General features: G+C 39.7%; 19 protein-coding genes, 1 long non-coding RNA gene and 2 other non-coding genes across 47 annotated transcripts in view; 19 read left to right on the top strand and 3 right to left on the bottom strand.

Annotated features, from left to right (window-relative positions):
- nrbp2a (nuclear receptor binding protein 2a) overlaps nucleotides 1-29,705 on the top strand; it is a 39,989-nt gene extending 10,284 nt beyond the window's left edge. The window contains exons 2-18 of the mRNA XM_036595959.1: nucleotides 16,150-16,272; nucleotides 16,784-16,885; nucleotides 17,010-17,099; nucleotides 17,336-17,376; nucleotides 18,037-18,131; nucleotides 18,278-18,301; nucleotides 19,484-19,567; nucleotides 20,550-20,605; nucleotides 21,671-21,731; nucleotides 22,702-22,872; nucleotides 23,421-23,523; nucleotides 23,609-23,659; nucleotides 23,785-23,920; nucleotides 25,284-25,337; nucleotides 25,495-25,558; nucleotides 26,245-26,300; nucleotides 27,264-29,705. Of these exons, the coding sequence (XP_036451852.1) occupies nucleotides 16,150-16,272; nucleotides 16,784-16,885; nucleotides 17,010-17,099; nucleotides 17,336-17,376; nucleotides 18,037-18,131; nucleotides 18,278-18,301; nucleotides 19,484-19,567; nucleotides 20,550-20,605; nucleotides 21,671-21,731; nucleotides 22,702-22,872; nucleotides 23,421-23,523; nucleotides 23,609-23,659; nucleotides 23,785-23,920; nucleotides 25,284-25,337; nucleotides 25,495-25,558; nucleotides 26,245-26,300; nucleotides 27,264-27,362 (1,410 nt within the window). The 3' untranslated portion in view covers nucleotides 27,363-29,705. The remainder of the gene's footprint in view (nucleotides 1-16,149; nucleotides 16,273-16,783; nucleotides 16,886-17,009; nucleotides 17,100-17,335; nucleotides 17,377-18,036; nucleotides 18,132-18,277; nucleotides 18,302-19,483; nucleotides 19,568-20,549; nucleotides 20,606-21,670; nucleotides 21,732-22,701; nucleotides 22,873-23,420; nucleotides 23,524-23,608; nucleotides 23,660-23,784; nucleotides 23,921-25,283; nucleotides 25,338-25,494; nucleotides 25,559-26,244; nucleotides 26,301-27,263) is intronic.
- A 1,378-nt stretch (nucleotides 29,706-31,083) lies between these two features.
- Nucleotides 31,084-43,680, top strand: puf60a (poly-U binding splicing factor a). 6 transcript variants are annotated; one of them, XM_036596702.1, is made up of 14 exons: nucleotides 31,084-31,176; nucleotides 32,661-32,748; nucleotides 33,444-33,552; nucleotides 34,168-34,263; nucleotides 34,855-34,947; nucleotides 35,175-35,246; nucleotides 35,535-35,696; nucleotides 35,789-35,881; nucleotides 36,026-36,239; nucleotides 36,558-36,748; nucleotides 37,051-37,107; nucleotides 40,406-40,526; nucleotides 42,233-42,477; nucleotides 42,992-43,680. In XM_036596702.1, the coding sequence occupies exons 4-14, from the start codon at nucleotides 34,186-34,188 to the stop codon at nucleotides 43,289-43,291; spliced, it is 1,626 nt and encodes a 541-aa protein (XP_036452595.1). In that variant the 5' UTR covers nucleotides 31,084-31,176; nucleotides 32,661-32,748; nucleotides 33,444-33,552; nucleotides 34,168-34,185; the 3' UTR covers nucleotides 43,292-43,680. The 6 variants fall into 6 exon arrangements, with proteins under 6 accessions (XP_036452595.1, XP_036452597.1, XP_036452594.1 ...); XM_036596704.1 differs by lacking the exon at nucleotides 33,444-33,552 and having other exon boundaries at nucleotides 35,193-35,246; XM_036596701.1 differs by lacking the exon at nucleotides 33,444-33,552.
- Nucleotides 34,384-34,519, top strand: LOC118826796. The gene has a single exon (XR_005008798.1). It is a non-coding gene; the product is annotated as a small nucleolar RNA SNORA57 (small nucleolar RNA).
- On the top strand, nucleotides 35,316-35,449 carry LOC118826795. Its single transcript, XR_005008797.1, has one exon. It is a non-coding gene; the product is annotated as a small nucleolar RNA SNORA57 (small nucleolar RNA).
- A 6,879-nt stretch (nucleotides 43,681-50,559) lies between the features above and the next one.
- Nucleotides 50,560-52,693, top strand: LOC118826667 (cystatin-like protein). Its single transcript, XM_036597696.1, has 4 exons — nucleotides 50,560-51,360; nucleotides 51,906-52,019; nucleotides 52,210-52,290; nucleotides 52,474-52,693. The coding sequence occupies exons 1-4, from the start codon at nucleotides 51,172-51,174 to the stop codon at nucleotides 52,645-52,647; spliced, it is 558 nt and encodes a 185-aa protein (XP_036453589.1). The 5' UTR covers nucleotides 50,560-51,171; the 3' UTR covers nucleotides 52,648-52,693.
- Nucleotides 52,694-65,149: 12,456 nt separating this feature from the next.
- Nucleotides 65,150-67,425, top strand: LOC118826668 (cystatin-like protein). The gene is made up of 4 exons (XM_036597698.1): nucleotides 65,150-65,400; nucleotides 65,894-66,007; nucleotides 66,199-66,279; nucleotides 66,667-67,425. Exons 1-4 carry the CDS (start codon nucleotides 65,212-65,214, stop codon nucleotides 66,784-66,786), a joined length of 504 nt encoding a protein of 167 aa, XP_036453591.1. The 5' UTR covers nucleotides 65,150-65,211; the 3' UTR covers nucleotides 66,787-67,425.
- A 5,290-nt stretch (nucleotides 67,426-72,715) lies between these two features.
- On the top strand, nucleotides 72,716-74,978 carry LOC118826670 (cystatin-like protein). Its single transcript, XM_036597700.1, has 4 exons — nucleotides 72,716-72,922; nucleotides 73,441-73,551; nucleotides 73,748-73,828; nucleotides 74,787-74,978. Exons 1-4 carry the CDS (start codon nucleotides 72,734-72,736, stop codon nucleotides 74,865-74,867), a joined length of 462 nt encoding a protein of 153 aa, XP_036453593.1. The 5' UTR covers nucleotides 72,716-72,733; the 3' UTR covers nucleotides 74,868-74,978.
- Nucleotides 74,979-90,780: 15,802 nt separating this feature from the next.
- Nucleotides 90,781-92,389, top strand: LOC118826669 (cystatin-like protein). The gene is made up of 4 exons (XM_036597699.1): nucleotides 90,781-91,029; nucleotides 91,549-91,659; nucleotides 91,854-91,934; nucleotides 92,092-92,389. Exons 1-4 carry the CDS (start codon nucleotides 90,841-90,843, stop codon nucleotides 92,200-92,202), a joined length of 492 nt encoding a protein of 163 aa, XP_036453592.1. The 5' UTR covers nucleotides 90,781-90,840; the 3' UTR covers nucleotides 92,203-92,389.
- A 2,372-nt stretch (nucleotides 92,390-94,761) lies between these two features.
- Nucleotides 94,762-96,990, top strand: si:dkeyp-73d8.6 (uncharacterized protein LOC100170809 homolog). The gene is made up of 4 exons (XM_036597818.1): nucleotides 94,762-95,037; nucleotides 95,714-95,827; nucleotides 96,380-96,460; nucleotides 96,559-96,990. Exons 1-4 carry the CDS (start codon nucleotides 94,840-94,842, stop codon nucleotides 96,667-96,669), a joined length of 504 nt encoding a protein of 167 aa, XP_036453711.1. The 5' UTR covers nucleotides 94,762-94,839; the 3' UTR covers nucleotides 96,670-96,990.
- A 6,633-nt stretch (nucleotides 96,991-103,623) lies between these two features.
- On the top strand, nucleotides 103,624-117,934 carry fastk (Fas-activated serine/threonine kinase). 2 transcript variants are annotated; one of them, XM_036597817.1, is made up of 10 exons: nucleotides 103,624-103,817; nucleotides 106,009-106,846; nucleotides 108,156-108,629; nucleotides 109,428-109,576; nucleotides 109,747-109,963; nucleotides 112,044-112,203; nucleotides 112,457-112,548; nucleotides 112,986-113,649; nucleotides 116,261-116,375; nucleotides 116,484-117,934. In XM_036597817.1, exons 2-10 carry the CDS (start codon nucleotides 106,051-106,053, stop codon nucleotides 116,568-116,570), a joined length of 2,754 nt encoding a protein of 917 aa, XP_036453710.1. In that variant the 5' UTR covers nucleotides 103,624-103,817; nucleotides 106,009-106,050; the 3' UTR covers nucleotides 116,571-117,934. The 2 variants fall into 2 exon arrangements, with proteins under 2 accessions (XP_036453710.1, XP_036453709.1); XM_036597816.1 differs by lacking the exon at nucleotides 103,624-103,817 and adding an exon at nucleotides 104,382-105,139.
- A 4,206-nt stretch (nucleotides 117,935-122,140) lies between these two features.
- On the top strand, nucleotides 122,141-127,378 carry tmub1 (transmembrane and ubiquitin-like domain containing 1). The gene is made up of 3 exons (XM_036597517.1): nucleotides 122,141-122,259; nucleotides 125,654-126,205; nucleotides 126,784-127,378. Exons 2-3 carry the CDS (start codon nucleotides 125,700-125,702, stop codon nucleotides 127,133-127,135), a joined length of 858 nt encoding a protein of 285 aa, XP_036453410.1. The 5' UTR covers nucleotides 122,141-122,259; nucleotides 125,654-125,699; the 3' UTR covers nucleotides 127,136-127,378.
- Nucleotides 127,379-132,613: 5,235 nt separating this feature from the next.
- On the top strand, nucleotides 132,614-162,914 carry smarcd3a (SWI/SNF related, matrix associated, actin dependent regulator of chromatin, subfamily d, member 3a). Of its 3 annotated transcripts, none has more exons than XM_036596713.1 (14): nucleotides 132,614-132,871; nucleotides 140,628-140,815; nucleotides 141,862-141,951; nucleotides 146,231-146,273; nucleotides 147,155-147,277; nucleotides 147,630-147,752; nucleotides 150,689-150,784; nucleotides 154,346-154,447; nucleotides 155,002-155,163; nucleotides 156,016-156,113; nucleotides 156,252-156,387; nucleotides 156,566-156,688; nucleotides 159,569-159,670; nucleotides 159,992-162,914. In XM_036596713.1, exons 1-14 carry the CDS (start codon nucleotides 132,860-132,862, stop codon nucleotides 160,043-160,045), a joined length of 1,452 nt encoding a protein of 483 aa, XP_036452606.1. In that variant the 5' UTR covers nucleotides 132,614-132,859; the 3' UTR covers nucleotides 160,046-162,914. The 3 variants fall into 3 exon arrangements, with proteins under 3 accessions (XP_036452606.1, XP_036452605.1, XP_036452607.1); XM_036596712.1 differs by lacking the exon at nucleotides 132,614-132,871 and adding an exon at nucleotides 136,709-137,054; XM_036596714.1 differs by lacking the exons at nucleotides 132,614-132,871; nucleotides 141,862-141,951 and adding an exon at nucleotides 136,709-137,054.
- Nucleotides 162,915-166,109: 3,195 nt separating this feature from the next.
- Nucleotides 166,110-171,656, top strand: abcf2a (ATP-binding cassette, sub-family F (GCN20), member 2a). The gene is made up of 15 exons (XM_036597577.1): nucleotides 166,110-166,186; nucleotides 167,067-167,243; nucleotides 167,378-167,590; nucleotides 167,719-167,901; nucleotides 168,216-168,387; nucleotides 168,671-168,766; nucleotides 169,065-169,167; nucleotides 169,281-169,376; nucleotides 169,494-169,613; nucleotides 169,742-169,831; nucleotides 170,143-170,253; nucleotides 170,385-170,447; nucleotides 170,652-170,780; nucleotides 170,949-171,152; nucleotides 171,258-171,656. The coding sequence occupies exons 2-15, from the start codon at nucleotides 167,102-167,104 to the stop codon at nucleotides 171,363-171,365; spliced, it is 1,830 nt and encodes a 609-aa protein (XP_036453470.1). The 5' UTR covers nucleotides 166,110-166,186; nucleotides 167,067-167,101; the 3' UTR covers nucleotides 171,366-171,656.
- Nucleotides 171,657-172,005: 349 nt separating this feature from the next.
- On the top strand, nucleotides 172,006-180,758 carry faim2a (Fas apoptotic inhibitory molecule 2a). Of its 2 annotated transcripts, XM_036596737.1 has the most exons (13): nucleotides 172,094-172,113; nucleotides 173,105-173,252; nucleotides 175,030-175,163; nucleotides 175,258-175,282; nucleotides 175,475-175,539; nucleotides 175,645-175,698; nucleotides 176,118-176,168; nucleotides 176,276-176,315; nucleotides 176,449-176,486; nucleotides 176,577-176,664; nucleotides 176,748-176,843; nucleotides 177,558-177,611; nucleotides 177,739-180,758. In XM_036596737.1, the coding sequence occupies exons 2-13, from the start codon at nucleotides 173,235-173,237 to the stop codon at nucleotides 177,883-177,885; spliced, it is 810 nt and encodes a 269-aa protein (XP_036452630.1). In that variant the 5' UTR covers nucleotides 172,094-172,113; nucleotides 173,105-173,234; the 3' UTR covers nucleotides 177,886-180,758. The 2 variants fall into 2 exon arrangements, with proteins under 2 accessions (XP_036452629.1, XP_036452630.1); XM_036596736.1 differs by lacking the exon at nucleotides 175,258-175,282 and having other exon boundaries at nucleotides 172,006-172,113.
- Nucleotides 180,759-182,655: 1,897 nt separating this feature from the next.
- Nucleotides 182,656-193,782, top strand: ttc19 (tetratricopeptide repeat domain 19). The gene is made up of 10 exons (XM_036597388.1): nucleotides 182,656-182,998; nucleotides 184,366-184,451; nucleotides 184,745-184,855; nucleotides 185,266-185,304; nucleotides 186,402-186,458; nucleotides 187,437-187,498; nucleotides 187,785-187,879; nucleotides 189,776-189,930; nucleotides 191,815-191,977; nucleotides 193,100-193,782. Exons 1-10 carry the CDS (start codon nucleotides 182,704-182,706, stop codon nucleotides 193,264-193,266), a joined length of 1,230 nt encoding a protein of 409 aa, XP_036453281.1. The 5' UTR covers nucleotides 182,656-182,703; the 3' UTR covers nucleotides 193,267-193,782.
- A 6,040-nt stretch (nucleotides 193,783-199,822) lies between these two features.
- Nucleotides 199,823-245,138, top strand: slc4a2a (solute carrier family 4 member 2a). 7 transcript variants are annotated; one of them, XM_036596411.1, is made up of 23 exons: nucleotides 199,823-199,882; nucleotides 216,863-217,016; nucleotides 225,233-225,398; nucleotides 226,118-226,401; nucleotides 227,325-227,464; nucleotides 228,714-228,943; nucleotides 229,978-230,114; nucleotides 231,413-231,593; nucleotides 233,520-233,655; nucleotides 233,765-233,963; nucleotides 234,046-234,148; nucleotides 234,996-235,180; nucleotides 236,151-236,367; nucleotides 236,482-236,685; nucleotides 236,951-237,099; nucleotides 237,198-237,392; nucleotides 237,512-237,727; nucleotides 237,862-237,951; nucleotides 238,376-238,542; nucleotides 241,608-241,861; nucleotides 241,949-242,118; nucleotides 242,387-242,560; nucleotides 244,619-245,138. In XM_036596411.1, the coding sequence occupies exons 2-23, from the start codon at nucleotides 216,957-216,959 to the stop codon at nucleotides 244,697-244,699; spliced, it is 3,738 nt and encodes a 1,245-aa protein (XP_036452304.1). In that variant the 5' UTR covers nucleotides 199,823-199,882; nucleotides 216,863-216,956; the 3' UTR covers nucleotides 244,700-245,138. The 7 variants fall into 7 exon arrangements, with proteins under 7 accessions (XP_036452304.1, XP_036452306.1, XP_036452307.1 ...); XM_036596413.1 differs by lacking the exon at nucleotides 199,823-199,882 and adding an exon at nucleotides 203,538-203,682 and having other exon boundaries at nucleotides 244,619-244,699; XM_036596414.1 differs by lacking the exon at nucleotides 199,823-199,882 and adding an exon at nucleotides 204,586-205,008 and having other exon boundaries at nucleotides 244,619-244,699.
- Nucleotides 245,139-251,893: 6,755 nt separating this feature from the next.
- On the top strand, nucleotides 251,894-272,141 carry ubtfl (upstream binding transcription factor, like). Of its 3 annotated transcripts, none has more exons than XM_036596484.1 (20): nucleotides 251,894-252,050; nucleotides 255,853-255,973; nucleotides 256,118-256,299; nucleotides 258,834-258,917; nucleotides 259,058-259,213; nucleotides 259,351-259,415; nucleotides 259,503-259,623; nucleotides 260,503-260,613; nucleotides 261,530-261,657; nucleotides 261,890-262,031; nucleotides 262,224-262,265; nucleotides 262,727-262,840; nucleotides 266,646-266,801; nucleotides 267,229-267,339; nucleotides 267,817-267,902; nucleotides 268,224-268,413; nucleotides 268,787-268,834; nucleotides 269,301-269,432; nucleotides 269,709-269,831; nucleotides 271,486-272,141. In XM_036596484.1, exons 2-20 carry the CDS (start codon nucleotides 255,916-255,918, stop codon nucleotides 271,576-271,578), a joined length of 2,142 nt encoding a protein of 713 aa, XP_036452377.1. In that variant the 5' UTR covers nucleotides 251,894-252,050; nucleotides 255,853-255,915; the 3' UTR covers nucleotides 271,579-272,141. The 3 variants fall into 3 exon arrangements, with proteins under 3 accessions (XP_036452377.1, XP_036452376.1, XP_036452375.1); XM_036596483.1 differs by having other exon boundaries at nucleotides 267,229-267,357; nucleotides 269,712-269,831; XM_036596482.1 differs by having other exon boundaries at nucleotides 267,229-267,357.
- A 1,341-nt stretch (nucleotides 272,142-273,482) lies between these two features.
- On the top strand, nucleotides 273,483-334,693 carry asap1a (ArfGAP with SH3 domain, ankyrin repeat and PH domain 1a). Of its 4 annotated transcripts, none has more exons than XM_036596424.1 (31): nucleotides 273,483-273,667; nucleotides 273,930-274,017; nucleotides 276,477-276,603; nucleotides 302,419-302,491; nucleotides 307,296-307,441; nucleotides 308,271-308,345; nucleotides 309,350-309,399; nucleotides 309,651-309,780; nucleotides 310,296-310,381; nucleotides 310,502-310,577; nucleotides 310,903-310,989; nucleotides 311,657-311,665; nucleotides 311,908-312,008; nucleotides 314,153-314,222; nucleotides 316,195-316,279; nucleotides 317,545-317,593; nucleotides 319,101-319,264; nucleotides 321,323-321,456; nucleotides 322,521-322,612; nucleotides 322,994-323,180; nucleotides 324,579-324,664; nucleotides 324,778-324,893; nucleotides 325,013-325,080; nucleotides 326,239-326,346; nucleotides 327,038-327,263; nucleotides 330,181-330,345; nucleotides 330,767-330,842; nucleotides 330,944-331,008; nucleotides 331,223-331,797; nucleotides 332,452-332,574; nucleotides 332,667-334,693. In XM_036596424.1, the coding sequence occupies exons 2-31, from the start codon at nucleotides 273,959-273,961 to the stop codon at nucleotides 332,739-332,741; spliced, it is 3,483 nt and encodes a 1,160-aa protein (XP_036452317.1). In that variant the 5' UTR covers nucleotides 273,483-273,667; nucleotides 273,930-273,958; the 3' UTR covers nucleotides 332,742-334,693. The 4 variants fall into 4 exon arrangements, with proteins under 4 accessions (XP_036452317.1, XP_036452316.1, XP_036452319.1 ...); XM_036596423.1 differs by having other exon boundaries at nucleotides 327,035-327,263; XM_036596426.1 differs by lacking the exon at nucleotides 311,657-311,665.
- Nucleotides 334,694-335,705: 1,012 nt separating this feature from the next.
- fam49ba (family with sequence similarity 49 member Ba) lies at nucleotides 335,706-367,099 on the top strand. The gene is made up of 11 exons (XM_036596427.1): nucleotides 335,706-335,925; nucleotides 353,831-353,920; nucleotides 354,025-354,146; nucleotides 356,384-356,489; nucleotides 361,227-361,363; nucleotides 363,990-364,067; nucleotides 364,979-365,095; nucleotides 365,191-365,270; nucleotides 365,360-365,486; nucleotides 365,645-365,715; nucleotides 366,629-367,099. Exons 2-11 carry the CDS (start codon nucleotides 353,848-353,850, stop codon nucleotides 366,693-366,695), a joined length of 978 nt encoding a protein of 325 aa, XP_036452320.1. The 5' UTR covers nucleotides 335,706-335,925; nucleotides 353,831-353,847; the 3' UTR covers nucleotides 366,696-367,099.
- Nucleotides 361,341-473,694, bottom strand: LOC118825682. Of its 6 annotated transcripts, none has more exons than XR_005008685.1 (9): nucleotides 449,571-449,625; nucleotides 442,594-442,685; nucleotides 433,957-434,323; nucleotides 432,727-432,822; nucleotides 430,978-431,131; nucleotides 397,915-397,995; nucleotides 391,863-391,946; nucleotides 368,699-368,801; nucleotides 361,341-361,455 (listed from the first exon to the last, which is right to left on the bottom strand). It is a non-coding gene; the product is annotated as an uncharacterized LOC118825682 (long non-coding RNA). The 6 variants fall into 6 exon arrangements; XR_005008683.1 differs by lacking the exon at nucleotides 361,341-361,455 and adding an exon at nucleotides 397,433-397,591 and having other exon boundaries at nucleotides 367,239-368,801; XR_005008682.1 differs by lacking the exons at nucleotides 361,341-361,455; nucleotides 449,571-449,625 and adding an exon at nucleotides 473,433-473,694 and having other exon boundaries at nucleotides 367,239-368,801.
- A 4,802-nt stretch (nucleotides 473,695-478,496) lies between these two features.
- On the bottom strand, nucleotides 478,497-481,548 carry mycb (MYC proto-oncogene, bHLH transcription factor b). The gene is made up of 3 exons (XM_036597424.1): nucleotides 481,215-481,548; nucleotides 480,008-480,683; nucleotides 478,497-479,347 (listed from the first exon to the last, which is right to left on the bottom strand). Exons 2-3 carry the CDS (start codon nucleotides 480,672-480,674, stop codon nucleotides 478,854-478,856), a joined length of 1,161 nt encoding a protein of 386 aa, XP_036453317.1. The 5' UTR covers nucleotides 480,675-480,683; nucleotides 481,215-481,548; the 3' UTR covers nucleotides 478,497-478,853.
- A 7,129-nt stretch (nucleotides 481,549-488,677) lies between these two features.
- ankhb (ANKH inorganic pyrophosphate transport regulator b) lies at nucleotides 488,678-522,423 on the bottom strand. The gene is made up of 12 exons (XM_036596787.1): nucleotides 521,896-522,423; nucleotides 511,322-511,538; nucleotides 508,867-508,985; nucleotides 508,327-508,410; nucleotides 507,442-507,612; nucleotides 506,601-506,729; nucleotides 504,071-504,163; nucleotides 501,079-501,174; nucleotides 496,352-496,481; nucleotides 494,752-494,875; nucleotides 492,347-492,446; nucleotides 488,678-490,199 (listed from the first exon to the last, which is right to left on the bottom strand). Exons 1-12 carry the CDS (start codon nucleotides 521,989-521,991, stop codon nucleotides 490,065-490,067), a joined length of 1,494 nt encoding a protein of 497 aa, XP_036452680.1. The 5' UTR covers nucleotides 521,992-522,423; the 3' UTR covers nucleotides 488,678-490,064.
- Between the last annotated feature and the right edge of the window lie 6,299 nt (nucleotides 522,424-528,722).

Below are 528,722 nucleotides of genomic sequence, written 5' to 3'. Positions count from 1 at the left end.
GGAATTGTATCGGTATACTTAATATACCTAATATATAAAATATATTAACTATATTTACTTAAACTGCAGATATGCTAATCCAGGTGATACATTTTGTAAATGTTTAGGTGCCAGCATCGGCAGATGTGCACACAAAAATTATCAATTATCAGCGTCGGCCCACAATTATTATATTAGCGCATGTTAGCGCATCCCTGTGAATGAATGATCTGAAAAGCTACCTGAGTAATTTGATGAAAAACATCCACACTGGTCTAAAACCAGAAACATTTGCTCTTAAATCTTTCTTATTGAGCATTCATAATATTACAGAACAGCGTTCTTTTTGCAGGTGATTGTTCAGAACGCCCTGACTGTACTGCAAGATACTATCTTATCGCCCTTAATGTGGTCAGAGTGTTAAAGTTTGACCATGCATGAGCCAGTGCAGTGGCTTATCTTAAACATGGTTTTCTCTCTGGTCAGCAACTCCTCTTTACTCAGCTGTGAGGGTGAGTGCACATTGGCCCTCAGCCAGGGTAAAGAAAAACCAGTCCATCTGTCTTCCTTCATGAAGCCATCCGTCTGGTATTCCTCTGTGTCTTGTTGCTTGTTCCCTTGCCAAGCTTCTAGGAAAAGTATGGTGTTATTTTGGAAGATTTTTTGATACTTTCATTTAAAGTGGCTAACACTGTGTAGAATTTGATTCGATTGGCAGAGACAGGTCATTCACATATCTAGCTGGCTTTGCACAACTTTAGTTGCTTGAAACCTGCTTGAAACTAAATTGTGCTTGAGTTGTATAATGTAAAGCGTCCTGCAACTCATTTGAAACCCGGCCACAACAGTTGCAAGCTTCTCAACAAAATAAGTTTCACAAAACAGCCAGTCAGAATGCCGAAAATGGACCAGATTAATGGACAAGAAATAAGAAATAAGGAGACAGAGTCTCCTGAGATGACAACAAACATGAGTTATACCAGCTGCTTTAACTAGCCAGCTAACAGAAGCTGCTGTTTAAACGACAGCCTCTTCCAAAGCCTCTCGCAGGAAGATGTGGAAAACTGGCAGAGTTGATTCCTTGCAGCATGCAGAGGATCAGTTGTTGGGTGGGACTGTTTTCCTTCTGAGAAACACCAAGGCATGTTCATGCAGTGCAGACAGAAATGAAAAAGCTAAACATTACTTTAAATTTAATTATTACCCTGAATAGTTATTGAGACAGAAAATTCAAACCATGTGAGAGTACTATTTATTTATTATTTAAGATCCTGTTTTATTAGTGGGAATAGAAGCCTGAATGTTGCTAAATTTATCCATGTATTGCACCATCTGGCTTTAATTTGGCCTGGCTGTGCTATTAACTCTTGAGAATGTTTATCAGTGTGAAATCTGCTTATGAAACCTGTTAGACAGCATCAGTTATATTTCTTGTTTTAGTATGGCAGAAATCTATGCTGATATCGTTTTTCTGGTGGTAGAGGTTAAATGATGACTGTCACAGAGCTTCTGAGGACTGCAGCTCCGACTGTGTTAGCTGGCCGGTCAATCACCGCTCTGCTCTGGCCATCTGAGTCTGAAATCAATACCATGTTCAGTCCGTGTCAGGATAGTGATGACTCTAGTATGGCGGTGGGGTGCAAGAGTTTATTCAAGTTTAAATCGTTTGCAGTACAGGCCAGGGTGAACAGTTACTACTCTGGAGCTCTGGGCTTGGGGAGAGAAATTAGACATTGCGAAAAGGAGCCTAAGCTGAATTTCTAATCCTTCCAGTTCTGTCCGTCTATCTGCTCTCACTTTCGCACTTTCTGAATGCTCTCAGCTTGGCTCAGCGTCTGCATTAGCACATTTCTACTTGGAGATAAGTAATTTGCATTTAGGCTCTGAAGACTTTTTGCCTGTCAGCACTAGTGCTTTATTCAGTCTCTGACTACAGTTGCTTTCTGCCCACTTCCTTCTATACAAGCTTTTCCACCAGCCTTTTCTTGATTTTTCCATGTGCATAGCTTTTGCTGTTGATACTGTGTGAATCTCTTTGTTAGATACAAAACTGGAGATAAGACATTGAACTTTGGAGCATATTTAACCCTCCAGGTCGTAATTAGGGCAAGACTCCATGCTTTCGCTCGAGGTGGGCTGATTAACGCCATCAGGGTAATCTGATTTGTCGCTCGAGTAGCTTAATACAATACTTTCATTCACCAGCTCTGGAAAACAAGGAAGTTGGATGTCATCATAAGTAGGCTGAAATTATTAGTGCTGTCTCTGCCTGCACTGAATTGCATTTTGACGACAGCTTGAGTGTTTCTGACCTACCAGCATCCGCATGCTTTCCGGACTCTTATGTAATCTGACCATTCTGGTAGAGTAAATTCTAATCATTCTGGCTAATGTATCTAGATGGCTCTTTTGTATCAGTGTAGCAAAGCTCTTTAGAACAATAATATCAGCCTCAGAGTCAGGATGCCACACTGACAGAGTATTGTTGCTGTTAAAAAAAAATGTATTTAAATTTTTGTCAGTTTGTACTTTTCTAAATCTTTGGAACACAGCAGCTGTGCTTTATATTGTGTGAGAATTTCATGATGAATCTACTGATAGAAATGCCTCAAAATCGCTTGGAATAAAATCTCTTTACCTCAACTTACATTAAAAATTATTTTTTTTGTCTTCTCTTGTACAATTACTATTTTGTACATGCTTTTTTTTTCTTTGGATAGCGCTGATTTACAAGGGCCACACAATATATTGTTTGCTAATCGTTATCACAGTATAGGCCTGTGCAGAATTTGCAATGTGCAGATAAGTCCTCTAACCAATCAAAATGTTTATTTGGCTTATATTTATTTTCTGACAAGTGTTTCAATTGACATTGTGATGAATCAGGGTATTTAGTAATCTCAGAATACTAAATTATTTTTGTCAAAATAATCCAGTCTAAACATATGTAACAATGTCACATACAGTGGTGTGGCATGTTTTTTCCAACCTGGAGGGCCGTGCTGAGGCCTGTTGTCATCCACATCCTAGCCGATTAAACAAATTTTCCCTCATATCGTTACCTTAATTATTTCCACAGCTATTATTTATGCAAGTTCCTCCATTCTAATGATGCACACAAAAGCCAGTTTAATGCTAAAATCTTTCCCTTGTGAAAAACCTTCAGCCTGATAAACTTGAGTGAAAGTAAGTTACAAGCCAGGTACATGAGGTGCATGCGACAAAAAGACATGACAAAACAGCTGGACAGTACATGTTATCGGCATCCAGTACATCACCTTAGAGATAAACAGCACAAGACCAGCCGGACCCTGTCACATTCAGCCAGAAACACAATCAGTGCAGCATTCAACAAATACTACTACATGTATCAGATATCCAAAATAGGGAAGTCTAGCCATGCCAGACATTTAGCCACAGAGCTGAAAGAATATGAAGCCAGAATAATCAAAAAATATATAGCGGTAATAGACTTAATAGACTGGAAATGTGAGAATGCTGTAGCACACAATTATAAAACACCTTTAGACATACTGAGTAAATATTAGTTACTCCTGCTTATCTGTACATTTTTCAACCGAAGTTGTGTTAAGTGGATTTAACATTTTCTCCATCGCCCCGAGCCAGTATTTTTTTTACATTGCTGATTGGCTTAAGGCTGTGCGCTGAATCTGATGTAGAGAGCGCAGCAACAGCTTCTGGTTGTTGTAAATGATTACATGGTTATAAACTGGCATTCAATTTTTCTGCGCTCCAGATAGTTTCACAGACGTATATCAAACAAAAAACGTAAAAGTATTTAGTAGAAAAACAGTTAATATGTTTCTATGTGGTTATTTCTGCTAGTGATAGCTGGTAGGACTTCCAACATATTATTCAGTACAGTATGATCTGTAGTGCATCAGAACATGTTATGTAATGTTCAGTTAGTTTATACTTAAATGTTACGCTAGATTTCTACTGGTGACTTTGAATGTTGAACAGTTGTTATAAATCTAGAGTCTCTTTAGAAGGCATCCCTATCAGATTACAGCCTGGCAAAGTCCTTATACCATGAGGTCAGTCAGTTCTGAAGAGCAGATGGTTGCTTCAGGTTCACACAGGTCAACTGGATTGTAAAGGGCGTGTGTGAGAGAGGATACATGTATGCATGCTGTTTTTGTGCATTTGATCTTTTTTTCAAGTCTATGGGTGACAAGAGATGACCGCAGTTACATAACCATTTGAACCAGACGGAGCTCTCAGCCAGCCCTGAATTTCCACCACACACACACCACTGCTCTCACACACTCGCAGATTATATAAAATCCCAGTCTTTTTCCGCCTTAATCTCTAATCTCTGTATAATCTGGACCTCATTTATTTGCATTACAATGGTCTAAACAAAGGGGTATGGTTTACAACTGGAGTGATGTAATAACATGTTTGTGCAAAAAGCAAACGCTTTTAAATTAACCTCAATTATTGTTAACACTGTGGCTGCTGTAAGTGCTGGTTTTTGATACTATTTTTCAGGCTAGTTTCTGCTTTTAATAGTTTCGTTCTGTAGGGCTTTTATTGTCAACTATGTTAGTAGTCGAGTAATCAAATAATCATATTGGCAATTAATCAAATTAATCTTAAATGTTGCTTTCATCCAGTCATTTTATGAACTTGTCATGACTTTATATCACTACACAGCAGCGTTTACTGCTAAAATCCTCACTTTATAAGTAGCTACTTTACTATATAAGTGCCACATTACACATATGCTTGAGTGCTAATAGCTCCCTCTTGTGGAGAATGTTCAGACTGCTGCCCTTGGCTTTATAATGACCTTGATTATCTATTGATTATCTATTAAATTGCAAACTAATCATCACATTGATTCTTCACCAAGTCAAACACAAATTTTAATCTCTGAATTATTTAATCAAGTAATTGGTTTTAATCTAGTAATTGTGACAGCCCTGGTGTTCTCTGCGACTAACCTTTGTTAATCCCTAAAATCCCTTATTATTCAGTTAAAAGTCTTAATCTTTATTATTCTGTAATTACCAGAAATTATTCAGTAACAACTCTGAAACTGCTATACATGTTATGTAGTTATGAGAGTGAGGCCTTTACTGAGGGGTTAATAATTCTCCTAAATCCAAGAAATGCAGTTTCACTAAAACATAGGCTAGATGTTCACCATGTGCTCGTCTAATTTTAGGTCTAAGTCTTAACCTGCGGCCTTTCCTGACCGCATCCGTCATGGGAAGCGGATTCCATCTTATGCAACAGTCTTGGAAGACCCATAAGCATGAGGACTCCCACCTCTAAATCCATAACATACTTATCCCACTGAAAGCAGTGTGTTTACCATTAAGAGATCACCCTCTCTTTGCAGAGTGTCTCCAGTTTAAAAGCAGCAGCAGAGGCCTTTTAGTGATCTAGCCAGTGCACAGTTTCTGCAGGTTTTGACGCCATAGAACTTTGTCCTGAAAAGGCTCCAGAATATGGCAGACTGGAGCAGAGCTGTGTCATTGAGGAGGAGGAAGGAGAGGAGCGATAGTGGCCTCCTACGGCTGTTCTGCCACAATACGAGGCATTCATGAGGCGCGAAAGCGGTGACTAACACCACGTCGAATAACCAACATCACATCACTCTTCCTCCAGCCTCTGTGCTTCTTCCTTTACCATTAACTCTCTCACTCTATCTCTCTCTAGACCCCCAGCCTACAGAAGCTTCAAGATTTTGTATAGTAAGCAGTCATCTCTTTCTGTTTGTTCCATCTGTTTCTTGTTCTCCTCTTCTCGCCTCTCCTCTCGTCTATCACACATCCTGCTGAGTGCCTCCTGCAGATCCACTACTCCACATCCATTTGTTCATTTGCATTGGAAGTGCAGCAGGCTTTTGCAGTACTCTGTATTATCAGACAATATTTTAGAAATAATTTTGTTCACTTGTCTCTTACATATTTTGCATATTCATGCTAATGCTAACAGTAGTCATTGGTGTTCATGGATTGAACTCTCATTTTCACTGTTGTATGCTTATATCTCTAGATTTCTCGTTGTTACTGTGATAGGCCTCCATCAGCAGTCACCAGTTACCATTGGTTAATCTAAATACTTCTGTCCAAAGACAGGCTTGTCTCTAATGACTGTAGCATATTAATTGCCGAATCTTTTATTTTTTGTATTCATATTGCTCTTGTTTTGTTATTGTTTTGCTATCCGGTGTCAACCAGAGATAGATGGGTTTTCGAAGTAGAGATAGTTGGGTTTCAATCTTGGCTCCTCCTGCTCTGAGGGAATTTTTCCATAAAGCTGTTTTTTGTAAAGCTGCTTTGTGACAACACCCCTTGTAAAAAGAGCTTATTTATAATACATTTCGAATTGAATTGGGTTTTTTTGGGGGGTTTTTTGCCATTGCGGTGAAATTATGGTGCTATGTCATCATGTTAGTGTTGACTAAAACAGTCACTCAACGTGGGGTTTTACCACGATTTTACCATGAACATGGCTCAGCCAATCAGATTTTAGAGTTAGAGTCTATCTATATCACAAAACTTAATATCCTCCAAGCTTGAAGGACAAAACCAGTGGATGGTTAAGAAGTCCAGTGTGGGTCCTGCTTACTGTTAGCTGTGCACCTTAAAGACTTCAGCGTTACATAAGAGTTGTATTAGACCAGACTGTCTTTCCCTCCTTTCTCTCTCTCTCGTTCGCTCAACTCACTCCCTCACTCACACACTCTCTCTCTCTCTCTCTCTCTCGCTCACTCCCTCCCTCCCTCCCTCCCTCCCTCCCTCACTCACTCACTCACTCACTCACTCACTCACTCACTCTCAGACAAAAGCATGCGCCCGTATTGAGTAATAAAGCTCAGAGTGCAAAGGAAGTCTAGGAAAATTGAGGAAATCTGAATTTGTACAGTGTTTCACATTCTCTACTTTTCTATACACACACACACACACACACACACACACACACACACAAACTTCAGCTTTATTTGTGTACATTGTTCAAGAATGAGAACTGCACTTGTTCTAGCTCCAACAAGCCAGTTACTAAACAAAACCAGAAGGTGTATTTATTTGTTTAATTTATGGAAGCGCTCATTCTCTCTGATATTTTATATATATAGATATGTAGATATATAGATAGATAGATAGATAGATAGATATTATATATGTTATGCCACAGTTAACGCTTTGCTATGAGTTCCAGTATCTCTGGATAATGGTGCTCCTACCGAATCTCTTTAAGTATCGCTTTGCCTTATTCACCTGTAACCTAGCAACGAGCTGTTAAAGAAAGTAACAGCCACAACAAAGATTATTTCAAGCAACATGTGAGTAACAAGCCTCCCAAAAAGAACTATAAAAAAAACTTGTCTTAATAGCAAGTGATGCCAGCCAGCAACAATGACAAAACCAAAATGCATAATCATTAAAGCTGTTTACACCAGACGTGTGGGAGATCACTAGGTTTGATGGATGTCAGTTTCTATTTTTGTCGCATCACTGATGATTTACCTCACCATGAGATGGAGAAAAAAGAACTGCCTTTATTTTATGAAGATAAAAGAAATGACAGTTAACAGGTAAATTAATAGATTCTGGGAGTTTCAGGTAGTAATAACAATTTTTTGTTGTTGTTTTTAAATTCACTGTAGCAAAGTTACCGCGATAGTAGTAGCCAGTGAGGGTAAAATCTCCTCTACCAGAAAAAAATGTTGACTTATTGATTTACTTTATATACACTTTATTTACACAGCAAGACACTAGTATTCCCACATGTAAATATAACCTAGAAATGTTGGGTAATGTGATATCCTACTTTAATACCACATTTATTGCACATGGCATAGATGAGATTCTTTTAGAAACACAACTGCTTCAGTGTGCTCGGTACGACAGACAGATACTGCGTCAGTATAGAAAGCCGCCTATGTTAAGGTATACATTTTAGGACATCCTCAGTGTAAGGTTTCACACATCAGAAAATACAACTTAATGTCTTGTGAAAAACATGAGTATAATCATGTCTCAGCACTCGTACGTCAGGCAAAATAATAATTTTAAAAGGCCTCAGTTGAAATGGTTTGGAGAAGAATGCATCAAGGTAAGTGACCACAAACTCTCAGACAGTAAAGTTTGTGTTCTGTCTCCTGTGTCCACCTCAGTGTAAGAGGCCATTACAAAATTACTGGACGGAAAGGTAAAAGAGGAAAACAAAATGGTGTAATCACAGTTTCGGCCTTGTGCCTACCACTGTCCACACCAGTGCCAATATATCATGGTGCAGCACACTACTATTATTGCATAAGCAAACCTTTACTAATCTGTCAGAATTATCAACCTTCATTTGACTCTCACAAGTGCAGTGCATCAGCACACACACACACAAACCCATGTGCAGTTCCCAGGCTTGTTAACTTTGTGCTAACCCAGAACTGCTTCTGTCCTCTTCTCTGCTAGCTGTAGGTGCCGGCAGCTTTTCATTTCAGGCATAAAGAAAAGATGAAAGGATAGTAGCTCTGAGAGTGGGATGCCCGTAGGGAAAAAAAGATAAAACAGCAATGCTTCTCCTCTGTCAGCACTTTTGGCATGAAGGGAACTTGGTGGTGAAATACAGTCAGTGTGCTGTAAAGATAAGAGCGCTCTAAAAGCTTGATTAGTCTGAGAGTGAAGAGATCAGTGACACTGCGCTCAGAGTGCCCTCTGAGAATGGCTGCCAAGTGTGTGAATCGCAGTAAGCGTCATTATAATAACTCAAAAATTGAGCAGTAGTCCTGATCTGCAGTTTTAGTGCTGATTATTTGTTTGTGATATAAATATGTATACATTGCCAGTCTAAAGTTCGGTTTTCGTAATCATCAGACAGTTTGATCTAAAGGTTTATGCTTAAAGATTGAACTCTTTCTAAAACAAATCTGCAATTAGCAAAGCTGATTTCTATGTTATTTCCAAAACATTTTAAATTGAAAAATGTACTTTTCATGTACAACGTTGGTGAAATGTAGAGGTGGAAAATGTTGACTGATGATCATTACATCATCCTATGACTATGCATGCCTTGTTAAGAGTAAATTTGTGGAATGTATGTCAATGTGTTTCGGCCAATCAGCTGTGATGAGGTAGGGTGGATCTCAATAAGGCTGCTATTCCTGAAACATGAAATAAACATTCTCATATGTGGAAAACATACATAACACCCCTTTTATGACTAAGTATGTTCAAACTTTTACTGGTATTGTACCAGCAAGAGTCATTTCAGTATGAACTGGACAAAACTCAAAAACAACCTCTGAATGAGAGAAAGCTCATGTTCTTGGCCGCCAGCGTTCTGCCACACAAATGTCCGCTGAGTGGCCCAAAAGTGCGGAACGCCCTGAGAAAATAAGGCTGTTTATAAAAGCCCTCCTCCCTCAGCTCAGAAATAGATAGCCTGACACAACCCCGAATACTGCTACTGTGCATCGGGGTGCCTGGTTTCCTGTTTAAAGCGCCCGACGGGGGGGCATGGCGAGAGGGAGCAGCGGCAGGGTCTGCCAACTCCTCTTTCGCAACTGTGCTCAAGGTCCAGGAAGTGCTGAGCCTACTTACAAGCAGTACTTTTTACATTTTATGCAATTTTCTACTTGCTTATTAATGTAGTGCATCAAACACGACGTGTCTGGTGTCAAAAGTTTGCATTTTTAGTTTTGCACTGGAGCTGAAAAGCTAATGTAGGTAACAAGTAATTGACGTTCATACCCCACCAATTAGCATGCAAACTGAGTGTCTGGACAAAAGTATGGACAAATTCAAGCTTTAAGATTGCTCCTGGTACTGTTATAACCATGCAGTGTACTTTTGTTCATTTGTATGGATAACAGTATATCATACAGTGTCAGGGGCCACATACAGTCATATGCCCCTGGTCAAACGATGTGGTTTGTTTCTTTCTAAGTGGAAATAAGTCTACAGAGAACACACTTCTGCACATAAATTACTGTTTAGATTCAGTTCAACAAATTGGGGGGGGGAAAATAAACATGGGTGATATGGCACAGAAAGTGTTTATATTTAGTTTTTTTTAATATGTTAAACAAACAGAAATTGCACATTAACATTTGCAAAACAATGCCATATTTTAAGTTTATTCTCTGTAAAATATGTGCATGTATTTTCACATAGAAAATCAACAAAACATGTAATTCATTCAGGGGTGTTCAAACTTTAGCGTATGACAGTATTTGAGATTACTTAACAGCTTGTCATGTTTTGAAGCCAGTGTGCGATGATTTCAGCATGTAGTTTGCACAGTGCTAATTATAAGCTATAAGGTTTTGTTGCTTGTAGCTTTGTAGCTCCCGTGAAAACTGAAGAAGCAAAGTTCAGACACTAAGCTTGTTTTGGCAGGTCAGCTGCATTTGAGCTAATGGAAAAATTGTGTAAATTGAATTTTTCAACAAAATATTGCCTTCAAGGAAGTCCTGCACAATCCAAGCCCTGGGAAATGGGGCAAAATCAGGCTTCTGTTGGGCTTGAGTGACACCGCCATTCTCGCTAACAAGGACTGTTTGTTTTCACATCTGGAGCCGGGCTTCCGAGCGCACCGTCTTGCCTGAGTGGTTACACAACCTGCATTGTTCTGATGTTACTGCCAAGCAGAAGGCTTATATGGAAAAGTTTGTGGCTAAGAGCGAGATAGAAAGATCATCTTGTTCATAAGTTGGAATCAGGGCTCTGTCGGTTGGGCAGCACCAGGTGGTTACTTTTCCTTCATCATGAAGACAGGCTCCCCATGCAGAGAGGCTTTTTGTCCTATATGATCTGAGAGGTCCAAAGTACTTCCAGGTATACAGCGTCTGGTGTTAATTTTGTATAAGACAGTACTCTATATGTGTTCATAGCACTAGTCTAGGTCTGGACACACCTATAGATGGATAGTCTTTATTTATTTTCTTCTCCACATTTTAGAATAATGTATAAAATGTCAAAACTATGAAGATGTATGGAATTGTGCTGTAACCAAAAAAGTGTTAAATAAAAATTATGTTCTGTTTTAGGCTCCTCAGAGTAGTCCCACTTTTGTCTTGATGTGGCTTTAGAGAGTATCTCTGCATTCTCTCAAGCAGCTTTATGAGGATCCAGCTAAGATGCTTTTCATCATGCTTATTCATTGTGCATCATGCGTGCCACTCATCATGCATGTCACAAGAACCTTAACTAACCTGCCAAATAAATAATAGCTGCTCAGTCTCAGGGTTTAGTTAAGAACTGCTGGTTTACTGTAAGGCGTGTGTTTTTGCCTTTGCTGCGGTCTCATAGCAGTGCACTTAAATCTCAAGGACTAAAAGGTTTGTTTCGCCGTCTGCTGCGCTGTGGCTGGAAAATCTTTCAAATGGATCATTTAATTCGATTGCTTTGAAAGTCAAAACTAGGGGAAATTTGAACTACAGCTCTTTTCAGTGAGACAGATCAATTGGTTCAGCTCACAGTTGTTAGTAGCATTGGCAGCTTTCGCCAAGTGTCTGTCTAGATTCTAATTAACAAAAAATTGCATCATATTATAAAATGCTATTTCAATAAAAGCATAAGTCTCAAGACTTTAATATAAGAAATGTCTGTTTATCAAACAGGGCAGGTCAAACTTATAAGAACTGCTGAGACAAATACATACTTTGTGTTGATTACATAAAAAAAGGCAACACAGTTGAAACTGCAAGAAAAGAACATAATGAATACTGAATGACTGAAAATGATAGTTCCTAATGTCGTTCAGGTGATCTTTAAGGGCTTGGACAATGCAGGAAACATCTGATTAATGATTTGAACATCTCTGACTGATGGGAGGAATAAAGAAAAAAGAGGGAATAAAACGTTCATTTCAAATGAGGAGCACCATTCCTCCTTGGCAGCAAGCTTACCATAGAAACCTGGTCTTAGGCACGTAAGAAAATGGTTTAAAAACATGTATCTGCAAAATAACTCAAGTTTTTTTTTGCTTTTAAAAACATTGTCATATTAGAATAAATGCAAACCAAAAAGAATCTATGAATGTGGTACACAGCAACAAGAATTTCTTGGTTTCAAATGAGTTACTGTGCTAGTGAAAACAGAGCTTTGGTTCCAGATTTCTCCTCAGGCATAGATTTGTTAAATTCCATCACCAGCTCACCTGATTTTGATTAAATGAAGCATTGATTAACCAATCTAGGTACTTGATGATGGCTACAAACAATACTGGACTTCCTCAAGGAGAGGTTTGGAAATGGTTAAATGAACACACTGATAATAGTAGTGCTTTTCTGAGCAACTAAACTTTATTTATTCAAATAAACATATGTACAACACATTTATTTCCCTGATAAACAGCTTTTGTAATTATAATATTCTCAGGTGTTTGAAAACATTTTGCACAGTACTGTATGTGTACATATAAGTTTTAATACTGTAGTGCTGAGAATTCTACATGAAGACGCTGCGACGTCGCATCAGAAAGAAGGAAGCCGTGCATTCTGACACATAGGTGCCAGCAGACAGTGTGAGATCGCTTGCTCTTCAAAATAGCAAGTGATTTCAAGCAACATGACAAAGCTCTGATTAATGAAAGCCTGAAGGCATACGCTAACTCACACTCCCTTAACACTTGCACCCACATACTAATGGTGGATGAATAGTCTTTTCCAATGATGAAGCTGCAGGAGCACACAGCTGCTTAATACATAATGCATGAACTGTAATAGAGGGTTCTGATAGTGGAAGCCAATCCATGATACTATGGGAAAAGAGCATGTCAGGGCAGGAAATGAAGGTAGTGCTGTTTGTTTTCACTGGGCAAGCAATAGCATTGGTTCATAGGAGGAGGATTTACAAGGCCCTGAGCTAAAGGCTTAGGTACCCACTGGATTTATGAGCATACTGTTCCCAGTTATTGGAGCTTGAGTCCATTTTAACGGGTTTCTAGAGTTTGCTTTGGTGCAAATCAGGGCTTTCTGTGCACTGTTTCTTTACAGACACAAACAGGCTATAATCCGATAATTCCTAATGGTATACAGTTCTTGCGTCACAGATTCCATTAAGTTACAGTTCTTACTGAGAGCTAACAACCTTTATTACCACTCATTCTATATTGCGTCAGTTGGGAAGAAGGAGGCCCTCTGGCTAGGCCGGTGTTGTCAGTTCTACATTTTCCAAGCATTTCTTGTCCATCTAAACAGTGTAAAGAGAATTAATTCTAACCCCTAACGTAGAAGATGGGGACTTTGCATGTCCTTGCTCTGCAGCTTTTATAGCTGACCTTTCAACGGCCAGGACTGTTTTATTATGGCTCTAGTATTCTTATGAAGTGTGAACTGTGATTGTCTTGAGCAGTATCACGTTCACAGTCAGTAATGTTAAAGATATAGTTTTGCTTGTGTCATTTCTGATAATGTATGGGAGGCGCAGATGGACCTCGGGCAGGGCTTGTGCCCCTGCTCTATTGCCCTGAGACTGTACAAGTGCCCTCTTGGTCAGTGTACAGAATAATTGTTTTTTTTATATGGCCATCCATCAAGATCCAGTAAAGCAAGGTTCAGCTCAGCCTCGCCCAAGCAATAGAGCTAGTGGATCAACTTGAGCACTCTTGGGTGCCTGCTCTGGTAGTACCAGCCATCCATTGGGATTTCACCTCAGTGAGCTCCAACCCATCATGGGTGCACAAATCACCACATCAGAAATCCTACTGATCAAATAATGTATTTCAGGAATACATCACATCCCGTAATACCTTAAATTTGTTTTTTTCCCCAGATGAAAAGTACGTATTTGTACCTTTTCATAACCTGATGTTTTAAAACAACAACAACAAAAAGCCTGGAGACGCGACGAGGTGTGTGGAGTCAGTACGACTTAGAAAATATAATTTCAATGGATTATGGTACAAATATGTTCCCTGACTATAGGTACTGAGATGTACCCTTAAGGGGACCACCCCAGTGACAGTTTTGTACCTTTTTCCTGAGAGTGTAGTGAACAGTGTGTCCTACAGTCAGAAACTATATAAGCAAGTCTAGTTGAGATTACTTAACAAACATGGTTTAAGGCAAGCTCGAATAGGAACGTGCAAATTGGTGGAGTATAAGCTTACATTTTACTAGTAGTTCCAGGGCAAAAACTAGATGAGCAACTTTGCCCATCCAACAAGGTTTAGGCTAATCAGTACATTTGGGGGATAACAGGAAAATCATGATTTTATTTAATTTTCCTAAAAGCAGCTAGTACATATAAAAAGTGTGATCTGTGGAAATGCCTATGATTTGTCAGGCTGACTGGAAAAGCCTGTGTTTTGTTGTAATGTTCCCTTCCACTACACTCAGTGAGAACAGCTGTGTTTGGCGAGAGCACATTTAATTGTCACAAGGATACTACTAAAACAGAATATAGGAATTAGGGCTGTTTGTGATTAACTAAATTGCATAGGCCAAAATCACAGTTTTACTCAACATACAGCTTAACAGTTTAGCCTCTGGATGAGAACTTTAATGTATGCTGAAATCCCTTCTTGTTCTGTGTTTTTCTGCTCTGTGAAGGAGGTAGTTTTCTCTTCGGGTGGTCCTGATAAGTAGGCAGCATTTGAGCCATCTCTGCAATAGCCACCCTCAGGCCAGGCCTTGGCTCAGGACTGCTAATAGCGGGTGATCTCAGCAGCTTGCTGTAAACAGTTGGTGTGTTTATTTGAAAGATTGAGTCAGTTTAAGACTAATAATACATCCTACGCTTTCCTGAAGCTCTACTTCTGGAAATACTACGAAAACGCACATTTCCAAGAAAAACGGGGGCTCAAACTCAACATCCTAAGCCTAAAGCACTCTTTGTACACAGTGGCCTCATTCTGCATTCCCAAGGTTGGATTTAATGGACTGCTTGACCTCTTCAAATGTTTGCTGTATTGTATAATTAATGCGCGCAATCACTCCACAAACATTTCACGCCAGCCTGTGCCCTCTAATACCCTCTATTGAAAAAGACCAGTCAGTATAGAGAAGGCAAAAGTTCAGAATGTGGGTTATAGACAGAAAACTTCAGTCCCAGAGCAGATGTTCCTCAGCAGGTGAAGACCACAGCGTGACCAACTGCAGACCGCACAGCTAGAGCTGCCCGTCTACAAAAAGAGCAGACCATGCTTTGTTTACAAATGGGCTGACTTAAAATGGAAAAATCAGCGGGGGGTGTATATCTCTGTAGTTTTTGATGATTCAGGGTGTGTTGTTTTTGTTCAGACTGGACGGAGGGAGGAGCTGAAGTATTTTGAAAACAAACAGTTTGTAGTCCGACTGTTTCACATGAGCGTTATTCACAAGATATTCACAGAGCCTTGTTTAGTCATGCTAGGCCTGCCCGATCTGAGCCATCCCATTCACCGAGAGAGGGACAGGATGCACAGAGAGAGAGAGACAGAGACAGACAGACAGAGAGAGAGAGAGAGAGAGAGAAAGAGAGAGAGACAGACAGACGGACAGAGAGAGAGAGGGGGAGAGAGAGAGAGAGATTTTTACATGCATCTGTAATATATGTAAAAAGCTTACATTTATAAATCTGAGAGATCACAGTGAGTGAGGAAGTGAAATTGTGAAATATTACTGTGTCTTGCTAAATATGGATTCATATTGTGCAAAAGGGCATATTTTGTGCTTAGTTTTAATTTTTTTTTATTTTTTTTTATCAGTAATTTGGCTTAAAGGCTGTCAGTGACAGTATTTACACATATAAGCCCATAGTCATTTTGCTACTACACTGTTTAAATGTACCGAGAAATACATAATTAATTACATAGTAATAGAATCAACTACATTTACATCTGAAGTACGTTCTGTATTGACTGGTTCAGTATGTCAAACCATAACACAAACCTAGTTAAAATGAAAAGGATTGTTTTCCTTTCTGTTAAATTCCTGACAATAACTTAATAAAATGTCTCCTCTACTAAGGAACACACAGTATGTGATTCAAAGGTTAAAATCCACACTTTTGACTGAATTTCTCTGCTTATTTCAATGAAATACGGGTCAGAAATAATATAGAAGTTATGACTTGTAGGGGTTAAGGGTTGCTTGTGAGACCATCAGCAACAAAATTGTGAACTCAAAACATTCTTTTTTTTTTTCTTTCTCTTTCTTCTTTCTGTTTTCTCCCCACCACCTTTTCTTTTCCTGCTTCTGCTGGGCAGGTGAGTCAGGGAAATGTGCCTGGCATCGAGAGTGCTTCGCTGGCTATGGACACAGAGGAGGGGGTGGAGGTGGTGTGGAATGAGGTTCAGTTCTCTGACAAGAAGGTGTTCAAGGCCCATGAGGTAACAACGGTCACTCTCTCACTCATCACTCTGAAACACTGAATAGAGAGCTATGTGGGGAACAACAAAAACATGAATTTTTATTTATACTCTGTTTCTTTTTAGTATTTTTTATTATATTTTATTATTATATTTTACTAATTTAGTTGTGCTCAGTTCCACCCACTAGCAGGGGCTCACCAAATCACACGATGGAGGGCTATTCTTCCCACCCAGAGAGAGCAAGACCAATTATGCTCTCCTGAAATCCAAAAATCAAACTCATGATGTCCTGACAAAAGGGCTAACACTTAGACTTGTGTGCCACTTCCAGCATTTTTTCATTTTTACCCTGTTGTCAAAGCCCTCACTGCACTCATTGGTGCATGTATTGTTTGTCTTCTGCGGTCACGTAGGATGATATTAGTCAGTGAGAATGTGTCAGAAAACTGTAGGCAATGACAATAAAAAAAGAGATGACTGATGTTTTTTGTGTGTGTGTGTGTGTGTGTGTGTGTGTTTATGTGTGTAGGACAGAATCAGGGAAATGTTTGAGAACCTGATGCAGGTGGAGCACCCGAACATTGTCAAGTTTCACAAATACTGGCTGGACACAAAGGAGAGCCGAGCCAGGGTATAAAAACAGAAATGTGCAAAAAAAGCACAATTTTATAACAATGCCCTAAAATGAATCAAAGAAATGGGAAAAAAAACTAATTTAAACAAAAGCATTTAACATCACTGTCTTCCTGTCACAGGTTATTTTTATCACTGAGTACATGTCGTCTGGAAGTCTTAAGCAGTTTTTGAAGAAAACCAAGAAAAACCACAAGACAATGAATGTGAAGGTAGGACGTTTTTAGGAATCGTCCTAGTTTCTCTGATTCGAAATGACTTTACATGCAGTACACCACCACCCTGTGGTAAAAGAACAACAGCACTGCTGCATCTACACATCCTGTCTGCACAATCATCCATCCATTTCTCACAATGTCTGTGTGTTTTGGTGTCTGTGTGTGTTTGTGTGTGTCCCTTTCTTTTTGTGTGTGTGTGTGTGTGTGTGTGTGTGTGTGTGTGTGTCTAGGCATGGAAGCGCTGGTGCACACAGATCTTGTCTGCCCTCAGGTAAGACCCCATCTCAGTCATACAGTTTCAGGGTTGTAAGAAAACCTTAATTGAATTTTTTAATTTAAGGTTTTCTCATGACAATAGCAAAATAGTGACATTTTATATTTTCAATGTGTTAAGCTCATTTAAATAAATATAATTGAGCACTAAAATTTGCTGAAAATGCCATATTTGTGTTTTCTGTAGAGGATGTCTTAACTTATTTACACACAGAAAATCAGCAAAACATAATTTGAGGGAGGTATTCAAACTTTTGCATAATACTGCATATGATGTCACACAGTCTGCCCTAGAATTATCTCACAGTTTGCAGCAGCCGTTATTCTTGGAGTAACCATGGTTTCATTTCACCCAATCATGGCTTGGCCTTTTAGCATATACATTAATGCTGCGTTTACATGTTGCCACTGAGAAACAAAATCCTGTGCCTCATAGCAGAGACTGACTTCAACAATGAAATGTCCAGCGTTCATGGCTCATGAAGCAAAAAAGGCAACATGTGATTTATTCCACCACAATGGAATATCCAGTTTTCGTCACCCGTCTACCGTCACAATGTAAACGTAGCATAATTGCTTTGTTTCTGCTGTTCAGCTGAAGACAGTACTGTGACTCTGTCAGTTCTACACATCATATTTTGCTCTTTCTGAACCCCAGTTACCTGCATTCTTGTGATCCGCCCATAATCCATGGAAACCTGACCTGCGACACCATCTTCATCCAGCACAACGGCCTCATCAAGATCGGCTCAGGTGCAGCACAGCTTTCTTCATTGTGTCTTTATTACAGAGTTCAGTATAAGATGTGTGCCGATTCTTGCTTCAAGTGTGTAAAGTTAATTGGTTTTTCCAGCCCTTATGCTATTACAATTTATCTTTCTTTCTGTCTTCCTCCACAGTGTGGCACAGGCTTTTCGTCAATGGTAAGTCTCAGTAGTCAACAGTAGCGATCATCTGCTTTTCTCCTATATGACAATGCAGTCATGATGTATAATACTGCGTTTTCCAACTTGGATTAAAAAAATAGTTCGGGAAAGTCAAATTTACAGTTTTTCCTTTAGCCTTAGTGCAGTTTATCAGCCAAGACATATTTGGTGTCTAAAGCTGGTGCTTTTCTAGAGCTGCAGGGTTCATGTAGCTAATACAGAATGGCTTATATCCAATTGCCATTGTACAAACTGCGTACCTAAATCATCACACCCTTACTTCAGACAAGTTATTTAGAGTTGTTTTAATGTCAAATGGTTCATTATAGAGAAACTTGCTTACTTTGATTTCTTTACAGTGGTGGTCATAGGAACCAGTGGTCTGCAATGGAAAAATAGCATTATTTATTATCCAAAACCTCCAGTGAACCTACACATCTTTGAGCTACATATGCGATGTTGATGATGGTTAAATAGTGGAAAATGTTAAAAATGCATGAACGCTTACTTTGGGGTCTGTTTTGCTTGTTAACACCGTGCCTGTACCTCTCTCTCCTCCATGAATGGATTTTAAAAATAACTTTTAGGTCAAAACCTAATCACGGAACAGTGTATTCATAATCAAAACACTGTATTCATTTGTTTCATGTAATATCTTTTTGTGATGTAGGCATGAAAGTCTTCTGATGCCTGGTTCTGATCACCACCACTGTGAATGATTCTGGCTCGTTCACAGTTTCTCTAGAATGTAGCATTTCACATCAAAACGTTCTAAATGACTTTGTGCAGAAATTTTAGAAAAATCAGTGGAATTCCCCTTTAAGATATTTTGTGTCTGTATCTGAGCGTCTGTCCTTCCACCCGTCCATGAAGCTTATTTTGTCTATATTTATCTAGAACTACAGCTGTTAGGTTTATTGTGAGTGCACTGCTGCTATTTCCTTCTTGGGTTTCATAGTTAAGCAGAAGGAAGAGAAACAATCAGTGTTACTACATCTGTCCCCCAGAGTGCTGCTTTTGAATGTGGCCTAGTGTTCCCAGAGTTTTTTCAGATGTATTTATTGCTGTGGTTCGGACAGACCCCCTACTTACAAATACATACAAATAAACTAAGCAGTACAAACAAGTAGTCCTACGCTCTGTGTTTGTTGTTAAGCTGTTGGTCTATGCTGTTTTCAGTGTTCCCAGAGGCCATTCATGGGAATGTGCACCAGCATCGCGACGAGCTGCGGAATCAGCACTTTTTTGCTCCAGAGTATGGCCGTAAGTGCCTGCCCAATTCTGATTGTCTGTCCATGGGTCAGTGGCAAGTAAGGTTTTCAAAAATGACAATTTTTAAAAATCTTATTAACAAGGACATTATGTGCATTTTTATATCTGCTTATATATTTACATTTCATCTATGAGCATTTTATATCTCAAATATAGTAAGCATTATCAGAGCTTTTAATTGCCTATTTCAGGTATTAAACCTGTTCTGGTCTGGTTGCATCATTTTACATTTACTGGTTATGCCACCTGACTTTTCAGACTAACTTCAAATTATACAGGCATCTACTTAGACACCTGTGGCAACATTTGTTCTTGAACTTGAGTTTAGACTTACATTTTTCAAATTAATAAACGTTGTTATAATAATTACTCTTTTTCATGGTTTTCCTGATACAATATCCTGATAACAGTTTTTTTTTCAGTAAGTTGAATACTTTTTGCAACATGGTTTGCCTTAAGTTGCCTTATTTTGCAACATGGTTTTTATTTTAAAGTGTTCAAACATTATGCTGATCTATTTTATTTAGAATTTTAGTTTACTTAATTAACATATATGGTCGAATGGTTGCACCACCTGACATTTTTAGACTTTTGGAGGCAAAAAGAAACCAAAATTAATTATATATGGATGCACTGAAAATTGTTCCACATAAGAGGTTTTGTTAATTAATTTGGTGTATGTCATGTATTTATTAAATTATTTTTTGGGAAAATAATGAACTTGGAAACAAAAAATGCACGTCATGTCACTGACCCCCATCTGTTTGTTTGTTTTTGTCTCCTGATGCTCATGCTCTCTTTCACAGTTTCTTTAGCTCTGACAAAAAGTGTTTTGTGTTCTATAACTACTGAAAATGCACACAAAATGTACAGCATATAGTAATATAATGTGTCATAAAGACAATAAAATAACGTCATATTGCCCAGCCTTAGTTCCAGCCTTTCACCTCTCCTGTTTTGCCTCTCTCCCCAGTTGCCGAGGATGACTACTCTATCGATATATATTCCTTTGGCATCTGTGCCTTGGAGGTACAACACTGAACACTGACCATCAACTACATGCATAACAAGCACAGTCTCTTTCTGAGACACCTCAAAAAAAAAAAACCCCCCCCCCAAAAAAAAACAAAGGACCAAAAACCCCCACAAAAAAAAAAAAAAAAAAGAAAAAAAAAAAAAAAAAAAAACAAAACCCACAAAAAACCCCACCCAAAAAAAAAAAAAAAAAAAAAAAAAAAAAAAAAAAAAAAAAAAAAAAAAAAAAAAAAAAAACCCCCCAAACCCCACCAAAAAAAAAAAAAAAAAAAAAAAAAAAAAAAACCAAAAACCACCACACCACCCACACCCACACCCCACACACACACCAAAAAAAAAAAAAAAAAAAAAAAAAAAAAAAAAAAAAAAAAAACCACACACCAAAAAAAAAAAAAAAAAAAAAAAAAAAGAAAAAAAAAAAAAAAAAAAACCACCAAAAAAACACAAAAAAAAAAAAAAAAAAAAAAAAAAAAAAAAAAAAAATAAAAAAAAAAAAAAAAAAAAAAAAAAAAAAAAAAAAAAAAAAAACAAAAAAAAAATAGTAAAGATGTATTTTTTTTTTTTTTTATTATAAATAGTGGAGTATGGTTAGGAATGGGAATGAAGTTTAAGGGAATAAATGATGGAGTAGATGGGGAAATATATGGGGTATTTAGTATATTTTTTAAATATTATAGTTGTGTATTTAAGGTTTGTATAGAAGAGTAGGAGTAGTTTATGGGTATGGTGATTAAGAATTATAATATATTGATATTATATTTATATTTGTGGATAAGTGATGAGAAAAAGGTATGAAATAATTAAGTTATTTTATTTAAGTTTAGATTATATTTTGTATTTATGTTTTTATGGGAGATTAGGTATAAGAGGTATAGTATAAGATTGCACAAGGAGGGGAAAATATTCAAGTGAAAAAATTATTCAAGCGGTCACGTAAACAGCATTTCTCATATTAAGGTTGTTATCATAGTTCTAGAAAGCCGATTAAGAGGTGGATTTTAGCTCTATAATCAGCGCATGAGAACTCTTACTCTGATTTCTTTTGTTGTTCTCTGTCAGCGTATGTGTGAAAACAGAGCGCTGCCCTGGAAACAGAGCTTGACACAGCATCCGCAAGATGGCAACAAAACACTTCTGGAGCGATGCTGATATTTGATGCTAGATGATATTTTCCTCTATAGTGACTCATTATTTAAAAGAAAAAAGTGACTATTGCCTGAAGATCTGGAGTTTTCCCATTATCTGATTACCCCAAGTGCCTGTAAACTCATTCTGGTTTTCTGCAGTTATCAGATTATTAAGTGCATGCAAACACACTCACTCTGAGAAGACAACTCAACACTGTGGATTTGAAAGGATGTGTAGCTGTTGAGAAGCCATTACTGAGAAAAGGAAATAGACGATAGACAGAACAATGGACTGACGACCCCAGAGTCCAGACCTCAACATCACTGAATGTGTTTGGGATTATTTAGATTGTGAGAGGCAGAAAATGCAACCAAATTCTAAGACTAAACTTTGACGGTGTGAAACATATTCACACTATCTCTGATTTTTTTCGAAAAACTCAAAGCAAGTCTCCTGAAAAGAATGGAAGTTGTAATAAAGGCAAATGATGGACACACTAAATACTGAAAATTAGATATTATGTTTAGTTGTTGAGGCTTCTGTGTAATTTTCAGGTAATTACAAGTTTACTGCATTTATTTGCTAAAAAATGAAAACCTTGTATTAATGGCTGGTCTCTGACTTTTGCACAGTACTGCACGTCAATAACTGCAAGCAATGTAGATTAGAGTGTAGATCAAGACCTTGAAACCAGTTTCCAGTCCTGGATTTTGCGGTCACTGGTAGGTATGTCACTAGGTGGCCAGTCAGTTGCATCATTAGGTCAGTTGACTACCAGTGATGATAAAGTACAGGACTGGAAACTGGATTCAGGGTCTGGATTTGTGGGCCTCTTGTTTAGGCCTGCAGTTGTTAACCTAACTGTTCATATATATATCTGCTTTGATGCATATATGTTTGATATATACATCTTACAAAGCTTCAGATGAAATGTTACCAAGTGCTCAATAGTAGACAATGAGCTAAACCTTTACTCTTTTGTCCCTGTGGATGTACCCAGGAGTTTACTCAGTTATGTGTGCGCACAGACGCTAAGCTGAGGCCTACAGCTCATGACCTGCTATTTCACAGAGTGCTGTTTGAGGTCCACTCCTTAAAACTGCTTGCTGCCCACTGCTTCATCAGTAACCAGTGTAAGTAGATGCCCATAGTTGGAACTGTTAATACATGGACATGGTTATTTTTCTTTGAGCTTCCAGTTTCAAGCTACTGTCAAGACCTTCTTATCTAGGTTTTACACTTCATATTCTATAGTTGCTGATGCAAGATCAAGCCCACGTTATCAGTAACGTAGCTAACTAGTCAGCAATTTAGTTGTCATTGACCTACAATAGACATCCCGTCTTGTCTACACAGGAGATCATCTGTACTGTTGTTTTTGAATAAAAATAATTAATATTTTGACCTGGCCCGCCCAAGCAACAATCGCTGAAGAAAGATGGGACACCAGAATGCAGGATGGACCTGCAAACTGACACTATTCATCAGTTAAGCACTGTTTAACTCAGGGGTGCTCTTTTCTGGTTCTGGAGTTCTACCAACCTGGAGAGTACAGATACAACACACCTGGCTCTAATTGTCAGATGCTCCTGAAGGCCTTCCAGCTCCTAATCAGAGTAGCCTTCAGCAACATGAGTTTAATGCAAAAGAACTAACTGGTTATAATTCCCCAATGAAACAGATCTCCTTCCAGAGAACTGTGTGGAGGAGAAGACCAAGTCTATTGATCCAAACGGTGTCATGGCAGAGATCAATCACAGTGATCGACCAGGAATCCAGCTAAAGTAAGTTCTTAATGTGTTTATGACATCTTTCTCTCCATCATATGTGACATCTCTCTCCTCACTGCCTTCTCTCTTTGGTCTTAAGGTACTCGCATGTCTCTCCACTGGAGTTGGACAAGTTCCTGGAGGATGTTAAGTAAGTGTGACGGTGACAGGAGCTGACCAAGAACTCAATATTTCGTATTTGTTTTTACACCATATTTATATTTCTGTGAGTATATTAAAAGAAGTAGGAACCCATTAGCCATTCTGTTTGTCCAGGAATGGAATCTATCCCCTGATGAACTTCGCCTCGCAGAGGCCGCATCCTATTCCACGTGCACTATCCCTGTCCCAGGAGCACATGGAGACGGTGAAGACTCCAACCCCAGAGCCACAGGAGACTGAGACCAGGAAAGTAAGTAGAATAGAGAAACGGATGAGACTATAAGCAGCTTTGGTTGAGTGTACACTGTCTGTCGGGAATCATATTGGTATAGCACTGATGTTTAGATTTAACCAGTATTCCAACCTAGTCTAACTTATTTATTGTTTGCAATTTATTTATTGTATTTTATAACACCAGAATGTTTAGGCGAGGCGTCGCAACTATAGTAACACACAATTCATTTTACAGTATTTAGTAATCTTCATTAAATAAACATGATATTTCTCTGTAGTGCTAATCCAGGTATATGTAATCACAATACCTGCATTTTACAAATGCATATGTGTGAGTGTCTACATCTGCAGATATGTTCATTGACGTCAGCCCAAAGTTCCTATATCAGTACATCCGTACTTGTTGGATGAAATAATTAATTTTTTGACCTGGTCAATGCAAGCAATGGTCATTGCAGCAAGATAGGGACACCTAAATTTATAGTTGCTTAAGCAAAGTTGTATTCTTAAAAAGAAGTGTGCTGGGAAGGATGCTTTGGACTAATTAACCACTTTTGGCTCCCTAAAGAATAGTTCAATGGATGGTTCTTTAAAAACATATTTGTAAATGAGATGTATGAGTGTGAAGAAGTTAAAAGAAGCTCCAAATAACGTAAAAGGTCTGTCCCCTTTAAATTGTTTCCTATAGCTGAACATCAGAACCAAAAAAATCTTTCTTAAAAATAATTTATCAAAAATATTATATAAAAATATTAAAGCCTTTAAACTTTGGTGTTGGTGAAGAGTACCTTGGACGGCAAAGCAAGGTAAAGCAAACGAATGGATCCTCAAACAAATCAAGCCTCACCTCTCACTTGAAGCCCAGTGAACGAAACTGAAGCTCTCCTTTTCTGGACAAGTTCTAAGAATAACTAATTGGAAAGGACCATTATACTCGGACAGGTTAAAGTTAAAAGAAGAAGAGGATGAACAGCAACAAAATGGGTGGATGCAGTCCAAGGAATCATGAATCAGCCATGCAGAGGCTTGAAGACGACAGGATATTCTGGATCATTTGTTGCCAACCGTGGTCCTGGAAAGTTACCGTCCTGCAGAGCTCCAGCTAATCAACCTCTGAAAAAACAACATCCCTATGGTCAGAAACTACTTGACGGCACTTAATAGTAATAATGATAATAACACTTTGACAATGAAAGACGAAAAAGTACCTGCGAAGTTTTTGTTAACACAAAACAACTGTTTCTAATGCATATTTTGTCACAATCAGCTTCATGTTTAGCAAAGGGTCTTAGTGTGACAAGAAGATTTTGTCAGTTATTTCTTGAGTTTGCGACATGAACAATATGCTGTACACACTGTGTTCTTACTTGTTCACACAGGTTGTCCAGATGCACTGCAATCTGGAGGCTAATGAGGAGGGAACCAGGAGTCATGTGAGTTTAAATCACTTTCATCATTGCTTTAATCCAAATCCCTTAAAACACTACTGGAATGGATCGACTCAGTATACTATACCAAATAAATACTAACATATGTTTTTGTTTACAAGCCAAAAATGGTTTGTTTTTAATTACTTTTCCGTCTCTTTAGCTGTCTCTTTTTTTGAAGATGGATGACAAACTTCATCGCCAGCTTAGCTGTGATGTTCTGCCAAGTAAGTCAACCTATGGGGAATTATATTGAACTTACTCAGGATGTGTCAAAAACATTCTTGCACAATACTGATAAAATTAAAGCTGTTTTTAAGGATTAGTGTAGATGAGATGTTGGCAGTAAAATTGTATTCAGTGTACATTTTCTGCTTTTATGCTCCACAAGTAGCTGACACAACAGAAGTGGTTTTATTTTGCAATATTTACAGATAAGCTTCAGCATATCATGCAAACTGAGCAAAGCACTGGTGAGATGCAGTGTGTAAAAAACATAGTGTCAATTAATATTTTAGCCCAAAAAGAAGACATTTTGGGGCAGAACCAAAACATATGATCCAGAGTTCTGTCAAATGCCTTACATCGGTCGAATAGTTTGGAATAATAGATCTTATCTAATTCATCTTTGGAGTAATGTATAATCTATTAATGATTTTGAATTAATTGTAGTCTGGCATTAATAGCATCTTCCTTAAGCCTTCCTCCCACACCTCATCACTCCACCCATTTTCTGAGCAGTCCTCCCACGTTTCTGGCTGACCTCTCTCAAATGCATTTGTATGAGCCATAGAAACTGTCACAAAAGGCTTGGTACGTTCTGTGAAATCAAACCTGTTTGAAGTTGTTGTGTCATGCTTCTATTTGAAAATGGGGAAAAAAAATTGTGGGTTTTTTTTTTTTTCTTTTTCAGCCGACCGTCCCAGAGACCTGGCCAGTGAGCTGGTGCACCATGCGTTTATTAGCGAGGTGGGTGAGAAGTTCTTCCACAAAAGTAAATTCGGCTGAGATGTGCATGTTGCAGATGCATCATCTATTGAGACAACAGACAAATGCAATTAAGTTGTGTAGCACACTTTTATCAGTTTTCTCAAGGTGCTTTTGATTACTAAGCAGTGAATGATCACCAGGAAAAAAAAATTAATGAAATACATAGGTATAAGAAGATAGGTGTTAATAAGACGGCAATAAAATGCATTAAACAGGTTAAACACAGGGCATTTCCAATATCAAGGAAAATAGGTGGTGATTTCATTCATAATTAAAGAGGAGGAATTAAGGAAGTAAGAGGAATTCTGAAATGTTCTGCATAATTCAGTTGTTCTTCAGAGTGGTTTAATGTGAAATGGTTCATTGTGGAGATGCATAACAACTCAGAATACACAGTGGTGGTCACAGGAACTGGGCAGTCGCATGTCTACAACCCTGATATATTTATAACCCGAAATGACCTGAGAACCTTCTTTTGGGACTGTTGCCTTACAACACTCTGCATGTATTTCTCTTCTATGAATGTAGTAAATAATAATGTTTTGTCCAAAAGCTGCTCTCTAAACTATCGTAAAACAATGTCTCAGTCATCAAGCAATGTATTCTTTACAATCTCATGTAAAAAAAAAACTTTCTGTGATGTAGCTTTAAAGGCATTAAACTCATCAGATGTCTGGTTAACATCACCACCACTTTGAACAATTCTGACTCTATGTTTCTCAAAAGAGTGAGAGGAGTATTTCACATCAAACCACTATGAATAACTGTTTACATTTTAACTATTTACTTATGCAGACATTTTAAAGAATTGGTGGAATTTGCTGTAAAGTCTACAGAAGTATGATATATTTGTAAAAGCAAAACACCTTTTCTTGTCCTTTATTCTGTCACATTGTATATGTGATTGCACTGAGAAGTTAATGATGGATTGATGGTCTACAGGAAGACTGTGAGAAGCTGACATGCTTTTTGGAAGATGCCCTGGGGAAGCACTGGGGTGGAGCTTCTGCTTCTTCTGCTGCCATGGTGATGATGCATTGAGCCCCATCGGAATGCTATTGTGGAGCAGATGAATTGGCCTGAGCTGGTCTAACTGAGGAAGAGTGCGAAACACGGAGAGAAAAGAAGGAGCTGAAGAGGGACAGAAAGAGCAACTTATTGGCAGAGGGGTGAAAATGTCTTGGCAAATGTGGCAAAGTTGGAAATATCCATCCAAACACCATGGTACCAAGGCTCCAAAGAGCTTATGTTGTATGTCGTTTTTGTGGGAGATCTGGCCAGTACCATCATCCCACAAAACAGCAGACACGTGATTCAGTTAGAGGTGGAGATCCCTCCATTTATTCTTCATGTTTGATGGATTTTTGTGGACATTCTCAGTGCCGTCCTACCTTTTGGCAATATCCATCCTCCATCCAAGAAGCTTCTGTGCCACATAAAGAGTCTTATAGGAGCAAAAACCTTGGAAAAACTGAAAAAGGAGGGTAGTGGTCCAAAATAGTTGCTTCTCATGGGACTGCCAGCCCATGTGTTGTCTTAAATTGTCTATGTATTTTAAGCAGACCTGCAGTAAATGTATATTTATTGTTTTTAACTATTAAACATTACTAAAGTGTAACTCTTTAATGGCTCCCAATGAGAGAAATCTTTCCAAATGTTTAACATTTCTACGTAAAATGAATGAAAATTATAGAATTAGCAATCTCATTATGTTCAAAATTGACAATGAGCTGAAGAATGTACAGTACTGTAGCAGAGTACCCTTGGCGCTTGTTATACCTACATTACTACTCCCCATGTGAAACCTTAAACCGAAAACACTTGCCATCTGTTCTGACTGGTTCTTACAAAGCACCAAGTGCCTACGTGAGAAATGAATGTGTCAAACGTACTCAGTATGGTATCCTCCTGTATATCGCCATTATTCAAGATGCTTGAGTCATACAAACTTGTGGTTCATTTTGCATACATTTGTAAACAGTGGCAATAATGGTAATACCTTAGATTTGTCGGGTCTAAGGAGTGTGATTATTATATGTGTGAATGTACCTCTGTGAGAGAGAGAGTGGTGTTTTGCAGTAAAGTGTAATAGCATTAGGAGCACCAGCCTCTTTTAGGTAACCAATGAAGCTGTACAGCAAATGAACGCTTCAAATGCAGTCAAAGCATTTTGAGCAAGTAGCGGCTACCGCACACTACCAAACATGATCAAAATTGCACCTTTTGAAGACACACTTTGTCTTCCAGCCCATGGTGCACCAAACTTATCTGCACTTTATAATCGCAAATGCACCCTCTCAACTGATTGACAGAAATGACACAAGATGTGAATCAACTAAACACTGATACTAAAACAGTGTGTTTACATTTGTGGTATGTATCAGCAGAACATGGTAGTGTTGCATTTTAATTTGGGTTTGATTAGCATTCACACTAATTTATGCAACACTTGGTTTTGCTCCCATTTTGCAGCATTTTGATTAAAAAAATCCAGGATCTTTTTCCTAGAAATGTGTCGCACTGCTACAGACAAGTGTTGGTCACATCAAATACAAAAGCGGGGATTCTGTTTCTTGACCCACACTGTTTTGAAGGATTTCAATAAAATCTTTTGTGATATGAAAACAGCACTCTTTCTTGATATAAAAACCATTAACCTTCAGCTCTAATGCTAAGCAAACCCAAACTAAAATGCAGCAATGTATTATTTTCTGCTTTGGCCTGGCCAATGGAAACCAAATTACGAATGTAAATGCACCCTGAGACATTGGATGATTAGGTCCTTTATGTAAGGGTCTAATTGGAACCCCTCCATCTAGTTAAAAAGGGCTGTTCTTTGAGCTTTTACATCATTCAGCAGTATTTGAAGTCTTTTATGTTCCATCCAGGGGTGTTTACATGCACATAACATATAGAAACTGAACTGTGTCAATGCCAAAAGAGCTTCTCTCTTTATCCTCAAAGACACTCGATGCAATGATGGCAGCTGGGGTTGGGGTAGCTACATGGAAGAGAAGATGCTACATTGCCTCTAGAAAAAACCCTGCCCTGACCCTTGGTTTGGTACTTTTATCTTGTGTTTGTAAATCAGTATTCATTCTGTAATTAATCTGTCATGCCGTTCATGCCGACACTACCCCAGTTTAAAGGCCCAATTGGGAATTCAACTGGCAGACCAGTTTTAGTACTCCAACAGTTCAAAAGTACATATGCTCTTGGTTTGAAACAAGGGTGTTAAACTGTGGCTGGTCATAGCTATGCTTCAGCAAATCCGGATTGGGGCTTTTAAGATGTTTCAATACTAATGCTGTAATTATCAGTGGCTTTGGCTCTTGAACACTTCCAGTATCTCAATAAAACTGTGCTTGCATGTGAGAACCTGAATGTTATTGCTCTGTTTTTTGATGAGGAGGCATGTTGGAAATGCTATATGTGATCAAATCTCCAATCATTTTCCTGAAGAAGAAATTATGACCAGTGGGCGTTCTTGCCAGTGATGTAACGGCTTGTTCTGTGGCGTCTTCATGTCTTAGACATTGTGCACAGCATAGTTATAGATGCAGGAAAAAATTTTGTTCTTCCAAATGCTTGCACACTTATGGTTGGCATCCTTCCTTGACTCAGTTAGTTAAACTGCACGTCTTGTTTGACTTTGCATTGAAATGTTGTACATGAAGTAACATAAATTAACATATTTGACAATTTCAGAATCATGAAAAAACCTGTGAAGCTTTCACTGTATCATTGTATGTAAGTGATTGTAGGGTAAGACATGCCATTGTGGGAACGTTTAGCATTAATGAAACACTGGACAGAAGAAGGATTTCCTTTTTTGCTTTTTAATCAAGAACCCCTTAACAGTTAGCTCCAGAATCTACAGAAACATATTTGCCTCTGCCTTAGGTTTGTCTCCTGGTGCAAACAAGTATACCAAGTCTACAATTTCCTCGCTTTTTTGGGACCAAGGAGTTTCATGTAGTATATATTAACACTGCTAAAAGTGTCAAATTATGGAAAATATCATTTACGAATTCGTTGTTTTTCGTGATGTCACGAAAGCCAGCACAATTACATATACCCGCCTATTTAGATAACGGCAGTTTAGCTCCGCCCATTTACACAGTGCTTTTTGAACCAGGCACAACAGAGGCAGCCAATCAAAACAGGTGTCATTTCTTTACATCATTCCTAAAGGCACAATAATATAGACAGCCTACTTCATTTTAAGGGATTGAATTATGACAGTTTTCAGTACATGGAACCACACAAATGTAAGTGGACCCTATGAGAGAAACACAACATGCATGAAAAATGTATAATAACACATTAATTCCCAAATAGCACATAAAATACATCTCAGCTAATTCAAACATGGAGGAGGAACTGCGTCCAGAAATGTCCCCTTATTAATCTAGCGCTCAGATTCGCTGATTTTAAGAGACTCAAACCTACAACGTTCTCATTCATGTTGAAGAGCTTTCGCTTCCACCACCCCCCACCCCCCACCCCCCACGTCACAGCATATCGAGTGGAGCTTTTGTGTTCTTTCGTTTTTCTGTATGAACACAAGTGAAATACACGTTTAGGCATTGTGAATTAACCATGAAGATACAGATTTCTGAAATCAAACGTTAATAATAACTTAGAATGACTGCACGCTCGCTCATTTTCAAATGGAAAAGTCTGGAAACATGATGCAGCAGCAGGTCGTTTCATGGAGTGAAATCTCGCGAGTACAACGCAGCGCCTCGTCAGTTACAGTGCATGAGGTCACAGTGTCGCGATATTTCATAGTCTTCATCGCCGTGGACCTCGCTGCGGGAAGGTGTGCTTCATGGCGGTGGCGGTATTTGTGGTAAATTAAACACGTCCAGCTCTCGTTTTCATGCTTAGTTATCTTTTTTCTGATGCAGAAATATACCGTAGTGGACGCGAGTTTTCAGCGAGTTGTTTTATAGTAGGTTTTGTTTGTACAGCTAAGCTAAGCTAAGCTCCCCGGTTCGTCCCGCTCAGTGGAGAGAACAGGGTTCGGCTCTGGCCTGCTGGAGTCGAGCTTAATCACTGCGTCCGGCTGACGCTGTTGTATTTACGAGTCTCCTCTTCGTTTACATTGATTTGTTCAATTAATTAAAGTGTCTCTTGCTTCCTTGCTAGAACACGTTCATACCCGCACCTAAAAAAAAACCTCCGCGCTGCAGGCAGACGTGGTAGCTGGTCTTGCTAAGTAGCTAACGTTACCTTGCTGGCGTTAGCTGTTAAGTAATTTGCTTCGTGTTGGTCTAATCCCAACCGGTCCGCTGATGGAAGCTGAGTGCACTATTTTAAGGGTATAACATGTTATTTTGTGACCTGTATGGTGCACTATGTAAGTAGTGAGGGAGTCATTTGAGATGCGGCCATTGTCTCTCAGACTTGTCGTGCTACCGGCTAACCGTGCTAGCTTTTCATGCGATGGCGGGCAGCTCCGCCGTCGTGCTGCTTTCATTCAGTGTCTAAACGAGAAGTTGGCGAACCAAACACTGTGTTAACTTGTAGCACGCTAAGTTAACTGATTTCTGACTTTAGCAAGAAGTTAAATTATCGTTTGTGATAATTGCCTTTCTGCCGTCGTCGTGTTGAGTGTATGAAGAATGTAGCCGTTAACTGGCGGGCCACCATCTGATAATCACCGCAAAGGCCAAGTAGCTAACCTAACTAACTAACTAGCTAACTAACTAACATGCCTGTGGAAAGTGATGTAAAGTTTGCAAATTTTATGTACTATCTATTGATTTTCGTCATAATTTGAAGAAGAGGCTCATCCTTTGGGTTTTCAGAGTCGTGAGATGAATATAAAGTATTTATCCGCTCTTTTTGAAATAAATTGTTAGATCAGTCCCGTTAGTGTAATTACTCACTCGGGTAAGCAGAGATTCTGTCCCATTTACAACCGAGTCATGTTCTGCCCGGGCCTTGCCAGTTAAGGTAAAGTAGCAGTTACAGTTATGGACATAAAATAACGAATATCAATTGCAATATCGAATAGGCCGTCAGTGTGTTTATCTCGGATTGAGCAACATTGCTAAAAGACAGTTGGACCGCATTGTTTGATTGGGTGTGTTCTGCATGAGGGTTTTCCAAATTCAGTGCATTTGTCTTTGACTATGTTTTTGCAGTGCTTTGGGTGTACCTTTCAGCCTTGAGTGGGATAATAAGCGGGCCATAACCCACCACATTAGCTTCAACTGTCCTTTCATTTGATCATGTAAGAAAGTAAATGTTGAACAAACTTGAAAGGGTGTGAGTGTGTGTGTATGCGCGAATGCTTTCTTAACTGCAGCCTCTTTTTCTGACTTCCAGACCCTGTCCTGACCTGTAAAAGCTCTGTGAATTTTAGTTCTGGAAGAGAAGGCTGCATCAGGACACCTCAGTGGAGACCAGGCACTAGGTAAGGAGTCCACCCTTCTGTACCATATTAAATTGTACATCAGTAATGAATGCGTTATGAATTCACCTCTATTTTGGACTTGGATCTTTTAGTGTTTAGCAGACTGAGAGCCATACACCCAGTGCTGTTTTATGGAATGGTTCAGCAGGTTACAGGGGTAAATTTAATAGCCTAAACACAGTAGTACTACAATAGCTACACATTTGTCTATCATGTGTAGTTTTAAAAAACAAAAAATAAGAACAGGATGTTCACTTTTGTGATCGTCCAAACATATCTTGCCATCAGACTAGTTGAAATATTTATAATGAATGCTAGTTATAAGCTTGTGCAATGTTAAAGGTCTTTTTGTTTTGTTTTGTTTTGTTTTTTTTGTTTGTTTCTTCTTTTTGCCATACCATTTCCATAATTTCTTGTCTAAACTGAAGGCTGTCTTTTTTAAGACCTTGTAAGGAGCACTCCTAAGAGCTAACTTGAGTTCAGGTTCTATATAGGGAGTAGGAGTGATGACTGTATTGGCATGTCATGTTGGACTTCATGATGTCCTAAATGTTAGAGAGGCTTTCCCTGAATTTGGATGTCAGTGTTCTCAAATTGTTGTCTCCCTCTCCAGTATCTCTTGTTCTAAGTAGGTTTGTGTTTTCTTTTCCTTTTTTTTCTTTTTGTCGTTTCTCTCTGTGTCGTCTGTGCTGTAGAGCGTATCTCTTGACTGTACTATATTTCCAAAGCCAATGGCAGAACCATTTGGGTTCAAACCTCCTTAAGGGGGGGCACTGCACCACTCTGGAGTTCATTTGAGCAAAGGTACTTAAGTTTTCTTCTGTGTAGTACTGAGTAAGGGGCTCACCTCACCAAGCTTACTGTAGTATTCCTACTCTAAGGAACAGTGGTTAGCATCCCTCTCTCATCGCCGATTTGCAGTATTTTTTCCTCTGCTGATATGGGGAAATTGTACCATGTTATACTATGACTGCGGGGTTTGCCTTTTCTTAATGTTGACTGTTTGTGAAGTGTAGGCTGAATCCTAAAAAACTGCTGTGTGTTGCAGTTTTCGGTTACCAAACAGTCAATGCACATGTAAACAACTGTAGCTTTTCAGTTTAATGTCTATATGTGGTTAGACTGCAGTCATGTAAACCACATCTTGGAATTTAGTGTGGTGAGCAGTTTCAGAGCATGCGCAACAATGCATCAATGTCTGAAATAAATATATAAAATTATGATTAGTATATATCAGAGTATGAAAAATCTTATCCTTACCAGCACTTCAGCTATCATGCAGTTGTAATTTTTTCAGACATAAAACTGTTTGCTCTGAAACTAGGGAATGTTAAAATTCAGTGTTCTGTAGCTTGTTTTGTAGTTGAAACATTTTATGTTCAAGCTCTGCTTGGCCCCTCACACATGTGCTCTCCGCAGGGAGGCGAGGCTCTGACGATGGAGAATGGACAGAGCACAGCCTCGAAGCTTGGCCTACCGCCCCTCACTCCAGAACAGCAGGAGGCGCTGCAGAAGGTAACCTAAATGCTGATTCTTACGTATCTATAATCATTTATGTGTGCCGTGGCTGTGGATATGCTTCTGTTGTTTCAGAACATTCGGGTGGATTTGATGAATTGGTTTGACCATATTTGTCCTCCATTCATTTGCGTATGTATGCTTGTGCGGTGCATATGTATGTGAATAGTGGAGAAGAGAAAAGCCAGTGCTATGCCTTCGGTGCTAGTGGGTGATCTGTCTCCTAGTACTATTCTCAATCACTGGCACATGCCCAGTGCTTACCAATCCCTGTCCTGGAGATTTGTCTTCCTTTAAACCTTAGTCCCAACCCTCATCAGCCACATCTGCTCCACAGTGTATATTCAGGTGCTAGATAAGATGAGTGTTGAGTTTTGGGTTAGAGCTGAATTTGGGTAGAAAACTGGATTCCCAGGACGGAAGGTTTGTGATCACTGATTTAGCCTTTAAAAATAAATAAAATTCAGTATACAGTGTCCTTGCTTAGATGTTGCATATTGTGAGTTTTTCAAATGAGATGGCTCATGCTTAGAGGGAGATGATTTTAGTTCTTACTTTTTTGGACTGGATTTCTTGTTTGCATTACAGGCAAAGAAGTATGCCATGGAGCAAAGTATCAAGAGCGTGCTGGTCAAACAGACGCTCGCTCATCAGCAGCAACAGCAACTTAATAACCTCCAGGTAAATTTCACATTCGAGCAGTATTTGTCTAGTTCATGATGGGTATGTGTGCGCATGTTAGAGATGTTGCTCTACATTTGCAGCTTGAAAACACTGAGGATCACTCCTCAGATTTATATATTAAAGTATAACAAATGCTGGAACAGCTGAGAAATGCATCCTTAAAATCAAATGGTTCCAGAATAAGCTATTTCAATGATTGCCATTCTGTTGTTCTGTTCAACCAGCTCCCTAATTCCCTACAGATGGCCTCTCTGACCATGGCAGGTTTTGGAGATCCTCTTTCACCTTTACAGTCGGTAAGCACTGTCAAAAATGATTTGTGTCTATAAACAGATGTTTTGGTAATAATGCAGGAACATGGTCTCCCTCCATTTCTTGGCATACATGTAGTTCTTCAGTTCTCATGTGTGTAATGTTCAGAGGTAAAGTAGAGCCGGTGCAATGTCTTCGGTGCCAGTAGATTCGTATGCTGGTTCTATCCTCAGTCACTGGAACACTTTTAGATAGAGGGCATACTTCATTCTCTGTTAGCACATATTATTTTTACAGTGGGAATAGCTTGAGCCCCGAGTTGTTTGTTTCAGGTTGCAGCACAGCGGCAGCGGGCACTGGCCATAATGTGCCGTGTTTACGTAGGCTCAATCTACTATGAGCTTGGAGAAGACACTATTAGACAGGCCTTTGCTCCGTTCGGGCCCATCAAGAGCATCGACATGTCCTGGGATTCAGTTACACTGAAGCACAAGGTCTGAATCTGTTTTATTCAGTCTGTGTATTCATCTCTGTGACTGTTATTAAAAGTCTAACCAGAAGACTCCCTCTCTGTGTCTCTCTGCAGGGTTTTGCATTTGTAGAATATGAGGTGCCAGAGGCAGCGCAGCTGGCTTTAGAACAGATGAACTCAGTCATGCTGGGGGGAAGGAACATTAAAGTAAGTTTGTAATGCGAGTCAGAATGTCTGTGTTGTACTTGCATTGTATATGTGTGGTTATTAAGCATAATTAACTCACTGTAGTTGTTGGCTTATTATAAAGTCTCCGGAGACGTATTTTAACATTTTGTTATTCCGCTTAAGGTGGGACGGCCAAGCAACATTGGTCAGGCTCAACCAATCATAGACCAGCTAGCAGAAGAAGCACGAGCTTTCAACCGAATCTATGTAGCGTCTGTGCACCCAGACCTGTCAGACGAGGACATCAAGAGCGTCTTTGAGGCCTTCGGGAGAATCAAGTCCTGTACGCTGGCACGGGACCCCACGACAGGGAAACACAAGGGCTATGGCTTCATAGGTGAGTGCCAGGCGTCTTTTCTCATTCGGATGAAAATACATGTATGTGACTGAGAGCAGTCAGTCATAGCAGAATGCTGTTCTCTACATATGTCTCACAGGGGATAGAGAAGGGTGGGGGCAGGTTCCTCACATGCTTTCATAGTAAGTTTTTGTTTTTGTTGTTGTCGTTATTTTCTTAGGCTCAGTTGCGGACAATTTGTGCCATAAGTGCCCTCTGGTAATTACACAGTAAATGACACAGTGCTCTGCTAGAAGAATTAAGCTGAACCTTCGCAATGGCCAATTAAGCCTTATGCCACTGTTCCCTCCTTTGTAGAATATGACAAGGCCCAGTCGGCGCAGGACGCAGTTTCATCCATGAACCTCTTTGACCTCGGCGGTCAGTACCTGCGAGTGGGCAAAGCGGTCACGCCTCCCATCCCCCTCCTGACGCCAACCACACCCGGCGGCCTGCCCCCTGCTGCCGCTGTAGCGGCTGCTGCAGCAACAGCCAAAATCACTGCCCAGGTGAGCCCTTTTATACTTTTAACATCTATTGTTAGTCAGGGAGTGTGTGCGTGCGTGTGATCAGCTGCTTCCTTTTGGCACTAGAATCGTTCCATGAGTAAAATAAGGCAGCGTGATGATTTTTTGTCCTCTTTTTTAATGCGCTTAGGCTAGAGCAGAGACATGGTGCTGTATGTGAGGGCTTGCTTTGAGTCAGTTTAGGTATTGACTGGCATGAAGACTCAGTATGACACAGCATTACTTATATGAGACAGAGCTTTTACATGCAGAAAGATAACATAGCGTGTAAACTCCAAAAACAGATGGCATGGAATCTTTCCACTCCGGAGAATCGGACAGAAGAATTCCTCAACTGTCTGGTAAATCCTTCAGGCAATTCTGTTCCAAGCACGCTGGTGCCTTTTTGTTTTGTGTAGATTTATAAGTGTGGGGAGAGGCTTGTCTTCAGGACCTCCCAGTAAAGATGATAATCATTGTGCCATAGTTTGCTAGATAGAGAATGTTAATTGGTCAGTCATATAATTCCTGGATGCTTATTGGGCAGCTGTAGTTCCAGGTGACTCAAGGCTCCAAGTAGCCCTTGCTTTTAAATTGCAAAGGCGACAATTATGCCATTTATGTAACAGGGCAACTTGGCCCTTGAACTGTTGCCTGCACATTTTGTTTGAGTTTGATAAATACAGATTATGCATGTGTTCAGGCCAAATAGATCATTTTAAGTGGATGTATCAGGATCTCCACTTAATCTGTAACTTTCCATTTTAGTCTTTTCATACTGAGTGTGATTTTACATACTTTAACAAGTTAATTGCTTTTGAATTGCTCTGCATTTTCAATCTATTTTATTATGCACTTTTCCTAGGTCTGTGCTACTGCATAGACTGACATGTAGATGTACCTTAATTTCATAATATATGTGAATTAATAGTCAGTAATGATCTGTAATCTGTCCTGTGTTGTCTCATACTTGTCATTCGTATACAAATTATGTAACAGTAACAAAGTGAATGGAAAAGTAACTGTAATGTCATGATGTAATGTTTGAAAAAAACTGAGTAGCTTTTAATCTGAATGATTAGACTGGTTGGTTTTGTCTTGTCATTGATGTTCTCTGTCTCTTGGCTTGGGCCTGGTTGCATTGGAAAATACTTTCAGAAAATGACAGCATTTAAGGCTGTGAATACATTTAGGTAATGTGACCCTGATAGCCATACATTTTAAAAGGTACCAATTTGTGTTGAACACGTGAAATGAAAGTGTGTCTGGAAACATGTTACAGTGCACTGCCAAAGTGTTAGTTTAATTAGGTGTGCAGATTTTGGAGAATTCTGTTGAGCCATAACAGACCAATTTAATTGTTAACTGGCAAGACTGAAATCAGAGATGCAGTCCATCAAAATATAATTTCAGCTAAGCCACGTTCAAAGCCACCGTAAAATAATTGACTTGCGCACACTTATGAGCATTCCTAAATTCACTGTTTTAAACATGTCGTCCTACATAAGAACAACTGTGTTGACCAAAATTTAAGAAGTTGATGATTGGAATATACAATGATGGGCTTTTAAAAGTTGATCAATTCAGCATGTTTTCTTTCAGTTAGATTTTTTGTAATAGTAGCGTTGGTTAAACTGTTCTTTTTCGTTGAATGAGTAATCGGTCAGTACATCCCTGTTTTTAATATCTTAATCCTCAGGTTTTTTTTTCCTCTGCTTAAATTTCATTTTGTCCAAACCTTTGTTTTCTGTACTCAGTTTTACTGGTATAATGTTTAGCTATTGCATAATGTGTTTAAAAACGGAAAGCCCACCGTTTCCAGTGTGTATGTACTAGTCCAGGTCTTAGAACCATTTAACTATGCAGCTATTATTGTGACTAATAGCTGCATTATCCCGGCTACGCAGTTTAGTACAATACTTAGCTAAGCAACATGCTGTCCCACTGATACCTAATGGAAGTTTATAGTTCTGCTAGTGTGAATTATCACTGAAAAATAATTGTTGCAAATCAGTGTTATTTTGCAAGTCTGACATTTTGGCAAATTAAATGGTTAAATGTACTGCTTCACTTGTGACATGCAATAAAGCTGGTAAGACTCAGAGTAAATGAGTGGCCATTTCTGTGTGAAAGTTGGCGAGGCAGAAATCTCCCCAGCCGTTTGTGTGCGTAGCCAAGGAAACGGAACGTTCGTTCCAAAATGGCACAGAGAGAGAGAGAGAGGCATAAATCTGCCTTGCGAGAACTGTGAAAGTGCCAGCATGCACCAAAGGCAATTTCTGTCTAGGGATAGGAGTTATCATTTGAATATACAAATATCTGAATTAATCTTAATAACGGGGTTGGGCAGAATGACTGTTTTGTCATTGCGACCAGTTGTCACCTTAAGCTATTCTGAGAGTATTGAGCATACTGTACACTGACCAACAGAATATTCCCTTACAGAGAGATCATGATTAGTAGGGTTATAACGATGCCCAAAATTTGATTTGATCATTTGTCCTGATTTGTATTTTTGATACTGCTAAAGACGTAGTGCCTGATTATGTACTGTTAATATTTTGCTTACATATGTACTAGGAGTGTAATGATGCACATATTTTCATGTTTGATGAGATTCTGCGGTCAAAATTCAATTTGAATTGGGGTATTTTGTTTTAGGTTTCTTGACTCTGTAGACCTCTAATCATAAGCTCCACAGATTGATTTGGCTCCATTTAAAAGTTCTCAAAGTCCCAGCAGTTTAAGAATGGGGGCATGTATGATATAAGCCCCTCCCATCCCTGCCCATTTTTCTCTAATAGGCTGCACCCAGATGATTAGTATGAGTCTTGGCACTGGATTAGACAAAATGCGAACAAATGTTCGAAATGCACTGTGGGGGGGATGGGAGAGTTTTAAGTTTCACTACAGTTTTGATTTTCTAAATTAATTTCTAAATCATATTTAAATCATTAAACCTTTTTTTAAACCTTTTTAATCAACTTTAGTGTAGTATGTGGCACACCTAGGGTTTTTTTTTTTTGTGAAAAAAGTGATGCATATTGTGTGTCTGTCTTGAAATATCGAAGTGTTTTATTTTTGCCATATTGCAGTATGATTTTTACATTTATTGAGCATGCAGCATAAAGCTGTCAACACGAGTAGCTGCTGATATTGCATCTCAATTTAAGAAAATACTGACCTTAGTGGACAAATACATGCAGGTATTTCATGTAAAAAGATGTCATTTGTACAGATGTATTACTCAGTTTGATACATGGGTAAACTGCTAGTAGTGTTAAGTAACGTAATAAAGTGGAAAATCCATAAAATGCAAAAATAAATCACAAAATTGCACTTACGTACCTGACTGTTTGGTTACGTATGTTTTATTCATAATTTCTCGTTGGGATATTTGAAAACAACAGAGCATTTTAACCACATCAGATTTGCCAAAATGTCAGTGCTATCTGTTTCTCAGTACTGGTGAAATAAATATTTTGCGTGATACTTTATATGCAGCCGGCCCAGGTCTTGTCCTCGTGTGTGTGTCTGTCTGTCTGTCTGTCTGTCTTGTCCTGTCCTTTGTCTTGTTCTGTCTTGTCCGTGTCCCTGTGTGTGCTGGTTAACGGGCGCTGTGCGGGCGGTGTTCCTATATGTCCCACTCTGTTCTTCCAGGAAGCGGTGGCGGGAGCATCCATCCTGGGGGCGATGACAGCAGGTTCCGTGACTTTGCCCCAGCAGCTGGGCGCCCTGCCTCAGGCTGTCATGGCAGCGCAGGCCCCAGGGGTCATCACAGGTAGGCTGGGGTGGGCTGGAGGCATAGATCATACTGCTTTACCTCATGTTTACACAGTAGAACTGGAAATGCACTACTAGCATAGTCACCTAGTTTGCCTCACATCTGGTGTGCTTCGGGTGTGGGTGTGTTTTAAATAGCATGAAGCTAATGCATGTTAAATGTGGTGGGATGTATGTGGAGCCTATCTGTCAGGTGAATGCATAGTAGGAATTAGGGCTGAACGATTTATCATTATTATAACAATCAATTTTAGAGTGTAATTTTCAAATCAGAAGAGCTGAAATTTTAATTATCTTGCTTTATTCAAGGTTGTTTTGAGTTTAAAATGCAGACATTTAACCTCAAAATGCATGGCATTCTGGCACACTACATCCAGTGCCCAAGCCACAAGTCTGAAAAAAGGGATGTACTGGTCTTGTTGTGGGAGGTGGGTTTCTAGAAGATAGTTGCATTTAAATTGCAGTATTGTTCTGAAAAATCTGTTGAGTGTTTTTCTCAAATCATTTAGCCCTAATGGGAATAGAAATTTATTTGAGATGTTGGCTGAATAAATGAATGTCTTCATGCATTCCATTAGTGGTCGAATTTTTTAAACACATTTTAAAAATACTGGTTGTGTTCCCTTAAATGTATTAACCTTTAAACTAGTATTGTAACCCAGGTTTTGAGTATGCACCAACCAGTAATCTCATGAGATGGAGAGAATTGTACTTTCATTTCTCAAATCCCATCAAAATCCTGTTACAGTGTGCCAGGATAGCTTGTGTTTAAACCCTCTCTCTCCTCCAGGTTTCTGTTGTCTCCTACACATTACATAGTTTAACATGGCCTGTCGTGGGACCTGTCCACTAATAGATTCTCTTTTATTTTCTCTTCTCTCCTTGTCTCTCTCTCTTTCTCTTTCTCTTTTTCTCCTTTTCTCTCTCCTCTCTTCCCCTCCCTGTCTTTACTCTCCACAATCGCCCTGACCGTGGCCTCTTAACCCCTCCCCTTTGCTGCACACTGACCAACCAAGTGTGAAGAGGACTGTTTCTAGCCCCTCCCCTCATAAACAAATCTCTCATTCCCATTGGCCAGTGAGTCTCAGATCCTGTGTGTTTTTGTGGAGTTGATCTTGGTAACCTTTCGTCTAAACAGACAGGCATGAGAGGGGGGGCAAAGGACTCTTAAGGGTAGAGGGATGGGTGGAGTTCATCAGTCCATCAAGAGGAAGACTGATCCCCACCTTCTCCACCTCACTTATGTAATTTAACATTTGAACAGGTCCCTCTTGCAATATTTTAAGCACACTCTAACTCACTATCGATGAGCATATTCAGAAGCGAGTAACCAGCACTTATTAAATTTTATGTTCCACATTAGAAGTCACCAGCTACATCTGGTGGCCTGAAAGACTTTAAGAATATGATTTGAAAAAAAAAATATGTGAAGAATCTGATCTGCTTGCGTACAAACTACTTAGAACTTCTTGTACATACCTGGTCAATGTTGTCTAAAAATGACAGTAATAATTTCATTGCTATCACCAGATGTTTTTATGGGAGAAGGGTGTTGTAACTTGGCAGTTCTGTTGGAGCCCCTGTCGCCTGATGAAAAGTATCCCACACATGCACATACTCAGGGTTTTTCCAGGTGTAATGGGGCTTCATGTTGTCCTCTCTGTGGCTAAAATGAGCGTGCTGACCTTTTGTGTCTCTGTGCAGGAGTGACTCCCGCTCGGCCCATGTTGCCCCAGGTGGGCCTGGTAAACCCCGTGCTGGCCTCTCCGCCTGTCATCTCCGCCGCCGTGGCTGCAGCCCAGGAGGCTAAGAAGGAGAAAGAGAAGGAGGAAGAGGAAGCGGCTCAAGACGGTACAGGTCAAGAGATGCTCAGTGAACAGGAGCACATGAGCATCTCAGGCAGCAGCGCCAGACACATGGTCATGCAGAAACTGCTAAGGAAGCAAGAGGTGAGCATGTTAATGGATGCAGGAAACCTTTATAAATGTTTGGTGTTCATACCTACATTACCTTCAACTAGACTATCCATGTCGATAATGACTTGCCTCTGTTTTGAGACGTTTAAGACTACGTTTTGTAAGACAGGTTTGAAAGGACTGGGAAGATGTGAAAATGGCATGTTTTTCATGGATTTGCCTTTTAGACAATAAACAGAACGTTTTTTCTTGGGACATGAGAGAATGTATTGGAGTTTCTTTGACTTGTTGGCTATTAAACCTTATTGTATCATTTAATTTATTTAACTGTGCTTACTGTATCTGTACCTGTCTGTTTTTTTTGGCAGTATTGCGTAGTGGGTCTGACAGGATCTGAAATTGTCAGTCAGATACTGTAGTTCAGCATAATCAAGATGATGAAAATAATATTAAAGCAGAATAAGTGCTTATAGTATTATAGTGTTAATATAGGTTGAGATGCTAGTATTGTGTATATTTTTTTAATGTGCTTTTGCTCTGTCCACAGTCGACGGTTATGGTGCTCAGAAATATGGTTGGTCCTGAGGATATAGATGACGACCTGGAGGGCGAGGTAACGGAAGAATGTGGCAAGTTTGGAGCGGTCAACAGAGTGATTATTTACCAAGAGAAGCAGGGTGAAGAGGAGGATGCTGAGGTCATTGTTAAAATCTTTGTGGAGTTTTCAGCGGCATCTGAGATGAACAAGGCCATTCAGGCTCTTAACAATCGCTGGTTTGGAGGTCGAAAAGTCATTGCCGAGGTGTATGATCAGGAGCGGTTTGACAACAGCGACCTCTCTGCATAGACTGATACATCCCCTCCCTCCGTGACCTTTTCTCTTGCTTCTGTCTCTCTGTCTCACATTTACAGATACAGCTGCTGACCACTATTCCCAGTGGTGCTGGCCTCTTTTTAACTTGTAATTATTTTTTATCAATGTTGATATTAATATTATTAATGATCCCTTTTGGGGACAAAGGCAAGCAAACTCTCATGGATTTTTTTTTTTCACTGTTGCCTACTGTGAAGGACTTGATATCTGGTTATTTGTTTTTGTATTGGTTTTGTTCCTTCCCCTCTCAAGTAGTTTTGATTTGCAACACTTTTTCTTCTGTAATTTAGTCTCCAAAAGATTCATCTTGTTATAAAGCCCTCAGTTTCAAATGCCTGGAACAATAAATTCTTCAAATATGACACTTGATCTGTCTGTACTCCAGCAACTCAGATTAACACTTTTTAAATGGAAATATAAAGAAAGCTCCATCAAAAATTATTCCTTTAAGTTTTAGATCTCCTGTTCCACTTGAAACTTGGAAATTTTCTGTCTGCTGTATCCATACATAATACCCCCAAACACCCCCAACCCAATGAACAAGGGGCGTGAAGACAAGTGGGTGAGACATATTAAATATAATAATTAGTCATGTTGTAAAATTGACACCCCTACAGTGGCAGTACAGCTTCTTATTCATGGTAGAGGAACAGTAACTATACATGGAAATCTTCTGTTTGTGAATAAGCTAGGTAGCCTTATTTTGTACTTTAGAACTGTGTTAAAGCTCTTTTGTAAAATATAGTTTAGATGCAAACACAGTCTTTGAGTGGGTTAATGTGAAAAGAAATGCTCCATAAGAAACATCTCTTACAGTAGTGTGATAGGAACAAGGGATGTGATGGTGGACCTTTTGTGTGTGAGTTTTTTAGGGTATTTTGCTCCAACGACAGTACAAAAATGCGGATTCACAGCTGTTGACAAGATTTCTGTTTTCATTTAATTAAAAAAATTACCTATCTTAGACAGGTACTGTATGTTCATATTGTGCCAGGAATAATAGGTAAGAAGGATATTTAGTTTTGAAGTAAATTAATTACATGTATGATAGTGTTGCTCAACGTTTAGGTATGTCACTTCACCTTAAAATAATGGCTTCCCCACAGAAGTCTGTGACAGCGTTCTAGACAGTTTGGGCTGTTACTTGCAACCTTTTAAACAGGTTATGTGTACTACAGGCTTCATTCTCTGACAAGCTTTTTAAGGGGCATGGGCAACAGTCTTCACATAGTTAAGCTATATGGTTCAAGTCATCTGTGAGTGATTAGTGAGGCTTGCCAAAAGGTAAGGCCAGCCATGGTGCTGAAAATGATTGTAGTTTTACACCGATCGGCCACTTCATTAAGTACTCCTCCTTGTATCTACACTTGTCAATTTTCTCAGGTCCACTTACCGTATAGCGCATTGCACTTTGTAGCTGTACAATCACTGTAGTCTGAACAAGTGGCTTAGATACTTAGACTACAGTCTGCTGGAATTTGACAGTGTCCACTTACTGTGCACACTGTTGGACACTTCTACCTTGCTTGTCCACCTTGTAGATGTAAAGTCAGAGACAGTAGATCATCTGTTGCTGCAGTTTGTGTTGGTCATCATCTAGTCCTTCATCAGTGGTCACAGGATGCTGTGGTGGTGGACTATTCTCAGTCCAGCAGTGACACTGAGGTGTTTAAAATCAAGCTGCGTCTGATCCACTCGCACTAGTGCAACGTCAGTGTTACTGCAGTGCTGAGAATGATCCACCACCCAAATAATACCTGCTCTTTTGTGGTCCTGTGTGGGTCCTGACCACTGAAGAACAGGGTGAAGGAACTAACAAAGTATGCAGAGAAACAGATGTACTACAGTCTGTAATTGTAGACATACAAAGTGCATCTATATGCTAAATGGGCCTGACCATTAGGGGTGCAACGATTATTCGACTTAGTTGACTAAAATCGACGACCAAATTAGTTGCCAACTAATTCAGTGGTCGATTAGTTGGTGGCGTCGTTACACATCTTTCTCGCGCTCACTGAAAAGTTAACAACAGCGCGATGGCTGCCTCAAACAAAATCCTCAAAAGTGCGGGAGCTAAACTGGTTAGTTGTGCTATTTGTATAGCCGACCTTAGCTGGCATGAGAGCACATCCTCCATGTTGGAGCATCTGAAGAGGAAACTCGTCGGTCCCCTGAATGAAAAAGACGCTCGGTAAGATACGCCCCGTCCCAGACCGCATATTAGCACACTATATAGTGTGTAAAAATAGCGCATATACCATCAGAAGTGTACTCATTAGTGTAGTATGTGAAGTGCAGAAGTGTGGTTTGGGACGCGGCGATAGTTGTGCTAGTGAGCTAGTTAGCTAGTGTTTATGTTAGATTCCGTCCTACTTCATGTTGTGAGCTGAGCTGTAAGGGTTTCTATTTCGAAATGCACGTTCTCTGTAATCGGTAATGGAGTTAGAACAGAGAAGCAAGTATTATTAGGCTACATTTATACAGCAGGTAGAAGTGACCCTAATCTGATTTTCTCACCAAATTTTTTTTGTTTGGCTGTTCACATTATCTTTTAAATGTGATCCGTATGCGACATCAGTCTGAACAGATCAGCTCCTAAACCGACCCGCATGCGCCAAAGAACAGTGCCTCACGTGGCGGCTCATCCAGAGGTAAACAGTCATGACGGCCAGCGAACGCCAGTCGCTCCCGGAGCTTTCAGTTTCGTCTTCGTCAGCATCACAGGAGCGAGTATAAAGTTCCGGTGGTTGACAGCTGGACTCATCACCCACAGTGTGTTCGAGTTCTCCGTAAAAGGGCGCGATATTTGGCCGCTTCTTTGGTTCGCGTCCTCGGATTCTTTAAACTGTTCTCTGACGCTGCAGCCTCGGGCTCCTCCGGCCGCGCTCGGCCGGTTCGTTCGAAACCTCTTCGAACACGGAGCGGTTTGGTGAGTCTCTTCTAATGTTTTGGTACAGAAACATCAGACTAAATGTTTATGAGTCTCAGCAGCGCGAAATTATGACGAATGTCGAGTTGGACTGACGTAAAAGTCGCATGAATTCCGATCTGGCTGTTCAGACAGAGTCGCATTGCCGCAGATCGGATACGTATCGGATTTCAGTACCACATATGAAAGCGTCTCAAATCGGAATTGAAAATGTCAGATTCAATGCGTTTTTTGCAGTTCACACTGCCACACAGATACATATCTGTGTCACATTTGAGGAAAAAGATCGGATTTGTGCCACTTTTACCTGCTGTGTAAACGTAGCCTGATTCACAGCGACTCGTTCCAGATGACGTTTACAGTTTTAAACACCGCATTGTTGTCTTCACGTCGAGGCCGCCGGTGCGTTCAGATTCAGCGAAATCAGGAGAGCGTTTACAAACAGGTCTCTGTTCTCCGCGAACGCTGGTCACCACTTGCTAACAGTTAAATGAGGTAGTTCTACACGAACATATAGGGCAGCTGGACGAAGGGTTACCGTTGAAATGCAATGTTTCAAAATCGTTCATTTGACTGTTCATAGAGAACAAGTTCTCCACAAACCTTCTCCACTTTGCCATAGCGCATCGAGGGTATCTGCTCTCAGAGGACAGCGACTCTCACAGAAGCACGGAGAGATGCTGACTTTCCTCCGTTTCACTAAAGATCTGTTATTGTAGAGTTTAGTTTCAGCAGAGTGTAGACAGCAGAATGCACAGAGCACAGACTGCACTGTCTAAATTTAGATTGATCTGTTTTTTTTTGTTGTTTTTTTACTGGATTAAGGGAAAACTGATTTTGTTTTGTTATATTTTATTGCTGCTACTTTGCACAACCTTGGTTTTAAATTTTGACAGGAAAAAGATATTGGAGTTTTATTTATCTTTTGTATTAGCGGGAAAGTTCATAATAACAGTGGATTTTTGAATAAGTTATTAATTTTTATTGTCTTCATTGTTAGTTAGCAAATGCATAAAACAATCTCGAGCGAAATTTAAAAGCCAATAGCTACATAAGAACCATTTGGTAATGTAATGATCTATAATCTGAATAATCGATTATTCGTTTCAGTAATTGATTATTCGACTATCAAATTAGTCATTTAAATTGTTGCAGCCCTACTGACAATGAGGTGTAGAAACAAAGTGTATTTCATGAAGTGGTCAGTTGGCGTATATAATAGTCTTTTGTGTTTTCATGCATGTTTTGAAAACACGGGAAAAACAGAGTGAAAAGTTTAATTTACTTCAGAAAATTTGACAAATTTGTTACTTTAATAGAGCAATGTTTCTTGGAACTCATAAAACATACAATATAACATGATATAAGCTAAAAAAAAGATTATTATTTCTCCTAATATTCTACTACTTAATACTTAAACATACTCTCAACAGAGACTGTGAAGCAGATACCCAAAACACAGGTGCTGTTTGTGTGAAAGAGGCTCATATTTGGGGGGCATCACTTACTTGGCAGTATTTCAATAAAGGTAGTTTAGACCCAAATTACCTTTTGTACTTTGAAATGAACAAAAACAAAACTTGAAAGGCCTGTCAGTCCTTCACCTTTGCTTGCTTAAATAAATACAAATGATTTGGCAGCTGTTGACAGTCTCATAGTAGTGCAGTTACTTTAGAAAGTTTATAATTTTCACATGAATAAAAAAGACTCATTTTAAAATCCTCTCAGAAAGGCTAATTCCCGGACTGGGTTTTTATGTTAAAAATAAGGATAACACAAATATATATACACTTACAGGCCACTTTGTTAGGAACACCGTGCTGGGTAGGACCCCCTTTGCTCTCAGAACAGCCTGAATTCTTTGTGGCATGAATTCAACAAGTTTCTGGAAATATTGCTTAGGAATTCTAGTCCATATTGACATGATTGCGTCACACAATTGCTGCAGATTTGTCCGTTGCACAGTCATGCAGCAACTATCCTGTTCTATCACATCCCAAAGCTGCTCTATTGGATTCAGATCTTGTGCCTGAGGGCACTAAAGTGAAGAATGGGCAAATTATGGACTTAAAGACATGCACATGTTCAGAAATAATACTCAGATAGCTCAGCTGTGGCATCCAGTTGATATTGGGGGCCCAATGTTTGCCAAAAAACATTCCCCACAGCATCACACCACCACCAGCTGCTTAAGCTGTTGACACAAGGCAGGTTCGGTCAACGAATTCATGCTGTTTATGTAAAATTCTGCACCTATGTTTTGCATGTCGCAGCAGAAAATTAGGTTTATCAGTCCGGGTGGCATTTTTCCAACCGTCATCTGTCCAATTTTGGTGACCTGTGCTCACTGTATCCTCACATTTCTGGTCATGGCTGACAGGAGTGGCACCCGATATGGTCTTCAGCTGTTGCAGCCCATTCACCTCAAGGTCTTCTGATTACCACTGACGTAAAGAGCGGTTATTCAAGTTATCGTAGCCAGCTTGAACAAATCTGGCCATTCTCCTCCAACCTGTCTCATCAACAAGGCATTTCCTCCCCCAGAGCTCACTGGATGTTTTTTTGTTTTTCGCATCATTCTATGTAAACTCATTTTCCCCCTTTCTAATTTGATATGAACATGGACTGTTCTTGACCCATGTCTGCATGATTTTATGCATTGCAGTCCTGCCACATGACTGATAATCGCTTGACTGAGCAGATGCACCATTGTTCCTAATAAAGTGGCTGGTACATGTATGTATATATGTATTGTTTTTATCTTTAATTTTTTAGTTGCGAAAATGCACACAAAAATACCACAATAACCTGTGCCTTTGATATTGTCGGTGGTATTTGTTTTGCTCTAAAATCTCCTTTGTTCCCAAGAAATTCTGCGAGACCTCAGGTTGGCCTGGTTTGTGAGCATAATCTGAAAGTGTGTGGTGTATTTTCTGGGCAAATCTGGGCAAAATCATTTTTTTTTGCATTCTGAAGATCATTCTGAACTAAACAATATCTCTGCTTTTTTCCATATGCTTTATAGCATAGTTAGCTAATTAACACCTAATGTTAATACACATGCAAGGTTGCAAAGCACTACACACTGCCACCATTTTGGATGCAATCCTGCAGAAGTCCGCAAAGAAACTGTTCAAACAATAAAGATCGGAAACTCACCAGCCATCTTTTGAAAGAATACTTTCCCAAAAGAAAATTACGCTTTTGGAATAGTCTGTTTTAAAATAAATGTCACTTGGTTTGACATTTTGGCCAATTTTTAAGCATGACACAAATGTACAAATACTTTTTGGAACAACTGTATATGAACAAAAGTGTGTAGACACCCCTTCTAATTAATGAGTTTCAGAAACACCCATTTCTAACAGGTACATAATACATATAAAGCATACATCCATGCAATGCCACAGACAAACACTGGCAGTAGAAGGGTTGCAATGAAGAGCTTAGCGACCAACAAATCAGTTTGTCCAATTTCTGCCCTGCTAGAGCTATCCCAGTCGACTGTAAGTGACAACTAAAAGTAACAATGCCTTAGCCATGAAGGCCACATAAACTCACAGAATGGGACCCCTGAGTGCTGTAGTGCGTAGAGCTAAAAATTGTCTGTCTCTAGTTGTAACACTGAGGCCCAGTCCCATTTCTTATTTTTACCCCTTCCCCTTGTTTTTGAGTGTTACTTTGCCCCTTGGAACTGAGTTACAAGGGGTAGTAGTTGAAATCTTCCCCTACGAAATGTGACCTTCAAATAAATAGTACATTTTTTCATTGGCAGGCCACTAGCATTGCTCTGTCGGCAGCCCTGCCCGTCTGCAGTGATAGCAGAGAAGGGTAAAGTTCAGCAACCTTGCTGCTGGTCTTTAGTTAAATTTAGGGAATTACACGCCTTCAAAGAGGGGGAATGCGACTATTATTTATTATCGCTCACCCCTAATTCTTCTGTGAAATGTAGCTAAAGTCAGCTTTTTGCCAGATTCTCTCTCAGATTTTCCCATTCCACCCTAAACGGTGCAGCAGTACTGACATCTGAGGGGGCCAGAATGGTGGCTGCCACTATTTAAGGTGGAATGGGAAATTTAGCTAGCTACTACAGAGACATCAGTATAATACTAGCGATTTTTATGCTAGTTATGAAGAAAAGGACCATAATACATTGAAATAACATTAAGATAATAGAATGGTTTAATTTTCTAATGGAGAAAATACTCACATTTGTGGGTTTCTTGCGGAGCCATTTTGCCGTTTTTTCTTTTTTTCTCATAACACTGTTTGGACTGTGCCTCTGAAAAAACTGCATTTGAAGGGCCACGTAGCCCTAACACTTCGCTCTACCCCTCTGTCTCAACAAAAATCAGGACGCCCTACCCCTAGAAGTAAACACTCAAAACAGAAGGCAGAGTGGTAGGGGCGAGGGGTGAGATGGGATTGGGCCTTACTGTCGAGTTCCAAAATGCCTCTGGAATAAATGTCTGCACATGATCTGTTTGGAGATTTATGGTTTGGGTTTCCACTGCCTAGCAGCCACACGCAAACCAAAGATCACCATGCGCAATGCCAAGCATTAGCTGGAGTGGAGTAAAACACTCCGCTGTTGGATTCTGGGGAAGTTCTCTGGACTGATGAAACACACTTCACCAAATGGGAGAGAACACTACCTGCAGAATACATAGCAGGTTTAGTGGAGAAGAAGTAATTGTCTGTAGCAGTTTATGATTTGGCCTGGACAGTTGAGAACATCAGGTGAAGGCAATAAAATTCAGGGCCCTCCAAGGAGAATCAGGAAGGTTGGCAAGTGGTGCTTTTTACTTGCAGCTGCCAACTAAAACCAAAAGCGAAGAGAAAAGGAGAGCCCGCCCTCTACTGTGGTTTCATGAGGTTTGCTTTTGTTGTCTGAGTTCAGACATGCGAACACATAACGAGCAAGATGAGTGCTGTGTTGAAGCTGCTGCCGCTGGTGGCAGTGACTCTGCTGGTTTCTGCTCAGGAATGGAAGAACTATGGGGACTTGCCTGATTCATACAGAGTACACGTTGACAAGGCACTGCATGACGCCAATAGAAATTTTGGGGATGCTTATCATGTCGCCTATGACATGCTCTTGTCTACCCCAAGAGTAAGTGTTTCTTCTGTCTGTTATTTTATATAGCTGTTATGATTGTGTAACCTACCGCGACCATAGCTGGACTAAGTGGTTAACGACGATGATGATGATTGTGTAACCTGTAAAGTGGAGCAAAACTTGCAGAATATTTATGGTTAATTTTAAATACCTGCATATTTCAGGTTTAAGATCAGTTAGCAGTACTTAATAATCAGCCACAATCCCAATATGAACATTGTGCAAAAAATCATAATTTCAGTGACTGATTACTTAAAACTAGCTCAGAATTGGAATCTTTATTCAACAAGTACAAGATATGTACACCAATAAAAGTCTAAAAACAACAAACTTTGTATTTATTTGTTGATTTGAACATACTGGGACAAATAAAACAAATAAAATGTTCAGCAAATAAGCAGTATTGTGCATTAAAATGTGCAGAAGTGAAGAAATCAAAAAAACGTACAATTTGGTTTGTTGGTTTATCATTTGACATTTCATGTTTACTGTTATGTCTTTATTGTACTGTTTTATTTGGACACTTTGCTTTTTTACAGATTACAGGTAGTGTCTTCTATGTAAATGTGCGTCTGATGGTCACAACATGCAGGAAGGATGAACAGAAAGGTTTTGGACATCGAGATGAATGTGTTACACGAAAATCTAAAACGGTGTGTATGATATCTTTACTGGCTGAATGCAAAGTCAAATGATCATGTACTAAACATTGACTAGCCAAGGTCCATTTTCTTCTACTTATTAATCAGTGTGTAAACAGACTGTGTTTCTGAATATGTGAGGGAAAAATTACAAGCAATAAATCTCATACTAACACACACTTTCTCATTTTTTTTTATAAAGCCCTGGATTGACTGTGTTGTGTGTAAGCCAAAAAATGGTGAAGAACTGATTGACTGTGCAAGACAAAAGGATGTCAAGGACGTAAGTTCTGAATTTATCCATGCACAGAAATATTCTCACCTCTACGTCCTGCTTCTCATGAAGAAGCTGCAGTAGAGGCAGGGACACATCAATTACCAAACTAAACATAAAACCCATTGTTGTGTCAGATATGCTCCTGAAGATTAAACATTTTTAAAATGTGTCTGCCTGTTATTATTTCAGAGAAAGAAAATTCGAAACAGGGTGCTCAGATTACCGCCCTGGTACTGGAAGTCTTTTAGGACAATACTGAGCAGCAGACTGGACGTCTCGGAAGTGACTGACTTTGAGGCCCTGATACTGCACATGTTAACCTGGAAGCACAAATTCTTAAAATCTTGTTTTCAAGATATTTAATGCAATAAAAATAATCACCATTAAAGCGATAGTTTCTCATAAAAAAGTGTTTGTCACATTTATGTTTTTTTCTGAAATTCATTATTAGTTGCATTACCTCAGTTTATAAATAATATTGTGTGATTAATATTTGAGGTGTGAAAAAAAGGGCCAAAGACAAGCATTGCAATATTACAACAGCTCATATCATAGTGATGCAATGTGAATAGATCTCACTACATCTTACAGCTACAGCTGGCTGTAATTATCATATATGAATGGTCAAGATTTAAAGCTGACAGGCTCCAGACCCATCCATTCAACAGCTTAGGTACTTCGCTCTGACCATACACTGACAAGCCTTTTCACTCATGTAAGGTTAATGTGGATTAGAATGAAAAAACCTAAAAACATGACATCATCTGTAAACACTACACTGCCTAGTTTAGAGGTTTCTTTTAGGTGTACAGCCCACATGTGAGTGTGAATATTACTATAGAATTTGGGACTTTGCTTTGGAGGTTACTTTGAGAATATAACCTTTTTTTAAATAAAATAGTTTGTCATAGTATGTAAACGTACCAGTCACTCCCCAGTCCATACAGTCCATATATGAAACTGCAAAATGGCCAGTTTTGAATTCATTGTTTTCAGTGACATCACATAAAGCTAATGCATTTACACACACCCCTATTCAGCCTATAGCAGTGTAGACCCACCCATTCACATTGAAGTTATAAAGTTTCTTTCAGGCTGAGCTGCTTTTGGATAAGACACATATACATAGCAGCCAGTCAGAACAGATATCGTTTTACATTTATCAGTCTTAAAGAAACAGGGACAAAAACAGCCTGTTAAATCTAAGGAACACAGAGAGGTTAAAAAATGTAAAAAATTGTAGTACTGGGGAGTGCCAGTCAAGACAGCAACAAGACAAAACCTTGCTACAATCTTGGTTACTATAACCCAGTTCCTGAGAGGTCTACATATCAGAGCAAAGAGCTCAATGTGACTCGCAAACAAAAGAGAGCCCCCTCATTGCCCCACACATACTTCACAGATGTTTATGATGGCAGACACAGTATCATCTCAGGAAACACCCAGAGAAGCCACTCAGGTATCTGCAAGAAGCATTCTCTCTGACCTACAGCAACCTGGTTCTACCATGGTCACTAGCATTCTAGTCACTACACCTGGTTTTAAACATGAGAAGAGTGACTCATGGGTACCTCTGGATTCATTTGCATAGTCCACCAGCCCTTTTTTGCTAACAACAGAGGAAAGGTCACTCAGAGCCAGTAGTAGTGTTATGAACAAGGCTGTGGTACACTCTTTAAGCAGCTCTACAGTGCAAGTTGGGATGCAGATCTTGAGAGGAGGTAGCAGTATCTCCATTATTTGAAAGAAAAGTGGAGAAAAGGACAACCCATATCCAGGCCTCTGAAATGTCAGTTCCTTGCCTCCACACTGCAAGTGTATTTTAAATGTATGTTTATTAATTCCAAGTTCTTATGAATGGGAATACTTTTATGCTAATAATCTGCCTCTCTCTGGATAAATATTTTGTTTGTGACTCTCTTGACTTGTCCACTCTGCTACCTTGTAGCCCACCCAGTTACATGAACATTTTTTTCATCATAATTTAATGATATTATCAAACATTACGCATATCCTCACTGTCGGAACAAAACCTCATATCTCCACAAAGGTGGCTTTACAGAAGAACGCCAATACTTTCTTAATTTGTAATGGAAGTTAATGGAACAAGATTTTTTTCCAAGTAATTGTTGACCATTTCATTTGGTCCGTTCATCATGACATCCTGTCAAGGCAAATTGTAACTGAAGTTTTCAAGTTATGCAAAGAAAGAAGAATGACAAGAATAAAGATACAAGGTTTTTTTTTGTTTTGTTGTTTTTTGTTTTTTTCGCAGCAGTGACAACCTGTTTGTGGTACTTTGCCAAGATAGGAACATTTTAAAGACTGAGAACAAATACTGTTGATATGAAAATTCATAGTATCCGCCTGACTGAGGGGAATATCCTACAGCAGTAGCTAGCTATATGATAGAGTGGTCATGTGAGTAAAGGTGGCTTAAGGTTTTTTTTTTTTTTCTGACTGAACTGCTGAATGTATCATCAATGGCTTTCCTTGTTCTCTCCATCTCAGTCAAGTTATGTCACCTTCTGTATTATTCTGTATTATTATTCCCAAAAAGGTGGCACATTTAACAGTGTCGTCCACAATAAAATCAATGAAAAATAATGACCAATGACTAATCAAAAACTGCACAATAAATTCAACAAGGAGCATGCAGATAAAAACAAATCAAATGAAACAAACAGTAAAACAAAGTAAAAGAACTACTGATGGCACGACAGAACAAACAGGATAGAACACATGACTGAATAAGTAATCTTTAAAAGAACTCAAATGCCTGAAAAAATGGGTAGGTTTAAAATCTGACTTAAAGATATCTATTGTGGGGGGATTCCTTTATGAAAAGCAGAAGAGGCTACCGAGTTTAGATGCAGCTACAGAAAAGGCCCAATCACCTTTGAACCTCATCCAAGAGCATGGAATGGCTGAGAGCAGCTGGTTGGAAAAAACGTAGGGCTTATGAAGTGGACTGGAAGCAGAGGAGGTCAGAGACACTGCTTGGAGTCATGCCATGCAGAGCTTTAAAAATAAATAATAAAACCTTAAATTCAACTCTGTATTTTACTGGTAGCTAGTGCAATGACTCCACGAAAAGGGAGAACATTAACTTTTGCTTTTTAGACCAGCTGTAGGCATGACAAGCTCAACTAGCAGATTCCCAAGCACAGCTCTTGGTAATAATTTATACAAGAGGAAATAGAAACATGAACATCTGTTTCCAGGTCCTTAAAAGCATGTTTCTAAGTTTTGCTGTACTCCTGAGTTAAAAGAAGTTACCTCTCACAACAGTGTTTATTTACTTCTGAAACTTAAGCACGGAATCAAAAAGTAACACCAAGATTTTTTACTTGGTACATTAGACAATAGTGGCCCCAAATCATTAGCTATAGCTCTGGCCAAATCAGGATTTCCAAAAATAATAATGTCTGCTTTGTCTTAGTTTAGTTTAAGGTAGTTCTTGATGTCTCTGAATGTCTCTCAGACAATGAGGCTCACCTGGTTTGATCGGGAGGTAGAGCTGTGTGTCATCTGTGTAACAGTGATAGGGGATTTTGTACTTCTGAAAGATGGACCCAAGGGGGAGCATACATAAAGTGTACAAAATAGGGCCCAAAACAGAGACCTGAGGTATCCCACAAAAAATAGGTGCTGAGAAGAAGGAAAAATTACCCACCTTGAAGAGTACCCTGAATTCCCTCCCCACACTTCAGGTGATCGAACAAACTCAAATCCTGACACTATAGGCAGTTTTATTGTTTTCTGTTAATTAGTTCATTTTTTCTATTTTTAACAGTTCTCTTCACATGAGGTCTTTTGTGTTAAAGCTTAACATTAAATTAATTTGAAACATTTTTATTAACCAAACAGTTTCATTTTACCACTTCGGTCCATATTAGCACAAAGTGTGATATGGGCAGATCAAAGAGTGTGTATCCTTTAAAGGTAGTAGCAAATAATCATATAGACCCTAAAACATTAGTCTTTGTCCATTAAAGGGGAATTCCAACAATTTGTAAACAACATTTCTATATAATTGGATTGTCAAGATACAAAGTGATTCAGAGTCATTTGATGTGAAATGTGCCATTCAGTCAGAATTGCCCCTTAATGTTCCCTCACAAAAAGCTATTGCTTGTGCAGACACATGTGGATTCACTGCTCATTTTGGAGACTAAATAAAACAGCTGTATTTGTGTTGTAGACATCATGAGCCCTGGTTTCTATCACCACCACTGTGAATCAGAGAGAATTCAGAGTCAGTCAGTCTCTACAATGAGAAATTTCACATTAAACCACTCTAAATAATGTTTTGTCTCCAGAGAAACATTATCACATAAACCCACCCTTATGAAAAAGATTTATAGTAATACTACATGAATCTGTATAGTATTTATATAAGAATCTTACAGTAAACTTGACAATTATTGTAGTTTATTACAGGATATTGCACAAGTAAATATTATAGATTGTTATTGTAATCCAGCTGTTTAGAAATGTTATAGTTTCTTATTGTATTACTGCAGTTCTTTTTTGTAAGTGTATTAACATAAGGTGCATTTATCATAAAGCTGAAAGTGTGGGGGGCTTTGATTAGAGTAGCAAAATTGCTTGGGTTGTTTACATTTCCCCTCTGAAAGAGCTTCACAACATTGAAGCTACATGTGAAGAAAACCAATGTTGATGGGAATATATTTCTGACATTCAGGGCATTGCAGAGGGGTTTTCTATTCTTATTTGTTAGCATTTGTAGCAAGTTAAGCAACAAGTTCATTTTTTTAAGAAGCATGTCCCAAGACAGGGCCTCATTCACCAACCGCTCTTAAGAAGAAATTTATTCTTAAAACCACTTATACAGTTTTCACAAAGATTCTGACATTCACCAATGTCATTTGGAATTTGTACTAAAGTAAGTACAGAATCTGCACACACTCAGGAGCACAAAGGTGCAAACAATTCTGCGGTTTAAGAATATGTCATGAATCTGACATTGACTTTTTCTTAGGACCTTTGCCATGTGGTTCCTGTCACTTGCGACTACAAACTAACTGTGGTGGGAGAGCAGGAGAGCCCCACCTCCCTTCACTGCTGATTCTCAAGTGGTCTGTGTGAACATTAGAGGGGATCAGAAAACATTCAGAGCTCAGTGATCCACACACAACAAGCAAGATTAGTGCTGTGCTGAAGCTGCTGCTGCTGGCGACAGTTACTCTGCTGGTTTCTGCTCAGGAATGGAATAATTATTGGAGTCTGCATGATTCATTAAGAACACACATTGACAAGGCACTGCGGGACGCCAATGGAAAATTTGGGGGTCCTTATCATGTTGCCTATCACAGGCTCTTATCCAGCTCGATAGTAAGTGCTTTTACTGTCTGTTATTTTCTGTAGCGAGACCCCTGAAGCTGCACATAGGAAACTGACAAAACACAAATTCCAACTGTGAATGAAGTGAAAAATATTGTTGTGTGCATAAATAAGTACTTTAGACATATGATTGAAACTTGTGTGACAAATAAAGCATAAACTTGGAGCATTTGGCATTTAATAAAAGGACTGTAAAAACATTTCAATCTTTTCTTACTGTCTCTTCTTTAATGATAAGCTATACTTTCTTGCTATAAGGAGTGATATATTTAGAAAAACATTCATAAGTATTAATAAGGTTACATTTATTTATGAATGGGCAAATGTTAGTGACTTGCATGTTACATTTACTGTGTCACAGTAGTTTCTCAAAAAAAGTGTCTTGTATAAAACAGGATTCTGTCATGTTTTCATATTTATTTTATGAAATAAAATTACATTATTTCAATCTGTACATAATATTGTGCAATAAGTGTTGAAAATGTGAAAAAGGACAAAAATAAGCATTACAAAATCACAGCATCTCATATCACAATGATCTGCAGATTGTGCACATTTCATTCAGTGTGAAGAGATCTCACTACATCTTATAACTACATTTAGCTGTAACAATCAACAGTTTTTTCTTTTAATTTAAAGCTACAGCAGGTATGCTCCAGACCCATCCATATGACAGCATGGGTACTTCATTCTGACCACAGAAGTCCCAGGAAAAATGTCAATTATTAAAAATGATTCATATTAACATTAAGTACTATGCTAAACATTCAACAGAGCTGAATAAAAAAAGACTAATAATAATAAAACATGGCTAAAAAGGTGCTTATCCGATAATTGTCTAGGCATGGCCTAACGGGTAAAACACACTCTAAATTTACAGGTGGCGTAAATCATAATAAAAAAACACAATCAGAACAATCAGGGCAGCCAATCAAAACAAAGGTCATTTACATATCGCTGCTGTCAGAAGAAAACCTTGTATCTCTATTGTTGACGTTTTTCAGTTTTTGATATAATTTGAAAATGCCTATTGTCCTTTACATTTTACGTAAATTTTAAGATGAATGGATTAAAGGAAATTACCCATAATGACTTTCCATTGACTTACATTAAAAGTAAAGTATGTTTTTTCCTTCTCCTGTAAAGTTGTCATTTTGGAGATATAAGGTTTTCTTCCTTCAACAGTGACATATCAGTCTTAAAGGCACAGTAACAAAAGCAGCCTATTTAATTCTAAGGGATAAAAAGAGGTTGGATAATGATCATGTAAAAGATGAATTAGGACCATTTTTGGTATATAAAACCAGACAAATGCTGTAAATTTAAAAATACAAATCGAGAAATGGGCAGGATATGGGCTCTTAGAAGAAGGTAAGGGTTTTATTCACTTCATTGTTGATGTATATCCAGGGAATGCTAGCATGATGCAAACAAACGGTTTGACAGATGAATGAAGACACGTCCATACAAATGGACGACAGGCAGAAAGATGAGCTAGCTTCATACTTCAGTGCTACTTTTACTTTTGCTCATCATTAGCTTTATGACTCAGACAGAGAGATTGAAAAAGAATACAGTGTTGTTAAAGATGTGGGGGCATTATAAACCACATCAGCTTTATGACTGGTTGAGGATACTGCTGACATAAGCATTACCCAAAAAAAGAATTTTGGTAAAATACTTTAGCCATTTATTTGCACTGAAACGTTTTTAACAGTGCAAACCTTGAAGATATATATCTTCAATAGCTGTAGATGTCAGGTTCTCAGATCAACTACTAATCAGTAATCAGCCAGAATACAAAAATTGAACTTTTTGCAAAAAACATTCATAACTTCAGTGAAGCAGTCATTAAAACTAGTTCAGAATTAGAATCTTTATGCACCAAGTACATGATATGTACACCAATAAAAATCTAAAGATGTAGAACAAACTTAATCAATTTTTTTTACTGCAGATTTTAGTGCACAATTTATATTTTATTTGCTGAGTTTAGCATAATGGGGAAAAACATGAAATAAAAAATGTGGCATGACATTTGCACAGGCCAAATTTAATTTTCTTTATTTTTCTCAACCTTTAAATTCAGCAAATAAACAGTAAGTGTACATTAAAGTATGAAGAATGGTGTTCTCTGTAGAGGACATTTACAGAGAGTACATAATTTAAGTGATGTCCAAACTTTTGCATATGACTGTATAAATGCACAATAACCAAGACAAAACACAAAATACTTCACAAATAAAATAAAAGATGCATTATGGGTATTACATTATTACAGTCACATTATTAGTAATGAGGTTATTTCTTTCATGAAGAAATTCATTTCATGAATTAAAGTACACACATTTATACACAACACAGCTAAAGATATAAACAGTGGATAAATATATTATATAGATTTGCAATGATAATGTGATTTATTTTTGCATCTTTACTAGCCAAATGCAAAGTCAAATTATCACATACTAAAACATTGGCCAGCCAAGGTCCATTTTTGATGTCATGTGGACATCAATTTGACATCAATTTGACACATGCCACATACCTAAAAGACAAGCTGGTGTGAGTCTGTATTCATGGACATCAATTTGATACATGCTACCTACGTAAAAATCATTGTGGACCAGGTAAACCAATTCATGGCAATTGTAGGTCTCTTTCAGCAGGATAATGCAGCCTGCCACACTGCACACATTGTTTGGGATTCAAACAAATGACCTACAGTATGTTGGAAGTGGAACTAAACTGAAAATAATGAGCAGCAAACTGGATGTCTTGGATGTATCTGACTTTGAGACACCTAATGCTGCTGTCATGACTCCCTTTAGCTCTGAGGTCTCTTTGGACTCCATCTCCCAGAACCCACTTGGGGATCACGTGACTCCTGCCTCACTCTCGCTCCAATCAGCGCTCTTGATTAGTTTAGTATAAAGCCTGGAGTTGTAGGATAGGTTCTTTGTGAGGTATTGCTTCTGTCTCTAGAGCCACTGTGTGGTCATATCTGTTTGTGTTATTCTGGTTCTGACATTTATGCCCTGTTTTCGACTTGCCTTTTGCCTGACCCTTTTTCAGATTGTTTGCCTGTATGTTTGTGCTTCTGTGTTTATTGCCCGTTTTGGATCTGACCTATGCCTGTTTATTGACTTCGATTTTGGATTTTGTTTTCATCAGTAAAGCTTCTCATTCTGCTTTTACCCGTGAGCGTCTGCGTCATTCTGTTGTGTTACAGCTGCACATGTGAATCTGAAAACACACAAATTACAACTGCAGAAAATTCTCAAGGTCTTGTTTTTAAGATATTTAATATAATAAAGAAAACTATATTAAAAAGCAACTATGTTTTCTTGTTTAAGAGCATGATATGAAATGTTTGAAATCACTTAAAGAAAAAGCGTGTTGTATAAAACAGCATTCTTTGTCACATTTTCATGTTTATTTTCTGAAATTCATTATTAATTGTATTATCCCAAGTTATATGTAACACTGTGTAATTTATATTTTATGTGTAAAAAAGGACAAAACCAGTATCACAAAATACAGTAACCTAAAAAGCAGTTTCAAGCCCTTGACATCATCTGTAAACACGGCATGTAAAGGTAGGTCAACTGACTCTAGCACTGGTGTTTTGAAACATTTTCTTCTAATAGTGCCAAGCATGTGATGGTGGTCTACCCTGCACGTCCCTGATTCAGAAATTCTTTTAGGTGTACAGCCCACATGTGAGTGTAAATGTTATGTTAGAATTTGGGACTTTGCCTTGGAGATTACTTTTGAGAAGATAACCCTTTTTAAGAAAAAACTTGACATAGTATGTATGTATAAGTCATGGCCTACTGTGTCTGATCCACTCAGACCAGCGCAACACACACTAACACACCACCACCACATCAGTGTTACTGCAGTGCTGAGAATGATCCACCACCCAAATAGTATATATATATATATATATATATATATATATATATATATATATATATATATATATATATGAATGAGCATCATACACGGATGGATGGGCATCAAAACAACATGTGAACAGTAAAGGAACTAGCGCAGCATTGTCAGACAAAAGGCAAAGTCAAAAATACAGAAGCAAAGTCTGATACACAGTAAGGTAATGACAACAAGCAAGAAGCAATACCTCACATAGATCTAGTCTAAAGCCTGGGCTTATATCCTAACTAAGTATGATCACATGATACAGAGAACAGGTGAAACAGATCCATAGTCAGGTGAGGATGAGCGTTGATTGGTTGATGGTGGTGGAGCCACAGCCACATGATTGCCCAGGGAGTTCTGGGAAATAGAGTTTGTAAAAGAGCCGGAGGGATGCGTGAAAAAAAGGCTGTCACAACCAAACAACAACAAGTCTGAGCAGCTCATCTTATCTAATATAAGCAGGCAGCTTAGGAGAACATGGCTGAGGAGGAAACACTGAGATGGTGAATAAAATATGGGTAAAGACTAGGGGTGCGGGAAAAACTCGATTCTTAGATGCATCGCGATGCGGACGTGAACAATTCTGAATCGATTCACAAACGTCAAAAATTGATTTTCTAAATATTTAATTTATAACGTAACGTTGACGGAACGCAAAAGGCGGAACTGGAAGTGCGGAAGTGCAGCGACCGGACAGTCTGTGACGGCACATAACAAAAACACTACTGGATGAGTGAGAAATCAACCGGCTCCCTCTGCATTAAAGCCAGGTTAGGTCAGGAGTCACAACACAAATGATAAGAAGAGCCATTTTGCCTTTCAACAAAAATCAAACCAGCTTGGGAGCCACAACATTTAATGTCCAGTATGTATTAATGTCGTAGTATGGGCTAAAAATATAAACGAGAGTGCAGATTTACTTCGCTCTGCTTTAAGTTTCAGCTTTAGCCGCTTTCTTTCCATCTCCGCCAGAAAACTTTTCTTCAAAACTAGAAGAGTTTCTTGTAAAATGTCTCAGCATCCGGCTGTTTTACGAGGCTGAAGTCGGTTCTAATTCTCCAGCTTGTAATTTTCCCGTTTCACCTTAAATTCTGCCTTAGGCGCCGAATGTAACTGCTGCACCATTTAAGGTGGAACGGGAAAATTCGAAAGAGAAGCGAGTTCATTTTCGCAATTTTTTAGAGAAAGACAGTCTCTCAGCAGATTTAACCAATCGTGCTGCTTATAAATGCGAATAAGTCCTCCAAATGTTCGTCTTAATCTCTGTTTTTTTTGTTCGCTACTGGCGAGGCCAGACCTCGGTGCTATGTGACCTGCTGTCTGCTGTCTGTTCTCGGTCATTGAGAACCAGGGCTTTCGCGCTATGCTGCACACTTTGGAGCCGAGATTCAGCGTCCAGTCTCAAAATACTCCCCCTTACATCTTACATTATGGATCATTACAAATACTTTGCTTTAAAACTACCAAGCCCTCAGACAGTAGGAAGATAGAAATTCTGTATAGAGAAAAAAATAATCGTTAATTATCGTAAATCGATAATCGTTTTATAATCGCATCGCAGCCCTCTGAGCCAGTAAATCCTTGTTTCTTGTGCCTCGATCTCTCTAGCTGCTAGTGGCAACAGGCTAACTTTCAACACAATATTTTTTAACTTAACGATGCCCGTTAAACATGTGAAATCATCCAAAAAAGTTCTCCTAACTGAAAACAATTGAGTAATGTGGGATTCTAACCTATTTTAAGTCCTATTTTGTTTGGTTGTACATCTCGTAATAGCAGGTGGAAATCAAATGAGAATTGGAAAACACAATTTATTCTCTTTGCTTTGACTTCTTTGACTGGCTGATTTGAAGTTGAGATTAATTACGTCCTTTCAATGCTAACACGTAAAGTACATTTTAAAAATGATTCAGTTCAATTAATCAATGTGATTAGTTTTTTTAACATGTACGAACATCAGTTTTACATTTTTGAGTGTATGATGAGAGAAGTGAGCCAGGAGAACTGAAATCTGAGAAATCTGAAAAGATCTAAAAACAAATCTGAGTCAGTCAGTTTCTCTACAATGAACTACTTCACATTAATCCACTCTGAACAACTTTTTACATCTCAACAGTTTAACTGTTCAGGAGAAGCATCTGTCTGTAGAGAAACCTTATCACATGGCTACTATTGTCACGTTTCCGGGTCCTCCTCCCTTGCCTAACATGCTTCAGGACTCCATTTCCCAGAATCTCAATCCTCATGACATCACCCCTTCCACCAATCACAGACCTCTGCCTCGTTCTCTGAATACGAATTCAATAGACCTGTACCCGTTTGTGGTAGTACGGTGGTGCAGTGGGTAGCGCTGTCGCCTCACAGCAAGAATGGCCTGGGTTCGATTCCTGGCCGGGTGACCAGGGTCATGTCTGTGTGGAGTTTGCATGTTCTCCCTGTGTCTGTGTGGGTTTCCTGCCACAGTCCAAAAACATGCAGTCAGGCTGATTGGACATGCTAAAATTGCCCCTAGGTGTGAATGTGTGTGTCTGTCTGTCTGCCCTGCGATGGACTGGTGACCTGTCCAGGGTGTATCCTGCCTTCCGCCCAATGACAGCTGGGATAGGCTCCAGCACCCCACCGTGACCCAGAAGGATAAGTGGTTTAGATGATGATGTATGTATGTATGTACCTGTTTGCCTTAGACTTTAAAAGGATCCTGGTTTATTCTCCTCTTTGTGAGGTATTGCCACTCCACTGGTTTACTGAGTGGTTTGCTTCTGATTTCATGACCTGTGTACTGAACCTATTGCCTGTTTTTTGACTGTTACTATTTTGGATTTGCCCTTTTGCTCTGGTTGCCTGTGTTTTTGTATTTTCTGGTTTTTTGACCTCTTGCCTGTTTTTGGATACTGTTTTTGGATTTGCCGTCTCTGTTCTCTCATTAAACCAACTTTCATTTTTAAGATCCACGAGCATCTTTCTGTGTTTGTTCAGCATTACAACTATATTTACTACCAGATGCTACACAAGTAAATATTACAGATTATTATTGTAATACAATATTACAGAATCTTAAAGTTTCTTGTCATATTATTATGGTTCTTTTTTGTAAGGAATTAAACATCAGGTTCATTTATCATAAAACTGAAAGTCTAGCTGAAATATGCCACTGAAGGTGAACATGTACCAAGCTGAAACTGTTGGTCTGAAATTTTGGGTCTGTAGTTGAGGCACTATAGCTCTGCAGTTAGATAATAATGGAGTGTGGGGGCATTGACTGAATTGTTTGGGTTGCTCACATGTCCCCTCTAAAAGAGCTTCACAACACTGAAGCTAACTGTGAAGAAAACTAATGGGCATATTTTTCTGATTTATTCAGGTCATTGTAAAGGGGGTTTTCACTTCTCATTTGTGATTTTGTAGCAAGTAAAGCAGTGAGATCATTTGTAAAGAAGTCCACCACTGTTCCTGGAAGACTAAAGAGAGCTGCCAAGTGGATGCAACTGCCAACTAACTGTGGTGGGAGAGCAGGAGAGCCCCCCCCCCTTCACTGTTGATTCTCAAGTGGTCTGTGTGAACATTTTAGAGGGGATCAGAAAACACTCAGAGCTCAGTGATCCACTCACAACGAGCAAGATGAGTGCTGTGCTGAAGCTTCTGCTGCTGTCGGCAGTCACTTTGCTGGTTTCTGCTCAGGGATGGAAGAACTATTGGAGTCTGCCTGATTCAGTAAGACCACACATTGACAAGGCACTGCGCAATGCCAATGGAGAATTTGGGCATTCTCATCATGTTGCCTATTACAGCCTTTTATCCCCCCTGGCAGTAAGTGTTTCTTCTCTCTGTTACTTTCTGTAGCTGAAATGATATGATGTGACCTGGAAAGTTAAGCAAACCAACTTATTTACAGAAGAATGTTTATGGTTAATCTGCTGCAGAAGTCAGATCAGTTACCAGCAAAAAGTAATCAATGTGAACATGTTACAAAAAATGTATAACTTCAATGACTGAGTCAATAAAACTAGCTAATTTATTTGCGAAGTACAACATGCACTCAATAAAATCTAGAAATAAAGAACAAACCTAAATATAGAATGTTCTGCAAATTCTTGTTTGCATTTTTTTTGGGGGAAAAAATGTATATAATACAACATAACAGAAAAATTACTATTTTTGTATTAATCAATATTTTCTTAACCGTTTCCAAACCTCTCCTCATGGCTGCCCTAAAGTGTATACAAATACATAAAAGTGGTGTGTGTGTGTGTGTATTTTTTATTTGGAGACTAACGTGGGCCACTTTTATGCCTTTTTACAGATTACAGCTGATAACTTCTATGTAAATGTGCTTCTGATGGTCACCACATGCGAGAAGGATGCACAGAAAGGATTTGGACATCGAGATGAATGTGTTACACAAAAATCTAAAACGGTGTGTATGATATCTTTACTGGCTGAATGCAAAGTCAAATGAGCACGTACTAAACATTGACTAGCCAAGGTCCATTTTCTTCTACTTACTTATTAATCAGTGTGTAAACAGACTGTGTTTCTGAATATGTTGAGATAAACAGGCACTACAAATCACATACTAACACACACTTTCTCATTTCTTTTTTAAAGCCCTGGTTTAACTGTCTTGTGTGTAAGCCAAAAAATGGTGAAGAACTAATTGACTGTGTGAAACAAAAAGATGTCAAAAGCGTAAGTTCTGAATTTATCCATAAATAATGCACATTCCACTGTTCATGAACAGTAGCTGCAGTATATCGCTGCTGTCGGAAACACAACCTTGTATTTCTGTTTTTCAGTTTTTTACATAATTTGAAAATGGCTTTTGCCCTTTACACTGTGTGTAAATTTTGTTATGAATAAACCAAAAGAAATTGCCCAAAACTACTTGGAGAAAAGTCCAAGTTTCTTACATTAAAAGTAAAGTCAATTTTTCCCCTCTCCTTTAAAGTTATCATTTTGGAGATGAAAGATTTTTTCCAACAACAGTGATATATAGGTACACATATTATTATCAGACTAAATATATAACCCATTGTTGCTGACGAATAGAAATATGTCTATTTGTTCTTGTTTCAGAGAGAGCACATTCGAAGTAGTTGTCCCACTCCATCCGTTTACCGCCTTGGAGGTACATCTGTAATGTTTCAGACAGGAGGGAATGAGGAGCTACAGATTGGATGTCCTGGATGTGTCTGACTTTAAGACCCCTGAAACATGCAAATTCTAGCTGTGGATGAAGTAGAAAATGTAGTGATGACTGTATAAAATCAGCTACTTATAGATGTGTGGTTAAAATCTACATAAGAAATTATGCATACACTTGGGGCATATCGCTTTGAATAAAAGGACACATAAAGGTTAAGTTTATCCAGCTGTCTGGTTCTATGTACTCTTATTTTAAAATAGCTAACACAATAAGAAGAATAATCATTAATCATTCTTGTTATACAGCATATGTTTGAACACAAAGTATTAATGAACTAGTAACGGATACAGATATACAATATGAGCAAACATTTGTGACTTATTTTAAAACTTTTATCTTGCACATGAACACATTCTTTTTCAAATAGGTAGTTAACCGTGGTGTTGAACAGCTTGTCAGGTAGCAGAAGTAAAACTCTTAGTGTGCTTCAACAGACGCACAGGGAGTGGAGCTGAGCCTGTTTAGTGAAAGCCTTGAGTCAAAAAACAGAAAAATGTACGACAGTCTTTGGCAAGTGTGACTTATAAATAAATTTAAGCATTCAAATTTTTAATTTATGACCCAAACTTTTCTTGCAGTTATTGAAAATGATATTTCAGCAGTTTCAATAAAAATAACATTTTAAAGTGCCTTTTCTCTTTTGTTTGTGTTATTGTATTTTTTGTCACACATGACTTCTTATTGTAAAATAAGCAAAATAAAATCCAAAACAGAAACAAAATGTAAAAAAGCTGAAAATGAGTCAGGTCCCTCAAATGTCTGTTCTATGCTTCCAAGCTTCAAGTATGTTTAAATGAATGTTTGTTTGATCCAGTTTGACATACATGGTAAAGATGTTATGTTAATGATATGCCTCTAGTTTGTGACCATCATGGTTGTGACCATCATGGCTTGTGGTTCACCCAGTTATTTGAGCAATTTTCATTCTGATTCAATGATATTATTAAATATCATGCATACGTTTGTGGTAATTGGCAGAGACAGGACTGGGGGAACAAAGACTAGAAACAAATTCTGTCAATCTTTATTTTTATTGTGAAATAAAAGAAGGTCCAACTCAATTTTGAGGTCTCAAATGGAAATCAACATTATACACATGATGATATGATGACAATGGTAGATAATTCACTTACATTCTCAAAAGACACATCATTCACCAAGCTCTCAATCATCACATTTATCCTCTCTGGGAAGGGCTGCGAAGCACAAAGTACAAGTTCTTTGGCGCAAATCTCCTGGGGACATTCCGCCTCCGTCCCCTCATTATCCCCAAACGTACTGCTTGTTGTGTTTGTTTGTCAGATTTCTTTCTTGGTGATTTTCATTTGAATCTTAGATGTGTTCTCAAAAGTGCCTCTTTAGTTCTTTAGATTTTTTATTTTACTTAATTCATCTTTGTTGATAACTGGTTGATGGATTTGCCTACATTTTTCCTGTCTGCTTATCTTGTGATCACTGCCTCTCAAAATTCATCCAGTGAAACTCCTTAACATGTGGCTTAATTCAGTTTTTGTAAACAGCACATGTAATGCAGTTTAATTAAACAATTAGAAGGATTAAAAATGGTTCTTTAAGGGTTCTAGTAAGGGGAATTGTTCTACTTAGAACTTGTTCTATATAGAACAATTTCATGCTTAAATGTTTTTTTCGCATAGTGAAATGTTTCTTGAGAGAATGTGTTGTATATGGTTCTATGTAGCGCCAAAAAGGGTTCTGCTATTGTTTTGATGTCAAGCTTGTAACTAAAGAATAACCCTTTTTGGTGCTATTTCACCATGCAAAGCACCATGAAGCATAAAATGGTTCTATATGCAACTCATGGTTCTAAAAATAACCGCTCCTTTTGCTTAACCCTTGAAGAAATGTCTTTTTTAAAAGTGCAGATAAAGATTTTATTGAAAATTATATGACAATATGGCTAATATAGCTAATTTTGGAGACAAAAAACTAGAACTGTTCTACAGAACGAAGAGCTGCTTGGGAGCCGAAAGATTCGACTCTAATTTGTGAGCTGAGACAATTCATCTGACTCACTGAAAAGAGAGCGGGGGTGGTGACGAGTACGCAGAGACTGAGGTGAATATACATATATATATATATATATATATATATATATATATATATATATATATGTATATATATATATGTATATTCACCTCAGTCTGCTCACTAACAGTAGCTGTAGTAGATACAGGAATACATACAAATCAAACATATAACATATTGTGTCTGACGGCTGAAAAGGAAAATCTTTTTCACATTTTCATGTTTACTTTCTAAAATTCATTATTAATTGAATTATTTCAATTTATAATAATATTGTGTAATTATTTTTTTATGTGTGAAAAAGGACAAAAAAACAAGCATCACAAAATCACAACAGCTCGTATCGTAGTGATCAATGTGAATAGATCTCACAACATCTTACACCTTACAGCTACATCTGGCTGTAATTATTATATAAGAATGTTCAGGATTTGAAGTTCAGGATTTAATTTGATGCCAGGACCACGTTTCACAAAAGTTGGGACTGGGGCATGTTTACCACTGTATTTCATCACCTTGTCTTTTAACAACCCTCTGTAAGCATTCAGGAACGGAGGAGAGCGACTGCTGTAGTTTTGAAAGTGAAATGTTTTCCCATTCCTATTTGATAGAAGATTTCAGCTGCTCAACAGTTCGGGGTCTCCTTGTCGTATTTTTCATTTCATAATGCACCAAATGTTTTCAGTGGGTGACAGGTCTGGACTGCAGGCAGGCCGGTTTAGCACCCAGACTCTTTTACTACAGAGCCAGGCTATTGTAATACATACAGAATGTGCTTTTACATTGTCTTGCTGAAATAAGCAAGGCCTTCCCTGAACAAGACGTCGTCTGGATGGCAGCATATGTTGACAAAACCTGTATATATTGTTCACCATTAATGGTGCTTTCACAGATGTGCATGTCATCCACGCCATGTGCACTAATGCACCCCTACACCATCATGAATACTGGCTTTTGAAGTGTGCACTGATAACAAGCTGAGTGGTCTTTTGCCTCAGTACATTTTAAATAAGCCCATACTCAGAGAAGGTGGCAGCATTCCTGGATCCTGTTTATGTACAGTAGTTTCCTCTTTGTATTTTCTTTGTATTGCAGAGATTTCTCCAGATTCTCTGAATCTTTAATGTTATTATGTACCATGGATGATGAAAAGCAAAAGTTCCTTGCTATTTCATGTTGAGAAACGTTATTTTTGATTTGTTGCATAGAGTGGTGAAGCCCTCCTCATCTTTATTTCTGAAAGACTCAGCCTCTCTGGGATGCTTTTTTATACCTAATCATGTTATTGACCTGTTGTCAATCAACCACCAGGTGTTTTTCTTTTTACATTACACAACTTTACCAGCCTTTTGTTGCCCCTGCAATGGAATGTGTTGTTGGCATCAAATTCAAAATGGGCATATATTTTTCAAAAAACAATGAAATTTCTCAGTTTTAACATTTAATTTGTTGGCTTTGTACTATTTACAATCAAATATAGGGTTTAAATGATTTGCACATCATTGCATTTTGTTTTTATTCACATTTTGCACTGCGTCCCAACTTTTTTGAAAATGGAGTTGTAAGAGAGCTTAATGTAGTATGTACATATGTATGTAAATCATGGCCTCCATAAGGTCAAGTCCAGTGGTCTTTATTGTCATTCCTCTGGTTGCACCACACAAACTAGTAAGATTGAGCTTAGTAGTTATTAAATATTTACACTTCCTCCTAAAGCAGGCAGAAAAAGAATCTACATAGAGAGAACAAAAAAGACTAAAAACATAACTTGTTTACTAAAAACATTGGTTAAGATAAAAACACTAATTGCTATATGCGATATCTCATAGCAAAACAAGAGAGTGGTCATGTAAGTAAAGGTGGCTAAAAGTTTTTCTGACCTTGTGGAAAAAATATATATTTTAGCACTTTTCAGCTTCGTCTTTCTCAGCTCCACTTTTTATCCCCATTTTACAAAGTTATAAACACAAATCCTGAATCTGTAGACTACCGACTAGCTTAAATAGACCACTGAGATGTTGTTTTATGATATTTTTGTGACAAGATTTTTGCCTATAATGTATTGAAAATACAACTCATGGTAGAGAGGTCATGCATGGTGTTGTAAGTTCTCAAACACATTTGAATTTTTGGATTTAGCACTGTTTTGACATTGTCAACGTTACATATAAAATCTCAGAACACACATGTAGGTTCACTGGTCATTCTGAATAGCAAATAAAACAACTATATATGTTGTAAACATCATTACCCCTGGTCATGCTATCATTATTACTGTAAATAAATCAGTAAGTCAGTTTGTCCACAATGAACTATTTCACATAAAAAAAAGACATAGTTCCGGTCCTAAAATCTGATTGGCTGAGCCACGTTCGAAGCCGTTGTAAAATCCACGATATATGTACACCTATGACCGCCTCACAACTATTGAACTCTGTCTTACTGTGCCACAGCATGAAAAAAAACCTTGCACTGTTAATGGAATCTTCTCTCATGCTGCTCGCATGGACCACTGAGTATATTGATGAAGTAAGAACCTGTTTTTGTTCAAACTGAGGGGCTGGCAACTTAAGTTCTTAACTAGAACTAGGCTGGTCAGCTAGTTAACAGGCTAAACAACTCCTATAATTAATATCACAGGCTTGAATTAAAGTACTGATTAACTGTAAATCAGCAGTATAAAAGTCTAAAAATGTCACTTAAATGGATTACATGCTTCAAATGTCTGTGTTTCAGTCAGAAGTAGCATCGAACCCAGGCTGAATCCCAAATGGCTCTGTATTCCCTAAATGAAAGTTTATAACTTCTAGCTTCTACAGCCAAATAGTGCATCATTTGTCAAGTATGGATGTGGCTGGGTCCAAAATGACTATTTCTTGGCTATATTTTGCACGGTTGGGGTGCAGGATCCAGTATTTATATTTCTGAGTAGCGCACTATGTAGGGAGCAGGGAGCCATTTGAGATTCAGCCCCAGCATGAGAAGAGGGCACCGCTGGATTAATGCTAAATAAGACTCACATCGAAGGTTCTTGCATTAAACAGTGCTGTGTTATCATATGTTCATATGTTATATGACAAAAAATCTTGAAATGACTGCAATATGCTGCGATGGGCAACCAAACGTTCTCCTCATTCAGCAGTACATTATTGCTTGGCAATGATACCATACTCTAAAGGAACTACATTTCTCGGCAGAATACTTGTTTATGTCGATTATTAGTCATAATAACTTAAATTATTTTCTGAAAAACGTGTATTTATCATATTTCATGTTGGCCACTGTTTAATCAAAGCAAGAAGACACTTGAGACCGCGCGCTACTGTGATTTTATCACAGGGAATGGAGTTTTAGGCACTTCACTTCGCGTCTTGCCTAAGAACACCCTTCCCGTGATAAGGGGAAGTCTCAACAGTTCAACTGTTTAGGAGAAGCATCTGTCTGCAGAGAACCTTCATCACATGGCTACTATATTTACTACCTGATGCTACACAAGTAAATATTATAGATTATTATTGTAATACTGCATTACAGAATCTTATAGTTTCCTTTTGTATTACTACAGTAAGATGTTTATTTTTCATAAAGCTGAAAGTGTGGCTGAAATATGCCACTGAAGGTGAACATGTACGGAGCTGAAAGTACAGGTCTGAAATTTTGGATCTGAAAGTGTGTCACTACAGCTCTACAGATAATAATGGAGTGGTTGGGGTTTTGAATGGGGGAGTCCTTTTGCTTGGGTTGCTTCCATTTCCCCTCTAAAAGAGCTTCACAACACTGAAGCTACCTGTGTAAAAACTAAAGGGGATATTTTTCCCAACATTCAGCCCATTATAAAGATTCAGATTCTGAGAAAAACCTCAGAACTCCGATCCACACACAACAAGCAAGATGAGTGCTGTGCTGAAGCTGCTGCCGCTGGCGGCAGTGACTCTGCTGGTTTCTGCTCAGGGATGGAATAACTACCAGAGCTTGCCTGATTTATACAGAACACACATCGACAAGGCACTATACAATGCCAATAGAAAATTTGGGGGTCCTTATCATGTTGCCTATGAAAGCCTCTTGCCAAACCTGAAAGTAAGTGTTTTTTTTCTCTGTTATTTTCTGCAGCTGAAATAATTTGATGTAACTGTAAAGTTGAGCAAACTTCTACTTATTTATGTCAGAATGTTTATGGTTAATCAGCTGCAGATTTCAGAATTCAGATCAGTTACCAACAGTCGGTAATCAGAATGTGAACATCACAAAAAATTCATAACCTTAATGATCAGGCATTTGTTTGCCAAACAGAACATGCGCTCTAATAAAATCTAGAAATAGAGAAGAACCTAAATATAGAATGTTCTGCAAATTCTTATGTGCACTTTATATTCTTTTGGCTGAGTTTAACATATTGGGGGAAAATATGTATATAATACAACATTAATACAAAAAATAGTGATTTTTCTATCTATCAATGTGTTTCTTTAACCATTTCCAAACCTCTCCTCATGGTACAAGATTTGTAATGAATATGTGATTTGTTGTTTACTGTTATGTCTTTATTTTACTGTTTTATTTGGAGACTAATGTGGACACTTTTACGCTTTTCCCAGATTAAAGATGACGTCTATGTAAATGTGCGTCTGATGGTCACAACATGCAGGAAGGATGAACAGAAAGGATTTGGACATAGAAAAGAGTGTGTTACAAAAAAATCTAAAACGGTGTGTATGATATCTTTACTGGCTGAATGCAAAGTCAAATGATAAAGTACTAAACACTGACTAGCCAAGGTCCATTTTCTTCTACTTACTTATTAATCAGTGTGTAAACAGATTGTGTTTCTAAACATGTGAGGTAAAAAAGGGACAGGCAGTATAAATCACTTACTAACACAAACTTTCTCATTTCTTTTTAAAGCCCTGGATTGACTGTGTTGTGTGTAAGCCAGTAAATGGTGAAGAACTAATTGACTGTGCGAGACAAATGGATGTCAAAGATGTAAGTTCTGAATTTATCCATGAATAATACAAATACTACTAGTCATAAACAGAAGCTGCAGTAGTTACAGAAACACATCCAAATAACCTATAACCCATTGTTGCTTTCAACTAAAAAGTAAAAATATGTCTAATTGATCTTATTTCAGAGAGAGCACATTCGAAAAATGTGTTCAGGTTCCCGCCATGCGGGTGGATCTTTAATGCATTAGAAAAGCAAGGTTAATGAGCCGCAGACTGGATGTCCTGGATGTGTCTGACTTTGAGAGCCCTGAAGCTGCACATATGGACCTGGAAACACACAAAATTTCAACTGTGAATGAAGTAGTAGAAATGTAGTGATGACTATATAAAATAAGTTACTTTAGATGTGTGGTTGAAACATACATAAGAAATCACACATACACTTTGGGCATATGGTTTCCAATAAAAAGACACTTAAATGTGAAGTTTATTCCTGCTGTCTGGCTCCATGTACTCTTATTTTAAAATAGCTAAAACATTAAAAAGAACATTCATTAAAAAAACGAAACTACATTTTTTGTTATGAATCATGAGATGTTTGAACACAAAGTTTAAATAGCCCAATAAATTACACACTTATATTAGCAAACATCTGCTACTTTTTGAAACTTTTGTTTTAACTGGGTCTCTCAGTACAAACAGATGCTAATTTAGACATGAACACATTCTTTTCCAAATAAAAAAAATTGGTGTTCAATAGCTTGTCAGGTTGCTTCATGCTGCAGAATGCTGTGCAAACCTCACCCTCATGAACTGACCCTCCTGCTGCCACATAAACTAAAACTATCTTATTAACCATTGCTCCGCCTGTTTTTCCCTGTTTTGTGTCCTAATATTTTATACTAACGCTGTTTGCTGTCCGGTGTCGACCAGAGGAGGATGGGTTCCCCTTTTGAGTCTTGGTTCCTCTCAAGGTTTCTTTCTCTTGCTCTTAGGGAGTTTTTCCTTGCCACTGTCACCGTTGGCGACGCTCATGGATGCTTGGACCCAGATTTTTCTGTAAAGCTGCTTTGTGACAACACCTGTTGTAAAAAGCGCTATATAAATAAACTTTGACTTGACTTGACTACCAGAAGCAAAACTCTCAGTGTGCTTCTACATATCTACATACATAACTCACCTCAGGCATATGTGAGTTAGAAATGAGCTTTTCTTGCAGTTATTGAAAATGTTATTACAGCAGTTTCAATAAACAATAATTGAAATTGCTGTTTCTCTGTTGTTTGTGTTACTGTACTTTTGTTACATGTGCCTTCTTACTGTAAAAGTGGGTAAAGATCTAAATCTGACACAGAAAGATATAAAAGAGAAATGAGATTTTGTCGCATTTTATCTAAAACTCTGAATAAGTGGACCGCTCTGAAAACAATGAGCAAAAAGCATGGTAGTGTGAGATGACCAACAGTATATTGTGCCGGTGGTCATAATGTTTTGCCTCATCAGTGTATAGTGAATATATCCATGCGTACAGCATCTTTCACCTCCATCTGCTCACAAACAGTAGCTGTAGTAGTTACAGAAATACATACAAATCAAACATATAACCGATTGTGTCTGACAGCTGAGACATAAAAATATGTCTAATTGTTATTATTTCAGAGAAAAGACATTTGAAATAGGTGTTCAGTTTACCACCATGCAAGTGGAACTATGTTGGAAGTAGAACTAAACTGAAAATAATGTGTCTGACTTTCAGACTCCTAATGCTGCACATGTGAAACTGGAAACACACAACTTACAATTGCAGAAAATTTTGAAATAGAAAAATCTCACAGTCTTGTTTTTAAGATATTTAATATAATAAAAATAATTAATACTAAAAAGCCACTGTATTTTCTTGTTATAGAGCATGATATGAAATGTTTGAAAGAACACTGATAAACAAAGTGCAAGGTTTCACTTAAAGAAAAAGTGTGTTGTATGAAAAAGGAATCTTTGTCACATTTTCATGTTTACAGTTACAAAATCACAACAGCTTGTATTGTAGTGATACAGTTTGCATAGATCTCACTACATCTTACAGCTACAGCTGGCTGTAATTATCATGTAGGAATGTTCAGGATTTAAAGCTGACAGGCTCCAGACCCATCCATACAACAGCTTAGTGACCTCACTCTCACCATACGCTGACAAGCCTGTTCACTCATGTGAGGTTAATGTGGATTAGAATAAAACAACCTGAAAAGCTGTTTTAAACCCTTGACATCATCTGTAAACACTGCACCTACAGGTAATTCAACTGACTCTAGCACTGGAATTTTGAAACATTTTCTGCTAACAATGATGAGCATGTAAATGTTATGTTAGAATTTGGGACTTTGCATTGCAGGTCACTTTGAGAAGGTAACCCTTTTTAAAAATAAAAAAGCTTGACGTAGTATGTACGTATGTATGTAAGTCATGGCCTCTCTAAGGTCAAGTCAAGTGGTCTTTCTCGTTTCTTATTTTAATTTGTATCCATTGAATGAAATGTTGTTTTTCATGCCTCGTGATGAAACACACAACAGAAGCACTTTACACAGGGCTACATAGAGTGCAAAAACACGACAACAGGACATGAGTGCAGAAAATACAATAAATACATAGACACATTTTCTAAGCCGCTTATCCTTCAGGGTCACGGGGGGCTCTGGAGCCAGTCCCAGCGGTTATTGGGTGGAAGGCAGAATACACCCTGGGCAGGTCGCCAGAAATACTAGACAGGACAACAAAATTATACATACATACATACATACATACACACATATACATATATATATATATATATATGTCATCATCATCATCATCATCGTCAACCAGCCAAAAGAACAACATCGTCTGCAAATAGCAGAGACGCCACCCCCCGGCCTCCGCACATAATGCCCTCCTGACCATGACTACGCCTTGACACCCTGTCCATGAATATCATGAACAGGAGTGGAGACAGGGCACAACCCTGGCGGAGTCCAACGCTAACACTGAAAGAGTCCGACTTAATGCCGAGTCTACAAACACAGCTCTCACTCCGGGAGTACAGAGATTGAATGGCCCGGAGTAGCAGCCCTGGCACCCCATACTCCCAGATGACCGCCCACAAGATATCTCAGGGAACGCGGTCGTAAACCTTCTCCAAATCCGCAAAACACATGTAGACTGGGTTGGCAAATTCCCATGCCCCCTCAACAATCCGTGAGAGGGTGAAAAGCTGTTCCATTGTTCCACGGCCGGGACGGAATCTGCATTGTTCCTCCTCAATCCGAGGTTCAACTATCGATCGAATTCTCCTTTCTAGCACCTTGGCATAGACTTTCCCAGGAAGGCTGAGCAGTGTGATACCCCGATAGTTGGCACACACCCTCCGGTCCCCTTTCTTAAAAAATAGGGACCACCTCCCCGGTCTGCCAGTCCAAGGGTACTGTTCCCGAGGTCCATGCAATATTGCTGAGGCGTGCCACCCACGACAGCCCCACAATATCCAGAGCCTTAAGCATCTCCGGACAAATCTCATCCACCCCCGGTGCCTTGCCACTGAAGAGCTTGCAAACTACCTCAGTGACCTCCACCAGGAAAATGGAGCTTGACACGCCAGAAGCCTTTAGCCCTGACTCCCGTGAGGGAGGCATGTCTCCCGGATTAAGGAGTTCCTCAAAGTGCTCCTCCCCCGACCGACAATATACTCATTTGAAGTCAGAGTTTCTCCACCCCTGCCGAATACAGCTTGGGCGCAGCCACCCCGACTGCTCCTCAGTCACCAGACAGTCGTCCAGAACCTTCTTGAGGCCGACCGAAAGTCTTCTTCCATGGCTTCTCCAAACTCCTCCCACGCCCTGGATTTTGCTTCTGCCACCGTTGCGGCTGCCACCTTTTTTGCCTGTTGGTACCTATCTGCTGAGTCAGGAGTCCTTCGGGCCATCCAGTCCCTAAAGGCCTCTTTCTTCAGCTTGACAGCCTCCCTCACCCCTGGTGTCCACCAGGGGGTTCTTGGGTTACCGCCCTGACAAGCACCAACAAGCTTTTGGCCACAGCTACGCTTGGCAGCTTCCACAATGGAGGTTTTGAACAGGGTCCATTCAGACTCTGTGTCCCCTACCTGCTCCAGGACATCAGAAAAGCTCTCCTGGAGGTGGGAGTTTAAATCTTTCCGAACAGGGGCCTCCGACAGTCGTTCCCAACCCCCCCCTTACTATTCGCTTGGGCCTACCGGGTCTGACCATCGGTCTTCCCTGCCATCTGATCCAACTCACCACCAGATGGTGATCAGTTGACAGCTGAGCACCTCTCTTCACCCGAGTGTCCGGAACATATGGTCCCAAGTCAGATGAAACGACAACAAAGTCGATCATTGACCTATGACCCAAGGAGCTCTGGTACCATGTACACTTCATGAACATCCTTGTGTTCGAACTTGGTGTTCATTATGGACAATCCATGCCTGGCACAGAAGTCCAATAACAATTCACCATTCGGGTTTAGATCGGGCAGGCCGTTCTTCCCAATCACGCCTCTCCAGGTCTCCCAGTCATTGCCAACATGAGCATAGAAGTCTCCCAGTAAGCCTATGGAGTCTGTAGGTGGGACCCTTTTGCCCCCCACTTGCTCCAAGAAGGCCGAATACTCCGACCTGCTGTTTGGTGCATAGGCACACACAACAATCAGAGTTTTCCTCTCTGCGATTTTAATTCGCACTGAGGCGACCATCTCGTCTACCAGGACAAACTCCAACTGCACGGTTGCCAGCCGGGGACTCGTGAGTATCCCCACACCCGCCCAGCGCCTCTCACCCTGTGCAACCCCGGAGTAGGAGAGGGACCAACCCCTATCAAGGAGTTTGGTTCCAGTGCCGACACTGTGGGTGGAGGTGACCCCAACTATATCTAGTTGGTAACTCTCAACCTCCCGCACAAGCTCCAGCTCCTTCCCCCCAGTGAGGTTAGATTCCACGTACCAAGAGCCAGTTTCTGCTGCAGGGGCCTAGGCCACCAGGGCCCCCCCTGCAATCTCCCACTGCCTATATGACACTGCACTGCTCCCCCATGCTGGACCTTGCGGGTGGTGGGCCCACATGGTCTCCCCACGTTGCCTCTTCAGGCTGAGCCCGGCCGGGTTACGTGGGCTGCCCGGCCACCAGGCGCTCACCGGAGGATGCTACCCCCAGGCCTGGCTCCAGGGGTAGGTCCCGGTGACCCTCTCCCGGGCAGGGTACACGATTGTCCGTGTCCATTTTTTATAGAGGATTTTTGGATCAAGTTAGTCTGGGTCTTCACTCCAGACCTGGGAGACCCTACCAGGAGCATACCGCTCCCAACGACTTAGCTCTGAAGATCCCTAGACCACACAAGCCCTTCCGCCTCGACAAGGCCCCGATCCAGGAAGGGATATATATATATACGCAATCTGAAATCGTGGTCACAGGCAGAGGTCAAAGCCAGGAAGATCCAAATAAGAAAAAGGAAAACATAACAGGGACAGGAACCAGCAAACAGGGTACAAAAGGGGCAAAGTCGAAAATACAGAAGCAAAGTCTGATACACAGTAAGGCAATGACAACAAGCAAGAAGCAATACCTCACATAGATCTAGTCTAAAGCCTGGGCTTATATCCTAACTAGGTATGATCACATGATACAGAGAACAGGTGAAACAGATCCATATTCAGGTGAGGATGAGCGTTGATTGGTTGATGGTGGTGGAGCCACAGCCACATGATTGCCCAGGGAGTTCTGGGAAATAGAGTTTGTAAAAGAGCCGGAGGGATGCGTGAAAAAAGGCTGTCACAACCAAACAACAAGCCTGAGCAGCTCATCTTATCTAATATAAGCAGGCAGCTTAGGAGAACATGGCTGAGGAGGAAAGACAACACTGAGATGGTGAATAAAATATGGGTAAAGACACACCCAAAACGCAAACAGATGGAGCCAGTAAATCCTTGTTTCTTGTGCCTCGATCTCTCTAGCTGCTAGCGGCAACAGGCTAACTTTCAACACAATAATTTTTAACTTAACGATGCCCGTTAAACATGTGAAATCATCCAAAAAAGTTCTCCTAACTGAAAACAATTGAGTAATGTGGGATATAACCTATTTTAAGTCCTATTTTGTTTGGTTGTACATCTCGTAATAGCAGGTGGAAATCAAATGAGAATTGGAAAACACAATTCATTCTCTTTGCTTTGACTTCTTTGACTGGCTGATTTGAAGTTGAGATTAATTACGTCCTTTCAATGCTAACACGTAAAGTACATTTTAAAAATGATTCAGTTCAATTAATCAATGTGATTAGTTTTTTTAACATGTACGAACATCAGTTTTACATTTTTGAGTGTATGATGAGAGAAGTGAGCCAGGAGAACTGAAATCTGAGAAATCTGAAAAGATCTAAAAACAAATCTGAGTCAGTCAGTTTCTCTACAATGAACTACTTCACATTAATCCACTCTGAACAACTTTTTACATCTCAACAGTTTAACTGTTCAGGAGAAGCATCTGTCTGTAGAGAAACCTTATCACATGGCTACTATATTTACTACCAGATGCTACACAAGTGAATATTATAGATTATTATTGTAATACTGCATTACAGAATCTTAAAGTTTCTTGTCAAATTACTACAGTTCTTTTTTGTAAGGGATTAAATGTAAGGCTCATTTATCATAAAACTGAAAGTGCGGCTGAAATATGCCACTGAAGGTGAACATGTACAGAGCTGAAACTACAGGTCTGAAATTTCTTTTCTGGGTCTGAAGTTGAGGCTACAGCTCTGTAGTTAAATAATAATGGAGTGGTGGGGGCTTTGACTGGAGGACGTCAAATTGTTTGGGTTGCTTACATTTCCCCTCTGAAAGAGCTTCACAACACTGAAGCTAACTGTGAAGAAAACTAATGTGGATATTTTACCAACATTCAGGTCATTGTAAATTATTTTATCTTATTTAGTATAGCAGTGAGTTCATTTTTAAAGAAGTCCACCACTGTTCCCAGAAGACTAAAGAGAACTGCCAAGTGGAGCCTTTTGCATGCATGCGACTGCCAAGTCACTGTGGTGGGAGAGCAGGAGAGCCCCCTGCCCTTCACTGTTGATTCTCAAGTGGTTTGCATGGACATTGGAGGAACTATGGGGACTTGCCTGATTCATACAGAACACACATTAACAAGGCACAGCAAGAGGCCAATGGAAAATTTGGGGGTCCTGATCATGTTGCCTGTCAAAGCCTCTTGCCAAACCTGAAAGTAAGTGTTTTTTCTGTCTGTTATTTTCTGCAGGTGAAATTAAATGATGGAACTGTAAAGTTCAGCAATCCAAGTTTTTAATGGCAGAATGTTTATGGTTAGTCAGCTGCAGATTTCAGGTTTCAGATCAGCAATCAGTAATCAGACAAAATGTGAACAAAACATTCATAACTTCAATGGTTGAGTCATTAAAACAAACTAGTTAATTTATTTGCCAAGTACAACATGCTCTCTAATAAAATCTAGAAATAGGAAACAAACTTAAATGCGCAATATATATATATATATATATATATATATATATATATATATATATATATATATATATAATGTATATATATATATATTGTCTGAACAGTAGATTATGAACAAGATTTGTTGTTTTCTATTATGTCCTTGTTTTGCTGTTATATTAGTGGGAGATTTATGTGGCCCACTTCTATGCTTTTTCACAGATTGCAGATGATGACTTATATGTAAATGTTTGTCTGATGGTCACCACATGCAGGAAGGATGAACAGAAATTTTTTGGACATCAAGATGGATGTGTTACACAAAAACCTAAAATGGTGTGTATGATATCTTTACTGGCTGAATGCAAAGTCAAATGATCACGTACTAAACATTGACTAGCCAAGGTCCATTTTCTCCTACTTACTGTGTAAACAGACTGTGTTTCTGAATATGTTGTTATGAAAAAAGAGACAGGCACTACAAATCACTTACTAACACAGACTTCATCTCATTTCTTTTTTAAAGCCCTGGATTAACTGTGTTGTGTGTAAGCAAAAACTAATTGACTGTGCGAGACAAATGGATGTCAAAGATGTAAGTTCTGAATTTATTGGTATCTAATGCACGTCCTCTTGCTAATGAACAGTAGCTACAGTATATATAGGAACACATACACTTACCAGACAAAATGTATAACCCATTGTTGCTGACAACCAAAAAGTAAAAATATGTCTAATTGATCTTATTACAGAGAGAGCACATTCGGAGTAGTTGTCCCACTCCCTCAGATTACCACCTTGGAGGTGGATCTTTGATTTCTCGAGGATGATGGGCCACAGATTGGATGTCCTGGATGTGTCTGACTTTGAGACCCCTGAAGCTGTACACACAAACCGGGAAACACACAAATTCCAACTGTGAATGAAATTTTAAAAAATGTAGTGATGATTGTATAAAATCAGCTACTTATAGACAAATGGTTAAAACCTACATAAGAAATCATTCATACATTTGGAGCATGTGGTTTCCAATAAAAGGACACTTACTTTCTAAGTTTATTCTAGCTGTCTGACTTTATATATGCATTAAAATAGCTAACACAATAGCTAGTTAACAGACAAAACTGCATCACAGAGAATGATATGTTTGAACACAAAGTATTTATAAAATAATTATTGTGTGTATTTATACATTATTAGCAAACATTTATGACTAATTTTAGAATTTTTATCTTAGACATGAACACATTCTTAACCAAATAGGTAGCTAACCATGCTGTTGAACAGCTTGTCAGGTAACAGAAGTAACAGTGTGCTTTAACAAGCTCTTAGGGAGTGGAGCTGAGCCTGTTTAGTGAAAGCCTTGAGTCAAAGAACAGAAAAATCCACTATAGTCTTGGATTAGTGTGAGTTACAAATTAATTTATTCATTCAAAATTTTAATTCATCACCCAAACATTTATTGCATTTTCTGAAAATGGTATTTCAGTAGTTTCAATAAAAAATAACATTTTAAAGTGCCTTTTCTCTTTTGTTTGTGTTATTGTATTTTTCGTCACACATGACTTAAATAAGTAAAAAAAAAATCCAAAACAGAAACAAAATGTAAAAAAGCTGAAAAAGAGTCAGGTCCCTTAAATGTCAATTCTTTGCCTCCAAGCTTCAAGCATGTTTGTTTGATCCAGGTTCACAGACATGGGAAAGATTATGTTAATGACATGCCTCTAGTTTCTGACCATCATGGTTTGTCCACCCTGTTAATTTGTGGTTCATCCAGTTACATGAATAGTTTTCATCCTGATTCAATGATAATATTAAAGATGATGCATACGTTTGATATAATTTGCAGAGACAGGAGTGGGGGAACATTTAAAAGACTGGAAACAAATTCTGTCAATCTTTACTTTTATTATGAAAATTAATGGTATTTCATAGAGCCATAACAAGACAATGTACTATGCGGATTCACTGCATTCATGTAGTTTACTTTAAGGCACACTAAGTCTCTTAGGAGATGTAGATGTTATAAATAATGTGTCCTAAACATGTTGAGATAGTTATAAAAATGTCCTATAAGAGAGTGGACATTTGGTGAAAATGATTCTGAGCTGGACTATGTAAGTTTTTTTGTTTAAATTGTAAGAAGGAGCGCTTGGACAAAAAAAAATATATATGGTGAGTCTGCACTGCTACAAGTTGCTCTGTAAAGCCTGAAATGATTATTTAAAAAAGTCAGAGGGGTCAAGTTGGATTCCACAGGGTTTTTTTTTTTCAGGTCACTTCATATGTACTTACATACTAACGTGACTCGCAGAGGCTCTAAAAGAAGGTCCAACTCAATTTTGAGGTCTCAAATGGAAATCAACATTATACACATGATGATATGATGACAATAGAAGATAATTCACTTACATTTTCAAAAGACACATCATTCACCAAGCTCTCAATCATCACATTTATCCTCTCTGGGAAGGGCTGCGAAGCACAACCAACAAGTTCTTTGGCACAAATCTTCTTGGGACATCCCGCCTCCGTCCCCTCATTATCCCCAAATGTACTGCTTGATGGATTTGCCTACATTTTTCCTGTCTGCTTATCTTGTGATCACGTTCATCTGACTCACTGAAAAGAGAGCGGGGGTGGTGACGAGTACGTGGAGCAAAGAGTTCTCATTGCCTTTCGGCTCAGGAGCTCACGCTGATCGGAAGATTGAACAGCCGCATGTTTTCACCCAATCCAGAATACATGTTGACCCAAGATAACACAGCATAATTGAGATTTCGTGATAAATAATATTTTCAATATGAATAAACAGTAAGCAATCGTCATGATAAATACTTTTTGTACCGTTGTCGCAGATTGGGTGTAAACAGCTGCCATACAAACCTTTTTTGAACCTTTTCGTAGTTCCAGTGTTGCTTGGCATTGTTATCTGTTCAGTGAATGCACGCGCCCAGAGACCTGACTGTCAAAGGGAACATGAATTTGAGGGGGAACTGAATCGGATACAACACCGACGTTAGCCGTGTTGAACTGCATGTAGCTATAGGCAAGTAACTACAAAAGCATGTTAGCTTGCACACATTGGTCAACACGGAAGTAACCCTGGAGTAATTTTATATAAATAAATATATATATATATATATATATATATATACACACATTTTCACCTCCAAACATAACATATTGTGTCTGATGGCTGAAAAGGAAAATCTTTTTCACATTTTCATGTTTACTTTCTAAAATTCATTATTAATTGAATTATTTCAGTTTATAATAATATTGTGTAATTATTTTTTTATGTGTGAAAAAGGACAAAAACAAGCATCACAAAATCACAACAGCTTGTATGGTAGTGATCAATGTGAATAGATCTCACTACATCTTACAGCTACATCTGGCTGTAATTATTTTATAAGAATGTTCAGGATTTAAAGCTCCAGCTCACAGGCTAAAGGCCCATCTATAAGACAGCTTAGGTTGTGTTATTTCACTCCGACAATAGACACTGACAAGCCTGTTGTAACGGTTGAGGTGAGGAGGCGGGATGCAAATGCGAGTTGCTTTTATTCAAATTAAACTTAGAGTCCCGAAACTGAGTAGAAGTTTGAAAAACAGACAAGTTCATGACAAAAACAAAATCAAACTACAAAATGTACAAAACCAAGAGACAAGGAACCATCAACAGAGAAACATCCACAATGCAAGACAAAGACTGAACAAACACAGGGATATAAATACATTGAGGGAAAATAAGAAACACCTGGGACTAATGAGGGGCAGAGCACAGACAGGTGGAGCAGATAACAAGGGGGCAGGACCAGGGAGGAGACACAGAACAACAACAACAACAAAAGCACATGGTATAAGAAAACAAAAAGGCACATGGCTACAACAGAGGGGAAGAAACAGACACTCAGAGGGACAAAGGAAGAATCCGTGACACCTGTTTACTATGTGGATTAGAATTAAATAACCTAAATAGCTGTTTCAGATCCTTGACATCATCTGTAAACGCTGCATAAATGATGTAACTGTAAAGTTCAGCAGTCCAACTTATTTATGGCCGAATGTTTATGGTTAATCAGCTTCAGATTTCAGATCAGTTGCCAGCAATCGGTAATCAGAATGTGAACATTTTACAAAACATTCATAACTTCAATGGTTGAGTCATTAAAACTAGTTAATTTACAACCCCATTCCCGAAAAAGTTGGAACACCGTGCAAAATGTAAATAAAAACAAAATGCAATGATGTGCAAATCATTTAAACCCTATATTTAATTAAAAACAGTTCAAAGACAACAACTCAGAAACTGAGAAATTTTATCGATTTTGAAAAATATATGCCCATTTTGAATTTGATGCCAACAACACGTTCCAAAAAAGTTGGGACAGGGGCATATTTACCACTTTCCTCTTCTTTTAACAACACTCTCTAAGCGTTTGGGAACTGAGGAGAACAATTGCTGTAGTTGTGAAAGTGAAATGTTTTCCCGTTCTTCTTTGATATAGGATTTCAGCTGCTCAACAGTTCGGGGTCTCCTTTGTGGTATTTTTCATTTTATAATGTGCCAAATATTTTCAGTGGGTGACAGGGCTGGACTGCAGGCAGGCCAGTTTAGCACCTAGACTCTTTTAATAAGGAGAAATACTACCGTAATACACGCAGAATGTGGTTTGGCATTGTGTGTGTGTGTATATATATATATATATATATATATATATAGAGAGAGAGAGAGAGAGAGAGAGAGAGAGAGAGAGAGAGAGAGAGAGCAGTAGATTATGTGATATGTGTACTGTTATGTCTTTATTTTGGACACTTTTATGCTTTTTCACAGATTGCAGATGATGACTTATATGTAAATGTGCGTCTGATGGTCACCACATGCAGGAAGGATGAACAGAAAGGTTTTGGACATCAATGGTGTGTATGATATCTTTACTGGCTGAATGCAAAGTCAAATGATCACGTACTAAACATTGACTAGCCAAGGTCCATTTTCTGAGTAAACAGACTGTGTTTCTGAACATGTTGAGATGAGAAAAAGGACAGACACTACAAATCACTTACTAACACACATTTTCTCATTTATTTTATAAAGCCCTGGACTGACTGTCTTGTGTGTAAACCCCAAAATGGTGAAAAACTAATTGACTGTGCAAAACAAACGGATGTCAAGAAAGTAAGTTCTGAATTTATCTGTACACAATGCACGTCCTACTGGTAATGAACAGTAGCTACAGTATATATTGGAATACATATAACTACCGGAATAAACGTATAACCCATTGTTGTTGACTACTGAAAAGTAAAAATATGTCTGATTGATCTGGTTACATCCGTGGACATGGATCTGGAATGCCTTAGAAAACTGAGAATAATGAGCTGCAAACTGGATGTCCTGGATGTCTCTGACTTTGAGACCTCTGAAGCTGCACACTTGAACATGGAATGACACTAATTTCAACTGTGAATGAAGCAGAAAATGTAGAGATGACTGTATAAAATAAGTTACTTTAGACGTGTGGTTGAAACCTACTTGTGTGGTTTTCAATAAAAGGACACTTAAATTTTAAGTTGTCTGATTCAATTTACTCTATTTTTAAAATAGCTAACACAATAGAAAGAATAATGATTAAAACAAATCTACATTTCTTGTTATGAAGAATGATAACTTTTGATTTAACTGGGTCTCTCAGCACAAACAGATGCTTGGACATGAACACATTCTTTTCCAAATATATTGCTAACTGTGGTGTTGAACAGCTCGTCAGGCACCAGAAGTAAAAGTGTGCTTCTACAGGCCCTCAAAGAGGGGCAGCTGAGCATTTTTAGTGACAATGAGTAAAAGATGAGGTAAAACTCCTACAGTGTTGGGCGTATGTGATTTATAAATGAACTTTCTTGCAGTCACTGAAAATGTTATTGCAGCAGTTTCAAGAAACAATAATTCAAAGCGCCATTTCTCTGTTGTTTGTTTTACTGTACTTTTGTTACACATGCCTTCTTACTGTAAAAGTGGGTGAAATCTAAATCTGACACAGAAAAACTCTGTTTAAGTGGACCACTCTGAAAACAATGAGCAAAAAGCTAGGGCAGCCTGGTGGCAATCGCTAGCTTTGCCCTCAGTGGGCCAGCAGTGGCCCGCTATCCTCTTGCTATCAGGGATCTGTCGTTTGTAAAATTTGTTAAATAAATTACTTAAATGTGATTTCATAACAAACATAATGCAAATGTTTTGCTAATTAGCCAGAAAGCCCAACAGTATTAATTGTGCCAACTTACTGTGGTGGAAAGAGAATGAGAGCCTGCTTTTTGCTTTTTTCTTACACTGCTTTTTGTTGTCTCATTCTCTACATAAAGGGCCGGCGTGGTGCCACCAGATGTCTCTGTGGAGCAGTGCACGACATGATCAATAATTCAGTATAACATCTAATATATACATTTTTTCTTTGTAACTGACATTGTTGCATGTTTATTACATATGAAAGTGGCAGGCCTGTCTGATACATTCCAATTCTCTTCCTGTACCTGTTGTGTAAATGCCAGTAGGCTACCTACTTTTCCTAGCAGTCTTTGTTTGGTGAGCTTGGGGCTGGCCCGTCAGTGCTCATCTAACCAAATGAGCAGTTAAAAAACACTCTGCGCATGTTCAACGCGCTTTCAATAACCATCTGTGTCAATAACTAGCTATAATAAGTTCATAACTACATTGATTGATAAGGTTAGAACTGCTGATATAATGATAATAATATAGTTTGTTGATTTGTCAACACTTTGCTATTTTTGTATTTGTGGCATAATGTGGCTCACTTATACATTTATACGCTTATACTTTTTTCCACAGATTACAGTGAATGAAATGGAAAATATACTGATGACCATATAAAAAAACACTTTAGACAGATGACTTTCATAACAAATAACAGATTTTCACTGTTAAAACCTCCAATCTTCAATTTTATCTTTTTTGTATTACAAATTTTGAAAAGCTCCAGGCCTTTACATTGTCTTAAGATTTCATGATGGATGAACCAATACAAATGGTCCAAGATTACTTGGGAAAAATCTTGTTCTGTTAACTTCCATTCAAAGTTAGGGAGGTTTTTCCCTCTCCTGTAAAGTTATCTTTTTGAAGATACAATGTTTTGTCCTGTCTTGTTCCATGTACATTTGGATAGAAATGTTAAAACAATCAAGAAAGTTAAAGCAATAAACAATATTTATTAAAAACAAGCTCAGCTTTCTTGTTATAGAGCTGTGTTACAGTGCATGCCAGCTGTGAAGAAATGAAAAGTAAGGCACTTTTTAGAGGTACAGTACGCAACTTCTGCAACTGGCATTTACAAAATAAGACTCCAAGAGCTATACACAGATACAAGATGGCATTTTTTTTCCTTTGTTTAACCAGGATATTCACATTGAGATTAAAAATCTCCAAGTGAGCCCTGGCCAAGAAGGCAGCACACAACAACCAAAAAGACAATCCACAAAGAAAGGACACGCTACCACAGACAACAAAATCAAATCAGAGTCAAAATCTGTTGTTATTTGTTGATAAGAATGCAGACACATAGGAAAAAAGGAAGCTTACTAATAATTGCTTTATAGATAAAAATGATCCAATAAATTTGTCTTTGCACTGAAAGTGGAGGCTGACCAATCACTTCATAAAAGTTGCAATGATGAGTTGAATATATAGTGTGTTATAAACCTTATAATAAAACGGATAGTTCTGATCCTAAAATCTGATTGGCTGAGTCGCTTTCAAAGCCATTCGAAAATCCACAATATACGCACACCTATGACTGCCTAACAGCAACTGAATTGTATATTACTATGCCATAACACGAAAAATCCTTGTGCTGTTATTGGAATGATCTTTGACTCTCATGCTGCTCACATGGACCACCGAGTATATTGATAAAGTAAGAAACCATTTTTTATTTAAACTGAGGGACCGGCAACTTGTGTTCATAACTAGAACTAGGCTGGTCAGCGAACAGGCTAAAAGATAGCCAACAGCCTAAACCACTCTATTCTTAATATCACAAGCTTGAATTAAAGTACTTACTACATGTTTCACTGTAAAATGTCAGCATAAATCTACACGTCACTTGAATGGATTACACATGTTCATGTTTTAGTCAGACGTCACGTCAAACTGATTCCCAAATGGCTCTGTACTCCCTAAATAGTGTGCTCCTAATAGTGTGCTGGCTATGAAAGTTTAGAAATTCTAGCCTCTACAGCCTTTATCAAGTACGGATGTGGCTCGGTCCCAAATGACTATTTCTTATTTTTGCACCATTGGGGTGCAGGATCCGTATTTAAATTCCTACGTAGTGCACTATATAGAGAGCAGTCAAGTTCTTCCACACCAAACTCACCCAACCATGTATTTATGGACCTTGTTTTGTGCACTGGGGCACAGTCATGCTGGAACAGAAAAGGGCCTTTCCCAAACTGTTCACACAAATTTGGAAGCATATAATTGCCCAAAATGTCTTGGTATCCTGTAGCATTAAGATTTCTCTTCACTGGAACTAAGGGGCCTAGATCAACCCCTAAAAAAAACAACACCATAGCATTATCCCTCCTCCACCAAACTTTAGAGTTGGCAATGCAGTCAGGCAGGTAATGTTCTCCTGGCATTTGCCAAACCCAGACTCGTCCATCAGACTGCCAGATAGAGAGGCGTCATTTGTCACTCCACAGAATACTTTTCCACTGCTCCAGAGTCCAGTGGCGGCTGCTTTACACTACTCCATCTGACGCTTGGCATTGTGTTTGGTGATGAAGCTCCCAGTGTATAACCCATTCTTTCACCAATGTTTGTACAGGCAGACTGCATGGCTAGGTGCTTGATTTTAAACACCTGTGGCAATAGGACTGAATGAAATACCTGAATTTAATGATTAAGAGGTTTGTCCCAATACTTTTGTCCATATTGTGTATATGAGAGATTGATGTGAGTAAAGGTGGCTAAAGTTTTTTCTGACTGAACTGTTGAATATATCAGTATTTTCAGTAATTCTCAGCTTCCTTATCAATGAATTTTCCTTATTCTCTCAATCTCAGCTCGACTTTTCATCCTTGTTATGTGGTATGTTATCTTTTTTGTAAGGATATTAACATAAGGGTCTCAAATAGCAGCACTACAGCTCTGAGTAATAATGGAGTGCTGGAGGCTTTGAGTGGGGAAGTCAAATTGTTTGGTCTGCTTGCATTTCCCCCCTAAAAACTTTACAACACTGAAGCTAACTGTGAAGAAAATCAATGTCAATGGGGATATTTTTCCGACATTCAGGCCAAAGGGTTTTCATTTTTTTATTTGTTTGCTCTTGTAGCAAGTACAGCAACAAGATAATTGTTAAAGTAGCATTTTCCATTTTTCCAACACTGTTCCAGGAAGGCTAAAGAGAGCTGCCAACTAACTGATGGGACAGCAGGGCCCCCTCTTCACTGCTGATTCCCAAGTAGTTTGTGTAAACATTAGAGGGGATCAGAAAACACTCAGAGCTCAGTGATCCACACACAACAAGCAAGATGAGTGCTGTGCTGAAGCTGCTGCTGCTGGCGGCAGTGACTCTGCTGGTTTCTGCTCAGGGATGGAATAACTACCAGAGCTTGCCTGATTTATACAGAACACACATCGACAAGGCACTATACAATGCCAATAGAAAATTTGGGGGTCCTTATCATGTTGCCTATGAAAGCCTCTTGCCAAACCTGAAAGTAAGTGTTTTTTTTCTCTGTTATTTTCTGCAGCTGAAATAATTTGATGTAACTGTAAAGTTGAGCAAACGTCTACTTATTTATGTCAGAATGTTTATGGTTAATCAGCTGCAGATTTCAGAATTCAGATCAGTTACCAACAGTCGGTAATCAGAATGTGAACATCACAAAAAATTCATAACCTCAATGATCAGGCATTTGTTTGCCAAACAGAACATGCGCTCTAATAAAATCTAGAAATAGAGAAGAACCTAAATATAGAATGTTCTGCAAATTCTTATGTGCACTTTATATTCTTTTGGCTGAGTTTAACATATTGGGGGAAAATATGTATATAATACAACATTAATACAAAAAATAGTGATTTTTCTATCTATCAATGTGTTTCTTTAACCATTTCCAAACCTCTCCTCATGGTACAAGATTTGTAATGAATATGTGATTTGTTGTTTACTGTTATGTCTTTATTTTACTGTTTTATTTGGAGACTAATGTGGACACTTTTACACTTTTTCACAGATTAAAGATGACGTCTATGTAAATGTGCGTCTGATGGTCACAACATGCAGGAAGGATGAACAGAAAGGATTTGGACATAGAAAAGAGTGTGTTACAAAAAAACCTAAAACGGTGTGTATGATATCTTTACTGGCTGAATGCAAAGTTAAATGATTTTGTACTAAACATTGGCCAGCCAAGGTCCATTTTCTGCTACTTACTTATTAATCAGTGTGTAAACAGATTGTGTTTCTGAATATGTGAGGGAAAAAGCTAAGCACTACAAATCACTTACTAACACAAACTTTCTCATTTCTTTTTTAAAGCCCTGGATTGACTGTGTCGTGTGTAAGCCAAAAAATGGTGAAGAACTAATTGACTGTGTGAGACAAATGGATGCTGAGAATGTAAGTTCTGAATTTACCCATAAATAATACAAATACTACTAGTCATAAACAGTAGCTGCAGTATATATTGGAATATATATAACTACCAGACTAAACGTGTAACCCATTGTTGTTGACTACTGAAAAGTAAAAATATGTCTAATTGATCTTATTTCAGAGCGCAGCCATTCGAAAAAAGTGTTCAGGTTACTTCACTGGAGGTGAATCAATAATGTTTCAGAAAGGTGAGAATGATGAGCCGCGGATTGGATGTCCTGGATGCGTTTGACTTTGAGACCCCTGAAGCTGCATGTATGGTCCTGGAAACACACAAATTACAGCTGTAATTGAAGTAGAAAATGTAGTGATGATTGTATAAAATCAGCTACTTATAGACATATGGTTCAAATCTACATATGAAAATCATTCATACATTTGGGGCGAATTGCTTTCAATAAAAGAAAATTTTAAGTTTATTCTGGCTGTCTGGCTTCATGTATGCTTTAAAATAGCTAACACAATGATGAGAATAATCATTAAAATCAAAATTACATTTTCATGTTATAGCAAATAATGTGTTTAAACACGTAGCAAATAATTATTGGATTCAGTTATCCATTTTGAGCAAATGTTTGTGACTTATTTTAAAACTTTTATTTTAGACATAAACACATTATTTTCCAAATAATTAGTTAACCATGGTGTTCAATAGCTTGTGAGGTAGCAGAAGTAAAACCCTCATTGTGCTTCAACAGACCCACAGGGAGGACAGCTGAGCCTGTTTAGTGAAAGCCTTGAGTCAAAGAACAGAAAAAAAATTTCTATAAATAAATTTATTCATTCAAAATTTTAATTTATGACCCAAACTTTTCTTGCAGTTACTAAAAATGGTATTTCAACAATTTCAATAAAAAGTGCCTTTTCTTTTTTGTTTGTGTTATTGTAATTTTGGCACACATGACTTCTTAGAGTAAAAATAAGTAAAAAAAATCTAAAACAGGAACAAAATGTAAAAAAGCTGAAAATGACTCTGGTCCCTCAAATGTCAATTCTTTGCCTCCAAGCTTCAAGCATGTTTGTTTGATCCAGGTTCACAGACATGGGAAATATTTTATATTAATTACATGCCTCTAGTTTGTGACCATCATGGATTGTCCATCCTGTTAACTTGTGGTTCACCAGTTACATGAACAGTTTTCATCCTGATTCAATGATATTACCAAACATTATGCATAGGTTTGTTGTAATTTGCAGAGACAGGAGTGGAGGAACATTTAAAAGACTGGAAACAAATTCTGTCAATATGTATTTTTATTATGAAAATAAATGATATTTCACAGAACGATAACAAGACAACATATTATGTGAATTCACTGCATTCATGTAGATTACTGTAAGGCACAATCTTAGGACTCTCTTGGTCCTATAGGAAAGTCTCCTTGGAAATGTAGATATCATAAATAACGTGTCATTAAAATGTTGAGATAGTTATAAAAATGTCCTCTAAGAAGGTGGACATTTGGTGAAAATGTTTCTGCTAGTTAAATCTGCACTACATAAGATTTTTTGTTTAAATTGTAAGAAGGAGAGTCTGGACAAAAAATAGGCTAAAATATGGTGTGTCTGCGCTACTACAAGTCGCTCTGTAAAGCCTGAAATGATCATTTAAAAAGTCAGAGGGGTCAAGTTGGATTTCACAGGGGTTTTTTCAGACCACATCATATGACCCTACATATTAACCTCACAAGCTCAGCCTCAAAAAGAAAGTATGGCTCGATATTCAAGTCTCAAATGCGAAATCAATGTTACACTAATGACGATATGATGACAGTAGCAGATAATTCACTTACATCCTCGGAAGACACATCCTTCACAAAGTTTTGACGGAGTTCTCTTTGAATACTCTTTCACCAAGCTCTCGATTATCGGATTCATCCCCTCACACAATGTTCTTTGACACAAATCTTCTTGGGACATTCCACCTCCATCCCCTCATTATCTCATTATCCCCAAACTTGGTGCTTGTTGTGTTAGTTTGTCTGATTTAGTAATTCTGATTTTCATGTGATTCTTAGGCGTGTGCCCAAGAGTGCCTCTTTAGTTCTTCAGATTTTTTTATTTTACCTGTCTTTGTTGATGCCTGTCTGATGGATTTGCCTGCATTTTGCCTGTCTTGTGATCACTGCCTCTCATGTGGCTTAATTCAGTTTTTGTAAATAGCACATGTAATGCAGTTTAATTAAACAAAAACTTTTTTAAAAAGATGGTTCTCAAGAGTTCTAGTGAAGAAAATGTTTCTGTAGAACCTTGAGTTCAATATAGAACAATTTCATGCTCAAATGGTTCTTTGCAACGTGAAATGGTTCTTCAGAGAATGTGTTGAATATGGTTCCATATAGCACAAAATGGGTTCTGTTATTGTTACAATGTCAAGCTTGTAACTATAGAAGTTTTTTTTTTCAAAAAGGCTCTGTATAGCACCATATACAACACATCCTCCATCTGTCTGAAGAACCACTTCACCATGCAGAGAAACATTTAAGGATGAAATGGTTCCATATAGATCTCATGATTCTTAATAGAACCATTCTTTTTACTAAAGAACCCTTGAAGAAACATTTTTTGAAAATTATTTTTATTTAATGTTCAATGACAATATGGCTGACGCAGCGTATTATGGGAGCAAAAAACTAGAACAGTGCTACAGAGTGAAGAGTCACTTGGGAGCCGAAAGAGTCGACTCTGATTTGTGAGCTGAGTCGATTCATACGACTCACTAAAAAGAGCCAAAATCGTCATCACTACAGCTTACTGTGGTGTTATGAGCAGGAGAGCCTGCCGTTGGCTGCGTGTGTTCGCATGGTTTGCGTTTTGTTGACTGAGTGATTCTCTGAGTTCAGACATCAGTAAACACTCAGAGCACATAATGAACAAGATGAGCGCTGTACTGAAGTTGCTGCTGCTGACGGCAATGACTCTGCTGGTTTCTGCTCAGGAATGGGATAACTACGAGAGCTTGCCTGAATCATACAGAACACACATTGACAAGGCACTGCGTGAGGCCAATGAAAGATTTGGGGGTCCTCATCATGTTGCCTATGAAAAGCTCTTGCTCCCCCTGAAAGTAAGTGTTGTTATTTGTGTGTTTGTCTTTTTCTGTTGCTGTTATGATTGTGTAGCCTAAAAAGTGGAACAACTAACTTGCTGAAATGTATAGTTAATAGTTTTTACACCTGTACACTTGCTTTAGGTCTGTTTTTAGGGAGTAAACTAAGCAAGCATGAAACATTGTGATACATTGTTAAAGTAAATGTAATAGAATGAGCTTAAATTAATTTCTCAGCTCGAGTTCTAACAGCTTATGCCCTATGAATGAATATAGGGCATAGGATATAATATTAAATATAATATTTTTCTTATTTTTTGCTGATGTGTGATTTTGAATATTATTGCAAGGTTAACATGCAGAAAACTGTTATTATAACATTTACTATTAACATACTCGAGTCAGTCAGAATGATAACAGCACCTTGTAATAAGTTCATCACTACAGTAATTGATAAGGTTGATGTAATGATAATAATGTGGTTTGTTGGTTTACCAGCCCTTTGCTGTTTTATGTATTTGTGGTGTAATGTGGCTCACTTAACCTGTCCAGGGTGTTTCCTGCCTTTTGCCCAGTGACTGCTGGGATGGGCTCCAGCACCCCCACAACCCAGGAGGATAAGCAGCTTAGATAATGTGTGTGTGTCTGTGAGGCTCACTTATACACTTATACGCCTGTACTCCTTTTTCCACAGATTACAGACAATAACTTGTATGTAAATGTGCGACTGATAGTCACTACATGCAAGAAGGAACCACATAAAGGATTTGGACATCGAGATGACTGTATTACACAAAAACCTAAAACGGTGTGTATGCAAAATTTAATCATTTCTGTCCCCCTTAAAGGGGCACTTTGGCCAAAATGACAAATTTAAGTTTGTCTGTTGTAAACATGCTTAGTCACATACTACAGTCGTGCCACAATAGCCTTGAGAATGAATTCTTTTAGTTTAAAGACTAGAAAAAGTCCCTTCTGATGATGTATCATGAAGGTGAGAGGAACTTTTGAAAAACTACAACTGCTTTGGGGCAGATTTTTTGGGTGTGGGCTGCTGATGGACGCAAAATCTTGAATTATGTCAAACTGATTAGGACTGTTGCACAACAGAATATCAGATAAAATGACAAATAACATATTTTAATATGCTACTTTTAGACGAGAATGTCCTTTAAACCCTGAACACTGGTTAGTCAAAGTTCACGTTATTCACATGCTTAATTAATCAGTGTGTAAACAGACTGTGTTTTTGGATATTTTGGTACAAAATCATTAACTGCAAATACTATAATACTTGCACTTTGAATATACAACTACTATGAATATTATAATACTGTACTGTGTCATTCCTTTTATAAAGCCCTGGATTGACTGTCTTGTATGTAAGCAAGAAAACGGTGAAGAACTGATTGACTGTGCAAGACAAGTTGATGTCAGAAATGTAAGTCCTGAATACATCTGTTCAAAATGCATTTTCCCCTCCACATCTCCCTGCTCACACTGAAAAGTTAAAAGTATGTCTGGTGGTTCTCATTTCAGGGAAGAGACATTCGAAAGGAGTGTGCTTACTGGACACATGGAGGAGCAACTGTGTTGTCTCAGAAAAGTGGGAATAATAAGCAGGAGTTAGGATGTCTTGGGTGTGTCTGACTTTAAGTCCCCTAAGCAGCACATAGCAAACTGACAAAATACAGATTCCACCTGTGAATGAAGAGGAATATATACTGATCACCATACAAAAAAGCACTTTAGACAGATGACTTTTATGAGAATTGGAGCATAAACGCCTTTACATTGTGTTAAAATGTCATGAATGGACCAATAGGAATGGTCCAAAATTTATCTTACTCCATTAACTTCCATTAAGGTTAAGAAGGTTTTTTCCTTCTCCTCTAAAGTTACCTTTTTAGAGATAGAAGGTTTTGTTTCAACAGCAGTGATACACTTTTCAATAAAGACCATTATTCTCACTGCCTTGTTCTATGTACATTTTTAAAGAAGGTTAAAGCAATAAAACAACAGTTAATCAAAAACAAGCTCAATTTAATATATTTTATTATTAATATTAAGTCATTGTTAATAGTCATTTTATCTAGTGAAAGTCATTCTGTTGGCTGATCATTTTCCTTGTTTCACATCATAATGCAGATAGTTTTGCTTGTTTCAATAAATAATGCTTGAAACAGACAAAATCATCTACCAGCAGAATAACACAAGTTCTTTAGATACTAGAAACATTTAAATAATCTTATTGCAACCGTACAAAATGAAACATATACATTTTTAGCAGTGTGCTAATTTACCGTCTATCCCTAAAAATGCTAGGCCTCTGTAAAGATCCCCTCATAATGCGAGAGCTGAACTCTACGTGTTATTCAAACAAAGCTGATGCCATCTTTTCGCAGGACATTGACTGGACAGGAGGTTGATTGGATACTTTAGCTTAATCTGCATTGAAGCAAGTTAACTATGTAGAGAAAGTGGCTGTGGTGAACTACATGACTAAAAAGAGAGCTATCATCGTACAGTAACTCTAAGTTAAAGTCAGCCTGAAATCTAAAGTGAACTCGTCACTGGTGAAATTAAGCATGATTCATCGTTTAGCAGACAAGATATTAAATGCTGGATTTACTTAAAATGTACAACTTTAAAATGATCATCTGAGTAAACTTAATGAATCCAAGTAAATCATACACAAGTAAGTTCTAATTAATTGAAATAACCATTTTTATGTATTACTCCAATATTTAACTTAATATGGTTATGTTCTATCACTTAATGTAGCAGAACATTATGATAGATCACGCAATTTTATCATTACTGTGTTACTGAGCTGTTGTAACATTACGCTCAGCAATAGGTTATAGCCAGCTACGTTGTAGGCTAACTTGTTAACCTTGGAGCATTAGAAAAAAAGCAGTTACAATGGGTGGTAGGCCAGAATGGAAGGACAACAGGAAGAGGGTGAGTAAAACATACATACATACATCATCATCTAAACCACTTATCCTTCTGGGTCACAATGGGGTGCTGGAGCCTATCCCAGCTGTCATTGGGCGGAAGGCAGGATACACCCTGGACAGGTCGCCAGTCCATCGCAGGGCAGACAGACAGACATACATATACATACAATCACACACACATTCACACATAGGGGCAATTTAGCATGCCTAATTGGCCTGACTGCATGTCTTTGGACTGTGGGAGGAAACCTACGTAGACACGGGGAGAACATGCAAACTCCACACAGAAATGACCCTGGTTGCCCAGCCGGGAATCGAACCCAGGCCCTTCTTTTTGTGAGGCAACAGCACTACCCACTGCGCCAGCGCGCCGCCGTTAGTAAGACAAGTAAACCAATTTGCAAATAGATGATGCCAGGAGCCAATGGGAAATAGGTTGTTTTACTCAACAAGATTACATTAATCAAACACTTTTGAAGTAAATCTGACAACTCACTTCATTTCATTTAAACAACTAACTAAATTTCACTGACTTATGCATTTGTCAAGTAATATCAACTAGAGAAAACATCAGTTTTTTTACAATATCTAACAAGTATTTTCAGAGCTCTCTTTCTTAAAACTCTTCACACAGTTAGTACATTAACACTCTGTTTAGAACAAACCACAAACCGTTTTTTGCACTCTTGAGTGCACAATACATTCAATGAACACAATAATCATAATTCTTTAATTCACTTCTCATCCGGTGCCAGCCTTTAACAAAACTGAATATTTCTGAGGCCAAATTTGCGAATGCTTGTAAATACTATTACAAAACATTACAAAAATTGTTACACTGAGCTCCAGAACCAAACATGAAAATAAACTGCATATTAATTAGCTTAATCACAAATATTATATCAGCTAATTTAATATAAGCAAATAATATTAATACTCATTGAATATGTGTAAAAAAAATAAATAATCCGGCCAAGGTGTTGACCCTCTATAAAAGGAATTCTTTTGCTTATAATGGACAGTCAATTAAGGACCCAGCACATAATAAGCAAGTGTAAACACTTTCATGAGAGTAAGAGAGCACACACTATAAAAACATGCCTCTCAGTTAAACCTAAAAATTATTATTATCACATGGTAACTTACCTAGTAAGTAAATTACCTAGTTTTATTCAACGTAAATAACAGTGTCATGAGGCTAGTTTTAAGGGGACATTAGCCTCCCAACTGTTATATAACCCCCTCAAATAAATTTACGTTATTAGTTGGATATTATTGATATAGTTTTTTCATTCATTTCTCATTGCTCGATTAACATAATGTGATAGCAGGTCGATAAGAACTGGGGAAGGTGCTACTGCTCTAATGCAGCGTTGCTTTGGCTGTGCTACCAGAGCTTTACTAACATAACATAAACGCACACGGGAGTCCTGTTGTTTAGCTTTGTTGAAAAGTCTAACATTAGGCTCAACCAATCATATCAGACCTCATAAGTTGTGGGTTAATATTATAACAGACTTTGTAAGTTGTAAGTCAAACATATCAGAACTAAGAAGGGAAAAAACAAAGTAAATAACTCTTTACTGATTCATAGGTTTCTATAAAAGAGTAAATCTAGCTTAATTTCAACAGATGTTGTAAATCTGTTGTAAATATTTATGCATCTCACTGTATTTTTGCCATATTGCCCACTCCTTATCAACAGAGTTCCTCCCACTCTATTCACTATTTCTCAACCCTTCTGAGGAATTCTCAGATGAAGGAGGAGGGTGTTTGATTGTCCTAACTCCAAACCCATAAGCAGATGTCTTTACTCAATGTTATGGATGCTGGCTGTGAGGACATCATGGCTGAGGGTTGCAAAAGGTGGCTCAGATGTGTAAGAAGGTTTGACCCTCTGTACCTTGAAAGATTGCACATTACTGAGGTTTTGTGGCCAAACAGAGGAGAGACCGAAAGTATAATGTTTAACGTGTGCATTTACCCACCTGTTTTTTTCTTCACCATAATTATGGTGACATTATGACATCAGACTATGTTTTTTCCACATTTGTACCTACATTTGGCTATGTTGCTGTTAGCAATCACTATTGACTTTGTGTGTCATGCTGTATGTAACATTTTGAGTATATGTACATAATGTTTTGAGTGTTTTAGGTTTTTTTTTGCACAGGTGATACAGTGTTTGTTTGCTTTTGCTGTTTTGGGAAGTGCAGAGTGCTTAGAATGAGCTTAGTATTTCAAGAACTGTATCTCAGAGATACTGTAATGGACACGTGGAATATTCTTAATGATTTCTACTGTCTAAACACTTATTTCAAAACCTTGAGCATCATGAATGCATCATAAAACTATTAAAATTGTCTCACAGGGTTGACAGTATTGATTACATTAGTAATACAGTAACCTACTGATTATTTAATGATTAATCAAATAATCAGAGGTTTTTTTTAAGCCAAACAAAAAGTGGTCCTAACTGAACCATAACAAACATTGCATAACTTCACTGGAAAAAGACTTCAAAGAAAATGAAAAAAAAACACTGTGTGGCAAAATGCCCATAAATGGAAAGAATTAAAAGAAAGAGATATCAATCAGAGAATTTAATCCATTTTCACAGTCGTTACATAATGCAATGTCTGCCTATATTGGAGGTCCTGCATTTAAACTATGCATTTTGTTCTTCAATAAAGTTAATGGAATATATCTCAATGGAAATGTGTAGAATTTACAAAACAGGAAGTGAACTGGATTTTCATCTTTGCTGGAGAGAAAGCAAGTCAACAGTTAACTACTAGATAATCTGATAACAGAGTTTTGAGGGAAATGTTTTATTTGGTTATGTTAATTTATAATATCCAAGTTAATTTCTCTTCCGTCAGGGCACTATGGGGCCTACACATGATCCTCAGGCACACTGCCAATTCATTAGGACAGTTAAATTGTAACATTACCAGTAATTGTGACATCAAGTTTAAATCAGGCAGCCCTAAAAAGCTGTTTCAAACCCTTCACACCATCTTTAAACACTGCACTTTGAGGTACTTGCTAAGTCAGCAGACCCCAGTTCTGACATTTTAACATTTTCTGTCAGCAATGAAGGCCATATGATGGTGTCTGTTGTCTCTGTGCATTCTTTTGAGTTTTCAGTTTACATGTAAGGGGTTAATTTTTTGGATTTGTGTTTTAAGGCAACAGCTGCAACCACCCCCTGAAGACAAGCCTTTGGTCTCGGTCAGTGCTCTCCTCTGTGCAAATATTTTTCAATTAAAATCAATAAATCAGACCACTAACAGTGAATTCTTGCACTTGTGGAAAAACAATCCAAAGTCCTAGAAAACACTCCTAAAGCACACCTGGGCTTTATAAATCTCATTGCAGTAAACTGTGTTTAAACAATACTTTTAATGAAAATCCCATCTAACATAATGCAAAACTGTAGCCCACAGCTCAGTTTTTCAAACTAAATTTAGAGTGTGTTATTACAAAGTCACACTATTAGATGTAATGGAATAATACGTAATCATATTACATGGTTTGTACTGTAGTCACAAGCTTGTATACTATGCTTGTTTTATGTACTGCTTGCATTTGTCTGTTAGTTTTATGCGTGTTGTAACTTTTTACTACTGTTTTAGCTGAACCTGGCACAGCTACATCATGAAATAATAATGCTGATTAATATGTACAGTCCCTGTTAAATAAACAAATAAAGTAAAGTTATTTGTTGTTGTTTCCAGCCTGCCTAGTTAGATTGTCCAGGTGGGTAGTGTAATGTTTTAAACTTGAAACTCAAAGTAATGTAGCACATCTAATCCTCAATTCATTACAGTGCATGGGGTCTTTGCCAACATTTAGTAAAACTTGTCCAACCTCACAACATTTGCTACAAAAGAATGCATTTGTGTGCGGAGCGTGGGTAGGCCCACTGGTTGCATCACATCCTCATTCAACAGAGATGACCTGTAAGTCTGAATAAGTCAATATTTAGCCCATGCTAAAGGATGCTGAGACACCAAAACTCTGATCAGTTCTGATGAGCAAGATGACTGGTATACTGAATGTGGTACAGTTCCGTGCAGTGACTGTACTCAATTCTGCTCCAAACACACACTGATAAGCTCATGATTGTCACAAACGAAAAGAGAAGTACTAGACTGTGGTCTGTAATGGTTCTGGTTTAAACTCATTCTGGTTCCACTGCTGAGCTAGTGACTTCTAGTGGACCATGCATAAATTACAACTTCAGTACAATACAATACAATTTATGTATTATCTACGCACCAGCACATGTCTGTGTCAGTTTTATTCTGTATTTATTGTCAGGTGTGTACAAGGGCGTAGACGTGTTCATTCCAATTATATAAGAAGTTTGGAGTTAGGTTTAAGCGCAGTGTACATACATAGTTCACGTAGCGTTTGCATTCACGATCTGGCAGGTGTGGCCAGTTTAACAGCCTGAGGGTAGAAACTGTTCTTGAGCCTGGTGGTTCTGGTTTAAATGTTTTGACATCTCTTCCCAACTAATGTTAGCACTGTGTAGTTCATTGATGTTTACAACTCGCCTTGTTTCAATTAACTTTAACAACACAGTCCAACTCAGTAGTGTCGCATGCAAACTGGAAACTTAACATTATATACGCAGCCCAAATTTTATTAGGCTCAGTGTGATTTCTGTCAACATTCTGTAGTTTGACCTACAAACAGCAACTATGGAAGAATGTATTTGTGGACAGAACTTTGATAGATCAATTGAGTCAGAAGTAAACCAATTACACAATTATACTTAATGCTTAGCAGTCAGTGCTGGCTATAGCCTTCCTGGGGCCCTAAGCAAAACCTGAACTCTGACATCCTCATCCCTACAGCTAAACTGCATCTGTATCCTCTACCAAAGTAACGTTAAACTCTTGCATACACCCCTTAATTAGTCCTACAGTCTTCTGCTATACTTAATAATGTTAACCCAATAGTTCTTCTGTTATATTTATTTAATTTAGCTATTGATGAAAAAAAAACTTTTAAAAATTAGTTTTTCTAATTTTAATTGAATAGAAAATCATGCAGATGAACAGGAAGTGGAAGAATGAATGAAAATTGTTTTGATAAATACTTCACTGGCTGACTTTTATTTTGAAACCCACTGGGCTAAGCTCCTAGAGAAGGCAAGTCTGACGGACCGCACATTGCCACAGTGAGTGTGGTGACGAGCGAGTGTCCTGTTCTCCATCCTAGTGAAAAAGATTTAAATCAGGGGAACTGGTCCTGTAGGACAGCACTGTTTGGTGATTGCTTTGTTCAAACACAAGTGATTCAACTCGTCGGTTAAATTCTAAGTTTAGTCGGTGTGTTAGAGCAGAGAAATCAGAAAACTGTGCTGAACTCTGGTCCTCAGTTTCCCATCCCAGATTTAAATATTCATCTAATTTGTATGCTACAATTCTACATTTACTAAGCATGTTTTTTTAACTGAGACATAACACCAAAATATTTCTTACAGATTTTTATTCGGTTTGGTCTGACAAGCTAGCCTCCTGATGTTGGAGGGGACCAATTATTAATAGAAATAATACATATTCAGCATAGTGATATAATTTTATAGGGTCCAGGACAGGTCATACACTTTTTTCGACAACCATCCTGCAACCCTCAAAGTTATCTTGCATAAAAAGTGGGTGGGACATGTCCCCTCTGTAAACCCCACACCCCTAATTAGCATAAGGGTTTATATTTATACTCTTCCCTTTACTCCTTCCTTCAGACAAATTTCCATCAGTTGAAATGCTGAAAGAACCCACATCATTAACATATGGACCATGCATATATGTCTGATAGGTGGGTGAACACTCATATGCATGATATATAAACCACATATATATACTATCTGTCTAATACATATGTCTGATACATGGAGCACACATATATGTCTGACACTGGCACTGCAGATACTACAGACTTTTTAAATCAAAAAATCTAAATGAAATACACCATACAGCATACATGCAATAAACAAAACCTTAAATTATGTAACATGAAGCCAGCATATGTAATATGTCATAGCTACATGATTAATATTTTTTTATCATATATTGTTAAATATGTGTTACAAAAACGTGTTTATTTATGTTGATATATGACTGAAATATATGATAATGGCCCATTTCAAATAAGTTGGCATGTATGTCACATAAACGTCCATATGTGACTAATATCGGTTCTGAGGATATGAAAGAAATTCACGTATGCTAATGTATATCATACGTTTGAAATCCATATGCAACAGTGCAGGAACACTGTCGGAAACGCGAGCTACAGTGAACGAGCCACGACGAGCGAGCTCCTCTCTGTGTAGCCTGTACACTCTTACTACTACATTAGTGGAAAAACACGTGTTTCCCCTTCGCCACTGTTGACTACCGGGAACATGGCGGAGACCGGGGCGGCGGACGACTCCTGCCAGACTGCAAGGAGAGAGTAGCAAACGGCCGACAGCCTGACATTACGAGACACACATGCTCGCCTGTTCGTCCGCGGCGAGTTGACACTTCGCTCTGAGGCTGCAGCCAGACTCGTCAGTGCGCTGAGGCAGCTGTAGACCCTCGCTGAGAGCCCCTGAGCGGCTCTGTGCCGAAATGAAGTAGCAGTTAGCGGAGCGCTTTGGAGAGGCCATGTTAGTGGAGTTTTATATGCGGACAGCACCTCAGGCTCACAGTCTGTCAGCTCTTCTACCAACTTAGCTACCCTGAGGCCACATTTCTCTGTTTTGTGAGGAACGCGTCGGGTCCTTGTTGATTTTGCACACTGCAGTGAGTGTTTATGGGTGCTGTTCGATTAGCCAGCCACGCAGCTCGCTAGCCGAGTTAGCTAATGATACTTGGGTTAGCTCGTCTTCTCCTCTTCCTGGGCCTCTGGAAATGTTCTTCGCTTGGCATAAACTGTACAGTTTCAGATGACAACATGAGGGTTTTCTGGCTATAACTGTCCTGAACAAGGCTTTTATTTCCGGTTCGTTGGAACAGTGGGTTAGTTGTCAAGTCAGCGACACTACTGAGCTCGGCTGCTAACGTTACATTTCCAATATTTCGCCAATGTCTTCGTTTCTCACTGATGATTTCAAGCTCCCTTGTCATCCGAACTCGTTCCTTTAAGCTAAACATGTAAGTAAAGATGTGAGATTTCTTTAATGCTTGGTGAATTTAGTGTCTCTTCAATACGTCAACATAGACTGCTGTTGACTTTGTGCAGCTGTTGAGTCATTCTCACACAGACCGTCAGGCTGAACTTTCTGTTTCTGTGTATCCACGACTGCTGTTCTCTGTCTTCCACTGTTTGAGCTCTTTAGTGTTTGAAGGCAACAGCTGGTGCAAAATAAGCACTGATGATCGGAGAACATTGGTAGATTTACTCATATGACCTCTTGTCATGTTGTTGTTGCTGGAATCTGCTTTATGCTTTTCCACAACTCATGTTAATTTGCTACCTTCTTTATCTACCATAACACTTTTGAATTCATGCTAATCTGTTATTATTTTTGTTTAAAGTGGGAATTTAACAGGCTGAACTGAAATGAAGTTAGGAATTCCCTTTCTTCAGGTTTGGGAAGTGTGCACCAGCTTAGCGTGTGTTGAGTTACAGTTGCAGCTATTTTTGGATGAACCCAGTTGCCTATATATTAGTATGGATATGATCTGTTTAACTTGTAAGATTACACACTGTTTACCACAGTCGTCTTCCATGCTTGTTGAAGGTTGCACACAAACTTTAGAAAGGAATTAAGTGACTTGTGGATGTGTAATGCATGTATTATCTAGTGCAGGGGTCCTGAAGGTCAGTTTCCAGCACAGTTTCAAAACATCTAGTTCAACTGATCCTATAATTACCAAGTTTGGTAGTTGTCTTTGAGCAGTGAAATCAGCAAACTGTGGTGGACTCTGGAACTCCAGGGCTAAAATCGAATACCCTTGCTCCAGTATGCAGCGTATTGACTTGATGGATCTTGCTGTAACACCAGATTTTTGTGTTTTAGGTGTAAAGTCTTGAACCTCACTGTTGGATCACCCCATATACCATGCTGGGGCTGCCCACCCGCCTTGGCCTCTTAACCTGCGGGAGATTTGCCTTGCCTCCCCAGCCTTCCTGCCTACTGGCCCCAGGTGCTCTCGCTAGTATGTACGCCACACGTCTGTACAGTGGAGGAGGAGGCAAGCCGGGCCGTCGCGTAGGCCTGATGGGCGGAGGACAACCCATGCTGGAGAACCACCACCACCCCCTACCTCCTCATCACCATCCCCATGTTCCCCCACCCCCAAGCTACCCGCCGCTCTACCAGGGTCGTCTAGACTCCCACCGCCCCCACTACCAAACCCACCAGCACTACCACACTCACCCCCAGCCCCCTCATCTACCCCCTCCTCACTACCAGCCACACGCCCACATACATCACAGCAAGAAGAAAACTTGGAACTTCATCCATGAGAAGATGAGCTACGATACCTTCTTCACCATGAAGCGGCTGATCGATCGCTCACGCAGTGTGGACGAGGTGCTCCGCTGGGTTACCCAAAACCCGGGTAAAATTTCGCACAATCACTACCCGATCGCTCTGCAGAAGATTGGCCAGCTCCTGGTGCTTCAGCAGGCCGGAGGGATGGGTGCTGGCGGAGGGGGGAGTGGGGGCAATAATAGTGGGGGAACCGGAGAGGCAGCCTTGCCCTCGCCCCCTGCTGGAAGTTCAGGTGAAGGTGCTACTCGACAGATTCTGGATCACCCAGACTTCCAGACACTCTGTGACGCCATTGTTAACGACTGCTCCAAGTTTGACAACTTCAGCATCGTCAACTGCCTTTATGCTGTGGCTGCTCTTGGTAAGCTGGTGAATTTAAGAGTATTATGGATCATTTGTGTAGATCAGGAGTATTGAGGTGTTGGTAATTTTCACCCAGTCTTATACTTAACTTTCATAATCACGTTTTCCTTTTTACTACAGCTGTGTGAGGGTGATGGAAAAAAAGTAATGTTATTACACAATTTTTTTTGTTTTGTTTTTTTAGTCATGATATGTTTTAATGAAATCTGTTTTCTAAGATGAGTGGGAATATTTGCACTTACTCACAAAACAAGTTTCTTTATGGCAATAATTGATAAAAGAATTCTGGGCTGAAGTTGGTGACCGAAATTTTCCACATACACATCTTCTGATGCAGATATATACACCTTAAGTATGCCTACCTTGTATCTACACTCATTGTCCATTTTATCATCTCCACTTACCCTTTAGCTGCACTTTGTAGTTCTACAGTTACAGACTGTAGTCCATCCGTTTATCTGTTTAATTTGTTAGCCCTTTATTACTCTGTTCTTCAGTGGTTCGGGACTACCACTGAGCATGTATTATTTGGGTGGTGGGTCATTCTCAGCACTGCAGTGACACAGCAGCCCTGCTGTGTCTGATCTACTCATATCAGCGCAACACACACTAACACGCCACCACCATGTCAGTGTTACTGCATTGCTGAAAGTGATCCACCATCCAAATAATACCTGCTCTGTGGTGGTCCTCTATATATTATACAATTTACACACACTGCCTTACTTATTGATGAGACTCATAGTTCTGAATTAGCATAGAGCAATTAATCTAGAATTCCTGGATTGCGACAGTGAGAATACTACTAAAATCAAATGTGTTATGACATTTCGCAATTAATTTGCTGCACATGTAAAAAAGGCAATTTTAAAACAGTTTCCGAAAAGGCTCACAAGCTAAGAAGTCCAATTGACAGAACTTGTGTTAAACACTGATAATGTTTAGGAAGATTGGCTTATTATTCTGCATATTCACCAATTCCATCTGTGTGGCCCTGATCTGTTGTTAATCTACAGCAGTACTGACTGATTGTGCTGGATATGATTGGCCAGCATTGGCTTAATGTGTCTTGAAGGAAGCACATGCTTTCCTTTATACTCACAGATTGATTGGTGACAAAGAGTGGGAAATTTCTGTAAATGTGAGGGTTTAGCTGCCTTGGGTAATTTTCAATCGTAAAATGTTCCTGGGCAGGCACAGAAGAGGCAATAGCGCTTAAAATATATGATTAATTGTGCAGCTTTGTTCATAGTCGTGCCGCTATCTACAGCTGCATCACGTATGACTGTGTCCTCTTGTTTTTTCAGGGTTGCCCTGTGACTCTCAAATAGTGCAGGTGCTGGAAGAGGAATCACAGGGCCGCCTGTCACAATTCAACCAGAAGGACATCTCCATGGTGTTCAGCAGTAGCATGAAACTGCACCCTTCCAGCCAGCACCCGCTCATCGAGTCCTGTCTAGCAGGCCTGGAAAAGAACATTGAGCGTGAGCGACACCCACAAACGCTCTTCCTCCTCCTTTCCTACTACCGCACTAAGTGGCGAGCACTGCAGGCAGGCGACAGCGGCTCGGCTGAGCAACTGGTGGTCAACCGCAAGATTTTACGGCTGGTGAAGCACACGCTGGCCAGTGTCAGCTGTGTCAGGGATCATGAGATGGCCCTGCTGGACGAGATGCTGGCGGCGTGCGCCTGCGAGGCCAGCAACAAGAGCCTTGAGCTCATCTTCAGCTCCCATCTCTTCTACCAGAACAGGCAGGAGAAGTTCATCTGCAGTCTGGCCGGTGAGTGGCTAACTGTGTTCGCTGTTGCCTTACATTATGTTTCTGTTAGATACTTGTAGTTATCAGTAAGGACTAAATTGAGTTGAATATAAGGAAGGACTTCAGGTATTTAAATATAGAGAATATCTGACTACAGAGTATCTGACTGTTTGTAATTATTTTGGCTGGTATTTTAATAAAAATGTGTAGGTTGGAATGAAAAAAAATTTAAGTTTTTCACTGAGTGTGTGATGTAGAACAGTTCGGACACAAACATCTGATATGCTAAGTAAAATGGCAACATCTAAGTTAGAGTTATGTCTGTGAATATTTTGAATATAAAGACCAGAAATTTGTAGGTAAACATCCAAGTTATTGTTCTGTAGACCATCTGGTTGTGTTACATTACATACCCTTGAAACACAAAAATTAATTACTAAGTTATTCAGCAACGAGATATGTAGAGAGATGCAAAAAATGAATGCTCAACATGCTTTGTTTTTTTTATTTATAACCGTATAAAATATAAGATACTCAAGTATATTCACTGTTTGTTAAAAAAATAAACATGGTTAAAATGCCAATCCTATAACAAGTGTAGTAGTAATCACAAGGGATGCATGGTGATTTAGGAATCATAGAGGGAAAAATATCAGATATCAACATTGGCCCAGGATTCTCATGTCAGTGCATCCCTTGTAAGCGCCCACTGACATACCAATTTACCTTCAAGGTGGTCATTTTTAAGAAGAATTTTATAATTGCAAATTTGCTGCCAAAAACATGTTGACAACTTGCATTTTTGTCCTGTTTTCCCAGAGGAGCTGCCTAAAAAGGTCGACAGCATAACCCCTTACACCATGGCCCTTATTGCTAAATATATCGCCCGACATCGCCTCAGAGAAACACGCCTTCTAGACACTATCGCTGAGTTCCTGGTCAAAAAGGGCGAATACCTAGATAGCAAGGTGAGACGAAGGACAGCTTCACTTCTGCTGAATAAGAGGAACATTAACTATTAGGAAGTATCAGTAATCTGATCATACATTTATTGCTTTTTTTGAGGTTGTGAAAAATCTACAAAAGTTCGTTTAACTGATAAAACAACCTCTCTTGTGTTGTGCTGCTGTTTGTTCAGGTTATCCAGAAGTTAGTGTTCCCCTTCAGCCGTATGAGTTACCGGCCGCCTAACGAGGCTCAGTTTTTCTCTAAGCTGGAGATGGTGCTGGAGCTGAAGGCTCTGAGTTCACCGCTGGCCACCGTCAACATCCTTATGTCCCTCTTCCAGTTAGGGCACTTCCCCAGCCTGGTGCTCCACCGTGTCTTCTCCCCGTCCTTCATCAGCAACGTCACCAGTGAGTCCATCACCTCCCTATTCTACACTGCATGCAAAATGCTTATATTTGCTAAAATATGACCAGAATTCTGATTGAGAGCATACCTGCATAGGTGTGAAGTCTCATGGTTTAGTTAAGAACTGCTGGTTTATGGTAATAATCACCTCTTTGGCCTTTGCTGCAGTCTCATGCAAGTGAATGTGAATCTCATGGGCTAAAAAGGTTGTTTCACAAAAAAGTCAGTGTCTGGCTTTTCGGTATCACAGAAAAGCCAGTATCAGGCTTGGCTAAATATTTGCAGCACATTGCCCAGTGTTATCAGCCAATATGGCACCATCGAGTTAAACCCAAGAGTGTTGATTTTGTGTGTTCTTAAACAGACCCCCAAAACGAATGCTAAAACTAGTGGGGAATGTGTTTTGTAGAGATTGTAGGTGCAGGGCTGAACAATTTAGAAAATATCTAATTGTTTTTTCTGACCAATATTGTCAGACAACCAGGATTTGTGATGGTTGTGATGCCACATATACAGAACATGATTTGGTCTAATTCTTCTACAGGCAGTTCACAAGCTCTTTGTTAATAGTTTTTTTTTCCCCATTTAAAACTTGTTAAGACAACATCGTTGATAATGTATTATATAATAGACATTGCTATTTCAATATAAACTAGTGGTTAACATTTCCAGCTTTTTTCATTGAGTCAGATCCAAAAATGTTCTTTATTGACAGTTTTGTTTTTTTTAATTTCACAATTAGCTGAGCTAGTGGTATTATTAATCATTTAATTTTCAACAAGCCTTAGTTTAGGTTCTAACTAACAAAAAATACATTACATATGAAACACAGTCATACATTGTGTTAAGTAGAGAAGACAGGACCACAGATGAAATGAAAGAAACTGCAAGAAAAGAACATAATGGATACTGAATGACTGAAAATGTTCCTAATGTTGTTCAGGTAATTTTTAAGGGCTTGGACAATATAGGGAAAAAATGTTTTTTGAATTAAACATCCTCTTTGACTGATAGGCAATAGGAGATACGATTTGTAGACGATTTCTCTGTGGGTTCGTGCTTATTCTTAAATCAGGAGCAACAATGCTCCTTTGCAAAAAGGCTTACTGTGGAACCCTGTTTAGGACACAGTAATGAACGAGCCTGCCCAGGCTGATAAGTGACTACATCAATGTTATTGCTCTCTCTTTTAGCAGTTGTGCTCAGTTTCCAAGTTTGATATAACTGTTTTTGGTTTTACCTGTGGCTTTTACTTGACTGGGTGTTAAATAACTGGTACACTTTGTGTAACACTAGTATACTAAGTGGTGCAGTAATATAAGACAGTAATATCTATATTTAAACTATACTCTTTCACATACATGTTAAACAGCATTTCTAGAATGCTTAGCTTTGAGTTGTGTTTTGCCTCCTTAAATACATGAATTATCCATATTCAGTAACTTGTCAACAGAAATTATGCTAAATTGAAATAACTGAAGTGGCACAGTCTGATTTTTTTTTTTTTGTGTGTGTGTTCATGTGACACACCTCTGATTTTTTCAGAGCTGTGTACACATAGGTCTGATCTTTTCAAATCAGACCTCAGCTCGGTCCTATATCTGATACGTGTGCACCATCAATCAGTATTATCATGGCAGCAGCTACAAACCTTAAGTTACAGCCAAGAAACAAAAGAATCTGACCCTTTTTCACCTTCATCTTACTCTAATAATGAACAGCTGAGATCTGTTCAGAGCAAATTATCTTCATTACAAAGGTTTATTCTGCTGATTGGGTTGTAGTTCATGATGCACATAGTTCATTCATGTACTGATAATGATGTGCACATGCAGGTCGTTTCACGGTGCAGGTTCGTTCACATTAATGACAGATTTGAGTCACTTGCCTACACCGGTCTGAACCATCAAGTTAAAAAGATCTGAGCAAAAAATCAGAATTGAGCACTGAGGCTTGTAATGTGACAGTAGCCTAAAAGCCAGAATCAGCAGAGGTTACATCTGCTGGCCACTTCATTGTAGTGTACTCCTAGTCCATCCTAGGCCACTAAGTTAGTTTATTTTGCCATGTGCTTCCACACAGACAGTCCATATGCTCTGATTGTGCGGCGGTACCTGTCCCTGCTGGACGCTGCGGTGGAGCTGGAGCACAGAGAGTACACGGGCCCACGCCTGCAAGACTCCCACAAAGTGCTCATGTTCGAACATGCGCTCACTGCAGATGAGGTCAATCGCAAGTACAGGTCAGTGACTGGACGTTTTACGTACACAGTTTTAGCCATGTGACGGCCCATGGTGAGCGGATATTCTTAACTGAAAATATTTTTGGTCTAATATTTCACTTGACCTGTCTTTATTTTGTCTTCGTATTCTAGTGCCTTAATTCTTTCATTCTAGGTTTAAAGTGGTAACTCAGGACAGAATAGAACTACAGGAAGAGTGAATTATTCTGAAGTTGTTGTTTTTTTTTTTTTTGTTTTTTTTTCTCTTGTGTAGTTACAAAGGTCTGGTTGCAGAGGCGCTCCGGCAGTTGGTTGGAGAGCATGGTTACAAACAGGATGAAGTTCTGGCTCCAGGATATTACACAGGTACAAGGAACATTTACAGGGATTATGTTAGTATTATTTCAGTATTCTTACTTTCGTTTGAAGGGCCCATGTCATGGAAAACCAAATTTCCCTTGCTTTTTAAGAGTTTGAAGTACTTTATAAAGTACATAAAGTACATATGACATAAGGATAATTAAAACAACATACCAAAACATTTTTTTTATGTTTGAAGCCCAAAAAATTTAGTTTGGCCAAAAAAAATAAGTGCATACTTTATTAAACATTGTTATAATCAATTATAATTGAGTCCAGCATTCAGGCAGTCAGTTCACAATGTGTAGATGCATTTTTACAACCCTAAACATTACACCTCTGTGTAGCGCAAGGTTATAGTCAACTAATGGTGGTCTTGTCTCTTACAGAATTCTTCTTGATGTGCTTTAGATTATTTTCATGTTCTCTACATCCCTACACAGATTTCCTGCTGTGGATAGACCATGCAGGTCGTGTTCTTCCAATCAGAGCAGGGTCAGCCGCGGTCTCGTTGAGGGTGGACTCTTCATGTACCGTAGTAAACCCCAAATCGCCGGACGGCTCTAACACTGTCACTGCCCTCACCTCCGACTTCCAGAAGTTCTCTCCCTTCTCACCACCTCTGGAGGAGGGGGCCGACAAACCGCCTGGCCAAGACTCTGCCTTCCTGCCCTCCCACATGCGGCCTTCGGGGCCCACCGGGCAGAGAGTGGGCACTAATGGAGCAGTCCCACTGGACTACAACCCTTACTACACCACCTCAGATTACTACTCCACATTGGCCAAGGAGCACTCTCTAGAGAGCCAGGACAGCTCCACCCTCAGCAGCCCATCAGACTGCCTGGCCCAGGCCAGCTCTGCCATGCCTGGGACCACCGCCCCACAGGACTCCCTCTTCCAGTTCTCCATCGGGAAGATCCTGGAGGATGAAGGAGGCACGCCCATCCCAGCAGGGGCCAATCCAGGAGCGGACTGTGAGATCACACCATTTTACGAGGGCGTGACATACGAAGGAGGAGAGAGTGATGTAGTGACAGCCACTCCACTCCAGCTTCACCCTACAGACCCATCTGAGACAGAAAGGACCTCCGGGGAGCATGTTAAAAGGTCAGTAAGAGGTCATTTAAGAGGTTAGTCCGACCAGCTTCAGAAATTAATACAGGCGGGGGCAGTTTGGAGTCTCAGAGGCCTTTGCAATAGGGGCGAAGTCCCAACAAAACAGCCCCGCAGAATAAGTTCAATTTCGGCTTTCTGTCACTCACTCGACTTTGTCAGACGTTATTTTTTATCATGTAAAGTTGTGTCGGTAGAGCAGCAGGTCATTAGAATCAGGCTTGTACTATGGCAATTACATTGGGTCAGGCGTCTGAACACCACAGAACAGGTTCAATTTCACCTTAACTGTGATTTATTTATTTATTTTTATTTTTTTGGGTGGCAGGGGGCAGTGCGCAGGGGGACATTGCTTTTTCACCACGGTACTGAAAATCCATACTCTCAGTGCCCTAGAATAAAATGCTCCTTGATTAAAAAAAACAAGCAAAAAAAATACTAGAATTACTGCTGTGTAGTATCAGAAACCTGTAATAATTGCTTATAAATCAAAACACATGACTATTTGAAAACCAAATAAATTTTCCCTCAGCAAAAACTTCATAATAAAAGCACAGTAGATCTAACTGAATATTTTGTAATTGCCACTTTATTGAGCAATTATCAATAAGATTTACTTTGGCCTTCTATTTGGACTGTAGGACAACAGGACTGAATTTGGAAAAAAAAAAAGCATTTAGTTGACAGAACCAGATTTCCTTATTTCTGAAATACGCCCCCCCCCACAGTCAACAATTGGCAGAGCCCCCCTTGACAGCAACTACAGCCACTAGTTTTTTTTGGTAGCTCTCTGCAAGGTTGGCACACCTGGATCTGGAGATCTTCCCCCACTCCTCTTTGCAGAACTGTTCGAGCTTGGAGATGTTAGCTGGTTTCAGCAATGGACTTTACTTTACAAGTAATCCTATAGGTTTTTATTTGGATTTATTTCAAGGCTCTGACAAGACCACTCCACAACATCCACCTGCTTTGGCCCTATGCTTGTGGTCATTGTCCTGTTAGAAAATGAATTTTTGACCCATTTGAAGGCGTTCTCCGTGTCCTTGCCTCCATCCATCCTTTTTCCTCAATCTTGACCCGTTCCAAGATGAGAAATATCCCCAAAACATTATGTTTCCACCACCATGTTTTACCGTTGGGATGGTGTGAAATTCTGACAGTTTGTTTAGCTCCAGATGGACCATTTACTAAATTCCAGCAGCGTCTGACGGTCATGAATTAAAGCTTGAGAGACAAACATGAGAAATGACTTTCAGACATCAAATAACATTTGAGCACCATTTTTATGAGGTTGAAGCTGGTGAATACAAAGCCAACTTCTTGTTCGAATTTTCCCCTTCCACCATAAATAGTGCAGCAGTTACATTTTGCCTTGTACCGTTTTTTCCCAAGCTCAGAGAAGCTGCTGTGGGCTTTACCTACGCCTTTGTCTTTTAATGTTGGGGGGTTAGAAAGCAATATATGTGTGCGTGTGTGTGCGTGTGTGTGCGTGTGTGTGCGCGTGTGTGCGCGTGTGTGTGCGCGTGTGTGTGCGCGTGTGTGTGTGCATGTGTGTGTGCATGTGTGTGTGCATGTGTGTGTGCATGTGTGTGTGCATGTGTATGTATGTATAGTTAATTTCTGTTTTCACCCAATAAAAACATTTTAAATTCACTGCAGTTGTTAAATTTGCTTCTTATTAAAACCATTGTTAATCTACAAAAACGTTTACTTGAGCATCCAAAATGGTTTTATTTGAAAAAAAAAAATAGACATAAATACACTGTATACCGTTATATACCGTGATATATACCGAAACAGTCAGTAATCTTAATTATACCATGATATATATTTTTGCCCATACTGCCCACTAGTAGAAGCACACATTCTTTTCTTGGCTGTAAAAAGCTGTAGGTGTTTCATAGTTGCCGTTGGGTTCCTGGTGGTCTCTCTGACCAAGTTTTCCCTCCCAGTCATGTATTTTTGAAGACAGACTGTGGGTGTTGCCCACTTTCTTGGGTTTAAACATGCTCTGGGATATCATCTAAACCTTGGAAATATATTTTTTTTTTTTACATACCTCATTTTTTTTTACATACCTCAGGGAGGCCTTTGAAGCTCATGCTGTTGCATTTCTGTGGAGCTCCACTTGCAACTAAAGGGTCATAGTAAACAGCTTTTTATTCAAGCTATCAAGTTAGTTGCTGTGTCCAGCAAGTGTTGGTTAAGTGACTATGACCTTGAAGAAAACTGTTTAATCTTGAGCTTCTCTGCAGGTTGTTGTACTAAAGGGGATGTATACTTTATTCAACCGAGATATTGTAGATAATTTTTAAATGGTTGTTTATTTTTTTTTTTATTATTGTTAGCTTTTCCCCTTTACATTAAGTGCTGTATGTAGATTAGAAAGAAAAATTGCAGCTTTAGGTCAACTACATTTGACAATAATTAAGGGGTGTTTTCATTTTCTATCCACTGTGTATTGATGTCAAGACATAACATGGGTCCATACTTAAATTTCATGGTAGTTACCTAATAATGTTAGCTGTAATATGGCTTTAAGATTAGCAGGGCTCCAGTTTAAGCAGTTAAACTATGTTGTGTATGTGTTTTTCTCTGTGTGCAGGGTGATCATGTCTGTAAATGATAAGTGGCACTACTGCCACAACTCTGACGTACTAGTGGGCTCCAGGGCCATGAGAGACCGCCACCTGCAGCTGCTAGGTTACGTTATTCTACAGGTAAGTTGTAAATGGCACATCCTGGAGATATCCGAGTCACGCTTTGTTGTTTTCAGAGAGCATTAGATCTTTCATAGTCTTACTACAGTGTATGTCTTTCTTCACCAGTTGCCCTACCTGGAGTTGGAGAAGCTGAATGGAATTGAGGAAGTGAAGCAGTACCTCCACAAAAAACTCCTGGAGGTTCCGTTATGACAGTGGAAAAGCAGAGCGGGGTGTGTGTGTGTGTGAGCATGTGCAACCTTCAGTTTAGAGAGGCTTTGTTGTTTTGAGGAAAGACTATTTTGTGTGTGTGTGTGTGTTTGTTTGTCTGTTTGTCTGTCTGTCTGTCTGTGTGTTTGTGCACACAAGATATGAACAGTCCTAGTTTTTAGGACGGGTTGTGGTGACACTAAGACAGTGGGTGGGATTGTCTTAGTCATCTACTTAGGGAAAGGGATTGATGACACCTCTGGGCAAAATCTAAAACAAAGTTTCTAAAAGCAAATTATAATACGTATACCTTCACTTTGAGGAATTCCTACTACTGCACTGTCACATAGCCAGAGCCTGGTGTCTTTGCCGGTGCTTAGTAGGACACAATGCTGCTTCTTAAACTGACGACTCAACACCATGCTGTTCTCAGTAGGCTTGGGTTATAAGCTGGCACTTCAAAACACGCTACTTTGTCACGATACAGGGATCACAATACCATAAGTGTGAGGTTTTTGTTTTTTCTTTATTTCTTTCTTAATGAAACAGTTGTTTTTAGTGCACAACACAATAAAGGTCGATAAAAGAAGCTGCATTATGCCAACCAATGATAGTGAAAGACAGAGAGCTGAGTACATAAATAAATCTCACTGCAGCTGCTGCTATGTTGATAGTTGTATCATTGAGAGTTTAATTTCAGTATGTTGCTGTATCTATATATTGAGTGCAGCTTTAGTTCTCAGTGGAGAACTGGTAACGATGCCTGGTTGTATTTTAAACATCAAAGTAGCGTCGACTCTAGCTGTCCTGAATTCCGCGGTCACACCTGAACCAAATGCCTTTTCTCCCTAGAATCAATCAGAGTGCTCCTGATTTCCTTCTGATCTCTAGACACAGTTTGAGGGTGCTAGTTGATATATTTTATGTTAGATCTTCAAAGAAGGTGCTTTGAGAAGTGGCTGTACAGGTTTTGGAGGCTAGACTCAGTTGTCTCTCCAAAGACTGGTTTTATATTTTGTCCAGATTGAGTGTTCCTTGGTCCATTCTAGTTTTTGGTTTGCTTAAAGGTGAGGTTCAGGCACGCTGTTACTCGTTTAAGATATTTGTCCCACCCGCTAGATCTCCGCTAGTGGTTTTATCTCCCATGTTGATAATCTGTCTCTCGTTAGTGTTTTAAACCATCCAGGGGACAGGTTGGGGGCGGACACTAAGATTGCCTTGTTTGAGGCAGACAGGATAAATGGTGAGTTTTATGAAAGAGTAAAACTTATAGGAGTAAATTTGGGCCAGGGTGAAATTACAGATGGGAATCTGTTCCTGAATTTCAGCTGCAGCCATGAAAAAAAAAAAAAGCCTGCTCTTTTCACCAGATCTTACTGGGTGTCTGATGCTGAACTGAGCAGGACTGTTTGACGTTTTATAAAGCTAGGGATATGGGCAAAAAGAACAGAGCTACAGGAATTAAAAGGAATCGGAGAGGATCATGATGAATGTATAGAGGAGATGTCTAAAGAAAAGGATTATATCTATATATTTTATTTTCTCAGAATGATTTATCTACTTTTTCATTTAAAGGAATGCAAAGCAACGCACTCAGTGGACTGCTGGAATAATCATTTCTTCAACGGACTAATAATCTGTCCCCTGTTGAGAGCATTGTGTTGTCAAGTTGCTGTTGAACACTTTACCATCGTTGTACCCCATATTTCAGATCTGTGTTTGAAAGAACAGCATGTCCGGTCAAAGACTTTTTTTGTGTGTGTGGATGACAGACAGTTCCAAATTCGTTTGCCTTAGTGGGGAGAAATTTGCCATTCAAAGTGGATTAAAAGGTCAACGCAGTTGCCACTAGTATCAAAATAAATCTGTTTGAGATTTTAACATTATATAAAGAGGGGAAAGAGTGGTTTCCATTTGGGTATTGTTATGGTTTAGTGCACATATTGGTAAAATGTATGGATGGCAGTAATATGAAAGCCTTGTTTTGTGTGATCTAGTTCTCATCGTGGCACTGTCGCTGTGTGCGTTTGCTTTGCTCTTTTTTTGGGAGAAAAATTATTTATTATGGCAAGTGTTCCTCTGAATGTAAGAAGACTTGGTGAGTGGATGTGTGTGGGCAGTAGGTGGGGAAATTGATGGAAATCTCTGTTTATATATACATATTAAAATGTCTATATAAAATGATTATTAAAAAAGTGAAAAAGCAAAATGACTAAAATAACTTTCCTTTTCTTTTTATATCAATTTTGTATGCTTAATCTCACAGTTCTGCTGTTTGTTTATGAGACCAAATGTTATAATTGCCACACAACATGGTTGTTTTGACTTATTTTCTGTCCCTATGTGTTAGCTGCTGAATTTATATTGAAGAAAAAGTATTTTGTATGGCTTGCAACGTATTAAATCCAACCCACCCGGATTGTATAATGAGATATACACACTCGTGTCGTGGTACTCGAATCTGGTCATGATCTGCCAAAACCGCAAATGAATGGTCTCAGTCTTGTCTCGGTTCTGCGGTGGTCTCAGTCTGTAGTGGGCTAATCTGGCCACAACTATTCAGATTTCCATTCTGACTCATTTCCATATCTACACCGCTCTGCTCACCATGACAGCCTTTAGGAGAAATGTTGTTACTTAAAAAGTTCACGGCATTACTTCTTTAAAAATTCTTAGCAGTTTTATTTTAAGCGTTTAGTAACTTTTAAGCGACATATTCTCGAGCATTTGTTTGATGCAGGTTCTGCTTCTAACCCTACCACAACAATGATCTGTTAACGCTCATTTTACATGTCATTCAAGGTGCCTTTCCTGTTAAACTAGGCGCCACTTAAAGCTGCTCTATATAAGCTTTGAATATTTGGAGACCTCTCTGGTGGAATTGTGGAATTGCACACAAGGTGTGGAAGAACATTTTTGTAATGTCGTTTGTGCTTCGGACTCCAAAAAGCGAATGAATTTGATATTTGTCAAAGTGTTGAAAGAGTAGTCAAAGAGAACTCGGTCAGAACTTGTTGAGGGACGTGTCTTCTGAGGATGTCAGTGAATAATTTATTGTCATTCATCGGTCTAATGTTTATTTTGCATCTGAGACCTAAACATTGAGCCAGACCTTCAGTTTGAGTCAGAGCATGTGACGTTAATACGTAAAGATGTGTGATGTGGTCCGAAAAACTCCCATGAAATCCTGACATCTCTGACTTTTAAATGATTTTTTCAGGCTTTACAGGGTGACTCATAGCAGCACACAGACACATTTTAGCATGTTTTTTCCCCCTCCTACCTTAGTAATGTTACTTCTTTCAGTTTTAACAACACCAAAAAAAAATCTTACATAGTGCAGCTTTAAGCAACAACATGCACCAGAATCTCTGACAGTAGGCAGAAGTCTGGCTTGTGAGACCAGCCCCAGAGTAAAAAAGACCTATCTTTTAACCTTACCATCATTAGCTCGCAAAGGCTGGAATGCACTATAGGTTTGGGTGAAATTCTGTGCCATAGTGTGTAGGCCTTAATATCCTCCTTTAAAAATCAGCATCATAGAATTTGGCACGATGGTGTTGAACAGGAAAAGAAATTGTTCATTCCTTCCATCTCAAACTCTTAGTGTATTTGGTTCTTTTCATAAATGCTCTGATAAAGACTGGTTGTATCTGAAGCCGCATTTACATTGTGGTAAAGCAAAGCACTTGCTTCACCAACTGCTGGTTGCTTTGTGGACGTTGCACAAAAAAAAAAAAAGTTTAGCTGTTCTAGGATAATTCTGAACTCTGATCAACCATAAATGAAAATGGTTTTAAAATATGTGAAACCAATGTAGGACATCAGTTATCTGATTCTCATTTGCATTAAGTTGAGAAAATCTTTCCACCTGCTTTGCTCGGCTGGTGCTCCCACAGTCCTACGTGCTCAACTGCTACCTGTCTCCATATAAGCAGATGTGAGGTGAAATGTAATGTAAATGACTCGCTGCTTTTAAGCTCTTAAACGTCCACATGCAGTTATGCACCAAAGTTGCCAATCAGTCTCGGCAAAAAATATTGTTGAGCGAGATTGTTGATGTTGCAGTGATAATACTGATAAGTTGCCCAAGCCTATCTGACACAGACAAAAGGTCGTCACTGGTGATTATACATTAAAGTACTTCTGTCCAAGACTGCGTCATCCATGGTTGGGGAAACCTGTCAGAAGGCTTTAGGATTGAAATCCACTACCAAAGTTTGTTCTTGTCTCATGAAAATCAAGAGAGAGAGTCAAGAAACAGGGACACTGATTTGCCTCCCAACGCATCAACTGCCGGATGCACGTTAGTTTCCATCAAGAGGACGTCCCGTGGATCCAGTATTTGTCTTTCAGCCTTCGGAGGATCTTAAGAGCCTACTTGAGATTACCCTTCAGCCATTATAATGGATAGGTCAGATGGCTGTGACGGTTCTAAATTAGCCATTTTGTGTCCAAGACATCTGTGTAAAACAGAGGTGCAAAGGTTGCGCATAAGCTTGTGGTAAAATATGACTTGACTCTTTAGAGAGTGAGACAGGGATTACATATTTTTCTAGTGTAATTACTTAATATAGTTGGTAGTTTGTATATCACAGGTATGTCACGAGCAACATTCATAATTTTATTACCGAAACAAAGATTTAAATAAAAAAAATGTCTACAATTTCTTTTGCATAATCCAACTTCTGAGATGAGTCATTCCGAGTGTTTCAGTGTGAAACAGTTCATTGTAGAGAAACCGACTGACTCTTGAGACTGAGATTTATTTACAGTGGTGGGGATCGGAACCAGGGGTCACAATCTCTACAATACAAATAAAAATGTTTTATTTACTGTCCAAAATAATGGCATGCACGGTTTAAAAAAAATATACTGAAAGCTTATCTCAAACCTATCATAAATCAATCTATCTTACATCAGGCAGCATATTTAGAAGCATTTCATGGAAAGACTTTTTGTGAGAGACCTTTTAGAAGCATTAAATGCATCAGACGTCTGGTTCCTATCGCCACCACTGTGAACAATTCAGTCTCAGTAAGTTTCTATAGAATTAAACATTTCACATCAAACCACTCTGAAAGACTTTGTTTACATCTTAATAACTGAGTTATGCAGAAAATGTAAAACAAATGGAATTTCCCTTTAACCTGAAATGTATTTTTACAAAAAAATAAAAAACTGAGCATGCATTTCCTCTATTGTCAATTTTAATGAAAAGGTTCACCACCTGGCCTTAGCCAAACTAGAATATTCTTGAACTTTTATGGCTGGTAGCCTTCAGACTGTTAACCTAATGTATGTACATAAAGTACATGACTCCAAATCTTAAGACAACATAGGTTTAATGTCAAAAGTGTTAACACACCCTCTGGGGTAAATAACGAGCCGATTTTATATGATAAATCACAGCCACATTGTTGAATAATGCAGCTCCGAGTAACATTATTATTCATTAGAGAAGACTTTTATTAGACCATGAAATTCAATGGGCTGAAAAATGAAAGTCTGAATTATATCGTGTGGATGCGGGTGAGCAGGTTAGGACTTTTATTTTGTCGTACGGAGTGGCTTCTCTTCACCGGAAAAGATCAGTTAGTGTTGATGCGGCCAATCTGCCCGCAAGCTAAGAGCAAATATAAAAGTAACGCGGAGCGGATCATGTACCGTCATGCGGTGTAATGTGTCAACAGTAAGTCGTTTTCCAGCAGCTCGGAACGATTTCACTGATGTTAGTTTCGCTGTTAATGTTTTCTGATAACCACATTTATCGACTGAAGCTAAACAGCCACAGCTGCTGTGGTGGGAGTTGAGCGCTTGCTAAGCTCGCTAGCTCGTTACGGAGCTCGGCTTTTCACATCGACCACCAGTCACTAGCCAGCCAGCTAGCCCACCTGTCTGTAGCTCATGGTTTTACCTAGCTGGAATGGACAAACCGAAGACTAGCTGGTTGTTTAAAACTTTACGCTGGACTACACGAGGCAGCTATTCAGTCAGTCATCTAACGCTTCGATATCCAGCTAACTAGCCGGTTTGTTTTAGAAGTTTGTCATTTCCCGTTCGTTTCGTTTACCTGTTTAGTTAACGGTTCTGACTCACGGGAATTCAGTTATTTAGACGTGAGTTCCTCTGATGGTTAATAACACTAGCTTTCCTGTAAATGTAAGCTAGTTCAGTGACCTTACAGGTTGTGTCTGAAACCATAAGGTGTGTAGGAGAAATCTCTCTGCCAGATGTCCTTCAGAAACAGCTGTGTGTGGTCCTCGTTGTTGTAATGTTTGTACAGGCCACTTTCTGAACAAGCTGATAAAGTCAGGTTTCAAAGGTGTTCCAGGAGAGTAACAGCTGTATTACAGTGTACATGGCAGTGTGGCGGAGTGGAGAGCATTGGGTGTCGTCGGTACATCTTATCACATTAGACCATTTATAGAGAGACTGTAGACCAAGTAGCCGATTGGATTAGACTGTGGTACACTTTTATGTATTTATTTATTTTACTAATTGTTAAATTCTTAAATAGTTTATTTTTAACAACTGTTTTAACCACATTGAAACTAAATACCGTGATACAATACCGTTGTGTATTGTGCCTTACAGTATCATAAGTAGGGTTGGGCTATATGGCAAAAATATACACCGATCAGCCATAACATTAAAGCCATTTCCTTGTTTCTGCATCCATTGTTCGTTTTATCAGCTCCACTTACCACATACGTGTACTCTGTAGTTCTACAGTTACAGACTGCAGTCCGTCCATCTTTTTCTCTGCAAGCTTTGTTAGCCCCCTTTCTGTTTTTCAATGGTCAGGACCCCCGCAGAGTAGGTATTATTTGAGTGGTGGATCATTCTCATCACTGCAGTGACACAGACGTGGTGGTGGTGGTGTGTTAGTGTGTGTTGTGCTGGTACAAGTGGATCAGACACAGCAGTGCTGCTGGAGTTTTTAAACACCTCAGTGTCACTGCTTGACTGAGAATAGTCCACCAACCAAAAATATCCAGCCAACAGGGTCCTATGACCACTGATGAAGGGCTAGAATATGTCTAACACAAACTGTGCAGCAAAAGATGAGCTACTCTCTCTGGCTTTACATCTACAAGGTGGACCAAGAAGTTATAAGCGTCTAATAGAGTGGACAGTGAGTGGATACAGTGTTTAAAAACACCAGCCACACTGCTGTGTCTGATCCACTCACACCAGAACCACCACCAGAGCAGTATGACTGCAGTGCTGAGAATGATCCACCACACAAATAACAACTGCTCTGTTGTGGTCCTGGGGGACCCTGACCATTGAAGAACAGAGTAAAAGGGGGCTAACAAAAGTATGCAGAGAAACAGATGGACTACAGTCTGTAACTGTAGAACTACAAAGTGCTCCTGTATGGTAAGTGGAGCTGATAAAATGAACGATGAGTGCAGATACAAGCATGCATGGTTTTAATGTTATGGCTGATTGATATAATATCGTGATACTTTGTATCTGATGTTTTCAGGCTAGACAATTCATTACAGTATTTTATTGGTGGTTTGATGAGTGAAAACAGGCAAAACAGAACCAGTAGTGCCACATTTGAAAATAATATTGCTCAGTATGAATACAATGTTTTTCTTCAGCATCTCAAATACTATACTGCACTAAATCACATTCAACAGGACTCATTATGCTCTGTTTATGATGAAACATGAAGTTGGTCACCATTCTTTAAGTACTGGTCGACATCCACAACATAATAAGAAAAGCTTATTGTTACATAAAGTGGTGTAGTTCATCTACAAGTGTTAACCCATGAGATTTACCCATATCAAATACAGTGTTGTCACACTTTTGGAAATGTAAGGCGGGTAGATGGGAAATCTACTCTAATACAGGTTCCCTGTAAAGTCTGGCCAGTAATTCGCTTAGATGTTTGTTTCATTTTTTAGACTTAGTAGTTTAAAAAGCAATCTGATCAGACTGGGTGGTGAGGTAGGGGTGTAGGCATATTGATTTATGTGGATTCTTTTGTTGCATGAACAGACAAAACAGATACATGACACATGAGAAAGTTGCTGCATCTGAAAAAATGTGTTAGCAAAGATACATTTGCGCTCAACCTCAAATTGCAGGTGATGATTCCTCGTAAGAGGCTTTTTCTGTCAGCTCACTGCAGAGCACAACCTCTCTCTGCTCTGTCTTGGTCTGTCTCTGACTGCTTTTGATTGTATTTGTATGTGTATTTAACTGTGAGAGGGAGACTGTTTGACTGTTTAGCTGTTTAACTGTCAAATAAGTTAAAATGTTCTGATTCTGTATTAAGTAATATGATTAACAGAGAAATTTGCCACAGTAAAAAAAAATCAAAACTGGCTGAATTGCTGTTACTAATGATTTTAATGGTAGAAATGTACTGTCAGTCAGTTTATACTGTGGAGGCTGTGAATATAAAGGGTGTTACCTCTAGAAGATGACGCCTGTGTTTATCAGCATAATGAGAAATATTGTCAAATTGCCTATATTGCCCCAAATTTTTGTATTTTTGCCATATTGCCCACCTTTAGTCTAGATTATTCTTGATGTATTTCAACATCCCTGAAAACATTTACAGAAAAGTAAGTTAATCATGACCAGAAACGCTCAGCTTTCAGCTCAAAATGCCTTTGTGTGTGCAAAGGTTGCCTCGCATATGGTTATTTGTTTCACTTCAGAGGCTTAACCACAAATTTTTGCTGACCCAGATTTAGACTTGGGTAGAGCTTTCAGTCTGTGCAAAAGAGCACAAAAACCTACAGCACCAACCTGTTTTTTTTTTTTTTGTTGTTTTGAGAATGGAGTGAACCCTTCTTTATAGATACAGTTTTGAGGTTTTAAGGGGCAGTTCCCATCAACTGTGTATTTAGCCAAAGACAAGACTTTACTTATGTCTGGAAAACCTGTAATATATCCCCAGGTATATTACAGGATTAGGTTTGGGAACCATTTTGAAGGTGCTATAGCCCTTTAAATAAGATTTAGCTGAGTGAAGGCAATGCAAAGCAACACTTCTATACAAATTTCAGTTAGACAGTAAAGGTCTGCTTGACCATGTTCTGTTCTTTGTCCTGTAGGTGCCTAGTTTGACGTTGCCTTAGTCCCGGGACGCAGCAGTCCAGGATGACTCTGATAGAGGGCGTGGGTGATGAGGTCACTGTGCTCTTTGGAGTGGTGTTCCTGGTGCTGGTCGTGGTTCTAGCCTGGGCCTCCACACATACTGCAGAGCCTCCAGAGCACCTCCTCCCATCCACCCCGGCATCCGCTGCCTCCTCTTCAGAGGTTGAGAGTCAGGAGCCCCTCCCCTCCAGTGACATCACCTCACCGTCCCATAGCCTGAGGGAGGACGGTAAGGCTGAGGCTGAGAGTGGAGCTGAGGGCCAGGCTTCAGATGATGGAGGAGGAGATAGAGGCTTGCTGGGAGCAGACGGTCTGAGGCACCGAGAGGCAGCAGGACCTTCGCTTGCCACCCAGCCACCAGCTAGTGCCTCAAGCCCCATGCAGCCCACCTCTTCTGAAGATGTGTCCAACGACACAGTGAGAAACATGGTGTTGAGGCTGAAGTTCCTGAATGACACAGAGCGAATAGCACAGGTCAACCCCGAAGACACCATCGGTTACATTAAAAGGTGGTAATTATAATAATGTTTATTTTTAACTTAAACTTTAATTTCTAGTTTTACTCCTCACTTTTGTTATCTATCATCTATTATTTATTTATATTTTTTGCATGAAATATTTATTCTGTTTCTTATTCAGTGTTTTTTTTTGTCTGTTGTTCCCCTACAGTTGTTAGTGTGCATTTAATGTATGAAAAGTGCTATAAATATGATCTGCATTATAATGACAATAATAATAATGTATTGATGTGTAAATATATTATTACATCATTATAAACAGTGAAATAATTATTGTCATGTTATTATATGTTACATTTCACAAACTTAGGTCTCTTTACAAAAAGAAATGTTTATGTAGTGCTACTTGAATTTGGCATTTCTATTAGACATGTTACTTTAATTAAAACTTTTCAGTGCGCAAGAGGCCCAGGCGTATATCCGCAAAGCAATAAGGAGTTAAGCATAAATAACAAAGTATTACAATCATATGGAAAAATTTGAACACCCCATGATCAGAGGACACGTTTTGTTGATTTTCTAAATGAAAATAAGCTGACCCACATGTATGTGTGTTGTCACATATGCAGGACCTACTTCGCTGGCCAGGAACACCAGGTGCGTCTGATCTACCAGGGTCAGCTCCTCCAGGATGACGCCCAGACCCTGTCCTCTCTGAACCTGGCCGATAACTGCGTTCTGCACTGCCACATCTCTCAGCACGCCACCCGGGCCGTTCCCGCAGGTGCCCGTGCTGCCGACCAGGTGCACGTGGCGCTGAACGTGGGCAGCCTGATGGTGCCGCTGTTCGTGCTCATGCTGTCCGTGCTGTGGTACTTCCAGTTTCAGTACCGTCAGTTCTTCACCGCACCTGCCACTGCCTCTCTTGTCGGCATCACCATTTTCTTTAGTTTTGTTGCATTCGGGGTATACCGCCGCTGATGGGTAGCTTCACTCAACACACAAACACACACTCATGTACACTCATTTTTGCACTTGCATACCAGCGCCAGTGTCTGTCGCTTCTGGGATCTCTGGACTCTCTAAGGTTGTTTTTGAAGGCTGTGATTTCAGAAAATAATCTCTGAGATCTATTTTTTTTTTTGTCCTTTTTTTTCTTCACTGTTGTCATTTTCATCTGCACCAAGTTTATGCTTGTGTCACAGATAGAAATGTGCTATATATTTAATTTTTTTAGTTGTTTAGAAATGCTCATTGTGCCTATCCTAATATTTCTCTTATTTTTGGGTTGGCAGGCTGCTGGCATGTAGCCGGCGCTTGCTTGTAGTAGGGGTCGGTTTGATAGTCACATGACTGTCTAAGCCTTAGACAGGTTTATCTGTCTGTCTGTCTCGCACTGTTACAGAGCAGAGAAGACAGCGCTGCTGATGTACGTTGGGACTATTGAAGTACTTTGTGGAAAAAAAGGCTTTTGAAACAAAGAAATAATCTATTAAATCATTCTTTTATTTATCAGCGACTGATGTCATTTCTGAAATTTCTGAAATGATTTATTTGGGCTGTAGAATTTCTCCAATTTTGTCTCAGTTAGATTTAAAGTAATACAGTGTGACTGAAACATTCAGTTTTTGTACCATCCAGTCATTGTACAGTTGCATGCAAAAGTTTGAACACACCCAGTCAAGTTATTTGTTTCATTGGTTTTCTAAGTGGAAATAACACATCCTCTACAGAGAATTGGCTGAAATATGGAATTTTTCTGCAAATTTTATTACATAATGTCTATTTATTTAACATAATAGAAAAAAATTATGAAATATAAAATGTCAGAATTTTTGCACAGGTCATATTTTATGTTCTGTTTTTTTCCAATACATTAAATTCAGCAAATAAACAGGAAAGAAGGTGTAGAGGATGTATCAAAAAGAAAACCTAAACTTTTGCAAACGGTTGTACAAAAAGCCCAAGTGAAGGACTGTTTAGATTCAACTTGTTTCCTTTCTGTGAGACACCGCTAGATTATGCTTTTTAGAAGGTACTGTTTTACTAATTTTTACTTGTATTTCACAAATAAGAATTTCTTAGTCAGCCAGATGACTGAAGCCAAGCATGTCAAGTCCGTCACATACGAGAAGAGGTGAGACACATTCCTTCTGCACAGTACTCTTGGCTTATGTTATTCAGCTAATAGAGTCATCTTGAGAGCCATTTCAAAGCAGCTGAGCTGAGAGTCATGCCTGTTTGAGGTGTCGAACATTACTACTGGACAATTTTGACATAAGCTTTCCAGTTTACCTGACCAAAGCTGAAGGAAGTAAAAATGATTTCAAACATTTGATCTTTAATCCGTCTCCATCTCTGCGGGTAAGACAGATCACTCGCTGCAAATAACGAGAAAAGTCCCTTAGCTTATACACTCACTGGCCACCTTATGTTCAGCTACCTTGTACATTCATTGTCAATTTTCTCCGTTCTGCTTACCATATAGGTGCATTTTATAGTGCTGCAATGACAGATTGTAGTCCATCATTTTCTCCGCATAATTTGGCCACTTCTGTTCTTCAGTGGTCAGGACCCCCACAGGGCCAGGCGGTGGATCATTCTCAGTATAGCAGTAACACTGACATGATAATGACATGTTAGTGTGTGCTGTGCTGGTACCTTGTTGGTCTGTTGTCAGACTGAGTTGTTAAAAAACTCCAGCAGCACTGCTGTGTGATCCACTGCAGCATACATGTCACTGTACAGTGAGGGAGGAAAAAGCATTCAGACATTTTTAATTTTGATATTTTACTTCCCGTGCTAGTAGCCACTTCACATACAAAACATCTCTTTACTTTATACGTACAAATGTGGACAAAAAGTATGTATTCATAAGCATCAACAAAGATATGTTAAAAAGACTAAATGGGGGAAAAAGTGTTTAGACACCACAAATGAATAACACGAGTACTTTGTTGCATAGCTCTTATTATTACAGCTTCAAGACATCTAAAGTAAGAAATAATTAGCTTTTTTCAGCATTGTGGTTAAATTTTGACCCATCTCTCTGTTGTCAAACTGTCTTCCATTTCCCAAGGTTACGTCAGTCCTTCTGATAAACTTCATCCTCCAGTGGAATTCAAGGAGATGACTAGGCCATGTAAGCACTTTCACCTTCTGTTTTAGGAATGGGTCTTATTTTGGCTGTTTGGGGTCCTTGTCTTGTTTGCTCCCACCATCATACTTCACTGTGGGTATGGTGTTGTTTAGATCCTATGTGCAATTCTTCTTTCTTCAAATGTGGCAAGCTGAATTGTTCTTGAGTACATTGTCCTAAAATAGTTCTTTATTTTCTAAATACTTGTATGCAAAACTTGTATGTTTTTAGACATGCTTTTCTGTGCGCCATTTTTAGGAGTTTTGCGTTTTTCTTTGTGTAACTTCTGCTTTCAGGTCATCCTGCTTTTCCAGTATCTGCTGGCTTCTCTTTTATTTGGAGAAGAGTGTTGTAAGTTCTTTCATGGTGCACAGGCTCTAAAAAAGAACTGCTTAATTAATACAAAATCAACATTATACTAATGAAGATATGATGACAACAGTAGATTGTACAGTAGACACGTCCTTCGTTAAGTTTTGACTTTAAATACTCTTTCAACTCAGTTGCAAACATCACATTCATCTACTTGTTGGGGTCTGAAGCACAGCTGAGGTTAAATGTTCTGCACATTGCATGCAATTACCACCAGAGAGGTCTCCAAATCCTCAGATCTTACATATTTAAGTTTTGGTAATGTTTCCCTGATAACTTGATGACTTTCCACCAGCAGAAGAACTCCTCTACTAGCAGCTCCGCTATCATGGCCACACTCTGGTCTAGGACTGCAAATGCCTCAGGCCATTTAGTGAAATAATCCATGGCCACAAGCAAGGACGTCGACAGCTACTCTTTCTATTGGGGTACCGGAGTGGAGGGATTGCAACAGAGCATGCAGTTGCTGCGGCAGCCCTTTCTTGGCTGTACACAGGTCACAGCAGTGCTCATAGAGCTCCACGTCCAGGCTGCAGTCCAGCCAGTAGAATCTGTGCCACAGTTGTTTCAGGGTCTTACCTACCCCAAAGTGCCCCATGCAGGTAGCTCCATGCATCACATCCAGCACTGTTCAAGAAAGCTACGCAGCTCACTGACACCGCATCCACCTTCCTTGGTTCCGGTTCTACTCCTGCTCTACTCACTACGTGGCTGAGGAATATTATGTGCCATTGATGGAGTTTACATTTCTTAAGGTGCACCTGGAGGTTTGTGGATTTTATAGCCCGGAATACTTGCTCCAAATTTGTGAGTGCCCCATCAAATCTGGTGCGTGGAGCACTTGCTCCATCAGCCACTCAAACATAGCTGGTGCATTCCGGAGGCCATAGGCCTTTACTGTAAATTAACAGCCCAATGCCCAGCAATGCTGTCTTTTTTCAGGCATCCAGAGCAAGCACCACCTGCCAATACCCACTTCGCAGGTCCAGCGAACAGAACTATGAGGAGCTAACTAGCCACTCCAAGGCTTCATCAGTGTATGGAGGGGATACTAGTCAGGTTTAACTACAGCACTGAGCCACCAGTAGTCCCGCCAACTTTCATCCTTTTTCTTTGCTAGGACCACCAGCGCCACCCAACGGTTATTTGACAATTTGATAATCCCAGCCGCTGCCGTTTCCTTTGTTTTATGTTTTGCGGCCTCTTTCTTTTACTAATGGGAGCTGGTGAGGGCGGAGCCGAATTGGAGCATATTTGCCCGTGTTAATGCTAAGCTGCACCAAATCGGTCCACATGCAGTCTCCCTCTGTAATCTCGAAGATGTCACTACAATAGCTCAAACTCTCTCACAATTGCTGTTTCTGCTCTTCAGCTAACCCTGACCAGGTCTGCTGCCATAACTCATGCACTTCTACTCTAGTGCAAACCTCCACTGTACTCACCTCAGCTACCATCTGCACCATCTGTCACCTCCATTGTCAACTGTGCGGACCCCATTGGAAGTGCTGCTCATTTGTGCTCCCCACAATCCTTGAAGATCCAACCAAAGGCTGTAGTGCTGCTTATTCAGCCCCACTAGCGCCAGAGGCATCACCCACGAAAAGTCATGGTTCCCTCTACCTGACAGCGCTTCCTTCCCTCATGGCTAGCGAAGGCCTCACTGACAGGGAGCCACGACCCTACCTCCTCGGCTCCGCTGCTGGATTCCATGCGGCAAAATTTTGCCTCTGCTACAGACTAAGTGTAGTCCTCGCAATGTTAATCATGGTTCCCACTGCTGCTAATAAAGTCTAAACTGAGAATGCAGGCTTCCCGTATGGGTGCGGGCCAGAATTCGTGCACTTGGTTCAGACCTCCCAGCACAAGCGAGTCGCTTTCTCCCTCATGTCAACTAGGCTGCCGGTAACAAAGCTGAGCTTGGACAGTGATGGCCTGCAGTCGTCTGGCATAGGCCAGCCTGTTGCAGTGTGAGGAAGCACACCTGGTTGCAGCAGGGAGATTGTCAAGCCTGTGAGCTGTTCCCTGTAGATGCAGCACTCTATCCAAATCCTGTGGCACCAGTTGCTCTTTCTGGTGGCTGCAGCGAAAATGAGGGTTATTCTCTCAGGGGCCATAACACTCTAGCCCCCTTTTAGCCTCTTCTGCTGCATGGCACTGCATTGTTTGCTTGGGAGCCTTCTTGTCAATCATGAACTCCACTGGTTTGGCTTCAGTGGTGGCAGCTTGGAGGCTAGTTGATTTGGCGAAACTGTAGTGACTATCAGAGAACCAATTTCTTAGTCACTTGTTCGAGTGGATGGTAGTAGATGGGCGGTGTTCCTGTTTATCAAGACATTTTTCTATAGAAACAATCTCTTTTACTGGAGATAATAAACTATGGTCACCAATAATGAAGATAACAAAACTTGAATTGCAATACACAACAACAATCTCGGTAAGAACCGTATGTTTCCGCCGCCCGAGCTCCTGCCCATTCTGTAAGTGTCTTGTGACTATAAGCACCTGACCTGTCACCTAGTGCAGCTCGCCCCCTAGTGTTCCCAAGATGGTACTCAAATATTTAGGAAGACAAATTGCACATAAGCTTAATTTGGCTCCTACAGAACCGTTTGTCACCTCAGCTGCTCTGGCAGCAGTGCATTCAGGAAAGACGTGCGCTAAAAGTATGTCATGTAACAAAAACAAAAGTGTCTGAATAATTGTTTCTTCTCACTGTATATTTGCTCTTTTATTTTTGCCTTTATTATTTTGTATTTAAACCTTTACACTTGAGCATCCGAGGACAAGTTAATTAGAGTACCGTAGGGATGGCAGAAGAGGTCAGTTGTACAGTTTTACAATAAAGCGTGCGGCTGTATTAGAGCGCTGCACCTTCAGTCGGGGAGGAGCTGTAGTTTGTAGACGCTCCCTTAAACTCTTCTCAATCACTGCGCGCCTGCGCCCCTCAGTCTGCCGCACCAAAGGAGCTCCAGACTCTCTCTATATATCTGTCTCTCAGTGTCTCTCTCCCTCTCTCTCGCTCCCCTACACCAGCATCCCGGTAGGGAGAAGGAGGAGGAGGGGGGAGTCACTGAAAAGGGAATCTTGTGTGGAGCAGCGACGAAGTTAACACTAAACGGACACACACTGTGTGTGTGTTTTTTTTTCTTCTTCTCTTCAGCTATCTGTGTGTCGTATGCTGCGAACTTGGCGCGATGGAGAGAAAGGTAGGACCGCATCGCTAACAGCGCCATCAGCTTTCCCTCCTTCTCCAGCTCCGTTATTAAAGCTCTGTAACATTTCTCCCTTTCTTCAACCATTTCAGAGACCCCACCAGCATCGTCTCCTTTCTCAAGCCCTCTGCACTCATTTATTTCTCATTCTCTATAGCTGGGTGAACATTTTCTCCTCACAGCACCTTACGCTGCCACAACAAGCCTTTGCACCTGAGAGACGCAAAACAGGTGCTATTTCGTTGTTTCATAGCGAAGCTACGAGCTGAAAGCCGTAGAGAGTTTATTATTTAGCCTGTTGAGGAGCACGTTGTTCCTCTCAGGCTTCTACGCGTTCATATACAGCAAGCAAGGTTTGAAAAATGGCAGAGAAATGTGGACAAGTTTGCAGAGCTTGTCAAACTTGGCCCCGGCAGCTGAGGCTTCAGGTCCGGCTGGTCTACCTGTAGCTACATGTAGACTACATATGTGGGTCGTTATATATGCTTCACCATTTGTTTTATATGCTGTGTCAGTGATTGTGATCATGTGAGCTCTGTCTGTTCAAATCTGGCCCACTTCTCCTCCAACCATGTTACAGGCAGACATTGTTTAGGGTCTAAGTTGCTGGATATAATGTCGCAGGCCTCTACACAAGGGGGCGCTATTGTACTTGTCACTGAAATGCTCTCAGTGTTGGTGATCGTTACTTTTCTATTATGTCTTGCTGCTCTGTCAGTAGGTTCTGTGTGGCACCAGTACCATTTATTTCTTTCCAGCGTTTATTTCTTGAGCCATGTTGTGCACCATCACACATAAGGAAGCTCAGCGTCACACGAACTGCATTTTAAGTCATTTTTATGGTTTGTAATACTGTACATAGTAATTTGTAAGAAGAAAAAAGCAAGAGTCTCAATATGCCTCTTATTAAACCTTGGAAAATGTAGTCTATCTGAAGCCTTGGTTCCCCCTCCAGCACCCCTCTCCACTCTGATTGAATGGGACATTGCTACTCCATAGTATCGCCTTTATGGGGGTCCTAACAGGGGGGTTTTCTACTGGCAGCTCAGGTCTAAACTCAGAGATAAGGCTGCTCTTACTAGTAGGGTGCATATATATTTTATGCCAGCAACACCATAATCCTCAGATTATATGATGTTAATTTTTGTAGATTAATTATAAAATATTTCAGATATTCCATAATGCTTTTAGATGCTAGAAAAGTACATAGTCTCTCTCTCTCACTATCTCTCTCTCAGGCCTGCCAGCTGGCTGGCCTGCTTTTCCTGTATTTTAGGGCCCAATAATCTGTCTCTTAATCTCCAACTAGGCATGTGGCCCTGAAACACATCACATCGTCTGTCTGCCTGTTTACACTCACACTTTTGTGTACTTCTTTGTATTATTTGTATTTTACAGTAGCTTGCATTTTTTGGCAGCCATATAATCTGAACCTGGCCTAGCTTGTGACATCCTTTGTTTTAAGCTGTTTTAGCCTTCACTCAGCCTATTTCAAAACTTATTCTTTCAAAGTATTATAAAGTTAGTTTGTTGCGTCTCAGTAACTCAGTTATCCATATATTAGAAAACTAACATCATTTATCAACATGAACATAAATGCAGTAAAAAGTAGTAACACAACTAGAAATATACAAAAATATGCAATAAGATCTATCCTGAGATAAAAAAAAAAAAGGGCAGTGCTGTTGCTTCACAGCAAGAAGAGCCTGGGTTCGATTCCCCGGCCGGGCAACCAGGGTCTTTTCTGTGTGGAGTGTGCATGTTCTCACCATGTTTGCGTGGGTTTCCTTCCACAGTCCCTGAATTGCCCCTAGGTGTGAGAGTGTTTGTCTGTGTGTGATTGTATATGTCTGTGTATCTGCCCTGTGATGGATTGATGACCTGCCTTTTGCCTAATGAGTGCTGGTATAGGTTTCAGCACACCCAAGAGGATAAGCGCTTAGATGATGAGATAACAGATATTTTACATGTAACTTTTCTTGGGTGTAGAACAGTTTTGTGTTCATAATTAGAATACTTCCTTTAATAGGGATTGCACAGTTTTACATCTTTTACTTGAAAAGATGTAGGGCTTAAATAATATGATCATTGTTTATCATGATGTCAGTAACCAAACCGATCAGTTTTCAATATTATGCCATAATAATAAACCATATTATTACTGTGTTGTTAACTTTCTCATGTAATCAATCTGAAAAAGTGTCAGCTGTCCTACCACTTAATCTACACTTTATTGTTAATAGGCAGTATCTTAGTGCTGTCATTGTATTTATTTCATATGTGAAGAACATGAACTAACAAAGCTGACAATTTTTAATTATAGGTTTATATAGGTTTTTAATTTTGGTTTGTGTCAAAACTAAATTTTTGAGCATGAAAACATATTACACTCCATCTGCCTTTTACTGTTACTCTGATGAAACTAGTCAGTATCAACTGCACTCAGAAGCTATCCCAGTGCATCCAACAATAAAGTCAACTTTGTGCTTCTTTTATATAGTAATAGAGAACAGCACACTAAAAGCTCCAATTCCACATGCAGATACAGATCGCTATGCCCAGCGTGGACATGCGCACAGCCCATCTACTCTGAGGGGAGATTTTAATGAGTTAAATGGAGCATACCCAAAGTCTCTGAAAGTATCGCTGGCAAGAAGTCAGGTTTAATAGAGTTCAGATATAATCAGGATGTTTAAAAAGCACTAACGTGCATTGAAATCATTTCTCCACAGGTATTTTATTGACAGCCTATTATTTGAACCACTTGTATGTCTTTGTAACCACTGAAAACAGCTCAGTACCTTCAAAATGACAGCTTTTTTAAATGAACACAACCACTACTGTGTTTACTGTTCAGATTGTAAATGTAAAAACGTGTTGTCCTGTTGTTCTCTTTTCATAAAGACACAGTTATCATAAATGCAACAATTTTGAAATGGCTTGATCGTTTGGGTTTCATACCATGTTTTATAAAACGGATAGTTCTGGTCCTAAAATCTGATTGGCTGAGCTGCGTTCAAAGCCGTTGTAAAATCCACAACATACCCACACCTATGACAGCTTCACAACAACTAAATTGTGTATTACTATGCCACAGAGTAGCGTCAAACCCTGGAAGAATCCCAAACATCTCCGTATTCCCTAAATAGTGTGCTAGCTAAATAGTTAGCTATATTTTGCACCATAGGGGTGCAAGATTCGGTATTTAAATTCCTACGTAGTGCACTATGTAGGAAGCAGGGAGCCATTTGAGATTGAGCCCCAGTGTGGGAAGAGGGTGCTACTGGATTGGTGCTAAATAAGACTCGCGGTGGTAATTTGGTGACTAAAAAGTACTTATAAAGCGAAAGTTTTTGTATTAAACAGTGCCGTGTTCTCATATGTTCATTGTTAAACAACATGAACTGACCAAAATATACAGCGATGGGCGACCGAATGTTCTCCTCTCTAAAGGAACTACATTTCTTCAAGAACACCTTTCCCGTGATAAAATCACAGTAACCCATGGACTCTTGTAGCTTATTGCTTTAATGTCATTGTTACCAGTAAACATCCTATCCTTAAAGTGGATGCCCTGGTAGATATGGTCACTAAGCTATGTTAAGGACAGTCTCGGGCAGCTTCAAACAAAAACTCCCAGTTGTATAACTTTGTGAGGCAGTGTTGCCTTTGGTACCAGAACAGTACTGAACCAGTCCCTCCTCATGTAGCAGAATGAAGCTTTAGTAGTGGGCCTGCAGCAGCCCCCTTGTTAGCCCCCCAAGTCTGTCCCTACCCGAGTCTGAGGGAGCTACATTAAAAAAACAGGGAGGGCGGGCACGAGAGAGAGAGAGAGAGAGAGAGTGAGTGAGTGTGGAGCGGAGCAAGAGGCTTGACTTTAGCCACACGCTGACATGCTTTAAAAAAGAGAGAGAGAGGAGGAGAGCATTTGGGAGAGGAGAGGAAAGACTGAGAGAGCGAGAGGGAGGAGTGCTCTCTTTTGGACGAGAGAGGGAATGTGGACAGAATAGAGGGAGAGACGGACAGGGAGAGGGAGCTACTTATAGAGACAACAAAAGAGAAATTGGTGGGGGGTGAGAAAAAAAAGGAATTACTCGCAATGGCCACGGAGGATTCTGCTGGCGGAGCTCGCAAAGCCACCAAGAGTAAACTGTTTGAGTTTCTCGTCCATGGAGTGGTGAGTGAGTGAGTGTATGTGTGTGGCTGTGTGAGCATGTGAATGCATTCTAGAGACAGAGGCACAGCGCTGTTGTGAAGGAAGGACTGGGATGCTGCTGAGGCGTGCGTGTAGCTGATCAAAAATTCTACATTTTTTAAAAGAACGAGGGCGCAGGAGATGGAGGAGAGCTGAGGAAGGGCTTATTGTTTTTATAATGAGATGGAGGAGAGGGAGCAGTGAGGGAAGGCTGTCAGTGCAGGTCACTCTGAAGAAGTGTAAGGGGAAGTGGAGATCAGCACCAGTGGCATTTGAAAGTACATATACTGACCCAAGCGCAGGGTACTGTTCCTTTACAGCGCCAGTTGAACCTGTTTTAGAGCTTGTGCTTGTGATTGGCCTGTCAGTTTGCTGCAGATCTGAGTTGTATTATTAGATTTGCAGTGAAGACTTGGATAATGTTCATGTAGTTCATCTGTATGTGGGTGTATCCATGTTAATTATAAACTGATTACTTAGTGTTCAGTTAAATGTTGCCATAGACTCCCTGTTGTATCGTGTCTTATATATCACATGTAACATAACTCATGTCTTGTGCTTAAGGTGAAGGAGAAACAAGTGTAAAATGATGACATTTTAACATTTAGGTGTGTTTTTTGCTTGACAGGTACTCAAGTGATTTACTGATGCTGCTAGAATTATTCTTAGACTCCCCAGAGTTTTGTAACATATGTAAAATGTAACGTAAAGTAATACGTCTTGTTCTTAGAAGAAAATTTTAATTTGTCTTTCATTTTAGACCCTCATTGCCTGACAAATACTCAAACGAATACCTATGTTGTTTATAGCTACATATTTCTCACTATTATTGTATTTTGTATTGTTTCAGTTTAGTGCTCTTGGTTTCCAGCGCTTTAGCGGCAGCACAGCAGTCATTTGAGAAACTCGAAGATCATTTGAGAAAATCTGATCAGAGCTGCGAATGATTGCGTCTCAAAGTTCAGCCAGGACCAGGCCAGTAGCCCTTGGCTGGAAGTGAGCGAGGGCTTCTTGAGGAGAGTTTAGGTTTCACCCTCCAGACTGCACCTCCACTGTTTAGTCTGCTCCCAACACAAACTTTTCCACGGAGAGTGTTCTCCCAGCTTGAGATTGAGCTGATTATGCCAGTGCTGAATGAATCATCTTGTTATCTGAACTCTTCCATGTCCACTTTCTTTCTTCTTTCCAGTTGTCGCGTTCTAGATGGCTCGCGCAACTTTGCCTTTCGCCAAGGAGAAGAGTGTCACGCTTTTTGTATTGTGTTGGGGCTGCATAGCATGGCAGATTGGCCCTCTGCCACAGTTTGGAGGTGACTCTTTCAAAGGTTAGGGGTATCTCTCCCTTAACTGTCCTTTAGCTAACACAGAAATTACATGCATTGGACATGCATAGAACCAACAGATTCTTTGGTATGCTCCAACTAAATATCTTTTTATGGACACCGGACCATGCAGAACTCCCCAAAATCAGTTGAAGACCAAGTTCAAAAAGCCACTAATTGATTTCGAAGGTGAACTTAGTCTGGGGAATTCTACAGTCCCATACTACATAAAAAGACCATTATTTAGAGAATACCAAGTCTGAATTTGGTTCTATACATGTGCATGCTTTTTTGGGCCATACCGATGTGTTCTCCTCTTTCGTTCTCCTCTATTCACGTTGTTCTAGATTGTTCTTCTCAATTTAAGCTGTTCGTGAACGTTCTTTCCCGTTCAGAAAGTTCTTATTCTGGAACATTAAAAAGCCAACTGCTGACATTAGATTGTTGCTGTTTGTTAAGGTCAGTGTGCACTATAAGGGACACTAAAGGAGAAATAATAGAGCCCTTTGAACAGTAATAACCCTCTGCAGTCCCCAAAGTGCAAGCCATAAGTTTGTTCAGTGCTCTCTGTGGAGGACGTTCTTTCCCCAATTCCTGGTCAGGCTTTTAAATTTCAACCTTAGCTAATGAAAGAAGAGCATCCGTAAGCGGCGTTTCATCATTAGCGCTATTTCCGTAGCAAGTCCTCAGTGACAGCCTGATGCTGCTGCCTGATTGCCCAGTTCAGCCTCCCTCTGTGCCCTGAACCTCCTCTGCGACCTTGAGAGCCGGGATTGGCAGAGAGTCGCGTCGCTGCCTCTTCCCGCGCCCTGCTGTGTCCACATGTTCACGTCCCAGCACCTCTCCGCCCACAGGCAGTGGGATTGGACCAGCCCAGGGTACCCTGGGGTTCAGCCTACTTTAGGGAAGGGTCGAACAGGTCAGGAGGGTCACCGCACCATACGGGAGCATCCTGCCTCTCTGGCAGAGGTGTGCCGTGGAGAGCACTGGAGCCGCGAGATCTGGCTGCAGTTCTGGACGTTTTTGCAGCTTCTCTGGTCGTCCAGAGAGTTGCTGTGACTTTGTGTCTGAGCTGCTGCATGACTCATAGCTGACCCATTCAATACAAAGGCCTGTTTAGCATGTAGATAAGTTGTCAGCTTGTCAGAAGAATGTGGCCATCAACCTTCTGAAAGGTCAGCTTTAAATTGTGTTTGTTTTTGTTACAGATATGTTTTACCTTGCCTCTTAACAGAAGAAATAAGGGTTATTCATTCAGTTTGATGCAGCTGAAATAAACTGTAGTCTACTTGAAGGCACTGTTGGTGGGGAATGAATTTCAGAAATGAGTTAAATTGTGGAATTTAGCCTAATTTAAATCATTTCTAGGCACTGTTTCATGACCTATGGACCAACCCAACACTACCCTACTGTAAATAAGGCTTCTGTCTCAGTTAAGATAGCTAAATACATTTATTAGCTAAATACAATACAACAGAAAATGCTCCATATATTACAGACTTGATGATACTTCATACGTTTTATGTCCTGTGTTGTTTAAATCAAATTTGGCTCTAATACACTGATTTATGCTACCAGTGTTTGAAACTTTAACCAAGCTGATCTGAGAGTGAAACAGTGGTGTGCTAGTGTCAGGCTGAAGGGAGTAGCTGCTCTATGTCACAGCGAGTCAGACTCTCCTTTAGCTGCAGTCTCATCCCGCGTCTTGTTGCAGCTGTCGCCTCCAAACTGACAGGCACAGGTGTGCTTGGCTCTGGCCTAGATCAGCTTCCAGTAGTGGAGGGCAACACATTACTGGACTTTATAGCTCTCTCAGAGCTTCATGCCTGTAAAGATTATATCTATGGCCGTGACTGGGCTTATGTTCTTACAGTATTATCTATGATATCAGTTTCAAATCACTGTCAAATACCTGTACAGTACTGGAAAGTGTATAGGTATGTGCCTGAGAGAGAGATGGTTTTTTGGATGTCTAGTCTTCATGTTCATACATTTGCACTTATGTTGTACAGTGCATATTTTCAAAATAAATACATTTTAATAGACAGTCACTTGTAACAAGATTTTATACGAATAACTTTTGGTCCATGTCTGTTGGTCCGTTCAGTGTGAAATGTTCACGCAATGTAAAGTTGGAGTGACACTCAATGGAATTGTGAGGTTTTCACAAGACAGCACATATGTTGTCTCAAATACTCACTTGTCTCAAATACTCACTTTTATTGTCCTCACAGCGTCCAGGCATGACCTCAGGGCCCCGAATGCCCCATCAAGGCGCCCCTATGGGCCCCCCTGGTCCCCCGTTTGGAGGTACATCCCCGATCCGGCCAGGGATGCCTAACCCTGCGATGGACCCTAACCGGAAACGTCCCACTCCCACCCCTCCCGTGCAGGCTCCCCCTGTTCAGAGCCGGCCTCGAAAGTGAGTACCATCCTCCGTCCACTAGCAGAACTGAACATTGACCTGTCACTTAACCAACTGTCTTTCGATCCATGCTTACAATGAAGAAAACAATGCCTTGCCCTTTTCTAGACCAGGCCCTCCTCTCTCTCAGGAGGGAAGAGTGGGTATAGCACATACTGTAACACGCCAATCACAAGGTAGCAGCAGAGTTGATATTGTTTATGCCAAGCAGTGCTTGCTTCTACATGTCATCACACATCTGAGAAAAGGGCAATTGGTCTGCTTGGGCTATGGCAGCTCCCACAGTTTTGCAATGATTGTAGCCTTTTTTGACATTGACCTCTCCTGCTATATGTTCTCACCTGCTCTTGCAAGGTGTAGCTCCCTCTAGTGACTAGAATGAGCATTACTGCATTGGTGGTTACAGCATTTAGTTTAAGAACCTGTCATTGCCGTAATGCTTGAACTTGCTGCATGTGCCTTTTAATATTAAGACTGTATTTGTTTTATTGTTACATCATTATTGATTGTGTCTAATTCCTGTTCTTAACTGCTTGGACTTCTGTTCAACCCAAGTTACACAAGTTAGAATTCGTATGTCTCTCACTTTAGATTTCTTATATTACTGCTGATATGTTCATGATTTAATGTTTCCTTCCTCTGTTTGTACTTGCTCATAGGAAGTATTTTAAATGTAGCTTTCATAATCCCTAGTCGCAAGATCATGAACCACACCAATGACATCAAGACCTATATTAAGTTGTAGGCTAGTGAGATGAGCCCAGGGTTTAGTCCAAGACAGACTGTCTAGATGTGTTGGCATCACAGCATTATGCTACACTGGTGACAAATTATTACTTATTTTTGAGGCCAAGGTTTTGTGTAAGTCAAAGAACTTTAGACCAAGCTAAGCCAAAACCCCACTTTAGACTCTTTTTTTAAATGAATTAATTTGAACAATAAGTACAAGAAATGCTGATCCTTATACATTCTTGGGCAGGGTTTCGTTAACCAACAACACATGGTGTAGTAACTAATTAGAATCACACAATTTCAACCTATAGGAAACCACTGGGATTCCCAGGAGCCAGTGAGATTTCGGCAAGGCAAATGGACTTGCGAGAGGCCCAGTCAGAGCCGGCAATTGGAACCAAGTAGGCGGTTTCCTGTGCTGCATGTTAGACTGAGTTTGTGATGGGTTTGACATTGCTTGTTAGGTATGCCCTTCCTTACAGCATCAAAACCTCACTGGTTTCTATTATCCTCATGCATGTATGCACTCAAGACAATACCATGAAGAGAAATTCCAACACTGTACTGTCCCATGTTCTGAAGATGCTCGTAGTGAGAGAATGATTGACCTGGTATTGTGCATGTCAGGTAGAACATGAAGTTGCATTTGATTTGAACACATATGCTAATTGCATGGTAGAGAGCATTTTTAGAAAACGTCAGATTTGTGAAGATCCACCGTAGCTGCACGTGATGGACGTTTCTCTATTCCCCTTCAGCTCCCATACGCTCCTCTCAGATTCTCTCACAGGATCAGATACCTGAATGTATTTCTCTGAGCTGTGTCTCTGGGTGTCAGTTGAAAGTCCAGAGCACACCGTTTTCTAAGTCACCAGCAGTTGGTGCATCATGTTTGTGTGTGATTGTTGAAAGTTTCTATATTGTTCAACCCCCATTCACTTTGCTCTACAATGGTCTCATTTACGGTGCAGCCCTGTAAGACATACAATAAAATACAAAATAGACAGTAAAATGTAAAATAGCAGAAAATGATAATTAACTTAAGAAACAGTTTAAATCATTTTGTTTTAATTTATGCAGAATCAGGATCAGGAAAACATTTTGTCTTGTGTTAATTCAACACTGTTTCAGACTGTAAAGATTTCTATTAATAAGTTAATATATATATATATATATATATATATATATATATATATATATAATGTAAAGGGTAGTGGTGGTAGGATAGAACCATGCAGAGCCCCATTAATAATTCCCAGGATTTACAACACAGAGTTCATTTAGTAAGATAATTATTGGACTAATTGGGTGCCTGCTGGTCAAAACCAAGAGAAAACAACCTTTGCATGACCCAGTCATGGTCAACTGTATCAAAAGCTTTTTACAAGCCTGTAAAGAATGACACATCACTGCTTTTTTTTTACAATATTGTTTACAAAAAAGAGTTTTTATGGAACTTCTTCTACAGCAAAGCGTTTTCTTTTAATAAAAAAGCTGCACAGCTGCATAGGTATAATTCTTTTTATTTATAAAAACATTTTGCTACACATGAATGCTTAGAAACTGGTATATATTTATTTAAATCTTTAATGTCTCTCCTTTTATGAAGAGGTGTCAAGTGGGCAGCTTTCCAAGCTGTTAGGTCCCTGTGTAGTAAGATTGTGTATTTAAGCAATGCTTTGAAATATTAGGTGTGCTAAGAGCTGTAATAAAAATGGATCTAGTTTATCTGCAAAACATGATTATCTTGCATTCATATTAATCAAAGCATGTAAAACATCAACAGCATCCAGTGGTAGTAGCTTAAAAGTACCCACTCTGTCCACTGTTTGACCTTCAGTAGTGTCTTGTAAATTGACTGCATGGTCTATAGCAAAGTCGTTTTTATCATTACACCTACAGATGAGATGCTGAGTTAAACCTCACACATTATTTCCCTGTTTATACTGATTCACTTGACTTATCCGTTCTTATTCTGGAACATTCTAAAGCCAGCTGTCAACATTCGAATGTTGGTGTTTGTTGAAGAATGTTGGGTCAGTGTACCATGGCCTTACAGCAATGTTTCTCAACTCAGGCCTTGGGGCCCACTAGATGACCCACATTTTTGCTCTGTCTCAGCTGCCAGCACACCTGAACTAAGCCTTTACGTGCACCGAATACCTAGCACAAGTGTACTGGGAACTGTGTCAGAGTAATATTGTGGACCGTCCTATGGGCCTCAAAGTTGATAAACACTGGTTTAACCCCTTAAACTCCTTTATAGCCGGTATGTATGCCTTCAGTTCCCCACCCTTTTAATTATATATTAGTTTCATAGTAGTTATCAAATAATTTATTAGTAGTTACTGAAGAATAAGTCTCAAGATTAATATCTGAATACTAAGCTTAAGGTTCAAGGGGTTAAAGGATTCTTCTACACGTCTAACTCCCAGCCCCCACCACGCTCCAGTACGGTTCCCAACCTCTCCAGCCTCTCAGCCCGTCCCGAAGGAGCCGTGTGGTTTGTGGAGGGAGTGGAGGACCATGAGAAAGTTTATCCATTCTCGTGAGAGGGGGGTGTGAGAGACGGATGTGGACGGACACTTCCGCCACCAGCGAGGCCATGTGTTCCTCGGTCATGCAGGAGTCTGTAAAAGTGGGGCTTGTTCAGTAGAAATAAATTGGTCCATCCATGCATTTCTTTCAAAGCAACTGTTGCAAGGACCAGCTTTAAAGACCGTGAGCAAAAGTCATATTCAACCTAACGAGAAACTGTAGTGCCCAACTCAGTTGTTGTCAAAATGCCTACATTTAAAGTGTAGTATTAATTTGAATCTTTTGCTGCATGTGAAAGGTCAGGTGCAGTTTGTTTAGGGATGTTACAATCATTCATGCTGTCAGGAGCAGCAGTTGAGCTGCGGATTTCTCACCTTGATAGAAGCAAAAGGCCGTCGCACCACGCTGCTGTGAAATGCAGCTGACCAACGGAGGCTTAATGCAGGTAGAGCTGTTGGGCACACAGGCCCGGCTAGTCGGCTGCTATGCTAAAGGCTAATCCAAGTCTAAAGGGTTTACCTTAAGAAACAGGCCGTTCCTTCCTTACATCTCTCGGAATGTTCGCTCACTAACAATCTGGACTAACGTTAACTCAGACTACAGCTGATACAGCTGTAGCAGATTTTTACTGAGGCGTGTGAGCTCACACCAACTTGTCTGGCATGCACATGTCGTCAAGCATCAGCGCACGTGGTATTAGTCAGAAGTATTAATGTCGCCTTTGACAGTACTGACACTGCATTTATGTGCCAGTATTGGTGGTGATACCGGTATCAGTGTAACTCTAGTTTTTTGTTTGTAGTTGAGCTAACATTAGCATAGTGGCAAATTCTGTGTCATCATTTCTCGCAATGTCTAGGTAGTACCGATTTTATTGTTCTGAAAATCCAATCAATTTGATACGATTAGTAACAGCACTGGTAATACAGTATATCAGAATGGTGCATTATCAGTCATATCCAACCTGGCTAATTTTAATTAGTTACAACAGTACAGTCCTGCTTGATAACCATATTTTAACCACATACATGCAACGAGCATGCTGCCAGAGGAATTTTGCTGTGTGAATGCCTCAGTTGTGAACAGTACAACAGTGAATTTTATCAGTTTTAGCATGTAGAACTGGAACTTTCTGTGTGCTAACATGTTTCTGTCGCTGCACAATGCTTCCTTTCTTGCTGGATGCACCATGTGCACTTCATGTTTCATACAAAGAGAACATTGAGGTATTTTTATTTAGATTTTATGTGGCACAATATGTGACATGTTGAATAAATATAATTAAAAAGGAAGTGTTTTTAGATGTATTAATTTTTAATGTAGCACCGCTGGTGCACACATTTAAAAATTCCAACTTGTCGTCTTATCTTTATCAACTTATCCAACTTAACCTCCTTCATGAAAACAAAATATTGTGATGCGTATCGTGTATTAGGAAAATGGCTGGGCTATGATGCATGCATTCATATACAGAGCAAAGATTTTGCATTAACTTCCCACCACAGCTGAGAGATCAGTAGAACAGACAGAGAGCCCCCACCTCCCACTCAGACTCACCAGTGTGAAAACTCATCTCAATTGAAAAAAGCTCCATGCAGGAGACAGAATAAATTGGCTTTGCTTCAGTCCCTCCTAGTGATTCAGCTCCATATTGTGACTGCATGGAAATCACAGGATGCGCGCACACACGCACACACGCACACACACACACGCACACACACACACACACACACACACACACACACACACACACACACACACACACACACACAAAGACACAAGAGTATGAATGAGACTCATTTTCCCAAATTGCACTCAATATTACACTTTCTTGCATATTTCCACTTCTTGTCCATTCAAGCTCTCCCTCTAACTCTCTCTCCTGCTTTCTTTCTTCCTTTCTCACTCCCTCTTTCTCTGTTGCTCTCTCTCTCACACACACACACACACACACACACACACACACACATCCACATACACACACTCTCACACAGCTGGAACAACGTCTGGACGGGTCCCAGTTATTCAGCAGATGGCCTGTGGACTCTGCTATCAGTCACCATAGTAACATGCTTTTTCTCTCTCTCTCTCCCTCTCTCTCTCCCTCTCTCTTTCTTTCTGTCCCTTTTCTCCTATCCGTAGTGCCAAGAGAAGGAAAATGGCAGACAAGATTCTCCCTCAGAGGGTGAGGTGCATCACTGTGGTTATTCTTCCTCTCTGTTTGTGTTTATTTCTTTTTTTATTTCTGTACCACGCCATCGCACAGTGCAGGTAAATCTTCTGGCCTTTTTCTTTTTTCCTTCTGCGGGGCAAGAAAGAGGTAGGGAGGAGTCATGGGGACCAAGAGCGGGGCTTTATTGCCTTTTGAGAGGATTTCTGGGGCACTCTAAGGGATGTTTGATTCCCGGGTTTTGTGTGATGGCACGGCGGCTCCTGCAAGAGTTTTGGGACGGTACAGGCAGAGGGGGGCTCCGGTGGACCGCCTCCGTCGAGAGGTGGCACAGTAACGCTCCACAAAGAAAGGCAGGGTTACAGCCAGGGAAGGGGCACCCGAAACAGGACTGTGAATGGCAGATAAAAGACAAGACCATTTTATTTTTCTGTCCCATCGTTATGTAGCACGCGCGTTCGGCATCCTCTCAGTGGCTTTCCACTTTATTTTTATCTTTTTACAAGCACTCCATGCGCTCTGGGGGATATTGTGATGGTGTTGGTAAATTTTTGCAAGGCACTGGGGGTAAGAGGGAATGATGCAACGCAATGAAAACCTGGAGAGTGTCGAACAGCGCAGGCTTATTATTCCTCATAGCTTGGCAAGGGCATTTTTGCTTTGTCTCAGTACCAGTAGCTAACAGCACAGAGTAATTAGTTGGTAATCAGAGTTAATTAGTTAATCACTGGAAGAGTAATGGAAGTGCTGCCTCCAGAGAACATGGCCTGCTCTGTTTTAGCAGTGGTTCACTCGAAGAAATAATAGTGTATGAAAGATACTAATTAGGGCCGTAGCTCATTAACAAATGCCGTCATCATCACCCTGTTTTTCACGTGTTAACCTCCTGTTATCAGATCAGGGAGCTGGTGCCCGAGTCACAGGCGTACATGGACCTTTTGGCTTTTGAGCGCAAGCTGGACCAAACCATTATGAGGAAGCGGGTGGACATCCAAGAGGCCCTCAAAAGACCCATGAAGGTGTGTGTCATCAGTGATTATTCTGGTTTGGGTTGGAGATTTTAAAATGTCTCATGCAGTGATGTCTGCACAGACATTGATATAAACATTTAAAGTCTTCTGTGTAGTTAGATATATTAGTATGTGACAAAAGAGGAGTCAATGGTAATTAAACAGACTGCAAAGATGTTGTTAAGATATGAAGAGATGACCTTGCTGTGATAAATTATGATACATTTACTAAATGCGAGTCCAGTATATTACATGTATAATATAGTTTTGCAACAGCTATATAGAACATGACTGTAAAATAACTGCAACACAGGAATATGAAAGCTCGGAATCTTAAAGAGAACTGTTCATCTTTAAACAGCAAAAACGGAAGCTCCGACTGTACATCTCCAACACGTTCAACCCTGCAAAGGCTGATTCTGAGGACTCTGAGGGCAGCATTGCATCCTGGGAGCTGCGGGTAGAAGGCAAGCTACTTGAAGATGTGAGTAAATTTGGTGTTTATCATAAAATACCTTACCTTTTTTTCGTTTAGCACCATATTCTCATACTATACACCGTGCTCATACAAACTCAGTCCCAAAAAAGTTGGTACACTAGGTAAAATGCAAATAAACACAGAAAGCAGTAATTTAATACTTTCATCTGGGAGATATTTAATGTTTAATCTTTGTCACTTTATTGTTTTTGTAAATATATGTTCATTCTGAAATTGATGCCTGAAACATGTTCCAAAAAAAGGTGTGATAGGGACCAGAAACATTGTGAAATATTCAGAAAACATCTCAAACACATGAGGCAACCATGCTTGGATATAAAAGGAGCAACCAGGAAAGACCTAGTCCTTTATGAGCAAGGATGGATCGAGGCTCACCACTCTGCCAAATATGCATCAGCAAAAACTCCAGCTGCTTAAAAATGATGTTCCTTTTCCAGGGATTGCAAAGATTTTAAGTGTTTCACACTCCATGGTGCATACTATCATCAAAAGGTTCAGGGAATTAATAGAAATCTCCATGAATAAAGGACAAGGCTGAAAACCACAAATTAATGCCCATGACATTCAACCACTCAGACAGCACTGCATCAAAAAAATCACCATACTTCTGTGATGGATATCACCACATGGGCTCAGGAATCCTTTGAAAAATCATCATCAAGTTGAGACTGTACTATGCAAAGTCATGTGTCAACAAAGTTCAGATATGCTGCCAACTTCTCTGAGCTCGAGCTCATCTAAAATAACTGATGCACAGGGGAAACGTGTATTGTGGTCTCACAACTCAAACTTTCAGATTATTTTTAGAAATAATGGACATCTGTTCAGCGCCTGTCAAGGTACTGGGGAGTATTAGTGGGTAACTTGCACATTTGTGAAGACACCATTAATGCTGAACACATTTTGAAGCAATATAAGCCGCCTTTTAGGCACTTTCTTTTTCAGGGATGCTGGTGCTTATTTTTAACATGACAACACCAAGCCGCATTCTGTATGTTACAACAGCAAGACTGCATAATCAAAGAGTGCAAGTGCCTGCAGTCCAGAACTGTCTTAAATTGAAATTCTGTGTCTTATTAAGATCAAAATACGACATCGAAGGCCCTGTATGGTTGTACAGATGAGACCTGTAGAACAGAAGAATGGCCAAAAATTCTGCTTTTTAAACTGGATCAGTTTGTGCGGTTTAAAAGAAACTCAAATTATCATCAAAGTGGTTTAAAGATACAACATTCCAGTTGTATATATAAACTTTTTTTTTTTATACTAGCAATTATTTAGTTAGTTTAAATGGAACATTGTCATAGCTAAACCTTATACACATGCTAATTCTATTTCGGGAAAAAACATTAATCATTAGTTAATTTCTAATTATTATTTTATTTTCTTAATTCTTCAATGCAGTTGTATATCTTTTTGTTTTTAATATAGGCGACCAATAAGATTTCTGATTCCATTGGTTGATATTTAGTGTTTAGTGTAGAATTACAGAAAAAGCTGAAAGTCCTCCTTCACACTGTGGGTGCTGATGAGCCCACTCAGCCATTTCACTGGCATTTATCTATAGATTTTGAATGGAAGCCTGATGTCTGTAAACACACAGGAATGCAGCATGGGAGCTGAGTGAAAAGGAATTACAGGGATTGTCAACTCTCTGGTTGACTGTTAAAACATGAAAAAGTAAATCCGGTTCATTAGATCTGTTGTTAAATGTTTTTACTACACTTGGCCGGCTACAGTTTAGCATGGCACCACCTTGTATTGACATTGTCTAAGTTGACTAAAAATGCTATGATTAGTTAGCTAGTTGTGGGAACAGTCCTAACAAAAAATGTGAACCACTTTTATTAATAATGGTTCCCAATTTAAATGCTTGTCGTCAGCCCTTCTTAAAAGAGTGTCTCTGTTGTTCACAAGCTTATCAGTTATTAAAATGAGTCATATTTGTAAAATAAAACACTGACTGGGCTAATTAGGAAGACAGATTTACTTTATATTTGGTATAAGTGGCCTATTTATGCCCAGTCAAGACTTTTAATTTTTCTGTCCTTTTTTTCATTAGTTTTGGTAAATTATAAACAGCTTACTTGATTAAGATAAACTGTTTTATTATATATATATTATACTTATTTTATTATATATAAAGTTTGAAAATCCATGGTAAAATTACATGTTTTGTTGATTTCTATTGCGTCCAATACAGGACACAAAGGCGATCCTAGTGCACAATTTCTGTTTATTTAACACACTGGCAAAAAAAAAAATACAAAATTTAAAACATGCCATCACTTTTGCACAGGCCACATTGTTTTAATACATGTGTTTAATTTTTTTTCCATGTTACATTCAGCAAATAAACAGTAGAATGTGCAGAACTGTGTTCCCTGTATATGATGTGCTCTCCTCAACAATAAAACACAATTCTATTTTCTTAGAAAATCAACAAAACATCTTTTGACTAGGAGGGCCCAAACTTCTGCATATGACTGTATCACTAAAGAGTGAAAAATCCATATGAAATATGAAAAATATGTTTGTCATATTTATATAATAGTCACATTTGATTTGCTGTATTAACAAGTACATTTAAGTGATTTCTGTTTTAACAAGTTTAAATGACAGAAGCATAGCAGAAATGTAAAGCATTGGAGTTCTTACTGTGAAACAAAAATGTTAGACAGTACCTTTTCATCAGATTCAAATTGTGATGAAGTGTTTTTTTCTTTTATTTAAAAGCATAAATGTGGGATAAACATAATAGAATATCTTCATCGGTTTCATTAAGCTGTGAGTGAGAAATAAAAGGGAGGAAAAGGCGGTTTTAGGGTCAAAATGTGTCTATTACTTAAATACGTCATTTAAATTTGTCATTTTGTTGATGTTCTTGAGATGAATTTCATGAATGTCTCCTTGTGCCATAGCCTGGAAAGCAAAAGAGGAAATTCTCTTCTTTCTTCAAGAGCTTGGTAATTGAGCTGGATAAGGACCTGTATGGCCCTGATAACCACATAGTGGAGGTAAGGATCCATCCATCCCTCATATATCCTGGCACTTAAAAAAATGCAGCCATGCATTTAATAGTGCTCAAGTCTCTATTCTAGGAAGAATTATAAATGCTCAAGAATCAATTAAATGGTAGTTAAGGCTTGGTGCATGAAGCCCTTCCTAAATCAATAGGGCTCTAAGTGCAGTCAGGTCCTTGATTGTGTCTGTAATGAAGAGGCAGCTAATTTGCAAGAAACCTATCGTTCCAGATGTTATAGTAGTGTGTGTGTGTATGTGTGTGTGTGTGTGTGTGTGTGTGTGTGTGTGTGTGTATGTGTGTGTAGTGTTCCTAAAAAAAATAATGTGAATTCTTTGTTGAGTTGCTCAGCAGTATAAAAGTTGTTGCTTAATAATGTAAGAAAAGTTCAGTAATCCAGACTTCATAGAAGAAATGTCTTCCTGGTTTCCATAGCAATATCTTACATAAAACATTGCCCATGACACTTTGGAGCGATGGCACTACAGCGAGGATCAAGCTCAGTGTAGCATTCTTGGAAGAAAACAAATTCATGGCTAAAGGCAAAAACTTATGAAACCGCCTTAAAATGGATGGAACTTGAGAGACTTCTGGCCAGTTTACTCTGTTTCAGCGGAGGAGCCATTGTGCACAGGTGCTATTAAGGCAGACTCAGGCATTTACATTACACAAGGGAACGTTTCCAGCTGCTTCACCCGCTTAATATTTATGGATTTTGGTTGAAGCTTTCGGCTCTTGTGAGCGCGCTTCTACGTAGGCAGTCCTCATCTCTGGAGAGGTGACCCCTCCTTTTAGCATTGTCGTGCTTTCAGGCCGTTCCCTTTGCATCTCGGTATCTGTCCTGCCGTGCTGTGGATGGGAGGTTTTTGGCGTATTCAATCTGTGGCACTTTAAACTGTCCTTGGTGCTTGAGCGTTTTCATCAAGCCACATACCAGATAGCGACGCATAATAAAAGAGTGATTTACCTGTGTAGAGAGGCCTTGAAAGTCCATGCAGTATCTAGCGACGCTAATTGAGTTGAGCTGTGAGTCACTGCCATTATGATTTTCCTTTCAAATGACAGGGGGGACCACTGGATGACATGCCATAGTCTTAGAATAACAAACGATACGGAGTGCATTAAGGCGCCCTAAAGAGTATTATTTCAGCCCCAGACAGCCTCATTGCACTGTATATCAAAAAAGCTCTGTCATTTTAATGATGGTATTTTCTGATTAGGCCCACAAAAATACTTTATTTTAAAATACTTTATTTCTATTTGTCATTGCAGAGATGTTTGAATCTAGCGTTTAACACAGCACACAGGCTGACTGTTTATCTGCTCCTGATATTCTCTTCCAAGATGCCTTATTATTAACCATTGCCTAACATATCAGCCATTCGTTCACAGAAAATCTGCCTCTAGACCCCATGTGTCAAACACAAGGCACAATCCTATTTGGCCCGCAGAAGTATTTTAATTTTCTATTAATATTAGCCCGTTTCACAGTGCACTGCAATACAGTCCCCAACATGCACTGGAGCATAATGTGCGCTCCAGTTCTCCTACTCCAACAACAATCTATGGAACAGCGATTACACCTCAGTTCTACACAATTCTACACAATTCTACACAATTCCACACCAGTCATATCACAAAAACACACAAGCTGCTTTTCAGCTGCAGTTCAACCAATATTGTATTATATACATTACATACATACATCATAAGCAAATAGGTACATTTAAAAGATGTAGCTCCTGGAGACATTTAAATTTTGAATATTTCAAGTATTCATGTAATATTTCAAGCTCTACCACAAGTGTCTGAATTTTACTGTTGACGTTTTTGCATCTTTTGAATAAACAATGGCCAATTTGGGTTATAGTAAAAAAAAAACACATCCTGGCCCACGGATTTGTTGAGACTCTTAATATGGCCCTTTTAGCGGTTGAGTTTGACACCCCTGCTTTAGACTATTTTGGCTGTGTGCGTGTCCTCACTGGGCATAGTAAAATATATCAGCATATGGAATTGAAACTTTCTGTGTGCTATCATGTTTTTTTACCTCTATATAAAGGAAGCACAATGTTCCCTTTATTATCAGAAGCTCTACAATGCACACATTCAGAACAGAATTCAGATCACTGAGGGTTTATTATTGATTTTTTTCATCAAGAGTAACAATAAAAATGGAATGAATTGTAAAGTAAATGCCTATTCATTTGTCTGCTTGTTCAAAGAGGTAGTTTGACTCAAGCAAAATATAAACCAATGCATTTTCAGCTTTGTTAGATCTTGTTCTATGCATATCAAAATGAATACAAAAAACAACATTAAGAAAACACACTGTTAACAGAAAATGCAATCAAGCAGCTGTTTCTGCTTTTTAATCTACTCTTCTTTTTAATACACTGTCCTTAAGAATGTGATTTTAATGCTGTTATTGCATTTATTTCATACATAATCTACCCTTTTAAACTAGAAAACACATTAATAAGAATGTACTTCACACATTATTGGCTTTTTATTGTTACTCTGATTCCGGGTTTGAATTATGGCAGATATCTTGGGGGGTGGGTGATTGCCCTGGTGGGAAGTCTGACTAAGAGAGGAACTATGTATTAATAAATACTATTTTCAGTATTTTTGTGAAGTTTACCCCTGTAGTTTTTCCACAAGTATTACTAGGAAGAAGTCTTGTAACTTTTCTACACTTTTTTTACACCTAAAGCCACCACACATTAGACGCACTGCATCATGCAGCATCACAGAAAAAAAGAATGTGTGCATTTGACTCCCACCAATGTTCTCTGCTCACCTTAGTACACTACTTATTATTTTGTCATCACTGCTTTATATTAAAACCAGAATGGGACATCAGAAAGCCATAGTAGATGACTTGAATTTTACACTGAGAAAGACAGTGAAGTCCTTAGATAAACAGACAAAAGCTAATGGTATGTTACCTCGGCCAGCGTTACCGCCTCGTGTCTATTCGCTTGAAATCAGCGAGTTTGTGAAGTTAGTTAACTGATTCCAAATGTGATACATTCAGAAATAGTGTTTAAAATTTCCACTAAATTTATATGAAAAGAATGTAAAGGTTAACTTGGCATTTATCAGTGCTTTAACTGCGATGCATTATTAAGTTTTGAACTGGAGTGATGTGGCTTGGTGCACTAGATTACATGATTACTTTATGGGTGAGTTTACATTTTATCCATGGGGAGTAATCTGTTGTTGAACATTAGAGAAAAAAGAAGACCGTCACCTTGTGTGAGGGCAGACATTTTGTCAGGCGCATTGTTCGTCTTTTCTGTGGTGATAGGAAACACGGTATTACAAAGAAAGCTCTAATTTCACATGCTAATACATTTTACTGCCAACATGGACATGCATGTGTCGTAACTACTCTGAACACAGATTTTCTTGAGATAATGGGAACATTGACAAAGTCTCTGAATGTATCACTGGTGAGACTTGTATGACTGTAATAAGGCACTTTTGCGCTATTAAATGGTTAATAAATGTAACAATGTTTTTGGTATGTTGTGTTTTGTTGTGCTAATAGTGGCATCGCACTCCCACGACCCAAGAGACGGATGGCTTTCAGGTAAAGAGGCCAGGAGATGTGAATGTGCGGTGCACTCTGCTCCTCATGTTGGATTACCAGGTGTGAACAGGGCTGCTGGATTATTATTAAAGATTACTCATACTGCTGCTCTCTATAGGAACTGGGCCTCCTTCCAAGTTTGACTCTATATTTGTAGCTAGGATAAACAGGGTGATTCACAGCTTACAATGTAAAAGATTTTGACAGACATCTTTTGATTGTTATGCTTAATAGCACATTTTGCTCTTAAAAGCCCTTAAAGGCCATCTTCATGCTAATTGGCTTTGTCACTTCCTATCTTAACATATGAATAGTAGTTAACTTCATTTGGTGAGCCATTAGTTTCAATGGATGGTCAGTGTCAAGTGATCAGCTCTATTCAGAATGCAAGTCTTGCTGTGTCTCTGAAAGTTTACACTTAGTGCTGGCTACTCATGAGGCCACTTTATTGTCTTATTCAGCAATGACTCTGCAGTTGTTACGAGCAAAGACTAAGGAGACAGCATAACTACAAAGTCACTAGCATTTCAAATACATCATTAGTGGTTTTATGCTGAACCACCATACAACATTGCATGGATCAGACTTTGATGTATTTTTTTAACCCTTCACAGCCCCCCCAGTTTAAGCTGGACCCCAGACTTGCTCGTCTGCTGGGCATCCACACACAGACCCGCTCCTGCATCATCCAGGCGCTGTGGCAATACGTAAAGACCAACAAGCTGCAAGACTCCCATGAAAAGGAATACATCAACTGTGACAAATATTTCCAGCAGGTACTGACATTTTGGTCCATGCTGTTGAGCATTATAGCTTACATTAATATTAATAGCTTTCAGCATTCATTAATAATTACTTTATTTTTATATTCCACCAACTATACATTAAAATGCAGCTTAAGGTTCTTTGAGCAACTAACACAACTGAGGTAATAATAAAAATGAACCATCCCTGTCTGAATAGTACTTTAGACAGTTATGGACCTCTGAAGTAAAGTTATGTGAAGATTTAGGTCTTCTAAATATAGATGTCAGAGTATCTGAGAATGTGTTATTTAAGAAGGTGCTAGGACATCAAATTAGACAATCTGTATGAAATCGGTAGACATTGAAGTGCTGGAGTAAGGAGGGGTTCACATTGAATGCATTTTGTCGGTCAGATGAGAGAGGTGTGTGTGAAGTAGCCTACATCATGAGCACTTTTACTGCATCAGCCAGTCACATCAAATTTAAGGCGGACCTTCAGTGACTGCTGTAAGGGAGATAGACAAAAGGTATCCTTTTTTTTTAGTATGTCACTTTCTAAAAGGGCCAGAACTTTTTGCTTGTGCATATCCAAACAATAGCTGACTAGCAGAGATTGACTGTTATGACACTGTTATTGCTTAGCAATATGGAGATGCACTGTGAACTCCCAAGAAAAAAAAAACACAAGGTGAAACCCACCTAATATGTTCCTTTTTCTGTGTTTGAGTGATAACAGCTGCATTTTTGGGAAACCAGTGAACAGTACATTACAGTATACCAAATGAGATCATGGTATTGTCATTGATTTCATCACTACCACCATTCCTAGTGAATATATTAAGAAGGTGTCATTTAGCTGACACGGACTTGGTCTCCTTTCAGATCTTTGACTGTCCACGTCTGAAGTTTTGTGAGATTCCTCAGCGGCTCACCAACTTGCTGCTGCCGCCTGATCCCATTGTGATCAATCATGTTATCAGGTACTGAATACTTGCCTCAAATGTGAATATGTTTGTGAAGTTTTTCTGCTTTTTTGTAAGCCAACATATTGTGACATCTTGGAAGCTTGGGGATTGTTTCTAAAGTTTATAAAGACATTCTGTACCCTCGTCTAACAGTGTGGATCCCAACGATCACAAAAAGACGGCCTGTTATGACATTGACGTTGAAGTGGATGATCCTCTAAAAACTCAAATGAGTGGCTTTCTGCTCTCGACCGCTAATCAGCAGGAGATAGCATCACTGGACAATAAGGCAAGACATTCACTGCAGCCGCATCATCTGGTCAATTGCTTATTGCAATAAAGTTTATTGGTGTACAAACTAGAACATTTTCTACAAGACGTCTTGCTGTTATACACTAATTTTACAAAAGTGAGAAGTTCTATGCATTTATTCCATATTTATCACTTGCATCTCTGTGCTTCCTCAGATTCATGAGACCATTGAGTCCATCAACCAGCTGAAGATCCAGAGAGATTTCATGCTCAGTTTCTCCAGAGATCCAAAGGGCTACATCCAGGACTGGATCTGTTCACAGAACCGGGACCTTAAGGTGACAAACTGTGCTAATCTTCTGTTTTCTAACCGGCATTAGGGCCACATCCAGATTGTCTCACCAATTGCAGCAAAATACGGTATTTTTCATGACTTCGAGTTTAAATTGATAGGCAAAATTTAACAGTAAAGGAAATATAATTAGAGTCAGGTAATAATGAATTTGTTGTATATTTTAATATAATATACAGATTTTTATCCTGTCCTTCAATGTCAGGACCCCCACAGGACCACCACAGAGCAGGTAACACAGCAGTGCTGGTGGAGTTTTTAAACACTGTTTCCAGTCTATTAAACACACCTATCGTCAGAGACGATAGCTCACCGGTTCTGCACAGTTTGTGTTGGTCATCCTCTAATACTTCATCAACGGTCTCAGGACGCTGCCCACAGGATATTTTTGGTTGGTGGACTATTCTCAGTGGAGGAGTGACACTGAGGTGTTTACAAACTCCAGGAGCTCTGCTGTGTCTGATCCACTCATCACAGCACAACACAAGCAGAGTACCTAAAACCCCCTTCATCTCAAACGACTCGCTGCTCCCTACATAGTGCACTACATAGTAATTTAAATGCTGGCTCCTGCACCTCAGCAGTGCATAATATAGCTAAAAAATAGTCCACACTTGACAAATGATGCACTATTTGGAATTTCTAAACTGACATAGCACACTATTTAGGTAGTACGGAGCCGTTTGAGATACAGCCCAAGTTTGATGCGGCTTCTGACTGCAAGACAGACATTTGAAGCATAAAAGCCATTCAAGTAATAGTTTTACAGTGAATCATATACCTTAATTCAGGCCTGTGGTATTAATGATAGAGTTGTTTAGCCTGTTAGCTAACTTACCATCCTAGTTCTAGTTAAGAAAATAAATTGTAAGCCCCTCTGTTTGAAGTTCTTACTTCATCAGTATAGTCCATGTGAGCAGCATTAAAGTCAAAGATTATTTCATTAATAACACACGGATTTTTCGTGACGTGCGCAGTAATACAAAGTTCAGTTGTTTTGATGGGGTCTGTAGCACGCCATGTGCTACCCCAGGCTCAAGGAGGACGCTGGAGGCAGCGTTCAGGGTTGCAGCAGCCATTACTTTAATTCACCCAAATTTAAACAAACAATACAAAACACAAAACCTAGGCTGGCCACTTTTCAGTGGCTTCAGTCAGCTAGACTTTTCAGTCCTTTATCCTCACAGCTTTTCAGCTCTTCAGTCTTTGTTGCTCTTGTGGCTGCTGCTCGTCCCTCTCTCTCTCTCTGTTCTGTTCCCTCTCAGCTCTTTTAAAAGGCGCTCACGCTGCCAGCCAGATCTGAATCAGCTGGCTCTCATTAAGGGCAGCGCACCTGAGCCGAGAGGGAACGAGAGCTCGCCGCTCTGCCTCCCTGTCACCGCCCCCAGCTTGCAGCTCAGCCGCCCGGGTCGAACGTGAGGTGTAGTGGAGCGGCCTTGCTGCGCAACAGGGGGCGGGGCCCAGGCGGTGGAGCTCGGGACTCACTGCTTGCCCTCGTGCCGCTTGTTGCTGGCACCGTCGTCTTCCTCCTGCCGTCACTCGCGTGACTGGCGTCCCTCGGCGGAGCTTGGGCTTTGCGCTCCGCCCCCTCCACCCTCGCGGCTCTCTCCCTGCCGTCCTCAATGAGGTTCGTCGCTGCTGGGTGTTCGGGCCCCGCCTTCCTGCCAGCTCTTGCGGCCGTCGTTGTCGGGGCCCGGGGGGCGGGCGCATGCCACATACCCCCACCACCCAACTCACTGGCCTGAGCCATTGCCCCCCCACACCCCCCCAGCGCAGGGCGGGAGGGTGGGAGAAGCCAGGGTCACACTGATTTTGGCGGCAGGCGGGGCCTCCGCGGCTTCTCCGGCGGCGGGGACGGGATGGGTGCGAAGCTCGGAGCAGGAACGGGAGGGGAGAGACGGTAAGCTCTGAGCGCTCTCAGAGCAGGAAGGGGAGGGGGAGAAGAGCTCCAGTCCTTCTGGGAGCTGGGACTGGAGGTTTGAGGGGCGGTGAGAAGGGGGCTCCTGCCCCCACGCAGACCGAGGTTTGCCGCTCCGCCAGCAGGCTCCTGACCATCTGATGGGTTGCCACCTGCTGCTCCTCAAGCTGCTTCCAGTGCTTTTCAGCATCCTGGAAGACAGCCTGCAGCTCCCGCCAGCCGGCCAGGTGCAGGTGTGCCAGGGTCTTGACGGCCTCCTCTTCCGCCGTGGAGACTCCCTCAGTGTGGTGGCGTCCTCCTCCCGGGTTTTGGCACCACTGTTTACCAGGGGGCGGGGCTCAAGTGGCGGAGCTCGGGACTCACTGCTTGCCCTCGTGCCACTTGTTGCCGGCACCGTCGTCATCCTCCTCCTGCCGTCACTCGTGTGACTGGCGTCCCTCGGCGGAGCTCGGGCTTTGCGCTCCGCCCCCTCCACGCTCGCGGCTCTCTCTCTGCCGTCCTCAACGAGGTTCGTCGCCGCTGGGTGTTCAGGCCCTGCCCCCCTGTGTTCGGGGGGCGGGCGCATGCCACAGGGTCATAGGTGTGTGCATATTATGTATTTTACAGTGGCTTTGAATGCGGCTCAGCTAATCAGATTTTAGGACCGGAACTATCCATTTTATACAGAGGCTTTCAAATTACTTACAAAACATTACTGCTGAATTTATGTGCATTTTATGAATTAAAATTCAAAAGTAATGTGTTTCTTGACTTCCAATTCAATTTCAGATTGTTTGATTTGTTTCAACAAATTCACAAATGCAATTCTGATTTGAGCCCAGTCCTATTTATAATCTAATCCTGAAGAAAGGCATTAAGTGGATTTTGAAAGAAAAGCTAAGAAAAAGTAGGTGAAACTTTTTGTCATGTTTTTTGCTTGAACAGCTTTGTCTTTGGTTACTTGTGTAGCTCATGACAGATGTGGTGGGGAACCCAGAGGAAGAAAGGAGAGCTGAGTTTTATAACCAGCCCTGGTCTCAGGAAGCTGTCAGTCGCTACTTTTACTGCAAGGTGAGTGAGAAGGGTACATGCTGATTTGTGACCTCCACAAGTATGAGGTTTATAAACCACCATATAATACATCTACATTATATGGCCATATGTCCTTGATTTTCATTCATCATAATAATAAAAAGTGATTCTTTTTCTCTTTTTGATGTTTCATTGTTTCATTTTTTAAGCAAATTTAATATCAAGCATTCACTTTTCTGAGTCTTAGAAGTGATAAGTGTGTACGGCCACCCTTAATACACCCTTAATATTTGTATACCTAAGGCAGCAGACTTTTTCATATTAATACACTTTTATTGTGTTTTATTTTTTATAATGCAGATTCAACAACGAAGACAAGAGCTCGAACAGGCCTTGGCCATGCGCACAACTTAAAATCATTTCCACTTTGGAAAAGAATTACCAGCCCTTTTGATTGCCAGTTAAGGAGAATTTCAATTTACTGATGTATCTCCAGCATACTGGACACCTTTCTCAGTATCCTTGAACATTATGAAAACCTGTTGAGCAAATGCCGAAATGCTATCTTGTTATTTATTGTACAGTTTGTATAGATTGTTACAATTCAGTTTTGAGTTTATAAATGCTACCGGAAACAAGACTCTTTGAATATGAGGTCATCTGAAAATTTCTTATGCCACAGTTCAGAGAGAGAGGGAGTAAAACAGATGCTACTCTTTTAACATCTATGTGTGACCAAACATTTTAACGGCTGCACAAAAACAGTGTCCTTTTTGAGTGAAAGGTTTATACCGTGGGTACGAATGATTTCCAGCATATTTTGAACCTTTGGACAGTGTGAAAAAGACTGGGCGAGGGGGCGTTTGTTTCGTCAGCGGACTGTTTTTGCTACTGATATCAATGTGAATATGTATTAACAGGTATTGTATGTTGCTTTTTAGGTGGGCATCCCTTGTCTCTACTTCTTATCTGTCCTGTGTCTGTGAACTGAAGCACTGTGTAAACTTTCATCTGTCTTCTTAACTAAATGACTACCATAACTCCACCAGGCTGGAATAAAGCAGACTTTTTTTAATCAAATACGGAACGTATCCGTGCTCACATTTTAGTGCTGCTTTACTCGAATTTACTCGATTCAAATGTGTACATCATTTCTACATGAACAAACAACACTGGTGTTCAAAAGTTTGGAATCATAGTTTCAATAATACAAAACCTGGCTGCAGATAAATGGATTAAATGATTCTAATATGGTAGCGCTGTACAAATTTACAGGTTTCAAATAATAAGTAGGACACTAGGAAGCTGTAAATAAGAATGATGAACATAGGTGTACACATAGGTGCCACTTAAGTTAGATTGGTGGGGAGCATTGAGTCATTGGCATCCCCGGAACTAAAGCACAAAACCGGAGAAAAACCATGGTAATGAAACTGCACAGAACAGTGCTAAAACATCCATGATAGCAAAATTGCATTCAACAACTTGAAAACAGTTGTCAGGATTTGAAGCATGCAGGGATGACTATGACAAACAGAAAACAGTGTGGTTTTTCGCTCATATTTCACTTGGTTCTTTTCCCCATCCTGTCGTGGCCTGCCATGTTGGTTATCTGTGGCAGGCAAAAACTGTCGTACAGCATGAGGTTTATCTGACCTTATTTCACTTTTTATTGTGTTTTAAATTAGAATTTTATTTTCACTTGATGCTTTCATCTTTTGAATGGAAAATGTTTCAAGGACACCTGTCTAATTTGATTAATTTCCTGCTATATGATCTGCTGATAAGTATCAGCTATAGTAAAGGTTAGAAAAAACAGGCTATCTGAACGGACACTCCAAATTCAATCAATATTTAACTTTTAGTAAATCCAATGTAAATTAAATGTATGGCTGTAGAAGATTGTAAATTAGATTAGAAAGCTGTATAAGATTGAGAATGAAGGTATAAAATAACCATACAGATTTTATTCTATTTCCAAAAGTGGAAATCAAAACTCAAGGCAGATTGATAAAAAACTGAACGTAAATAGATAATTGCAATATATAATTTATCATTTTTCCTGTTCACAAAATAGCAAATATTAAATACAACATCTAAAAATACCTTTGGAGAACAGTTTATTTTTAAATTTACGCTGTATATAATAAGTAATTAATGTATATAAAACAATAAGAATTAATGATGTGGCTGGCCATTTAAAATTTTTTTAACTTTTTCTGAATGAACAGAAAAACGAGTGTCGACGTAATGCATTTTATTCATGTGGAAATGACGTAGACATTTGAATCAAGTAAATGCAGTATATTTTTCTGTGTATTTGTTAATGACTAAGCTTCAGGTTTAGATTCACTGAAAATGTTTCTGTTCTGGTTTGTGTTGAGCTCATGCAGAAAGCAAAGACAGAAGAACAGGAGCTTTAAAGATGAATACTTTGCTCTTATGTCCCAAAACATTTGTTCTTGTTTCTTCCTGACCAGTGAGTTTAAATGTTTTAAAGTTAAAGCCATTTTGTTGGTGGCTTTAATTGCCAGTGAAACTAAATATAGTCAGATACGTCTGTTTTAGAAACACGACACTGCATGTTGCATGAGAACATACAGGCCTGTTTTAGGAAACATGTTTAGCATGAATCCATCGAAAATGTTGCCTTAAAAAGCTCACTGGAGACGCACATGAGGGGAAAAAGCATTTACCAAAGTTTTAAGTGTGGGTCAGTCTCTTTTTTGCATCATTGTTATGTATTTTATTTGTGGGAGGAGGGGGAGGTCAGAGCAGTTGACCAGCATTACATAAATATGCATAGATTCAGTCATGATGGCCTTGAAGGTAGATGCTTCTATTGACCCATTCAGTGAGTCCTCCATGCATACATAATGTTTGTCAGTGTGGTCTAAAAGGCTGTTTAAGACACCTGAATAGTTAGAAATGTAATGAGTTATAATGGGGCTTGGCATTGAATCTGAATCTGGTAAGAAAATGCTATGCATGAATGCCAGAAATGATCATTCTCACTCTGAAATGCATAATCCTCTAATTTTTTTCTAATTCTTCTGCTCTTTATTTATGGTAAATGAAGGTGTCCTGTGGTCTCATGTTGCAAACATTTGGTATCTGTAAATGAATAAATACATTCAGCTCATCAGCAAACCAAGGAGTAATTTAATTTACCTTTAATCTTACAATATGCACTTTGTGGAAACAGATTCAAGTATGTGGTTGCTGCACTTGTTTTCCTGACATTTGTACTTTTCTGAATAATTAAAATAATGGTTTTACTTGATCACGTTTTCAAACAAATGTTCTACTTATTAATGCACTGGTGTGTTTTTCTCTCTGTAAAATGTAGAGAGTTTTAAAAACATATTTGCGTGTCTTTGCTGTCAGGACAAAACCTTGTATCTCCACTCTTGTCATTTTTTTATTTTTTAACAGAATTTGAAAATGCCAGGTTTCCTTTACATTGTGTTACATTTTCAAGATGAATGGACCAATAGACATGGTCCAAAGCTACTTGGGAAACAAAATGTTTAATTAACTTCCATTAAAAGATTTTTTTTCTTCTGTAAAGTTAAGTTTTGGAGCTACTGTAATGATATGTTGGTCAAGTTTATACTTATCCTGCTAACAGCTCATTTTACCAACAGGTTACCAGCAGATGACATCATCCTTTATCTTTTCTCATTTCTCAGAAAACAGGTTTCTGTGCCATAAAACATTTTAAAGTGTTTCAACTAGTACCCTTATCCTTCAGTGTGCTAACTAGAGAAGGCATGTCAGTATTGATTGGTATTGGTATGTGGCCGATCTCAGCTAAAAATGCTGGATTGGATATTGAAGGAGAAAAAGAATTAATTCAGTCCAGTCCTGTAACAAATGAATCCTGAAATAGCTCACTGTGTGATGTGATGATGTTAGCTGTGTAGATTTTCCTGGGGGCTAGCAGAGTGTTTGAGGATGGTGGCCTACTTTTAGATGCTCATGTTAAGTGAAGTGTTTTGATTAAAAGTAACTCATTTTAAAGCTTAGTAGTTTGTAAAGAAGAAAAACTACCACTCTCAAATGATTTTCAAGAATAGAAATCAGATCAGAATAGAAAAAGTGCCATCATGCTATCACTAATGCTAACAGTTGTGAATGAAATTGTGTCTGTATTTATTCCATGTTACATTTTGTAAGGGCAGTATTCAGAATACAGTTACTTTTACATTTTTTGGAGAATACTTTTAGAATACTTACAAAATAAAAAATCCAATAAAAATACCATTATTAACATATTTATTAACTATTTTAGAATCTGTGAATGAATTAATTCTAAATAGGATCTCAATTAACAGCCTCTTTACAAACACTGTCTACAGGAGTAGAAGTAGAAGTTCCTACTAAAGCCTGAGTAGGCTGATAAACCAATGTAATGACCCAGTCATTAATCTGTGTTACTGAGCTCTGCTAAAGTCTGCATAGACTGATAAACCAATGTGATGATCAGTTATTAATCTTAGTGTTACTGATCTCTGCTAAAGTCTGTGTAGACTGATAAATCAATGTGATAATCAGTCATTAATCTGTTACTGAGCTCTACTAAAGCCTGAGTAGACTGATAAACCAATGTAATGACCCAGTCATTAATCTGTGTTACTGAGCTCTGCTAAAGTCTGCATAGACTGATAAACCAATGTGATGATCAGTTATTAATCTTAGTGTTACTGATCTCTGCTAAAGCCTGAGTAGACTGATAAATCAATGTGATGATCAGTTATTAATCTCAGTGTTACTGAGCTTTTTCTGAGGAATGATCAGACTAATAACCATCTCAGTAGTGAACATGTTTGCAAGTGATAACCTTAGCATCAGTGTTGTACTGGACTCCTGCTAGGGGGATTATGGGAGCAGCAGTGGACTGAAGCAGGTAATGGGAAAAAAGAGAATTTTCAAAACAATTAAAAAAAAACATTTACAGAATAAATACATGAAGAAAACTGCCAACCAGTAACAGTGAGGAACAATATGAATAAAGTTTAAAAAATCCCATGTGCTTTACATAGATGTATTGTAAATGTACTCCAAAGGTATTCTGTGTATTCCATATTCAGCCATCACTACTTTTTCAAAATATCTTGCCCAACACTGAATGATAATTTTAGCATTTCACATTTAGCTGTGGTTTAAGAAACACTACACTCAAGAATTTGAGCCCACATGCTGGTTTCCCAATGCCAGATCAAGCCTAAACCAAATTTAAACTATCTAAAACAATGGCCTTTTTAATGGAGAAATGTCACACTCTTAAAAAGCACTTACAGAACCTTTTGCAAGATTACATGGTTTTTTGCATAATAAAAGGGTTCTTCAGATTGATTGAAAACGTGCTGTAGATGGTTCTATAATGAACCTTTCTGAAGGATTCCATCAATCTTAGGAACATTTTCATGATGCTGAGAACCCTGTAATATCGCAAAAGGTTCCTTGAGTGCTCCTAGTTCCATATAGAACCATTTTCGCTAAAAAAAACTTTGAAGAACCATCTTTTTTAAGAGTGTAGGTGTGTAAACTAGTGTAGCTGTTCCTCTTCTCTCTCTCTCTCTCTCTGTCTCTCTCTCTCTCTCTCTCTCTCTCTCTCGTTTGTTCCTTAATAGTGCTAAAAGCAGAGTAAGCAGTTGCTTAGGACCCCTGAGCCACCAGGGGGCGTTACGTTCATATTTTAAAATGTATTTAATATTATTTGTCAAAAAGCGATGGGAGTGCCGTTCTTTTTCTTAAACTATTTGTTTATTAAGTATAATTACGTATTAATTATTGTTTTATTCTTGCATTCAAAAGAACCACCAAGTAGAATGTCTGTTAGGGGCCCCACGTGTTCAGAAGCAGCCCTAAATGATATCCACACATGCTTCACATTTAAAGGGGAACTCCACCGAAATTTAAACGTTTCTACATAATTAAACGGTGAAGTTGTAAACAGATTGGTTTAATGTGATAAACATAGAGAGTCAAAATTGTCCACAATGGTGGTGATTGGAACCAGACGTCCACCTCTAAACATAAAATGGTTATGAATGCCTTGCCTGATATCTGACACATTGTTTTACGACAGATTTTGGTTCTAAAACAAATTTCTAAAAAAAATCATGCAGGGCGCTGTGAGGCAACATAATCCCCAAAGAAAACATATTTTCCACGATTTGAATACATTTCTTTTTTGTTTCATATATATATATATATATATATGTGTGTGTGTGTGTGTGTGTGTGTGTGTGTGTGTGTGTGTGTGTGTGTGTGAAATTGTGGAATTCAACCAAAAACAAACGTGAACTCACAGTAAACTTCTATTAGTCACAATCGAAACGCTGACCAGGACATGACGCACTGATTCTGGCGCCTCGACGCAACAGCCCAATCCAGTCAGGCTCCACCAATCCGGAGGCGGAGCGTCATTTTCTTAAAAATCTGATTGGCTGACGAGCCGGTATTGAGGGCACGCGCCGCTCTCTGCCGCGCTGTGCGTTCCGTGAGACGGTCTGTGTTCCGTTAGCGCAGCGAGGAGAAGAGAAAAAGGTAACGAAAACGAGGCTGCTTTTATCAATATTTTAAGAAAAATGGAAATGTTTCTCTCCCTTTCTTAAGGCTTTTGACTCGCAGGCCACATTCTGTGGAGAAATTACTGTCTTGGTCGCCGGGGCGGCGGTGTGAGGCCGAGTTTTGCCGGCAGTGCGAGGACACAATGCGGCGACACGCAGTTCGGAGTCGGAAACCTCCGACATGAGGTCGATGTCAAGGCCTTTTGTCCTCTGTTCACTTCGGCCGTATCATCAGCACGTGCTTAAGTGTCATATTTGATTAGACGCGGTAATTTTGTCGTCGTTTTTATTCTTATTTTTCGAGCTAGCCGGCTAGCTAGCCTCGTTACGGGCCGGTTAGCTTTAGCATCGTGGTTGGAGCTAACGTTACTCCAGGAAGGAGCCACAGTGCTGTCTGTCCGTCTAGGTTCTGTAACTACAGCGTTGTAAATCCTTTTATAAAAGCGTCTGTCAGATGTGGATATGGTTGTCCTGGAGAATGCTCGCTGAAATGACTAGGAAAGGCGAGTCAGGCTAGCTAAGCACGATTTTTTTTTCCAGCGTCGATAATTGGTAGCTAAGACGACGAGTCGCTACGTCAAGAGTGAGATATTGTCCACCGGAGGTAAATATTCCCATGTGAAATCTTTGACACATTTCAAGACACAAGTCAGAAAAAAGGCAGCGTCGGCTAGTCTCTGCTCCCTGTAGGCGGTTGGTGTCTGTTCGGTTCAAGTTTTAAGTGACAAAGTCAGAGTTTCTTTGTGGTTTAGAAAAAAAAAAAGCTTTAAGTAGCCTTAGGTACCTGTCTCCGTGATGACCGCAGTGTGGTGGGTAGTCTCTCACTCTTGCTTACCCGTTGCTTGGTGTGTCCTCAGGGCTTTTTTTCCCGTTCCTGGGCTCCACAGTTGCCATGCCGTCCGATTTAGCAAAGAAGAAAGCGGCGAAGAAGAAAGAAGCAGCCAAGGCCCGTCAACGGCCCAAGAAGGCTGAAGAAGTTAATGGCGAGGCAGAGAAACCCGAGAGCCAGGAGAATGGTGCGGCTGAGGTCAACGGTGAGTCAGAAACCTGTGTTGTAAAGAGTGCTTCAAGGCTTGTGTACTTGGAGGCTGTAGCATAACTTGCTTGACTTGACCACTAAAACATTAAGGTCTCAGTCTTTTTAAAGATAATGTTCTGTCATCTACAGGAGTTGCCAGTTTGACTAAGGAGCTGGATGAGTTTGAGTTGAAGAAAACAGAGGCACGTGCTGTGACAGGGGTGCTCGCCTCTCACCCCAACAGCACAGATGTGCACATCAGCAGTTTATCACTGACCTTCCATGGGCAGGAGCTGCTCAGTGATACCTGTCTGGAACTCAACTCAGGCCGCCGTTATGGCCTTATTGGACTCAATGGAACAGGTAAGTTTCAAGATGCCTTGGGGAAGCACAAACGCTACTATCTGTAGATGTGTGAAAGTTGCCATTTGGCAGTTTGGCCTTTTGGTGTTTTTATGGCCAGGTGTCATTTACCCCCTTTGTTTGTTCAGGTAAATCCATGTTGCTGTCAGCCATTGGTCATAGGGAGGTGCCCATTCCAGAACACATTGACATTTACCACCTGACGCGTGAGATGCCCCCCAGTGAGAAGACAGCACTGCAGTGTGTCATGGAGGTTGATGAGGAGAGAATCCAGCTAGAGAGAGAGGCTGAGAGGCTCGCCCATGAAGACTGTGAGTTTTACCGAGTATATCTATATGTTATTGAGTATAAACCATTCTAGCTCAGCTGTCTTAAAGGGGCTCTCCACATTGTCATAGATGCTCTTCTCTTTGTGATTGTATTTATTCCTAGGCATGGTATGGCATAGACCACTATCAGAACACTCTGTGGTGTTTTTGTTTTTTTTCCCCCTTTTTTTCTTTTCTTTTTCCTATAAGGAGGCAGTACAGTTGAGGAACAAATGCTTGTTGTAGTGCATGTCTTTGGTATCATTGTTTCTAAAGGCAAGTACGCTTGTTTCAACTTTCACTTACCTGCCTTTTAGCTGAATGTGAGAAGCTAATGGAGCTGTATGAACGGTTAGAGGAACTGGATGCAGACAAAGCAGAGATGCGTGCATCCCGTATCCTCCATGGTCTGGGCTTTTCCACCACCATGCAGCAGAAGAAGCTTAAAGACTTCAGCGGAGGCTGGAGGATGCGTGTTGCTCTTGCCAGGTAAACCTTTAATGCCCATTTAATTATTCTTGAAGTGTTTGTCATTTCTGCTGTAGCTCACCTAGATTGGTCACGCTCACTTCCATGCTGCTGAAAAATGATGTAACAAAAGGCCGAATGATAGCACAGTTGCCAAGCGGAAACTCGCTGTCACAACTGTGTAGTGACAAAAAATTTCAGAAGCGTATTATCTGATTTCTGCAGCTCCATGCCCGACTGCTCTTTACCTAACACCTGGTTTGTTGGACACAATCACATAATTTATCAATGTTCTCATCTCCAGAGCCCTGTTCCTCAAACCCTTCATGCTCCTCCTTGATGAGCCCACAAACCACCTGGACCTTGATGCCTGTGTGTGGCTGGAGGAAGAGCTGAAAGAGTAAGTTTCTGATCCTTTCATTACATTGGGTCTAGAGACACACATTGAAGCTGGCCTGTGATTTCAGAAGAGGTTGTTGTCACTGACATGATGTAAACAAAAGGCCGAATTGTAGCTTCGCCATCATGCAGTTTTTTTCTCAGTATGGCTGGGGCTTTGACAAAAACTAGACCGAAGCGTTTAACTGATCAACTGACGCAACCCAGTGAATATTCTAGGACTATTCTCAGGAAGCTTAGTTAGTACTGTGTATGTTCTGTTTTACTTCTAAATTGTGAACCTTTCGTTTCTGCTGCAGGTTCAAACGAATTCTGGTCTTGATATCTCATTCTCAAGATTTCCTCAATGGTGTTTGTACTAACATCATCCATCTGCACCAGCGCAAGCTGAAATACTACACAGTAAGTATATTTCCTCTCTAGCTGTGCAGGTTCTTGGTTTAGGCTAATGAATTCAACAAATTTCAGTGTGTAAAAAAATAATAGTAATTGTGACATTGTCTGTGTCTTTGAAGGGTAACTATGACCAGTATGTGAAAACTAGAGAAGAACTGGAAGAAAACCAGATGAAACGCTTTAACTGGGAGCAGGACCAGATCGCTCATATGAAGGTGAACTTCTATTCCCAGTATTCAACTGCTATGGAGCTTGTGTGTGGCTTTTAGTGTTAATTTTTAAAGAAAAGAACTCTTGGCCCATTAACTTTTAAGCACTTTGTCCTCATTTAGAACTACATAGCACGGTTTGGGCACGGCTCAGCCAAACTGGCCCGTCAAGCACAGAGCAAAGAGAAAACGCTGCAGAAGATGGTTGCATCAGGCCTGACTGAACGTGTAGTGAATGACAAGGTGAGCAACACAGCAGGTTCTTTTAACTTATGACCTGGCCAACTCTCTGTGTATTGAAAAGCTACAGAAATTATCAGTACTCTTGCAGTGCAAGTCTAAAAACTGTCTTCTGCCTTTTCCCCCCCCAGACACTGTCATTTTATTTTCCTCCCTGTGGGAAGATCCCCCCTCCTGTCATCATGGTTCAAAATGTCAGCTTCAGATATTCAGATGAAACGGTAGGGATGCTTATCCAGTTTCTCTTGCCCTGTGTCTGCATGAGAAGTTATTTTTTTCCCCTTCAATGTACTAGAAATGTATTGACTTGGTTACATGCCAAGGCTCTGCACTTCAAGTTCAGGTTTTTAATCATAACTGATGGATATCTTTGTGCCCAACACATTATGTTTGGGTCAGTTCCATTAATTTCCAGTGAACATACCAAAAAGCATTTTATGGATGCAGCACCTTTCTCACATTTGTGTGGTGGTGCCCTCTTCAGGAAAGAAGTGTACTCACATTGTTTCTTTTTTTTTTTCCCTTCTTTCAGCCAGTAATTTATAAAAACCTGGAGTTTGGAATTGACTTGGATACCAGGGTGGCCCTTGTGGGGCCCAATGGAGCTGGCAAATCAACACTACTGAAGCTGCTTACTGGGGAGGTATGCGGTTTTTTATAAAGCACTTTCACATAGAAAAACCTTTTGTGTGGTCTTGGCATTCATTTTATTTTTAGATGTTTTGAACTGTGCTGTGCTGTCTGCTCTGTTCATGACATTTTGTTTTTTTTCAGCTCCTCCCCACTGACGGTATGATTAGGAAGCACTCCCATGTCAAGATTGGCAGATATCATCAGGTACTGACAAGCCATTCGTTTTTCAGGCTCAGTTTCAATGTATTTTTGTTTTTTTATTTATTATTATTATAATTGTCCAACTTAAACACCAGACCGAAAGTAAATAAATAAAAGGCCCTTAAACAGCACCATTTCTCTTGACTACTGATGTTGGACAGCTGCTTTGAGTGAATGGCCTCTACCTGCTCTTTATTTGTCCTGCAGCATCTGACAGAGCAGCTGGAGTTGGATCTGTCTCCTTTGGAGTACATGATGAAGTGCTACCCAGAGATAAAAGAAAAAGAGGAGATGAGAAAGATCATTGGACGCTATGGGCTCACTGGCAAACAGCAGGTCAGTTTTATGTTTGGGCATGGAGGCTTTTGCAGGTTTGAGTCAAATGTAATTATGCTAGCTACATATTGAGATCCTAGTCAGTTGATCTACTTGTATTCTACTGTGTAAGAACCTGGCAAAAATGTTTTACTAGTTTAGTTAATTTACGTCTGTCTCTGATCTCAGGTGAGTCCCATCAGGAACCTCTCAGATGGTCAGAAGTGCCGTGTTTGCTTTGCCTGGCTGGCCTGGCAGAACCCTCACATGCTCTTCCTGGACGAGCCCACCAATCACTTGGATATTGAAACGATTGATGCCCTTGCTGAGGCCATCAACGACTTTGAGGGCGGGATGATGCTGGTTAGCCACGACTTCAGGCTCATTCAGCAGGTACGGTTTAAAAAAAAAAAATTATACTGTACGATGTGAAATGTGTTCATCACTTGGCATTTTGAAAATGACATGACTAATTTTCACTTTGCCTCCTTCTAACAGGTAGCTCAGGAGATCTGGGTTTGTGAAAAGCAAACCATCACCAAGTGGAAAAAGGACATCTTGGCTTACAAAGAACATCTGAAATCAAAAATTGACAAAAATGCATGAAGCACAGGCACTGCATTATCCATCCAAGGCAATTTCCAACAATCTGCATCTCTACAGTCAACCCCCCTTTTTGACATGTCAAGGCATGCATGCTGATGATGCTGCAGTTGAAGCACAGTCTACCCACAAGTCATATACTGTTTTGTTTTGGATTTTCTGTTCTTGTCTGAATAAAATAAAATCAAAGCAGTTGTGCTCTTAAGCATTTTAACATTAATCTTAAGGCAGTTCAACAGGCCAGAGACGGAAATGTTACAGATGAAGTCACTTACATGGGCTCTTGAAGAGTTTTATTTAATGCTGTATCTGCAATAATGGAATTGTCTGAAATAAAAGTACTTTTGCTTATAACCACAGATTTACTTAATTGCTGTTTGTGGTATTGTCCAGTATGTAGCTACATGCACACAATTATATGTATGCAAGTTAATGAATTATTAATCCGGTATTTAGGCTAATAGTCATTTGAGATATTATGACCCTTCTACAAAGGAAAGAACCCTTTTACAATCTTATCACGACAGTGGAGGCAATGAGATTTATATAAGATTTTTTAAATGTATGTCAGCTATCTTATTCAGTCCATTCTTATTTCTGAGCGATTTAGACTGTTTCATTGGAATAAATAATTTAATATTTCTTTTTTCTTAATCCTGGTGTCTTCCCGCAGTACAGGATGTGCGTCACTGAGGTTTTGTGTCCGTTGTTTTGTTAAATTGTCCAACTTGATTTCACTGTTACGGCAAAGGTGAGTTAAACCGGTTAAAAGAAACAACAAAACGCATATGTAATTCGTTTCGCTGAGGATTTTCCGTTTCTTCTTGCGTCCCCTAAAGCGTTATTCACGGTGAGAGCCGGAACATTTATGAATCGTGTCGTTAGCCCGCTGCGTTAGCAGCCATCAGTTCAGCCGATAACGGCTATGCTAAGCTAAGCCAATCCCTGCTAGCTGCTTACCTGGGCGAGCAGCTGGAGTAACGGAGCGGTCAGCTCATAAAATTGCCTTTTAGACCGGGTGCGTGGACGGTGTTTTCCCATTTTAGTTAGCTAATTAGCTAACGAGACATTCATTACCTCTACAGTTTTAAGTGGTCCAGAAATCTTTCACAGTATTTTTAGCTAGTTAACTAAAGCTAGCCAGCTCATGAAGCCATTTAATCAGTGAATGAATATGGAGCACAAAGTAGGAAAAACAGACTGCCTTTAACTGCAGGAGCAGAATAGGCAGCGGTTTAAAATGTGTTTTAGGCTGAGTGACTCGCTTATCATCACAGCCTACGCGGTGTCATCGGTTAAGACTAATTAGTAACGTAGTGTTGTACGGTATTGCTGAAATTCACGATGCTTTCTAAATACATTACGGTTTCACAGCGATGATGATATTTAAGTGTTCATGTTAATAGTAAATGAATCGATGCTTCCCGAGGACTGCTACTGCCAAAAGGACTGCTGTTACTGCCAAAAGAAGTTTTACAAGCCTGACTGAACTAAACCGAATGAAACCTTACATAATGTACCTTTACACTGCTGTTACATGGAATAGGATGTAATCATATATATATAATGCTCATTATCTGTTAACACCGCTAAAGCTAAAACTCTTAGTTGTGTAATGCCGGTACTGGTATGAACAATATATCGCCCAGCTTTACAAGCCACATTAAGTCACTCAGCCAGTACCTATGTTAAAATGTTTGACGAATAATGTGGATTTAATCATGGTCTTTTCCCTCCTTTAGAGAGTGAACTGAGGCACAATGAGCCTGCCGGCTTCCCCTCCGACCTACGCGGAGGCCACAGCAGGAGATAAAGAGAGAGGTGTTGGTAACCTGCCACCTCCAACCATGCCCATGCATCCCAGCTGGGCCTATGTGCATCCAACTCCGAGTGAGTGTCGTTACACAGCACTGATTCTTATGGATACATGTGTAGCTGACTAAAAATAAATATTCATTTTACAACAGTGGTATCCAGGTGTTCTTCAGTTCAGTAGTTCTAAAACCAGTCCTCAGAGTCCCTCAGACGGTCCCCATTTTTGCTTGATCCCTGTGTGTTGCAAGCAAAAATCTGGACTGTTTGGGGGTCCCTGAGGACTGGTTTGAGAGCCACTGCTTTAGTTACACCACCCCATTGCAACATGTCCTCTTTCCGGGCTATGAGACCTAAATGTTATGCATGTTTATACATGATGAGATGAGGTTTCTCTGACATGGATTAAAGTCTTGAACTAAATTGCAATGTCAGTGGACATTACAAATCCCATTTAGCCCAGGCTTAGACTTGGTCACTGGTGATTCAGAATTAAAGGAGTGCATCTGCCATTTCAACCTAATCCATATCTGCTGAATCTGTAGTTCTTGGTTGATCACCATGGATGGTAATTTCTACACTTTTATTACTGTGCTTAGAAATGAATAGAAAACATGTTGACTCATAACACACTTACAAAAGAAGGCTTTGGGCAGTTGCTGAATTTGGTCAGTAAACGTGTATTTTTATAGAAGGCGTTCAGTCAAAGGTATTTGTAAATCAAACTGTAAATGTGTCTAAGTTGTTCTTTGCACATGGAACAATTTCTGATAATATGTCATCTGCTTAGTTGGTTGTGGGTGAGATTTGCAGGCTCTTGTCCAATCACCGGGGAGCCTTAGAGAAAGTGAAAATAACCAGAGCTGCTTTTTTACTGTGTTGCAACAGTGTTGGGAACTAGGATAAAACATTGTGAGAACAGCCTTGGTAAGACATTCTCTTGTGTCTGTCTCATCCCAATCCACATCTTTTCGAACTTCGGCTAACGCAGCGTCATTGGCCTGTTCTGTTACGTCAGCTTACAGACTGCTGCGCTGGCAGGTATCATGCTGAGTGATGGGGGAAGGGAGGATCATCCTAAACACCCAGAGAGACTCAATGCTATACAGTTTTTTCAGTTTTTCATTTGGGACACATCTAGACACATAATTTTATTTGACAGCTTTCTGTTGTTCCACTATTTAAAACCTGTTAAGTTGCACAGCACTAGCATATTAGAATCATTTTCTACTTTTATCTGCAACCAGATTGGTTTTATAGGATTGAAAATTGATTCCAAACTTTTGAACAGTAGTGTGAGTGAGTTACATGTATCTTCAATGTGTTTTCTGTACTTTTAAAATGCAGAGAAACGTCAAAATTATTGCTTGTGGTAATCAACTGTACTCTGCAGATGTGACAGGAAGAGAGTAGGTTTAAAAAGTATTCCTTTAAAGCTGCACTATGTAAGAGTTTTGTTAAAATGAAAGAAAATATGATGTTCGTGTGCTGCTGCAAGTCACCTCGTAAGGCTTGAAATAATAATTTAAAAGTCAGAGGCATCAGGACCGGATTTCCCCAGAGTTTTTCGATCATATCATGCATCTCCACGAATTAATGTCATATGCAGAGGCTCAAAAGGGTTTGGCTTGATGTTTAGGTCTCAAGTGCAAAATCAACATTATACTGGTGAAGATATGATGACAATATTTGATAATTCACTTACGTTCGCTGAAGATACATTTTTCACCACGTTTTGACTGACTTCTCCTTGAATACTCTTTCAAAATTTAGTGCAGCTTTGAGTACCGATGTCTCAGACTTGACTGATGGTGAATTAAAGTGAGAATCTCTACGGCTTTGTCATCCATTTCAGGTCCAGGGTACACAAACCCGTACGCTTCAGACATGTCCTCACCCTTCTCTGATCCCAGCTCTAGCGGCAGCTTCGACGGCCTCAGCGGAAGCAGCTGGGAGGACAAGAATGTCCGTCGCATGTTTATCAGAAAGGTACGATTCTGTTTGTACTTGTTTCTGCTCAGATGTTCTGTATTTTCTTTGAGGCCCATCTTCTGGTTTTACTCAGTGCATTGTCTGTTTTAAGATGCTGGCAGGGGCACAAAGAGACAGTGAGTGACTTTTGATGTGTATACTTCATGTATAGAGGTAATAGAGATATAGAGAGGAGATACGCTGTAGTTGATTTGATCTTGGGCTGAACTAGTGCCCTCTAGAATGTAGGGCTTGCGACCACCTGTTTTTCTGAAGACCACCTGTTTTTCTGCGTATTGTTTCCAAGCGCCAGTTCCTTTCTCTTGCAGGTGTTCTGCATCCTTATGGTTCAGCTTATGGTGACTTTTGGTGTTGTAGCACTCTTCACTTTCTGGTGAGACACATTTTTATGATTATTCCCATGTATAAGTATTCTTAAGTCTCACCAATTTTTCTAAGACTTAACACATCTTCTGTGGTCTGTCTTCTGTTTTTGCAGTGAGCCGGTGCGACAGTTCATTCAATACAATCGTATCCTCTACCTTGCCTCATAGTAAGTGTTTTCTCCTGTGCTGCTTCTACTCCGTAGTGTTTTGAAGATCCTGCACAGACATTGTTACCTCTGTCTACCACTTTTTTTATGATAGTTTCATCATTCAGTCTTGCTTTCTCATTAAGAGAATTGCTCTGTCTACATAAGTAGAGGAGATAACTGTCAAAATAATTGTCTGTTAGACTGCATCACATTTTCCTGCCTTAGTTTGCAAAGACAAAGATTCTTATTCACTTACATGTAACAAACTGTATTAAAACGTCTGACATTAAATACTTCTGTAACTGCAAAAAGGTGAATGGGGTGGTGGACTCTATCGGGTATTAATGAGGTTGGAACAGGCCTCCGCAGCCATTTGTGCAGGATCTTTAAGGTGTATCTTCATTGTCTCAAAAGTGACAAAGCTGTGTCTTCTCTAGTATGACCTTCATGGGAACATACCTGGTGCTGGTATGCAGTACAAGTGCACGGTAATAAAATAACATTATGACCAAAATTATGATTACAAACCCTTTGCAAATTGTTTCTGTGGCTATTTTTGAGGCTTTACAGATTGTTTTCTGCTTTTACTCCACAGGCGAAGATACCCAACCAACATGATCCTCCTTGGCATCTTTGTAAGTAACTAAGTCCATAGGACCGAAGATAGTGGTTGTCAGTAAATGGTACTTTATTTACAGGTCGTTCACTGTGTATTACTTTGTAGTAGGTAACAGGCAGTTCACAGCTCTTTATTTACTCTTTTTTTAGACTTTGGCAATGTCTTACATGGCAGGCATGCTTGCAAGGTAAGACAAATGTCTTTTCCACTTTTTATTTCATTATCTGTCTATGCATTATCTCTTGTAATAAGTGGTTCTTTCTACACTTTGTCTTAGCTACCATAATACCAAAGTAGTGATGCTGTGTGTGGGTATAACCGCTTTAGTGTGCCTCGCTGTCACCCTTTTCTGCTTTCAATCCAAGGTGAGCTCGTTCAGTTTTATCTTCAGGTTGTGAGAGAATGCGCGTTTTGTTTGTGTGGCCTAACACCTCCGGTTGTGGTTTAGGTTGATTTCACTTCTCGTCACGGTCTGCTTTTTTCACTCATGATGGTGCTGATGATCACCGGGCTACTGCTCATCTTCACTGTGCCGTTTGGATATGTAAGTTCAAAATTCCACATACATAACACACATAATAAATATGCTTAGTATATAATAGGGCTCAAATGATTAAACTACATAGTTACAACATTTATTATGAAAAAATATTGATTCGAATTTTTATTGTTGACATGTTGTTTACTCACAGAAGCATTCTCTAATGCTTTATAATGTTTGTATAATGGACATAGCCATTCTGACAGATTGAAGTATGCGGAAAGTGCTTTGTTACACCATAAAAGAAGAAACTTCTTGTGGCACAGGCGGGAGAGAAACCGGAGAAAGCATAATAGTTAGTTAGATTAGTTATTTCAATAGTAGTCTAAAAATTAGCCAATTATCAAAATGTTGTTAGTTGCAGTTTGAAATCACCTGTTTTATTAATAAATGTTGTTATTTTATATACAATAATCTGTATAATATAGGTTTAAATGTTATAAACTAGACACAGAAAAGTGTTTTTTTAGATTTGTTTATTTAGTAGTTTGGAATCTTGTTTATTCAGTAGTTTGGGATTTTGGGATCTTAAATAGAAGTTGAAAAATGATAAACCATATACTGTAATTTTTTTCAGCAACAAAATTAGTTTTCTTGTATTGAAAACACTGATTCCAAACATTTGAACAGAAATGTATATTGTGCGTGAATGATTTGTAATTCATCAATGTTTAAAGTAGTTATTGTCTCATGTAGTTCATTATTTCTCAATCACAGATACCCTGGTTGCAGACTGCTTATGCTGGATTGTGTGCCCTAGTTTTCACTTTGGTCAGTACACTTGCTCTCCCTGCACAGCACAGATCAGATATGACATATTGTACCATATGTCATGAATGACATTATGTCTGTGTGGCCTAGAAGAAATCAAAGAATGTGCTTTCTGTTTGTCATCTAGTTCTTGGCGTTTGACGTGCAGCTGTTGATGGGAAACCGCCGTTACTCCTTGAGCCCTGAGGAGCACGTGTTTGGAGCGCTCTGCCTCTACATGGATATCGTCTACATCTTCTTCTTCCTCCTTCAGCTCTTCGGGAGCCGTGAGTGAGGCCTCTTTTAAGGCTGGGCTCAAACCTCTGCCCCGTTCTCTCTTACAGACACGCATACACCCTCCTTACTAACCCCACAGCTCCACTGAGGCGTCTTCCTTAACCTGTAGAATAATATCTCCGGCAGCGCTGCCTTTAGTGTCTCTGGCTGTTGAAATCTCGCTTTGCGGAGACTCAGTCAGTGTCGGCAGCCTACATGTTCCTGACATATACTGTATATGCAACATAAGTACACTCCCATACACTCAAGCTTATGTTGAAACAAACACACTTCAGCAGCTGTTATCCATGTAGAAGACAATCATGCTACATACGGTGGGTTAGGAGGGTGATCTTAAGGAGATAGTGTTGCTTGGTCCTCAGTTCCAGATATTGCCCTGGAGAAGAAGGTCGTTTTATTGACTAATTTATGAATTACATTTACAGTCATTTACAGTACAGTGTTTGTGTTTTTTTGAATCATTGGTAAGTGTAGTGACAGGATATGCGAGGAAAAACAATCATTGCATTGTACAGTTTTATTGTTTTACTGACTTTTAAAATGAGCATTAAACTATATAGTCATTTCAGTATCAGTCAGAAGTAACTCAAACGGCTTCAGATTCTGAAACACATAGCCGTCCAGAGCTTTGCGGTTATCTTTTTCGGTCATATTTAAAGTTAATTACCTGAGCTGAGCCAGAGAAATCCTTCAGTGAAACTGCGTTTCCATTGCGCAATAACCTGTTGACTGGGGTGGATGTACCTACCAGTATTCTTTTGGGTCAGTGCATTTTATGTGCCTCTTCTGAATGCTGGCTAATATACAGGCATCTGTGTAAATTGTATGCACTTTTTCCCCTCCTGGTTGGTTAATATATGCAATGCAGCCATTGTCTGTGTAGAAAACACACCGTGCCAAATGTACCTCTGTCGTGTGATGATGGCAGGAAGTTTTCATCTTGGTCATTTTATCCAGCAGGACAATATTGGTCTGTGTCCACTGCCTGATTCACACCAGTGAATGGTGCTGAGGTCATTCTGAGTGGTTTTTGTTGTTGTATAGCTCTCAAGACATACATGTGTATTTAAATACCAGACGTATTTAAATAATTACTTGGATTTTTTTAAGCTTTCAGATAGTGATGTCTTTGAGGAGAGATTACATTTTAAAAACTGACAATGAACTAATGGAAGATACTAATCTCACTGGGCCAGATGTAACGAGAATACACATCTAGTGAAACAGATTAAACTTTTGGTTTAAAAGGCACTAACAATGGTATGCCCCCTCTAAAACCCACCCCCAAATTCCATTAGTTGGTGCTCTTTTCACATCCAGAGTACAGTCAATACCTCAAAACAAGTAAGCTAGCGAAACTCTGTTATTAACAGGAACATTTTCTGCCTTGCTAAACTGAAGCTGTCATATTTTGAACCAAAATATTCTGAGAAACACCAATTGATTGGTTCAGACAATTATGGTTGGAACAGTTGAAGGTAAAAGAAGAACAGTATAGCATCCAACAAGATGGATGGAGACAGAAGAATTAGAAATAAGTCTATAAGATGTCTGAAGATCTAAACAGAAAACAGGACATTCTGGAGAAACACTACCCATAATAATAATTAACAATAACGTACGTCACATCCATGGGTTAACCGCAGGCTTGTTGGACAATGCTGACAAGCACACTGTTGCCTCCTTCAACTTCATGAGGTGTTGAATTGGTTTAAAAATTTCACTCTCAGTTTGTACCCACACTAATAAGTCTATGTTCCCACCCGCATTTAGGTCAGAATTTCACATGGATGTATCCAGATGTTCTCATTACGAGTCTGGCCCTGCGAGAGAACAATATTGGACTTTATGTGCATTTGAGTTGATTGTCGTGCATTTGATTCCCGTAAGGCTTTTTGTGTTCCTGATCTTTTTCATTTTTTAAAGAATGTCTTAGGTTTAAAATGGCATTGGATTTTTTTCAGAGCAATTTATGAAATGCTCTTATCAGCATTCCTCCTGGCTGTTTCTTAGTTAAAGAAATAGCAGAATGCCTTTTGATTAATTTAAAAGTACCATTCAAGCATTGCTTACTTCTGTAAATTTGATGTTTACAAATGTGAATAGTTCTTCATTCTTGCACCCATAAGTTATGTTCATGTGTCAGTTCACACATTAACTTAAAGCACTGCCCAGTGGAATTTTATTGCATTTTACTTTTATTTAAACAAGGGAGTTTGTTGAGAACATGTTATGTATTGAAAAAGCAGCCTAGTCCAAACGCACCACAGCCACACTAGAGCACATACAGTGAATGTTTGTGAATTCACTGGTAGCTGAGTCTGTCTGCTTTTTCCTTTCTTCAGTGGGTTTATACTCTGGAGAGAACTTTGTCACTGAGCATTTCACTTACGTCACAGAGAAAACTGAACAAGACTTTCAACACTTGACATTAATTTATTTGATATATTGTTTTAAAAACCTGACTTTTTAGCAAGGGCATGATTTAAACTTTTGATTATCAGTGGTGTACTTTATGTGTATTCATTACTATCCGTTCATGGTTATGTACATATGAGAGTGAGGTTTGTTGTATTTAGACCACCTTCTGCCTTTCCTCTTTCCTTGTGCACTATTGTACGTCAACAGAAAAAAAACCTCAGTGTTCTATCAGTACTTACTGCATGATCGGTGTTGCAGTGGCCAGTCCACTCAGTGCTGCCCACTGTATATTAATCTAGGATAAAAAAGTGACAGTCTCGCCACATTCCTTTATCTCACAGCAGTGTAACGGCAAGGTGGCCAGTGGGTTATGACAGAGTATTGTGAAGTTTTGTAACGTTATCTGTTCATTAGTAAAATGAATAAAGATTAAGATAACGAACCAGGAAAGTGTTGTCTAGTTCTTGAATGAGAACCTGAACCTCTAAAACGGGGATGACACAACGATCATTATGCTCTTTTTTTGGGTTTTCAGTGACACACATATAAAGTGAATATCAGTGTTTGAGCATCCAGTGATATAGATACAGTTATAAGCTCTTAGTTAAGTAACAAAAAAGCTGAAGTTAGACCACCACCAGCCCTTTTTGCCGCCTAAACAACTTTGTTTGTGCAGGACAAGAAGACAGCAGAGTGTATACAACTTTTAGCATTTGCACAATGAAGAAAGAAATGCTTCTCTTTATAAAAGCAACATACACATCTCTGCTTTAAATAAAAACTTTGTTTCCAGGTCCTACCATTTGTGAACGTTTCAGCCAAATTGTGGCATGAGTGCAAATGTTACATCCATTGGTGTGGTTAATTGTATTGGCACAATGGTTTGCTTCCAAGCACTGCACATTCATATGTTCTCTGAAATCGATATGCATATGTATGTATATAATTTATTCATATAATATGGACATCAAGTATTCACAAGGGGTGATTATTCCATAAAAAGTATTCATACATAAAAAAAATCCATCTTTGTATTCATGAATGTAAAACACTGTAATACCACATAAACTCCTTTTGCATTAAATAAGTAATTCATTTAGAGCCAATAATTTAATTACAAGTAAAATAAGCTTTTGAGATGTGCAGTAATGCTACAGAACTGGAAGGGCTGTCAACTGGATAAAATAGTATCCATTTTGAAGGCTTTTCCTGATGTAGAGGTTCAGGTGTTCGTTTTTTCACCTGAACAGGAGGCCAGATTTGAACAGCAGTCCCTCTACGTGTTTGACCTTCCCTTAAAGGGGAATTCCACCAGTTTAACATAACTAAATATATATAATTAGTCATTCAGAGTGGTTTGATGTGAAATGGTGACGTTTTATTGTAGAGAATCTTTTCAAAACTATGAACCCACACATCTTTTGAGTTTTATATGCAGTGCTGATAATAGTAAAATAGTGGTTAAAATAGTCTGAAAAAAACAGCTTGTCTTTGAGAAATATCTTGCCTTATAGCGCCCTGCGTTTACCTCTCTGGCATGTAGGCATTTAAAAACATATCTTTAAGGCAATGCCCCAGAAACATATTTGTAACCGTTTCGTGTAGTAACTTTCTGTGAGGGAGTTTTTAGAGGCATTATACATCCAGACGCCTGGTTCCTATGACCACCACTGTGAACCACTCTGACTCTGTACGTTTCTCTAGAAGGGAGCATTTCACACCAAACTACTCCGAATAACTTTGTGTACATCTTAACGAGTTAAGTATGAAGAAACACTGAAAAATCGGTGGAATTAGCCTATAATGTTTATTAGTGTTGGTCTTCACTGTAAAGACCGGCCATTTATTCTGTACTGTTTCATTTGCAGCTGATCTTCATCTCCGACACAAGGCTAAACAGCGAACTTTTAAACATAATTCTAAAATATTCTAAATAAAAATACGAACTTGTTGGAGGAAGAAAATTAACTTTCAGTTTATTTACTTAGTAATTTACTTTTTGATTCTTTTAAATGAATGTTTACTGTATTGCTCTACTTCAGGACACGAATGTGCTCCACTCTTGGCGAACCTAATATTGTCAAAATAAAAGTCCCTTGTCAAATTCCATATACTCTCTTTCTGATGCTCAAAACAGAAACAAAATAAAAAAAATAACAGAAATATTACGAAAGACGAGAAAATATAACATTACAAATACACACCGAGCCAAAACCAATCAAACCACAGATTTAAAGGAAATTATACTAATGGGAGATATGACAGCGCATGAAAACTTGAGAATATGGCACTTTGAAAAATAAAGGTCTTTGAACCACTGCGCTTCTATATATAGACGCCACTGCCTTATCACGTGACCACACCGCCTGCATCATTGCATGATCAAAGAGGAAACATGGCGCTCCCCTCCAGCTGTCGTCTGTTTGTGACACAGAGGGTTTGCGTTAAAAAGCTGCTAAGTGAGGGAGCGAGAAGGTTTTCTGTTTCCAGCTGGTCTCCATGCAGAACACACACGTCGCATCGACCGCTGTCTGTCGTTTCGCAGCTGTCGCAGCAGCTGAGTGAGTCTCAGGGACGAAGGTCGTCCAGGTTCTGTGGAAATGCGGGAAATGCGGTGTGCAGGACCGAGCAGAGCCGGACTGGACGCAGCGGCTATCAGCGGCGCGGCGTGGCACTGTGGAGCGCTCTGGGTGAGTGACGTTACAGCTCCACTCTGAATCACAGTGTGAGATTTGGAGAGATGTAGCTGTGAACAGCTGAGCTACTGTCGTACTGATTCACACAACATAAAGGGGTGAGAGCAGTATGGAGCTTTGGACTGTCATGTACAGTTTGATGTACTACAGTATTATAGTTTATCATGTTTATGTGATCTCAAATCTCCAAGGTTTGGAAGGGTGTAAAGATATAGACTGACTGTCAGGAGAACCTGCTGCCCCCTTGCTTTCAGCTGATGGATGGATCAGTCCAGGCGTACCAACTATGGATATTTTAATTTAAACCATTTTAAGGTGTTTTAAAATAATGCTGTTGTTTTTTGTTTGTTTGTTTTTGTTTTTTCTGTTATATTTATTTATTAATTAACTTATTTATTTGCTTGCTTACTTAAAAGTAAGATACAGTGCAAAAAAAGGTCTACCATACATTTATATGCAGAAGTTTAAACACAACTGGGCAAATGACATACTTTGTTGAATAAATAAATGAGTATTAAAGTGTGCTGAAGTGTGTTCTCTGTAGAGGATGTGTAACTTACTTTCACATCAATCAACAAAACCTGTCATTCGACTAGGGCCCAAACTTTTGCGTATGACTGTAGGTTTACACAGGGCATAGAACTGCTGCCACTTTTGACTTGATCATTTGTATTATAAATGATTATTTTTGCGTTTTTGTCAAAATATTACAGCATAACAATGTTATTAATCTATTAGCATGATGTAGCTAATATTCTGTCTGTGCTGTCTTTGTTTTCCTTTGCCTTCCTGAGAGGAAGGAAGGTGGAAAGTGAAGAAATAAGATTAGATGTATTTAGTTCTATATCAAGCTTTGCCATAAGGTGGCAATAACTGCACACCAGATCAGAAAAATGTTGAACATTCCCTTTAAGAAGCTATTCACAATACTACACATGAAGTCACCACAAATGGACAGAATTGAGGCCTCAAGACAGCGGCTACTACTGTTTATAGCTATGTTATGTACTTTTGTCTGTTAGAAACCATATAAACAAGTCTGTTTGAGGGTACGGTGTTATAAATAAAGCATTCAATTTGCACCACGCTAACCTTGTGGCTTTAAGCTTCTATTACACATGAGCCTCATGCAGAATGAAAGAAGCAAACTTTGGATAATAAACTTATCATGGCTGTTTGATTACAGTTGAGATAAGGGGAACACTGTGTAAATTTGCCCAAACCATCACTTTAATTACATCTCTTGTGTACTCATTCATTTCTTTATTTCAACAGTTGCTGACAGTTTATGACTCTACATATTAAAACATATTCCCTGGCTCTGTGAGTATAATGTCAAAATGGATTATGTTTGTCCCCAGCGTTCTCAATATTCGGAAGCACAGATGAGAGAACTGAGGCACAGAAGACTGAGGATGAGATTATTCTTCTCCTAAAAAAAGCAAAGGTAGTTCATGAACGATACAGCAGTTTTATTATTGATCTCATTATATTGATGGATTTACTATTTACATTTTTTAGATCATTTAAAAATTTTATTCAAATAATTTAAATGTACTGTGAGCAGCATTAGTGTCTTTAGTTGCACCTTCTACTTGCAGGGACTTAGTAGTAGGTAGCGATAACATTGTCATCACAACTACTACATGATATTTGAATAATTTGTAGGTTTGTGGTAGACTGTGTATGTGCTAGATCCATACAAGTTATACAGTTTATGTTTATTTCTGTTTTTCACAGTACAGCATGATGCTGGGGGAGTTCGATGCAGCAAACGTGTTTTTACACAAAGCAGTCCGACTCGCCCATCAGAGCCACAACAACGATGCCATCATCTACACATACAGCCTGGTATGAACTTCATATGTCATCCCCATATTGCTATAATAGACATCAACACAGTGTCCACAGTTACATATATATTGCTATAACAGACATTAACGTAGTGTCCATAGTTACATCCCCATTTTTTGTGATTTTTGGTTTTCTGTATTTCTTTTAGTTTTAAATTGTGTGAAAATTTCATGACAATTGGACGAATAGAAATGTTCCATATTCGTATCCAATAAAATCTCTTTACATTAACTTGCATTAAAAGTTAAAAATGTTTTTGCCCTCTGCTGTAAAGCTGTCTTTCTTTGGATCACAATGATATATATTGCTATAATAGAATGTCTGTATGGACATTATGTTCATATAATAAACATCAACATAGTGTCCACAGTTACATACGTATTAATCAGTGTTCTTTTTTCCTACAGATGGCCAACCTGGCCTTTGTTCAAGGCCAGCTGGACAATGTGAGTAAGAATAAGGAAGGGCCTTTTGTCTCCCTTTGTCTGTTCACTGGCTTCAGGGGCTGATTTGAGAGGGATGCCGTCCCCCGGTCCCATTCCATTTGCATTAATGTGATCACTTAAAGAGGAATTCCACCGTATTTCTGTACAATTCAGATGTAAACAGCATTATTCAGAGTGTTTTAGTGTGAAATGCTCCATTCTAGAATTACCAAGTCAGAGTTGTTCACAGTGGTGGTGAAAACTAAACATTGTGACCCCTGGACCCCATCACCACCACTGTAAAGAGTCGGTAAGTTTCTCTAGAAAGGAGCATCAGACCACTTTGAATGACTTTGTGCATTTCAGACTGAATTATGCTTTTTTTTTAAATTCCCCTTTATTGATATTTTCATTCCATCAATATGTGAAATGTACACACTACAGCAGGTATTGATGTCAAACAAATGAGTTATAATCAGGCAGAGCACACACACCTACAGAAGAGGTGCTAATGTATAAGCATGCGCTTTCACTTTTGATTGGTTATGCTGTGGATTGTTTGGTACAGCGTGCACACCCATTTGCAGGGTTGCCAGGTCCACGGGTTTCCTGGCAAACTGAAATCGTTTGAAAATGCAGTCGGGGGAGAACATTATTATGTCCTTTTCTGGTGGGTGGCTTCTAAGCAAACCTTGGTCTGGATTTTTTTCCTGGACCTGGCAACCCTGCCCTCTGTATAGATTGCCAAAAATACGATCTGTGGACTCTCTTTAAAAAGAAAAACAGGTATCAGAACCAGCTTTAACCAGTGAGAGATGTTTGAAGGGAATACAACTGAAAATTGGAGCCTATAATCTTTGGGGATTATTTTAAGATTTAATTGAATTAAAAGTTAAAGTAGTACAAAGAGGTGGCACTTGCTGCTGCATCCCCAGAATGAGAATTGCTAAGTTAACTCTGTGAGCAGCATGTCAGTTTTCTTGAGGAAGGAAGATAGCTATCTGAGGCTGGAACATTTTGTTTGTATCCTCAAACGCATAAAAGACAATTAAAATAAAATTAACCCACCCTTGTTTTTTGTTTGAACCCACTCTTGTTGCCCTTGTTGCCCCCTGCAGGCTGAGAAACTGTTCAAAGCAGCTATGAGCTTCGTGCTCTCTGGGGGAACGCCACAGGTAGGAATATGTTACAAACTACATTATGACATTATGACATAACATTATGACATTATCCTTGTTTCTATGCTCATTGTCCATTTTATCAGCTCCACTTACTATATAGGTGCACTTTGTAGTTCTACAATTACAGACTGTAGTCCATCTGTTTCTCTGCATACTTTGTTAGCCCCCTTTTACCCTGTTCTTCAGTGGTCAGGACCCCCATGGACCCTCACAGAGCACGTACTATTTGGGTGGTGGATCATTCTCAGCACTGCGGTAACACTGATGTGGTGGTGGTGTGTTAGTGTGTGTTGTGCTGGTCTAAGTGGATCAGACACAGCAGTGCTGCTGGAGTTTTTAAACACTGTGTCCACTCTGTTAGACACTCCTACCTTGTCAGTCCACCTTGTAGATGTAAAGTCAGAGACGATAGCTCATCTGCTGCTGCACAGTTTGTGTTGGTCATCCTCTAGTCCTTCATCAATGGTCACAGGACGCTGCCCACAGGATACTGTTGGCTGGATATTTTTGGTTTTTGGTTGGTGACACTGAGGTCCTGACCACTGAAGAACAGGGTAAAAGGGGGCTAACAAAGTTTGCAGAGAAACAGATGGACTACAGGCTGTAATTGTAGAACTACAAAGTGCATCTATATAGTAAGTGGAGCTGATAAAATGGACAATGATCGTAGAAACAAGGAGGTGTACTTAGTGAAGTTGCCGTATAGTGTATATACATCATATATCTACACAATGTATTTTAATGTTTTCCTTCTTTCAATACTAGTTTCTAGTTGAGTGCTCTGTTAATGGAAAGCAGATTGTTGTTTCTCTAATAAAGGTGTGTCAAGCCTACTCCCAACAACGTTTATCAACAGAAACAAGACAATTCATGTTTTGTTTTTTTTTGTTTTTTTGGTTTGTTTTTTAGTTGTTTAAAACAAAACCCTTCATACATTTTTTTTATTCTGTGTATGTGGTTCATCTTCGCCAGGATGACAATGCAGTCATTGAAATGTCCCTGAAGTTGGCCAGCATATATGCAACTCAAAACAAGTAAGTTTTGCCCTTCTCTGTAGAAAGTCAATGTGCAATTCTACAACTACTGTTATCTAATGCAAGTTTGCCATTCATATAATTGAACAAGGATTCTCATACTGATTACTCAGCATTCATCTGTGAATTACGTGAATTGTTGAACTATCCAGCACTGGCGTTTTGAGAACCCAGTTTGGCAGTTTAATTTGAGACAAGAAAATTAGTTTTGGAAACTGGTGTGGGTGCAATAAAGTGGTTTTCCATGGTTTACCTGTCAGCAGCAGCTCTGTGTTGTTTTGTGTAGGAATGAGTTGGCAGAGCATGGCTTCCAGTTCTGCACAGAGTCTCTGGAGGCCAAGATTGAGAAACATAAGGAACTTCCCCCTGACACTGTATCAGGTAACGCAATTCCGCCCCCTGCTTATTTAGAGTTTTAAAAGTTGAGTCACTCTTTTCAGTGATATAAATTCAGTTTTCTTGCAGAAACATGCATGAAGAGATTTCAATATGATGCTAGCACTCCACGACTGTATTGGCTTTGAGAAAGAAATGTTAGATGTATTCAGAATGATGTGTAGATGATTCCATAATAACTAACATAAGAATAAGCTGAAAATGAATATTCAGAATGGATTTCAAATGTTGTGATCAGCTCTTAAGACAGATAACTTTGACAAACTAAATGGATAATTCAGTGTTTCCCCTACAATAATATAGCTTGTGTACATTAGATTACTGGCAGGCTAATGTTTGCTTCCTAACCTTTGGTTTTCATGTATTATTAGCTCAGATTTGCTCAAAGTAATCTACATTCAATTTGTTTTACATATGTTCATATTTAAATATGCATTAAACACATACAGTGCAGATCTGGTCAGTGCGGTTTGTGCAAAAAGAGCACTAGGCTTTAATCACAGAATTTCATTTAAAATGATTTTTATACAAGCTGATATATGAGTTTGGGGTGATTGTCTCTGATTGAAATCTGTGCTGAACTCCTGAAAAGGGAATAATAAAAGACATGAGACTAAAGTGTAATGTGTTACATTTGCCACCTTATCAACCAGTAAAACAAGAACAAAAACGAGAGCTCCACCTGCTGGATGGTTTCAGACATAATTAGTCAACATCCTGTAACCAAAGAATTCATAGAGGAGAATCGCCACTCAGTAATGTCTTCTGAGTTTGTCAAACACTAGAGGGCGCTCTCGAGCAAATCCACAATACATCGTTAAAATAGGGCAGCAGAGCAAAATCATTGTTTGTAAATGCTTAAACATGTTTAAATAGAAGAACAGCATAAAACATTTTAACATCGTTGTTATATTTTTGAGCGCTTTTGAAGTTATTGGAGTTTATAACGGCCCCTCATGAACGTTCATGACGTCAGTGAGCGGGAAAACCCCTTCCCTCAGCCATTGAGCTGATTAGTAGCAGTGACGTAGCGTCCTGCTGCCCCAAACCCGTTTGCTGTAGAAAATGAAAACAAGAAATATACAGGTAAGTTTTCATTCATTTTTAGTGAAATACATCCTTCTGCTTTATAAAATGAAGGATGGTCCAGGAAGGTCCTTTCACCCCTATTCATTGAGGACTTGCTCGAGGGCGCCCTTTGACCCTTTTGTCGTATTTTAGGTTTAAAGGGAGAAAGAGGAAGTGGCCAGACTCACCTTAAACCGCTCTGCTGTAGCATTCTAACAAGGCCTTATAATCAAATGTAGATCCATTGGCCTTTTTATAGACACAAAAGTCCAGACAGTATTTAATGTTGGTACAAAAGGGGAACCTAAAAAACTATTTACTCCTGTATTTATTCCTGTACATTTCTACAAAAACATATGCAAATTATTCCTTGACCCATTATGAACTGTAAAGCCTTTAGTCGTACCTGAACTCTATGTGTATAAATGTGTAGAGAATGTATAATGAAGTTTATCCATATAGTGTATTTTAAAAAATAATAATTCTGGGTGGTTATACAACACCGGACCCCACATGTTTGATTATACCACGGATGACCGACAAATTAAGGGGAAACGCTGTAAACACAGTATAGTCTCATTTAATAATTTTTAAAGAAATCATTTAAGTATTTAAATCTAAACTGTATAAGTTATTATTGGACAATAATAACAAATGATGACTGTGATGAGTGATTCTAAACTTTTGAACGATGGTGTATTTCTGTAGTTAGGTGTTTATACTAGTATACTAGTTTAGTTTATTATGTGCCAAGATTATGTGAAAGATGTGCGGAGGTAGTTCCTCACACAGTTTGCTGTCTGGTCGCAGCAGAAGAGGAACGGAAGGACACTCGGCTGCTGCTGGGACTCAGTCTGGACTCCCGGGCGCGATACCTGGCAGCCACACATCGTCTGTCTGGAGCCTGCAGGGACTACCGCCGCGCTCTGCAGATCTGCCAGGAGGAGCAGGGAGAGAGCCATCCTCAGGTACAGAGCTGCAGGCCTTCGGCCTCTTGCCTTATGCTCAAGTATTCGAGCACCCGCTGTTCAGACATTACTCTTCAGATAATCGTTTCGTTTCATCCCAGGGCGACGGAGAATGGAGACTCACAATTCAATGAAACACCTCTTTTATTCTAATAATAAATTATTCGAATTTGTCCATTTATAAGTATGTAAGTTCTATAATACTGTGCCATTCCAAAACACGAGTACCTGAACGTGAGAGCATTGCCAGAAACGCATCGTTAAGGACGAGAGCGAGAAGGCCAGAGCCAGTTCTTCATCCCGTTATAGTCAAGAGGCTTTTATTGTCATTCCATCCATGTACAAGTACACAGTGGAGTGAAATTCCGTTCCTCCAGGAACACGGTGCAACATGGAACAAAATAGACAGCACAAAGTGCAGACCTAAGTGTGCAAACAAAAAAATAATAAAAAAAACTTAAAAAGAAGCAAAAACATGACTGCAAAACGCCAGAGGGCGTCAGCGAACGAATGAATTGGGGTGAAAGGAGCTAAAATAATTTCGAACCACTTGTCCAGGAGCTTCTTTTAAGTTTAGAAAATAAAAGGATGTATTTCACTAAAAAAGGAATGAAAACCTACCTGTGTGTTTCCTTCTACAGCAACTGCGTTTTGGGCAGTAGGACGATAGCGTCACTGCTACTGATAAGCTCACTGCTGATTGGGTGGTACTACAGCTACTGAGTGCTGATTGGTTGGTATTTCTGTTACTGAGTGCTGATTGGTTAGCGTGCTGACTAGCTCATTGGCTGAATGAAGTGATTCGCGCTCACTGACGTCATGAACGTACAAGGCGCCATTATATTCTCATATAAATGGAGTTCAAAAGTGCTTAAAATGTAACAGCAGTGTTATTATTTTTCTGCTGTTCTATGTTCAGGAGATGGATGCGTTTTTCTATATAAATAGTGTTTACAAACTATGATTTTGCTCTAGTGCTTTGTATTAACCCATTCTTTTTGGACTCGCTGGTGAGCGCCTTCTACCGTTTGACAAACCAGTAAGAACCAGTAAGACACAAGAGATTTATTTATATATTTACTCATATATATTCTTTTTTTATTTTTTAGATTGACTTTTTATAAACATGTATAACATAGGGAGGAAAAAAGGGTTGGGGGGCACAGAGTATTTTCGTTTAAAACAATTTGACAGTTAGGTAGTAAAAAAAAGAAAAAAAAAACACAAAGAGTAATGCTTAATTGATATCCAGACCCACATGTTGTGCTCCTGTGTCCAGATAAGACAAATATTTTCTCCATTCTAGAGTGAAACAAATTTTTCTGAACCCTGAACGATAGACTTTCCAATGCAGCCAAGCTGCCCATCTCTGCATACCAGTAAGATGCAGATGGTGCTGAAGAGGCCCTCCACTCTCTAACAATCAATTTACGTCCAGTCAGCCTCGGGCTCCAAATCCGACAAAGCAGAGGGCTCCCCCAAGATGCACAATGTGTTTGCCCAAAATTTCCTCAATATAGTATTGGATGTCAGAGCAGAAACCTGTATATTAGGGCATTCCTACATCATGTGCATCAATGTGCCTGGCTCGGCTTCACAGCACCAACAAGTAGGCTGATTCCATATAGTCTAGATGGAGTCCAATATGCTCTGTTTATGATTTTAAACTGAATGAGTCATGTCTTCGGCCCTTTGGACATTTTCTTTGGGAGCTCTGTTTGAGTACTGATGCAGATTTATTGCTAACTAGGCTGACTATTCTAGCTAATGTGTAATGACAAATATGAACTGTATAGCTCTCAACTATCAATTATGTGGCCTGTTTTGCCATAATGGAGCTGCCAATAACTGTCTTCTGATGAAACGTGCATGTTTGTATTCCAGACGCTGGTCCTGATGAGTGATTTGGCCACAGTGTTGGATCTTCAGGGGAAGCATGATGAGGCATTGGCTCAGGTGAAGAAGGCTGTGGAACTGGGCCAGGCAGCAGGACACCCTGACCAGCACGTACTGCTGGGGAACATGGCAGGCATTCTAATGCACAAAGGTAACAGTCCATGTCTTTTCTTTTAATAAAAAGTTTTTGATAACAAATTTGTTAATTAGGGATTGCCTGACAATTAATTTTTTTACTCAACTAGTCATTCTAAAAAGTAGTTGATTTATCATCTTTTACCACAACAACAATGTTCTGGGCCTCAATTAAAAGTACACTTTATATCCAAAAGTTTGTTTAATTGAAATTAAGGATATTAGTAGGAAGTTTGTCCCATCTTTGCTGCAATAACAGCCTCTACTCTTCTGGGAAGTCTTTAGATGTGGAACATTGCTGTGAGGACCTAATTTTATTCAGCCACTAGAGCATTAGTGAGATCATGTACTGATGTTGGATGATTAGTTCTGGATCACAAACACCACTCCAGCTCATCCCAGAGGTACTGGATGGAGCTTGATCACTCCAAATAATGCAGTTCCACTGCTCCACAGTCCAATGCTCAGGGGTTTTATAACCCTCTGATGCTTGGCATTGGTCATGGTGATCTTAGACTTGTGTGGCTTCTCCAGAATGTCCCTTTCTATTGCTAAAGTTTTTCTATGAAGACTATGCAAGATGTGTGCGCAACTGAACACATGTATCAGTAATGTGTGCAGCTTAAAGTAGCTGTGTTCATTATTAGGAGAGGTGTCTGGACAGGTGTGTCAGACATATAGCATATTTCTTTATATTTCCAGGAAAACAAAGTATGCATGGATTCATATTTAGCAGAACTTCTTTCTGTATGCTGACTACTGGCTCTAACGCCGCTTTTTTAATTACTAAAATTAGGGAAGGATGGATCTTTACTGGTTTGATTCATATTTAAAATCATGGTGTTTCCTTTTGAGAATTGATCCTTGCATAAAGGAGACTACGAACTGTTATAACTAGCAATTTTAATGTATTTGTACTTAATGCTGAAGGACTGTAGCAAATAAATGTGTAGAAAGGCACAGGTTATAGCATTTTTACACAACTGAATCTCTTTGCAATTCTGATGAATAGTTATGTTTGCCACTATATTTTACAAAGAAAAAGATTTCTGCTGTAGCGATAGGTCTAGATTACATTGTGTTTATAACAGATAAACCTTAATATGCCTTTAATAGAGATATTGTGTCCTGTGGTCAGGTGAGTTTGAAGAGTCCATTAAGCTGTATGAAGAGGCTCTGACACTGGCGCGGGCGGCCGGTGATATGGAGGCAGTGGAGCAGCTCGAGGAGGGGCTGAAGGAGCTGAACGCGAGGAAAGAGGAACAGAACAGGAGCACTACAGATGATCCACCGGCTGAGGAGTGACCCACACTGGAAAATAAACACTGGAAACACACAATGTAAAGCTTTCCAATTAACTCTGTCCAACTTCTCCTTAGAGGAAATATATGACTGCGCACATGATCCTTGATCATCTTCTGGTTGCCATGGCTGTTGCCGTAGTTGGCCATAATCTGCACTGCCATTTTTGTCCTGTGGGACTTTTAAGCACATCCAACACACTGCGCTGGATTTTCCATTGGAGACTCGTTAGTAATGTTAAGACTGATTTTGTGGTGTTAATTTTAAAACCGGAATGTCTAAGAGTTCTCGCAAACGGCTCTCCTGGAAAATCCTATTCAGGAAGGACAGTCAGAGGTGACGGGAAGTGCTAATGGAGATTTTCCAGTGTGATCTGCTTGTCGTGTCTGGATGTTTCCAGAGGGAAAAACATACAAGAAACAGGACTTGCGTGACTCTTGTCATTCATCATCACTCCTCTCTTGGTTTTCCCCTGTGTTTGATGTGATGAGTGATGTGATAAACCTGCACAAACCCAAATTTGTGTGCTGTGTTATTTTAAACATCCATATTTCGGATTCTGCATGTTTTAAGTGTGGAATAAAAGGTTCTCTTTTGCCAACTTTTTACAAAACATGAAAATGGCCTGCAGAGGTCACTGCTTGGTGCTTTGTTTTTGAAACATAAGATTTCTCCCAAGTTGTGCTGTTTGACCTCCTTTGGGATGAACTGCAAACATTAACACAGAGCATGTTTACTTGAGCATGAGAAAGATTTAAAAAATGCAGAACTGCAGCTTGTAAAAAAACAAGGTGGATAGAGTGGCATAAAACCAGTTGTTACCTTGGTGAAATCATGAATTACACAGAAGTAACTTGGGTGCCAAAAACAAACATGAGCAGAAAAGTATCAGGTCTCTCTAGAGGAACTGCAGTTGAACTTTACTCCAGAGAACCCAGTTCCATTGCTCCACAGCCTATTGCTGGGGGCTTTATAGCCCTCAAGCTGACTTTTGACATTGATTATGGTGATCGTAGGCTCATGTGTGGCTTCTCTAGAGTATCCCATTCTGTTGGCAGTGCCTTTCTATGAAGATTATACAAGCTGTGTGTGCTCAATTGAACATGAGCAATTAATACAGTAGCCAACATCTTAAAGTAACTAATTAGAAGGGCTATCCCGATATGGTTGAACATATAGTGTATTTCCAAGCAAACAGGGTATGTTTGGATTCATATTTAGCAGAAAAAAAGCTCTCTGCATGCTGACTATTACTTCTGAAACCACCAATTTTTATTTACTAAAATAGGGGGAAGGAGTTCAAGGCAACACATTTGGCCTCTCTGGGTGGGTATAGTGGCCCTGCCTTTCCCCCACCCAACACTCAGCGCAATGCGAACCAGCACAGGTGTCTGTTAGCTAACATAGCAGAACTGGCAGTTAACGTTCTAGTGGAAGCGTGTTAAGCTGTCCAATGTTGCATAAGCAGCAGTTTGACAAGATGTGGCTGGCTTCAGAGGACTTGGAGGAAACACATGCTAGCATTCACTCTCCTAGCACTGGTAGTATCTCGTGACTGGGAGAGACCTATCTAGTGGGTGGAATTGGACAAAACTAAATTGGGGAGAAAATTGGGAAAAATGGCAAGAAAAATAGGGGAAAGATGGTTCTATTTTCTTTAGAACTTCTGTGGAACCTCTTAGAACATCCGGCATCTATCAGCATAGGAACTGAACTTTGTTAAGCGCTATTTTTTGTGGGATCTTTTTGGCCTAAAATTGAAGAGATAAAATGAAAAATGTAACCATCCCTATATCTATTGTTAACATGCCTACTTGGTTCTTAAAGCGGTGCCGCAGTAGTTTGTAAAGTGTAGTTTGGAAGCTAAGTGTGAATGCCTAAAATGTAACTCCAGTACAAATTAGATTCCTTTCCACATAAATATACACCCAACGTACTCAGAAAATGATAAATGCAACACAATTCATTTAAATACATGCAACCAAGTCAACAAGCTTTTACTCCCCTTTAGTAATAAAGTTGAGTTGTCAGCACATATTTGCCCATTGTAGTGACCAGCTTACCTTCACGTGTTTTTGGAGACAAGATGGTGCTTACACACATCCATTTATTATTATTGCAAGTTGGTGAAAATGTGAAGGTGCTTTAATATCTCACTAACCAGCTCTTATGATCAGATATGTGTCTTAAGAACACATAACCAAGAGACTGGAGAAGTTCTGTAATCACTTTTCTCAATAATTGTTCTGGATCTTTTTGCATTTGCAAAACTATCAATTACGCATTTGAGTTAAACATCACTGGGGTCACATTAAACGTTAGCTTAGTTCTCTGTCAGCACCATTTGAAGATGAACTCATGACTGGCTTTGACTGACTTGCTGTGTCATCACATTCTTTCCATACAAGAAGATTTGGAATCTAATAGCATGTGTTAACTAAATTAATGCTTTGAGGTGAACTAGAGGGTCTTCGAGGTTCTGGATTGCTGTAAAAGCATATTTATGCATTTACTTCAGCAACACACTTAATCTAAGACATCTTAAAAGAGTAGTTCAACAAAGAAGGAAAAGTAAAGTTTTGACTTTATCCCAAATGTATTTAATCAGCCAAGATGTGTTTGGTATCTGAAGTTTGCTTTCTTTGTTTTGTAGTTAACAAAATCCAATTAGCATCAGAAAATAAAGTTACATGCAAAGGTTAAAACACATCTGGTCAAATGACATGTCTTGTTGATTTTCTAACTGAGAGTTTACACATTCTCTACAGTAAACAAACTTAAATATGGAATTTTTATCAAGTTCTATTTATTTGCTGATTTTAACATTTTGGAAAAAAGATAAATATATAAAATATAAAATGTGGCATTTTTTTTTAACACAGGCCATGTTATGTGTTTTTTTGTTTGTTTTTTTTTCAAATATGTTAAATTCAGTGTGTTCTCTGTAAAGGATGGGTGACTTATTTTCACTTAGAAAATTAGAAAAATGTAATTTGACCAGGGGTGTCCAAACGTTTGCATACGACTGTATGTAGTATGTGCCTGCATTTAAAAAATGAAAGAAAGTGAAAGTTTTTGGCTTCTCCTGTAAAGTTTTTGGAGATACAAGGTTTTGTTCCAACAGCAACAATAAGCAAATTTATTTGAGATCACTCAGCGTGATTCAGATGTGCAGTTTTCAGAACGCTGATTGGTAGAGCAAAAGTTTCTAGAATTTCTTAGCCTCAGAGCCTCCAGTGTAAAACTAAAGAAGTAAACTTGAGACAACAAACATGTCTTGCCTGATTGACGAGAACATTGTGTAAATTTCATTTTGTGGTTGACAGTATTTTAAAAAATGGTGCTAAAGTGAAAGTGGCCTGTAAAGCTGTTCTTGCTGGTTCTCTTGGCAGATCTTCGCAGGTAGACTCTGCATGTTTGCATGATGGTCATCTCCTCCACACTCCATACCAGCGCAGGAGAGCTGGAGCACAGAGACGTTGCACAATATCAGAGATCATGCCAGTTAATTCTGCATTGATGCAGGCACTTTATCCTTTCTTATTCCCCAGAGAGATTTGCAGGGATGCGGAGTTAGTCTCTAAACGCAGACTGAGAGACTCTGAGCCAGTGTCTATGAGATCCTTAATCACTGGTAGAGCGTTAGACATCTGCAGCAAGGGTTTCCCATCACCTACATTACCAAGCTGGGACATAACAAGACCACACTGAGAGCGCTAAATACCCAAAACAGTCTCACAGCTCACCTTTCTCGGCGTTATCATTCATTTCTTCTGCAGTACAGTGATCATGGGCTTAAATGTAAAATCCACATTTTGTCCGCTTCAATGACACATTCTGAGTTTCTTACTTGAGTTCTCTGTAGGTGAATCGGTTTATGTTGGGTTGAGCCCGCTTTAACACCAAAATAGCTTCGATCAGGCCTGTTACTTCTCGGAGTGGTCAATTTTAGCTGAGCATAATTGCTAGCTAAACTGCTCTGCGGAAGAAGCAAATGAAGATTTATGAGACCTTTTGCATCTTGCCAAGACTTTGTTAATTTTCTCCTACAGTGTGGTTTCTTGGCCTGCGATACGCTCACGCTCTCTCTCTAGGAGTGCACCCCAAGAAGTCCCACTTGTGTAAGACGCTCCTCTTCTCACTGTAGGGTTGCCAGCTCCTCGAGGTTTTTTCATGAGTTGGGGTGGTCTTTACTGCAACCATGTACATAGCTATTAAACTGGCACTTTTCCTCAAATATCTCTTTCTAGGGGGCTCTTTGCTCTTCCATCACAGTCTCCTTTGCAGCTCAGCAAGTTAGCAAGCTAGTTTAGCAGATGTGAATGGCAGTGGTGGCACAAGCAATAGGCTATGACATGGGATTTTCTTGGTTATTTTTCTGCTTACAGCAGTAACCTTGTCAGCAGTGACCTTGTCATCAGACCCAATGACAAATAAGACTATTCAAAATGATAACTTAAAATAACCGTATTAAAAAGTGACCTTGGAATGGCACCACGAAGCAGTAGCCTGCCCACTCCTTTTTAAAAGCATGTCTAAATAAAAGCCCTTTGTTGCTGGTTGTGCTGTGTGACATTTGAGGAAATCAGAGTTTACAGACAAACATATTTTTAAGAGTTGAATAATTTTAAAGCTTCCCTACTTTGCGATGTTATGATTTTAAAGGATTTCAAACACAAAATCAGGAAACTATTTTAATTAGAAATTTGCGTAACCAAAATTACAATTTGAATAGTTTCCTTAGTCTGTATATATTGTTGGACAGTCACACCACCTGACTTTGAAAGGCATAAATGCCTGAAGTATTTTCTTTTGATGCACTGAGACACATTTACATGAAGATATTGTACAATAATGTGATATATATAATGGATGTTATATTGTCATTGACCCTAATATATTTTATTCTCATTCCCATCAAGTTCACTAAAAGAACTGAACTTTTATCATTTCAAGAGTCTGAAGGCGAATCCTTCAGAGTAGGCAACCCTGGCACTGAGCTCACTGCAAACGCTCTGCAAGGCATTAATCTCTTACGAGAACACCAGGATTGCTGGTTGTACCTCGTGTGACCTTAGTTTAATTTTCAACGTGTAACAGGAGGGGGAGGTGAGGTAATGGTGGAGTTTGCCCCCTGACTTCTTGGGAAATTTTGCTCATCTTTTGGTTTGAGAAAACTTTTTCAGGGAATCCTGAGAACCCACCAGAGGCCACTTCTGATAAACAAGCCGATGAAAGTGTTAACACCCTTAGTTCAAGCAATCCAACTAGAACAAACTATTATGTGCTGCACTTGTTGTAAGTATGTTGTGTGTGTGTGTGTGTGTGTGTGTGTGTGTGTGTGCGTGTGTGTGTGTGTGTGTGCGTGTGTGTGTGTGCGGTTGTAATATGATGATTTTATCATTCTTGTGATAAATCATGTTACAGTATACATTTTGGAGCATATTATGGATATCATCTTAGAGAACAATGACTATATGTTTCATTACAAAGTGAACTTTATAAAGCCTGTTTAATTAGATTCAGTGCAGCACAGTTTGTAAAACATTGAATAAGAATCATTGCAGTTGTAGATTTATTATTATTATTATTACACTACATTATTTGGTGCTACAGGTTCCATTTGGTCTGTTCAAACTTATTAAATCTTAGAAAAGCTAAATATCATGATGCATATTGCGTATCATGAAATTATCTTGAAGTATCACAATACAGCATTTTTTACTGTGTCTTTAAAAATCTCCAAAGCCAGCTCAAACAACACAGGAGAATCATAACCTATCACATTCATTGTTCCAGCTCACCTTGATTTGAGTGTATCAAGAAAACACAAGGTTTTTACGTCCTGTCTTTTCCCATGCACTGATCACTGCATACTAGCATTGGCCCCTAAATTCACTTAAGCCGTGCAGACAAACTTTTAAGACCGGAGGGCTTTCCATTTATTGAATTTCTGCACCAGGGAAAAGATACCAATTGTACGTGTGTGCCCTCGGCCCAGGGACCCTGCTGGGGTTGGCCCCCCTCTTTGGCCTACAGTACCTGTAGCCCCTTGGGTTTGGTCACACTGGGCTGTTACTGGGGTTACATCTCTTTGTTTCTTTGTGTTTGTGATCTAATATGAAGAAGGTAAAACCAAACCTGATCTCCTGAAAGCCGAGCTGAAGTCATGAGATTTTCCCCTGAAAGCTCGGATGAATTCCAGATGTTGAAAGATTTGTCCGTGGCATCTGTTTTAACTGTAACTGTACGCTCCGTCCACACACGCACACCGTGCACACATATTTCCTAACCTTGCCTCCCCAACATGGGTTAAGCATTAATGTGCTCATGTAAATCATGCTATAAATTAAAAGTGAACAACCTTGTTGTCCATCACAAGTGAGTGGCAGCAGTAGCAGCACGCTGTTAGGAGGCTGTTCTTTATTTCTTTTGGTTTAGAAAATGAATGGATGAAAATGGACTCAATTTGGATTTGAATTTAGGAATTGGGCAAAGTTTTCCTTTTCATACACCTGGATTTCTGAACTTTCACTGTGGGATTCTTTAATACTGGGAATACTTATTACTGTTTTCAACGTCTGTCCTGTTATCAAGGAAACCGTCTCAGGATTTTCAGGTACAACTCTACAGCATTTTTAGCACTTCAGCTCTTTACGTAAGCTGATACGACAATGCGGTTTGAAACAGTCTCATAAAAAACACGCTGAAATCCAAAGAATGCACCCATTTTCGTATTGCAGTTTGTGTGTAACTGCCTTTGTTTGAAGGTCTACAACTGATAAACAAAACATTCTTCTTGAAAAGCACGTTCAGCCTCGTATTTTGAAAAGAGATGTGAAGTAACACCACCGACACCTTCACTGAGTCAACGATTCAGGTGTTCTATTCAAATGGAAATTATACAAATGTAGAAATAATGATATCAGAAGAGCCTTGAAATAGTTCTGTTGCTGCTTCAAGAGACTTGCTGCTTTTATAAAACAGTAAACAAATAAAACATGCAAACAAATGCTCAATGAATAATTGAATATTAATAAGATTTGCAAACAATAATTCCTCTGCCAAGCAACATAGTTCGTAAACAGAATGGCAAGTAACATCCAATGAACAGCACAATGGCTTTTCATAAATTGGTCCATTAATACACAATTCAGTTGATATATGCGGTCATTCAAGTCAGAGACCTTCATTTATTTCACTCACAGTCAAAGTGGCCATTAAGTTTCAGTTATATATTAACATATATTTCACAGAATTTAACTAAATATTTTTTTTACAGTATTTAGTATGTCCATTCCTTGACTTAATTAGAGCTTCTTCTAGGAGTCTTGCTTTCAGTTTTTCGGAGAAATCTGCAGGGATATTTTTCCACACCTCCAAAGTCCAGTCTTATAAGTTGGTTGCATTTTCTGCTTCTCACAATTCAAGTAATGCCAAACACATTCAGCAATGTTGATTCCTGGACTGCGGTGGCCAGTCTATTGTTCTGAGAACACCACCAGCTTTAATTTGCAAATTTCCTTCATTTTTGTCTATTTCCATTTCTCAGTAACAGCTGCTTTGACAGCTACACATCCTTTCACACTCGTGTTGTCTTCTCTCAGTGGAAGGAGAGACAGAAACACTCGTGAATTTTTTCAGCTCTGAAGCAAGAGGGGAGCTTGTAGCCTTTGTTTGTCTGATGGTGACAGTTTTGGTGGTCTACCAAGTCTCACATGGTGGTTAGGAGTTACATGTTACCATGTTTTAATCATTTTTGAACTCCAGTTTTGGAAAAGCCTCTTTATTCACTTATGTTCATTTGACTTGCCCCTTCTTATATCTAATCTCCTCAGAAACATCTCCTGAACTATGAAATGCATGTACAGTATGGCTGTTTTGACTGGAGATTAAATAAATTAAAGTTTTGCACAGTACTGTATATCCAAGAGGTAAACTCTCAAAGTGCTTGAACAAATCCCCAAAGTTCACCCAACTGCAGTTTCAAAGTAGGGCTACTGAGAGCTGTATTAAGTCAAGAGAACTTAATATTGAAATTAATATTGAAAACACAGGGGGTCGTGTGAAGTAGTGAGTTGCTTTGCCTTTTAAAGCTGAAACAACTAACCGCATTTGTTCTGTGCTTATATAAGTAATTCCACATATAATTAAACGCATGGATGAAAATGCTTAGTGCTTAGTGCGTAAATGCTCATGTCTCTTAAATTGCAGACACATCACTATAAAAGCAAAGCTTTTCTGCTTTCTGAATCTCTACAAATGTTAATCAGATTAACTTCTCTCACATGCAGTGTTGTTTTTTCCCACCCTACAGTATAATCGCTGCCCTGTTTACTGCAACACAGCCACCTTTCACTCAACATGCTCTTCCACTATGCGACAATTACCTCTAATTATTATCAACACTGTTTGATGACAATAGAAGACGCTAGTGTTCCCATAGTTCATCTGTTTGTAGCCACTTCTTTCTCTTTCTTAGTGTAGGTAAGGGCTGGTTTGACGTTCATGGGAAAGAAAGGCATAATTACACACTAATTTCACATTATCTTCAGAGGACTATAAAGAGTATCAACTGAAGTCCTGTACTCTTGTCACGCAGAACAGTTAAGCTCAGTCCCATTTCTCCTGTATATTGTTTTTGGTCAACTGATGCAAACTTGTTACAGTAGCACTTTTAGCAGTTATCAGATTGTTAGTGCACTGTACTGCAGGATTCAGTAATATCTTATTACTGAAGCTAATTCCACCCAGTTTGTCCATGGCCCATGTCTATAAATAATCTGAAAGTTGAAGCGCTGATCTAAGATCAGGTGTCCTAATGCGCACGTTGATATGTCATGATATGCTGAGTTGCCCTTACTGACCTTAAAGCAGCACTCATCCTCCGAGATGCTCGATGAACATGCCCCCCCATTCATTGCATAACTGGGACTTGTTACCTAGATCTTTTTTTAAGCCACATCATAAATTAAATCTCTTAGGCCTCTAAAAAATCTCCAGGTTGCTTGCTTAATTTCTATGAGGATGCAAACCGCCATCACAACTGATCAATTTAACTCGATTATGATTTGAAAAATATAAACATTTACATTCTCAATGATTCACTGGCAATTTGCATGATGATATTACAAATTTTAAATTCTCCTACTGGACTTAAAGTAAGAAACAGAACCATTGTTTAAAAGGGGTTTTGAGATAAGATTTTGGCCTAAAATGTATTTTTTTTTATTTATTCATGTTGGAGCAGTCACGAGACACATGTAGGTTCACTGATGGTTTTGAATAGTAAAAAAATGGCATTTAAAAATCTGCATTATAAGCAATGATTCTATCACCTCCACTGTAAAAAAAAATCCATTTGTAAATTTCTCTATAATGGACCATTTCACCTTAAAATGCTCTGAAATTTCATTTAAATCTCAGCAAATACATTATTCTGAACAATTGGTGGAATTCACCAACAAATTCATTTCTATTGTTGGGCCTTTTAAAAAAAACTCTGCATACTTGAAAAAGATTACTGAATCACTAGCATAATTCACAGTGACAGTCCTAATGTGGATTGGGAGAAAGAGATAAAAGATTTCCTATTTCTGGTCACTTCAGAGCCTGCTCAGCACTCATCTATAGGACAAACACAGACCTCGATATAGCAGGAGAATGCTTCACATCATAGAGATGCATCAAAGCGTAACACGAGGACCACAATCGCAGGAAAAGGCCTGGGGTTAAAATAACGTAAGGGTTATGCTACATAAGCAGGACATCGACTTCTCCAACATTAGTCTGCAGATTTTTGCTGCTCTTTTTTGCTGTTCTGCTGGCAGTGATTTACTGTAAGGATCAACAAGGACAAAAACAGACACAGCTTTACAAGGACATCATGTGACACACACACAAGGTATTATTTGAAACGTACAGGCAAAACAGTCAGAAAACAAAATGTCTTTGGGAAAAAAAAGTCACCACCACGCACAACATGTATACACACGGACACAATGGAGTGTGAAATTGGGGGCTAATCTGTGTGCTGTACGTCTGGAATGTGACTATGTTGTTGTTGCCACTCTCTCGGCCACTCTCCTTATTCCCTGGGGATTTAAAGGCTGACCAATTAACACACGAACATGCACACACATTAGGCCATCCGTCTCCTTATAAAGTGTGCCCTGTTCAAGAACTCACTAGCTTTTCTGGGGGAGCTCTTGGGAGAGCTAGTTTATGACAGTGACCCTTAACTGTCTGACCTTTGCATGCTTCTCTCAGAGGAAAAGGCCTCTTTTTTGGTTACCTTAAGTGTGCTTTCTCCAGAAGCTTGACTTTACACCATCAAGTGTACCATTTTCCATCCGGACGTGACAGCCCATTCCCTTGTTCATTTAAAGCACAGGATACACCTGGGATGACCAAAGGAAGGTAAGTTTGTGTGAGCCAGGCACATAGGGCCTTTATACTTAAAGGGGGAACTTTTGAGTTGTTTGATGTGAATTGGAGCATTGAAAAGAAACTAACTGACTCAGATTTCTCTACAAGGGTGGCGGAAGGAATCAGAGATCACAATGTGTACAACAGAAATTTATTTACTATCCAAAATGACCAGTGTACCTACATGTGTCTTCTGAGCTTTTACACCTAATGTTGATAATGGTAAATAGTGGTATATCGAGAAAAACAAATGTTAAGTAGTATTTTGCCCTACAACTCCTTGCATGTACTTACCTGCTATAAATGGATGCTTAAAAACCTCAGCTCAGAACTATTGCAAAACTATGTCTCAGGTATTGGGCAGTATTTCCATAATGATTTAATGTAATAACTTTATGTGATGTATCTTTTAGAGGCATTATATGCTTTGGACGTCTGGTTCCTATCACCACAGCTGTGAACAAGTCTGACTCCACATTTCTCAAGAATGGAGCGGTTCACAGCAAACTTTCTACACATTTTGAAAAAGAGGTGAAATTACCCTTTGAGTCAACGAAATGTGACCATTTTTAATCCACCCCACCCTAATTACACATTGTGTTGAAACAGTTGTCACTTTATCCTGTCTTTGGGCAAATTTAGGCCAGGCTTGCATCTGTGGATGTTTATCTTCCCTCAGCCACGCTGAGCCACAGACTTAGCTTGAGTTCTGACTAGCAGGCTAGCTAACTAAAGAAAAAAAAAACTAACTTTTATTCTTTCTTTATTTAACTTAAATTCTCTTCATTTCTGAATGTAATTTTTATTTGGTTTTGTCTCTAGTATCTCTTGCCTGTGTAAGTCAGTCTGTATGGTCGACAGATTCCTTCAGTTAACGTTAGCTCACGCTTTCCTCCACAGCCAGTTCAGCTCCAGAGGGGAAAACCGGCGGTATAGGTTCGTTTCATGACGCCTGGTGGGAGATTTGGAAGATTTGTGAGGATTTTGGGTTGGTAAATCATCTTTAAGATGAGACACATGGCGAATCCAGATCGGTAACCTCACATGAATTGAACAAAGCGAAAAACAGTCCACGTGTTTGGTTCCCCAGAGCTGCAGATTTATTCCCCCTCCAGTAAACCGAGACAGGCGACGGTTTAAGCCCGACCTCCATTGGCCACGTTTACTTTTTCTCCTCTTGTTGGTTTTTAGAGATGGGCGAACGCTTTCACAGAGCTCCCGAGTGTGCAGGCAAACCGGACGGCAGGGCTGGTCATAACTAAAAAAAAAAACACAAGGGTGCTGCTGTGTTTGTGCCAGACAGCTGCTTTATGGTCGGTATGTGTGGGTTGGTCTATTTTTTGCTTCGTCCTTCTTCTGCGACCAGCATTGTTTCTTTAACCTTGCGTTCGAGGGTGGCTGTGTGTACATGTGCGCTGCCCTTATAGCTAAATTAACCTACTCTAACTCTCATCTCTGTAGGTGTGATGCGTAGTGATGAAGAGTGTGGCTGCTGGGTTTATCCTAGTTGATTGTGTTTACCACTGAGACCACTGAATTAGTACAGATTGTTCAGTGTAGGCTACAGCAGTGCACTGAGAAGAAGAAGAAAAAACAGTACATGTTCCATTTCCCTCCAAAAAAATTCCTCTGGGCCGGAGGAAGTTTGTCATTAGCTCGCCTGAATCATATGTGAGACACGAATAGAGGACTGTGCAGGATTTATTTCCAGATTGAGGATTGGATGTCAGCCTGAGCTCCAAGTCTGCAAATATGAAGGACATTTACCATCAGAAGAGCTGAGATGATGGTCTGTCATTAAGCTAGAGTTTCAAAGGTTGAGAGGCTAAAATAGAAGTGTGACTGGTGAAGGAGTAATTAGTAGAAGTCTTTTACGAAAGCTGTAAAATAATGGTGGAAAACTCCAAACTACACAGCGCCCTATACACTTAAAAAAGATGGTTCTATAGTAAAGAGAATGGTTCTATTTAGAGTTCTTTATAGAATCATCTCATACTTAAATGGTTCTTTGCATGGTGAAATAGTTCTGATTAATGGAGGATGTGTTGTGTGGTTCTATATAGAATGCTTTTCTAAAAAAAGGGTCTGATAATCTGAAGATCCATTTCACCATGCAAGGAACCATTTAAGCATTAAATGGCCCTGTAGTTACTATTCCAGTCTCATGTGAATGGCCAGTAGTGAGCTGGTGGTGCCCAAATAGCACAAAATGGTGAGTAGTTAAAGGGGAACTCCAGCAGTATTTCAGAATTTCTGTATAATTAAATCATTAAGATGTAAACGAAGCCATTCACAGTAGTTTGATGTGAAATCTGATGTTCTAGAGAAATTTACTAATTCACACTTGTTCACAACAGTGCCTATAGGAACCAGGCATCTGAAGCCTTTTAAAGTCAGCTACCTCACATAAAGCTGTTAATAATGAAATCTAATGCCTGAAGGGCGGAGAAGTACATTCAGGGTGTTATAAGGCAAAATAGTACCCAATGAAAACTGCTTTATCAGATATTTACAATTATCAACATTACATATAAAAACCGTGTAGATTCACTGGTCATTTTGGATACTAAATAAAATGCCACTAAGTCCATACGTTTACTCCATAATGCACCATTTTGCATCAAGCCACCCTGAATGACTTTGTCTCTTAGTGATAGAATTATGCAGAAATTTGGAAACATTGGTGGAATTGTCCTGTAATGTCATGTAGGCGCTGTCTATTGTGAATTACAATCAGTGTATTTTCAGTAGAGTGTAGACTTCAGCTGTAGTGGTTGAATCAGTGTGATACAGTATCAGATAAAAAAGGCTCATTGTGTGCATGTCTCTTCAGCTGGGTACACACATGGTTTGTTGAATGGACTCCTTGTATCATCTAACCTCTTAGTCATGTTTATTTGCATTACTTCTTAGTGATTATGGGCACGTCATGTAGTCACAGAGCTTTTGGTTGGCTTTTTGTAGATGCAGCCTACAGTTCTTGACTGTATAATGGATAATCTCTATTGACTCATTTAGTCTAGGATTAGGTGAAACCTATGGGGTTAAACAACCCTGACCCTGTCTGCTCCAACCCTGACCAAAGACACCTGACCCATGTAATCAAAGTCCTCATGAGCGTCCGATCCTGGATGCAGGGGTATATTTGTCTCTAGTGATATTTTTCTCTAATATTATGAATTATGAATTATGAATAATAAGATTTCATGTGATAAGCCTGAGAATAATGGGAATTTTTAACATGTGTGAATAAACATCACTGTATGTATGACATGGCAATTTTGGTCTCAGATATAATAAGGCAAATGTGGATTTGAAAGGACAAGTAATGTGGGTTTATTTGAAAAGAGTTTAATGATTTCAATACAGTATCAAAAATGAATGTTTGAATTTTCAAGTGTATCAAAATCGCATATCCACAGTGTCTTCTGTGGGTCTTTTCTTTGACATCCTCCATAGAAGTCTATGTTCTAAAGTTGTACGTCATTCTGTAGTTGTCTATATTAGGAACTCTGGTTCTAAACACTTTTTCTCTATGTGAAACATGAATGTTGTTTTTTGAAGAGCTGTGCTGTTGTGTCCTCTTTTAAACTAAAATGTTCCAAAGCTGATACGTTTTGTCCTGCGTGCATTTTCCTCCGATTGTCGCTGGATCCTCTGAACCGCACCCAAGTAATTTAAGCGGGAAAAAAATGAAAATAACATCCATGCTCTCAAACCTGTGCATTGACATAACATCATGAAAGTAAGTCTACTGTTAACCTTCAGCACTATTATATACTAACACCAGTTGCTTAAACTGTAGGTTGACTACTGCCAAAGCCACTTAATCCGCTTTTCCATGGTGGCATCTAAACTTGACTAGACTCTGTTCACCTTTTACTATATTTGGTGTCACCTTTGTTGAGGTTCCAAGTGAGCTGAGCCTATACCAAAAGGTGACGTGGAAAACCTGCCGACTGCTGATTGGCCAGAGAGAATCGTCACCATCACCCTAAACACATGCTAATGTTAGCTAATAGGTTAGCGTACCCTCTTGTGTCACATATGAGAAACCAGAATCGTCTCGTCATCTGAGCTCTGATGAAATATTTCCAAGTTGTTCCTGTAAGCACAAAATTTGTCTCCTTCATGTCTCCTTGTGGCATCACTATGATGATCAGCTACATTAAGAGGGCATATCTGCAGTCAAAGACTTAGTAGGTGGTACCAAAAGCGAGTAGAGTTGAGTCGAGTTGAGCCGTACCATGCAGTGGAAAAGCACCATTAACTACCATGTGTAATATCAGTTCAGTGTGCAACATTATTAGGTTACATGCAGCAATTGTTGTATTTTGACTCTTTTTCCAACCTCATAATGCACAAGAACCTGTGATATTTGGGAGGGGGGGATATATTTGTACAGAAAAAAGTTTACTTATGCTTTTGGGATATGCTTATGTTGATTTCAGTTCTGAGGGGTTGAAGATGTAGATGTTCCTGGCAGTTCAGGTTTTTGTAGTGTTTATCATTATTATTATTCAGTTGTACTCTTAAGATCTCCCAGAAGGAGATGCTACTTTAAAAAATGTTTGCAAATAATGTTTTGTATTTTTCTTAACTGAAATCAATCGGTGTAGTGCGTAATGAGAGATTTGTTGAATCAAGACATTTTTTAACACGTATCGAAATTCGAAATGAAAATTGACTACAGAACTGAAAATGACTTTAGTAATGTTTGATAAGTCTGGGTAAAGGGGGTTTAAACTGTGGGGCAGATTTGACATGTTTAACCTGGCAAAAGATTCATGCTGCCAGTGTTCATAAGAAACTACCACCATTTTCCACATTCTACAAAGGGTTAACATAAAGGGGAATTCCACAAATTCTTCCAAATGTCTGAACAATTCAGTGTTTGAAATGTTAACAGAGTCATTCAGAGGGGTTTGATGTGAACTGGTTAGTAGACACTGATTCAGTAGACACTGATTTTACAATGGTGGTGATAGAAACCAGGGGGTCACAGTGTGTTCAAGACAAATATAGCCTTTGTCTATATACCTTCTGAGTTTTATACGTATTGTTAATGGTGGTAAAGTAGTCATACATCTTAAAAAATAGGTGTGGGGAATATTTTGCCTTACAACACCCTGCGTGTACCCCTCCTCCTTGAATACATACATACATACATACGTACATAATCTAAACCGCTTATCCTTCTGGGTCGCGGTGTCCTCCTTGAATAGATTTAAATAAATAAATGGACTAAAATACATTTTAAGCCGATCATTAAACAATGTGTCAAACACCAGGCAGCATATATCTAACCATTTCATTTAATAGGTTTCTGTGAGGGAGCATTTAGAGGTGGACTGGTTCCCATCACCACCACTATGAATAATTCTGACACGACAAGTTTCTCTAGAACGGAGCAAATCTCACCAAACCGCTCTGAATAACTTTGTTTACACGGTAACCATTGAATGATGTAGAATTTGTAAAACTTTGGTGGAGTTCCCCTTTAAGAATTTCTTTTACGCTCTCTCTGTGCACCACATTTGGCTTAGTGACGTCTTTTGTAGAAATGCGATTGGCTCATTGATGCGTTCGGTTGCGATGTGATTGGCTGAGGCTGCGTAGCGGGCTCGAAGTTGAAGAACTGTAGAGTCTGTGTTTGAGAAACGGCCATTCAGTCCGAGCGGAGCGGAGCAGCAGGTAGTTCAACACTAACACGTCCGTACTGATTAAGTAAGTTACTGAAATCACACTGTCAGTAACGCTCACGAAGAGTTCGCTCACAGGAACCTGGCCGCTGTCCGAAAAGGCGAAGCTTAGTCACAACAGTAACTTCACCTATTTGGCTGAGTTCCCGTCCGCGTCTTAGCGAGCTAACATGAGCTAACAGTGCCATGCTGGATGGAGCGGAGAGCGGAGTCAGATAGAGAGCGACCTCAGAGAGCCGCTGTGAGTCAGAGCAAATGACTCAACGGGCTTGGTAATAGGAAAAAACTGTGTTAAACTCGCCCGTTACAGACAGATGTTTCCGCTGAAAATACAATGCGACAGTAATTTTCCCTAGGTATATTTCAGGGAGATAAACAGGAGGACGGCGGATACAGGTGAGCGTTATCTGCTGTAGCGTTATGACTGATGTTTCAGCGGTTCACTTGTTAGGCTTAAAGGAATGGTCCAAAAGTCTACTTTTCATTTTTCTTTAACCTTGAGAGTATAATACATTTCAGAGATGATCTCCCATAGGCTTAGAATGAGGCAGAAAAAAGGCCTTCAGAAATCGCTGCTGCAGCAACACAGTGTAATTAACAACAGAATACGTAACGTCATAACTCATCTGAGACTATTTTACAGCTTTCTCTAAAACACGGATTTTTAATTTTATGAGAAAATACGTTGGACTGCTTCTTTAGCCATGATCCTAAGAGATGGCAGGACTTGATCCTTCCCTTTGATGCTTCTTAAGGGGAAGTCCACCACATGTTTAAAATTTTTGCGTAGTCAAATGGTTGAGATGTAAACAGAGTAATTGAGCGGATTGATGTGAAATGCTCTGTTTTAGAGAAACATACAGACTTATTCACAGTAGTGGTGATGGGAACCAGACATCTGAAAGCTCCTTTCCTAAAGTTATTATTAGATGTTTAAATGTATTATTGTATAGTGGTTATGAATTGTGCTGCCTGATGCCTGATACACTGTTGTGTAGTAATTTGTCTGAAATGTGTATAGAAATATATTTGCACTGTAGGAATGACCCCTGGTTTACAGTTGTATGCCAAAGTGTTGGTGCCCCTGGTCAAATAACATGTTTGTTGTTTTTCTAAGTGAAAATAAGTTACACATATGTACAGAGAACACACTTCTGCACATTTTGTTGAATTTAACACATTAGGGGGAAAAAATCATAAAACGTAGCCTATGCAAAAGCTACAGTATATTTTATATTTTTTTCCAATATGTTAAACACTAGCTTTAAATGTCATATATTAATTTGTTCCCTATAAAGCATGTGTTAACTTATTTTCACTTAGAAAATTAACAAAACATGTAATTTAACTAGAGGTGTTCAGACATTTGCATACGATTGAATATCAACTTCAAAATCGATGAAATTGCTCTTTAAAGTTGTTTCAAACTATGTAATAAGTATTGTATGTATAACCTCTCCACCATTATGAAGTGAGTGGAGATGTCAGTCCAGTTCTGCATTTAAAATGTTTAAAATGTCTCCTTCGTTGTCCGTATGGTTTCAGTCGAGTTGGCTGTCAAGTGTTTAAATGGAGAGATTCGTTTTCAAGAATATGAAATGTAGGATAGTGTGATAAACATTATCAGCCCTCGCTGTGTTACAGTACTTCCTGAGATTGTGTTTCACTTCGTTTGTGAAATAAGGGTGGATTTCTGTCCTTCCTCCACGTTCTTGCTCTCTGATGTGTTCAGTGCGTAAGATAATCTTAATGATTTTTAAGAAGAAAGCCCCTTTAGCACAGTGAGATATTATATAATTGTGGTGAGAATATAGCAGTCTGCTGCTAATTAGACTGCTGGGCTGCTGTGTGCTTGTCTCAGGACACTTGACTAGCAGAAGCCATCAGCATAATCATCAGAATTTGCTTGCAGCTATACAGAGCAAGTGGACCCGCCAGGCGGTCAGACTTGTTCTAGTTTTAGTGACGTATTTGCGTGAATACAGCATTGTCAGTTGTTCTTTGAAGCTTAGGCTTAGGGATCGTTGATTGTTCATCTTCATTCACCTGTACTCTTTTGTTGTTCAGTCCATTCTGGTGGTTGAAATGGACTTAACACATGACTAGTCCAATTCAGTGCGCTTTCTTTGAGTAAGTGCAGTTTGTGCCAACCTGCTCTTTGTGCACAGTTCTGTGAAGGTGTGTGTGTGCACATGCATTATGTCTTAATGTGACAGTTCAGTGAAAATCTAATTTACCCCCTCACCCCACCCCTCTTACTTCAGGTGTAGTACAGTAAGGCAGCCAAGACATGTTCGGTGTCCGAAGTTTGCTTCTTTAGTTTTGTGCTGGTGCTACAATGTAGCTAACAAGTAATGGAAGCTCATAGCTCATCACTCGGATGCCTCATACAGAGTCAAGTGAAATAGAGATTAAAAAAAAATGGACAAAATTTAGGCTTCAATGTGTTTGCTATTACCGTTCATAGCTGTGCGGTATACCTCTGTTCATGTTTACAGATAACAGTTTGTCATTCGGTACCAGAAACTACATGAAAAGTCTTATTGATATTAAATAACAACTTGACACAGTTTGAGGTAAGTGTGTGATGGTTTAGTCATGCAGTTTGCATAATGCTATTAAGTGGGGTATAAGCTTCCATTACTTGTTGCCTACATTAGTCATGTAGCTCTAGTGCAAAAGTAAAGAAACAAACTTCAGATCCAGAACAGGTCCTGGCTGATTGACTACATTGTAGTCTTAGCCTACGTGTAAATGGAGTTTCATGATGTCTGTATCACATTAAACTGCCCACAACTATCATGATTTAATTGGTGACCTTCTGGTTGCCGGTCCACACATCCATGTGTCCGCAATACCGTGAAGCTGATTTTATCAGTGCCACAGTAAACAGGCTTTTGCACGTAGTTGCCCACTATACTCGCCATGACCGAGCTTTTCAGAGAGAGGTATAGTAGGTGGACTGACAAAAAAATCTGTTAAAAGTTATTCAAAAGTGTTTTCTGAAGCATTTAGTTAGTTTTAAATGACATTTTCTCGCATTTGCTGATACGCATACCAATATTTTTGCATGCAGGATTGTTTTGATCATAGCCTCGTTTTGAAAATCGAGTGCCTTGCACATGTTACGCTGTCGTTGGTTATTTCTAGGAATCCACAATATTTTTGTTATTAGCAGATATTCACTTTAAAAATTGTCGCCAGATGTTTAGATTTTACATGTATTTCAAACCGATAAATGACAACGTATCTTTTTGTACTTGTTTAGAAGACGTTTAGACGAAGCTACAACTCTGCAATTTGTTAATTTTATTGCTTTATGAATGTGTTCCCTTCCTCTTTAATACTGTTCCAGGTCTCCAAATTTTGTCCCAATTTCTACATTTTATAAATATTTATGAATCAGTATTGTATGCAAAGGTTTGAACACACCTGGTCAAATTACAAATTTTGTTGATTTTCTAAGGGAAAACAAGTAAACACATCCTCTAAAGAAAGCACACTTAATTTTAGTGCACAGTTTCTGTTTATTTGCTGAGTTTTTTTGTGTTTTAGTTCTTTCCCCCGGTATGTTAAATTCAGTCAAAAAACATTATTATGCATTAAAATGTGCAGAAGTGTGTTCTCTGAAGATTTATACTTTACTATACTATATACAACAAAACATGGAAAATGTAGGCTGTTCTTCACCACATCAAAGGAAGAAATGCACTTGACTCCCTGATGATAGGCAGAACCAGGGCTTGCAAGACTAACTACATTGAAAATAAAGAGTTTTGTAAATTTGAATTTTTGCCCCAAACTATCGCTTTAAGGATCAGAACTGACATCAGAATGTGTGTGTTGAGTGTATTGGGACATGAGGGGTGTGCTTTTATGTGTTTAGTGAGATTTTTAGAGTTTAAGGCCCAGAGCTGTAGTGTTGAGTCATGTCCCCATGGTCACATGTTTGTCAGAAGGCTAAAGGAGGAAGCCTAATCGCAGGGGTGGGAGGGTGTTGGTGGTGGAGGGGGAGATATCAGTGGGCATTTTTGTGTTTGGAAGTGAACAGCATACGTGTGGATGTGTGTCAGAGAGAAAGGAGGAGATAGAGGAAGAGTGTGAGGGCTGGAGGGTAATGTAAAAAGGGGGTAGTGTGTTACTGGAGTCAGAAAAGCGGTGCCGTTCTCCAATCGCAGCCTTTTCTTCTCTCCTTATGCCCCTCCCTCGCTCTCCCTTGCTCTTTCTCTGCTGCTTCGCGCCTGCTCTCGTTCACAGTAGGTTTGCCATCGCACTACAATGACCACTGTGGCTGTAGGCTCCCTGCAGTAAGCACTTGAAAGGTAAGCCCGGCTTTTCTGTCTGTCTTTTGCTCTCTCTTTCTCTGTGTCTTTGTCTCTATGTGTTTTTCTTTCTTTCTCTTTGTCTCTTTCCCTCTTTCTGTCTGTATGCCTTTCAGTGCTAGCTTGTTACATTTTCCCTCTCTTGCCAAATTACACTCACCCTTCTGTCAGTGTCACTCAGCACTGATTGAACACATGTTTTCTCAGCCCTCTCCAGCGCTCGCTTTGTTGGTGTGTGTGTGTGTGTTTAGCCTTTGCTCTGCTTTCTCTCAGTCTGTAAATTTGATTCCTTTTATCACAGCAGCTCATATTGTTGCAGCGTTTGACAGAAGGGCTGGTCATGTTTGCGTGGAAGAGGATGGGCACATACTTTTGGTATTTGCTTAGAAAAACGCTTAACAGCTCTTCCTGTGTTGCAGAATGTTTCCTGTCCAACTTAAAGTGAATTTCGTCTGTTTCTGCTGGCAGACGTCTCCGGCAGAAATATGCAGGCAGAAGCCGCATAGCAGACCGCACTGCTGTGCTGCTCCGGTTCAGTGCCGTTCAGATTCTGGGTTTGTGAGCACTTGGAATGTGACTTTCTCTTGTCCTCCATCGCAGCGCGGCGGTGATAATGCGATTTGCCGTTACACGCGTATCAAAAACAACACTGACACTGGCTTTTAATGAGAGCTGTTCGTGATTCAGTGGTTCATCACTTGTAATCCTGTTTCACACTAACTTAGTTAACCTATTTTACTAAGCCTCGTGACAGCTGTTGGTCAGAACACTGGAAGTTGTTTTTTGAGCAAAGATGCGCTTCGTCTCCTCCATTGGCATTCTTCTACTCTGTGTAAGTGGTGCGTTCAAGTGCCTCTGATGGCATTCTTTCCATCACTGTCCACTCACAGAAGCTGGACCTGCACTCAACATAGCAGAGAAAAGAAAGCAATTATTATGTAACATTCCTGAAATTGTGTAATATATTCATTATTTATATATTTTCTATACATTTTTTATTCTTAAAATTTGTTATTTTCATCTTCTTTTTAAAGGTTTTTCTTTTTTTTTCTTTTTAGACTCTCTCTCTCTCTCTCTTGGTTTCCCCCTCAGAGTGTCACCTCTGCTGATTGACTCTGTTTTTTAACTTTGAGTAGGCACTAAACATCATGGTGCCAATTTTCAAAGGACCTTGGATTTTAATGTACATGCAAAGATTGTTTTGATTATTCTTCACTGCAGTATCGTAAAGTTTTGGATGGTTTCGCAGGCTTTCATTTTCATGTTTCTCCCTTTATACCTAATGACTGAGAGCGGTTCTCCTACTGATCCCCTGTGTAATCACATGTTTATAAGGAGTTTCTGTTCAACAGGATAAAACTCGGAAACGAGACTGATAAAGAAAGTTCCCGTAATTAACGAAAGCACTCAGATCATTATTACGTCTGCTTGTGAAGGGCTGTCCTGAAATGGAAGTTCTTACTTCACCCGCATTCTGTCACTTACACGCAATCTGAATGGACAGAGCAAAGCAGGAGGTTTTAGGCAATAGTCAGAATAGTTAGAGGAAGTGGATAAGGAATATTACCAGATGCATTGGTAGAAACCCTCGGAGGAACTCCAGTGTGTTCAGAAGTGGTGCAAACAAAGTCTGTCTGCTCAGTCTTCGAATCAGTTTTTCGTTGTTGAACTAAGCAGTATGCCGCTAATATGATTAAGCACCTTGAATCCGTGAAGTAATCAAGCTTTTTGTCTGGACTGCACCTCCTGGGGCAGATTGTGTAATGCTATTTAAACTGCTCACCCTGAAAAATGAGGGTATGTACTGTATGTCGTCTACTGAATCTATTGACACAGAAGCCTAAAGCACCTAATCAGTTTTCTAATTGTTGAAAATTCAAACCATCCTTTTGTGTAGCTATAGATAGATATAAACTGTGGAGAATAATGAGCAATAGTTTGTCAAGTCTTGGAAAGTATCCACACATTGCGTCAAGTCATTATCTGTTAGATCAGCTGACTGTATCAGCTGGACTGCGGTCTCAGGCTGATGACACATTATCTGCCATAAGTAACTGCATGTCCCAAAATATATATTCATATGAAGTAGTGGTTATGGAATGCTTGTGCCTGTGGTTATTTTTGTTGCTATGAGTATGACTAGCTTTTCTACTCTACCTACCAATCCCCAAAACGAGGCTCAAAAAAAATAAGGGTGCTTGTACGCTTGCAGTACAAGCAGCCACTTATAGTAGAGTGACTTAGAAAATGAGCTTAAAACTAGTTTGAACCTTAAGTTGAAGTTTTGGTTTCACCCTTTAAATTTTTTTTATTGCTTTTTTTTTGCATTTTTTAGGCATTTCTACTGTTAGCATGACAATGTGTCATACAGGGCATCATACTCTATTTTTCTGTGTTGCGTCTGCCTGAATGTTCAATATGTACTGCTTTACATGATTAATGCTTGGGAATTTGTGCTGTAAAGTACAATGATTGTTATACTTGTATGGAGACTACAGCTTCAAACTTCTATTTGCAGAAATAACGTCAGTTTTGATTATAACTCACATAAACAAATAAATATATACATACAATAAAGAGTAAATGAATGCAAGTATTCAAGGTAATAATCTTGGTTGACTGTAATCACTACAACTGATTAGTCCCCTTCGAGAAGACATCCCTGCTAGCTTTGACCTTGGTGAGATCCCCAGACAGGTCTGCAGAAGGGCTTCTCTGAAACAGCATACCGAATAAGAGGTGCCTGCCTGTGTCTAATGCAGCTCAGAAGCATAAACCTTCCCTGTCAGACTCTGATGTCTTTTTTGTGGGGGAAGTGCAAGCCAAAAATGTTTTGAAGAAATATATTTTTCCCTTTTGTTGTTGGAACCTCTTTCAGAGTAGTAATAATTTATTAGATGGTGATTCACTGAGCATGATTCACTCTTCTGTCTTTGCTTAGATAAAATGAGAGATAAAGTGCCTGTTTATTTTAGCTTGATGGTCTCTATCTGAGCCTTCTAAACCTATGTCATAATGTAATTGCTATGTTGTTATCAGCTGACCTCCCAGAAACGAAGAGGATGCTTCCTCAGATAAAGCCATTAAAGCTCAGCAGTATGTGGCTATTTATTGTGTAAAGAATATATCTTCTTTTTGTTCACTCAGGTTATGCTGCCCGAAAGCTCCCAGCTGAGTCTGAGCGAAAGAGAAAAAGGCTAACGCACAAAAGCATATCTACGCACGCAGACCTTACGGAACCATGAGTGACTCTCAGGACACCAGAGACGCCACTGCCACTGCAGGGCTGGCTGGACACTTGGTAAGTACCTGATTGTGGCTATTTTACCTAGGCTGATTCACACGCTTGTCACTCACCTGAATTGCCTGTTAACATAAGATAAGCTTTCTAAACAATTTGTGGCAAAATACTGGCCATCTGTTTTGGCCGCTGTCCTTTCAAACTGTATAACCATTATGATATTGAAAGGGTTTATGAGGCTATGAATTCAACCGTTTAGACAAGAAAGCTGTTTTTGTCTCCCTAATTGTCCTTTAAGTTAGTGTTTCCCATCTAGTCCTTGAGGGCCCTAAATGAATTCTCTGATTTAAGCTACCAAGAACTGAAGCCTGGTGCTATTGTGCTGTAAAGTGAGGTAGAGCAAAAAAGAGGACTGGGGGTTCCAGAGAACTGGGTTGGGAAACTGATGGCTGATTTGATTAAAAACCGTGAACTAAGGATCAACCTGAAGTTTTTGTGGGTTGTTTTTTCAAGGACTGTGCTGAAATAGCAATGATAACTGTAATATTTCAATAATTCTTGAAGCTTTGGTATGAAGTGCTGTGGCAAACTACCTCATGTTTGTACCAAATAGACTGCAGATTTGAGTCCTTAGAAGGAGTGTGAAAGAAAGAAAATATCAGGTTAAATATCCCATTACAGAACCATTATGAAAGTATTGCGCTTCACATTTAGAGATGTCAATTCATAAAACAACACTCAGATGGTTCCACTAAAGCAAGAGCTTTTCAGTTGACTTGCATTCAAGTCTTTTTTTAAACTCTTAGCTTAATTAAACAAAGGATCAAATAGAAATATTAACATAATAATATAAATGTATTGACACTGAAACTATAATTAGAGGAATAAAACAATCAATAAAACAAGCATTAAAGCAATAAGAAACAAACATCAATGTGATTATATGATAGAGTGAATGCGGTTTTAGAGTCTCCTGTGACTTACTTCAGCTCACTGGCGCTCAATAAATGGAACCAGCTTTTATGTTCGATAAAGGCTTGAGGTATTTGAAGCATAAGCCAGTCATTGGTGTGGGTTTGGGTTTGGTACCATTAATTAGCCAGCATAAATATAATGCACTATGGCCAAAATTATGTTACATCAGCATCCGGCAAAGCTTCATAGAATGGGTTTCCATGGCTGAGCAGCTGCACATAAACCTAAGATCACTGTGAGCAATGCCAAGCGTCGGCTGGAGTGGTGTAAAGCACACAGTCACTGGACTCTGGAGCTGTGGAAACATGTTCTCTGCAGTGATGAATCATGCTTTATTATAGCCACAAAGCAGGGGCCAGCTCCATATGCACATGATTTTGAAAGGGGATGTCCAACAAGCTGATATAGGTGTGATGGTCAGGTGACCACATACTTTTGGCCATATAGCGTATATTGCCAAAGAAGGCCTTAGGAACATGGACTATACATAAGAAGTAACATTCCAGATGAACTTGTATGAAGAAGGCGGGGGGTGGACACACTGGAAAAACTGTGTGAATGGGGTAGAATGGGGTGCCCAAACCTGGTCCTTAAAACTACCTCTCTGGAAAGTCCAGATCCATCACACCTAGCTCTAAATGTTTAGATGCCTCTGAATGCCTTTGATGTCTGGAGCAGGTGTGCTAGATTTGGGTTGGGCTAAATGCTACAGGGTAAGGGGAAAAGGGAGAACATTCTAGAGTCTCCCACAGATATGGCTGATCAGTAAAACGTTTGGGTTTGTTGATGTTTGTTGGATTAATGTACTGCAACCACTGCTTGTTCGTCTGCACCTCTACTCTCCAATGCAGAGAGGACAGCACCTCTCTTGTCTTGCAGGATCACTTTGTGGTTCCTTTTGTGACTCCTGCTTCTTGTTTCTCAGCTCAATTACAGACTGTTCCTCCCTGAATACAGCTCTGCCCTTGATCTCGCAATAGTGGCAGTGTTTTGGGTGAAAGAGCCTGTAAACTCAGCGCTCTGAAAGTGGCGGAGTCTGGTCCTGTTTGGCTTAGAGCTGCAGTGGGTCATGCTAAGGGCTCTGCCGCAGGTCAGGCCCGTCCTCCACCGTGGGTGACATGCGGTGGTACAACACCTATGCGCCAGCATTCCAGCACAGCTTTACTTATTAAAATCAGCTTTGACTTAACCGTAATCGCTGGGGTGTGTTCGTAGGAGGTCGGTCGTGATAGTGGGGGTGTTGCGTGAGAGCGTGGGGGTGTGTAAATGTGTGTATTGCATTCGATGTGTGTGTTTGTGTGTGTGTGTGTGCGCGAGTGCAGCGTACGACAGTAAGTCCTCACTGGAAAACCTCGCTAGGTTGTTTTTGATGTTTTGGCTTAAGGAGAAGTCTAATCACACTGCAAAACAATGGCCATTGATCCTTTAGCAGTTTGATCCAAACCGCAAAAAGAAAATATAAATTGGTTGAGAAACGCTTCTTGTCACTATGGTGATGGGGGCACCTGCACGCTGTGTTCTCAGAAATCAATTTGCTGCCGAGGGACTCCGTGCCAGTATGTCAGCTATGCAGCTGTGATTAGGTCTGACTGTGCAGCTGGTGGATTTAAAAGTCCTCTCTCTGCATCGTCCTTGGGAAAATATAATGTTTCACTGGTTTCAACGTTTTCAAGAGATGATCCACCCCAGGTGATTTGCTTCTCTGCCAAGAGCAATACAACCATCACCATCAGGCTGCGTTGATGTCCAGCTTAAGATGTATAGATGAGCCTTGCCTGCTTTAAATGACTGTCAACCCCTTACACAGTCTCAGTTAATCACTGCTCCGTTCGGCAACCGTGTGGGTGCTTTTAAAGCAGGTCGGTGATTACCACATCGATTTGGACTGTAGTCTTCGAGCAACTGGACCTGTCTGCTTCCTGTCTGGCCTTGCAGCCCTGGTCATGTGGGGAGTCAATAAGCAAGGCCAAGAATTTCACCAGACAACGGAGGAAAAACAAACTTTATTGGCTCTGCCGTTTTTGTAATTTGCGCTTTAATGCCAGTGTTTTAGTTCAGTTCCTCCCTCATGGCCTGGATTTGAGACACTCTGCATGACCTCATGGACTTGTTGCTCAGATTGAAGGTGTATATTATTGTGCTTTGCAAAAAAATAAAAAGTAGAAGATTTGACCCACGTGAAATGATGAAAACAACTAAAATGATGTAGTCCTTCAATAGTAGGTTCTGCATCTCCAAATTTTGCTGTGTGAGTAATCGTGACTACTTCCTGCATATCTGTCTCCTGTATACTTAGCTGAGGACAATTTCCACCCATGGCTGTGAATGTTTAAACATACACTTCATCTCAGAAATCTGGTTCATTCCAAAAAGAACACTTCAGCCATAAAGACCAAAAACAAAGTTTAAAACAGGGCTTTTATAGAAAGTTTGGTAAAAAAAAATCTAATTTGCACAGTCCCTTTATGTGAGATGTACTCAGTCAGCCAAAATATGTTTGTTTCTTTAGTTTTGCGCTGGAACTACAAGGCTAATGTAGTTAAAAGAGATGGAACCTTTTTACAATGTGAGTTGTGCAAACTATTAAATCAAATTAGCCACATCAAACCACATCATAGTAAGTAATCTCAGACAGTCTTGCATAAGTGGTTTCTGACACTGTATGATTGATAATATCTATAAAATTACACAAGATTGTTGCATAGCTAAAAACAGCAGTAGCAGCCATCTTGAAGCCTGAGTTTTGTCGGCTCTTTCGTCTCTTTCTGTAGATGGTCGTCATGGATTGTTCCTTTAAATATCCAATTTTTTTGTCTTTTAATAAAGGTACAGGTAAACATCTCGCAAAAAAGAAAATCCAAAATGTGCCATAACTTTTATACAATCAGTTTTATGTGTTTTTTGTTAATGTGATAAATTCATCCAATAAACAGTAATTGTGCAGGTCACTTGACCAGAGTTGCCCAAATTTTGCTTGCAACTGTAAATTCTGCATATCTATGTCATTTGTCGGTCTCCAACGTACAGTGTCTCTCTGTTCTGGAATGAAGACGTACTTCTTTTATCTAACAAGTCGTTTATCTGTTATATGCGACCAATATCAGGGGAAACAGCCTGTGACTTAAATATCGCTTCTGAGTGGGTGGCCTTCCTGACTGATGTAATTTCATTTTTAAAGGTCCTTCCTAGCACATTGATTTTAGGGGATTACTCTGAAGGTCGATGGCTCTGATAAAAGCCATGAACTGAAAGGGCATGAGGAGAGCCAGAAGCAGCGTATTCACCGAGGCCGTTGTGTCTCCTGTAACTCGATCGCCCGATTCAGCTAGATCTCGGCTCTATTAGCGGCGGCTTTGTGCTCAATATTAAAATAGTGTCCAGAACCCTGCCGAAGCGACACAGTTTCTGTGGGAAAAAGTAACCCAATACGTAAGCTTTGTATGTTTGCTGGTGGTGGGAGGGTGTGAAGCACCTTTGAAAAACATCTCAGAACCCAGCAATGAGAAGAGTCACTGTTTGGAAAGCCAATCTAAACAGAGTTTGTTTTTCCAGCAGGTTATGTTAGCTGTATTTCAGTCAGATGATTTCAGTCCGTGATGAAGCTGAATTGAAAAAGGGTAGACCCTCATCAGGAGTGCGTGTGCTTGTATGTTGTAGTTAAAGCCATAGATATGCTGTGCTTGTTCTCTCACTATAAGTAAACACAATCAAATTTTGCTACGTCTCTGCATATCAAGTGCGTCTCTTATTGTTTGTCTGAGGGACTGATAGTTCCGTTCACTGAAGGAACACTGCATGTGTCATTAGAGATAGTGATGATGTCAGTGGCTGGCATGAAGATAAGTGCTAGATTGAGGGCCTGAGGCGTGGGGATGTGGTCTGCACTGTGATGAGTTAATCACATCCTGCGTCAGAGGCCATTCCTGGGTCGCGTAGCCCTGGTTAAACGCAGCAGGTTCATGTGGGTTTCCACCTCCGCTGCTCTGCCAGTCTGTAGTTTCCCTGTGACTTTTCAGTCAACAAACACTTCAGCCTACACAGAGTCTTTCCACTGGAACATCAAGACTTAGACTTAATGTAAAGTTCAGTCTGAGGTATTGGGGTCTCTTCTTGAAGGAATAATTTGTCAAAAAGTAGTATACTCAAATTGCCTCTCAAATTTTTGTTTGGCTAATGTGTCTAACAAGTAATGAAATCTCAGACCCCACTTCTTAGCACTATGGAAACTGCATGCTTAAATCATCGTTTGCCTCAAACCAACATAAGCTCAAATAGACTTTATGGTTTCTGACACTGTATGGCGTAATGTTCTCTATAAAAACCAGCAATAGCACATCACATGGCTAAAAACAGTACTAGCAGTCATCTTGAATGGTAAAGTTTGTCTTTACTTTTGACTAGGTTGGTGCTAATTGGTGTACATAAGCTTCTTATCCTTGTTAGCTACATTAGACACACAGCTCCAGCAAGAAACTGAAGAAGCAACCTTGTTCTTAAGCATTATGTTAATTCGATTTTTTTTTTTTTTACAAATTATTTCTTTAAAAGTGCAGTGTTTTCCCACGCAAAGGCTATATTTGGGCCCCCAAATATTCACTTTCCGTTTCATCCCATTTTATCAAATTCCAAAGATTTATAAGAGTATAATATTTTATACTCTTATAAATAACTAATGGCACACGGTGTCACTGATGTAAAGCACTGCTTTTTCTCCCTAGTGGTCATTTCCATGACCTAATTCTTCACTTTAGTCAAATCCGTGATCCAGGTGGTCACATCTAAAAAGGAAAAACATGGAAGGTTTAACATTCACTTATTTGAAGCCTTTTTCAAATTCCTGAATAAGTAAGCAAATGCAACGAGTTTGGATATTCCTGCTTTAAAAGAACCTCCCCCACTCCTCCCACAGTGCTCCCTCCAGGTTTGTTTCAGACCTGTGTGAAACACTGAAAACTCATTTAGGGGCATTCCAGACGAAAAGTAGCATTCAGCGTGTTATTCGTCGTGTTATGCAGTATTCTATGGCACACCATTGCGTCCCCCATCGTCTATTCAGTTTCACTACGCTACCCTGCATAAGCTCAAATTCAGTAAATAAACAGTGATTGTACATTATAATGTGCAGAAGTATGTTCTCCGTAGAGGATGTGTGGAACTTATTTTCACCTAGAAAATCAACAGAACGTGTCATTTCACAGGAAAGGCCGTACATTTTTACATTCCTTCTGTATATCTATGTAATTTGTAGGTCTCTTTGTTGATTAACATGGCGTGTCTCTGTTCTTAAAACCCTTGTAAAATGACTGTGCCTCTTTTCGTCCCCTTTGTTTTAATTTGATCTCACTAAAGATCTTCCATTTGAGGTTTACACACTGTTATGATCAGGGCAGAGCATGCGCACCTACAGAGGTGGTCATGTAGAACCGCTTGCTTTTGTTAAGCTGTGGAGCGTTTGGTACAGCTTGCGCATCGGTTTTCAGGGTTGCCAGGTTTTCGTTCCAAATTGGGCAAGTAAAATTGCAGCTTCTGTTGGCTGGCTTTTAAGCAAACTTTCGGTTGGAGATTTTTGTTGGACCTGGCAACCTTGATCTAAATAAAGATCTGTGGGCTATCTTTAAAAAGCTAAACAAATATGTTAACCAGTGAGAGAGGTCTGGAGTAATAAAACTGAAAATTGGATCTTATAGTCTTTGGGGATTATCTTAATATTTAATTATATAAAAGGCAAATATATATAAATGCTATATGGTTAGCAGTACTGAGAGTAGCTCCTGTTTTACGGTTTATAAACAAATGCTAAATGGCAGTACAATCAAAATGTAAGATGACATGTCTGAAAAGTTATATCCTGCACTGCTTGTAGTTTTTGAAAAGTTCTTAAAGATACATTAACACGTAGAGATTATTGTGGCACAGCTGTCGGATGCTAGTAAGCATGTTCTCCAACGCATGTTCTCCAACGCATGTTCTCCAACGCATGTTCTCCAATGCATGTTCTCCAATGCATGCAGCAAATGTTGCATTTCTCATTTTGACCAGGGTGTCCTTTGAACTGTATGTGTAAAGCTAACTAGACATACAGTGAACTCTGGAGGTCATAATGGATCTTCACTTCCATTTAGGATGAATAAATCAAATACCAGCCAGACCTTCTGCTGCACAGTCATAGTGTAATGGTTTGTGTTGAGAAATGAGAAAAATGTTTCTTGCGTTGTTCAGGTGTGTTGTTTCTTTCCAGAAAGTGTCGTGACTGAGGATTTAGGGCCGTGTCAGTAATGATGGTGAACCTGCAGTGCTCTGCTGCATTGAACCACAGTAGGTGTGCTGAGTCACTCTCTCTCTCTGGCTCCGCTGTCAGTGGGACGAGCTTGAGGACACAGGCTGCTCCTCACTGAGCATGTGCCACAGCCCGCTGTCTGTGGGAATGCGAGCCTCGCCTGGAGAGGGCCTCCTGTCCAAACACACAGCATTTAAAAAGCACGCTCACGCAGACCACAGACAATCCCTGTGATAACATAACCCGGACAGCAGGGGAGGAAAATTAGAGAAAGAAGGAGACACACACACACACACAAAGTGAGATCCAGTGCATCCACACTGAAGAAAAATCTTTTGTCACATGTTGTGTATTTCATGGATCCAATTAGTGGAGGTTGAGAGGCTTTAATTATGGTTCAGCCCTGTAGAATCTTCAGAGTTGTTTGGTAAACTTGGGAGTTGGGTGGAGTAGTTGACGGTAAAATAGTGTCGTAAATGGTCTGCAAATAAATGTGAAATAAATGGAATGCAGTTTTATTTATTTATTTCTTTGAGTAGCTCAAATGTCAGTTTTATTGTTGAGAAATGCAGCTGTTGCCATGTGCTTCTTATTTTGACCATCAAGTGAATGTTTTGTCTCCCTCTAGTCTCAGTTTCTGGCTACTGCATAGTCTTTTTCTGTCTTTACTGTAATGATTTTTTTGGGTGTGATTTCCAGTGTTTTGCAGCAGTTCTTTCTTAAAATAGATATTATTAGACAGCTAATAATTTCTGTGTGGAAGCACAGCCTGAGTCCAAGTATTCCTTTCCCTTTATTTGATTTTTTGATAAGCTTATAATATAGACATATCTCTGTACAATATATATTCCTAAATATATAAGTAAAGGGAATATAAATACATGATTTAAACAGGTGCGCACATAATTTACAGTTATTAGGATTTTAAACAATGAAATAAGCAGCAGAAAGTATAAAATTAGTTTCAGCATGTCAGGAGACTCATTCAGTCAAGTTTCCTTCACATATTCTTTTTTGCTTTTAGCCGGCTGCAGTACTCCTCCCCCCTCGACGGCATGCCGACGATGAAGACGACGATGATGGGGACCTGAATAAGACTCTGGGAGTTCAGCGTTTCCAACAGATTCTCTCTCCTGCGCCGCGAGTTCCCGCCGAGCAGCACCGTACCTTCAACGAGGAGGACTTTGAGTGTAAGAATTGCTGTAGTCAGCATTCCTCCTTCGTTACTGTGGTACATACCACAATGTGGAAATTACTGGGCGAGTCCTACAGTACTAGAATGAAAATATGTCTGTGTGCGCAAAGCCGTACAACTGTGGCATTCTCTACAGCATTGTAGGGTGCTTTTCTCAGGACACTAAACTGTTCATCATACCCACAGAATCTGGACAAAAAGAACGTAAAGAACATAGTTTTTTAAAAACTTAAATTATATTTTTTAATGAATATTAACGATCAGTTCATATTTTAAATAAAACAATTTATGGATCCCCAAAACTTTATTGGATTTGCCATAACAAGGTAACTAGACTATCTAACTAGACTAACATTCGGCAAATTAGACTAAGAAGTTAGGTTGGTAGTGCTAATATTAGCAATGTAGGCTTATAAAAATACTTTGTTCAGCAGTATGTCTGAAAGCACCTGCCAAATACTTGTGGCAAACCACCACAAACGTTCAAAATGCGGCGTTAGATAAATGAATAGATTCTAGGCTGTTAAAGGCGATATCGAATAACGAATCAAAACCCTGCCAGACGAGGTTGAAGTGTGGAAATCAGTTTATAGCAGGAGAACTTGCGGATGTAGGAAACTGAGAACTGCCTCTTATTGTTTGCAAGACTGGTGTTTTTGTAGTTGCTAATATTTGTCAAGATCCTGATGGTTGTGCTGTTTGTGCCATTCTCAGACCACCGCCACTCCTCACTGCACATCCACCACCCCCTTTCCAAACACCTGCCCTCCGAGGGCCGGAGGAAGAAGAGCGGACGTAAGAGGAAATCCTCCGGTCGCAGGAGGGGCTCAGCCAGCAGCGGCGGCGGCGGTGGCGGCGGCAGCACTGCCCCAACTATAGAGGAGGATGAGGAGGAGGAGGAAGGAGAGGAGGAGTCCTACAGCCAGCCAGATGGAGACGGCAACACCACCACTCCTACACCTGATACAGATACAGATGCGCACACGGACGCAGTGCAGGTCTCTACACAAGCTATGAGTACAGAGTCGCTGTTACAACAAAACCTCTTGGGGGGGAAAAGGGTAATAGTAGAAAAACTGCAGTTGTAGTTTCTTCCTTTTAATAATAATAATACCATTTTGGGACAGTAGTTGCAGATTACCACTCAATGTGCTACATCATTGACTTTAAAACTAAATTGTCTTTCAAGTATGGACACACCACCATTTTTGAGTATCAAATTTTGTGGCCGTTTTGTTCTATTTAAATGGGTGAACAGACTGCAGCCTATTAGGCTGTTAAACTGTTTATACTGTGCACTCTTCTCAAATAAGAGTTGTGCAGTTGCCATAAAATCTTGTTTAAAACTAACGGAATTGTTGGTGTTGGTGGATCCAGTTAGCGCTCAGCTCTAGCATTAACATGCTCTCTCCCTGTCTTTTGCACATGTAGTTGTAGGAAAAAGTTTGAGCGGCCCTTGAGCGAACATTTTCATGTTTAATGTTTAATTTTCACAGTATGTTGAGCTCAGCAGAAAAATAGAAATGGTGCATTAAAATGTGCAGAAAAAAATTAAATGTGCTCTCTGTAGAGGATGTGGTAATTTCTTTTCTTAGAAAATCAACAAAATGTGTAATTTGACCGAGGGAGTTCAAAAGTTTGTAAGTTGGTGGACTGTTGGGATAATTGCACTGACTTTTGTTTACTGAGAAAGAGTACTGCTGCCTGCACCCAGCCTGGCCCTAACTTTCACACCATTAACCAATGTGAAATCTTTTGGCTATTACTGTTCCAAATAAATATATGTTTTGGTCAGAAGTTTCACGTATTCCATCATGCTGGGGACGTTTGATCTCTACAGAGCTAAATATGTGGCCACACATGCGCACAGTGTGCAGTCTTGACGTTTCTGCCTCCTCTTCTCTGTCTGTTTGATTCACAGTTCTATATGTGTGATGAAGAGTCCGGGAGCTCCACTGTGGTTCGAGGTGATCTGAGCTCTCCATCACGACAGCTCATCATCGTTCCTGAGTCAGCCGTGCTCTCCAGCAGTAACACCCCAGAGGACGCCACCACGACTGAGTGAGTGCAGTGTTTGCAGTAACATGTCATGTCATTTTGTCATATTATAAAGAAGGCTGTTGAGATCTTTGCCATCTGCAAAACTGAAAGTGCTAATTTGCAAATAGTGCCATACTTCATACTAAAGTCTCGATTCGATCAACTGGACTGGCATAGAGTCAATCCAGGCACATTTTAATGCATTGGATGTCGACTAAAATAAGCCTGATCCACTTCCAATCCATTGTTTTATGTTCTGCTCTCAGTTTATGCTGCTGTCATTGAGGTGCCATGAACTGACGTTATCTGCAACCTTTGGCAATGTTTGCAGAAGTCAACAAAGCCATTTAAATATCTGAAATATGGAGCAATTTTACAGTGGAATGTGAAAAAGTGTCAAATATGCAGTTCTGGTGTTTCGACTGTGTCTGAACTTTCTGCCTTTCGTGTAAACAGAGCCACATAAAATGTGAGCACATGGCTGTTAAGTCTATTTTTTGCCATTTACTGCAAGCAACATGCCACCAATCCCATGAAGAGAATACTCCCTTGTGTCCCTTTTCACTTGCAAGTCACGAAAATGTTCTGCTTTACTGGTGGCAGTGCTGCTAATGGGATAAACCAGCATTAAACAGCTCATTCAAAACCAAGAAAAAGGAGCAGGCTGCTGTGCGCATGTTAAAGAAGTACTCATTTGAAATTGTTATTTCACGTTAATAGTCCAAGAGAACCAAAAGATATCAGTTCAGACTGTATACTACTGTGCAAATATCAAAAATGACATGTATTACTGCAGCAGTTTAAAGTAACTGGCGGCCAGATTTATTAGAGAGGTCAATCAAATCTGGTCATAAGCCAACCTTAATTACGGTGTAAAATAGTAGTTTATCTAAGGAGGCCAAAAGCAAAACATATGTATGTAATGTCACATTAGCAGTATAAATTAGCAGGCTAGCATATCCTACCTAAATTGTATGACTGTACTCTTTGACAAAGCAATTATCTGATGAGTGTTGGCAAATAATCGACATGAAGGTACTCAAAGGCCCGTTCCTTTCTGTGATGTCCACATTCAAACATTTCAGCTGTTTAAACCACCTTTGAGGCAAAATATTTTCAATGTGTCCTTTGAACCGTTGTTTGGAATACAGTTTAGAAAAAAAATGGTGAAATCATGTATCAGAATTTTATGGCAACAAAAGCTTTTAATGTATTTTGTTCTTACATAACTGAAAAACAGACTGATCACTGTGTCTTTTGACCTCTGTAGAGATGCAGACTCCGTGGTTATGCAGGCCAACGGCAGGAGATCCTCTGTGCCTTGTGTGTTCCCACTGGGCTCTCCTGAGGGCAGCTTCAAGCCAGGCCGCAGCTATGACCTGCAGGAGCGTCGCTGCACTGGTGACCTGACGGGCACTGAGCTCTCTCGCTACCAATACGTGCCCACTGACGAGAGTGAGGCACAGATGCTGGCCACTGTTGATCTAGATGGCATTAAGAGTAAGTAAGTGTGTGTGTGTGTGTGTGTGTGTGTGTGAGTGTGAGAGTGAATTGTTTAGTGCCAGTCCTATGTTTAGACGTGTGTATTTCTAAAATTTGGAAGAAAAATATGGTGACTATGAAGACTTTATATTACATCATATTTTAGGTTGTTCAAAGTATTTTTTAGAAAGCTTTGCACACTCTTGGCATTCTTTCAAGTAACATTATGAAGAGTTAATTGAGTTGCTTTTCCAGAAGGCTTAGAGGAAGTACACATATGCCGAGAACCTGTTGTCTACTGTAAACTGTTTAAAATCAACTTCATTGTTTCTCTTTGTCTTTAGAAACAAACTTCAAGTATTTAGTCATCAGCCTTTAGAGCAGGACGTATCACAGATGAGCTGTTTGTTTTCTTTTCTCAAACATGTTACGTCTGTTTCAAATTTGGGGCTCACTAATGTTTCCTTGTTGACTCTTGACCTCTTTTGCACATTTTTATAAAGGGTTGTTTTGACATGCAGTCTTGCGCTCTTCTAGAATAAATAATTTTCAGTCATTCTATCTGACCATCTGTGGCAGTGATTCAAGAATGTGGTCATTTTATAAGCGTCCAAAGCTGCCCACGACAACTGTACACACACTTCTACTTCTCTTTTGTTGTTGGGGTGTGTGTGTGTGTGTGTGTGTGTGTGTGTGTGTGTGTGTGTGTATGTGTGTGTGTGAGGGAGAGAGCTGTACACACATCCAATTCTAAATCTCTGACCGAACAATAGTTTACTTTGACTGTGCAGACAGAATGAAGTATGTTCTAACGTCAGAGGTTAGAGACGGAGGCAAGAGATTTGGTGAGCTCAGTTGATCAGTCCCGTGAGGGCAGTTGCAGGAACATTCAGAGGATGCTGTGTCCGTTCTAGCTAATTCCAACTTGATAATCAATACCTGGCCTATGGTATGTAATATTGTTTTAATTAGCAGAGCGTCCATTATGTAGATATGCTTCTAATGTTTTTAATGCACTCACACGCTTTCTTGTTTCTGTGTGTCTGTCCCAGGTCATCGATTTGAAGATGTCCCCGGTGTGCGACGTCACCTGGTCAGGAAGAGCAGTAAAGGTCAGGTGGTTCACATCAGCAAGGACCACAAAGAACCCAGCGGCCGCAGCCGCAAACTGGACAGAACCCCACACGAGGTGAGGCCCTTCTGGAGGTTACTCCTTTTCTCTGCAGCAGTGGTACAGCTGTCCTGCATAGTTAAACAGTTTCTTCTTGTTAGAAGAGCTTATTAATTAGTTAAATCAGCTGTGTTGGAGAAGGGGAAACACGAAAATACTCCAGGGCCACGACTGCAAACTATTGCCCAACACCGTGCTTTTACCTATGATTTCAAAAAGAATGTAATATATTTTACAGAGGAGATAAAAATAACACTCTCCTGAATAATAATGCTCTCCTTGTCCGATATCAATGGGTGTCTACACAGTAGTAGGGTATATATGTTGCCAGCCTGCAAGATTTGATCACAAGCTAGACATGTATGTCCGTTCACTTGACAGATATTCTTTTACCTTTATCGTGACTCTATATTTGATTAGTATTGGTATTTCTACCCTGTTCTGGTGCCTTCTGGTGGGTTCAGGAGAATAAATTCAAGTTGCATTGTCATCATGCTCAGTTAGTGGGTTAGGGCCCCTGCTGGACTGAGATGGCTTACTCAGACTGCTGTTTTTATCAGAGGAGATCGTGGCCTCGCGCTGCGGACTACAGCAGGGTCCGAATGGCCCGGCAGCTCAAGGTACGGCTGCTTGGAGCACGGCTGAGTGGATTGGGAGACCAATGGTTTGCTTAGGCTTGTATATGCTCACCTTTATTGGTTTGCTTCTAACCTCACACCATGACTTGAGTGTTTGTGCGTGCGTGTGTCAAGATGACTCTCAGCATGTTTTTGTGCCTAATGTTGTGGCTACATTAAGAAACTTTTACAGTCGTAAGGATTTATTTGGTAAGAGTATCAGATTCTCTTCATTTGGCTGAGTTGCAGCATGTTAAAATAACCAAAAATATGCTGTAATTTGTGCATAATACTTCATGGGATGTCTGTTGGTTTACTATTAACTGTGAGATTGTCTAACTAATATCTGCAGTGCAGAGTGGACTAGATGTAAAGACTTGATTAGTTCGAGCAAAAATATGAACTATCACATGATCTGAGGTTTCCACATGCATGGGTGTGCAGATTATCAGATGTTGTTTGTTTTGGGTTGTATTTGCCAGTTGTAATGAACTGGATTCTGATTTGGAATCCTGAAAATGCATCTTTAACCAGCAGCTTTTAGTCCTTCAGGCTTTATTCTATATCTTAAATCTCAGCACAGTGAAACCAAGGTAGATATAGTGACATAAACATTAGCATGTTTGTTAATAAATTAGCAATCCTGTCATTTGGCAGCACTGTGTGTGTATTAAACTGTCTGTGTGGGTTGATTCTCAGGTGTTTGTGGAGCTGAACGAGCTGGTGATGGATAAGAATCAGGAGATGCAGTGGAGAGAAACTGCTCGCTGGATCAAGTTTGAGGAAGACGTAGAGGAGGAGACGGATCGCTGGGGCAAACCTCATGTTGCCTCGCTGTCGTTCCGCAGCCTGCTTGAGCTCCGCAGGACCATCTCACACGGTAAGCACAAGGCTGGAGCCTAGTGAGCAGCACACACACACAGAACCCAAAGCCATAGACAGCTACGTCCAGTTATGAGAGTTTTGGGTATGGACTATGGAGTGGTATCTCTTCAGTACAGTGTTTCCCCTTCCTTAGTAGCAGGTGAGTAAAAGTGCATTAGGGTATTAAGATGCCTCTGAAGGTCTACTTAATTGACCTTAATACAAACATCAGTTCAAAAAAAGTTGGGACAGCATGTGAAACGCAAATTGAAAAACAAAATTTAGTCGTTTGTAAATCATTTTTGACCTGTATTTAAATGAAAACGAAGTACAAAGTCAGTATTTTTTATATGTATTCTGAAATTGATTCCTGCAACACGTTCCAAAAATTTGGGACAGGCAGTTTAAGACTAGGAATGTTGTTAAATGTTCGAAAAAACATCCTAAACAGGTGATACAGTCATGTGTGGCTATAAAAAGGAGCATCTAGGAAATGCCTTGTCCTTTACGAGCAAGGATGGGTCGAGGCTTGCCACTTGCCAAAAAATGTGGCAGAGAATAATCCAGCAGTATAAAGGCAACATTGTGAGCAATTGTAAGGATTTTAGGCGTTTCACGCTGTGTGGTGCATAAGACTAAGGGAAACCAGAGAAATCTCTGTGTGTAAAAAGCAAGGGCAAAAACTATGACTGAATGCCTGTGACCTTCGGTCCCTCAGACAGCACTGCATTAAAAACTGGCATGCTTCTATGACGGATATGACCACACGGGCTCAGGAATACCATGACAAAATGTTTTCAATAAACACGGTTTATCACTGCATCCACAAATGCAAGTTAAGACTGTGCTATGCAGAGCAGAAGCCATATGTCAGCAATGTCCAGAAACACTGCAACTTCTCTGGGTTTGAGCTTATCTGAAATTGATCGATTTACAGCAGAAACATATATTGTTGTCCGACAAGTCAAACTTTCAGAATGTTTATGTTAAATAATGGACATAGTGTTCAATAGACCATCCAGACTGTTACCAGTGTTAAGTTCAAAAACTGGTGGTCTGTCATGGTATGGGGGGTATTGGTGCATAAGTTGCACATCTGTGAAGGCTGAACACATTTAGAGCAACATAGTCTGCCTTCTAGATTTTGTCCTTTTCTGAGTAGCCTGAGCTTATTTCACTAACGCTAAACCACATTCTGCATGTGTTGCAGCAGAATGGTTATGTATTCAGAAAGTGTGGCTGCTAGATTTGCCTGCCTGCAGTCCAGACCTGTCTTCCCCTGAAAATGTGGTACATTATGAAACACAAAATACGACAGTGAAGATGTCATACGGTTCAGTCGTCAAATGATTTTTTTTTTGTCTTGTTAAAAGGAAAGTTGATGTAACATGGTGGTAAACATGCTCCTGTCCCAACTTTTTTGGAACATGTTACACATAGCAAATTTTAGACATGTATACTTACAAAAAAACCAATGAAGTTCATAGGGGAAAACATTTACATATTATTTATGGTGTTATTAGTTTATAGCAGGCTAAACAGAATTCACTGATCACTACTTTTTGTTTTTCTTAGCATTTCACATATCACAACTTTTTACAATTATGTTTTGCAATATTAAAAAAGTATTTAATTTTAAAAATTGCAATATGATTTTGGTTATATAAATATATAAATACGACACTTCTTGAAAATAAACATGATTAGAACTTAAAGCTTTGTGTTTTTTTATGCATTGTCTGTATTTACTGACTATAAATAGTTCCGAGTTATTTGGTTATTCGATGTGTTAACAATCATTCTTAATCAAAATTTGAGATTTTATGATGCAATAAATAGTTGCCTGAAGAATCCTAATTGATTTGAATTGTAAGGTCAGAGATTTTACACACCTGTTGAGTATTTGATTATGGGAACTGAGATTAGTTGTGTTTGTGAGCAGGTGCTGTGCTGTTGGACCTGGACCAGAGGACCCTGCCTGGCATTGCTCACCAAGTGGTGGAACAGATGATCATCTCTGACCAGATCAGAGCAGAAGACAGAGCCAATGTGCTCCGAGCTCTGCTGCTCAAACACAGGTTAACACCCACACACATACACATACACATACACATACACACAACAGCTCCCACACATTTGTGCTGTGAGGTGTGACTGAAACTTATCTGCTCTCTTCTCTCCTCTCAGCCACCCGACTGATGGAAAGGAGCACAGCTCATTCAACAGAAACATCTCAGCAGCCAGCCTGGCTTCTCTGATGGTCCATCACAACAGCAACAATCACATCGCCCCTCCAGAACCTTCTGCCACAGACCCACTTATAGCAGGAACTGGCGACTCCGACTCACAAACTCGCGTCGACATCGAGAAGAATGAAGTACTGCAGGTAGTTGCGTATGTGCGTGCGACTGAGATAGACTGCTTATGTGTTTATCTTTATATATAACTGGTCGTCTGTGTTTCTGCAGAAAGATACTTCAATGTCGGGCATGCACAGATCTAAATCGAAGCATGAGCTCAAGCTTCTGGAAAAAATCCCAGAAAATGCAGAGGCCACGGTCGTGCTTGTGGGTCAGTTGGCTTCCACTACATAACATTCCAAATAGGGATGGACTTTTCAACCCTTGTGTGGTGTTCATGTTTCTGTTACTCAGTGGTCTAGTGGACCCACTGCATTATTGGTTTATTGGTTAAACAGCCATAACAATTTATGTAAAAATACCAGACGTTTAAAATATCACAAGTGGCAAGTAGGGTTCTCCTTTAGCAGCTGTAGCCAGTCAGCAGCCTGTCCATGTTGTCCACACACACACACACACACACACACACACACACATATACATATATATATATATATATATATATATATATATATATATATATATATATATATATATATATATATATATACACACACACACTAACAGCAGGCCATGTATGAGGAGAACAGAGTGAAGGGACACAGCACCTCCACATTTTTATTCCCTGCGGGTTCACCCCAACACCACGTGTAATATAAATGTGTAGGGTGTGTACAGTGTGAAGTTATTAAAAATGTGTTTTTATATGTTTCTCACAGAAAATGAGCAAAGGTCATAGAGTCTGGGGTTGAAATAATAATAATAAATAAATAGCATCAATTTTTCTTTTTGCAAACATTGAAATTGGGTCCCACAGACCCCAACACCACACAAGGCTTAATAATTTTTGCTATTCAGATGTTGACATATTTAAATGAATAGTATACAGGTACACTAGTGAGAAAATACTACTACTACTTACTAAGAATATAAAAAAAACCTGAAACTCAGCTAATATAAAAGGTCATGCCTGATAATTTGGTTGATTTAGTGATTTGTGACGCTACACCAGGTGAATGGAATGATGTGATTTTTTTAAATGATATGAATCTCCACAGGCAGTGTGGACTTCCTGGACCAGCCATCCATGGCCTTTGTGCGGCTGCAGGAGGCAGTTCTGTTGGAGTCGGTTCTGGAGGTGCCAATACCAGTGCGCTTTCTCTTTGTCCTTTTGGGTCCCCCTATCGCGAACATGGACTACCACCAGATCGGCCGCTCCATATCTACTCTTATGTCTGATAAGGTAACTTTTGTGAAAGAAAAATGCATTTATTTATTTAATTAATTATTAAAATGCATGTACTATATGTATTAAATAATTTAATAATTAAATGGTGTATTAAATAATCAAAAGTACACAAGTTTACACTTTTTTAAAAACTTTTTAATGACCACTTAGGTGTGTTTAAATTACAATTGTAATTTAGATTGAATATATATTAAATGCGTTTAGTTGTGCTTTTGAGTGTGTTTGTAACAACTTAAGTTGCACTTATGCAATTTGAAGACATAACTCTTCTTACACTTGGAATATACTATAAATGAACCACTGGAGCTTAAATGCATTTTAATTTAGGTTTAAATATCACTGAATATACATTCAACAAATAAAATGCATTTATTTTGATATATTTGTAATAAAACATAATTTAGTATACATTTAAATATCTTATCAAGAATAACTAAACACAAATTATTCTAACTTAAATTATATTTAAGTAGTGTTGAAATACATTGTCTATCCCTACAAGTGTTCTTAATTGAAACAACTTATGTTGCAGTGAAGTCAACTTAAGTATTTGTTAAGACAGAAATATTGCTACTCTTGAAACATATTTTAAATGTATACTCTTGAGTGTCCTGATGGCCATATTTGATTTAATAGTTCGACTTATATTGTAACTAAAATGCAACAAAAATGTACTAAAGCATCTTTAAAAATGTAAGTATGCTTAAGTATGCTTCTTTTTCGCAAGGGAAGATGAGACAATTCATTGAGTTTAGCTTCACAGTATTATTTAAACTGACTGTAGCTTGATAGTAACAGTGCATCACAAGCTTGAAGTATATCTTATATCAAGTTAGACACATTTGGATGCGTCCCTCTGCATGACAAATACATGATCTTGTCTAATAAAACCACTGTTTCTTCCAATTTGACTGTAATTAATTTGCCTTTATGCCACTTAACCCGGTGTCTTTTTGTCTGTCAGCACTTTCATGAGGCAGCGTATCTGGCAGATGAACGGCAGGACCTGCTGACGGCTATTAACAGCTTCTTGGATTGCAGTATCGTACTCCCTCCCTCTGAAGTGGGTGGGGACGAGCTGCTCCACTCAGTAGCTCGCTTCCAAAGAGAGATGCTGCGCAAAAGACATGAGCAAGAGGTCAAGCTACAGGCCAAAGAGCCCAAGAGCCCTGAGGATGAAGGTACAACGCAAAGACACAGATGCAAACACTCATGTACACTTTTTTTTTTGTTTTGTGAGGTTTTTCCTCATTTCTGGTGATAAACTTGTAATTTTTTCCTGTACTTTTGTCCAGCTCTTTTGCCCCCATTTAAACCCCGAGATGATCCCCTTCGGAGAACAGGCCGCATGTTTGGTGGTATGATTCGGGATGCGCAAAACCGTTATCCCAAATACATCAGTGACTTCAAGGATGCCCTCAACCCTCAGTGCATGGCTGCTGTCATATTCATTTACTTTGCTGCCCTCTCTCCTGCAATCACCTTTGGAGGACTTTTAGGTTAGTTGGTTTGACATGTCGTGATTGTTTTGAGTGAAATATTTGCTTGTATTGTTTGACTGTGATTGCTAACGCTGGTACAGCCCTGCATATTTTGGTGTTTTCCCTGCTGTAACGCACTGGATCCAACAAGTCAGCTAATTACAAAGCCCTTCCTGAGGAATAGGGTGTGGTAGAGTAGGAAAAGCTCTAAAATGTCCAGGCCAGGGTACTCCAGGAACCACTGCTTTATGAAAAATCTTTTTGTACCTTTTCTTCCTTGCAGGTGAAAAGACTGGGGGGTTGATTGGTGTCTCTGAGCTTATCATCGCCACTGCAATGCAGGGAATCGTGTTCTGTCTGCTGGGTGCTCAGCCGCTCCTTGTGGTTGGCTTCTCTGGGCCACTACTGGTGTTTGAAGAAGCATTTTTTTCTGTGAGTTTCTTAGCATGCTCTTATATAACCATTCACCTGCACCTTTAACAGCTTTCCTTTGCAAAATCCTTCACACAACTGCCTTATGTTTGTGGTAGTTCTGCAAGTCCTATGGAATGGAGTACCTAACAGGCCGTGTATGGATTGGGTTTTGGCTGGTCATCATTGTGGTGCTTATGGTGGCTTTTGAGGGAAGCTTCCTGGTACGCTTTGTCTCCCGCTTCACCCAGGAGATCTTCTCCTTCCTCATCTCCCTCATCTTCATCTACGAGACCTTTGCAAAGCTTTTCAAGGTAGAAACTGTCCATAATAATAATAATAATAGTAGTAGTAGTAGTAGTAGTAGTAGAAACAATAACTATAGTCTATAGTCTTGAAGACATTCTAACTGCCCTCATCTCTTCTCACACAGATTTTTAAGGACCACCCTCTTAGGCCCTGCAACAGCACAACACCAAACGACACCACACCGCAGTTACATAGCAACTTTAGTAGCTCTGCGGACACCCCTGGGAAAGTCCTGAACCAGCCCAACACAGCTCTGCTGTCGCTGGTGCTCATGTCGGGAACCTTCTTCATTGCCTTCTATCTGCGCAAATTCAAGAACAGTGCCTTCTTTCCTGGCCGTGTAAGCTGCTTTTTGCATCTCAGAAATGCCTCAGTTTTGTTAATGGATAAGATATGGAGAAAACACACTAAAAAGTGATAGTCTAACTATTACATTATTATTAATTTATAAAATGCATCTCTTCTGTGTCTAAGCTTCGCAGGGTAATAGGAGATTTTGGAGTTCCTATTGCAATCTTCATCATGGTTTTGGTGGACTACAGCATAAAAGACACCTTCACCCAGGTGAAAACCCTTTATACCCCATTTTCATACATTATTTCATCAAAGTTCACATTGGTTTGAACAATTAATCGTTTTTGTATCAAAATCACCATGTGAAAGAGCTGCAGTTTTCAGATGTCAAGAGCTGCAGTTTTAATTATATTCTACATTATTGCCAATTTTAATAACATCCTGCATTATTAGTGGGAAAATATGTCAGTTGAGCACACTACATTCAGTGTTTAAGTCTGATGTGTATAAAATAATCGCATTTAAATAGCAGTCACAGTATTAGATAGTTTCCTCAAAATGTTAAGCCCTTGTTTGCATCATAGTTGGCTAAGAGAAGTTGAGGTTGAAGAGAGCAACATCCACCCTCCAACTTTAATTGATGCCTTACTTCATTATGCTCTATTTTACTAGAATTCCTCCTTTCTCTCCACAGAAGCTGAGTGTGCCTGATGGCTTCAATGTGACCAGCCCAGAAAAACGTGGCTGGGTGATCCACCCACTGGGCTCTGATGGCCAGTTCCCCATCTGGATGATGGCTGCCAGCATTCTGCCTGCCCTGCTCGTCTTCATCCTCATCTTCATGGAGACACAGATCACCACGTGAGCCACTATCCCCTTCCATCTCATGCGTGCCTTGATTTCTTTAATAATATCCGCTTGTTAAGACGTGACCTGCTGATACATCACGTCCAAGTCCAAGCCTCTACTGTGTTGGCTGAGGCTCTCGTCTTTTCAACGTGCAGCAGTACTGTGTCCCTTGATGTTTGAATAGAGTCCAGAAACTACTCAATCGCCATTCTGCTGCTTTCCTTGCAATGAGAAGGAGAAGAGGAAATGGATACAGTTTATAAGGTAAGTTACAATTCTTAAAGGAAGGAAGGAAAACAAAGTTTGGCGCCAGTGGGCCCATAGCCTATATCAAGGGTATCTGCAAAGGGCCAGTTTGGCTTTTGTCAGTGGATGCTAGTGTTAGCAAGGTTAGGTAGCTAATGTTCAGGCTCACTGGCACCAAACACTATTTTTCCTCATTCATTTAAAAATTGTAGCTCACCTTATCAACTGCAGCCATTTCATCCTCTTTCTCATTGCAAGGGAAGTGGAAGAATGACAATGAGGAAGAAGAAAGGGAAAATACTCTCCACACCAAGGCACTCTTTAAATTAAAATTATATTGACATGTCCTAGCTGAACTGTTAGGAAATGCCCCTTGATTCCAAAGAGCACTCACATTTTAAAGCAAAGATTTTTCAATACAGAGCACGCCTGTAACTACCTTTCTAAAGCTTTAGAATGACAGTTGAGTAGTAGTAGCTCAAATTTCAATGCCTGCTCTAAATCCACTTCACTCCCCACGTGAACTGTGAGAACCAGCTAGTGACAAGAGATAGACATTGTCACTTTAGATTCATTAATGGCAGAATGAGAGGGATTTGTACATTGCTGTTTAGACATACACCGATCAGGCATAACATTATGTCCTTGTTTCTAAGCTCATTGTCCATTTTATCAGCTCCACTTACTATATAGGTGCACTTTGTAGTTCTACAATTACAGACTGTAGTCCATCTGTTTCTCTGCATACTCTGTTAGCCCCCTTTTACCCTGTTCTTCAGTGGTCAGGACCCCACAGGACCCTCACAGAGCACGTACTATTTGGGTGGTGGATCATTCTCAGCAATGCAGTAACACTTGCGTGGTGGTGTGTTAGTGTGTGTTGTGCTGGTCTGAGTGGATCAGACACAGCAGTGCTGCTGGAGTTTTTAAACACCTCAGTGTCACTGCTGGACTGAGGATAGTCCACCAACCAAAAATATCAATAACAGCATCCTGTGGGCAGCATCCTGTGACCACTGATGAAGAACTAGAGGATGACCGACACAAACTGCACAGCAGCAGATGAGCTATTGTCTCTGACTTTACATCTACAAGGTGGACTGACAAGGTAGGAGTGTTTAATAGAGTGGACAGTGAGTGGACACAGTTTAAAAACTGTGTCTGATCCACTCAGACCAGCACAACACACACTAACACACCACCACCACGCGAGTGTTACTGCGGTGCTGAGAATGATCCACCACCCAAATAGTACCTGCTCTGTGAGGGTCCATGGGGCTCCTGACCACTGAAGAACAGGGTAAAAGGGGGCTAACAAAGTATGCAGAGAAACAGATGGACTACAGTCTGTAATTGTAGAACTACAAAGTGCACCTATATAGTAAGTGGAGCTGATAAAATGGACACTGAGCATAGAAACAAGGAGGTGGTCATAATGTTATGCCTGAGCAGTGTACCATTTAAAGCTGGCCCCTCCAGCTCAATGAGAGAGAAAGCAGTCGTGGTCGATTAAGCTACAGAGTGAATGAAGAGAGGGAGTGGCATTAGCGAGAACAAAACAGTGAATCAGTGAAATAAAGTTATTTTTTGATTGTTTCATGGCAGTTACGTTCTAAAGCACAAACATGGCGGCAGCACCTCCGCACAACTGTGCGTGTGTTTACAATGCAGATCATTGACGTGGCAATGTAAGTAATTTAGACCTGATAAACCTATTCAACACACATGAAAAGAAATTACATTGGTGGGATGTCCAAGTTTGAATCTAATCCAAACCGTTCCCTTTCATTATCGTAGTGATTATTTCATTGCTAAATCTAACCCCTGCCCCAGCTCTCAGAGCCACAAGAGCCAGTTTAGGCTTCATCCAGTGGAGGCTTGGACCAGGACGCTGAAAGGTCGATGTGTCATGTTTTAACAAACAGGTTGGAGATGAAAGAATTAAGACATTTTTTTAACCCTCAATGCTGCCCCACTAAAGAAAGATGTGATCATGAAAGTTCACAGGTTCCATTGTTGTTGTTTGCTTTTGGGATCTGAAGGAGCGTATAGAAGCGAAAGGAAGCACGTGAACCAATCACAGCACTGTGTCTTGCATGGTGTCATCTATTTGTTGGCTCTAAACATCCGAACCAGTTCATGAAGGAGTAGATAATCAGTCGATGAGCTGGATTAGGTGTGTTGAGGCAGTTAACCGTTTCAGGTCTGGTTTTGGGTTAGCCTAAGGTGTGAATTGTAGGGGTGGGACTAAAAGTCATCAGGCTAGGATTTGCACTGATAAATTAAGGACTTGCCAATATTCCATCACACGTCATTAACCTTTTGACCTGTCTATTTCAGGTGCGTACTCTACGCATGCACCTTTTCACTGGTATCCAAATGGTGTGTCTGGCTGTGCTCTGGGCCGTTATGACCACTCGTGGCCTCGTTAGCCTTTCCCGTATAGAAGCGAAAGGAAGCACGTGAACCAATCACAGCACTGTGTCTTGCATGGTGTCAACTATTTGTTGGCTCTAAACATCCGAACCAGTTCATGAAGGAGTAGATAATCAGTCGATGAGCTGGATTAGGTGTGTTGAGGCAGTTAACCGTTGAATCTATATAAGATAGTGGGTCCCCAGGAAGAGGGTTAAGAAACCTCTGCTCTAATTTGTTCTTATGCTTCTTTGATTACCATTTCTGATTTTAATTTTTCTGATTTTTCTTTGAAGTCCTTTAGTTCTCTGTCACTGTATCTGATGTGCTGTCAAGTTCTGTTCTATGTTTGTAAGTCTCTCTCTCTCTCTCCCTCTCTCTCTCTCTCTCTCTTTCTTTCTCTTTCTCTCTCTCAGACTGATTGTAAGTAAGAAAGAGAGGATGTTGGTGAAGGGTTCTGGCTTTCATTTAGACCTGCTGATCATTGTGGCTGTGGGGGGGATTTCAGCGTTGTTCGGCCTCCCATGGTTGGCTGCTGCCACAGTGCGTTCTGTGACCCACACCAACGCCCTCACAGTCATGAGCAAGGCTGTCGCCCCTGGTGATAAACCCCGCATCCAAGAAGTGAAGGAGCAGAGAGTGACTGGACTTCTTGTAGCAGTTCTCGTTGGTAGGCTTCTTTTTAGTATTGGTGCTGAAAAAGGGGGGATATTTGAGGATGTAAACACTAATCACGTCTTTCCCGATGTCTCCACAGGTCTCTCTATTGTGATTGGAGACGTTTTAAGACAGATCCCCATCGCTGTGCTTTTTGGCATTTTCCTGTACATGGGGGTGATGTCGCTCAACGGCATCCAGCTGACTGAGCGCATGATGCTGCTGCTAATGCCTCCTAAATACCACCCGGACCACACCTACGTGCGCAAGGTCAGTCACCTTAAGGGCACGGCTACCTCGCCACACTGTCCACACATAGTCAATAAGTACCATGTTCTGCTTGCATGATAAAGCAATAATGATAATTCGATGTCGTTACTTTGTGCTTTTCCTTTGTTTCAGGTCTGGGTTTGGGTTAGCCTAAGGTGTGAATTGTAGGGGTGGGACTAAAAGTCATCAGGCTAGGATTTGCACTGATAAATTAGGACTTGCCAATATTCCATCACACGTCATTAACCTTTTGACCTGTCTATTTCAGGTGCGTACTCTACGCATGCACCTTTTCACTGGTATCCAAATGGTGTGTCTGGCTGTGCTCTGGGCCGTTATGACCACTGTGGCCTCGTTAGCCTTTCCCTTTCTGCTCATCCTTACGGTGCCCCTCAGGAAGTTCCTGCTCCCACGGATCTTCAACTATCGCGAGTTGCAGTGTGTGAGTTTTCCTCTGGTCCACTGCCTTAGAGAAACCTTTAGATAAAACTAAGACTGTAAAAGTGCAATTGTGAAGTGTTGTTCACATGGTCAGCAAGTACTGTTGTGTATTTGTTTAACTTAAAACACAGGGATTTATAAAGCTGTTTTTATATGTTTTATATGTGTATATCCCAGGAAGAGCAGACTTCTTTAAAATGTTAAATGTTTGAGCAAGATTACTAGTTGTTTTTTTTTTTTTAATGTACACATCTGCTATGAACTCAAACATTTGTTTAGAGCACCACTGTGAACAACTCAGCCAAAAGTGATGTGAGTAAAAATATTACAACTTTATTCTGTAGCTGGGGTTGTAACAGGAAAGTCTGGTAAATTGATGCAAACACAATTGATTCAAAACAGTCCTTTGGTGAATATCACTGGCAAATTTATTTTGACTAAAAATAGCACAGCAATTATCAGCATGACGAAACTGAAAAATATTTTATTTGAAAAATATAAAAAAGTAAAATATGACATCTATAATACATTTGATTTGAAGGTATATGGGGGAAATTGTTACTTTAGGAGGTTTAGTTGAAATACCATGTTATAACTAACACCCCCATGTGGAAGGCATACTTTTAACCTTCTAACTCTCACTGCTACATGGTTTATATGCTTCAAAACTGTGCTGTATTGCAACCACTGAGAAGGTGAATAAATTAATATAGGTGTGAATTCTGTGTCTTAAAGACACAACTCTGTAATTGGAAAAGTGTATAATGAAAACAGAAATACTTTTAGGATATAAAAGCAGTTTTCATTATAAATCTTGAAATATGTCAGACAGCTGTTAGACTTCATAGATAATGTGGCTAAGGTAAAATGAGAAAGTGGCTAGAAGCATGTTTTACTTCAACATGTTTAACTAAATTTTAAAAATCTGTTACATTTAACACCGTGTTAGGTTGTGCCCCACTCTCTTTTGCATACCGTATGATTGCATAAACCTGTGGTTCTTCAGAGTGCGCCCCTTTTTTAGGGTTAAAAATATTTGCGCCAGTTTGGCAAAAAAATCAGCGGTGTGTGAATTTGCTTCTTTAGTTTTGCGCTGGAACTACGAGGCTAATGTAGACAACAAGTAATGGTAGCTTATAAGCCACCAATTACCACTGCACAAAGTGCACGCCTAAATCGTCATTTTGCTAATTATAGACAACAGTGTGCCATACAGTTTCAGAAAGCAAGTCTATTTAAGGAGAGATTCAGTTAATTCATTAGTTCGTACAGTGCTGGTACTTACTGGCTACATTAGTGTTACAGCTCTTACATATTTTTGTTGATTGACTACGTTTGGGGTATGGTGAAAAAGGTGTAGGTTTTTTTTTTGTACTATTCCTTTAAACCCCAGCTATGATCATATTGAGTGCGTTTACATGCACTTTATAATCCAATAACTGCAGAAAATAAGATTTTGTCAGTAATCCGATCAACACGTTTACATGCGCTTGAGTAATCAGATAACGGGAAACTCCAGGTCTACATGAGTCAGGCAGTAATTAGATTTCTGCTTTGCAGCCAGCCAATAAACAGAAGACAACGTGGCATAAACGTAATGTAAAACTCGAACTTTTTTTTTCTTTAAACATTGCAGCGCTTTACCTGAAAATGTGAACATGCATCATGTAAAAGATGAAGAATATTTAAATCCTTCGTTTCATCGAGCATCTAGTTGGTTTCAGCGTCACTCCGAAAGTGTTTTGCTGCCATCTTGTGGCAACATTGCTTGCTGATTTCCGGTACCGCAGTCTGTTTTCGGACGTGCGCAGACTGAGAAGTTCGAAAGAAATCTGAGGAAGAGTTACATGCACTGAGCTGAATTCCAGCTCTCTTAATCGGATTTCTAGACCTTACTCCGATCTGAGAAATCGGTGTATGCTGTTTGCATGACCATTTCAGTAATCAGATAACTGCAGAAATCCAGTTATGATCTGTATATTGAGTGCATGTAAACGCACTCATTGCGACCTCTTAAACTATGTCATAACATTCCAAATTTTGTTTGTTTTTCTCACAGCTTGATGCAGAGGACGCAGAGCCCAAGTTTGATGTAAGGGAGGGACAGGATGAGTACTCGGAGATGCATATGCCTGTGTGACCATGTCCAGGTTGCCTGCTGGTCACTGACACACTTCTTTGCCAGAGGGGTCCAAAGATAAATCGTCATTCTCACTGAATTGGTAGAATCACAGACATTATCCTGGCTGTGGAACAATCACAGTCACATCTTTTACTTGCAATACACATCACGCACAACAACATTCTGACAAGTCATCTCACTAAAGGCTGTGCCAGATCAGATCAGTCACTGCAGTCCTGCTCCCAGGAGCATGAGGCTCATGCCTAAAGAGTAGTTTTTTAGCTTTGTCTTTATCTTTTTTTTTTATTATTGATGGAAGAGCTATATTTATATCTGTATTTAACGGTTCCCTGAATGTCTGTTGCAAGTGGATCTTATAGATCATATAGATCTTACAGAAATTATTTCTTGTAACCAACATTTTATTCAAGATGGTTAGTGTCCCTGTGCAGTGTGAGCTTTGTATGTTTGTGTTGTAAGTGGGAAGCGAAACCACCAGGTAGCTCATAATGTCACATGAAGCACTTTATGACAAATCAAATGCTTTTGCTACTGTCTACCTTTAGTGATATTTTCTTTTCATCTCACATAAATCAAGATGGAACAACGTAGACTGAACAACTATATGAATATCTCCAAAGACATTAAAGTAGCAGAGCTGTTTCGGGACGCTCCTTTTTTGTACCACACGTAAAAAGCACTCGTTATTTTAACTCGGATGTTTCTTCGTGACTGTATATGATGTCTGTCGTGAAAAAATATGCAAAGCTTTTGACTGCAACACACGGTTATCTTCATATTTAAAACCAAATGTATTAAAAGACCAGTGTGTTAGAGCTGTGGTAGTGCTCTACAGTGAAGTCAGCTAATCACTAAACATGAGAAAGTCTAAATATTGGCTTTTGCTAGTGTCAGTATGGGCAGTAAGTGTATTGTGTTTGTGACAGTCGCAGCGTTTTTACTATTTTATGACACCACACAGCTTTGCTGAAATTAAATAATTAACATGCAAAGCACCAAAGAGGCCTAACAGCTGAATGCTTAAGACTGAAATAAGTGGCTGCAAAATAAGAATAGTGTAATTGATTCATTTCAATAGTAGCAGTGTTTTTAATAGTCTGAAGGAGTATAACTGAGAAAGATAAGGGAATTGCCAGTTAGTCCAAATGATATATTTTAAAGGGGACTGTGGCATACATCATTCCGATAACTGAGCAATTTCTGTTAATTATTAGAGATTGTTTACGCGTCAGTAGGTCCTGACTGATTTGAACACTTGTGGCTGATACCAATACCAATTTTAAGGGTCTTAAAATTCCAAGAACCAATAAAATTGGTCGAAATATTTTCATATTTACATTTTAGATTTTCGATTTATACTACAGTTGTAGTTATACAGTGCTTACTGCTTACTGATATGCTTGGTACGTCTCAATTATCACACTTAAAATCAAACAACAGAAACTTCACATATATTTAAGCACTAGTGGTGGAGCTATGCAGAATTCTTTGCGGTTTTCTTGTTTTTGATTAGTTCTTTTCATTAAAGTGCGTATAAAACGTTTTCACACTAAAGGTTAGCTTGGGATACATTTCACGTGTTATTGTAACATTAACCATGATGGTGTTTTGTGTTCAGGTTTACCAGTTTAAACATTATTGCTGTCAGAAATTTAAACTTGCATCCTGATGATGGTGTTATTATTTATTGGCACGTTACTGGTGATGTTTATGGCGACACCAATGAAACCACGAGTCGTCAATGTTGGCTGAATATTGGCTGATTATTGGCCAACTGAAATGTTGGTCGGGCCCTGGTAGTAGATTCGTAATATTTCAGCTTTATAAATGATGATAGGCCTCAGAGCCAGTTAAGCTATTAACAAGTCACATCTGTGCAACGATAAGTCATTCATTTAATATGCTGATCTCTGAATTTCTGTCTGTAGTGTTGTGCTTTTCCATAAAAGCAGTTTAAGCAGCTTAAAGAAGCAGCGAAAAGCTGAAATTGAAAACATCTATGCATTTTAAAGTTTTATTTTGTGTCTTATCCGTGTTGTAATTCATCTGTCTCTCTGATTTCACACTTTGAAAACCTTTCGCTGGGCAGAAGTGTGAGGCAAAGGAAAAAATGTGGATTAATGATTAAAGGTGCAGTCTTTTTTTTTTTTTTTTAATGGAAAAATGATTCGCTTACATTCCAGCTAATCCAAATGATTTTTTTTATCTAAATGTCGGACAAAAAATTTGATTTTTTTTTTTTAAATAGTAAAATTATATACTTGTGTATTTCCCAGTTACTGCCTGAAGCGTTTGCGTTACAACCACCTGAGCTCACGTTGTAGTGCCTTTAATATCACTTTAAGACGTGCCGGAAGAAACTGTGTGTAGTTGCTTTTGCTTGACGCCAAACGAAAGATGATCGCACAAATGTGAAGCAAAAGTGACCTTGTCTGATCCTGTACGGATGATGTGAGAGAGAGAGAGAGAGAGAGTTGAGCTGAGAGACTGCTGCAGTCTGTCAGAATCACTACCACTAACTACTCTGTGTGTATGTATACACAGTGCAAACTTAATAAAGCAATTCAACATTCCTTTCCATGTGTGTGCCGTTCTTTTAGTGCATTTACACTGTTTCCAGAATAAACCATCAGTTCAATCTGGTACTGTATTTATAGCTCATGTTTAATATCCATAGTCATTTTATATTGTGATGGATAGGTATTTTTGAAGGTCTTTAAATAAACTGTACTAAGGCTTGCTGTTGTTGCATAGTCAAATTGCGCAGGTAAATGCACTCCGTGAAAAAAGACCACCTACGTACATAAGTGTTTTGCTGTGTAATATGGTGGACAAAGTACACAAATCCTATACTTGAATAAGAGTAGTGATATTTTTGATAAAATATTGCATTTATTAAAAGTATAATGCTTTATTTGTATTGTTTACTTTAATTACAGTACAAAAGTACTTACTTTTAAATGTATTGAAGTATCAGGAATATACGTAAGTACATTTAAGGGTATCTGCTTATAAAAAGAAACTGCTTTTCTGAAAGCTTGTCACAGCTGCATAGTTACTGTACTGGCTGGTATTTAGGAGAGGGATTTGGTGAAAAGTGTGCTATGATTAGTTTGATTTATTTATGAAAGTGCATCATATTCTTTTGGACATTATGGACAATCTAGTTTTCATTTCACAGCATCTTGCATAATAAAGTAGAGTAAAAAGTAATATATTTTACTGTCAAAAATAGTGCTGTGATAATAAAATGCTCAAAAAAATAGAAAAACTTTAAGTACCAACGTTTGAAAGAAAAGTACTTGAGTACAATAATAACTTAATTGCCCACCACTTTATTAGAAACGTACCTTTTAGCTTCACCTTGCTGTTTGTACGATTAGAGACTGTAGCTCAACTTTTGTTGTACAATTTGTTAGTCGTCCTCTGCTCCAGAGATGCACAACTCTGGTCCTGGAGACTTTCCTGCTCATACACACCTGAATCAGCTCATTTGTTAATTGCCAGGTGTGGTGGGTGTGTTGAAGTAGGGGATCTATCAAACAGTGTTGAACACAAACCCTGCAGGGCTGGAGTTGTGCACCCATTCTGTAGTCCTACCATATTAGTGTCCAGTAATGACTGTGGTACAGATGAGCTATAGTCTGTAACTGTGACACCGTGGAGCTCTTAAAGTGATCAGAGTGGAAGGGCAAGGCAGGTGTTTCTAATAAAGTGGATGGTGAGTACAGACACTGCTGTTTAACAGTAACATTCATGTCTAATTTCAAGGAAACCTGCTGCCACCTGCTGGCTGAACAGTTCATAGCATATAGAGCAGATCTGTTAGCCAGCAAGAAAATACAAAACAAAATGTATAAGATTCATTGTTTAATTTACTGAGCTTTACAAAATAACTAAAAGTAATAAAAAAAACTTTCTCATGTGTTAAATTGAAAAAAACAGACAGAATGCAGTGGGACAGAAATTATTGTCCAAGGACAACAAAATCCTCAGTGGAAAAACTAGTATATATAAAAAGACACTGAAATGTCAAAAAGGAAGAACCTCAATGCACTGGCCTTAAACATGGCTATCTGAGCTACATCTAGACTGCTGTTTTTGGATGATAAGAGTCCAAACATTTTATCCTTGTGGGTTGAACTGAAATTTCTGTAGTAAGTAAACTAACAAATTTAGTGCTGTTTTCCTGCTGTTTTTGAGAGAGAAGTGACTGAAGTCTTTTTGGAGCAAATTCATCCCACTGGCCACTGTCTGGTCAGTACCGTTTTAATGCAAGTCGATTGCGAAGTAATGGAAAATCTTGGAATACTCTTTATTCTAGGATGGTACGACATGCTTTTATTGTCCAAGCATTTAAAGGTATTCTGCCAAAAATTCTCTGACACCAGGCTGAATTGTGGAAAACTTGGCATTATTAATATAATGCTTTATATATATGGACTATGGTAAAGATGCACGATGATATCAGAATCGTATCAGTACTGGCAGAAAACTGATTAGAAAATTACCAGACAGATTAGCTGATATTTCAAGATGATATTTGATGGCGTATTTATTGTACTCTGGAAGAGCAGAACATTTGCAGGTTAATATGCTAAAATGTCTCCATTTAAAACAATCTGCAAATCTCCAAAAAATTGCTTAATGATAATCAAGGTAGATAAAGTCCTATTTGATTTTATGAATGTTTATGTATCAGCAACAGCCAACAATATTGATACCAGTGTATCCCTAGACTACGGATTTCCAATGTGGATTGTCCTTCGGCCTAGACTTTCCTGCTCTGTCAGATGTAGTTCAGCTCAGGACTCAAAGGATTAATAATGAGCTGAGGATCTGAATTATAGAAAAACCCTAAAATGTGCTTTGGATCACTCATGATTTGTAATGAGTTTATGACTGCTGAGCCCTGCATGAACCCATCTTTTGAAGCTGGAATCCTGTCCTACACTCATAACACCTCACCATGTACTTGTAATTCACATCTTGTATACATCTGACACAAACCAGTGTGTCAGGGTGCCAGGGTGCAGTTGAAATTGGACAATGTCTGTAGTAAACATGGTGAAATAAATACAACCGAATTCTATGACCACTCCACAATGATGATTCATTCTAACCTATTAGTGCCATTCAGCGTTTCAGAGGGCTGAAACTGGCAGTGCAGGTGGGGCAATGTCTTCATTACACCCCTTTTACTGCTACTTATGCAATTTACACCCAATTATTCATGTGAAACAATGGCAATAATATACAAGACTGATAATCTACAAGAATTAGAGTATCAACTTGGAGACTGCAAAAACAAGGAAACAAGCAAATGACAATAGGCCTCATTCACCAATTTCTTCCTAAGTTTTTTTTTTTTTTTAATTTGTTCTTGAGAAAGGTCCTAAAACAAAGTCTACATCAGATTCATGACGTGTTCTTAAACTGCCGAATTGTTCGCACCTTTGTGCTCTTGAGTGTGTGTAGATTCCGTTCTTACCTAAGAACAAATCCCAAATAAGAAAACATTGGTGAACGTCAGAATCTATGTGAAAATTGCGTAAGTGGGCTTTAAGAAGAAATATCTTCTTAGGAACAGTTGTTGAATGACGACCATTGCCATTTTTATCCACTTAAAATGGAATTGCACTGATTTTCAAAACGTCTGCACATTTAAATCACTGAGATGTAAACAGTCATTCAGTAGTCTGTGTGAAATGTTCCATTCCTGAGAATACCGACTCAAAATTGTTCACAGTGGTGGTGATTAGAACCAGATGTCCAAAGTGTTTAAGTAATGTCTCTAAAAGCTCCCTCACAGAAAGTTTTTACACAAAATGGTCATGAACACGCAGCCTGATGCCTGAGGCATTGTTTTATGATAGTTTTGCGATAAAGTTTTGGCTTGAATCCATTTATGGCAAAAAGATACATCCAGGATGTTCTCAGGTAAAATGGTACCTGAAGAGTTTTCTTTTGGAATTACCACTATTATATACACTGGTCGTTTTTGGATAGTAAATAAAATGGCTATACCTGAGCTGTAGACATCAGGACCCCTGGTTCCTATCACCCACCACTGTAAGGAAATTCAATTCGGCAAGTTTCTCTACAATGAACCACTTAACATCAAACTACTCTGAGTGACTTGATTTACATTTTCAAAGACTAAACTGTGCATTACTCATGTAAAGTAATTTGAATATAAGGGGGCAATAAGATCCTAGTTAGGCCTCTATTTGATCCAAGTGCCACTGTGACTTGTAGGCAATAAAGATGCAGGGATGAGGCCTGCAACTCAACCACATACTAGATACAGCATGCAATCAACATATATAACAGATCCTGCTCTCACAGACTACATCACTAGTAGGTATTTTCATTGCAGTGCTTTAGTTTTCTAACGTGATTGAGGGGTCTCAGGCATGGAGAGGCAGATTAAAGGGGTTGACTGGGTCTTTAGCTCCGGCTCAGTGGCTCTTCCTTTAACACTGTCTCCACCTCCTCCTCCTTTTTTCCTGTGCCATTGGTCAGCCTCACATAAAGAAACCCAGAGACACGGCCGTTGCGGCTCAGTGCCACCTCACTGCCAGTGTGGACAAGGCCAAAAATGTACAACACACCACTTAGATCGCCTTCAAAGGGATTTTAACCACTGATCAAACCCTCGCCATGGACGCAGCCCTTCTATTGACATCTGTCTGGACAGCAAACGGGAATGTAAAAGCTCAGCTCATTCAGTCTGCCTTGTTATCCGACCTGAGGGACGTTAGTGTTTAGTAGGGCTTTTATTTGGGCTGCGAGAGACGGGAATGTGGGCGCCTTAACTAATCGGTTTAGTCCCTGAAGACGGATATAAAGGCTGGCTGTAACCGCTTTCAAACCTTAAGACTCTACCGATGTTTTGGGGTTTTTTTGGCCAAAAAACGGCCAACCACAAAATGTCGACAGTTAAAACCTAGTGTTGGACTCTTATCACTGTGTGGGTAACATGTTTAACGCTGAGTTTGTGGAAATGGGTGTTTGTGCTTGTGCTGCATTATTGTTAATAAAAAATAATACATCTTTCATACAGGCTCAAAATGTGTTTTAAGCTGAAAAAAACAAACTTTTTATTTGTAAGTATCGACCTCCGCCTTTGTCTCCTGTTTTCTCGCCCGTCTTCCCGCGGAGTTCCTCCCCCTGCGGCGCTGGGCGGAGTTTCATACCGAACCAGACGCTCCTTTTGTCGGATTCGTTTCGACTTGACTCCCCGGGGCTTACGGCTAAAAGAAACGACACTAAAATACGTTAAATACACTTCATACGAGCACCGTACTGATCGCGAAGGAGATCTGTGACGTACTGTTGAAAAAAGGTGAGTCGTTTGTTGTTTTTTGAGGTCGTTTTCCACGATTTTCACCTCGCTCGTCCCCGAGTCTTTGTAACATTCATGGCGGCTCTGCAGTGAGGGCTTCGGGGCGAAGAAAGGCACAGGCGCCCGCTCGACCCTCAGTTTTGCAAATATGCTCTCACAAACTACGATTTATTGAAATTGAGGTGCATTATTCATCCCGAAAACAATACTGAGGCACACTAATTGCAAATTTGAACCAAATGTGAACGGTAAACGTTTTTTTTTCCACATTTTCAAAATGTCATTTTCCCTAAATAATACGCGATTGTCGCTGCTGTGGAGATGTTTTAAGATGGCTATGGATATTCACAAATGGTCAAGCAATGATTTCCACTGGTTTAAGAAATATTCTTCGTACTTTGGCCAAGCTTGCTCGCTACCTGAGGCGTTCGTGCCAGCGGAAGCTGCGTGCTGACTCCTGCCGGAATAAGGACGCCATTACTGGGATCGAAAGCACACAATGGTCGGTGCACAGACGGTACAAAACTGTCCGTAAATACTCAAATCAAACGTGTGAGTGAGCGAGCCAGGTAACGCTTGCAGTCGTAATGAAGGTTACTACGAATTCGACTAAATTCACGCCTGCTTTATTACTAAAACGACTTCACTTTTAAACATTTTAGCTAACGTTACTTTCTGTGACTTTGACAAGTAAATCGGCCTAACGTCAGACGGCGAGGGGCACCGCACAACATAAATGCGAATGGTTTCAAAATTTAATAAGTTTGCATGTTAAATAGGGTGATTTTTTTTTTAAGCCCAGGGTTTTTTTTGGCTGGGTTGACCTTGCGCGGGCGGGGACGGCACCGTAACCGGGAGAGCGGCGCCACCGGTCGGGGAGGGCGGGCTGACGCTGGCGCCAAGTGTGCTAGCGCTAACACAAAGCTCTCTCCGAAGCGAGCGTAGGAAAACAGAAATGTTCCCGACTTAACACGATTACTCAGACACTGAGAATTTAAGTTACACTGACGGTAGTGGAAAAAAAAACAGCTCGACCAGCTGCCAAATAATTAACACGCCAGGTTTGTTTGCAAACCTGTATGCTAACATCGGCTACGCTAGCCTAGCTAGCCAGGTTCCCCTTAGCCAGGTGTTGTGGCTGAAGCTGCGTTAGCGCTGGGCGGCTCGGCCATCCTCACTGCTCAAAATCAGACCCACACTTCCTCAAACAGGCCGTACATAGTTATTTTAAAAACAACAACGGCGTATCACGGCGTTCTCAGACTCGTGTGTTTAATTATTTTTTCGTGAAAGCTTTATACACTTGTTATCAGTACTGCTGGGGTTGAAAACGGTTTCCCGGCTCGGCCACAGCTGTATCCGGACTCTGTCCGTAGTTCGACACGGATTCCTGCTGCAGCGCGTAGCGTCACCGCAGTCTGAACTCCAGCACAACAACTAAGTTCACCTAAAGACAGATGCAGCATGCGTTTATAAGCCGTCCAGATGTCGATGCTGTTGGGGCAGAGAGGCAGATTCAGCTCAGGCTCCGAGCACTCAGTCAGCTTTCTGACGCTGGAGGTTCGCTTTCGTACGTGAAGCCACATCCTGAGCAGGATCCGTGTCGCTCTTCCAGACAGCGGCTTCTCGCTCCGCCTCTGGGCTTCCCGTCGCTCCGTGGTGGGTATCCGGCCCCGATGTCGCCCTGCGCGCTGCCGCTGTTTGGTGTGGCTCTGGACCGTGTGACAGGATTTTTGTGGACACATCCTCCCTTCAGAAAAAAAAACAGCGAGAGGCGGAGCTTTAGGCTCGCTGTTATTTCTGGGTGGCAGCGACACGTTGTACAAGATCATACTGAAACTAAATGATTGTTTCCCCCTTTAACTTCGAGCACGAAACGGCCAGCACCGCAAATGCACTGTAACCTCCTTTATAAACGTGAACAGCCTGACAGAGCAGCAGCCCGCACTGAGAGTGCGGAGTACAGTGTTATAAGAGATGGTTCTTCAGATTGATGGAGAATGTGTTGTACATGGTATACAGAACCAAAAGGGTTCTGTTATTGTTATGATGTCAAGCTTGTAACAATAGCGGAACCCTTTTTGGTGTTATATGGAACCATATTCAACACATTCTCCATCAGTCTGAAGAATCGTTTCACCATGCAAGGAACTATTTAAGCTTGAAATGGTTATATATAGAACTTATGGTCTCTGTCTACTTTACTAAAGAACCCCTGAAGAACCGTCTTTTTAAAGAGTATGGACCAAAACTGCACTTGAGTAAGAGTTCGATTTCATTACTACAGTAATATAACGACTTATGTAAAAGTAGCTAAAAGAACAGACTAAAGAAAGGTATAAATGCAGTTCAGGAGCGGAAACGACAGAACAGAACGACATGAAGAAAGAACCAAATGTGAAGGACTGAAATGGATCTAAGTAAAATGTAATTGAGCCATTTCCCCAGGAATATACTTAAAAGTATATTGTGAAGGTACGGATGTAGTATAATCTCATTTAAATCCTCGTCACTGAGTAAATGTGACTGCTAGGGTGTAACGATTTCAGTACGTATCGGAAAATTAAATTTGAAACTGTGTCTAAATTTAAGACTGTCACCTATATCCCCTCGGTCTGTTCCGGGGGTCTCTCCTTTATCATCTTTTGAGGAAACCACTGTGAATGATCGGAACTACGCGTCTGTGTGCAGCCTATCAGAGTAAAGTGGGCGGGGAGTGGGAGGGGCTTATGTGATCCATGCACCCATTCTGAAATGACTGGGCCATTTTATAAATCAGTTGTAAATTATAGGAGTTTATTGGAGGGACTGTTTTGATACAAGGCAGTGCAGCATGCACTGAAAAAGTTCTGTTTGAGAACTTTTATCTGAGGCACAGGTTTGAAAATCACACCAAATCTGAAAACGTGCATCGTTGCACTTCTAGTGCGCATGTAACCCATTAACATGTGACTACAAGGCATATTCAGGCGCTCCTTATTTTTTCAGTATTGAAAAATATATCACAACACCACTGTACTGAATTGAATTTTGTGCATCGTTACACCCTTAGTCACTACCTGTGTTTTGTTAGGCGTAACTGATTTACCTGATCTGCCATCAACTGTGAACGCTGAAGAAGAAGAAGGAACTGTGCAGCTGCACCAGAGCCAGTTTAAGGGGAGCCTGGCCACTTCCTAGTTGAACAAAACTGTTCACGCGCATTGATGTCTTGAATGTACATAAGACACTGTTAGAAAAATATGACAGCAATGTTGAAATATGTTCTGCTGTTCCATGTGAAGAAAACTAGTGCAATTTTTTCAGTCTAAATATGATTAAACATTTACAAACTACAGTTTTGCACATAGAAATTCTCTAAAACCGTGCACCCATTCACATTGAAGTTATAAGGAGTGTGTCAGCCTGGACTGCATTTTAGTAGCAGCCAATCAGAACAGAGGTCATTTACATATGTTACTCTTATAGGCACAAAAACAAAAGCAGTCCGTTTGAAGGATAAAGGTTGATAGAGGTTGAGAAAAGGTAATGTAAAAATGTACTCTGAATGTTTCAGTATGTTATAAGAAGGCCTCGAGGGCTGGTGTTAATAAAGTACAAGCAGAATTGTAGGATATGGCCCTGTAAACAAGCTACAAGTGTGGAGTGGTTTGCTAAGATTGCCATTTACAGGGAAAATGTGTCATGTTACTGTTTTGTACTTTGAACAATAAGAATAATCATCATGAGTCAGATATACAGCATGTGTTGGCACGTGTTATACTGAGGAGTAATAGCTGTTTTTATCTCAACATGAACCCAGGCCTCAGGCTCTCTGTAGACGTGTACTAGCGTGTGGGGTTGAAGCCACCTCAACTCTGTCAGCATGAATGGCAGCAGCAGCGTGGCTGGCACCCAGGCTGGGCGGATCAAAATCGACCCAGGTAATCAACGCTTACTGTGCAGGCTTTGCTATTCTGTAGCTGCAATGCACATATTATATGATCATTATGCATTTTTATTTATTGCTCTCATCGTCACGTTTTGTAAGAGAAATAATGCATGTTGTTTGTTTGTGTTTCTGTTAGATGATGATGCATGGAGTAAGGAGGATTGTCTAATGCTGCTGGAGAGGATCAGGAGTCTATTGCCTGATGGTGACACTGTGAAATATAAGACCACAGAGACTCATTTTGACTGGGACAAAGTAGGCTTTGGAAACTACACAGGGGACATGTGTAAGCAGAAATGGCAGAAGGTTTCCACAGAGGTGAGACAACTAAACACAAAGTGAAAGGGGCTGATTACAAGGAGCTAAAAACTTGTGTGCAAACATATTTTAATGATTCTACTTTCTTAGGTGGTAAAAAACTATAATTGGTGTGTTATGTTTCTGTTGCACTGTGCAAATAACATGCACAAACTTGTTTTTTTTTTGTTTACCCATCGGTTTAACCTACTAATGCAAATCTAGTAACACTTACCATTTCTTGTAATCTTTAGTGACTGAGGTAAATCTCTAAATCTAATTAAAATCAATCAATTAGATTCTTTTACCCAACATTTTTCCCAGTGTTCTTAGCAGTTTTGTTGGTTTCTGTTAATTAACTCTTATTTTGTAATTTATCATTAGTTTTGTTTGCATAAATTATTTTTGTGTCAGAGCATAGTCACTTGCCAAAATATTAAGTTTGGATGCAGACATTTGTTAATTACTCTATGAAACAATCCAATGAAAATAATTTGCATTGCATACGTGAATATTTGCAGTAAAGCACAGGAAATTATGTAGTTTATCCGTTTTGAGTACACATTACATGACATGTATGACTGTAATTGCTGTTCATAACTACACTGTAGTGTTGACACAGAAGAAGCATGACTAGGAATCATGATCGAACCACAGTATAAAAGAAAGAAACTAGTTAACAGAAGTCAATCCACTCAAGTAAATGTGACACTTTATATAAGTGAGTTAGTTGCTGTGGGAGTGTTGTAGATCACTGGAAATTAGAAAGTAACTATAACTTGTATATAAACTATAACGACAACTTGGTAAGTAACTTTTTTTTTTTTTCAAGGGAATGCATATGCATCATTTCTAAAAGTAACTAATGTAGGTTTATAATGTAAAGGGCCCGTATCATGGAAAACTGATTTTTCAAAAATTGTAAAATAAGAGTTACTAATATTGTATGTAGGGCTGTTAAGCAATTAAATACATACATACATCATCTAAACCGCTTATCCTTCTGGGTCACGGTGGGGTGCTGGAGCCTATCCCAGCTGTCATTGGGCGGAAGGCAGGATACATTCATTATTATTATTATATAACACCTTGTAATTGTTTTGTATATTATATATAAGACATTATTATATAACACCTGTGTAGTTGTCTTATTTGTTCTAAATTGATCTTAAAGAAAGCTTCCCCCCAAAATAAGCAATATATTTTGTTACAGCAACACAAGTGGACAAAACAAGCTTCATCACAATGTTTTTATTACTTTCAGTAATTGAATATTATTATTTTCCTTGTTCACATGAACATGTACATAAAAATCATGCGATTTCTATAAGGTGGATGCATGACCGAAGTCCAGTAAGAGCAACAGCGTCTGCAAGTTCCACACACTGTATATATAATACATACAGTCAGTAGTCCCAACTCCTTTGTGACTGTAGCCCTCAGGTAAATGACATGGTGATACGTTCTGTCAAGCAATCAGCTGTGAAGTTTGAGAGTTAAGGAAGGCAGCTATTGAAGTAAATAACAAGAGAGGATATTTTTCAACAGAACTGAAATTAAATGCTTGCTCATATAAGGACAGGACGCTTGTTCATGACATCCTTTATGGCCAATTTATTTAGAGTGGAACTACAGATGGTCAGAAGAGTCAAACCAGGAAAATGTGGTAACTGCAAAAAATTGTGGCATTAATCATTTATTGCCTTAACATGTTATTTATGTGTTATTAGTGTATTAGGCATGTGTTGTTAACATATTAATATGTCACTAACATGTTGTTAACATGTTAACTTTGACACCACTAGTAGTATGTAAACATTTTTAAACTTAAAATGTCCCATTTACTCCCCAATACACAAAGTCCATGTATGAAACTAAGCTGCAAAGACGTCCTGTTTTGAGTCAGTCATTTTGCGATGTCACCAAAACTGACACATTTACATATATTCACCTACTCAGCATACAGCAGTTTAGCCCCACTGTTTACACTGAAATTGTAGGGAATGTTTCAAGCCTGCTTTTAAAATGAGTCACAATACAGGGCAGCCAATCAAAACAGAACATTTACATATATCAGTCTTAAAGGCGCAGTAATAAAAACAACCTGTTTAATTCTAAGGGAGAAAGAGAGGTTAAAAATGGATCAGTAAAATGAATTATAAGTGTTTTTGATAAAAAAATATCAATGTTCTACTTTACTGGTCATACAAGGGAGCTTTGTCAACTATGCCCAGGCAGGAAGCAACACAATGTCGCCAGCAGAGCAGCGCTGCCTTGGGCATTGGGGATTAAGTGCCCTTTCCAAAAGCACAACCAGAAATCAATCCTGGGAATTAACCCCACAACCTTCCAGTAATAAAAACAGACATGCACAAACATTTTCAATATAATGAAAAAAGTAAAATACAAGAAAAACGTAGGATATGGGCCCTTTAATGACTTATTTTAGCATTGTCTTTTATCAACCCCTATTTCCAGTAGTACCTTAAAAATATTTTCCATGCAAAAACTTCAACACAGACTTGTGATAAAACTTACAATGCCTTTTCTCATAGGTGAGGAAATACAGGACAATGACAGAGCTCATTATTGATGCTATAGATTGTGTAAAGAACCCCTACAAAGGAAAGAAACTGAAGGTAATATTTCCTTTTTTCTTCAATACCCTCATTCAAAGCAGAATACTGAAGTTTTGACTTGCTGAATTAAACTTACAACAGTACATTAAACCCAGAGAAATATTTTTCTTTGTATCCTGTTTATTTTTTCTTCTTTTCAGACACATCCAGATTTTCCAAAGAAGCCCCTTACACCCTACTTTCGTTTCTTCATGGAGAAGAGAGCCAAGTACGCAAAGATCCACCCAGAGATGAGCAACCTAGATCTTACTAAGATCCTGTCCAAAAAATACAAGGAGCTCACAGAAAAGAAAAAGGTGGGGATGTCATGGGATGTTTGACTAGATTTATTTTTGGAAAGCACCTGCTGTTGTGATTATATCATTTGTTTGATTTTTTGGGCTTTGTTTTGCTGAATTGAGTAATAAAGATCCTCTGGTGTTTCCTTGTTCAGCTCAAATATGTTCAGGAATTCCAGAAGGAGAAGGAATTATTTGAGAAAAACATGGCACGGTTCAAGTAAGCAGCCACATTCTTTGACTTCTAAATTAACAAAAGTGTTCAAGAAACATTTTTCAAATAGAAGCTTCACTCTGTTCCTGGTAGAGAGGAGCATCCTGATTTGATAGAAGAGCGAAAGAAGTCAGACCTCCCAGAGAAGCCCAAAACCCCTCAGCAGCTGTGGTACAACCACGAAAAAAAGACCTTCATGAAGCTTCACCCAGATGTGAGTGATTTTAATTATAATTTTTAGTGCTTAACAAACAACAGGTACATATACAGTACACAGCACAAACCAGAAATAATAAAAAAAACAGCAAAATAATCGCACGTACAAAAATGGCAGCACACAAATCTGGGAAAATAGATATGAAATGATAACAGCTGTTTTATTGTTTGGCCTTGTTGACCTAAGAATGAACAGTGGATTTTTTTTTGCCTTGTGTATTTTTGTGGTGCAATACTCTAGACAGAACAAAATTATCCAGAGCTGTTTTAAATTTGTATCTTTTTTTGTATCTTAAATTTGTATCATGGCTTTATGGTTTTCCTTGTGGCCTTAAAGCCTGCCTGTAACCTTTAATGAACTAATGAGAACCGGTAGGATGATCAGATGTAAGTAGGTTTGGTAGAACAAAAGTATTCTTGTATTTATTTTCTGGTCCCCTGAGGCCCACTGTGGTTTTATCTGCCAACAACAGCCGTTATTCATTTCTACATGACCATCTCTCTTTATCCCTTCTAATTAAACAGGCTATTTTTATTACCGTGCCTGTAAGACTCAGAAGGCTACTCATTCAAAAAGCAGTCGAGGCTGCAATGCTCCTTATAACTTTAGTGTGAGTGGTCGCAGCTAAACTGCTTGGTGAATAGGTGAATATATGTCAATGTGTTGGTTTTTGGGACACCACAAAAATAAGCTGATTAAATACATGCTGGTTTTGGAGTCTAGCTTCCGAATATGGACTGTGTGGAAGTGAGTGGTACATTTTAAAACACTTTAACAGTGTTTACATTCTACACCAAAGTCATATTTAAAAAAATTGAGGAAAGTTTTTCATGATGTGGACCTCCTTTATAAATGTAAGTTATCTTTTATCTCTAGGTAAGTCAAAAGGAGCTGAAAGAAGCTTTACGAAGACAGTGGTCTCAGCTCTCAGACAAGAAGAGGCTGAAATGGATCAGCAAAGCCCTGGAGCTGCAGAAGGACTATGAGGTATTTTCCATACAGTAAACGACTTAACACACTAAGGCCCAATCCCATTTCACCTGTCGCGCCCTACCACTCAGCCCTTAGCCTTCCGTTTTGCGCGTTCACGTCTAGGGTTAGGATGTCTAGATTTTTGTTGAGATAGAGGGGTAGGGCAAGTGTTAGGGCTACATGGCCCTCCAAACGGTGCTTTTTCAGAGGCACACTCCAAACAGAGTGTTATGAGAAAAAAAGAAAAAACGCCAAGATGGCTGCACAAGCGACCAATTTTCTCAGTTAAAAAAATACTGTAACTATTGTATTATCTTAGTTTAATGTTCTTTCAGTGTATTATGGTTTATGGTTTCAATGTATTATTCTTCTTTTAAAAGGTTAAAATTTCATTAATAGTATGCTGACGTCTCGGTAGCTCACTAAATTACCCGTTCCACCTTAAATAGTCCAGCAGTACTGATGCCTGAAGCGCCAGAATGTCACTGCTGCTCCATTTAAGGTGGAATGGGTAAAATCGAACAAGAATCTGGCGATTAGCTGACTTCAGCTTCATATCACTAAAGAATTGGGCAATAATAAATAATTATCACATTCCCCCTCTTTGAAAGCACATGATGCCCTAAGATTAACTAAAGACCAGCAGCAAGGTTGCTGAACTTTACTCTCTACTACTATCACTGCAGACTGGCAGGGTCACCTACAGAGCACCGCTTGTAGCCTCTTAATGAAACAATGTCCTTTTTTTAACTTGAGGGTTATCTCATTTCGTAGGGAAGATTTCAACCACTACCCCTTGTAACACAGTTCCAGGGGGCAAGATGACTCTCGAAAACAAGGATAGTGGTAAAAATAGGAAATGGGTTTGGGCCTAAGTATTATCACACAACTAAGGAAGAGGCTCTTCAAAGTCTTTGAATCTGCCTCTCAGGATTGCATGAGGGCCTACCTTGAAGCGCACCCAGAAGCAAACTCTGAGGAACATGTGAAGTCTGTCTTGACAAAGGCTGAACGGCAGCTCAAGGACAAATTTGATGGCCGGCCCACCAAGCCACCACCGTAGGTCTTCAGGTGTTCTCTTGTAACTTGAGAAAGCTTTCAGAACTTTAATGGGTCATGGTTATCATAAACGACATTTTTTCTGTTATTCTTAAACATTTCTCATCTCTTGACTTGAACATGAACATATTTAGAGAGGGTCCTGCTCTTATATGCAGTAAACTCCCAGTTACTGAGCCTGATGTTGTTGGGTGTTCTCTGCAGCATCTGGAAGGCTTCTTTTGTTTTGTAGGAATGGATATTCTCTATACTGCGCTGAGCTGATGGTGAACATGAAGGATGTGCCAAGCACAGAGAGGATGGTGCTGTGCAGCAAGCAGTGGAAGATGATGACCCAGAAGGAGAAGGACATGTTCCAGAAGCGATGCGAGCAGGTCTGTCAGTGTCTCTGTAAACTGCAGTGTTTGATGATTGAGTTTCGGGCTGTGAAGTGCATCCATTATTTGATTAGTTGATTGAGCTTGTGAGTCATAGTTGAACTGTGTGCTGTATTTAAACAGTGTGCTGTATTTATTATTTGGTTTAACCACAACACCTAATGCATTCTCGAACATTTGTCTTACCAGAAAAAGAAGCAATATGAGATTGATCTCCAGAGGTTTATTGAGGTAAGCATCAATGGCATAGTGTTATTTCACAAATGACACACTGTTTTAAGAGGAATTTTCCCTTTTTTCTTTTTTCTTTTATTAATTTGTCATGTAATACGTTTAGAAAATGGTTCTATATAGAACCATGAACACTCAAGTGTCTTCTTTTTGAAGTTTCCATATCATACCAAAAAGGGTTGGCTACTGCTACGGTGTCTAGCTTGTAACAGTAGAAGAGCCCTTTTTGGTGCTGTATAGAAACCTTTTCAAAAATGTTTTGTACAGCCATCTACAGCAACTTCTCCATCAATCTGAAGCACTCTTTCATGATGCAAAGAATCTTTAATCACACTGAGGGTTTAACTGTTCATCGTTCTGTATAGAACCATTTTCTTTCTTGAAGAACCCTTAAAGAACCATATTTCTTTTTAAATGTGGTCCTTGCCAAATGGTGCATTTTGAGTTTCCTCTGTTTGCAGAGCCTGCCAGAGGAGGAAAGAGAGCGAGTCCTGACAGAGGAGAAGCTGGGTGGCACTAAGCTGAGCATGGCTGGAGCAGGCAGCCCTGCTGGGTCTAAATCCCCTTCAAGCAAGGTGGGCCACTGACTTATTAAAGGCTGAAATGTCTGTGAAGATGCATATAGTTATTTAAGGTCTCGCTACAGGCCCCATGGTATTCTCACAGTTTTTGAGTCTCCATACAATTATGCTGCGATATTCAAAGTAGGCTTGAGCAGAGTGACAATGTATTTTGTCCGTTAAGTCGAACAATTTAATTATTCAAAAACATGCCATCTGTGGCTAAGATGCACAAAAATAATAATTTTTGTCTCTATTTTCTTTTAACGTATAATTTAAGTCCATGTCCTGAATCAACCCTGATATGTTGTCTGGCTTTAGAGCGTTCTGAGGCAGATCGATTTTCTCTTATCTGTGGTTGTGCTTGTTAAACAGGTAAAGCCGTGCACCAGCCTTCCATGCAGGCTTCCCTCACAAAACATGATCTGGAGCTTAAAGGATTTTTATGTTGTCATTACATCAGAACAAAAAAGACAGTGCGTAGCTGCATTAACACATGGTTAACCACATCGCATGGTTAAGCTTTAGCTTTATCTTGTATTATTTTAAAAAGAAGCAATTTATAGTAAACATTCAAAATCATATTATACAGTACTAAATACAGTGATGTGAAAAAGTAAGTACCCATGAACATTTTTTTTAACATATATGGAGATACACATATCAAGTCTTCATTTAAACAGTGTTGATAGATAAAGGTGATACGATTTAACTAATGACACTATTTAAAACATTTGTCATCCTTTCTGTCATTGAAATAAACAGTAATGCAGTTTTCTTATGCAGAAAAAGTATGTACACCCCTACATAAATCACTACTTCAAACATGTCAAGTCAGGTGCACCTGATCAGATGGTAATGATTAGAACACTGTTAGAGAATATCTTGGAGGAACTTAGCTTACTTGAACCTCAGCTATCTGGTCTGGTTTGCTCTTTGTTATTGGAGTATGTGGTATTATCATGTCTAGATCAAAAGAGCTCTTCAAGGCCTTCAGAAAGGAAGTTTTTAATGCCTCTGAGTCTGGGAAGGGATTTAAGAAGATATCCAACATATTAGTAATCAATCATTCCACTGTCTGAATGATCATCTAGAAATGGAGAAGATTTAAAACCACTGCCAACTTGTCCTGGCCACATTGCCCCACCAAATTTAATCCAAGAGCAGACTGTAGGATCACAGAATGGACTGTGAATTCTCTTTCGTACCAGAGAGTGCTTGAGAAGAAGGTGCGACCATCTGTAAAAAAGAAGTGGACCTTCCAACAGGATAATGATCCCCAACATACAAGTAAATTCGGTCTAGTCAAAGCCCAGATCTGAATTGCATTGAAATACTGTTGGGGGGGATTTGAAACAGGCTGTACATGCAAGAAGCGTCTCTAAGAATGCACAGTTAAAAGAATTCTGCATAAAGGAATAGGCAAAATTTTCTCCCAGTAAATGCGAGAGGCTGGTAGAACATTAATGGAAACGCCTGCATAAAGCTGTTTCTGCCACAGGGGGCAACTGAAGCCAGAAGGTACACTTTCAACAGACAGAAATAACATAAATAAATTATTGCAAAGTTAAATTTCCATTGTTTTTAGTTCTGACATAACATTTATCTGTACTTACTGTTTAACCTCTTACATGGCTATTGCCCACCAGTTTTATTACACACTTCTTTAACCTAAGAATAGCTCAACCAGTTGGCATTGAAGTCCCTGTAGTTAGTGAATAATAAGCCTTAGTATGTAATAAACCTGGGATTTTAAGGGGTTAACTGAAGATCAAATACTGATGTGTCCACGTATGTCAAAAAAAGAAACATTTCATGGGGTGTACTTACTACTTCACATGACTATAAATACAAAATGCTGTAAACAAGCAATTTATTAGACCTACAGAAAAAAACTACAAAACCACTGCAATAACAAAGTTTCTGACCAGAGAATGTGTTTATTTTCTTATGTCTGTCAGCGTAATGAGCAACCTGCAGTTTGTATTAATGGCTGCCTTTTTCTGTACGCACTGAAAACATGTTCGGGTAGTTTGCTGGTAGTTAAGAAAATGATTATTGTAATATTTATTTTGAAAGTGACCTACCCTGTGACTCTTACAGGTTCTTTTATGTGAGTGTGTTATCCACGCTGCTATTGACCTGTTCCTAACAATAACTCCACTGGCAGAAGTCTTGGTCTCACTAAAAAGAAACAGCGCCATTGTGCAAATTAACAAAGCAATGCATTTTGGTAACGTGTTCTATTATCTTAGTCTATTATTGGGCTTAATGCACATTACAATGTATTAAACAAGTATTAAACAAGTATTAAACAATTAAATACCTCATATAAGACTTGGATGTATGTATACTATTTTTAAATACAAAATATTGCAATATTATACTGTAATCATCTTTTGTGATTACATAGAGGTGTAGAGAAGGTGTTATTGAGTAATTGTGGTTTGCAAAGAATCCAGTGTACAGACCTCCAAAATTTTTAAACACTACATAGCATGTGATACTGTGGTGCTGTGTGACAAGCAAACCCACACTGGCTGAGCAGGGAAGTTTATCTGGTCGCAAGAGGGTTCAGACAAGACCCCAAAAAAATGTAAACAAAATACAGTGCAAAAAAAAACGGAAATGGAGCAGTTTAAAGTCTGACTGGCAAAGTGGTTCTTTGTTCCAAACATTTATAGATCTCTTCAGAAACATTATAAAACCATGGTTTCTTTTTCGTTCTCTGTACATTCTGGTACGGCTAAAAGATTATTTATAAGATTGTTTTTATATCAAATTTGCATTTTTAAAGAGTGCAATTTTTAGATCACAAGAGCAGCGATTTAAATAATAGCCTATGTCAGCGGTCAGCAACCCAATTGTTAAGAAGAGCCATTTTGTCCTTTTAAAAATAATCAAACCACCTTGTGAGCCACAATATTTCATGTCTATTTTAACATCTTGGCTGTAAATATGACTCAGTATGTGCTAATGTACTAGTATATGCTAAAACATAAGTCCATTCGTCTCCGAAATATCGATGTTCTTATTAAGTCTTTCTCTTGCCTTTTCGTTAGCTGCTAGCTAGGCAAGGTTGTTGTTGTTGCTATGGTGACCAGCAGTCTGTGCACCTACCTTCAAGGTGAAAGGTTGAATTAGCAGTTATAGCTGGGCTACAGTAACTCCAGCGTTTAAGACCATTTATTGTTAAAACTGTGTTAGAGCAGTCAACAGAGCTTTATTTTACTGCAAAGCAGGATTATTTTATTTTTACACAAAAATCTAATTCTGCTGTGGAGCCGCAACAGGGCGGTAAAAGAGCTGCATGCTCGGAGCCGCATGTTGCCGACCCCTGGCCTATGAGATCACCAGCATTGTCTTGACAAGTTTCTATTTCACCTAATAACTGAGAGCTTGTAAACCGCCCAGAATTAAGCTAGACCAGTCAGAACCAAACACACATGCTGTGTACATGACAACACAGCCACAACTAACTGGCACACTGTTCAGCTTTCAAGCCTCAAGCTAGAAAAAGTAGATATGCTGGTCTTCTTCTCATGATTGGATATTTTTCCCTCAGATAGTTCAGCCTGGTTTGGTAAATGTGACAGTGCTACTTAGTTCACACATTAATGTTAATGTGACTATAAAAATGTCTGCACACAGTGCCTGTTTATGTTAGCAGATTTACAGGCTCAGCAATAAAATTCGGCCCTTAAAGTCTGCTAGCTCTTTTCGTCATACATATAGCAATCGTTTCATCCGCTTCTTTAAGACATTAAAAGGGGAACCTGTTGTTGAAACTGGCTGATCCAGTGGCGTTCTTCTACTGTAGGAGCGGGTTCGTGACCCTGAGCTGGACCAGTTGGTACAGGGGCTGCCAAAAGAGAAGCGAGATTCAAAGAAGAAGACGCGACTCCCAGAAACTCCCAAGACTGCGGAGGAGATGTGGCAGCAGAGTGTAATAGGAGACTACCTGGCCAAATATAGGGTGAGCAAGACTGATTGCTTTATTCCTAATACAGCAGAAGAAGATTTTAACCTGCTCGGCACCTGAACAAGCACAGGGTTAAAAGAAATGCTAGCTCTGATGCCGAGCTGTGGCACACTGATCCAGCTTTCCCCAGCAAAAAACAACACTCTAATGTAGGTAACTGGATTTATACTGTTCCAGAATAAAAACACACAGTGAATGAGGGAGAACATTATAGAACTGTTTGAATTGGGGGCTGGACATAGAACAGTGTGACTGGCAAGACAACCTTCTGGAATAGTCTAAATGTGGAGGAAATTCTAGAACAGGAGAAGAACATTGTAGAGACACATACACCTCTGTGTAATAGTGTCTTAAGAGTAAATGGGGAAAAAAAGCACTCAACGATGTTGCTGCATAAATGAAAAGAGTCTCTTTTTTACAGAGTGATCGGAAGAAAGCACAGACCGCCATGGAGGCCGCTTGGAAAGCCATGGAGAAGAAAGAGAAGATCCCCTGGATCAAGAAGGCGGCTGAGGACCAGAAGCGATACGAGGTTCAGTACCGGACCGTGGTCAGTGACCAGACGTTTTGACCACTGTCTTCTCATCCATGTTGAAGAAATGTCAAAATGTTGGTCGCCAATAACCTTCCTCTTCCCCAGAGTAAAGCAGGGGTGGAGGTGCCTGAAGTTGATGATGCTATCCTGACTTTATATGTATTTTCTGTTTATTCTCATGTGGTGTTTGCAGCATAATTTTCAGTCACTGTGTCAAGTGGTGTAGTGTTGGAGTTATGGGATTTGCAGTCATTGCACTGTTTAAAAGTCTCATTTCCTTACTTTAGAGTTTTATCAGTGATCTACTTGCAGATTTTCATGAGCCTGACATTGTATTTATTTTATTTATTTATGTATTCATAGCCAGTGCATTACTGCAGCACACAATAGAAGCAATTTTGTGTCCTCTACCTGTTTGTTAATGTGTTTGAAGAAGCTAAAAGACTGTTGTCTTTGTTTGCATCTGTCCTACAGAGAGAGCTGCTTGAGATGAGGACGGTGCCATCAGGACAGGGGCAAAGGAAACCCAAGTTTGACGGAGAGCCCAAAAAACCTCCTGTGTGAGTGGTGAATCTCCACACTGTTACTCCCTCTGAGATTGCTCAGTGTAGGATAACACTGTTCTAGGGCTTGAACTAATGATTATATCTGTAACACATTAATGAATTGACTATTATTACAGTAATCTATTAGTGTAATCTAAACTAATCTTATCTAATGCCTTCTTTGACAGCCCACCCCCCTCTTTGCCAGTAGTGTTATTGAAAGTTTTCTCTGTACAATAAACCATTTCAACAGAAGCCTCTCTCTCTCTCTCTCTCTCTCTCTCTCTCTCTCTCTCTCTCTCTCTCTCTCTCTCTCTCTCTCTCGTGGAACTGTAGGAGTGGTTATCAGATGTTTTCTCAGGAACTCCTGACAAACGGTGAGCTTAATCACTTCAGCCTGAAGGAGCGCATGGTGGAGATTGGCAAGCGCTGGCACAAGCTCACCCAAAGCCAGAAGGACAAGTACAAGAAGCAGGTAGAGGAGCAGCAGCTCGAGTACAAAGCGGAGCTGGAAGCTTGGGTGAAGGTAGGTGCTGGATTCTGCTGCCATCCTTTCGTTATATTGGAGTTTATTTTTCACAGAAGTTTAGGGCTAGTAATAATCAACTATTACTCAATTAATAGACTAATCCTACCATTATGCCTTCATCAATTGCTCTCTCTTTCCCACTCCCATCATTCAATGTTCAAAATTATTTGTAATTATCTGGTTCAACAAATTAATTGAAAGCTATATTGCTTCTAAAGCTTAATGTATTGAAATCTAACAGAATTACAAAAAAATCCACTTTGTCGACTTTCAGCTGTACAAAAGTCCTTTTCCATCTATTTTCTTTAATTGTAGGTTGGTGTTTTGTAAATGACTGTTTTTTTTTTTTCCCTCTCACTTTCTTTCTCAGTCTCTTTCTCCTCAGGAGCGGGCAGTTTATAAAGAGTTTTCTTCTGTGGTGAGTGTCTAGATGTGTTGCGTCATTTCATTATTGCTTATATGTCTCTTGCTCATCCACACTCTCCATATAATGTAACTCATCTTGTGTAACAGTCATTCAAGTGTTTACAATACCTGCGCATGTATTCTAATGCATCCTTTGCACCACTGTGCTACATTGCATGGCAAGTTTTCTTGCTGCCATCATTTAAGCTGAGTAAGACTAAAGATTAAGGCTAATCAGTCCATTTCCCAGAATTTGTCTTTTGAATCATCATTTTTAATCATGTTCACTTCTTAGATCTAAAACTAACCTGATTTTAGACAGCAATGCTCTGTGGGCTGCTCTGTGGGGCTACTAATTGTTGCTTTGAGCTTGAACTTTTGTTTTCTTGTTTCGTTTTTTCTATTTTTTTTTTTTTTGGTGTCTCTCTCCCTTCTCCACTCTCTACCTCCCCTGCCCCCTCCCGTCTGTGTCCCCACAGAAACGGCGGAGCACGACAAAGCCACAAGGTCCAGGAGCCAAAGTCCGTGTCACCAAGGGGAAGGCGGTAGGTGCCAGAGCCACCACGCTGGGGGCCGGGGGGGGCAAACGTTCCATGGCGTACCGGGCCAAGGTAACGCTCGCTCTCTCTGGGCCACTTGCCCAATACAGTCACAAAACAGGGCTGTTCAGAGACCCAGTGTTGAGAAAATTAGTTTATTAGTTTGTTGAGCAGTCTGCAAGGACCGCATTGTAATATAGAGAGGTTGATGGCAGAATTGTGGAAAACAATAAGTGTTTAAACTTTTCAAAATGGTCTTTTTTGAAAAATTGTGATGCATTGTGAGTGTGAGCGACAAACCAGATGATAACTGCCCGTTAGAGAGAAGTGTGACTCTGTGGTCTCCAGCAGGACACATCAGACTCAGAAGAGGAGGACGATAAGACAGACTCATCAGACTCTGAGGACGAAGATGAAGAGTCCTCCGCTAGCACAGATAGCGATGATGATGAAGATGATGACGATGACGAGGTAAATTTACAGTACTTCTTAGACAAAATTTTAATAATGCATTTTGAAGGGTCGTAAACTTGTGAATTTCTAGGTTTCCCACAAGTTACTCTCAAACAGCTGATGAAGGTGTAAATACAGGTGGTAAAATCATAGTGTTAAAGTTCCATATTACTCTAGTTTACAAGTTGTGAGATCACAAACCAGAGCTCTGATACGTTGTGGACACAGTGGAGCACTGTGCAAGTTTCAGACACCTGAGAAAATTATATTTTAAAAGCATTTGGGCTGTAAGCATTTTATGTGCTTATTTATTTATTTATATATGATTACATGTTTTGTGTAAAATAGTTGGAAAAGGTTAAAGTTAGAACTTAAATATGGCATTTTTCTATTATTTGCTAACTTAAACATGTTGGGGGGGGGGAACAGAACGTAAAACGTTAGTTTTATTTTTCCCAATATGTTAAACTTAGTAAATATACAATACTTGTATATTAAAATGTGCAGAAGTATGTTCTTTGTAGAGGATGTGTTATTTTCACTTAGATAGTCACTAAAATAAATATGAAGTTTGACCAGGGGCGTAGTTTGGCTAATCACTGCTTTATTAGATTAAGTCAGATGTGCATAGCTGGGGACGTTGAGAAGTCACTTATCAAACTTTGTTCTTCTAAGTAGTTCAAAATATCTCTTACTGGGCTCCCGAGTGGTGCAACTGTCTTAGACCCTGTTTACACCTGGTCACTTCATGCATCTTGAATATCAGGATTATATCTGGATAAGCCACAAAAAAATGTAAGTGTAAACGCACCCAGGATGCACTCAGACCACTTCAGGGGGTGATCTGAGACGCATTTAAGCCACATGTTATAGCAGCGTAAATGCATCCATCTCTCCAAGATACATTCGACAAAAAAAAATCCTCCCAGTACAACAGAAACTCCTCCCCATGCAGCACATTGCTGAGTTCGTGATCTGTGTCTGCGAGGAAGATGATCATGGAGGGCTCACATGGTTGGGCACAGGACAAAACAAAATGGTTTATAGCAATATGGACAGACGGTACTTTGCAAAACAAACTACAGACAACATAATAAACAATTGGTAACTGGGTGCTGCTTAATGAACAGATTCGCATATTCCGTCCCACACAGCAGTCGGATTTCAGTTCGATTGCTGTGTGGACGCAGACGCATTTGACTACCAAGTGTAAATGCATGTTGCTAAAATCTTATCAGGATATAATGCAGTTACTAGTCACATGCAGCAACCAGGTATTAACGGGGTCAAACTGACTAAATTGATGAGAAAATTGGAAAAAAAATTCTCTTACTTTTTGAAAACATGGCATTCTTGATAGTATTAACTTCGTTATATATTTTTGTTCTAATGTTACATAGTGTTATAAAGCAGTAATACACTTATTTACCAGATAAACAGTTTTAAAAAGTTTGCTTAGACTTCTGCATGGTTCTGTACCTATCGCTCATGACCACCCCTTGTAGTTACAACTGGGTGACATGATAATTACGAGTCCGAATGCACTATAAATCTACATCTAAACCAAATAAGGATAAAATCAAGAACAGTAACATTAAAATATCATGAGAGGTGCTCAGGGAAATCAGTCAATATAGATACATTCATAAACCTTGTCCTACGTGCTTTACAGAACGACGATGATGATGACGATGAAGATGATGACGACCAATCAGATGGTTCAAGCAGCTCAACAGAAGATAGCAGTGACTCAGACTCAGACTAATCAATTTTGCCCCCTCAAAGGGGGGGGCTGTGCGGGACACGCCCCCTAACATGATCCCTCCCTGAATACAGGGGGGGGTCCGGTAGCTGTGAGCACACAGCGTGCGGTTAAGCGCCTCTCTCTCACTCTCGCTCTCTCTCTCCTCACAGAGAGAGACGCAGGACTTGGAAGAGTTATGGCTTGTTTCCCTCAATATGTCCACCTCACAGACTTAAAGTCATCAGGACAACCTCCTCTTATTAAAGAGCTGTGTTACTTGTGTGTTTATTGAAGCATTTTTTATTGCCTTTATATAGGTGTGTTATTAAAATCTGCGTTGCCTGTAAGAAGCATTTGATAAAGCAATTTAAGGTTTTTGATGTGTCAGCATTGGTCAGAGGTGGGCAGTGGGAGGAGAGGACTTTTGAAATGGAGGAAGTAGGGGAGAGTGACCTTACTGCTTGTATTTGTATCCTTCAGCCAGTACGTTGAGGCCCAGAGGGCTGTGTTTATGGGCTGTTCCGGTTTTGTTCGGTTATTCTTTGGACAGATCCTCCGCAATAAATGCACTTTTTCTCTTTTAATATCCCTCTGTTTGCGTCTTTGTTGTCAAATCTGGAAATGTGATCACTGTGTGTGTCTCTCAGGTGCTGCACACTAGAATCTGCACAGTAAAGTGGTCTCTCACTATAGAGAAGATGTTCTGGAGTGCTGCATTACTTCATTGTTCTGCTTCAAAACCAAGTCTATGAATATCGCCACACAGGCAAGAGTGAACAGTGACTATTATCACCTACTACGGAAATATCATTGGGAAATATTACAAAGTTCCTTCTGTGGAGAAAAGAGTGGCTGTATTAAAACATGGCAGATGAGTGATATAGTGAATGAGTCTTATTTTATCATCGTAAAATAATAGATTTATCATCTTCATATTATCAAATGTTTTATAAAATTAAGTTCAAAGTGATTCTTTCCTAGAGAGAATTGTAGGGATGCACGATAATACTGGAATTCTATCAGCATCAGCAGATAATTGCTTGAAAAAAAAGTCCGCATCTGATCAGATGTTTAGATTTGATAGATATCGATATTAAGTGCAGTGGCAGATATGTACATGAAAAATGTCCAACATCGGCACTGGCCGGGAATTCCCAAATCAGTGCCCCAAAAAAAGATTTATTTTCAAAGGGAATGGTTCTATTCAGAAATATGAGTTCTATATAGAACCATTTCATGCTTAAATGGTTCTTTGCATGGTGAAAATGTTCTTCAGATTGATGGAGAATGTGCTGTATACGGTTCTATATAGCATCTTTTTGAAAAGGGTTCTTTAATAGTTACAAGCTTGACAGTGTAACAGCAGAACCCTTTTTGGTGCTATAGAGAACCATTGTTAAAAAGATGCCATATAGAATCATATACAGCACATTCTCCATCAATCTGAAGAGCCATTTCACCAGGCAAAGAACCATTTAAGCATGAAATGGTTCTATATAGAACTCATGGTTCTAAATAGAATCATTCGCTTTGAAGAACCAGAAAACTGTTTTTTGCCTGAAAACATTGTGGAACAACGAGCGGTCTCCATAGGCACTAGCGCAGTAGTCCGGAGGGCTAATGTTAGAGCAGCTCTGTTCAAACGTCTCCACTCATGTCTACACTGCAGCTGGTCATTCAGCACTTAAAAAGTATCCTTGTGATAAGTATAAGCTGACCAGTGTGAGAAGCTTGTTGTGAATATATCTGACGGGAAGAGCAGTTTGATAAAAGCTAAGCTTACAACTTCAGCAGCACGACTCTGTTTCTGGCCATTAGCTCAGTCAGGCTGTGTCCTCTGGAAAAATGCCCCCACCTCCCTTCTCCAACCCCACATGGCTGCTTTTCGCTTCCTGTCCAAAAGCTGCTGATCGTCTCTCCTCCTCCAGATGGGGGAGATCAATGGCACATTCCAGCCGGAGACTAAATCCTGAGCAGTTGTGGCTTTTTTCTGCTCCGCCGAGGCACAGAGCAAAATGAACTGAACATGGTGGCGTTTGGAAATACGGAGTTCAGCGCACAGTTTGGTTCACTGTTTCTTCTGAAAGCAGCCCGGGGTGAAGCGGTCTCGGTAAGTGTTGAGGCGTGGTGGGTTTTTTTCCCCCTCTGGGGCAAATTAGGTTGCACATCTGAGAGAATCTGCATTAGCCGTGTAAGGCTAATGTAAAGTATTCAGCCTAAGTGAATAAGGCAGTATGTAGCCTGTGGAGTGACTTTAGTTAGCCTTCAGTCGGTGAAACTTTGTGCGAAAACATACATTTTTGCGGAGTACTTTTTAACTAGTTTGAGCTCATGGCCTACTTAATATCTAATGTTTTGTGTTTGAACCCCAGGCTTTCTTACTCAGGTGACCCTAAGAGTCATGAGGTCCTCTTCCTCCCGTTTATCGAGTTTTTCTTCCAGAGACTCTCTGTGGAGCCGGTGAGTTGGACTGTTATGAGTTTCGCCCTGAATAATTTTGAAACATTGCTGATGGTCTCTGGTTTTGAGTCACTGAGGAGCTTCGCGAACAACGTGAACATGTGGACTGGTTAGAATAGTTACAGCTGTGCTGTTATTTTCCACAAAATAACACTGCACCTCTTTACCAGGCCTGGGATGTAAGGGGAAGCATTGAGAATAATATGGAAATGAAGTATCTGTATTCAGTCCAAAGTACATGTTGTGAAGGCGTATTCAGAAAGCAGTTACCTTTAAATTTTTAGGTGAATATTTTTAGAATACTTAACCACTACATTTCTAAAATAACATCTTTAAAAGAAACACCATCAATGCTTGTTTATTAACCATTTTAAACTCAGCACATGGCGTATAAAGAGGTAAAAAAGATCTCAAAAAAAAGGCTTCTTTACAGACTGAAGTTCCTACTAAAGCCTGAGTAGACTGATAAACCAATGTAATGATCAGTTATTAATCTCAGTGTTACTGAGCCCTTTTGAGGGATGATGGAAGTCAGTAGTGGGCATGTTGACAAGCGATAAGCTTAGCATTTGCGTTGTAATGGACATCTGTGTGTGTGTCATGGCCAGTTACGTGTTATTATAATAAAAATCACACACTTTACTCACTTTATATGCAAATTTGCAAGATTTTGTTACTGGGATATTGTGAATTGTTTGCTTAGTTCAGGCGAGGGCAGTGGGATTATGGTCAGAAGCAGATGATGAGAGCCAAAATAATGTTGAGAATTTTGCAACTTCATTCTATAAGCAAATTTTTCAGGAAACATATTAACAATAGAACTGAATGAGGTTAACTGCAAACCAGTAACAGTGACAGACAGTGCAAATTAAGTAAAAATTACAACAGCAAAGTTTTTCCATGTGCCTCATCAAGATGTATTCAAAGTGTATTCTGAATATGTTCCTTTTTAATGTGTTGTAATGGAATACGTTTGACAAAATGTTGCCACTAGATCCGTCCAAGAATCTCACTGTAATCAGTACCTTCGCATCATTCTCTTGTTCAAAATGTTAAAATGTATAACATGAAAGACAACTCCACTGAAAGAGGGAATAGTACCGTTTATATTAAAAACACATTTAGCCTAAATTTAATATATAATTATGTTATGATAGTGTTATTACAGTGTAGTAGGCTACGTATTACTAGTATGTTTACTAAGCCAGTATAATGGGCAATTTATCAATAAGTAAAGCCCAGGGAAAACATTTTCTAATGCCAATGCACAATGTATTCTTTGTTGGAACCGTATTTTTACGTAAATAAAAAACATATTCAGTAAAACGATTTTAAAGAACATGGCCAAACTTAATTTTCACCAGCAGAGGCGGAGCAGCTTTGCTGTAGCGATGTGCGACTCGTGAATGAATCGATTCTTTTGAACTGGTTCTGCTCAATATGTCTGACGAACCGAGTCAAGTCCAAATGAATCGAAATGTTTGTAGGGCCGTTTAAGTCTGTTTAATAAGCTGAAGCCCAGTAAAATTAGAATAATAATGGTCCACTGAAACTATAATACCAATAATCTCATGAAACGTGTTATGGTAGGTATTATTTCTGTCCTATTTTGTTTTCTCCATTAGAGTCTGAATTCAGAGTTATCGAACATAATTGAACTGAAAAAACAAAAAACAGAAATAGGCTTGGCACTCATTGTGCACAGAAACTCGCTCGCTGAGCCGAACGTGGAGACGATGAGGGTGAAGTTCCCCTGACTCGTGAATCAATGATAGAGGAATCGTGCGTTCGATTCTTTGAAACTGACAGTTCAAAAGAATCGGTTCGTAAGCCTGAATCGAACGTCCCATCCCGGTTCCTCTATGCGCGCACGCGCAGATACTCTCCTCGATTGAGCTCGTCATCGGCGGTGGGAGGGGCGGAGCGCGCGTGTGTCAGAAAGCGGAGAGAGAAAAGAGGAGGAAAACAGGATGAAACCGCTACGAAAGCTGAAACACTAGCCATTCAGAAAGAAAAAACACTAACACAGAAAAGCGGAGCGTTAGAGCGCCTTTAAACGGCGGTCTGTGGAAATGAGGGCGTTTTTTTGAGCACCCGAGCATCTTGTTACTGGGGGAAGCCTGAGGAGGACAGCGTTAGTCCGGCCGCGCTGTGCTCGGTGTACAGGCTGCGAATAGGAGAGGGCAAGAGAGAGAGAGGGAGAGAGAGAGAAAGAGAAAGGGGGTAGGACGGTGGGAATAACACGAAGAAGACCAGCGAGGAAACAACAAGCCGTGTGTTTTTTTTCTGCCATTTTTCACTCAGATTCAGCCTCGCTCGAAGACACACAGAGCGGACTAATGTGCCGGGCTGCTTTTAGTCACTAATGCTGCTACATCTTTGAATTGAAGAAAATCTATTCTCGGTGTTTTTGTTTTATTGTTTTCTTCTCCACTGTGGCGCGGCTGTCCTTCCTTCAGGATGCCGGATCAGATCTCTGTGTCCGAGTTCCTGGCAGAGACCACGGAGGACTACAACTCACCGACCACATCGAGCTTCACCACCCGCCTGCAGAGCTGCCGGAACACGGTCAGCGTCCTGGAGGAGGTAAGAGGGCCTATAGAGGAGAACACATGCACAAACAGCCCGTTAGCCCGCACTGACGGACTCGTGTGTCCGTCCACTGTGTGGACTTGGAGCACGTAGCTCTCGGCTAGGAGCTTGTGTTTCATCCTGTGATTCTCATTTTTGAGGCTCCACACGCTACAATACACATTGGCTTTGAGGGGCTGAGCTGATGAGCTTTGGCATGCGGAAACATACTGGATGTCTATTGAGATACGAACACTTTGCAGTTGTTATACTCATTATTAAATACAGAGTCATTCAACTAGGACATGCCCTTTATTTGTTCATACTGCGCTGCAGTGAGATGCTGTCAGTGTCTCTGGACCTCTGAATGTGTTATGGATAGATCACTGTTTCTCTTGGAGGCCCACTGTCCAGCACATTTTAATGTTTTCCCTGCTCACACCTCGTTCAGCTAATCAGCTCATTACCAAGCTCTTACTGAGTTGGTGTACTGAAGCAAGGAAAACACTGAAATGTGCAGGGCAGTGGGCCTCCAGGAACAGGGTTGAGAAACACAGATATAGATCATATTTTAGATTACAGCATCAACTCGGATAACGGTTTCCAGCTGCTTTAGGCTGAATTATAGGCACTGACCTGTGCTGTGGATCAAAGATTACATGAGGTCTGCTTTTTTCACTCTATGGATCACTGGCTGCTCAAATGGGAAAATCATAGACTAGCTGCTGCATTTTTGCCTCAAATCGAAGGTTGACGTTTTAATGCAGGCCCCAAGTAGACTGAATGACCAGAAGAACTCCAAAAAATAAAGGACGAGGAGAGAATTCAGAAAAAAAGAGCTCATGTCACATCGAGTTTTGTCAGAAGACCGTGACCATGGTTGGAATTCAGATGCTGTCAAATTGCAGCTGCTGCAGTTAGCTCTGGCTAATTGAGAGTGAAACAGGTTAGGAATAGCTGAGTAGTTCTTATATTTACTCAGCAGAAGGTTTGAGTGCTGTCTACCTGTTCTCTTATTGCCATCTGTCATTACTATGGTGTAAAAACAGTCATTTGAGTGCTTTTCTTTTGTTGGGATACACTGAACAAGTCCTTTTGTAATGAGATCCTCTTTAGTTAATTAGTGAGTAACAGTAAATGCAGTGGAACGTAAATGAAGGCAGATGGGCTAATGGTTGCCGTGACCTACTTGTCTGTGTGTTATGTTTATTCATGAACACGCTCTTGGGAAGTGGCAGAAAACCATGCTATGAAATGCAGGAAAAAGCTGGACGCAGCCTGCTGGGTCTTGCTTAATGAAATTCCATTAACTAGAAAATCGGATATGGAGTTATAGTTTCTTTGACATTGCTTTTCACCTTAGATGTCGTTCTGAGTCACATGTTTTTCAGCATAGATTAAAGAAAAAGTCCAGAACAAATACAGTTTACACAATTTTCTCCTTACCCTGAACATAATTGATCAGCCAAGACATGTTTGGTGTCCAGAGTTACTTCTTTAGTTTTGGACTGGGGCTACGAGGCTAATGTAGCTAAGAAGTAATGGAAGTCTGTGTCACCCAAGATCTTTTTGGGTGACAGATTTCTGCCTTATTAGCCTTGTATCTCCAGTGTGAAACTAGAGAAGGAAACCAAATGTGTCTTGGCTGATTAACTACAATTGCGGTACAGGGAAAGTGATGTAATTTTTTCAGTAAACCGCTGATTTAAACATGTCACTTTTTGATTTAAGTTCCATTGAGTGATTAAGTCATTTTTAGCTTAGCTTGACTGCTCCCACAAGCTCAGCTGAGTCTACCTTACCTGTTTATTCCCAGGTTGCTTGCTCTTTACATGAATGTGCATTCACTCAGTTCATTCAAAGAGTTTGCAGCTCTTTCAGACGTTAGAAAAGACTCGGGAGCGACCAGTTATACTACCCTGCTCTTCAAAGAGTAGAAATCCCACATAGAAAGTCATGCCAGGCGTGCTCATCCTCAGAGGAGTTGAGATTTGTGATGTTCTAAGAATAGCTCGATGGCTTGTGTAAGAGGAAGAGGTTATTCTCCTGAGCAGTGGTTCCAGGAGCATAGAGAAAGAGTGAGAGAGGGAGGGAGGGAGGGAGGGAGGGAACGAGGGAGGGAGAGAAGGGATTAACCTACTTACGCATGGGCCAGTGCACACCTGACCCGAAAGGATGAAAGCTGCGTAGTGGGGAAGAGGGGCTTCCTCCTGCACCACTCCACAACCCACTTCAGATCCCTTCACCAACCAAATACTCAAAAGGAATAACTGAGCCCTCAGATCATAAGAGACAATCACATTTGGAGCTGGAGCGGCTCAGGGCTCTAAGCCATCTACCGCAAGATCGCACCTGCCAAACAACAACAGCAGCAATAATAATAATTAATTTTATTTAAAGTGCTCTTTTCTCAAGCCCAAACTTCTACAAAGCAACTGGGGCAAAAAGCTATGGAACAGTGGTAGCACAGTTAGTAAATGTAATACAGCAACACAGTCCAGCAAAACACAGTAAGTATAACAAAGCAAAAAGTCCAACAAACAAACCAAAGGAAAACATAGTAAATAATGAATGTCAGACAGTTTCTGGCTGTTTCTCAACTGAGCAGCCCCTTGAGAAAGTCTCTCTCATCCATTGTTTTAAGCTTTCAGTGTGGCTGCTGCAGGGTGAAGGAGCGAAATGCTTAAGCTGGGTTTGCATGCACGACTCAGCAAGGTCACGAAACTGCTTAATAGGTATGTATAGCGTTTTTAAAATCAATACATGCATAATCAGGGAGCTAATGTAGTTTGAAATGCACAGGTGTAGTGTGTCTGTGCGGTGAGGTTTGAATGAGAGCACAAGCGGCACAGTTTTGCACATACTGGAGCTTCCTGAGGGAAATCGCAGGTAAACTGGCAAGGAGGGCATTGCAGTAATCTAGCCTAGAAGTGATGAATGTACGTAATAACCTTTCCACATCAGGCAGTGGAAGAAGTGTCCCAAGCCTGCAATGTTGCAGAAGTGATATACACAACAATACAATATATTAATATGTCTGCTTTTTGGTACTAAACGTCCACTTTAAAGCAGCAGTCCAGTAAAAAATCTGATTTACACAATGTTTCCATTATCCAGAATGTAGTCAAACAGACATACATGTTGACTGCTTCATGAGTTTTGCACTGGAGGTATGAGAATAAGCACTGTGGAAGTGAAATATGTTGTTGCATGTTGTCAGGGTATTCTAAAATATGATTTATTTTGATGTATTTTTAATATGATACTTTTTTGTATGTAGTTAACAAGTGATGGATGCTTGATGGACATCCTGTCATCTATGAAAATGGTCAAAAGTACAGACAAAATTGAGGCTGCAAGACAGCTGCTACTATAGGTTTTAGCTATGCAAGATCCATTTGGCCATTTTTATACATGGTATGCAAAAACCAAGAACACACAGTGTCATTGATTCGAAGCACCAAAAAAAGCCCCTTTGTGGAGAATCTTCAGCCTGCTAAACATGAGTGAGGGAGTGAGTTACAGGCCAGGTCCATGAGATGATTCGCATCTAGCAAGCAAATTTCAGGTACCAAACATGTTTTGTTGGATAGACTTGAGCTGATTGATCATTGCTGATTATTTCCATGTATCGTGATTGTCACTTAAGTTCGACGAATTACAAAAACCTGAAAACGTGCAAGCTTTATGTGCAGCTTTGGGATGTCTCGCAGTCGGTTTTCGTTTAACAAGTTTCTTTTAATGTTTAACTCTATTCCATGTACTGAATCAAATTTAAATTGAAAAGCCATTCAGCAGCCTTCCTCACACTTAATAGATTCCCTCACGAAACATGAATAGCTTAAAAGATCTTTATGTTACGATTACATCAGTTATTAAAAACATAAAAAGACATTGCATTGGACATTTTAAAAAGAAACGATTGTAAACTCTATTCGACCTGTTGCAAAAATATCTTTTGACAAAAAACAAAGTTTCTCACCAGAAGGCCTGTTTTTTCTGGTTTAAGCAGGCACGGCAGGTAATGGGGGGTTACCACATATAACCAGTTTACTGGAGAAAAGAGGGTATTGTAAGAAGATCCTCAGTATCTTGCTCTGTTTATCTTTTTTATTTTAACCCCCCATGATAGTATTGTAAATTGGCGGTGGCTAGGAGGTGCGATCAGATGACAGAATGATGATTGACTGCATAATGATTTACTGATTGACTGCATGTGGGGTAAAGGGTAAATTGTGTACGTTTGATTTGATCTGTTGCTTTAACACTGTTGGTGGTGGAGAAGAAGAGGAAACGGGGGGTGACAGGCTAAGAGTGGTATTAAACGGGCCGTTAAAGAAGTGAGTGGAGAGTGCTGGCTGGGCCGGGTAAGGAGCACCCCAGCCTGTTACTTTAGTTAATGATGTCTGGTGATGAGGGAGACACTCCACCAGTCTGACTCATCTACGGCGCCTGTCCCCTCCTTTTGGCAGCCTTTAGCCCTCCACTTGGCCTTCTGTCAGAGGAGCTGCTGGACTCTGGAGAGGATCCGGCACTGGAAACGGATGCTGCGACGAAAGGAAACACAATGGCCATGTCACATTATCCTTAATGACCTCTCGCGTTAGATTAGTAATTTCTCTGGTGCTTCCCACAGCACACTTTTTACACATGTTTCTATGTGTGGCGGTGTCACTCTGTCCTAAATTTGAAACGGCCTTCAAATGTTATTTGTCGCATGTATAAAAATATAAGTGATATATTTTGCCAGTGCGTCATTTCATTGGCCCGATGAAAGAGAAATAAATATGCTTTAGCCATTATCTGTCATTTTTGATGTGACCTAAAGTAGCATTGCATCTATGAATATGCAGCCGTTTACGTAAGAGACGAGGTCCTTGAATATCCTTTATCGGTGAGTTACTGTGCTGGCTTTGGCGCTTAGTGTCTCTTTAGTGGTTTTTAAATGGGTTTTTGAGCTCCTTGTGGGATATCGCGTTCCATATGGTGGTATTTGGTTTCTCCTGTGTTCAGTCTGTCAGGTGCTTATCCTCTTTAGCAGGTGTCATTGCTTTCAGCGGCAGAGAGGGAGACCCGAAATGACTCATGTTTCACTGAGCCATTCTCTTAAATAGATAGAGGGTTAAATTATCAGCCTCTTTCTTTAGAACCATATGTTTATTGTTTTCATTTTTTATTTTTTAAATGAATTATCGTGGTCTGTACTGTAACACATTTTTTTAACAGCCTGTAAAATCGTGTCCTGACGTTTGCTCTTGTTTGTCACGCACAGCCTGCAACAGCGGTGTGTGTAAATATGTAAAATGCGTTTGCTCACAGAGCTGCGGTGCACACGCTCGAATGAGTCAGCCTCGTTTCCCTCTCGGCGTGCCCTTCCAATGCAGCCCTCTCCATCTCTCTCCACCTTCCCCAGCTTCCAAACAAGCCTCATCCGGTGTTCTACCTGCCCATAGCCTGTAGTACAGCTGATTTTGGCCTGTGTCTTCCTGTCTCTCTCTGTTTAGTGCCATCCATCTCTTTTCACAGCCCCCCTGCACCAGCCCAGACCTAATCCTGCATTCCTTGCCTGATAATAGTTTCCATGGCACTGCTCACGTTCCCTTCCCTCCCATCTGAATACGAGGAACAGATGGCACAGCCGATGTATGGTTGAATGCTGAAAAGCTGCCGGCATGGGCAATCCCAGAAACCCTCGATTCTTTCCTTTCAGTAATGCTAAAGAATATTCTTGCTTTTCTGTTCTAGTCTTTGTAGGTCAGTGGTCTGCGAGTACATGCAGGAGGGCATTTTGGAGTCATGTGTTTGTCATGCTTGCGAAAATTAATTTTGTAATTTTTTATGAAAATGGACAAATATTCAGGTAGTATTTTAGGTTATACAAATTATGGAACCAAAAATTTAACTCTTTTTGTCTTGTCAAGGTAAGACGTCCCTTTGTGCCCGATGTCTTTGACAGCCTAGAGGCTGGACAACGGTTGCAGAGTTAGCCTAGTTAGTTGCAGTAGCCACTATTGGATAGTGATAAATAAAAACAAGTTTTATTTTCACTGTATCAGATAAAAGTAGCTAACAAGTAGGCTTAGCAACGTAGGCTTGTAAAAATGCTATTTTCATTGGTTATGAACACCTAAACATAAAACACCTGGCATATACTTGTGGCAGACCACAACAACCATTCACTGTACAATATTACATAAAACTTTGAGAATTTGAAGGGGAATTCCACCAGTTCAAATTTTTGCATATTTAAATGGTTATTTGATGTAAAATTCACTGTTCTAGAAAAACTTACCAAGTCAGAATTATTCACAGTGGTGATGATAAGAACCACAGGTCTAAAGCAATTAATGCCTGCAAAAGCAATATCAATGAAAGTTATTACGTAAAATGGAATTATGAATATGTTGCCTGATGCCTGAGACGTTGTTTTATAGTAGCTTTGAGATCAGATTTTGGGCTCAAATGTATTTTTAAAAACATTGGGTGTTTAGTATTAGTTTACCATTATCAGTATTACATACAGAAACTCCAAAGACGCATGTAGGTTCACTGATTGTTTTGGACAGTTAATAAAATGGCTGTATTTGCATTTGTGAGCCCTGGGTCCTGTCACCACCACAGAAATCTGAGCCAGTAAGTTTCTGTACAATGAACCACCTCACCTGAAACCACTCTCAATGGCTTGTCACTGATAGAGCTAAATAAAAGCAAAGGCCCACCACAACAGAAGCATCAGAGAAAAGTCATTAACGACGTTGGCTTATGAACATTACCAAAGTACCATACAAAAGCTATGTTCAGTGGTTATGAGCTGAAAACAGCTGGCAAATGCTTGTGGCAGACCACTACAAACTTTCACAATGCAATATTACTTAAAACTTTACAGAATTTAATGTACTATGTATTGGAGACAATATCAGTTTTGTATTTGCCATCTGAGCATTGGGCCTCTCTCTGAGTGTACTGTGCATTGGGTTCGGTTATGGTTTATAAGTGCACCAGCATTGGAGCTAGAGGAGGCTCTCTGTTTGAGTCCAGCGCTGAGGGAACGCTGCCAGAGCTGATAATCCTGTGTCTGAGGAGTGCGATGGCCCTGGGCGTTCAGAGAAAGCTCCCTAGGGCCAGATACTGCGGATGGTGCCTCAGTAACATGAGTGCTGAATGAATCTGTCGCACACTGCAGCAAAGCCTGCTGAACTATGTTTGACACATTTTTAGGTTTGACACCTGAAGGTCTGCAGGTTATAACAGCTGTTCATAGGTAGTTACAACTCTATTGGCAAAACCCTGTACTGTAACGAAGTAAACTGCATTGAAGCAAGTACTAAAGACCAGATGTCGGCTCGTTATGTTATTTTTATTAGTTATTTTTATTAATTGATCTTTGTTCCTATCACTGTTTAAATTAGGGATGTTAATGATTAACCTATTAACAATTAACTGACAAACACATAAATGTTCGACTAATGCTTTTGATTAAAAAGTAAATATAAATACTAATAAACGACTGATATTTCAATAGGCGAGTAAAGCCTAAAGCCATGTTCATGTAAAATGCAGTGCTGCGTTTGATGTTTTCATGGGTCAAATCTGTGATTTTAGGTTTGTCAATTAACGATTAATAATAATAAAGATTGTTTATCAGTTAATAGAATTTGCCAAAATTTGCATCCCTATTTTAAATATAAAAATGTGCCAGTACTGTTTTGCCAGTTCAGTTTGTCTGTTGCAACTTGTTTGCTTGTTTGAAGAAAAATAGTACAATATGTATCACAAAATCTTAAAAATGCTGTTAAGTATCCTGATGTTATTGTGGTGTATATTTTGGCTATATTGCCCTTTGTTTGAATTATCATTTTGTGTGCTTATCTAGCACAAGAATGTCAGAAAGAAGTGAGATGATAATGAGGTCAAAGTCAAATTTCTCTTGCCAACTGGCCTTCTTTGCTCACTTCAAGGGGTGAGTGGATTTCACTTGGCAGCAGAGAGGCAGGCATTCATTCACACTGCCTGGTGATTTTGATCCCCAGTGTCCAGGAACAGATGTCTGCTCCTCTCCGCTGGCCAGTCCAGATATGTGAGTGCTTAAGCAGTGGAGAGTTAGAGTATGGACAGAGCCACTTTGTGCTAATAGAGGGCTATGCCATTAAGCACTAACAGACTAAGTTGTTGGCCACTTTAAGCCAATAGGCTGCAAAGCTACTCATTAACAGTAAGCAGTATATGCTGTGCACTCAGAGCTTCTAATTGCACTAATAGCTTCTCGAAACCACTGGGTGCCTTTCATCAGAAGTCTTTTTGCCCGAGGTTAGCTGCAGATAGCTAATCAGGCTAATTCAGTGGAAGGCCATCGTAACTTCATCGCATCCTTCGAATAAGGTGGATTTTGCCACTAGAAGTACAAACGATTCTTGTCCAAGAACCTTTTGGTGTCCTTCCATTTCACTACCTACCTGAAAAGTAGGGGAATTTGAATGGCTGACAAAGCCACAAATGAGACACAGACTACAAGTGTTTTGAAGGTCGCATTACGCACATGACAGAAGCAGATGCAGAGAGAAGCAACCTCAGATTACTGCACTCAAAGGTCAAGCGTGGGGAGCACAGCTCGTATTGTTTACATGGATAATCTGCTCCCTCAAAAAGGGAAGCGTTTAAACTGTGATTGGTGGCTCCATGTGGAAAGCTTTTGGGAAGAGGCTTGGGGTTGTCCCCGGTGTTCCAGACTTCCAGGACGTTTTATTTTGCTTCATTTCTGCGTATTAGGTCATTCAGGATGGCCCTCTTCCCTGCTGTAACTGCGGAAACGATGATGAATTTGCTATGGTGACCTATTTTATGGCAGGCCTGATCTCCAGCCATTGATTTGTGGCCAGATGGGAAATCAGAGGATTTGTGCCTACATCTATTTGCCTTGAAATTTCTGGCACAGTTGAGATTGGGTTTTACGCTCGAGATCTTGTTTGCCTGTATTAGAGAGCAATTCGGATGCTCAGAAAGCACAGAATCTGCTCCCAGAGCATTGTTTTTTATATAGTCAGTAGTGGACTGTGCTATAATCAGTCTACTCTCAGTTTACACCAGAGATTTTTTTAGTATGATTTGCTGTTATTGTCTTGCTGTTATTTTTAATCTTGCAGAATGTTTAATCTTGGAGGCATCTATATGCAGCTGGCTGACCTTAAACAAACCATTACTAAGAAGTAAGAACATTTACTGGATCAGCATTATTTATCTTTTGTGGTTTTGACCTACCGCAAAGAGGCTGTCAAACAGATGTGAGTTTCTTAGGCTTTCAGCTTCTCTAGTAGTATTTATATATATATATATATACAGTACTGTGCAAAAGTTTAAGACCAGCCAAGAATATAGTTAAAGACTGTTTATCTGGGCAGTAAGTGTGTTTTGGTTGTAAAACACTATATAACATAAGAAACAGTGTAAATAAACATAAATACAGTAAAATGTAACAAGTATTTTGTGTTACATAATCGTTGCCCAAAACTGTCTACAGTTCTCGGTTTTCCCTGTACTGAGTGTTGCAGACGCCCAGCTGCTGTGTCATTGTCACTCAAGCTGCTGCGCACTTGGCCTGTTCAGGGGGAACCAGAATTGCTTGCTCTTTGTCAGCAGAATAAGAGCAGAGAAGGACTGGCCCAACGCCTGGCTGATGTGGCCGTTTGCTGTGGCCGTTTGCTGTGCTCTTGTCACTTGAGAGCCGTCACGTGCCGGCTCAGCTGCGTGGTTACACAAGCCCAGGTCACTGGACACGCTCTGTGGAGCGACCACTTTGTCTCAGGGGACCGCAAGCTGGAAAAAGAACGGGACATGCCTCTTCGTGGCTGCACTTCTGAAGAGTTGTGTCTGTTTGATCTGTTATGATTTTTAAAAATTCGGCTTACAAAACCTACTGCAAAACCATATTGTTTTTCAAGGTGTGACTTACCCCTTTAAATTGCAAGAGTACATGTGTGGGCCCGCACTTCAGTTCTTCATGCTTGTAACTAAATAGGTGTCAAAATAGAATTTGACATTCGAATATTCATGAAATTCAAAGAAAAGAAGCACATTCGGATGAGAAATCATGCATTTGAATGTTTAAAACCATCTCTACTCTTGCTCCTAATACGGTCCAGGCCAATTAGTCACTTACATTATCACAAATGATGACAACAAAACAGAGGGAAGATCATGCCGTTACTGACAATAAACAAACAAAACAACTATTTATTTTAGCTTTAATTAGTATTGTATAGGGCTGTTCTTAAGAACTGTTGGTGAATGAGGCCTAAAGTGATGTACACAGAAATATAAGACAAACATTGCAAAGATGAAATACCTAAATAAAGTAACTGCGGAATTACAAACAATGAGAGAAAATGAGCCATAGGCATGGGCACTCTGAATATTCTCTGGAATGCTGTTTCAAAATTTAGGAGCCACAAGAAAATGATCTTCCATGAACTGAGTGATCTAAGCAGTCTGCCTCAGCTGAAGTGGTCTGAAAGAACTGTAGCACTTTAGATGAGTAAGATATGTCCTGCTAGGCCAGCTAAGAGCTTTAAATGTCATAACCTAGTAGTTGCAAGGAATTGTCCTAGATAGATAGATTGCAGTAGTAGTAGTGTAGTAGTGCAGAAATGTAACTCTGGTGACTGTCTGGTCCACACGGATTAAAAAACGATGAAAAATGCATCAACATGTCAAGTGACTTTTGATAGATTTAGCTGTAAAAGTTGATCTTGGAAAACATTAAAGCGATGATGTAAAATTTAGCCCTAAACACCTCCCGAAATGTTACTTTTTGAAATGTTTTAATTTGCATTTCTGCTTTGAAAAGAGGAAGAACTTATTTATTTGCTTGTATTTGCTATTTATATAACTTTCAGGTATTTTAAAAATACTTTTTGCAAATATTTCCTTTGAATTTTACAGCCAAATGGATGTGTCAGAGCGCAGGGTTAGTCAGCCATGCTGCAACACCGTAAGAACACACAAGAGTTAAGTGCCTCACTTCTGGGCACTGCTAAAGGTGTGTATTTGTGTGTGTCAGTGTGTTTACTCATTTGCACCTCATTCTCACATGTCATTGGCACAGTGCTAGCATGCTGAGATTTTCTGAATCTTTGTTAACCTGGGTCTGATGCTGTAGGCACTGTAATGGTGAAACCCTAATATACACCCTTATATCTGTGAGAATTAAATAGTGTCACTGTTAAATGCAGATACGGCTGATCAGTCATGGAGGAAAGACTATTTGAGATATTCTAGGTTTTGCATAAAATGTTGTGTTGTTTGGAAAAACAAAACAAAAAAAGAGTCAAAAATGTTCCCAGATAAACTGTTTCCAACTAAAGCTAATCAGTACTCTAAAAATGGAAAGGGTGTATTTAGAGGGGGGATCAAGGCAGTAGTTCAGTATTCTGATAAGGGACATCCTTATCAACTAAGGGGGACTAAGAGGGACAATTTTCAACTAATTTTGATATTCGAGTATCCGTCAGGGTTAATGAACGCATAAGCAGTTAACCACAGTGAAGGAATGAAATGGCCAGCATCAATTTAGGGCTGTAGGTGTACCTGTTTAGGTGTTGCACAAACAATGAGCAGCACACAGAGGGATATTTTTGAAAACATGGGGAAACAGGGGAAATCTGAAAAGTTTTTGAATGAGTTACGGAGGCTACCGCTTCAGATTAGCAAATAAGTTAACAGAGCTAACCAATACAACACTGACTGTTGATAAGAACTTGTTTTCTTACAGGTTGATAATGTGCCAATATGTCAGTTTGTCAGATAAATATATGTTAATAAATACAGTGGGAGTCCAAAAGTCGGAGACCACCAGTGAAAATGCTTTTTTTCTGCATGGACTCCACAACACACAACCTGAAGTGCATGAGATAAGACTGGAAAAATTTGACCAGGTTTAAGTAGAAAAAGGTCACATTGCTCGCTTTAAGGCACTCTCGGTAGTGGCAAAGTGTAACAACAGTACTTACTTGCAAATACAAGGGAACTTGCCACATTGTACAGTCCTGTGAAAACAAAAAATCAGCATTTCATGGAATAATGTCTAAATGGTGATTTTATTATTCAAATATTGGCACCTTAGATAGTTAATGAATACCTGAGTACTCATCCATATTCCTAATTCTGATCAGGACTGCTTGATATGGATGAAATATTGCAATTACAGTGTACCGTCCATAGGGCTGCAACAATCACTGCACTGTTGAAACTCGCAGCACGTGCCTGTGTTACTCAGTGTAGCCTTTTTATATCAGCTGCATGCCATAAGTAGTAGTGGTCATCTGCACATTGATGTGTGGTTTCAAGGTTTTAGTTTCGTTTTTTTTTTTTTGCCGCTTGTTGTCAGTGGCATGCAGCATGCAGGAGGCTAACCAAAGTTTCACGTAATTAACGTGAGGCAAAGACAAAGGCATATTATTTTTTAACATTATGTTAATAAGTATTAACTATTATTAATGTAAGTATTAAAATAACCACCGCCTCTGTAAGTTTCTAACAGTGGGAGCACATACCGCACCCAAGCACAAACACATTAGTGAAACCCTAGTATGATGTTAAACATTGGCTTGCATTATTTTTGACCAACATTATTTGGTGGATTATGTGAATGCCTTGATTCATCCAAACGCCCAAAGAATTCATTGCGGATATTTATTGCAATGGTTGATGCTGAGACATCGATTTATGAACGGTAGCAAAGTTAAAGAGTGGGAGCTGACATGAAGATGTCAGCAGGTTCAGTATGATTGCTTCTAAGTAGTAGAGGCTTTATGGTGATACTGTATTGTCAGCTGTCTTTTTGGAGCCCTAACATGAGTCAAACGTCCATTGAAAACACTTTATAATAACTGTGGCCCTGACTGTCAGTTTTCCCTACTGCGCATAAATTAAGATTCAGGGTCACTTTGGAGAAGGAGGTTGTTGCCATAGAAATAAGTGCAATCCACTAACAAAGAGCTCACCAAATTTAATGAAAATATTTATAACCTGACTGATACACAGAGAAAGAATCAGTGTTTCAGTAATATTGTCTGTCCTTGTAGCATGAGAAGCTAAATACAGAGTTTTTCGGTTAAAGTCATAGAACTTCTCAGCAAGCTGGCTCAGTTCCATCTCCATGACTTAACAAATGTCCTTGACTGGTAGGGACATGACTATGTATTCACATAGAGAGGTGCACTGTGCCATTTCCACCCACTGAGAGCAGAAGAATTTTTTTTATTTTGCAGACTACTGGGCGCTAGACTCCACAGAATCCACTTCTACACTTGCCGTGGCTCTTGAAATTAGGGCTATATATATATATATATATATATATATATATATATATATATATATATAATATAATATTACTATGTATCACAACTGCTATAAGGCTTGCAAGTTATTAAAGTCATTGGTGAATCATTGCTGTGATGTGGACTGTCCATTTTATATATATATATAAATTTTCTTTTGTTCGTTTACAAAAATACATTGAGTAATCGGAGTACCAACTGAAACACTTCATAGAACTGTTTGGTTACAGAGCAAGGGCTGTTGCAGTGGCAAATTTTCATCAATAGAGTGTTTGAGTTACTACTGTGATATGCAGTACCACTACCAGAAACCCTAAGGCAACCGAAAGCTACTTGAACAGTAATAGTGCCTCCATGTAGAGATTAATCAGCCTGCCAAACATGAGTGAGTGCGCTACAACCAATCTAAAAATCTAAAATATCAACCGAAGAAATTAGGCTATGTTACCAAATGAATAAATAAACAATAACATGATATGTTGACCAAGTTCTAGTCTATAGGATATTTGCCTTGTCGGACAAAGTTTCTAAAAAAAAAGCCAGACATGAGATTCCAGTCTAGAGGGAAACGCAGCTTATGTAATTGATGGTTTCTCAGGAAAAGGCAGAGGACTGGATAGGGCATTCTTTTGGGACAGATTTCCTGTGGAATTCTGACTGCTGCAGCTTGTCCTGTCTCCACCCTACTCTGAAGTTGGCCTCTTTAGGACACCAAGCATTTAGACTGGGGTCATACAGTGGGATTCACAACTTCCTCTCACCAGAGAGAGGGTTTCACTCCATGGTTTCCCAGGAGGTTTTGCTTCTGATATGGTTCTCTGTAGTTGCAAGCTTTTCCATTACTGGTACTGTATGCTGACTCACTGTTTGCTGATTCAGTACTGGTTGTCTGTTGTGATGCAGACTTAAACAGTTTATGTTAAAAGTCAGGTTGACTTGCAAAAGTTACGTAGCAGCCTACAGGGCTGGATTTAGCAATGAGTTGAGACAGCTGGTGTCTTGTGGTTCTTATCTGACCATCTACATCTGACCAACTTCATATCTGACGAACTGCTATTAGCTAACTACTAATTGGTGGTTAGTGGTCCATCACAGGGAGCTGGAGCCTATCCCAGCATTCATTGGGCAGAAGGCAGGATGCATCCTGGACAGGTCGCCAGTCCATCACAGGGCAGACAGACATATGCATCCACACACACGCACACACACATTCACACCTGGGGCAATTTAGCATGTCCAATTGGCCTGACTTGGCATCCCTTTGGACTGTGGGAGGAAACCCACGCAGACACAGGGAGAACATGCAAACTCCACAAAGAAAGGACCCTGGTCGCCCGGCTGGGAATCGAACCTAGGCCCTTCTTGCTGTGACAGCACTAGCCACTGCGCCACCGTGCCACACCCCCTCACTTTTACAGTTATATATACTGAATTGTTTTAGGTTTGTATATACCTGAATACTGGCATCTGAGTGCACATCCCTAGTCAGATAAACCTTCTACACTACGTCCTACACAGGGGAAAGTCAGTGGTGAATTCTGTTTTTTCTCCCCAAATAAGAAATACTTTGAAAGTGTGAAGAGGAGCATGAGCTGACTGAATACAAAAATGAAAGCTTCTGCTTGTGAAACCTGGAAGGACTTTCACATTCATACAGAAAGTTCTAGCCAGGTTTGCGAAGCCCAGGACGCAGTGTTTCCTCAGCATCCCGGGGGAATCCCCACCTGACTCTTCAGTGCGTGTGCATGTGTTAGTGCGTGCGCCTGTGTTTTATTAATTAGGCTTGGGCAGAGCAAGGCCAGAACTATAAAATCTTAAAGACTAAAGGAATACCGAACATTCTGGGCGAAGTGTCAGAACATCCGCTGCTATGGATACTCAGTAAACAGACCATAATTTACACAGTGACATGTTCTTTTTGTGTCCAGAGCAGTCGATTCTCTTTGCCTGTGTTGTGCTTGCTAGGCCTGCAAGTGCTTTGGCTCATCATTAAGCAGTGTTGATACTGACAAGGGCGTTAAGTTCATTTGCTGTTGTGCTGTGATCTTCTCAGTTTTTGCAGATTTTGCAGACAGTGTCAGAAAAGCGTGGCCGTCTCCCTGTTGGCAGATTTAGGCTGTGAAGGGTGGTGGACGGGCCTGCTTCTGCAGCTATGACTCACAACAGCCGCTAAACTCCGGCCTCAGCACTTTCCTCGGAATTATACACTCCACTTTCCACACCCGACCGCTAAAGTGTGCCGTTTTTACTGAAGGAGAGACGGAGAGAATGAAAGAGAAAGAGAGAGACAGAAACTTGTAATCCCATGAGGGTTTCATATTTCATCTGGCCACTGGTCATTGCGGTTCTCTGCTGACCTAAATGTGCTCGTGGTAATGAGTGTTCAGGTCTTAGCAAAGGTTTTCTAGTAAAAGCCCCTTTTTGGCAGGCAGTTGAGAGTCTTCTCTCCTCCAGTGAACTGAGAAGATGGAAGGTTGTGCTGGAAGAAGGAAGTGTGCTGAGAGATCAATGATGGGCTTTGCGAAAGACTCTCAACAGAGGTCAGTGCATGAGATATAAAGCCCCATCACAACTGCTCGGAATAAGAACTCTACAGATGAATTCTGCCATTTTCTGTTCTGATTAGATACCCTGTATTATGCTTCACTCAAAAAAGCAGTCCTGGCTGAAACTTCTTGTAACTTCAGCATGAATAGGTGGGGCTGAACTGTAGGCTAAAATAGGTGAATATGTGTAAATGTGCTGGTTTTCATGACATCACAACAACAATGAATTCACTATGGGCAAATTTGTGTCTGTAAATGGACTGTATGGACTGGGAAATATTAAATGTATAAGCTTGTTCTCATAGTACATCAAACTTTTTCCTTTAAAAAAAAAAAGGAAGAGAAATTGAGTTTTTCTTGATATGGACCCTTTTAATGTCTCTAAAACCACTTCACAGAAAGCTGTTACTCGAAATTGATATGAATTTGCTACCTGAACTTGAGACGTTGGTTATAGATTCAACCTTTTGGTCTAAAATGTGCACATTTTTACACTGTACCATATACAGATAGTGTGCATAACAGACAGTTAAAAGACCTGATTTATTACATACGTGTAAATATGCACTTGCTGGCCACTTTTTTAGAAACCCCTACCACCTTGCTGTTGTACATTCAGAGACTATAGCTCATCTGTTGATGCACAGTTTGTGTTAGTCATCCTCCAGTCCTTCATTAGTGGTCAGTTCCTGACCACAGACCCACTCTTGGGTGGATATTCTAGGATTCTGAACCAAGGTAGCAGCGACTATGACGTGTACATAAACCCCAGCAACATCACTACCAAGTCAGTGTCACTGCTGTGTTGAGAGTGATTTACATCCAGAAATATCCAGCTCTGTGATCAGAAACTGACCAGTGATAAATGAGGTAGAGGGTGATAAACTGTGCATGACAACAAAAGGGCTACATTGTGTGATTTTACACCTATATAGTAGAGCTTTAGGCAGGTGGAGCTAATAAAGTGTGCAGTGAGTGGAAATGCAGGATAGGGCTTTTTAATAAGTGGGTGAATGTACTTTGTATGTGATGTATGTGTATGCTTTTTTACAGGCTGTACGAATGGATAATGTAAGGAGCATTGTGGTGCAAGCATGTTAGTGTAAAGGAAAAGCAGGGCAGAAATAGTCTTGGAAGGAAGACAGCAACAATAGCATATTCAAAAGTATACAATGATAAGGCGGCAGGTGGTTCAGCAGTTACTGTTAATGAAAGCCAGCGAGTATGATGCCTGGGCCTGTCAGAGTGAAGACAGCTCGTGGCTGCAGCCTGCTAATAATGCAAGCAGCTTGTGAGTAAAAATGTCATGGGATCTTGTGCTTAGAGCTTGGAGTGTTTTTGTGCCTCCTTCCTGACTGCTAAGGAATAAACAGTGGGTGGATGCTTCAGCAGGTTCTGGTCCTCATAGACATCTTCACTCACAGAGGTGTTTTATCTCGTTTTTTTTCTCTCAGACTGAAGTGTTGCTGTAATAGATGCTTTTCTCAAACGTTCAGACATCCTCAATCATGCAGAAGCTAATATCTGTTCTGACTAGGGATGTGTATTTGGACTTATTTTGATATTTAGGGATCTGTAGGAGTAAATATGTGGGCAATAAAAAATAGAGATTTTTCTTCTGATAATAGCTTATCATGATAGATAAGGAGAAATCTTTTGGTCACTGCACTTGAGTAACAGAGGCTGCCCCTTCAGATGAGCTCATAAGCCAATGCTAACAGCTAGAGCTATCCGGTGCAGTGGAAGATGGATGTAACTTGTTGTCTTATACTTTTTCTGTTCAGTAGATGTGCCAACATTTTAGCTTGTTGAGGTAACATTTAAAACAGAGAAATACCTTCATGGGGACCCCTTGGCAAATGATATGTTCCGGTTATTTTCTAAGTGAAAATAAGTATATAAATAAACACACTTTTTAAAAAATATTTAATTTTAATTTTTTTTAACTAAATAAATAAACACAACCTCTACAGAGATAACACTTCTGCACATTTCAAGGTACAGTTACTGTTATCTGCAGAATTTAACATACTGGAAAAAATTTTAACATAAAATGTGGCCTATGCAATTATGTCACATTTTATGTTTTATTATTAAAAAATGTTATTTATGTTATATTTTTAAACACAGCAAACTCTGCTTCAACTTATTTTCTCTTAGAAAATCAACAAAATGTGATTTGACCAGGGTGTTCAGACATTTGCATATGACTGTATCTTTTCACAGCTAGATTAGTTTAATCACGACCGCACTGCCACTGCCTTCTCATTCACATAGTTACTTCTGTTTTGTTCTAGCAAATTATAAAGTAATATACTTTCTTAATCCAAAATATGAGGAAAACTGTCATGCTGGCCTGTTAAACCTTCCGTGTTTCACTGAGTTGACAGCCTGTGTATTTTTCTCCCTGACTCTGTGATACAGAGTGACAAATACCTAAGTAGTAGCATCTTGAATGCTTATCTGAGTTTTTACAAGCTCATAGCTCCTTGCTTAGGGCATCTTTGGAAGTAACAATATTTCTGCATTTTGTTGATGTTTATGCTCATTTTAGGTGTGCACAGTATATTGCAGTTTCACTGCTGTATATTGTTATTGCGGTATAACCTGCATTAGGGCCTTATGATGTGGCAAAATAGTAGCATTACTCTTACATTCCTAGATATTGCAATTGTGACATGTTTTGCAGTATATTACAGGCACACTGGTGAAGGCCTAATGTGACTTAATGTGATATAGCTAAGAATTACCCTGCATTATTATGACAAAAATCATTTTCTTCTTTTGGATTATCTGAACACCTCCATTCACCAGAACAGCTACATCTGGAACTAAGATTGGTCAAGATTCTTACAGCACTCACATAAACACTTTGGTTAGAGGGCTCATTTGCATGTTGCAGCCCTCTGTGATAGCAGTATTGCAAAGGCTTGTATGTGACTAAACCGACTGCACTACCTGCTCTTCTTTTGTCAAACCACATGAATGCCTGTGATTCATCTGCACATTCACGAGAAACATTTGAGCTTGGCTGGCATGCTCTCTCTAAATGGAACTGGTCAGAGTGCTTATTTGATGAATAATGCAGTTTTAACTAGGGATTGTTGTTTCCGATGAGCTATTAAATGAAAGGTCCCACACTGTAATAATGATTTGGGCGAAAAAGCTTTTAAATTAGAGCCTACAGTCAGCACTTTCATAGCTATTGTCAGTGTGCCGTTTCAGATTCCTCTTTAGTCCATAGCCAAAACAACTTTTACTATTCAGCTTTCTGTTGGACTTCACTGTAAATTGATTGGGGTGATAAACTGAGAGGGGTCAGATTACATGTAATTTAGCTATAAAGTACCTGGCTGCACTTAGGCCAGTCTGCAGTCTGCACTCTGTCCTGAGTGCGAGTCTCTGCCTCCACTGCCTGGCTGGACACCGACTTAAAGAGCCAGTCAGGACTATGGCAGTATCCAAGACATCCTCTGGTTTTCTACAGCAGCATGCTATTTGTCTTCAGCTTGAATTTTTACTGCTAACCTTAAGCTCATGAATTTGCAAACTTCAAAACCTTAAGCAAACATTTAAAAAAAGATTTGTGAACATAGTAATATTAGTTGGGATGTACTTATTATGATTTGATGGCTGTTTCCAGCTTTTTTACAGCCAGATTCAGCCGATTTTGCTGACCGATTACCCTTTTTTTAATCTTAACCTCACACTGTGTGGGGTAACTGAACACATGAAACACACCAGCACATTTCCAGAACTTTCTGTTAGCCAAACGTGCAATATAAACAACAGTATTTGTTCTTTAATAGACCAAACGGGTGTAAAATGTTTCCATTTTAAAACAGTTGCCTATTTAAATAGCATTACTCTAATAAAGTGCTGTATTGAAAGTAAGAGGCAACTGTTTGGCACAATGAGTCATGTATAATTATGATACAATATTTTGTATAACTGTAGCAGCAGAATTCAAATACAGCATAAGTGCACTTACCTGCCTCACGTTATGTTACATGGATCTGTCAAAATAAAAACAATAAATTGGCTGATTGCTGATTTTGCGTTTTGAGAAAATAGCTACCGATTCCGATTGGGCTTCTTTAAATATTAGTAATATTGCTGTCTTTATAGTTTCCAGAAAAAGAACTGGCAAGCCTTTGTAAGTGAGTAGGACATTCTGCTGCCAACAATCTCACAAGTTTGGGTTGGTTTGGCACGTGTGTGACTCGACATTGAGTTATGTGCAACATGATGTAAGTCAGTATTCTCAAACAAAAATACTCAATATTCTAATTTTGGATAAAAACTATTGGTTATATGATGTAACTAATGTCCAAAATATTTAAAAGCAACTTTTGCAGAATTGGAAGTCCATTATATCATGTCCTCTGTGATGCAAGCAACAATGCGACATTCGACCGGTTGCATTCAAAACGTGCTTGTTCAAAAAGACGTCTGTTTACTTTGAAATGTCTTCTTGGTTTAAAGTATCCTAGCAGTCGATTTTGGCATGAAAGTGCAGGTACTTTTGAAATCCCTAGATTTAAGTTTTTAAGGGCCCATAATGTGGAAAAAGTGTTTCTGAAATAAACACAGTATAAGTGTCAAAACATACCATTCACTCCTTAGTCTATACAGCACATATATGGAAGCTAAGCTGCAGAAACTGTCCATTTTGAATTCACTGTTTTTGTGATGACACTGAAAGCAACTCATTTTCATACGTCTGTCTATTCAGCCTACAGCAGTTCAGTCCCACCCACTCATCCTGAAGTTATAAAGAGTGTTGGACAAAAGAGGTTGGAAAATGAAGTATGACTGTTTTTGGTGAATAAAGCGACACAAACACAAGTTGAACTCACGAAAAGAGATACAAGAACAATGTAGCGTATGGGCTGTTTAAAGTGAGAGTGTGATGTAGGTATGATGAGAGTATCTGTGTTTAATGAGCAGATCAAGAGCAGAATCTTTGTAAGCCGGGATCGCGAATGCTGTCTGAGAGATCAGAGCTGATTAGCTGGATGGTGAAGATAAGCTGGCTCCCTGATGAGTGCACCTGCTAGGCCTCTCATCTCCTCTGTGACTTCTCATCACTCTCTTCTCCTCCTCATCCCTCTTCACCCCACACCTCATAGTAGCACATAAACAGATGGAGTGGGACTGATTTCATGAAGCTGTGTTTGGGATAGTGAGATGTCCTGTACTATACAGCACTGTGCAAAACCAAAAATTATATGTAGACCCATTTATTTAGTCAAATTTATTTGTTCAAAAACACTAGAATAAATTAGAATAAATGACATTTAATTCAAAAACACATTAAACCCCTCTTTCTAGCACTAACAGTAAAATGTATTATTATCGTATCTCAGTAGCTCAGTTTACTGCTTTTTTTTTTCTTTCTTTTATTTATGTGCATTTGCATGAACCTCACTGATGAAATGAGCCCAGTTCACATTCTGTTTGTTGCAAAATAAACATACAACTGTGAAAGCTAAAAACTGTGGAAAATGCTGGGGGCACCTTAAATAACTGCGACAGACCTAGTAAGATGGTCAGAGGTTAGGTCAGAGGGGACCCTCAGGGCCTTCTAGCCATGGAATTCTGGGAAATGAAAAATACATGTCTGTAAAATTTAGTTCATTTTTGTTTTATAGAATCATGTTTGTATTCACACTCTGCAAGTATTACAGTACTTCTTCATCGTTAAGTTCTGGATGAAAACAAAAGGATTAAATTCTTCACATACCAAGTGGAAAATTGGCGGGCTCTCACTAGATCATCCAAAAAATGTGCATGTGAATCGTTGTTAGCTTAATGCTAACAAAATACTGGAATGCTGTAGGGACGCTAGCAGAAATTAGCATCGTCACTGAGGTGGGTTTTTTCCTCATGATTTGATGGAGTTTTGAAATTCTATGGCTCGATTATAGCTCTAATAGTCACAGTTCACCACCGAGTTAGTTTACTCCTATTTTTATCTGTTTTTCTCAAAAACAGTGTTGCTTACACTTCCTCACCCCACCTACTTACATTTTAGCTCAGTTTCTTTTTAATCATCTTGATGTGCCATGTGGTGCTGCGGTTGTATTTTTTTAACCTGGAGTTACAGTTCGCTAAAGTGAGGCTGTCAGATCAGACTGCTGTGAGCACTGAGAGGTGAGAAATCTTAATGAAGGCCTGTGGAAATGGCCTCGGCCTCTTTACCCTCCGCACATGACCACAGAGAAAGAGTATTACAGCTGTGGCCCAGAATCAGCCCTTTCATTACAGCCCTGCATCTGCAACATTCTTTCTCTATCTCTATATCTATCTCTCTCTCTCTCTCTCTTTCTCACTCTCTCTCGCTTCAGGATGTGGTATACTGACATACCACCACCGTCTCTAAGCATATAGCACGTAGGTCATCTCATGGCTGGACTATCTCTGCCAGCCACATGCCTCTGAGGCTGATGCATCACGCTCGCTGATGACCTGCTTCCTGATTCGGTTTCCGTGGCAGTTCCACTGCCAGCGCAAGCATGGCTATTTATGCTTCCCATTTCCTTTCTTTTCCTTTCTCTCTCTCTCGTCAAATTGCAGGATTTGGCTTTGAACAGGCTGAGGCCTGTACCATAGACTTTGGCCTCATCAGCACCCAGTCTTTTAGACAGAGAGGGAGAAGATTAGCAGGAGATTGAGGCAGACTTCACTGTATTTTTAGAGCTTTGTTGTGAGAGTGTTCTGAAAGGCAACATTGAGGGATTTAGTCTCGGAGAGCGTGGCCTGAAGCTACTCTGTCTTTTTCTCTTAATCGATTCTGAAGGGCTCTGTTGAGGGCCCCGCCTGGCACAATTATTTTTGGGTACATTTTGTGTGTGTATGAGACTGTGTGCAGTCGAGGGACGGAGAGAAGCAGATTAGCTCCTAGCAACTACATTCTTTCTTGGCCTGCATCATATGGACAAAATGCTAGTATTGTGATTGATATTGCTGCAGACTGTGATTGCAGTGTGTCTTGCAATAACACACTGTAAAGATGGACCTGAGTTACTTTGATCAAAATAATAATAATAATAATAATTGACTTTTTTTAGATTACCTGAACACCTTGGTTCTCTAACACCCACCGAAACACTCATCTGGAACTAATTCATTTACATATTGCAGCCTTCTCTGATATCAGTAATGCAAAGATTGTAATATCTATTAAAATTCCTGAAAATTTTCAAAATGTATGCATAATTAGATCATTGAGATATAAACAAAGTCATTCAGAGTATTTTGATGTAAATGGGATCATTTTATTTAATATCCAAAACCACCAGTCAACCAACATGTGTCTCCTGAGTTTTTATGTAATGTTGATAGTGGTAAAATAGTGGCAAATAAATAAACAGAAGTTTTTTTTGGGTTCTATTTGCCTTTTAAAGTTTTCCAAGTACCTCTCATGAATGGATTTTAAAAAAAAGGTCTTATCTTAGAGCTATCGTAAAAGAATGTTTCAGTCATCAGGCAGTGTATTTATAGCAATTTCTTGTAACAACTTTCTGTGGAGCTTTTAGAGACGTCTGATCCAAACAAGTCTGACCAGATAAGTTTCTCTGTAGTGGCACGCTTCACATCAAACCACTCTGAATTACTTTGTTTACATTTCAACAATTAAATTGTTGCAAAATAAAAAATAATCTGTGGAATCTCCTTTAACAAATGATATATTGTGCACTACATGTAAATGAGAATGCATGAAACAGCACAAAAAGACCCAGTCAATATATTCGATTTAGTTTATTTGATTTAGATTTACAGGGACAGTGCACATTAATAAACATTCCTCTGAACACTGTAGTCCCTGGGTATCACAAATGCGTCGTGTTCATTATCCTTTTTATACTTTATATACATCCAAGAAAATCATCCTAAGCCAAGCTATTTCACTAGGCATTGAGTGTTGATTTGTTCAGAATAATGCTAAAATTCAAATAAGTACAAAGAAAATTACTACAATGATTTCCTAACCTCTCCTTCAGAAACCCACCATTTTTTTGTAGTTATTATACATCACCTGGTTTGGCGTAGTCAGTACTTCATTATTTTAAATCAGGTGTGCTTTAATTAAATTTAATTTAACTGGCTCACAAGATATCAACTACTTTTTATTTAAAAAAAAAACTGTTTACTATTATTATGTAGATTTATTTGCATTTATCCCATTGATATTCTGTGTTTTACAAGTCACACTAACTGCCAAGATAAATGGCTCTAAACTATGTGCTTAGATGCTTTTGCACAGTACTGCAGTTTTTTTAGATACAAGGATATAATGTAGCCCCTAATACACACACACATGCACACTACCCTGATCGTCCAGACCAACCTACGTCATGAGGAATCAGCAGAATTGCGAGTTTCTATTAGTGAGTGTTCTTCTGAAATTCCTCACTTTCTCATGGTTCAGGGTTGGTAGCTCTGCATGAGTGAGACTGAGAGAGGGAGCTCCATTAAATCAGCTTGTCAGAGTGAGAGGGATTTACCCGCATGCGCTGTAATGCATCAAAATATTGCAGAGGGATTTTGCAGAATAGAGTTGTTTTTGCTCTTCAGTGGCTCCTGAACTCACAGGCCTGCTACAGCTTTATTTCACTAGCCTTGTACCATACCTCTCAACAGCTTGGACATACCTACTCATAGCAGGGTTTTCCTTAGTTTTGAGAATTTTCCACATTTTAGAACAATAGTGACATCATCACAATCAAATAACACATATGGAATTATGCAATGACCAAAAAAATGTTTAACAAATTAAAAAAATCTGTTTTAGATTCCTCTGAGTAGCCCCACCTTTCCTTGATACAGTTTTACACACTCTTGGTATTCTCTCAAGCAGCTTCATTAGGAAAAGGTTGCACGCTATAATGACAGATCATTTGACTGATATTTCAAACCGATATCTGATGATGTATTTGTAGTGGTCAGAAAGAGCAGGGTGTTCAGGTGACGCTGAGCTGCTGTGCTAAAATATCCGCATTTTACTCATTTTACTGCTTTTATAACCCTATATAAATACAGGTTATATTTCTCTGTAATGCTGAACTAGGTGGAATTAGTCTCAATTTCAACCTTTTATATATGGGATATAATGGTATTTATGCACTCATTGGATGTAATTATTGGCCCACAGTTCCCTTGTCAGTGCATCCCTAAGCATAAACCTGTAGATCAAAATGATGAGAAATAGACATTCAGTCAGGTGTGTTCAGATCTTTGATCGATACTGTATATATTTGCCTTACAAATTCAGTTTTTCAAAGAGGTGAATATCAGGAAATGAATGGAGGCTAGTGTGAGAATTCCCCTCAGTAAGCAGTGCCGCTGTTGCTAGGCAGCTGCATGTCATGACTCCATCAGCGGTACGCCAAGTAATTTAGCCTGTGACAGTTCAACCCTAACAACCCAGGTTCAGCTTAGACTTTGGAAGATTAGCCTGTTACTGCATGTACTCACTCAGATAGTTAGGTATGTAACAACCCTTTAGGAGACTGATGAGATTCTTTCCTCAAAGACTGAGGAGTCTGACCTCTTTTTTGAATGATTTAGTCTGTGGTAAGTGCTGTGTGGTTGGCTCTTTTCTTGCCAGTCCTCTCAGCCTTGGAGGTCTAATGGAAAATGTTTGGTAATAGAGAAAGCCTTTGCACTCAGACACGCATGGTGTTTCCTTCTATCTCTCTGCCTGTTGACCCATCTGGGTAGAGAAAAAGTGTCCAAGACAGCGGTTGCCTGTGCCGTTGCGGTGTTGCCATGGTTACAGCGAGAGAAGGAATCCCCTGTGCTTTCCTTTCACCTCTTAAGGTGTAGCCTGCTGAGTGCAATCAAACAAAATGATTACATTATGGATTTGGTCTGTGGAAAAAACGTGTGTTCCTCAGAATTTTTGTTAAACTTCCTCTCTTTTCTCTCTTTTTTGCTTCCCTCTCCAGGCCCTGGACCAGGACCGGACAGCTTTGCAGAAGGTTAAGAAGTCTGTCAAGGCAATCTACAACTCGGGACAAGGTAAGAACTGGAGGTTCAGTTTCTCAGTGTATGCGCTGGGCGCTAGACGTTAAGGTCTTTCCGGAATGTGTTGTCTTGTTTTCTTCTTCAGTTTGCAGTGCCGTAATGCATTTAGGGACTAACCAGGTTTATTTTAAGGAAAACAATTTCACACGTAAATATTTGTGATAGTATCTTGGGAATAATGCAAATGTGATGTCGGCACTCAAAAGTTTCAGCTGTTTAACCCACACACTTATAACCTAAGAATAGCTCAACCCGTTTGCATTGAAGTCCTAGTAGTTACTGAATAATAAACCTTAGTATGTAATAAGGGTTGGGGCTTACTTAAAATTTAGTATTAAACCTTTATACTTGCTACTACTTACTATTATAAATTATAACTTAAACATATTGTTATTTAGGAACACTAAATAATAGCTCTTAAACATAATAGCTTAGCTCTGTTCAGGTGTTGTATCTTCCTATGCACCCTTCCCCCGTCCCTGCAGCTCTCCACACTCATGTACCCAGCTGTCCTCAGGTGCCTCTCAGGCTGAAAGGTCAGGATGTGCCCAGCGTGGTGGCTTGACCAACTTTCAACATACGTAACTTCTTATAAGCAAGACGTTGCCCTGAGTGCTGGAAGACTCTGTGCCCATTTTTACTTCATAGCAAAGAAAGACCCTAAAGGCCTCCGTGAGCTCAGCAGTCGGCTTGTGTGTGCAGCATATTGGCCTGACTTCAGTGATCGGTGGGATCCCGTTGACTTGTGGGTTAAACTGACCTAAGTGCTAAACTGGAGTAGAGGAGCGCTTCATATATTTTTAAGCAGTCTAGAATGACCTCAGAGGATAACATTACCTTAAGGAGCTTTCAGAAGAATTGGAGCATGGATGCAGTTCGATGCTATTGAAGACCCGTTCAGGATGTTTTCAGAGCTAAATTACTTTAACTGATCTGTCTCAGCCTACCCAGTTGATCGTTATAATGATGCTGATATTGCCTTTTAAGCAAATGTCTGTTATGAATAAAAAAAGGAGCAATCATGTTCAACTTCTAGGTACAGAGACCATGCTGGAGCTAGGGCTGAATAATTAATTGTTTCTATATCTGAAACGCATTTTGAAAGAGTGCAATCTTTAAAATGTAGATGTATTTTAATTTAAATATTTACTACATTATTCAGTATTGTACCAAGTTGTAATTGGGAAATAGTCTAATAGTGCAGAGCTCGTGAACTGGCAGTATGGCACATTCAGCTTTCAAGCCTAAAGTCCAACAAAAAGGAGGCTTGTTTTTTCTGGAAAAAAAGGCCTGGAGCTTATTTTATAGAAAGTTAGCCCATTTAAATTGCAGTCGCAATTTTAGCCAGAAAAATTGCAATTAAAAATTTTCCACTAATCTTTCCCCAAATTTTAAACAGGCTCCAGCTTCGGCTCTTCAGATGCATTAGCCTCGGGTGGGATTTCTGCTGGTAAAATAAATCTTAAGGACTATTTTTCCTTACAAAAGGCATGTACATAAATGGATTTTAAAAATAGGTTTTAGGCCAGAGCCTTATCTCAAAACTGTTAGAAAACAGTGCCTCAGTTTTCAGGCAGCGTATTTGTATCTGTTTCATGTAATAACTTTCTGGGATGTAGCTTTTAGAGGCATTAAAGTCCTTTGGCGTGTGGTCCATATCATCACCACTGTGACCTAATCTGACCCAGAGCATTTCACATCAAAACAATCTGAATGACTTAATAGACATCTTTACAGTTTATGCAGACATTTAGAAAAATTGGAATTGTAATTCCCATTTAAGGCTTTAAGTGTCCGCATTAAAACTTAAGTGCCAGCCATTTTTTTTTCCGTTTGCTTCGACCTTTTCTCTGTTTTGACCTACACTGTTTGATTAGCTCTGGAAATATTAACACTATAAGGTCGTCCAGTGTCATGTAAACACATCTCCAATCCCATTTGTATGTACTGCAGCATGCTAGCCTCTCTCAGCCTAGCTGGTTGGTTTCCGATTTATGAGTTGACCCTGTGCTGACCTCAGTCTTCCTTAGAGAGCCATTAGCTTTTGACCCGGTGGAGCCGCATTCAGAGTCAGCAAATAACCCCAGACACTCTCCATTTCAACTAATGACTTTATTTATGTTCTCGTTGTATTGTTCAGTGAAGTCACAGCATTATGTTCTTGGCATTCATCACTCGGCTGTTTGATGCTTTGCTGCAGCAGTCAGCAGTGAAGGTCGTCTGTTACTCTAGAGGAAAGGCTAAGAATAAAGCTGCTTGTATACACTGCAATCTCTGTGTTGCATCTGCTTCTGGTGCCACGATCCTGATTAATTAGATCTTATTGTGAGGGCACGCTCTAATCACACACATTCAAATTAGCTTGAGATAACAAGACCTGTTGGCACATGGCATGAGTCTCCCCATGTTCATCTTGAAAGACTTTCTGTTAAGGCTTTGTAAGGTGACCAAGATATGTTTGGTGTCTGAGGTGTTTAGATACAGATGCAAAACATTCCTTTTTGAATCAGGGCTGCCCTCAGCTGACTGTTGACAGAATTAGCCGGCGAGGTTCCCAAGGTCAGACACATATTTTGTAATCTGAGGAAGAGAGAGACATGACGTTCTAAATATAGGAGCAGAAGACGCGTAAGCAGTTGAACTGCTTTTTTCTAATTCTGTGTTGCTTCCAGGATTATTTGCTGTAATGCTGCTGATCTAGTGCTTTATCTACCCAGTGATTCTTCATCAAGCTTTTTTCCTTCAGTCCTGCACCGGGTGCAGCCCCCTGCTGGTCACTCTGTTGACGTGACGGGCTCTGGTTTTAGGGGCCTGGGCCCTCCTCCTTCTCCTGCAGAAGACGGATGACCTAATCATGTGGTTTTGCCAAGGGCTGGGCTCACACCGAGCAGTAAGGATCACTCCCAGATGAGCCTGGCATTCCACAGGCAGAGTCCTACAGACGGCCCGACACATCTGTCCTGCTGGAAACTCGCATGCTTCCTCAGACAATTCTTTGCTGACGCATTAAAGCTTCAGAGCACACCATCTTGTCTGGTGTTTCTGTGACGCTGGTTCAAAGCTGGTATTTTTTCAGGGACATGCGAACATGTGTAGGTGTTCGTCAGCTTTTTGTTAGAATCACCACCCAAAAAATGATGTGAATGAGTCATGGACTCATGGACACAAGCAGTTAGGGGTGTAAATGTCCTTAAAATGATCCAATCTGATCACAGTCCAAATGACCGCTTGCATCATCTATACGTACGGCCTCACTTGGTTACTGTCACTGTATCTGTCTACCTTTCAACTCAAGCTTCTTGGTAGCATCCATAACACTTGTGTTATGTTAGAGCTGTTAATATTTTTACTTTGGGCTGTTAGGGTGGTCTTCCACTGGCTTTAATCCAAAACTTTTTCAGTATTAGGAATGAAATAAAACACCATCCTCCTGATGATGAGCATGTAATTGAGTTAAATGGTACATTTCTGATAATTTTGACTAATTTACTGCCACCTCCATTCTCACTGTTGCCACCTCCATTCTCACTGCAGGTTTGTTTTTCAGGACTTTTGTCCTTGTTTGACTGCAGTAGTGGAATTAGAGATGAATGTGATTGGCTGAGAGGTGTGTCATTATTTCGTGTCAATCATTTTGGTATGATTCAAAATCATTTTTAAAGAGTAGACAGATGTGACTGAGGAACTAATTACACAGCAGCGGAATATCGACAATAAAAACAATACACATAGATTTTTTTGTAATTCTAATGTTTGAAAATAAGTGCATACTGTACTGATTTTATTATTCTAATCAATTAGAATTTATTCTGACACACCAAAACCGAGGCAATTGAATCACCACTTTCAGACCAGTGCAGTATTGCACCTCTATGAATAGCACCTCAAACACTAGTCTCTGTCCCTTTAATTCCCCCCTCCTCGTAGCCTGCAGACGTCAGCGTCAGCACGGACTTTAATGTGTTGGGCTTTGCTGGTTTAATAGACTTCCTGTAGGCTGACACTCGCACAGGAAGCCATCCTCGTTCAGGGATTATCCAGGAATCCTGGAATGCTCTGTGGAGTTCTGCCCCTGCCCCTGCCCCAGCTAACACTAGGATTATGCTAGAACTGGATTTGTGTACAGCCGCATGTTCCTCTCACTCTGAGCGTGCCTTCACCCTGCTGGGTACTCATTACAGCAGGGTGGGAGCTAAAGTTTGCCCTCACTTTGGTTAGATTTGAGGTAAAGAATAACACAATAGCAGGCATCGTCTGTATAAACAATAGAATGCCGGTGCTACATTAGTTTCATTGTGCTTTAGTGATAGGTCATTATTCTGTTACCCTGGCACAGGGAGAAACATCCTGAATATTTTGAGATTTCACTAAATTTTTTTCTGTGATTGATTTTTGCAATAGCAAGCAATTCATATGTTATTTTTTTAATCAAACTTAGTACCATTAAAATGGAGAGCTCTGAAATCTAGGGGGGATGGCATACAAATGTTGGAGACCCTTGGCCCAGGCATTGATGCTGCTGTTATTGATTATAATAGAACTAAAAGGCATACATGTACAAACACTTCTAAACAGCTATCTTCTTTGAAGGCTTTTCTCAATGGAGACAGTGTCTAGGTTCAGGAAAAGCTTGGAATGCATATTTGCTCTTTGATGATGTTTTCACAAAAATGTTTGCTGTTTAGTCAGTGATGGATGAAGTCCATGGATTGTATGATTGTGGATGTTGTTTTTCATAGAATGAATGTGTTCTCATTATACACAGTGTTAACACCATTTTTTCTCATCTGGTCTACAGAGCATGTGCAAAATGAGGAGAACTACGGGCAGGCGCTGGACAAGTTTGGCAGTAACTTCATGAGTCGAGACAGCTCAGACCTAGGGGCTGCCTTCATCAAGTTCTCCAGTCTGGTCAAAGAACTGGCAGCTCTCCTCAAAAACCTGGTGAGATGACTCTGACGCATCTGGCAAAACAGAGAAGATGTTTTCTGACGTTACATAACATCACCATCTGTCACCACCATTTTCACACTTGCACTGGGTTTAACGGGCCAAGATTAGTTAGGAGAACAAGGCAGTGAAGGTAGTGGTTCACAAGCCCCAATTTTAGCGAATAGGCACCTTTTTTTCTTTTTTCCAGATAGAAAATGTTAATCGTCACAATCTGAGTTGGAGTTCAGTATCAGAGTACAAGTATCTGGTGTTTCAGCAAACAAACTGTTTTTCATCTACTATGAACTTTTGTTAGCAATAGTATCATGCTGAAAAACTATATTTATGATATTTATAATATTTTTTCTGTCTTAACAATTTATCCTATGCATGGAAACTATAGATCATATGGTTAAAACAGGCAAATGAGAAATAAAGAAAAATCTAATAATTGCAAATAGCAGAAAAATGCCAAATTTGATTAAAACAAGTATCTTGAGTTTTAAAGCAAAAGAAAGAAATAACCTTCAGTATGAAATTCTGCAAAAAACCCAATATAACATGTCTCTGTAACTTGCTTAAAAATACCAGACATTAAACAGCAGAGGTGTGCTCTGTCTCTGTTGGGGCTGCGCGATATGAATAAAGAGAACATTATGCGGTTATATTGCTACATACTGCAGTTGTCTTACAGTATAACAAAACTTGTGAACCCTTGAAGGGACATGGGTAAAGGCCTGTATTATTTTGGCCAGTAGAACTGTATTTCAAAGCCAAGAACCATCTTTTAAGAGTGTAGTTCATGTCTGTGTAACGGTTGATTCCTCTTCTCTGTTCCCAGCTCCAGAGTCTCAGCCACAATGTGATCTTCACCCTGGACTCTCTGCTGAAAGGCGACCTGAAAGGAGTTAAAGGGGTGAGATTCAGTGCCTTGCTGCCCGCCTGCCCTAATTGGAAAGGAGAGTCACCATAAAGGACATGCTGATTTACCGCCCTATCCCGGCCTTAAGCGAGTGCCTTCGGACAGGCAGAGCTGAGCTCTACTGTAAATCTCCCTGAAGCTAAATTAGAGAGCCCCGCACACTGCTGTCCTTTTTATAAAGCGGCGTGCAAAACGAATAGCTGCTGGTGGCTGCCAGTGAACAGCGTGTGTAGGTGTTTGTTTGCGTGCGATGCCCTTTTATGCCGTGTAAAGTGTGTAAGGAGGTTAAAAGACTGTGTGCGTGGTTGTGTTTAGAGTGAAGAGTGAAGGCGTCACGGAGGCTGCTGGTGTCAGTCGCTTGCTGATCACTCAGTTGCAGCAATCATCAAGACGATGAACACGTAGCTATTATATTATTACTCCCTGTAAGTGCTGGTCAGACTGACTCTCCTTTGAAGAGGCTGTTGGCTTTTCACTTTACACTGAGCCAGGCAAAAGCATTGTGCAGCATCAGCTGAATATCTGAGTGCAAGTGATGAGCCTTGTTTTGCCCACTAGACAAAGTGCATAATACCTCCCAACCTCCTCCCTCTCTGTCTTTCATTCTTTCTCTCTCATTGTCTCTCTCTCTCCTTCTCTTCCTCTCCACCCCCCTCCTCTTTCTGTCTCTCTCTGACTCAGCAGAAAACCACATGAAACTGCTCTCAGAAGCAAAAGCAGCTGAAGGGTATAAGTACGGTCCCTGTGGGACGCTATCAGATTGGACTAAATCGCCTCCCCCCACGCTGTGCGGCTGCCTCATAAACCATTAACCAGCACATTTACTAATTCTTTCTTCTTGACTGAGTTTCAGGGAAATATTTCAACAGCATATTGTCTGTCTGCTGAACCTTCAACACAGTGTTTTTTTCATTAAACAGTCAACAGATTATAGACAGTCAAATAGCAGATAAAAAGTGGATATTTCTGTGATTTCTGTCCTTTTTTGCCCTCCACAGGATCTCAAAAAACCCTTCGATAAGGCCTGGAAGGACTATGAGGCAAAGTTGTAAGTAATGTTATGTTTTCAGTACCTGCACAGTAACCATAATGGCATCTAAATAGGTTGTTTTCTGTCTAAGGCTGTGATTTGTTTTGTGGGTGTAAACCATAGCCCACAATAATGAAATGTTATAAAGTGGTGTTAGGGGGACTAAAGGAAATCGATATCTGTTTTATATGAGATTATGAGACGGCCACTCATAGTAAGTGAAACCACTGAGCCCAGACGGCTGTGTTTTTCTCTGAAATGCGCATCAGTACGAAGATTGAGAAGGAGAAGCGGGAGCACGCCAAGCAGCACGGGATGATCCGCACCGAAATCACAGGAGCTGAGATCGCGGAGGAGATGGAGAAGGAGCGCAGGATCTTTCAGCTGCAAATGTGTGAGGTGAGTGTATGAATACAGTGTATGTCTGTGTGCATCCATGTTGGGAGGCTTTGAGGCACACATGGCTGCACAACATGTGTTATGATTACTCTCTTACCGTATACAAGCCACCAAGGAGCTACTTGACAGATGTGAGCAAGTTTAGACACGTGATACAGGCATAAAGTTCTAACAGTTATGTTGCCATATCGCCCACTACTACCCTGTAAATTATTTTAACCACATTCTTTTTATTTGTTGCCCTATTACTATGAAATGTACCTTGTATTAAGGTATTGCATTTTCTTCTGTGGTTAAGATTGCTTCCTCTTTTTCTCTTGTCTAAAATCTTTAGTTTACCATGTTTTATATGCAGTACCAGTGAGGCTTCTTTGCCTTTTCTCAAAACGACTGCACTGAGTGGTGTTATGCCATTTAACATAAAGTTTGAAGACAAATTTGCTGGAGTTGTCAGAGACAAAATGACTGCTCTGGTGCATCATGTTGCGTCTGTGTTTCTTTGTTGTTTTGAGCAGTACCTGATCAAAGTAAATGAGATAAAGACCAAGAAGGGAGTGGATCTTCTGCAGAACCTCATCAAGTATTATCATGCACAATGCAAGTAAGTAGAACTCATATATCTTCTCAGCTCCTGACTGTATCTTTTTTCATCTTAAAATATACAACCGTTGCAATAAAACCTCTTGTTAAGTTCCTAATAACAAAATTATTTTCATCTAAGCTTTTTCCAGGATGGCTTGAAAACTGCTGACAAGATGAAGCAGTACATTGAGAAGTTAGCAGCTGATCTCTATAATGTGAGTAAACTCTCTTCTGTGCTGTATTATTTTATTACCTCAGGCTCAAGGCTGAGGCTCTTTTATGGTTTTCCTTTAGCTGGTATTATTCAGATGTGCTTAAGAGAATTAGCAATAAAGAGTCATGTGTGGTGCCACAAAGGTTAAAAGTGGTCTTTTATAACTCTAGTTGAAAACGATGTTTGCAAAAGCTTTATTAAATTGCATCAAGAGAGAAGAGCTTGTTTCTTTCAGTGATTCACTGGTATCAATATGATTTTTAATAAGGTAGTAGCAAGGTCAGCACATTTCAAAATATCATAACATAGCAAAACTGTATTTTTAGATAAAGCAAACCCAGGATGAGGAGAAAAAACAGCTCACTGCTCTCAGAGACCTCATCAAGTCCTCCTTACAGCTGGACCAAAAAGAGGTAGGTACACTATTGGTGGTGTTTCCCAGGGGGGCATTCTGGGTCCGCTTCAAATGCAAACACATTCAAGAGGCTTTTCTTTTTTGCTGTTTATATTTCATTTACTGATCAGACAGAAAATGATCAGAGCGGTATCAGCATCCCTCCCACCTCTCCTACGCTTTCATGATCTTTGAGGCATGCGGCTTCATGTACATGAGGGAGTTGCTTTAGCGTGTAATGAGGGGGGTGCATGCTGTCCTCAGCATTAAAATTTAATTAGATGGAGCCGGATCTGAATTTGCTTTCAAGTTGTAGAATTTGCTTTCCAAACCTTGACATTTACAGCCTGCAAGAGACTACTGGGCCGGTCTGCCTTGTGTTTGTATGCAGGTTTACATGATCTCCTCAGAGAAAGAAACTTTGGATGTCAGGCTCAAACAGAAGTACTCTTTTGTAAAGCCAAGTGTTTGATGTTTTATATGTTTGAAATGAATGTTCCCTTACAACCACATGGCTCCAATTTAGATTACATGAAATTGTACTGTATTGCGTCATCCAGACAGCACCCTATTGAATTGGATGTGTGGCCTGCTTTCATTTGTATTCTGTATTTTAGCTGCTGTAATGCTACTCTTGCATTCCTGACTCTCCTCCTCTCTCTCTTTTCACTGCCTTCTGATTGAAGTCTAGGAGAGTAAGTGGATTATTAGTAATGTTGTTATGTTGCCTTGCTGATTATTTCCCTTGTGGTTTCAGAGCATGACTAGATTTTTTAAATTGATATATGATTTAATCCTGTTTGCATTTCTTTTTCTAAAATAACGTTTCTTTGCACTGACTGATTTAATGTTAACTCTACTTTATTGGGCATTTGTATATATTGCTTTCAAAATGCTAATGAATCTGGTTGTGCTGTTTTTGTATGCACGTGTGTAGGACTCACAGAGCAAGCAGAGTGGCTACAGTATGCACCAGCTTCAGGGAAACAAGGAGTTTGGCAGTGAGAAGAAGGGCTATCTGATGAAGAAAAGTGATGGGTGAGTCTGCCTGCTGTCCCTGGAATGGATTCACACAACTCTTAACAGATTCAGATCCCCTTAATTGATCTCAACAGGGTTTAAATAGACTTTAATTACATAGTTGCTCTAAAAATCAGATATTTGGCACCACCACGTCTTTGCTTTCAAGTGCAAGGTCATTTCTTTTCTCAATGCATCCATTTAAAGCCCATATTTTGTTGGTACACAGACTGTACACAGCCAGCTTGTGGGAGGCTGTCTATTGTCTAAAGTGCACCAACACCTCTCCATTCAGTGATGGGTCCTCAGTATTTTAATGACCAAAGGTAGAGGTCTGCACTACCAAGGATTCCCGTGGGACCTGCGGGACCCAACACAATATCTTGCAGTGCGGGACTAATTTTCAGTGTTGCTCGCGGGAGCGGGCAGAAAATCAGACCCATTCAGGCGGGAGCAGGCAGAAGCGAGCATATAGAGAAATCCCACAAATTAATGAATAGCCTAAAAGTAGAACGATCACTAAATCATACACTGATCAGGCCTAACATTATGACCACCTCTTTGTTTCTATGCTCAGTGTCCATTTTATCAGCTCCACTTACTATATAGGTGCACTTTGTAGTTCTACAATTACAGACTGTAGTCCATCTGTTTCTCTGCATACTTTGTTAGCCCCCTTTTACCCTGTTCTTCAGTGGTCAGGACCCCCATGGACCCTCACAGAGCAGGTACTATTTGGGTGGTGGATCATTCTCAGCACTGCAGTAACACTGATGTGGTGGTGGTGTGTTAGTGTGTGTTGTGCTGGTACAAGTGGATCAGACACAGCAGTGCTGCTGGAGTTTTTAAACACTGGGTCCACTCACTGTCCACTCCTACTCCTTAGACACTCCTACCTTGTCAGTCCACCTTGTAGATGTAAAGTCAGAGACGATAGCTCATCTGCTGCTGCACAGTTTGTGTTGGTCATCCTCTAGTCCTTCATCAGTGGTCACAGGACTCTGCCCACAGAACGCTGTTTGCTGGATATTTTTTGCTTGGTGGACTATTCTCAGTCCAGCAGTGACACTGAGGTGTTTAAAACTCCAGCAGCACTGCTGTGTCTGATCCACTCAGACCAGCACAACACACACTAACACACCACTACCACCACATCAGTGTTACTGCAGTGCTGAGAATGATCCAACACCCAAATAATACCTGCTCTGTGAGGGTCCATGGGGGTCCTGACCACTGAAGAACAGGGTAAAAGGGGGCTAACAAAGTATGCAGAGAAACAGATGGACTACAGTCTGTAATTGTAGAACTACAAAGTGCACCTATGTAGTAAGTGGAGCTGATAAAATGGACAATGAGCTTAGAAACAAGGAAGTGGTCATAATGTTATGCCTGATTGGTGTATATGTAAACAATATAACAGTAAAACAGCTAAAATGAATAAAGTCATTCTAGAGCAAGTGATCGCATGAACAATACGTGCGCCTTACAACAAGTCAGAATGCTGTCCAGGTTAAACAAATATACCGTGTACATTTATAAATTGTATTTTTATGGAGCAGACTGAAAACAGAAATGTCTGTATAACTGTCTCGCTGCTCCGCAGCACGAATGCTGTATGTATGAAAGGCCAACTTCAGCTTTGTCTAGTTAGCTTTATTACCTGCTCAGGAAATTGATGTAGTTGACTAGTATTACACGCTTTTCCCCACAGTACCAGAACCTGTGGGTGTAGGTCACTAACTGGATTCTGTCATGTTTTCTTAGCTGAGTAGACAGAGATGGGAGCAGTTATTTGGTATAGGGGAACGTTTTATAAAATGACTCACAAGAGGTCAGTGTAAACACAGACAAGTCCTCTGCTCTACCCTGCAATTTTCAAAATAGGGTTTGTCAGGCATAGAATACACTCAACGCCGATGCCATTGTGAAAACAATGATTTTTTATCAAGTTCTACATGATTTCCAGGTTGTTGGTGCTAGTGATAAAAGAAATAAATTGACTAATGTCCTTTTAAGACTATGAAAAACATGCTTTCAAGTGTGTCAGATTTTTTTATTGATACTGTATTTGTTGTATTAGCTCCAAAAGGTTTTGTTTATGTATATGAGATTTGATGACTTTAACTGCTGATATGCCTGTTGTTTTGTTCTTGATGATCCAGACTCCGGAAGGTATGGCAGAGGAGGAAGTGTTCGGTGAAGGGTGGCATCCTGACCATCTCTCATGCCACAGTGAGTAGCGCATTCCTGACAGAGTCCAGCTTAGAGACCCTAGAGGCAGCTCTGAGTGTGCTTTTTTAAGTTTCAGTGCCAGACAAAGTAGGACAGGTAGCACAAGTTCACTAATGCATCACTAGAAGAGGACATCTGCTAATGGCTGTCTCACTGTAGCTCTCAAATGCCAGTGGAATGCTGTCCGTTTTATTACAGGTGTTGGGGAAATGTATGTGTTTGGTGGGGCTGGGGGGAGGTGGGGGTGGTCTGTGGTTGTCATGGTAACCTGCTTCTCACTGTGTGGTGACTCATGTAGTAATAATTTGGAGTGGGGTGGCAGCGGGGGGCCTCTGACGGTCTCTCAGTAAAACCTGCTGTAATGATGCCTACTACACTCAGACTGTGCGGCAGGCATGCCAGAACAGTACGCTGCACATCACTGCGTACATTAAAGCGCATCAGTGCGCTGCAGGGGTGTGAATGCTGCACTGACATATTGTTATTAGGGGCAAAAATATAATATCATGATACTTTAAGACATTTTCACGATAACAATATGTATCTCAATATTTACTTTATACTTTTGAGTTTATGGATCTTTATTCAATGTTTGCCAATTAAACACCACTAATTATGCTCTCTTTTAATGAAACAGTGTTGGCAATATCCACAATATGCTTAGAAATGCATATTGTGATGTAATGTCTCATGATAACCATAAGTATTTTTGTATTGCCCACCCCTAGTTGTTATAGAGCAAAAAATAGACTTATTAGGTCTGATCGCTTCTGGAGTGTTCGGTGACCTTGTGTGACAGGTGCCAAAGACATTTGGATTCAGTGTGGCTTCATTATGGAATACAGAGGAATCTAATTTGGAGAGCTCTTGCTGAAAGAAAATGCTTCAGTGACAGAATTACCTGAAAAAAGAAGCACTTCAGTAAAGGAGGGATACAAACACATATATATAAAACAAGCATTTCCAAACTAAGGTTTGGTGGCCCAGTAGATGTTTGCTTGTCATTGTCATATTTTGTTTTCACTGTTTTAATGGAGGAGAGCTGCTCTTTACATTGTGTGAACACTTCATGAACACAGGGGACCTCTGTACTTAAACACACAGTACTGTAAAAAAGACTTACACCATGTCCTAACAGCAAAAAAGGTATTCATATCTAACTTTCAGCATGCTGGCCATTTCTCTCCAAATTGTTTGCTGGATGGGTCATAGAGATCTCTCTTTTTCTCCACCTCATGAATGAGTTTCTCCTCATCCATTTTTAGGTGGAATTGCAGAGTGATGCAAACGTCAAAAATAGAAACAGGGGCGTCCATCAACAGCGTCAAAAATCACATCACACTGCTGCTCACAGCTGGTGTAGACAGCTTCATCGATTTTAATGGTTTTGTCGTTATCGCTCGCTGGAGTCGCTTGCTGTTGAATATAAGAATTTAGAAGTTGGACGACCAAAGATTTGGTTCCTGACTTCTCACTCCAGTCACTGTATGTTTTTGTTGAATTCCATCTGCAGCACCTGATTAACAATACTATTTTTTTTTCATTATTTAGTGTAACTGTTTCAGAGATGCAAAGTTTTGTTGTGACAGTGATGATATATTTTCATTACAATGTTTTAGGCCAAACGTCATAACATGACCAATCATTGTAGTGTATTCTAGGCTAAACGAGATTCTATACATTAAGCAAGATATTACATGAATTGCTTAATTTATCCAGTACTTGTGTCTGCATTAAAACAGCTGCTTTTATACCCTCTGTTTTGTCAAATATTGCAAATATTTTGGCACGTCCCTATCTACTCCAGCTGCTGTGGTTTATTTGAAGTAGCTAGCAGAACTCTATGTGAAAGGACTTCTTCTTCCTTCGGAAAGGGGAGAGCTGATGTCATTTTGCAGGTGCATTGAGTTTTAGTGAAGCTGTCGCCTGGAGAGGTTGGTTACAGCCGAACTGAGTGTCTGTTTCTGTTCAGTCCAACAGGCAGCCAGTTAGACTTAACCTGCTCACCTGCCAAGTTAAACCAGGAGAGGATAAGAAGTGCTTTGACTTGATCTCCCGTGAGTAAATACACACACACACACACACACACACACACACACACACACACACACACACACACAATTGTAGCTAATTTTGAGCATAGCTCAAAAATGCTAGCCAGCACATGACTAGCAAACACATCTTTGAACAGTTGTACAGACATTAAATCATAATATTTTATTAAAACACAAAAAGCTTACGTATTATGGCTTTTGATGGTCATAATTCTTAATTTTACACACTGATTTTCAGACTTTGGGACACATTTACTTCAAAACATTGGAATCTATTTGCTCACCATGTGGCCATGAGAGACAGGGATGCAGAATCACTTCCTGCTGTAAAATGCAGGGGTGTGGCTAAAATAAGGCTCCGCCTACAGACCGTAGCTCTTTGTTTTGGTAGTGACATGAAACTGTGGGACAGCATTTTATAAATGTTTTTTGTTTTTTATACATATATAATATATTATATATAACAATATACAGTTATAAGTTTATTCAAATTAAACTTTTTCCTTGAATTAAGAGTTTGTTGTACTTTGTAAACATTGTTTCAAAGTACATACATTGTTAAAGTTTCAAAATGTAGCGCTCACTAACCAGTCTATACAACTGATATATGTAAATAAGTCAGACTAAAAACTGATGATTTTCAGTACTTGTTTTTTGTGATGTCAAGAAAACCAATGCATTTCCACATATTTGCCTATTCACCCTACAGCAGTTTAGCCAAACTCGTTCATTTTGAAGTTATAGTGTTATGGTCGACATCACTATTTGAAGCACAGCACAGGGCATCCAATCAGAACAGAGAGTATTTACACATGACTAAAAGGCACAGTAACAACAACAGCGTGTTGTAAGGACTAGCCTAATTCTATCCTAATAAGGATAAGCCAGATTCAAATGGATAAAGTGAGGTTGGAATGCAGTCTTGTAAAAAGGAATCAAGACTGTTTTGGTACTTAAAACAACACAAACGTTCTAAGTGAACCTTACAAATACAATACAAGAATGTAGGATATGGGCTCTAAAAATTGAAACGTTGTGTTGGTAAAAATCACTTTACAAAGCCATTCTGAAGGTTACCTGTTTTCTCTGGACTCCATTTTCTCTCTCTCACAAACACACACACACACACACACACACACACACACACACACAGATATACGAAAATCCATTATAGTACGTGGACTAAGTGCATTGTAAGTGCTGTTAATGTAATACACTTCATTCTTCCTCCATCTCTCATCTCTCTGTTTCTCTCTCTCTCTCTGTAGACAACCGCACATATCATTTCCAGGCAGAGGACGAACAGGAGTTTGTGATGTAAGTGTGAGTGTGTAAGCATGCAGAACCATCTGTGTTCAGATGAGAATAATCACCCGTGACAACAGTTTGTGTGTGTGTGCGTGTCTGTGACTGTGTGGGCTTGTAAAGGTGTGTTTGAGCGCAGGAAATATGAGGGATTTTGACTGCAGTATGTCAGCAACTAGAGTGTCATAATTATTGTGTGTGTGTGCATAAGTAAAATATAAACTGTGTGTGTGTGGGTGTCTGTGTGTGTGTTGGTGTCTGTGTGTGTGTGGGTGTCTGTCTGTGTGTGTGTTATGCGTCCTCATGGATCTTAAAGTGTACTGATGTGTATGCAATGCATACAATTCCAGTCAAAAGTTTGGATGTGCCTGATTGTTTTTCATCTGAAAGACATTTTGATCTAAAGGCTCAAACTTAAATACTTTAAAATCATCTCTAAGACAATTCGTGAAGACAAATTGTGAAGTTGGTGCCTAAATATGATTTTATTTCCAAAACAAACATATTCCATTTTTAAAATGTCCTAATGCCAGCAAGTAGTTTTCAATAGCCAACAAGGTCTGGGGAGCTTCCTCAGGTCTGATGTAAAAGTATCTCAGGTGGCCCCTCGTGAAGCTGCCTGTGAGAATGCTAATAGTATGTAAAGCTGAATCAGGACAAGTTTTATTTGCTCTCTGAAAATACTGTTTTTGACTTATTTAACATTCTCTTTGGTCACTGCATGATATAATTCATATTATTCCATAGTTTTGGATCTTTGCTATTATTTTAAAATATGGAAATCAGTAAAAACAAAAGGTGTTCCTATCACCAGGTGTCGACTTTTGACTTAATCGGTGCAGTGTATGTATGTTAGACGCTGACTGATATATTAGTGACCACAGTTTTTTGTATTGGTGTAAATATCACAGATAACATGCATGTCATAAAACAATGTCTCAGACTTCAGGTAGCATATTTGTAACCATTTCATCTAAAACTTGCTGTGATGTTTTTCGAGGCATTAAAACATTTCAGACATCTGGTTCCTATCATCACCACTGAACAATTCTGACCAAGTTTTCCTGTTTCACCTCAAACTGTCTTCATCTTTAACAATTTTCAGTTATTGGTGGAATTTCCCTTTTAATTGAGAGAAACCAAAATCACAAAGATTTCTGGGTTGCTCCTCTCTTAATGCTGCAATATTTATATTCTGTAAGACTGCAAGTTTCTCTTGTTTGTTTGAAATAAAGAAACATGGCCATTGAAAATATCCTGTTTTCTTTTAGTCATATTTTACACTTGACATTCACAGTCGTATCAGTTTAAGCATATAAACTGATATCAGTCATATTTAGCTGAAACTACTGAAGTATAAAATAAAAATCTGAAAGATACATATAAACTTTGGTTATTATTATTGGTTGTCAAAATGTTTACTTAAATCATGATGAATATTGATATCAGCCACAGAAATGTTCGCTCGCCCGTTTATTACCTGTGTACTCAGCCATACTAATATGTGTGGTATGTGCAGATGGATCTCGGTGCTGACCAACAGTAAGGAGGAGGCTCTGAACATGGCCTTCCGTGGTGAGCAGAGTGCAGGAGATGACAGCCTGGAGGATCTCACCAAAGCCATCATCGAGGACGTGCTGCGCATGCCTGGCAATGAAGTGTGCTGCGACTGCGGAGCGCCAGGTTAGACATCTGTCTGTGTGTTTCTGTGTTGGGGAGTTGGGGGGAGGTGGGGGGCGGTGGGGGGCGGTGAGGGGCGTGGGGTGGTGTAGTCGCAGTGCAGCTCCTCTGAGTCATCACATTCAGTCTGTCAGTGTTTATCTCACAGTGAAAATAGACTGTGGCGTGTGGTGCCCAAAAGACCCTGTGAGTTTATTTGGACAATGTGTTAGTCTATGTGCTCTGGAAGAGTACAGTGATTTACATCTCTAGCTCTCTTTCTCTCTTCCTCTCTTTCTCTCTCTCTCTCTCTCTCTCTCCCCTTCTCACTCTTCCTTTTCCTCTATCACATGAGTCTGCTTAAAGTTGCTTAACTGACATGAACATATTTACTTAATGCCATATGTGCATATTTTACAGAAAAATATTCTCTTTATACACTAGTGTTCAAGTTTCGACTCCCTTGACATATTAATAACTTATTTTATTCAGTAATGTACAGCTTCCTAATTATTACTAGTCATTTTACACATATACCTGTTTTTTTAACAGTAATTCCAAACTTTTGTTTTTATGTAAATGTTAGGGCTGTCAAAATTATTAAGCTCATTATTTTGTGTAGTTAATTGCAATTAATCACATTTGTCTTATCTGCTCAAAATTGGCTCTAAAATAGATTTTTCCATTTGAAAAGCAGAGCATTTGGTTATAGCTCTATGAGCTTTATCAGCACGTGTTTATTACTTTAGGTAATTCGGTAATGTTATTATTTTTATCGTGAACACAGGATTCACATAAAGCTGAACATGAAAATAACATGATTTCTATACAGCACTTGCAGTTTACAGTTATCATCACTGAGAGCTGCAGTGGCTGCATGTTCCAGCCAGTCAGTGTATATCGTCGCTGTCCACAGAAAAGTAAAATCATGTGAGCACAGCAGCTGTCATTGTGTGAACATTTCATGATGAATGGAGCAACAGAAAGCTCAAATTATTTAAAATAAAATCTCCTTACGTTAACAGATAGTAAAAGTAAATAACATTCTTGCGTTCTCCTGTAAAGTTGCCACTCGTTGGACAGCAACGATTTATTATATATATCGTATGTACAGTGAATGGTTTCTCCTCTGTATTTGTAGCCCCCGAGTGGAGTCAGTGTTGCAGTGGAGGCTCTAGTTACCATATTGTCAAAGCAGTAACTCAGCAATTCTTATATTGAAGTTATATTACAAAGTACAAATTTCAGCTACAATCAAACATTTGTTTGTAATCTTAGACTCTGAGCTCTGTTTTATTCTGCATGTAAACGCAGTCACTAAAGTAGCTTTTCATCATTTGTGATTATCGATAAACTTCAGCTTTTTCTATCTTAGAGCGATGCAGAGAAACTTGTTAAATACTGTAATGCTCTTTTTACCGGAGTTCCTAAAAAACAATCCATCCTCTACAGCTCATACAAATTGCAGCTAACAAAAACAAAAAGAGATCATATCACTCCCGTTTTGGAAGAGCTGCATTGGCTACCTGTATCTTTTAGGATAGATTTTAAAGTTCTGCTACTAGTTTTAAAGGCTCTAAATGACCTTTAAAAGCACTTACATCACAGAATATCTGTCTATGTTTCAGCACATGATCTTAGATCTGCAGATACTAGATACTGACCTTCTGTAAATGATTTTAAATGAATACCCATAGTTTCTTATATTACTCTATTACTTATCACCTGTCTGCAAGCTCCTTGAGCTGCCACTGGTATGACAATGCTCTATATATTATTATTATTGTTATTATTATTATTTTTATTATTATTATTATTATTATGATGATGAAGTTAGTATGATGCAGAGGAGCTTAAACAAGGGAATCCCACTACCAGGCATAGTGGGGGCTGTAAATAGTAAAGCAAATTACTGATGCACTTCCTTCCTTGCTCTCCAGAATGTGTTGCTCGTTCACTTCAAAATATAGAGTCATGCGCCCCCCTCTGGATTTGAGTTGAACAACAACTTTTCCTGACATTGCCCTCCAGCAACTCAGCAGTGTATTGTCTCCCATTTATATGTGGGTGTTTTTGTTGCAGAGCCTAAATGGTTGTCCACGAATCTGGGCATCCTGACGTGTATTGAGTGTTCAGGAATCCACAGAGAGATGGGCGTTCATATCTCACGCATACAGTCCATGGAACTGGACAAACTCGGCACTTCAGAACTCTTGGTGAGGCAAATGCGTGTGCTGTTTTGTGCTTAAATGCTCCTTGAGGTTCTGTAGGTGAGCCATCATGCGAGCCTTATGCAGGGCTTGATTCGAGGTGGGTTAAAAGGGGATGCCATCACCCCAGTGCAAAAAAAAGACAAAAAAAAATGTCACATATAAAACTATCACTGACTGCTCTGAACTTTTCCTGCACCAAAGTGAGTGAAAAAGTAAGTATAGCTACAGTACAGTTTACAAATGGCCAAACCCTCTTTGTTTGATCCCACCATCACCCCTAAACATTTTTACAGGTCAGTTACTGGCCTTACATATCTTTAATTTGATTAGGGCTTGATTAAACTTGATTAAAATGTAACTTTTTGATGAATCAGCAATTATTAGTTGGGAATCTGCATGATTATCATACATATTTCAAATTCTTGTACTACTCTCTGACAGTAAAAAACAGAGCCTGATGAACACATCCATTCATATACCAAAGAATGTTTTTATAGATTATAGATACTGATTACTCTGTTAATTATCAAGATAATCAATAACTCAATACAAATATGAACAATAGTGACAGCCCTAAATTTGATACATACATTATAACATAAGCCTTAGCTTTTCTTCCTCTCTGCTCAAGCAGTTGGAAACACAGCTTCACTGTTCATGCATTTGAAATTAAGCAATTAAGACATTTGTGAATCTGTCTTGCTATGACAGACTTAGCAGAGCAGAAATCCCAGCTGTTTTCACTTGCAGCCAAGAGAGCTGAATGTCCTTTCCAAGTCAGACTGAAAAGAAATCGATGTGTTTGCGCAGAAATGAGAAGCTAACATGCCTACAAATGTCTTTCAGTGGTGTTTTATTAAAAGAAGATCATGACAACTTCTTATTAAACATGTTTAATACTTAGTTTACTGTTGGAATGGCAATGTGTGTGTGCATGTGTGCAAGCCTTACTGATTTTAAGTTTCTTCATATACAGCTGTATATGAAGTTACTGAATTAGTTTTAGATACTTTACTTTTAGGAGTTTTTTGATGCAAAAGCTGCTCACTGTTGTTATCTCTCCATAGCTGGCCAAGAATATAGGCAACAGTAGTTTTAATGAAATCCTTGAAGGAAATCTCCCGAGCCCCTCACCAAAGCCTACACCATTAAGTGACATGTGAGTATACTTGCACCATGTGTAATGTCAGTCATCTATGGAGATAATTGAGTAAATCTTTTGAAGATGCTTTATATGAGTGTAAAAAAAGGCATTGGACTGTAGGTGGTGATTCAGCTCTATCGATTTTGGAATGTTTTCATCAGCTGTATAAGAATTTTGAGAATATGCTGATTTCTGTTTTCAAATGTCAAAATGCAAAAAAACATGTTATTCTGTCTTATCTGTATCTACTACGTGTGTAGTCCCACCAGTCACATTTTCAAAAGAATTTCTGTCAACATAAATCAATTTGTGGTGAAATCTGATATTACGTTATGCATCAGAAAAATTTCCTCAATATTAATAATTGAGTCATTGTGCTCCCTTGTGTCCGTGTAGGACTGAGAGGAAGGAGTATATCAATGCTAAATACGTGGAGCACCGGTTTGCGCGAAGGACAGCCACCACAGCCACAGCCAGGCAGGGTGACCTGTTCGAGGCGGTGCGGACTCGAGACCTGCTAGGCCTGGTGCAGCTCTATGCAGATGGGGTGGAGCTGCTGGAGCCCTTCCCTGAGGCAGGACAGGTACAGAGTTACACACAATCTTTAGAAAAAGAGTGTATGTAATGTTGCCAGTTGGCTAAATTCTGTCTGCTGTCCCTGAGTAGAGATGTTTAAAGCTATGAGCAATACTTTTAAGATGAGACAAGGCAGCATTAAAAGGGAATAGTTACAGAGCACATAGAACAAACACATAAAGGTAAACACATGAAACAGACACACACATTATACATTGACTTCCGTGAGTATACAAAACATACTCATGGAAGTCACATACTATAATTAAATGCAATAGTGGCACTTTGGGTTTTTCAATAACCATATTTTAAATTTTTGTGAATGTTCCTTACCTCACTTCCTGTAGCATGGTCTTAAATTTTGGACCAGGTTATAGGATAACCTGCAAATCCTTTGTGCAGTAGCCCCAGGTTGGTAATCTAGATCAGAAAGAAGCACATCATTGAAGCTGAAATGCAGTATTTAATGCAGATACTGCTGCTGTCGTTGTACCTGATATGCTTGGTAATGTTCAGGAACTGTTCAGCAACAGCAAAGCGAGCATACTCTTTGCATTCGTAGTGCTATATTCACTTCTGCTTTTTTATCTTCCCTCAGCAGCACTCTCAGGGACTGTTCTGTGTTTCATATGGTGGTGGTGGTGGTTTGACATTTCAGTGTTGGACCTGTAGGGCAAGGGTGGCCTATATGGTCCTCTCAGACCAGCTAAAAACTAGAAACACTTCTTGAACTGCCTGGAACTGCTGTGTGCAAGTCCCAGCTGTTTCATAATGAGGTCTGAATTTGTTACAGTTTCAATGTGGAATCGAGGAGAGCTGACTGAAAGGACGTCAGCAAAAATATTATAACACAGTGAGATGATGAAAAATTGTAGCCCACTTTGTTTAGAAGAATGCAATGCTGAGTGTCTAGTTTAAAATACTACACTGTTGAGCTAAACTAATTGAAACTAGGCAAGTTGCAGCAATAACAACGAATTTGCCACCATGCTACTTTTAGCTGCTTATCTGTGGTACTGTCAAAATCAAGGCTAGTTCAAAGCTACCTGTTTACCTGGAACCTGAAATCTGAAACCTGGACCATTTTTATTCAAGCATGCAAAATATTTCTACCTTCCTGCAAAAGCAAAAGGTCAAACCACGTCTATAGTTAGAGTTGTAGAGCAAGTTTTCAGTACTCCTCATTTAAAAAGGATCTGAAAATGTGTCGGTTATCCACGGCTTCCAGACATAGATTTAGCTTGGTTTCAGATTAAATCACAGATGATCATTTGAAATCAATTGTAGTCTAGACTAGGCTTTATCTACAGCCAGCGAACCAGCCACAGCTTATACACTGTTGAAAGCAAAGATGTGTAGCATGATTGACAAAATTTCTTTAAATGTTTGTAAATGTGTCTGACAGGACCCTGGGGAGACGGCTTTGCACTTTGCTGTGCGGACTTCAGACCAGACCTCGCTGCATCTAGTCGATTTTCTTGTTCAAAATAGGTACTGATTTCTCCAGCCTATGCTACACTGTTCAGTGCTGTTTGCAGTGAAGCATCCAGTTAAAGAATAAAGTGCATATTCTTACATGTTCTCTTGTGTTTGTGTGTATTTAGTGGTTCCCTGGACAGGCAGACGGACAGTGGGAACACCGCGCTCCATTACTGTTGCACCTACGAAAAGCCAGAGTGTCTGAAACTGTTGCTCAGGGGCAAGCCGTGTATCGATATAGGTCAGTGAGGGAATGAGTGCAGCATCAGGCTTTTTTTTTCAGTGCGCTATTGAAAAAGCAGGTTTTGCACAAGACAGCATGTGCAGTTCCTATAATTTACATGTTGTTTGTGATTTCAGTTAATCAGAATGGGGAGACAGCTTTGGACATCGCCAGGAGGTTGAAAAACTCACAGTGTGATGAGCCCGTAAGTGTCCAGAATGAGTGCATTCAGGCTTAATGAAGCTCCACTGTAGCTCCAATAGCATTGTTTCTTTGATGACAAGAATTCGGCCATGACTGGGCTGGTAGTTGCAGTAGGGAGAGCAGGGCACAATGTAATGTGGGGTAAAATGTAACATGGACTTTTATATAACGAAACAGTTTCAAGTAAAACACGCTTTTGGTCATTGTATTGTCTTCCTACACCCACGTCACACATACATTCTGACAGCGGACATATTTTTTAGGATATATATGTTTCAACATGTTAAGAAAACTGCTTTTGTACTATAAAAACATTTTTCATTGAGTTGAGTGTAAGTCAACACATTCCCACTTATGTTATTTGAATTTCACTCTCTTTGTGGCTGGAATATAGCATAACTTTGACGTATGTAAACATCTCACAGCAAGAGCAAACAAGGCTAAAGTACTGCCTCCACACGGCGAGGTTAGTTGTAACGCAGTTGTAACTTGGCCTCCTAAATTAAACAATGAGAGCAGTCCAGACCCTTTAGCACACATTTTTACAGTTCATGTGTTTTTGGAACCAAACGTACACTATAGATGTCATGTTAATAAACAAACTTCAGTTCTGTTGTGCTGATATTTCCTGTTCTATGTTTTAGTAAGACATAAATTTGCCTTGTCTTTTAACTGATCATATTTACTTTAATGAATATATTTTTCTACTTTTTATGTTGGAAAGCTTGCGTGATTCAAACAACATTGAACTGTATTGAATTAAATGTTTTTTGCATCAATATACTCAACTTTTTAGCAACTCTTACAGTTAGCCCCTTTGTTACAACTAACCTCACCTATGGGGTAAGTTGTACGCATTGAATTCATTGAACTTTTGGCTGAATTGCTTCTAAACGGTAAATGTGTAGGTTGCTTACATAAAAAATAATAATCTTATGCAAATACTTGAAGTACATGTTAATATTTAGCATTACTTTGGTTAGCAAATACCAACATGTTGTGGCCTACGTTTTAGCATTAGCTTGTGGCCTGCTCTCCCCTAAGCAGCAATTGAAACACCTCATGGTTTTTCCACCCGAAAGTCAAAATGAAGAGAACAGACTTGTGGTTTTGAGCTAGAGGAGTGGGTGTTTGTGTGTGTGTGTGTGTGTGTGTGTAGCTGGTGGAGGCAGCTGCTGGAAAGTTCAACCCTCATGTCCACGTGGAGTATGACTGGAACCTGCGGCTGGAGGAGATTGACGAAAGTGATGATGACCTAGATGACAAGGTTAGACCGCTGACTGCCTGTGACTGGCATGCTTTGGCACCGAAACAGACCGATATTCAATTCTGAAGCAAAACCACAGTGTGGGAAAGTGTGTTGTGCATTTGAATTTCAAGTCACATGCAGTTGAGCATCATTCAAAGCTAAAGTCATGACCTAGTGATACCTATGACTGACACACCAGCCAGCTGAGATGTAACAAGATTTTAGTGAGTGACTTCGTAGCTAACCAGTGCAACCCTTCCCTTTAGTCAGCACAACAATGGAAAAGCAGAGAACTGTTAAAACATTAGAGGCTCAGGAGACTGATGAAAATGTTTTTCTGGTTCCGCAGTATTTGTACAGTGGACACAGCCTCAACTTTATCTGATGGGCAAAGTGCTTTTTGTCATTATTTGTTATTGTCTTTGATACGTTAAAATCTAGTTTTATGTAACATCGTGGTTTGAATGTTTATAGAGGCCTGCCATAAGTATGTTTTCATGTTTTCATCCTGTGTACAGTCTTATGTAAAAGAGGCATATGAGCATGTTATGAAATGAATAAATTAATGTTTGACCAGATTTCATGGGCATGATGACTAAATGATGTACAAACATACAGATCACTGCACTAGACTGATCATAAATCAATTATATAGACATATATACAGACTACTTATGTATCTCTTTCCTGAACATGCCGGTTCCAGCAGCCAAGCCCAGTGAAGAAGGAGCGTTCTCCACGACCACAGAGCTTCTGCCACTCGTCCAGCGTCTCTCCACAGGAGAAGCTGTCCCTGCCAGGTTACTTGGGCCACAAGGACAAACAGCGGCTCTCGTACGGAGCCTTCGCCAACCCCGTCTGCAGCACCTCAGTTGACCAGCCGTCCTCACCTGGCGCAGATGGCCCTGCAGTGGCTATCAAGAGCACCACTAAAGGTACAGCAGAACATACAGCATACAAAACTATAAGGGCCAGTTTGACTGATGTGATCAATTGATGTGAGGTTCCACAGATTTTTTTCTCATCTGTGGAAATCCTGCCAGTTAAGCACCACAGTGGCTGTGTTTACATGCAAAGATTTTTGCCAATCCGATTTAATACATTCTGATTACAGATTTAGACTGAGGTGTTTATATGCTCACTCTATTCAACACTCTGATAGAAAATCTTCGTTTACATGCGTACTACAAGTAATCCGATCCAAAATGATGTGCATGCGTGGAGTACCACTTAGAGTAAACGTTACCATGGCAGTGAACATCACGCGAGGTCCAGTCAGCGTGAGATGAGTTTTCAGTTGGCGCGCTTGTGTTTTTAATTGCTTTAAAAATATGTCAGACTCAGAAAAAGTACCTCATGTGTACTTATTAAGGAAGTGGCGAGAGGAAGACATTGTGTTCTGAGACACATAAGCTGGACGCCTGTCCCACCGCCACCTTTTAAAGATCAAAGCATAAACTTCGTCTCTTCTGCAGACCAGTTTCTGCTCCCGCCATGTTGAATGTTATGAACTTTCGCTATGACGTGACGCACATGCGCAGAACGTACTTACACGTTCCGATTGGAAATGTAATCAGATACAGCCGTTTACATGGCTATTCTTTTATTTAACAGATTATTTACAGGGTTACCCACCTCGTTCAGTCGGATAGAAATTGTATTCCGAAAGGCCTCAATCAGACTAGACTATTCCGATTGAGGTGTACACATGGATGTATTCTATTCCGATTGAGCTATTAGTCGGATTATTAACGGATTATTAGGATGCATCGAAACGTGGCTAATGTCTCATCACGTATTATGTAAGAGCACCACATTCAGGAATTCAATGCTGTTTTGAACAACCAAACACACTTTCCACCACCACCATATGAAATACTTTGGTTCCTATTCATGTTATTTACTTACTTTAAGGTAAAAATTTAAGGTGAATTTAAAAGAGATTATACAGTCATGTGCAAAAGTTTTGGGGTCCTTCGTCAAATGACATGCTTTTTTGATTTTCTAAGTGAAAATATGAAACACTTGCTCTACAAAGAGCACACTCCCACACATTTTAATGCAGTTACTGTTTATGTGCTGAATTTAACATATTGGGGAAATATAAAACATAAAATTTGCAAAGGTTTTGGCATAGTTCATGTATAATATGTTAAACTCCACAAATAAATAGGAATATAAAACAGGTGCCACAGCATAGCATAATGTGAAACAAAAAGGAAAAAAGGACACTTTTTAAAAGATGTAGAAATCCATACTTGATATGAAATTCTAAGAAGCTATAGAACAAAAATAGAGAGGCTACTGTTTATAGCCTAAGGAAGGAAATAATGCAGTTGCACCACACAGCAGCAACTTTTCACATCTGAAACGACACTCTATTTGCATGAGCTGACTTGTTGCAGATTGCACGTGTATAATTTATCTGCGTTTTGCTTGTTGAGAAGGGAAGAATGTTTTTGTTTGTCTCAGAGAAGATGAACATTTGCCCAAGGCTCTATACACCCATCACATGTGCACCCAGTGCAGAAACATGCACAGATGAGCGCTGAAGTGTCATGAACACGCCCTTTTCCTGCTGCATGCCATTGGCAGTCAAGCAGCCACTGTTTACTTAATACCTAAACAGGAATGTGCTGCTCCAGGCCACATTTTAAGACTGCACTTTCCATAGCAGTCATACCTGTCATAGGTGATGTACAGCGCAAGCTGCTCTAACTGCGCTAAGCCGGAGTTCTATTTTCATTTCAGTGTCATTTTTTGCGTTGAACACCTGCTGTTTTTATGTCCATATTTGCATAGAGAGGGTGCAGTGCTGCAACAGTGTGGTTAACCTCATTATAACTACTTAAAGAGAAAAAAGAGAAAGAAATAATCACATTTAGAATACTTATTTTAAAGTGAATTATGTCTGAAAAAAGTTCCATGACTTGTTTCATGACCAGTGTGATTGAGGTAAACACTCTACCACTGATTCTAAGAACAGAGATATACTTATTGGCCTATGGTTCTGTGGTTTGGTACACAATCAGACTGGTTGATTGTGGTAAGAATTACTAATAGTTGTGTGATGTATTTGCATAATGCACACTGAGTGCTGTGGTGAGAACATTCATGGCTAAAAAGACAACAACGATATAACAGTGTGAATTCTGTCAAAACACTGAGGCTGAGAGATATAATACTGTGCTACAGAATGCTACATAACATTAAATACTATCTTTATGCCAGAAGGCTCCTTCTATACCTGCAAGACTGCTTTATAACTTTTTATATGTCAATAAAACACCCACAGTTGTTTAAACCACTTCTCTAAAGCAGTAAATACCCAGTAAATCAATTTTTAAAAAATGATTTATGTAGTATCTACAAGTTTAATGTAGTATTGTTACACTTTTGAAGTGTACCATCTATTCCCCAGTCTGTAAAGTTTATATATAGACACTAAGCTGCAAATACAGACCCTTTTTGAATTCACTTTTTTGTGGAATAAAAGTATAAACTGCCTATAGCAGTTTAGCCTGGACTGCTTTTTGAATGAGGCACAATATAAGACAGCCAATGAAAAAAAGACCTTGTTTACATATATCAGGCAAAAGGCATGACTGTTTTTGGTTCATAGAACAACACAAAACCAATTTAAAAAAAATAATACCAGGAAAAAATAAAACACAAGAAAAATGGGGAATTTGCTCACCGGCCACATTGTTCCATTGAACATGGTCTCATAGCAGCACAAGCAACATTAAAGATCAGTATTGGCACTATGAAAACTACTGTAATTTCGAATGGGTCAGTGCTTAAGTCCATAGGAATGACTTACTGGATTCATGACCTCTCCCTCTCTCACAGCTCCCTCCACTGGACCTCCAACCTCCCTCCCTTTGGGCTCCCAGCCATGTACAAGTGGCAGCTCCACTCTTTCTAAGAAGAGAGCTCCTCCACCTCCCCCAGGAGGCCACAAACGCACGCTCTCAGACCCCCCCAGCCCTGTGCTCCAGGGCCCCCAGAGCAAAGGTGAGTCAATAAATAATATGTGTGCCTTTCACTGATCATTAAAACAATAGAAATTCCATCACAGCAACATAGATACAGAGCAGCATAGAGAGGCATATGCAGGAGTGATATGCAAATCTTAAGTGAAGCCTTTATGTAACTAAACTTTTTGCCTGAAACTCCTCCTCCTTCCCAGCACAAAAGGCCTTCATTAGTGCTGTAAGCTTGCTAATAGATGATGGTGTCCAGTTCCTCTATTTGACTATGTGACCACTTAGAGCTTCCTGACAGGAAAAGTGACATTGCTGCTGTCTTTTCTCCACTATCTAGCACTTCACTGACATAAACAGAAATCACTTATGTTAGAGCCAATTGCAATTCCTATTTTCTTAACTCCTATAACGAGAGTGAAACATGTAAACCTTTTTCTGATTATCTACAGGAAGTGAGTTGACACCTCCACCTGCAAACAGGACATCTCCTGCTAATAAATTTGAAGGAATTCAGCAGCAGCAAAGGTGTTTATCAGCACAACTTAAGCTACACATGTTCTCATAGACATTACATAATCATACGGAAACATCATGTTCATCGGTGCAATCTTTTCTCCCTCTTGCAGCACTACTTCTAGTAATACAAAATCAACACTTGGTCCACGAGTCTTACCCAAACTACCTCAAAAAGGTGAGTTTATTATGCTTTTTGCTGAAATGTAAGTTTACAGTACCTAGGACAACATGAAATGTGGTGTGATATGGCTCCTTGTTTTGATGCAGCCGAGCCAGAGGAACCTATGGAGGCATAATAGTTAGATTAGTTGCAGCCCTACTTGGGAAAGGTCGTTTTCATTTAGTAGGTTTATAATTGCAGTGTAACTGAAAGTTTCTCTGTCTTTCAGTGGCATTACGAAAGACTCCAGTCAGTGTCCCCTCAGTCGATAAGCCAAGTCAAGGCCCTGAGGTGCTGCAGAAGCCCGTACAGACTGTAGACACGCCCACCAGAGCTTCAGACACACCAATAAGAGCCGCAGACACAATCACCAGACCCACAGAGCCTCCACCCAAAATTCCACAGCTGGCAGAGAGGCCTACGCCAGGCGAGATTCCACCCAAACCACACGTCTTAGACTTGCCCCCTAAGCCGCAGTTATCTGACCTTCCCCCAAAACCGCAGCTATCTGAATTACCCCCCAAACCTCAGCTATCTGATCTTCCCCCTAAACCTCAACTGAAGGATCTTCCACCTAAGCCACAGCTCTCAGACCTCGTCTCAAAACCCCCTGTGTCCACGACTATGGAGCCCACACAGAAACAGCCAACGTTAGAAGAAGCCACTCCCAAACCGCATCTGTCTGAGGCACAAACCTCCAGTCAGCAGGGCGAGCTCTCACCCAGGCAGGCTAGTGAGGATACTAACGGTGCACCAGCAGGTGCAGTGGAGATGCCTGTCCCGCTGCCACGAAAAATAAACATGGTGAGTAGCAGACATGCAGAAAGGAGTCAGATATGATGTCATAATTCAGAAATAAAATACTGTTTTACCCATATTAATAAATATACATTTTTTGGCCTATTGGCCTTCCATCTACATGAAAACAGCTTTAAGGTTTAAAAGTGGTGGATTTTTGAAGGAGGTTTTGGATTCTTTTTGAATCTAATTTTCAGTCTTGTCATGTGAACTGACCGGGGGTTGACAGCATAATGTTTACAATTGAATTTACTTCTTTACACTGTTGTCCAGAGGTGTCAGAATGTCAGAATGTCTTTTAAAAAGCCATAGTTCAAATGGAGTGAAAAGCTAGAACAACTCCAACTCTTTGCCTGGTCAGGACTGTGTCTGCATTTCAAGGTCAGTGGCAGCAAGCGGTAGCCTGTTTTCACTTTTTAAGCTTTTATTTTCTGGCAGACACTGGACTTTTAGACAAATTATGGAGACCTGCTGGCCTGCATTAAGTCAAACAAGCCTATTGTGGTTGTTACAGACTGCTGGCACTTCGTTAGAAGATCTCTGTTCCAGTTCCATGCTCTGTATTTTGCACAATACACGTTTTGTGTAAATTGTGTTTGTGTAAATATTTTTTTTTTGACAAAACAAGCATCAATGACCAGTACTTGTTTCATTTTGTAGGGGAAGAGCAAAATCAAGAGGGTCAAGACCATCTACGATTGCCAAGCCGACAATGATGACGAACTGACCTTCGCTGAGGGAGAGGTCATCGTCGTCACTGGAGAAGAGGACCAGGAGTGGTGGGTGAGTAAGAATAAACTGAACATCTGCCGAAAAACATTGAAATTAATGCACTGTTTTAAAGCACACTAGCTAACATACCTTGTCTTTTCCAGATTGGGCACATAGAGGGTCAGCCAGAGAGGAAAGGGGTCTTCCCTATGTCATTTGTGCACATTCTGTCTGACTGACATCATGACTGGCAGGTGTGAAGCCCATCCCCCTAGCACAAACTCCGCCTCTCTACTCTCACTGGACTGCTGGCTCCTCCTCTGTATATAGCTGCTGTAACCCAACCAAATCTCAAGAACCTAAACAGGAAAAAAAATACCGTATCAATTCCACACTCTCAGAAACATGAAGGGTGAAATGCGTACAGTACGTGTTGTTATAAACTGCGTTATCCTGCCTACCAGTATTACCGTAGCCATGGCAACCCAGCATGCTGACCTGGGTTTGCAGTAGCTATCCTCGGAAAACTAGCACTTAACATTTCTCAGTGTATGCTGTAACTTTGTGTATGTGTGCACATATGGAATTATATGTATGTCCATATTAAGTGTGTCTATGTACATACATATGCACAAATGTAAGTGTATATTTATGTACTTATGTATGATGTAAGTGTGCAAACGTATGTTAACCCCTGCTTGCTTATGGAGTCTGCCTGACCCCAAGACATTTTAGCTTCGTGTTTTCAGACTCATCTCTTGAATTCCTGGAAAGACTAATGGATCAATGGATAAAGGTTTGGCTGAATATTATAGCAGTGTTGATAGAAGAACAGTGGCATGATGAACAGGGATGAAAACTTTAATGGTTGTAGACCTCTAAGCATCTCATCTCCTATGCATAAATAGTTGTAACTCAGTTAAGGCAAATTGAGTTCAGTTGGAAAAGGAAAACAGAATGCATCATTGCGTTTGTCTTGTAACTTTCAGTGCCGTGTTAAAGACTCATCTCCAGCTCCAGAGGATGCCTGGTGTTCTGGTCAGTGTCTTAGTGTCCACACCGCACTGATGGCCAACCATGTGAGTCCTTGCAGCTATCTTAAAGGCAGATCAGATCTTGCAGAACTTGGGGAAAGTGTCCTTGCCCTTTTGGATCGTGGCATAAAGCATATGCACAACACCAAGCATACCTGCTCTTCTGCCCTGATCCATCTAAAGCCATGTATACTGACCTTCCCCTCACACTGCGGTCAAAACAGCTTGGTTGTGGACCTGCGCACGTTGACCTGCACTGGTAATACAGGTTCAGGATGCGAATCTTTTTTTATTGTCTACTTACAATAACTGTGGAATGTGACTTTTTTGTTTTTTAGTTTTATTTGTATGTTTGTTTTTGTTTGAAATTGAATTCAGGAGAACAAAGCAATGAGTGACTGGCTCAGTGATGTGGCTCAGAATGAACTTAACGCTGCCTCCTGACTTTTCCTCAACCAGGGAGACGAGCTTTCAACTCTAGGGTTTTTAACGTATTGTTGTATTAACAGAAGATGATGTATTAATGAATGCCTCCTGTACTAATTTGTTGTTGATAGTATTTGCCATTTATAGGGCTACAGTATGTCAGTATGAAAAGGGATCTGTGGCATCCCTGTGAGTGTATGGGGAATAAGTGAATTTCCATTTGTGTTAGGATGTTACAAAATACATTAGCTATACTTGGGGTAAAACCACAAAAGTAAGATTTCAGCACAAGCGAAACCAGTGATTCTCCATAAACTACACAAAACCAACATGAAGACTGTGGAACTGAGTTACTGATGCACCATTCTGTACTGTGTAGTTTGAAACCCTCATTACGAGTCTGTTATCGGACCAAAAGTGTGAAATTCTTGTTTAGATAGGAGACATTTCACGTAGTCGTGGGTATCCATTAACTGGTGAAAGATTTGTGTTGCCGGTTTTGTATGACAGGCTACAGAATGCTCAGCTGAAGTTGGGAAACTTTGAAAAGGCGAGCTTTACGTATTTTGACAGAACTGGATGAGCTCCTAATGGACCATGTTAGACTGTATTTTTGCCACTCATTCCCCTCGGTTTTCGTCTTGTGTTCTTGCTGCACTGTAAGTTTAGTCAGAAGAAACAACTTCGCTATCGAGTTTAATCTATGAATAAATATTTTACGTTGAAACAAAGCGGTGTCTCTTTGTCTGGTTGTCTGTATATTGAATAAAAATTCAGTTCTCTGACATAAAGCGTCACTCTGACCAAAGTTAAAATTTTAACTATTACTTCTTTGTTGTAAACATGCCTACTTGCATCCTACAGTGGTGCCACAACAGTCTATAGAGTGAGCTTTTTTTAGTGTAAAGACTCAGAAACCCCCTCTAATGACGTAACTTGAAGGTGGAACGAGCTTTTGAAAAACTACAGAGGCTGTGGGGTGGACACTTGAGGGCAGGCTGTTTTTTTCTTCCTCCGCGTGCTGGCTAGCTGACTTTTCTACTAGCTAACATTACTGCAAAGAAGCCATTCAGCAGTCAGTATTTGTTTACTGCTGTAAGAACATTACAGTATTTGTATGATGTATATGTGTAATGCCTTGCTGTAGTGAGACAACACTGACGGGCAAAAACACAAAAGGACACAGAATCGTGAATTCTGTCGAACTGATGAGGCTGAGGGATGCAATGACGAATAACATCATAACAAGACGGTTGTAGGTCGGAATGCCCCTTTAAGAGGAGTTCACCGGAGGTTGTGGACCTGCAAGCGCTAACTGTAGCGATGTGCGACTCGTGAACGAGTCGGTTCTTTTGAACCGGAACTTTTCAATAAAGCGGGCGAATCGATTCAAAAGTACAAATTCAGTTACTCTCTTTGAAGCATCTACACAACATTTACATCGTGGGTTAAAGACTTTAAAACGAATAATCTGTCACAGTTTAACCTCTGAAGTTCACAATGTAAGGTATAAAATAAAATAACACATCATAGACAATTTAGGCTCACATTTGGACTGTAGCTGGCCAACTGAAATGTGGTTGTTCTTGTTGTATTAATCTCCATTGGTGAGCAGAAATAGAGGACATTTGGCTCTGTCGCTGAACCTTAGATGAAGCTAAATTCGTGAATGAGTGAACTGTTGGCTCGGACGTTTAGGAGTGCAAAAGAGTCGGTTCAGTCAACTGAATCGGACATCTCCTCACTCGTGCCGGAATATGCTAATTCTTGCACTTCCCCTCTCTAAATCAATGCCTTTTATAGTTAGGAGTGTGTGTCTGAGTGTCAGACTGACATAAAGCCCAGCGCTTCTCAACCGCCAACCCGGAAAATGGAGACGCAGAGCGGCTCTTCAGAATGAACCGCTGAGCTGTGTGTGTTTACCTGCGCTCACTGTCGGACACATTTACTCGGATTTTTGAAGGTAAGTCTGACAGTTTGTACTGATTTCCACAGCTTTACAGGCCGTTTAGTGCAGTGCGTTAGTGCAGGAGGTGAAAGTGTGTGTTTCTCTCAGGCAGGTGGACCGTTCAGTGTTCAGTGCTGACTCCTCTGTGGCTGCTGAACGTCCACTTTTACAGAAAAAATGAACCGAGTTAACTTCCATTGACTTTAAACCGAGAATACCAAACTGTAGGCTACGTCGCGTTTGAGTATAAACAAGAGTCCATTCATTTAATAGCGTTTTTATCAAGAAAAAATTCGTAATTATAATTAGCAAAAGCTGTAACCAAAGCTTCTCTGTGGAAAATGCTGTTTTTTTCGTTTTCTTTATTCTTTTCCACAAGAACCTGCTGTGCACGGACTCCACTGTGTTTACCGCCTTTTGTCTGTTGTCTGACTTGATGCTATAAAACTTATCCTTCAGGTTATTTACACATGGTAAAGTGAATAAGTGAATAAATAATGCATGAACGGATTAATTTAAACTGCTGAATTGACAGCAATATGTTCTCAAGAACTGAAGCAATGATACAAAATGGTTTCAAACTTCCTCTGTGTGAAGGCAGATCGTGCCACTTCCTGATTTTGTTTATACAAAATAGACATTTCAGTGTCGAGCAAGTTCCCTTATTCGACGGGGTTACAGCGAGGCATCGACCATTTATTAGGCCTAATGCTTATTAGTGCTCTGCTCTACTTATGAGGGACCTGGATTAGAAGTGATCTACTTTTTTAAGAATAATAATGGTCTGGTCTGCTCATTAATGCTTTGTTAAAGCGCTGGTGTATTGTTTAATGCTTTAGACTGTTGTTCATAACAGTTATTAATATCTGTGTCTGTGATGATGCAGATATTATCAGGTTCCCATTCAATGTTAGATGTTAATGTTTTGATTCCATTGAGTTATGAATACATATATAAGGTTACAGCGTTGCAGAGTCCTGTGCAAAATAGTAAATACAGCTGTATGCAAGTTTAAACACCCCCTTTTTGTGTTTTATTTTTTTCTCCAGTATTTTAAATTTTGCAAATAAACAGTAATTGTGCATTAAAAAGTTCAGAAGCTTGTTCTCTGTAGATGTGTAACTTATTTTCACTTTGAAAATTAACAAAGCATGTCATTTACCCTGGTGCACCCAAACTTTTGCATGCAACTGTAGTTGAGCTGAGCTGTAAACAGTATGGAGATGCACCTAGATGCCTAGTTTTGATCGTCCACATGGTTTCCACAGACACCCTCGGAATAGAGTGATGCGGTTTTAAATTTTAATGCAGTTTTGAACATTAACTTTATTGACTTTTCAATACTACACTGAACCTGTTCACCCTTAATGGATGAATTAGTCCTCTTATTAATGCTCTAATCTATGTATTAATGCTGTGGCCCATTAGGCCAAATGCTTTGGGCTGCTATAATAGCCTACCTATCAGTACATTAGTTAGGGCCTACAGTGGACTACGAGACCTTTTAAATTTGAGTTTGTACATTGTAGCCTTGTCCAGAATTTCATCAGGCCACCTATGTCCTTAAAATATATTCTCTCCACCCCCTAGATGCACCCTGTAGAGTCTGATGTACTGTAAAATCTATATTGTACCCCACATTGAACAAGACCTCCTTCTAATTTTGTTCATTTGGCACTGTCATTTTCACTGTCTGCCACCTGTTACTGTTCCATTGCTGTCAGATGGCGGACACTGATAAGATGCCACCGCAAAGCACAATGCATGCACATTTATGCAAAATGAATGCCAGTGCATGGCTTAGCTATGTTATTCTAAACCAACTGAATTTGGGTCTTATACAGGTCACTGTATGCTAGCATGAATTAATTGATATGACATTGTGGTGTGAATGCTGGGCAGATCAGGCGATCAATCAGACAGTCAAATATGCTGATATTTGTATGCAGATGGTTTTATGTTCTGTTTAAACTGTCTTAAATCTTGCAAGATGGCAAATAAGAACAAAAGGTGTGTGTAACAGTACTACTAGTGTAAATACAGTTAATCAGCTGGAAAGTGCTGCACACCCCCAACAGGAGACTTATTATTCGCAAAGTGGAAAATAATGTGTTCTTGTGGGGTGCCGTCTGAAATGTGAGGTGAACTCTGCAAGAGTTTGATGCTTGCTCTATAGTACAAAGTGTGAACAGCTTTTTTTTGGATGCCATACATGTGTTCTTTGTACTGGGGCTGCTTGTCTAACACCTAACGTGCTGAAAACATGTGCGAATGCTCACAGAAGTCAGCTAACTTAGTGTGTGCTCTCAGGCTTTTTTGGGTTTCTTAACAATGAACGTTCTTAAACGGTTGTTTGGTTGGGTGTACAGTTTTATGACAACCTCTTTGGGTACAGAACCATTACCCTATGAGGAGGTTCAGACTTTCAAAAGGTTCTTCACACTAGGTATTTCATCAGAATCAGAATCACTTGCGTATAGGGATGGGTAATCGACCACATAGATCAGGTGGGATATGCCTGTAAGAAGGGATGGATAACATTTGAATATATTTTGATTACAATACCAATACGCCGTACTTACTGACTGTTACAGACTGCAGAGTAATCAAGAAGCTCTGACATTAATAACATGAATACAGACAGCCAATCAGCAGTGTTGATTTTGAAACAAGCATGCCTATTGGCTCACTCACTCTAAGACTGACTGCTTAGGTATTGATATTTGACACAGAATACTCAGTAGTTATTTAAGAAATTTGGCCAGTACCATAAAAGTATTTAATTCCCAGCCTGTTTTTGTAACCTTTTTAAAACATTAACGGATAGATTAATGGATGCTGCTGCATACTACACACACCATAATGCCTGTATGTGCAAAATAGGTCATGCCATGCGAAATATGGAACAGATACGGGTGTAGGAGTCGAGTTCTGCACAACATATTCTTATTTTCTGCTGTTTTGTTTCTGTTTCATCCTGCAGTGCTGGACCTTAGCAGTCCAAAACTAGACAGAAAAGCAGTCTTAGTCCTTAGTCTATTGATAATGGTAGATATTTGCTGGACGTTTCAGCATTCTGAAGCTGACCACTGCACTGCTCGACCTTATTTATAAACGTAAGCTTTTAGTTTGACTCAGCCGTCTGGCTGAAGAGGAAGAAAGCAGTGTTTCGGGAGGCAGCATGTTTTTAGACAGTGTGGTTTCACAACCGCGGCTTCTTTTGTGACCTTGCACTGGGGTGCAGCATAATAAAACCATTAATACGGTGCAGTTTTATTAAACATCTTTCAGAAACTTCTCTAACACAGTTAAATCATCCTCACTGATGCTTCAGCCTGGACAGGTTTCAGTGTTACAGACTTCTTTAAAACAGTTACTTTTAGTCTGCTGTTGTTTTAATATGCATGATACAGAACAACAATAGTGTGGAGTAATAATAGTGAAGCTAGTACTTTCATACATGAGGAATAACACCTTTTTCAATCTTTCTAGATTGGCTTGATATACAGGCTGGGTTCATGTGTAGTGACTTTAGAAATGTTTTCTTTTCTGTGTACTTTTTCATTTCTTTCTTACTTTTGTACCGTTCTTGAAAATGTTTTTAATATTCCTATGATCTAAAGATGGTCTCACACTTAAACTGAAAGAGCTGAAAAGAAAAAACCTCCAAACCTGTAAGTTCTAATGACAAATTGTGTTTAAGAACACTCTTCTGAACCTCTCAGCGTTCGCCTAAAATCCTTTCTAAGTTTTTCTTCTTTGGAAAACTTTCGCCTCAGAGTTGTGGCCGTGGGCCTGGGTGATTCTCTGAGGTCTTGTCTCTGAGCAGGCAGTGTGTGTGCAAAGTAAGTAGTAATTGTGTCAGGGACAGCAAAGCAGGAGTGAAGACAGCAGAGCTTGTGCAGTCATGTCAGGGGAGGCATGTTCTCACAGGCCTCCAGCCATCCCTGTTCCTGCTTGTGGCATTCTTCCATGCTGCTGTGCTGTGGCTCAGTGAAGCGGCGAGAGGCAGCAGTAGATTGGACAGTTCTGTTTGTAAATATCAAGAATAGGTAATGAGTTTTGTTTGTTTGTTTGTGTGAGGGCTGGGCAATATTTGAGCATATTGTTGAAATTGTCAGTGTTTAAACTACATTACACTGCAGTGCAGTGTAATATTATTATGAAATATTATATACAAACGGTATTGAACATATTAAGTACAAAGTATTGTGATTATTACATATACACCATGTTGCCCACCTTCACAGATTACCGACAGCCATGTGAGAATCTAGTACAGGCAACGGCAGATGGACTGTTGATCTGTTTTGTGCAGGAGTATGTTTACATGCAACATAATCTGATAGCTGCAAAAAATCTGATTTTGACAGTAATTCATCCAAAGTGTTTATATGCACTTAAGTAATCTGATAAGGAGAGAACAGGTTTATGAGTCAATAATCAGATTTCTGTCTAGATACATGACAAATGTGCCTCTACAGCAGCATTGCAACCCGCCAATGAACCCATTAAAGAGGAAGGACATGACATGACTTGGTTTCAAATATCATATAAAAATGGAATTTAGTTTTAGTATTTGTAGTGTTTTTATTTTTGTTTTTTCACATGGTGGTGCAGGTGTAGTGTTGAGTGAAGTCTTCTGGAGCAGCTGCTTCCAGTCCAGTTATATTTGTGCATCTGAGCAGATTTATGCTGTTTAAAAAGCTTGTAACGATTTCACTGTACAGGATCAAGAATTGACAAAATTGAACTTGGGAAACAACGTATGGAAATTTTAAAAGTGTCACGATTGAGCCAATCAGTCTCTTCTGAGCGTCTCTAATTTACCTTCATTAGAAACCATCAGTGATGAAAACTAGGCATTTGGGTGCTGCTTATCAGAATACAGTGAGAGGGGAGGGGCTTATACTGCATACACTTCTGAGACTGGTTGCACCCTCTGTACATAAATGTAAACGTAGGCTAGTTGTAATGCAAGTGTTTCCCAAGTTCAGGTTTATGCTTTACTAAATCAAATTTGGTTGCTCCACACAAACTAGTTTTAGTGTTGAGCTCAGTAGTTACTAAATACTTACACCTTCCTCTAAGCAGGTGTAAGTGCTGAGAGCAAAAATGGAAACTGGAAAGGCCGAAAACATGATTATTTTTCTGACGCTGTGTTTTCTCACCATTTATAGTTAACTGAACTGTTGATGTAGCTGATTGGCTGTCTATTAATTCGAAAATCCAGGTTCAGGATTGAAGGCCTCTGTTCCAAGATATTTTGGGGGGCTTATTTTGTTTGAGTGCTGGCATAGCAGACACTGAAGGTTCTTTTTGAGAACTTTTATTTGTCTGATTTTTACATATATTTAACACCCCTACTATTTAGATGATCAGTTGAATAACAGTCTGCCGAAATCAGATGATCATATTAGTATGCTTTTTAACAAAATACTGAAATGCAAACTCCATACAGCAGGTTGTGCTTTTTCAGTAAGCTACACATACACCACACACTGCTACAGTCAATCATTGAATGTATTCACTCTTCATGCATGCCATAAATGCATGCATTTAACCCCTGCCTGACTCATCTCATGTAAGACTTGTTAATAACGTGATGACTTGGATGTGTGAAAGTGAAGAAAACTCTAAACTATGCAGTGCATGCAGTCCCCAGAACTGTAACTGAGAACCACTATCTTAATATATGTTCCATGACAGGCCAAAACATGTTCCATGTACAAGTTTTGGTTGGTAAAAGCACTGTAAGGTCCTCAAAGATGAAGGAGCTGAACATCTCAAAAATGCCAGCAGGCCGTATTTAGATTAAGAGAACAATTAAACACCACACAGCATTATGTATTAAAAACAGAACTCGGCATATGCACAACTTAACAATTGGAATAAGACCATTCTAATATTCTCATAAATGATGTTACTGTGCATGAATCTTTACTCATAACTGCACTGTGAGTTGCATAATGTGAATATCCACCAAGAACGCTGACTGTTGCATCTTAGGTCAATCAAAAACTTGTTTTATTTTTGCTTTTCATAAAATTAGCAGCGCTATGCTGCATCCGGCCCCTCCCACTCTGCATTTATTTTAGTGGATTTGTCACCTTGTTCACCTATTAAATGCATTCATGAGTAGTCAAGGAAATTCATAGTATTTTTTTATAAACTATTCGGTAATAACATAAGTAACCTGCTGTGTCGCCTCGTGCCATGCACACACACTTTCACTTTAAACTCCTGTTTGGGTGTGAGGGGTAACAAAACCAGAAATAAATAAAAAAAAACAGGGATGCTGTTTATCATACTGTTGCACCCTCTACTACTGTGACTGTTCATCCCTCAGTAAGCTGAACAAAAGAAACACTGAAAAAAAGCGTAATGTCTACTCATGCATTAGAAGCTGTTCTGTTTTGGTAAACCCGTGTACGAGAGAACGTTTGATGCTCAAGAGCCTCGTTAAAACACTCATTAGTCAGATCGAAAGTAATGGGGAAACCTCACGCTGAGCTGCGGCGTCTTTGCTTCTTGTTGTTGTTCCGGGACCTCCTCCCAACCCGTCTGTCACTACTCTGTGATTGGAGACCTCATATTTGCAAGCGAGTCCCTGCATGGAACTGAAATTTACATTGGTTCAAATTTGTACAAATGGAGTCAAAATTGTACATGAGTTGAAACGTCTACACGTTTTTTTAAATGCCTTTTTAAAATGTCATCAGATTATTCATTGTATAGCTGAAACTGCACAGTAGGTAGAAAGATAGAAACCCTTAGAAGCTTAGATAACGAACATTATCTATTATTAACTAATTATCTTTATATTATTAAGACTCATTTGCACACAGACTGTGTATATAATAATATATGGCATAGTTAATGGATCATCAATTAGGAATTGGGCATATGTAAGAGAGCAACTGGGAAAATGGTTGTAGTCCTTGCAAAACAAACCAACATTAATCCTTTATTGCACAATGTTGTCTCAGGGCAACAAACTCATTTTCCTCACTTTATAGTAATGTTATAGTTTGAGTAAGTCCATTAAAAAGCATGTACTTTTTCATACTATCTCTTAGTGGGCACATTTAAACCTCTTTTTAATGTTATGAGAATTTGCAGAAGTATCTTTGTTGCCTAGAAGCAACATTATGTGACAGTGGAATGGATTTAGCCAGTCAAAAGCCAGGTCTCACCACTTCAGGGAACACGGCTCTATATGATTTCTTCCCATTGCTGCTTTTTTTATGTTTTTGAATTAAATAATTGAGTCTGAAAAAATAAATCAAGAATCATTTTATGCAAGAAAAGTGAACTGAATATTTTTTTAAATTGTGCTCATAATGCGTGCAGTAGAGAGTTGAAAAAGCCAACCATTTTAGAGCAAATAAGACATTTTAGTAGTTCTCTTCTCTCTTATTGCCACTGAGCTTAACTAGTGTTGGATTTTATTTGATATCCGTATACCTTTGTTAAAAATTTACTAGAAGAGAAACTGTGGATGGAAAATATCACATACTATTTGTGTGTTGTAAGTTTTACATTTGTCACAAGCAGATACTATTTCAAGGAAGGGGGTATGTCCAATGTCATAGCAAATAAAAAATAAAATTGCATATATACGCTTATTCAACGTACAGCAGTTTAGAACCACCTATTTATGCTGAAGTTAGGAGTGTTTTTTGAATTGCTTTTTGAATGAGGCACAAAACTGGCAGCCAATCAGAACAGAGCTCATTTAATATTTCAGTCTTAAAGGTACAGTAACAACAACAGCCTGTTTAATTCTACAGGATAAAGAGAGGCTGGAAAATGGTTATGTAAAAATGAATTATGACCACAAATACATTATAAATGAACCTGAGAATAAGTGTCCACCTCCAGGCCTGCGAGTGGACGCTATTTTCTGTGTCTTATTTTCAAAGTTAAACACAGTAAAAACACATCTGATCATTTCTTTCTTAGGCTAAATATACAATGAAGAAAGAGTGGGGAAAGCTGATACCACACATGGTTTCTGCTTGTGTGCAACAAAAACTAGAGGTGAAAGCTTAAGGTGCTAAAATGTGGTGACCACTGAGTGACCAGAGAGAGTCAAAGCAGTGAAAGTGCCGCTGGTCATCATGGTGCAGTTGACACCGCTACTGGGGGAGCCTTGGGGGGAATTTGAAGAAAACCGAAACAACAACCACAAAACCACAAGCGTGCAGTCCAAACCTAACACTTGCTAAACCAAACACACCATTAACAATTAAGTAAGTTCACTCAGATAAGCAGTAAAGGACAAATTGAGTACAGGTTGATTATGTGCTTTGTAGAGTTGGGCAACATGATATTTATCATTATTGTGACCAGTTATATCAATGCATTTCTTGGATATCATCAGTCCTTAAAGAACACCATCTTCATTGCAAACAGAATTAGGCCTGTATACGCGTAGCACAGTGTGATTTAACATTGAATAAAAATTATTGTATTCATAGTTTTTGATGATGGGCGTGCACTGCTGTGAATCACCCAGTAAAGCCTGAAATAATCATTTAAAAGTTAGAGGTGTGGCTTGTATTTCACAGGAGATTTTGGACCACATCATACGTCTTTATGAATTAACGTCACAGTACAATGACTGTTACTAAGTGATCTGCAGTGCTTTTTTATACGAGCAAAATCCTCCAGGCTGCAGTATGCAAGTCACTGCAGGATCATCCTTTGTCCACCAAGGGGCAGTAAACCTCCACCAAAAACAGCCCCCATAAAGTAACAAGTGTACCGTAGAAGCTCAGAACCAGGGGTGTCAAACTGAAGTCCTGAGATTGGATGATATTTTCAAGGTCTGGCTTTTTTTCAAGGTTAACCGCAGTAAAGGCACATCAGATTATTTGCCTTCAGTGCTGAATTTAAAATGAGGACTATTCAAGATCACGCTGTTATTACAATATTATGTGGTGACTTCAGACAGTGTCATGGGTTTAGATGGCTTCTGAGATTCAAATCAAGCCAACACCTCAGAGCCAAGCCTTACAGCTCGTTGCCCCCCGCAGAACTGTATGAGCTGGAGGAAAGGAATGGGGGGCATCTGTACGATGTCAGTTCTTCTCTTCTGCCTGAAGGCAAAAGTGTGTCCTCTGTAGCTGCAGTCCCACTGGCATGTGATTGTGTGCGTGGGTGTGGTGGGGGGTGTGGGGGGTTGGAAGGGCCATTGTGAGGTTCATCTAAAGTTCAGATATGCTTCCAGGCAGGTTATTTGAGGGAGATGAGTCTCAGAAGCGGGAGACTGTTTAGGTCTGCACATCTAAAGCTACACCATCTGCCTGGAGCGGGATAAAAAAACATACGGCTAAAGAGATGCTTTCAAGTGGACCTAACAGGATTTAAGCTACAGCAGTAATCAGTGTGGGCGAGTTATTCAGGCAGAGTTACAGTGTTGCGAAGTTACAGGTGAATAAGGTGCAGTTGGGGCACAACTATACAGACTTTTAATTTTAGCAGTACTGATCATAACAAAAATATATGTCAATGGGTGCTTCAGTTTGTTTTGAACAAGTAGTGCAAAATACATAAACGAATACAATTTCCTTTTTGGAAATGTTTAGTTAACGTATTCTGTGTTATAGATGGATGATATGGCAAATATGTAACATTATACTTCAGAAAGTTTGCACAATATAAATCATAATACCTATTTTTTCTGATGTCTGACAAGTTAAAATAGACAGTGCTACAGTGCTATATATATATATATATATATATATATATATATATATATATATATATATATATATATATATATATATATAAAATACAAAAACACTACAATAGTAATATAAAAATTTGTATGTGCTACAGTACATACTATGCTATGCTAAATCCATTCAAAAATGTCTATGCTTTCTTTTTTAATCAACCATGCAGTTGTTCAGTGTTTTTTGAATACTGACCATATCCAACACATGCTTATAAAAGCATATTGTGACATACTGTGATGTCATTTTTCACAATAATGAATAGTGTTGTATTGCCCAACCCTACTGTATTAGGTAGCCTTTGATGTCCATAGAAGCAAAGCTCTGTCAGTAGTGATGTATGATGATATTGGAATCATATCGGTATTGATCAATATTTGCTTTAAAAAAAATTTCTGTATCAGACAAATGTTTAGATTTGACTGATATTTCAAACTGCTCTTTGATGACATATATTATACTCCTGAAGACAGAATGTTTAGGAGAAGCTGAACTTTTGGAGCACGGTGGCAGGGTGGGTAGCGCTGTCACCTCACAGCAAGAAGAGCCTGGGTTCGATTGCCCAGCCAGGCGACCAGCATCCTTTCTGTGTGGAGTCTGCATGTTCTCCCCGTGTCTGCGTGGGTTTCCTCCGGGTACTCCGGTTTCCTTCCACAGTCCAAAGACATGCTGTCAGGCCAATTGGACATGCTAAATTGCCCCTAGGTGTGAGTGTGTGAGTGAAGGTGTATGTCTGTCCGTCTGTCTGCCCTGCAATGGACTGGCGACCTGTCCAGGGTGTATCCTGCCTTCCGCCCGATGACGGCTGGGTTAGGCTCCAGCACCCCCCGCGACCCTGAGGGAGAAGTGGCTTAGAAGGGGTGTGTGTGTGTGTGAGAACTTTTGGAATGGACAGATTTTTGTTGCACACACACAATCTGCCAATTTATTATTTTGATTTCGGCCAAGATAAATAATATGAGGCAGGTAGATGTAGTCCCACTGTAATATTTCTAGCTTGTTACCTCTTACTTTCAATATAGCACTTTATTTGATTTATGTTGTTTAAATAGGCAACTCATTTTACTTTTAAGAATTGAAAAAGTCAGTTTATGCCCATGTCAGAAGAGGTAATGTTGTTTTGTATTGTAACTTTGGCTAATAGTAAGTTCTGGAAATGTACTAGTGAGCCACACAATGTTAGCTTTGGGTTAATATAAAAGGCCAATAAAACTGGCCATCGGCCAATGTGGCTGTAAAGAAATTAGACGTTAAATTCATGATGGGTCCATCCCTGATTTTAAACACCTTTCTTTGTGCAGTGTCAAACGACTGCTACACAGAGGGACTAATAGATTTTTATTAGTATTAAAGCAGAATAGGAGGGTGAGATGAACTGGGACAGTGTAAGATGGGTGGAGTGCGCGTCTCTCTCTCTCTCTCTCTCTCTCTCTCTCTCTCTCTCTCTCTCTCTCTCTCTCTCTCTCTCTCTCTCTCTCTCTGACTCAGTGCTGGGCTGGAAGATTCTAGAGTTAGCCCCGTCACTACAGCTGTCCAGCACCACCCATCTGTTTTTTCCCTCTTCATAGTGGGCTGGCAATCCTCTCTGTAGTCCTGGAGAAAAAGAAGCTTCCGGACACATGCTCACTGCCTCATCAGTACGTCACGCAGCCAGACTGACCCCTGCGGCAGCTCCGCAGCAGAGAGGGGTGTGATTTAAGGGAAGTGATGTGGAGGAAAAAGAGGGAAATCTGGGCATCTGTGTGTGTGTGTAAAGAAGCAGGACGACAGCAGAAAACATTACAGCGCACTATGAAAGAATTCCCGCTGCTGAGAGACGCTGACACCACCATGAGTTCACTGTAGCCTCTAAAGAGTCATAAATTGGCTGTCCTCAAATCATCCGTCCTGTCTGTTATTGTCATTAAAATGAATTCAGCTTATGTAAACACTCATGCTGAGGATTAAGCACATATTGGACCACATCTGCATGAGTAATGTGATGTCTTCAGTCCTTAAAGCAGTAGTTTGGCAAAAAAAAAGTCAAATTTACCACATAAGAAGAAATCAGAAACCACATAAGCAAGTCTACGTAAGATGACTTATCAACTCGACATGGTTTGAGACAAGTGTGTGATGATTTAGGCCCACAGTTTGCTGAAAGCTGATTAGTTGGCTAAACTGTAAGCTTCTATTACTTGTTAGCTATAGGTCTTGACTGTATGGCTGATCGCTTAATCATGTTCACATTAAATTCGTTATAGATTGCAGTTTTCGGCAGAATTGTCTGACTATGGCTCGGTCATTGGGAGGTGCCCATCCGAGTCCAAGAAAGCATAATGGTCCTCTTTCTCCCCACAACACAAACGTGGCATCTGTTAGCTGATGTAACAGAACTGCCAGTTAATGTTCTCCTTCAAGAGTGTTGAGCTGTACAATTATGTTGCATTAGCTGCATTTTATTTATTTTATTTTTTTTTAATGGGGAGCGAGTTGGCGAATGAAAATTGGGAGAAAATTAGGTACAACAAAAACAGATGAGTGCATTTGTCAAATAGCAAGAGCTGACATTTTATATCCAACATCATGTCAATAATTTTAGGTGGAAGTAAGAGCTTGAGAACTAGAAGTCTGGCTCCACTACATTACTACAGCATCCAGACTACAGCACTAAAAATGCTTGTATGGCTGAAAAAAAATGGATGTGTCCTTGGCAAAAATAAATAAATAAATACAACAGCAGGCCTTTAGCTTATAAAAAATAACCGCAGTATTTTTCAGGAGATAGATACTTTCCTCAGTCATTCAGCCTTTGCTGATAAACTATATTGGAGAAAGGGGAAGATTGCGTATACTTGATTTTTTTTTTTGGCCAAACTATTCCTTTAAGGTTTGATGCAAGCAAGAAGGATCAGTCACCTTAAATGTTTAAGCCCTAGGTTAACCATTGAGTTATTCATCTCCAGACTTATTATTCAGTAACAACTGTGAATTATGCATGAAACTATGTATGAAACTAATAAGTGATGCAGTTGTGAGAGTATGGACCCATAGACAGGCCTTTAGGGTTAAAGTGGTTGAAAAATCTCCAAACAAGGTCACTGGAGGAAATAACAGATTTTTAAGATTTTGAAGTAAGGGGAGATGGTGTCAAATTGTTTGCCAAAATGTTGCTTCAAATGGCCATTAAGGTTTGTTTTTCATGATATTGCATGTTCATGGATGTATGCGTAGGTGCTGTGGTGCCTGGATGTCAGCTTAGGGTTAAGGGTGTAACATTAACACAGTGTGGCACGGCTCTAGGCTGAATCTGGGTCAGGAGGGGCGCTGCCGCTCTCTCTCTTTCTCTGCACTGCAGCAGCCCAGCCCAGTACTGCAGAGCCCCGCCCCACCTCGCCTCAGCCATGTGACTCTGCTCTGCACTGTCTGCATGGTGGGGGGTTGGGGGAGTGAAGGGCGATCTCGTGCTCCACTGGCTGTGCTGTAGTATTCGTAGTAGAAGGGTGGGCACGTGGACACACACGTTGTTCTCCATGCTGAAGCATGCTAATCATGCTGCAGTGAACCAGACAGCATGCCTTCCACTGCGTCTACACCCAGAAACACTAAAGCCCTGCTCCACACGCCTCACACTGCTGACATATTTCTAACCAAGCTTTTGAGCACTTTCTGCTAATAGGATTGGGGGGGATTTTAAGAAAGACCCCCTCCTCATTGGTATCTCATCCCGGTAAGCATTTAGCAAGAAATGGTCTTAGTCTTTTGCCCTACTTACAACCTGCAAGATAAATGCACACTGGCCATGAGTGTTGCATACAGCAACATTATGTGCACTTTTGTGCATTCAGGTGTTTTTTTTTTTTCCTGCTTATGCAGCCTAATACTGAAAACTGTACAATTTAATACAAAAACATCAAATATATTTGTTCAGCATTTTAGCTCCAGACTCATTTGTCAAGTGTAGGACAGGTAGGAACTGCTATAAAAAGATCTTAAGAAACCATTAAATGCAAAGCTTTTACTTGTCATTTTTCTGTCACTACAGAAAGCGCTCCTCTTTTTCTTGTTTTGAAACCTGCGTCTCTTTCAAGTACAACAGTCATTATTCATTTATTCATGTTCTTTTAAGATGCTGAGCATTATCTTCTGTAGTCCTGCTCTGCTCCCATTGGCTGGTGGCTTGTTTTTGGTTTAGAGAGCCGATTTTGGCTCCATGGAAACAGCAGAAAGCTCTGAGCCAATCAGAGGGCAGGGTGGGCGAGTTGTAGTCAAATGAGCAGAAGCCCGGATTTGGCATGTAAAGCCAGCAGAGGGTTTTGGGGGGTCTGGGACACATACACACTAGAGCTTATTTGCTCCCTCTGGTTGCTTGAATATGCAACAACATGACGGCGCGAGTGCGCTGGGACTAGTGAGAGAACACACCTCCATACACACTCGCACCGCTGCGAGCAGCTTAGGTCAGTTGCACAAACCTACTTACCTACTTTTACTGCAGTTGCTCCATTTGTCTCAGTTGAACTTCCTCCTAAAGTGAGAGCTGGATCAAAATCTAATTTGCAGTTTTCCCTTTTATCTCAAATAGGGTTGATCAGCCAAGACAAGTTTGGTGTCTGAAGTTTCTTGCTGAAAAAAGATCATTAGAAACCATTAGGATTAAAACCTAATAGTTCAGCTTTCCTATGGGAATTGGCTTAATGGTTTCCTATTGAGACCACTAGTTTCCCATAGAATACCTTTAGATCCCATTAGGAAACCATCAAATGCATTTAGAATCAGCCATTGGTCACCCATTAAATCATTAGGATCATGATATCCTAATATCAACCCATTAACACTTAGCGGTTTCTATGGATTTTTTCAGCAGCGTTTGCTTTTTAGTTTTGCTCTGGAGCTACAGGCCAATCCCATTCGCTTTTGTTCATTTTAACCATGTTATAAAAATATCCGACATTTAATAATACATTTATTGTACCTAACATAGATGAGATTGTTGATGAGATTATTGAGAAGACTGATTGTTGAAACGTGACTGTTGAGCTGAACTGGTTGAACACGCTCTGCACTGCTGGCAGATATCATGCCTGTACGAAAAGCTGCCTATATGGTGCCATGTGTGCTTTAAGACATCATGAAACCTCAGTGTCAGGTTTGAGTGAATTGTGTCTTAGCTTTGGTACATCAGGCGTAACAGGTTGTTTCAAACTGCCTCATTCGAAATATTGCTTTAGAAGAGAAGGTATTAGGCTAAGCTAAGCTAAGCGGCCTCAGGTGGTAAACTCTGTGTGATATTCAGTTCAGATATTCAGTGAAGTCAGTTTTTCATTGCTAGCTTAATATAGCTTTGTAGCCACATCAAAGATGATGGTATACTACAACTGTAAATTTTACTAAATGTCTCTATTATTATATTCGTTTGTTTCACAAAGATTAACCTTCAACTCAGATGTTATCACTCTGTTTGCACCCATGTTCACTTCAGTCAGGAAGTACCTCAAAATTACCAGGAAAAAAAGCTTTTTTAAATTATTATTTTGTTGTTGCTGCTGTTGTCCAAACTAACCTTTATGGGGAAAAAAAAATGAGAGCAAAGGATAAACAGTAACCACCAAAGTCCACATCAAACCATCCTGACCACCCCCAAGACCCGGTTTAACACAGGTGTTTTTCCAAACAGTTATCCAAATAAGAAGACTGTTATGTTTTACTGCGTCATAAACACAAATACAAATAGGGATGTAATACTACATATTGTATTTGGCCAAACAATGTTGCTGTATTGTGGCTAACATGTTAGCATGTGGCTAGGGTGATAGCTTGGGGCTAACGTAGGGTGAACAGACAGCCCCGTTTTCCAGGGACAGTTCCCATTTTTGGTGGTCTGTCCCTAGCCGGAGCTGTCCCTGGAAACGTCCCCATTTTCAATTGTGAATTAAAAACACACCGGAAAGTCCTAAAGGCTCAGTTATACTTTCACAGTGAAAGTGTTGCCCAAAAATATTTAATATGAATTATGGGCTCATATACAACCACTGAATCGTTTGTGGTAAATGTATTCCTGCCTCATCCCTGCCTGAGCCCATACACTTTGACTTTTGAGAAAAAGTCTTGCGAGAGGGAAAGCAAAAAATAGAAATCTTTTATAGGACTAGCGTAATTTATTCCCATGCTTGCTGCTCAGAGTAACGTTAACGTCAGTCTCAGTCAGCAGCTCCTCTGGCAGCAGTGTCTTTCTCTCTCTCTCTCCTCACACCGTGTACACACAGGCAGCAGTGAGTTAATATAGTTACGGGGAACAGCAGCAATGACTGTGTGGCGTGGTGCTGAAATCTATTCAACCATTGTAGTTTTACCATTTTCTTTATTGAGTGTTCCATAGTTTGCCATAGCTTCACTCTGCATGATTTTCTGACACAGTTTGCTAAGTTAATTAGTTAGTACCCAATCTTATCAGTCGGCATTGACACTAGTTTATCATAGTACAACAGTCACCATCGTCAAAATACATGAAACTGGACTTGTCCCCTCTTTTTTATATCATAGATAAAACGCTGGATATTTTAATGATATATTGACCGCTGAAATGAAAATGTCCGGGATTTGGCTAACGCTAGGCTGATGTATTAATTTGTGGGTAGGTTGCTATAAAGCACAGCTTTTATTTTAAATATTGTACTTTCTATGATGTTAAGTGATGGAATACATTGAAAATGGAAAAATATAACATTAATTTAAGGCACTCCTTATTTTTGCTACCTCGAAAAAAATTTGGTTCGTTACACCCATATAAGTAAGTATCTTGATACAGTTTGAAGCAAGTGTGTGATGCTTTTTGGTTTATAGTTTGCACCATGCTAATGGGTGGGGTGCCAGCTTCATTTACTTGTTAGCTACATTTGCCTCTTGGCTCCAGCACAAAAGTAAAGAAGCAGACTTCAGACACCAATCATGTCTTGGCTGGTCACTACATTTGTAGTTAGAGGGGAAGTACTGTAAATTAGATTTTTAATAAAACTATCTAAATACAGCTAAAAGGCATATTTCTTAGAAGAGCTTTGGCCACACCCCTGTCTCTGTTTTCACTTGAGGTCAGATACTGCAGAGTAGCCTCCCTTTTGTGGGTGTTTTCAAGCCATTTGTATCATAACCACTGTTAAAGGAGGTTGATTCACTGACCAGGAATGTACAGGAAAGGTGAGCAATTCCTGAAAGAGGAAGAGTCACTTCAGAGCGCTCCAGGAAAAGTGCAGGGCTAGAGTACAAGGGGACAGAATAGTACCCCAGGGCAATCCACCCATGACCAAATAAACCTTCATTATCACAAGTCAAGCAATAGCCACCTGTTTACCATCATGAAGGGTAAAAGAGATCGGGCAGTCAGTTGATTAGACAGTGGGCGATTGTAGTGCAGGGCTATCCAGCTGTTTTCCTGTTGTCTTAGTGCAGCATTGTTTGGTGATTTACCTGCACAAATCACTTCTTTAACCCAGGAGTTAGTTACTATGTTTAACTGTTGTATTTAAGCAGAAAAGTTCACCAAACTGTACTGGACAGCAGCTGGACACTCAAGCTGCAGCTGTTTGATGAAGAAGCTGATGCTGCAATGAATCCCACTCCCTCTCTCTGCCCTGAACAGAAACATCTTCTGTTTGATTCCCCACAGTATGTTAAATTTAGCAAATAAACTGTAACTATGCCTCATACAGACGTCCAAATTGTGCATTAAAATGTGTTCTCTGTAGATGATGTGTTAACTTTACTTCGCAAATCAATCCTGTAACCTGACTGGGGCACCCAAACTTTCGCATATGACTGTCTGTTCTCATTTGTTGCCCTGTATTGTGCCTCATAGCTTCACACTCCATGGTAGGCTACTGTATGATAGCCTACCATGCATTCAAAAAGCAGTCCTGGCTGAAAGATTCCTTATAATCTCAGCATCAATGTGTGGAACTAAACTGCTGTAGGCTGAAAAGGTGGATATATGTAAATTAAATAGGATAGTTGTGACATCACAAAAACAGTGAATTTAAAACAGGCTGGTTTTGCAGCTTAGTTTTGATACATGGACTCTGTGGTGAAGTGAATGGTACAATGTTTATACACTACATCAAACTCTTCAAAAAGTTAGGTCTTCCATCATAAAGGCCCTTTAAATGCTCAGCTGATGCATCACTGCTGCATTTTCCTCTCATCAGGTTTCTGATTGGACGGCATGGGGAATCTGATCAAAGTTCTAACGAGAGACATCGACAACAATGCTGGGAACTTTTTCCTGGACTTTGAAAGTAAGTGTATATGCATCCAGCACCTCTGTACTACATACACAGTTACTTTGTGGTTGTAAGGGTTATTAATGGAGCGCCAATTCTCTTTCTTTGGCCTCATGCAGATGCCCAACCCACAGAGGCGGAGAGGCAGCTGTGGGAACAGGTCAGCAAGGTTCTGGAGGAGGCAATGAGCATCTTACAAGACTTGCAGTCTTACAGTGGAGCAGGAGAAGCCATCAGACAGGTGAATGCTCTATATAGCCTGCTGTGAAACCCATACAGGATCCTGTCTGTTATGTTTAGGTGAGACTGTCTGGTTTGGAACACAGTTCATAAACTTGTATATGGACCCAAAAAGGCAGGGATAATTGTAAAAAAACACCTCTTTTTTTCTTACAGTTTGAACAACTTCTGGCAGGTCCCAGCGGATACCAGAATATTAAGAGGTGGTCATTTGTCGTAGATGCAGTCGTAATCTCCTACATATGGCAGGGCATGTATGTTGTTTGTACATGTGCCCTTAGCAGTTGTTGTTATACTGCTTGTTTTAGGGGTGGGCAATATGACCATATTTGATCATTATCATGATAAATTATGTCACAATACACTTTACGATAGTTCTTTTTATTGTTCTCATCAATACTTAAAGAATAATAACTCCGTTTCATTACAAAGTGAGCATAATTAGGCCTGTTCAGCTGTGCACCGCAGTTTGTGAAATATCGAATAAAATCATTATAATTGTAGGGGTATCTTTATCATTAGTATTATTATTATTATTATTATTATTAGTAGTAGTAGTAGTAGTAGTAGTAGATATTGTGATGCATATATCTACTACTACTACTACTACTGTTAAAGGAGGCCATGGGTAGCCAGAGTTCCTCATATCATCGTTTCCTATCAATTTTGCATAGGACTGCTCCAGCCATTTGTGGTCAGCAGTCCAAGAGAGCATAACTGACATTACTCTCTTAGCATGGGTAGGATGGCCCCCCTCTCTCCTTAATCACTCAGTACAGCACTAGCCAATGTCTGTTAGCTGCCGTAACAGTAGTTAGCTGACATAAAAGTAGTTGCTGCTGAAGTAACAGCAGATATGATGTAACGGTAGCTAGTTGAGTGTTTTGCTGACATAACAGTAGTTATTTGATCTAACAGCAGCTGGCAGACATCACAGCAGCTAGCTGACATAACAGTTTCATTCTCTTCCAAGTACATTGAGCTATCTAGTGGTGACGTGTTAAAAAAAAAACAAGGTGCTTTATATGTTTTTGGGAAAGCATGTTTGTTTCCTGTAGAGGATGTCTTAACTTATTTTTTACTTAGAAAATCAACCACAAACTAAAATTACAGCAAACAAATGTAATTTGACCAGGAGTGTTCAAACATTTGCATATGACTGTATGCAAAGCCATTGGGCATTTGTTAAATTTTGTTACTATAATAAATTCTTATCTGATGAGACAGACATGAGAGGGCCATTAAAGCTGTTCTTACTGAAATTGCGTCCAACTTTCCAACACTGGAGCAACTTTTTTTTCCACACTTTCTCTGAGGTTTACTGGTATCTATTCACAGTCAAGCAGGAGCCTGTGAAAACTCCCACTCCACTACACAGATGCATTAGCACAAATTTCTGTGGAAAACTAGTTCAGTGTCCAGTTAAGAACAATTAATATACATTTACTGCTTTTTTGTAGAACTGATTTTTCAGAATTCATGAAGGTATTTTACAAAATGATGTGCTTTGTATAATGATTTACTGATGATGATTAGCGTCTGCATAGTGGCTTCTATTATGGTTCAGCTTTTTTCTACATACAGGGTAATGTGTTGACTAAATGATTGACTATGATAATCGACTGTACGCTACAGCTGTGGCAGTTACAGATTAGGCAGAAAATACTAGAGTCATCATGTAAACCAGCAGCTCTCAAGTTTAAGAGCTGCAGGGAGTTGCCAAGGGGCTGCAGATAAAAAAGTTGGATGTCTAGTTTAGTTTGGTCAGTTTATTAGATCTGCTTCTACTAAATCTAAGAAAGTGGTACTTGTTTAAAAGTAGATGTAATTAAACGGCATTAAAATGAAATACATGCCAATCAGTCACAATTTATGTACATACCATGCCCACTTTCTGTGCCCAGTTATCTGAAATGCCATGTCAAGAAAATTTGAGAACTGCTGACATAAATCATTTGTGTCAAGTGCACTGCTGGAGGGCCACATCACTGCAGGCTTTAGTGTTCTCTCTGCTGTAACACCTGAATCAACTGATTCATCCTGGGGTTGAGAGTGTCAGATCAGGGATCAGGGAAGCTCTGCAGCAACGAAGCTGTTATAGAGAGCAGCACTCTCTGTTCATGTGATCTTGTAGATACAGTGCTTTTAGGAAGCCTGTTCAGTTACATATTAGGTTTGAGCTGAAACACATGTTAAAGACACAGTGCTTCAATGATGGATGCTGTTTTGTCTGTCCAGGCCATCCAGCAGCCGAATGACGAGCGCGTGCAGGAGAAGGCCTGGAATGCTGTGGTCCCACTGGTGGGAAAGCTAAAGAAGTTTTATGAGTTCTCTCTAAAGCTGGGTATGGACTTTTCTCTTACACACACAGTGGCAATTCTACACCATCAGTCAAACGTCTTAACACACCTCACTGAATGTACACTTTTCATAGTATCATGGTACGTGTCCACTGCACGCAGTGCGGAATTCTCCCTCCACCTCCTTCGCTAGTGCCTCGCTGCTTGGGGGTGTGTCAGTCTATAATGCAGGCTGCAAATGAATCTGTTACTCAGTTTGGATTTCAGAAAAATTTCTTCTCAAGTAGTCTACACTAACTTATAAAGGTCAGAATAGTTCAGTATATGTTGACAGGCTATGGAGGCTAATTTGTATTAGCCTACTATAATTGTGATTCAGTGCTGTCTTTTGACTCTTCAGGACCACCAACAATGTCAATGACTGCCATACAGTATTTTATATCATTTTGTCTTTGTATTAGTTTTGGACTGTATAGAATGGGGAACCCAGATTTCCATGTCTTTCAGACAGAACCGTGTAGGCACGTCCTCTTTGTATGCTGCTTGCTATCCCACAATCCCTTACACATTTACTGCTACTGCTCATTGAAAATGAATGGGGGTGAAATATTTGCTCTAAATATTCATGCTTAGACCCTGACATTTGTTTCTAAGACAACCTAAACAGTAATGTTGATGCCTATTTTGTGCCCACTTTATTTCCAAAAAAAAATTATTTTAAATGCAACCCCTGCAAATAGTTCTCAGCAGCTCACAAAGTCTCAGCATATGTGAAAAATTCAAACAACGTTACCAGTGCTGAAGCATCCCGAAGCACCCACCCGAAGGAGTTAACAGAAGAATCAAGAAAAGTTATGGCTGAGCAATCCCATTAATCAGCTAACTTAATTTAGCTAGAGTTCTCCAGATTGTCTTGTAAAGATCTAGTACAGTGGTCACCCACCCTCCACGTGGAGATATACTTTCCTCCAGAGTTTAATTCCAACCTGTATCCAACATGCTGCACCCACTTATGTAACACTGATGATAGGATTGACTGGATCAGATGCATTAGGCATCATTAATTAGTGTTGTAGTTTATTATGTGGCTCTCCTTCCCTATGTCTTGTTTTTTGGAGTATCAGAATTTCTGGAATTGGACAGCCCTGTCTAAAAGAGGTGGTCACTGCATAGTTACATAAGTGTTATTCCTTAGTTTCATATCTTTTTTTTTTTTTCTTTTTCTTCTTTTTTTCTTCTTCTTATTCATATTATAAAACATAGAAAATGAGTCAGTGTGTCCAAACTTTTGACTGGTACTGTATACATATTGCTGTTTTGCCTTGTGCTGTATATGAAAGGACTGCAGAATGGTGAAAATACATAAAATTGGTATAATTAGTAGCGATGGGGATATATTAGGATAACTTAAACTTTATTATCTGCTGAATGTCCCTGTAGTAAACGGAACAGTGTGTAAGTGATTTCTCTCAGGGACGCGTGGTCCACTAACCCACTTTGCATGTTTATTGGTTAGTTCAGTGGCTGAGGTGAGCTGCTCACAGTTCTGAGGCAGAGTTTTATATAGAGCTTGATTTGATGTGATGGGCAGTGACGTGAGAGCTGATCTCTGCTGCTGAGTGATTCATCTGCATCTGATCAAGGTGCATTAGTGGAACTCTAGCATCAGCACCCAGCTAAAGAGGAGTTATATAATCTTAGTCAGCCTCCACTTTATCCCTCTTTCTCTTTCTGTGTATGTGTCTCTCTATAGCCCTCCTTGGCACACCTTTCTCAGATTAGATAGTGTAGCCATTTCCTCTGTTCTTTCTTCTCATTTATTTACTTTTGCATTATCACACTCACATTTATATTAATGACTTCAAGTACTTTAATTGAATATTAAAAGGAGTTCAAAGGGGCCGAGATGCATGCGTGGTGATATGTGCAGAGCTGGGCTGTAGTGGACATACGTTGTGGTGCGGTTAATGCCATTGAGATTATGATGTTAATATCATGTTCACGTTATTAGGCAGTGCGTGTGTGTGGGGGAAGCAGCCTTGAGCCAAGCAGCAATCCATCGTAATTGGATTAACACGCTCCTCAGGCGAGGCAACCCTCCATTACCTCATCCACTGACACATCACCCTCATCAGTTCACTCTTTAAACCATACATGCTCCAGCTCTGCCTGTTGATTCATTTTGCAATAGTTTATTACAAGCCTAGCAGCAGGATTAATTAGGAAAGCATGCAAAAGAAATGACAGAGGTGGCACAACTGCCTTATTTGTTCAAGTGTAATTGATCATTACACAACTGCTGTCTTCAAGCTTTACAATTGCGCCACACTACAAAGCAAAGTAGCCTAGCTATATGACAGCCTACTAACCAAATTAAAAATATTAAACAGCAGCATATCAACAACACAAGTAAACAGTAAACCTTATGCCTCTAAACTGTATGAATATACAGGGATGAGTGAATTTCTACAGTTAAAGTCATTTAAAATCAGTGGTGACAGCAATTTAACCTATTTTGATTTTCTTTACTGTGATATCTTCCTCTCGTAATCGGTCTACAGAACCAGAAATGTTTTAAAATACTTGCTGTTAAGATAGCTACCCAGCTTGCTAGTGGATTCTGTTTAGGATATGAACCCATAACCTCCTCCCGTCAGAGGTATGGCTTCTACCAGTAAACCAAAGACTCTTGCGAGTGAGTTGTGTTTATTATTATTCTTTAAGATTCCAATTTTTGCAATGAAAATTAAACATAAACCCAACAGTATTGTCAAGAGCTGGATTTGACCCAAGAACCTTCTGACAAAGAATGCAAAATATCTTAGAATTGAGTCGCAGGACCTAACAATTGGATTTGTGTTTTTCAGATACCCAGTGCACATGAGAGACATACAGAAGATCAAGTCCAAAAATAAACTCAAGAACCTTCTGATTTCAGAGCCATGAAATCAGAAGGTTCTTTATTTATTATGTCTCTCAGATTCCCCACCCTCCCCCTTCTCCAAACCGAAAAAACCTGACAAGCCGACAGAGAATTAAACTTTCAAGAAGCAAACGCTCAAAGTCACAGATGGGGACAAATTAACAACTCGCTTGCCTTTTGAGAAAGATATGAATGGAGTGTTTCTCTTGTTCAGAAGCATCTTAAACCAGGATCAGTTGTGGGAGGGAGAATTGAGTGGCTGTGATTGATCAGAAAACACCATGTACAAGGTAGATGCTTTAAATTAGGGAAAATTATGAAAAAGGGGAGCTTATCTGGGATTCCACCCCCAATGGAACATAATATAAAAGGCTATTCTGCATAAGACCTGTTAATTTGTTTGTTTTCTGTAAGATTACAGTTCAGCTGGATCTGTTAGTAAACAGAACCAGCTGAGCTGTTATCTTACAGAAAACCTCAGAGAACCTCTGCTCAGCAGTTCAGGTCACAGAACTGCTGAATCACACAGCCACTCAGAGACTAGAGAGGTTAACTGTGGCCAAGAAGACACTTAAGGACTCCATTACAACTTTGAACAGATACTAACAGTGTGAATGCATTTCCTGTTTCAAGAATATCTATGGTGAAATGTGTTAAAATTTCACAAGAATTGGGTGAGCTGTTCCAGTATTTCACCAGACTCTTTATAAAGCACTTTGAATGAATTCTGAACACACAATAGTGATTGAAAGGTCTAAACGACTTTCTCAGCTTGATAATTCACATTATGCCCATGAATGTTGTTCGAAGAGTAGGCCACCTTGCAGCTGTGGAGACCCAAGATGAGGGCATTGCGCATGTCCCCCCAGTGTTGGGCCTGGTTTATTATTCCTTGAATAACTAAAAGAGATGTCATTTAATATATCCTGTATATGCTACATTTGGTCTTTGTGTGTTGCAGCGTCAATGTGGAAAATCACATATTCTGGGAAATTGTGTTCTCTAAGCTACAGTCCTAAACTAATTAGTTCTTTTCTGTCCTGTATTGATCAGACAAATAGGGTTCTGTTAGCCCCTTTTCTGTATGTTGTCATCTATGATTAGCTCTAATGACTTTAAAAATAACTGATTATTTAACCCTTATTGGTCAGAGAGGCATTACAGATCCTGGTTTGTTTGTTATGTCGGCCTGTAGGCTGGAGTGATTCATATGAGTGAAACGGGCCTTACATGTAGAGAAGTAGGTCATGACCCAATTAACTGTGACACGTCTTCTAATCTCACATAATCACCAGCCAATCAGAGTGCTCTCCGGAGAAGAGGCAGGGCAGAGGCTTCAAAGACCCAGGCTAACTTCACATCTCCCTGCTGGGTGCCAAGATTTGTGTTCTTCTGCCAGAAATTAGACTAGATGGTGAAAAATGCAAGTGGATGCGATCTGAATAGAAGAGTCCTTGTGGCTCCCCTGTGTTCTGGTACACTAAAGAGGCAGCCGGAGAATTTTGCCCTCTTGCTGCTTATTATTTAGCTTATCTGAGTGAATAGAGCACTACCACATTATAGGTCAATCTGCTGGTCTTCTATTGAAATAGAAATTTTAAGGACAACCTTAGTAGGGACAACATTCATTTGGATTCTATTGCTGTTTTTTTTTTATCCTTTCCTTTATTGCTCCAATCAGCACATGTGTCTATTCTCCATTTATAATACTGACTGATCTGTCAGTTCATCCATCAGTGCTTATAAATATTATTGATTTATAGTATTGATTGATCCATCTGTTTCTCTATCTGTGTATCTATCTATTACATTACTTGCTGAACAGAATCACCATAACCTTCTCTCTTCTCTCTTGTAGAGGGCACACTGCACGGCCTACTGGGGTTCCTAACGAGTGCTCGCTGTAGCCCCACGCAGCACCTGGAGCAGGAGCAGGCTCTGGCACGGCAGTTCGCTGAGATCCTGCACTTCACACTGCGCTTCGATGAGCTCAAGGTACATGTGGTGCAGCTTTGGTTCTTGCTCTCCGCCCAAGGTTCTTGGGTTCTTGCTCTCCTCCTTCGTTCTCTCTTCATCAGTTGTCTAATCTAGTATGAGTATAACAATACAAATATTTTTAGATTCCATATAATTTTTAGTTCTGAGATCAAGATTCAGTTTGATTTGTGATGTTTTATGCATGTGTGAAAAATGTTTTGAGCTCTATTTGTAAACTACATAGATATACTGGCTCACATAAATAAAAGTTCTCAACTAGTACTTTTTCCAACAGCTGAAGTACTTCTAACAAAATAAACCTCCAAAAATCACCCCTAATATTTATAAGCAACTTGTGGAAAAGGCCCAGACCTTTGGCTGTGGATGCGTGTATAGCTCTGCCCACTTATCTCCCCCCACTTTACTCTGATAGCGATCGTTCTACAGAATTAGTTCATTTTTTTTTATTATTATTATTATTAAAGTTACTAGAATTATCTTATGAATTATTTAAAGCCAAGGCATTAATTGAGATTTTGAAGTAAATGTGTCCCAAAATTGGAAAATCATTATGTAACATTACAAATTGTCACTACAGAAACACATTTTCTGCAATTAAGTAAACTTTTGGTGTTTTAATGAAAAATATTGTATGTAAAAAATATGTTTTTATGAGTGTACAACTATTCAAAGCTGTTTGCGCTAGTCATGTACTGGCTAGTATTTTTTAGTTATGTTCAAATTTATCAAAAAATGTCACTACCACAACATTTAGTGAAGTTAATACAATAAATGTAATGAAGGTATAGAGTCACTTAAAGGATTTTAGGCTGAGAAAGAGTGAGCCAGCTAGAGAAAGCTAGTGGTGAATTACAGAGCAGAGAGATGGAAGATGAATGTAGTGGGATGAAGAAAGCAGCAGGGTGAGCGAGAGGAGATGGATAAGAGAGGGGAAGAGGCGGGGGAAATGAAAGTATGAAAGAGAATGGGAGAGGATCCCATAGCGCTCCACCAGCAGAGACATCTGCTCAGGAACACAAAGCAGAAGCCTGAGCAGTAGCTCTGTCTCTTTTCCTTCAGGGAATGCTGTCTTGTTAGCAAGACTTCTGGAAATGCATGCTGAGGTGCTCACTTCTTCTTTTACACTTTACACTCATACCTCTCTGGTCCTGAATATAAGAGAGACTGTATAGATGAGACTATCTGAAAAATTGTACATTGCACAAGGCTTGGAATCAGTGCTGCTTATCAATATTTTTATTATAAGGGATGCAGGATGATGGAAGAATCTTATCAGTGACTGCGGATATTTACTGTACTTCAGAGAGTAGAACGTTTAGGTGACACTAGGTTACTACATATTTTTCATTTTACTGCATTTTTAACCCTCTACAATAAATGTAATGTTTCATCATGGTACTAATCCAAGTAGACCTAGCCCCAATTTCTACATCTGTAGAACGTCTGGGCACAGCTGGGCAAATGTTTTGTTACTGTGTGAATAAGTGAGTAGAAGATGAACTGATTTCCAAAAGGCATAAAGTTAAAGATTAACTATTCTCTTCAAAATTTTAAGCAAGGTTAGTTCATTATCTTTGTTTTAGACTGATTAGGGCTATGGCTTGGTCACAATCATCTTTAGGGAAAAAAAAAAAAGTTCAGGTCTGGAAGATCAAGAAAACTTTCAGGGAGATCATATGCAGTCATTGACCACATATTCCCATATTGATGCATCCCTACTCATTATGACTATATTTTTAACTCAACAGTGTAATAAATAATAAAACCAGCACCAAATTGTGGGGTGATTGTAGCCCAGATCAGAGAAAACAGCGCTTAACATAACACCCCATTTAGGGAAGTCAGCTTTGGACATACTGCATTTACATTGACATTTATAGCATTAAGCAGATGGTCTTATACAGAGTGACGAATAGTGCTTTGTTGTCCCTTAGACAGTAAACTAGGCTAGAGTTCAAACATACCCTTAAGCTAAGACAATTGCAGAAAAAGGAGACTGTATTAAAACCTAGAAAAACACAATACGCAAAGATAAGACATTTTAATGAGTGCAATTATAAGCATTACTAAAACGTAAGCCCTCCTATAACAAGAGCAAGATTAGTGTTCATTTAAATGTGTCTGAGAGGTCTTTCAGTCTGTGTTTACATTACTGTAATACTGAATTACTGTAATGATCTATTCCTGCGAGATTACATCAGAGTATGTCTGAATAGGAAGCCTCTTTGTAGGCATGCAATTTGGTTATGTAAATTCATTAAAGAGAACAGAAAGCATGTGTGTTCATGCTTTATATCGTTCCTCAAAAGCTGACATCCTCTATTAACCTAATAACATGGAGAAGGTGAACATACGTGCTCTCTGTTCTCTCCTGCACTGGCAGTATATTTTGGTAAATATGGGCCAACTAGCAATGGATGAAACCTTACGTTCATCTGATTTAGTAATTGCTCACTTTAATTCATACATTTGTAAAGTAGTGTGAATTTTTAAAAATATATTGCTCATTGTGTTCTAATACAGTCATAAATGCATGTAAGTGCAGAGTGACTATTCGGTATAGAGTCAGTTTAGGCTTTGTTTAGGCACCGTTTTAATCTTTACCTGCATCTTTTCTCCCCAGATGACCAACCCAGCCATCCAGAATGACTTCAGCTACTATCGGAGGACGCTGAGCCGCATGCGAATCAACAACTTGGCAGTAAGTGCGGCCCTTTTCTCAGAGCGCTCTTCTGGAAAGTCACCTCATTATGGGAGGGCTTATGTTTTAGTAATGCTCCGTTCCCCAGGGTCAGGGAGGGTTAACGAGCGGCGCTCTGATCCGCTCTGCTCCGATCATTAGGAAACAGAGGTCCTGACTCAGGAAAACGCCGAATATTCTCTCATTTCCGCTCATTCCATCTATTTTCTTTTATCCATCTACAACACGCACACTGGCGCTTCTTTTTAGCTGACACAGGGCTGAGCTTGTGCGGAGGTGGATGAAAGCGAGCTAGTATGCTAATGGATTCACTCTCATTACTGTCCCAAACAGGAGATGAGACGAGGGGGGTGGGGTGTGCTTGACCTTGCCTCCCCAATTAAAAGCTCTCGCAGTCAGGAATAATTATCGCCACCCCCTCATCTAATGAAACGTGGGCTTTGGTGTTGTAACAGTGCGTACGGGCAGTTAGGACATGTCTGCATGTTGAGTGTGCATTAAAGAAGGATTTACATTCAATTTGCAGCCCAGAGTAATGAATAGAACACTTCAGGTCAGCTGAATGTGCTTTTTCAGCACACACAGAGTACTGACTGCCCTCTAGCCTTGGGTCCATTTGCATGATTAAGTGCATGGGACATTTTTTTAAGCCATATTTTTTGATACATTCAGATTTTCCAGCCAATTTAGCAACTGCATACTCTTTTCTCTCCCACTATCACACACTACTTTTGATGCATATACAGCCTGACTCTGCATCTTTTTAAACAACAGGCCAATTAAATGTTTAATGCATAACCTAAGTAGCTGCTACAGTGATGCTAATTTTAATGTTTGATGACATAGGCTATGCAGATAAAGATGCTTTCAGTGCATTGTAGATACATAACTGCTTTGTTTTGTGCCTATAGACAGAGGAGGAGAATGAGGTGAACAACGAACTGGCCAATCGCATGTCTCTCTTCTATGCCAATGCCACACCCATGCTGAAAACATTAAGTGATGCCACAACGAAGTTTGTATCAGATGTTAGTACTCAGGATTTCTTAACATTAATATTTTGTGACATATTCAAGTCTGTGTCTAAAGAGCCTGCTGATAACCATTTTTCTATTTTTGACAGAATTCAGATTTACCCATAGAGAACACAACAGACTGTTTGAGCACAATGGCCAGTGTGTGTAAAGTCATGCTAGAGACACCGTAAGTTAATAGTTAATAAAAGTCTTCTTCTATTAGTCTTTTGTCTGTTTTCAACCATAGTAATTTGCTCTGTGTGCATGTGAGATCAGGGAGTACCGTAGCCGTTTTGCCAGCGATGAGACAGTGTTATTCTGCCTGCGTGTGATGGTGGGAGTCATCATCCTCTATGACTACGTCCATCCTGCTGGAGCTTTTGTCAAGTCCTCAAAAATCGATGTGAGCACTCTTTACAGTAATTCTGTACACAGCTATATTCATGCAATCATATATATATATATATATATATATATATATATATATAATATATATATATATATATATATATATATATATATAAATAAATAAAAATAATATTATCTTTCCCTTTTTGATAGATGAAAGGATGCATTAAGGTTCTTCGGGATGAGCCGCCCAACAGGGTAGAGGGTCTCCTCAATGCGCTCAGGTCTGTGACTTCCCCCACTGTAAAACTTCTGAAGTGTTTGACACTAAAGCACTATTCAAGCTGGACTAGTTTAACCAGTGGAGGCATTAACCAGTGTAATGTAATTTGTAATGGAACCGACTGGCTGTATAAGTTGACATATATGGGTACTTTCTCCAAACTACCACAGATTACCCATATTTAAAAGGTCTTAGTTTGGATGTTCATATCAACAGTACACAAGTGGCAGCACACGTAATAACAGTAAAAACATGAAGTGCAGAAAGTGGAATGGAAGTGAAAAAGCACAAATGTTGTAGCTCACATTTAGAGGAATTTTGTCAAATTGTGCTCCCTTTTAGCAGTGTACACCTTGTCTTCCAGCTGCCTAAAACAGTAAAACTAGTCCAGCTTGAATAGGGTTACACTTAGGCCTGTCACAAACATGAAATCCCAATTAAATGCCATCTAAATAACTGATTAAAAATTTAATGGTCTGCTCTTTACATGCAACTAATAAAGTACATGCCTAAAGTGGCTAAATAGGCTGATGTGCCGTCTGACACAGCATGAGCTCAAAAACTTACTGCTGCTGTCTAAAGATGCAGTAGCACCAGCAAGACTCATGACGTGTCTCAATAAATGTATTTTCTACTTTATTTTATTTCTACGCATTGGCCTCAATCCAAAGAATAAAAACCCAATTCACATCCAACAGTTTGTTGTGCCACAAGAATGATAAAAATGAAAGTATTTTCCACAATTGTTATATTTAACAGCCCAAATAATTGTGATCAGGTGATTATGTAATAATTGTGACAGGTCTATTTACACTTTGTACCATTACAGGTGTTGTTATGCTAATAAACACACATTTCCATGGATTCTATGCATCATTCCAAGATTATTCTGTTTATTGTTGTCTTTGATACAGGTACACAACAAAACATCTGAATGATGATACTACCTCCAAGCAAATCAAAAATATGTTACACGTCTGACATTGTCCATGAAAAGGTACTTTCTTGGAACACTGAGGATTGTGCCCCTCTTGTAATGAGACTGCTTCAACAGTGTGTTTAAAATGCAATGAGAATGGCCATGTATTGGGTGGCAGCTACTAGGAGACCCTGCTGTAAAGTTTGGAAGGTGTATGGTGGTTATCATCTTATTATTTTAGACTTGTAGTAATATGATTGAAAATGAATTCTGAAAAGGAGCTTATCTGCTGTGGTGTTTCTTTATTTTATTCCCCCTGTGTATTTTTTTAATAGTTGACTGAATACCAAGGCAGGATAAAACAGTTTTGTTTGTGTAATGTAGCTATCTGGTTTTTACTGATTGACATTATTTGCTGTGACTTTTGATAACTCTTTTGAACAAAATAAAGAAGCTGTCTATTTCAGTCTCTGTGGTCTGGTCTATTTTGCAGCTAGATTTTTTTTTTTTGCAGTACTTCATTTGGATATATTTGGTGGGATACAGATGTCTAACTAATCTTCAGCTGTTTACTATCAGATGAAATTATCCCCAAAGGAAAAATCTTTTACAGTTTTCATGGCTTTGAAAAATAATCTTTGTGTCTTTAGTAAGATATGTTGCAGAAAATGTCCTCCCACAAGCTTACGCAGGGCTTAAACTGCATCCTGTTTAAGGGTTCAGAAATGGTCACCTGATCACAATTATTTGAGCTGTTTATATAAGCATATAAACAGTTTAACATCACCCTCTTGGGTTTTTATGTAAATTATAAATATACATTATAACATTTAATGAAAATATGAGCAGAACGTGTTATTTAGATACCAGCTTGATAATTAGTCTTCTGGTTGTACTACATTAGCTGAGCTCCTCCACCTGAGAGTGAATAAAGTACTGGCGAATAGAAACACATTCCTACCCACAATGTTAAAAACAAATGATGTAGTAAAATAGCCCTAGGCAACACTATAAGATTACATGCATTCTGTTCATTAGGTCTCATACTAATAAGGAAATAATAGCACAACTGGTGGAGAGTGTGCATTTGTGGAATTCTACCAAGCAGACACAATATTTTGTGTTCTAAGAACATTTTATATAAAAAATCCATCAACTGTATATTGAGAAGAATTTTGGAATTCTCCTTTAACCTCTTCTAGATCACTGTACCAGTACTGGCACGTTTCCATTGAAGTGTTCACTTCCAGTTTTTACTACATCATTTTTATACAGTAAAATCATCCAGCAAATCAGATTCAATTTCCACAAACCATTCTATGATTCATTATTCACAGCAGTAATGATTGTCTCATTTGCAACATACGCACAGAATGAGCAAACGCTTGCAAATCTGTGAGTCTTTATATTCAAAGCCTTGCCTCTATCCACCGACACATCATAATCCAAAATGTGGTCTTGACAACATTTCAGAGATCAGTTTAAAGATCTATGAGTCAGGTGGAAATAAACTCCATTCTAGCCTCTGTTACTCTGTGTCAATAATTCTTTCAATTATTCTGATGGTTGGGGAAAAACCTTAGTGTTACCTTTCAAAAGAGACCAAGATCATGGCTGTAGCCCAAAGTATGTGGGAACAGTGCTGCCTTTACTTTGGGTTTCCCATATCAGGCAAAAATGGGGTGTTTCCATGTTCCAAGTTTTTTGCATTGAATGTCTATGCATCATCAATGGGGCATGCATGTAAAATTAGTTACAATTTTGTATGTTGACGCTCTCACAAAAGCCTGCTTTCAATAAAACAGTATGCTTCCTCATCGTTTGGTACTGCCATATTTGGGCCACAAAAGGCTGGTTCCAAACCCACATCCTTGTTACTAATGCAGCGTCTGGACTGCTCATCATGGACACTTTTTCTGATTCCCTATCTTTGAGTCAACACATGAGCCACTTTACTCTCATCCCCCTCTACTCTTACCGCAGCCATCTTTCCACTCCAAATGGGCAAAGAATCCAAGGGAAAGGGGAAAAACAGAGTTGGGAAAGCCTCCCAGTGCATTCTCACTCTCAGCTGGGCTGAGGGCAGGCCAACTTTCTCTCTCAGCCAGATGGAATGTAGCGTGCGTAGTTTGCTGCCTGTTGATCAGCTGACCATTCTGGAGAAATCACTGTGAGGGAGGAGAAAGGGCTTATGAGTTTCACATCATGCAGGCCACGGGGTGAGAGTTTACTGGCAAAGTACTTATACTACCCTGCCCCAAATGTTCCACTGACCTGTGGTTCTCCACCCTGCCTCCCAATCCTAACATCTGATCCCACCAAGAGCTACTACTTTTTTGCCAAACTATTCAAACGTTATTAAATAATAACAGTACTGTGCAAAAGTCAGAGACTACCTTTTCAGTGATTGTAGTACCAGTCAAAATGACCTTTAAGTACAAGTTATTTTTTCAATGTCAGAAAAAAGCAGAAAACATACATTTAACGGAACATTACACAGAAGCCTAAAAACTAAATAGAATAGCAAATGTATCAGTATTTAGTGTGACTTTGCCTTTGCTACAGCTTCTATTATTTTTGGCAGACTTGCTTTCAGTTTTTCCAAAGAAATCTGCAGGGATATTTTTCCACACCTCCAAAGTTCATTCTTAGAAGTTGGCTGCATTTCTTTTTCTCATAATCTAAGTAATCCCAATTACAAATTAGTTTACTGAGTCCATAAAACCGTACTCCACATCTCAGATGTCCAGTTTCAGTGTTCCAGTGCAATTTTTCTTCTTTTTTTTGTCTGTTTCTTGATCTCAGTAAGAGCTTCCTGACAGCTACACATCCTTTTAGACCCATAGCATTGAGTTGTCTTCTCGCAGTGGAAGGATAAACAGAAATATCTGTGGATTTTTTCAGATCTGAAGCAAGAATGGAGCTTTAAGTGCTGTTTATCTCATGGTGACAGTTTTGGTGGTCTACCAGGACTTGCACGGTTATAGAAGCCTCTATATCTTTTAATCATTGTTTAAATTCCAGTTTTAGAAACTTCTGTTTATTCGCTTATTTTCATTTGACTTTCCCCTTCTGTACGCAAGTGGATTATCTTATATCTAATCTTCTTAGAAATATCTCCTCTAGGCAATTTAGACACACATGAAATCTGTGGGACAGTTAAGGTGTGTTTGGGTAGTTGCTTGTGTGAATGTTAGAGTCTCTTTGAAGAATGTAATGTCATTGACTCCTTTGGGAACAGATTTTGTAACTCTTTGGTTTAAAGATTGAAAAGACAGAGAAGTTAAAGAGAGGACACAATAAATAGTGATAGATTTGATATTCTATTTTGTGTTGGAGGCTGTGTAATTTTCTGTTAAATATATGTTTTCTGACAGTGGAAAATGAATAACTTGTAAATAAAGGCCATTTTGCCAGGGAATGAAATAAACAAATTGGTGGTCTCTGACTTTTGCACAAAATATGAAGTTTTTCTGCAAAACAAGGCTGCACACAAAACTAACTTTTCATCTAAGTGAAATCATTACAAAATATCTCCTCTTACAACACAAACGTAAAATCTATTCAAAGTTATAATCCGAACTCTTACCAGTTCCAGTGAGCTATGAGTTAGAAGTAATGCTGAATTATACCATGCTTCTGTTATCACTGATGATAACTAAGGGTTAACATGCTTTTCCCGAGCCGAAGTGGGTGTATTAGAGCAGGGAAAACACTAAAACGCACAGGGCTACTCTAGGAAACAGTGATGTCAGTCTCTCTGGGAAAACTCTACTCCCACTCTGGGTGGACATTTACAGTTTTATCTGTTCTCTGTCTCCAACCTCTGCAGAGCTTCTGCTCACACACTTATTCAGCCTGCTTGGTGCTCCTACGCCACATCCTCCTGTGTGTCTGGTGGCCCTGTGGCTAGTGTCTGGGTTTTTGTCTGCAATGGCTGCTCCCACTTGCACTTCTCCTGGACAGAACGTGTGCTGTTTTCTTAATAGCCTTCCTGACAGGTTAAGACACTTTCCCCAGTGGTGGCTGGGATAGGGCCAAAACCCTGCCCATTCTCCTGGCCTGGTCTATATGCCCAAACAGCAGGAAGCACCAACAGTGACTTCCTGCCAGTACTGCTGTATGACCCGTAATACCGCAGCGGCATCTCTAAGGGTGGCTACTAAAAAGCAGACCAAACACCATATGGTGGCGGGATTAGCCACACTGCTCTTCGACGCCGCTGTCAGCACAAACAAACAAACAAAGTCACCAAGGACAAGTGCTCGTGGAAGAAGTGAGAACAACACTGAGGCAGGTTATGAAGAGGTCTCAGTGGAGAGGAACTAATCCCTTCCTGTGCATTACACCTCATACAACCAAACAGGACTGGGCTGCTTGACGGTATGCTAACAGCAGGTCATGGCCAACTACCAGGCTTGTCACAGCCCATATGAGAGCCATATTTTATGTAGGCTTTAGAAGATATTGCTCCAGGTGTGGGATATACTGGCGGCAATTTGTCAATGGCCCTATCAGTCAAAACGCAAGACGTTTCCACCAGAAGAAAGCAGAAACCATTTTGTTTTGCTGATTATGGCACAACTGGTACTGTTGTTGCAGTTTTCCTCCAACTCTCAGACTGAGTGAGGACATGACTTCTTCTTTCCATGAAAGGTCCTGACACATTAATCTAAATTGTAAAGATGAGTACTGGTCACAGAAATACCTTTCTGCCAAGAGATTCTGAGTGAATATTACTGCATGCAGCACTGGACTACCCTAATCCTACAACAGACATGGAAAGAGTGACTACAGCTCAGGCTGACTAATGCCATTTCAATGTTGAGGATTATGTGAGTCAGTCAGATTTGAGCCCACTGCCTGCCACAGTCAAGGCTGGTATATGCGAGCATTCTTGCACATCCTGTTGGATGAGGTTGGACGATCTTGGACGTTCCCCATATTTGCTGTTCTACACATAGAACCACTTCAGAGTCTTTTGTTGCCTTTGTGCATATGTAAAGCACAAGAATCTGGGGAAAGTGCAAGGCAGAAGCTGCAGATGGCAGCAGAGAGACAGAGAGGGTCATTTCATCTCCTTATGATCTTGCACTAGACGGACATCAAGGCACAAATGTAAAATACAGACAGCGAATAATATCCTTTCACGTTTGTGGTTTTTTAAACCAGACATTGTGGGCAACCTAAAGTAGTTTGTATTCTTATTTCAGCACAGATGATGGTAGCGTCACAAAACTTCTGAACTAAGTTTTAGCACAACCATATACAAAAGTAGTGAAAGAATCAATGGTATTCCCCTTTAATGTAAGGAAGTCTTGCGGTTCAGTGGTTGGCTGACAGACATGCTGCTTCCTGATGGGGACGTCTGCTCTTCTGTCTGTGGCTTCTATTCAAAAACCCATTCAACTGTGAGATGCATGTTCGTGCTTAATCTTGATGTCTGAAAACCAAGGGCGAAAATGTATCTTGACTAGCTGAAATACTTTTCCATTCTGAGGTAGTTGGTGTCGCTTTCAGCTCATATGCTTAAGATTATGCGCTCTGCCAGCGAAGGGACTTGCACAACGGGTGAAGCAGGCTGGTGGAGGTGTTTGGCCTGTAGATTTGTTGCAGTCCTGTGGCAGCGGCCCAGCTGTCAGTACGTAATCACATTACTGTAATTAGGCAGCGTACCGCTAATCCACTCCAGTCAAAACACAGGCCTGCGCCTGACTCACTCTGCTGCCTCAGCCCGTGCTCATCAATTAGGCATGGGCGCACAGACAGGAACCTGCGTGTAGACATATCAAGTGCAAGTGCCGTCTCTGGTCTAGTTTTGGTTGGAGTTTCAAGTTCCTCCAAAAAGCTTTGCAATTGCCTGTTTGGAACGAGAGGAGGAAGAAATACTTTCATGTCTTGTGCTGTGGGTTAACTTGGACTGGCATTTCAAACTGATTTCACATTGAGTACAAAGAGCACGTTGAACGTATTGTGCAATACAGATGTATTTATGTATCCCAGCATTGGTTAAAGTTCTGATCTCAGCACTTCAGTGTTTGAGCCTGTGTAGTATGTTAAAGTGTTTGTGAGTGAGACCTGTAGATGGAGTTGCAGCTCTAGCATTGACCTTGCCTATTAGAGGCCCCTTCAGAGTCGTTCTAAACTCAGGATGAACAATATATGGAGGGGAAAAGTCACATTGTAATATTTTAAGTTTTAGCAATAAATACTGCAATATTAAAAGTAGGAGTCAACAATTTACATGTAAACGATAACCTATGAACTTTTCCCAAACTGACCTAATTAGCAGTCGAGCAATCATTCCAGAAAGGCAGTGTTTAGAGGGGAAGTAACTTCAATTTAATACAACATGGTGGTGGTCTCGATACAGTATATATTTAGATACAGCAAAAATAAAGAGTGCCTGACTATGTGCCTTGTGTTCATATGGTAATGTTAATGGATTAGTGTTTAAACAGAACTTTTTCAATGCATGCTGCGTTGCCTTTTAATAAAACAAAAATCACAACTCCTACAATTTATAATTACTTAATAAAAAGCCCAGTCATTTTGGGAACGGGTGTGTGTATAACAAGCTGGACCCTCCCCCTCTCACCCACTTTACTCTGATAGGCTGCACCCAGATCCCTAGTTTTGATTGTGAAAAAGGTGTCCACAACAGACCAATAAGGGGCCAATGTTTCAAAGTTGATTTTTAAATACATATTAAATTCGTTACAAACTGCAATTATTTTGCTGCATATTTCTATTTGACAAACCTTCAAATATATCAAAAACACATTATCTAGAAAAAATCTAGATGTGACTTGGTTAAAGACTCGCCAGCATTACTTTTGAACAAAATGATTTATGTTTGTTGATTCACTCAAACAGCCAAAGGACACCTGTGATTTGACAGGATGCTCACAGCACACAATAAAACACTCAGTGATTGGTTCAAAGCTCGTTTGCATATTGCACACTTCGGCAATATCAGTACTGCAAAGGCCGATGTCATGACAACGAATAAGGAATGATATTCAGCTCTATTATAAACATACATTCTTTTTCCATTCTTTTCTATAAAAAAGACAAGGGAACAGCCTTCAATCAACAGCGCTGCTGCTATACACTATTATCTGAGGAAACGGCTGGCAGAGATACACAGACAAGGTTACAGCAGTATCTCTCAGCCTGGCTCTCTTAGGGCGTGTTCAGTGAGATCAGTATAAAATCTTCATCTCTCTTCGGAAGCACGTCCTGATGCTCCCCGGTGCATTCGTTTTAGCTTACAGATGCAGAAATGTAATCCATGCCATGAACGTCAATTCAAGTCTTTACTCTAGAGGTGAGAAGACTGATGGGGAGCCCAACGCTGCAGTAACACTAATGCTGAGAGAGAAAGCCCTCTAAAATATTAATGTCCAGATTTTATTACCGGCTATAAATGTGAAGATGAATATGCTGCATTTTTTTTGCATGTTCACTGCCTAATCCGGTGAGTTCTGTTCTTCTACTGTTTCTCCCTTTTTTTTAATCATTATTATTCATAATTTTTCAGCTAGGTTCCAGTAAATAATCAAAACATGTTCTGACAAAACATGTGTCAAAATCCTGTTCAACATCACTTTTAGCAAAGGCCCTTGTATCCGGTGGAACAAACATCTTTTTCATTCATGAGCAGGAAGCGTCATTTCCCTTTAGCTGCTCAACACGAGGATGCTGTGAATGATTTAACACTGAATCACTGGGCAAACAGTAGTTTCTCCCAGAGCAGCACACATGGCCATGTGGCTGGGCTTTATAGCGACAAATGCTTTAATTGCCTATAATACGATTTCCTCTCTCTCCTTCATTGTCTCTCAGAAGCCTCACAAATTGGGGAGAGGACACAAATAGCAATGCATTCTTCCATTGTGTTTTTATCATTACTATTAATCATTCTGCTGCTAATTTCCAGTAAATAATCAAAACATGTTAAGGGTCATTCATAGGTGTGGACATTCTATTTTGCAAGAAGGGGCAACAATGATTTTCCTCTGCCTAAGGATGCAACATTTAGTTGCAACACATATCAGCAGTAAGGAATCCTCAGCACCTTCTGCAGGCTTTCAAAGAAGACCCAATGATGTGAATTAAATAAATACATGTCTATGATTTTAGTTTATTTTTATTCAATAAAAGCATTATGCTTGTTGTCTTGAAGTACTGTACTAATAATCTTATTTCATTGTTAAGATTGTTAATGTTGACTTTTTAAAACATCCAACAGAAAATGATCCAATCAAGATTTTTTTCCACGGTATCTAAGGTAGATATAGGCAAGCAAGTTCTCTCATTGGTTAGGACTTCAGGAGCTGAACTGATGGCCTACCATGTTGCATTAACCACCAACATAATTAAAAAATGACAGTGGAATGAACCACATTTTCACTTTCTTTTTCTACAATGGCTGTGACCATCTCAATGTATTTTCTGATACAGTAAAAGAAGGGGTGCCTGTTTCTTGTATTCATATATTAATGTTAAAATGTTAATGTTTTTCTTACATGCACTAGAGGTGAATCAATACACCCTCAGTAAAAATGTCATTCTAGGCCTTCGGGAAGCCTATATACATCACTAACTGTGAGTACTAGTATTTCTAGTAGTTCTTTGTCATTCTTTTAAATCATCACTAGCTTAGCTTGTTAATGCTACTAGAATCTCAGAGTAATTTCTGGTAGAAATTAGCATTATCGCAGAGATGCTTTTTTTGTTTTTTTTCTTGTTTTTGACCAAGTTTTGACATTCATGGCAAAGGCCTAGCTCTTATAGTCAGAGTTAGCCATTGCCTTTGTGAAAGCTACAGAAGAAGAATTATTTAGCATTGCTCTCAGTTTCAGAGCTAATTTAAGCACTAAATGTTCACGGGCAGTGCAGAGCCACTTAGCAACTAAATTGTAAAAATTAAGCCATTTAAAAAAGTTGGCAGTCCTCAATGAATAAAACGGGAGAGTGTTTTATCCAGGTCCTCGGTGTATGAGCACAGTGTGCAGGGTAATTGAAAGTCAGGCCGTGCTGGTTACTTGTACCTGGGTGATTAAACTCGCAGTGAAGCTGACAGCTGAATGAAAATGAAGGCTATAAGCCTGGGCTCCATGCTGAACGCCTCCTATCGTTTTCATAACAAAGTGACTCACTTTGAGCAGACAGGCAGCTAGTTTGATTGCATGGTCATGCAAAGTACATATTTAAAAGCATGGGAGACCATGTTGCCCAGCACTTAGCATGTGACTAACATCACAAGAGACAAAAATATCAAAGTGGATATCAAAATTAAAATAACAATAATAATAATAGCCAATTATGTCTGAAAATGTGAATACTTGAGGCAGACAACAATGGATATTCAAAATTAAATGTTAGCTAAAACTAATAGACTATACGCTATTAATGGACAATGTTAATTAATGAAAACAAACCTTGCCCAACAGATAAGGGTGAGCATGAAGTAGCAACAGTAGTGTAACAATACGACATATCGTATTGTATCGTTCAATTCAAGTCTCTCAATTCAACATTCGAACAATACATTAAACAGACAGGAGCAAACATAGCACTCAGTTGAATACTGATTATTTTGCATGAAGTATAATAAACCTCAAACAAGACCTTCGCTTCTCTAAAAATAATGCTTCCACTTTACCTCAAAACAGAGAGCAGGGAAGAAGAGCACACTCCTCTTAAGCGTATATTAAATCAGGGCTAACAAACTTATTGGCTTGCGGCCAGCGTATTATTAAAAAATATTGTACTTTTTATGATGTTGAATACTCTACAGGGCCCATATAATGGAAAACTGAATTTCCTTATTTTTTTTTAAAACTTTCCTTCAATTTTTACTCCAGCTGACTAGAAATGCTTAGTAAGCCAAACTGTTTTGCTCACATTGTTAGCACTTGATTACAAATGACATGCATCTGTCTCAAAAAAAGCAGATTCTACATTTCTTTACTTATTATCATGGTCATCATTACAAAATCAGAATACATTTTCTTCCACCACACCTTGTTTTTATTGATATCCCAGTATATAAACACAGACACCATACAGCACACTGAATTCTCCCACTGCTGCAAAGGACTTTCCCTACATTATTATGTAAAAATGGTGAGATACCAACATATTAGAAGTTCTAAATCTAAGTTCTAAGTCTGAAGGACATCCTTGTCTGCTCAAGGTGTTAAAAGTATCTGTGCTTACTAGGCCTCGGGACTCTACTGGACCACCTCTTTAACACAGAGGAAAAAAAAAACCCACTGCAATCCAGCTGTTACATGCACACAGACACACACCCATGTAGAGCAGTATGGCATCACTCTTGCACAACAAGGCCTTGCTCATGCTGTTCCTGGCAACAAAGGCAGTATTGATGCTATATAGCAATAAATAAGCACAGAGAGGTCAGGAAAAGCTTTTGCAGTGATAGATAGGAGGGTACCTTGTACAGCAGGTCAGAAGGATATCAATGGGGACACCCCCCACCAACCTTTCACTGACTGAAAATGAAAATAGAGTCATTTAGCCGTGTATGTGCTGCGTTTCATCTCTTCAGGCCACCCTGTGTTTAGGATGTGTGTGTAGGAGTGGAGGGCTGGTGGGGTCAGGGTAGTTCCAATACAACAGAGGCCTCTTGTACTGCTCATATAGCACTCTCTCTCTCTCTCTCTCTCTCTCTCTCTCTCTCTCTTCCCATACCACCTCAATCTCTAGTTGTCAGTACTATAGGTTTGCAACAATGCTAGGCCTGTGCTCAATCTCCATGGAAACCCAAGATGAACCCAGGCCCTCGCTGGGGCAATGAGATGACTGAGCAGCATATGCGCCTTCAAGCATATGTTGACCGCAGTGGTCCAGAAGCAGGGACATGCAAGCATCGCTTGTCACGACTGAAAAATCTGTTCATTTCTTAATTCTTCAAATTACAACAAATAAACAAATATTCAGTATTCAGCCAATATTTCAAATATTCGAACCCCTTTATGAAATACTTTTGATAGACTTAAGGCCGAAGCGTTAACAGTCACTTAGTTAGCCTAGTTAGTTATAGTAGCTAGCCGATAGTTGATGCTAGTAAGTTGTGCCAGCCACAATAGTTTTGTTTTCTTTAGTAACATTTTTTTCTTACAAACAGATAAACATTGTTAACAACATAGGTAAATAAATATTAGCTAATATTCAACAATTATGTCTCAAATACTTGTGGCACAAATATTACAATCTACAACTATTCAAGACGCAATTTTGGAAAAACAAATGGACTACCCTGCTGACAAGACCAGCACAGACCAGTATGAAGTCAGCATGCTGGTCTAAGCTGGTTTATGCTGGTTTAGCTGGTCATCCAGAATGGTCATGTTGGTTGACCAGCATACCAGCATCCAAACAAAACACAACATATCGTTGTTGTCAGAAGAAAACCTCTCCAAAATGGTAACTTTACAGGAGAAGGAAAAAACATACTTTACTTTTAATGTAAGTCAATGGAACCAGACTTTTTTCTAAGTTTCCGTTTTTTTGGTCCGTTCGGCATGAAATTTACACACAATGTAAAGGCCAACAGGTATTTTCAAATTAAGTCAAAAACTGAAAAACAACAAAAATTGAGATACAAGGTTTTCTTACGACAGCAGCGATATGCTGGTGTCCAACTATGCTGGTATATGCTATTTTAACAGGGTATAGACTATTAATAAACAATATTTATAAATATCAATATCAGTTAATGACAATAAGCCTTGCCCAACAGATAAGGGCAAGAGTGGTCCACTACTCCACTGCAACATTGGAATGAGGCCTCAGCCTGCTCCAGACACTAAAAGTTTCGCCCTATATCACATCTGAAATCCACTGATTGCTCCTCTCCACAGATGACTGTTTGACTGGGCGGCTCTGTCTTTAGTGGTAATTTTATTGAAAGCATCTCATATAAAAAAAAAAGATTAGTTACTCTGGAAGTTCAGTTGCATTATCGCCAAACTGATGGGAGTGTTCTGAACATAGAAGATATGAATTGGCCAAGACTGGAAGTGCTCTGGTAGTCAAACATGGGCAGGGTTACAAACTGTATAGATGCAGTCCAGGAGTACTTAGCAAACATGGACTTATGTAATCGGTTCTTTTACTTTTTTTTTTTTTCCTCAGAATACTGTGAACACATCCAGAGGGCTCTGGAATTGTACTCCAAAGCAGGCTTACAGACCAAAGTCTCACCCTCTTGTGAATGTGTGCGAGAGAGAGAGAGAGAGAGAGAGAGAGAGAGAAAGAAACTACGAACACTTAGATCCTGCTCAGATTTGTGAGGGGAGAATTTGTCATGCACAGCTTTTCTGTAACTCTATAGCACACTGTTCTGCCATTACATTTTAATGTGTGAATACCATTATTCAAACATTAAAATATCAATTACCGATACTGAGTAATTACCGGAGTTAATTGCGATCACAGCTTGCTCAGAGACGTATCTGATTTCAGCTGCGCATTTGAAATATGAGTCATCCTTTGAAAAGACAGATCAGTCGCACTCAATCACACTGGCTTTCTGCAGTGTGACTTGAGTAATGTGCGCTATTTCCTTGCATTAAAAGTGCAGAATGTAATGCAAATGAAAATCTCTATTAACATTAAGTGCTGACTGAAAATCTGTCATAGGGACGTGCCGTATTGGTAAAAAGATCTTTAGGGGGCAAAAAGACTAAATTCATTGTATGGAATGAGATAAAAAAAAAAGGTCAAAATGTCAATTAAGGTTTACCATTAAATTGTCTGGGTGAGGGTTGCTTCGATGTCTTCTAAAAAAGGGGACCTAATCCACATTCAGACGCATTTTAGAGAAAATGTAATTACTCAGAAATGTTTTGAGATTTCCATTACTAAATGCTGCTTCATCTATAATCTGTTTACTATGCATCACGAGACCACTCAAATATTCACAAGCTAACTGTAATCAATCCTATGGCGATCCTATGTAACACAACCGCTCCTGGCCTTCATACTGAATTGAATATGTGGATTAAGGTTTGGCCTCATTTATGACCTTTTGTGTTTTTCCCAGACAGATCAGGGTGGCAGAGCACAAGTGCAAGGATGAAAATGTTTCAGGTCGCGACCTCTGAGACCACACAGCCCTAAAAGAACCCTGAAACACAGTCCGATCAATAGTGCTGGTGTCTCATTCTTTATGAGTACAGTACAGCTCAGAAATGGTACAGCGAAAACAAAAAAACAAAAAACAAAAGCAAACAACATTTTTCATAGAATGTATTCGAAAAAGGGAACAAACGTATCTAAAATTAGCTATTTTAAAGTTGCACTCTGTAAGATTTTCTTCAAAGTTCTTCAGACTGCGTCATACTTATTTACATATGAATGTCAATTACACAGGCTGGAAAAGAAGGTCCAGCTTGATGTTTAGGTCTCAAAATTAATATTATACTGATGATGATATGATGACATAAGTATAAGTCATTTGCATCCTTAGAAGACAAGTCCTTCAAATTTTGACTGAGTTTTCTTTCAGTACTCTCAACACTCCCACAAAATCAGATTCATCCACTCAGAACAACAACCGATGTTAGTGTTTCCACCAGAGAGGTCCCAAAATCCCCAAACTTACATAGTGTAGCTTTAAATAAAATGTACTTAACTAGTTAATACTGTTGTTTTGTTCCGGGGGCATTAAAAATACATTTTTCATTTTAGTTCATTCTGAATAGAAATGGTTCCATTTTGTTTCTGATTTAGTGTTTTGGACCTGCCTCTCCAGCTGGTAACTGGCTAGAATAATAAATGCTCTTCTGATATAGCATATAGTGCATACTGATATTAGGCCTCTTAAAATACCAGCACCAAAACAGTCACCATTTACTCTTATAATAAAAGATTAATCAGAATAAAACAATGTTTTAACTAGTTAACCACATTTTAAAGTTGCCACTTTGGGAACTGTTGAAAGTGATTTTGTTCTTGTTTTCAATTACGTTCTTCGAAAACTATCAGTGTGCTTGTTTCGGTTTTCGCTTTGCTTGTCTGTTAACCAACTCTCCATGAGATCCATGACAAATAGACATGGAAATTTGACATTTTTTTCATGTCAAGAAGTCACACTTTCTTCTTCAGTTTCAATAATAGATTTCATTATCTCAGCAAGCATAATTTTTCTGTGCCTAATAACACTGAAAAGTACCCCATCATCCTAATGAAGTGGAATGTGACAGGGTGAAATATTTCAGGATAAAAAAAATCCCTGTTATCACTTCTATTAGACCTTCTAATGTTAGTTTTTCAACAGTAAATTATATATATTTTTCTTTGAATATTGCAAAAAAAAATCACAAACTGTTTTCTCTGTCTATTTTGTGTGACGGGGTGGAGGTGTTATGTTTGACAGACCCAGTCGAGGACAGAGAATACAACAAATTATGAAAGCTCAAAAAAACTGCAGAATTTCCCAACTATGAAGGCATAAATGATGTCATCATTTTACACTACAACATCTAAGATGAAACTTGATAGGAACACGTAAAAATAGCTGTAATCCTCTGTAAAAAATCTCTGTACAAAAACAACCTTTTTCACTTTTTTCACTTTCACCTTTTTTTACACACCATGTTAATGAACTTTAAATAAACAGATTCAAGCTTGAAAAACACATATTGGCAGATTGTTTCGCAGACACATGGCATTAAATGCTATTAAATGTACTCAAACAGCACTCTTCTTATGGAATCACTAATTCCTAGTAGCAACAATAAAAGTAGATTTCCATTTACCACCCCTCCTAAATTTCCATCTGCCCTCATTACTAAAGGTACTCATAATCCACACACGGTGCGGTATCATATAAAGGGAAACTAACGTGAGAAGCCAAATCAAATCTAGAAGGTCAGAGTCCAAGTCATGAGAAAACAGGATCAAATGCCAACACAGTCATTCAGTCCAGTTGTGCAATCACATGCAACACACTGCCCACACACCATATCTTCAAAGAGGAATGATCATTTGAGCTAGAAAGTTCTGCCGGCGCAATAAAACCCTCAAGTCCCAAGACATTCCAAGCAGTAAAAGCTAATCAAGTCAGTAAAACTGCAGTCCAAGAGCAATTTCATAAACAACACTAAAGCAGCACCATGTTCTGATTTCAATATTATGATGAACACTCAGCTAGTTCACTGAGTTTGTATTGCACTGCTATGGGGGTAGGTTGCTTTGTTTTATCAGCTGAAGTGTGAGGACTTCCACGTGAAGCCCTGGCTGTTGGTATTCAGCAGCCATACACTGCAGTCAGACCAAAGGCATTCTGTAGCATAATAACAGAGTGCTACAAACTGTGAATTCAAGGCGGCTAATCGTTCCCAAGAAGGATTCAATGTGTCTGCAGGCTGTTATCTTATTGACTGAGCCCATTTTCTCTACAAAGCCGCTCCATATGTTTTCCACAGCCCTTCCCAAACACCATTAAAGCTACGTCTTGCGCAATATGTGTGTCTCATACCTCTGGATTGTTATATATGCACTAATTAAAAAGAAAGTAGCCGCTATGGTGAAACAAACTGAAGTCTTTTTTTGTAATAGTTTCGACACTGAAGGTTACTGTCTATCCAAATGTTGTGACAAACTATGTAGCACACCAGTAAAACCCAACTTAGAAGAGACTACAAAATATCATTACTAACAAAATGCCAGACGTTCTTTACTTCGGACAAATATTTTTGATGAATGAGCCAATGGAAATGGTTTAAAATGCACTGATAAAATGGATTAAAATCTTGTTAAATTAACACACCTTTGTATGCAAAAGTTTGAACACCCCTGGTTAAACTTTTGTTTTATTTTTTCCAACATGTTGAATTCAGCAAACAAACAGTAACTGTGCATTAAAATGAAGTGTGTTCTCTGTAGAGGATGTGTAACTTAACTTTTACTTAGAAAATAAACAAAACATGTAATTTGACCAGAAGTGCCCAAACTTTTGCATAAGACTGAACATTAAAGTTAAGAACAATTTTCATCTATACAATTTAGAGAATTTGAGGTTTACTTATGACAGCAAAACTATATAGTGTGCCATGTTTCTTGCTGCTATATTTCATTTAATATTAAAGGAAATATCTACTGCACCTAGTGTCACTTTTAATATTATCTGGAATTGGCTCCATTATTTTTCCAAAATTAATCATTTCCATTCATACCAATTGGTACCACAGTTGGCCTTTATAGTTTGTTTAAGCCTACTTTATCTTGCCTTTCTGTGGAAACATCTTCATGACTAAAATCTTCATGCTTTAATATTTTCCTTTTCCAGCACACATTTATAAACAGCTCAGGGTTGCCATGTATTCATAACCTTGTTCCCCCTAAGTATCATCTGGACAGCTAAAACGAAACTCTATCTGACCCAACTGTATGTGTGTGTGCGCGTGTGTGAGCTTCCGTAACAGAACCCGTTCATCGTGTGGCTTTAAAGAAGAATATGTGAGTGGAGATAAGACCAGAACTGAAGTGCTTTATTACCCTTTACTGATATACAGAGGAGGAGGGGGTAGAGGAAAATTAGAGAAGAAAGAGAGAAAGGAGAAGAGAGAGGAAATAAATAAATAAATAAATAAAGAAAGAAAGAAAGACGCAGAGAAAAAAGAAAGCAGAGATAGAGACGAGAGAGAAAGAGGGAGGAAGGACGGGGGAGAGAGGTGAGGAAAAAGAAAGATGGATAGGGAGCAGAGTGAAGGAGAAAAGAGAAAGAGGGAGCAGAGATAAAGAGAAAAGAGAAAAAGAAGGAAAGAGAGAGAGAAAGTGAGGGAGAACAAGAAAGAGGAAGTAAAGAGAATGAGAAAAGAGAGAAAGAGAAGGAGTAGAGAGAGAGAGAGAGAAAGAGAGTGAAAGGAAATAGAGAGAGAACAGAGATACAGAGAAAAGAAAGAGACAGCAGAGACAGGGAGGAGAGAATAAAGAAGGGGAGAGAAAAGATATAGTGAGAGCTGAGAAAACAGAGAGATGGAACAGAGACAAAGAGAGAGGGGCCAGAGAGAGAGAAGAGAAGAAAGAAAGAGAGAGAAAAGAGAAAGAGATGAAGCAGAGAAAGGTAAGAGAAAGAAAGAAAAACAAAAAGAGAGGGAGAAAAAGATAGAAAGAGAAGCTGTAAAAAAAAGCAGACAAAGAAGGAGACAGCAGAGATAGAAAATAATGAGACAAAGAGGGAGAGAAAGAAAGCAGAGACAGAAGCGGGTGAGAGTGGGGGAGGATCTCTGGTCTGGGGGAGTCTGTGTGTGGCGCCTCTCTGTAAGAGAGAGCATTCTGAAAGTGGTCAGGCAGACTGACAGGTGTGACTGCTGTAGCATATGAGTAATGGTTTACTGCAGAGACCTGGGGGGACATGGAGGGCCACTGATCCCTAATGAGAGTTCAACCATATGGCAGCGTGCTGTGTGCTGTCGCTGCAGGAGAGTCTATATAATTACAAGCACTTTATGTAAAATAACACAGCCATTTCTTAAATGTGAAAGTGACGTTGGCCTAAATACTCCTGGGAACACTACGAGACAATTATAGCATACTGGACCAGCGCAAAAACTAAAATAAATAAAAAGTAAACAGTTCCTGCACAATAAAATACTTCTGAAAACAAAATCTGGGCTGTACATGTAATAAAGTACTTACAAGTATTTATCTGAAAGAAAGTGCCATCTCTTAAAAATGTAAAACTACATTATTTTATGGAATCTACAAAATGCATTTTCCTGACTTCTTAGTAGACATAAAGTAACATTTTATAAAATAAAAGTTTTCAGCAATTCGTAAATGTTCACATTGGTTTAATGAAATCAAACAAACTACACAGATACCAGGTCTGACACCTACAATAACCAAATCTAATGTTGAACAAGATGTAACTGTTTCAAAGGAAGCACACTGGTCATATTTACTGGATTTGGGTGGTGCTGCAGTAAAACCACAGTACAAGTGGGTTAATAAACATACACTAATGGTTTCTGGTTTTCATCCAAGCTCTTTTTTTTTCCCAGGGTTGCACAGCACACCTTAGCTGTCCTGTAAATGATTATGAGGGTGACTCATTTGAAGCCCAAATCGGCATTCAGCCGATGAAGCAAAGGCACTGGAGATCTGTGGTTTCTCTACAGCAGGGTGAAAAACCACATGACTGGGAAGAAATTCATTCTATAGCCAGATAATGACCCCAAGCACACTGCTGAGATCAAGACATACTTGACAAACAAAGAAGCTGCCAGTGTTCTCAGAGCAATGGACTGGCCACCCCAGAGCCCAGACCTCAACATCACTGAATGTGTCTGGGATTACTTAAATGGTCTGGGCACACTTTGGAGATTGTTACTGTCCTCAAGCACTACCAGAAGTGGGAAAACTGGTCACAACCTCAAATGCTGCACTGCACCATATGCCACACTTATTAGTTACTATTAACAAACATATTAGCAACATCTTAGCAACCGCCTGTCACAGCAATGGTTTTGTCAAGCCAACTTAATGTTTGTTTACAAATTTCCCCTCCTAATTCCAGTTTGGTGGTGCCCTGATTCAAGGTAAATACTACCTAAAGAAAACCAAGGCTATGCCCCCATCTCTTATGACGGTCAACTGTAAATCATCTCACCTTATAAACCTGTGTTTTTTAGCTCACATTTGGATTTGATATATACTTTAGGAGAATCCATTAGTAAACAGCAGTTCCTCGCTATTGCATTGATTTGTCTTATTGTGTTTCCCTCTTCACTCTCAATGTAATAAAAATGCACCGCTATGGCCAGACAGTGACCTCTACACTGTGTGTAGTGGAAAGAGCACTCATTCAGAGCTAGTGTCCCTGAGAGGCCCTCCAGAAAACCTTGACTGAGACACGAAACAACTCGCAATCTGTTATTTACAAGGAGAGTTGCTTGCCACATAGTGAATCCAAACACAGCTGTCCTCAGAACCTCCCTAATAAAAATATTACAGTATTTATTTGATACTAAAGGCTGATGAAAGTTAAACACAACTCCACTTTGGCTACAGCAAGGCTTTGTTTTGCTGGAAAGCAGTGGTTAGAGTAAATGGCAACAGAGAGCCACTCAAATCAAAACAAAGGATGAGCGTGGCAGTTACGCAACTGTAAGATTATGGGGCATTAGACTAATCTGCTCCTCACTGCTGAGAATTCACAGCAGACTGAGCATGAGCAGTCAGCCACAACCTGCACTCACTCCAATAAATAAAGAGATAAAACACTCAACACAGCCACTTTACTCAGTCCTTCCTCTATATCAGTTTTTTGTCTCACTATCTTCCATGCCACACTGCTCTGTGGTGAGGGAAGAAGTACAAATCCATCACTTCTGCTGGAGAACAAAATAGCTTGATGTAATCTTCCTTGTGGAAAGAAAAGAGTTTGTGCTTAAATATAAGGAAAGAAGTAAATGCTTTAAACGTTACACTACAACCACACTTGGAAATGACGTTACGGCAAATAAGTTGTTTTCCATTCAGAATGAGGTGGCTGAAATTCCTCAACAATTACACTCCGCAAAACCATCAGATCCAGTAAATCAGGTCACCGTACAGCTGTTGAGAGACAAAACTGAAACACTATGTGAGTCAAAATCAGCTATTTGCATCAGCTACACTGATCGCATCGGATTTGCAATCAAGTACTGAACATGATCATTTGTCTCTGTAAGCCCATTCTTGCCCTGATGTGACCAGACAGAGGGGCTCTCAGGCACACCTTAAGGTGACTAATCTTAGGGTTTAATAGGAATAGGTCAAAGAGTAAATGAGGTCTCATCTTTCATTTGAAGTCAGCTGCTCAGACTAATGAGAGACTGAAGTGGAGATTATCCAAAAGCCCACCAGGACATTCAACAGTAAATGTAATGCCAAGTGCAGCACATGATGTTCCTGTTTGAGATAAATTTTTGGTGAACACTACTCTGGCAACAGCTCAAATGTTACATGTAAAGTTATTTAAAATTAAAATTATCACAACCAAATCAAGAATAAGAACAGGTGGAGAGACACTGCTAAGTAAGGATTACAACAGCATGACGCTTAGACTTCATTTGAGCAAAGTCACCTGCCAGACAGCTGTTGCATTTATTTTTGTGCTTTGTCCTGTCTTTTTCAAGCCAACTTAACTCTGCCTAGATCATACTCTGGTATCAGACATGGGCATCCTTATGAGGCAGGGTGACAGATATTAGATTATTGGGAGAGATTTTAATAAATCTGCAGCAAGATTGAGCTCTGGGGCTTCTCTTTAATAGCACAGAGCACACATGTTGAGAAATAAAGCGCTGACAGAGAGCCCCATGTGTCTGCCACTGTCTGATCCCATAGTGCTGGAGGTGTGTGTGTGTATGCATGCCCTCTGGCTGCAGTTCCAGCTGCCTGGCACGTCTCTCTGACCCAGTTTCAGGGTCGCTGTGTGCTGCTAGGCAGGCACTCGGCCCTCCGCAACATACCCACCCTCCCTCCCTGCAACCCCCCCCCGAGTTTCTTCTCCACATGTCCGCGAGCACTGATAACAGCTGGAAAAAGAAACGTGGCGCTACCCAAAACACGAAGCGTCGGCGTGGAGCCGGTGGCTGCGGCCATTTGGGAGGCGGTGCTATTTCTGCTATAGGCAAGATAACAGAACATGCTGAGAATGACAATTGTGAGCCATAACACTACTCCGGAGAGATCGTTTGCAGTTTACTGCCATTCAGACACGTCTGCTTCCTGAAGTTATCTTGCTTTCGCTCCACAGGTTTAGGGACATGCCTGCTGTCAGAAAAAAGGGCACACTGGTTTTCATGTTCAGACACTGTCGGTTGAGCAACTACATGTAACAAATGTGCCTATGGCAGCAATGCAAGACAATAAGTATCAGGTTATACTAAACCAGACAGATCAGGCAAAGTCAAACAGTCTGCTGGGGCAATAAGGGAAGCGTGGGGAAGAGTTCAAACTGGAGCCAATAAACACGGCCGACCTAATGCCCCAAGTTCAAAGAGTTTTAGTAGGGGAGATTTCTCTCAGCAGCTGTGGCCTTTAAAGTGGAAGCTCAATATCAAACGTGAGCAAGAACGAAGCCAAATATTACAGTCACGGATATTTAGTGGAGATGGAGCAGGCTAGCTGCTAAGAGCCTCCTTTGTCACATAGAGGAAATGTAACACTGATAGCGTGGGTGGTAAACGGCTGGAAAACTTCTCCTTTTACATCTAATGTGGAAGGCACTGTATATTTGAAATGTTTTGCAACATTGGCTTTTTTTAGGCTAATTTGATGTGGAATTCTTGCTTCCACAATACAATTTGCAAAAGTTTAGTGTGCATTCTTCAACCACCTCAGCCTCCTTTCTGTTGTCAGAACGATTTGACTGCAAGGACCCATATATAGTCTCATAGCTACATGAATTACATATTAGTTTTAAAAGTCACCAAATAATTTATAGTAGTTACAATATAGTAAGAATAAGCCTACGGTTTAAAGGGTTAAAAAGTGACAAAAAAAAAACAAATAATGAAAACAAATTCCTTGAACTAACTTAGTAACTTTACACTGTTGTAAAATGGTCTGGATTATGGCTTATCGCCCAACTCTCCACGCTGTTCAGATGTGAGCAACAGCTTCTGGCGCCAAAACTGGGTGACCATATAAGGTGCTTCCTTCCTGTGCAAGTGTTGTGTTAATGCCAGGCACATTTAAAAAGCTGAATGAGTGCCAAGGGAAAGCAGGAAATCGCGCGTATATCTTGGAGATAAGAAATGGTCGGCATCTTAGGTACACAGAGTACAAAGAGCTGCTGTCACGGCTGTTTCCTGTGTATGCTCTCTAATAGCCTTATCTCCCATTGTCAACGGGATATTATCGCTGAAGGCCTCTGTGAGCAGCCTGTGTCTTTGTGTCCATGTCACACTTACATACGGTTCAATAGGTCAAGACCTGCTTTCATGGGACTCTGACTGGACTTACTGTGCAACTGTTGGGATTATTTCATCAATGCCCAGAATTAATGGCTCCCCTGATCAAGACATAAAACTTGTCTCTTTTGTGCATCTTCACTAAGTGTTCCAACTATTCTGGAGAGCACAGGGTATTAAACAGAGACAACAAGAGATCTGCGTTTTAATTCCATTCATGAATTATGAAATGCTATTGAGCTAGAAAAAAAAACATTCAGTGTGCAACATTATCCAAACCAGAACTGATATTAACATAACTGATATCCCAAAAATCACTGTAGCTTTGCACTGGCAGCAAACTTGTGTGACTGGCCAAAAGTATGAAAGCAAGCTGTGATTTTTTTTTTTCTTTGTAAAGCTTAGAAAATCTTTTCAATTAAGTCAACTTACTACTATCATCTTGCAAGCCAGACTTCTGCTTATTGTTCGGTGCGTTTTGTCACATAACAGTCAAGAACTGTCTACTTTGACAGGTTAGAGTGACATGCAACATGACCTGTTATTTTTCTCAAATCAGGGCTATAACGAAAAACCACAGTGAAACACACCAGTGTGCATCTACAAACATGAGAAGACACTTTTCTTACGTGCTTCCTCATCTTTCTTAAGCTGGAATAAATTTGATTCATGGTATGCTTTAAAACCTTATCAGTCTTTTGAAGATATTTCACACTGCAAGTCTCTTTGTTATCATGGCGCATAAGTGCAGGCAACTACCAGCAACAGCTGCCTAAATTGAAATCTCTGGACCCTAAACCTGTGGCTTTAGGTCTCATGGTCTTTGGACCTACCTTCTGAAGTTTACTCAAGTGCTCAATATAATTAACTGTGTATTAGTGTGTATTATTCTTTGTATATTAATTTAACTTTTTAACTTTATTTATTATTTTTTGAAACTCTTCTCAATTCATTTATGTCACAACGCATTTTGTTAAGAATTTTGAGTAACTCCACAAGCTGGCTGAAGCCTGCATCTCTAGATGCCTATCTGGAGTTTTACAAAAAGTCTGAATTATCCCCCCTTATGGCCTAGAGTAATGGCAGAATTATACAGACCTACAGCCCTTTGGACTCTTTTTGTAATACTCATTTTAAGACCACATGTTTGCAAGTCCAGAGAAGACAGGATATCTAAGATTGGGCAAGAGTGCTTCCCATTAGACTGATCAAACCCACTACACAGAGGGGCGTTCACACAGACATGAGGCTAGTCATCCAGAATGGAACTGACAAAATCCTGATAGTTATGGCCAGCTTAGTTTACTATAGATATCAGACACTCCGTGTACGTGTGGATGGAGCATCTGAGGCTGACAGTAATTTACCAATGACCAACACGATATGGTGAAATTTAGTTCAACCAAAGAAGTTTTCCTAAAATATTCAGTGATATGCAGTTATATGCTCTAACCTCCAACAGATTATAAAAGAAAATCCTTCATGTGCTTTGTTCAAATTCCCTTGTTCATGTTAATGAACATATTACTGTTTCTTACCCGATAAAAAAATCATATTTATTTTAAAAAAGTACAGTACTGTGAAAAAGTATTTGCTTCCTCCTGTATTCTTTTATGTGTGACACATGAACTGTTTCAGATCTTCAAACTACATTTTATTTAAGACAAAGACATCCTGAGTGAACAAAAATACAGTTTTTAAATGATCATTTCATTTATTGAAGGAAAAAAGCCATCCAGCATCAACTTGCCATGTGTGAAAAAGTAACTGTGCCCTTATCAATCATCCAATTAACATTTTTTTTGTTGATAACTGGGATTAATTAAACTAGATACACTCAGGCATGAATACTGCCAGTCCTGATGAATTAAATACAACCTTTCCAGCAATATTAAGTTGGCTAAAAATTCTCAACAAGCAGCACACTATTCTGGAATAGATGAGAAATGAAGTTATCAGAATATATCAGTCTGAAAACTGTTACAAAGCTATTTCTAAGGCTCTGGGGCTCCAGCTAACCAAAGTTATAACCTTTAACTCCAAATGGAGAAAACTTGGAACAGTGGTAAAGCTTCCCAGAAGTGACCAGCCTAACAGAATTCCTCTAGGAGCACAGCAACAACTCATCCAGGAAGTCACAAAACAACCCAGATAAACATCTAAAGAACTGCAGGCCCCACTTGCTTGCCTCAGATAAGGTCAGTGTTCATGATTCCATCATTAGAAAAAGACTGAGAAAATAGTACCCATGGGAGGAGCTGACAGGTGAAAACCTCATCTATTCAAGAGGAACATAAAAGCTCATCTCACATTTACCAAAAAACACTGTCAAAAAAGCCTTTTTGGAATAAAATTCTGTGGACTGATGAATTAAAAGTGGAACCTTTTGGAACACAGGGGTCCTGTTAGATTTGGCATAAAGCTAACACAGCATTCCACAATAAGAACATCATACCAACAGCCAAAGATGATGTTGGTATTGTGATGCTGTGGGGATGCTTTGCTGCTTCAGAGCCTGAGCAACTTGAAATGACTGACGGAACCATAAATGCTACTCTACCAGAAAATCCTGCAGAATAATGTCTGGTCACCACTCCATGATTGGAAGAAATATTTTTTTCTGGCCCTAAATATGGACAGATCCTTCTTCAAAAAGAGTACATAACTCTCTACAATATGAACAGAGTCCATGTAATAAAGGATCTAGGACAGATTTCACACTGACTATGCCATGCAATAAAATGATTTCCTCTGCATCTTGAGCATATCAGCCTGAGGCAAAAAGACGACAGATGAAACCAATCATCGCTCATCATAAAGACAAGGACCCTTTGTGTCCATTTTGGATGCAAACCCTTGGCTGCCTAACCATCACTCTGACTACTGTGTGCCACATGGCCAGCCCCCAGCAAGTCCGCCCTCCAGCCACACGATCGATAATTGCTTGCAGGTTCCGCTCTGAAAGCCACATTCATCATCGTCCTCATTACAGTGAGTCAGCAGCACAGAGTGCTAGTTGCGCTGCCGTTTGAAAACACAGGGTTTGTGGGTAAGACTGAAACATCTATCAGATGTGTGTTTGCGTATGGTCTCGAGCACAACAGGGGCTGAACCTTGAAGATCATAATGGAATATGCTAGAGCTTTCTCAAGTTCACCAAAAGGCACAATGCTTTACAACTTTTTTACTTGTAGGCCTGTGTCTTATTTAAAGTTGTACTGTAGCTAAAGCACAATGTGGAATCCAGAGGTGGAAAAAATACAGAGAAACAGTTTTCAGGCATACCTGTGTTGTCCAAAAGATGACGTTCTTTCTTTACCAGCCAACATTTATAAAAATGTGAAGAATCTTCAGGGCCTTCTGTGATTTCTGTGAAAAAAAATACGTTTGTAAATTTTACTTCTTTTTTATGTTATACAATCATAATGCTTGTTCTTTTAAACTCTTTCAAACTTTAGTAATATTCTTATTTCATTGGTAATTATTTTTTTGGGTTAAATGCCCAATGTGAAATTATCCACTCGTGGTTTTTGTCTCCGTAATGTCTAGGTAGACACAACCAAGCAAGCTCTTCCACTGATTAGGCTTTTAGGAGCTGAACTGAAGGTCTAACATGTCAGATTAATCACCAATATTATTAGGAACAGACCATTTTTGGGACCATTTTGTTTGTAAGAAAAAACATCACTCTAGGTCTTCTAGTCCTTGATGCATCACTTACTGTGAGTACAAGTGGTACGTAACTAGGGTTGCCACCTTAGTGCTCTAAAATTCCTGGACACTCGATCAGAGGCTTGATGTTTTTGATAAATTCAGCAGATGGGTAGCTATGCTCTAAGGCAAACAGAAGTCAGTTCAGCTACAGAATCTAATCTTCTTAGTTATTGTGTTGCAGTGCTGCCCAGTGCCTAAACATGTCACCATCAGTGCACCTTCCCAAACACTTGTCCCTCCGTTGAGGGAAATCTAAAATCATCACACCCATTTTTGGAATACAAATGGTTAGACTGGATAAAAAGAAGCAAAAAAAAAGAAGCAAGTTCATAATAAATACTAACATATGAAAATGCTTGGATTCCAGGAATGGAATTAATTTTTTCCTGGACAGGCAACCAAAACCTGGAAAATCCAGGGAAATCCTGAACATGTGGCAACCTTATACGTAGCTAACGTCAGTCAGATGGAAAACCGCGGTGGCAGCTCTGTGCCAAGACTCTGGAGGAATTACTGTAAAACTGCTACGAGGTAAATCATATGTCAATATGCGTCTTACAAGCTTCAAATAAAACTGCCAAAAACGTTTATGCGAATCGCTGTTAGCTTAGTGCAAAATTAGCATTATCAGAGAAGTTTTATTTTTTCTTTCCTTTAAGACAGCATTAAGGCCCAACTCTAACAGCCACGGCTCACCACTAATATAAAACTCACCAGCAAACTGGAACAGGACTTTGAACAGCAAGCTCCAGGCAAAAACCACACACACTCCAGCGTGGGTCACTGAGCTCCTTTTAAAATCGTAATGCAGTAGTAGGTGGCTGCACTACTTGCGCCCTATGAAAAGATAATCGTCTTGTGTCAGCTGTAATGTGGTCCGACATTGTCACCAGCACAGTGTGACCCCTGGTAACAGCAGGATGGCCCGTCAGCTCTGAGCTTGGAACATTTCATTCTGGCTGTCCCACATCACTACCGCATCGTTACACCACCACAATGACGAAAAACATTTAAAGAAAGCTTCACCCTTAAAATCAGGTCAGTAAATTAATCTGAGATTGCACTGGTTACTAGCCTGTCAGTCATTACCAACAACTGTATTATTGGTCTTGTCTCGGTGGCCCAGCCCTGCGCTAAAAGCTTAAACAGTGTATTATTCCTGCATTTCATTGCCAGGGCTAAATCTTCGCTGGAGCAGGACAGATGTTCATTGTCATGATGAGGATAAACAAAGGCTGTTATCCTGTTGCATCTATGGTCTCTTTGGTGCAAAGCGGAGGCGTGTAAGGCACGTTTCTGTGTCCCATTCTGACCTCTCAGGCACTAACAACACCCGTGTAAAGCACCGAGCCCATAGACGTCTGGCTGATGAATAAGTCAGTATTGAGAAATTAAAAATAGATAAGTTCACTGGGAGTTTACTAGGCTTTCAAGTCAGTAGGGAAGATTGTTTCGATATTCGGGTTTCTCAACCGTTCTCCCTAGGGCAAAGATAACTTGCAAAATATATAAGGATAGCATTTGAATCTTTATAAAAAAAACTAACAAATATTGCTGAGTGCTCACTATCAGTCTAAGCACTTCTAACCACGTTCTGCACTATCTAATCTGAAGGCCGCACTTAGAGAGCCACTTTTGTTTGGTTTTATGAGGTAGATTCCTACTGTTCTTCAGCTTCCATCCTAAAAAGTAGGGTTTACAAACAATACAAAATAATAACAGTGCATATCTAAAGGTATAAGAACTTCTGTAGGAGATTTAAATGTTTTTTTTAGGTAGGAGGTTCTTGCATTTAGGGATTTAATTATGCAGTGTACAGTACTGTGCAAAAGTCTTACGCAGTCACAGAAATTGTTAAAAACTATTCTCGGTAGTAAATGTGTTTCTGCCAGTAATATATAACATTAGAATAAATACAAATAAACATAACTAAACAATAAAAAAAGGAATGTTTTGGTACAATAAAAGAAAACAGATTTGGTTCCTGACCAAACTCAAGGATTCCAAGGACTTGTTAAATTCCATCAGCAGCACCTGATTTAATTTAATAAAGAATCGATTAGCTGAAGCAGATGCTAAATTCAATTCAATTTAATTCAATTTAACATTAATTATATAGCACTTTTACAATGGGTGTTGTAAAAAATCCAAGGTTTCTTAGGTACCAAGACTCAAAAGGGGAACCCATTCTCCTCTGGTTGACACCGGATAACAAAACAATAACACAAGAGCAATATATAATACAACAAGAGCAATATGGTAAGTGTAAATACTAGATAGACTGATGCATAGAATTACAATGTATTGTTTATTTATTTATTTGCATTTACTCTGATATATTATTTAACTGTTAAAAGCCTACTGTCCAGACAAATGGCTTTGCATATCCTTTTCTAAGATGCCTAAGACGCAGGACTGCAGGTGTTTCAGCAAATCAATTGCTGGAGCTCCTGTTAAACTACTACTGCTTGTAGCTCTGATCTCCAATTTTATAACATAATTCCACACTGAAAAAACACACACAATGTCCTGAACTTTTACTAGCTGCTCAGTATGTAACAGAGGTGTTTATGGGGTTGTCCGTGTGTCCCAAGGCGACTGTGATGCTGGCACTGAGCCACACTGCCCTCTCAGGCCTCACACAGGCTTCACTCAGTTTGATTACGGAGGAGTAGACGAAGCTATCAGATAACCCACTCTGGACTCCCTCACTGGCTGCTGATACCGCAAGCCTGCTGCCATTAGCAAGTGGGGATTACACAGCCATTCTGCCATTTCATTGCACTGCTGGACAATAGCTAGATTCCCACATGAAGGCGCACTATAGTTGCTAGAAGTCTCAAATTGATGATGATGCAGGTGAATTTTGAACTTTAGCAAATTGATGTACTGCTTTTATTGAGATATAATTAAACTGAATTGTTTTGAGGTCATTCTTTTAAAGTGCAAACTTACTGAAATTGTCCAAACTGACAGAATTTAACAGTTTTATTCAGGCTAAGCCTGCATAGATCTTTCTTTTTTGAGATGTTCTGTCCAGTAAAAAAAAAAGTACTGAAAAAAAGTTCTGTTCCTAAGTACCTCTGGGGCATCTGAGCTTAAGCCAAAATGCTAATTCCCTGTCAAATTTAAATTTGAACCAGCGACCCTACAGTTGCTAGCCTGTTTCGGCTGCTCCAAAACATATGAATACACTATTCATAACATTCTCTAATAGACAACTTATGAAATATATATTTGCATAGTAGTGCTCCAGAATCTTAATATTTTATAACACTAAGCCGAAACACATCCTAATTAACTCTATCCATGGCTTTGCTGGTTGCTACTGTGCAGTTGTTTTAATATGGAGCCTCATTTGCGCTGGGAAAAAACCTCTTATGCCCTCATTGACCCAAATGTGTTGCTTGTTGCTCATGAGTAAAGAAAGGGTTAATGTCTCCCTTTCATTCCTTCCCAACCCACACATGCATCTCTGTGGCTGAGCATGAACAGACAGCGACAATTCTGGGCGACTGACCTCCGCTCAAAGTAATTGTGGGTCGAAGTAAAACGGGTGGGTGGTTTGACTTGAGACCTGCAGAAGAGACTCTCTTGCAGTTTTTAAGGCTGAACGACTTTCATCTGGTGTAATAGAGTTTGGGAGCAATCCTGTACCCAGTTGATCAAACACATAAGTAGCAGTCTCTGTCGTCCAGGCTTAGCATAAGCTTCTCAGGATTATAGTCTAAATGTTGGAGAGGGGTCATTTAACTCTGTCTCCCTTTTTGAGGCAGTTATTGCTGAACGGCGGGAGAATCTTTCACACTCCTTTAAGAACAGGCAGACGCATCTGCTCGCATATCCGCTCTAAGCTGGGAAAGCGTTGCAAGAACATGACAACAAGCACAATGCATACAACTAACGAACGACTTCACAACAAGCCTATGCAAAAGGAAAATAAGCTTGAGTGAGCTACACTTTGACTTTGACTGCAACACTAATGAACGATTTGCCTCTAAAGAGACTAAACTTTTTTAAAGTAGAATTCCATGTGAAATCTTTGACCTGGGTTTTTTTTCAGGTGAAGGTCTGCACAGTTTATCATTTGCTAATTGTTACTTTGTCACAACAGTTAGTTACAAATACACAGTCTGACTGGGTGAAAAATCTTCTACCCTTGTTGTCAGAGAAGGTTTACTGTTTCTGAGAATTAAAAATGCATCTGTAATTTGTGGCTAATTTTTAATTAATATTATTGTCATGGTTCTGTTTAAACTCTGCAAGTACTGCATACTCTTTTTGCTAAGTTTTGGTTGTAAACAAAATGATTAAAATCTTGCCATGCACAAAGGAAAATTGTCCAGTCAAGACTTTTTACCCCTGTTATCTAGGTAGATACAGCCAAGCAACCTGTCTCAGTGGTTAAGTCTTCAGGAGCTGGACTGAAGGACTTGCGTGTTAGATTAACTGCCAACATAATTGTCTGGAATGACTGGAATCAGCCAGTCACGATTTGATTTCCCACAGCCGGTACGAATTTCACGAGGGAAAAAGTCACTCTAGGCCTTCTGTAAGTCCTAAATACAACATTAAGCAGAAATTAGCACTACTGTAGAGGTTTTAGGCCAGGTTTTGATGTTTATGGACTGAAAGCCCAGCTCTAACAGTCATGGTGCACCAGAGTTTTCACCACACCTGTATCATTCCACTGATTACTCTCAGTCAATGGAACTACTTTTTTGGACAGTAAAATTGTCCTATATTATATATATATGTTCTTTGGGTGTTGGAATGAATCAAGGCATTAACATGTTCCAACAAATGTAAATCAATTTAGTTAAAAATACGAAGCTTTGCATGGACTCTTAATGTGATGGGCGGGGGGAGCAAAGAACTGCCAGGGCTGGATGTTGTAGCAGGTTAGTGAGAGCTAAATTAAGCCAGCTAACGGTATGAGCTGTGATTTAGACTGAGGGTCATTTTCCCTCCTGTATTCTGTTTGCTGTGCCAAGTTCTACGTAAAGATGCATTATGGACAAAAATTGAGTTGCAAATTGAGTTTCCACTGAGAACCCCCTCACATTACAATTGTATGAAATATGATATTTTTTTTACCGTATTATGCAGCTTTACTCACTAATAGCATCTAACTTTCTGACCAGTGCTGCTCCAACGCTGGCCTTCTAGGTGTTCTACACACAAGATGAGCATTCTGACCATTGCATTACTCCCCGACCAAACATCTCAGCTGTCCTCTCACCCCAAGGCCTTCTCTGCCGGTGGCCTCAGTTGGTGTGGGCTTCAACGCTCTACGTGGTCTGCAAGGTCACATGGTATAATTTACAGCTAACCAGGAAGAGTTGCCTCATTTCCCTGAATTTCTCATATGATGTGTTAAATTTGGGGGAGTAGGTCTTACAAAACTTTGGCCTTATTTAACACTAGCTTGCATCTACACTGGAATGTGTAAGTACATTTAGATGTAACTGTAAATATTTGGTTGGGTTTGTCTCACATGCTGAATGTATTAAGTATGTAAAAGCTGAGGGAGACACAGGCTCTCTTTCTTTGAAGGTGAAGGGGATTAGTGGAAATACGGCTGATGCTTCTGAGCAGAAATAGCAACAGAGGACCATTTTACCTTGTTGATTTATGATGACGTTCGGTGGAAATATGTTCTGTAAGGTTTCAGGGGACATGCTACAGTCTGGGACATCACAACCTGCAAATACAAAAAGCATTTGCTTTAGGGAAATCACAGTAAACTGGCCACAACAAAAAATGCTCTCCCTGCTCTTATATCCCTTCTGTTCATAAACTAGGCCTTTTGTGAGGCATTTAATTGCTCTCTAAGACATAAAACAACATTCAGCATTTAATACAAAGCAAGCACCATTTTGTAGGAGTAAAAAAGACTTCTAAGCAAAAACTGTTTGCTTTCACCCAAAAAAGAAAGAAAAATTAGATGTGGAGTATTTCACTACCTGCATGACCAAAGCAGCACTGCTTGGGAATGATTTGGTGGTGTCTGGGACAAAAGGCTGTTAAACTGCTGCTGTGTGGGTCTGTCGCATGTGTTTTCACCATGTTTCATTCCAAAGGCCAAATTAGTTTTGCACTGTCTCAACACTAAAGGGGCTTTTGGAGTCCTGTGTTAAAAGCTGGTCCTCTTAGTGTGGAAGCTGCACACTTCTGCCTTGTATGGCTAAACTAAAACACAAAAAATATACAAACCTCAATTCCAAAAAGTTGGAAATTGAGACACAGAAAGCATCATTTGTAAATTCACTTTGACCTGTATTTAAACAAAAATCAAAAGATATTTCAATGTTTTACCTATATTTTTTATAAATATGTGCTCATTCTGAAATTGATGCCTGCAACACATTCCAAAAGGGTTGGCACAGGACTAAGACTAGGAATGTTGTGAAATGTTCATAATGTTGAACAAAGGATACAATCATGCTTGGGTATAAAAGGAGCCTTCAGGAAAGGCCTGGTCATTTAGGTCAGATATTATGCTATCACTAAAAGATTCAGGTAATTTGGAGAAATCTCTCTTTGAAAAGGGCAAGGCCAAAAACCACAATAGAATGCCCACAACTGCGAGAACCAAAACAGCATTAAAAACTGTCACGCCTCTGAATGTTGTTGGCTCAAGTAAATCTGAAAAGCTCTGATGCACGGTGAAAACACGTATTGTGGTCTGACAAGTCAACCTTTCAGAACGTTTATGAAATGGCTGTGTTCTCTGGGCCAAAGAAGAAAAGCACCAGTCTGACTGTTACCAGCATAAAGTTCAAAAGCCAGGGTCTGTCATGGTATGGGGAGATATTATTGGGTAACTTGCACATCTATGAAGGCACCATTAATGCTAAAAGGTATATACATATTTTGGAGCAACATAATGCTGACATCTAGCATAATTACTTCGCCAAGCCAACGCCAAGCCACACTTACACATGTTATAACACCACACCTGCATAATCAGACAGTGCAGGCATTAGACTGGCCTGTCTGGAGTCCAGACCTTTTTGCCATTGAAAACATGTTGAAAACATACAACAACCAAAGTTTCAAACAGTTATACAGCTGAAGACTTGTACAACCGAAGAATGGGGAACAAATTTAAAATCTACCTTTAAAAACTGGATCAGCAGGTGTCTTTAGTCCCCAAACGATTATTAAGCGTTGTTAAAAGGAAAGATGAGCTTTTTATGAAGGTAAGGCAGACTTCAAATTTGGAATGATTGTGTATTTACAAAAAACAAAGTTTATAAAGTGTGTTTTCTGTTTTTATAAGCAGTTAAACTTTATTGGAATTATGATTTGTCTTCTACAGGGCATTCTTGACTCACACAATTCTAGTCCAGATTCCAGAAACATGAAGCTCATTGGATCCAATGGATTCTAATGTAGAAAACGATCTTTATCTGTTTCACATATCGTTAACCGTCTAGATAAGCACAAGATTGACATCCATTAAGACAAACACAGCTTTATGTTTCCAAACAGGCACTGAATGGGCATTCATGAGCAGAGAGGCTTCAAAAACAGGAGCGGCTCATCGTCCATTCTCCATGCAAAAGTGAACAGAGCCATGAAACGGAAATGGCCACATGCATGCCTGGTTGCTTTGGCGAGTTCCTGATAGCATCAGACAAAGTTTAGTCAGGGTTTCTGAGGGGGATTTTGCACACACAAAAGAACCATAGATGCAGACTCACATCTGTGAAGGGGAGTGGGCATTTTTCACGAAAGTATATAACAAAACTGCCTTTCCCAAGAACTTACCAAGAACATTCGAAAAGATTTTTCAGACAAAAAGGAAAACACATGGGTCATATGGTGTTCGGTGGGGTGAAAAGTATCTAAGCTCTTTTTGGCCAGAGAAACAGAACCCTCCACATTAGGAATCTGACATAGAGACAATGTCCAATGACCTTGTCTCTGCACACCACAGACAATTAGCAGCCCCGCTAACCTTAATTACTGCTAATCACTTCACCTCTGACCCCTGTAATTGCTTCCTATCAGTGTCCATTGCTGACACACAATAAAATGCTTGACACAGTGAAGCAGTGAGGGGTGAAATGCTTTATTGACCCACTGCTGCAGACCAAACAGCACTAACACTATACTCTCATACAGACTGACTCAATTGACTTTTGTGAACACTGTAGGCAATACTTTGTATTCTTTTGTGTTGAGTTTGAACAGTGCCGAACTGATAATGTAGTCCATGTATGTAACCTGCTGTAAGTGCAAAAAGAAATGAAGCTAAGGGGCAGGGAATGTTTAACCATTGAGAAAAATGAATAACTAAATGGAGGCGCCTTCTCCCAGACCATGTACAGGACTGTGGTTCTCACGCTTATTCGCCGGCAGGGTTAAAATGCATGGTTAGCTTTAGTATTATATGGGGAAATCATTACCTCTTAGTACAGTAAAGGCAATGGAAAAACAGCTGATATAGTAGCAGCAGAAAACACTAGTTAAGTTACACTGAACACATTAACCAATGTGAAGTCAAGGAGAAACATACTATTATCATTACTGTAAGAGCCAGTATTGAAGAGATGTTAATGAGGTGTGAATATCATCATGAATGTTCTTACAATATAAGGCTGTGAAATGAAGAAATACATCATATCTCTTGTCAAGAGCAAAGGCCAGCCTTAGTTAAAGTTCTTTAGTTAAGTGTTTTAGACCAAATACCTTCTTGAGACTGTTGTCTTTACATTTATATTTTTTCCATTGCCTGTGCTGTGAGTTGCAATGTCAGCATTTAAGGCTCAAGAGATGTTTTCCATTATTAAACAGCAGCTTATAGAATCATTAGACAGGGCTAATGCGATGCTCATTACATATTAACAGCAGTCAGGGTAGATATGAGTTAAACTGTCTCATGGTTCCTTTGGTCTAGCTTTCTATCCTGACTTTTTCATGGCTGTACAGTGGAGCATATACTCCAAACATTTACAGGTCAAGCAGTCTTTTTGAAGTCTTGATGACCAGAGCTCAAAGATTACCCAAGCCAAATTGCAATAGAGCATGTGCATACGCAGTTGGACTGGACCATTACTTTCTGAGAAACTAAATAAATAAAAACAAAAACGATTTTAGAAAACTGTTAAGAATTACTCAATTCAAACTGTAGTATAGTGCACTCTAGGTCTGTGCTAGAAATAAAATTCTCTTATTTGCATAACCATGTAGAAAATAACTGTGGTAAACTGTTAAGCCATTTAGGGGGATATCGGGGGGATATTATTTTTTCTTTGCTTTACCTTTTATTCCTATCCCTGAAATAGTAAGCAATGGTAAGCAAACAAAGTGAAAAAGTGTTTGAGTTAAAGTTTAATCTCTGTAAAATACAAAAACATAATAGTACAGTTCAGTAAAAGATGAGTCTGAGGATGTCCTAAAACACCTTACCATAGGTGGCTTTTTGTATAGGCATGCACAATGTGTTCAACTGGTGCAGCTCAACAGTTCTTCCAAAAAGTGGTCCACAGGGCCCCCAGACAGTTCAACATTTTGTTTTAACCCAACTTGCAACACATAGGGATAAAGAAAAAGTGTGGATTGCACGGCATTGAAAACCACTGTTCTACAACAATGTCATCTATGTTAGTTTCAGTAGGTAACCCAACAGTTTAAAGTTCAATTACTATGGACACATCTCACTTAGAAAAAGAAGCAAACAAATGAAAGGTTATTAAGGGAATCAAAAGTGGTCCTAATGTAGCATCACTGCAAAAAACACTCATTGGCACCTTTCTTTTTAAGGTTACATGTGCATACCCACCTGTTCCTTGATCGATTGTAAAAATAAAAAAAAAATAAGCCAAAGAAAAATAAGCCAAAGATGAGATTTTAAAGGGGCATCCTAAGAACTGCAGTACAAATATATTTTTGTTCCTCAAACCAAACCATTTAGTCCATGAATCGTTTAAGATCCACCATTCTAGACAATGGAGTATATACACACACCTGTACTGGCCCAATAGAGAAAAGAGAAAAGAGAAAAAAAAACAAAAAAACAAAAAAAAAAAACTCAGAAAAAGACAAAGATAATATTTTAGAAGGCCCAATTCTCTCTCGTTTTGCCCCTCTGTTATTTGTCATGGTTGACTGTGAGTCCCCTCCACATCCTGCTCCCTTTGGCAGAATGAGGAGGAATCCTGACGTCGCTCTAATTAAACAGGGGGGACTTGGGGGTGGGGGGTGGTGTTATTTTTAGTAGGGGTGGCCTTGATACAGCTGCACTCTTTTATTTGGAGTGTAGGAACCCCTCGTTAGGTGCCCTGGCTGTGGTGCGCTTGCACAAAGCACGGCCTGTCTTTGCGGACGGCACACTGCACAATGAAACCCAGCAGCTCCAGGCGCGCTGCCCGAGCCACTGAAGTGGTTTCAGACGAGCCTGGAGACTCCTAAAAATATATCCTCCCCCTCTCATTCTCTCTCTCTGTCTTTCTTTCTTCCCTTTTTGCATACCGCTGCTTCCTTCTTGTCTTCTTTCTCCTTCCTTTTTCTACCTCTTCTCTTTCCCCCTTTCCTTCCCTCTTTTGGATTCCACTTACATAATAAGATGAGGCATGGACTGCTCACGGCACGAATGGAGCAGATGGACAGGGCAGTGTGTGAGGGTAGTATGAGTGGCCAGTGCGTCAGTTGCATGTCACACCCAGCCTGACATCAGGCTACATTGAGACTGAGCTATTTAGACACCTCTCTCTCTCTGTATAGCTTGCTGGCTGTGCTATATGTTAGTGAGTATTGCACACATATGGAAATGGAGAGATGTCCCTGCCTGCCAGCACGCATTCTGCATTCCTATAGTTTGGCATGATTCTACACTTCCACACGTGCTCAAGTTCAGAGCCACGTGCAAGCAACTTCATAGCTTTCAAATAATTAGTAGGAAGATGTATAAGAGCACCACTTCAGAAAGGGTTTATGAATGGTTAAAAATTTGTATTTTATTGTTTTTATCATTAGTTTATTGGTTATTAATTAGGTCATAAACACTACATACAACACACACATAAAAAGGTTAACAGTGACCTGTTTGCTACTGAAAAATGAACGTACACTCATTTATACTGTTAAACTGCAGATCTGGCTGGTTATGTATCTTTCTTTGCATTCTCCACCAGTCAGCATTATACCTGTTCCTATTCCTATTGCCTATTCCGATATAACTTCTGCCCTTTTAATGAATGTGTTATAACTTTATTTGTTTATATATTGACACTTTTGATGTTTTGGTGATTTAATTAATATCTTAATAACATTAAAAAAATGATTTTAACTATTCATGAACCCTTTTTAAGGGTAGTCTTATTGTAAAGTGGTACCAAAATAAGAAATGTTAAACGTATCTGGAATGATGGAGCCATAGTTGATTCTAAAATAACTGAGAAAAGTTAAATAAAATTGAGAATGAAGATAACAAAAATATCCAGAAGCAAATGACTGTAAATTAAACATGGTGAACAAAACATCTGAAAGCAGAGTTTGATGTCTATTTTATAAGAGTTCTGATTTTGAAATGTGATTCTGCATTATTAAATAGTAGTGTATTTTAGGCCTCAAGATCAAACACATTTTCTTTACTCTTATGAAAGCAGCAGCTTCATTATGTGGATCTTCTATAAGGCACCTCAGCATGATGTCATTCTAGAACTACCTACTGATCCAAATTCAATCTACTTGCAGTTATTTCACGCACATGGTGTCGGCCTGACCTCCCATTGAATCTCCACCATTTCGAGACCTTACAAACTTTGCCAAATTCCCCTTGATAAATCACAATACGTTGATGTGTATGTATATTTGAGCCATTAAAGCTCCGGACGCTGTAAAAACTCCCATTGTCTGTGTTTCCTTTGTTTTCATATGGTCTGGAGGCACTCTGGAACGGCTGACTATCTGATTTACAATGACAGTCTAAGCCTGACTGAGTGCTCCATGTGCAGGCAGAACCAAGAACAATAAGAAGACTTTCAGTCCACTCAAATTAGCATGGTGCAGTCCATGGGAAACTGTATGTTAATCGTTTTAAGTCTCAACTGACAGACACATCATTAAAGGAGTTAGGGCAGCCCTTTGTGACGAAGTTCAGTTCTTGTCAAGCGACCGCAAGCTAGCTAACAAACAGTGCGACAGAGAACAAGCCAAGTAAACCTTGGTACAACCAATGGTTCAGCAAGTGTCAGTCAAAAAGGCATTGAGTAAATAGGCCTTTCTATGAACTCTGCCAACAAGGAGGAGCAGGGTGATTAACTCATTATCGGGACCACCAAATGATTCCTTCACTGCAAAGTCTCAACAGTGCTTCTCTTCTGTGGCTTTCACTGGCTGGAGCACAACCATCTGCAACCAATAAAAATGTCCTACAGTGCGCCATAACATTAAGAGCTGACCACATTACTTACAGTGCACAGAACAATGCTTGGGCGAAGGGGTGGTCTAAATAAATACAGCACACTGTTTTGAGTTAAGTTAACCTGAAAAACGCAGAGGAAGGATCGGCCAGGCTGTTTTGCTGAGCACACGCTACCACCAACCCACTGGCACGCGCAGATGAGAGGCTAGGGTTGCATCTATTTTGGAGGATCAAAAAAGACGCAGCCCTACATTTGGAACCTTTTGGACAGCCGAGCCAAGTCAACATGAGCTAATGTTTATGGTGTACTTTCGCTCTTATTCTTTTCCAAGATTCTTGGGTTTTCTCTGTTTTAGGCTTTTTCCCCCATTTCATCTTTGAGTTGAAGAGACCCGAGTGCCACGCAAGAGCAGAAATATATATGAAGTTGAAACTGTGTCCATCTATGCATAACCATGGGGGCCAGAGACTGCAAAACCTCAAAGTACTGCACATATTCAGCGGAACAATAGCACTCTTAATTCGACTAAGCTCAGCAAGGGTCAGAATAATGGGACGAGCACAATATGCGTGATGAAGGCTTTCGCTTTAGAGAATCGGAGTTGAATGCATGCAGCGCGACACCATGTCCAAACGCATTTGACATCCTCCATCTCCACCCTGACTGTGACCTAAGGAAGCAGAGCACTGTGTCACAGGGTTAATCACTTCCACTTTCATGTGAGCCACAGTGGGCCTCTTCTCCCCAAGCCAGATATGAATATTACATACATATGTGTATCATGTCTGAGTGCATGGCAGAGGTTCCCTCTTCACTCTGCAACAAACACCAACATTCTAAAGCTGGAAACTGGCTGGTCTAGAATAAGAACCGATAAATGAACCAGTGTGAATGGACAAAACATTCTACAACAGTGTGACTTGGGTAGGAGAACAATCTAGAACTCTGGAGCGGAGGACATTTTAGAACAGTGCAAATGGTAGGGCAATCCACAAATTTTGAAGAAAATCACACAAAGTTATGGCCAGGGTTGGTTTATAATGGAATACAACTATGGGAACTATGTATTCAGAATACAAAAACTAAGTATCTGCATTCAGTCTAAGCTACATCTTGTAAATGCAGTACTGAGAACACAGTTACGTTTTACATTTTTAGGAGAATCCTTTTAGAATACCTATCCATAAATAAAAACATTAAATATTCAAAAGAAACACCATCAATACTTGTTCATAAACTATTTCAGAATAGCACACTTGCTTGCTAGATGAATTCTAAAGAGGGCCTCAATTAATGGCTTCTTTACAAACACTAAAGTTCAAGCTAAAGCCTGAGTAGACTGATAAATCAATGAGATATCAGTTATTAATCTCAGTGTTACTGAACTCTGCAAAAGCTTAAGTAGACTGATAAATCAATGATAAATGATCAGTTATTAATCTAAGTGCTGCTGAGCTCTGCTAAAGGCTGAGTAGACTGATAAATCGATTTTTGACAACCTTGTTAAGACAATGTAAATGGCACTACCTTTTGACATAGTTGTAGCAATGTTGAAAGAAAGTAAACAACGTTGTGAAAATGTTTTGTGTTTGCTGGTATGGCTTAGTCCCAAATGGCTCTTTATTTCATACATAGTGTGTATGAGTTATGAACTTTGGCCTTCTACACACAAATTGTATACTGTCCTGAAGGGAATTGTGCACATGCAACTGAATCTCAAATGGCTCTTTGTTAACCTAGACATATTATGCATTGTTTAGGTGCCAGAGTCATTATTTTAAGACCTATGTAGTGCACTACACAGACAGTAGGGAACAGTTTAAGCAAGCATGAAATAAAAGGAAGTTTGTGGTGTGTTTGAGCCAAAGAGATTGGCTGTATGGATGATCAGCTAATCAGTAATGTTTTACACCTGTGTATGCACAATTGCAACCTGCAGCACCGAAATATACTCTACTACTGAAAAAAGAAAAAAATGTTACTATAAATACAAACAGTTTCTCTGTCAAAAATGGTTTCTCTCATTTTGTGAGTATTGTAGTACATGTTCATTCCTTGTTTGTTTCTATACTCATGAGAGCCAAAAAAGCAAATGCAGTTCCAAAAAAGAGGTGCAGAGAGCTAAAGGTGGGGTCTGACAGTGTGAGGGCTAAAACTGTGGTACTATGGCTCTGCAGATGGATACTACTGATAAGAAACCGTTTGTTGCACAGATGGTACTCTGGTGCCAAGACAGGGGCAAAGTGAAAGAAGCTGGAGGAATACGATTAATCAATGAACAAAATATAGTTGGTTCATCATAATTATCAATTGGTAGTAATCATGTCACAGCTCTAACAGAGTGGCAGAGTCTCACAGACCAATAGTCACTCAACCTGCCAGAAAAGAATGAAATCCATAGCTAAAAAGTCCAGAATGGCTAAAAGAAAGACATTTATTTAATTTGAGTGGATACAGCTATTGGTATCTTAATCAATATAAGATCTCTGTTTTCACTGTTACACTTAAACCACAGCATGTTTTTATCTGTAAAGCCAATCCATCCATAATCCTCATGGTAGGTGTTTAGAGATGTCCAACCTTTCAGGGTCTCCTACTTCAGGGCAGGTTAGCAGTAGAGCACTCTGGGAAACTTGCCCAAACCTCACACTGGACAGGGTCAAATGGATGGGAAACGACCCAGAGAATGCTTGCCAAAGGCTGAATGTGAACTCTCGCTGGAAAGGCCCATCACCTCATCTTGCACAAGTAACAAAAGCAGTTCTTCATGGGTTATTTGGTAAAGGCAACATTTATACATGGAACCGTGATGATTCAAAGAACCATATTTTTATTATTATCATGATATCATTATTATTATTAGTAGGTCTATAATATTTTGTATAATTTCCATGAAAGAAAACCTGTTGCGCATAATTCTTCAAATAATCTATTAAAACGATTCTATATGGCATCAAAAAGGATTGTTACACATGAAAGAACCATTTAATGGTACTAGATAGAACCTTTTCTTGCTTGTGTGTAGCGTGAAGTAGCGGTTGAATAGGTTGTCCTGCCACTTGTTCCTTCTCAGCCTTAGGTCTTCCTGTCAAGATCTGTCCCGGATATGTGGGAAGAAAAGAATGCTCAATGTGGGTTCAAGGATTACACAAGTGGTGCAGCACCTAACGGATGAAGGACGGCCGTTAACCAGGCATGGGAGCGCCTCTCTGTTCTTCACCTCCTGCATAATTGGGCTCAAGGAGAGGGGAGGAAACCCTCTGCTCATGTTGGAGCAGAGCTGTGCAAGTCATTAAGCGCTGAAACAGTCGTTAAGACTCCGGCTTGCGTTATGTAATGCTGAGCCAGCCACACCTTGGACAAACTTGAGCTTTATGGATGGCTACAAAAGCTGCCAAGAAGAGACTTGTTCTCATGTGTGAACATTGACAGTAACATTGTCTTTCATTGCCTTAGGACAGAGTGATTTTTCACAGACGATGAAGTGCTGAGTAGGCGTATTCCTTGTGTAATCACATCAAGAGGCAACATTCCTTCAAGTCAGCTTTCATTATCTGCAAAAGGTATTGCCACATACACATGACATGTAAATGCAAAACTAATACAGTGCTTTTCATTACTCTTGCTCTTAAGTCTGTTTTGCTTGCAGGGTCAAATATTAATTTGCATATATTAGTACCATATGCTGACAAATTAGCTATTTCATAGAAGACTTTTTTTTGAGAGTTGCTGGCTGCAGACAAAAGAGCCACTCAACACAGGTACTCAACACAGTCATGCATAAAAGGGAAGCGTTATCTGATAACCTTTTCACAAAGATCACTGCTGATATGTGTAGCACCAAACCAGCCCTATCACAGGCTTTAAAGCTTGAAATGAACAACCTTCTGCTAAAGTTAATTCAGTTAAGAAAATTAAAGAAAGTTGTGATTCTGCATTTACAGAGAAAATCACCAAGTGCTAAAAGATCATGATGGAGCTAAACGAGCACTTAAAATGTCACTGAAAATGATCAATAGGCTTCAAATCAATACTAATACAGTAGATGAGAAGATGGAAAATGCGAACACGTCTAGAAATGAGACATGATTGTGTGTGTGCTTGCAAGTTAAAACTACACACCTTATTATAGTATATCTTAAAATATTCACGGTGAAGCAAAAATAAAATGAATATCTAGAATGCCTCATACGTGATGATCAAATCTTAAAACAGATAAAAAATTACTACAAATAAATAATTACAGTATATTATTGGTGCTCCAAAAAACTTAAAATATTCAATAAAACATCACAATACCTTCTGCTGCCCAGCATACAGTATTTCAATCTACACTGTATAAGTTGAGACATAACAAAATAACAGCAAGTATTAAAATTTGAACACTAAGCATCTGGATGCTAGTATATAGTCCAGCTGACCACTTCATTAACTACGCCTCCTTGTATCTACACTCACTGACCATTTTATCAGGCCCTTTTACCATACAGGAGCACCTTGTAATTCTGCAATGACAAGACTGTAATCCACCTGTTTCTCTGCATACTTTTGTCATTATCAAATCCTTCATCAGTGGTCACAGGATGCTGCCCACACGACACTGTTGGCTGGATATTTTTGGTTGGTGGACTATTCTCTGTCCAGCAGTGACACTGAGGTGTTTAAAAACTCTAGCAGCACTGCTGTGTCTGATCCACTCAGACCAGCGCAACACACACTAACACGCTACCACCATGTCAGTGTCACTGCAATGCTGTGAATGATCCACCACCCAAATGATACCTGCTCTGTGGTGGTCCTGTGGGGTCCTGACCACTGAAAAATGCAGTATGCAGAAAAACAAATGGACTACAGAAAGTGCACCTATATGGTAAGTGGAGCTGATAAAATGGACAAAGAGTGTAGATACAAGGAGGTGGCCATTTGGTATGAATATTCTGGCATTCTTCCAGCCTTCCTAGGGTTAGGGTGAGGGCCTCTTCCACACTTTTAAAAATAAAGCTGGTCAGGAGCAATGCCATAGAAGGATCACTTTTGGTTCTCTAAAGAACCTTTTGGTTGAGTGGTTTAACTGAGTTTTAAATTGAGCTTTTTATTTGGAAGAACAGAACTGAAAAGGTTCTTTCTTCTAGAATATACACGCTGACCCATAATTAATCTTTCCCTTCGGCACTTTTCAGAGCACAGTAAATAAGCAGTGAAATGAAATGTCGGCAATGTATTTGCAAAGTGCTGGTATCTAGAGTAAACAGATATGGGTTCTGAAGCGGGTTACATGAACCTCGCTACATGTCATGTCATATGATGTACGCTCAGTAACAGGCGCTGTCACATGAGGACATGTTTTCACATTTGTCTGTTTTCTCTTTGTGACAGCCTCGCTCATGTGGAGTTTCGAGGCTGGTCACACAGCATTCACATAGCCTGCCAGCAGAAAGTTTGAGGAGATCTGGCTTTTCAAAATGTTAATACAAATGAGCATGCTTCCTTTGTTGGTTTGAAATAATATATTAAAGACTAACCAAGTTTATTTAGAGTAAACTGACATCATACGTTTGAGCATTTGTGCGTTTTTTGAGAGTAACTGCTGTACCTTGGGAATAATGCTAAACCCCCCTGCATTTTAGTCCCTTGTTGTGATGTCAGCACTCAAACCTCTCAGTTGTTTAAATAACCTTTGGGCCAAAAAAAATTCAATATGTGCCCTTAACAATAGTTTGGAAAAGAAAATCTGTCAAATCATTATTTAGGCAAAATCTGCTCTTCATAGAAAAGGAAGCCACTTTGGTGAACATGAGGCTGAATGCTACAAAATATACACAAATGAATAATAAATAAAATTTTTATTTAGTCACAGGCATGAGCCAAAAGCGAGTAGGCCAACACAGTCATGATATTATTCAAGATAACATGCAACCTCGAGTGTTCTACTGCTTTTATACAACAGTTGTGGACAATGAAAAAAATGTAAAGCAAAGAAACCCTTGACAATTCCATCTGGCAAAAAAGTTGTAGGGTTTTGTGTTAGTTAGCCATAAAACTGTCCATAATATCAGGTTCAGCTAAGCTTTTTGATTTTTGCCATATTAACCTGATTGTGTTTTTTTTTCCAGTCAGTCTATAAAGAATTTCACAGCCCATCTTGTTTGCTGAACAGCATTCTGTTCATTCTGGGCTTATTCCATATTTCTTAGTTGTTCTGTCGTCACAGTTCCCGACTAAAAAGCTTTGTGGCAGGTTTGGAATTTGATGCAGTCCTGCTGTCACAGCCTTTTTCAGAATCTGACTAAAGCTTTGGCTGCAGGTCAAATATTTTAAGCTATCCAATGTATTTATTTTCCGTTTTTATATGTGCTAGAGTAGAAATGTAGGAATGGTTGGCTGCAGCGTAAAGCGAGTCATTACTTCACAAACAGAGGTCAGCAGAAAGATACAGTTATTATGAAAAAATAACTAACACAAATAACAGCACAAGTAGAATGCGTCCCAACCAGTCAGACTGTGCCGTTGGCACTACCTCTAGTATAAATGTTAATAAAACGCTTGGTGGCATTTTTCTTATTTAACTATAAAATCTTTTATTTTATCAAATTTTAAACAAAGGAAAAGTGCCTCCACTTTTAACGGCTAGTGTAGCTGCATCCTCTGTATGTAAAAATGCTTTAGAAAATAACGGTTTGTTTAACATGTTGGAAAAAATAAAACATTCCATTTAATGTGCCATAACACTTGCACAGACTATATTTTACGTTTTATTATTTTCCCAACATGTTAAATTCAGCAAATAAACAGCAACTGAGCATTAAAATGTGCAGTACTGTGTTCTCTGTTAAAGATGTTGATTACTTAGAAAATCTACAAAATGCATAACTCGCCAAGGTAAGAATGCATTCTCTTCCTTCTACTTTAAAGTTAGCGTTTCAACAACATGCAAATTTATATTTGGGTTGATTTTCTACATCAAAATAAGTTAACACATCTTCTACAGGGAACAAACTTAAATACACCATAATTAGTGCATAACTTTTGCAAAGGCCACATTTTGTTTTTTGTTTTTTTCCCAATGTGTTAAATTTAGCAAATAAACAGTAATTGTGTATTAAAATGTGCAGAAGTGTGTTCTCTGCAGATGATATGTAACTTATTTCCACTCAGAAAATCAACAAAACATAAAACTTGCCCAAATTTTGGCATATGTAATTGCTTTGAACTGCAGAACCATTTATCATGACCCCAACTGAAAGCACAAGCAATTCTCAGGATTCTCTGTGTGTGCCTGTGTGCATATGCGTGTTTCTATGAATTAGCAGCAGGTGGATAAGGCCAGAAATCTCACAATCTTCAGGTGTTCCTCATTCTATCACCTGTTAGGCATTGAAGATTAACTACAATGCAAACAAATGCAGGAGACCCCTCCATTGTGCTCGTGTACATTATGTACTCTTTTAATGTTGCAGGTGTTTTTAGATCTCCAGATTAATAGTGACTGAAAACTCAAGCCCTCTCCGCCTCATTATCTCACAGCAAACACACTCTCACTCCTGTCTCCCATGGCAACGGCACCGCAAAAAAAGCTCATACTTATCTGATTGTAGTGTGTGCTCGAAAAGCTCTTTTGAAAAGTGTGTTCGGCCGTGAGTTTAACCAGACCACGTGCTGCCTGCTTCTTTGGTTTTCCTCTGCAGCGCTGCATTGTTATTTATAATGTACAGTCAGCAGACATGTACAGATGCCTTTAACCTCATCTTCATCGCAGGACCAAAGCACCTGCTGTTAAGGAGCAGATATGTTTGAGATGTGCAGCTTGGAGAAACTAGCCCAGTAACACACACACATGCAACGCTGTTTCCTTTTTTAATCCATCGATCTGACCTCATTTTAGAAGCGAATTAAGACCTATTTTTAATTGCACCTGCTGCAGCCTTGAAGACGTGAATTATGATTATGGCTCTCACTGCAGAGTGTGGTGACAGAAGTGGAGGGGACACACTGAACCCCACGTTGCCACTTGGTGTCCTTAGTAACCCTCGACAAGGGTCTTTGAGAAAGTGCCACTGACATTTGGCAAAGGGGCATATGCTTTCTAGAAATGACAGGTGCACCTGTGTATTGCCATATAATTAGGGGTGCAACGACTCTCCAAATCCACAGTTCGGGTCAGACCTCGATTTTTGAGCTACGGTTTGGTTTATACTTTGAGTTCTTTTTGTTTGCTCTGTTTTTTTGGGGTTGTGTGTGTGGGGTGGGGTGAATAATTAAAAAAAAAAAAAAAGTTTTATTAAATCATCAACCAACTAACTTTAAATAGAATAATAATTTCATGATCACAGGGTTTCTTTGTTCAATGAAATATTAGCTTTCTTACATAAGTAACGTAATCAGAGATCGACAGGCTGCACCTGGTTAAGGTTGGGTGGCTATTGCAGTTCTGGAAGATGATACCGATACTGTGGATGTTTGTATCGCGGTTTCGGTCTTGGTTTTAGAATCGTTACACCTCTGTGTATAATACTTATGTTTTTTTGGCTTACTATTCAATTATTTTAAAGCATGTTATAGTAACATAAACACCAGAACAAGACGGCTTATTTTTTGTGAATTTTTTTCAAGCGTTACATATGTACAGTTGTATACAGAATTTTGGGCACCCTTGGTCAAACAACGTTTTGTTTATTTTCTAAGTGAATGTGGTTTATGTGTTTATTTGCTGAATTTAAAATATCGGAAAAAAGAAAAATATAAAATGTGGCCTTATGCGTTTACTTATGCTGACTTAAAAAATCAACAAGAATGTAATGTAATCTGACTGAGGGTGTTTACATAATGTTTTTGTTGCAACAAATCACATCTCTAAAATTATAACTCTGTAGTAGACTATATAAATAACACAATAACTAATACATTGATGTAACAAGATTTTGTCACTTTTATGAAATGTTTACACAATATACACATCAGTTGGCATTTCAAATGGTGGAGAAATGGTTTTGATATGTACTGCTCAGCTGTGGACAAAAAACAGTACTTCTGTATTTGACTAAAAGTAGATGTAATCTTTGTAAAATGTTACTTGAGTAAACGTACAATTATTCTCTCCATATTTCTACTTAGGTAAAGGTACCTGCTAGTGAATGTACTTCAAGTATCAAAAGTATTTATTACTTAATACTTATTATAGATCTCACAGTATTACTTTGATGAACAAGATCTATTAAGGAGACCCGTGCAAGTGCAGACATGAAGTACTCAGTTCTGTGGTCACACTAGTCTGCTTAATCAAACAATATGTGCAATAACGTTTACATTTGACACTTAAATACATTCACAATCAAATCCCTGTGTCCTTCACTCAAGTACAAACCCAGAAAAAAAAACACTTTTCCAGTCCTGGTACTGCAATGTAATATTCCAGTATACTCTTAGCAAGTACTAATAGAGTACTCCAGTACTCTTTATAGTACTAAAAGGTTACTTTAAAAAAAAATACAACAGTTTTTATTTCATAGAGAACCATTTACGATTTAAAAATTCTTTTAAACATTTTTTTGAGTTATGACACCATATGTAAACCACTTTCTTTACTGAAGAACCTTTGAAGAACGCCCTTTCTGAGCTTTTTCCTGAAGTGTTTTGTGTTTCAGTGCAGATGTGGCATTACACATCACATCTTTACACTGAATTTAGTACATTTCTAAACTGCAAAGGTCTGTATGTGAGCTGACATTTCAGGTCCTCACTCTCACAAGTACTTAACTTACCTATTAGTTTTACAATAGTTACTGAATAATAAGTCTTAAGACTAATAACTGAATAATATGCCTAGGGTTCAATGGGTTAATGTATATAAGGCTTTCATGTGACAGCTACACTTTGGCAATATTTCCTTTGCTGGCACCAATTAGTGGTTCATTATGAGGGAGAAATGAGTGATAGTGAAATAATTAATGATGATCAGCAGAACAGCTGATACGAAGCAGATCGTCATGCTGCATGAGATGTGACATTCAATTCCATACAGGCACATTGACTATTTGATTAATTACTGGCATGACCATCAGTGTCCTTGTCAGCTCCAAACAGAAGAGGAAACTTTGTTATACAAAGTGCCAAAGACACGTTAAGAAAATGCTTACAGACAATGGTCACAGTTTTGAGTGATTTTCTCAACGATACAGTAAAATTTACTCACTTCATAAGCCTCAGTCACTTATACACCGGCACTGCACAGTACTGGGCGAAATCTAGAGGCCAAGGTTCTTTTTATTTAATATCCAGTGAAAACTTGAGTACAAGTTATTTATTTTTCAGGAGACATATCTGAGGAGATTAGATACAAGATAATCTATTTGCATAAGAAAGCGCAAAGTGAATGGAATTTCCCAATCCAGACTTAAAATAAGTAAAGGAAAAAGGTAAATGGAAAAGGGTCTTCGAAAAATGGGACTCAACAACCATGCAAGACCTGGCAGACCAGCAAAACTGTCACCATCAGATAAACAGTACTTAAAACTTGAATCGTTGAGAGAGAAGAGAAAATCAAGCTCCACTCTTGTTTCAGATCTGAAATAATCCACAGGTGTTTCTGTCCGTCCTTCTACTATGAGAAGACAACTCAGCAAAATAAGTCTGAAAGGATGTGTAGCTGTCAAGAAACCCTTACTGAGATAAGAAGATTATAGATCAAAGAAAGAAGCTGCTGGTCTTCTCAGAATAATGGACTGACCACCCCAGAGTCCAGACCTCAACAACAATGAACGTGTTTTGAATTACTTGGATAGTGAGAAGCAGAAAATACAACCAACATCTAAGACTGAACTTTGGAGGTGTGGAAAAATATCCCTGCAGATTTATTTGAAAAACAAAAGGCAAGTCTCCTGAAAAGCATGGAAGCTGTAATAAAGACAAAGTGTAGACACTGACAAATGTATATTATAATCAGTTGTTGTGGTCGTCTAAATGTTATGCTTTTTTGTTCAACACTGGAAATGTATAATAGTATAGTAAAAAAATACTATTTCTAGTAGTATAAAAGTGTATACACACAAAACACACACACACACACACTTTGCACATACTCACAGAGCTTGCTTGGTGTGTGTGTGTGTGGCTGGCACTGATTCTGCAGCAGCTGGTGTGTGCAGTTAACTGGGCTTGGCTCTTGGCTTCTGAAGGCTGAACCTGCCCTTCAGCTCAGCCTGTGATGCCCTGCCTTTCAGTCTCCATTAACAAAGACACACTGCGCAAAGAAAACAAACGAGACAGCACCGGCCCATTAGCCTGGCACCATGCCATGCCGTCCTCCGTCACAAAGCCCAGTCGGGCATCGCCATGGCAGCCACACACGCTCATACCCTCCCACACCCTCCAGTCCGGCATTGGAGCAGCTGGTGGAAGGGAAACTGACTCGTTCGGAGTGGAGCACAGCGAGGCTGCCATAACAGAGCAAATAAAAGCAAATCTGTCAGCTCTGCAAAATGCAGATCAATCGACTTCTTATTCGCCCACAATGACTCTTTGTGGCGGGGCACTTGGGCGGAGGAGTTTTAGCAGCAAATGAGGCAAACTTTTGTTGCGAGCTTTTCCAGTCTTGGCATGCAGCTGTCAGATGTTTAGTCTCTTCCCTCTGTTTGTTTTCCTTTCACTGCCGAGCTTGTCAACATGGCGTTGTCTTAAGGAGACCTTCCTTCAGCCCTTTGAAGAACGCAGAGTAGAGTCTAGAGCCAGCTCTGCTTTTGGCATAGTCCTCATTACAGTACAAAGAGAAAAAGAGTTTCCAACCAATTCTCAAATAATGTACCATTTAAAGCATTTACAGCTTTGTCAATAAAGTTACTTTTCCTAAACTCTAATGCATTTTATTTGTAATTCTACACTCAGAGGTTATTTCACTGACAGTTTTACTGGATCCAAGCTGTTTTTGCACAGTAGGTGACTGTCTGCTGCGAAGAATGTGATTCCTTAATCGGCATTAGACCTATTTGAAATGGAAAGCCAGGAACAAATGGCTATATTCGCGATATACAGCTGAGCTTTCCCAAAAAGAAAGGGGAAAAAAAAAACATTTGGCCTTCAGGGGGTCTCAGCGGGTGTGGGAAAGGGCCACAGCTGCTTAAAAGTTTTCCTCAAGATAAGCATCTGTCTGCTTTAAAGGTAAATCCTCTACTCCGGGGGCCTGCCAGTGACAAATTCAACCTGATAGAGAACGGACAAAAGTGCTGTCAAAGAAAGAGGGAGGGAGCCACTGAGTGAGTGCGATAATCCCCTGAGTGCCCTTTCCAGCCTGCTATGACAGCAGCAGCAGCAGCACTTGTAAAAGTTTAACGCTAACATTGCCCTTTAAAGTAGCCATGAAATGGTCTGAAGAGCATTATTTGATTCAGGATGTTGCCATATTTCCCACTGAAACAGTGAGCTGGGACAGGATATTTTGAGGGTCCAAAACTGTTTTTTTTTGGCATATCTAATTGGAACCAGATTGCATTAATGAAGTTTAAGTAGCAAACAAACAAAAAAGACATATGCAACAAATCCAAACCAGTCAGATCCAAACCACATTTGTATTTTTTATCACTCAAACACACTTCCACACAATAAATGCAATACTAGGTGTTGCTGGTCACGTCTACATTATTACAGCAGTAAATAACGTAAATATGCCAAAGAAGGACTATTCTGTCTGAACACAAAGATTGGATATTATCGCTCACAAATGAGTGTGGATTGTCCTAAAACGTAAATATAGCTTAATTTTTAAATAGTTAACAGCACTCACTATCAATGTCACACCCCAGCACATGTGGAAACACATAGCAGTATCTGGCTAGATAGTACCAACCTGAATGAAAGGACGTGAGGTAATAACTCACTCCAAACAGTGTACATAACCAATTAATTGTTGGGAAACACATGAAAGTGACTGAAGAAACAACAGTTAACCGTGATTTACTGCATGCCACTTCTACCTGCTAGTGTTTGTGATAGAGGTGTCAGATAACACATCAACACAATAAATTCTAAACACCATTTTTTTTAACAACCATTAACACATTCTCCTACTCTGACCCTTTGAACCATCCATATTTCAGCCTGAAGCTCAGCTGCTCACTCTGTTACTCAGCCTGAGACTGTAGTCTTCTCGCTCATATACAGCTTTTAAATGCCAAGTTCTACTGAAGGCTCTCCTTATAAAATTTATTTCCAGCTCCTACAACGCTGTGATTTTCTTAATCATCAAAGTATGCTGAGCTCTAAGTAGAGAGCCGAACGGGAATGGGAATAGCGGGAACATCGTGGACTTCCTCGGTCATCTGAGAGTGTGAAGACGAAATTACTTTTATTCCCGTGGCGACAATGGGAACGGGAATAAACATTACAGTATTCCTGTGGAAGTACAGCATTTCCTGTGTGTATTAATTTTTAAAGCAAAGCTCTAGATATGGTCAGATGTACCTGAAGGACACCTGATAGCCTCACAGACTGAATGTCGTTTTGTTGTTTTAAATGCCAAAAGCAACTTTTAAAATGTCAGATTTCAATTGCTCTCTGACGTAAACCATCAGTAGAACATAAGCAGCAGAACTGTCAAAACTGAGTAATTTAATTTGCTGTGTAGTTGATATTTATCTGAATAAGCCTTGAAGTGAGTGTAATGTCTGTTCATGTAAAACGGGTATTACAAGACCATATTCATATGTCCAGTTTTACACTAGACGAAATTACCTGTTGATGTAAGACTCACGTCGCTACCGCTTCCTGAAATATTGTTAGAGTCACTAACTCTCTTACTACAGCCAAATCAGGCAGATGAAAAACGGTTCAAAAGTGTAAGGACAAACACTTCTATTTGTAGTGTAATGTTTCTACGACGCTATGTCATAAATAAAACAAAATGTTATTCATTTCAATTAACTACACAAACTAATGAAATTATTTTAATTGTTCATCAGCTTTAGTTTATGAATAGTTAGCATTTGTAGTTATTGGGGATGTTCTTACTCCAGACAACATTTAAAAAAAAATATATATATATATTTTTTCCAATGTTCAGGCTTCCACAGGGGAATAAAGTAATTTATTCAGTTCTTTCATCACTCAGTAAAATGCTAGACAACATAGGCATCTGTTAGCTGACAAAATAGATTTGGCATTTTGTGTTCTCTTCCAAGTTTGCTGACATTGCGTTATTGCTTCACGTGCCTCAGAGAATGAATGGGGTAGCCTTTACCCTCCCAGCTTAGTGACACTGTATGACTGGCAGAGACCAAGCTAGCAAGTGGAAATGACAATGATTAAACTGGGAAGAAAGACTGAGAAACCCCCCCCCCACCCCGAAAAGACAATAGCGTAAGTGGGGTCTTAAGTAAGATAATGCAGATTATTAGTGAAAACTTCGTCAACTTCTTTTCTAAAAAGCTTATGGTCACACCCCTAAAAACTATTGGGACAGTTTTTCCTAAGGTGTGGTGATTTCGCTCTAGGTATTAGAAATGAATGGCAATTTATTTATTTATTTTTTTTAAAGGGATTTTTGGCTTCGATGCCCATTAAGCCATGAAATATAGACTGATCACTTTGAAACAATCTATTTTGATTTCACAAAGACATTTATGACTCATCAAAGTGGTGAATGGTTGTACCCGTTCCTGCGTGCTGTCTTAGAGACACCATGGTGCGGTGGGCCTGTCTCGTTTTTATGAGCTGAGACTGCGCAGAGCCCAGTTCTGCTGCCCTTGATCGAATTCATACAATAATGTGACGGGCTGCAGGCATGAACTCAATGACTGCTGCACTGTCTGATGCACGCGTTACAGTACAGCCACTGTTCGCAGGACACACACAGAGAACCTCCTGCCATCTGAAAGATAAATCTCCAAGATTGCAATTTGTAAGGCAGGCTAAAGCCCAATCACTGCTGCCATTGAATGGGATTAAATTACAATGATTCTGAGAAGTGGTTTTGCAAATAAGACGCTGGACGCTAAGCATGTACAGCTGCTGTGCGCCTCTCCATCTAGACTTGCCTGCTATATATCACTCAGAATTATAGATCAGGCTGAAGACGATCCGTATTCAGCTGACACTTTTACTGTAGGCATGATGTGTCTGGGTGCTCAGCAGAGGAGGGCCCATCGTAGGCACGTCTGTAAGGAGAGGGAGGAGAAAAGTGTTAGCGATTCCTGGTGTCAGATACAAGGGCTTAAAGCAGCAGGACAGACGCGTTCAGTCACCTTCAGCGACTGCTGGAGGAAAGTCTGACAGATGACAGTCATTGAGCTAGCATAACCTAGTGCAGCAGGCTGGAGCTCTGTAATGACACCACGGCACCAAACTAGCCGGTTGGACAAAGGGAAATAATAAGAGAACACCTCATGGAAATGTTGCCCAATAGTCATAGTAATAGTAATAATAGTAATAGTAATAATAATAATAATAATAATAATAATAATAATAATAATAATAATGGCACACTGAAATGAAAATTCTTAGCCAAAAAAACCAAATCTGGATACACTAGGCTAAAAACAGAGTATGAAAACAAGCTAATAATAAATAGAACAGTTCATCATCATTATCATCAACAACAAAAAACGAAAATTACACAATTACATTGAGAACAGAGAATAGTCTGCCAATCAAGACATTCCATTATTTTTTATTTGATCTTTGCAATGTGTGAATTTTTGTGATGTACGGGTAATGTGTCAAAACTGCACTCAATTAAAAATGGAAGCATCAACCCAAAAATATATGAGTGAAAGTACAAAGTGTATCTACATTTAGACATGTTCACATAAGTTTGTGAACGTCTGTAAGGAGAGGGAGGAGTTTTTTTACTCTTGGAAATGTAACTGAGCAAAAGTGTTCTATTTCAATAATAACTGAATAAAGCAAAAATAATGCTTAAATATTATCCACCCCCAGTTATTTGCACTTAAAAAAACAATAATACTGCAGGATAAGCCAACACAAAAAGAGCTAAGCAAACCATTGCCTACATTTTTAACAAGACTGAAAATCTCATGGTTACAGCATTATAACGTCATGTTTATGAAATGGTTAACTAGAATAGTACAACTTTTCCCTCACTGTGAACTGCTACTAGCTGTGCATGTTAACGGAAACTTTTACCATTAACATTTACTTGGTAAAGACATCAAGTTTGCACTATTTGAAGATCAATAACAAACAATAGCACTGATCCTCTTTTATTGTCTCAGTAGAATCATTCTGACATGCACAGGAAATGTCTAACTCCAAATCATTCTTTAATATCCATTGCTATTAAGAGATGTATTAGAATAGACTTCTACAATTTGTTGTGAAAGGTAAATGCTTAGCTAGCTCGTTAAACTATGCTGGATACAGAAGCTTCTTTAAAGTACGGACTATCTGCTGACAAACAATGGATGGAAGCCTTTGCAACAAACCAGATGCCACTATATTTAATTCCAAAGTAAAGTCTTAACTCTGATACTGGTCAAAATTGATCTAGGAGGCACAACTGATCTATTTAAATCAACAACTGGCAAGAAAGCAGAATCATGAGTCCCCCAAGCTAACCCATCCTTTATGTGACTGAATATGGAATTCAATGGAGCCTCATCCCACGGGATCCTACCTTAGGGGTTTTTCCGTGTGAGAGGAGCTGGGTGGCAGGATAGGCCCAGGCATGCTCGTGGATCTACACCGGGTAATTGATGAGCGTAGCATTCTGACACAGAGAGGGAGAAGGGAAGTGGGGATGGGAGCTGACTTTAATCCCACTATTGTCATTCTACGGCTGGCTGCATGTGCTCAGCAGAACTGTCACCTTACATATACATGTGGATGTGCTTTTTTTTCCTTCAGTCTCTCAGGGCTCAATGTGGGGCACAAAACAATGGGCAACATCTAAATTCACAGCATGCTAAGATCATTGTTGATCTGAAATTTGACTCTGGCACCTCATAGTAGAAGAGTGATTTCTCCCTAGTGCTTCTTTCCATAACATTTACATCTGTGTAGTTGCGTTAATATAGGTAGTGCACTATAGTGGGGCAATTGCGCTAGGGCCTGTGGGGGGGGGGTGTCTTTATTGGACCCCTAAAGCTACTTACGCAGTTTCTGCTTATGAAAAAAGTCTAATATACTTCAACAGTTTGCCTAAGTTAAAGCCTAGCAATAACAATCAAAGAGGCAAATTACATAATTTCTTTTTTACCAATGGGAATTTTTTTACGGGGTACCCATTAATTAAAGCTACTGCATCTACATGTAACTTTCAGGACATCATGTACCACTTCTGTTGAATCAAGAATGCCACGACTCCGATGAATCCAAGCTCTCAAGGACAGTCAAGGCCATTTCTCATTGTCGGAGCATCTCAAGGTTACTACCACCAAAGGGTGCCTACAAAAGCTTTGAAATACTGTATCTAATCAAGCCAATATAGGGTCATTCTGTCTGAATTTCATCCCCCAAGTCCCCCAGAAGACCTCTCGAGAAGCACAAACCACGAATGTGAGGAGCGTTTCTTGTAATACCCCATTTAGCACACACTCTGCAGACTGAGCCTTGTCCTTGTTTCAGATCTCTCTTGGGATGAAAGCGCTCTCTCTCTCTCTCTTTCTCAATCCTCTTGCTAAATTGGCTGTTTATAATTCATAGCATACTTGCTGCTGCTTGTATATCGTCAAGCCGTGGTGCAGCTATGTTTGCTTTCCACTGCAGGGTTATATAATGTGAGTGCGGGCCTCTAAGCCTGGCTGAGCTCCAGTCCCACACAGGCCTCTCTATGCTGCCTCCAGCTGCCTCCCTCGCTCCCTTTCCCTCCAGCAGCAGCTGACTCCCTCACACCTCCTAATGAGGGGCTTTTGGGCAAGATCTGCGTCTCTCTCTCTCTCTCTCTCTCCCTGTCTTTCTGTGCCCTTCCTCCCCAAGCCATTTGTTTCTGTTTTCTTGGCGGCGGGAAAAGCGAGAGTCCAGCTGACGCACACCTGCTTTGTGGCCGTGAACAGGACAGCTTTAGAAACGGAAACATGACTTTTTTTTTGCACCATAAAGCGGACTCGGTCCAGGCCATACGGAATAGAGAGCTTTTCAATCCATACGGGATAGAGGGCTTTTCACTTCGCTTCAGCAGGGCCAACTGTCGTTCAAGTCAATAATGGGAGCGTTTATTAGAAGCTGAGCGCATGATATAAAGAGATTACACAGCTACAGAAACAGTGGCCAGACCGTTCCCTCACAGAGAGACGCTACATTCAGTTCAGTGAGGGAACTGGTGATGAAAACATCATAGATTATCCAATTGTTCCCAAAACATTTCATTCCCAATTCACTGTACAGTAAATAACTGCCTCCCAACATCTGTTCTCAATCATGGCCCAACAATCTTCTATTCATGTTAACCCCATTAATGAACATGATTTGCCGAAAGACAGTTTTCTCCAGACACAGGTGTTAATAGGCAATTACATCACACCAGCACCAAGGATAATTGGTCAGATAATTAATAACGGACCTGCAGCTTTAGAGATGGAATCCCAGTGAGGGTTATTAAGACCGGGGCTGGATCCAAGGATAAAAATTAATGAAACTGAATTAGTGTTTACTTAGAGGAGTCTGACGCCACTGGGAATCTGTTGATCTCTTTAGCTCAGGAACAACACCTAATTTTTCCAAAATGTTCAGTGGTGCTAAGTTCAAACAACTGCAAACGTTTACCCGTAGATTTGTATGCATTTTGTACGTAACATGCAGACCTATATTCATATTAAACATAACGGCATCTATTCATATATGACTTTACATAAACATAAATAGGCAAATGGAGACATAATGTTGCATTGATGTAGATGAGAAAGGATAAGTGTGCGACCTCTAGACAGTGCAGGGTTGTGTTGGTGCAACTGCATAGATTATGGATTCAGAGTAGTCCTCCCAGATTGAAAGTGACATTATGCTAAGGTGTTGTCCATTTGCACTTCAACTACGTCTGATAGATGGACAGGCCATCAAACAGGGCCAACACTTCCTGCCCCAAGCACACCTGTCATCAACAGTTCCAACCATGCATCTGCCAAATCCTCATATGTAGAAAGTGACTGTAGAAAACAGACTGCAGCAACATACCGCTTTTCCAACAATGCCGATAAGTCACTGTTTTGAAGTAGGTCATAGGTAGGAGTTACAAATTATAACCTAAATGCATGGTGGGAGCAGTTTTCAAATCAAGATCCAGCAATGTCTGTGCGATCTCGTCGACACATTTGGGTTGAACCATGACAGAAAACTGTTGTAAATTCCGTGATGGTATTTTTAGTTTTTCATGGCATTCTCTGAAAGAAAATATGATGCTGACATCAGAGGAGCATGAGACAGAGCGCTCATACAAAGACAGATATGGTGGCACTACTGAGATGTTGCCAGCCGCTTTGATGAAGATAACGTTCCGTCCGTGTGTTACAGGCATACTTGACAACGCAGCTATTTTAGGCAGTGCAAATAAAGAGCAGGTCAACCGCTGGTGTGCTGAGGGAACTGTCAACTCACAGAGACAATTGGGTTTGATGGAGGAGCTGGTCCCAGCTGGGTGTGCAGAAGGGAAAAAAAACAGAGGAGAGAGAGAGAGAGAGAGAGAAGGTTTCAGCAGGAAACAGCTGAGGCAGAAGGCAGGGTGATCCATCACACTGACTAACTGGCTCAGGTGCTCTATATCCTGGTAGAGATGTAGGATAAAGGATAGGCTCCTGGGGCTGGCAGACAGAGAAACATGGGCTTTAAGTAGCTCTCCCTCAGGCACTATTGTGTCTTTCTTTCTCTGCTCTGGAAACATTTTTGACTTTTAATGAAATTACACTTAACCAAAAAGGATTCTTTAGAGTAATGTAATAAAAGAACCACTTTTGGCTCCCTAAAGACTGTTTTAATGGATGTTTCTTTAAAGAACCATTTCTTGTAAATGAGATAAGAGAGTGCAAAATAATTTTTAATGTTTCCTCAACATAATATAAAGCAGGAGATTCCAAACGTTTTCATGACCCACCGGTACAGGCAGTATTTGTTCCATGATCCACCAAATACTGGTGGTTGGGGGGGGGCTTGGCGCTTGGGGGGCTAATATGTGGCCTGTGCAAAAAAGTTACTGCATTAAAATTGGGAGAAAAATGCCATACTTAAGTTTATTCTTTGTAGATGTAATAACTTATTTTGACATAGAAAATCAGCAAAACATGTTATTTGACTAGGGGTGTTCAAACTTTTGCATACAGCTGTAAATTTGTCAAAAAAAAAAAAAAAAACACGTGTGTCCACTTTCTTTAATCAATAGGTGCACGGCAGACGCAAGGCGGTGTGTGGAGATCACACTTGGGTGTGTAACATTTTATATAAGGACGCAGTGAACAGTGACCACTTTCAAGAACTGATCCATGTTGTTAGCCAGCTCTGTCATTCCCATTGATTAATTAAGCTAAAGCAAAACTTTTATTTGAGAAGTGACCCCATAGTTTGAAACCTACTGATGTAAAAGGTTCTACAACAATTAAAGGAGTTTGCTAGAATTGTACCTCCAAGACAAAGAAACATTTAGGAACCTTTGTTTTGAAGAGTGCACTGCTGACTGAGAAGTGGATATCCATTCTTGACTGGTCTACATTCCATGAGTACACAAACCAGGACACTCGAGAAGATGACCTTGAGAGCACAAACAGTTTGTGTGCTGCTCTACTAAACACACAGTCTAATAAATCATCATTACACATCCCATAGGGATGTGAAGGACCTTCTGACTGCTGTCGCCCTGTGTCTTCATGAGAGGACACGCATTCACACCGTGGGTCTAGACAAAACTATTGATCATGCCTTTCCTCTCTTATAATGTCAGTTTTAGAAGTTGATCCAAACGTAACCTTTGTTTATAAAGTCGAAGTGGCCGTCCATATTCACTCAAGCCAGTAAAAACAGCAGGATCATGTTAAATATGAGCTTTAAAGCAATTGGAACTGTAAAACCATGTATAGCTCTTTAAGCTGAAAAGATGTGTAAAAGCTACACTATATTGCCAAAAGTATTCGCTCATCTGCCTTCACATGCATATGAATTTGAGTGACATCCCATTCTTAATCCATAGGGTTTAATATGATGTTGGCCCATCCTTTGCAGCTATAACAGCTTCAACTCTTCTGGGAAGGCTTTCCACAAGGTTTAGGAGTGTGTTTATGGGAATTTTTGACCATTGTTCCAGAAGCACATTTGTGAGGTCAGACACTGATGTTGGACGAGAAGGCCTGGCTTGCAGTCTCCGCTCTAATTCATCCCTAAGGTGTTCTATCGGGTTGAGGTCAGGACTCTGTGCAGGCCAGTCAAGTTCTTGCACACCAGACTTGCTCATCCATGTCTTTATGGACCTTGCTTTGTGCACTGGTGCGCAGTCATGTTGGAACAGGAAGAGGCCATCCCCAAACTGTTCCCACAAACTGGGGAGCATGAAATCGTCCAAAATCTCTTGGTATGCTAAAGCATTAAGAGTTCCTGTCATTGGAACTAAGGGGCCGAGCCCAACTCCTGAAAAACAACCTCACACCATAATCCCCCCTCCACCAAACCTTACACTTGGCACAATGCAGTCAGACAAGTACCGTTCTCCTGGCAATCACCAAACCCAGACTCGTCCATCGGATTGCCAGACGGAGAAGTGTGATTCATCACTCCAGAGAACACGTCTCCACTGCTCTAGAGTCCAGTGGGCGGCGTGCTGTACACCACTGCATTGCGCTTGGTGATGTAAGGCTTGGGTGCAGCTGCTCGGCCATGGAAACCCATTCCATGAAGTTCTCTACGCACTGTTCTTGAGCTAATCTGGGTCTGTAGCGATTGACTCTGCAGAAAGTTGGCGACCTCTGCGCACTATGCGCCTCAGCATCTGCTGACCCTGCTCTGTCATTTTATGTGGCCGACCACTTCGTGGCTGAGTTGCTGTCGTTCCCAATCTCTTCCACTTTGTTATAATACCACCGACACTTGACTGTGGAATATTTAGTAGCGAAGAAATTTCACGACTGGACTTGTTGCACAGGTGGCATCCTATCACAGTACCACTCTGGAATTCACTGCGCTCCTGAGAGCGACCCATTCTTTCACAAATGTTTGTAGAAGCAGTCTGCATGCCTAGGTGCTTGGTTTTATATACCTGTGGCCATGGAAGTGATTGGAACACCTGAATTCAATGATTTGGATGGGTGAGTAAATACTTTTGGCAATATAGTGTATGTATGCAAAAGGTAAGCAAATTAACTATTGACTAACAAATAAAGAAAATTTCTATAGTTTAATTGAAGAAGTAGGTTCATCATTTAAGTTGATGAACGCTTTTGAATTGTCTACATGAGGTAGACTATTGTCTACAGACAGGCCTGCTAAAAGCATGCAACTAAAAACAGACATGTTCAGCGTAACTTGTCAAGAAGATGACAGCACGACTACAACAAATGTATCACCATTTAAAGCAAACATCCGGAAGCAACAACACAGAAAACTACTTTGTTCATGTTCTCAGAAAGAAAGTGTGATGCACAGTGATGTGAGCGAATCACACATAGGAGTGTAAAATTCTAGAGAAGGACGTGGTGGACGGTGACAGCTTTCAAGATCTGCTGAGGTACACTCCATGACCCCACTGACCCCAAGCTTACCTTGGTCATGGCACTAATGTTGATTTTATTTGGCTAGTAATGAGTGGTGAATACAATTTTAGAACTTTAGAGAACTTTAGAGTATAGAACTTCCAGTAGTCCATCACTAAACAACTTTTTTAGCCATATAATCATGAATGTATAGTCATCAGTTACTCAAAACCAGGTGAGGTTAATATGGTGTCATATTCTGACACAGACAAAATGCACCAATAGTTACATTTAAAAACTGCCATTAAAAACTGAGTACAATCATTTTTATCAGGAATGTCAAATACTGCACTGAACTAAATCCAATTATGTTGAACTAATTATGTTCTCTGTTCTAAAACATGCAGTTGTTCAGTGTTCTTTAAGTACTGACAACACCCACGATAAGCTGAGAAAAGCAAATTGTTGATCATGATACCAACATTTATCACAATAATGACAAATATTGTCATATTGACCACCTCTAGACTGCATCCCTGATTTTAGGTATGCTGGTTAACTGGTTAATTGCCAACTAATGGTGTCAGTTATTGGTCAAACTTTGCTTCTCTAGTTAAAACTATGATAGAGATGTTCTCTATGGCGTAGAACATGAGTAATAAGAGTGCGGTTAGCAATCTCCTCCGTGTATGTTCAGCAGTACTGTGGCTGGTGGCTCAAAATGTGGCAAGCAGATTTAAAGGAAGCACATGAAGCCCTCATCCTTGTGGATTAGTGTTAAAGCCACTCTACTGTTTTAACAGAGAAATCACACTCATTTAAATAGAAATGTTCACATTTAAGAGTTTTACATTACACACTTCTGGAGGGAAAATATGTAGTCAATTCTGACACCTGAATTTACATCACTGACCAAGAGTCCAACTGCTTTGATTATGTTGGATTTTATATAATTCTTCCCAACTCAACTATAAATGAATACATAAAAGAGAAGTAACATTGTCTGTAGTTAGTCAGCAGCTGGTGTGCCTACCAAAATAGTTTAGGTCTATGTCTTTCGGCAAATGTCTTTAGAGAGAGACAAGGATTAAGGAAAAAAAACAACCAACCAAACGCAATTCAGGAATTTGTCATTTTAACACTTTATAAGACCTGCCTGGGTTCCTGTCTCCTGGCAGCATGCTTTAGTACTACTCCAACAGTCAGTCACCGCTTACATTCAGCCTTGAAATCACAAGCTACCACAGCCAGGATTTTGGTACAGAAAGCCTGAAAGTAGCAGCTCCAGACTATTTACAGATGAACAAAGGGCCTTCCAACACTTTGGAATCCAGGGCAGTTTAAAATCCCATTAAGAGCCCAATAAGAACTGACACTATTACGCTGAGAGAACATCAATGCATTGCCATGGTCTACACTATGACCATGCCTGCTGAACTGGCCTTTTTGAGGTAAAGAGCCCGTCCCAGAGCTTCTAGGAAACCGTTTTGTTAACTGCAGTGGTCGTCGGTGAGCATTTTGCTAGTGCTTTAGTGCTGATTCAGCAGGAGCCGTCTGGCCAGGCCAGAGATGGTGTGCAGGGCCGTGCGTCAGCACATTCTCCCTCCCATGGTGGGAAAGAGGGGTATGGGGACAGAAGTGGACACGAGTGTGCTATTCACAGCCTTCTGTTCAAATGCTGTGGGACTTTATAAGGGTCCAGTGCATAGGAACATGCATGACATGCCATGAATGTCATTACTGTAAGCGCTAAGTCCAAAAGTTCAAGTCTTGTTTTGTGATGACCCAATCATTTCCTACAGTAAGATCCAACTGATACAAAGGCAGTGGTGGCAGAGAAGCTGCAAGTATTTTAAACATGAATAACTCATCTTTCAGTATGTATGGTAGTAAAAGATAATCCTAAGCAAATCGGTCACATAAGTCATGGGTTCATGATGGGTTCAAAGCTGCAGCTTGATATGCTAAATCAGGACACCCACTCACTACAGAGACATCCATCATTCAGTAATGCAGACGATATGCAGCCAGTGACAGCCGTGTGCAGCCAAGACCAGAATAATCAAACTGAGATTAGCACTGGCCTGCAGCAGCTGAGTCAGCTTGCTGCTCCTCATCATACAATCAATGCGAACGAACATTTATTGCTGTCCAAGTCAAGTGTCCCAGGGGGCTTGCTACTTCAGCCACTGCCTGTCTTTTTAGAGTGACATACTGATTCCCCCAACTAGAACACCCCCAAAGAAGAACAAGCAGTGAGGGAATGTCACAGGAAGGTCATGTTGGTGGAGGAATGAAGGACACTTTCCTGTCATGTGTCTGGACCCTCTGCTGACCAGGTCGTCAGTCACTACTAATCAGTCTCAATCCATCGATGTAACGATTTGTCCACAATAATGAACATGAATTTTTCATAACAGAAGATTTACATCAAAAGATTTATCATATGTCCTGAAAAGGGACTTGATTCACTGGTGCATATTTATTTTTTTACATCATTATTTATACAAAGTACTTCTAAGTGCTTCTTGGTCTTTATCAAGGCCACTGTGTACAGGTGGAAGTCAAGGGGAGCAGTGAGAGGTTAAGCATCTTGGATAAGCGGCTTAGAAAATGTGTGTGTTTTTCTATTTTAAATTATAGCAAGGAAATTCCTTCCCAAAGGCTTTAATATGTCAGAGAACTGCAACAGTTTAATAGCATTAACCTTTGGGATATTATGTGAACTACTCAGAGTATTTTAACACTAAACATGAAAAATTCACTATTTTCCTGTTAGGCAGTATTCTAGCTAAGGTAGCTTTGGTTGCCTGTGCTCCTCTGCCTGGCAGGGAAGAAAGTATAAAGCGATGACATACAAACAAATAGTACCACATAGGAACACATCAGGCCCAAGATTCAATTTAATTCATGATATTGGGCTCACTATTCCGTATTCTTGTAATATTTTGAACAAAATTTGAATGAATAAAAATAATGACCATAATCATGTTGTTACACAACTTACTAATGGCACTAAAGCTGGGGGAGTGCTGGAGTAAGTTGCTGAACTTCTTTTTCACCAAGAAATGAGGAAAAGAAAGAAAAAAATGCTGAGAAAACTAGAAAAATACGCATACATGGAATATTGATTTAATCCACCAAACACTAAATAAAAACACTCTGGACTAATTGGCCACTACATAGCAGTCAGTAGCCTTGGTCTAGAACAATGGCATTAAAGATTAATCAGTGACAGTATCTGGAGGACTCCAAATAAGGGTTTGAACATGAAAGCTGAGCCAGACGGAAGAGGAGAACATACTTTAATACAGAGGTCAGAGGTGTAATCATCTAATCCAATAAATAATTAACCAAGGTCACCTTTAATGGCAGAGGCATGCAGTGTGACATATATTATTCATACAGAGTGCATCAAGTATCAAGTTGAGGGGCTTAGAGGAAGACTTGAGGGAGAGTCTAGGATGATGGATAGGCATAATAGAGCCATGTAGAGAGAATGAGGAGCAGAGACTGGACCCTCAAGCCATCTATACTTATTTCATTCCATCTTAATATAAACTGCTCATTCATATGAATGGAATGTGCTGTGTAAATATGAACAGGTCACTGAGGATACTAGCAATGATTCAGACATAGCCATTTGTCCCTGACTGTGGAAAACATAGTTGCGTAGGGACGGCTGAGAGGAGAGCATGAACTCACAGGAATTTATTCACGAGCCAGAGCAGGCGTTCAGTCCCCACGTGGCAGAAGGGGATTTCCTAGATTCCACTTGCTCCCTTTACGCACACTCAGCTAGGTAAGTGATGCAATGGCAGGCAATCCAGAAGGATGGAGTCTACCCATGCCGACGCATCTGGAGAAAAGGACAAAGTTCTGGCTCTGTCAACACCCTAATCCAGCCAAATCACAGTCTTCTGTTCCCTCAATCACTGTTTATGGCATCAACATCATTTATGAAGTTGCATCACATGGATGTAACATCACTTGTTCCATAAAAGTACATTTGTCTGAAAACATCCATAACAACTTGTACAGTAATATATATTACCTGAATGAAGGAATTAATGAATGAATAAATACATAAAGTAAATTAATTAGTAAGCATCCTATTTATCAGTCCAGTAAGCATATATTTTCTTGAAACACTCTAGTGTTCTACAAACTAGCTCACAAGATATCAACTACTTTAATAAATAAATAAATGGGCTTGTTACTTTTTACTGTAATTATAAATTGCTTACTGTACAGATATATCGTGATTTTACAAGGAAAAACACACTTTCCACTTATTGCCTGGTTTTAAAATTATGCTTAGATGTCTAAGACTGCCTATATATGTGTGTGTGTGTGTGTATAATATATATAAATATATATTAGTTTGAAATACAAAAAAAAAACGAACAGATGCAGCCTGTGTTCTCTTTTAGCTAAGCCCTCAAGCAAACAGATTGGACGAGACACCCCATTTATGCACTTTTTCCACTTATGCAACTTATGATCCATTCATAACAATCAATAGATGATTGTTTTAAATAAAAGAACTAATTAGAGGCACAACATTTTTGGACTTTACACACAAAAGGATCATACTAATAATAACTGGTACAAATGAATCGGCTTTTGTTTTTCTAGCCTATAAATTTGTATTAGTCATGATGGGACATTTAATCACTAGGCCTTCTGCCTCTCAGCTGCTGACTGAGCTAACCCAACAGATGTGGATGACAGTAGTTACATCACAGGCTACTTTCAGAACTCCAGCCTTGTGTTATGAAATACAGCAGGCCATAAATGGCTGCTTAATTTAACTTTTTCACCATGTCTCTCTTCTTGTTTATGGGACTGGGTCTAATAGCAGCTCTCTAGTCTAATCTCTTCATCACGTGGCCACTTCACTTTCAAAAACGCTAAACATTCCACCTGTTTCAGCCCTGGCCAAATTTGGTCCGTCATTCAACTTCAAACGGCTTGCACTTTTTGAACTTGCGACCAAATATTTGCCGACATCGGGGTGCCTGTGCGTCCTTTGCAGTGTGTTTGCTTGCCAGTTTCCACTTAACTGGCTTTTCTCAGAACGTCAGGACACGTGTGCCTGGCCTACTGCCCTCAGATAAGGACCAGAGACAGACAGAGAGAGGGAGAGAGTGGGAGAGGGGGAGAGAAAAACAAGGGAAGGACTAAAAGGACCATGTTGGAAACTTGAGGCCATAGGGGCCGAGTGGGCTCCCGCACAGTGTAAACAAGTTTACACTCTCAATAATGACCACTGCACACACTGCTCAAAGAGTATATATGTAGCCAACATAGGCAGCTGGTGTTTTCAAATGGAATTTCACATAAAAAGTTACAAGGTTTACAGGGTTTTGATATGAATGCTGCAATACGCACACATGCTGGACTAAAACCTCCAAAGAACACATTTAGATGTCCAGGTGTACAGCAACGCACCAGTGAGCTGCGGGTTCCTTGAGACCACCACCTCTGGGCAAGGGTGCGGAGTCTATGCCATAGAATATCAGTTGCAGGACCACTCAGTGACAGTGGCTTAAGGGAGAGAGAATAAGAAAGAGAGGCATTTAGGAGATACATTCAACAAATGAGCATTCACAGCTTGAATGGCACCAGTAAGCCTCGTTTTTCCTTAAAGGTAAATGTAGATTCATAATATTGCTGTTGCAATAAAATCTTATCTTAGAAGGGAGGGAAAAAAAAAAACAAAAAAAAAACATTTTTATTACGTTAATAAATAATGGAACAAGATTTGGTCATTTTGGAATATTTCTGTTTCTCCACTCTTCATAAAATTCTCTCTCAATGTAAAGTGCAAATGGCACTTTCAAATTCTATAGAAGAAAAAAAAAACAAAAAAAAACACACAAAATAAAAAACAACAGAAATGGAGACACAAGGTTTTGTACCAACAGCACCTGCATTTAAATGCAACATTTTCATGGCTACATGCAGCCATTTGTTGCGTACCGCTATGAGACAGGGACCAAAATTTTGTTTTTTTGGACAATTGTCCTATAATGCATGCTATATTCTGTGATAATGACATGTTGAGAAGTCACCAAAAGCCTGTTAAATAGAGAATCAAAAGAAATGCATGAATATACATGCACAGCCTTTCCTCCAGTCTGTGTGCCATGTTGTTTTAGCAATGAAAGCAAATGGATACAGGAAGACAGACAGATGTCCACACGTTTATTCCTCAGTTATACTGCATGCTAGTTTGTTTACAAATCATAAAAGCACCATGTCTCCAAGGACTTATGGTCTCTAGTATTGTGGTCATGTGATCATGTGATACATGAGGAAAGAGGATTACAGTGGGGATCCACTGACAACACTGTCTAGCCAGATTGTGTGTAGCCTCTGATGAACCTCCTCCTCCTCCTCATTATTTGAGCAGCCTTGCTATCCCATCATCCTCTCGGTCTCACATTAATCTAGGCAGAACCATCTCAATCCCAGACACCTACTGCACAGCAATTCAATTAACCTGGGCTTTACCCAAGCTGCCCCGAAACATTCCCTGGTCTTCTTAAAGCCCTGTTATTACACTTAATGAAACCATTTCACTAATATCCAGATCCCAGTTTTCATCATTCAAACATATGGGCCTAACTGGGGTTACATTATAATATTATAAACTCTGAAACATGATTAAACACATACATTAACACGTCAGAACATCTGCGCCAAATCAGCCTGCTGGGGGCATGTGGTTATGTTTGGATAAATTCTCTTCCACCAGTCGCTGTTCCTGGATGCCAGCTGCCTCCCGTTCTGTGGAATTTGGAGAATGTCCAGTTTACTCCAGGTCCTTCGGTCATCTCAGGTGAGGTCATACCGCTCTGCATGCCAGGAACTGCTTCCAGGTTGAGGACTCCTGTTACGTACTTTGGCTTTTGATACTGTCCAGCCAAAGACTTTTCATGCTCTCTGTGAGTCAGACTGACCACAGGCTGGGTTCTTATCAAAGTGACTGGCAACTTCATGGTATGATGCTTATGGCATGTGAGGTACAGGTAGCATCAGGGCTCTAGAAAACAAGCGACAGAGTTTATGACTTAAAAGTACAATGTGACAAGTACACCAGGAACATATTTGAGCAACACTGATCCTTCCCGGCTTAAAGGGGAAAATCAATCCAGAATGTGAATGCTTGAGCTTTAAACACAATCAGACAGAAGCCTGAGGGTATATTCTTTTGGTACAAGTGATTTGTCCAACAAAAATTGTAATGACTCAATAAATGACGTTTTTACCGGATCTCATCATGGTTTGTACTCTCCAAGACCCTAAAAAGTCAATAGAGCTAAAATCAATAGCCAACCCCCAGTTCATGACCAAATAGCGAGTTTTTTTTTCCCTCTATTACAAGTAAGTGCGCATTGCACTTTCAATTGTAAAAGTAGCCGAAAATGTAAAACACTTTAAACGTCTTGCCAAGAGCCTGCTAGTCTTTGCCAGGGCTGACTGTTGTCCATATTAAGCATAAGGCTAATAAGTATGATGGCTAAAACTAAATATGATCCTCTTTCTATTTGTCACTGACAGTGCCCCGTCTGCACACACATACTTTCAATCCAACCCCTCAAAAATACAGAAAGGGTGGGAACCAGCACTAATCGAGGTTGGATATACACTTTAATATTAAATTGTGGTATTCAGCAGTAAAAAACAGCTAAATAAAGCAGTAAGCCACAACAGCCTGTGCATTAGAGTTATTTTAAGTTGTTTTACCATGGTTACAAGGTGCTGTCAGGTATCATAAGAAACTGAATTATAAAACAGTGACAAAACAATATGATATCACAGATGAACAGGCCCATATAATAAAGTTATCGGCCTCTGGGCACAACTGTTTGGCCGGCTCCAACTTGGTTACCTTTTTTTGGTGATTTTTTTCCCCCAAATCGAGACAGAACAATAGCAGGATTAAGCACACGTTAACGAGAGCACAGGTTTACATAAACCCAACAACCAATGCCAGATTTCTCTATACAGCATGAGGCCGCTCTTCAGAAGCAAAACATTTCAGATGGCACATTAAGATGACAAAATACATAATAAAGAAGGAAGCATAAAACTTAAAAACCCAAACCATCAAGCACCCTAAGCTGCTATTTCCCACCACGAGTCAAAACAGCTGTTTAGATTTTCTCATAATTGGAGGACCCCTTAAGGCTACAGGTGCCCTTGGCAAGCCAGCGGGGACTTTCCTTTCTGCTTCTGTTGTTTTGCTGTATTCTGCGCATTGAGTGGGATGTTGTGTTTTCAAGTGGTATGATACCTGTAGTAAAGAGGTTCTTGGGTGTTGTATCCACTCAAACTTGAACAGAGACATAAACAGAGATTATAAATTACTAGAGACTCATAGAAACTGTGAAAGAGTCCCACATGCCTGACATCTTCACTGTAGATTAGCTGCTGCTCAAACTGTTTGAAAGTGTCTGCACTGACCAGCACAGATGATGAAAAGAAACTGCATTTTCAATCACTCTCTCATTTTCATTATCATTAAAAATACCTGTGAAGTCTTCGATTTTTACACTTTGCTGTAGGCTTTTATTTTCATTCAAACTTCCTGGCTGTTTTTTCCCCATTTTTTAATGCATCCCTACACAATGCAGTTCATTAATAAGTACGCTATGATGGCAACATAATTGTTAAAGATTATTATATAAAGAGCATGGTTTTAACAGACTGGTATATTATTAATTAATTTGCTATCTATTTTACAACAGCTCCAAACACAGCTCAGCCAATCAGATTTTAGAACTGGTAAAAATCTTTTAATCTTTTAAGAAGACACATACAACTAAGTGCAAACTAGTGCTAAAAGACTACAGGTCATGGAAACTAACGAACTCTCTGGTGAAAGAGACTTGTTACTCACTTTCAAATGTACACACTGGAAATAAGACGCCTTGACTGTAAAATGACCAGAAAGATGAGCTGAAGAGCAGTGTGATCACCATGCAAGAGTGTGAGCTTTTATCTGACTATGTGAATTCCACCAACTTCCTGATTGAGCTCCACTCATCAGCTACATGAATGAAGACTGGACTGATGCCAACACAGAATTACCACAGCTCTTCTACAATGTGCTTTACTCCGCCTCAGTGCCTTCTCTCTTCTTTAATTCACCCACTCCATTTCGCTCACTGTGTTTGCCAACAGCACACTCTCCACACTTCAGAAAGCTCAGTTCTAAACAATTTAGTTCAAGGAAGATGTAATTCAGTTGTCCACTACAGGACTGCATTGGCTACGATTCTGCTCCCAGAGTACCTTCTCATTTACCAACCACTTCAAGGTCTCACACAACTGAGCAGCTAGAATGGACCACCTTACGTTCAACCACTTCAGTCTACATGATCTGATGTTCACTAAGGAAATGTGGTTGAAGAGATGAGCAAAGCAATTAGTAAAGAAAAAGTCCCACACAGACATTAAAGCAGGTGACACATTCCACAATTGGGAATAGTACTCAGACAATAAGAGGTTCCACGATGACCTACTTTTCCATGGCCATATAGCCCATTCTTCATGCTCACTCCTATTTTTCAGTCCATAGGATCTCCACTTCCAGTTGCAGGAAGCCAAATGGACTAAAATCTGTGAAGCACCCACTCAGAGAACCACTGTGACCATCAAGCAAATAATACAGTAAATCTCATACACACATCTGAGCTATGCATGCACCACCCACAAATGTGTTCTATCCTAGTAATTAATTTAATTTGGAGTTTAGAGATACTGCATAACGTTGAGCTTCCTGTTTAAAATGATCTGTTCCAAGCTGAACTATGCTGCAGTAGCTAATGCCACCTTAGGTCTGTAAAAATCATTGAACCTCAATTAGTGACTTGACTTTGGCATTGCAGTGCTGCCTAGTGCTGAAACATGTCACCAACAGGGCACATTCCCAAAAGAAGTGTCCCTACATTGAGCCAATCAAACCCATTCTTTGTATACAAATTGCTTGACTGGATACAAGAAGCAGTTAAAATCTGAAAGGAATCGCTAACATATAAAAATACTTACATTTTGGGACCTTTTGTGTCCAGGAATGAAATTCACTTTTTCCTGGACAACCAAAATCCAAGACGATCCAGGAAAAGCCTGGACTAGTGGCAACACTAACAGGGAGTGAAGCTAAGTAAAGGAGCCTTAACTTGGTAATGAAACAATGGATTTAGCCCTGAAAGAAATGTGCTCCTTTGAAGTGTGTTTGTGCGCTTGTCTGACCTTATAGAGTCAGACAGAGATTCCATGCTGAACAGTTTAAACGTCTGGCAAGGGAATAAAACCTCAAACATATAATACCTTTAAAATTCTGATTTGTACAAACACAGCTTCTCTGCATTAGCAATTCAAATCTGTGATGGGGGAAGGGTTGGACGTGGAAGCTGAGTGAGAGAAAATTAACGTCACTCTTAATAGTAGGGTTGCATGTTATGGACTAAACAGCATTCTGGGCTTATATAGCTGCATTCTGCAATTGCAGTACAACTTTTAATACAATAAAAACTACACTGGCAAACTATTAATGTGTCATGGATGAAGATTAGCTTGCATTATTTTGACTAAATACACAAATGTTGGTGTGCATAACTGACAAATGCCTTAAATCATCCACACAACCACAAAAATCCTAGATCTGTGGGAAGTGATCACAATTAATGAGTTTGAGTTATTAGTTAGCGCTACTTACATACTAAGCAAAGAGCGTTACTCCAATAACAATTAAACCATATATTGAGCAGCCCTAGTGAACCTTGTGTGCCAAACTAGTGCTTTCACCGAAATCTCCTAAGACTAACACTCATCTACTACTGACCACAGCATCTGACAGAGAAAACTGCTGGTATCTCCAGAACGAGGGTTCAGGGGAGGGTTTTGCACTGTAACTGATGCTGTTGATCTAGCTGGCGTCATTTCGGAGTTTGAAACCATAATCCTCTGCTATGTGCTAATCGCAGTGTCGATCTGAGACACTCCACTGGCCCGCAATATTTCATCACTCATTACCGAGCATCCTCGGCACGGCGCGCCAGACTCATGCTCTTCCAGCTGTGGCGCACGCACGGAGTTTCCCAGTTAAACGCAGGAGAGACTTCCCTGGAGAACATTTCTAAAATCAGTCAGCCAAAGTTTGTGTTGGGCGGCGATGCAAAGGATCACAGCAGATGAAAGAAGTTAAGATGAATTTGGTGGCTTAGGAAGCTTCAGATACAGGTAGTAATATATGCCGCTTTGTCTGAGATGTACAATAAATATATACGACTGCTATAATATTGGAGTCTCTGGCCTCAGACCAATATTAAAGATCTGCCAGATTTAAACATATATATGTAAGTATAAATTACAGTCTACTGTGCATAATCCTTCAAATTTTCGTTTGAGCTTTAGTACATCTTATTGCATCTTGGAAATGTGCATACACACAGTTCCCTCGTTATCTCATCCATGTCTGGATTTGTGGCTGTTGTCATGACAACAGCCAGAGAGAGAGAGAGCAAGAGAGAGAGCGAGAGAGAGAGAGAGCGAGAGAGAAAGAAAGAGAGACACACACACAGAGAGAGGGAGAGACTTCCATGATATTTCTCACCCACCTGACACATCCCTGACAGATTTCAACAGAAATTCAGCCCTTCTGAAATGTGGCATTGAATTTATATGGATTTCCCAAAAACAGAATCTTAATGACCAAAAGAAGGCTTACCTACTGTCTGAAAGGAGTGAAAAGGGACGAAAGGGGAAAGAAGGGGGAAACAAAAAAAAAAAAAAAATTCAAAACTACAGATCAAAAAAATTGTTTAAAAGATATAGAGGAAAAAGGACTCCTTACAACTGTGCAAACCTAGACCACCAAAACTGCCACCATCAGATAAACAGCACTTAAAACTTTGACAAAATCAGGCTCCACTCTGGCTTTAGGCCTGAAAAAATCCAGAAGTGTTTCTGTCCATCCATCCACTGTGAGAAGACAACTCAACGCTATGGGTCTGAAAGGATGTGTAGCTGTCAAGAAGCAGTTACTGAGAAAAGAAAACAGACTTAAAAAAAAAACAAAAAAAAACAAAAAACAAAAAAAACAAAACAAAACAAACAAAGAAGCTGACTGTGTTTTCAGAACAATGGACACCCACACATCTCAAAAACTAACCTAAAACTCAACATTAGAATAAATAGTAATAAACTTAAATATAGTAAAACGTAACAAGAATTACTTGCTTTCAAAAAAGCAGTTGAATGTAGGCACATTGGAAATTAAGTAAATGAAGGGCAGTCTGACTTCTACATAGAATACACATATTACTTTTTTTCCTTAAGGTACCTCCTGAGTGACTGGCTATGCTCTCCACATCTGAGACTAAGATTTAATGTGTTGCTTCAATGTTGTGGAAACCAATATCATTTGAGCACAGCAACCACATCAAAAGAACTTTACAGTAGGCTCCAACAGTGACATAACTAAAGCAAATGCCAGTGACAGCTTGACCGTACGCTCATACCGAATGTACACTCATCTGTATTAATAGTGACTCACGCTCAGTAAACACCGACAAGCAAGCTCAGAGAGAAAAGCACACGCTTTAACTTCTCAGGCAACTGTATCTGTAGCTACTGATAGAAACAGTTATTATTAAACTAACATAACGACTGATCAAATACTAAAACTAACAACAGCAGGCCATGAACGTCAGCTGTAAAGCAATTTAGCCTTAACAGTTTCCATTACAGTGCTTCCATTACAGAGGGTGAGTAAGCACTTGGTACTCAGTGGCTGACCCCTTTTCCTCATTACTTATGCCTTCTAAATTGAGTTAACGGCTGCAGGTAACCTCAAATCAAAGCCTACCATAAGGCACACTTCCATGTCTCCAGACGTCTCAGCTGACTGCTGCTATAGTGAGTTCTTGTCAACCATAGGTCTCCTATGTCGTATTCAGACTTGAGAGAGAGGAATGCGACCTTGTCATGTGGCCTTGCCTTTCAGAGAGGCCCGCAATCCTCAGTTTGGCCTTCCTTTGCATGAGGAAGTGTACTCACATCAACAAAATTTTTTTGGCACAGTGCAGCCAAGGATGACTAAAAACGTGATCAGAGTGTAAGCATCAGTCACTTCATTTTCATAGTTTCATCAGCAGAAAGATTTCTTTACAGAGGGGCTTTCAATGTCTATAGTAGAAGAGGATTAGGTTAAACACTGATATTAGAAGGGCTTTTAAGATGACTGATGTCTACAGAGTCCTTGTATTATCTGTGAATTCCAATGTAGAAAGCAGGGGTGTGGAGACTCTCCCTATCAAAAGAAAAACATCAGTCGTCACAGAAAGAACCAGAACTATTAGCTATTCTCTCTGTAAACATTCTTTAAAAGAACCTGAGTTTTGGCCAAGGACATGCCTCTTGCTCTTTCTTGAAGCACAATCGTTATTTCCCAACAGATTTCCTGGCTGGCTGGAGTGATAACGCCACTGTTTGTGAGTCTCTAAGCTCATGTGTAGGAGGGGGCACCAAGATTCTGTTCTCAGGAAGAGAACTGGGCCGTTAAAAGACAGCTGAGTCACAGCCTCGTTCTCCCAGATTACGGTGCAACTTCCAGCACTATCTTAGCATGGCAGCTCACTGCAGGAGAGAGACCGGCCCGGACCTGTTTTCCAGTGTGCGTCTGCTCAGTGGGGAACGTGTCCCACTGGATCATGTAATCAAGAGACTGTGCACTTTGTCTGCGAGTTTATTAGAAACAACTAACTTGTATCTATACCTACTGGCCATTTGATCAGGTGCAGCCATCATATGTAGTTTTACAATTAAAGACTGCAGCCAAACTGTTGCTCTCATCAGCCCCACTCTACCCCATATTTCGACTGAACAGTATCTCCATAGGACCACCGCTGACAAGATATTATTTAGATGGTGGATCATCCAATGCATAGAAAATCCAAGTTCTGTTATATATGGTAGGTTGCAAATTACCACAGTAAAGCAACATTACAAGTGTCATAAATATTCATTGCGGGGCAAATTTAGTTACGATCTAAGCGCAGTTACAATGAGTGGGTAAGATGACCCCCCCTTCCTCTTAACTCAGTGTGAAGCTAGCCAATTTAGGCATCTGTTAGCTTCCATAGCAGAGATGACAGTATTCTCCTCCAAGTGTGTTGAGCTGTCCAATGACGCTGCATTAGCAGCAGTTTACTGTTAGAAATGAGCGGGAAAACTTGTAACACTTAACATGATGTCCGTTTAAGGAAAATCCCAGCCTTCAATAAAATGAGCCAATCGACTAGCAGGTTAAGCAGCAAGTGGAAAATGTTCTCCCTCGTTGTCAAGCTATGCAAAGTAGACAGAACAAGCTGAAAAAAACATTTTGTGTGTATGTATGCTAGTTTTAGCAGATTTTACCTGTTATTTCAAATATGTCTTTGAAACATTAATGTGGCTTTTAGTTTAGAGTGTTTGGTCTTGTATGACTAGAAATGACAGCCTGGGGGTGAAGGACCATGAAAGAAGTGTACATGAGTGTTGATTTCTTCACTGCTGCAGGAGAGCAGAAAAGAAAGTTTTATTTCCTTGGCTGCCCAGGCCCTTTCAGTGTTAATTCCAACTTTTTCTTACTCAAGATCTCTTGTTGGATGATAGGAACAGCCAGACATGTATCCTTATGCATATTTAAGTGAGTATGTAGAATTTTTTGTGGTTTCCTATTAAGTATGGAATACATCAACATATCAGATAGAGCACAATTTCAATTAGGATGTCATTACTTGCTTGTACCTTTTCGGTTCTTGGCAGCAGTGAGCAGGAGACTGCTATGATGACACACACGTGACGATCTTACATTAAAATGTGCATGAGCTATTTGTGACCAGTTCAGTGCACAGCGGAACTTCAAACTTTTCTTAAGCTACCTGTTGGGTGTGCTTCATGTACGGAAATATGTCCTTTTTCTAAGAAAGCTATTATATTTCTCTGTCACCTTTCTAAGTTGAAGTAAAAGCAAAACCTAGACAGGAAACCCCCCCCCCGCCCATCAGGTCGCCTCTGTCCTTTGCTCCTCTCATAGGCTGAAAGCACTGAGGTTTCTCGTAAACGGGGGGCCACTAAAGAAGAAAGAGGATATGAGCCCTTCATCACTTTCGCTAATATCAGGAGGCCTGCATGGTGGCTTCCCACTGGGCCATAAATAGGTTAATGAGAATACAACTGCTGATATCATGACAACACTCCACAGGACATTTAGGCATATTCAGAAGAGAACTTGCCTAGTGTGATTAGCTGGTGGGAGCTTACCTTTCACTACAGTACAGAAGACAGAGTTCTTGAGCTCCAGTCAGCATGTCAAGGGCCTCTCTTCTTCATTGCTTAACTGAAGGTTTCACATCCTGCAGAAATGTATAAAAACATCTAAATGAATGAGCATTTTGAATGGATGTTTCACCACGTCACCTTAATAATACAGCTAATTATATTCCTCTTTTTTTATGAATGGACCAAACAGATACAGCAACTCGGGCTCTGAACTCATTGACCTCTTCCTCTACTACAAATGGCACGGGGAATTTGTGCCTCGCACAGGAAATGCAAATTCTGCGTGGCCTCTATTTTTGTCCTTTAAGTGCAGCTTCATTTGACTTCACATTACTGCGCTTTTAATTCTTCACGTTACTCTCTGCTTTCATTGTTCAGCTTCCAGCACAATATTTAAATGTGACAAACTTATATCACAATCATATGAATGACTTCCTAAAGGAAATCTAGACTAAATTATATTGTCAATTATATTGTAAATTATATTTTATATTGTAAATTATATTTTTCATACAATGAAAAAGAACTTGCAGTGTTTTGGAGGAGCATCTGCAAATTTCAGGTATTTTCAGGCATGACTGAGAACTGGTTCCTTACAGCTACCCATTTGCAACTACCCATTTAACAATCCTAATTATCCTGTGTTTGTTAGTGTGCACCACAGCAACACTCACCTGCTAAACACACCACACAAGAGTACTGTATGACTGCATGTGAACATTTCATACAGCACTAGTTCGTGCTTTAACTATTTACAACGGATCTTTAACTATTTAACTACGCTGATATAGGTAAGGCATGCAAGCCCATCTTCGCAGCTGGGTTAGCTGTTCAGCTATCACAAAACTGTCAAAATAAAACAGCACAATCACAATACACAACATACATCCTATTATTCTGTTTTTGATAAGTTCACACAAACACACAAGCAAAACAGTAGTCCTGCATTGAAAAAGGCTATGAAAACATAGCACAATGATGTATTCATTATTAAATGTTTCACATACTGCACATAACATCTCCTAATAATATGGCAAATCCTTAGACAGATAAACATTTTTGCTTTTTGACAAAGCCTGTTGGTGTTCTTTACTGATGACATCCACGATATGCTCAGAAAAAACAACCATGACATAGCCTGCACAGGACAGATTTTAAAGTTCTGCTACTAGTTTTTAAGGCGCAAAATGATCTAGTACCTGCTTGCATCACAGAATGTCTGTCCATGTTCTAGCACATGATCTTAGTATCTCAGGATCTGCAGCTTCAGCCCTTCTGCAAATATTTTCCATAAAATACAGAAAACATGGAGAGGCTTCTTTTAGTTATTATGCTCCTAAACTGGGGAAGTCAATTTCACCTTTTATTAGTCAGTCAAACTCAGTGCACATTTTTACAAAAAATTCTCTCTTTAACTTAGTGTTTAATTATAACTATGTCTCCTACTATTTATCTTTTTAATTTTGTCTGTCATCATCTTATATGATTTTGAATCATATAAGACGGTCACACTCACTAATTTGAGAATGGAAACAAATGTTTCTAGCCTGCATGCAAGACTGTTTCCAATTATTGATGGGCATCTTCCAAAACAAATAAAAGTAACAGGACAGGGACGTTAAATAAACATTTTTTTTTCTTCTTACGGGTGGAGATATACAGTAAACAAAGCTGACTCATAATACTATTCAAATTCGTTAGCATAACGGTAGCATCCCAGTGCTAAACAAACACCACAACGGCTCAAAGTATCTGCACTGTACACATTCAATAGAGACAGACATGAGTCACAACAGTTCTGTTTGGCAGTTTATCAGTGTGGGCCAAGTGTGAGAGCATTAGGGGAAGCCACACTTAAGATTTCCCACAGAAAAATAAACAGTTCACCAGACTCTCTCTTCTGGGGATTCTATAAAACTGACATTATGAGCTATTTTAATGATGTTTGTCTAACAAACAAATAAAAACTACACAAATCCAATCCAATCCAATCCAATCCAATAGCCAAGTGTTTGACAGCAAGGAAGAGCTTCTGACCTAACCTGGTCAGAAATGTTTTTACTGCACTTTTAAAAGGGATGATCATAAAGAGACACCATGATAAAAACAAAACCTCTTCTTTTACAACAAGCACTTGATGAAGAGCATGCCACTCAAATGTATGGATGATGCAGTGGTATTCCTAAACAAATAGGCAAATTCTACAGTTTACTTTACACATTTTCTATCCTTACACAGTCAGCAAAAGACTGTTGACAATGCAGCCAAACCTGCACGTACATATCAGATTTCAACAGTAACAAAACAAGCAACATCCCAAGAATTTTAAAGACACACAACACATTTAACCTGAACAAGATGCTTATATATATAAGTTTATATACATGCACACATACATAGACACACGTCAATGTCTATATAGGCATTTTTTTATTTCATTAGGTTTATTCTTGTTATGTATGAATGACACTGCCTCAACGTTTTTATGATGAAAGTGCTTGCAGGGAATTGGAGCAAGTTATTTATAATGTGTTCACCAAGCAAGAAGTGAACAGGTGAAGCTTGTGTTCAGAGAAGGGAAAGACCAGAGAGTGTTAAGTGTTAATGAACTGGAATAGCTCATGTGTGAAAACTAAACAGCTCTCATACATACAAGTGGCAGACTCTGTTAGTAGTACTGGTAAACAAACACTAGACCACAAGAGCAAGAGTGGGAACCATATTACCAACACATCACTGGCAACCACACATACGTACAAGCACCCAGCTATGCAACCCACTGCCAAAAAAGCCAGACTCTGCCAATGTCACTGAGTAAGGTGAAGAGAGTTCATATGTTGTTTTTAAGACACATACGTTCATAGCAAAGGGGCAGGAAATCACAGAGGCCTTCACCCTCCCACTCAGAATTCTCCCCATAACTCAAAGATTCAGCTGGGGAGCAGCAGATGAGTCAGTGAGAAAGTCATTTCTCCATAAGCTCGTGCTCTCGTGGGAGGTGGCGAGAACTGTCCCTTAATGCAAAACAGAAAAAAAAAAAAAAAAAAAAAAAAAAAAGCGTAGATTCCCCTCCTCATCTCTCTTCATTTCAGCTAAAGTGGAAAATTAAGGGTGGCAAAGCACCAAGATGTAATTTTCCCTGTCTCTACTGAGGATTACATAAAAACAAAGGCAAAAGACATTATTAAAAAAAAAAAAAGACTCCCACAAAAAAAAGTTGGAAACTAAAATGTGGCACAGCACCAACATGTATTTTCTTCAAGCCGGTTTGCATAGTATTACTTCACTCTCTTGAAATAACGCAAGCACATTTCAATAGCGCTATAAAAATTTTACAGGGGTGCACTAAAGAGGGTTATTCAACACTGACCGCTTAAGAACTGCAGTGCGCTGACTGTGGCATAGCACCAGTGAACCAGCCCTGGTGTGCTTTTCGAAGAAAAGTGGCTCAACTTCATTAAAAAGATTCCTGATTAAACGAAGAAACTTTCTCATGGGAATAAAAATGAGCTGTAGCAAAGCCTGTTTTGATCAGAAAGCTGGAAGCACTGCTGATTTTTTTTAAGCAAATTGCTATATACAGGAGAAGGGGCTTCATATGCTGTATGAAAAATGAATGAAGAGACCGTCATACAAGGTCACTAATAAGGGTGAGCGATAAGGCAAAACTACAGCACTGCAATACTTTAAAGAATCATTTCTCAAAATGTCCAATTTTTGTCACAAAATTAGGACAGGCCTGAACAGCATTTTATAGGCTTTGAATACTCGTTGATATATTTGAAGCAATTTTTTTTAGTCGCCCATCTGACTGAACAGAAACACTATGTTAATCAGCGTTTTTCTGTGCATCCATCGAGTAAACTTCATAGAGATCCAGTCTTATCACTTCACTAAACTGTGATTATCTGGTTGGCGTGCTAGTTACAGAGCAGCTCCTGCACTGTACTAATGTTGTGCAGAGCAGATTGTTCTCACAGCAACAAAAACACGTGATTTCATGACAATGAACAGATCTGCTGTCTGTGCTGCCAAGTTTTAAACAGGCTGCAGAACTGTTCATTTAGACAAGAAAGGAAGAAAGAAAAGAGCTAATATTCCCACCTGAAGCGGTTACATGAACGACCTGAATTGGATGCATGGGTATCACTATTTACATATATGAGAAGATTCACCAAACTTGTCATGCCTTTGTGATATAACAGTAACATCATAAATTTGGCACAGAGCATTTTACTTAACATCAGATAATTTAAAGTGCTTTCACATAGGCATCTTTGCTCTTGTAGTTTCAACAGCCACACGGAAAGCAGTGCAGTCTGTTGCGTTCGGAGGCAACGCTGTGTGGATGCCTAGCATGAATTTATGATGTATTCAACTAACCCAGACAAGATTTCATTATTTTTAACATTAAAAAAAAAAATAAAAATAAAAAAATGCCACCCTTAGTCACCAAGAAGCCACTGTTATGAGTTGGCAACTGACTTTAAAGCAACCTTATCCTTTGTACTGCTATCAAAAATATTAAAAATGTGAAAACATTTCTGAAAACAGGAAGTGTGAAAGCCATTTACACCCATGATTTACATATCATTAGCGGTGATATTTTATCAAACTTCAAGAAGAAAAGTAAGACCAGACTGCATGCATCCTGGAGAAATCACAGCTGAACAGGATAGTAGCAGATGTATGTCCACTTACTCACGTATATTATATATAATAGAAGAGTTTTTTCATAATGGCCCTGAACAAAGACATTAAACCTAAAAAATAAATTTTATTAAAAAGGATAAAATATTTAAAGGAGGAATAAGAACAATTAAATTATTGCTAAAAGATCATTCATTTCATTCAAACATTTTCATAATAAAAAAAATACAAATAAATAAAAAATAAAAGGTCAGTGATTTTGGTCATGACTCTTGACCTCACCGAAGCCTCTCTGGCTGAGGCTTAGTCAACAGAGAAACACTTAGTTGCCTGTTTGCTCCATCCAAGCTCCAAGCAGGGCAGAGCAGCAAGACAACTGTTATAACTAAGAATTCAACAATGAGACAGTCTTTAAATAACTGGGAGGTGTAGCATTGAGCCTGGGTTTCTAAAACAGCGGAGGGCAGCATTTTTGAGGATTTTGCCTGAACTGAGGCTCCTTGTTTGTCTCTCAATAGAAGCAGCTTCGTTCCCAGCGCATCCGTAATGCCTCCATAGTGGGAGCTTGGCCCGTTATGTCAGGGTGTGTGTGAGCAGGACCTCGGCTTTGAGGCTTGTTGTGCAACACAGCTTTGCATAAATCAGACTGTAACTACACTGACTAGGGATGTAAATGACTAACCGATTAACAGTTCACCAACAAACAAACAATTGTTCGACCAGTGCCATTGGTTCCAAGAAACATGAATTAAATTTTTATTTAATTCCCAATAAACTACAGTTCCTATTTGAATAGGTGGGTTTAGCATTCAAATTAAAGAATGTTTTTCAATTGTACATATGAGGACACAACAGGCAACCGGTTCTGCTAGACAGGCACACTAAAATGAATCTAACAATATTGGTATTTGGGACTTTTTGAAAGAAACACAGCACAACTACAACAAAGTACCATGTCCAAAGCAAACATCCATATGTGATAAGACAGACAATTATACAAGCAATAAGCCACTTGAGGCCGTGTGTTACTGCGATTTCATCACGGGAAGGTGTTCTTAGGTGAGAAGTGTCTAAAACTCTCCTCCCTGTGACAAAATCACAGTAACAAGTGGCCTCAAGTGACATATTGCTTTTATAAAATGGCAGCCAACAAAAATATGATAAAATACACAATTCTATAGAAAATAATTAAAGTTATTGTTAATTATAATCAACATAAGCATTCTGCCAAGAAATGTAGCCCCTTCAGAGTATGGTAATGATGTCAAGCAACCGTGGAACGCTGAATGAGTTCGGTCGCCTATTGCTATATATTTTTAACTTTGTCGTTTAACAATGAACATATGATAACACAGCACTGTTTAATGCAAAACCTTTCCCTTTATAAGTACTTTTTGCTCACCAATCCAGCAGCACCCCTCTTCTTGTGCCGGGGCTGAATCTCAAACGGCTCCCTGCCCCCTACATAGTGTGCTACGTAGGAATTTAAATACTGGATCCTGCACCCCAACCATGCAAAATACAGCTAAGAAATAGTCATTTGGGATTCAGCCACATCTTTACTCAATAAATGATGCACGATTTGGCTGAAGAGGCTAGAATTTCTAAACTTTCATAGCTAGCACACTATTTAGGGAGTACTGAGCTGTTTGGGATTCAGCCTGGGTTTGACACTACTTCTGACTTAAACAAAAAACATTTGAAGCGTGTAAGACATTCAAGTGATTTTTTTTAGACTTTTATACTGCCGTTTTACAGTTAATCATTCCGTAAGTACTTTAACTAAAGCATGTGACATTAATGATTGAGCTGTTTAGGCTGTTGGCTATCTTTAAACCTGTTTGCTAGCAATCTGACCAGCCTAGCTCAAGTTAAGAACATAAGTTGCCAGCCCCTCAGTTTAAACAAAAAACAGGTTCTTACTTTATCAATATACTTGGTGGTCCATGTGAGCAGCATAAGAGTCAAAGATTATTCCATTAACAGCACAAGGTTTTTTTTCGTGCTGTGGCATAGTAATATACAATTCAGTTGTTGTGGTAGTCATAGGCGTGCGTATGTCGTGGAATTTTCAATGGCTTAGAACATGGCTCAGCAAATCAGATACTAGAACCAGAACTATCCGTTCTATAACTGATATTCTGATGGATTATGTCTTTGACTTTAGGCTTAACAGTTCACTTTTTTGTTAATTGATTAATGACAGAAGAATGAATGGTTCTTGGTGAAAAGAATTTGCCAAAATTTGCACTCCTAACTTTGACACAATGTAGAGTGGCTAAACAATACTGATAGTGGCTGATACTCACGTTGTTTGTGACATGCTGCCCTGACTCTCAGTCTCTCTCAGAAAAACAAAACAAGTTAGCCAGCTTGCTAATGGATAACTGAGCACGTGACTCAGTGCTCTATGACCTTATGGCAGTGTGTTTACACTGTGCAGAAAGACTCACTTGACTATAGTTCACCTTCTATGACAAGGCCAAACAAGTCCACATGGTACACCTGATAAAGATGATTTCTTTACAACCTCAAAGAAATTAATTACCCAATTACAAACAGGACATGGTGCCAAAGGGTATAATTAGACCATTATAATAAGCCAGTAACCCAACAGGCAAATGTGGGATTGAACAACAACTTTATTTATCGTAGCCAGTGCACCACTAGGGCAATCAATATAGATTATATTAGGAACTGATCAATCATGTGTAGCTGCCAAGAAGCAGTTACTGAGAAAAGGAAGTAGATAAAAAGAAGGAAACTCAAAATCAAACAAAGAAGTTGCTGATGTTCTCAGAACAATGGACTGACCACCCCAGAGTCCAGATCTCAACATCACTGAATGTGTTTGGGATTACTAGGATCATGGGAGGCCAAAAATGCAAACGACTTCTAAGACTAAACTTTCCAGAGACATGGAAAAATTATTCCTGCAAGTCTGTAATAAAGCTTTAATAAAGGCAAATAGTGGACACAAGGACTGAAAAATATAATATTTAGTTGTTGAAGATTGTGTAATTTTCTGTTAAATGTGTGTTTTCTGACACCGAAAAACAAATAAACTGTATTTAATGGCTGTGTGTGTGTGTGTGTGTGTGTGTGTGTGTGTGTGTGTGTATTATACATACACACACACACACACACACACACACACTAAAGTTTAACTCATTAATCATGACAAAGCCCTATTCACCAAAAGAACTTCTCAGTCTGAACACAGCAAGTCTATTTATTAGTTTACAAATAAACCCAGGTTGCTACGCTACAAGTATACAGATAAAGCTGACAAGAGCTTAATGGATGCAAATTTACGACAGCAAAGTCTGTGCAGCTCTTGAGGAATTTGGTGTGGTGCTGAGGAGAAGAGATCGTCTCTTTCATCCCTTTTTACAAGTGGTCAACAGGGGTCAGGGCAGCATGAAATGCAAGTTAAACTCCTGTGAGCAGAGATAAAAAGGCCCCACTCTGTGCTTCATAAACAACTGCAGAGACCGAGCAGAACAGCGAGCACCTGATATATAGATTAACTGCAGTGTGTTTCTACACAGATTCTGCTGCTGAATGTCTTTGTCCATATTATCAGTCACTGTCCATATTATCAGCTCCACTTACCATACAGGTACACTTTGTATTTCTACAGTTTACAGATTGTAATCCATCTGTTTCTCTTTTTACATTGTGAGCCCCCTTTCACTCTGTTCTTCAGTGGTCAGGAACCCCGCAGGACCACAACAGAGCAGGTTTTTTAGGTGGTGACACCTCAACTTCACTGCTGGACAGAGAATAGTCTACAACCCAACAGCATCATGTGGGCAGCGTTCTGTGACCACTGGTGAAGCACTTGTGGATGACAAACTGTGCAGCAAAAGATGAGCAACTGTCTATGACTTTACATCTAAAAACTGGACTAATGAAGCAGATGTGTCTAATAGCGTGGACAGTGACTGGACACAGTGTTTAAAACTCCACCAACTTGAGCAGAGAATGTCCTTTTTGTTCCATGATCCCACATACAATTGATGTGGCCTGGCAGCTTTTCTACGGTTAAATGTCAGTGGGTCTTCAGACCAGCCTAAGCAACAATACCCCTACACGTGTCAGGTGACTTAGGCTTCACATGACTCAAACCAGGCTGGCAGCGGCCCACCAGCTGCTCAGCGGCTGTGTGAAATCTGAGAATGTCACACTCATGTCACGAAGCCCCAAAAATCCTGTCTTCCCGGATTAGCTGTTTGTTCATGTGGGTTTGTCTTTTGTTTTCTGGTAAAAGGGTCACTGAAATGGGTCAAGTGTTTGGTATGACTTTGGAAGAGCGCAAAGTGAAATAACATGTTGCTGATTAAGTCAGACAAGCAAAAAAGGGCCTTGCTAATGAATCACAGCATTGAAAGTCACAACTATATAACTGCACCATTTGTAAGTGTGTATCTAGCTAATTACACTGCTAAAATGCTGAGAGCAGCTTACTGCATAACTCGCAGAGGGCATGTTAGCATGAGACTGTTACTTCAGTATCTCTGACACTGTCGAGACTTGCAGAAGGTTGACATACTTAATTACTTCTTGGATATGCCGTGTAGTTTTGGAATCTTGCCCTACAGTTGGCTCATCACCAACAAAAGGCAGGCCATAACAATTCAAGCAATCTTGGCAGAGAACATCCTAAGTGTCATCAGTGACGATGCATTGACGAAACTGACAATTTCAAAATCAAGAAGGAAAAAAATTCTATCAAACATTCAAATCACACAGCTGAACCAACTCCCAGCCACACAACTAGGGCAAACGTCAACGAGGAATGTGGAGTTATTAATTGGCAGGGATCCGTACTAAGAGTTTACGTCCCCAATGTTTATGCAAGAACACCAGTTCCAAGGGTTCCAGTAGGGTTGTCACCCAAAAAAAAAAAAAAAGTTATGTACATTTAATGAAATCACTCACTTAAAAGCAGCATTAACCATTTTTTCTAAATGCTTAAACAGGTTTCTAAAGGCTTGTAAGTTTTTTTTTCTAATAAAGTACTTTGGAATCTCTGAAAGCATTTCAACAATATCTGATGACAAAGGAGGTTTATTTTGAAATAAAGCAGCAAGCAAAAATGTTCGAGCTTGCATGGTCACACTCTCCCTGTATGGTTTGTGGTCTGATGGCATGTGCAACACCACACTGGTTACATTTTCACAAATCCAGCATGACCAGCACTAACATCAATTCACAGACTGCTAAACAGGCCATAGGGACATGGGAATAAAATTGCTTCAAAGCCGCTCATGACGATCTTGTAATGGTTTATGCTCAAAATAGTCAGTGAAAAGAATATCAGTATGTTTTGACAAATCAAGAGGACGCCAAGCTGGGACAAAGCTTATTGGACCCAAAAGTGAGAACTTCAGTGAGTGAGTCCAAACAGAACTGCACAAGCATAAACAGCTGCAGTACACCCTGCTTTGTGCAGATTTATAAACGTAGATGTCCAGGACACAAATGCTGCCGCGACTGCATAAAAAGAGGGGAGACTGGTACCTCAAATGACCAAACGAACTTGCTTAACCTGATGAAGTCACGTGGCTTGGTGATGCAGATGCCTCTCTGCAAACACAGATCGATATCAACTGCTGAGTTGGGAGCTTTAGTGCTGCAGAGGTAAGAAATACATCAGAGCATCACTGTAAAGCACTTTAATCTCCCCAACATTACATTCTTCAAACTAGCAGGAAAAACCACGTACATGGATGAAGAACACGTTCTTGCAAAAAAACAGAACACGTTAGAGTCAGACCGCAGCAAAGGGGAAAAAATCTGATCACTTTCTCTTCAATAGAAACTCGTTGGAAACAAATCACTGACAAAGGGGAAAAAAGCAGCGTAGGAAGAACCTAAAAATAGCTGAGAGGAAGGTTAGCTCCTGTGGGAAAGAGCTGTGCAGTAGACAGATGATCGTCTGTGGGAAGGGGGTTATGAGTGGCCTGTGGGCACAAGAAGAGCTGAGAAGGGCCAGAGTGTTGATTGCTCTTCAGGCTCCTGGAGGATCCTGGTGTTGCTCTCAAGTTCACTCAACATATGTAGGCTATGCAGTTCTGTGAGTTCTGCTGTGGTTACCATAGAAGTGCAGGCATTCTAGAAACCGCTGAAAGGAAAATTCAGTTCTTATTGACCATTTCAGCTGTGAGGAAGCAAAGGAAGAAGCTTATAGACAGGGAGAGTCGTAAGCTTAGCTTATAATAAGAGGCAGGTTTTGAATTGCAGCTTAAGATACGGTGTCTTCAAGTCAAACATATTACAATCGCATTTAAAACCAGTCATTTTGAAAGGTTTCCATATAATCACACACAAAAACAGGACTGTACACAGCAACATCATAGGTGATGGCAGACAATGCAGCACACTACCACTGATTTGAACAAGTAAACACTTATGTAAATAGCTTTACATATTTTTTATACAAGAATTGTAATTCTTGTATACTACTCATTGTTCTAAAGGATACGTGTGGCTATTATTACCACGTAATATAACCTACTTATGTTGCACTGTGTTACAAGAAATTCTGTGATACTTCAGAAAAGATTTATGACCAAAATGGATCAGATCCATTCTATTTTTCTCAGATCTGCTGACAGTGCCCCAAAAGCAATACAGGGTATCAGACTGGTGCTATCTCTACAGCACACAAACATCTTGGCATCTTGGTAGAGAGCACAGATATGCACAGTTGCCTAGAGATTGTAGTGAAAGTCAATAAAAGGCTTAGCACAGACACATGAGAGCGAGCTCACCTGGACACAAAGCTCAGACACTCCCTTTCTGCCTGTTTCACTATGCCTGATTACACCGTTACACATTAATACCGTGCCTGATTAAAGCCCTACCTCAAGGAATGCTGGCTCTGACCCAGCGATAACAAAGACACACTGCGTCTGTGCTCAATAAACACCTAGCAGGTCAACTGAGGACTGCAATTGCTAAGCTTCCAATAAGGTAGGGAGCAGGTGATGAGGTCAGAATGTTACAGGACTTATACACGTGGCCTTTTTCCTCTTTTGGGCTACAACATGAGGAACGACATGACACAGCAGGTGTCCCCCGGTCCTGTCAAGTACATCTTCTGGTTTCATTCCATTTGGGGACTGGCTCAGCCTCCACGAGCAGCTGCCACCAAACCCTCGCATGTCATACACTCCTGCACTCTCACACACACACAGCTGACAGTAACTCTCCATTTCAGTCAGCTAGATCTACAACTGATTTCTCATTGGAATGGAACGAACAGGGCGATTACTGTGTGGCAACCGCTGGCCATATGACTGGTCACAAGTCGTGGCCTGAACGTCATGGCAAGCTCGAGATGAACCTAGAATCTTGGTTGTAATACAAAACCATACATAGATGCAAAATGCCACAGCAAATATAAAATATTTAAGTCAGACGTGATTAAGCTAGGGCTGGCTTGAATTTTTATTTGAACGCTTGAACGTTCATTTGTTGTATTGGTATTCGTTTCCTTATTTAGTATTCAAAAGCTTTGACCTTTGTTAATGCTTTAGATCCTCTTGTGGATTCCTGACAAGTTTTAGAGGCTTCTTCATCACTGCTTTGAGCAAAACTTTATCATGAAACCAGGTAAAAATGGTAGTAATTTAACAACAGATGTGTTTTTTCCCCCCAGAGCTAAAGTACTCATCACCCACAGTGGACACTTTAAACTTAAAAAGAATGTACAAACCTTCCTCACAGTACTACAGTATAACTCCTCCTGTAGCATAATGCTTACTTGCACTTCTGTACAAGTAAATTGTGTACAAATGTTCATATTCCTTTTGTAATATTCTGTATATAATAGTTTTTATAGTATATTTTATAGCACATCTACTTGACCTGCATATGTACAGACATTCATATCTGCATATGTACAGATATCCACACATATGTACATCTCCGGAGCTCCTTTCACATTGGCCGGTTTTTATTATTACTCTTTATTCTATGTTCTATTAATTGCATTGTATTTTACTTTTCCCTTAGCTCAGTACTTGTTAATAGCCTGTGCGCTGCCTGGTCTGTTTAGTATGTTACATGTAATACATGTGCACTCACCAAGACAAAATGTCTTGTATGCGTAACATACTTTGCAAAATAAAGTGATTGATTCTGATTCTGATATTAGACTATAGGAAAAAAAAATCCCCATACTCAGGTATCATTAGCTAAAAGCTAAACACTGCCACACTCCTTCCAGAAATCATCTTTCTCTGAAAGTTAAAGAAAAATATTAAAATGGCAAAAACAATATTTAAGCAAAGAGAAACAGCCAGATATACAATTGTTTTGTCTCTATTTTTGACTGTTGAACAATATTCAAGTGAAGAAGTGGACCTCATTCACTCATGTACCCACTGCAGAGCTGAGAGATAAAAAACAGAGATAGCAGGTTAAAGCTAATAGGTTAAGGCAATCATTCCAAGATATGAGCAGCCATAAACTTATCTGAATTTTGTATAAAAAATTGAAATAACTTGAATAACCTTTATTGCATAAATCTCATTCAGGACGAGTGATTTGTGTTCACTTAAGCTATTTAATTTGCAATGGAAAATTTAACCCATTACCGCCAAGTTAGTAATGGAATATAAATATGGCTATCGATTCAGTAAACCAGCTAAATTAAATAAATGTTAAAAACGCTGTCATCTCATTGCGATACTGCTGACATACATCACATTTTCTATTATGATAAAACACTGATACTCTAAAAATGACTAACCCTGGCAATTATAGAATAAGCTTGGTTATTTTGTGGTTCATGTATGCTTCTACTGTGGTACCCCAAACGTGCTTCAGGGTCAAATTCAAAATTCTATAGTGTCCTATAACAGCTGAATTCCAAATGACCTGGAGAGATAGGCACTAGAAAGGGGGCACACAAGGGAGCCATTAGCCTTAGGGCATAGTTTCAGCCTATTACATCTGCTCCTAAGCTTCATCATAAACCATCTCTCCAACCATTACATTCATTTGAATTTCACGGTCTCTTAAAACAGGTACACCAAGAATGGTGCTGCTCTGTAGTCTTTTTGCTGCCTGAAGGAATGCATAAAACATGAATGACTGATGGAACTTCTTGCCTCTTACTATGTTGAGGCTGGAGTAAGGTTTGGTTTTCTCTTTCCAGAAAGACAGAGGATCAGGTATCTCTGTTGTGAAGTAAGTGAAACAGGGTTGGAAACTGCAGCACTGTATTCAAATGATGTAGGAGTGTGCATTACAATACTTGGCTAGATCCCAAAGCAAGCTGTAGGGGGGGGGGTCCCTTTGCTACCCAGGAAAAAGTGAGTAAGTCAGCAACCGTCATCACAAAATCCCCAACCCAACACCACCACCCCCCACTGCAGTGTGCTCCACAAATATCTGTTGCTCACACAAGCACAGCAAAAGAGTATAAACACAAACCACGAAACACAACCGGAGGTTGACAGCTCAGAGAGGAGTACTGGCAAGTGCAACTTTTTTAAAGTGACTTATCTTTATACTGTTTTTTTATGACAATAATGTACTAGGATAAAATGGTGTCCAACTGACACTTTGACCCTGTGGTTATACAACAGCAGAGAAGAAGTTCAAACTGTTAATGCCTCATTATCAGCATGAGCTATCACCTTTTATGACACATTTGAAAAAGACAGTAAACATTTCCTGGGAGGAGAGAACGCTCTTTTATCTCTTGCTCTACTATGAGTACTTCCTGTGAGAGGCATACATCTGCATAAATGCAATTTCAATCACTTAAGACAATGCAAAACAGGGCAGTGTTCTTCATGGATGGAAAAAAAAATCATGGAACCACACTGTTCAGTCACATAATTAGGCCAATTCGAGACCTCTCAGTCACATGAATTCAACTGTTCGGAGTCTAGGGGTCGCAGAGAACTCATTTACCTAAATCAAAATTCAGCCTAGTTTCAATTCTGCCTCACGAGGGGAAACAGGATCGTGTAATGGTTTCTCTCACGAGGCAAAAGTGAAGCGTACAAGCACTACATTAGATATGCATGCTTGATTCGTACTTTGTGTTCACCTTCCGACACTGACGTTCCATGACATGCAGTTTAAAGACAAGTGTCCTGGTCTCAGACGAGTGAGCCGAAACTATGAAAATAAAGAAGAAAAAGCAAAAGTCAAAACCCCCTTGCAAATGTAAAGCAAAGGGAAAAGCAAGAAAAATCAAACTTCTTGTCCAAAAATAAATGCTATGGAAATTCACAAAATCATCGCCAGTGGGCCCTCTCAGTGAAATGACTCACTGTAAACTGATCAAGGTCTGAGTGCAGAACAAACTTGGACATGCCATTATTAATTGTGCAGCCTCTAATATTGTTTTTTTTATGCTACAACTGCACTCTTTAAGGTTTGACAGAGCATTTTTGCTAAAGAATGAGGAAGTTCTGATATGTAACAGACAGTTGTATGGGTCATAGTCTAGTGTAAAAATATTTTAACTATGATTCACATGGAGGATTTAAAAAAATGGAATTAAATGTTGCAGATATTTAGCAAAAGGGAAGAAAAACCAACACTTTTGGTACCCAGATGTTCAAAAGTAAATATAGCCACACTGTACTTCCCCCATACTGACATTACTCACCTACAATCTCCTGTGGAATGCTGATGTCAGCAGTGGTAACGAATGGAAAAGCAAGAACATTTAGAGAACCACATAAATATGAGGAATGGAATCTTCTGATCAATTATGTGATAATAATAATATTACTAATAATAACAATAATAATAATAATAATAATAATAATAATAATAATAATAATGAATAAGGTTATTGAGATATTGGACATATTTAAACTACGTCAGTTGCTGTAAAATCAACATCTGATCTATTTATGATTAATAGTTGAACGTGATTAGCCCAAGACTTGGTCTAAGTCTTCAGTTTCAATTTGTCAGACAAAGCAAATGACAGTCAGTCAAAGTGATTGATGGCATCTAATCTGTATGAAAATCTAGAAAAGGGCTAAGTGTGGATCTCAGCTTCATTCTGCACACAGCTACACTAGTTCAGGTTCATGCTTAAGTTTTAAGGGCAGTGTATAAGAGAATAGAACATATCGTTTAAACATAATGCATGTTTATGGTGGGGGGTTGGTTGGACTTTTCGTTCTCAGGGTTAGGCTTTAGAAAAGTCATCTGGTGACCCTGGACAAGCTAAAAGAATAGCCAGAATTGCAGAATATCACTGACTGGCTTTATTATATAATACAGAAATGCTCATCCTATCCACGCTCTATGTGCTAATACTAGACAAACTCTTCTCCAGACCCAGATTAAACATAAGCCTGGACTAAAAAGGTCTGATTTTCAATACAGAATCATCATTAGCATTGCAATTCAGTCCAAGACTGGACTTAATTAATATATGGGAAACCAAATAAATATGTTTATAAGCTTATAGTCTCACCATTGCCCAAAGCACTTATGTTGAATATCCTCTTGGGAAGAGCAAGAGAAACTGACACTGAGCGCTCCTAGAGTCCCAATATACTTCCCAGCAAGGCCACTGGCCAATATGTCTGCAGGCATGGCGGGCATATGCTTGTTCTTTTGTTCTACTTCAGTAGACTTAGGAGAGCCAAAATGAAGTCAACTGCCTCATGCTGACAACCTATCACTCATTTTCTCTTATTTTCAATACTCCAAGAAACCTACATTATGCACCTTTCACATTCATCCTCTATAACTACAGAAGAGGCACAGGGCCTACTGTGCCAGCTCTGTCTTTGGAAGGCAGAGCAGAAGAATAGGAGGAGAGGAAGTACAAAAAAGTCAGAGCAAGCGAACAGGCGGAAACATGAAGCGCCTGTTGTGAGTCATAGTTGTAATCACAAGTGTGAGTCTTCCCAAGGCAGGAAAATATTATCAAAATAGGACGTAACATTGTTTTCACAGCTACACCACAACAATTCACCCATTCTCTTCACATGGGTGGTGGGAAGGCAGTTGTGTTTAGCTCTGCCAGTTTGGCTCTTTATTAAGCAGGAAGCCCGGTGTAAGGATTTTATTTGAACAAGAAAAAAAAAATAAAAATCACATCTAACCTTGTTTCCTTCTAGGAAAATTACTTGTACAAAGATCTCTGTGGGGCGCAATTTGCATACAAAATGGTGTAAATAACTGCCTAACCTGCGCAAAACTGCAACTAATCCAAGATGCTCCTCTGCTTCATATACAGCTGTCTCTTTCGAGTTTCATGCATGCAGCATCTGTCAGAATAGTTCATTTTAGCCTTTACAGAGCCAATGGATTAGAACGGAGAACATTAATTTGGAATACAATGCACCTCTGCTGGTTTTCCACTGGGAATCTCCCATCTCTATGATTTTTTTTTTTAAATACATAAATTGAAAAACGGACTCTTCCTCTGAGCCCTCTAGGCATTTTGCATGTGTGGAAGCTAATATCAACTGAAAACGGCTTCATGATAATTAGAGCAAAACACAAGATTTTCTCATCTCCTGAAAGGCACTTGTCTTGCAGAGATAGAAAGCATCCACACCACAGTATCCATGTCCTCCTTCTTCAGAACTACAGCAGCCCCCGGCTGCCTTGTGATACCAGCGCTTGGTCCACCCCAATCTCCCCGAAACAAGCACAGACAAACCACAACCGTTGAAGATAAGTGAAAAAGCTTGAAACTGTTGGCAGAAAAATCTGATAAAATGATTCAAATGAATTCCAACAGAGTTCTTCTGCATTTGCATTGCAAATGTTAACGGCCAGAGTACTGATTCTGTGTACATAAAGCATAATAGACACGCAGAGACTTGATCGTTCTTTTTTTCCCAGAGCTGCCTGGAAAGTACCAACCTGGAAATCATAACCAACATTCAGGAAGGAATTTAAATGTTTGAGTGGCTCTTTTGAAAAGGTCTGTGCTTAATTTGCATGGGGCAGTTCATATAAAGTGATCAGATAATAAGGGTCACATCCACCACAATCCTCTTTGCTTGGAAAGAAATAACATTTCACTAGCTAGTTTATTACTCCAGGTTGAACTGAACCTATTCTGATTGTGGGCCTCAGAAACAATATTCATTTGCTAACAGGATAGTCAAATAATTCTTCAGCAAAAAAAAGAACATAATCTGTTCCACAGCTATGACACACTAGACAAGAACTGTAGGGCCAACGAGGCAGACACAAGCAATTGGATTCTAATAACTGAAAACACAAGCATACCGTGTCTCAGGCCAAGCCAAGTTCTCACACTCACTATGATAAACAAATCTAGACCACTTATGTTAACAGATAATTCGCCCCCCCGAAAAAAAAAAATCATGTTCAAGACTAAGAAGTAGCTGGGTGACTGTATGAAACATTTCCTCTCAGGGTTGACAGTGGGCCTACTGTTCTGCAGACAGAGAAAGATCTATAGTATGATGAACTCTATGAACTCTCTCAGCCTTGCGCCTTGGGGGCAAGTGGTCCACCGTCACACGTCCCCTCCCACTGCCCCAGCCCCTTTCATCGGCCAGCGTGCTTTGCCACCTCCTCCTTTCCAGCTGGGGCCTCCTCCGGGCTCAGCTGACTCTGCTGTCTACTGCCAGCTCGGTTTTGACAGTTTCCTGTCTGTGTGTACTCTGCTAACGCTGTCAGCTGAGCAGCACCAACTTTGCTAATGCCTTGCTTTGCTAGCAGATCTGCACTGCGATACTCAAATGCAGGCCAGCTTGCAGAGCACAAAAAGGCAGAGGAAACAACACAGTATGGAAGCATATAGTTCTGTATGTGCTTTTTCTGCAGTTTCAGAGGGCAGTTTTTTCCAGGATCTGCACTACAGTATTCCTGCAGCAAGTTTCATGTTTCCTCAGCATCAGATTCTTTCTGTAGAGGGACTTCAAGCAATACTGGTGGCTGGCATGATATGTAGTGCTTCAGTTCCTCATGGGTTATCAGGCCAGCTGATCAGCTGTCAGGATCCTGTTTCATAGTAAAAAAGCAACTCTATATTTAGTAAAACACACCCAAAAATGTAACAGAGCTGTGAGGTAAAAAATGAATGGAAGCAGAGCTTGGGTAATGGAGAACAGCTTTCAGTGAAGGCTTACAATACAATCTGCAAAATCACTAACAAAGTTCACATATGCATTGTAATATACTGCAACAGATTCACTCAGTTGATTCTAGACTAAACACTTTTCATTCATATAGGCAAACATTTGCACCAGTGTACAGTCCCTTTTATGTAAACTGGCACACAAAGCCACCATTCATGTCTTTTAAGAGTGCCTTAAAAACATACACGGCCCATTCACAATGTGTTCTGCGATACTGACTATAAGACTGTATTTTCCAAGATGATGTTTAAACATGCATTTTCCCACTGAGTGGACTCAGAAGGACGGAGGAGGCCAGGCTGGCGCCTGAGGCTAGGGGAGGAGGCTGCACTCTGACAGAATGCTGCTGACATATCCCTGCAGCTGAGCTATAGGCTGCCGCTGTGGAGGACTGGCCTTTCACTCATGAAAGCTGATCCGCTACTCAGCCACTCACACGCACCTCTGTACCTTTCCTGAGGCAACTGAGAGAGCTGTAGCTAAAACAGTTGCTGGGTTGTGCGTAAGATTTTAAACATAGCTTCTATATCTGACGGCACGGGTTAAATTGCATGAACAGACCATGTGTCTACACATGACAGTTAGAAAGAAAGGAAAAGAATGACGGCTCCTGAAAATTAATGTTCACCTTTATTGCTATTTAGAGACCTTAACATTGACACAATCACTGCTTTACAACGCATCCCTTCATAAAATATAACGATTTTTAGCGAAGATTAAAAAAACTTCCTAAATTAGTAGGGGTGCACCGACTGTGGGACGATGCATATACCCACTGTTTTTCTAAGTACAAATCTGCTGGTAAAGATATGTTAACATTTATAAAATGTAGAAATTGGAACTAGATCCACCTGGATAATGATTACAGAGAAATGTTTAGACTGAGCAATGTTTCTAAAGTAAGATCATGGTGAACAGATCCCTTTCCCACCACAGTTGTTCCAGATAGCGTCAAAGGGTTACCATGGGGCAAACTCTTGCTGTCTCCTAGGATGTTCCTAGAACACGCACTCTCTGCAGCTTCAAGCAAGGGCATAGCACTCAGACCAGAATAGCCCTCTCACTATTTAACCACACTGAGAGTTTATAAAAATAAAAAAAAACCCATGCGAGTAGCATAGTAAGCAATACATGTAATACAGCATTTAGCTTATATTGCAGAGCAAGCATAAATGCAACCAGAGAGAAACTCAAATGATCTCCCCCACCTCCAAATTCACGCTGTCCAAAGTTGAAAGGTCAACAGAAGCTGCCAACAGACGTCGTCCTACAGCTGTGCATCATAAATTACGCTGTGAATGTGGATTTGGATAGAGAGACACAGCGACAGGTGTCTGCTCACCCTCTGCAGAGTGGGGGAGTGCAGAAGTCATTTGCTTTAGTATTGCTCACATGCTGAGCTGGAAATATCAAAACGATCATTTAAGTGTTCCAGCTACTATCCTGTTGGCAGGATTAGATGTCATGCCCTCCATCCTCCTCACCCCCACTTCCACCATGCATTCCCGCTCCGACCTACACTGCAAGAGAAGCGTACTGTACTCTTTCTGCACTTGAACCTGAGTAAACCGCACACTGGACATCACCAGCTGTGACTTTCTCCTGCTCATGAGATCCTAGACCTAAGTGGCACTCACCTGTAAAAATGAAAGCCATCTCCAATGAAACAAACATCGCACATCAAATATGATCACAATTTCACCGGGATAAAATAAGTGAAACTAATAATGAGCCCTGTATTTTTTTTTTCCACGGCATTACTGAATTGTTGACTGCAGTTACTATTTTTGTTATGCAGTTCAATCTACATGTATCTGAAATGCTTTATTTTTGTTATTAATATTGATATGCAAACAGGTACACTCTCATGTAGGGATGTCCTGATCCAATCTCAAAGATTATTTGAAAAAAGTATCGGGGCCGATCAAGGCATTTTTAACTGATTGGTATCAGGCTTTATTGAGCATGAATCTATGCCCAATCCTTTGTTTTACATCAGTGGTCACATGGGTGTCGTAGCAGAGAGCGCAATTTGTGGCAGGACGCTGCTACAATGTCTGTTGCGTGGAAATATTTTAAAGTGGAGAACGAAACCTGTCCAACAGCCACATGTAATGTATGCAATGCAAGCATTTCGCAAGGTGGTAGTAACAGAGCTACGTACAATACTACCAATTTGATACGGAACCTAAAAAGTAAACACTCAGTGGAATACAGTGAGTTTACACGGGTAACTCAGGCAAAGGCTGCACCAAAGCAACACACACTAGAGCAAACTTTTAAAAGAACAGAGAAGTTTAATCAAGACAGCGACATGGCCAAAAAGATTACTGAGAGGGTAATTGAGTTCATCTCTTTGGACGACCAGCCTATCGCTTTTGGAGCGAAGCTACGCCCTACCTTCTCGACACTACATTCCAGACACGGCCATACCGAAGGTTTACAACAAGGTTCGTGACCACATACGAGGTCTTTTATCAGATGTGAGTGCTGTTAGCTTTACCACAGACATTTGGAGCTCTGATGTTTCCCCATCATTACTTAGCCTCACGGCGCACACTTTTGATGTTTGCGACTTCCCTCAATGGCTGGTATTGCAAACAAGTTTCTCTGTGTCTCCTCTACAAATGTGGACAGTGAGCGACTCTTTAGTCCAGTCTCAAACATCACTGACGAGAAGAGGAAACACGGCTGTCACCTAACACGGCGGAGATGCTGAATTTCCTCAAAAAGTGTAGATAACGGAATAAGAGAAAGGAAAAACTGTAGCAGCTCCAATAAAAGCACTTTAAGAACTAGCCTTCCTTGATGACAAAAAAGTACAATGCAACTTTATTATTTTTATATTCAGGTTTTACTGTCATGCTGTTACTCTAATAAGTGGAAACATTGTTTTTTTAAGTTAAGCTGCTACACCACTTAAGTGGAATTGCGATTTCTGATTTTTAATTTTAGTATACTATTTTTACTATTATGCTGCACTAGGTGGAATTTCGTTTCTTATTTGTCATGATTGTGAATGTTAAGCTATCACAACACTTTAAAGTGGAATTATAATTATATTACTCATTTTGAGTGTTCTAGTTTTACTAATGCACTGTTACACTAAGTGGAATTTATCCAAGCTATTTATAAAGACATCTTTTAGTTTGTTTACTTTGTTATTTTGTAAAAATAATAAAAACAGCTTGGAGGCTATTTTTTTTCTTAATGCACTGCAGAGCTATTCAGTTGTGAAGCATATACATTGGATTGATTTTAATAACTAATGTACTTCAATTGTGCACTAGGAAACTAAGTATTTCTAGGAAAATATTCATATTACATTGTCCACTCTTATGTCAATGGTTGAACAGCACACCAGGCAACACTGCCCTCAAAAGAATAAAGGTTTGATTCCCCATTCATGCAGGAAGGCCACAGGTAGCGCAGATTTCATAATAAGAGTCTTACATCATTGTTGGTCATATACAAAAAATGTACTACAGACAACTTCCTTTCCAGTCTGTTTTCCATGATTCTGTCTCGTTTGGTAGCCATGTGGATCCACATGCTAGTCAGCTCTACCAATGTATTTAGTGAGAGCATGGGCTACAATTTAGGCAAAATCAAAGAAAACCATTCAGCTCTACTATTCAGATGCAGCCATGGAGTCTGGTGGACTAGAAAGTTAATTTGCCACTGTAATTATCAAATACGGACTGAAACTGGTTCCATTCATACCTCTTCATCTCTGAATATTACAATGGCTCACACAGACCAATATTTGGAAAATCTGAAGAATTTTCAAAAGGCAGAGCTGCCAGTTGGACTAATTTACCACTCACCATGAGCTTTCCACCACAAAATCGACAACATACCACTATTAGAGAACTACTATCGTTGCAGTCTTGGGGGAAAAAGCTAGCCAGTTGAGCTGTTACTCAGCAGTGTGTCTACTGCTGAGTCTTTAGAACTAAATGCAGGGTAGTGGTGCTTTGGCAGCCAAGTCAGGGCATTGTTCATGCTGACGGCAGGACTCCAGGCTGTTTATGGTAAAACTGTGTTAAACCACTGGCTCTGGGTCAAGGTCTTTTGGGCTGGGTTTTGGCACAGCATGAAATGTCCTACTTTAAGCACTTGATTTGTTCAGTGAGTTTTATTTACTGTAGACAGATGATATTTGATCAAAACTTAATGTTTTTACTACTTTCCTCTCTCACTGCATAGCTTTAACTCTCTCTCCCTCTCTCGCCCTCTCTCTCCCTCTCTCTCCCCCTCTCTCTCCTTGGCATTCCCGGCATGTTCCAGGGAGCTTGCCAGGAACGGAAATTAAAGTATTTAACCCTTTAAGATCAAAAAGTGGCTCCTTTCTGTCGTTCAATCTATCATTCTCATTTAATAATGTGATTTTCTTGATACTGACTTCCCCCCTCATTTTACATATAAAGATCATGAGTGAACAAATCTGAAAAAAATACCATATCACCTTATTGATCAAGAAAACATATGAATAGAAATATACTTCACATGTGAGTCCCTTTTATTGTTAGTTTGATTAAATGAATCAATATTAACCGATCCTTATTGCATTCTGAATGTGCTTGCACAGTTGCTCGGAAACTATCGCAGGGCATCCAACAATAAAAAGTAGCCTTTTTATTGTATATAGTTAAAACACAGTTTAACATTGAAAGCTCCAATTCCACACGCTGATGCATTCACGATGCTGAACGTGGTTACTCATGTGTCACAACTACTATAGGGAGGCAAATTTTAATAGGTTGAAAGGTGACATTGGTAAAGTCTCTGAATATATCGCCGGCGAGACATTAGCCTTGACAGGATTAAAACAACGAAAAAGAAAGAGCACAGAGAAGGGAGGGAGATGTAGTACGAACAGAGTCAGACACTCATACTGCACTGACCAAAAACAGTATATGAACTCACTGCCCTGACTACTGGAAAAACGGCCATAGCACATGGAGTTATCTAGAAGGAGAGCGAGCAAGGGAGGGAGAAGTATTTTAAGACATCTGGCAGCGTCCGTGTGTACATTACAGACTGCAGATCCAGAATAGCCAGTGCAGCTCTTGGGACTCTGTCCTAGTTTGGACTCTGGCTGAAAGCTACACACTAAAGAGAGCGACAAATGCCCCCCTTCAAGTGCTCTCCTCTAGTAACCTGACTGTCATGACAGGCCACATGAGTAGCAAGGACCCAGTTGTACTGCTGCGATCATAAATTCCACATCTGAAAATACACACTGTGACTCAGCAGAGGCAGAGAGGGCGAGAGGGAGAGAATGTGGGCAATGCGGGCAGACAGCAGGGAGGGAAGGATGGAGGGAGAGATAAGTAAATCACTGTGTCATGCTTGGAAAGAGGAATCGAGGTAAAGAGATGGTGACACCGCATCCATAATAAGGCATAAGGAGAGATAGAGAGGGTACATTTTTACAGCAATATGAGGCCGTTACCAATTTCTACTTGTGAGTCCAGGGTGAACATTCTGCTCATGCAAAAATAAATAAATAAAAAGACAGTGTAATGACCAAACAATTTATGGGAAGTTTGGTTTTTCCCTCCTATTTTTCTCTGGCTGAAGGGTGTTTCCTCGCCTTTAACTCTGGGCTATTTTTAAACACAAGCTGTTTTCTATTAGATTACATAATGCGAAATAAATGGTGGAATCCAGAACTCCAGAGTTTTAGAACAATTCAGGGATTTGATGTCAAAGAAAGGAGGGAGTTTTGTGTTGACTTGCCTTACATGGCAGGGTGTGTGTGGGGTTCTGCCATCAGCACTAACATTAGCAAATGTTAAGTGAAAACATTTGTCATCATGAAAATAGGCTGTACAGGCTGTCGCTGAATTGTTTTAGTTTTAGATGTGTCATAAGCACTGTCATTCTTTAATCACCAGCTCTCCACTGGAGGATGAAGCACAGGCAATACATGCCTGCTAAAATCTTGACAAAAATGATAGTGAAAGAAAATGGAACCTCCTCCAAAAACACAGAATGGACAAGCCAATTATTTCCAGGGAAGGAGAAACACAACTCATAAAACCCCGAAAACAAGATATGCTATGGTATTGCTGTGGTACACAACATTAAAAAAAATGTTTAAAGCAACAATTACTGAGAACCACTAGATCCACTGATGTGTTAATTACCAGCTTAGCAGCCAAAAAACATCAATACAAGTGCAATATCATACTGTCCCCAAAAAACACTTTCAATCATCACCTAAGCGCACCATCACTGGCGCCAAAAATAAAACCTTAAAGCTTCACTCAAGTCCTTCCTTGAGAGAAAGTGGGCTAGTTCAGGACTCTAAAGCAGTGTTGCACCGATTTCAACACGCTTGTAATTATTTTGGCTTCACAGGGCCTGAAGAGGAGTACCGCTTCCCTCAGCTTTTAAACAGACATGGACTTACATAAACATCTCCCACAGCTCGCAAAGTTGAGCTGCAAACTGGCCACAGGCCATCACGACGCAAACATGAACCCTGAAATCCATGTTGCAGGAATTCAGGAAGGTCACAGCGTTCATTATGTGGAATTACAGCTGGAATAAGACTGAAAATGCTTCAGAGGAGAGCTCCTTGACTTCCAAGGCGGCTCCCTGCATCCACGTTGGGGAGTTAATCCCAGCAGGGGTGGAGGGAAATTGGCGCTAAATGCACCACTCCCATGCAGGATAAAGCGTGTGTCTTACCATTTCCAGCCTTCCAAATGAAAGGCGTGTGCCATCTGGTTCCAAGAATCCTGCATAATACGAAGCATCAGGAAAACTCAAAGTGATCTGGCAGTAGCTACTGGAGCCTCTCTTTCCCCAGAGGTAAATCAGCTGTTGCAGAAATACACGTCTCTCTGGGTACAACACAATGACCATCTGCTGGCACAAAGAGCCTACTTACTGAAATAGATGGCAGCTCCACCCCAGGGCAAATTTGGTGGATATTTGGCTCATGAAGACTAGAAGAGAACGCAAGTGTTTCCTGTTCTTTACGGAAGGAAAAAGAGAAAAAGAGGGAGGGAACTGTGTGTGTGTGTGTGTGCGTGGTGGAGGGTCTTATCTAACTGGGCAATGGAACAACCATTCAAAAAAATCTTGTCATATCCTGTACACAGACATAATGGTATTTTACACAATTCTCTTATAAGCAAGTTTTCTGAACAAAGATTTTCTGGTACAATTAAATATTTCCATAGAAATGTAATACTTAAGTGTTCATTTCAACATCAGTTTTATCAAGTATGTTACATTTAAGAAAAAAGGAATTTTTACATCAACTACACTTAACACTTCTCTGTCTTCCTATCCATTCACTTCTAGCCCACACAGCAGACAGAGAAGCCCACAAACCCGGATGTCCTTACTTTATCAGTTCAGATCCATTAGTGACGTGATCTGTCATAATTGATCTGGTTCACTCCTTCCCTTTGAAGCATCCGCCCTGCTCTCCAGAGTGCCTAATTGAGAGAGGAGCTCTGTGTTTGGGAAGCTACAGAGTCAGCCCAGTTCAAGTTCCTCAGGGCACCAATAATGACTGCAGACCCTCTTGGTTCCTCTTGCTACACTTAAAATGGAATAATGCCATTATGTCTACATTATTTGCCTGAAGCAACATTTAGCTGCGTCCACATCCACAGAGAACATCAAATAGCATTCATATTTAATTAAGGGTCGTACACATGAACACGCTCTGAAGGCTGCCAAAATTATGAATAGAATGATTACGGACCTACTACAAATAATGTTCATGTAATTCTTCACTGTGTTCACAGAATGACATTTTTTAAGACAACACTAACTAAATGTCACATGAGGAAATCTATTTGGAGCATTCACAATTCATTAATAATGCACTGGCCTTCGATTAGATTTGGTCTCCAGAAAACACAATTGCTATCTGGCACTTCCTGCTCAGCAGCTGGGGGAGGATGAGGAGGACTGTTTTTACAACTGTCCCTTTAATTTCTCTCACCTGTTGCTTTCTATTGCCCTGCAATTACTGCTTTAATAAAACCAGGTTTATTATTTTAACACCCAAGACCAGAAAAGCCTTAGAACGTACAAGTCCACCAAACTGTTTGAACATCCATCTGGGTCAAAACGTTATTTTAAAGTAACCTAATGTGAGAACACAGAACAGTCTGCAGGCACGCTCAGTTTTCTTTGTGTTTATACTACTGAGAAACGAGGCAACATTTTACTTCTCCTTAAACCATAGAATGCCTTCTCAAGTTCACAATAGCATGTAGCCCAGTGCTTAAGTGACCAATGACACCCCACTTAACATGCTCAGATGATCAGCAGAAACAGGAACCTATGGGCCCCTCATATCTCAAGCTGCTGTATTGCTTGGTCCTCAGCTCAGTTTATCTGCCACCTCTTGAGCTCTTGACCTTCGCCTGGCTGGTGACAACACCCTTCAGTGCTCCACCACAGGGAGAGGATCTGTGCCGGCATCTGCTCTGTAACTTTGCAATGCAAGAGTGAAATGGAAATCAATACTAGTGGGTAGCAGGACACATCTCCTCCCCCTACAGCCCCATCTGTTCCAGGAAGCCCCCTGCCAGTCAGCTAAACTAACACCTCTCTAATCAGCATTGCCGCCCTCAGACAAGAGGCCACTTTGGCAAATCAGCTGAAAGCCTGCTCACTTTGCCTTAACATACCTCCAGAAGTGTCTGACGTGTGAACTCTCGCTTCCTCGGTGGTTTGTTCGCTGGTCAACCACAGTGATCCTTGGTGTAAACAATAGGGCTTAGAGTAATGACTGAGGTATCTACGCCACAAGTCATAGGCCGTTTCATAGGCTGTTGAACTTGGAAGAATGAGGAGATACACGTTTCCCAAGCGATTTTATTTTACAAGATGCATTAAAGTGTAAAAACATCTGGCTAAAGAAGAGGAGACAAAGATGCACAAAATAAATAACCTCCAATAATTTCTTCCACCCATTACTCCAGATGTAATGCGATCACATGAAGCTGTGTTTGTGTGAACATGGAGAGCCTCTGCTGTATTGCATTTCACATTTGCAATGTGACTTGCTGATTCTTTGTTCGCTGACTTCCTAGTATGTCTCCAAGTTGAATAATTCATCGACTTGGCTGTGTTGTGTCTATATGTCACTGTGTGTCGGGTAGAACATGACATTCCACTCTCCAGCACCCACAGACACAGGTCCATGCTTACAAGCGCTAAAAAGAAGACATCACAAGGGTCCCTGATGCTGTGTTTAAGCAAGAGGGACAGGTAGAAGGACTAGAAGCATAACCTTATAGCTGATGGGGGGGAAAAAAAACAGCTTTCTCCAAGCTACATCATTTAAGCCTCAGATAAACAGAGAGAGGCACAGCAGAGATCAAGCACTTTAAATGACAGGAACCAGTGGTGATAGTATCGTTTTCTCCAGATGGCAGCCTATCTCCTCTCCCTTGCGCAAAAGGACCTTTGGAGCAATTCAAGCCTCCCTGGGGAGCCGCAGAGCTTCGGCTAAAAGAGTTGCAGTCGGTCAGCCTTTGGTTACTCATCAAGAGCACATGAAAGGACATGGCAAGATCTTTCTCCTCTATTCAAGGCTGCTGTTACCGTCAGCCATGATGAGCGGTCGCTGTCTCAATCAACAACAATTCAGACCGGATGATTCATAACGACAGGGGAAAAAAATGAGCCCTTTGAGCTTTTACTCTCTCCAGTGATTAAAGATGAAACACTACCTTTGAGACTAAACTCATTTTCCTGCTTTTCAAGCAACGGCAGCTGTTAGTAAACACTGGCTGTAATGACTTCAGAAGTGGGTGACTCAGACCTCTGACAATAACGGCAAGCGTATATTTGACCTCATTTTGGATTAAATAACAAGGGTGCTTAAAGTGATTCAGCACAGTTACATCACAAAGCTCTGTAGCATCTGAGGAAGACAACTTGTTTTTGAGATTGTTTCTTACTTCACTTATTTATTAGTAGCTTCTTGTTTCCTTTGTTTGTGTCAGCTAAGCACACACAGAAAATCAATTCACAACTCTTGAAGAACAAGAGCATCACAAACATTTTCATCTTTACACTCCAGCAAAAATACAGGCTCAACTTAACTGTGGAAGTACCCAAAAGAACATGAAGGATATAAAGCAACGCACCATTTTTTCTCTTGGTGTCATGTTCAGCAGAGGCTGACTCTCCACAGAGTCTCTGCTTACTACAGCTGTCCATAAGAGAGGGGGAGACAGAGAGAGAGAGAGAGAGATTGCTGCAGCTCTCAGTGTTTGGGAGGCTGCCAGTGGACCTACTGACCTCCGGGAAAGGAACAGGATGAGCCTCAGTGACATGAGCACAATGTCAGAGTGACAATAAGCATGAGGAGCTCGGTGCCAGGCCTCATTCTGCCACCACCAGGAGCAACTCCAGGTCATTCTCACTGAAGGGCACCCGCACGGTTAAATATAGATGTTTCTGGGCTACGTTGCCAAGGAGGATCCTCTCTTTGGTCAGCACACTGAAGGACATGACAATGGTCATGCACGTCTGACCTTCAACTTACCCAGTAGGTTCACCTGTGAGCTCAAAAGACCTAAATCTGACATTGCATGCAACATAAAAACTAAAAACCTACAGAATCACTATATGAGACTCGGGAGCTGACAGAGCAGTTTGAAATGATCTCCTGAACCAAACAATCCATATATCTAATTTATGGTCATGGTCCATGTGGGAACTGAAACTCTCTACACTGCTTGGACCATTAAGTTCGACACATTGCTATCCTGCACGCTCAGTTCGGTGTTCACGCTTCTCTAATCAAAACCAATTCAGCCATGCTGCTGTAGCAATCACTTCTGTCTGCAACGCCAGCTGCCAAAGGCTCCCTGAGGTGCATCTCAGCCAGTGAATGATGATGTCTGCACTCACTACGCTATGAGACAAACGACGTGTCCACACCAGCACGACTCGGTCCCTTCAGACACACATTATCCTTCCCTTCGACCCCTGGTCACCAACAATGACCTCTGTTTCCACATGACACCCACTGCAGACCTTGGCCTCAATTGGACGCTGAGGCCTTAATTGAAAAGAGGGCTTTGTGCGACTGCTGCGAACGATCCATGCTGGCTACGATAAATCATGGTGACAGTGCAACCGGCTAGGCTGGAACCCTTTGCTACTTGGGAGAGCTGAGTGGGCACTCAGGGGAGCGGTTATTGGCATGGAACAGCTTTGCAGAAGAGAGTTCATTTTAGGGCCACCTAAAGGTCAAGCTCAGCTTCTCCTTCATTTTAAAGAGCTGTAAAGCACCCCTGTATTAATGAGAAGGCTTAATGATGAAGACTTCCCAAATATTCAGAGCTCTGCTTGGGTGACAGCCAACAATCTAGGCCTGAAGCGCCGGTGACATCACTCGTTGCTAGAAGGAAGCAGGACGCTGTTGTGACCGCTGCCGCAGGCCTCCGCCTTGTAAATCCCCTATAAATCTCAGAGCAGTAACTTAGATTTATCTTATGATCGCCTAACCTCCTAGGAAACTTAGGAGACGGACACTGGAGGGCTGAGGGTGATAGCCACAAACCAGCTACTCGGGTTTACTGACTCAAGCCTATAAACAGCTTTCCCTGCACAACATCATGAGGAAGGGTGTCTACAGCTCAGTTTCTCCTATTTCGGATTTGTGAGCCCTCTCTACCTGGATGTGTCTCAGAATATATGTGTTTATGTATGAAAAGAACACTGTTTTGTCAGTGTAACAGTGTTACACTTTTCATCATCAAAATAAAGTCAAATAAATAAACATTTGGGCATTCACTTACCTCACAGGGAGACGACTAAACAGTATGTAACGACTATATGGTGAAATAAAGGCGAATTGGTAACTGTTACAGATGCTATTAGACAAAGCAAAGCAACAGTCCACTGCTGAGAAGGAAGGCTACATGCTAACTTTGTCAAACATTTAAAATTTTAACAGGTTAAAAAGAGCTTTTTTCTGATAAATGTCGGGCGTGTCACACAACTGTAGTCAGTCTTTCTGTTTCTAAAGATACAACTACATTCACACACCTGTGGCAGGCAGGAGGAGCTCGGAGGAGGAGATAAACATGCTCAGCTAAAAGCCTGGATGTGGTTTCCTCTTCGTATTAGTCGCTCTGACGAAAAAAAAACTCCCGTTTCGTCCAGCTGTTTCCAAAAACGCCCCACTTTGTCCACTTTCTGGCGCGTAAAATGTTATTTCTTCATCCAAGAGCATTCAGCGTTAGCCGCTCTGCTAAATCTCGTCCTCGCGCTGCTCCATGTGCTCAAGCGCCGCACGCGCATCGCGTCCTCGCTCTGACGTCACAAGACGGCGGCTCGGCACCTTCAGCAGCAAGAGGAGAGCGAAGGAAGCACTTCGCCTGATTCAGACTGATTTATGTCGACTTTATACTCGCCAAGAGCGCTAAACTGGGTCTGTAAACGCTTGATTCATTCCAATAAACCCGCTGTTCTGCTTTTTGAATGATACAGTGGTGTCCAGCATCCTCTACAGCTCTGTTTATGATTTATGGATCAGCTCTTTACTGGGATGTATCGGCTCAGTGGCGTCATAAACATAAATGTTTGACGCTCAGATCTGATTCAGTTGTATTGTAATTGGTACTTGCTTGAGAATAATATCAAAAAGGCCACCATAAACGACGGCGTAACCAGAGGCGTACTTGATTCTGAGGCAAAGACACATAAGTGACCCCCAGAAAGCACATCTTTAAACACGGCTGTCTGTAGCACAAAAACTTAGATCTAGCTATTATATATAATATTTCTCATTTTGGAATTGTTGTAAGAATATTATAATATGATAAGAATTTATGAAAATTTTTCTTGGGTAAAACAGGGTGTGAAAAACACTAAAACCCCTAAATCTTATCAGAAAATAGATGTTCTTCTTAAATCTGTGTGTGCCATAATTATTAGCACCCCCTCATCGAATGCTTTGTGCAGCCTACCTTTGCAAACAGCTCTGAGTCTTCTCCTACAATGCCTAATGAGAAAATTCCGGTAATGTTTGTCAAACTGTAGGTGCTTGAGTTTGTTGGTCCTTGACTTTCTTCTGGCAACCCCACCCTCACCCCCCCCGCCCAAACAACTTATGGTTATATAGGTGGTGTTTGTTGTTTGGAATATGCACTAACTCCAAGACCTAACTAATTTCTGCAGTTCCTCATCTGTGATCCTTGGAGATTCTTTGTCCACTCAAATCATTCTCCTCACTGTGCACAGGGTCAATATAGATATATATCCTCTTCCCAGCAGGACCCCCATGGACCCTCATAGGGCAGGTACTATTCAGGTGGTGGATCATTCTCAGCACTGCAGTAACACTGATGTGGTGGTGCGTTAGTGTGTGTTGTGCTGGTATAAGTGGATCAGACACAGCAGTGCTGCTGGAGTTTTTAAAAACTGTGTGCACTCACTGTCCACTCTATTAGACACTCCTACCTTGTCAGTCCAGTTTGTGTTGGTCATCCTCTAGTCCTTCATCAGTGGTCACAGGATGCTGCCCACAGGACACTGTTGTCTGAATATTTTTGGATGGTGGACTATTTTCAGTCCAGCAGTGACACTGCTGTGTTTAAAAACTCCAGCAGCACTGCTGTGTCTGATCCACTCATACCAGCACAACACACAGTAACATACCACCACCACATCGGTGCTACTGCAGAGCTGAGAATGATCCACCACCCAAATAAAATAGTACCTGCTCTGTGAGCGTCCATGGGGGTCCTGACCACTGAAGAACAGGGTAAAAGGGGGCTAACAAAGTATGCAGAGAAACAGATGGACTACAGTCTGTAATTGTAGAACTACAAAGTGCACCTGTATAGTAAGTGGAGCTGATAAAATGGACAATGAGCATAGAAACAAGGAGGTGGTCACAATGTTAGGCCTGATCGGTGTAGACATACATATTGTATTATGTATTGTATTATGAAACATTTCTTTTTGTTTTCCTGTTCTTCTAATTAATTGGCAGGTATCAGTGGACATAAAACAGGGCAGCTTTAAGTATTGACTAACTTTTAACACCTTCTAATAAAGCCATCACAACAACAAATCATCGTAAACCTTTCGGATATACAGTGAGACAAATGACAAGAAAAGCATCGATTAGAGTAGTGCTGAATGGATCAGAGCTATTAAAGGGTTCACTTAAGGACACCAGAACTGGCAATGCTCAAATAATGCTAGTATGTAATACACACATTGATTTTTGGACAAGAGCAGACAGTTAAAGGTACATGCTGTGATTTCAGAGTGTCAGCATTCAATATATGCAGAACAGCACATTCTTTCAACAGGGAAATCTGCATAATTCAATGGCTGAGATGTACACAGTCATTTAGAGTTTGTGATCTAAAATGGTTCACTGTAGAGAAAATTAGAGACTCAGACTTCTTTATAGTGGTGGTGAAAGGAACCAGGGGTCAAAATGTCTACAAGACAAATTCAGCCTTTTTATTTACTATCCATAATCAGCAGTGAGCCTACATGGCTTTTTTGGGGACTATTTTGCCTGATAACTCCCTGCATATACTCCTCTACCATTCACCATCCATTTTTTGGATTTTAAGAATGCTTTTGTAGGCCAAATTCTTATCAGGCAGCGTATTGATAACCACTTCATGTAATAACTGTCTGCGAGGGTGCTTTTAGAAGCACACATTCTTCAGAAGTCTAGTTCCTATCAAAACAATCTAAATGATTTTTTTTGCATTTTAACCATTTTAATTGTGCATATTTTTTTAATTGGTGGAATTCTTCTTAAAGCAGATATACCTGTACCGAGCACTGTGCTGCAGAATTGTATGCATTACTTTTACCTGAAATTGAGCTGCATTTAATATTTGGGCTCCTGAAATATTTCTTTTATGTTTCATGTCCTCAGTGCAGATGCATGGATTGGGCAAGTAATGCAAATCTAATGCAAATCCCATCAGTCATGTGTTGTGCATTGGCATCCAAAATTTTACCATGCAGTCGAGTACTGCCAGTCTTACTGCTTGTGTGCACCAGATGTGAAGTGCGAAGGAATTAAATCCTGCCTCAACTCATCTCTGTGGATGTTTGATTTGCTTCAGCAGCAAACATACCTCCAGCTTATATTAGAAATACCTCCTCATTTCCCAAATGCCATTGCCGTTACTGTGGCACCCCCCACCTGGAAATCAAGGCTAATGCACTACATGCCTGTGATAAGGCCTTGTAGTCATCCTTGAAATGCCCACTCAATAAGCAGAATGTAACAAAATGTATAAAGCTTTGTTCGGCAGAGCTGGTAGCCAGGAAGGACTAAATAGAAGAGAGTTGATGCACATAATATAGTTTGAGGAACTTACAGTGTGACTTCCAGAGGTGTGAGGCTGAGTATGTTTGTTACACACACACACACACACACACACACACTTCACTCGTACACTCTGTGACTCACCATAACATTTCCTCTGCCATAAAGAGCCTTAACCTCAAAAACAGTTATGTTGAAGACTACAAACAGATTCTTTCACATCCACCAAAACTTGGGCTGTTGAAATTACTGGGCTTCTGGAATACATGCCAAAATAGAGCTAATTCGAGGGATTTAATCCAATCCAGAAATGCTTATCTGAGTGGATCACAAAGCTACACCTATCAGCAGAACCCAACAAAAAAAGGTTTGGAGATGGAATGTCTGAATTGTGGGCAGCACTGACATTCCTATGAGCAACTCAGGGCAGGGTCTTCAAAGGGTGGTGGTGAGCATTCCCTATTAAATGGTTTTACTTCAGGAAGTGCCGTAAGAAGAATGTCTTATGGTAAAAAAATAAGAGCGATAAAAAGGCTACATTTTTTGGTGAATAGATTTTTTTTTTACCTAAAACAACTCCTGTGGTTTTTCTTAGGGTTGGTAATCTGTTGAGTCTGAATTAAGATTCTTATTGGGTAAAACCACAGCTGAAAGGCATTTATCATAAATGAGAATTGTGGTATTGTAAAAGGTGTGTATGTACATTTCACCTGACATCAAAATTGTCCTTTAACTTTTTAGGTCATGTGCCTGGTAATAACTGCAATTCATCATACCACACCATTTAAAAAGCAAAATCCGTGTTTTTCCTTCATTTTGATGGAAGTGTAATGACTTTCGCTTGCCTTTGAAACATCTGATCTGTCACCAGGGAAAAAAAAAAATACATACATACATACATACATATATATATATATACATACATATATACATACATATATATATATATACACATACATATATACATACATATATATATACATACATATATATATATATATACACACACCACTAAGTGTTACACCTCCCCTTTCTCCTACCCCACCTCTCAAGAGAAAACACTCATTTCACTTGGAATTGTTTTCCATCCGTACTGTGACACGTTTTATGATTCACGTTGAATTTAATATACCCAACATTTTATAACAAAGAGTATGCATTTTGAAACCAACACAGCATGGCTCTAACAAAACCCCTTGCCTACTAATACTCTACAATCAGTTCCATAAACCAGGACAAACATTACTGATGAGGGAGGGTATTTCTAAAGCAGGATTACTCAGTTTAACCAGACAGCTAAAGCCTAAAGTGAAGCCTGTTCAACAGGAAAAGAGCTGAGGGACATTCCTCATCTTTGGGCTTCAGTTACATTGCTAACTCATTTAAATTGTGAAATACTCCACTGATCTGTAGGTCATCATATGTAAATGAACTCTGCATGACAGACAGCTATGACTAGGCCAATATTAAGTTAAGTAAGCTTTGATTCAGCTTTCAAGATAGTCAAGACCTACATACTAATGATCTATCCCAATTAAACCAGCTGACTGTCAGCACTGGATCCTGAAGCCCTTTTCCAAGTGTCATCACAGCACCTGCACAACCTAGCAAAGTCAGTCAAAGCAAAACTACACACTGGGTGTATAGCACATGTGCATAAGGTCGGACATGTACTGAGTATCTGCCTTAAGTGGCGGTGGTCTCTGTGGTCACAGGGGGTAACCCCATAGTGTATGACCCAACACATGGGACAGTCACAGCCAAATAAGCAGCGAATAGAATAAAGACTAAGCAAGCCAAAATGTAGTCAAACACAATTTATAAAGAAATGCCTTTATGATTCAAATCATACAGTATCTTCAATACATCTGAGCACATATGTACAAAATTTACAAAAACAAAACATTAAGTTAAGATCAGCAGCAAGCAGACTGCTGACCGTGGCGTTATTAAAAATAAAATTAAATACAAATAAATCTATAGCCTCAACTGCCCCAAACCGAGGCAGCTGTAATAGTATAAATCAAAGTCAGATTGCAACAGTGCTGCGGTGCTGGCCACACCCACTGTGGGTCCATGACTTCTCGGTGCGTCCATTGCAACCACCTTTCCAAAAAAGGCTTTAAAACCCAATAGGAGTCCGTGTCCCAAAGAGCGGCTCAGGAGCTGCTCAGCTGTTCCAGTCTCTGTTTTAAGTGTTCACACCGCCTCCTGAGCTGCTCTTTGACGGAGAGCAGCCTTCGCTCCTCCGCCTGCACGCTGGAGATGAACTCGGTGGCCTTTTTCAGAATGACCACTTTAGCGGCTCTCTCGTTGTTCGCCACGTCCGGGATCTCGTCGCGCAGCGCGAAGAAGCTCAGCTTGAGCTCGTTCCTCCTCTGGCGCTCCAGCACGTTGTGAGTCCGCCGCTTGTCGTTGTCCTCCGAGTCGGAGGTCCGCTGGCTGTGGCTGGACTGTCTGAGCGCTCTGCCGCCCTCGAAGCGCAGCCTCTTCACCGCCGGCTGCTCGCCGCCTCTGCTCGGCTGCGCCGCGTAGTTGTGCTGCTGGATGTTGACGTGACAGCGCTTCAGGACCACGGGGTCTGACCTCTTCGCAGACTTCCTCTTCTCCACGGTCACCACGTCGATCTCCTCCTCATCCTCATCTTCATCGTCTATGTAGAGAGGAAGGGGAAAAAAAATACACACTTGTCAAATTTGAAGACACGTGCGCGCTCACACACCCACCAGTCCCCACCCACTTCAGCACGCGCAGCCTCGGAGCCCCATTAAACTCAGCTCACATAACCGCAGCCTCTAATAGGATATTTCTGTCTACGAGCGCCATTTCCCCCCATCAAAGCCTCTAAAATTGTCACTCTCCTCATCACAGCCTCTAAAAACTGCCTTTTTTCGCTCCTTAAATCTAGAAATTGTGTTTGTTTTCTCTCATCCGAGTAGCTAAAAATTGCCTCCTCCAAGCCTTTTAAACCTTAAAACACTATGAAACATTGCGTTTTATGCTCCTCAAAGCCTCTAAAAATGAAGGGGAGGAGATTACATCTCCTTACGCAACCGACCACAAGCCAGCATCCACGCTTTAGCGTAAAATATCTCCTCTCTCTCTTCTAAAAGACGAATAAAAAGCGTGTAGTGACTTCTTAAAAACATTAAAACGCTGCTTAAACGTATTTCATGTCACACTATAACACGCCTAAGAGCATTAAGACTCACAATGTGAAAAACCCTGTTAGCTAGCTAGAACCGTTCTAACAGGGCGAGCTGTGAGGGAGAGGGCGGTTAGCTTAGCACAGCTCTGTGTCTGTCTGACTCACCGCTGTCGCTGTCACTGCTGCTGCTGCTCCCGCTGTTCGGAGGGGTATCCAGAGGCAGAGCCGGCGTTGGCGGTCGGGCGAGCTTCGAGCAGTCAGTAAGCGGGTAAGGGAAGACCACAGAGGGGTCTATACAGTCCGTAGCGGAGGCGTGAATGTCCTGCAGGTAGCCGAGGTTGGAGCCCAGGCGCCCCGGGCTGCTGTCCCCCGTCGAGACGCTCCTCGAAGCTTCCCTCCGCGCAGCCTGCAGCGAGGCGAGCCGCTCGGACACCGCCTTCTCCAGCTTAGCCGCGGCGGAAAAACCGCTCCACATACAGTCCTGGATGATGATCGACTTGAGGAAGGACTGAGAGTAGTCCGCGTCGCAGATGAAGCTGTGGTTCACCACGTCGTCCCCGAGAAACTCCGTGACCATCTCCAGCTGGTCGGCGGTGGACGGGAACGGGCTGCTGCCGCTGTTGAGGGACGACCGCCGGCTCGGGGAGAGCGGAGGGGTGGGCAGCAGCTCGAACTTCTTCCAGATGTCCTCACTGGGAGCCGGGGGCTGCGGCTGGCTGTGCTGCTGGCTGTAAAAGTCCTCGTCCTCGTTGTCGAAGTAGAAGTAGGGCTGGTAGGAGTCGTAGTCGTAATCGTAGTTCTTACTACTCGCCATGCCTGAACTCAGCGGCATGATGACTGCCTAGAAAAAACATAACAAAAAAAGTCCCGTGGTCAATTCCTCCCTCTCTCATTCACTCATTTCACTCTCAGGAGGAGGTGTGATAATGTGACAGTGGCGTTTGGCTCACTGGACTGTGAGCTGCTCCACCAAACAGCCCACCAAACCGCCCATCAAACCCCCCCCCGTCTCAAAATCACTCAGTGTGACCACCGGTTATCTCAGATAAAGATATCAAACTAGCAAATAAATCCGACTCAGCGAACAACTCAAACATCCGAACAGAAAGTGTGGACACCGAGTCCAACCACCTAAAATCAGCTTTAAACTCTTAAAAAATCTGACAGATGCTACTTTCCCAAGAAATTAAGACTCCTGATTAAGAAATAACGACTCAGTTTGAAAACAGACTCATTACACGGCGTGTGCTCCTGAACTGAAACCTCCAAAAGCTTCAATGAGTGACCGATAAGCAGCTAAGATTACACTAAATCCAATGTAAAAGTGAAGTAATGAAGTTCAGAAGCGGAGCTGGCTGAGTTGAACACTCACCGTAGCAGCGGACGAAAAACGTACAAATGTGTTCAAACAGTCGCCCGATTGCTTCAGTGAGAGTAATCCGAGGAGAGCAGCAGTTCACCGCACCGGCTTTCAGTGGAAACCTTCCCACTGTACAGCTAGATCCTCAGGCCGGCCGTGATTTCAGTTACTGCAGGATTTTCTAGCAGCGGGTTTTAATACTACGGATTTTCGTGGCCTCTTACTCCAGGTATTCATGCGCCAGCACGGTGCCGTTTCCCGCCAAACGGTGGTGGCGTAGTAAAGGTACGGGAACACCAGCGCGGTTCCTCTGCGCTATTGACGGCGCGAAATAAAACAGACAACGACATTAGACCGACTGTTTGTTTTATAGAATCGATTAGGCGTTGCAAAAATGTGTTATAGAAGGAACTATATTGTCTCGCGCAGTTATGCGTGTGTAATGAGGTGGAGGAGGGCGGAGCCTTCACTGACAGTGTTACTATCACAACGCTCACAGCAACAGAGGAATTAAACACAGATAACTGGCGTTAAAGGGAAACTGCAACAAATTTACGGGAATTCTGCATAATTAAATGGCTGAGATGTAAACAAAGTAATTCAGAGTGGTTTGGTGTGAGTTGCTCAAGAGAAACTTGCCGAGTCAGAATTGTTCACAGTGAAAATGATAGGTACCTCTAAAAGCCCCCCTTACAGAATTACATGAACTGTCATGAATACTCAGCATGAAGCCTAAGACATTGTTTTACGATGGTTTTGTGATAAGGTTTTGGCCTAAAATGTGTTTTAATCCATTTATTCGAATCCATTCATGGCGGTGGGGTACACGCCATGCGTTGTAAGGCAAAATAGTCCTCAAAGACAACTTATTTTTCAGATTTATGACTATTTTACCATCATCAACATTACCTATAAAAAACTCAGAAGAGCATAAGTTCACTGCTGTTTTTGGATAGTAAATAAAATGGATGCATGTGTGTTGTAGACAGGGTGGGTCCTGGTTCATATGTTCCTGTGGAGTCAGTACCTTTCTTTGCAATGAACCATTTTACGTCAAACCACTTTGAATGTTTACATCTCAAGGACTGAATTATTCAGAAAATTGGAAAAGTTAGTGAATTTTCCCTCTAAACAGACAGGAAGGTGGGATATTCTTGAATAACCAGCTGTAAATAGAGTGCTTACGGCGTTTTAAATTCTATTAAACTCTATAAAGTAAACTATAATTGTCTAACTGCGGCTGGGCTGACACTACATTCAATCACCACAACCACAATCACCATAGGCCTCGTCGCCCTCGTCTTAAATTTCACATTTTTCTGACACTGCTTAGGGAAAACGTCTGATATGACATAAGATAAGCGGTACAGCAGCGGTGTCTCCAGGGCTACAGCACCATCCCATCATCTGGGATGAAGGCTGAAGGGTAGTGGGTGAGGAGTTGATACCACGCAGCGATGAGCTCTTTAAACATTGGTTAGGGTCTCCCTCTAGTGGACACATCGGGTAACAGTAGGATTATTCATTGAAGCGGTACTATTAAGTTGAGACTTAAAGGGGAATCACACTGATTTTTGGAAACATTCTGCATAATTAAATCGTTAATATAAAGTAATTTAGAGTGGTTTGATATGAAATGCTCCGTTCTAGAGAAACTTGATGGGTCAGAATTATGCATAGTGGTGGTGATAGGAACCGGACGTCCAAAGAGTTTTATGACAAGATCTTGCATGGTTCCTCCCTTGAGTCATGGTTCCTCTCTGTTTCTTCCTGCCACGTGCACCCTCAGCTTGCTCATCATGGGTCTGGACCTGGATTTCTAAAAAAACGGCCTTGTAATGAAGTTTGCTGTATAATGGACTATACAAATGATAATAGATGTGAATGAAGTGAACAAGGGCATTGCATGACTCAGGAATGCACAGAGACAGGGCATCATTATAGTGAGGTCACTTAATGTTCTGTGAGCAACCATTTAGTACTGCTGATCAAAGTGTTTATTTATGTTTTGCAAATCCATCAGCACAATGCAATTAATATTTCCAGGATGGATGTTATCTAGTACTGTATTGGTGGGCCTGCAGTAGGAGCCTTCATTCACAGTGAAAGATGCTAACTTGCCTTGACTAGGCTTTACTGGCTCAGTTTTGACTTCATTTGTGTTCCACATTTAATATGAAAAGGCTAAGTGCACTTGAATATAGGTCTGAAATATAAAAGAGTTTTTTTCTCTTCACTAATCAGTGCAAGTAAACATGTGACATTCTCAGTAGTGGCCAGCTGAAGGCCTAAAGGGCAGTGTTCCTGTTTCAGTGGAAACTTTTTAAGTGTAGGCCTAATGTTGCTCAAGATGCCCGTACAGCACAGACAAGCCTGATTTACAGCCGGTCCTCATCTACGGCATAACTGACCCCCTCTCTCCAGGGTTCTTCTCAGAAGAAGAAGGGCCAATGACCCTTGGCTGAGCTATCAGACGTGAGGAGCACGTCGGCTTCCCTGAAGCATGTAGTGACAGAGAGCCATGTTTAGGCATGAGAGGGGCCACTAGGGTGAGTGAGAGAGAGAGGGAGAGAGTGAGGGAGGGTTGTGTTGGCACTATCTATTAAGGGGTTTTGTCCCAGGGCCAAGTGGGCAGAAGGGCAAACCTAGAACCATGACCCTCACTGTGAACAAACTCTACCGTATAGCACACTGTGGCCTTCAGTGCCCTGGACAGGAGGGATTAAAGGAGGCGGGTCAACCATTTTTATAGTCTATTCCTGGACTGTTCAGGTGGTTCTTGTGCTAAATATAAATCCTGAGTCTAATAATATCAACCTTACACTTCTAGCACATGCTCATCCATGCCCCTGTTCATCAAACCTCAAAGGCCAGAGAGCGAGAGAATGAAAAACATATTTTCACTGTCATATCAAAAACTTCATTTTATTGTATTTGTTTTAATTGTTTTTTTAAAACACCTTTTGAAAATGTCAGTTGCCCATTACACTGTGTGAACACTTCATGATGAATGGACCAGTAGAAATGGTCCAAAAGACTTCCATAAATTGTGCTATGTTTTATCTATTTTTTTATTTTTATTTCTTTAAGAAATAAAATTCAGAGTGGTTTGATGTGAAATGCAGCATTCTAAAGAAACCTACTGAGTCAGAATTGTTTAAGATGATGGTGGTGATAGGAACCAGACATCTTAAGCAATTAATGCTTCTGAAAGCTCCCTCACAGAAAGCTATTACACAAAATGCTTACGAAAACATTGCCTGATGCTCGAGGTAGTTTTGAAATGTGTTTTTAAAATATATGAAGGGCAGAGAGGTACATGCAGGGCATGTTAGGCAAAATAGTCCCCAAAGAAACATAGTTTCTGGATTTTCCACTATTTTACCATCATCAACATTACATATAAAGACTCAGAAGGCATGTGTAGATTCACTGGTGGTTTTGGATAGTGAATAAAATGGCTATATTTCTGCTGTAGACTTTAGGATGCCAGGTTTCCATCACCACCACTGTAAAGAAAGTTTCTCTACAGTGCATCATTTTATATGAAAACGCTCTGAAAGACTCTGTTTACATTGCAATCATTGAATTATGCAGAAATTTTGGAAAATTGATGAAATTCTCTGTTATGTAAGAATGTTTTTTTACTCCTTCTGTAAATGTACTACTTTGGAGAGACAAGGTGTTGCTAAGACAGTGACAATCAGCATCAGGTAGTGACTAAATACTTTTTTCATGGATTCTTTGGTAAAGTTTCATTAGAACATACGTTCCATAAAGAACCATGTCATGCTTAATTATGTTGTATATTGTTCTATATAGCACCATAGAGGTTCTTCTATTGTTACAAGCTTGATGTTGTAACAAAAGCAGAACCCTATTTGGTGCTACATAGAACCATTTTCAAAAAGGTCTTCAGCTTGCTGGTTTATCACTGTATTTTAGAAGAAGAGTGCATTAAAAAGAGAAGAACAGCTTCTAACAAGCTTCAGTTCTGCTGATAGATGCTTCATGTGCGAAGAAGTTCTGCTGCAATTCTATTAGGAACTTCTCTGTTCAAGTTGTTGTTTTGAGAGAACATTTACTTCTACTTAAGACATTATTTCACTCACGTAACAACACCTGAGTATGAATTTAGGCTACTCTACTCACTTCTGGCGTTGACATACTGATTTGTATTTAATCTGTTTAATACCTGCCTGGATGGAGTATGCTCCTAAAAAAGAAGGTTCTTCATGGGTTCTTTAGTAAAGGGAATGGTTGTACTTAGAACCATGCATCCTATATAGAACCGTTTCATGCTTAAATGGTTTTTCGCATGGTGAAAATGTTCTTCAGATTGATGGAGAATGTGTCATATAGTACCTTTTTGAAAATGGTTATATACAGCACCAAAAAGGGTTCTTCTATTGTTACAAGCTTGACATCATAACATGAGAAGCCAAAAAGGTTTTATATAGAACCATATACAACATATTCGGCATCAGTCTGAAAAACCATTTTACCATGCAAAGAACCATTTAAGCATGAAATGGCTTTATATAGAACTCACGGTTCTAAATAGGATCACTCCCTTTACTAAAGAACCCATGAAAAACCATCTGTTTTAAGAGTGTACCTGGCTACCACGAAGGACTGTGGAAACTACATAAATGGTGCTTTGCCAAGTAGCTACAGTGTCAATCCACAAACAATCCACAAACATGTCGAAAGTGTGAGCTCGATTTAGATTAGCAGGACGTGTTAAAGGACATGACTGCCATGCAAACTGATCCACACATCAGCGTGAAGCCTAGAAGGAGGACACTCTGTTGTTGATAGTACAGAGCTTCTCTGGTTACTCCAGGCTAAAATGGAGCTCCTGGCACAGTGCCAGCTCTAAGAGTGTCTGTGTTACCGGGTGGACGTGCTCACGCCTGGCACACTTCGTTCCCCTCTGTTCAGAATGGGCAGATGTTAATGCAGAGCTACAGTCACACAGCAGAGGGTGCCACTTCATCACTAGCTTTCTTGAGCCTTTAGAGATCTGAAAGGTCAATAATGTGGCTTTTGATGTCCAGAGACAACTGGATGATTTCAAATTAATCTGGTCATTAGGGTCAAATAACAAACATAAGTGAATTTGCTGTCCATTGGGGAAAGACAAAACCTCAGTCTGCAGCTACTGAATTAAATTACAATTGATTAGAATATGTTAAGACTGCAGTATGGCATTTATCAAAGCTCTTCAGGGTTGTTTCAGAGCACATCTGGACCTTCTTAAAGGGGAATTCTACCTATAATATTAAAAAAATTCTGCTTAACTCAATCAGTAAGACTGAGCATACTCCTTGTTCTTATGCTAAAGGTAAATCCTTGGTCTATAATCAACATAGCCCATACACATCTGCACCCCTATTCACTAAAACTATAATAGAGAGAAGGCCAGAGAGTGAGAGAATGAAAAACATATGTTTTGCTGTACTATTACAATTTTGCAACTCAATTTGTTCTTTATTTTATAATTTCTTATTTGTATTTTGGAAAACAGCATTTTGAAAATGCATGCTGCCCATTACATTGTGTAAACATTTATATCATATGATCAGTAGACCAATAGAAATGACTCAAAACACTTAAAATCTTCTGATGATTTGGTCAAATTTCTGCATAATTAAACGATTATGATATAAACAAAGTCGTTGAGACTGCTTTGATTTGAAATGCACCATTCTAGAAATTTCCTAAGTTAGAATTGTTCTCAGTGGTAGTGATAGGAACCAGACGTCTGAAGCGTTTAATGTCTCTTAAAGCTATATCACATAAAAATGTTATATGAAATGATTACCAATAGGTTGCATGATGCCTGAGACATTGTTTTACAATAGCTTTGAGATTAGGCTCCGGCCAAACACATATTTTTAAAATCTATTTATAGCGGTATGGGTGGTAGAGGTAAATTCAGGGTAAAATAGTCCCTAAAGAAAAGGTTTTTTTTTTCTTTAAATCAAATTAACTTCTATTTTACCATCATTATTTATATTTTAATAATGCAGAACTTTTGAAAAAATGGTGGAATTCCCCTTTAATACAGGTAGGGGCTGGCACTGAATAATTTTCCTTTGCTGTGTAATCAGCTCCCAAATTACTTTAATGACCATGGAGGCTACTTTTCAACAAGTCTAGGCCCAGAAGGCATTAGTGTAATGCACCATGGGCTGATTAGAAGTGTAGCGTTTCTTTCAGACATCTGCCAGTCGTGATAGTCCTTATTGTAATATGGTTGGTAAACAGGTAAGAGTGCTGGCTACAGTTTCTACATTCTGTCTTCAGTTTCCAAAACTGTAGGCCCCCTGATTTATGCATCTTCACATAAATGTATTAGGATATACACAAACACATGTAAGATGTTACATTTAGGCTTGTATGATTATTTGACAAGTTGAGATGTTTTTTAAAAAAGTTCAAATATGAAACAATTATACAATGAGCATTCAAACCCATTCATAACAATAATCCGTTCTTCCACAGTTCAGCTGAATTGTATTCCCCTTATTTAAAACCACTATATACTTTATGACTATAAACAATACATAGTGAATGTAAAGCTATGAACTTCTGAAAAAAATTGTGAATGTGATTCTTTTCACTAACAAGTAATCATAAACGAAGTGAACATGTTTTGTTTTCTATAGCAGCCAACTGAAGGTCTATAGGACAGCATTCCTGGAAAGCGGTGGTTTCCAGTCCTGGTCCTGGATGCCCTCTGCCCTGTTCATTTGTCCTTGCATTGGTGGTTCAGTGGTAGAATTCTTGTCTGCCACATGGGAGACCTGGGTCCGATTCGCGGCCAATGCAACCGCACAGTGGTTTTGGGGCAGTCGTGGGCTGGAGGTTAAGGAACAAGCCTTTTGACCGGTCGCCGGTTCGATCCTCTGAGCTGACAGTACATGACAAGTGCCCTTGAGCAAGGCACCTAACCCCCAACTGCTCCCCAGTACGCTGTGGATAGGGCTGCCCACCGCTCTGGGCAAGTCTACTTACTGCCCCCTAATGTGTGTGTGTTCACTAGTGTGTATGTGGTGTTTCACTACACAGATGGGTCAAATACGAAGGTAAAATTTCCCTGTTGTGGGATTAATAAGGGTTAATTAAAATAATGTAATGTTTTCCTGGCTCCAAACCCAACTACTTCAAGTCCTGAATGGGCTTGACGTGAGGTGTTTAGTTGGATCAGGTGTTTTGAGAGCAGGGGAAACACTAAAATGTGCAGGACAGGGGGTTCTCCAGGACCAGGGTTGGGAATCCTTATAGGATGCTGCCCTACAGGCCTTCAGTTGGCTGCTATGGAGAATGAAACATGTTTACTTACATTTATGACCAGGGTCTGATAATGATAAGCACTCCATTTCCTCCAACTCTAACACTTTTGCTTTCCTTGAAGTGAAAATTAGCAGCAACCATTGAGAAAACACAAATAAAGGACAGAACGCAACTTTCTGAACCACATTGTCACCCTTTAATCACTGTGGAATAATGCTGTCCTTGTCTTTATTTGACAGTAAAAAAAACAGGAACTTCTACTGTTTCAGCTGTTTCGTTTAATACAAAAGGAGCTTGGCCAGACTTTGCTCTTCACCACAAACTAAATCAAACAGAAACAGATGCTGTAGACATCATAAATACTTGTGCAGTATCGTCGATAGAGAAACTCGTACTACAGGATAGAAGAAAAATCAGCAACTGGACTTCAAGATACTTTTTATATGCATCGTTCTCCGCAATGTACATCCTGAGATACAAAATAAATGCCCAAATTAAATACGTTCTGTTTTCTTTTTCTTAAAAATACTGCAACAGACATGATCATGAAAACACACACCAATATTATCCCTCCCTTCCCCACCATTTACAGACTTCACAACGTCACCCATACAAAAAATGTACCAGATTTTATACACCTATGACGTAGCATGTTAAAAAAATAGTGCCTCTAAAATGGCCTGCAAACTCCAACCAACCTGTCACTCTGAAGCCATTTTTTTTCATCAGGTCATATTATATTATTATTATTATTATTACTCTAATTCACACTTAAATCTGATAAAAATCTGTGTAATATATATATATTCATTCTCTTTTTGAACATTTATCTGATAAAAGATTTCACTGGTTTTTCGTAGCTGTGCAGCAACATTTGGGTTGAGAGGTGCCTGCTCCCAGAACATAAAATCCTCTCTTCTCCTTCTGCAGTATATTCAAGGTAAAAAAAAGAAAAGAAAAGAAAAAAAAACAACAACAATGAAAGATATGTACATTCCAAGCAGATGAAGTCACTGCATTTTAGTATTTGCTTTCTCTTTTTTTTTTGTCAAGGTTCATAACGTGTAAGGACGGCAGCACAGTAGAGCTCAGAGGATTAGAGTAAAAGCAATTAGTGTGCGTCAGTTGCTTTGGTACAAATCAATTATCTTCACTGTCCTGCACCCGGAGATTCCTGATGACAGCTGGAAGACCTTTAGGTGGGTTTCTACGTGTGTACAGATATTTAATGATATCTAACACAAAGACAGACACTTGCGTTCTTTCTGTCTTTGCAGTTTTCTAACTAAAGCTCCCTCTTTTAAGCGTTTTCTGTGTGCACAAACTGCAAAGGGCTTTCTGGGGCTCTGGCAGGGGGAAAGAGCAGCAGCAGGGGGCAGTAAGCGATTAAAACTGCCCTGGACAAGCAAGAGGATTCCCTGGTTCCCCCCAGCGCGTTCCTTGCAAGAGCCCAGAATGTGTAATTCGTTTGTAACCAGCAGGGACGCACAAGTAATAATTCCAATGCACTTGTCATGGATGTCCCTTAAAATCCTGGGTGTACTGAACTGAACCCTCTGCTCACTCTTCCTCCTCCTCATCCTCATTCTCCTCTCGCAGTTCTACGATGTCGTCCATCCGGCCGGATCGGACCTCGTTCATGGGGGCGGAGCCCTCGCCTTCAATTGCCACATCTCCATCACAGTCCTTTTTTTTCTGTGGAGGAAATAAATATCTCATTAAGCTCTGGGAGACCTGCAACATCTTGATACGTGACTAAATAGTTAACTGGATGGGTGTGGAAGAATAAAAAGATGGCTGATTGCTGGCTACTTTAACATTGTAGGGTTAAAGTGGCACAAATCTGTGGAATAAAATGTAAGAGTTCTGTGACATGTATAAAATGCTGAGCAGGCCAAGCTGACCTCCATTTCGGATCAATATGGCAAGAGGAAAAGATCTAAAAGACTTTAAAAGAGCGTGAGAATTCTTAGCTGTGCTGCAATATAATCTCTAAAACATGGCAATGTGAGCCCACCTTTATTTTTCCGCAACTGAAGAGTTTTGTATCTAGTAAGTATCTAGAGATACGTTCATCCCACTATGACTGTGTGGTATTTCTATAGGTAGAGCCTGAAATAAATAAAAGAATCTAGGTAAAAGGGTTATCTTAACTGATTCTACCCTACATCTTAAACTTAGGAAAGGGGTTAAGTTCCATCTTGATAAGTCATTTTTATTTTGTCCATTTATTTAGTCCGATGCGTCATAGTTCATAGACCTAAGGTCTTCAGGATTCTTTGGTAGATATACCCCTAAGTAATTTATTGCTTTCGTTTGCCACTTCAAAACATATTTGGTCTTAACATGTTGTGGGGGATCATAATTAAATGCTAATACTTGTGTTTTTTGTACATTAGTTTTATAATCTGAGAGAGGCCCAAATATTTTAAGGGATGCCATCAAAATAGAAAGTGATACCACAAGGTTACTTAATGCAAATTAATATTCTGTATATCAATTGGCTGAGCAGTGCTATATATAATGCAAAGAGAAGACGTGACAAACAGCACCCTTGTCTCGTACCTCTTGTCAGCATAAAGATAATTGACAAATTTCCATTCACCTTGACTCTTGCGGTTTGTCTATCCAATATTTTCATGAAAACCAAACTTTTTTTTAATACTAAATACACATAGGCCCAGATGACCAAGTCAAATGCCTTTTTATAACGGCAGGTATCTTATATTTTTGTATGTGGAACATAACATGTAATGTGCAACATATATTATTGTGTGTCTGCCTTCCTTTTATACATGCTGTTTGATCCAATGATGTAAGTTGTGGTAATAATATTTCTACCTTCCTTGTTATTATAGATGTAAACAATTTAGAACTATATTTAGTTATGGAAATAAGTATATGAGACCTGCAATCCAGCTTATCAAGAGGGTGGGGTTTCCCCCTTCTAATTGTATGTAGCCAATAAACTTGGTATTAATTGTTTCTTAAATGTCCTGTACCATTTGGATGGGACTCCATTTGCACCAGGGGATTTATTGGGTTTGAGCCTAGTTATTGCTTTACAAAGCTCTTCTGTATATTATATATATTATATAAATGATACATCTCTTCAGTATAGAGAAGGATATTATAGTAGGGTTGCAGTGCATAAACCCCTCATTACAAAGATGAATGCATATTTGAGAGTTCAGTGGTGAGGAAACCAGACGCTGGTCAACAAAGATGTGGACAAAGTTGATATGGTCAGATGAGTTATCCTTCACCATATTCTCCTCAAGTTAGTGAGTGCATGTGTCATGTACATCAAGAGAACAGTACAGGCCTCAAAGCTTGACCTCTACAGTGAGGGGACCTGGCAGTTATGTGCTGTGGGGGGTCCTCCTTAGAGGGATCACAGCAAATCAATAAAGTTATTCTTACTGATCAGCTTTGAGGAAACATTGCTAACCTGATTAGAGGGGCCTCGTCCATGACGACTCATGTGTGGCTGCTCCAGAGCATCCTATTCTGTTAGTCAGTGCTTTTCTATGGGAATTATATAAGCTGTACGTGTGCAAATGAACACCTGTGTCAGCAATGGGTGCAACTTAAAGTAGCTGATTAGAGGAAGTGTCTACAAACTTTTGTAAATATAGTGTATGTGGTCTCCTTCTTCCTGTGCTGTATAATGGGACAGATCTTGTGGTCATGTTAGTCATAGTTTGGTCACTTCACCAATTGCCACCATGAGAGGCATGCCAAACCTGTAATTATGGTTTAGTGAGTTGACTTAAAGTAACTTTAGTTGCAGAAAACAAACCTGATCCACCACCTAAACACATCTGGCAGTCTTTTCTTACCTGTTTCCGGTAGACGTAGCAGGCTGCAATTGCTACCATTGTGGACTCTCCAAGGAAGCCAGCCAACAGCGATCCAACCCCTAGAGTGGCTCCATGCACCCTGAAGCATAAACAGTTATTTACAGCAAAGGTAAAGGCAAATCGAGCATAAAAAGACTCAAACACACTTTCTTATCTCATGGTGTTGGTAGCACTATGATTAGTGACTAAAACTGCACCCTTCTTCTATTTAAGGATACATAATGAGTCTTAGATAATTTTGGTCAAGTAGACAATTATCTGCTGAAATAGAGTACTGCCCGGCCACATTATTAGAAACTCCTACCTCGAAACTCCACCTTCCTGGTGAGACTGTAGCCCATCTTGTGTTAGCCATCCTCCAGCCCCACAATAGTGGTCAGTTTCTGACCACAGAGCTGCTCTTGTTTGAATATTTTTGGGTGATGGACCACTCTCAATATAGCAATGACACTTATGTGTCTAAAAACTCCAGCAACATGTCTACTACATAAAAAACACCAATGTCATGTCAGTGTCACTGCTGTGCTGAGAATGATCCACCACCCAAATAATATCTCAGCAGCCGTCCCGTGGTCAGAAACTAACCAGGGATGAATGAGATAGAGGGTGACTGACAGACTGTTCAACAGATGGACTACAGTCTATGATTGTACACCTATTTAAAGGTGATAGAGCTCATAAAGTGGACATTGAGTGGTATTACATGGCAGCCATTTCCAAACAAGTAAGCGGTGAGTATACAACTATATTTGTACTTATTCCAAATGGCCCCCTCCACAACGTGCAGACCACTACATGTTTAAACACTGTCAACATGTTCTATTTAAACAAACTGTTTCAGAGAATGTTTGATCCACAGCCTGTTCAGAAGCGAATGCCTATGTGCGCTATTTGAACTACAGTGGTTGAATGTAGGGTAAAAACCACAACAGGTGTTGTAACTGTGTGTAAACATCAGCCTCACAGTCTGGCTTTGGAGTACAGCACAAAGCCTGAGACACATCAGACTGCAGAACAAGGAAATAAAACACAATAAAATTCGGTGTCCATAACCAAATCATTATAACCATTAGCCATAGCTCATTAGTTGATTAAGGCATAAATTAGCTGTCAGTTGAGAAACACCCAGTTTAAGCTAAGTATCCTACTAAGGCCTCATTCACACATACTGTTTCTGCATGGCGTGAGTGATGCGGCTACAGCTTGAATGCGAGAAAGTTATACAGACATTCCTTTTTCCAGAAGAATAGATGGTCACATCAGTCACTCTGCTCAACAAAAATATAATTTATGAAAGTACACTGTATATTTGTTTGTCCTCGACAGCATTCTGACTTGTGATTAAGCAAAACCTTCAAGCCTGGTAGACCATCCGGGAATTAATTTAATTTAAAAAATAGCATTTTTAAGTTTGTATACAGTTTTCTATTTAATTTTCACTGATTTTCATGGCTTATTTTAGTGCATTTTGCTGTGTAATGCATGCGGGCAAAATCAGCACCAGGTCTATTTTTTAAATATCACTTTATTGCGGTGTCTGGGATTCTGCCGCTTCGCACATGTAGCCTGTGTGAAAGCTCTGACTTGTTAATATGAGTGCTGAAATGAAAAGCAAGACTTTCTGCGTTGCTCGTGCCACACAGATGAAGTACGTGTGAATTAGGCCTAAGAGTCTATTAAGCTGTTTGAAAGATTGTTTGAGCAGTTCTCTCATTTAGAGTTCCGAGCTTATTTTCACCTGAGATAACAAATACAATATCTTTAAAAAGTTTAGAATCACTTGTCATATTAATATTCGTTATTTTATAAAATAGCAGATTGAAATACTACAAACTGGGTGCAAAAATGTATTTTTAGAGGTTTTAATCTTTTTTTGGAAATTACAGAAAGTTATTAAATGTTATATAATATGCTGTACTTCTTGACAGGTTCAACATTTTACAGCTTTTTTTTTATCATTATGGAATCATCTACTGTAGTCGTCACCAACCTTCCACCTGGAGATCTGCCTTCCTGCAGAGTTTAGTTCCTTGCCTAATGCTAATGCCCCAATCTGGCCAATCAAGCACTTCTGAATAAGTTAATTAGCTGGAGCAGGTGCGGCAGATTGTGGGTGCAACTAGACTCCACAGGAAGATCTCCAAGACCAGGTTTGGTGACCACTCTTTTGTAGCTTCTGTTCATCATTCTGGACATATCTAAAATCTCTTCATTTTTCACAGCTCTTTTCTAATTAAAAATATTAGAATATTAAAACATATGAAGCTGACATTTGATGAACTAATAATGAAACTGATGAATATTATTTAACAGTTTTAGGCCTAGAGGTGATAAATGTACAAAAGCAATGAAAAGGAGTTTAACTGCAGGAGGTGCCAACTCACCCCATGTATGGTAGCACTATGAGGCTTGTGATGAGGACGATGATCCGCAGTACAGAGCTGGGTGCCAGGACGAAGGTCTTCTTCAGGGTCATGAGCCAACCGGTCAGGTGAGCACGCACCGTCACTTTTCACACAGCAACAGTAAAAGCAGGTCATGCTGAGTTGCACCATCAAACAGAGTTGAAACACATGACAGCTCTGGCACACACTCATCGCTCACAAAAAGACTCACACTGTCCTTTTTTGTCTTGATGTCACGCTTACGCTTTTCCCCTCTGTCTCTCTCCCCCTCACTCTGTGTTTTTATTTCTATCTCTTTCTGTTTTGTCTATTAGGAAACCTCCACAAGCCCTCTTCTAATGACCGTGCTCCTGAAAGCTTGACCATAATCATTGACCTTTGCCTCTCCTTCACCTCTCCTTGTGGGACGGCTCCTTTAACACAGCCAAAGTCTACCACTTAAGCTCCACTGGATTACATAACACAGGACCGTGACTCAGGCATTCTAGCCATCCTGAGCAGGATCATCTAGGTGAAGTTACACAACTGCTGGCAAACTGTCCACTGAACAAGTGCAGATTCCCAGCAAGCTTTTGTAGCATGTCTAGGAGCATCTTTAAACAAGAGGTTTATGTATTTGTGAGCCCATGCAATGTTTGGGGACACCTAGCTTTTCAAAATGTTTTCAACACAAATGAGCATCTATTCATTTGGCAGTATGTCATATATTACAGTCTCACAGGGACAGATGTGCTCTTGTGAAGAGAATACACATCTGGGAAAAACCTGTTAAACTTTTTCGTTTGCTGCAAACAAAGGTAACCCCCTCTTTTTACTGTATGTAATGTGTTCTCACAAAACACACATCTACATGACTAACTGAAGTTTTTTTTGGGGGGTAACTGCTACCGTGTACATTCACGGGCTAACGACAGGCTTGTAATCTATTGGACAATGTTGATGAGTGCACCATCACCCCCTATCTTGAGCTGTGCTTTTACAAGGTGTTAGATTGGTTTAGAAATTTTACACTCAGTTTGTTCCCACCCTAAGTCTATGCACATTTAGCCCGAAACTTCTCATGGTCGCCTGCAGACATACTCGTCACAAAGTCACATTTGGCCCCATGAGACTACATATATTAAAAGACTAAGCAGGTTTATTTTAAGGAAAGCAGTATCTCACATGTAAACATTTGTTCCAAAATTTGTGATAGTAATATGCTGAGAATAATGTCTAATGCAACACATTTCATCCCCTTGTTGGGATGTTAACATTCAACAGCACTCAAACCTTTCAGTTGTTTAACCACTTTTGGGAGAAAATATTTTCAATATGTGCTTTTAACAATAATTTGACAATAATTTTAATTGTCAAATAATTATTTACGTAAAATTTGTGCTTCATACCAAGGAGCACACTTTGAATATGAAGCTGAGTGTTGCAAATAAGCCTAATGTTTTAGTAAATGACTGTTTTATGGTATCAAAAGTAGTAAATGACTGTTTTGACTTTCTTAAATTTCAAAAGAAAGCAAGATGCCCCCAAACTTCATGTGTCTGATTGTCCAAGTTTGAGAAAGATTGTGCAGAGGCTTCACCTGGTATCGGAAAGAAAGAGAAGATTCGTAACGGGGCAACGCAGAGCTCAGCAAAAGCTTGGTCCACTCCTATGATGTCCACCAGGATCCGCTCGGAGATGTGTGGAGTCCAGAAAACCACGAAACAGAGCTGTGGAAACAACGAGAAGCGAACACTGAGATTTCACGCAGTGACCCTATGAATAGCCAGCACAGCCATCCAGCAGATGTTTCCGATTTTGCCATCATCCAGAATGTTGCACAATGTGAAGAGAAATTTTCAAACACAGGCACAATGTTACAAACAGGCATTTAGTTGGTAATGAATCATGCTTTTTATAGCTCTTATTGTTAGAAGATTCCTTTAACTGAGTACTGCATGACTTTCCACTGGCTGAGACAAGCTGTCCCATTAAGAAACAACAACACATGCCAGAGGAAAAAATGAAAGGTACACCTTTCCACCACTGTCAATGTTAGATGTTACTGTAGTTGCTGCACTTTAGTCATTTTGCTGAGTATTTGGACTTTTGAATATTATTTTCAAATATAAATCTTATTCCTGGCATACAATCTTAGAGTCTGCTTCTCAGGACCAGGAGTACATACAAGCACAGGTCCAGCACAAAATGTACCTTGATGCGGCTGCAATATACACCCACAACATGCCTGAAATTACAGTCTGCTTTACTGAAACTGCAGTCAACAAGTGCAAGGCAGTTAAAGAGAACGATGAAAGGTAGTAAGGAAGAGATAGTGGTGTCAATAAATGAAGTAATTTCTCAGGACACATTTCACAGGGGTGTCATTCTGCTCTAGCAAAAAAAAGAAAATAATAGAATTTGCAGAACAATAACACGGTCTGCAAGAGCACATTGTGGACACAACGAGACACATTTTGCACGGTGCCTTTTCAGTTGCGCATCTGAGTGTTTAAATAATGCTATTTTGTTGCTAAATATTCTTTCAGACTCATGCCTCCCCCTAGTTGCTATGACTGCTGCCAGTGCTAAAGGAAGTCTCCCAACAAGAAGCATTTGAGACACTAACACAAATTTATGCCCAATTAAAAAAAAAAAAGGCAAAAATCCTCGCTAAACTGCCCACCACTAGTGGTCCAAATGTTAATAAATCATTTGGAATGTGTCATCAGTCACAGTTCCAATATCTCCATCCATTTTTGCACAATCATCCTACGTTTTGCACAGCCCACCCACAAATGCATATGCATAAAGGAGAGAAACAATGCAGTTCACGTGTTCAGGTTTTGAAACACCCTGTTTTTGGATCCCTATAGTTATCTGTAAGTGACTATTTACTTACTTACAGAGTTACTAATTTCTTGGACAAGAACTTCTACTTCTGTGCAAGTCACAATGCTCTCTACTTGAGAATGCTTTTTTCAGTACTCTTAATAATGGAGCAAACCCAAACAGAATCACGTTTGGCTCCCAAAAGATCCTTTTAATGATTGATTCTTTAAAACAGAACTATGTAAGATTTTTTGTGAAAACAGAAGGAAGTAGCATCACTGAGTTAAGGGAAAAAACAGGGGATTTTTCAGATCATGTCATAAGTCTTTATGTATCAATGCTGTCTTCAATCCTCCTAGAAAGTTCCTACTTACGACTTCGGAGGTATGACTTGATTTATGTTCAAGTGGTTTTGGTCTGAAACAAGACTTGTTTGTTTAAATTTAGTTTATCTGTCATTAAAGAAATTCTGTTTATTTTGTGTTAGCGTAATAAAATGATAAGCAGAGGATGCTTATGAGATGTATAATGTTTTATCCAGTTATAAGCATCATATAACATGCTTATATTTGTATTTTCAATTCAAGTCAAAGTTTATTTATATAGCGCCTTTTAGAACAGGCGTTGTCACAAAGCAGCTTTACAGAAAAAACATAACAAGGTGTTCTTACACATGTTGCGTGCAATGACACATTTCCACCAGCGAGGTCTCCAAATCCCCAAATCTTACAAAGTGCAGCTTTAAAGACACATTTTTGTAAATGAAATGAAATGAGTGGTACATGGTGATGTAATCAAGAAAACAAAAAAGCTGGCAAAAGTCATTATATTGTGATGAAATATCACAATTTAACTGTCTTTTAAATGATATAATATGGTGAATTGTGTTTCATATGAACTAACAAGTTCAAAAAGATCAAAAGGTTCTCCTTAGAACTGCACATCCAAACAAAGAGCCATTTTTGGACATTTATTTATAAGAGTGTACTGTTGTAAGAGTCCTGGCGTGCTTGTTTACATGACACCCCAGCACACATCTGGAAGCAAGTATCCATCAGTGCGTGGCACATGATAAAAGCTACTTCCTGTTTATGCTCTCACAGCCAGTAAACCTGCATTTGGCGAACTTCTTACTGGGAAGAGCCTGAAAAACAACCATCAGCATGTAGAAAAATGGAAAAAATGTACGAATCGTGTACAGATGAAGAGACAACGTGAGCAGATGAATAAACAAGTTCAGACACGTGTGGGCAAGCAAGAGGGCCAGCTAACTCTGTTTTGCTGTGCGCTATGCTAAATGCAAAGGTAATGTGGTGCACAGAGGCTCAGAGGTTCATTTTCACTCTTCATAAACTTTCTCTTTAAAATGCATTAACTTTTAAACACAAAATGTGTGATTAACAGTACTGTTCCAGGGCAGCAGTGCCTAGCCTTTTAACTAGGTCAGAGAAGATCCTATGAGAGTGATAACTTCTGAGGCAGCGTCTATGATGAATCATTTAGCTAGACTCTAAAAGCACTCGAGCTGGCAGTCAGGATGCACTTCTCCACTCAAAGGCTGCACTCATAAGCTTCAATATGGCCACATCTGTGCTCTGAAATATGCCATAAAACACATGGACCGTGGAATGTATCACTGATAGGTGGAGCCAAGCATCATAGACACAAACCACCACTAAAGTAAAATCGGTGATCACGTTACTGTTGTTCTTTCTTTTTCTTCAGACAAGTCACTCACACTGCATCATCGTGTCGCTAACAAGACGACACAATGTGTTTCATCTGTTCTCAAAATACTATGATACTTTGTAACAGCTCACTGAGAGCAGCCTTTTTATTATTTTAACACATGCCGTCCCATTAGTTACTAATGGAGAGATATTTTACTCTCTTTATCAGTTAACTCTCTGGTGTCTAAGGGGATTTTCTTGATACCTGCATATCCTCTTGAATTCACCTTTAAAGGCACTTGCATATAACATGATACCCATGTTTTATATCAAAATGCTCCAATATCTTTGTCGCTACTTTCCAAAACTGCTGCAGCAATTTCAGCAGCTCTCAACTTTGTGCACACCGTTTCATGTGTGTCTCTGATGTCGAGTGAATGAAGAATGTAGGGCTTCCAAAAGTGTGACTCTACAGATTTAGGAAATGTTCGTACCGTATTTCTGTGTTGCATTGTTGCAAAGATTGAGGAACATACATGGAAACAATACATTTGATGCATGGGGTGAGTTTGTGGACACCAGAGGGTTAACAAAGTTGTCTTTCAAAGTGTGCTCTTTGAAAGGCAACTGTGACACCTTAATTCAGTCTTTGTACTATTTTATATGTATTTTGTCACTTACTCTTCTGGTCATTTTCTGGATGTTGATTTATGCGAATTACCACTGTTCTCATTGGCTGTCTCAGTGGAGGGGGCAGGGTAAGGAGTGTTTCAGCTTCAAGCTAATGGTGGTGTTTAATTACATTTTATAGCAGCTCTCCAGATTAAAGACAGACATTTGAAGCTCATAATAGACGTCAAGTAGCATTTTTTTTATTTTGGATGTTACAGTTTGAATGTTGACAATAAAGATTTAAACTCAAAGTCTGTCTTTCAGTATTACTGGAGCCTGTTAACATGGTATCTATATGCCCAACTAGTAACTCTGTTACTCTAGTTAGTCCAGTAAGAGCTTACTCTGTGACAACATCAAGCAGCGAATCCTAACAACTCGCAGAATTACACGTTTTCTACAAAAGGGACTTCACATTTCACAACTTCTTGAATGGTAGATACAATGACATGTAATGTATATGTGAACTGGAAAGGAAAATGCAGCTTTGTTTACTTTGTCTCCTAAGAGCTCTCTACTTACTAAGTGTCTCTACTTATACAGTCACGTCTTCATGTATTCAGTTACATTCAGTTACATGTGCAGAATAGATCTCGATTTTATACAGTGACATGCCAGTGAAAGCCATGACCCAGGTGGTTGTGTAATTTATGCACTTAAGGTGTCAATAAGGGCCAGGAATCAGTCCTAGTACTTGAAATCTGTAATTTATACTTAGTGAACATGTCATTTGTCTGTTTACTTAAGAACATTAGTGCAACAAATCCTTCGTAAAATTCGTAAAATACAAGCAAATTCTTTCTATGGAGAAAAATGTGGCTCTAAGTGGCAGCACTTTCAAATGGTAAGATATGACAACATGACTGTTTTATGAATTAAATTCCAATAAATCTTGCACTGATATATCGCTCTCTTCTAATTCTCCTCTTAAACAAACCCATATTAAACACAAAGAGAGGGTAAAATAATGAACGGAGCAAGAAAATTGTGTCAAGTCAGAGAGAACGATGGCGACGTCACACAGGTATAGGGGTTTGCAGGTTCTGCGCTTTACAGGAGTGACGTTGAAGAAGGTGAGATCATGCCTGCACAGACAGAATGATGAGGGTGAAGGGTAGGATGAGGGTGAAAGGGAGGGTGAGGTTTTACTTACTGTGATCGACAGAGCCAGACAAACGAACGTAAACCGCTTGATGTGGGACTTGGTGACTGTCGTGCCAGTGTTAACCAGCTTGTTGCTTGGGTTGTTCTAGAAAGCAATTAGAGGGATTACAAAAGTAACACTAGATCATCAAAACAGCAGTACATTAGGCTTTTCATGGTGAAATTTCTATATAACTTTAGATGCCTGAAACTTGCATGAAATAAAATTTCACTTACATTGTTTAAGGTAAAGCCCCCAGCATTCCACTTAAAAAGACCCTCGACTGCAACAGCTGCAACCAAGTTGATTTAGTTGCAGCTGTTGCAGTGGAGAGTCATTTTGAGTGAAATGACAGAGGCTTTACCTGAAACAGCCAAACGAAATGCCAATAACGTACCATGTGATCATGTCAAATAATATCAGTTCGGCTAATTTATTACAACAGCCTACAACAGACACTAAGGATGGAAAGATCAATTAGCTATAGATTGGAATCATAGGATTTTCTGCCTAAATGTGTGAATGCTGCTCAGCCAATATATCTTTAATTTGATCAATAGTGAGAGCTGATCAATGACATAAAATACATGAGCCAAATTCTGCTACATGCTCTGAAAGGAAACATTTCAGCAGTCTGGAATTCCTCCTACTCTTGCCAAAATCGCTTGAGCTTACCTTTCTGTGCCTTGCACATGTATGGACTGCTTGAAATATTGGTAAGTCCAATTGCACAGCAATGGGCCTATGGCACTTTGTCCTGCATTAAAATATTTTATCTGACTGCTAGAATTTTTGCTTGTGAGACTGCAGTATGACTATTGTTAAGTGTACTTCTGATTGACTTTATGCAAGATTAGTAGGCAAGGTCGTCAATCACCTGAACAACAGTCTTACAAGCCAGACTTCTGCCTGTTGTCAGAGTGTCTGGCTTGGTGTGACCAAGAACCACCTACTTTGACAGGAAAGGGCCGTTTGACTGACATGCAAAATAACCAAGTAAAAACCGTTGTTTTTGTGTGACTTGTAGGGGCGGGCAACTTTCAAAATGGGTCCTTAACAAAAACACCCCCGCAGGAAACAAACAGCTATGCATGACAGCAAACATGCGAGGATATCTCGCCTAACAACGTCAAGAAAAATCTTGAATAACTTCTAAAAATTGCCTTGAGCTTCACAAAAGTTTTTTAATTCATTGACTTTATCTACACTTATCTCTGAAAGGCTTGCATTTCCAAATGAAACTGTCAAGATCTCAACAGATGTGGACAGTGTACACATAATGTACAGATCTGGAAAAAATGTTTGAAGTAGCTTGCAACCAGCAACAAGTTGCATGAAAGTTTCACTAAGGAAAGCCAGCCTTAAAGTAAAGGTTCTAATTTTAAAGTATGATGCACTCATATGGGAGATCCGATATCAATATTCAGTATTTTTCGCATACATATCTGTCGATACTGATGCAAAAATATAAAAAATATATCACCAAAATAGATAATATATCTACACAAAACAGCAGTAGAATATTTCTAAAGGGTTACAAATGCAGTATAATTATTATGTCATCAAATATTTACCTGGTTTTGCATTCTGGAAAAAAAAATTGGGCAGTAAAATAAGGCAGACTTTTAACACAGTAGAAAGAGCATCAATAAATACGGCATCAAATATCGGCCAAACCTAAACATCTGTCCGATGCCGGAATTTTTTTTTAAAGCACATATTTTCCAATAATAATAATGATTCCAATATAACTGTGCATCCCTACAATGTTTTTGAATTATGTAAAAAGTAAATTAGATTTTCTTGTTGGTGTCAGCAGCTGAAGACTCAAACCTCTCTCCCTGTTACTCTGGCTTGTGCTGACTCACTGTGTGCAAGTTTATGAATATGCAGCATCAGTTAATCAGAGACCTTGCTGGTGCTCAAAGATTGGTGTAAGATCACGGCCTCACGGGGAAGAATGCTTCTGCCAAAGTAAGCCTGCAGCCCTTTGTTTCACCCTGTGGGACACTCCTCATTTCTGTTTATCCATAAATATTACACTCTGTCAAATGGCAGGGAAGCATTCATAGACATGCTGGTGCCACCAAAAAAAGCAGGTCTATGCAGAGGTGGAGGCTGGGAAATTATACTTCATATACAGCCCTGACTGGTTTTTATGCTAAACAGGAGTTTTGTCTGCTGTATATTGTTATGGGAACAAATTTCTCCACCTACTCGGAAGAAAAACGTATGGTTTAGTGGGACCCTACATATGCACAATGAACTCTACTGACCTCACTGTGTTCATAAACACATACACATGATATGTTAAACAACATTTAGTTTTTCTAGGGCGAGTTGAAAAGAACACTAGCACAACTGTACTGCCACATTAAAAAAAGCTATAAAAAAACTATGATGATGTTTTTAACTAAATAATTCACCGCTGTCAAGCATAAAACTTTTATCACCTTTTGCATTGTGTTAAAATTGCACGATGAATGGACCAAAAGAAAATGATCCAAAAAGAAAATAAATTTACATTAACTTTCATTACAAGTTAAGAATGTTTTTTTTTCCTTTTCCTTTTTTTCTACTGAAGAAAGATAAGGTGGAAATAATATAAATATGATAATGGCATAATGTACTGAAGGGTGCTATAAACTGGCACTCGTGGTTTATAGCTATTCTAATCTAACTGGTGTGAAAATGGCTTTTTTATAATACATGCAGTTATTTGATGTTCCCACAGTACTCAGAAACAATGCACAGACATTTTGAGTGCAGTGGCTCAAGAGAAAAACAAGGCAATGTGAATGTGAAGGAAACTGAAATTAATTTACAGAATATGGATGACTCTCTTATACAGAAAGACAGTCTAATCACGTTTCACAATAAAGTAAATGTAGTGTTAAGTCTCAAATCAGTCCAAAATGCTGGCATGTTTGCCAGAACGCCTTAACAGGCATCTTAAAACAACTAAGAAATACATGCACAGGTGTTTGAAAGCAAGCTTTACCTTGTCAAAAGCAGGGTAGACTGCCCGGAGTTCAGTCAGCCACCCGTACGGCATGTGACCTACAGGATATGTAGCTGTCAGAACTGCAACTGCCTAGAAGGAAATAAATATGAATAATCTTACTTCTAAAAAAACATGCCACAGCATAGATGGCCAAAAATAAGTGATATTATCAAAAGAATTTCAGTATTTTACTAAATTTTAACCTGCATGGCCAGAGAAACCTCCCTCTACAGCAATTACAAGTCATCTGGCACAGTACCTCAGGTCACTGAGGTTATGTGATAATTACATAGTGGAATCAAAAGAGAATCAATCGCAATCACGCTTCCATAATAACCTGGCTGTCATGAAGGCACGGCACTCTGCCAGGCTGAGTACACAGGTCAAAGCCATTCTCTGAGGTGGATGCCCACACAAACAGCAATGTGCACTCTTTGGCCTTGTTCACAGTTGGTATTAATATCTGTCCGGAGTGATGTGATCAGAAGTGGACAGGAATACATATAATTGTCTACACATAGCATTTCCAAGTGCCTCGAATATGTCGTGTTCCCTACAATTACTATGTCTCTCGCTGCATTTGCTAGACAAAAATGTGTTGTGAATCCTTGTAAGGGCTTGTATCCACATGTGATGTTTAGATCGCATGCACTGATTACACAATTTGCAAACAAATGAGAATGAAAAAGCAAAAATAAGCTGTTTCCTCTGCTGTGATGACGCGGCTAATTAAAGCTGTTCACCACTGACAAGGACGCATCAGGGCACTTTAGCGTTCACACTACAAATGTTATGAGGTCATATGCGCCCCTGACCATTTCCAAACGTGGTTTAGTTGACTGTATCAGTGCACCACCAAAACGCATTGGATCCTGTTCACACCTGTGTTTATCGCTATCCACTTATGATCAGGTTATCCAGACGCATGTTATGCTGCGTTTACACAACGGATGACATCAAATTGCATATTTCATCGTTTTCAATAAATCCATGATGGAAAATTCCACCGCTGCAAGCGGCACCGGTTCATGAAAAGCTCAAGTTTGCCAACTTTTGCCATTGACCTCAGAGATTCCACCAGAATCACCCATTAGAATACAAGAAATAATGAGCACAGAACTCTTTTGGTTGAGATATAAACAAATTCATTCAGAGATGTTTGATGTGAAGTGCTCTGTTCTAGAGAAACCTTCTGAAGCAGAATTGTTCATGGTGGTTGTGATAGGAACCAAATGTCCGAAGAGTTTAATATCTCTAAAAGCTCCTTCACAGAAAGTTGTTACACGAAACAGTTACGAATATGTTGCCTGATGTCCGAAATACTGTTTTGAGAAAGGTTTTGGCCTAAAACGATTTTTTTTTTAAATTCATTTTTGAATCCATTTATGGTGGAGGAGTACATGCAGGGCATTATAAGGCCCTGATAATAAATAGCCCCCCAAAAAACCTTATTTCTTCAGGTAACATTTAAAAACTCCAAAGGGATGTGTAAGTTCACCGGTTGTTTTAGAATTGTGTTAGACATTACGACCCTTGATTCCTATCACCGCAACGTAAGCACATTGGTATGTTTTTCTGTAATGAACCAGGTGCAAACGTGGCCTTTGTTGCCTGTGGCATTGAAGCAACAGTTCAGCAAAAATCCTCCTTAAAAAGTTCCTCCTTAACTTAAATCAGCAAAGACATGCCTTATGTCTAATGTTTCCTTTATAGGTTTTGCACAGGAGCACCAAAGCTAATGTAGCTAACACATAACAGAAGCTTATTTATGGCAATTGGCATGACGCAAACTGCAAGTTTAAATCATTACACACTTACTTCAACCTGTGTTGAGTTGTTAAGTAATCTTAAATAGACTTACTTTTGTGATTTCTGGTACTGTATGACAAACTGTTACCTATAAAAATGGACAAAAGTCCATCACTCAGCTAAACAGCAGTAGCAGCCACCCTGCCTGTACAAAATTGTAGATTTTAGGCAACATTAGCCTCATAGCTCCAGTGCAAAACTACAGAAGCAAAACTCTCAAAAAGACACCAAACATGTCTTGGCTGTTCAACTAAAAACTGTGTTAATTTGATTTTCCGCTAAACCATTGCTTTAAGCACCGGCACGCTGCATCTGTAGTCTGCTTGTGCTCAAAATGCTCTATAAATCTTAAAGCGGCCATGCAAGAGAACAGAGTGTGGAATCAGTTTTATTCCTATGACAATCACAGTAGAGTTTCCGGACACGTTTTGGCTCAGTTTTCTCTGTATATTTTTGGCTCTAAATACAAGAGATATAATCTTGGGTGTGTAATGTGCAAATATGAACAAGTGCTGATTAAAAATATCTCAGGCAAATAAACAGAGATGCAAGGGGTTGAGTTAAGGTGACTGTTAGGTATTAACACAGCAAGCTTTCATGATAAAAGAACATTCACAGAACTGATTTACTGAGATAATGCACACTCATAAGGAGCGCTGTGTAATGTTTGCACAGCCGTGGTTTATGTGCACGCGCTTGTGGTTGTGAATTCACTGACCTCAGTGGAGCTCCCTTTCAGGTCACGGGACACAAACAGGTTGACGATGGGTCTGCTGATGCGCTGTGTGGCCAGGATAAGGGCCAGGGGCCACCAGAAATTCAGCATCTTTTTAATGGTGGCATCACCCTAAAGCCAACACACACACAGTGAGTGAGTCAGCAATAGAGGAATGGAGAAGGACAGTGATGAAAAGAAGGTTAAAAATGACCAAGATTAGTAATGTGGCTCAATTTCCTCTTTCCACGACTAACGCAGTAACCCTGCGGAAACACTTGCTTCAGGCTTTGTAATGACACTTTCAGCAATTTACAAAATCAGGTGGAAATCAGATGCTACTGCAGTGGTTCCCACCTGTGCTCATATAAGTCACATGCTTATTGTTGTGCTTTCCCTGCTCCAAAACATCTGACCAAGATGATGAGCTTAATCAGGTGCATTAGTGATTATGTACAGTACAAAAATGTGCAGAGCATGGGGTCCTCACAGTTGAGCCCGAGAAACTACTGCAACAGTCACTTTGCATTAGGTAACACTGAGCTATTGTGTTATCACATCAAAGGGCCCATATCATGGAAAACAAAAGACTGTACAATGTAGAGATTGTTAAAGTTTCAAAATGTACTGTTCACCTACAAGTCCTTACAGTCAATATATGGAAACTAAGATCCTAAGAAACTAACATAAGCACCGCTACAAAACAGCCTGCTTAATTCTAAAGTTATAAAGAGAGGTTGGAAAACGGTCATGTAAAAAAATTGTATCTGGACTTGTTTGTAAAAAGTAGCGTATAGTCCTTTTAATTAGTGTACTGGGAGCAATAAGGTCAAGCAGTACGTACCCCCACCTCAGGGCCACTAGAGTCTGGGATGTTGTCATGAATGTTTCGGTAGTAGCCCAGACCCACAATGGTGAAACGTACTAGAGCTCCCATGTACAGAGACAGGATGGGAATCAACAAAGGTTCCACGCACTCCAGATGACTGTGCAGCAGGATTGCCACAAAAACAATCTAGAAAGAGAGAGAGAGAGAGAGAGAGAGATACTTAGCCCAATGTTAGATAGAATTACTTCAACGGTGATTAATACAAGTACTCTTGCTTTATTTATCCATTATTAAAATGAAACCAATGAAACCAATTACATTATCAATAAAAAACAAGAAGCACCCACAATCAGCCCATTTACATTACTGTGCTTGCTTCATTGTTTATATTCAGCCAATGTACAGTACAGTGCAAAAGTCAGAGACCACCCTCCATTTGTTTAATTTCCAGTCAAAACAGCAATTAAATAAAAGTTATTTATTTTTCAGGATACATTCCTGAGGACATTAGATATAAGATAATCCACTTGCACAAGATTAAAACATACGGAGAAAATGGGACTCCTAACAAGTGAGCAAGAACTGGCAGACCAGCAAAGCTGTCACTATCAAGTTGTACAAAAGGCAAATTTGGATACAATAAATACCAAAGAAATTATATTATATTCAATTGTTGAGACTTCTACATACTTTTGTGTCTTCTGATACTGAAAAATGAATAAGCTGGATTTAATGGCTGCTTTGACTGAAAACTAAATAAATAAAGGATGGTCTCTGATTTATGCATAGTGCCTCCCTGTCCATTAAATTAATATAGGCTATGTATGGCAAGTCACAGCACTTGGAAATCAGATAAATGCTTGGTATGTTCATGTCTTCACAAGCTGCCATGTGCCTTACCTGAGCTACCACATCAGAGATAGAGGCACAGCCAACGAGGAAGCTGTACTTGTGCTTTAATAGGATTCCAGCATGGGTCCAAGCCTAGGAATACACACACACACACACACACACACACACACACACACACATGCACACAAGCTCAGATAATGTGAGGCAACAGTCACGGGTAATTACACTGGCCTCTAAACAAGATCCTCTAGATTTAATACCGAAGTGTAATCTTGACCTGCTGCTCAAATGCTTTATGGATGCACTGTGGCACTTGGAAGTGACACCGAACTGCACAGTGTGGAGTGACATCCTCACAGGGAGACTGATAGTCGTCCAGAGTTGAACAGGCGGTGAAGACAGGCATTACAGGAAGAGCGTACACCCACACAGGCATGCGCACACAGACGCACGCACACTCACTTTCTCCCAAATGCAAATGCGCTCACACACTCCATCTGTCCACAGAAGCCAAGCCAGATCCGACAGCTAGCGGAGTGGACACAGGCAGTGTGAGAATTCAATGTGTTTGATGAGAGATATGCTCACCATGGCATCCAGCAGGGGAAACGCAGCCAGGTAGAGAAAAGCCTTCCTGGTCCTACTGCCAACTGACTCGTCCACATGATGAAGCTTGTTGATGATGTAGTAGCCCAGGTCTGTGTAGGCTGAGAGAGCAGGAAAAAGGACGGCAAAAGTAACAATGTTACATTCAGACATGTAAAACTGCATTAAAGATGAAAATAAAATGCATTTGAAGGTGGCAATATTCCTACATTAAAATGCCAAATTATGCTTTATTTACATTTATTTACATTTTTATTTTAATACAGGGCATTAAACAATGCATTCCATGCTTATATGATTTCTTATATATATATTGTTAAATATATTGTTTTTCTTTGCAAGGGCTCAATTGATTATAAAATTAATTAACACTAATTTTTGCCTTGGGCTATTATCAACTAGAAAAAAATGTAAAAATGCTTGGCTATACTTGTTAAAATACTCGGCTATACTTGTTAACATTCCAACATTACTGTGTACATATTTTTTTTAAATATATATATTTCTAATATAAAAAACAGTGAATATATCATATAGAGTTAATGCATGAGCTAAAGATATCGTAATAAAATCTAATAACCCATGATTTATAATCCATGATTTATTAGTTTAAATTAAATCTCACCAGTCAAACTGAGACAGAGTTTTTATCTATTCCTTCACTAAAATCTTTGCACTGCCGACAGCACCTGGAGTTTAGAACTCAACACTTTCAGGGACAGATCGCGTGTAACCCTGCTGATATCTAGGAGACCAGACTTTGTTTCTTTATTTTATTTATTTGTGAATCAGCAATGCAGACTGCGAGCACACTGTGGCTGCAACAAGGCATACTTTGAAATGCTTCTTTTCAGACATCTGAACCTGAAAATTTAAATATTGTTACTGGCAAATATTCTTTCAGCCATTAAACTACACCTTTAGGCTTGTATGCAGGCAGAGTATGGTGAATTCACACCTGAAACTGGCACAAAAGGCTTAGCAGATCAGGCCCTCAGTTGGAAACTGTGTGTAGTTCATGTTCTCCTCTGACTCACTACTGCTAATGCAGTACTGCACAGTGCTGAGCCTTTTTTTTTTTACCACACTTTTCAGGGTGAAAATGACCTTGGGTAGATGCGGTCAGGATGTGGATGCCAGGAGGAAAGTGCACGGCCAAGTTATGACAATGTGGGCTTTCATCCTATCATCAACATCATCTCATATTTTAAGACACAGTTGCCATCTTAAGCCTTGTAAAAACTTCACCTATTTTTGACCTCTGCTACACCAACTTTCTGTAATTTGGTAAATACGAGTGAGACCAATAAAATTGTTTTGGTGCACCAAGTAGGAGGACAGTAGCACTTTGCACCAACTGCTTAATGACTCTATAATAACAGTGTGTAAATGACGCCATTTCTCCATGTCGGTGTCTATTTATGAGAAAGTGACAACAGCTTGGCAGGAACCCATCCATCCAAGAACACAGTAAGCATGTGTACAGCAACCTGAACAAAACTCCTAGCGTCAACACAGCAGATGGAACCTTAAGCTGGACACGGTGTTCCTGTGGAGTCATTATCACCAAGGTTTGTGTACAGAGGAAAATTACAACCCCGAGCACATCTGGCACAATAGCTGAGGTCAAATGGATTCACAATGTCAAGGAGGAGAGAGTGAAAATGGTCCCTAATAAAAGCATATACATTTTTAGACAAGGTAACAAAATTTGGATTCTCTTGGATCATGTTAGCATTTGTTTACTAGAAGGTATTTGAAAAATCTGTGTATCAGACCTCAACATCGCTAAGTGAGTTTGGGATTATTTGAGATTGTCAGAAGTAGAAAATACAACCAACTTCTAAGACTGAACTTTGTAGGTGTGGAAAAATATCCCTGCAAATATCTTTGAAAAACTGAAAGAAATCTCTCAAAAAGAATTGGAAGCTGTTATAAAATGCAAAGGGTGGCCACACTAAATACTGAAAAAAACTGATATTTTGTTGGTAATATCTATATTTAGCTTTTGTTTGACACTAAAAATGAATAACTTTAACTTAATGGCTGTTTTGAGTGTAAATTACATAAATGAATGCTCTCTGACTTTTGCACAGTACTGTATATGGAAACATTTCAAACAAAAACATTTCTTTTTACAATTCAGTGGGTGAACTGGTAATATGTTAAACTGCATGCATCTAAAACACAAAGATAAATCTCTTATCAGTCTAATGGCTAACCCCTTATGCTAGTTGCACAGAACAACAATATGCTAAAACTTGAGTATTTTTGTTTTCTTACAACAATATAAAATACTTTCTCATTGCTCATTTAAAGTGTGGATATCTAAAGAGCAAAAATAGATATAATGTGAAATCAATAGTGTAGGGCAGGGTGGGAGGGAGGAAGATTGATGGAAGGTGTCAGAAAGAGAGAAATAAATCTCACAACTGACCTATTAGAGTGTGGAAAATAATGGCTACAGTTCCGGCAGCAACCATACAGAGCACTGCCTTGGTTCGGTCGCGTTTGCTGTTCACGAACACCAGCCCCACATTCTTGAAGTCGCTCATAGGCCCAGTGAAAAACTTCATCAGGGAATAGGCCAGGCCATAACTGGCCAGCATCTCCACTGCATCCTTTTTGACAGTTGCGATCCCTCTGTTTAAAGCCTGTGAAGAACAAGAGAAAGAACACAAATCTATTAATCAATTCCACCACCTGGAGCTCGATCTTTTTGTTTACTGAGCCCAAATCAAGCCACTAAATTCCTTCTGAGCAAGCCCTCCATTCTGTGGTATAACAATCTATTGAAAGAGTAAACAAAATAAACCTGAGGCATTCAGCCACACAAAGGGAGTTTTGTGTCCAGACTATAAACCACTACCACCTGGGTATCAATTAACACTAAATGTCATTCATGGCATGCCACTTTGAATAAGACCTGAATCCTTAGATTCCTATTGACCCTACCAAACATGATCTGGTTACTGAAAGCCCGACAATCAGTGTGATAGTGCTTTCTTTCATAGCGGTACTCGTCCGGAAACACTGCAAAAGAGCTTCAAAAACAGCAAAAATCATAACCCCCTTTTTAACCACCATTTATCTGTCTTTGACATGTGGCATTGTTGAATATAAAATAACAGCCTTAAGAGCTCATGTCTGGGTACTTTTCCAAAGTGGACCACCTGGGAACTCCTAATCAGTGTCAACAGAGCTGGCGTCAAACCCCACTGTGAGAGCAGTAAGTCTGTGATTTTACTGTTGCACTCAAATCACATACCGTGACAAGCATAAGAAAAACCTTGCATCTCCAAAAAGGTAACATCTGTTAACGCAATGAGATTCATTTGAGAAGTAACTTGCATTAGGGGTGGGCGATATGGCACAAATATAACATTATGATACCTCAAGACATTTTCGATGCATGACAAGCATCACAATTAGTAGGAAGCAGTACGATGAAAAAACACTTACATCACAGGATAATTAAAAAATCATGGCAAACTTTATACACACACACACACACACACACACACACACACACACACACACAGACACACACACACATTATCTAAGCCGCTTATCCTTCTGGGTCACAGGTGGTGCTGGAGCATCTTAGTTGTCACTGGGCGGAAGGCAGGATACACCCTGGACAGGATGCCAGTCCATCGCAGGGCAGACACACAGGCATATACAATCACACTCACACTCACACCTAGGGGCAATTTAGCATCTCCAGCTGACCTGACTGCATGTCTTTGGACTGTGGGAAGAATCTGGAGCACCAGGAGAAATCCACACAGACACAGAGAGAATATGCAAACTCCACACAGAAAGGACAAATTTTATATCGACATTTAATGTTTTATTTTTTCCAATATGCTCACCTAAGCAAATAAACAGAAACTGTACATTCAAATTTGCAGAAAAAGGCTTTCTTTGTTTGTTCTCTGTAGAGGATGTGTTAACTTATTTTTGCTTGTCATGGTGTGTGACATAGCCTTGAGGGAGCCGAGGCCTGATTTGAGCTGCTGGATTAACCGACTGATCATAAAAACACAGGTAAAATGGTTTCTTTTTGGATAAACAGTAGATAGGCATTGGAACATGCGTCAGCTTGGATTAGATAATCACCCTAGCCTACATCCAAACTGGCAAATGCTTAAAAGGTTACCGGCTAAGACTATCATCCGATGGTCAAAGAAATTTGCATAAAATGGGTTATTTCTGGTGACACAGTCAGTCAAGCAGTTAGTGAGGCTCATGACGAAAGAAGAGAGCAAGGCTGTTTAATAGATCAACAGGTTTTTTGAGTTACGAAGAAAGGGTTTTCTGAGTGTTGAGGGCAGGATATGTTTTAACCTTTTGAATGTTTATTCTTATTCTTTTCTTTTATTTGAATCAGTTAATCCTTTTCAAATATTTAACTATTTTCTTAAGAAATTTATTATTTTTCTTCAGCATTTGAAAACTTTTTGCACTGTTTTGACTTATTTATTTCTTACAATGCAAACATGTAAGCTAGGGGTGGGAATCTCTAGGCACCTCACAATTTGATTCGATTACGATTCAGAGGGCTGCGATGCGATTATTAACCGATTATCGATGCATCTCGATGCATATTTTTTTACTATATAGCATTTATATTTTCTCACTGTGTGAGCTCAAGTTTCGAGTTCAAGTTTCAAGTTTATTTGTCATTTGCACAACATGTCAGGACATTTACACATCGAAATGCTTGTGGTGAGGCTCAGCTAATCACTCTACAGAAAGTAAATAAGTAAAAATAAAAATACAAGAAAAAACAACTGAAATATATTAAATATTAAATATACACAAAATATACATAAAATATACACACAATATAGAGACAATATACATTTTAAAGTGACTAAGTGACTCGGTGTTATTTAAAGTGACTTGGTACTTTTAAAGCAAAGTATTTGTAAGGATCCATAATGAATTTACTTCCAATATCTTTTTTAATAAAACAAATGGAAGTGATGTGGCAAGTGAACTAGAAGGCTCTCATTCAGTGCTCTTGTTTGGAGCACAAGAAGCTGCTGCTACTCATCTGTGATAAAATGCGCAGTTACGGTGAAATAAGATCCAGTGGTGATGGATGACCATGTTACAGCTATTCTACCCATTTTCTTTAGTGATTTTATAACTTCGGTTTTGGTCTCGTTGTAGAGAGTTGGGGGATCGCTGTGTCAGTAAAGTATCTTTGAGACGGGACATGTGCAACATAGCGCGAAAGCCCTGTTTCGCAATGACTGAGAACCGGCGTGCAGACTGCAGGTCACATAGCAGCGATACGTTATTTGCATTTATAAGCACTGCAGTTGGTTTCCTGGTACATTAAATCTGCAAACAGAGACTGTCACACTAAAAAGTGGCAAAGCTGAAGTCAGCTTCTCTTTCGAATTCTCCCGTTCCACCTTAAATGGTGCAGCATTTACATTCGGTGCCTCAGTTAGAATTTAAGGTGGAACGGGTAAATTTGAACAAGAAGCTGGAGAATAAGAAGTGACTTCAGCCTCGTAAAACAGTTGAATGTTGAGAGACTTTTAACTGATCTACTTCTGAGGAAAAGTTTTCTGGCGGAGATGGGAAGAAAGCGGCTATAGCTAAAGCTTAAAGCAGAGCGGAGTAAATCTGCGTTTTCGTTTATACTGTTTAGCCTAAACTAGGACATCAGCACATACTGAGACATACTGGACATTAAATGTTGTGGCTGCCAAGGTAATCTGATTTTTGTTGAAAGGACAAAATGGCTCTTCTTATCTTTTGGGTTGTGACTCCTGATCTAACCTGGCTTTAATGCAGAGGGAGCCGGTCGGATTTCTCGCTCTTCCACTTGTGTTTTTGTTATGTGCCGCCACAGACTGTCCGGTCGCTGCACTTCCGCACTTCCAAGTTCCGCCTTTTGCGTTCCGTCAACATTACGTTATAAATTAAATATTTAGAAAATCGATTTTTGACATTTGTGAATCGATTCAGAATCGTTCACGTCCGCATCGCGATGCATTTTTTCCTGCACCCCTAATGTAAGCACACAGAATCTCTTCTGGGCAAAAAATGTATCCCATACATTATATAGTTTATCCCATATAGTTTGGAAATATTGCGGAGAGGAGCATGTGAGGACTCCCAGAATGCTGTGGGCCTCTCCCAGAATGCTGTGTCCTTTGTCAGGGACGTGGGAAGGTGTTGGGGTTGCTGAAATGTCATGCAGCGTATATGTGAAGTGACTGATTATGTCACACAAAATGATTTGCCTTAGTTAGTTAGGTATGTAGGTAGGTAGGTAGGTAGGTAGGCATGTATGTAAATAGGCAGGTGGGTAGGTAGGTAGGTGGGTGGGTAGTTGGTTAGTTAGTGCTGCAAAGAGGCCAGAGATAACAGTATTTAAATAAAGCCTAACTTACACATCAAATCGCTGATGCACATTGTCTCTTTGCTCTCTCGTTCTGGATGAACTTCATACAATTGAGCTGAGCAGCGACCAATTAGATGTATGATATACGGTGCGTTAATCCTGTGTCACACCCACAGGTACTCAGTGCGATTTAACACAGAAACACACATAGACCGGCAGATATAATGGTTGATAAAACATTATTATAACGATAGATGATTATTTTCAAGTATATAAAACAATATAAAGCTGCTTTAGGGTTCAGAATTGGCCTGTAACTCTGCATAGACCTTCTCTCTTCAAACCTCAACCTGCGTTTGTTTGAGCAACGAGCCCCTAAAGCAGCCATTTTTTGGGTCACTGTACTGAAAACGGTGTTCACTTAAACAAAGCAGGGCTGCTGCAGGTTTGGAAAAAATAAAATTACAAACTCTGCTCTAATGCAAGCACACCTGGGTCTGTACTACACTCAAATTATTATAAAGTTCAGAACATTTGATTATTACTGTTAATTTTAACAGTGGCAGTCCTGAAATCACAGGGTGCTGCAGCACCCTAGCATCCCCACTTCCCGCATCCCTGTCCTTTGGTGTTAAACTAGGGTGTTGTAAGTGTCCACCCTGATCGTGTTATGTTTGCCTATTGATGACCTGTTTCAATAAAGAACATTTTCCTTGAAGAGAAAATGGCAGACTCTTGACGTCTTGGCAGACGTCTTCTTCTGCACCAACTCTACAATATTACCAATCATTTATGCTACCAGTGTAAGCTACAGCTGAGGACCAGGCCCAGAGTCCGTGTTCTGACATGGCTGGCCGTGAACGCTGCTGGTTCAAATTGTTCACTTGTCATGAAATGTTAACTCAATGCAATGGTCCTCAGGCATCTTAAAATGTCTAAAAATAAAAGAAAAAATTACATTTTCTACTTCCTCTCTGAAACACACATTCCTCTCTGGAAAAATCCTGTTAAAAAGTCTGTCTATTTTGAATGTGTACAAAGATGAAATGGAAAAAGTTCAATGTCTGAGCTGATGGAAAACGCCGATACGCAAAGACATACTCATACCCCCCACTGTCTGGAGACCTTTCTCCTTCCTCAACACCACAACTCTTTTTGGACACTCTGTAATTAGACTTCCTGTTTCATGCTGTTTTCCACTTTCTCAGGGGAAAAAACCCAAAACAGCAAGTTAAAATTATCCTTTCGTTTATTCATATGGAGTTCTTCTCAGATCTATTTAGACAGATACAGCACTGTGCAATATTCTACGGCATCTCAAAGCTATTTATCTAGGCATTTTTTAAACAAATAAGCGCTTTTACTTTTACTGGTAAAAGCACACTTCCTGCAGAGATAAACAGTGTTAAGCAATGTCTTGGCTACCCAAGGCTTTTAGACAGTACAGTACAATCATCTGCTCTACTGTACAAGTAACTTTAAAGACCACAGTTTTATTTGGCCTTTTCCTTTTCTTTCAATCTTTATTTACAGCCAGACATGCAGCCTAAAGGCAAACTCATTCTGCTTTCCTATGGCCTGCTGTCTGTTGGCTGATAAAGGTGACCTAGTTGAAGGAAAGTAAGATAGTGGATTCCACAAAGCCCTCGAGACAGTGACCCTCCTGTGTCCTTCCTTCATGGCACCACACTCACCCCTCAAGTCAGGAAGAGTGCAGATTTGTCAACCTTCACATCTACATGTACAGACACAGTGAATAAATCTCAGTCTCAGCACTGAGAACAAATGTTGAGCACTAATGAGGAGAATACTGCTGTGCAGAAAGCAAAATGAGCGACAAGGACATCTGGCCCTGTGTTACAGATCCAAAGCAATAATAATTAATTACACAACATAATATATCGCTGTTGTCAGAAGAAAACCTTGTATGTCCAAAATGATAACTTTATAGAAAAAGGAAAAAACATACTTTACTTTTAATGTCAATGGAACCAGACTTTTTTCCAAGTCATTTTGAGCCATTTCTTTTGGTCCATTCTTCATGAAATTTACAAATAAAGTAAAGGGCAAGAGACATTTTCAAATTATGTTGTAAACTTAACCACGACCAAAACGGAGATACGAGGTTTTCTTCCGACAACAGCGATATATGTATATGGTATACATGGTATAAAACCTACAACAACACTGCTTTGTCTGATACAGTCGTACCACACTTCTACATTGATGTCTTTACTATGCTGAGAATGGTCCGCCAACCAAATAATATCTAGTCAGTGTTCCTATGGTGCACCTAAAGCACTGTGTGAAAAAAAGAGACTACCTTTCATTTATTTATTTTCCAGTCAGAACGGGCATTAAGTACAAGTTATTCATTTTTCAGGAAAAAAGCAAAAGAAAAACATACATTTACCACAAAGGAAAAAAAAACAAAAAGGAACTTGCTTTTAGTTTTCTGCAGGGACCTTTTTTTGTCACCTTCAAAGTTCAGTCTTAGAATTGGTTGCATTTTCTGTTTCTCACAGTCCAAGTAATCCAAACACAGTGAATGTTGAGATTTGGACTCTGATATGGTCAGAATATGGTCTGAGAACACCAGCAGCTTCTTTGTTTGGTTTGCAAATTTTCTTCTTTTTTGTCTATTTGTTTTTCTCAGTAAGGGCTTCTTGACAGCTACATATCCTTTCAGACTCATAGCATTGAGGTGTCTTCTCATAGAGGATGGACAGACAGAAACACTGTGGATTTTTTCAGACCTGAAGCAAGAGTGGAGCTTGACTTTCATCTGTCTCTCATAGGTGAAAGCTTTTAGTACTGATAGTGATAAATTTTGGGGTCTACCAGGTCTTCAATGGTTGTTAGAAGTTGCATTTTCTCTATATCTGGAAACGTGTTTCCAAAAAATATATACATATAGTTTTTTTACTTTTTTCCCTTGATTTTACCCTTTCTTGTCCAAGTAAATTATTTTCTATCTAATCTCCTCAAAATATCACCTGAAAAAAAGAATAACTTGTACTTGGCCATTCTGACTAGAAATTAAATAAATAAGGGAGGTCTTTGACTTTTGCACAGTACTGTATGTAGTACGTCTCTGCCCACTAAGTGTAAAATCTATGAAGGGTATAAAATGAAGTGGTGATATATCCTTTTGTTTCAGCCCCTGTTTAAAGACTTGGATCTAATTTAGGGAATACAAAGGTAAAGAGAGCACAGAGATTACTCATCTGCTTCAACAAGCACTTGCAATACAAACAAAAGCAGAACGGAAATGAGCATCTAGATGCCTGTTTCAATAATTCATCCAAAGCCCCAGCTCTCACCACTCCTTATCTTCCATATTCTTCTGTTGCACTGTCTCTCTCTCCCTCCCTCCCTCTGTGTGTGTGTGTGTGTGTGTGTCAGTGACGTGTGTGTGCACACGCTCCCTTTGGGAAGCTACCAATTCATCTCCAGCGCCTTACGACAGTGTGCAGAAAGATAATGGATGTCTGTTAGTGGGGGCGGACAGACTACAGAGCCTCCAATACACATTTCTCCTTCTTGCCTATATTCTGCTGCTCAGAATCAGATCACGTTCTTGTTTTATTAGACTAGGCCCCCACCGATGGTCTCAGATAGTTAAAAGCTATATTAAGTGAATATTGGCAGCTGATAAGGCTTGTTTTTCATTTATTGTATTTCTGTGCCTCATTTTCCAAGAGCTGCAAAACAGAACAACTTTAATCCACTGTAAGCCAAAATAGTGGAATATTGATTCCATCTTTACACTCAATGTGAATAGTGAACAAGTATTTACAGCTTTTAAATGTAACACTTTCTGTTATGTATTATTGATTATTGCAATTCACTAATTAACTATGACCTCAGGCAACGCACAACGATCCCCCTTCCAGGTTAAAAACAAAGGTGCGCCGAGCTGCCATTCCACTGTTCTGAAATCCTGGACTGGAGTTGTATTTCATTAAGGGCAGGGCTGGGACAAGGACTACACCATTGCAGCTTATTATTCAGTTATAAAACTTCTAATAGTACTCACTATTACCATATTATTATTCACTCAACTGCTATGAATTATTTGATAACTACTACGGAACTAATATGTATGATATGCAGTTGAGATTTAGCATTTGAAGTGTGGTCAAACACAAGACTCCTGGGGTTGAAAAGGGTCGATATACTAAGTAATACTTTTATAACCGTACTATTATAAATAATCTGGAAATAGGTAGAACATGAAAAATAATTAAGGTGAGGTAGTGTCATCAACACAAGTGTATCATACGCTTCCAATTTCACATACTGCCTCTGTAAGATCAGAGTTTAGGAGAGCTTAGTTAAGATGTCTATGAACCATTTACAGCACACCTGTAGGCCTCACCACGTTAAAATGGCTGGATTTCTCAGAAAGTGAACTCATTCTTGCATAACGGTCTTGAAAAAACATCTCATTCTAATTTCACAACACGCTACTTTACTTGTTTGTTGAAAAAGTAACCAAATTGCAGTCGCCTACATCTATTTGGTCAGTATGTTTAACTGCACTCAGGAACAGTGCAATTAGAAGGCGAGTAGGTGGACGTCCAGTGAAGCATTATCGCCGGTGGGAGAAAAGTCCCACTGTCTGACAAACACATCCATGTTACTATCAACTTCCAGTGTCCAGTGCATGATGTCAGACAACTGCTAGTTAAAAATACCAATTTCCGAGATGATTCATTTTCAGCTTCAAATGTGCCTCTGGCCTTCACAAACTAATAGCTGTTTTCTGTTACTAGGCACAGATGAGGAGACAAAGAACCCACTGAACTCTATTCACCGTTTAGCAAAGCCTGCAGGTCAGATTTATGGAGAAAATCATTCACAATGGAGTGACACATGGGTTTTCAATACTAAAGTATTTATCTATGATTTATCTATGATTTATTAACATTTCCCCACCATTACACCAGTATTATATTAACTTACACACTTTAAAAAGATGATTCTTCAGGGTTTCTTGGTAAAGACAAAGGTTCTATATAGAACCATGATCACTCAAAGAACCGTTTGCCTGCTTTAATAGTTCTTTAGATTGATGAAGAATGTGGTACATGGTTTGAAAATGCTTCTATATAGCACCAAAAAGGCTTCTACCTTTGTAACAAGCTTGACATCGTAACAGTTGAAGAACGCTTTTGGTGCTGTATAGAACCATACACATTCTCCATCAGTCTAAAGAACCATTTCACCATGCACAAGACCATTTAAGCATGATACGGTTCTTTGAGTGTTCATGGTTCTATATATCATATATACAGGGTGTCCCAAAAAAATTGACATAATTTTGTAGTCTAATAACACAGCCAATTCTCCCTCAAATGATCTCAAATTTTAACAAAATGTGTAAAAACTAACCAAGTTTAATTTTTATGTTTTTTTTTTTCAGGCTGAAGGATGGTGTTCACTAGAAATGAAAAGGCATTTTGTGTGTTAGAATATGCTCGAACACAGTCAAACAAGACTTTGCAGCGTGCATTTTCGAGAAAAAGGAAAGCAGATGTGGACCTGGCACAAAAAATTCAAAGAGGAAGGCTGTCTGTGCAGGGCAAAGGGATCTGGACGACCACCAGTATCAAAATATATTACATTTGTGAAGCTTTGTGAAATCGGTTATAAAATCTACATCCCTCTGAATTTCTTGTTCGAATTTTGATAAATAAATCTTGTAATGTTCAACATGAAGCCTATTTAATTTTGTTTGCCTAGGACATGTAGTTACTCAGATATTCACATTTCAAATGATGTCAATTTTTTTGGGACACCCTGTATATCATGGTTCTAAACACCTTTGAAAAAACATTTTTTTAGGAGTGCAGTAAATGCAGATAGTATTAGTACACAGACCTATATTTAGTATTAGTAGCATCAGAATTTGACTTCTTTTATCACCAAAGCGAGGATGACAGACAACAGGATGAATGAAGTGGAAATCAGCCTCTAGGTCTTTGATAGGACCCAGCACTGGGCTTTGAGTGCTTTTTTAGTTTTTAGCCCCACGTTAGCAGCAGTAAAAAAGGAAGCCACACTGACAGAGAGAAAGGTGGGCCCATTGTAGGCTCTGATACAAAACCCACCCTGCTAGGCCTTATTTCTCTCATTGCCGTTGACTGTAAACAAAAACAAGGGCAGTTCACGGCGAGGTTACGAGCTTTTCCCCTCCAAAAATCAGCCCATCCAAAAGTGCACATTCATCTGCCTCAGATTGGTGCTGCATTGTTCAGGCTGAATGGAGCCCGTGCTGCTGTTGATGCCCTGTGTGACCAGCTGTTGACACGCACACTCGGGCCATCTGCCCATGTTTGTGATGCTCTACCCTGTTTACCCATCTCTGACAAACCGCTTTCATGAATGTAGGATTCGGTATAATTCATATGACACTTATGGAGGCCGTCACGGCCCCACCAGAGCGTCTCTGTCCGCTACACGGGGAAAGCAGTCCTGAGGGAGATGCGCTTTGCTGCAGTGCCTCAGCTGAGGTAAATCTTGTAGCATATAGGCTAGCTGTAGCCCCGGTGGAAGCTGGAGGCCCGCCGTGACAAAACAGCAGCGAGCCGTGTGTGTGTCTCTGTGTGTGTGTCTGTGTGAGGAGAAGCACTTGCCTGTTCGCCGAGGTCGATGGCGATGTTGGTGATGGCCAGAGGGACCAGGAATCGGATGAGGGGCCAGTAATGGGCGAGAGCCGGGAATGTCACCATGTCGCCGGGAGAAGAGACCTGCGAACATCTGCTGTCCGCCAAGAGAAGAAGCCAGGCGGTCACGGTCAGCTCTGTGCTCTGAGTGTGTGTGCGAGTGTTGGCTGGCTTGTTTTCTAGCAGGAATCCAAAGAGACGGGCTCCGTCCCTGCCCTCCTACACAACAGCAGCAGCAGCAGCATCATAAACAATGATGGGGAAAGAGGAGGGCGGCGAGAAATTTCTGCGGACGGCTTCTCCATTGTTCGTCCATCGGCGGAGCGAAAAAAACAAAAAACAACAACAACAAACAAGTAAATAACCGCTGGAAAGGGCGTTGCCACGAAAAAAAACGTGAGCGTGTTTTTACTATTAATATTTATTTGTCGCGAGGCCGCCGCCGTGCTGCGGTAGATCGGCCTCGCGCACGGATCCTCCGCCTTTAAACGCGCGCCCCCCCTCCGCTCTGCCCTCGCGGCACGTGGGGAAAAACACGCCCACTGACAGACGTCACGGAGAAGGAGCGCGCTTTCCGCGTGTACACTGAGCACGCGCGTACGGTTGCTAGGACAACAGTCAGATTAACGTACAGTTCATGAAACTAAGTGGCTAAGAAATACTATTTAAAAACTGCTCAGAGTAACGGTCATTTCACCAAAACCGCTCATAGTAACGGTCATTATCAGAAAAAACTGCTTAAAGTAACGGTCATGACACTAAAGCTGCTGAGAGTAACGGTCATTATTACCAAAACTGCTCAGAGTAACGGTGATTATTGCAAAACTGTACAGAGTAACGGTCATTTCACCAAAACTGCACAGAATATCGCTCATTATTACAAAACTGCTCAGAGTAACGGTCATTTCACCAAAACTGCTCAGAGTAATGGACATTACAGCAAAACTGCACAGAGTAATGGACATTATTACCAAAAACTGCTCAGAGTAATGGTCATTATGACAGAACTACTCAGAATAACGCTCATTATTACAAAACTACTCAGAGTAATGGAAATTACAGCAAAACTGCACAGAGTGATGGACATTATTACAAAACTGCTCAGAGTAATGGTCATTTCACCAAAACTGCACAGAATATCGCTCATTATTACAAAACTGCTCAGAGTAACGGTCATTTCACCAAAGCTGCACAGAGTATCGCTCATTATTACAAAACTGCTCAGAGTAACGGTCATTTCACCAAAACTGCTCAGAGTGATGGTCATTATTACAAAACTGCTCAGAGTAATGGACATTACAGCAAAACTGCACAGGGTAATGGACATTATAACAAAACTGCACAGAGTAACGGTCATTATTACCAAAACTGCTCAGAGTAATGGTCATTATGACAGAACTGCTCAGAGTAACGGTCATTTCACCAAAACTGCTCAGAGTGATTGACATTATTACAAAACTGTTCAGAGTAATGGTCATTTCACCAAAACTGCTCAGAGTAATGGACATTTCACCAAAACTGCTCAGAGTAATGGACATTATAACAAAACTGCACAGAGTAACGGTCATTTCACCAAAACTGCTCAGAGTGATGGACATTATTACAAAACTGCTCAGAGTAACGGTCATTTCACCAAAACTGCTCAGAGTGATGGACATTATTACAAAACTGCTCAGAGTAATGGTCATTTCACCAAAACTGCTCAGAGTAATGGACATTTCACCAAAACTGCTCAGAGTAATGGACATTATAACAAAACTGCACAGAGTAACGGTCATTTCACCAAAACTGCTCAGAGTAATGGACATTACAGCAAAACTGCACAGGGTAATGGACATTATAACAAAACTGCACAGAGTAACGGTCATTATTACCAAAACTGCTCAGAGTAATGGTCATTATGACAGAACTGCTCAGAGTAATGGTCATTTCACCAAAACTGCTCAGAGTAATGGACATTTCACCAAAACTGCTCAGAGTAATGGACACTACAGCAAAAATGCACAGAGTAATGGACATTACAGCAAAACTGCTCAGAGTAATGGACATCACAGCAAAACTGCACAGAGTAATGGACATTATTACCAAAACTGCACAGAGTAACGGTCATTATTACAAAACTGCTCAGAGTAACGGTCATTTCACCAAAACCGCTCAGAGTAATGGACATTATTACAAAACTGCTCAGAGTAATGGACATTACAGCAAAACTGCTCAGAGTAATGGACATTACAGCAAAACTGCTCAGAGTAACGCTCATTATTACAAAACTGCTCAGAGTAACAGTCATTTCACCAAAACCGCTCAGAGTAATGGACATTATTACCAAATCCGCTCAGAGTAATGGACATTATGACAAAACTGCACAGAGTAACGCTCATTATTACAAAACTGCTCAGAGTAACGGTCATTTCACCAAAACTGCTCAGAGTAATGGACATTACACCAAAACTGCACAGAGTAATGGACATTATGACAAAACTGCACAGAGTAATGGACATTATGACAAAACTGCACAGAGTAACGCTCATTATTACCAAAACTGCTCAGATACTTAGAGTAACGGTAATCATTACCAAAACTGCACAAGTAATGGACATTTCACCAAAACTGCTCAGATACTTAGAGTAACGGTCATTATTACCAGTTTTTCCAATCTCTTAGAATAACAGTCAGGAAGTTTAATGCTGCCATCAATGTCTTCCAGGTGGAATGGTATACACTCTGAAGTCAGCTCTTGCAGGTTATAAGTGAAACAGTTTATTTCTTGCTTTGGTCCGTGTCTCAACCTTCTCCTCTGCAGCCACAGAAGGAGAGAGTGTGATGTGCAGTTTTGCCAGTCAGGTTATGAGAGGGACGTCTTTTCTAGCCTTGCTGGTCTGACTATGGCCATTCAGCAGTGGGTCTGTGTTCAGCTTGCTTGAGTTTTGAACCCACAGCCTTTCTTTCCTTGTCAGTTAATTAAACCTAAAAACACTGGTGTTTAATCTCAGATACAGTTTCCAGGGCTAAATATGAAATGTAACACAAACACTTTAAAACAGTGATGTCATGTGTCTTAGATTTCATTGCATTGTGACATCACTGACTGGCTCAGCATGTGTTACAATAGCCAATAAGTATAATTAGCATATGGAATCCAAACATCTCCTGAGGGCAGATCTGAATGTTATTATTACTATGTTATCATTTAGTAATAAAAAGGATGCATGCTGTTTGGTCTCTATTTATTTGTGTTTAGACGGTAAATCTGAATAAGTTTTAGAAAAAGGACAGAGAATAACCTCACTATCATCTGCTTTAAAAGGTTTTGGTGCAAAGTTGGACTCATATACTACTATGATATTAATAATATTTTAGGCTGTATATTTATTTTATTTTGCAAAATATATTATAAAATATAAGATAATAAATGTACAATGAACCACAAATTAATTTCATTCTTCTTTTTATTTTTATTTGCTGAAAAAACCTTAATCTTGTTCTAGTCTTCTCTCAGACTTGACTGCTACAAAGTCTTGGTCTTGACTCAGACTTGATGTGTCCAGGTCTCGGTTTAGACTCTGACAGGGTCTCTGTCCTTAGTGGTCTTGACTAAAACACTAGTGTGAGCTGCACCTTTTACTTTACACTAAGTACAACTTAATAGCAAGTACTACTTTTTTTGGATCTACATAGTCACGAGAGGTACTACTCATGACAGCATGACAGAGAGAGAGAGAGAGAGAGAGGGATGGTGAAGGATGAAGAGAGGGGGAATACCACTGGAAAGCACTTCAGATTTATACACTGTTGTCCAGCTAATGGCCACTATTACCAAAACTGGTCAGAGTAACTGAGAGGTTATTGGTGTGGGCAATCTCCAACCTTGTATAATGAGAATTTGGTCACTAGCCACAACATTAGGTTGATAGTGCATATCAAAACATTTTAAGCCATTTCCATGAGTATTTTCATGCTTCAGTAATGCTAAAATATTGGCATTTAGCTAGGTTTAAACAAAAAGTCACAGAATTTGAGCACAAATTTGCCAAAGAAAAATTTCTCTACATTTTAAGCTTTGGTCAGACACGAGTACTGAGGAAAACGGGAAATTATTTTCTTTATTATGAATAAACACTATAATGAACTTTTACTTATATAGCAAATTTTATACACTAAAATGCAGGTCAATGTGCTTTCAAATGAAAGAAAAAACATCATTATTATTCTGTGAATGATCCTTTGCAACCGACAAGTAAGAGTGTATACCAGTGGTGACCAACCCTAAACTTTCCAGCAGAGTCTAGTTCCAACTACAATCTGCAACACCTACTGCAGCTAATGAACTGTAGAAGTTCCAGATTGGCTGTATGATGCATTAGTGTTAGGTAAAGAGGCAGTATGTTAGACGCAGGCTACAACTAAACTCAGCAGGACCGTGGTGACCACTGGTGTAATGTGGCTCTAAAACCTGTTTATTTCTCTCTGGATAAACACAGGAACCAAACCCACATGGCCCAATCAGGTCTCTCTGACCTATGGGGAGATAGGACTGTGGGGGTGGGCGGTTGGCTGTAAGAGAGACCATTTTGGAGAAGTGCTCAGACTGCTAAAAACATTTAAAATTAATAATTAACAGTGGAAAATATCTCACATTTAGGTTTGTGGTACAAAATTTCATGTTCTTCACCATCTGTTGTTTTAGCATTTAACGTGAATAGCAGAAACATGCTGATGGATTCATTCATTTCAGAGAATTTTTAAAGTACAGTAGTAAAGAAAGGAATCTACTTTTTTACTTAGTCCTTCACATCTAGCTCCTAGATCGTAATTTAGGGTTCAAATGAGTGAAATAATTAATACAGTTCTGTTGTTTTGCTCCTGAACTGCTTTGCTTGTTGCTCACCCTTCTTTCTTTTGTGCTTTAGTATTTTATTTTCAGAAGACCAGCCCCTTACAAACTTCAGTTCCTATGCTAATAGATGGTGGATGCTAAGAAGTTGCACTTTAGCTCTATTTATTTATTTATCATCATTTATCTATACTTTTATGTTTACCCAAAGATGGCTTAAACTTTACACTGGGCATCATGATCACAGTGATTGTGCAGAGGCCTAGTGCTGTTCTTTAGATGTCTAGTATATTTACATATTTCACTGCGTGAGCTGGCACACGATATGCAAATACATGACAGATTATGTAAATAATGCTCTCCACACATTCAATCTGATCACACTCATTGTGAACCATGGGGTCAGTTTCCCAGACATGGATTAGGCCTAGCCTTATACTAAATTGCAGTGCAGGTAGTGAATTCTTTTTAGTTTAGGTTTAGGCTTAATCTAGATTTGGGAAACTGGCTCATGAAGAACAGGCTAATAATAATAATAATAATAATTAAAAAACACATTCAAACACCAGACAAATGTTTCCAAAAAGCACGTGTAAATTAATCTAAATCCTAAATCCTGTTTGGTGGGACAGCAGTCAATCACTGTCACTGTCAGGATAAAACCTTGTTTTTTAAAAGAGTTAACCTTTGCTTAAACAATCTGATCTTATAATGGAGGCTAATGTAAAATGTTTTATTGGTAGTCGTTTTGGACCATTTCTTTTGGTTTATAACGCATGCCTGGCTATGCAGAGGGATCTACCACAGCATTCCAGGTAAAAAAAAAAACACCTACCTTAGATAAAACTAAGTAAGACAGCGCTGTGTTCATTGACAGCATATCACTAGAGAGATGCAGATTACCTCCCATAATCAAATTTGAATCCTTTTTAATGTAGAATATTTTGTTAAAGAATATATTTCTTTGGCTTTTGTGTCTCTGTGAGGCCCGAGTCTTCCTTGAGAAGGACGTTGTGACATGAGATAAGGTCTTGCTTTTTCCCCATCTCCAATCTATCCTACCAGACATGGCGGTGTCCTGTGGTACAGGTGGACCTGAGTATTTTCATCATTGTATAACTGAGTCTAAATGTGACCATTAGGGAACTTTCAAGGCCTGGAGTCTGATTGAGAGCGACTCTTGCTGATGTCATTAAGAGGGACGCTGTCTTACACTATGTTTAGTTTAGTTTCTGAACCAGTTTGCATTATGATTGTTTTGATTGGTAATGATGAATCAGCTATTGGATATGTAGACAGAGCCATTAATGTTTTAGCCATATGATACATAGCCACCTAAAGAATGTGTAACGCAGTGTAAAAAATGATTACTTTCACAACCTCAGTAGTGCCCTATATAGGGACCAGCGGGCAAATCTGTACAGCGCTGTAGTCCGATTTATGCTCAAAGAATCTAAGCAACATTAATTCAGCCAGAGGACAGACAGGGCAAAGGTCACAGAGCTCTGTGTTTCTTCTAAAGTAATAGGACTTTTTTATTCAAGCTGGCATTTGCTTAAAAGAACAAAGAGGAGGAGTAAAGTTCAGTTGTTAAAATACTCAGGATTTCTCTCAAAATGTTGAAACTGAACACATTATAGTTCTCCTGTACTCTAGAGGTAGAGCTGGCAAAATGTAATATCACAGTACTTCAGGAAGTTTTTAAAAGACACAATATGTCATGATATTTATTTTTTTCTGATATTGATAAGTTTAACAAAGCAGTGCCACATTAAAAAAAAACTATCAAAAACTATGAATCCAATTATTATTTAGCATTTCACACACTGTGCTGTACTAAATCCAATAAGACAGAATTAATTATGCTGTACTCTGAATCAAACATGCAGTTGGAAAATGATTTTTAAGCACTGACAATATCCACAATATGCTCAGAAAAGCTTATTGTAACATACTGTGATGT

Source organism: Colossoma macropomum, unplaced genomic scaffold (assembly GCF_904425465.1).
Source record: "Colossoma macropomum unplaced genomic scaffold, Colossoma_macropomum, whole genome shotgun sequence".
NCBI classification, from domain to species: Eukaryota; Metazoa; Chordata; class Actinopteri; order Characiformes; family Serrasalmidae; genus Colossoma; species Colossoma macropomum.
The sequence above is the reverse complement of the archived record's forward strand: the minus strand, read 5'-3'. Positions and strand labels throughout refer to the sequence as shown.

Excerpts from the sequence above, each read along its gene's own strand:
- puf60a (XM_036596701.1), top strand. The coding sequence starts at position 34,186 with ATGGAGAATGGACAGAGCACAGCCTCGAAGCTTGGCCTACCGCCCCTC. Across the intron at positions 35,247-35,534 it reads CTCTTTCACCTTTACAGTCG|GTTGCAGCACAGCGGCAGCG; the intron begins GTAAGCACTGTC and ends TGTTTGTTTCAG. Across the intron at positions 37,108-40,405 it reads AAGAATTCCTCAACTGTCTG|GAAGCGGTGGCGGGAGCATC; the intron begins GTAAATCCTTCA and ends CTGTTCTTCCAG.
- LOC118826667 (XM_036597696.1), top strand. The coding sequence starts at position 51,172 with ATGAGTGCTGTGTTGAAGCTGCTGCCGCTGGTGGCAGTGACTCTGCTG. Across the intron at positions 51,361-51,905 it reads TGCTCTTGTCTACCCCAAGA|ATTACAGGTAGTGTCTTCTA; the intron begins GTAAGTGTTTCT and ends GCTTTTTTACAG. Across the intron at positions 52,291-52,473 it reads GACAAAAGGATGTCAAGGAC|AGAAAGAAAATTCGAAACAG; the intron begins GTAAGTTCTGAA and ends TTATTATTTCAG.
- LOC118826668 (XM_036597698.1), top strand. The coding sequence starts at position 65,212 with ATGAGTGCTGTGCTGAAGCTTCTGCTGCTGTCGGCAGTCACTTTGCTG. Across the intron at positions 65,401-65,893 it reads GCCTTTTATCCCCCCTGGCA|ATTACAGCTGATAACTTCTA; the intron begins GTAAGTGTTTCT and ends GCCTTTTTACAG. Across the intron at positions 66,280-66,666 it reads AACAAAAAGATGTCAAAAGC|AGAGAGCACATTCGAAGTAG; the intron begins GTAAGTTCTGAA and ends TTCTTGTTTCAG.
- LOC118826670 (XM_036597700.1), top strand. The coding sequence starts at position 72,734 with ATGAGTGCTGTGCTGAAGCTGCTGCCGCTGGCGGCAGTGACTCTGCTG. Across the intron at positions 72,923-73,440 it reads GCCTCTTGCCAAACCTGAAA|ATTAAAGATGACGTCTATGT; the intron begins GTAAGTGTTTTT and ends CGCTTTTCCCAG. Across the intron at positions 73,552-73,747 it reads TTACAAAAAAATCTAAAACG|CCCTGGATTGACTGTGTTGT; the intron begins GTGTGTATGATA and ends TTCTTTTTAAAG.
- LOC118826669 (XM_036597699.1), top strand. The coding sequence starts at position 90,841 with ATGAGTGCTGTGCTGAAGCTGCTGCTGCTGGCGGCAGTGACTCTGCTG. Across the intron at positions 91,660-91,853 it reads TTACAAAAAAACCTAAAACG|CCCTGGATTGACTGTGTCGT; the intron begins GTGTGTATGATA and ends TCTTTTTTAAAG. Across the intron at positions 91,935-92,091 it reads GACAAATGGATGCTGAGAAT|AGCGCAGCCATTCGAAAAAA; the intron begins GTAAGTTCTGAA and ends ATCTTATTTCAG.
- si:dkeyp-73d8.6 (XM_036597818.1), top strand. The coding sequence starts at position 94,840 with ATGAACAAGATGAGCGCTGTACTGAAGTTGCTGCTGCTGACGGCAATG. Across the intron at positions 95,038-95,713 it reads AGCTCTTGCTCCCCCTGAAA|ATTACAGACAATAACTTGTA; the intron begins GTAAGTGTTGTT and ends CTTTTTCCACAG. Across the intron at positions 96,461-96,558 it reads GACAAGTTGATGTCAGAAAT|GGAAGAGACATTCGAAAGGA; the intron begins GTAAGTCCTGAA and ends TTCTCATTTCAG.
- fastk (XM_036597817.1), top strand. The coding sequence starts at position 106,051 with ATGCTGGGGCTGCCCACCCGCCTTGGCCTCTTAACCTGCGGGAGATTT. Across the intron at positions 112,549-112,985 it reads GGCTCCAGGATATTACACAG|ATTTCCTGCTGTGGATAGAC; the intron begins GTACAAGGAACA and ends ATCCCTACACAG. Across the intron at positions 116,376-116,483 it reads TAGGTTACGTTATTCTACAG|TTGCCCTACCTGGAGTTGGA; the intron begins GTAAGTTGTAAA and ends TTTCTTCACCAG.
- tmub1 (XM_036597517.1), top strand. The coding sequence starts at position 125,700 with ATGACTCTGATAGAGGGCGTGGGTGATGAGGTCACTGTGCTCTTTGGA. Across the intron at positions 126,206-126,783 it reads ACCATCGGTTACATTAAAAG|GACCTACTTCGCTGGCCAGG; the intron begins GTGGTAATTATA and ends TCACATATGCAG.
- smarcd3a (XM_036596712.1), top strand. The coding sequence starts at position 136,977 with ATGGCCACGGAGGATTCTGCTGGCGGAGCTCGCAAAGCCACCAAGAGT. Across the intron at positions 137,055-140,627 it reads AGTTTCTCGTCCATGGAGTG|CGTCCAGGCATGACCTCAGG; the intron begins GTGAGTGAGTGA and ends TTGTCCTCACAG. Across the intron at positions 156,689-159,568 it reads CACAGAACCGGGACCTTAAG|CTCATGACAGATGTGGTGGG; the intron begins GTGACAAACTGT and ends TTACTTGTGTAG.
- abcf2a (XM_036597577.1), top strand. The coding sequence starts at position 167,102 with ATGCCGTCCGATTTAGCAAAGAAGAAAGCGGCGAAGAAGAAAGAAGCA. Across the intron at positions 168,767-169,064 it reads CTGGAGGAAGAGCTGAAAGA|GTTCAAACGAATTCTGGTCT; the intron begins GTAAGTTTCTGA and ends TTTCTGCTGCAG. Across the intron at positions 170,781-170,948 it reads GGCTCACTGGCAAACAGCAG|GTGAGTCCCATCAGGAACCT; the intron begins GTCAGTTTTATG and ends CTCTGATCTCAG.
- faim2a (XM_036596736.1), top strand. The coding sequence starts at position 173,123 with ATGAGCCTGCCGGCTTCCCCTCCGACCTACGCGGAGGCCACAGCAGGA. Across the intron at positions 176,316-176,448 it reads TGATCCTCCTTGGCATCTTT|ACTTTGGCAATGTCTTACAT; the intron begins GTAAGTAACTAA and ends CTCTTTTTTTAG. Across the intron at positions 177,612-177,738 it reads GTGCCCTAGTTTTCACTTTG|TTCTTGGCGTTTGACGTGCA; the intron begins GTCAGTACACTT and ends TTTGTCATCTAG.
- ttc19 (XM_036597388.1), top strand. The coding sequence starts at position 182,704 with ATGGCGCTCCCCTCCAGCTGTCGTCTGTTTGTGACACAGAGGGTTTGC. Across the intron at positions 182,999-184,365 it reads GGCACTGTGGAGCGCTCTGG|CGTTCTCAATATTCGGAAGC; the intron begins GTGAGTGACGTT and ends GTTTGTCCCCAG. Across the intron at positions 187,499-187,784 it reads ATATATGCAACTCAAAACAA|GAATGAGTTGGCAGAGCATG; the intron begins GTAAGTTTTGCC and ends TGTTTTGTGTAG.
- slc4a2a (XM_036596411.1), top strand. The coding sequence starts at position 216,957 with ATGAGTGACTCTCAGGACACCAGAGACGCCACTGCCACTGCAGGGCTG. Across the intron at positions 226,402-227,324 it reads CGCACACGGACGCAGTGCAG|TTCTATATGTGTGATGAAGA; the intron begins GTCTCTACACAA and ends TTTGATTCACAG. Across the intron at positions 237,100-237,197 it reads TTGAAGAAGCATTTTTTTCT|TTCTGCAAGTCCTATGGAAT; the intron begins GTGAGTTTCTTA and ends TGTTTGTGGTAG.
- ubtfl (XM_036596482.1), top strand. The coding sequence starts at position 255,916 with ATGAATGGCAGCAGCAGCGTGGCTGGCACCCAGGCTGGGCGGATCAAA. Across the intron at positions 260,614-261,529 it reads AGCTGCAGAAGGACTATGAG|GATTGCATGAGGGCCTACCT; the intron begins GTATTTTCCATA and ends TCTGCCTCTCAG. Across the intron at positions 266,802-267,228 it reads ACTACCTGGCCAAATATAGG|AGTGATCGGAAGAAAGCACA; the intron begins GTGAGCAAGACT and ends TCTTTTTTACAG.
- asap1a (XM_036596423.1), top strand. The coding sequence starts at position 273,959 with ATGAGGTCCTCTTCCTCCCGTTTATCGAGTTTTTCTTCCAGAGACTCT. Across the intron at positions 276,604-302,418 it reads CGGTCAGCGTCCTGGAGGAG|GCCCTGGACCAGGACCGGAC; the intron begins GTAAGAGGGCCT and ends TTCCCTCTCCAG. Across the intron at positions 310,382-310,501 it reads TATTATCATGCACAATGCAA|CTTTTTCCAGGATGGCTTGA; the intron begins GTAAGTAGAACT and ends TTTTCATCTAAG.
- fam49ba (XM_036596427.1), top strand. The coding sequence starts at position 353,848 with ATGGGGAATCTGATCAAAGTTCTAACGAGAGACATCGACAACAATGCT. Across the intron at positions 361,364-363,989 it reads TGCGCTTCGATGAGCTCAAG|ATGACCAACCCAGCCATCCA; the intron begins GTACATGTGGTG and ends TTTTCTCCCCAG. Across the intron at positions 365,716-366,628 it reads GGTCTCCTCAATGCGCTCAG|GTACACAACAAAACATCTGA; the intron begins GTCTGTGACTTC and ends TCTTTGATACAG.
- mycb (XM_036597424.1), bottom strand. The coding sequence starts at position 480,674 with ATGCCGCTGAGTTCAGGCATGGCGAGTAGTAAGAACTACGATTACGAC. Across the intron at positions 479,348-480,007 it reads CAGCAGTGACAGCGACAGCG|ACGATGAAGATGAGGATGAG; the intron begins GTGAGTCAGACA and ends CTCTCTACATAG.
- ankhb (XM_036596787.1), bottom strand. The coding sequence starts at position 521,991 with ATGGTGACATTCCCGGCTCTCGCCCATTACTGGCCCCTCATCCGATTC. Across the intron at positions 504,164-506,600 it reads TGAAAGGGAGCTCCACTGAG|GCAGTTGCAGTTCTGACAGC; the intron begins GTCAGTGAATTC and ends ATTTCCTTCTAG. Across the intron at positions 501,175-504,070 it reads TCTACCCTGCTTTTGACAAG|AACAACCCAAGCAACAAGCT; the intron begins GTAAAGCTTGCT and ends ATTGCTTTCTAG.